The following is a 576,716-nucleotide window of genomic DNA, read 5'->3' on the forward strand; positions in this document are numbered from 1 at the left end:
AGTGATGTGATTATGATATGCTTTGGTGTTTTTCTTTTGGGGTCTATCCTATATGGGGTTTGTTGAGCTTCTTGGATGGTCAGCTTTTCATCATTCTTGATATTAGGGAAGTTTTCTGTCAGCAATTCTTCAATGACCCTCTCTGTGTTTTCCATTTTCTCTCCCTGTTCTGGAACTCTGATCACTTGCAAATTTTTGCTTTTGATTTTATCCCACATAATTCTCAGGGTTTCTTCATTATTTTTTTCTGATTTTTCCTCAGACAGAGTTGTATGCAATTGTTTGTTTTCAGTTTCACTGATTCTGTCTTCCATCATTTCACACCTGCTCCTCAGCCCTTCTATGACACTGTCCATTTCTGAAATCTTGTTTATCTTTCAGATTTCTAATTGTTGTTTTTGAATGATTTCTAGTTGTGAATTTATTTTGACATTTTGTTCCTGTATTACTTTTCTGAATTTTTCCATTTTTTTTACTGTATTTTCCATGAATTTGTCTGCCTTTTCCATAAATTTGCTCATTTTTTCCTCATTTTTATCTGCTTTTTCCTTCAACTCTTGGACTGCTCTGCATATTAGAGATTTGAATTCCCTGTCAGGTAATTCTAGTGCCTTTTCTTCTACTGGAAAGTCATCTGGTGTCTTATTTTAGATGCCTACTGGAACCATCCTGTCCTTTTTTTATATATGTTTTGATATTGTCTGCTATCTTTGGGACATTCAGTAGTTATTTTCTTTGTTACTTGATTGTAGATTTGTTTCATCCTGCTTTTTTGCTTGATTTGGTTATGTGTGGGCAGGCAGGCTGTGCATTCTTTTTTGTTTGCTTGTCTGTAGTCACAATACTTTCCACCTCCATGTCCGATGGGCAGGGCCAGTCATTCAGCTATGATGCAGCAGGGCAGGTCCAGCTGAAGAGGAGGGGCTGGGATGGGTTGTTTGTGGCAGGTACTACGACTGATAGGGCGGGCCAGGAATCAGTGCTGGGCAGGTTCCAGTAGGCCATGCCTATGCTGTTTGGGGGTGTGATGTTCATTGTATGGCACAGGTAGGCAGGAAAGAGGGGGGAAGTTGTGATGTGTGGCACTAATAGGGGTATGGGAAAGAGGAGAGAGAGGAGAGAAAAACAGGAGCCAAAAACAAACAAGCAAACAAAGAAAAAAAAGTGCTAAGGGAACTTGCTGTTGGTGTGGAGAGTTGAGAAAACAAGAAATGAAGAAAAGCAAAAAGAGAAAGGAAAAAGAAAGAAAAATAACTAGATAAAAATTTGGAAAAGAAAAGCCCTTAGGAGTACCACTGGTAGAGCTGATAAGATGGGGGAAGTGACTCCCAGGCTGCTCAGTATAGCCTGACTAGAGGGGGTATTGATGTTACATAGCACCAGGTGTTCAGTAGACAGGAAAAGAAGATAAATGTAGAGAGATAAGAACTGAGAAATGAAGGAAGGCAAAACGGGAAAAAGAGAGAGAAAAAAATAAATGCCCCCAGGGATCCCACCTACCTGGCTGTGCAGATTGCAGGAGTGGCCCCTAAGCCATGCAGTGCAACCAGGCTAGAAGCTCTCCCAAGCTGCAAAAAGAAAACAAACAGAACAAAGCAAAACAAGGGGAAAAAAAAAAGCCCCAGGGATCGCACCAGCCTGATGTCTCAGGCCAGGGGAGTGGTTCCCCAGGGGAGCATGGCTTCACAGCCTTTCAAGAAGAAGCAAAGATGAAAACCAGAGCCAGGTGTTCCAGAGAAAGGACAGGGAGGTGGTAGGAGGCACAGAAGAAACTAAAAGAGACGGAAAGAACCAACACCAGCTCAGGGGCCTGACCACCATGGGCATGGCGAATCCAAGAAGCCTGAGGCCAAAGCAAGTGGCCTTCTGGCCAAGAGACTGTGGCTGGAGGGAAGCAGAGGGGGACGGGGTGGGGGGGAGGGAAGCAGAGGGGGACGGGGTGGGGGGGAGGGAAGCAGAGGGGGACGGGGTGGGGGGAGGGAAGCAGAGGGGGACGGGGTGGGGGGGAGGGAAGCAGAGGGGGACGGGGTGGGGGGAGGGAAGCAGAGGGGGACGGGGTGGTGGGGAGGGAAGCAGAGGGGGACGGGGTGGGGGGAGGGAAGCAGAGGGGGACGGGGTGGGGGGGAGGGAAGCAGAGGGGGACGGGGTGGGGGGAGGGAAGCAGAGGGGGACGGGGTGGGGGGGAGGGAAGCAGAGGGGGACGGGGTGGGGGGGAGGGAAGCAGAGGGGGACGGGGTGGGGGGAGGGAAAAGGGAGGGATTAGTAAAGCACATATATCACTTACCAGGTGCTCTGTCTCCTGCTGGGAACTTCATGAAGCTGCTTTCCCGTATTCTCTATCCACCGATATCCGATCTGGGTGCGGCAAATTCAAGTGGCATGCAAGCTGCGCTTCCCTGCTAGCCAAGCCACCACAGCCAGCCAGGAAGCTCCGAGGTAGAGCAGAGGAGAGAGATTGGGGGGTGGGAAAGCGTGTATTGCTGATTACCAGGTGCTCAGTCTCCTGCTGTGAGTTCCCCAAGCTGCTTTAAGATGCTCCCCGTCTGCCGATCCCCTAAAGGAGTCCACGATGGTGGATCCATGCTTTGTTAACTGATAGGGCCCTCTCCACCTATGTCTCCTCCCTCTCTGTCCTCTGTCAGTTTCTTACTGCATTTGGTGCTTGGCCGAGTTCTTCACCTCTTCATTTGACACTTCAGGTTCCAAGAATGGCATTTGTCTCTGTTTTACCTAGTTTTTCAAGTCTTTGCTGTGGAAGGACCGCATAGTGCTCCTGTCTATGGCACCATCTTGGCCAGAAGTTCAAAAGCTATTCAATTTGTGATGTCTGTGGTCACTGGACACCATCAAAAATTTACTTGAGGGTAAGGTGAATGTCAACTTATCAGAAAGGAATTTTCTTCCCATGCTGAGTACACTCACACCTCTGAACATCACATAGAATGGAGCCCATAAAAAGTAATATGATGTATCAGTAGCTTTATGAAGGGTGAAAATAATATATTTATTTGAAGCTATTTCAATATATTGCTGCTATTTGCAGAGTGACATCATTCTTATAGTGCATTAGATGGAGATTTCACATTTACTTAAAACTTTATAATATTAATTTTTTTTAAAAGCCTGTTATTATTAACATTTCTAAAAGTTACAAAATGTGTGCCAACTATCACAATTAAGCTACAGTGGGATGTCTTTCTTGACACAGCAATTAAAAAGCCCACATGCAGTTTTGGAATCAGTGGTTACTATTTCTGTGAGGAAAGGCAGACGCACTTAATAAAATACAGTAGAAGGAGAACCAGACTACCCAGAAGGTAATTTAGCCTGCAGGTAACCTGAAGATTTTGCAGTTTGGAAATTGTATATATGGTGCGAAGATCTGAGTGTAAGGAGTGAAGGAAAAATAGATGACCAGCTACCTAAAGAATCTACCTAATTTAGTTTCCAAAAAGTGATTAGTTGGTTAGATTATCATTCTTAACTTGAAAGATATTTCAATTCTATTGACAGCACAAGTCAAATCACCAGTCTGTCTTAAGATAGGCAGAATAAATTCTTACTGTGGGTGGACTTTCTCTCTACATTACTATGTGAGGAGGAAAGAAAACATTTGCCGTAGTAATATGAAGGTGCGTACCTTTTCATGGTGGATAATTTACTAATCTAGGTTCCTTTCCTATGTGATCCTGTAGAAGTCAGTCCATAATCCTTCAGCCACCTTAGAGTAACTATTTTTTCAACTACCTACTCATTTATCCATTATTCAAAAAATAATTGACTGTTTATTATAAGTCAGACACTGTGATAGGAAATCATGAATAATACCTACTCCTTGCCCTCAAGAGCTGAAACCCTAGTAGTATTCTCTAGATATACCAAAAATAATCAAGAAAATTAACAAAGGGACTAAAAAATCCAATATATCTATCTTGTAACGACCACTAAATGACTCATCAGGTGAAACCATGTTCTTCACTCACTCTATAATATATGATATCTGATGTTCATGGCATACTGGCTGCTCAGAACTCAGATTTCTCTTATAAACCCTCGTACTTTTCCTTCCACCAGGTTTTTATACTTTTGTATTTGTTTTTACCAAGAGCACACTTTGAATTTGTTCCCAAATATGTTTATGTAAATTATCCTTGTTATTGTAATTATGTAATTCTATTAAACATCACTTAAACTGATCAAGTATGACCATCGAGGTGTTTTTTTGATGCTGTTGTTTCTATATAAACTAAGTTAAACGTTTTGCTAAGATGCGATAAAAGTAAGTGGCTAATAGGGCTGAATTAGCTTTGGGTGATACAAATTCAAACAACAGAGGAAACAAATCATAAAAACTTTGAAGGCTTCTCCACTTAAAAAAAAAAAAAAGAGAAAAAAATTTTTTTTTTCTCCACTTGGGTTATATTATTTCACGAAGCTCTTTACTTTCTCACCTCACTTAAAAAAAAAAAAAAAAACTGCCTTTCATGTAAGAAATATGATACGCATGATTTATGCTGGAAAGATGACAATTCTGATCACAAGGCCCATTCTAAAACAACCAACTTGATCTTATGTTTTTAAAAATTCAGTCACCTAGCATACATTGATATTTTTTAATTAAAATTAAATCTTTGAAGTATGCTTGTAACTGAGTGTTTCTTTATTCCTCACAGTAACCAATTTTCTTTTTTTTCCAATTAATCAATCCGCTAGTGATCCAACTTATATGGGATAAACCCTTTTGCTGTGCCAGGCACAGCCTACAATCCAAAAGGCACATAAATATGGCAAAAAAGTTTTCACACTAATGACTTAAACATATATGGGTATCATTTTGTTGCATCGAAACAGAGAAAGATGCTTTTGCCTCTCTGTTTAAAAAATGCAATGGAAGGTGATCATTCAAATTGCAAAAGACCATCCACAAGGACCAAAGTCACTTCTCACATACACATATGTCAATTACCCTACAGAAACTAATACATTTAAGACTCTGTGTAATACTACACAATTTCTGGGAAATCATGCACTGTGCTATTTCAGTCCAGCCTGTGCTTAGGAAATACTTCATTTAAAAGAATGGGTTTTAACAGGTAAAATTAGAGGTTTGAACTTCATGGCCCTAAGGCCTCATTCTGTGCTTTACTCTTAGAGACACAATCCTTCTCCCCAGTAGATATATAAAAAGCTCAGGTAGGGAAGCCGTGAGTAGGGTGGCCTGTCCCTGGAAGGGAATGGGATGTGATACTTTGAAAATTGAGTTTTCTATCAAAAATGTTGAGTTACTTAATTCTTAGCAGTTCAAGGTACTGAGAAATGCTTTTACTTGGAATGCACAGCCTTGAATTTTATGTTGTAAAAAATGTCCAGAAAATGGGATCTGAACAAAGCCATTTTTCTCCCATTACGTGCTGATAGAACAAAGAAGAACATATGTGTTTATATACTCCGTGCTTTATTAAACCACTGTGACTTCAGCTGTTGCCTGTGGGTTTTTTAAAAGAAAATTTTCTTGTTTTACTCACTTATATGGAGGTTGCTTAATGTTCTCATTTAGTCCCACCCATTATCTGACTAACTCACATGAATAAAACAAAAACTAAAATCACAGCAGTTTAAGCTATCAAAAATCAAACATGGAGAAAAATCCTTGGAAGATTTCTCTCATGTGAATTTCTTTGAAAAACTAGAAGACCTATTCTATCCTGTCATTTGGTCTAGAAAAGGTGTATAATTTAAATTTTGACCTCACTTTTCCATTTTTACTTCCTGTTTTCATCCCAATTTCTTACTGAAATAATATTGTCATTTTACTTTAGCTATCTCCTACTCCTTAGCCCTTAAATGTAATGGTTTATAAGGTTATGTTGATTCTTCCATTTTCATCTTCTTCACAATTCTTAAAGCCACTACTCCAGTTAAAGCCCTCCTTACCTGAAAGCTAGTGCTGTGGATTGAATGGTGCCCTCCAAAAAGATATATTAAGAGCTACGGGTGCTAACCAGAAGGTCAGCCAGTTGAATCCACCAGACACTCCTTGGAAACCCTCTGGGGTAGCTCTACTCTGTCCTATAGGGTTGCAATGAGTCAGAATCAACTCAACAGCAATAGGTTGGTTGGTTGGTTCGGTTTAACCCCTGTACCTATGAATATGACCCTGTTTGGAAATAGGGTCTTTGAGAATGTTACCAGGTAAAACAGAAGGTCATACTGGAGGAGGGTGGATCTAATATCCCTATAAATATGGAAAATGTACACAGAACAGAGGGGCAGAGAAAGAGCACCATTTGATGCAGGAGCTGTAGGTCAAGTAACACAGGGAGCTACCAGGAGCTAGGATAGAAGCATGGAACAGTTTCTTTCTCAGAGCCCTCAGATGGAATCAACACAGCTGATATCCTGATTTGAACTTCTAGTCTCCAGATCTGTAAATTCTGATCTTGTAAAACACCCAATTTGTCATATTTTATTATGCTATCCCTGGGAAACTAATATACCTAGACCACCACAGAAGTGTACTAAGGCGGCAGGGCCAAGATGGCTCACTAGGTAGACGCTACCTCGGATCCCTCTTGCAACAAAGACTCAGAAAAACAAGTGAATTGATCACGTACATGACTATCTATGAACCCTGACCATCAAACACAGATCTAAAGAGTTGACCTGAGTGACAGAGACTGAGAACTAACAACCAAGGGGAAGCAGCAACTGTTTTTGGAGCCTGGAGCCAGCGTCCCAGTCAGGAAACCTTGGCGCCGGGCTTTGGACTGGGCGCAGGGGAGCTGAGCACAGCACCCTGAGACGGCGCAAAAACGGGGCACAGCCCTAGCCCCCTGAACTGACCTCGGGGGAAGCCCAGCCAGTGCATGCAGACAGCACAGCGATGCGGCTGACAGGAGGAGAAGTCACTGGGAGGCAGCTACTGGTTTTGGAGCTGGGAGTGCAGCGTCCAAGCCGGGGAACCTTGGCGCTGGGCTTTGGACTCAGAGCGGAGGAACTAACTGCGGCTTCTGAGACAGCGCAAGCACGGGACGTGGGCCTGACCATCGGGGACAATCTCTACCCACCCAGTGCACACAGTCGACGCGCCCCTCTGGAATCTCAGATAAAACAGTCATCCCAAGCAAGATAAGTAACTTTGTCTATATTCTGGGGTGCTACTCTCTTCTATTTATCTGAACCCTCCCCTCCCCTTCCCAGGCGGCTTCATTAACATTGGAATTTCCTGAGCCAGAGGGAGAATTGCTCCGCAGTTTTTCTTTTCCTTTTTTTTTTTTTTTTTGGTCTTTTCCTAACTCATTCTTCTGGCCTGAGAGAAGCAACCACAAAAAACCCAGGGACCAAAAATCCTTCCCTAATCGGGCTAAAACACAGAACCAGCTCCAGCCAAGCATATGTGATCCACAGTCTCGGGCTTTCATCCCTACAGGGAACAAGGTGGCTATTATAATGCAAAGGCATTTCTGATAGGGATCTGACTGCAATTGTTTTAGCGGATTTACTGGAAAGACAAGTTTCCCAGGTCTGATATCTCTGCATATTCAACAGAGCCCTCACTGACCCACAACAGGGAACTGAGGGCTGAAGCTCCCCCCAGACCACCTAGCCTCCTGCCTTAGGGGTCTAAGGAGGGTGACAACTTCCAATCTGTAGAGGTACTTGCATTGGGGGCCTAAGGTCTGGTGCACACAACTATCACCACTACTTCTCTAGGTGGACGCAAAATCAGATTCTACTCAAGAATAGTGAATGGACTCAGGCTTATATATCTGGTAACACCCCAAACCAGCTGGTAATAGGACATAAGTGAGTCAAGGGCTACAACAATCAAGACAGTTCAATTTAGTAGCCTATCTAAGTATATTGAAAGAAAACAAAACAAGATAAGACTCAGTGAGCAAATATAGAATAAATCACTACAATATCTTAGTGATGGCTCGGAGACAGCAGTCAATATCAAACCACATAAAGAAGCAGACCATGATTGCTTCTACAACTCCCCAAACTAAAGAATCAAAATCTTTCCCAGATGAAGATACAATCCTGGAATTGCCAGATACAGAATATAAAAAACTAATTTACAGAATGCTTCAAGACATCAGGGATGACCTCAGAAATGAAATAAGGCAATCTACAGAAAAAGCCAAGGAACACACTGATAAAGCAGTTGAAGAACTCAAAAAGATTATTCAAGAACATAGTGGAAAAATTAATAAGTTGCAAGAATCCATAGAAAGACAGCATTCAGAAATCCAAATGATTAACAATAAAATTACAGAATTAGACAATGCAATAGGAAGTCAGAGGAGCAGACTCGAGCAATTAGAACGCAGACTGGGACATCTGGAGGACCAGGGAATTAACACCAATATAGCTGGAAAAAAAAAAATCAGATAAAAGAATTTAAAAAAATGAAGAAAACCTAAGAATCATGTGGGACTTTATCAAGAAGAATAACTTGCATGTGACTGGAGTCCCAGAACAGGGAGGGACAACAGAAAACACAGAGAGAATAGTTGAAGACCTGTTGGCAGAAAACTTCCCTGACATCATGAAAGACGAAAGGATACCTATCCAAGAACCCCATTTAAGATTGATCCAAAAAGAAAATCACCAAGACATATTATCATCAAACTTGCCAAAACCAAAGATAAACAGAAAATTTTAAAAGCAGCCAGGGATAAAAGAAAGGTCTCCTACAATGGAGAATCAATAAGAATAAGTTCAGACTACTCAGCAGAAACCATGCAGGCAAGAAGGCAATGGGATGACATATACAGAGCACTGAAGGAGAAAAACTGCCAGCCAAGGATCATATATCCAGCAAAACTCTCTCTGAAATATGAAGGCAAAATTAAGACATTTACAGATAAACGCAAGCTTAGAGAATTTGCAAAAACCAAACCAAAGCTACAAGAAATACTAAAGGAAATTATTTGGTGAGAAAACCAATAATATCAGATACCAGCACAACACAAGGTCACAAAACATCCTGATATCAACTCAAATAGGGAAATCACAAAAACAAATTAAGATTAATTAAAACAAACAAACAAACAAAAACACTCAAAACAGAGAATCATTGAAGTCAATATGTAAAAGATCACAATAATCAAAAAGAGGGACTAAATACAGGTGGCACAGAACTACCATATGGAGAAGGATACAAGGCGATATAGGACATTACAAGTTAGGTTTTTACTTAGAAAAATAGGGATAAATATTAAGGTAACCACAAAAAGGTATAACAACTCCATAAAAACCAAGAAAAACGTAATGACTCAGCAAATATAAAGTCAAATACTATGAAAATGAGGATCACACAATTTACAAAGAAAAACGTCTCAGCACAAAAAAGTAAATGGAAAAATGAAATTGTCAACAACACACTTAAAAAGGCATCAAAATGACAGCACTAAACACAGACACAACAGCAACACATACTTATCTATAATTGCACTGAATGTAAATGGACTAAACGCACCAATAAAGAGACAGAGAGTCTCAGACTGGATAAAGAAACACGAGCCGTCTATATGCTGCCTACAAGAGACACACCTTAGACTTAGAGACACAAACAAACTAAAACTCAAAGGATGGAAAAAAATATATCAAGCAAACAATAAGCAAAAAAGAAGAGGAGTAGCAATATTAATTTCTGACAAAATAGACTTTAAAGATAAATCTACCACAAAGGATAAAGAAGGACACTACATAATGATAAAAGGGACAATTGACCAGGAAGATATAACCATATTAAATATTTACGCACACAATGACAGGGCTGCAAGATACATAAATCAAATTTTAACAGAACTGAAAAGTGAGATAGACACCTCCACAATTATAGTAGGAGACTTCAACACACCACTTTCGGAGAAGGACAGGACATCCAGTAAGAAGCTCAATAGAGACACGGAAGACCTAATTACTACAATCAACCAACTTGACCTCATTGACTTATACAGAACTCTCCACCCAACTGCTGCAAAGTATACTTTTTTTTCTAGCGCACATGGAACATTCTCTAGAATAGACCACATATTAGGTCATAAAACAAACCTTTGCAGAATCCAAAACATCGAAATATTACAAAGCATCTTCTTAGACCACAAGGCCATAAAAGTGGAAATCAATAACAGAAAAACTAGGGAAAAGAAATCAAATACTTGGAAACTGAACAATACCCTCCTGAAAAAAGACTGGGTTATAGAAGACATTAAGGAGGGAATAAGGAAATTCATAGAACGCAACAAGAATGAAAATACTTCCTAACAAAACCTCTGGGACACAGCAAAAGCAGTGCTCAGAGGTCAATTTATAACGATAAATGCACACATACAAAAAGAAGAAAGAGGCAAAATCAGAGAACTGTCCCTACAACTTGAACAAATAGAAAGTGAGCAACAAAAGAATCCATCAGGCACCAGAAGAAAACAAATAAAAAAAATTAGAGCTGAACTAAATGAATTAGAGAACAGAAAAACAATTGAAAGAATTAACAAAGCCAAAAGGTGGTTCTTTGAAAAAAATTAACAAAATTGATAAACCATTGGCTAGACTGACTAAAGAAATACAGGAAAGGAAACAAATAACCCGAATAAGAAACGAGATGGGCCACATCACAACAGACCCAACTGAAATTTAAAAGATCATATCAGATTATTATGAAAAATTGTACTGTAACAAATTTGCAAATCTAGAAGAAATGGATGAATTCCTGGAAAAACACTACCTACCTAAACTAACATAATCAGAAGTAGAACAACTAAATAGACCCATAACAAAAAAACAGATTGAAACGGTAATCAAAAAACTCCCAACAAAAAAAAGCCATGGCCCGGACGGCTTCACTGCAGAGTTCTACCAAACTTTCAGAGAAGAGTTAACACCACTACTACTAAAGGTATTTCAAAGCATAGAAAATGACAGAATACTGCCTAACTGATTCTATGAAGCCACCATCTCCCTGATACCAAAACCAGGTAAAGACAGCACAAAAAAAAGAAAATTACAGACCTATATCCCTCATGAACATGGATGCAAAAATCCTCAACAAAATTCTAGCCAATAGAATTCAATAACAGATCAAAAAAATAATCCACCACGACCAAGTGGGATTTATACCAGGTATGCAAGGCTGTTTTAATATTAGAAAAGCCATTAATGTAATCCACCATATAAATAAAACAAAAGACAAAAACCACATCATCTTATCAATTGATGCAGAAAAGGCATTTGACAAAGTCCAACACCCATTTATGATGAAAACTCTCAGCAAAATAGGAATTGAAGGAAAAGTCCTCAACATAATAAAGGGCATCTATACAAAGCCAACAGCCAACATCACTCTAAATGGAGAGAGCCTGAAAGCACTCCCCTTGAGAACGGGAACCAGACAAGGATGCCCTTTATCACCGCTCTTATTCAACATTGTGCTAGAGGTCTTAGCCAGAGCAATTAGGCTAGACAAAGATATAAAGGCCATCCGAATTGGCAAGGAGGAAGTAAAATTATCTCTATTTGCAGATGACATGATCTTATACACAGAAAACCCTAAGGAATCCTCCAGAAAACTACTGAAACTAATAGAAGAGTTTGGCAGAGTCTCAGGTTATAAGATAAACATACAAAAATCACTTGGATTCCTCTACATCAACAAAAAGAACACCGAAGAGGAAATAACCAAATCAATACCATTCACAGTAGCCCCCAAGAAGATAAAATACTTAGGAATAAATCTTACCAAAGATGTAAAAGACCTATATAAAGAAAAGTACAAAGTACTACTACAAGAAACTAAAAAGGACCTACTAGAGTGGAAAAACATACCTTGCTCATGGATAGGAAGACTTAACATAGTAAAAATGTCTATTCTACCAAAAGCCATCTATACCTACAATGCACTTCCAATCCAAATTCCAATGACATTTTTTAATGTGATGGAGAAACAAATCACCAACTTCCTATGGAAGGGAAAGAAGCCTAGGATAAGTAAAGCATTACTGAAAAAGAAGAAGAAAGTGGGAGGCCTCACTCTACCTGATTTTAGAACCTATTATACCACCACAGTAGTCAAAACAGCCTGGTACTGGTACAACAACAGACACATAGACCAATGGAACAGAATTGAGAACCCAGATATAAATCCATCCACATGTGAGCAGCTGATATTTGACAAAGGCCCAGTGTTAGTTAATTGGGGAAAAGATAGTCTTTTTAACAAATGGTGCTGGCATAACTGGATATCCATTTGCAAAAAAATGAAACAGGACCCATACCTCACACCATGCACAAAAACTAACTCCAAGTGGATCAAAGACCTGAACATAAAGACTAAAACGATAAAGATCATGGAAGTAAAAATAGGGACAACCTTAGGAGCCCTAATACAAGGCATAAACAGAATACAAAACATTACCAAAAATGACGAAGAGAAACCAGATAACTGGGAGCTCCTAAAAATCAAACACCTGTGCTTATCTAAAGACTTCAACAAAAGAGTAAAAAGACCATCTACAGACTGGGAAAGAATTTTCAGCTATGACATTTCTGACCAGCGCCTGATCTCTAAAATCTATAGGATTTTGTTAAAACTCAACCACAAAAAGACAAACAACCCAATCAAGAAGTGGGCAAAGGATATGAACACACACTTCACTAAAGAAGATATTCAGGCAGCTAAGAGATACATGAGAAAATACTCTCAATCATTAGCCATTAGAGAAATGCAAATTAAAAATACAATGAGATTCCATCTCACTCCAACGAGGCTGGCATTAATCCAAAAAACACAAAATAATAAATGTTGGAGAGGCTGCGGAGAGACTGGAACTCTTATACACTGCTGGTGGGAATGTAAAATGGTACTACCCCTTTGGAAATCTATCTGGCATTTTCTTAAAAAGTTAGAAATAGAACTACCATACAACCCAGAAATCCCACTCCTCGGAATATACCCTAGAGAAATAAGAGCCTTCACACAAACAGATATATGCACACCTATGTTTATTGCAGCTCTGTTTACAATAGCAAAAAGCTGGAAGCAACCAAGGTGTCCATCAACGGATGAATGGGTAAATAAATTGTGGTATATTCACACAATGGAATACTACACATCGATAAAGAACAGTGACGAATCGGTGAAACATTTCATGACATGGAGGAACCTGGAAGGCATTATGCTGAGTGAAATTAGTCAGAGGCAAAAGGACAAATATTGTATAAGACCACTATTATAAGATCTTGAGAAATAGTATAAACTGAGAAGAACACATACTTTTGTGGTTACAAGGGGGGAGAGAGGGAGGGTGGGAGAGGGTTATTTACTGATTAGTTAGTAGATAAGAACTGCTTTAGGTGAAGGGAAGGACAATACTCAATACATGGAAGGTCAGCTCAACTGGACTGGGCCAAAAGCAAAGAAGTTTCCGGGATGAACTGAATGCTTCAAAGATCAGCGGAGCAAGGGCGGGGGTTTGGGCACTATGGCTTAAGGGGACTTCTAAGTCAATTGGCAAAATAATTCTATTATGAAAACATTCTGCATCCCACTTTGAAATGTGGCATCTGAGGTCCTAAATGCTAACAAGCGGCCATCTAAGATGCATCAATTGGTCTCAACCCACCTGGATCAAAGGAGAATGAAGAACACCAAGGTCACCCAAGAGACAGAAAGGGCCACATGAACCAGAGACTTACATCATCCTGAGACCAGAAGAACTAGATGGTGCCTGGCCACAACTGATGACTTCCCTGACAGGGAGCAGAACAGAGAAACCCTGAGGGAGCAGGAGATGAGTGGGATGCAGACCCCAAATTCTCATAAAAAGACCAAACTTAATGGTCTGACTGAGACTAGAGGAATCCCGGCGGTCATGGTCCCCAAACCTTCTATTGGCCCAGGACAGGAACCATCCCCGAAGACAACTCATCAGACATGGAAGGGACTGGACAATGGGTAGGAGAGAGATGCTGATGAAGAGTGAGCTACTTGTATCAGGTGGACACTTGAGACTGTGTTGGCATCTCCTGTCTGGAGGGGAGATAGGAGGGTAGAGAGGGTTAGAAACTGGCAAACTGGAAGGGCTGACTCATTAGGGGGAGAGTAAGTGGGAGTAAGGAGTAAGGTGTATATAAGCTTGTATGTGACAGACTGACTTGATTTGTAAATGTTCACTTAAAGCTCAATAAAAATTATTATTTAAAAAAAAAGAAGTGTACTAAGTGCTCACCTTAACTCTTACTCCTTTGTCTATCAACACTGAATAGCATTTCCAAATAAATCTTCTTCAAACGTTTGTATCAGTCAATTCTAGAATAGAACAATCTATTGACAGCATCATTTACTTAAGTACCTCTTCTTATTATTCCAAGTTTTCCATATTCTGTTCCCACCCAATCAGATATTACAGTCTTTTCTAATCTCTTTTTATGTAGCTGGAGTTTTGAATATATAATTCCTTAAGATCAGCATAAATCCTATAGCTTAAAGCAGAGGTCCACAAACAAAGACCGCAGGCCAATTCTGGCCTGTCACCTGTTTTTGTAAGGCCCATGGACCAAGAATGGCTTTTATATTTTTAAATAGTTAGGAAAAAAATCAAAAGAAGAAGGATATTTTATACGTAAAAATGTTATAAAATGCTACTGTTGTTGTTCATAAAGTTTAATCAGAACATAGCCATCGGCATGATTTGTTTATGTATTGTCTATGCCTGATTTCATACTACAACAACAGAGTTGAGTAATTATAACAGAGGCCATATGGCCCACAAAGCCTAAAATATCTACTGTCTGGTCCTTTACAGAAATGTTTGCCAATGCCAGGCTTAAAGAATATCAAATCAATTTATATATATATATATATATATATGTATTCCCTGTTGTTCAGAACAATGTATATAGCAACACTCTATTCCACTTCATGAGCCATCATAAAGGCAAATCTCTTTTCCAGACGTAAATACAGAGCAAAAGGCAAATTCAGTGAAAGAAGAAGGTAAGGGGGCAACCGAGCAGTTTACACAGACACAGAAGGAGTAAAACAGAGTTGTTAGGGGAGAAGAACAATATTCCCAATCTAATCATTAAATTTTTTTTTTTAATCATTGCTTGCCCTGTGGCCTTTTCTCCCTATTTAAAAAAAAAAAAAATTCACTACTTTATTAGGTAGGAGGCTTGGTGGCACATTGGCTAAGTACTCATCTGCTTACTGAAAGGTTGGCTGTTCGAGCCCATCAGCCACTCCTCAGGAGGAAGATGTGGCAGTCTGCTTCCATAAAGATTTACAGCCTTGGAAACCCTATAGGGCAGTTCTACTCTGTCCTATGGGGTCACTATAAATCGAAATCAACTTATTAGCTTATTATTAACTCTTACATATAAGCTTTAATTACATTACCTCAATTAAGCCTCAGCCCTAATTGAGTCAATAATATCATCCTAAATTATAAATGAGGAGGAGCCTCTGAGTGATGCAAATGGTTAAGTGCTCAGCTACTAACCAAAAGGTTGGAGCTTTGAGTCCACCCAGAAATGCCTCAGAAGAAAAGTCTAGCAACCTACATTTGAAAAATCAACCATTAAAAGCCTTATGGAGCGTGGTTCTACTCTGATACACTTGAGATCACCATGAATCAGGATTGACTAGATGACAACTGGTGATGGTGGTGATAAATGAGGAGTGTGAGACCTAAAGATGCTGACAGAGTGACAGGCATGTCACTATAACTCATGAATGACACCGAAGTCCATTGTCATCACCACCACATTGCCTTTCATCATCCTTCAATATTATCTTTATTATTCCAGAGTGAATATTTAGATCCTTAGAAAACCGTGCTTATTAAAATTATTATGGAAAACTCTCAAATTGAAATTCAGTTCGCCACTCACATTTAAAGGCTGCAAACACTTGTAAAATCCGGGTGTTGATTTTTAGCTAAGAGGCTCTTGTCAGAAAGAGGAATGGAAGTTGTGTTGACACCGGGAGAAAAACCACACTCATAGGTTCCAAGGCAATTGCTTGGTGATTAAATATCCTAATAGTGAACACTTATTGACCTCTTAGTCTATTTCAGACATCCATTACTCAGAGTAATCCTAAAGGGTATGAACCTTTATTATCCCTATTTGCGTGGTGGATAATTGTATCAGAGAGAAGGTTTAAGTAACTTACCCGAAGTTACAGAGCTACACAGGCAGGGGAACTGGGATATGAACCTAAGGGGTCTAACTCCATGGCCATGCCATGAAGCACTGTGCAAGGCTGAGAAAATCTTTTAAGCACCTAAATGTATGAGACTTACATTAGTGCATTCCATTTTCAAAAGAAAATGAATTGCCTTCCTTGGATGAAGCAACGATTTGAATACGTAATAAAATCCATTGCTGTCGAGCTGATTCCAACTTATAGCCACTCTATAGGACAGAGTAGAACCGCCCCATAGGTTTTCCGAGGAGCGGCTGGTGGATTCGAAAGCCAACGTTTTGGATAGCAGGCGAACGCTTAACCACCATACCATCAATAAGGCTATTAAGAGATATAAAACGCTATCTTTGAGACAAAAATTCCCCCCAAAATAAATAAATAAAACACACGCACACACATACACACAGTTACAATCACGGCAGTAGGACGTGCTCTTGTGGTTAGAAAGATCCCATACTGCATTGTGATGCTATCAACTTACCCAAATAGGACCTCCTCCTGTGATAAACTGCATGTTTTGACCACGGTCAGAAAAGTTGCGTTAGGTTCGAAGTGTCTCTTCTTCAGGCCACACTCTCGACCAGCTTTCCACATGTACTGTTAACATGAAATGTTTGCTATCAGGAAAAAAAAGTAGGCTGTGCATGGTGCATAATGAACTAACTGCCTCGGGTAGCTGTGGTTCACGCAGTCCCCAAACACAGATGAGCGCAGAGATTGAGCTATCTTTTCAGCCTTATTACTGTTTTTAAAGTCAATTTCAAGAAATAAGAGGTCTCTGGAATGAAGAGGAGGAACCTCAGCGCTGCTGGCATAACCTTTTGTCAGTAAATTGGCTTGGATACTTTATCAACATAATGCACTGCATTTCACAGGAACCACACTATTTCAAAGTAAAATGCTAAAATGATATAGTCATATTTGGACACTTTTTTTAAGGTCGATGTAAGGACACCAAGTAATTACACTACAACATGAGATATTTAATTACAGAGGTGCGTATTACCTCTGCTAGATAAAATCATTTTTATTACAGCAATTCCTCATTTCTAAGAAACACTTTTTTCCCCTCATAGGATTATGTCTGACAGCAGAACATCTCTTAGCATTTCTGAGATTAAAACATAAATGTGTACATTTAATGAGGTGATATCCTTCCCCAAATGTTGATTTTAAATCTAAGGTATGTCTTAAAATAGAGAGGCTCTTAAAATGGAAGAAAGGAAGTAGTCTATAATATAAAGTGCAAAAACCAAACCCATTGCCATTGAGTTGATTCTGACTCATGGCAACCCCCTGTATTACAGAGTAGAACTGTTCCATAGGCTTTTCTTGGCTTTTTAACCTTTACGGAAGCAGGTAGCCAGACTTTCTCCCACAGCACTGCTGGATGGGTTTTTACCCCCAACCTTTAGGTTGGTTTTGAAATGCAGACCATCTGTGCTACCTAGGGACCTTTGGTCTGACTGATACGGATTCAATTTTTTAACAAGAAAGTCCTTTCAGTGTTTTTCACAAGCTGCTCTTTAAAACAGCATGTTTGTATAGATCACATGGAATGCTCACCACCTCATTCTGATAAAGTAAAGCATTGATAGTGGCAGGAACCATAACACCTTGTCTCTCTTGTTGTCAAAACCATCACCCTGTGACATAATGAGAATTAGAAGTTCCTAACCTTCAACTTGGGTGATTGGAAAGTTTTCATTAGAAGCAGGTTCTGTTATGGCCCCATAACCTATATTTTAAAGCTCATTATTCTCTGTTTTACCACTGATAAGCTGACAAGTGTGAAACATTCATGGAAACTCAATGGCAGTCTAGACAAATGCCTCCACGGTGTGATCTATTGTGGCAATGATCCATGCATTACAACTACTTCTTAAAGTACAAAAATTCAGATTATTTCCATATGTGTGTAAGTGTGTAGTTCTGAACCTTAAAACTTTGTTATAGATTGATGTCTTTTTGTTTTATTATCAGAGAATTTTGTTTTCCATGTGCCTGTAGTTGTTTAACTTAAACAAGTTCCTTTTCCATTCATCAAACAACTGTACTCACCAGGAATACAAACAATCCTATGACTGTCAGTCTTGATAGTCAAGAAAACCTTGATCATTTCATGGACCATGGCACATCTACCAACCTCTAATGCATTCTTTTTCTTTCTCTCATATATTGTGAAGATATCTGTGAATGGGTTTGTCTAAAAAGTTTCTTATAACTTAGCTAACGAAATGATTGTGTAAGTAAAAAATAGAAGCAACTGTGCTTTCAGTTAAGATTAAAAGTCCAAAATAAAAAAAGTCCTGTGTAGATTCAGAAATAAATGAATTGTCCCACCTTTACCTTATTTAATACATTAAAAATACAAAAATGAGGATTTTATGTTACAGAAAACACAGCTGAAAACTTTCCAAAATATACCCCTGTAGACCTCTAGATGGCAAGCTTTAGTAAAGTTTTATGACCAGGCTGAATTCACAGGATTTCTTACCAATTCTATCTAATCCACCTATTGAAATGAGTTTCAGTTTAATAAGCTACTCAGATGTATTTGTGCTCTTATGGAACAATACATAAAAAAAAGCGAATTGCGATATTTTTTTTTTTCCTAAAATTTAATCTTTTTCTTTGGAATTACCAAATTGTAACAAGATGGTGTCCCAGTGTGTTCTAACAATGTCTCTTTGGTGTACTGGATTTTTGGGAGAAGTTTAACTGATAAATGATTTCAACTGGCTTCTAAAATCAACTATTCCTTTCTGATTATAAAGATTAGTTACAGCTTTTATAATAGGAATTTTAAGATTGCAAAAGGTAACAGCCAAAATCCCTTTAGAAACATAGGGTATATGTGTATTAGACTTTCCTTAGAATCCTCTCAATATCAAGCATGCCCTTTACAAAACAAATGTCTAACCTGGCCAGTTCCCAAAGCATCCACGTTTTTATGAGAGGGTCGCTATGAGTTGGAATCGACTCGACGGCACTGGGTTTGGTTTGGGTTTTAAGTCTATAATCGCTGTTATTCCTTTAGTCAAGTTAAAAATATATTTATTTTCAAAGTCATGGGGTGAATAGAAATAAAATTGTTAAGAAAATGAATAATTAAAATATATGAAAGTGGCATTGAAAAGGATAAGTCCACTTTGCATGTAACATTATTAGCAATAATGTTGAAGTATAAAATCCAGTTATAGCTAGGGTACATACGTTAAATTTTCAATGAGGATTTGAATTAATATCGTAAAGCTCTGACTGGCTATGAGGAAATCCATTATATAGTGTACTGGATATTGTTTTTCTATCCCTTTCCTGAAAGATAGATCTCCCCAATACATGCAGTAACTATGGGAATAATTTTTTAGTACAGTGTAATGCTGGCTGCTGACCTCAGTTGGACATCTGACCCAATTGGCATAAGCATCTGACTAAAACAGCCACAATTTATTTTCAAATTTCAACTTCTTATCACCAGGATGGGTCCCTGACCCAAGATGATCCAATTAGAGATTTCCCTAAAGATTTTAAAACTGGAGAAAAGAAAAAAAACAAGTCTGTCCTCAGTGGCTGCAGGTACAGTATATAAAGTGTATGAGTTCACAGTTACCACATTTCTACCTAAATGGATTGAAGGAGTGAAGGAGGCCAAACTGGAGAGAAAGGAAGCAGGCAGATAGACAAGGTTCTGAGGGCAGCAAACTCCTAATTCCAGTTAATTCTGAGGCTCAGCTGTTTTCTTCTCTTCACAATCTGTGAGACAATCTAGAAATTATTCATTAAGTTTAAATTTTTGTCTAAGTTTGCTCAAGTTACAATTTGAAAACTTCAATAGAATCTTAATACCTTTTTGTTCTTTTATAGTTGTATTTTGAAAGAAAATAGTTTTAGGGCTAAATTAGGCTGTTTTTTTTTTAAGTCTTTTTAATTCTTACTTTTGCTTATATTAATTGAGAGTAGACATATCATTTAAAATATGACAGAAGCAAGATATACCTTCTTATGAAATCCAAATACATTAATTATTATTTATGGTCAATAAATAAGATAGTGGAGCCCTGCTGGCACGGTCATTAAATGCTCAGCTGCCAAATGAAAGTTTGCAGTTAGAACCCTACCAGCTGCTCTTCCAGAGAAAGATGTGACAGGCAGCTTCCATAAAGATTTAGAGCCTTGCAAACTCTATAGGGCAGTTCTACTCTGTCTTATGGGGTCACTATGAGTCGAAATCGACTCTACCACAGTGAATTTTAAAATAAAATAAAACATTTAACTTAGGAGACTTCAATACAAAGACAAGTTTGTGACCATAGACATGTAAAGAGAAGCCAAAAGAATAAAGGTAACAATTTTTTTCATTCAAAATTATGAGTGTAATTAAGTTCTTTATTGGGATACATGTATGTGTCATCCAAACAAAAATTCACAAAGATTGAGAATATTTATAGCTTTTATTTATTTATTTATCTATACCCGTTGCCGTCGAGTTGATTCTGACTCACAGCGACCGTATACGACAGAGTAGAACTGCATCATAGAGTTTCCAGGGAGCACCTGGTGGATTCGAACTGCCAGCCTTTTGGCTAGCAGCCGTAGCTGTTAACCACTATGCCACCAGGGTTTCCTATTTATCTATACTGTTCATATTAACCTGAAATGAAGTAGAAAGGTAAAGCCCTGGCTTGAGCCCTGGATATCCTATGCACAAAGTTCAAAACTCAGTGTCACACTTGTCTATTCTTTCCAGGTGACTGACTTCCTCTTTTTCAACACCAAATCTTGAGATTTGCTCTACAAATGCTTTGTAAATGTTTGTCTAGGCTTTCTTAATTCCAGGCCATGGAAAATGCAAATGGTATCCACTAGGGGCTCCTAAGGTCCTATAACATGGAGAACATCTGCTTGAGAATAGAGTCAATTTACAGAGAGAAGTAGAGCAGATGAAGAGAGAGACAGCACAATGAGGACACCACGAGAGCAAACGGATCCAGTCAGGCCTGAAGTCAGCACTGCCCTTGGACTTAACATTTATGTAGGCCAGTAAGTTCCCGTTTTCATCAAACCAGCATAAAAATGGCTTCATTAGGAACCAAAGGAGTCTTAAAAATAGAGTCAAACTTTACTATTCTGACTCAGACTTTCCCATAAAGTCCCTTATTCTTCATGACTTCAAAGGGTAGAATCAGGACTAGAGAATAAGAGGGAAAATAATTGTCCATGATAATGATTCTAGATTTAACCAGGAAACCTTAATATGTTGATATCTGCCTAGAAGGAATTACATACTCAGATACAGCATAAAGACTCACCAGATCATGTAAGCAGATGTTTGTGTTCACAAAAAATGTTATTGATGTATAATAATTGATTAGAAATTTTGAGAATGTAAAAAAAAAAAAAAGTAGGGTCAAAACTTAAAACATGAAATATCAAACAATTTATCTGTTTTATGTTAAGATCAGTGAATTCCCACTGAACCCATTTCTAAGTGAAAATAGAGAGGGTTTTTAGATTACAGAAGAGCTGTCCAAGCTGCCTAATGTGACTTAGTCACTGGAATATACATTAATAGCATTAAGGAGAATATTTTGATTGTTTTTACTTGTTATTTTCACTAAATTCCAGGTACAGAATATTCATTTGTTGAACACTTCTGGAAAAGTGTAACTGAGAGTTTGTATAAGAACACTTAACTAAAAACTGGAGTAGTGCAGTTTAGAAAAGAGAAAACTCTGGGAGAAGACAAAAAATACATGGTATCAGAAAAGTTGAACTGAATCACTTGACCTTTCCATTTCCAGTTATACTGTCCTGGATAAATTCCCTGATATCTCTAAATCTCATGAATTTCTCCTCCATAAAACTGGATTAATATAACAAATAGTGTCTGATGTTTTCCTAGCAGACACCCCTTGAAATTATCCCTACGGGAGCTGCGATATCCCCATTTGACACTCTGGCTAAACACAATTGGTTGTGTCAGGTGTAGAAATCTACTCCTGATCAGCCTAATAGATCCTTCACTGGGATTGTGGACCACAGCGAGGTCAAATGGTCTTCAATATACAAAGCTGGGAGACAACAGCTAAGAAGCACCATTGATGACAGGATAGCAGTCACTGTCAAACAGAAAAAAATTAAAAAATAAGGCAACCTGCAACTGTTGTTCTGGTACCTGAGTTGTTCTGAGTTCAGCTCTGTCCCTATACTGCCTATTACTTGGATGCTTAACTTTTCCTTGGAATAGCTAGTCAGTCAATTCCTCTGTTTTCCTAATCTTTGCACTTAGTATCCATTACTTATCCCCTCAAAAATGTTCTAATGTAGTTAACTTCTCTAAGTCCATAGAATATTTTCCGGAAATAAAATATTGAATACAGCAGGATTTTGAAAACTATAAAACACTAAAATATAAGGTAGTATTACCAAAACCCAGAACCCATTGTCTTTGAGTTGATTCCAACTCACAGCGACCCCATAGGACAGAGTAGAACTGCTGTGCAGGGTTTCCAAGGAGAGGCTGGTGGATTAGAACTGCCAATCTTTTGGTTAGCAGCTGAATGCTTAACTACTGCGCCACCAACGCTCCAATAAGAATATAAAACTGTATCAAAATATTTTCTACTATATTATTTTATTAGTGCTGTACTTTTAATAGTTACTAAAGAATTCTGAATTAATCTGATTGCTGTACCTACTGGAGCTTTATTCTAACCCAATATTCTACTTAAAGCCTCATTTCTATAAAAATGTTACTGGTTTTGGGGTGGACTTGAAAAGGCAATGCTCAGCAAAACATGAGTGGCTAATGGTGAAATCCCAGCATCAGTGATTAGGAGACAGGAAGCAGACAATTCACCCTATGCTAATGGCATGATTCAGAAGAAGAACGTGGAAGGAAAGAACGCTTTTCAAACAGAACGTCTGAGAACCAGAATTTGCATATCATTTCCAGAAAACAAGTTTGATAAAGCAAGAATAGAAGATAATGAGCTAGGACATTTCATCCTTTCCTGTAAGCCTCTGCAACCCCATCAAGATCACATATAACCTGGCCTGGCTAGAAGTCAAGTGGTAAAATAAATCATCAAAAATATAATTAAGTAAGCAGAGAGACCTGGACAAGTTTCTTGGACTTTTCCATATCAAAGCTGTAAAATTGAAGCTTCCTGAGGTCATTTCATCAAAGTCCCTAACAAAGCCTACTTCTGACTTGACTGACCAAAGATCACTCCTCAGTATCAGTTAGGACAATTACAAACTAGCAGGGCACAAGGGCACGTCTGTGGTTAATTGAGTAAAACATAGCTAATCAACCTTTCTGAGTAATAAATATGTAGGAAATCAAAATCTCTGTGCCTAATTGGTACTTTGTCCTAAACCCTGCTACTTAGAGTCTGGCTGTTTTATAAATGTAAAGGAAAAAAAAATGTTTGAAGGAGGAGAATGAAAGTCTCAGAACAGATTTTTTGGCATTAGAGGGGTGAAGATTCCTCTCATTGCCTTCCTATTTGACACAAAACGCTTTCAAGTTTCTCAGAAAATTGGTGCTGTTTGTAGAGAGGGCACAAACCTGTAAAAACATCAATATATCAATCAAAAGCAACTAACCTGGAAGTTACATTGGTCAATAAACTAAATATAAGCTTTGATCCAAAACTTTAGTTTTAAAAATTTTTTACAAGGATATTAATTTATTATCACTCATCTATTGATGATATCGGAGCCCTTGTGGCACAGTGGTTAAGAGCTCAAGCTGCTAACCAAAAGGTTAGCAGTTAGAATCCACCAGTCATTCCTTGGAAACCCTATAGGACAGTTCTACTCTGTTCTATAGGGTCACTGTAAGTTGGAATCAGCAACGGGTTTGGTTTATTTATTGATGATATCAAGAGCAAGTTTCGAAGCCTCCTCTGACATCCATTTAGGTCTTTTTCTTTCTCTTCTCTTTGGTCATTAGTGTTTAACGTGTCAAATCTATTCTTGAGATGGTCTCTAAATTCAGGTGGTATATACTCAAGGTCGTATTTTGGCTGACGTCGACTTGCTCTAATTTTCTTCAGTATCAATTTGAACTTGCATGGTGGTCTGATCTGAAGTCTGCCCCTGGCCTTGTTCTGACTGATGACATTGAGCTTTTCCATTGTCTCTTTCCACAGTTGTAGTTGATTTGATTTGTGTCTATTCCATCTGGCAAGGTCCAAAAAGTCACCATTCATGTTGGTGTAAAAAGGTATTTGCAATGAAGTCATCGGTCTTGCAAAGTTCTGTCATGCAACCTCCAGCATCGTTTCTATCACCAAGGCCATAGTATTCATCTATTGATCCTTCTTCTTTGTTTCCAACTTTTGCGTTGCAATCACCAGTAATTATCAGTGCATTCTGATTGCACTTTCGATCAATTTCAGATCACAGAAGTTGGTAAAAATCTTAAATTTCTTCATCTTTGGCTTTAGAGGTTGGTGCAGAAATTTGGGTAATAGTTGTATTAACTGGTCTTCCTTGTAGGTGTATGAATATTATCCTATCACTGACAGCATTATACTTCAGGATAGATCTTGAATTGCTCTTTTTGACAATGAATGCAACGCCAGTCCCATTCAAGTTGTCATTCCCAGCAGAGTAGACCATATGATTGTCCAATTCAAAATGACCAATACCAGTCCATTTCAGCTCACTAATGCCTAGGATATCGATGTTTATGTGTTCTACTTCATCTTTGACGATTTCCAATTTTCCTAGATTCATACTTTATACATTCCAGGTTCTGATTATTAAGGGATGTTTCCAGCTGTTTCTTCTCACTTTGAGTCATGCCACATCAGCAAATGAAGGTTCTGAAAGCTTGACTTCATCCACATCATAAAGGTCGACTCTACTTTGAGGAAGCGGCTCTTCCCCTGTCATATTTTGAGTGCCTTCCAATCTGAAGGGCTCATCTTCCGGCACTATACCTGACGTTGTTCTGCTGCTATTCATAAAGCTTTCAGTGGCTAGTTCTTTTCAGAAGCAGACAGCTGGGTCCTTTTCCTAATCTGAAAGCTCAGTTGAAATCTGTCCACCATGGGTGACTTGGCTGGTATTTGAGTACCAGTGGCATAGCTTCCACCATCACAGCAACACACAAGCCCCCAGAGTACGACAAACTGACAGATGAGTGGGAAAAAGCCTATATAGAATTCCTATTATGGCAAGACCAGAAAATGCAATTTGCGATGTCTTCCAATAATCTCTGAACATAGCCTTTCAGAGTCATTCTTCAACATATCCATTACAGATTAAATTGAGCCTCCCCAGAATATGTGTTGGAATCCTAGCCCCTGGGCCTGTGGATGTAATGCTTTTTGGAAAGGGTTTTTGTTGTTGTTATGTTAATTAGATCATACTTAGTAGAGTGGGTTCTAAACCTAGTTACTTCTGAGTTATGAAAAGAGGAGATTAGACACAGAGGCAGGCCACATAGGTAAAGAGAGACATCATGCAATGATTGTCCACAAGCCAAGGAACCAAAGAATGTCTCAGTTTCTGACAAGGAAGGAATCAGTACAGTTGAGACCCTGATTTGCTCTTTTAGCCTCTATAACTGAAAAAATAAATTTCTGTTTTTTAAAGCCACCCACATCTAGTATTTTTGTCGCAACAGTACTACGAAGCTAAGACAGTATCTATTGTTTTGTAGACAACTCTGTCACAGGAAGAATAGCTAAGCATCATTCCTATTGGGCATGGGAGGAGGAGGCCAGCAGCTAATTAGGAGAGAGTTGGAATAGGTGATCAAAGTCCAAAGGTTTGAACTGAGCAGCACAATTTCCAACCTAAGCTCTGGGTGTGTCTATGGAAAGATTACCCTCTAATTGTTACCTAATGCACTGGGCAAATAAGTAAGAATTATTTTAAAGAATCCAAACATCCCATATCCTTCTCCTGCTGTGTACACTTCTAACAAGTTGGCATTAGTACACACCTTGCTCTGAATGGAAGAGAACAAAGAGAAAGAACAAAAGAGATATAAAACAGAAAACAAAAATGCTCCAGGGTTGTTCTGGACTCCAGCTGCTCAGCCTAGGTGAATGGTACTTCATCAGCACAGTGGGAAGTTCCCAAGCAGGCAGGTCCCATGCCCTAGAAAATGCCTCTAATGTGAATCTCTGATCAAACTAAATGATGAATTTTAAAGAGAGAGTAAAAAAAAAAAAAGGTGGCATGTTTTTGTGGGAAGAATATTATGTGCCTCACTTTATCTGGAATCTGTACTCTGGCACCACCTACGTGTCTGGAGCATTCTCTTCCTGCAAAACAAGACACAAGATATTTATGTTTTCATCGTGTCACATTGCATGAGGCTACAATGCATAACAGGCACCCTGGTGGCACAGTGGCTAAAACGCTCAGCTGCTAACAGAAAAGTTGCTGGTTCAAAACCATCAGTGGCTCCACAGGAGAAAGATGAGGCAGTCTGCCTCCATAAAGATCTACAGCCTTGGAAACCTTATGGGGCAGTTCTACTCTACCCTATGAGATTGCTATGAGTTGGAATTGACTCAGCGACAGGGAGTTTGGTTTTGGTTATCATACACAATGATCCACAAAAAGAAGCCTCGGGTGATGCAGACGGTAACACCAATTGTTAAAGGAAGAAAACTTGATCACAAGCTTAGTATTAAAACCGCTCTGACAAATGAAATCATCCTAAGGAGGAAATAGAACTTTGATTGAATAATTATTCTGAGCAAATGTCATCTTCCCCCATACCTAGATTCATCTTTGGCATTAAAGATGGCTTCAGAATTAAATGAGAAGGACAGCATTTCTTGTTTCACATGCATAGAGATTAAGTATTGTAGGAGCTTTTGAGAAGCAGAGAGAATTTCTGCAAGGTTTGGATGGGCTCAAATTTTAGAAAATGAGGTTTTATATATATATATATATGCAACCTATAAACCCACCATCGTACCCTCCACCCAGGTACTGTTTCTAAGTGTTCATTCTCTCAGATATGTGGGATCGAGGCCAACAGGCTAATAGAATAGCAGACACAGGAAAATGATAACCCAAGTTTGAATATATTTTCCCACTTTCTTCATGGCCTACCCAGAGGTGTCAGTATATATAAAAATAACAGATACATAGAGCATTTAAACAACCTTCTCTGAAATGTTTATGGTTGTGATCTCATGTAGAGGGTGTCATTTGTATAGCCTTAATATTTAAGATGTCTCTGCAACTCTTTTTTTCTTTTTGTGCCCTTTATATTCAACAATAACACAGATGACAGTGAGCTTATCAAATACAGCTGTCAAGTTTGATATGTAACCCAGAGCTCTTCAAAACTCTGGGTTCAAATGGATATAACCCTGAGTTCGAAGCTGCAGGCACCCTGGGCAGGTCTTATCTCTGTGTTTGATACTGCCCTTGCACATCCAATGTGGCCTCTCTGCTATTCTTCTTTCTGTCTGTCTGCTTCTAGAGAGCTCTGCCAAGGATTTCTCTTTTGTGAGTCTTTTCAGGTTTGATTGCCTGCCGTTCTTAGTCTGCCCCCTTTTTCATACTATCCATAGAGCTATTTTGGCATCTTGCTGTCTTCCCTCCCTTGCACGTGACTTGCCTTGTAAAGCTCATTTACAGCTGCACTCATTCCATGCTGGTTGGCAGGCTAAGCTGTAGGATTTCATTTTTAGTGATTTTTGTGGTACTTCATGTCCCATCTGATGTAAATAGAGCTCCACTATTTCCCAAAAAACAAACAAACAAACAAAAATTCATGTAAAGCTTTGTGAGTAATGAACGAAGGCTTAAGGGAGATTGATGAGCTCTCCCCACCTAGGATTTCTTTCCCAAGTGCACCCAGAGTGAAAAGTTAGCATCCATGACCTGTTCTATTGCCTCATTTTTCACCATGTTGCAGGGTGGGCTTGGAAAACGGAGTAGTGCTTAATAATCCCCCCACGGATTTCCAAGCTATTTTAGTTCCCCAAGCACAGCCTGGGCCTGTTTGATCAGATTTACTCACCTACTTCTATTAATAATCATCTGTCAGAAGCTTACAAACCAGCAGAATGCACCCATAGCTCTCACTTCTGGATTTCCAAAGCAAATCCTCAGTGATATGAATGGTCGTCATGGTGGAAGGTAGTGCTGCTGTTTCAGTCTTCTTCCAAATGAAGACACTCTGCTATGTGTCTACCTCCTTATTTCCAGTGAGTTACCAAGTTCCTAGAGCAGTTTCTGAGTGGTAAAAACGTCCATAGTTTTTTGAGCTGAAAGAGCTTCCCTAGAAACCATATTTATTTTCTAATAACATAATCCTCATTTCTCATCTCTTTAAGTAGGGTTTCAGAAAAAGAGGATACTGAAGCCAAATCCCAAAGGTATTCACACTTCTATACCATTAGTAATGGGCAATGGCTCTAACACAGCCCATCGATTGTCACACACAAGGTCACATCCTCAGATACTAGCTTTGGATCATAATTAATTCTATTCACATCCGTATCTGCTTAGTCGCACTACAATACTGGCCTGCTAATAATGGAAGACATCTCCATACAAAGGCATGGGAGATGTGTCCAGACTATTCTTGTGTTCCTTGCATTTGTCTCCTATCCAGAGACTACATTCTCACAGCAGGCACAAACTACAAATACGGCTGGAACACTTATTTAGCACTACTCAGTAACTGAAAGCAACTCATTCAGGGATTGTGCTAGTGCTGGAGAGAAAGGGGAGTCCTGACAATTGCTACAGTCAACATTTTGGCTCTCTTCCTTATAGATGGTGATGACGGTCACGTCTGAGTGCTGAGGCACACCCATAGTGCTTTATAGGAAGAACCTTTACAGTTGTCTAAGGAACCCCTTCTTGCTCACAAATCCTTGGCAAGGATGAAGTAAAGACCAAGGGCTTTACTATTTTTCATTCTGTTTGTGCTGTCAAATTCTGGCACAGTTGACCATTAGCCACAGCAGCTCCTTGAACCTTCTGTATAATAGTAAGCTTCATGAATAATGATAGAAGTCTTTAAGAAGATTGATAAATTATTACTACCATGGATTCCTCTCCAAAGGACCTCACAGTGAAATGGTGAAATCTCTGCCCTTCATGTCATATAATTCATAAGATACTCCATAGTACCAACTAGCATGAGCCCAAAAGAGGTGATTTAACATAGATAAAAGTCAGAAATGACAAAACTGCTGTAGATCTGGTTTAGTCTAGTCTTCTCTATCCCTTGATGGCCTGACTGGGCTGATCTGGTCAGCTCTACTCTTGGAAGATTGTTCTCTTGATAGCTTTGAAAGGAGGTGAGCTTGAGCAAGAAGAATCTCAGCTTTAAAGATTTTGGAGTTCAGAGTGTAGCTTTGTGATGTATAGGCTTTACCTTACTAACTAGCAGTTTTCCACATTTCATTCAGATCTGTTACATGACAATCTCAGAAAATCTCCACTGTAGCCACTTTTATACTTGTCTAGTTGGCTTATATTTTAGGATTCTTCCCAATTAGAAGTTCAAAATTGTCACACTATTGAACAAAAATAATAAAATGTTAATATTCTTTATAATTCTTCACAGACATATAGGATCATATATGATGGCTAAGGTAAACATTGCATGATGCTCACCCTGGGAAAGAATAATGAGGAAATTCATCAAATAAGGTCCTTATTAACATGTCAACAATAACTAAATTTTCCTGAGCACTTATTGCATGCCAGGCTCATTTCTACATATTTTAGGTATATTCGTACATTTAATAACAAATTTTATGAGGTATATGCTATTATTTTCTACATTTTATAAAAGAGAAAAATAAAGTATAGCATGGATCAATAATTTGATCAAAGTCAGGCAATAAGTGGCAAAAATGGGTTAAAAGTCAAGTAAAACATACTACTTTAGTCTTCACTCTGTACTGCTTATTATCAACATCATCAATTATTACTTTGCTTTCTACCAGGTACATTGCTTAAGTAAGACCACAGATGATCACCGGTGATAATGCTGACCATCCAAAATTTTAGTGGCATATAACAATGAACATTTATTTCTCATGCATAAGTAGGATCCAGCTGATTTAGGCTAGACTTGACTGAGCTCATTCATTCTTCTCCAGACTGGTCTGGCTTCACATGTCTCTCTTCCAGTCTCGCTTGCATCGTGTTCATCAACATCCCATTGACCCGATGCAAGGCAAATGGTAGAGTTCAAGGGTGGGAGTGTGAGGACCGTACCAAAGGTATATGCACACAGGAAGAGGTAAATGACTGGGCCATTATTTCAATCTGCTATAATTAGTAACAAGAAAAGTAAACTGGGTTGAGGCCCAAATTCTATTCCGTTCTATTCTATTCATTCATCTACTCTGCAAACTTCTTTGAGTTTTATATACAAGCATTGTCGTTGCATACTAGGAATAAAAAAAAAAAATTTTTTTTTTTTATTATACCAAGATAAAATTCAGAGTTGCTCCTTTAAAACTCCTTGTAATCTCGTAGGTGAGATTGACAAATCAATAATTACAATACAGCATGATATTTCAAAGAATGTTACGAGAGCAAAGAGTAGACTTCCTAAGAATGGTCGTGTTTAAGCTGGGAAAGGGGAAAAGGGGAGTGTAACAGCCCTGAGATGTGTGGCTTGAATCTTCAAGTGGAGGTAGTTTTTAGATAAGCAACCAAGAATAGCAAATGTGCCTAAAGCATCCTTTACATGCAGCAGGATGTCAAGAGATAAAGATATAGAAGTCAGATCAGGGAGGGATTTACATGTCAAAAACCCCAAGCTTTATGCTGAAGGCAATAGGAGGCTATGAATGATTTTAAACAAATTATCAAATATCATATAAAAAGTATAAACAATGCCTGACAATTTTCTGATGGGATACTTTAGATCATACAGGGAAGTCCTGCTATAGTGTTCTTCCATTTTGAAGTCGCTTAAAGATGCTTTCTTTTTGATGTCCCAGAGTGGGATTAGGCCCTGAATGACTGGTTAATACTTACTGGTGAACAACATGTAAGGTAGACATGCAAGGGCCAACTATATTTCCCAGGGCCTATAAACAAGTTGGCCCTTGCAAGGTAGACATGCAAGGGCCAACTTGTTTATAGGCCCTGGGAAATATAACTCTCATACAAACTGTAAACATTGGAAGCTGCAGGGTTGGCACATTTGCTCCCAGTGGTCAAACTCGTTGCAAGATAGTAAACATAATCAAAGTCTGCTTTATTGATTTACTGTGAAATATTGCAGTGACAAGGACCACAGAATAGAAAGGGAGGCAGACAGGGGAATCAGATTTCTTGGTGAGCATGGAATCAAAACAATGGAAGTTAAATGAACTGAATGTTTAATGGCAACAGCCCAAGGAATCCTGATGTTTCCATCTCAAGCTAGAGTTGTTTTTTTTTTTATTCAGATCAGAAGACAAGCCCTTTGGCTTCAAATCCAAAAACTAAAAAACAAACCAGTTGCTGTCCAGTTAATTATAACTCATGGCGACCCATGTGTTGCAGAGCAGAGCTGCACCCTCTAGGGTTTCCAAGGTTGAGATCTTTCAGAAGCAGATCACCAGGCCTTTTTTCAAGGTTCCCCTGGATGGGTTTGAAGCACAAACCTTTCAGTTAGTAATTGAGCAGTTAACCAGTTGCACCACTCAGGGAGTCTAGTCTTGCCAGTGGGAGGGAAATAACTTAATATCTGATGACTAATGTCCCTTTTTCCATGCATAATCATTTTTCTTTTCTTACATTTCCATGGTTAACTGATACGTTTTATGTGTGACTCCTTTTTTTTTTTTCTTTTTTCTTTTATAGATTCACACTTCAACCAGAAGCCATTTGGTCTGTCATAAGCCTGTTGATCTATAACCTAATATTGATTTTATCATTTATCTCCCAGAGAGCCATTGATTTTCTTCATTGTCAACATTCATAGTGAGCTCCTTATTGAAGCCCCTTAATGCTTAAAAACAAAGACGTTAGAATATGCAGTCACCAGCTACTGTATAAACATGCATATTCAGTCAAGTTAAAAAAAATTTTTTTTTGGTTATTAATGACGGAGCTCCACTGGTGAGTTTTGATCTACAATAAAAACAGCTGGGTTTTCTGTAAGTTATTTAGATCAATATATTCATGAAAAACATGTTTTTTATTCACTGGAAATTTTAACTTCAAGTAATGCATCTTTCTAATTATAGAGTAAAGGGAAACGGATACCTCAAGGTAATCTCTGAAATACAACAAGAAACGATTTGTTTGTTCTCTGATTTCCCATTCTCTCTTCTTAGACTCTTTATTAAAATGAGCAAAATATTTGAATGAAACAGTAGTTTTGTTTATAGATGACTGTCTTCTGTTAACATTGAAAAACCCTCCAGACTCCTGAATAATATGCATAGTTCCCTAGCAATGAATGAAGGAAATAAAGTAAGCAATCTCCAATTGCTCAAAATTGACAATGACATCAATATCCTTTTTGATATTGGCTATCTATGGCACCAATCACACTGAAATGAGATTAGCAATTAAAATAAGATATTGCATGTGCCTATGACGTACAAATAATGCAGAAAAGTCAGAAGAAGTATACTCCTGTGTCAGAATATTTCTACTTACATTTGTTTTGTGGAAATAGGTGCAGAACTTCCAAATAAGAACAAACAAAGGCTTCTATTCAGAGTTTGCCATAGCAAGAGAGTCAACCACCATCTCTTATATTTGGCAGAGACTCACAGGCAGGCAAGGGAATGAGAAACCTTTATAGTGGAAAAAAGGGAAGATTTCAGGTATGACCTGAATGGAAGCTGTTAGCATGGAAAAGTGGTAGGCAGGCTAACCAGAAGCTAGGCAGCCTATGTGATTGGTTAGGGGGGCATATTTGACTTTTTCCAGTTGGTCTACATTGGAAAGGGTAGAGTGTTATGGATTGAACTGTGTCCCCAAAAACATGTGTTGTCAATCCTAATCTCTATGCCGATGGCCATCATCCCATTTGGGAATGGGTTGTCTTTGTTATGTTAAAGATACAAGAGTACCATAGGGTATATTTTGAGTCAATTCTTTTGAGATAGAAAAGAGATTAAAAGAAAGCTAAGGGCAGAGATGGGGGAAGAGAGGCGCCAAGCCACATTAAGATCGCCCAGGAGCAGAAGCTCAAAGAGACAAGGACCTTCCTCCAGAGCGACAGAGAGAAAAACTCCCCCAGAGCCGGCACCCTGGATTCAAACTTCTAGGCCCCTAAACTGTGAGAAAATCAATTTCTATTTGTTAAAGCACCCATTTGTGGTATTTTTGTTGTAGCAACACTAGATAATTAAGACCACCAAATAACCCATTGCTTTCAAGCCAATCCCTACTCAAGATAACTAAGACAGGGAGGTAAAAATTAGAGAACTTGTCAGTTGTTATCATGTCTTGTTTGTTTTGGGCTCATCATTACAGGGATTGTTGTTTGGCTTCATGAACTGTTAGCTGCTGTCTGTGGGTCAGAATTCTATTTTTATACATGGTCTTGACATTAGTTTATTCAGTGTCTCAGTTTGTTTGCTTGCTTTTTTTTGTGCCTGTGTCTTAATTGTTGATGTTATTGTTGACTCACGTCTCATTTAGGGATTGTAGAATGGAGGATTGCCACATTTATCATAATGCTTTTTTGTTTTTGTTTTTTTTGCAGATAGAAAACACAACTCAAATTGGCTTAATTAATGAAGAAAATTTATTACTCTAGTGACTGAAAAATCTTTCAGGGGTGGCTAGATCCACAGCTAAAAAGATACCACCGGGACCTGTTTTCATCCTCTTTGCCTTTCTCAACTCCTCCTCCTAGGTGTTTACTTCATTCTTCAGAGGCTTCTTGACACATTTCAGGTGTCAAGAAATCATACTTTCACATTCCTATCCAAGAAAAAAAAAATTTTTTTTTTCTTTATCCAAGAGAGGAGAGCATTTCAGCCACAACATCCAGATACCTTGAGACTCATTCTGACTGAACCAATGAAAACCACAGACCCACCCCTGAACAAATCACTGTGGCCAGAGAACCCATGAACCACTCTACATCTGGGAATTGACTCAGCTTCCCTTGCTGCACATTGTCTTCATGGAAGCAAGGAGGACTTGTTCATTAAAACCAGAGTGGTGAACCAATAGAAAAGGAATCCATTTAGGAGTTAAGTAAAAGACTTTAGCACATTGTGTGTGTGTGTGTGTGTGTGTGTGTGTGTATGTGTGGTGAAAAATAAAACATAAGCCATCTCAACTACTACCTGTAAAATTCAATGACATTGGTAACATTCTCCAAGTTGTGCAACCATTCTTTCTATCTTTTCCAAATCCTTCCACACTCCTTAAGATAAACTTAATGCAGCCTAAGCCAAAACTCCCCACACATTTATTCTCATGTATAGTAATGGATTTGGGCAATATGAACAGGGAACACAAAGAAAATAATATTGATGATGTTTTCAATGATGGCAATGTTTTTTTTTTTTTTTTTTTCAATGAGGAGAAAATTTTCACCTGTAAAAATGATTAATGTAATAATGAGAGAACAATTTCACTTAACTAGATCAGGATACTTAAATCTCCAACACCCATGATGTAACTCCGTAACCAGTTCCTTTTGCCTTCAGGATATCCCAAAGAACCACTGCTAATCAAAAGCTGTTAAATTCAGTATCCCTTTTTTTGCTTCTAAGCCACAAACCTATAGTCCAGTTGCCTTTATCATCTATTGTCCTTCTCTACCCCAGGAAAATAATGAATTTAAAAAAAAAAAAAACCATTAAGACATCCCCAACAAGGAGCAAATGTCTAACCCAGCTCCAGGGTACAAGGTGTTTATTGGAGCTTGCAATCTAGTTAAGAGATATGGTCCTTTAAAAACTACAAAGCAAATGTCACATGCAAATTGAGACATCTATTTGTGTGTTGTAATGCTATGCCTGTTTGGTGTTTACTCCATATTTTACCTTATTTTAAATTGGTTCTATTGAATGATTTAAACCTTAGTAATCTCCTGAAGAGCTCCTAATTATCCTTAGGTGGTGACTACACCGAAAGTCTGAATCTTTCTCTTCAGCGAGATTTTAACCTGTTATATTTTACCTTTTTTCTACTTGTCAGAAAGCATTTATTCCATTTCAGGTGTTAGCTAAAGCTTATTGGCTCCTGCATAAGTAAAATTCTTTTGCATGCAAGCTAAAACCAGGGTAACAGGACTTGACAGATCTCCTCTTTATCCCGTTTCAAGACAGAGTGCCATTTCTCAGGTACTACCAACCCTAAGTAGTGGGAAAATTTCAAGATGCTCACCTCTTAGCATCTAGACTTCAATGAACTAAGCCATCAAACTGTTCAATGTGTTGTATAAATTGTGCTTGGCAAGGAATATTTCTCTAGATAAGGTTGGTGCTATAAGAATTTAAGATGCAGAAGCTCAGCAATAAAGTTTACATACAACCGACAGCCTTGGAAAAGAAATGATTGAATGTGGGTTTAAAAGCAAGTTTTACACAGGTTTTTAAATGCTTTAATGAATTATTAGTTCTTTTATTCTAAAGAAAACTTGACTTTCATGCTAATCAGCTAACAGAAGATGTATTTGCTTTAGATTAATATTTCTGTAAAATAGAGCTTAATTTACTTTCAAGAGCTCCTTTTTAACTATCAACATATTGTACATAATAAAGAAAAAGACCATATTGCAAGATACAGTTAACCATTTGAACTTGAAAGGTATTCTATTGGTTAATCATAACCTAGAACTCCTTAAAATAAAAAATAGTGCTTTTTTTTTTTTTTTAGCCATACATATTTGTTGTAACAGTAGCTGACTTCAGAGGAGTTGTTGATATTAAATAATAATTAACTGGGTATATTAGATGAATGGAAACCGTGGTGGCATAGTGATTAAGTGCTACAGCTGCTAACCAAGAGGTCGCCAGTTCGAATCCACCAAGTGCTCCTTGGAAACTCCATGGGGCAATTCTACTCTGTCCTATAGAGTCACTATGAGTAGGAATCGACTTAACTTCAGTGGGTTTGGTTTTTTGGTTATTAGATGAATACATGAGTTTTTTTTAAGGCAATAAATAATGGAAAATGATGCCCCATAGTACTTTTTCATAACCAATATTCAGATTATTTAATTTGGTCCCTCTGTCTTTCCTACTAAAACTGCCTTTGACATTGCTAATCCAGAATAGAAGCCACAGGCTCCTGCTTGGTTTTGCTGACTTCACCTATGGGTAATACTATGGTGTGCTCCACATTTCTTCCCTACAAGTACAAGGCATTCATTCCCCCAGGTGCTGAGAGTTTTGACCACTGAGGACTGAATGGAGTCTCTCTCTGAAATTTCCCAAAACCAATTGTTTTCAAACTTTAATATACATTAGAATCATTGGGAGAACTCAAAATACACGTAGGTAGGGCCCAGATTTCTGATTTAGTAGGTCTTGGGTAGGGGCCAAAATTTTGCCTAACAAGTACCTAGGTGATGCTAATCCTACTGTTCTGGACAGCACACTTTGAAAACCACTGCCCTAAACCAAAGAGAGCTGCCTCATCCAAGATTAATGCAGCCCAGATCCATTGGGAATATAAAAGCCAGGTGCCCTTGACTCAAAGGCACCCCAAGTCTAATCCAATAACAAATCCTGTTGATTCTATTTTCAGTATATCTCTCCAATTTACTCATACCTCTCTCAGATGACATCCAAGTCCTCCTAACTAGACCCAAGATTATCTCCCTTCCAATCTAGTCTCTACCTTGGCACTTCTTCTGATTTTGTCTCTTCTTTTTAATGCATTCTTCCTATACTCTTTCACCACAAATATCCTCTTGACTCACCCTTCCTCTACATATATACATATTGATCTTGAGATGAAGTTCAAAATTCTTAATTGGGCTAATGAGGCTGTTTATTATCTGATCCTTATTTATATCTCTTGCTCATCAGGTATCTCTGAATGCAATACAATGTGGTCCAGTTAGGCTGAACAATATGAAGTTCTCAAGCCTCTGCATAATGCCACTCCTCCAGGCAAATATCTCTGAGTTCCCAAGGCTAAGAAAATAAACAACCAAATTTTATGGCAACAAATTCTAAAACTTGAGATTACATCCTTAAACATGGAGAGGCCAGCCATAAAATCCCAGGATAAGAAACACTGTCATAGATGCTGTCCTTTAACTTTCTAATTCCAGTTTGAGTTGCTGTCAAGTCAATTCCAACTCCTGGTGACCCCATGTGCATCAAAGTAGAATTTTGCTCCACAGGGTTTTTGTGTTCTACTTCTGGTAATTCCAGAAACACATCTTCATCCAGAAGATTCCTTGATTCTTTGTTTTGAGCACCTATTGAAGTGATCATGATCTGCTTCTTTATGTGATTTGATATTGACTGTTATCTCTGAGCCATCTACAAGTTATTGTATTAATTTATTTTGTGTTTGCTTACTGTGTCCCAGCTTCTTTCTTTGTTTTGTTTTGATATGCCCAAATAGGCTGCTGGAGTGCGCTAGCTTGATTATTTTCACCTTTGAAGATCTAACATCCTGTCACCAGATGGCTAGAGCTGTTACCAGGTATATGAGCCTAGGAGTCCATTTACTTTTCTTGTATGGATTCAGTTCAGGCGTCCAGGTAGTTGATCATCAAGTGTGTGGTAGAGGCTCTGTCCTAGTATCTTATAGAGGCAGGGGTGATTGGCGTAGGCACAGGTATCGGGTTGCAGCAGGGGGTCATGCTCTGAACAAGGCAGGGGGCTGACAACCATCCCCAAGTGTTTGTGAGGAAAGCGTGCCCCTGTTCCCTAGAGTGCACAGGTGGATGGGTTCTGCAGCCAGACCGTGGTCACCCAATGCTTTTGTTTGTAAGGACAGGGAGGTACCACTTATCCTTGGACCCCTGTTGCAGGTGGCTAGGTGACATGATTGGAGCCACCAGTCCTTAGGCTCCTGATGTTAGTAGGTATGGACCCTGTTTAATAGTCAAAGCAGTGTCAAGCATTAAACACCCACCTCTCCACTGCATAGCTGGAACAGTTGCAGTCTGCCAACAAGGGTCTCTTCTCCTAAAATGGGCCTACACAGGTCCATGCAGGGGTGAACTGTCTACAAAGTCCACGGACCATTGGTGCTTAGACAGAAGCCACTTCTGTCCTGATATCTCCAGCTTAGTGGAGCTGCCAAATTATTTTTTCCCCCACTTGTGAATTTATTCCTTTTCCAAGGCTGGGAGAATGGCTCAGAACGTGCAACAGAACCTATCTCAGGCCCAGAGAAATCGACAGCCACTGAAGCCAGCTTGGGAGCTAGGGGTGTGGTAAAATAAACGTTAAGTACTTAGCTTTTGCTGAGAATGCCATTCTTCTCTGGTTCTGGAGGTGTGAGTAGGCTGTGCGGCTCATTGTCTCTCCCTGAGGAAACTGCAGCCAGAATGCTGCGGCCAGAACGCTACCGCCAGCCCTGCCACAGTCACTCCAGAAGATTGTCTGAGGGTTCCTGCAGAGTCAGGTCTGTCAACTTCTCACCACTTATGAGCCGTCTCTCCCACTCTCTGACACTCAGTCCATTTTCTGACCTTGTCTTTGGTGTTCAGGGCTCCTACCTTGTCATATATATAATTTTTTCTCTTATTTTTCAGGTCTTTGTTGTAAGAGGGATCACCAGAAGCAAGTAACTACTCCATCATCTTGGCCTCACCTCACTCCATAGGGTTTTTAACGGCTAATTTTTTTGGAGGTATATTTTCAGTTCTTCCTCCCAAGAGTCTCCAATATTTCAGTTAGCAGCTGATCTATAGAATTTTAGGAATGGACACTAAATAAAAGCTATAATAGTTAATATCTTAGAAAGAAATGTATATTATTCAATGACTGACATACACAGACATGAACCAAGCATGCTCATGCACACAAGTAATAGAAACGTTCACCAGTGAAACTGACGTTTTCTATTGAACTTTGTTCTATGTTGAATCTTTAAGAAAAGGACTGCTTCTGACCTGCTCTATTGTTTTCACAGCCTGTTAATGGGTTGCAGCTCAGTTTGAAAAAGAATGTATACTTGATTTTTCATTATTTAGTCTGAAATTTGAAATGTTTTTTGTGTCCTTTTACACACAACAGCAATGAAATATTTTAAATACACTCCCCTCTGTTATATTTTGGCTTCTAGATAAATTGCATTTGGTCCTTCTACAAGCCTGCTTATTAAGATTAAGCCATACAGAATGAACAAGAAAGATAAAAGAAAGGACTTGCAAACAGGAAGAGTCTTTTGGTATGAATGAAAAGGAAAATGTAGAAGTAAAAAGGGACTTGTTACACAAAAAAATCTATCTGCCTTGGAATAAAAATCCTAGGACAGGTTGTGAACAATACCCATATAAATGAAAAAGAGCTTATTGCTTATTTCTAAGTTATAATTTATAAAATTTAAAAACTCCTTGGAAAAGCACCATGCCAATACAAAGTAGCTACCACAAAGTATTAATGATAGCATTACATGATTAGACAGAGAACAGATTCTAAGATGGTAATGCCTTCATTCTCCACAGCCTAGGAAGAGTGTGAAAGAAATCCAGAAGTTTTCATATGACTATGTAGTGGGTATGTGGTAGATAGCCCAAAGTCAGAGACCTGATGGGGAAATGCCTCTGAATTTCATACTGTCAGATATCTTAGCAATAACTACACATTATAATGTCAGATATCCTAGCAATAGTTTCTGTTCCCCAAGATACACACTGAGAGGTATGCAGCTTGGGTAACAGAAGGCAATGGTTAACTCCCAAGAAGTTTTCCAGTGGAGAGAGAGGATGTTCAGACGTTTCACCGAAGAAGAAACAAAGACAGAGAGCAAGTCTTGAAAATAGCAAGATGATCTTCAACTCAAATGAAGACACCCAGAAGCCAGCAGGTAAGGACAACAGAACTCTCAATATGCCCAGACAAGGGAGGGGGAGACAAAGGCCGGAAGTCTGAATATATACTGCAAAGATATTGAGAAAGGCAGAACTAAATCATTTTAAAACTGGAATAGACAGCGATATATTTAATTGCCAAGTTTGTGACTTATGTTATCACACTATTATACTTCACTTTTCTTTTTGTGCTCAATCTCCATTAGAATAGTCTGACCTGTCATTATAACTTAAGAGAATTAGAAGGTTAGTTCTAAAAATATAACATGGGTTAGCAGAAGCAGCTTGGGTCAAAAACAATGTGATTTTGTGCTAATATTTTCAGAACCAAGCAGTTAACTCCTTGCTTCTCTTTACTCCCCTAGTACCTATGACACCTGTCATTTTCACAGGCATCATACACAGTTTCTCATACTTCTCACTTAACTGGTGTTCTTTGTACTGTTTTATATTTTAAAAACTGTCATTTTTCCAGGTTAGGGGTAATTTTCAGGGAAGTCTTCACAAAGAGGTAGTAACCAGACTAAACCTTATGTTTTTGGTTTTGTTTTATTTTTCTAACATTTTGTTTTTTCCCACAAAGAAGAGACCTGACTGAATCTGGTATCCAAAAAAAAGAAAAAAGTCAGAATGAAGTAAAATGAAAATTTGGAGATTTAATTTTTAGGTTTTACCTCATAATTTCGTGGGTTGGGTCCATAGCAAATAAGCCAATGAAAGATAACTTCAAAAAGTAATGCAGTAGTTATTTATTTTGAGGTTATTGCATTATACTCCTGTAAAATGGGCAAACATAAATGGCCCTAATATTATCAGAATGACTACTTGTGTCTTAGAATAAAATATCCAGCAATGACATTGTATATCATTTCAAATATTTCTGTACTTCAATATATTGAGACAGACAGAAGGATGAGGCCACCTTGAAAACTTTCTGATGATTCAAAAATTGGTCCAAGCAATATAGAGGAGCATGAGATGACAAACGCATGTGATTAATAAGAGCAAAATTGTTTCATAAATGTAAAAATAGAAAAGAACAATCATTTAATATTATTTTAATGGACAATATATAAAACATCCCTACCACACTACATTTAGGATACATTTTTGTTTATTGAATCCACTGAGTAAAAAATAAATTCACATGCTACCTTTATAATCCGTCGGGGTACACAGTAGTAGTAAAATCATACATAATCTTAGCTGAAGGAGATTGCTCCATAGTTTTAGCCATGATGTTCAGTTTAGAGGAAAAGTTATTTATTTTGTCATTTTGTTGTTTATTCTTTTGTTAAGTAGATTAAACTAAAATGTTCCAGGTGACCTTGGAATTTTATTTTTGAGATTAATTGAGTCTTTCCTTCTGGAAAGAAGGTTATAAGAATAGTAGTTAATTTCCCGTTTATTTCCAAATATGCAAATGTATTGAGTGGCTGAATGAATTTTCCAACAATTATCCAGATGTTGGACATATGTAGAGCCAACCTTTAAAAATGGAATAAACAACTTCCTCTAGATAAGTCATGGGTTTGAAATAAAATTGGACATTAAGAAAACAAAACAAACAAAACCTTTGAAGATGCAAATGTGTCATTAATGATAACAACTACATTTTCCTATTTAGTGGCTGTCCTTCTCATTCTGTTCTAATATTCAGTAACTTTACAGATGCTCTCATTGCTACTGGCCCCTTCTAAATTCCTTTCCTCATTAACTTTTCAGAAAACCATTCACACAAAAGGGAATGTTACTTGCTCAGTGTAAGCCCTCCCAGGAGAACTGGCATTTTAAGCCTTTAATTAAACAGAACAATCTTTTACTGCGGTGTTTTTGAAAATATAGCCATTGGAGACGGAAGTATTCGAGGAGCCAGGAAGTTTCCCTGATACCTCTGACATTATATCAGGTAGGTGAGTATCCATTCCATCTACTCTCATTAACAAATCAGAATTCATTCGACGAAAAGAACATCGAGCAAAGGTAATTCTCATACTAATCCTGTCGTATTACTTTAGTCATTATCATTGCTATTCTTATTCATGAATTACCTCTTTTTTTCTTTAAAGTTTATATATTCTCGCCAAAGGTGAAGAAGAAAACAGCAAAGAAAAATGCATTCAAAGATGGACGACATAGATGATATCAAGGAGGCACAGCGCCAGTAACTTTTATGAACATATAGAAAATAAAACAATTATACACACAATAATGTATACAAGAGGTAAGTTTTAGCATATTCAAGCTGATTCCCTGTATGTTGGTCTCCTGCAAAGTTCCATAAAATTGAAACGTATATTGGCAACATACAATTGCTTAAGGCAAACAACACTGGTAGAGTGCCCAAGTGGTCAGTTAGGTCACCTGTCTACCAACCACATCATATTAGCTACAGCAGTAGAGTTGGACTCCAGCTCATGATTAACCCAGGGCAGATGCTGCTACTCCCCCAATAAGAAGGCTACAGTGGCAGCTCATGCCACTGACCAATATGCCATGTACCTGCAACCACCAGGCTTGGATCCCTGATGATGTCAGGGAATGGTCGGTGCTTCATAATCATACAGGTTAAAAGCCCCAAAGCCCAAGGGCTGAAAGCTCCCTCCCATGTCTGTTATATGGCCCTGCCAAAGTGCAGTGGACAACTGGGAACCCACACCTGCTGTTCCTCCCACTCTGTGAATAGTCTCTAACAAATTTCTCCCTAGTAGGACTGGTGTGTGTGAGGTATGGCCATTTGAATTTGTTTTTATGAAAACACAAAAATATACAGATTTAATATATGTGCATACCTCAATTGATTTATTAAGTACTTATTATTTATTTATCTCTAAAAAATAAATACAGTAGCCCCTCAGTATCATTAGAGGATTGGCTCCAGGATCTCTGTAGATACTAAAATCTGAAGATGCTCAAGCCCCTTGTATAAAATGGCCTAGTATTTGCATATAACCTCTGCCCATTCTCCTGTTCGCTTTAAATCACCTCTAGATTATCTATGGTACCTAATACAACAGAAATGCTACGTAAATAGTTGTTTCATCACAATTGAAGACTTGCTGTGGCAGGTAGTCTTCCTTTTCCTGTGGGTTTCTGGAGCCCTTCTGGGAACTGCTGCTGCCTGGAAATCAGCTGATGTCATTCTCCTGTGATCTTCAAGTTCTTGAAGTGGGAGAGCTTTACGGAGCTAGCCAGCCATCCCTTACTGGCCTGAAACTGCTTCCTCTCACTCTCCTCAACCCCCTCACAGTAGTGCTCATAGAGGTTAAGTGCTTCTTCACACATAATTTTGCCATCAACAGGGATATGTTTCTGTGAAATGTCCTCTAGCCACACACTTAATGCTTTCTCAGTCTTTGCAGGCACTTTATCACAAAGCAGTAAGACCATTTCTGCAGTTGTAGGGCCAGTACCAACACTTCCATGAATTTCAGCTTCTTTCTGCTTTAATGTGCAAATGCTCCATTCGTTCTTACCAACCTTACAGCCCACTTTGGCAAGGGATATGCTGCTTTTCAAAGAATCTAAGATTTTTATTTTCTCATCAAGTCGTAACACTTTGCATTCCCTCTTAGCCTTTGCGGGTTTATTTTGGCCACTTAAATTACTTTTTAGGAGCTGTTTTTTCACAGAAACAAAGGGTGCACACAAGTATCAAATGAAGGAGACACAAGATGCTCAAACAACGAGTGCTGGAGAGAGACTGAGGGTCTATGGAATGGCAAAGGCTGCAGCAAGGGATGCCTACACATCACTTCATTTGCGTGGATTCAGCCTAGTGCTTGGTGGCAAAGTTTTGTTTTTTGGAACTTATTTTTTCCTGAATATTTTCGATCTGCAATTGGTTGAATTCACGGACTCAGAGCCTGCAGATATGGAGGGCCAACTGTATTGTTTGAGGGCAACTGTGTGCCAGAAACTGTGTTACATACAGCACTGGGACACAGGACAGAGCATAAGAATAGGCTTTGGAATCAGTGTGACTGGGTTAAACTCCCAGCACTGTTAGCTACTTGCACTGTAACTTGAACAAGTTACACTCTCTAAGCTACATTCGTGGTCCCATAAAATGGATATGCCTTCATGGTTGTCATCAAGATTAATGAAAACATGAAGAGGACCTAACATTAATATCATGGCTATAGTATTCCACCTTGGTCAATTTGTTTATTTTATCACACTGTATTTAAAAGGAAACCCTGGTGGTGTAGTGGTTAGGAGTTACAGCTGTTAACCAAAAGGTCGGCAGTTCGAGTTCATCAGGCTTTCCTTGGAAACTCTATGGGGCAGTTCTATTCTGACCTATAGGGTCTCCATGAGCCGGAATCGACTGGACAGCAACGGGTTTTTTTTTTTTTTTATTTAAAAAAGACTGTTAGTAATCAAAACACATAAATAGATTTTTAACTTCAACAATGGAAATCAAGAGTAGCAAATTATAAGAATACTGGAACAGCATTCAAAAAAAATCTCTTTGGTAAAACATGAAGTTTTTTTTTTTTATTGAAATCATCTATTAGAGCATGGATGCGTAAAGCTAAAACAATATTTGTAAACAGCTTCTTCCAAAATTCACACCGATAATCATTAATTATCAGGCCATTTGTCACTGGGAAATAAATCAGTTCTCAGTGCCTTTAAAAAATATATAAAAAATAAAAATAAAAACTTCTCATGAAATCTCCTCACATACAATTGCACAGAGCATATCTAAATAAGTCAGTAGTGTGGGTGAGTTGCTAGGGGATGCCAGAGCTTAAAGTATTTATGTTACAGCTTTGTAAACATGGCTCCACGTGGAAATTAAATTTTAAGAATCAAATGGTCAAATCTAGCCACAAGAGTTTATTTAAAGACATTGAATAATTTCACAGACGGTATAGTCTCCCACTTGTAAACTGTAATAACGGGCTTGAGAGAGATGGCCACGATAGAGCTAAGAGGATGCTGAGCATTCAGTAGACTTCATATTTGCCGCACTTCTTACTGTAGTTGCTGCTTAAAAAACAAAACAAACAAATGAAAAAACAGTTGCTGTAAAGTTGATGTGGACTCATGACGACCCCATGTGTTGCAGAATAGAACTGCACACCATAGAGCCTTCAAGGCTGTGACATTTAAAAAGCAAATTGTCAGGCCTTTCTTCCAAAGTTGCAGCTTAAATATTCTTAAATTCAAGCAAACGAGTTAAAAGCTTTTAGTCCAAGGGTCTTCACACAGGGATTGCTCCAGGGATGCTAAGTAACAAATTAACTCACCTGATTTAATCCTGAGTAAATTACTACCCAATTGTACTGTAATACAATGGAAATAATTTGGGGTATATGCATGCAAAACATAGAAAAGATGCATTTTTAAGGGAAAAAACAAATTGCCCTAGCTTCCCATTTTTATAAGTTGAACCTACTGTAAAATCAGGACATGTCTAGGGTCCTGAGGGCATGCAGTCAGTTAAGTTATATATTTCTAATACTATTGAGTCTATAGTAAAGATATAATATTTATACGTGCTTGAAAAAAATGAATAACATGCATAAATAGAACATATTACCCTAAACTAAATACCAAGTGTGGAAGCAAAAATGCATATGTACATACATGCGTATTATTTCCCAGCATTAGATACTTTAAATATTCATACTTATTTCATCTCCACCAGAACTCCATTTTATAAATGAGGAAAGAGATGAACAATTTATCCCCAGGACACAGAGCAAGGATGCCCGTATTCTATCTAGGGCCGTACCCTTGAATCAATCATCTTTGCGAAGGGTGTAGGTTGAAATTAAAGGACAATTGAAGAGTACATAAATTACATTCATGCAATCTAATCACAGAGAAAATAAGATTACTAAAACGTGTTTCCCATTACTGAGACAGAATAAAGAAAAATGATCCAATAAACAGCATTTAACTTCACTGGTTGAAAACAAAACAGGACTGAAGTAGCTGAGCTTCCATATGAATGTGCATAGCCTGTACTTGTAAAGGCATTAGGTATTATTTTTAAAAACAATGAATTGCATCTTGAGGCATTATCATCCATCCTGCTTCCATCCTTACCTGAAGACAGTTAAATAAATTAGTTACTTCCCCCTAAATTCAAATCCATTTTGTAGAAAGAATACATTTGTGAAATTAACATCTGTAATAAAGAATGGATTTCATGGCTTCACCATCACTTCGACAGCACACAATTGAATTGGCTGAAGACTTCAGAAAAAAAATACACTCCAGAGAGCCATTTAGTATTGGCTTGAGAAACACACTGTTTTAATGGTTTTGTTGTTGATTTCATCACTTGTTTCTAAAATGCGATAATCAACCCCTTGGAAATCCAGACTTCTCGATGCCTAACGTGGATTCTATGGGTCTGCAGAATAATTGAAGTTTTTCATCTGATTTAGAATCTTTACTTCTGCAGTTCATCAACCCCATCTGTCACGTATATGTCACTGAAATAAGAAAAAGCTTAGAAGGCAGGAAAAAATTAAAAACAAATTAATGTGGGAAGATGATATGAATCAAGTGTTAAAGCCAAGACTGAATTATCAAAAGATTTTTCATCAGGAGTGAATACATTTTCCTTTGTCAAGAGGAACCCATTATGTGTTTTTGTTTGCACTATTATACTTCAAGTGGCATATTAAAGAAATAGATTTATTAGGATTTAGAATGTGTTTTACTCTGATAGGAAAAAATACTAGTCCTTCAGATTCAATTTGAGAAGATTTAAACTGTGAAAGTCTATATGGACCCAGGCTAGTAATGAATGCTAGGAAAAGCAACCACTATTTTTAACTTAAAACACATGAATGAATCTGTCCCATTAGAAAAAGAAAACACAATATCATTTTAGAATAACCATCATTTATTCTCTCTAAAATCATCAGAATTTATTCAGTTAAACAGGGCAGTTTGACATTTTTCATAGCAAATGCAGGCACTATTTACTGAGGGGGGTAAAATCATTAAAACAAGGATTGCTTGTGTTTTCTAAGCTTGTTTTTCCTCTGAGTTAAACAAATTGACTTTACCAATGAGTTTTGAAAGACAGAGCTGTATAAAACAGAGACCTCAATAGGGGGTTTGAGATAGAAATTCGGAGATAAAGAAAAATTTGCTTTTCAGTGATAACCTACTCATAACTGCCCAATCACCACACCTGTTCTTTTATTGTTTTCGTTAGGTGCCGTCGAGTCAGTTCCAACTCATAGCAACCCCAAGTACAACAGAACGAAACACCACCTGGTCCTGTGCTACACTTACAATTGTTGCTATGCTTGAGCCCATTGTTGCAGCCACTGTGTCAATCCATCTTGTTGAGGGTATTCCTCTTTTTCGCTTACGCTCTACTTTACCAAGCATTATGTCCTTCTCCAGGGACTGATCCCTCCTGATAACATGTCCAAAGTATGTGAGACGTAGTCTCGCCATCCTTGCTTCTAAGGAGCACTCTGGTTGCACTTCCTCTAAGACAGATTTGTTCGTTCTTTTGGCAGTCCATGGTATATTCAGTATTCTTCTCCAACACCACAATTCAAAGGCATCAATTCTTCTTCGGTCTTCCTTATTCATTGTTCAGCTTTCCCATGCCTATGAGATGACTGAAAACACCACAGCTTTGGTCAGGTGCACCTTAGTCCTCAAGGTAACACCTTTGCTTTTTAACACTTTAAGGAGAATTTTTTTTTCTTGCAGCTGATTTGCCCAATTCAAAGCATTTTTTGACTTCTGCTTCTATGGGTGTTGATTGTGGATCCAAGTAAAACGAAATTCTTGACAACCTCAATCTTTTCTCCATTTATCATGAAGTTGCTTATTGGCCCAGTTGTGTGTGTTCAAGTTGGTTTTTTTTTTTTTTTTTTTTTTTTTTATGAAGGCTGTGGTCGTTGATATTCCTCAGTAAGTGCCTCAAGTCCTTTTCACTTTCAGCAAGCAAGGTTGTGTCATGTGCATAATGCAGGTTGTTAGTGAGTCTTACTGCAAACTTGATTCCCCATTCTCTTCATCTAGTCCAGCTTCTTGAATTACTTGCTCAGCATACAGATTGAATAGGTATGGTGACACAACTCTGATGCACACCTTTCCTGACTTTAAACTATGCAGTATCCCTTGTTCTTTTCAAATGACTATCTTTTGATCCATGTACAGGTTCCTTGTGAGCACAATTAAGTGTCCTGGAATTCCTATTCTCCACAATGTTATGCATAATTTGTTATGATCCACACAGTCCAATGCCTTAGCATAGTCAATAAAACACAGGTAAACATCTCTCTGGTATTTTCTGCTTTCAGCCAGGATTCATCTGACATCAGCAATGATATACCTGGTTCTACATCCTCTTCTAAATCTGGCTTGAATTTCTGTCAATTCCCTGTCGATATACTTCTGCAGCCACTTTTGAATGATCTTCAGTAAAATTTTGCTTGCATGTGATATTAATGATATTGTTCGACAATTTCCACATAGGTTGGATCATCTTTCTTGGGAATAGGCGTAAATATGTATCTCATCCAGTCAGTTGACCAGGTAGCTGTCTTCCAAATTTCTTGGCATAGACAAGTGAGCATTCCCAGTGCTGTATCATCTGTTGAAACATCTCAGTTGGTATTCTGTCAATTCCTGGAGCCTTGTTTTTCACCAGTGCCTTCACTGAAGCTTGGACTTCTGCCTTCAGTACCACAGGTTCCTGATCATATGTTACTCCCTGAAATACTTGAACATTGACCAATTCTTTTAGGTATACTTACTCTGTGTATTCCTTCCATCTTCTTTTGATGCTTCCTGTGTCGTTTTATATTTTCCCTGTAGAATGCTTTAGTACTGCAACTCGAGGCTTGAATTTTTTCTTCAGTTCTTTCAGTTCCTTTTTCTTCAGTTCTTTTATTAGAGAAACATAAACAGTTATATTGGAGTCTTTCCGGAAGACAAGTGTGTATGTATGTGTGTTTAGAGAAAGACAGAGAGGGAGACAAAAAGATAAAAAAAGTAGAGATATAAAAAGAATAGAAATTCATTGGGGAAAAAAATGGCTATGCATTTAATTTAGCCTAAGGTACAGATAGAAACCACGGTGGCCTAGTGGTTAAGAGCCATGGTCGACAGTTTGAATCCTCCAGTTGCTCCTTGAAAACCCTATGGGGCAGTTCTACTCTGTCCCATAAAGTTGCTACGAGTCAGAATCAACTCGACAGCAATGGATTTGATTATTGGTTTTGGTAAGGTACAGACAGGTTCCTGGGTGGTACAAATGGTTTGTGTTTGACTACTAACCTAAAGGAGCCCTGGTGGTACAGTAGTTAAGAGTTCAGCTGCTAACCGAAAGGTTGGCAGTTCAAATCTACCAGCTACTCTGTGGAAACTCTATGCAGCAGCTTCTGTAAAGAATACAGTCAAGAAAACCCTACGGAGCACAGTTCTACTCCGCAATACATGGGATCTCCATGAGTCAGAATCAACTGAATGGCATCAAATTTGGCTTGGTTTAAGATACAGATAAGTAATCATTTCAATGTCAGAGTTTTTTGTAACTAATTGACAGTTACCAATAGGGAAAGGTCTCAGTAATGAACCACATTTTTGTGTTTATAAACGGGGGTACAGTTTTAAAGTGCTTTGTAAGCAGAGAGAATTGCCTCTGCTTAGTGTGATAATATTAAATACACTATGGACTGCCAGAAGAACAAACAAATCTGTCTTGGAAGAAGTACAGCCAGAATGTTCCTTAGAAGCCAGGATCGTAAGACTTCATCTCAGTACTTTGGACATGTTATCTGGAAAAACCTGTCCCTGGGGAAGAAAAACAAACCCTGGTGGCATAATGGTTAAGAGCTAGGCTGCTAACCAAAAGGTCCACAGTTTGAATCCACCAAGCATTTCTTGTATACTTTATGGAGCAATTCTACTCTGTCCTATAGGGTTGCTATGAGTTGGTTTGTTTTTTTGGTTTTTTTTTTGGGGGGGGGTTTGGGGAAGAACATCATGCTTGATAAAGTAGAGGGTCATTGAAAAAGAAGACCTTCAAAGAAATGGATTGACACAGTGGCTGAACAATGGGCTCAAACATAGCAAGGATTGTGAGGATGGCACAGAACGAGGCAGTGTTTCATTCTGTTGTACATAGGCTTGCTATGAGTTGGAACTGACAATGGCACCTAACAACAGTATGATAATGTAAAATGCCATTGGGTTGAGACTGCTCTATAGAATTTGTGACCACCAGAAATGTTTCTCATGTATTTAGAAGGTAGTAGCCTAGAAAGAAGGAGCTCTGGTGGCACAGTGATTAAGAGCTTGGCTGCTAACCAAAAGGTCACCTATTCAAACACACCATCTGTTCTGTGGGACAATGGCAGTGGGTTTTTGTTTTGTTTTTCTTTCTGCCATACTTTACTAGGAATATAAAAAGAACCTATGTACAGGAGACATAAGTGTCAGGGGTGAGCGGCCCAGGGAATATCTTTACAAGGAGGGCCACAGCTGAGAGAAGTCTCTCCTCTGTATGGTACCCTGAGAGAAGTGTCCAGGGTTGGGGAGAAGCTGGGGTCCTAGGCTGAGCAAGCCTCCTTCCAGTCAACAATTCTTTCTGGCTTGTCTTTGATGGCCACCCAGAAGCACTCTTCCAGCTAGGAGAGCTTGCTGATATAGTCTGTGATGGAACTGGTGAAGGCTTCCTGAGGGCTGTAGTTGGGTGTGGCATGCACTCAGATGATGATCTTGTGCTACAAGGGATGAGGGACTTTGTAGCCAGCAACAGTACCTGTGGGTCCTTAAACAGCCATGATTTCATAATGTTTCCTGGAGTGTGGCCTTCATTGTCAATGGTGAACAAACAGGCATTGGGTACCTTGGTGTTCTCTTCTCGCCCTCAAAGAGCAGGTATGATTCGAAGGTGGGAGAGGCTTTGATCCTAATGCCACAGCCACCGCCACCTTTGAAGCCTATAACACAACTTCTCCCAGGTTAGCGTCTACTTCCAGGTTGTGAGGAGTTGGACCCATACATTGCCTCATATCCTTTTTTTTTTTTTAAATCCCAGAAAGGGAAACATCTGTCCATGGGAAATAGAGAGTATGTGTGTGCTTGATCCACGGATGACCTGCAGGATGCTAGGAGGACTGAAGGACAGATCTGCAATTCTCATTGATTGGTAGACAGACACCAAAAGGACTCGATTTTTAATGTTGAAACTAATCCTCCTCTTCTTCTCTGTTAGCACTCAGATGTGTAGAAAAAGGCAAGACAAGAGGAAGGAACGTGAGTCCTGATGTGAGACAAAATTCTGTAGATAAGAGGTGGAGTAGGCCCCAAAAGCCACTGGACTTCTTAAATTTGGGGGATAATACATTGCCTTGTGTTTGTTAGCTTTTCTGTTTATGGTACCCTACCTGATAACATCTTTGGGTCTCAATGCCTCAGTGCACTCCCTAAATCCTAATGATCTGAAAGACTTTAAACTCCCTTTATAAAAATAAGCTTTTAATAATTTTCCTGGTCAAAAATTTTGATTGGTCCATTAAAATATAATTCATATTCAACCTGACACACAAGGATTTCATTATCTGGCTTGACCTTAACTTACCCCCCTGTATAGGTTGGCAGTTCGAATCCACCATGCACTCCTTGGAAACTCTATGGGGCAATTCTACTCTGTCCTGTAGGGTCTCTATGAGTTAGAATTGACTTGATGGCAATGGGTTTGGTTTGGTTTACCTTTTGGTTAGAAGCTGTAGCTCTTAACTACGATGCTACCGGGGTTTCCTGCTTTTGCATAGGGAAGAATAAATAAAGCTAGAAATAACCCAGTGTAGGGAAGTAGGATGAACTGGAGAACTGGTGGTGATAGAACAGGAGACAAGATAATGTTTTAACCTGAGGTCAGTTTATTTCTGGGAGGGATATTTAAGGAGAAGTTCTATGCTGGCTTAGGCTGAGGATGTGTCATACAGGGAGCTGGGGGAAAGAGAAACTTAAAAGTTTGCTTAGGAAGCATTTTGTTCAGATTGTTCAGTGAGGAAAAGCAGGTCAGTTAATTATTTATGAGGCCAAAAATGGATGTTTGGAGGGTCTGTGTCTGGCCTTGTCATAAGTAAACAAGGTAGCATCTATGTGTCTTATCTAAGTCATGTGAGAAAGGATAGTTATTTGCAGTAAGCCCTTTCCGGGACAGAAAAGGGAGAGGGTTTCTTTAAACTAAATTTAACATTGCCTGTGGTAATGTCACTCCCAACTTGAACCTTTCTTCTTCCTCTTGCCCTAATATGGAAACACTATCCCTTTTCCTGTCCTGCCCCAAAGATTCTGGAAGAGCCAGTATACTGTACCAAGGTGCTGGGACAAAGGTTAAGAACGAAGAATGATGTTGGGAAGTCTATAAAAAGGAAAGAGAACCCCAGGGACAACAATATCTGAACTGAGAATGGCCTCCTAAAAGGATCATGATCCTCTAACAAGACAAAAATCACCTAAAAGGGACATTGGAGTCCCTGGGTGGCACAATCAGTTAAGTGCTCATCTACTAGCTGAGCTGTTGGTGGTTTGAACCCACGCAGAGGCGCCTTGGAAGACAGGTCTGGGGATGTGTTTCTGAAAGGTCACGGCCTAGAAAACCCTATGGAACAGTTCTTCTCTGTACAGATGAGTTCCCCATGAGTTGGAATGGCAACTAAGGACAACAGAAGGGACAAAGGAGGGCATAATTAGAGCCTGTGGTTTGTTTCTAAAGCTCTGAGTCAGGGCTTCGAACCAGTTTGGTTCCGGTTTGAACCTTTACTCAGGTTTTCCATTTCTAACAAGTTCCCAGGTGATGCAAATGATGCTGGTTAGGGATCACTTCTGAGAACCACTAACCAAACCAAACCTAATCCACTGCCTTCAAGTCGATTCCAACTCAAAGACCCTATAGGACAGGGTAGAACTGCCCCATAGTGTTACTGCAATTTCGCGAGTTAGAGCCGCCTGCCACAAACAGCCAATTCTTGAGATAGGGGTGAGGTGGGTAGCAAGAACTTTATTAGATACACTGGTATACGAAGACAGAGGGGAATGATCTCCTCCTAAAATTGTCTCACTGGACTACAGGTCAGCTCTGGTTTTTAAGGGAAAAGACCCATAAATTTTAGGTACTTGTGGAATATGCACTCTCTTCTGTTTGGTTTCGGTGGTCATATCTCAACCATGTTGATCTTTTCCTGCCAGTATCCCATTGGCTCAGGGGGTGGCTGGTGCCATCCTTCTTCTTATTTGACAGGCTTAGATCAATACCACTTGTTTCCCACGGTCCTAGAGGAACATTGGTTAACACGTAACATTTTGGGGGAGTTAACATCAGGATCTCACTTGGAGACAGGGATAGGCTAGGAGAGGGAAAGAAGAGAAAGAAGAAGGAAAAAAAAAAAATTGGCTCAGGTACTGTTCAGGATATGGCTGAGCAGCCTGTTTCAATAGGGTTTCCAAAGCTATAAATCTTTATGGAAGCAGACTGCCACATCTTTCTCCTGAGCAGTGGCTGGTGGGTTGGAACCACCAATCATTTAGTTAGCAGCTGAGTACTTTAATGACTGCACAATCAGGGCTCCTACTAGTAGATCAGTGGTTCTCAAAATTTATTATACTCAGAATCACTTGAGGATCTTGTTAATGTGTAGGTTCTGATTCAGTATATCTGAGGGTGGAAATGCAAACTCTCAGCAGGGGTTCAAACTGGGACAAATTGGTTCAAAGCTCTGTTCTGAGTGTAGGGGGTATTTCAGGCTCCTGCTGGGTGAACTGGTAGAGGAGGAAGCAGCATACAAGGAACTGAGTATACGTTTGAAGCTTCTTCCAGGAAGATTTTGGCGACTGGGGCTGGCCTGAAAAAAAAAAAAAGTCATATCTGACATCATATTTCACCAGGAGAAAAAGTACACACCAGTGATTTTACTGTATTTCAGAAGTTCAGAGCGAAGATATACATGAAATTAAGTGGATGATGATTTTTTTTTTTTTTTTCTCTCTCTCCCTCTCCTGGGAAACACTGAATAAGCTTGAATGGCATAAAGTTCATAAACCTTAGAACTTCTTGTGTCTCACTTTCATAATCAAGAATACTACTCACACTTTGATGACTTGTAAGTCTATCCTGTGACTTCTTAGGCCAAGAGTTAATAAGAGTTTGAGTCCATTGCAATAGAAAACTATGGATTATTACTTTTATATACACTGCTACCATGAAAAGCAGTGACAATACATCATAAATTATATAATTAATTCCACAAGGGTGAAAAGAAATTAGTTCTGTTCCTAAGTAACAGAATGCTGATAATTCTCATTCAATTTCACCGTTTAGGAGTAGTTAGACTTCTTATCACTATTGTGATAAATTGTAAGTGAGGACAGAGAGTGTGTTTTCTGTAATTTTGCAGTTATAATGCTCTTTCTGACGTACTTTGTCTCTGTCATCAAGGTAATATAATTTGCTTCTTCATTACATTTCTGGGTGCAGGAAAACAAGAAACCACGCCAGTGAATTCATCTCCTCATAATACATGTTCCAGCGTGCGTTGGTTAATGCTAAAGAAGTAGAGAGGAAAGAGGTTCAGCAAACCAGATTAGATTTTCCTTTTTGCTTACTTGTCCTAGTTTGCAGGATGTTATTATGCTGCATTCCATAAATTAAATGTAATTACATTTTAATGTCACCTCCATTTCTCATAACGTTGAAATATTCATTGTCGCTTATCAAGAAGACTTATGTGTGGGTGCATGGAAGTTGGAGTGAACAAAATGATGGCAACCCTGTTTTCTAGGTCCTGTTGTCAAAGCTCCACTTAACCCCCCTCCTCCGGGAGGGGCACAGTCACACACAAATTACATGACCAACTAATAGAGGCCACCTGTAGAGACATCAAAATCTTAGGCACAGAAATTTTCAGAGCTTTTCCATTAATTATCCTTTATTCAGCAATATTCACAATACACATCTTAGCATTCGGTGAATGATTCTGAATCCTAAGCATCATTTCCCCCCTTCTTACCTAATCATCACACTCCAAGGTCCAGGTAAGTTCTGTCACCCTCCAGATCTCCTATAAAGGTACCATATTTTTGTGCTGCTTACAGCATGTTGTTGTTGTTAGGTGTCTTCGGGTCAATTCCGACTTATAGTGACCCTATAGGACACAACAGAACTGCTCCATAGGTTTCCAAGGAGCAGCTAGTGGATTTGAACTGCCAACCTTTTAGTTAATAGCCACGCTCTTAACCATTGTGCCGTATGTGCTCCCACTTACAACACAGACCCAAGCAATGGGTAACAGCAACTAGAAAATGCTCCTCTTTCTTCTCCATCCTCCCAACCGGGAAGAACCAGCTGAGGGCAATGATGTGGTACAGGCTAACCTCAGCTGACACTCCAAAAACATTTATTTAGCACTTTACTAGATGTGAGTAAAAATAAAGATAAATAAAAATAGGGCTGAGCCCTCTGAGACCTGACAATGTATTGATCCACTTGGGAAGACTCTGATGAGTTTATTCACACTCAAATGTTATTAGCTGATAAGTGTTAGTTCCATCAGGTGCATTTGCATTGCCACAGGTTTCTCAGCAACCCAGTTTCTCCATCTTCTCCTTCAATGGTTGGTAAGCAGAAGGGGGGAGAGGCTTGGTTACAAGGCCCTAGCTAGGTGGGAACAGCTCTAGGGTATATCTGTCAGAGAATTATAAAGTTACCCAACAGAAGCTCCAGAGAGCCACCTGCCATCCTGCTTCATCCTGGGCTTTTTAAGGAACAGGCTTCCTGAAATGTCCCCAAACAAATTCTCTTCCAACCAAGAGGGTAACTGTGCAAAGCTGACCTTGGAGCCAGAAGCCTCAAGAGAAAAATTTTCTCATTAAGGATTTTATTCCCTTTAAAAGCACCATGACTTAGCTTGAAAAACTGCTGTCCTTTAGGAGCTTGTTTCTCAGCCTGACGTATTCTGTGGAGTAATGACCACAGAATTTAGGTTCAACTGGCAGTAATCCTAAAGGGCACCATATCAAGTGTTCAGAATTTTAGGAATTTTTGGCTGGAAATCAAATGGCCTCCTTAATGAATTTCACTTTTCAGTGAGTAGATAGAAGAGACATAACCTTAAGAAAAGTTTTAGGGGGAAAAAAGTCTGGACAGTCTTTATAGGAGACACACACACATACACATCCTATATCATATATGTGTGAGTATATGTTTAAATATAATTTCTTATACTCAGGCTGTGATTACCTAATAGTAAAAAAGTGAAAAGGGTAATAATTTACAAAAAAAGTTATAGGATATTTCTTTTATTCAGCCTATCATTTATAACAGTAAAAATGAAACCTAGAAGACAGCCTACTGACAGAAATGTTTCTGCAAAAAAAAATTAGGATCACTACTCCTGTTATTTAAGTGGGATATTGAAATAAGTTTGAGTTTTAAGTATATGAGATCTGCCATGTAGGTCAAGGCCTTGGCCAGTCAGCCTGAAACAAGGTTCCCTTCATCTGTGAACATATAGATTCAATAAGCTGTCATAAGTAGTGGACTATTCTGGCTTAGTCTTTTCTAGTCCCAAGGAATAATTTATATAAGTTAGGTAAGTGTCTTGGGCTGGCTTCTCTGGAGAAGCAAAACCAGCGAAGCATATAAATATATAGAAAGAGACATAAATCAAAGACATGGCTCCCACAGATGTAGAGGCTGAAACGTTCCAAGGCCATGGATCAGGATAGAGGCTTCTCCTGATTTACGTAGCCACAGGGGCTGGTGAATCCAAGATCAGCAGGTCAGAGAGTAGGGCTCTTGTTCACAGGCTGTGAGGATCAAGAAATCCTGACTGACAGGCAAGACCGCAAGGCTTCTCCTGATTCACGTAACTGCAGGGGCTGGCGAACCCGAGATTGGCAGGTAAGCTGCTAGCTCAAGTCTCGAGAACCGGAGGTCAGATGAACAGGGAACAGGAGGCAGCTGCAAGATCCAGAGCACGCAAGAGACAGAACATCCACCTATATTTGGATGCAGGACACACGCCCAAAGAAAATCCCTTTCAACTGATTGGCTACGCCCAACAGATTCCATCATGGGGGTGATCTCATATAAACACTTGAAATCACGGTCCAGCCAAGCTGACACACAATCTTAACCATCACAGTAGAGACAGGAACAAAAGTATGGAGTTTTGTATAGTCTGTGTGTCTTGTAAAGTGTCATGAAACTTTTTATGTACTTACTACCACATAGTAGCCAATAAAATATATAGGACACCCACCTGTCAGTGGCTCAAATAGAAACAAAGTGTTGTAATGGGATGTCCACACTGGCCATCATTTTAAGTAAAAGAGGTGGGCGGGTCACTTCAGAAACTCATTTAGCAGCAAACTTACCTGACGTGAACTTCTTTGATGGCAATGAGTCAGCTGAATTGCTCTCAGCTATTTATAGTTAGTGTGAATAATCATCTCCTTCTTAATAGAATCACTAATGGATTTGGCTGCAACATGCTGCTCAAACTCTGTCATAGGATATTGTATATCATCTTGTTTTTCTTTTTTTCCCAGTTGCCATCAAGTCTACTCTGACCCCTGGCAACCCCGTGTGTATCAGAGTAGAGCTGTGCTCCTTAGAGTTTTCCATGTCTGATTTTTCAGAAGCAGGTCATCAGCCCTTTCTTCCAAGGCATCTCTGGGTGGACCTGAACCACCAACGTTTTGGTTAGCAGCCGAGTACGTTAACCATTTGCACCACCTAGGGACTCCTAATATGTTGTGTATGCATCATATAACCATTCTTAAACAACAAAAATTTCTGAATTCTGGGATACATCTGGTCTCAAGGGTTTTAGAAAAGGAGTTGTAGACTCTAAATCCTTTCAACAACCTTTGGTTCAGTGCTATTATTGTATTTGTTTTGTGGTTGGGAAACTGAAGCACAGAGAGGTTAAGTAGTTTCTCTAAAGTCACAGAGCTGGTGATAATTGCAGTTACAACTTGAATTTAGGCAACTTGATACCAAGACCTATGATCTAAATGTACTACCTTGTATTACTTATTATTATAGGGATATGAGATTTAATGGAAAAATGAAGAAGTTTAGTAGTAGGATAATGGAAATATCTGTGAGTAAGAATAAGAAAAAAATTACAAACAAGCCAAAATACTTCTTGTTAGACTTTGTCAGCCAGTCTAATGTGTTGACTAATAGCTGCAACCACAAGAAAGTAATACTGGATAGAAGGGGACGTGGACTCCTAGGATGTCAAAGAAAAACCAATCACCAAAGAGACAGCTTGGGAATCTCTTGTCACAAGTCTGAAGAAACCACAAAGTAGCCACAAGGCCAGAGACCACAGAGAGCAGAAGATCCATTGTCCTACAAGGGCTGAGAATCTCTATTTCCTTTTTGCTGGACGGTTTAAACCCTTTGCCTGGCCAATCCATAGGATCTATAAGAGTCATGACTGGTTTGCCACCAGAGTCCCTTCCTCTTATTTTTCTTCGAAAAGTGAACAGGCTTTGGGTTAAGGAGCAGTGTCAGTGCAGGATTCTCCTTGTTTTTTACGTGTAAATGTCACAAGCAGTGAGGGCTGGTACAGAGGTTAGCGGGGGAAAGAGTGACTTCCTTGATGCTAAGTATTCATCTTGATAGCATCTCATTGAAAAAAAAAAATGCTGTCAAGTTTTTTTTTAATATTTAGAAATATAGTTTAATTTTTTAAGAGGTTGAAAGAGTGGAAATGAATGTTTTCAACAACAAAGGAAACAGAGGCATAGGGCCTTTTGTCATATAATTGCTTGCTTTGAAAAAGGGCCAAAAGAGCTGCAAGCAGGTGCTGAGCCCAAGCGGAGTAGAAGTTGAAAGAAAACAAACAAAAAAACCCTGATACTAATGGGCATGAGAGAAGTATTTCAGAGAGTTCTATTATATCACAGTGTGTTCTGGAGCTAGACGAGACTAAGCTGAAATAACTCTACAAGAAAGAGAAGGATAATTGAGTTTGCTAGTTTCTGAGCTAAGCGCTGGCCAAGTAGAATGGATTGCTTCATGCACCATGTGGACTGGTATCCAATTTATTCTGTGACTCTCAGGCCTTTATTATGGAATTAGGAAGGCAAGTTCTTAAAACTAAACAAGGATAGTTACTGAAGTGCATAATGTTTCATTTTCCAGCATGTTTTTACTATGCAATGGTAGTGAAGATTACCCTTACAGCATCCTGAGAGCAATGATGCATTGTGATAGCCTCACTGGTCCACAGAGGTGTAAAGTCATCTGTCCCGAGATAAAGCGGTGATGCAAAAACAATCTTCTTGCTTAACCCAGAGGTAATGTTGGAGTTAATTTATAAGTTGGGCATTGTGTGATTTGAATTAGCAACTGAAAAATAACTTCAGAAAGATTTGAACTCTCCTCACCCTTTACCCATCTAAAATAGCCCTTCTCCAAAGACCTCTGATGAGTTTCTAACAGTAAGTTCTTACACGCCTTACAAATTAGCTCAATGGACTGTTTTAATCACTTTAAAAATGAAGCGTACTTGCAAAGATCAGACTGCCAATTATCTTATCTAAAAATTCGTTCAGAAAATTTACTTTATAAACTATTGAAACCCAGCATAGAACTGATTGTAGCCCAGCAGTACATTCATGTGACTGTCATTAATGGCCATGAAATGTTATTGAGAAGTCAAAAAAAAAAATGTATATATATACATTGTATGTATGATATCCTTTCACATGTGTCAGAAGCTTTGACATGACAAGTACGATATGGCTTCAGTGTTTTCAGATAGACTGAAAATTCATTTATGTCAGAACCAAAAAACAAACCCATTGCCATTGAGTCAATTCTGACTCATAGCGACCCTATAGGACAGAGTAGAACTGCTCCATAGAGTTTCCAAGGAGTGCCTGGTAGATTCCAAATGCTGACCTTTAGGTTAGCAGCCGTAGCTCTTAACCACTACGCCACCAGTGTTTCCCGTTTGCATCAGAGGACCCTTAAATTATGCTGCAAGAAGAAACCCAATGCCTTCTTGATCTGAGACAGAAAGACATGGAATAAAAGAAAAAAAAAATACGGACTAAGCCTTGTTATCTAATTTAACTGTTCGATATCGACTAACTGTAGTGATAATCTCTTGTTTTTCTCTACTTAGCGTGCATTTTCCCTTTTTTTTTTTTTTGGTAATAGCAACTACACTTTTTTTTTTTTTGCAAAGAAATTCATGCAAATCTGACCCCAGCTCATCCTGGTCTGAGGGATGGGAGGTAGCCTATACCCATTTACTTGGTTATTTAGTGCTACTATTTACTATAACAAGCAGGTGGCTTTAACAAACAGAAATTTATTTCCTTACAGTTTAGGAGGCTAGATCTGAATTCAGGGTGCCAAGTGTAGGGGACGGGTTTCCCTTCCTGCTCTGGAGGAAGGTCCTTGTCTCTTTGAGCTTCTGCTCCTAGCCAGTCTGCATGTGGGTTGGTATCTCTCTTCCCCCATCTCTGCTTCTTTCACATGCTTATTTAAACTATTTTTTTTTATCTCAAAAGAGATTGACCCAAAATACAACCTATGTTAATCAACTGTCGGTAACATAACAAAGGCAACCATGTCCAAATGAGATTATAACCACAGGCATAGAGGTTAGGATTTATAACACATATTTTTTGGGACAAAATTCAGTCCATAACACCTAGTCAGACAGATTTACAATGACTGGTCCAAGGGCAGGCATATGTCCTTATCTGAGCCAAAAACAACAAAAAAAAACTATTGCTGTAAGTTGATTCCAACTCATAGTGACCCTATAGACCCTACAGGACAGAGTAGAACTGCCCCATATGGTTTCCAAGGAGCACCTGGTAGATTTGAACTGCCGACTTCTTAGTTAGCAGCCATAGGTCTTAACCACAATGCCACCAGGGTTTCCTTATCTGAAACAGTGAGTTAAAACCAAGACATACTCATTTGGAAATAACTGGAAAGAGAAGATAATTTGGTAAATCCAGAGCTGCCAAGGACCTCTATATAGTGAAAGCTCACCTAAGAATGAACTGGACATACAGAATAATAGAACTGAGAGATGGATAAAAACCAAACCAAACCCATTGCCACTGAGTCGATTCTGACTCATAGCAACCCTATAGGACAGAGTAGCACTGCCCTATATAAAAGAGATGGATGAAAAAAAAATTAAAAGAGATGGATAGAAGCGGGGAAATTTGGAGGAGTGGCTCACCAAATACTGACAACACTGTTTTGCTATCGTTCTTTCTGAGGCTGGCTCTCCTACTTCTGCATTTTTCTGTTGTATGAACTAATAACAGCCCTTTGTGCACTATTATTATTATTATTAATTAGTATTATTTTAAGCAACTGTGTAATTGGGATTCTGTAACTTAAATTTAAAGAGTCAGACTTATAGAAATTGGTACTTGCAGGTAGAGTAAAGAGTAAACGTTTGAATAGACTGAGTCAAAGTGATGTATGGGAAGCTTAAATGTTGTCTATGTCAGGGAGATAATTGACATTGCCTATTATTCAGCCTGGAGCCCTGGTGGTACAGTGGTTAAGAGCTCAGCTGCTAATCAAAATGTTGGCAGTTTGAATCTACCTACCACTTCTTGGAAACTCTATGGGGCAATTCGCCTCTGTCCTATGGGGTTGCTATGAACCAGAATTGTTCATGGCAATAGGTTTGGTTTTTTGGTTATTATTCGTTAGGAATCCTGGTGGCGGAGTGGTTAAGGTCTCAGCTGCCAACCAAAAGGTTGGCAGTTTGAATCCACCAGCTACTCCTTGGAAACCCTATGGGGCAGTTGTACTTTGTTGTATTAGGGTCTCTATGAGTCGGAATCAACTCAACAGTAATTTTTTTTTTTTTAATTAATTCACAAAGTAACTGGTTAAAACTGTCCCTTACTGTATTTCAGGACTCTGGAAATGAGCCCACTATAGCTAGAATTTTAGGTTACTAGCTATAAAAAAGGAGCCCTGGTGGTGCAGTGGTTAAGAGCTCAGCTACTAACCAAAAGGTCAGCAGTTTGAATCCACCATCCATTCCTTGGAAACCCTATGGTGCAGTTCTACTCTGTCCAGTAGGGTTGCTATGAGTTGGAATCAACTCAACGGCAATGGATATCGTCTGGTATATATAGAGACAGAGACACAGAGAGAGAGAAAGTGAGAAACAGAAAGATTTATATCAAGGAAATGGCTCATGTGATTGTAGAGGCTGTAATGTCCCAAGTCTGTAGGTCAGGCTAGAGGCTTCTCCTGACTTACGTAGTGGCAAGGGCTGGTGAATTCAAGATCGGCAGGTCAGAGAACAGGCTTCTGGCTTACAGGGTGTGGTAGCTAATGAACCCCAAGATCAGCAGGTAAGCTGCCATCGTAAGTCCCAAGAACCGGAGGTCAGATGCAGGATGCAGAGAGAGCAAAAGTCAGCAAGCTTTGTCAGAGAGTCCACGTACGTTGGATGCAGGCCACAGCCCCAAGAAAACTCCCTTTCAACTAATTGGCTGCTCATAGCAGATCTCATCATGGAGATGATTACATTATATCAGATCTCATTATGAAGGTAATTACATAATTACATAGCTGCCAAAATATATCACACTGCCAAACCACTGAGAAGCACAGCCCAGCCAAGTTGACATACAATCTTAACCATCATACTACCTAACTCTCTTTATTAGTTAGTTCCTTAATGTTATGAAGCTATAGTAATCAAGAGAGGGCAGTTTGCTACCATGACAAACAAATAAATTAATGGACCAGAAAAGAGGATCTAGGAATAGATTTTAATTCTCCACAAAGGTATGCTCAGGAAATTCAATGCAGAATGGAAAGCTTTTTTCAAGAGATAGTCTTGAAAAATGTGATAGACATATGGGAAAAATATTAACTTCAACCAATACGTCACATAGCAGTAAAATATTGATTTGCAACAGTTGTAGGCTTAAGCATTAAATTAAAACTGTAACATTTCTAAAAGAAAGTGTATATGAATATCTCTGAACTTGCAGTAGGTAAAGATTTCTGATAGAGGAAAAAAAAACCTAACTCTGAAAGAAAAAAAATATTGAGAAACTGGATTTCATCTAAATTAAAAACTTCTCATCAAAAGACACCAAAAGAGAAAAAAAGCTAGAAAAATATTTGTAATACATATTTATCTGACAAAGGATTTGAATCCAGAATATCTAAACTCCTATAAATCAACAATAAAAGAAAATAAAATTTTAAAAGGGCAAAAAATTGGAAGACACTTCATAAAAGAACAACTTCAAGTGGCCAATAAGCACATGTAAAGATACTTGACATCATTAATTGCTAGGGAATTGTAAATACAACCAAAATGAAATCACTCTTTAGAGAAGATTGAAAAGAATGATAACATCAAATATTGGCAAGGACATGGAGCAAATGGAACACTCATACATTGTTGGTGAGAGTGCAAAATACCATAATCACTATGGAAAACTCTTGGATATTTCTCATAAAGCTAAACATTTTATGTCACAAGTTTCTTTCCTATATATTTGCCAAAGAGAAATGAAAATATATTTTTACATATAAAAACTTGTATGTGAAGGTTTACAGTAGTTTTATTCATAATAGCCCCAAACTAGAAACAGTACAAATGTCCCTAAGCAGAAATATGGAAAAACATTTTGTGGTGTAATTATACACTGGAATACTATTCAGCAATAATAATAAGAAGAAAAGACTACTGCTACATGAAACAATAAATAATGAATCTCAAAAATACTATGTTGAGCAAAAAAAACCAGACATAAAAGAGTTCCTACTATATGGTTTCGTTTCTACCCTCAAAACACTTAGCTTAACCCTATCCCTATATCTGATGATGTCACTTTAATTTCAGGGTCAAACTCATCCAGTGATTTTCTTCTACCTGCTCAAATTAAAATCTGTCTCTCTCCTGCACCAATTCCACCCACTCCCTCAGCTGTATTACTATAAAAAAAATATAGTGTAGCAGAAAGGAGACAGAAAACATTGGGTGATATGTCCTATGTGATTAGGAGTTTATGAGTGGTGCTATTGTCCCCCCAAAATATGTGTTATAAATCCTAACCCCTATATCTATGGTTATAATCCCATATCCTAATAGGCTGTCTTTGTAATGTTAAAGAGAGGATTAGTATATTGTGTGTCTTAAGTCAGTCTCTTTTGAGATATGAAAGAGATTAAACAAGCAAGCAAAAGATGCAGATTTGGGAAAGAGAGGACAAGCTACATGAAGATCACCCAGGAGCAGAAGCTCAGAGAGACAAGGACTTTCCTCCATAGTCGACAGAGAAATCCTTCCCCTAGAGCTGACGCTCTAAATTCAGACTCGAAGCCTCCTGAACTGTGAGAAAATAAATTTCTGTTTGTTAGAATCTCCCACTTGTGGCATTTCTGTCACAGCAGCACTAGAAAACTAAGAGAGAATTTGGTAGCCAAAGAGTGTGGTGTTGCTGTAACAGATACCTAAAGTGTGGAAGTAGTTTTGGAATTGAGTAATGGATAGAGCCTAGACGAGTTTTAAGGTACCTAATAGTATTTTTTTTTTTTTTTAATAGTTGTCTTGAAGAGACCTTTGGTAGAATTATGGACATCAAAGGCAATTCTGATTAGAGCTCAGAAATAAGTGAGGAGAGCTATACAGAAAGTCTCTATTGTCTTACAGAATACATATAGTGCCAGCAACAGAATGTTGCTAGAAATGTGGATGTTAAATGTGCTTCTGGTGAGGCTTTAAAAGAAAATGATGAACATGTAATTGGGCAATGGAGGAAGGGTAATGCTTTTTATGCAGTGGCAGATAACTTGTATGAATTAAGGTCAAATGTTTGGTGGAAGGTAGAACTTGTAAGTGATGAATCTGGGTATAAGACTTCCAGGCAAGATCTTAAAGGGGCTACGCGGTTTCTCTTTGCTGCTCATAGTAACATGCAAGAGGAAAGGATGAACTTAAAAATGAACTGTGAAAAATCAAAACAGAGCTTAAAGATTTGGAAAATTCTGTTGTACAAACTGAGGACACATGCCCTAGAATATTCACCAAGAACATGGCTATACAATCTTTTGTTAAAGAAATTAAGCTTGTCACTGATGGGTCTGACCAACTACCACAGCAGAAAACCCATCAGCTTAGACCAAAGGGGACAAAGAAGGAAAGAATGCTGTCTGCCTTTTGAATTCTACAGGCAAGAAACAGGCCAAAGGAGCTATACCTGTTGTCCTCCAAGAAAAGAAAAGGACCATCCCTATAGCAGCTCAGAGATCAGCAGAACTGTTGGAAGGAACACAAGAAACAGGACCTTCTTGATTTCCAAGGGTAGAACCACAAAATCCTAAGTTTCAGAGTTAGATCTTTGCCAACTCGGTTCTGGAGTGCGGGGCTGCCATTAAGTGGGTGGGCCTGCCGTACCCAAGGGGTAGAAGAATGGGGCCTGCTGAGTCTGAGTGGGTGGGGCTTCCACTCAGATGGACTAGGAGAATGGGTTCACTTAAAGTGGAGGGAGCAGAGTGGCCATCTCTGTTGCCCTGGGTGGTAGAGCTGAAGACCAGGGCCAAAGAGCTTCTACTCAGAATCCAGAGGGCATGGCCAACACCATGCCCAGATGGTCTTAAAGAACAGAGGATCATTTTCAAGCATTGAGAGCTGATGTAATTTGTTCTGCTGGGTTTTGGACTTGCTTAGTGTCCATTATCCTTTCTTTCCCCTCGATTTATCCTGTTTGTAATAGAAATGTCTACCTTTGTGCCTGTACCACCATTGCACTTTGGAAGCAGATAACTTGTATTCTGGGCTTCACAGATGAAGAGGACTTTTGCCCCAGGATGGAGTATGCCTAATTTCTCACCCATATTTGATTTAGATGATTTGGTATGTTGACGAGGCCTTCCCAGAAATGAGAATCTGAAGTCAGTCCTAATCAGAAGCTTGATTGCAGGTATAACATAATTTCAAAGGGAGTAAATTTGGCTTATTCCTGAATTTTTCAGACTCTTTAACACTTTCTGTATCTCAGTTAAATTTTTTGTGTGGACTTGGACTTGGAGTTGATTAAGATTTTTGGGATGATGTGATTGGGTGAATATGTTTTGGATGTGGGATGAACATAAATTTCTGGAGGCCAAAGGGTGGAATGTTATGGATTGAATTGTGTCCCCCCAAAATATGCATTGTAAATCCTAACCCCTGTATCTGTGGTTATAATGCCATTTGGGGATGGGATTTTTTTATGCTAATGAGCCAGGATTAGTATAGTGTGTATTTTAAGTCAGTCTCTTTTGAGGAACAAAAGAGATTAAAAAAGAAAGGGAAAGAAGCAGAGATGGGGGAAGAGAGATGCCAAGCCACATGAAGATCACACAGAACCAGAAGCTCAAAAGAGACAAAGACCTTCCTCCAGAGTCGACAGTGAGAGAAAGTCTTCCCCTATAGCCAGCACCCTGGATTCAGACTTCTGGCTTCATAAAATGTGAGAAAATACATTTTTGTTTGTTAAAGCCGCCACTTTTGCTATTTCTGTTATAGCAGCACTGGATAACTGAGACAGATGGCAGTGGAGAGCCTTCTCTCTAGTAAGTAAAAATGATCTTTTTTTCTGGTGTAGTAGTAAACACTTCTACTTTTGCTATTTCTGATCTAGGTAAATTGGCAAAATAGGAAGACTATAAAAGTACTAATCTATGGTGACAAAACTTAGAAATCAGCTGTTGCCTATGTTGGAGAGAGATTTTCTAAAGAGAGCTCAGGGTAACTTTCCGGGTTATAGAAATGTCTATACCTTGATTGGGGTATTGGATATACGGGTGTATACGTTTTTCAGAACTCATTGAATTATAAATCTAAGTCCTTTGCATTGCATCATACTTAAGTTTTACTTCCACCACTTGTCTTACTGTGGTGGATTGCATGTTGCTATGATACTGAAAAGTATGCCACCTGTATTTCCAATACCAGCTGGGTCACCCATGTGGACAGGTTTCAGCAGAGTTTCCACATTAAGACAGGCTATGATGAAAGACCTGGTGATCTACTGCTGAAAACTAGCCAATGAAAACCCTATGGATGGCAGCAGAACGTAGTCTGATAGAGCGTTGGAAGATGAGTCCCCTAGGTTGGAAAGCATTCAAAATATAGCACGCCTACCACAATAGACTTGAGCATACCAACAATCATGAAGATGGTGACCAGCTTTTTGTTCTTCGTACACGGGGTCACCATGAGTCAGAGCCAAATCAATGGCAACAAAGAAAAATGAGTTTTATTTACTTCAGTGGAAACATAAAATTGATATGTATACATACATGTCATGGGTTGAATTATGCCCCCTTTAAAAACGTGTGTATCAACTTGGTTAGGCCATGATTTCCAGTATTCTGTGGTTGTCCTCCATTTAGTGATTGTAATTTTATGTTAAGAGGATTAGGGTGGGATTGTAACATCACCCTTACTCAGGTCACCTCCCTGATCCAATTCAAAGGGAGTTTCCCTGGGATGTGGCCTGCACCACCTTTTATCTCTCAAGAGATAAAAAGAAAAGGAAGCAAGCAGAGAGTTGGGGGCCTCATACCACCAAGAAAGAAGCAATAGGAGCAGAGTGTGTCCTTTAGACCCAGGTTCCTGCGCAGAGAAGCTCCTAGTCTGAGAGAAGATTGTTGAGAAGACTGACAGAGAAAGAAAGCTTTCACCTGGAGCTGGTGCCCTGAATTTGGACTTTTAGCATACTTTGCCATGAGAAAATAAACTTCTCTTTGTTAAAGCATTCACTTGTGTATTTCTGTTACAGCAGCACTAGAGAACTAAGACAATACAGCTATGCATATCAATTTTATCTTTTTCTTTTTTCGTTTTTAAGTGAGGAAAAAATAAACAAAAAAGGCCCTAAGGCCATGGGTTGTTGTTTTAAGCCAGTAATCCCTGCTGCCTGCAAATCAGGTAAATTTTGGAGGAATGAAAAAGCTGAATTCTTCACGAAAAATAAAATAAGTCCCGGCTGGAAGCATAATATAAAATTGGAACCAAGAAAACCAGAGCTTGAATCTTCATGACCAGTCCTCTGTGTACTTCCTGCTAGAGAAGCTGGTGGAACATCACATAAAATTTTTGATGGAAGAAATATTTTCATCCCAAAATGTATACTCAGAAAACTTATTAATAAAGTGAAAAGGTAGGATAGAAATATTCTTAGACATGGAAGAACTCAAAAATTTACCTATGAACAATACTTTCTTAAGAAATTATCTGAGGATGTGCCTCAAGCAAATAAGGAAGTAGAGGAAGACACAAGAAGACAGGGATCACAGAAACAGAGGATATCATAAAGGGAGTAGTCCGAGGCAAGCCCCAGAATGACCAGTGCATACCAGCTGCAGAGGGTATCCAGTCCCATCTGAGCGGGATGGAAGGTTTTGAGAGGGGTTTCTCTGAAAACAAACAAAAAATGTTGAAGGGAGGAGACTTGACATTTACTATATCTGTAGGATCATTTACTAATAAAAAAAAATGGTGAGAGATACATGGAAAACTAAGACAGTCAAGACTTGGGAAAAATGCAAAAATTTGTAATATAAAAAAATGTAATCATAGTAGTCTATGTGGATTGGCACTAGAACAATATTTACGTAGTCACAATGATGTTAGCAGCAAATACGTATTGAATCAAAAACTTCAGTATAACTCCACTCGGTTGTTGGCAGAGGGACATGGAAGGCGGTAATTTAGAAAAATGGAAAACTAAGTCTTCAATCATCATAACAGGCAAGTGGTAAATACGGTCACTAGATTATTGAATAGTCTGAACTTGATTTTAAAAAAAAGGTTTCATTTCTCTTCCGTTACCTTTTTTTTTTAAAAAAACCTATTCTGTCAGTTCTCCTACACTGTTCCTTTCCAGTCACTTCTATTTATAAGAAAAAAAGTCACATTTTATTTATTGTCATTACTTTCAGGTACTCTGTCCAGACCGGTCCAATAAAAAATTTTAGCATCATTTCTAATTCACAGCTTCCCTCCTCACCCAAGTTCAGGTTGTCCCAGGCTAGGCTCAGAGTCTTGCAGTGGGGAAGAGATTATGGTCTATCCTATTATTTTTCCTACACCTCCCCCCTCCCACTATACTTTTTGTCTCCTCATTGAGGGTAGGGATAGAAGAAATGCACTGCTAAGAGCAAAAGAAGCAAAGGCCTTATATCACTGTTGATTTTGTCACACAGCCCCTGGTATACTCTGTGTGGAAGGTATTCATAGGCTCTCTCTCGGGTGTCATAATTAGAGGCTTCTGTGGAATCTGTAGTTTCCTAGGGCTATTCTAACAAATTATCACAATTTGGTCATTTAAAACAACAGAAATTTATTCTCTCACAATTCTGGAGGCTAAAAGCCCAAAATCAAGGGGTCAGCAAGGCCATGCTTCCTCTGAAGTCTCTAGGGGAAAAAATCCTTCTTTGCCTCTTCCAGCCTCTGTTGGCTCCCAGCAACTGTTGGCGCTCCTTGGCTTGTAGCTGCATCACTTTATCTCTGCTTCCATTGGTCTTCCCGTGTCATTCTCCTTTCTGTATGTCTCTGTATTATGGATTGAATTGTGTCCCCAAAAATGTGTATCAACTTGACTAGGCCTTAATCCCCAGTATTGTGTGATTGTCCAACATTTTGTCATCTGATTTTCCCAAGGCGTTGTAAATCCTACCTCTATGATGTTAATGAGGCAGGACTCAATCTACAAGATTAGATTACAACTTGAGTCAATCTCTCTTGAGATATGAAAGAGAGAAGCAAACAAAGAGACAGGAGGACCTCATATCATCAAGACAGCAGTGCCAGGAGCAGAGAGCATCCTTTGGACTCAGGGTTCCTGCACTGAGAAGCTCTTAGCCCAGGGGATGATTGATGACAAGGACCTTCCCCCAGAGCTTCCAGAGAGAGAAAGCCTTCCCGTGGAGCTGGCACCCTGAATTTAGACTTCTAGCCTACTAAACTGTGAGAGAATAAATTTCTATTTGTTAAAGTCATCTACTTCTGCTATTTCTGTTATAGCAACACTAACTACTTAGCTAAGACACTGTGTATTCAAATCTCCCTCTCCTTAGAAGGGCACTAGTCATTTGCTTTAGGGCCAACCCTCATTTGGTGTGAACTCATCTTAATTTTATGATATCTGCAAAGACCCTATTTCCAAACAAGGTCACATTCACAGATTCTGGGTGGACATGAATTTCGAGAGGACATTCATCAACCCACTACAGAGGGTTTATGGTGATCTCCAACCTTCACAGTTGCTTGACATTAGTAATGTACTCTTTGGTGATCTCATGACCTAGCTCTACTTGCTGAGAGTTCCTGTCTCTAGCAGCCTGCCACTGTAGGGGAGGTATCACAATGGCTGTAGTCTGTTTATCTTCCATGACATCAACTTTATCCAAGAGAAACTCATGTGTCCTCATCACTCATGATACCACACTTCACATCCTTTTCTACAGCCTGCTCCAGCTGGCTTCTTGTCTTTGTAATTCCCAGGCAAAAAGCATATACCAGTCTTAGCCCTGGCAAACTACTTTCAAAAGATCACGGCCATAGAAAACTCTATGGAGTACTGTTCTACTCTGTGACTCATGGGGTCACCACGAGTTCAAATTGGCTCCACAGCAAATGGTTTGGTTTCAGTTTTGGTCCTTGAATCTGGGCTTGGCCATATGGCATGCTTTGCCCAGTGGGATATTGGCAAATATGATTTCATAGAGGCTTGGAAAGTCCTTCCACACTGGAGCTTTTCTTTTCTGTGTCTGGGAACTCTTCTACCATCACCAAAAAAGCTCAGGATACTCTGCTGGAATATGTCAAAGCAGGTGTCAAGAGACCCCAGTGATCACAGCCTTCCTAGCCTTCAAAGTTAAGGGCCCTTCCCCAGACATGAATGAAATCTAGGTGGCCCAGTAGATGGAAGCATGCCTGGATTAGAATTGTCTTTTCTCCCCGGTACAGCATCACATTTTATCTCATTGCAGCTTGCATACTGCGCTACAGGTCGCTTCAAAGGATCTGGCAGTTTGATAGATTTAATACAATAACATGTTGGTCAAAGAGCCACAAGACTAACATTAAGGAATTAGGATGGATACGCACTGTCACCATTACAACACTCACCATTGACCACACAAAAAATTTAGCTGAGATACAGCAAGTGTTAAAGAGTCTGAAAAATTCAGGAGTAAGCCACATTTACTCCCTTTGGAATTATGCTACACCTGCAATTGAGCTTCTGATTAGGACTGACTTCAGATTCTCATTTCTGGGAAGGCCTCATCAATACTACCAAATTAGGGAAAATGGTGAAATAACACATAATCATTTTATATGGCAAATAATTTTATCTGGTAAATGCTGTGTTCTCACACAGCTTCACAATAAGTACAAAGTTAAATGAAAAATGGAAATTATTTTGCAAGCTTTCCTACAATACACACACACACACACAAAAAAGATACCTTGGGACTTATTTTCGAGATACAGGTTCTTGAAATTCTTTATTCTTTTATCAGCTCTGTTGCTCAAGGGGAAATCTGTACAACAGGCATCATATGTCTTTAATAATGAAGCAAACTACTGGAGCTCAAATCTTTTGAGTAACTAGGAAACCCAATTGTGTGTAGGAAACGCTGGAAGAATTTGTTTTACTAGAGCTATAAATCCAGCAACATTCAAGGGTTAGGCTCATTTCAATCAAAGGCAGCAAGGCAAAACTGATAGAAACAATTTAAAGAATAATACATTTGGGCTGAGTCTCAAGGAAATTTTTCATGAAGCAAATACCTTGCTTATAAACCAAAGAATTCTAGAATCCTCCCTGTACTTTGTGGTTAGAAGTTCAGACACTATTGAGCTCTTCAATATAATCAAAATTGTATTCTTCTGGGAGCAGGGGGAAGGAAAGGTAAAAGATGTTTACTTTAATAGAACCTGGTAAAGTTTCTCCAAGTGCAATCTTTCCCCTATAATCTAATTCCCAAATCTGTATTTTAGATTGGAAAACCACAAAATTGGAGTTAGCAAATTAGATATTAAAGATTTTGCTTCTAACAGCACTTTGTTACACCAGACAGCACATTATATGCCTAAGCTGGCAAAAGAAGAAAGACTAAAGGCTGCTATTAAACAAAGTAGATACATTAAAGACACCTATAAAAATAATTGCATTTAAAGCATCAAGTAAACATTTGAGACATCATTTCCATATGGTCTTCTTAGAGTGTCAAATGTATGTCATATTAAATACCATCATTTCAGACTTAATAAACTCAATCCAGAGAAGTCAATTCAAAGTATCACACATTTAAAGAGTATGCCCTTTGCAGTTTATTTCTCTTTCAAAAACATCCATTTGGCTGAAAAAATTGTAATTTTAGTGAAAGGAAAGGAGTAGGTTTACTTAGATGTTTTCCTAGCGGAGATCCGGGCAGGATGGAAAGCAGTGATTATAGAACAGCTCTGCCCTTACCCTTACATGGGTAAATTAGAGCACCCATTTAAACTTTATTTCTGGGTGTCCTCAGAATAATCACATGACGCTTTGGCTAATGGACTGTCTAGGCCTAATACTCACCACAGATCTAAAATTTACATGTCACAGGAGAATAAACCTACTCAGGACAGAGTCCAAATTAACTCAATATAAGTATTGCTCAAACCAACCCTTCACTTTCAGAGATACAATAACAGGAATACTCCTCTCACAGAATAGTGATTTCTTTCTTTAATAATTAACAAATGATTAGATTGTTTTCCCTGCTTCCATCTGTCCTGAAGCATTTGGACAGTCCAAATTAAATATCTCAAAGTCTTTGTATCAGAACATGATATATAAAACAATTAGACATTTATTTTTCAGATTTAGTTCTAAAAGGATCGCTTATTTGACTTTCTAACAGGTTAGAAGCAGAATATTATTAGAAGGCTGTTGTTGTTGCTGGGTGCTGTCAAGTCAGTTCCAACTCATAGCAACTCTGTGTACGTTAGAATGAAACACCGCCTAGTCTTGGGTTATCCTCAAAATTGTTGATATGTTTGAGCCCATTGTTGTAGCCAACATATGAATCCATCTTATTGAGGGTCTTCCTTTTTTTTGCTGACCCCCTACTTTACCAAGCACGATACCCTTCTCCAGGGACTGGTTGCCCTTAATAACATGTCCAAAGTACATAAGACGAAGTCTCTCCATCTTTGTTTCCAAGTAGCATTTTAGCTGTACTTCCTCCAGTACGGATTTACCCGTTCTTCTGGCTGTCCATGGGACAGTCAATATTCTTTACCAACACCATAATTCAAAGGCAGCAATTCTTCTTTGTCTTCCTTATTCATTGTTCAGCTTTCCCATGCATATACGGCAATTGAAAAATTCCATGGCTTGGGTCAGGCACCACTTAGTCCTCAAAGTGCCATCTTTGCTTTTGAATAAAGAGGTCTTTTGCAGCAGATTTTCCCAGTGCAATATGTGGTTTGATTTCCTGACTGCCATTTCCATGGGTGTTGATCGTGGATCCAAGTAAAATAAAATCCATGCAACTTCAATCTTTTCTCCATTTATCATGCCTATTGGTCTGTTGTGAGGTTGTTGGTTTTCTTTATGTTGAGATCTAATTCATACTGAAGGATGTAATCTTTGATCACCATCAGTAAGTGCTTCAAGTCCTCTTCACTTTCAGCAAACAAGGTTGTGTCATCTGGGTATTGCAGGTCATTAATGAGTTTTCCTCCAATCCTGCTGCCACATTTTTCTTCAAATAGTCTGGCTTTTCGGATTATTTGCTCAGCATATCGATTGAATAAGTATGGTGAAAGGCTACAATCCTGATGCACACTTTTCCTGATTTTAAATCTCACCAAGCTGTAACCCCTTGTTCCATTGGAATGACTGATTTTTGACCTATGTACGGGTTCTACATGAACACTATTAAGTGTTCTGGGATTCTCATTCTTCTTAATGTTGTCCATAATTTGTTATGATCCACACAGTCGAATGCCTTCGCATAGTCAATAAAACACAGGTAAATGTTTTTTCTACTATTCTCTGCTTTCAGCCAAGACCCAGCTGACATTAGCAACAATATCCCTTGTTCCACATTCTCTTCTGAATCCAGCTTGAATTTCTGACAGTTCCCTGTCATTGTACTGCGCAACTGCCTTTGAATTATCTTCAGCAAAATTTTACTTGAGTGTGATATTAATGACATTGTTATATAATTGCCACATTCTTTTGGATCACCTCTTTTTTTTTTTTTTTTGGAATGGGCACAAATATGGGTCTCTTCCAGTCAGTTGGCCAGGCAGTTGTCTTCCAAACTTCTTGGTATAGATGAGTGAGTGCTTCCAGCATTGCATCCATTTGTTGACCATATTGACAGGCCATCAAAGAATATCAAGAAAAGATAGCTGACAGTCTGACAAAGAAAGGATAATTAGTGTAACTGTAAAATACATAAAATAATTTAAAAAATGAAAACAATAAACTGATCCTAGAATGTAAAAGGCACAGGAACTTGAGGCAACTGTTTTCTGAAATGATTACTTTATTTACAGGGTACAGTTAATATTCACAATAATGACATTTACTTATCAAGAAAATATTAAATTAGGCACCCTGCTCCATTAAGGCAGAAGAATCTAATGTATCATAGAATTATTCTAAAAAACGCTTTGCTTTTAGAGAGACCAGACCAAGACGTTGGCTTAATCACACACACGTTGCCATCCCCCTGCAGCAAAGAACTGAGAAACTAAGTGAAACAGATACAGATAACAATTTGGGCACCTAGAACAGCAAATGGAAGGATGAAGAATTAGATCAAACACTGAATGGAAAGACTGAACAAAAGCAGCAAACGAGGAGGCTTATGGACTGTAGGTACCCTACTAGTCCACCCAGCGTAGCATGGCCAACTTGAAACAAAGCCAGCATCATTCCCAAGTGATGTGTACAGGAAGGCAAGTTCATAGCATCCCCAACAGAAGACAGAGATACTGTGTAGACAAACCCAGAATGAAGCAGCATGAGCATATCATGAACTGGATCTAAGGAGGGATATTGTAGGAAGCCAGCGAGAACCCTAGGGATCCAGGCAAACAGAGCAGAGGGAGTTAGAAAACAGGGGCAGAACTACTCACCAGTGGCAGTCCCTAGTCACTGGGCTGGGGGGCACTGGTGGAGTAGAGGATTCTTAGAGTGGCCGCTAGAGATCCTCCATCCAACTGAACTCTGAACAGCTTGCCCTCCCCATATTTGGTAGAGGCTAGATCCTGATTGCTGGCTGCTCCCTGAGGGGAGTGCCCTGGAGCCTATGTCAGAGACTGGGGAAACATGACCCTCCACCTACCCGCACCCTCTTGGCAGCCAGTGGTGAACACTCTCTCGCCCCTTACCAGGTGATCCACAGTGCAGGCTCTCATGAGACAGCAGTCCTGTGGCCAGAGGCTCATGACTGCCTCTGCCCATCCCCTGCACAGCCATGTCCACCAGTGTTTCATGGTGCATACTCATGTGTTATTGGACCAGCAACTGGAGGTACATGCTCACTTACTCTGACTACCCATGTGCTGCCCTATCTACTCAATAACTGGTGGTACGAGTTCCTGTGCCACCCAGCCGATAATGTGTGCCATGTGCACCCTCGTCCCAATCCCTTGGCAACCAGAGATGCACACATACAGCACCCAACCCAGGGGTCTGTGAGAATGCTCCCTGCACCAATGCCCAGGGGAATTGCCGGACAGATGCATCATCTCACCAGCAATGCCAGTCACATTCGAATTGGTGCCAGCTACACCTCTGCCAAATGATGAGGAGATCCTAGTGCCCTCATCTAATGTCCACCTGGCTGCAAAAGCACACATTCTACACCCAAACAGCTCCTGCAGGTCATCTGCACTAGTACTGAAACCCCTTAATACCTCACCACCTACTGAGATGCCAATTCATCCATGCACAGTGAACCTATCACAACCTTTTGAGTAACACTCCCTCACAGCAGCAGAGAAGTCCTGTCTTGACCTCCAGAAATGCATTAACTACCAGCAACTAACTTAATGTCTTGGAGACAGCAGATGATAATAAATCATATGAAGAAATAGGATAAGATGGCTCAAACCTTTGAGAAAAACAAAGGGTCAGAAAACCTTCCCGAGGAAGAAATGAACTACCTGACAAGGAATTCAAAAGGCTTGTATACAGGATCCTCAAAGAGGTAAATGAAAACACAAACAAAACGGAGAAGAATTCAGGAAAACAATACAAAAACAAAACAAACAAAAAGACAATTAGAAACCATACAAAAACAATAACTAGAAATCCAGGAGATTAACAATAAAATATCAGAAAAAGATAAATTAATAGAAGGATATATAACTGAATCAATGAAGAAAGAATCAGCAAAATAGAGGACAAATCCCTTGATGCTAATTTGTTTGAGGAACAATCAGAAAAAAGAATGAAGGAAAGTGAAGAAGACTAAAAGTTATGTGGGACTGTATCAAGAGCAATCATTTCCACATAACTGGAATTCCAGAACAGGTTAAGGGAAAAGAAAAAAAAAAAAAAGAAAAATTTTGAAAATTTACTGAGAGAAAACTTCCTTAACGTCTTGAAAGATGAAACAATTTCCATCCAAGAAGCACAAAGAACCCCATACAGAATAGACCCCAAAAGAAATTCACCAAGGTATGTTATAATCAAACTTTCTGAAACCAAAGACAAAGAAAGAATTCTGAGACCAGCTCGTGAAAAACAAAATACCACCTATAAAGAGGCACCAACAAGGCTAAGCACCGACTTCTTGATGGAAACCATGCAGGCAAGAAGGCAATGGGATGACATATATATATAACCTCAAAAGAAAAGAATTGCAAATCAAGAATCACATATCCAGAAAAATTGTCTTTCAAATGTGATGGCAAAATTGGTACATCCCAGATAAACAGAAATGAAAGGAATTTGTAAAAACCAGACCAAACTTCAAAGAAATATTACAGAATTCCTTCAGACAGAACCAACAACATCAGACTATGACAGGAGATGAAGACACACAGCAGCATCACCCAGATACCAATTCAGATAAAGAGTTCTCAAAAGAAAATAAAGCAGCAAAACTGCAAACAGGGAACCAGAGATGTCAATCTATAAACAATGACAACTTCAAAACAAAAAGGGAGACTAAATGGTGGAGTTATAGAACTTCCATATGGCTATATCAAGATATAACAGATAGTTAGAAATTAAAAAAAAGGTAAATTTTTGAGTAGCCACAAAGAAAATTAATAAATCTAACACCAAAATAAAGAAGAAAATAAAAAAACTCAGCAAATGCAAAATCAACAAGAATGAAGGAAAATTCATTAAAAAAAAAAAAACTCAGCACAGAAAATTAAGTGGAACAAAAAAATCCTTATCACAAAAAGAAAAAAAAAATGGCAGCAGTAAATTCATACCTAGTGATAAGGACAGTGAATGTAAAGGGGTTAAATGCACCAATCAAAAGACAGAGAGTGGCAAAATAGATTAAAAAAATAAGACCCATCAATGTGTTGCCTACAAGAGACACATCTTAGACACAAAGACATAAATAGGTTAAGAATCAAAGGATGGAAAAAAAGTATATCAAGCAAACAGTAACCAAAAGAGAGGAGGAGGGACAATAATAATCTCTGATAAAGTAGACTTTAAGTCAAAATCCACTATAAGAGGTAAGGAAGGGCATTATGTAATGATTGAAGGGTCAAGTCACCAAGAGGCATAGCCATAATAAATTTTTATGTACTCAGTAACACGGCTCCAAAATACAAAAAACAAACTCTAACAGAGTTGAAAAGACAATAATAGTAGGAGACTTTAACTCACCACTTTTGATGTCGGGCAGAACTAGAAAGAAACTAAACAAAAACACAAACACAATCAGCCAACTCGACCTCATAGACATATGAAGAACGCATCACTCAACAGCAGGACAGTACATATTATTCTCCAATGTACATGGGTCATTCTCCAGAACAGACCATATTTTGGGCCAAAAAGCAAGCCTCAATAAATTTAAAGACATCGAAATAGTATAAAGAATTTTCTCTGATCATAATGCTATAAAACTAGAAATCAATAACAAAGAGAAGGAAAAAAATTAAATAAATACATGGAAACTGAATAACACTTAACTTAAAACTGCTGTGTAATAGGAGAAATTAAAGATAAAAATTTATAATTCCTAGAATCAAATAAGAATGAAAACACAACATACTCAAACCTTTAAGAAACAACAAAAGTAGTTCTCTGGATTCATACCTCATACTATGCACAAAAACTAACTCAAAGTGGATCAAATACCTAAATATTAAAGCTTAAACAATAAAGTTCCTGGAAGATAACACAGTCAGAACTAGGTGACCCAATCTTTGGCATAAATAGTCTGTCAAAAAAAAAACTAAAAACGCACCAACAACAGAAGATAAATTAGATAACTGGACCCTTCTAAAAATTAAATACTTATGCCCCATTAAAAGACTTTCCCAACAGAGTAAAAAGAAAACCTACAGACTGGGAAAATATCTTTGGCAAAGACATATCTGATAAAGGTCTAATCTCTAGAATTATAGAAAACTTCAGCAACTAAACAACAAAAAGACAGACAATCCAATCAAAAAAAATGGGCAAAGGACATGAACAGACATTTCATCAAAGAGGACATTCGATTGGCAAAAAAATGCATGAAAAGATGCTTGCAGTCATAAGCCATTTATATAAAACTGGCAATGACCAAAAAACAGAAAACAACAAATGCTGGTGAGGTTGTGGAGGGACTGTAACTCTTACACATTGCTGGTGGAATTGTAAAATGATATAACCACTATGGAAAACAGTGTGGCACTTCCTCAAAAAGCTAGAAATAGAAATACCTTATGATCCAGCAATCACAGTCACACTTCTAGGTATATATCCTGGAGATATAAGAGCATGGACATGAATAGACATAGGCACAACTATGTTAATTGCAGCGTTATTCACAATGGCAAAAACATGAAAACAACCTAAGAACACATCAATGGATAAACACAATGTGGTACATAGATACAATGGAATGGTACACAACTATAGAGAACAACCAGGAGTCTCTGAAAAATCTTACAACATGTATCTGGAAGACATTATGCTGAGTGAAGTAAGTCAATCACAAAAAGACCAGTATTGCATGGTCCCTGTGATCATTAAGGTTGTGTATCACCTGGCTGGGCTGTGATTTCCAGTGGTTTGGCAGTTGTGATGTAGTTTGGCAGTAATATAATGATGTGATCACCTCCATAATGAGATTTGATATAATGTGATCACCTTCATGATGGGATCTTCTGTGAGTAGCCAATCAGTTGAAAACAAGTTTCCTTGGGTGTGTGACCTGCATGGAATATAAGTGGACATTCTGACAAGGCTTTTGCTCATTCTGGATCCTGCAGCTGGCTCCTGTTCAGCCTGCGAGCAAAAGCCCTGCTCTATGACCCACTGATCTTGGGTTCACCAGCCCCTGAGAAGAAGCCTCTATCCAGACCCACAGGCTTGAGACATTCTGGCCTCTACAACCATATAAGCCATTTCCTTGATACAAATCTCTATGTTTGCACACTTTACTGGTTTTTCTTCTCTAGAGAACCCAGCCTAAGACAGTAGCCAATCATTCGAAGGGAAGTTTCCTTGAGGGCATCCAAATATACGTGAAATTTCTGGCAAGATTCATGGGCTTTTGCTTGTTCTAGATCCTGCAGCTGGCTCCTGCTCTTGGGACTTGAACTAGCAGCTTCCCTGTGGTCTTGCCTGCTAATCTATGGATTCATTGGTCTTTGCAGCCTGTGAGCCATAGCCCTGCTGTCTGACTTGCCGATCTTGAATTTGCGAGTCCCTGTGACTATGTCAATCAGGAAGAGCCTCCAGCCTGACCCATGGACTTGGGACGTTCCAGCCTCTACAATCATATAAGCCCTTTATTTAATATAATTTATATATATAGGCTTTACTGGCTTAATACAGTCCCACTATTATACAAAGTCAAGAATAGATACACACACAGAAGGAAAAGTTCTTTGATGGTTACCAGGAATGTCAGGGAAAAGGAGGGAGAATCGCTTTCTAGACAAAAGACACTTGTTAATTTTGGTGATGGGAAAGGTAAGACCAAATATGGATGAATTCAGCACAACTTGACCAAGGTAACTAAAGACACTAATAAGTACATGAGAAAAAGGGACAATTTTAATAAATGCTTTTTTTTTTATACAATTTTGAACAACAAAAACAACCAAAAAACATGTTTGTGGTTACATAGGTAGATATGGATGCATATATGTATATAGAAAGACATATGTGAGTAATCACAGTTGGATATGTAGGTGTATCTGTAGGCATATGTATATACTCATTTGTATGTGTTGCATATATATCCACATATATAACAAACCACCTAGGGGGACACTTTCAGAGGCTTCCTAGACATATCCAAACAACCTGGAGGATTGGTTTACTGGGTCAAAATCCTTGGGAGCATAGTCTCAGGGACATGTTAGTCAGTTGGTATAACATAGTTCATGAAGTTTACGTTCTACATCCTAGTCTGGAGAGTAGTGTCTGGGGTCTTAAAAGGTTGCATGCTGTCATCTTAGATACAGCTATTAGTCTCTACTTGTATGAAGCAAGAAAGGATGAAGGAAATTGAAGGCTCAAAGAAAAAACTAATCCATGGGACTAATAGCCAACAGGAAGCACAGCCTTTCCTAACCTGAGACAAGAAGAACTATATAGTACCTGGCTGCTACCGCCAACCCTACTGACCAGGGATAGAATGAAAGAAAAACATAGAACAAAACTCAAATTCCTAAAAAAGGCCAGATATACTGGACTGAGATTATTGTCCTAAGAAAACCTTTGAACATGGAATTGAAGGTATTTCTGCAGGCCACCTTTCAGCCAAATAATAGATTGCCTTATAAAATAAACCGTGTTACCTGTGAGTAATGTGCTTTCTTACACAATGAACTATATGAGACCAAAAGGTCAATATTTACAGGTCAATATTTACAGGTCAAGAAAACAAAGGTGAGGAGGCAAGGAGGGAAGGGAAGCTAGATCGATGGAAAAAGAACAATTAGAATGGGAATAATTAGAATGCTGACACATTGTAAAAACTGCAACTAATGGCACAGAAAAATGTGTATAAAAATTGTTAAACTGGAACTTAGTTTGCTGTGTAAACTTTCACCGAAAACACAATTAAAAAAGTAAAAAAAAAAAGTAAATAGAGAATATTGACACATTGTGAAAAGTGGAAAAAAAATGCTAAAGGAAAAATTAAATGCTTAGCATTTATATATAAGTAGTCAACAAGCACATGAAAAGATGCTCAACCTCATTAGCCATGACCTATTTCTGGAGAGAAGATCTTGACTCATAGCAACCCTATAGAACAAATTATAACTGTGTCTTATGAACTGAATTGTGTCCCCCAAAATATGTGTTGCAAATCCTAACCTCTATGCCTGTGGTAATGTCATTTAGGAATGTATTGTCTTTGTTAGGTTATTGAGACAGGATTAGTGTAAGGTATATCATAAGTCAATTTATTTTAAGATATAAACAGCAAAATTGGAGTTGGCAAATTAGATATTAGATTTGAGATATAAAAGAGATTAAACAAGAGAAGCAGCGATGGGGGAAGAAAAATGCCAAACCACACAAAGACTGCCCAGGAGCAAAAACTCAGAAAAGACACGGACCTGCCTTCAGAGCCAACAGAGAGAAAAAGCCTTCCCCTAGAGCTAGTGCTCTGAATTAGAATTTCTAGCCTCCTAAACTGTGAGAAAATAAATTTGTTAAAGCCATCCATTTATGGTATTTCTGTTATAGCAGCACTAAATAATTAAGACAGAATTTGGTACCAAGAAAAGGGAGTGCAGCTCTAATAAATACCTATAATGTGGAAGTGGTTTTGGAACTGAGTAATGGGATGGAGACAGTGTTACCCTGCTATTCATAAGGTTCTCACTGGTCAATTTTTTAAATAGATTGCCAAGTCCTTCTTCCTAGTCTGCCTTAGTCTGGAAGCTCCGCTGAAACCTGTCCGCCATGGGTGACCATGCTGTTATTTGAAATATCAGTGGCATAGTTCCCAGGATCACAGCAATATGCAAGCCTACACAGTATGACAAACTGATAGATGAGACATTCACCCATTTCAGGAGGTAGCATATGATAAAGAACCAATGATACTGAAGGAAAAATTCCAAGCTGTTCTGAAGGCGTTGGTGAAAAACAAGGCTCCAGGAATTGAGGGAATACAAATTGTGATGTTTCAACAAACAGATGCAATGCTGGAAGTGCTCCCTCATCTATGCCAAGAAATATGGAAGTCAGCCACCTGGCCAACCAACTGGAAGAGTTCCACACTTGTGCTCGTTCCAAAGAAGGGTGATACAACAGAATGCGGAAATTATCAAACAGTATCATTAATATCACACACAAACAGTATCATTAATATCACATACAAGTAAAATCTTGCTGAAGATCATTCAGAAATTGTTGCAACAGTACATCAACTGGAACTGTCAAAAATTCAAGTCAGATTCAGAAGAGGATGTGGAACAAGGGACATCATTGCTGATGTCAGATGAATCTTGGCTAAAAGCAGAGACTACTAGAAATATGGTTACTTGTGTTTTATTGAGTATGCAAAGGCATTTGACTGTGTGGGTCATAACAAATTATGAATAACATTGTGAAGAATGAGAGTTCCAGAACACATAATTGTACTAATGTGGAACCTGTACGTAGACAAACGGGCAGTCATTCAAACAGAACGAGGGGACACCCCGTGGCTTAAATCAGGAAGAGTGTACGACAGGGTTATATCCTTTCATCATATTTATTCAATCAATACACTGAGCAAATAATATGAGAAGCCAGACTATATTATAAAGATTGAAGCATTGGGATTGGAGGAAGACTCATTAACAACCTGCAATATGCAGAGGACACAACCTTGCTTGCTGGAAGTGAAGAGGACTTAAAGTACTTACTGATGAAGATCAAAGACTACATCCTTCAATATGGATTACATCTCAACATAAAGAAAACAAAAACCTCACAACAGGACCAATAAGCAATATCATGATACCCACCGCTGTCGAGTTGAATTCAATTCATAGCGACCCTATAGAACAGAATAGAACTGCCTCATAGGGTTTCCAGAGTGTTAAGTCTTTACAAAAGCAGACTGCCACATCTTTCTCCCATAGAGTGGCTGGTGGATTTGAACTGGTGACCTTTTGATTTGCAGCCAAGCACTTTAGCCACTGTACCACCGGGGCTCAATAGCATGATAAATGGAGAAAATATTGAAGTGGCAAAGGATTTCATTTTACTTGGATCCACAATCTACGCACATTGGAAGTAGCAGTCAAGAAATCTAACAACCTAGTGCACTGGGCAAATCTGCTGCTGCTGCTGCAAAAAAGACCCCTTTAAAGTGTTAAAAAGCCAAGATGTCACTTTGAGGCCTAAGATGTGCCTTACCCAAGCCATGGTATATTCAATTGCCTCATATGTATGCAAAAGCTTTACTTTGGACATGTTATCAGGAGGGACCACTCCCTGAAGGGCATTATGCTTGGTAAAGTAGAGGGTCTGCGAAAAAGAGAAAGACTCTCAGCAAGATGAATTTACACAGTGGCTCCAACAGTGGGCTCAAGCATTGCACCAATTGTGAGGAGGGCTCAGGACCAGTGTTTCATTCTATTGTACATAGGGGTCACTATGAGTTAGAATCAACTGGACGGCACCTAACACAACAATGGGTGGAGGCTAGAATAGTTGTAAGGTGCCTAACAGTAAAAGCCTAGATAGTCTTGAAGAGACTGTTGGGAAAATTTTGGAGGTCAAAGGCAATTTTGGTGAAACTCAGAAGTGAGGAGAGCTATAGAGAATTTCTCTATCATCTCAGAGCATATATACATCGACAGCATCATGAAGTTTTGAGAGCTGTGGACATTAAGCATGCTTCTGGTGAAGCTTTAAAAGAAAATGGTGAGCATGTGATTGGGCAATGGGAGGAAGGCGATGCTTTTTATGCAGTGGCAAAGAACTCATCTGAATTATGTTCAAATATTTGGTGGAAGGAAGAACTTGTAAGTGATGGACTTGGATATCCAGCTGATGAGATTTTCTAAGCAAGACTGTAATAAGGCCACGTGGTTTCTACTTGCTGCTTATAGTAAAATGCGAGAGGAAAGAGATTGACTAAAAAATCAACTGTGCAAAATGAAAATAAAACTTAAAGATTTGGAAAATTCTTTTGTACAAACTGAGGACATGTGCCCTAGAACGTTCACCAAGGATGTGGCTACACAGTCTTTTGTAAGAGATTAAGCCTGCCTCATGAATCTAACCAACTACCACAGTAGAAAACCCATCAGCTTAGACTGAAGCAGACACAGAATGAATGAGAGAAAAGAACGCTCTTTCTCTTGGTATTCTACAGGCAAGAAACAGGCCAAAGTAGCTACATCTCTTGACCTCCAAGAAAAGAAAAGAACCATCCCTGGAGCCACTTGGAGAGCAGCAGAGCTGTTGGAAGGAGCAATGGGAACAGAGCTGCATTGATCTCAAAGGGGGGGGCCACAGCCTCTGGATGATGAAAGGGTGGGGCCAAGGCCCTTGGGGTGTCAAAGGATAGAGCTAAAGCCTCCTAGGTTTCAAAGAGTCAGATTTTCCCCAACCCAGTTCCAGGGTGTGGGACTGCCATTCAGTTTGGTCAAGAGGATGAGGCCGCTGTCCAAAACTGAAGGGAACGGGATTGCCATTCCCAAGGGGCAGAAGAATGGCACCTGCATGGGCTGAGGCGGTGATGTTGCCACTAAGATAAAAAAAAATAGACTAGGAGAATGGGGCCCCAAAGCCAAGGAAGCACAGCTGATGGTCCAGTGGGTCACGGCTAAGGGGCCTCCAACCAGAATCCAGACAGCATGGCCAGTACCAAGATTCTGGAGAGCAGAGACATTGCCTATATGATCACATGGAACAAAGGACTATTTTCAAGCCTTGAGAGCTAATGTAAATTGTTCTGCTGAATTTTGGACTTGTTTGGTGCCCACTATCCTTTCTTCCCTTCCAATTTCTCCCATTTGTAATGGAAATGTCTACCTTGTGACTGTTTCACTGTTCCACTTTGGAAACAGATAACTTGTAGTCTAGATTTCACAGGTTCACAGGTGAAGAGGAATTTTGCTCCAGGATTGAATACGCCTAAAGCCTCACCCACATTTGATTTAGATGATTCAGAAGCTATGATTTTGGACTTGAAGTTGATTTAAGACTTTTGGGATGATGTGATGAGGTGAATGTGTTTTGCATATGGCAAGGACATGAATTTTGGGGGGCCAAAGGTTGGAATGTTATGGGTTGAACTGTATCCCCCCAAAATATGTGTTGTAAATCCTAACCTTTATACCTGTGGTTAAAATGCCATTTAGCAATGTGTTTCTTTGTTATGTTAATGTGGCAGAATTAGTGTAGGGTGTGTCTTAAGTCAATCTCTTTTGAGGTATAAAAGAGATTAAACATGTAAGTGAGAAAAGCCAAGACGGGGAAGACAGATGCCAAGCCACATGAAGATCAACCAGGGGCAGAAGTTCAGAAGAGATAAATATTTAAAAAACACATTGCCGTTGAGTTGATTCCAACTCATGGCAACCCTATAGGACAGAGTAGAACTGCCCCATAGAGTTTCCAAGGGGAGCCCAGTGGATTTCAACCGCTGACATTTTGGCTAAGCAGCCGTAGCACTTAACCACTCCGCCACGAGGATTTCCCCAGAGAAGAAGGCAAGGACATTCCTAAAGAGCTGACAAAGAGAGAAAGCATTCCCTAGAGCTGGAGCTCTTTATTCAGACTTCTAGCCTACTAAACTGTGAGAAAATAAATTTCTATTTGTTAAAGCCACCCATTTATGATATTTCTGTTATAGCAGCAGTAGATAACCAAAACACTGCTCCATAAATATTCCAAGGCTATAATCTTTACAGACTGCCACATATTTTTCCCATGGAGTGGCTGGCAGGTTTGAATCGCTGACCTTTCTTAAGCACCTCAGGGCTTAACCACCTCAGTACCAGGGCTCCTTTCTATTTCCATTTCCGTGGAGTCAATTCTGACTCATAGTGACCCTAAGGACAGAGTAGAATTGCCCCAAAATGTTTGTAATAAGTGGCTGGTGGATTCAAACTGCTGACCTTTTGGTTAGCAGCCAATTATTAACCACTGTGCCCCTAGGACTCCTCCTTTCCATTAAAAAAAAAAAAAAATTGCTGTCAAGTAAATTCCAATTCATAGTGACCCTATAGAGCGGGGTAGAACTGCTCCATAGAGCTTTCAAGGAGCGCCTGTTGGATTCCAACTGGCGACATTTGGGTTAGCAGCTGTAGCACTTAACCACTATGCCCCCAGGTTTCCACTTCTTTTCTATTAGAGAGATGCAAATCAAAACTACAACGAGATATCACCTCACACCTATTAGAATGGCAAGGATTAAAAGAAATAGAAAACAGTAGGTGTTAGCAAGATTTTAGAGAACTGAAACTCTCACCCATTGCTGGTGGGCATGTAAAATGGTACAGCAGGGCAGAGAAGAGTTCCTCAAAAATTTGAACATAGAACTACCATATGACCAAGCAATCCCAAACCTACGCATATACCCAGAAGTAAAGGCAAGAACGCAAACAGAAACCTATACACCGGTGTTCATTGTGACACTTTTCACTGTCACCAAAAGTTGGAAATAACCAAGATGTTCATCAACACATGAATGGCTGAACAAAATGTGGTATGTACACACAAAGGAATACTACTCAGCCTTAAAGAGAAATGAAATCTAGATACATGCCACAATACAAATGAATCTTTAAAATATGCTGTGTAAAATAAATCAGTCAAACAAAATATGATTTCACTTACACAAAATAAGTAAATATGTAGGGACCAAATATTATTAGGGGTTACCAGGGGCAGGAGGAAGTGGGGAAGGAAGAGTTTTTGCTTAGAGGGCATTGGGTTTACATCCATAGTGGTGGAATGCTTTGGAAAGGATAAGAATGGTTGCACAACTTGAAGAATGTAATCCATATCACTGAATCGTATGTGTGTAAATTGTTGAGATGGCATATGTTTTGTTATGTGTATTTTCATAAGCACACACACAAAATCTGAGTGGTCTGCTTTTGTGGAATATCTCATTCCCAGTGATGTCAGATTTCTGAAGTTTAACTACCTTAACACAAGAATGTAAGATACTTCACAGATGCTCACTGATAGGTCAGGTAATAAAACCCAAAAGAAAATTTATCTCAAATCTTCAAAGTAACATATTGCTACAGAGACTTCATGATCATAATGTTTTATGCCTACCAAATATTTCATTGAGTGGCTATTTTAAGATTCATTTTCTGCTCTTCTTTGTTGATCATTTGTCACCAAGCAGTTGCCATTGAGTCAGTTCTGACTTATGGCAACTCTGTGTGTGCCAGAAGAGAACTGTTCCACAGGGTTTTCATTGCCTGATTTTTTGGAAGTCGGCCTCCAGGCCTTTCTTCCAAGGCACCTCTGAGTGTACTCAAACTTCTAACCCTTCAGCTAACAGCTGAGTGCATTAAGTATTTGTACTACCCAAAGACTCGGTCCTGGGGTGGCATACGTGGTTTGCACTCACCTACTAGCCTAAAAGTTGGCGGATCAAATCTACCCAGAGGCACAGAAAAGCCTCACGATCTGCTTCCACAAGGATTACAGCCAAGAATATCCTAAGGAGCAGTTCTACTCTGTACCACCTGGGGTTAAATCGACTCAAAGGCAATGGGTTTGTTTTTTTGGTTAATGATATAATAATTAAAGGGACTAATCTCAGGATGATTTGTGGTATAAGATGCAGCACAATAGACCTTAAATGACTTAAATCAAAAGGATATGCATTTGTATAGGTAGCTGGATATTCGGTGGTGGGACAGGCTTCTGACCTCTTCATGCTGTGATGCTGGCTTCATTTCTCCACAATGTCTCAGTTGTACCCTGTCAGGACACAGGCTTAGTCCAAGGAACGGCTTCCTTCACTGTTGGAAAGTGCATCTAACAGTTTCTGGCATTTTATGTCTACAAATAAAAATGTGTGGCAAAAAGAACATTTTTTTTTTTAACTTTTATTGAGCTTCAAGTGAATGTTTACAAATCAAGTCACACTGTCACATATAAGTTTATATACATCTTACTCCGTACTCCCACTTGCTCTCCCCCTAATGAGTCAGCCCTTCCAGTCTCTCCTTTCGTGACAATTTTGCCAGCTTCCAACTCTCTCTATCCTCCCATCCCCCCTCCAGACAGGAGACGCCAACACAGTCTCAAGAGTCCACTTGATATTATTAGCTCACTCTTCATCAGCATCTCTCTCCCACCCACTGTCCAGTCCCTTTCATGTCTGATGAGTTGTCTTCAGGGATGGTTCCTGTCCTGGGGCATCAGAAGGTTTGGGGACCATGACCACCGGGATTCCTCTAGTCACAGTCAGACCATTAAGTATGGTCTTTTTATGAGAATTTGGGGTCTGCATCCCACTGATCTCCTGCTCTCCCTCAGGGGTTCTCTGTTGTGCTCCCTGTCAGAGCAGTCATTGATTGTGGCCGGGGACCAACTAGTTCTTCTGGTCTCAGGATGATGTAGGTCTCTAGTTCATGTGGCCCTTTCTGTCTCTTGAGCTCTTAGTTGTCGTGTGACCTTGGTGTTCTTCATTCTCCTTTGCCCAGGTGGGTCAAGACCAATTGATGCATCTTAGATGGCCGCTTGTTAGCATTTAAGACCCCAGATGCCACATTTCAAAGTGGGATGCAGAGTGTTTTCATAATAGAATTATTTTGCCAGTTGACTTAGAAATCCCCTTAAACCATGGTCCCCAAACCCCCGCCCTTGCTCCACTGACCTTTGAAGCATTCATTTTATCCCGGAAACTTCTTTGCTTTTGGTCCAGTCCAATTGAGCTGACCTTCCATGTATTGAGTATTGTCCTTCCCTTCACCTAAAGCAGTTCTTATCTACTAATTAATCAGTAAAAAACCCTCTCCCTCCCTCCCTCCCTCCCTCCCCTCCTCGTAACCAGAAAAGTATGTGTTCTTCTCAGTTTATACCATTTCTCAAGATCTTATAATAGTGGTCTTATACAATATTTGTCCTTTTGCCTCTGACTCATTTCGCTCAGCATAATGCCTTCCAGGTTCCTCCATGTTATGAAATGTTTCACAGATTCGTCACTGTTCTTTATCGATGCGTAGTATTCCATTGTGTGAATATACCACAATTTATTTATCCATTCATCCGTTGATGGACACCTTGGTTGCTTCCAGCTTTTTGCTATTGTAAACAGAGCTGCAATAAACATGGGTGTGCATATATCTGTTTGTGTGAAGGCTCTTGTTTCTCTAGGGTGTATTCCAAGGAGCGGGATTTCTGAGTTGTATGGTAGTTCTATTTCTAACTGTTTAAGATAACGCCAGATAGATTTCCAAAGTGGTTGTACCATTTTACATTCCCACCAGCAGTGTATAAGAGTTCCAGTCTCTCCGCAGCCTCTCCAACATTTATTATTTTGTGTTTTTTGGATTAATGCCAGCCTTGTTGGAGTGAAATGGAATCTCATCGTGGTTTTAATTTGCATTTCTGTAATGGCTAATGATCGAGAGTATTTTCTCATGTATCTGTTAGCTGCCTGAATATCTTCTTTAGTGAAGTGTGTGTTCATATCCTTTGCCCACTTCTTGATTGGGTTGTTTGTCTTTCTGTGGTTGAGTTTTGACAGAATCATATAGATTTTAGAAATCAGGTACTGGTCGGAGATGTCATAGCTGAAAATTCTTTCCCAGTCTGTAGGTGGTCTTTTTACTCTTTTGGTGAAGTCTTTAGATGAGCATAGGTGTTTGATTTTTAGGAGCTCCCAGTTATCTGGTTTCTCTTCATAATTTTTGGTAATGTTTTGTATTCTGTTTATGCCTTGTATTAGGGCTCCTAGGGTTGTCCCAATTTTTTCTTCCATGATCTTTATCGTTTTAGTCTTTAAGTTTAGGTCTTTGATCCACTTGGAGTTAGTTTTTGTGCATGGTGTGAGGTATGGGTCCTGTTTCATTTTTTTGCAAATGGATATCCAGTTATGCCAGCACCATTTGTTAAAAAGACTATCTTTTCCCCAATTAACTGACACTGGGCCTTTGTCAAATATCAGTTGCTCATATGTGGATGGATTTATATCTGGGTTCTCAATTCTGTTCCACTGGTCTATGTGCCTGTTGTTGTACCAATACCAGGCTGTTTTGACTACTGTGGCTGTATAATAGGTTCTGAAATCAGGTAGAGTGAGGTCTCCCACTTTCTTCTTCTTTATCAGTAATGTTTTGCTTATCCGAGCCTTCTTTCCCTTCCATATGAAGTTGGTAATTTGTTTCTCTATCACCTTAAAAAATGACATTGGAATTTGGATCGGAAGTGCATTGTATGTATAGATGGCTTTTGGTAGAATAGACATTTTTACTATGTTAAGTCTTCCTATCCATGAGCAAGGTATGTTTTTCCACTTAAGTAGGTCCTTTTTAATTTCTTGTAGTAGAGTTTTGTAGTTTTCTTTGTATAGGTCTTTTACATCCTTGGTAAGATTTATTCCTAAGTATTTTATCTTCTTGGTGGCTACTGTGAATGGTATTGATTTGGTGATTTCCTCTTCGATGTTCTTTTTGTTGATGTAGAGGAATCCAAGAGATTTTTGTATGTTTATCTTATAACCTGAGACTCTGCCAAACTCTTCTATTGATTTCAGTAGTTTTCTGGAGGATTCCTTAGCGTTTTCTGTGTATAAGATCATGTCATCTGCAAATAGAGATAATTTTACTTCCTCCTTGCCAATCCTGATACACTTTATTTCTTTGTCTAGCCTAATTGCCCTGGCTAGGACTTCTAGCACGATGTTGACTAAGAGCAGTGATAAAGGGCATTCTTGTCTGGTTCCCGTTCTCAAGGGAAATGCTTTCAGGTTCTCTCCATTTAGAGTGATCATGCCCTTTATTATGTTGAGGAATTTTCCTTCGATTCCTATTTTGGTGAGAGTTTTTATCATAAATGGGTATTGGACTTTGTCAAATGCCTTTTCTGCATCAATTGATAAGATCATGTGGTTTTTGTCTTTTGTTTTATTTATGTGGTGGATTACATTAATGGTTTTTCTGATATTAAAACAGCCTTGCATACCTGATATAAATCCCACTTGATCGTGGTGAATTATTTTTTTGATATGTTGTTGAATTCTATTGGCTAGAATTTTGTTGAGGATTTTTGCATCTATGTTCATGAGGGATATAGGTCTGTAATTTTCTTTTTTTGTAATGTCTTTACCTGGTTTTGGTATCAGGGAGATGGTGGCTTCATAGAAAGAGTTGGTAGTATTCCGTCATTTTCTATGCTTTGAAATACCTTTAGTAGTAGTGGTGTTAACTCTTCTCTGAAAGTTTGGTAGAACTCTGCAATGAAGCCATCCGGGCCAGGGCTTTTTTTTGTTGGGAGTTTTTTGATTACCGTTTCAATCTCTTTTATGGGTCTATTTAGTTGTTCTACTTCTGAATGTGTTAGTTTAGGTAGGTAGTGTTTTTCTAGGAATTCATCCATTTCTTCTAGGTTTGCAAATTTGTTAGAGTACAATTTTTCGTAATAATCTGATATGATTCTTTTAATTTCAGTTGGTTCTGTTGTGATGTGGCCCTTCTCGTTTCTTATTTGGGTTATTTGTTTCCTTTCCTGTATTTCTTTAGTCAGTCTAGCCAATGGTTTATCAATTTTGTTAATTTTTTCAAAGAACCAGCTTTTGGCTTTGTTAATTCTTTCAATTGTTTTTCTGTTCTCTAATTCATTTAGTTCAGCTCTAATTTTTATTATTTGTTTTCTTCTAGTGCCTGATGGATTCTTTTGTTGCTCACTTTCTATTTGTTCAAGTTGTAGGGACAGTTCTCTGATTTTGGCTCTTTCTTCTTTTTGTATGTGTGCATTTACCGATATAAATTGGCCTCTGAGCACTGCTTTTGCTGTGTCCCAGAGGTTTTGATAGGAAGTATTTTCATTCTCGTTGCATTCTATGAATTTCCTCATTCCCTCCTTGATGTCTTCTATAACCCAGTCTTTTTTCAGGAGGGTATTGTTCAGTTTCCAAGTATTTGATTTCTTTTCCCTAGTTTTTCTGTTATTGATCTCTAGTTTTATTGCCTTGTGGTCTGAGAAGATGCTTTGTAATATTTCGATGTTTTGGATTCTGCAAAGGTTTGTTTTATGACCTAATATGTGGTCTACTATAGAGAATGTTCCATGTGCGCTAGAAAAAAAAGTATACTTTGCAGCAGTTGGGTGGAGAGTTCTGTATAAGTCAATGAGGTCAAGTTGGTTGATTGTTGTAATTAGGTCTTCCGTGTCTCTATTGAGCTTCTTACTGGATGTCCTGTCCTTCTCCGAAAGTGGTGTGTTGAAGTCTCCTACTATAATTGTGGAGGTGTCTATCTCACTTTTCAGTTCTGTTAAAATTTGATTTATGTATCTTGCAGCCCTGTCATTGGGTGCATAAATATTTAATATGGTTATGTCTTCCTGATCAATTGTCCCTTTTATCATTATGTAGTGTCCTTCTTTATCCTTTGTGGTGGATTTAAGTCTAAAGACGATTTTGTCAGAAATTAATATTGCTACTCCTCTTCTTTTTTGCTTATTGTTTGCTTGATATATATTTTTCCATCCTTTGAGTTTTAGTTTGTTTATGTCTCTAAGTCTAAGGTGTGTCTCTTGTAGGCAGCATATAGACGGCTCGTGTTTCTTTATCCAGTCTGAGACTCTCTGTCTCTTTATTGGTGCATTTAGTCCAATTACATTCAGCGTAATTATAGATAAATAAGTATTTAGTGTTGTCATTTTGATGGCTTTTTATGTGTGTTGTTGACAATTTCATTTTTCCACTTACTTTTTTGTGCTGAGACTTTTTTCTTAGTAAATTGTGAGATCCTCATTTTCGTAGTGTTTGACTTTATATTTGTTGAGTCATTTCGTTTTTCTTGGCTTTTATCTTGAGTTACGGAGTTGTTATACCTCTTTGTGGTTACCTTAATATTTACCCCTATTTTTCTAAGTAAAAACCTAACCTGTATTGTTCTATATCGTCTTGTATCCTTCTCCATATGGCAGTTCTATGCCACCTGTATTTAGTCCCTCTTTTTGATTATTGTGATCTTTCACATATTGACTTCAATGATTCCCTGTTATGAGCATTTTTTTTTTAATTAATCTTAATTTGTTTTTGTGATTTCCCTATTTGAGTTGATATCAGGATGTTCTGTTTTGTGACCTTGTGTTGTGCTGGTATCTGATATTATTGGTTTTCTGACCAAACAGTATCCTTTAGTATTTCTTGTAGCTTTCATTTGGTTTTTGCAAATTCTCTAAGCTTGTGTTTATCTGTAAATATCTTAATTTTGCCTTCATATTTCAGAGAGACTTTTGCTGGATATATGATCCTTGGCTGGCAGTTTTTCTCCTTCAGTGCTCTGTGTATGTCGTCCCATTCCCTTCTTGCCTGCATGGTTTCTGCTGAGTAGTCTGAACTTATTCTTATTGATTCTCCCTTGAAGGAGACCTTTCTTTTCTCCCTGGCTGCTTTTAAAATTTTCTCTTTATCTTTGGTTTTGGCAAGTTTGATGATAATATGTCTTGGTGTTTTTCTTTTTGGATCAATCTTAAATGGGGTTCAATGAGCATCTTGGATAGGTATCCTTTTGTCTTTCATGATGTCAGGGAAGTTTTCTGTCAGGAGATCTTCAACTATTTTCTCTGTGTTTTATGTCCTCCCTCCCTGTTCTGGGACTCCAATCGCACACAATTTATCCTTCTTGATAGAGTCCCACATGATTCTTAGGGTTTCTTCATTTTTTTAAATTCTTTTATCTGATTTTTTTTTCCAGCTATGTTGGTGTTAATTCCCTGGTCCTCCAGATGTCCCAGTCTGCATTCTAATTGCTCGAGTGTGCTCCTCTGACTTCCTATTGCGTTGTCTAATTCTGTAATTTTATTGTTAATCTTTTGGATTTCTACATGCTGTCTCTCTATGGATTCTTGCAACTTATTAGTTTTTCCACTATGTTCTTGAATAATCTTTTTGAGTTCTTCAACTGCTTTATCAGTGTGTTCCTTGGCTTTTTCTGCAATTTGCCTTATTTCGTTTCTGAGGTCATCCCTGATGTCTTGAAGGATTCTGTAAATTAGTTTTTTATATTCTGTATCTGATTGTATCTTCATTTGGGAAAGATTTTGATTCTTTTGTTTGGGGGTTGTAGAAGCTGTCATGGTCTGCTTCTTTATGTGGTTTGATATCGACTGCTGTCTCCGAGCCATCACTATCACTAAGATATTAAAAAAAAAAAAAGATATAGTAGTGGTTTATTCTGTAATTGCTCACCGAGTCTTATCTTGTTTTGTTTTCTTTCAATATACGTGGATGGGCTACTAGATTGTGCTGTCTTGTTTGTTGTAGCCCTTGACTTACTTATGACTTATTACCAGCTGGTTTGGGCTGTTACCAGATATATATGCCTGAGTCTATTCACTGTTCTTGAGTAGAATCTGATTTTGGGTCATCAAGTGTGTGCTGCACACTAACACCTATCCACCTCGAGAAGTAGTGGTGATAGTTGTGTGCACCAGATTCTAGTAGCAGCTGGGGTTCACACTCCGGGGGGGGCAGGATGCTGACAGGCTTCCCCCAAGTGTCAGTGAGGTAGGTGTGTCTCTATTCCTATAGCACCTTGGTGGGTGGGACCTACAGCTGTACCTTAGGCCCCCAATGCAAGTACCTCTACTGACTGGTAGATGTCATCCTCCTTAGACCCCTAAGACAAGAGGCTAGGTGGTCTGGGGGAGCTTCAGCCCTCAGTTCCCTGTTGTGGGTCAGTTAGGGCTCTGTTGAGTAAGCAGAGATATCAGACCTGGGAAACTTGTTTTTCCAGAAAATCCACTAAAAAAAAAAAAAATGCAGTCAGATCCCTATCAGAACTTCCTTTGGATTATAACTGCCACCTTGTTCCCTGTAAGGATGAAAGTCCGAGATTTGGATCATATATGCTTGGCTCTAGCTGGTTCTGTGTTTTTAGTCCAATTAGGGATGGATTTTTGGTCCCTGGGTTTAAAAAAAAAAAAAAAAAGTTTTTTTTTTTTTTTTTTCTCTCAGGCCGGAAGAATGGTTTAGGAAAAGACCAAAAGAAAAAAAAAAGGGCGGGGGGAAGCAAAGTCGCTGCAGAGCCGGAGCCATTCTCCCTCTGGCTCAGGAAATTCCAATGTTAATGAAGCCGCCTGGGAAGGGTGGGGGAGGGTTCAGAGAAATAGGAGAGTAGCTCCTCGGAATATAGCCAAAGTTGCCTTTCTTGCTTGGAATGACTATTTTATCTGAGATTCCTGAGGGGCGTGTCGCCTATGTGTGCTGGCTGTGTGGAGATTGCCCCCGAGGGTCTGGGCCGCTGAAGACACAGTCAGATCCTCCGCTTCCAATCCAAAGCCCAGCGTCAATGTTCCCCTGCTGGGACGCTGCACTCCCGGCTCCAAAACTAGTCACTGCCTCCCGGGGACTTCTCCCACCAGACGTGTCCCCATGCAGCCCACGCGGACTGGCTGGACCCCCTCCCAGGCTGAGTTCAGGGGGGTAGGGCTGCGCCCCTTGTTTGTGCCGTCACAAGAATTTGAGTTCAGCTCCCCTGGGCCCAGACCTAAGCCCGGCGCCAAGGTTACCTGAATGCGACGCTGGCTCCAGGCTCCGAAAACAGTCGCTGCTTCCCCGTATTTGTTCCTTCTCTGTCTCTAAATCTGTGTTTGTTGTTCAGGGTTCGTAGATTGTTATGTATGTGATCGATTCACTTGTTTTTCCGAGTCTTTGTTGCAAGAGGGATCCGAGGTAGCGTCTACCTAGTCTGCCATCTTGGCCCCACCTCCAAAAAGAACATTTTTGTCATTGTTGTTTTTGGTTTCTCTCTCAAAAACTCAGAAGACTGCTTTTCTGTCATCCTCAGGAAAATTTCCTCCAACTTCCCTCTCATGATTCTGCATGCCGGTACCTGAAATAATTCTGGTGGCCAGCAGAATGTATTTGCTGATTGGCTTAGGCTGTGTCACTGAGCTAATTACTGTGGTAAGTGGGACAGGATTTCCCTGAGACAATCAAGCCCAGCCCTGGAGGTTGCAGTGGGTCATCCTAAAGTTAAAGGAGTCAACACCTTATGAAAATTGGGTTATTATAAGAATGAGGAGAAAAAGAAGTGTTAGTTGCCAACAGACATAGATTGTGACATTCACGATGGACGTTTTGTGCATAGTGATTTCTCTTTCCATTCCTTCTTTAGTATAGTTTGCCAAAAATAATATAAATATTTCATTTTTTGGAACCCTTCTAAATTTAAGCAAATGAGGAACCTATCTTCTTTTTTTAAATCCCCAAACGGTACTTCCTCTTTCATGAGGAGAGTGTTTTGAGTGGGAGCTTCCTTGTTTTTTACCTGCTTTTACTCTGCTGGCTACAGGATCTGGTTGAAAGATGAGCATCTGATTCAAGCTCAGCCAATCATAGCTTCTTATGTCTCCACCTAGCTAGTGATTTGTCCAAGCCATAGACACAGGACCCAAGACAAACTATGCTGCTATCCAAAGAGTTTTACAACTAGGGCTTGTGGGAGGAGGCTAGGAAGAGGCAGTGAACACTGATTTTCTTTCATTTTTAAAAACATGCGTATGTTAAGAGCTCCTGGCAACCATGATTCCAATCTTTTTTTTATCATGCTTTAAGTGAAGGTTTACAAATCAAGTCAGTCACTCACACAAAAACTTATATACACCTTGCTACATACTCCAATTACTCTCCCCGTAATGAGACAGCCATTCCCTCCCTCCACTCTCCCTTTTCATGTCTTCTAACCCCCTCTACCCTCTCATCTCCCCTCCAGACAGGAGATGCCAACATAGTCTCAAGTGTCCACCTGATCCAAGAAGCTCACTCCTCCCCAGCATACCTCTCCCACCCATTGTCCAGTCCAATCCATGTCTGAAGAGTTGGCTTCAGGAATGGTTCCTGTCCTGGGCCAACAGAAAGTCTAGGGGCCATGACCACCAGAGTTCTTCTAGTCTCAGACTATTAAGTCTGGTCTTATGAGAATTTGGGGTCTGCATCCCACTGCTCTCCTGCTTCTTCAGGGGCACTCTGTTGTGTTCCCTGTCAGGGCAGTCATTGGTTGTAGCTGGGCATCATCTAGTTCTTCTGGTCTCATGATGATGTAGTCGCTGGTTCATGTGGCCTTTTCTGTCTCTTGGGCTCGTAATCACCTTGTGTCCTTGGTATTCTTTATTCTCCTTTGCTCCAGGTAAGTTGAGACAAATTGATGCACCTTAGATGGCCGCTTGCTAGTGTTAAGACCCAGACGTCACTCTCCAAAGTGGGATGCAGAATGTTTTCTTAATAGATTTTGTCATGCCAATTGACTTAGATATCCCCTCCATGCTTCCAATCTTGTGGAGAAAGACGAGTCCAGAGAATAAGTCAGGTCACAAAGAAGGGCAGAAAGAAGAGGTGGTGGAAGAAAGGTCCTCAAGGCATCCGAGCCCCTGATCCTAGCTGTGTCTGTTTCTGCTGCTTTATAACCATATAACTTTTTGGACAATTACCTAACTGAACTTCAGTCACCTCAGCTGCTAAAATGAGTATATTTATGCTTAGTCAGTGTCCGGTTAAAACCATCAATTAATATCTTTTCCTTTTTTTCCTGGAAGGGAAAGACCTAGTCCATAGCTAGTTTAACCACAAATTGTTTGACTTAGGGAATTCATTACACGCCTCTCTGTACATCATTATCTTACTTTTAGCCAAGAGATTTAACAATCTCTTTAAAGTCTAATTTTTGACAATCTGTTTGCTATCTTCAGATATTAATAAAAATAAAAGTAAAAAAATATAAATCTACACAAAAGAATTGGCCCTTCTCTTTAAAATAACTCTTTATAGAATAAATAATATTTCTCTCCATGAAATTCAAAACTTCTTCATATTATTCAATTGCTCCTTGAACCATTTCATGAAGCTGTTTTTATTTGGCAGAAGTCATTAAGCTAAGTGCAAGGGGACAGAATTTGGTGGGGCTTTGGAATTTTCAGGAAAGCAGTCTTCAATTTTAAATTATTTTACTTCCTTTGGTAACACTTTGTTGCAATAAATTTATATCTTGGGGCATTCTAGGGTATACTTAGAAAAATGGAAAACCCGCGTATGTGAAATTACTGGCTTTATGAGGTTCTCAAATTATACACACAAAGCATATACAACCATGTAGATTTCATGTGTTAAAGAACTTTTATAGCAAAATAGTGAATCTGTATGATTCATCAGCAGTCCTATACTGATACCTATGTCTTTGTAGATTTTTCCTAGTTAATTTGCAAGCTATATAGGAATTTTCATTAGTATATATTCTTGCAGTTTGAATTATTTTTAAGGTTCTAATGAATCATTTCAGCAAGTTCTCTTTAATTCAAAGAGAATACTTTATTGTTTAGTCTTAAATTTTAAATTTATATATATGCTCACTTCAGGAAAGCACCTTAATTATTTAAAGCTTTCCTTAACATATAAAACAATAGTTTTTTGAAGGCTGAAATATTTTTTCCGTCAGAAGCAACTAGAAGAAGAAATGGATAAGAGTGGAAACACTGCCGTTTTTCATTTGCTCACATTCATTTGTCAGCTAAAGATTACTTTTCAGGTCAAGAAAACTTGTATGCTAATCCCTTGTAATGAGAAAATTAAGGAACCTTGTTGGGATTTTGGTTCTCTTAAGTAAAAGAATATGGTAGTTTCCAGAATGTGAGAGAAGTGTGTAAATATGATGTAACATCCAATTTTAAGTTCCTTTCCTACCTTTATATTTTGGTTGGGTATTGTATTAATTATCTAGTGCTGCTATATTAGAAATACCTCAGGTGAGTGGCTTTAACAAACAAATTTATTTTCTCACAGTTTAGGAGGCTGGAAATCCGACTTTAGGGTGCCAGCTCTAGGAGAAAGCTTTCTCTTTCTGTCGGCTCTGCAAGAAGATCCTTGTCTCTCTAGAGCTTCTGTTCCTGAGCCATCTTCCTGTGGCTTGGCATCTCTCTACCCCCAACTCTTCTTGCCTAATCTGCTCTTTTTATCTCTTGTAAGAAATTAACAAAAGACACACCCTACACTAATCCTGTCTCATTAACATAACAGAAAACTCATTCTCTAATGGTATTATTAACAGGAGTATAGAAGTTAGGATTTACAACACGTATTTTTGGGGAACACGATTTAATCCATAAAAGGTATAAACATATATAACAACAAATATACACACACATGATATAACAACTATCCTTATATTTTTCATTTTCCTAATATTTTGCTGGACAGGGGAGCAAAGTTTTCAAGATATTAAATTTCTTTATAGTGCTTTTATTGCAACACATATTCTGGCAAAGCTCTAGAGACTTTTATTCTAGAGGAAAAAGGATCAGATAGTGTATAAAGCTAGAGATGCCAACCAACTGGAAGAGATCCATATTTGTGCTCGTTCAAAAGCAAGGTGAGCAACAGAATTTGGAAATTATCAAACAATATCATTAATATTACACTTAAGTAAAATTTTGCTGAAGATAATTGAAAAGTGGTTGCATCACTAAATCGACAGGGAACTGCCAAAAAAATCAAGCTGGATTCAGAAGAGAACATGGAATAAAGAATATCATTGCTGATGTCAAATGGATCCTGGCTGAAACAGAGAATACCAGAAAGATGCTCACCTGTGTTTCATTGATCATGCAAAGGCATTCGGCTGTGTGGATCCTAACAAATTGTTGATAACATTTTGAAGAATGAGAATTCCAGAACACTAAATTGTGCTAATGAGGAACCTGTACATAGACCAAGAGGCAGTGGTTCGAACAGAACAAGGGGATACTTCATGGTTTTAAATCAGGAAAGGTATGTGTCAGGATTGTATCCTTTCACCATACTTATTTAATCTGTATGCTGAGCAAATAATCTGAGAAGCCAGGCTATATGAAGAAGAAAATGGCATCAGGACTGGAGGAAGACTAATTAACAACCTGTGATATGCAGATCACACAACCTTGTTTGCTGAAAGTGAAGAACACTTGAAGCACTTACTGATGGCAATCAAGGACCACACCATTCATTATGAATTATACCTCAACATAAGGAAAACAGAAATCCTCACACTGGACCAATAAGTAACATCATGATAAATGGAGAAAATATTGAATTTGTCAAGGATTTCATTTTATTTGGATTCACAATCAGCTCCCATGGAAACAGCAGTCAAGAAATCAAATGACTACTATATAGAGCAAACCTGATGTAAAAGACCTCTTTAACCTGTTAAAAAAACAAAAATATCACTTTGAGGATGAAGGCGTACCTGACTCAAGTCATGGTATTTTCAGTCGTGTTATATGCATGCAAAAGCTGGACAATGAACCAGGAAGACTGAAGAAGAACCAACGCCTTTGTATTACGGTGTTGGCAAAGAATATTAAACATACCATGAACTGCCAGAAGAATGAACAAATCTGTCTTGGAAGAAGTACAGCTGGAATGCTTCTTAGAAGAGGGGATGGCGAGACTTCATCTCTTGTACTTCCTACATGTTATCAGGAAGGACCAATCTCTGGAGAAGGACATCATGTTTGGTAGAGGGTCAATTAAAGATAGAAAGACCCTCAATGAGATGGACTGACACAGTGGCTGCAATGATGGGCTCAAGCATAGCAACAATTATGAGGATGGCACAGGACTGCGCAGTGTTTCCTTGTTGTACACAGGTTCCCTGTGAGTTGAAACCAACTCAGTGACACCTAACAAAACAGAGGTACACTGGGTAAGAAACTTGAGAAGTAAAATGTGTTAGAGGAAATTGAAGGGGAAGTGTAAGGTTTGATTCGTAGTAAAATAAACGAGTTGATTCCTCTTTCACTAGCCCTTATTCTTCCCTTGAACACACACACATTTACAAGCAAACATACACATACAGAGCTTCCTGTAATTAGGCAAGTTTTAGCCATTGACAATTTGCTTTGCTTACTGTCAATCATATCAAGAGAAAGTTAAGATAAATATTTTCTATTTTTAATATCTCTTCCTATTGACTGTAAAAAACCCAGACGGCACTGGGTTTTTTACAGTCAATAGGAAGAGATATTAAAAATAGAAAATATTTATCTTAACTTTTCCTTGATATGTTCTTGGATATGAGGAATCCGCTGACATTAAAGATTATAGATACTCTCTCATAATACTTTTCAAATAGGTAATGGAAGGTGGCAGAATACGATGCCAATTCAGGACTGGAGTTTTTCTTTGTTGGTGTCATGGGATGTCTGCAAGGGAGTTGAGGGTATAAGTTGGTTATGAAATGTTTTTGATGAAGGAAAAAGCAGCTGATGGGGGAAAATATTGGCATTAGATGAGTGTAGTTGTTGAAATACATTGAAAAAATGAGAAATTGTGGTTTTATAATAGCATATTGGATTGTAAGATTTCAGAGGGGGAGCAGTAGCCTGTTGTTGTTAGGTGCTGTCTTGGTCATCTAGTATTGCTATAACAGAAATACCACAAGTGGATGACTTTAAAAAAGAGAAATCTATCCTCTTACAGTCTAGTAGGCTTCAAGTCCAGATTTAGAGCATCAGCTCCAGGGAAGGCTTTCTCTCTCTGTCGGCTCTGTAGGAACTTCCTTGTCATCAGTCTTCTCCTGGACTAGGAACTTCTCCACACAGGAGCCCCTGGTCCAAAGGATGAGCTCTGCACCTGGCACTGCTTTCTTGGTATTATGAGGTTCCCCACTTTCTGCTCATTTCCCTTTCCTTTTATATCTTGTAAGATAAAAGGTGGTGAAGGCCACAACCAGGGAAACTCCCTTTATGGTGGATCAGGGATGTGACCTTAGTAAGGGTATTAGAATCCCAGCCTAATCCACTTAAACATAAAATTACAATCACAAAATGGAGGACAACCACACAATACTGGGAATCATGGCCTAAGTTGATACATATTTTTGGGGAACACAGTTCAATCCATGACAGGTGCCATCTAGTTTGTTCCGACTCATAGCAACCCTATGTATAACAGAACAAAACACCACCTGGTCATGTACCATCCTCACAATCCTTGCTATGTTTGAGCCCATTGTTGCAGCCACTGTGTCAATCTATTTTGCTGAGGCTCTTCCTCTTTTTCACTGAACCTCTACTTACCAAGCATAATGTCCTTCTCCAGCAACTGGTACCTCCTGACAACATGTCCAAAGTACCTGAGACAAAGTCTCCCCATCCTCACTTTCAAGGATCATTCCACCTGTACTTCCAAGGTATATTTGTTCATTCTTCTGGCATCAGCAATGATATCTCTTGTTGCACGTCTTCTTCTGAATCGGGCTTGAATTTCTGGCAATTTCCTGTCAATGTACTGCTGCAACAGTTTTTGAATTATCATCGGCAAAATTTTACTTGCTTATGATGTTAATGATATTGTTTGATAATTTCCCCATTCTGTCAAATCACCTTTCTTTGGAATGGGCACAAATATGGATTTCTTCCAGTTGTTTGGTCAGGTAGCTATCTTCCAAATTTCTTGGCATAGAGGAGTGAGCGCTTCCTGCATTGCATCTGCTTGTTGAAACATCTCAATTGATATTCTGTCAATTCCTGGATCCTTGTTTTCTGCCAGTTCTTTCAAAGCACCTTGGATTTCTTCCTTCAGTTCCATCAGTTCTCGATCATATGTTATCTTCTGAAATGATGGAATGTCGGCCAATTCTTTTTAGTACAGTGATTGTGTATTCCATCCATCTTCTTTTGATGCTTCCTATGTCATTCAATATTTCGCCCATAAAACTCAAAAAACCCATTGATTCTGAGTTGTTTCCCACTCATAGCAAACCCAATAGGACAGAGTAGAACTGTCCCATAGGGTTTTCAAGGAGCAGTTGGTGGATTCAAACTGTCGGCCTTTTGGTTAGCAGCCAAGCTCTTAACCACTGCACCACCAGGGCTCCATTTTTCCCATAGAATCCTTCAATATTGCAACTCAAGTCTTGAATTTTTCCTTCAGTTCTTTCAACTTGAGAAATTCCTATTTTGTTCTTCCCTTTTGGTTTGCTAACTCAATTAGAGTTCTGCACCTTTCATGAGAATAATTTGCTTGTCTTCTCTAGCCACCTTTGAAATCTTCTGTTCAGCTATTTAACTTCATCATTTTTTCCTTCTCTTTAGCTACTCTCTTTGAAGAGCAAGTTTCAGAGTCTCTTCTGAAATTATTTTTGTCCTTTTCTTTCTTTCCTATCTTTTTAATGACCTTTTGCTTTCTTCATGTATGATGTCCTTGATGTCATTCCACAACTTGCCTGGTCTTCAGTCATTAGAGTTCAACAAACCAAATTTATTTTTGAGATGGTCTTTAAATTCAGGTGGGATAAACTAAAGTCATATGTGGCTCTTGTGGACTTGTTTTAATTTTCTTCAGGTTCAGAACTTGAACTTGCATGTAAGCAATTGATAGTCTTTTCCTAAGTCAGTTCCTAGACTTGTCCTGACTGATCATATTGAGCATCTCCGTCATCTCTTTCCACAGAGGTAGTCAATTTGATTCTTTTGTATTCCATTCAGAGAAGTTCATGTGTACAGTCGCCATTTATGTTGTTGAAAAAAGATATTTGCAATGAATACGTCATTGCTTACAAAGCTCTATCATGTGATTTCTGGCATTGTTTCTATCACCAATGCCATATTTTCCAACTACCAATCTTTCTTCCTTGTTGCCATCTTTTGCACTCCAATCACCAGTAATTATCAATGTATCTTGATTGTATGTTTGATCAATTTCAGACTGTAGAAGTTGGTAAAAATCTTCAATTTCTTCATCTTTGGTCTGAGTGGTTGGTGTGTAAATTTGAATAATAGTCATATTAACTGGTCTTCCTTGTAGGTGTGTATTATCCTATCAGTGACAGTGTTTTAATTCAGGATAGACCTTGAATGTTCTTTTTTGATGATGAATGTGATGTCATTCCTCTTCAATTTGCCGTTCCTTGCATAATAGACAATGTGATTATCTGATTTAAAATGGCCAATACCAGTCCCTTTCAGTTCACTAATGCCTAGGATATCTATCTTTGTACCTTCCATTTCTTTTTTGGCAACTTCCAATTTTCCTAGATTCATACATTACACTTTCTATTAATGGATGTTTACAGCTGTTTCTTCTCATTTTGAGTTGTGCCACATCAGCAAATGAAGGTCCTAAAATCTTTACTCCCTCTGCATCATTAAAATTGACTCTACTTTGAGAAGGCAGTTCTTCCCCAGTGGTATTCTGAGTGCTTTCCAACCTGAGGGGCTCATCTTCTGGCATTATACCAAACAATGTTCTCCTGGTATTCATAAGGTTTTCACTGGCCATTTTTTTTTTTTTTAGAAGTAGATTACCAGGTCCTTCTTTCCAGTTGGTTGTAGTCTGGAATCTCCACTGAAACCTGTCCACCATGGATGACACTGCTGGTATTTGAAATACAGGAGGCATAGCTTCTAGCATCGCAGCAACATGTAAGTCACCACAGTACGACAAACTGGCAGATCACTGGCAGTAGCTTAAATAGAGATAAATGTCACTGGAACCATGTATTTTCCAGGGATTTTGAGGCTGGATAATATTGAATGTATCATCAATCCGTCCTCCAATGTAATCACCACAAATGAATCCAGGTGTCAGATTCTGGGGTATAGAGGTAGCAATGACTAAGGCATCAATGCTTCAGTATTTGTTTAAAGTAATATAGAAGACTGGAGAATGATAGCTATGAGGAAGGCAGGAGTGTGGCATGAAACTCAAAGAAGGAAGGGATTTTGCCCAAGAAGTAGGAGTTGGGAAATATTCTATATCATAATGAAAATGATCCGATCCCTGGTTAGCAGTCAAAAAGGGCATTCTGTAAAGCATAATGGGTATGCATTTCCCTGCCTGAGAGCAGTGTCAGATGAGACTATTTCCTATTATTTGCTAGTCTCCTACATACTGGCTTGACATTGATACGTTACCTTCTAATGAATAAATTTGTTGAGCAGTCAAGGTGGCAGAGCTAAGTAAACACACTGAGCATTTTATTGCTCATTAGAGATATTTGGTCATTTGTAAGGTTGGCATATTGCTGACTGTGTTTTCATTTCTATTTTCTTCAACTAAGTCATAATGTTCATTGTGTTTTTCTTCCAAACGTCTTTGATGTATGCATTCCTCTCTATTTCCTTTTTCTCAGCAGTACTTCAGAGTTAGAAAACTGAGAACTGTAACAGTTTTCTCCAACTCTCACCTCTTTCCCTTTTCAGTCATTGTAATGCACCAATCAGATTAATCTTTGCAGCAGAATGATGTCATCATATAATTCTACTGCCCAAGAACATATACAATATTGCCTCTAGCATATACAGTATTCAGTTCTATTAAGTCTTTCATAAATCTATCTCTTCACTCTTGTTTCCAGCTACTGTTCTCCCTGCCCTTTGACATACAATGTTCACCCTCAAGTTTGTGCCTTTGCTGATGTTATTTCATCAGCCTCAATTGGCCTTGCTTTTCCCATCGATGAAACCAGGCTCTTCCCTGCTTTGCCACCATGTAGTCTTAACCACCTCAAGTCTTAACAAAAAAGTATCTTGTTTTAAATGCTGCAGCTTACTATGACCTCTCTCTCTCTAAATTTTATACGTATACCATTTGCTTGTTTTGTCTCTTCAAATAGATATTAAGCTATTTGAGGGAACGTGTCATATTTTATACTTTTCATCTACTTTTGTAGCACCCAGGAATATGATATTGGTGGTATGTGGACTGCCACCAATATCATATTGGTGCTTCGAATACGCCATTAGGAACATAAGGCATTTCTTTAATGGTTGCATTGACATTTTTCAAAGTTCATCAAATGTTGATTACTTATTATCATATATGATCTCACAATTTTTTATGTTGCTCAATTCTTTTCCGTCTCAGAATTTGCTGAAAGCACTGTTTCTTCTGGAATACAGATGTCTGCTAAAATGAGCTTATAATAAAACCATCACTAAAATTATCAAAGCCAAAGCACAAATGGACTCTGATTATAGGTGGATGTTAACTTTTAACAAGCAAGGTCTGAATATTCAATTTTTAACTCTCCATTAAAAGACCCTCCAGCGACCTCAGCCTGAAGCCATGGAAAAGTCAATTCAATTTGTACTTCCTAACCTAGGAATGCCAGATGCTAGTCTACTCAGTTCCATGGCAGAGAAAAAACATTCAGGACCCTCTAAGGGGCGATCATGAGGCAAAACTTTAGCTCAATAAAAGAAATAAAAAATTAATAATTTTTAAAGTGAGGCGTAACACACTATTTCATTGCAGTTAATTTTATTTTCTACCTCTTTATTGTAAAACAGTCCAAACACATGAAACTGTAATTCTTTTCAGACCCCGGGAAATATTTTTATGAAGAATTAAGTGTGAAAGTGACTTAGGTTCAAAAGTAATGAAATTATTCCTATGGTTCCAACTTATATTGCAGAAAATTCAAACAACGTAAATGTCTACAGTCAGGGCAAGGGAAGGCAGGCAACAACATAGACAACAGCCCTGCTTAAGAGAAGAGGTATGTTGCTTTTGCCCTGGCTCTTGCTGCTCTTTTCCTCCATTGTCTTAAGTAAGGTAATGTCATCTGAGTCAACAGTCTGTTTCTCCCACTTCGAGACAGCTAAATCTGATCAGCACTTTGTTTGAACCACTACATAACAAAATCAGATTGTCATCATCTCAGAAATTTGAAGTCAGCGACTTTATTACACAAGCCTTTTGTAGGTAAAATAGCAAGGCAATAAACCATACATTTTGGTAAAATTCTATTTTCTATGGGAAATATTTGTTTACACAAAAATTATTTCAATATATTCTATGTATAAGTGTGCATTGTGGTGTAAAATAAAAAGTCATGGAATATAAAGAATTGAGCATCAAGGCTTTATAATAACATGGTTAGGAAGACAAAACACACATATGTGAAATGTTCATAAAAATAAAACACAACACTTAAAGATATATCACTGGAGGAGATAAAATGCTATGAGTTCAGGGGAATGTATACTCGGTGATTAAAGAGAAAAGATTCATTCCAGCTATTGTATTGAAATCTAATATATATGCATGTGCAACATGCTCTTCTTACATTATCTCCTTCAAAGAAATTTAAACTGAACCTTGAGCAGGAAGGCTTTTAGCTTTAAAGGAAGAACCTTGATACAGAGATCTGCAGGTGGAATGACAGAAGCATGAACAGGCTAGAGGAGCGAAGCCTGGAAATCAGGAGAATCTGGGAATCAATCTAAAGGTGTACACAGAAATGTAAATACTTCCAGTCCCTCCACTGCGACTGAGTTTTAGTCCTCCTGAGACCCCTTCACCAGCTCATCAGCTTTGCAGTTTAAAGACACCATTTGGGGTTTCAAAAGCATCGTAGAGTAAGTTGTCAGTTGCCATCGAGGCAATTTTGACTCATGGCAACCCCATGTGGGAAGAGTAGAACTACTCCATAGGGTTTTCAAGATTGACTTTTCAGAAGCAGATCGGTAGGCCTGTCTTCTGAAGTAACTCTAGGTGGGTTCAAACTGCAAATGTTTTGGCTAGTAGTTGTGCACGCAATCATTTGTGCCACCCAGGGACTCCTACTGTGCATGTACCGATTCATTTATACATTTATTTGTTGTCCTTTACTTTAGCCATTTTCTGTTTATGTCTAGAGTCTCTTGGGCTGCGCCTCACTGTGTGTATCTTTTCTTCTCTCACTACCCCCTCAGGGTGCTATGGATAAAATTTTTCATCTTAGGTCAAAGATTATAATCTGGGAACAGAGTAATACCCGCCCCCGCCAAATTACTGTTATAAGAACTTCACAAATTATACAAAACGCTTAGGTTGATTGTGACTTTATTTACACCATCTTGAATACATCAGCAGCCTAGTTAATGATCTTCAATATTTAATTCTGATTACCAGCTAAGTTATTTTGTTGATCTCAAATTAGGACTGTGATCCTATATGTAAAAGAATTAATTTCTCTTTATGCTCCTTAGCTTAAAGCTTAATCCAAGCTAGGTTTCTCCATCTAACTGAATATGGAGTATTTGATAGAACTGATGTGTGTACATATGTGCCAAACTCACAAAATGAACATATATGACTCATCCCCAGTTCATGGTTTATCAAACACCACACATCCAAATGAAAATAACCATGTGGAAGGAAAAATACTTGTAACTTGTTTCTTCCATCTCATTCACCAAAACACACATGCTGTTAGGTTCTACCACCTTAAAAAAACAAAACAAACAAACAAAAAAAACTCATTTTTCACACAATAATATATTTTTGGTATTGTTTTTTAAAGACTGGAAAAATCTGTTTGATAGAAAAGATACAAAAATGAAAGTATATTGACTAATATCAGAACTGAATTCCATAGAAAAATACTTCCCAAGAAAAAGGCAGAAGATCCAATAAAAAAAAAAAAAAAAAACCCATTGCCACTGAGTAGATTCCAACTCATAGTGACCTTACAGGGCAGAGTAGAACTGCCCATAGTACTTCCAAGGACTAGCTGGTGGATTCGAACTGCCAGCTTTTCTACCAAGACTCCAGTAGTCTGACATAATTCCCTGAAAAAGAAATAAACACATTCAGGGCTGAAGAGGCACCCTAGAGTTTATTAATATAATTATGTATAATGTATTTGAACTTGAAGATAAAGTATTTGACACTGGTGAACATTTGCACAGATGTATTCTTTTTCTATTTTTTTCCAATGCAGAATTGCTTCCCACTCCTAACTAAACTTGATCTTTGCTATCACCTTCTCCTAAAGTTCCTCTATGTCCTGAATTCTTCCAACCTGGTTTTCTCTTCTCACCTAGACATCCTTTTTAATGATGCTTTCTCTAACACTGGAATCATTTTCTTGCTTAACCTCCAGCTATATCATTATCCCTCTAGAAATACTATCAATCCTTTCCTCTACTCCAATCCTCAAGTACATAAGAAATTAAATAGAAAAAAAAAAATCCATAAAAATTCAGCATACCTATGTGTCAAATTCATATCATCTAACCGACCAAATGAGAGTGAACAAATACTAGGTAATTCATTTATATATATATTTTATCAGCTCCTATAGTGAATATTGTAAAACATTTTCAGCTCTTTGCAAGTTCTCAACTTGATGTTGGCCTCTTAGTCTCAGTGGAGAGATCTCACCATTCAACTTCACAGTGAAGAAAGATGCTAATGAAGGCTCTACCTCCTTCACCTAAAAACTCTTACTTGATATCTCTTCTCTCTTTTCTGTTTCTCAGGAAGAATTGCCCTTACTCATGTCCAAGTCACACTTGATTTCTTCTCTCAAGTATAACCCTCTGCTCATCTTCTCAATTTCTATCTTCAGTTTTTCTGTACTAGCTTCTTCTCTTCAGTTAAACATACACTCTTCTAAGAAAAGGGACTATGATTTTTTTTCCGCTCCGTGTGAATTATCAAGTTCTCCTTTTTTTTCTCTAAGAAACATTTCAAAAGTATAGTCCACGTTTGCTAGCTATCGGCTGTTCATTAATCACTCACTTCTCAAACTTTTCCAGTTTCCTTCTAAAAACAAAAAACAGGTTAGACTTATGATGATCCCATGTGTGTCAGAGTAGACCTATGTTCCATAGAATTTTTAATGGCTGATTTTTTTTGGAAGTAGATCACTAACCTTTCTTCTGAGGCAACTCTGATTAGGCTCAAACCACCAAACTTTTGGTTAGCAGCTAGTGTATTAACAGCTTGCCAAAGTGCACCACCCTGGGACTCCCTTCTTCTCTTAGCTTCCAGAATTTTATTGACAGTTTCTCTGAAAGAATCATCACTGACGTTCAAAGTTGGAGATCTAATAGCTTTTTGCTTAGGAATTATCTTAATTGACTTTTCAACAACATTTCTCATCATTGCCTCCCTTTTGCTATTGTTGTTACTTTTGTTCTAAAAACTTACTTCCCTTTGCTATGTAAATTTCATTTTCTGGATTTCTTATGTCTGTTATTGTTACCATTCTCTTGATGTGTCATCTTCCACACAACAAATAAATATGAGTTCTTGGAAAGTTCTAAGTTTAGCAACTTTTATCTCCTAATCTTACTTACCAACTCTTTGTGGACGGCATTGAAATGTACCTATCTGTTTCCTAAATCCCTTGACATATAGATTGCAATTTTGACAGCCTGCTGGGCATTTCCACATGATTAGCCACAGGTGCCTAAAACTCAAGAGGTTCAAAATCAATCTCCTTATTTTTTTCCAACTTTTCTACCACTTATTTCTATATCACTTAATGGTATCGACATCTTTTTATTTGTCTTAATTATCTAGTGCTGCTGTAACAGAAATATCACAAGTGGATGGCTTTAACAAACAGATATTTATTCTCTCACAGTCTAGTAGGCTAGAAGCCTGAATTCAGGGCCTCAGCTCCAGGAGAAGGTTTCCGTCTCTGTCAGCTCTAGGGAAAGGTCCTGGTCATCAATCTTCCCCTGGTCTAGGAGCTTCTCAGCACAGGGACCCCATGTTCAAAGAACACGCTCTGCTCCTGGCTCTACTTTCTTGGTGGTATGAGGACCCTCTTCTCTTTACTCAGTTCTCTCTTTTATATCTCAAAAGAGATTGACTCAAGGTACAACCTAACCCTATAGATTGTGTCCTATCTCATTAACATAACTGCCTCTAATCTTGCCTCATTAACATAATGGACAGCTTACTCTCAAATAGAATCATAACCACAGGCATAGAGCTAGGATTTACAACACACAGGAAAATTACGTTAGATCACAAAATGAAGGACAACCACACAATACTGGGAATCATGGCCTAGCCAATTTGACACATATTTTTTGGAGACACAATTCAATCCATGACAATATTTAAAATTTTAAAGTTACCATTTCTTTTTCCTCACAACTCTTACCTCCCTCACATCTCTGACCTCAATGGGTCACCAGGTAGAGATAGTTTCCTTGCTTTGGAAGGTTCCCATATGTAAGGATTTTTGTTGTCATATTTTAGTTAGATAATATCAGCCACCAAACAATGTGATTCAAGTGTCAGTTTCAATGCACATTAACTGTGAGTAATTGCATAAAGCACAAACTTAGCTGCTAGTTCTTTGGTCCACATATCATTCTGTAAATAACAGCCGCACATCACAATCAGCCATGTCACTTCTTTCATAGTGTATAGATGACAAGATACTATACATTTGCTATTCAGTGCATGAACAGAGAGCAAGCATGTATAGTTTTGTCGATTCCTTGTCTCCAATGATAAATTTTACAAAAGTAGATAACTGAAAGAGGGCATTAGTCAACAGATAAAAGTGAAGTGAATAAATGATAAGTGATAATGCTGGAAGTGAAATTCAAATCAAATATAAATGGTGTTATTGAACAAATACCTGATGATGGCAATGTCGACAATGCCAATATTTGAGAGACTTTAGACAGGGTTGCTATGAATTGGAATCAAGTCGATGGCACACAACAACAGCACAACAAGATACATCAGTAGAGGAATTTAGTGAAGGTGAACTTACATAAATAAATAAAAGGCTTATGATGAAAAGAGTGAAGATGCCCTAGAGGAAGTAAAGGGCAATAAACTTAACATTAAAGGAATTATAAGAGATAGTTCACAACATTGAAAGTGCAATACATAAAATGTTGGAAGCTAATCCAAACTTAGAAAGGAGCACAACAATTCACCAAGACATAGAAGATGCTCTTTCAGTATGGCAATATGTATGATGATAAGAAAAAATAAGCACTCTGCAAACTACTCTCATTTTTTTTTTAAACAAACATCTTAATTCTCAATATTTCTAATGTTTAAAAATGACAGTGTACAAAATAAATATTAGTTTTACTCTTTTTCCATTTCTCCCTACATTTATAAGGAACAGTAGGAGAGATTTGGGAACTAGAGTTGTAAATTTGAATGCCATCTACCAAGAGGTGGTAAATATTTTGACAACAGTTTTTAAAGGTCGTGGAAGCATTGTAATTTTTCCCATTGATTATCAAGATTGTATTACATGGTTTTAGCTCGCATGGTCATTTTTATGGCTCCTCATTACCATGCAAGAACTGCCTGTATGATCAATTCAGTTTCAGTAGTCAGTTGTGTGTGCCCTGTGAATATATTAGGTGTTCATGCTCAGTAATTTTCTTACTCTTTTTTGAGTAAACAAGGGCACCATCAGAAGACAGGAGAGGCGCTTTGGCAGTAGCTTCCATGCATCCTTCTGAGAATGACCCACCTCAGTGCCGTAGGCAGCTGTGATAATCACTAGCAGCTTCTAGAAGTATCTGGGCATCCTTTTGTAAATCACTGACTTTGGTGTTGTAGATAGCTAAGCTTATTAGCAGTGGCTTTTCTGTAATTCTTGCATTTCTGGAGTTTTGGGAAGCCAGTAGCAACCTTCTTGACCTTTGCTTTACCAATCCTTTCAACATCTGTCTCTACGGCTCAATAATAAATCACTTTGTTATTTGAAATACTTCTAGTTATATCTGTTTTGTGGACTGCCCCTAACCAATAACAACACTTGACACCCAGAAGCATCTCCAAAGTAAAGAGCCATGTAAAGATGAAGACTTGTATTGGTTAGCTAACCTAGTGAGATATGAAGGCAGTAATGGCTTTATTATCAGTGGGAAATGGGATGGTAGTCCATAGGATACAGCAGCAAAGCTGTTAAACTATCACTTGTAGTTATCTGGAATAGAGTGCCTAACGGAAGCAAAATATGGAGAATCCCAATGACTTATGGAAAAGTAGGACAAAGTAGATGTGAGCACACATACTGTAGGGGAAGATGGATAGCTCTGAACACACTGAGATCAAAGAAATAAATGATAAGCTCAGGATTTTTAAATTCTTAGCTGCAGGCATGACCAGGAAACAAAAATATCTATGTCTGGTCTGAGATAATCCTTTGTCTCTAATAACCTCAGGACTGATGTATCAAATGATCAGACCCAAAGTTTGAGCCTGCAAGTTGCACAATTACAATGAAAGTTAAATTCACAACTTCATCAGGACTCTTCGGTGAAAGGTAGAAATCAGGATTCAACCAGAAAATGAGAAACTGTTCTGAGTATTTAAGATACATGGAATTAAAGCAGAGATTTGGTTCCAAATCCACTGTCAACAAGCCCATTCTAACTCATAACCACCCTATAGGGCAGAGTAGAACTGCTCCATAGGGTTTCCAAGGTTATTAAATCTTTATGGAAGCAGACTGCCACATCTTTCTCCCATGGAGAGGTTAGTAGGTTTGAACTGCCAACTTTTTGGTTGGCAGCTGAATGCTTTAACCACTGCGCCACCAAGGGGCTGAGAATTCAGTTAGGGTGACTGATATATGATCTTACCTGTGTAGTTGTGAAACTGCTTCAGGTTCAGGCCATCATCATTAGGGAGTAGCAATTGCACTCGTCTTTACAACTGGTCTCCCAGCATCAATATTTACCCCCCTTCAAAGTACATTTTAGAGCATTTCCCTGAAGTAGGTTTTCATGTGCACCATAACAAAATAAGGAAAACTGGCTAATTTTCAGTAGATCTGTGATCAAGTCCTAACTCATTGTGTGCTCATGGGCAAAGGGATCCTCTGAGTTAAAATTTGCCAGTAAAATCACTGAGTAGATCAGTGTGGGTTGGGTAGATTTCAAGCTCTGTGAGCCAGGGAATAGTCAAAGTGCTATGTGGAGTTATAAATGGATAAGTAGAGTTGCTCTGAGTGAGGGATGCGATGCTGTGGAGCCTTACCCACTCCACAGACTCAAACTTTTTGCCCTAACCCTCTGCCCACCTAGGAGCTTTCAAAGGGAGCTCCCCATAGCACATTTTGAAAATCATTAGGATAGAGGATTTTAAGGTCCACTCAACTCAAAATATTATTAATTTCCTCTAACTTTGTAAATAATTCTTACTGACTTCATATGATCTGCAAAAGTGAAATCAAACTTCTCAGCTTAGACATTCAGGGCTATTTATAAATTGGTTCTTGCCTGTCATTCCAGCTTTAGTCCTCTTCTTTCTCTTCATGGACCCTGTGCATCAGCAACTTTGTACTGCTGGGTCATGCTGAATGAATGAAGATATAACTGGAGAATGAGAACTCATTATACTTTACTTTTTCTAATGTAATACACTAAACACCCTGTTTCTATACAACTGCAGCCCTGATCACCTCCTTGGATCTTACGCATTCAAGATCTACTTCTTGATTTATTCATCAATTAATATAGTTTCATTGACAAATGAATCATTAGGATTGGATTGGATGCATGTAACAAGAAATTCTAAATATATTAGCAATACATAATGACTTATTTTCCTTTTTATTTTATTATTGTTATTTTTCTGTTGTTGAGCTTTAGGTGAAAATTTACAGCTCAAGGTAGTGTCTCATACAAAAATTAATACATGCATTGTTATGTGACCCTAGTTGCTATGCCCATAACGTGACCACACATTCCTCCTTTCCACCCAAGATTTCCCTTATCCATTCAACCAGCTCCTATCCCTTTCTGCCTCTCATCCAGATAGGAGCCGCCCGTTTAGTCTCATAAAAAAAAAAAAAAAAAAAAAAATACTCAGCAGAAACCACACAGGCAAGAAGGCAATAGGATGGCATATATAAAGCACTGAAAAAAAAATTGCTAGCTAAGAATTATATGTCCAGCAAAGCTGTCTCTCAAAAATGATGGTGAAATTAGCACATTTCCAGATAAACAGAAGTTTAGGGAATTTGTAAAAACAAAACCAAAATTACAAGAAATACTAAAGGGAGTCCTCTGGTTAGATAATCAGTAACATCAGATAACAACCCAAGACTAGAACACAGGACGGAACAACCAGATATCAACCCAGATAGGGAAGTCACAAAAATAAAGCTATAACACTGAAAAACACGAAAATAGGGAAACAGAGACATCGATATGTAAAAGAAGACAATATTAAAACAAAAAAGAAAGACTAAAAAAAATGGTCATAGATCTTTCATATGGAGAGGAAGTCAAGGCAATATAAAGAAATAAAACATTGGTTTAAACTCAGAAAAATAGGAGTAAATATTAAGGTAACCACAAAGGAAACTAACAATGCTACACATCAAAATAAAAAACAAGAAAAATTCAGCAAATACAAAATCAACAACAGCAGTCAAAACAACCTGGTACTCGTACAATATCAGAGAAACAGACCAATGGAAGAGATTTGAGAATCCAGATGTAAATTCATCCCACCTATGAGCAGCCCAAAACCAAACCAAACCAAACCCAGCAGTGCTGAGTCGATTCCGACTCATAGCGACCCTACAGGACAGAGTAGAACTGCCCCACAGGGTTTCCAAGGAGCACCTGGCAGATTCAAACTGCCAACCCTTTGGTTAACAGCTGTAGCACTTAACCACTATGCTAGCACGGTTTCCTGACAAAGGCCCAAAGTCTGTTAAATGGGGAAAAGACAGTCTTTTTAACAAGTGGCACTGACATAACTGGATATCCACCTGCAAAAAAATGAAACAAGACCCATACCTCAGATCAGGTGCAAAAACTAATTCAAAATAGATCAAAGACCTAAATATAAAATCTAAAACTATAAAGATCATGGAAGAAAAAATAGGGACAACACTGGGAGCCCTAATACATGGCAACAACAGTATACAAAACATTACTAACAATGCACAAACTCCAGGAGAGAAAATAGATAACTGGGAGCTCCTAAAAATCAAACACTTATGCTCATCAAACAACTTCACCAAAAGGATAAAAAGTCAACCTACAGACTGGGAAAAAATGTTTGAGTATGACATATCCTGTCAGGGTCTAATCTCTAAAATCTACAAAATACTGCAAACTTCAACAACAAAAAGACAAATAACCCAATTAAAAAATGGTCAAAGGATATGAACAGGCATTTCACCAAAGAAGACATTCAGGCAGCTAACAGATACATGAGGAAATGCTCACAATCATTAGCCATTAGAGAAATGCAAATCAAAACTACAATGAGATACCATCTCAACTCAACAAGGCTAGCACTAATCCAAAAAACACAAAATAATAAATGTTGGAGAGGTTGTGGAGAGACTGGAACACTTATACACTGTTGGTCGGAATGAAAATCGTACAACCACTTTGGAAATCAACTTGGCACTTCCTTAAAAAGCTAGAAATAGAAGTACCGTATTATCCAGCAATCCTACTCCTTGGAATATATTCTAGAGAAATAAGAGCTGTCACAGGAGTAGATACATGCACACTCATGTTCACTGCAGCACTGCAGCAATAGCAAAAAAATGGAAACGACCAAGGTGTACATCAATGGACAAATGGATAAATGAGTTTGGTATAGTCACATGATGGAATACTATGAAATGTTAAATAACGCTGAATTCGCGAAACATCCCATAACATGAATGAATCTGGAAGGCATTATGCTGAGTGAAATAAGTCAGGCACAAAAGAACAATTATTGTATAAGACCACTATTATACAAACTCAAGAAAAGGTTTAAACACAGAAGAAAACATTCTTTGATGGTTATGAGGGTGGGAGGGAGAGGGGTGTTCACTAACTAGATAGGAGATGAGAATTAACTTAGAGGTGAAGGGAAGGACAACACACAATACGGGGAAGACAGCACAACTGGACTAAACCAAAAGCTAAGAAGTTTCCTGAATACAATCAAACACTTCGAGGGACAAAGTAGCAGGGGCAGGTATCTGGGGGCCACGGTTGCATGTGACATCTAGGTCAATTGGCATAACAAAGTATATTAAGAAAATGTTCTGCATCCCATTTTGCTGAGTGTCACCTGGGGTCTTAAAAGCTTGCAAGTGGCTGTCTAAGATGCATCAATTGGTTCCAACCCACCTGGAGCAAAGGAGAATGAAGAAAACCAAAGACACAAGGTAAATATGAGCCCAAGAGACAGAAAGGGCCACATAAACCAGAGACTCCATCAGCCTGAGACCAGAACTAGATGGTGCCTGGTTACCACCAACAACTGCCCTGACAGGGAACACACCAGAGAGTCCCTGATGGAGCAGGAGAAAAGCGGGGTGCAGAGCTAAAATTCTAGTAAAAAGACCAGACTTAATGGTCTGAGACTGAAGGAACCCCAGTGACATGGCCCCCCAGACTCTCTGTCAACCCAGAACTAAAACTATTCCTGAAGCCAAGTCTTCAGACGAAAAATAGACTGGACTTTAAGACATAAAATCATACTCATGAAGAGTGTGATTCTTAGTTCTAGTAGATAAAAAAGAATTTTTTTTTTTTTTTTTTTTTTTATGAGACTAAATGGGCGGCTCCTATCTGGATGAGAGGCAGAAAGGGATAGGAGCTGGTTGAATGGATAAGGGAAATCTTGGGTGGAAAGGAGGAATGTGTGGTCACGTTATGGGCATAGCAACTAGGGTCACATAACAATGCATGTATTAATTTTTGTATGAGACACTACCTTGAGCTGTAAATTTTCACCTAAAGCTCAACAACAGAAAAATAACAATAATAAAATAAAAAGGAAAATAAGTCATTATGTATTGCTAATATATTTAGAATTTCTTGTTACATGCATCCAATCCAATCCTAATGATTCATTTGTCAATGAAACTATATTAATTGATGAATAAATCAAGAAGTAGATCTTGAATGCGTAAGATCCAAGGAGGTGATCAGGGCTGCAGTTGTATAGAAACAGGGTGTTTAGTGTATTACATTAGAAAAAGTAAAGTATAATGAGTTCTCATTCTCCAGTTATATCTTCATTCATTCAGCATGACCCAGCAGTACAAAGTTGCTGATGCACAGGGTCCATGAAGAGAAAGAAGAGGACTAAAGCTGGAATGACAGGCAAGAACCAATTTATAAATAGCCCTGAATGTCTAAGCTGAGAAGTTTGATTTCACTTTTGCAGATCATATGAAGTCAGTAAGAATTATTTACAAAGTTAGAGGAAATTAATAATATTTTGAGTTGAGTGGACCTTAAAATCCTCTATCCTAATGATTTTCAAAATGTGCTATGGGGAGCTCCCTTTGAAAGCTCCTAGGTGGGCAGAGGGTTAGGGCAAAAAGTTTGAGTCTGTGGAGTGGGTAAGGCTCCACAGCATCGCATCCCTCACTCAGAGCAACTCTACTTATCCATTTATAACTCCACATAGCACTTTGACTATTCCCTGGCTCACAGAGCTTGAAATCTACCCAACCCACACTGATCTACTCAGTGATTTTACTGGCAAATTTTAACTCAGAGGATCCCTTTGCCCATGAGCACACAATGAGTTAGGACTTGATCACAGATCTACTGAAAATTAGCCAGTTTTCCTTATTTTGTTATGGTGCACATGAAAACCTACTTCAGGGAAATGCTCTAAAATGTACTTTGAAGGGGGGTAAATATTGATGCTGGGAGACCAGTTGTAAAGACGAGTGCAATTGCTACTCCCTAATGATGATGGCCTGAACCTGAAGCAGTTTCACAACTACACAGGTAAGATCATATATCAGTCACCCTAACTGAATTCTCAGCCCCTTGGTGGCGCAGTGGTTAAAGCATTCAGCTGCCAACCAAAAAGTTGGCAGTTCAAACCTACTAACCTCTCCATGGGAGAAAGATGTGGCAGTCTGCTTCCATAAAGATTTAATAACCTTGGAAACCCTATGGAGCAGTTCTACTCTGCCCTATAGGGTGGTTATGAGTTAGAATGGGCTTGTTGACAGTGGATTTGGAACCAAATCTCTGCTTTAATTCCATGTATCTTAAATACTCAGAACAGTTTCTCATTTTCTGGTTGAATCCTGATTTCTACCTTTCACCGAAGAGTCCTGATGAAGTTGTGAATTTAACTTTCATTGTAATTGTGCAACTTGCAGGCTCAAACTTTGGGTCTGATCATTTGATACATCAGTCCTGAGGTTATTAGAGACAAAGGATTATCTCAGACCAGACATAGATATTTTTGTTTCCTGGTCATGCCTGCAGCTAAGAATTTAAAAATCCTGAGCTTATCATTTATTTCTTTGATCTCAGTGTGTTCAGAGCTATCCATCTTCCCCTACAGTATGTGTGCTCACATCTACTTTGTCCTACTTTTCCATAAGTCATTGGGATTCTCCATATTTTGCTTCCGTTAGGCACTCTATTCCAGATAACTACAAGTGATAGTTTAACAGCTTTGCTGCTGTATCCTATGGACTACCATCCCATTTCCCACTGATAATAAAGCCATTACTGCCTTCATATCTCACTAGGTTAGCTAACCAATACAAGTCTTCATCTTTACATGGCTCTTTACTTTGGAGATGCTTCTGGGTGTCAAGTGTTGTTATTGGTTAGGGGCAGTCCACAAAACAGATATAACTAGAAGTATTTCAAATAACAAAGTGATTTATTATTGAGCCGTAGAGACAGATGTTGAAAGGATTGGTAAAGCAAAGGTCAAGAAGGTTGCTACTGGCTTCCCAAAACTCCAGAAATGCAAGAATTACAGAAAAGCCACTGCTAATAAGCTTAGCTATCTACAACACCAAAGTCAGTGATTTACAAAAGGATGCCCAGATACTTCTAGAAGCTGCTAGTGATTATCACAGCTGCCTACGGCACTGAGGTGGGGTTTGGTGAGCTTCTTGGATAGATACTTCCCATTTTTCATGATATTGGGGAAGTTTTCGCCAACAAATCTTCAACAATTCTCTCTGTATTCTCTGTTACCTCCCTCCCCCATTCTGGTACTCCAATCACTCATAGGTTATTCCTCTTGATAAAGTCCCACATAATTCTTAGGGTTTCTTCTTCTTTTTTTTTTTTTTTTTAATTCTTTTATCTGATTTTTCCTCAAATAAGTTGGTGTCATGTGCTTTATCTTCAATCTCACTAATTCTGACTTCTGTTGCCTCAATTCTCCTCCTATGACTTTCTATCTAGTTGTCTAATTCTGTCTCTCTATAGATTCTTGCAGCCTGTAAAATTTGTCATTATGCTCTTGTATAACCTTCTTTGTTGTTGTCGCTAGGTGCTGTCAAGTCAGTTCCAACTCATAGTGATCCTATGCACAACAGAACAAAACACTGCCCGGTTTTGCACCATCCTTAAAATCTTTGTTATGCTAGAGCTTAGTGCTGCAGCCACTGTGTCAATACACCTCGTTGAGACTCTTCCTCTTTTCCACTAACCCTGTACTTTGCCAAGCATGATGTCCTTCTCCAGGCACTGAAAAGGACCTGATAACATGTCCAAAGTATGTAAGACGTAGTTTCGCCATCCTTGCTTCTAAGGAGCATTCTGGTTGTACTTCTTCCAAGACAGATTTATTTGTTTTTCTGGCAGTCCATGGTATATTCAATATTCTTCGCTAACACCACAATTCAAAGGCATCAATTCCTCTTCAGTCTTCCTTATTCATCGTCCAGGTTTCACATGCATATGATGCGATTGAAAATACCATAGCTTGGGTCAGGCGCACCTTAGTCTTCAAGGTGACATCTTTACTTTTCAACACTTAAAGAGGTCCTTTGCAGCAGATTTGCCCAATGCAATGCATCATTTGGTTTCTTGACTGCTGCTTCTATGAGTGCTGATTGTGGATCCAAGTAAAAAGAAATCCTTGGAAACTTCAATCTTTTCTCCGTTTATCATGATGTTGCTCATTGGTCCAGTTGTGAGGATTTTGCTTTCTTTATGTTGAGGTGTAATCCATACCTTCTTAAGTTCCTCTGTTGCTTTGTATGTGTGTTCCTTGGCTTTTTTCTGCATTTTGCCTGATCTCCTTCCTGTTCTCTTGAAGAGTTCTGTCAGGAATGGGAGTCACCACTTATTCTTGGACTTCTTTCTTGGGTGGCTCAGTGGAGTGGGTGGAGCCACCAGTCCTCAGGCCCCTGATGTGGGTAGGGAAGGACCCCGCTTAATAGGTAAAAAAAAAAAAAAAAAAAAAAGGTGGTGTCAAATGTCATGAATCTGCCACTCCCCCTTGTAGCAGATACAGATGAAAATAGGCTTCAGGTATATATATATATAAAAAATAATGTACTAATGAGGGCCTACACTGTTGAAATGCCTGTGCCTAGGCAAAGGGGCTGTGCCTGCCCTGAGTTCTTGGCTTAGGGGAATTGGCCAATTATTTTTTCCTGTTTGTTAATTTGTTCCCTCTCCAAAGCTGGGAGAATGGCTCAGGGCACGTGATCGTCCTCCTTCAGGCCCAGGGAGTGCAGCAATGGTTGAAGCAGACAGGGACCTGGAGCAAAGAGGGGAGGTGGCAGGTAAATGGGAAAGAGGTACTTCCCAAAAGGATTTTTTTTTTCGATCCATGTGGTACGTTAGATGCTCGTACTCATCTTTTGCTGATTGAGCGCCGTGTCTCACTGGTTCTGGAGGTTTGAGCAGATCCTCCACCCCTCGGTCTCTCCTGATGTGGAAATGCATCCCAAGTGCAACTGCTTGTCTCACTGCTCGTGCCAGTCAATCCAGCCTGCAGGGTGCTGGTGCCGGCCAGATCAGGTCTGGCAATTCTTCGCTGCCTCTGAACCATCTCTCCCTTCCCCTGCTGTTCAGTCTGATTCCTCGATTTTGTCTTTGGTGTTTAGAGCTCCTAGATTGTCATATATATTTGATTCACTTCTTTTTTCAAGTCTTTGTTGTAAAAGGGACCACAGGAAGCACCTGACTACTCCACCATCTTGGTCCTGCCTCATATTTTTCTTTTACATGAAATAAATCCTGTCTATACAGGGTTGTAGGATTTAAATATAATCATCAGAAGTCCAGCATTCTTCCATCTTTCTTGCCTGCAGGCTGAAGAATTGGTGCATTTGAATTATGGTGTTTGTTAAGAATATTGAATACAGTATGGAACCCCAGAAGAATGAACAAGACTGTCTTGGAAAAAGTACAGCCAGAGTGCTCCCTGGAAATGAGGATGGTGAGATTTTGGACATGTTATCAGGAGGGACCAGTCCTTGGAGAAGGACATCATGCCTGGTAAAATAGAGGGTAAGCAAAAAAGAAGAAGGCCCTCGATAAGATGGATTGACATAGTGGCTGCAACAATGAGCTCAAACATAGCAATGATTGTGAGGATGACGCAGGACTGGGTGGTATTTCAGTCTGTTGTATATAGGGTTGTTATGAGTTAGAACTGACTCAACAGCATCTAACAACAACAATCAAACATGTAAATCTGTCTCATAATCTAAAATAGATGCAGAACTCCAGCCATTTTATCCACATTCCAAACAGCTGAAGGGGAAGGTTTTTTTGTTGTTAGGGACCTGGGAGCATACTAGATTGTGAAATTCTATTACTTCTGTATCCTTAAATTCCTAGCACTGGGCACAGCATCTCAATATATGAATGAATATATAATGAATGACAACCTTAACTTTTATTAAATTGGCATTTGCCTAACCAGCCAGAATGTTAAGAAGGAACATACATACACACATACTAGTACATACACACGCTACTACTATTAATATGAAAAGTATTAGAAATAACAGGCCAGTGGGGGATAAGAATGATTTTCATCTGGGAATGCTCCTACAAAAGAAATAAATTAAAACCAAACATTACTAACTTCATTCCTACACATTCCTGTCAATAATTCATCATTTTTTCCTATATACTTAGAAATGTTTCCTACATTATAATGAGATTTAATATCCTACTGTCACAATATTGGGTAGAAATGTTTGTGGATCTAGAAAACCCAGGTTTTACACTAATGAAATATCAAGGGAAACTCCCGCACTTCTCATTATCTCTAAGTGGTTCCTCAGCTCCCAGTCACAAAATATAGAAACACATAGCTGCAGACTATGCCATCACAACAATGAATCCCATATTTTTAAAATTTATTGTTTTTTATGTATGTATGTATTCATCCATCCATCCACCCATCCGCTTATCTTCTACTTCAAAAACAACTTAGATGGCTTACAAACATTCACTGCAATATGCTACATATAAACAAATTTTAAATGAGTATAAAACAATAATAAGAACAAAGGAGAATTAAGGTAACAAAAAATCTGATCATCCAGGAATTAGGTAATTAAACAATATACATAAAAGGACATTATACTCCCTTTCTAGAAGTCAGCCATTAATCTGGTTCTGAGATTTCTCATAACCTTGGGAAATCTGTTCCAGAGAACTTTGAGGTCAGAACTTGAGGCTACAAACTCCTATCAGAAGAATTCTGAACCTAGGGAAATAAGATTGTCCACTGGTGGATAAATCATGACATCACCATTTTAATAGAAACATTGACTCCCGGATCAACTTAAATTGAAGGAGTGTGGACTGAACGTGTAAAGAATGGGTGCCTCTTTAAAGATGAGTAGAACTGTCTTGGAGGCACAGAAAATAGAGAGCAATATGTCTTTAAGTTAATGTATCCAAACTGTGTTTAAGCAAATATCATGTTTGTTTGTTTTTCAAGATACGAATTGATGTTCCATGTGGATGGAGGATGAGTTAAACAATGTTAAATAAGTTTGGGAAATACCGAGTTATATCGTGTTAAACCAAATCCCTTATTACAGGAATTCCCAGGGTCTTAAGTATTTAATTTGCATTGTGAGTCTCTGAAAGGGATAAAATGTGTAGCATTTTCCCAAACTTAGATGACAACTATGGCAGAGACTATGCTGTCTTAGTTTCCTACTGCTGCTGCAACAGAAATATCACAAGTAGGTGATTTTATAGAAATTTTTTTTTATCACATTTCTGGAGATTAAAAGTCCACATCAGGGTCTCAGCCATGTGGAGGTAGTCCAGTGTGTTCCTTGGTTCTTTGATGTGTAGATGATCTTCAGGAGGAATCTGTCCTTACCTTCCCCCCCTTGTGTGTTCTTTCTAATACTCAGATGGGATTAGATTTAGAATTCACCCTATGGAGCCCTGGTGGTGCAGTAGTTAAGAGCTCAGCTGCTAACCAAACGGTTGGCAGCTTGAATCCACCAACTCCTCCTTGGAAACCCTGTGGGGCAGTTCTACTCTGTACTATAAGGACACTATAAGGACACTATAAGTCAGAATCAACTTGATGGCAATGGGTTTGTTTGTTTTTGGTCTATTCCGGTCTAAGACAATTAATATAATGAAGAAAACCCAATTTCCAAACTGGATTACATCCTCAGGTATAGAGGTTAGGATTCCAACATATATTTTGGGGGACAAAATTTAATCCATAATGTATGCTATGTTTTCACTGCACTATTTTCTTTGTTGTGGTTGTTGTTAGGTGTCATTGAGTCGACTCTGAATCATAGCCCTGTGTACAACAGGACAAAACACTGCTTGGTCCTGCAACATTCTCATAAATGTTGCTGTTTGAGCTCATTGTTGTAGCCACTGGCCAATCCGTCTCACTGAGGGTCTTTCTCTTTTTTGCTGACCCTCTACTTTACCAAGCATGACGTCCTTCTCCAGGGACTGGTCCTTCTTGATAACATATCCAAAGTACATAAGATGAAATCTCACCACCCTCCCTTCTAAGGAACATTCTGGCTGTACGTCTTCCAAGACAGACATTTGTTGTTCTGGCAGTCCATGGCATATTCAATATTCTTTGCCAACACCATAATTCAATGGCATCAATTCTTCTTCGGTCTTCCTTATTGTCCAGCTTTTGCATGCGTATGAGGAGATGGAAAATATCATGGCTTTCAAGAGGTCTTTTGCAGCAGATTTGCCCAATGCAATGTGTCCTTCAATTTCTTGACTGCTGCTTCCATGGGCCTTGACTGTGGCTCCAAATAAAATGAAATCCTTGACAACTTCAATCTTTTCTCTGTTTATCAGGATGGTGCTTATTGGTCCAGTTGTGAAGATTTTTATTTTCTTTATGTTGAGGCATAATTCATACTGAAGGCTCTAGTCCTGGATCTTCATCAGTAAATGCTTCAAGTCCTTTCTGGACACATGCTAAGATACAGCCTGTCTTGCAATTAGGTCAGGACAACGTGTGTTTTAGCTAACAGGATGGGACAGAGGAGTATAATCCACTTCCAAGCCTGGACTTATTCTTACAATCCTTCAGACTTCTCTTCTTTTGTGACCTTGCAGGCCACATATTCCAGATGGCATAGCTATAAAGTGGAGGATGATCATTTATTCTACGCCAAAATGTGATGTGAATGAAAAACACACACTTGCTGTATCTTCTCATTAAGATTTTCTGGTTTATTTGTAAGTTCATCATAATCTTGCCTAGCCTGAGAACTGTATCCACAGTTTCCCCTGTTTGGATAATATCTACATCATGTTTCTCAACAAGAAAAGTTGCTCCATGATAAATGGTTGAAAGATACACACCGAAGTATCTGAATAAATTCTCTTACTGTATAGGTCACTAGTAAGTTAAATGTTTAACAAGTTTTACCAAAATTCATGAGTCTTGTTTTAGGATGTTTTATTTGTTCACCTGAAAGTCACTTCCCAAATAATTATAATAACTGTAAGGAAGTGAGCCAATGTGGACCAAATTTTAGACATTTATTTTTACATAGTCATGGTTTTAGACCTTTGCTTTCTCTGTTGGTAGGGAAGAAGACAGAAAATTGACAATCATTATTCCTATCTCCCCAGAAAACAGGTGTCAGTCTCTTAGTTTCTTTTCAGTCCTTGTTTGTCTCCCAGGGACAATTGGATGTGACTTGCCCTAACACTTACATTTCCCCTGTAAAGGAGAACTATCTGTTCAGGCATCTAGCTTCTTTTTTATGATTGCTTTAGAACTATTAACAAAACTCTTCATTTTATTCAGATGTCAATAGTTTTCCCCTAATGTCCCTTTTCTGTTCCAGGATCCCATCCAAGGTACTACATTATTTGTCATGCCTCCTTAGTCTCCTTTGGGCTGTGACAGTTCCTCAGCCTTTCGTTGTCTGGCATGTACTTGTCTGGTCATGTATTTTGTACAACATGCTTCAATTTGGGTTTGTCTGATGTTTTTCTCATGGTTAAACTGGGGTTATAGGTATGTGGGAGGAAGATCACCAAGGTGAAGTGCCATTGTCATCTCATCATGTCAAGGATACATGCACTCAACATCATCTATCATTGATGATGTTAAGCTTGTTCCCTTGGCTGAGGCAGTGTTTGCCAGGATTTTCCACTGAAAATTTATTTTCCCCACTTTCTTACTCTGCACTTCACTAAGTGCATGCAGCCCATCCTCAAGGCACTGGGCGGTGGGGGAGATGGGAGTTTAATCGCTACCTCCTTAGAATTCTCCTATGCAGGAGATTTGTCTCTTCTCTTCCATTATTCAACCATTCTCTTATATTAGTATGGGCTCATAGGTTATTTATTTTATGCTTTATGCAATAATATTTATTTTGCTGCTTGAATTTTTCCAGGTTTGGCTATTGGGAACATTTTAGTTTGGCTCTTGTGTCCCTTTGACATGTTCCCGTCCTTTTGTTTTTGAGCACTTTCTTCATTTCCTGTGCCAGATTTAGAATCAGCCATTTCACCAAGGAACTTGAGCTCCTTTTATTGGAGAACGATATTAGAAACCAAGATCAGGGCACTGGGTTCATAATGTTTTTATGTCTATACAACACATGACAAAAATCATCCCTAGCATTTGAACATCCATAGTATCAGTGGGAAGAACGGAGAATAAGGGGAGGATTCTCAAGTTGCTGGATAGAGCTACAGTACTGGAGTCAGTAGTCCTGTTATGAAACCATCTATGACAAGCAAAGTTTTGAACAGGTGGTAGCTTTTCAAAATATACTTGCCTAGGCCTCATCCTGGAGCCCTGGTTGCATAGTGGTTAAGCATTTGGCTGCTAACCAAAAGGTCAGCAGTTCAAATCCAACAGCTGCTCCCTGGAAACCCTACGGGGCAGTTTCACTCTATCCTATAGGGCTGCTACGAGTAAGAAATGACTTGATGGCAAGGGTTTTTGTTTTGTTTTGTTTTGTTTTTAGGCTTCATCCTAGACTTTCTGAATCACAATCCTCCTGGCATTTGGATTTTCAAAGCTTCATCCAGATTATTCTGCTACTTAACCATGGTTGGGAACTGCTTTAGGGGAAGCAGAAGACGAGAAAGTGGAGGACCCAGGGCAAAGGCCTCTAAACTCCCTGATAATATTTTGGCACCTCCCCACTGCTACTACGCCTTTGGCCTTGCTTCTTGCTGACATTATATATAACCAAAACAAATTATACATTGAATAAATATATAGAGAGATACATGGAGGATAAATAACTAAAGGAAAGTTGAGCAGAGATGAAAACAATAAAGGAGAATTATAACACAGGAAACTATTTTAAAAATAAAGGAATTCAGAAACCACTAAAGATGAATAGAATTTAATTTTTTCTTTTATTTTGAGAATGTTTAAACATATACAAAAGTACACTGAATCCCTACAGGCTCATCAGTCAGATTCAACAATTACCTGTCATCAACCTTTTCTTATTTTTTCATTTGATGTATTTAATACAATTCCTACACATCATGTCACATCATCTTTTTGAGTATGCAAATCAAAAAATTATGAACAAATTGTTACCTAGCTATAATGTAATCATCACAACTCACAAAATCAATATAATTTATGTCATCTACTCCCTACTCCAGATTCATATTTTCCCTGCCATCTTAAAATGTGTTTCACAAGTTTTTTTTTTTTCCTTTTTTTGGTTTAAATTTGAATCCAGAGATGATTACATTTGGATGTTAGTTCTCTTATGTCTCTTAATATAGGGAAGTCTCCTTGTCATCTCCCCTTTTCTTCATGAAATTCATTTGTTAAACAAATCAGGTTATTTTTCTCATAGAGTGTTCTTCACTATAGATTTATCTGTTTGCTTTCTTATAATCAGTTGCTGTTAAGTCACTTCTGATTCACGGTGGTTCCATATGAGTCAGAGTAGAAAACTGTACTTATAGGGTTTTCAATGGTTGATTTTTCAGATATGGATTGCCAGGCCTTTCTTCCAAGGTACCTGTGGGTGAATTCAAACCTCCATCTTTTCAGTTAACAGCTGAATATGTTAACCATTTGTACCACTGAGGGACTCCTTTGCTTTCTCATAGTTCTGTTTAACTTGTTGCTAAAGTCTTTGTATATTTTGTAATCTGAAAATCACCTTAAAAGGCTTGAGTAGACTCAGGTCCAGTTTCTGCAGCAAGAATATATCATAGCTAGCACTCTGTTCTTCATCTTGCATCATATCAAGACATAAAATGTTTGTCCACTGTGAGTGATGCTAAGAACTGGTCTGTGAATTCAGGTGGTGACTGATCCCTCTATTATAAGTTTAATTTTTAAGACTAAAAATTTTAAATAATAAAGAAAAAGATTTAACATAAGAAAAGCAAAAAGACCCAATAGAAGCATAAAAAACTCAAGTTTCAGGAAGATATTTAAAATAAGGGTAAAAAAGGAATAAAATAATTTAAAATAAGGATGAAACATAAGGAATACGAAGTTTTAAAAAAAACTTGAAAATAAAGAGAAATTACTTGTTTTCTTTTAAATGAGTAGAATGAAGGCTTTAAGTAAAGGAATAAAGACAAAGTAAAAGCAGCATGTTCAAAAATCAAATAAAAATCGTGACGGTAAAGTAAAAACAAAAACCCAATTTTTCAGCTCTCATCATGGCAGAGATAATAAATAAACATAGTGATGTTCTGAGGAGTCATACACTGAATGCATTTATAATGAGGCAAGATACTCGACAAGGTAAAACCCACCCACTGCCTTTGAGTCCATTTGGACTCATGGCAACCCTATAGGACAGAGTAGAACTGCCCCGTAGAGTTTCCAAGGTAAACGGAGGGAAAAAGCAAGAGAGAGAATGGAAAATGATAAAGAAACCCAGATACAGTATGGAACAGGACACAAGTACTCAATCTGATTCCAAGATGGGATTTGCTTGAGTTCTCCAAACCCACCTCTCACCATCTCATAGCAGAGTGTTGGGGCATTGCACCTTCTAGTTTGGCTTCAAATGCCACCATCCTAGCCATTCAAACTCAATTAAAAACAAACATACAAGTCCAAACCCACTGTGGTAGAGTAAATTCCGACCCTATAGGACAGAGTAGAACTGCCCCATAGAGTTTCCAAGTAGCGGCTGGTGGATTAGAGCTGTTGACCTTTTGGTTAGCAGCCATAGCTCTTCACCACTGCACTACCAGGGCTCTCAACACAAGTCAGCGAGCCCCTTTTTGACCCCATCTAGAAATCCCTAGGAATCCATTGCGAAACGCTGTGGAAGATGGCACAGTGCAATGGAGGAACATAAGCCTTAGATTCTGGGCTCGAACACCAGGCTGCTCACTTGCTGTTACTTAGCATGGCAGTTACCATTGCAGAAACTTTTTTTTTTCTTTCTATAAAACGTGATAAAATATTCATCTTGCAGAGTTGCTGAGAGTCGATGATAAAGTGTATAAAGTGTCTTGCACAGGCTCTAGTAACAAGAAAGCATTCAGTATGTGGCAGCCAGTACATTGTGTCTTTTAAAATACATAGCTCTAAAAAAAGGCATTCTGCTCCTGTTTCTGTATAGAAAAGTCCCACTGAGTGATGCCCATCTATCATAAGAAAGAGAAATAGAGGGGCTAAAGAGTGACTGTGTGTGTGGTGGCGGGGGGAGCCTTCTCAGCCATATGATCAGTTTTAATCAATAATTCACAATATGGCTGGGGGCATTTGTGAAATGAAATGATGTGCTGTGTTTTTCATCGTTTATATTACTGGAGTGAATAGAAAGTGACACCACGAACTCAGTTAAAAAGAATTCCTCGTGGACACAAATAAAGAATAGAAGTGTTGCATCTCCCTCCTCTGCCCCTTCTAGAGGAAAAATACAAGACAGACAGCTAAATAGCTTGAGGTGAGGAATTCTCTAAAGAGTTTGAAACATATTTATTGCATTTCATTGCCCAGATTTGGAAACTTCAAATAGAATCACCTGTTTAGATATGATGCTTGTAATGTGACCCAAAACATAGATAAAACTAATTACCATACACAGAGATCAAAGGATTCATTATTAGTTCAAGAAAGATATTGGAATCAGTGACCTTAGTGGGTTTTCGGTTAATCTGAAGATTATATTTGTATGTCTGTGCGTCTTCACATGCCCATCCATATGTTGTGATTATATCCACGTTGGCTGTGTTCATTTACACGTTTACAGCTCCCCGTTTCCTGTATCATCTTGGAGAAGTATGCTCAGATAGTTAGAACACTTAAAACATTTAATTTATATTCTTGCATGGTAAAGTAGGAAACTCTGGTGGAGTAGTGGTTAAGTGCTACGGCTGCTAACCAAAGGGTCGGCAGTTCGAATCCGCCAGGTGCTCCTTGGAAACTCTATGGGGTAGTTATACTCTGTTCTACCCTGGTGGTATAGTGGTTAAGTGCTATGGCTACTAATCAAAAGCTCAGCAGTTCGAATCCGCCAGGTGCTTCTTGGAAACTCTATGGTGCAGTTCTACCTATAGGGTCACTGTGAGTCGGAATCGACGCGACAGAAGTGGGTAGATAGGGTCGTTATGAGTCGGAATCGACTTGACAGCACTGGGTTTGTTTTTTTTTTTGGTTTATGGTTAAGTAGCGACTCGTAGCGACCCCATATAAGAAAGTAGAACTGCCCCAGAGGTTTTTCTAGGCTGTAATTTTTATGGAAGCAAATAGCTAGGTCTCTCTCCCACAGAGCCACTGGGTAGGTTCTGACTGCCAACCTCTCAACCAAGCGCTGAGTTGCAATCGACTTGATGGCACCCAACGACACCAACATGGTAATCTGCCGTGAGGGTTTTGTTGTTGTTTTGCTTTGCACAGCCTCTTTGTGAATAGCAGAGATTCTGTGGACATTTCAGATGTAGGGTTTTTGGAAACTTAGTTGTGCAAATCTATTTAATGAAGATGTATGTGTTTTTTGAGGACAGTATAGATTTTCAATTAAAAAAAAAAAAGATGGACCAAACTGTCTCTAACTGTACAAGCTCTCTTTTGCAATTCTTAAGTTCTCTCTGCCATTTATTCCTATTGCCAGTAGTGTCTACTGGGATGTGAGCAGAAAAGGGAGAAGGAAAGGAACAGAGATTTTCAGTTCCTGTTTGCTGTGCCTCACTGGAAGTCACCTGGGGGTTGTTTACTGGTATTGTTATTACTTGCCTTCGAGTTGATGGCGACCCCATGTGTTTGCAGTAGTTGTGCCTATTTCACTTAGTATACGGTTTTCATTGGTTTCTTGGTTACTCATAAAGAGGCTGTTAACCTTCACTCACAAGACTGGGTTATATGGGCAAAGTCTGGGAGTAGCTGAAATATAAGGTAGCTGAGGCACTAGCCTGACTAGGGAAGAGAATTCACTGTGCCATCCTAATACACTGAGGGAAAAAATTAAAATAAGTTAAATAAAAGCAGCAGTGGAAGATTGTTGTTTTGGGTCATCTTCACAGCTGAAGGAATCCAAAACCACTTCTCTATAAAGCAACTCCTGCCTCTCTGCCTGGGAGCATGCCGCTAACTTTGTGTAGATGCTTGAAGGACAGGTGGTGGGGACAGTGTGTCCCTGACAACAACTTGGAAGATGTCCCCAATCACCAACTCACCATCCACATAGCTGCAGATCAAACAAGAAGAGCATTTATAAAACCAACGTCCGCATTTTTTTTTCTCCCCACTTTAATTGCTTTGTCGTTCTGGATAAGAACTAAGTCACTGAATGCTTTCTTAGAAGCACTGGGAATTAAGAGCTGAAACTTGAACACACGCCTTCGGGCCACTATATCACTCTTTCTTTTAAAATACAGTATAGACTTCTGGGTAAAATGGTCTGCAGAGCGTATCTGAGAGCCAAATATCTCTCTCTGGTCCAACAGAAATGACACATAAAAAGAATTGTGAGTCATAAGTAAAATTCTGACTGACATGCCCTTTAGCATAAGCATATTTTCACAAAATACATTTTTCATGGAAATAAATACTGCTTTCTCTGCACAGTGTTTGCCAAGAGTTAAAATCCTGATGTAATGTTTTAAATTATAGAGATTCGAAGACACTTAGAGGTACTGTCTCATGATTCCTCACACTATCAGTTAAGAACTCCTGCCCTACAGAATGAAGGTCTTGCAGCATTTCGCTACACATCACCATTAATAAGATAACAGAGCAGAAAAATTAGAAGGGAGTTCATTTGATTTTTTCCCCCTAAAGGCTGGCTTTAGTGGGAAAATGTATCCACATTTCAATTCCAACACATTATGAATGATAAATGAACTTTACTGCACTTAGAGGACATGATATTGCTTATGCCATAGATTGCTATTTTCTTTCAGGAAGGTATTCTACGTAGCAGAGTTCACAGCTCAGTGCTTGGTCCCCCACAAAGAATATCTATAAATAAATAAAACCCACCATGCTTAAGAATTCAAGTTTAGGACACAACTCAAAATAGGAAAAAGGGAACAATGTGTGAGGTACAAGGCTGGTCAACGTTGTTTGGATTCCTATAGGTACTGTCCATGGCTCATTCTAAACAGGAAGAGCAACAAGAAACCTATTTTACTTTGTTTTCATCACATGATTCAATGGCTGCAGTACCAGAGACAGTGAAAAAGATATTTGCCCTGAAGCTGAAAGCTGAACACAAGCGGGAAAACACATTACCCTTCATCACTTCCCCCCAGATAAGTCTTACGCTTTTCTGTGTTGGTTGAAGAACAGGCTTCTTATTCAGACAACCTCCTGTACGATTCCTCACAGCAATAGCTATATCCCTGATGGGTGACAAACGGTGAATTGATACTGCTAAGGGGAGTGTTCAAGTCAGAGGAAAAACTACTTGCATTCTTTTGCAGTTGCCATGAAAAAGTCTGTTGTCACTGGTTACTTTTTGAACTTGAGAAGCATGGAGACTAAATCTCTCGTTTTATGTTAGAGACGAATACATCAGCTAAGAACAGGGCAAAGTAAGAAACACCAAACTTAAAATAGGAGAGGAATTGACCATCATGGTTGAAGTGTTACAGAGTGGGAAACATTCCAGAGAAAACATTTACAATTCCATTTTTGGCTATTCTAAACGATGCTATTTTCTCATTAGGTTAATACTAACCTAAAACATTAAGCACCCTTTAGTATTAGGGGTAAGTTTTATTTTGGATAACAGAGCAATTACTAGCATGTGCGTACATGCTAATATCAGAAAAAGATGGGAAAGAAACCTGTAGTCATCTATGTTTTCTAGAACATAAAAAAAAAACAGTAAAAGCACTTATTTAGGAAATCAACAGAGGGATTATTCTCACGTCTGATATTGGTAATGAACATATCTGAGAAAAACAACATTATTATAAAGCACAAAAAGTAACTGTGCAACTCCTGTTGTGATTATTGAAAACTTCTAGTCAATAAAAAGAATCAGAACTTCTCACTAGATGACATGATGATGAGAATGTTAAGGATTTAAAAAAGAAAAGTTCTAAAGTGAAACACACTAAAGCATTACAATGCAATATAAAGGCCTTCTTTGCTGTGATAGATGGAAAAAAGCCTATATTCTTATTTTGGACTCTTAATATTTTATTTATATGCACATATTTTTACTATTCCTACCTAACAACATACATTTATTGTTCTTAATTGGGGGGGGGAACTTGACATGGGCAATTAATATTACATTATGGAATTCTTACTTTAGACTGTGAAATCTAGAGAATATATTGGCAAAGTCAATCAATATAACAAAAATATAGCACATAATTGCTGTTTTTTGGTTTTGTTTTTACTTTACCACAGGGATCACACAATTCAAAGAAAATGGGTTCTGTGTGTTAGGTAAATTCTGGTCATTTTTTATAAAAAAGCTTTGATAGGGAAACAGCATATCTTTTCACACATAACAAATGCAAAGTTAAGGAATTATAAATTAGAACATGTAACATCATGGTTGCACATGTGTTGTTATCAATAACAGATACAGTACACAAACAGGGCAGTGATAAGATACTAATAAGGTTCCTGTTATAGGAAAGCATCACAGAAGCCTTTCAGTAATGGTTCCCAGCATGCTTCATCATCAGCTAGCCTCACTGATTCTTTCGCAGAATCAAAATATCATTCTGCTTTGAAGTCAACATATCTCAAACTTGGAGAATCAGTGCTTTACTGAAAAAAAAGTTAACAAGGATGGTTAATATATAGGCTTAGCTGTAGAAGCAAGTCTCTATTGCTTCTGTCTTCCTTATCGAATAAATTTTTAATAGAAAAACTTCCAAGTACTCTTCATTAATCATAAATGATCAGGCTAAAAACAAAAAAGCAAGCAGCCAGTACTAATATAAGGGAAAAACAAGATCTTCAAAAATAAGTGACAGATACTTTATGTGTTATAGATGCATCATAATTTTTCAGTCATGAATGAATTACATCAGGAGTTGTACTATTTCAGACCTGTGGTCTACTATTTAATAAACGAAGGTACAGCTGAGTACCACACTGAGTTGAGAGTTAATTCAGCTTCTAATTGTGCTCACGTTTACTGCTGCAAAGTAGCTTAGCTACATGAGTTGGTTAGTATAATTTCAAGACACAAAAACCTAGTATCTAAAGAAAAAAATAGATTATTAATTCCATTATGTCAGTCTATCAGGCCTATGCACATATACATGGGAAAGGTATTATAGTAGTTGAGATAAGGCATTTCAATATTCATTCCAAATCAATCCCCAAGATATTATAACAGAATAAACATAAGCAATGGCAATTTTGCAATTTTTTTATTGATTGAAAGTACTAGACATATTTTTTCAAATGTTACAATTACTGTTGCAGGCCTTCAGAAAACTGAGATATCTGCATTTACCAAGATACTGAGTGAACAAGTGATCACAAAATAAAACTTACCTAAAATCAAGCACAGATGAGTTCATAGATAATGACTTTGATATTTTCTTTGATACAATTCTTAATTTTATATTACTATTATGTATTTATTACAGTATTTCTAAACATACTTTGATAGACTAGGGCAATAAAAAAAAATAATCTTGGTAATTTAGACCAAGGGCTATTAGAACAAATAAGACCATCAGGTACACTGTATACATTAAATGGAAATAAGCATACATGACAAATGATTCAAATTTGAACTTAGAAAGACTCAAATACATGGGCAGGAAAGGAAAATGCTTTGAGCATTACATATAACACTACATTTGAAATACTAATTTTGCAGACAGCTTGAAATATAGAGCCTAGGATTCCTAAAATTAAAAAAAAAAAAAAACCCTACTTTTTGAAAAAAACTTTGATGTTCATTTGCATATACAAATATTGAATTTCAGACATCTGACATTTTGGCGAGACAAGCATATTTTGAAAAGCTTCCACATTATAAATTCTTTGAAAAAGAGAACCGGAACACAGACACACATCTGCATTAGGCGGAGCTGAACTCAGGACTCTTCAGTTTGGCAGATCCACATTCTTAAGGATGAGGGCCACTCGGCTTGGAATGTACACCTAAGTCAACACAATCATGTTAGTGCAACTGAAAGGAATATTGAACGTGATGCCGTCAGGTCAAAGGGACACAGGCATGATGCAGTATCACCTTGCCTTAAATTTACTGTATCTTTACAATTCCACGGGCTCAGAGAAGGAGCAATTCGACAGCTCCCACCGTTTTGGCATCAAAGACTATTATAAAGCTTTTGGTTTATGACCACTAGAGGGCTCCATATGATTTACAAAAACCAAGTTGGTTAAGATACTAGTGACCAGACGGCACTCTTATTGCTAGGCGTAGGCGCTATCAGGTGGTGAAGGAAAGCTGCCCTACAGTTCACACGCTACTCTATTCAGGAAAATAATACAAAATACAAAGCACTGTTTTGCATCGAAACTTGAACTTATAATTTCTTCTTTTTTTCCGTTTTTTTTAAGAAAACTTAAATGAAATATAAGGGATTCTAAACCCCTCGCCAATTTAAAGCAATCTCTCAGCTTGATGTTGCACTTAAAATAAAATACACGTGGCTCTACATCATCTTCACCTTGCCCAGTTTCTTGGATCAACTCATCACATTTCTTACTTCTCCTTCCCTCACTCACTAGGTTTCAACCACAGGGGTCTTTCAGTTCCCTGAACACCCCAAACTCTTCCTCCTCTCTGGGTCTCTGCCAAGCTATTCCCTCTGCCTAGAATGCTCCTTGCCTTGCTGGTTCCTTATCTCTTGGATCTTGAAATATACCATCTTCATGAACAGGCTTTCCTTGACCACCGAAATGACAGATTCTCCACTTTATTTGCTATTATGGCACCCTTTTTGTTTGAATTTCACATATCACAATTTGTGATTTTCTTCTTTCAAGTTTACTATCAGTCTTCCCATTAGACTATAAGCATTAAGACAGCAGAGGTCATATGTCTTTATATTTCTAGTTCTTAATACAATGTCTGGACAAATTAGGTGTTAAAAATGACTAAATAAAAGAAGAAACAGCAAATAAAGGAATAAATAATAGTGGGAGCAATATGTGCATATTTCACAAGAAATCTTCTAATATACTTAAATCTGAATAACATAAAATTGAGAAGTGATCTGAATTTCTTGATGATTGTCTATTTTATATTTAACCACTAGTGACAAAGAAAAGAGTAAAAATAATATTAGAAATGGTTATTATTATAGCAATAATAAATCTCCACTTCTGACTTTAATATTTTATTATTTTCAGGCTATTTATCTCTAAGTGAAAGCTTGACTGATGGTTAAAAAAAGGGGGGGGGCTTTTTATTGTTTAGACACAGAATGAAAGGTGTAAAGCAAACATGCCTTAAGGAAAAAAGGAGAAAGAGAAAATGAAGAAAAAGAATAGAACAGCTGATTTTCATTAAATAAAACTATTGTATGCCCAATGCATTGCCACTCTGCAAACAAGCACAGTGTTTTCCATTCAGGTGTCTGTAATAAATAATTCTTAAGAGTCTTTTAAAAAAAAAAATTACACCAATACAGCTGGTTAGTTTTGAACATCAAAATTAAAGCAGTTTTACAATGGTGGAATTTTGAGAAATTTGCATTATAAATGTAATGGCTAGTTTTCTTAACTTTCAGTTAAAAAGTAATAGTGATTTAAGAAATGATCATCTGAGAAAAACTGCACAAATGCTAAGAGCCACTCTGAAGCTCAATGTTGAACAGTGTGATTTGCAAACTAGTACTTGTAGTCAGAATTAAAAAGATAAATGCTACATTTCTGCAGTATAGACAAACTATGTACTTAAATGCCACAATCTGTTTCCCTGCAATTTACATATTTTTAATGTCTTATAACTTTTAAACTACATAAAAATTTAACTGTTAATGGGATCTCAACCATTCAATATCTTCTTTCTGACTGTGAAACGTAAGTTGTTATGAACTTGGTTCAATAAAAAGAAGCTAGAAGTATCCACGAACAAAAACAATGTAGGGCTATTAGCACTGATTCAGGCAGATCTAGTCTAAAGGGTGGCATACTTCCATAATCAAGCTACAGACCAAAGCAATACAGACTAAAGCAAAGGAGAAACAAAAGAAACCAAGACTCAGATCCAACACATTCCCTCCCCAGATCTTATCAAAACAGGCATGAATCAAACCAAAGAGGTTTGTCATGTACGTACTCATTAAGGGGTCGGTCTCTGGTTGGCCTTGGTGGCACAGTGGTTAAGCGCTAGGCTGCTAACTGAAATTCGGTGGTGTGAACCCACCAGCTGCTCCGTGGGAGAAAGATGTGGTTGTCTGCTTCCATAAAGATTTACAGCCTTGGAAACCCTATGCGGCAGCTCTACTGTGTCCTACAGGGTCGCTACGAGTTGGAATCAACTCAATGGCAGTGGGTTTGGTTTGGTTCTCTGGGTAGTACAAATAGTTAACATGCTTGGCTCTATCCAAAAGTTTGAAGGTTTGAGATTTAATTCTAAAAAATCAGCCACTGAAAACCCTATGGAGCTCAGTTTTACATACACAGGGTTGCCCTAAATTGGAATTGATTAGATGGCAATTGGTTAATGGTTCTGGGAATCACAAGAAAACCAAAAAATCAAACCCACTGCTGTCAAGTTGATTCCGACTCATAGCAACCCTATAGGACAGAGTAGAACTGCCCGATAGAGTTTCCAAGGAGCGCCTGGCAGATTCCAACTGCCGACCTCATGGTTAGCAGCCGTAGCACTTAGCCATTACACCACCAGGGTTTCCAGGGAATCACAATAACTGGGTTTGATTAATCAGTGGGACTGCAGCTTATAAACAGAATGGTTCTAAATTTTTCCTGCCATGTAACAATATAAATCTGAAGGCCAATCTAAATTTCTCGGAGGCACTAGAAACTGGACAAAAGAATTTTTAGGTCCCTGTACATTAAGAGGGAAACCCTGGTGGCGTAGTGGTTAAGCGCTACAGCTGCTAACCAAAAGGTCAACAGTTCAAATCTGCCAGGTGCTCCTTGGAAGCTCTATGGGGCAGTTCTACTCTGTCCTGTAGGGTCGCTAAGAGTCGGAATCGACTCGAGGGCAGTGGGTTTGGTTTGGTTTTGGGTACATTAAGAAAGTTTGCCTGATATGACAGCCTTCTTATATGCAGGTAAGAAGACTCTGGTAAGCCTAAGCCTCCTGAGAATGTTACAATGGAACACACAAGGCAGGCCTAGGACAAATAAAGATAGGGCCCTGCTCAGCATTCGGCATAACAGTATTATCAGGACAAGTCAAGGTTAAGTCTCCTATTTGGATCCTATGCAGTTCCAGTATCTACTCTGTTCGATCCATAATCTCATAATGATTTCATTAATGAAAGGTAAATAAGAACTGTCTACTGATAATTTATAAATGATCTCATTCTCTTTTCTAATGAGAATAGTGATCTTCAATCTTTTGGAGTTTTAGCTGGTTCAAATTTAAGAGTTAAAAAAGGAGTAACGTAATACATTTGAGGTTTGCCATATATGTACCGTTTCCTGTTACACTTAATGGTTAAAAAATTCTCCAACAAATTTTACTAAATGATGCTGGTCATTTTATGTAAGCAGCATTTATGATGCCAATTCCAGTCACACTTAGAGACCTCTTAATACTGTCTGCTCAAAAGTTTCAATTGATAATTGCATAATATCATTAACAGGAATATTGTGTAATTATATTTTTTTCACTGCAGTGAAAATTACCAGAATGTGCTTATGTTGCTCTACAGCCCTTGCAATGTAGGCAATATAAAAGAATTTCTCCAAGCAAGTGATTTTTCTTAATTATGACTCTTCATGGAATTTTGAATTTCCTTCTGTATTAGGGTTCTAAGTATGTAGATCAATTTTCTTCGTGGTTAGTAAATGACTTCCGATTATACTAAAGGACTTGAGACAAACAGAGATAATCGTTATCATGAGGTAATTACAGACATGAACAATTTGGGGTCCCTATAACTTAATATAAGGAGCCTTGGCGGCACAGTGACAAAATGTTCAGCTCCTAACCGAAAGGTCAGCAGTTAGCTACTCCGTGGAAGAAAGATGTAGCAGTCTGCTTCTGAAAAGATTTACAGCCTTGGAAGCCCTATGGGGCAGTTCTACTCTGTCCTGTAGGGTTGTTATGAGTCAGAATCGACTTGATGGCAACAGGTATAATTTAGTATTACCTGCATAACCCTCCTTTTATAATTTTAATTTTTAATATAATTTTAATTTTAAAAATAGTTTTGAATTATGCAGCAAGAGAAAAGAAACATGAAAATAATTTAAATAGATTTAAACATAAATTTTAAGTACATTTAAATATAAACCATTTTTATTTAAGTATATGCATTTATAAACAGACCTCCTATGCCCATTTATTTATTAGTCGTTAAGCCCTAGACATTTTGTAGCTAAGGTCACATTACGAACATAGGAGACAACATAATGTATGGCTATGAAATTAGTTCTTTCTGGTTATATTTATTTAGTTATGTTTCCAGTTGCTGTTGAGTTGATTCCAACTCATGACAACTCCATGTGTTGCAGAGCAGAAACTGTGCTCCATAGGGTTTTCATGGTTGTGACCATCTGAAACCAGATCACCAGGCCTGTTTTCCGAGGTGCCCCTGGGTAGAGCTGAACAGCCAACCTTTCAGTTAGTAGCCATGCACTTAACCGTTTGCACCACCCAGTTATACCTATCTAGTTTTATTTATGTTCATCTAGTGACATTTATCTAGTTTATATATTTATAACCCACTCTTCACAAGGAATCAGACTGCCACAATATAATCCAATTCCATTATTCAGACAGCCAAAACACATGCTACTTTACCTGCTCAGCTCTTTATTTAAAACAAGTCTACTTCTGAACACCCAAATTTAGAATGAAATAAACAGACCTACTTGTTAGTGATCAGGTGTCTCAGTGGCAAAGTAATTAATGCTACCTCTACTGCTTTTTCGTGTTTTCATTATTGAGACAACCTGAATTACTGTAAAGGAGTCTAATTCATTTAAGGCTCAGCATCTCCGTTTTCCCATTCATCTTAGGGAATTTGAATTTATGAGTCAGAGAAAAGAAAGGAAACTCTCCTTCCCCCCAGTATACTGATTAACATAGAGGTTAACATCTAAATTTCTATATCAGGAACAGAAATAAAGAGAAATGATTACGTTAAAATGAATTTCCCAGTAACTGCCAGTAAAGCAGAATGGAGAAGCTCTGCCCTATGGCTTTCCAGCGTTTGTGAGATGCTCTGACCTTAGCAAATACGTTTCAGTGGTAGTACACACGCAGTTATGACCTGGCTTCACAATTTCAACTGACAGAGCACATAAAGACGATGTGGGAGCCCTACCTGCTGATGCTGCAGCATGTCTGGCTATTTGAGCAATCCTTCGAGCTCTGTTTGTTCCTATCTTTGAAAACAGATTTGACACTTATTCAGTAGACCCTTGGGGTTACTGAGCTTGCAAATTAAGCTTTAGTAAATGTGTACCAGTTACGATGGGCAGAAATTCCCTGGAAGTGAAAAAAGTTCTATGTTGCCCACATGCCTTCTTTTTGCTCTCAGTGAGGGAGGCAAGACAGATCTCCCTGGCTGTGACTGCAGACCCTGAGCACTCACGGTCATGCTCAAGGAACTCGAATGGATCCCACCACAAATGAATCCATTCAATAAGGAACTCTGTTAAAATGAGGCCCTCTAAAACTTTTTTTTTTTTAATGTGATTTTCTTCTCTAGCTATTCCCAGAATAACTCCAGCAAGAAGGAAAACTGTTTTCTTGGACTTCCTGTATTTTATTGGCCCATTTGTGTTCTCTTATTCTGACATTAAAATCAGTGGTCATTTCATTTGGGACCTAAAGACTCATTTAAATGACTAACTCCTGAGGCACCGGCAGCCATCAAAAACAAAATGCTGCTGCTGGGAACCCTCACCTTACTGACTGAGTGGGATCAGAATTCTATTACGGGCTGTTCTATTTCCCATGTGCTTGCGGTGCTGTATTCCTCCACTTATTATCGAGACTTAGGAGGTATTCTCTGTTTCATCTGCTAATTCAGAACTGTGCATTCCACATTTATGAGATCAATTCAATTTGTGCTTGAAAAGTAATCTCCTGGCTGCTGCTGCCACTGGTTAGTTAGCTTGTTTCAACCATGACAGAGTATCTTTGCTCTTATAAAATCAAAAGAATGCCAATATATTTTCTGCCCACACCCAAAGATTGTTAGCCTTCATTTAAATAATTTCTCCAAGGTTGGGAGAAAGTCTTCTTTAATTGTGTGTCCCCAAAGCACCTTGTGTCTTGACATAATTAAAATACCTAAATAATTATTGCATATCCATGCCAATAATAATTTCTAAGTACATGTGCAATAGCATTTTGCACTATCCAAAAAGCTTATACAAGTTAACGAATTTATGGCTTATAAGAATCCCTTGGAAACCCTGGTGGTGTAATGGTTAAGAGCTACAGCTGCTAACCAAAAGGTCAGCAATTCAAATCCACCAGGCACTCCTTGGAAACTCTATGGGGCAGTTCTACTCTGTCCTATAGGGTCACTGTAAGTTGGAATCAACGTGACAGCAACTGGTTTGGTTTTTGGTTTTTTTTAAGAATCCCTTGCTGTACAGATGACATTACCATGTTATTATCACTCCTCATTTACAGAAGAGAGAAACTGAGACATAAAAAGATTAAATTATTCACTCAGTTTCTCACAGGTAGTAAATGGGAGAAAGGGAATTTGATCCCAGTTTCTATCGCTACCTTTTGTGATCTTTTCACTATACCATCAGGCCTTTTCCCAAACAGAGCCCTCTTTGGATACATGAACATTTAAGTCAGTCGACTCACTAAGATTCTGCTGTCTGAGTCTTTCGAACCCCTTTCAGTCTAGCTCACTGGCTGAAGTTCAGCTTTATTGCGATTAACTGTGGCTTCTCCATGATTCCTCTCTATGAGCGAATTATCTTCCATAGCCCCTCAGGGGTCTCTAGGTATTCTTTTGGTAATTTCAGAGCATTAAGGTAATTTTCTTATTCATTTCTGAAAACTTCAATTTTTTTTAATCAATCTTATTGTACATGTCAACAACGAATGTTGGGACAAGCTCTAGCGACATCTTTGAAGAAAGAATCTGACAGTATCTTTGAGCCCTCCTCTTAAGAATACATATGCACCTCTGTCTCTATCTAAAGCTATATCTCTATCTTTATGGACATATCCCATACACATATACAACACTTAGGGCGATAACTAAGTCTCCCATGGCCATTGAACTTTCTTCACAGTGTACAATGCAACAACTTGATCTTGCTTATCCTGATCCCTGCTTTTTCATTTATTTTCTTCCACTGTCTTTGCCACATCGATCCTGCATATAACATGGCAGCTTACAAAGTGAGGTGTTGACGCCATTCTAAGGGATGGACAATTGAAAAAGGGAAGCTATTGGGAGTACATATTCTCATACCTGATTAACACCTAATTTTTTTGAAAAATGAAGAATTTCATCCAAATCAGATTTTTAACAGTTCCGATACATTTGTTAGATACATCCTGGCCTCATGAGCATGAAACACGTATTTAATCCAAGATCTCTCATGGGTAAAACAAGACAAAATGAAAAACAGAGAGAGAGAGAGACTGAGAAGGATTGAACAATCCATAAAAGAAACAAAACAGGATCTAAAAAATGTAGATCTGCACTTGAGCATAATGTCTGATTATAAATTAAATGAGAATTTCTTTAGATCTAGAGATTTGACAGATTCTACTTTTCAAAAAAAAAAATAGAGCTTAAACCAAGTAGTTTAAAGCAATATTCTATAATTTGTGATAATTCCACAAAATAAAAGTTGTTACATAAAATGTTTTCCTCAGTGGTATAAGGACCTCAGAGAATTTTATACCTAGTGTAAATTCAGCCTTTAATTTACTACATGAAGGAAAAAAGATGCATATTCATATGATTCTTTCTAAGTGTTTTAAATTAATTTTATTACATAGCAGGTAATAGAAAAACCTGCTTAATATAATGGATTTCAGAGAAAGCAAGCACAGTAAAAGGGAAGAAAATTCTTACATAAAGAATAGAAATGTTCATAAGAAAAATTAAAAAAAAATGTTTTTCCTCTAAATTTTGAGACTTAACTTATAATCCTATTAATTTCTAAATTCTGTAATTGTCCCTCAAATATATTTTACTGTTAGTTTTTCCAAAACCCAATTTAGTCTAGCACCAGGCACTGCACCTTGCTTTTTCATTCATTAAGTCTCTTTTAACTTAGCATGGTCCTGCTTCCCTACTCCCCCCCTTTTTTTATCCACTTACTTGTTGAGGATTTGTTTCTTTGAACCTAAGATTACTTAAAAAAAATCAAAGGGTAAATTAAAAGCGAATGAAAATATATGAAAAACCTTACTTACCAAAAGAGAATATGAACGCCCATTATGCTCAAAAGCCTCAGAAAAGAATTCGGTATTGTGGTCCAGTCTCTGGTGTCCTCCATATTCGGCTGCATCTGAATCTAGCACAATTTTGAATGTACAGCTATTAAGGAAGTCACAATTTTTCGGGAGTTGAATGAGACATTTTGAAATATGTCCTGAGACGGAAATTTAAAAGTGATTATCCTGAACACTGTTAAGTCATGTATTTTCCTATATCCAAAGCTATGCCAGTTTAAATCACAGCAGGCTGATCTGGACTGATTCATTTCTTCTCCAATATGTCAGAGATTCTCAAGTATGGAATCCTTGCTATCGTTCTACCACAGCTCATCAAGTGGTCATCCAGCCTGAGACTGAATATGCCTGTTAACAGAGAATCTACTTTTCTCTTATGGCAACCCATTTCAACTTCTTAGAAATCCTTCTTCGTATTGACTTCTTGGGACTATTTTCTACCCAGAAAAGACATAAAGGACAAGTTCAATAACTTCTCTATATAATAGCCTTTCAAATATTTAATAATAGCTATGCTATTTCTTTATGTCCTCTAAATACATTATTAAATACACACTAAATGCAATCCCAGGACTTTCAATCATTCCCTATTTGATGTGGCTTTTCAGCCTCTTCCCTACCTCTGAATTCATCCATTTTCCTAGATTCTGGTTATTAACACAGAACTGAACAAAGACCTATCTGACCAATGTAGAAGGAAGCAGTCTAACTCCCACCCCTAGTTACAGACACCACACTGCTAACACAGCAAGATCATATAAACACACTATCAGTCATACTACAGGTGGATTCATGTTGTAATAACGCGTTCTGTTATCATTTATCACCTGATTTTTTTTTCAGCGAGTTCTTAAGTATGTTAGCATTATTTTATTTACAGCAAAAGAAACCATAGCTATGGTTATTACAGAGACCCTGGCTGATGCAAATGATTAATGCGCTTGCTGCTAACCAAAAAGCTGGAAGTTCAAGTCTACTCAGAGGCATTTGGGAAGAATGGTCTGGCGATCTACTTTCCAAAAACCAGCCACTAAAAACCCTTTGGAGCGTAACTCTACTCTGACAAAAAATGAGGCTGCTGTGAGCAGAGGCTGACTTGATGGCAATGGGTGGACTGGAACTGGATGGTTATTATGATCAAATGTATCTTGTTCAAAATGTCTAAAGTGGTACTTGAAAAAAAATCACAAGTAAGCATACAGTAATACTTAGAAACCTTCGGTTTCTTGTAGATCAACAAGGATACAGACAGGTTTAAGTGCTTTGTGCTTTCTTTTCCTGGTATATAAAACTTTAATCTCGGAAATGTTTGTATATTTTCATTACATCCAAGATTATCATATTACTAGTACATGTGAACAATAAACAACGAATGACCCATCATTTTCACGCCCAGCGCGCCTCTTTCTGGATAAGAGATGCAGACGTATTTGCCAAAGGCGTTTTCACTGGGAGGAGTGTTAGCTCCATCTTTGCCAGTTCACACCTGCCTGCTGTGATTCGACTTGAAAATAAATTTTAAAGATGATGGATGGATAGATGGATACATGATAGTGTTTCGAAAGATGACCGTGCTCAGTGCATTCTAAAGCCAGTCAATATCGCTGAAAATGATTTGATCACACCAAATAATGGTGAAATACTGGTACTGAAAATAAATGATTAGGCATAGTAAATAAATGAAGCATTGTGAAATAAAAGTGCTATTAAAAGAAAAATTTAGATTTTTGTCTTTATTCTACTTCATCAAATACTTCTATAAATCTTCAAAGAGTATAGTTTAGAGAATAATGTCCTAAAATATTTATGAAAACTAGTGAATTAGAGTATCTTTTACTAAATTGCTAGTCAACAATAGAGATTATTGGTAGTAGAGAATGAAGAAATCAAGTCTATCAACAAAATCAGTTGTTCTCAACCTGTAAGTTGAGCACCAGTAAATGGATTATTATAACAATGTTATTATAAGGGAGCCCTGGTGGCACAGTGGTTAAGAGGTACAGCTGTTAACCAAAAGGTCGGCAGTTTGAATCCACTAGCTGCTCCTTGGAAACCCTATGGGGCAGTTCTACTCTGACCTATAGGGTTCCTATGAGTTGTAAATGACTCAACAGCAATGGATTTGTTTTTGCTTTTTGTTGGTTATTATGAGGGTGTCACTGAATGAGTCGTTATGTTATTATAATTGCCTGGGAATCTATATGTATATTAGGCATTGTCCCCAAAAACCCAGTGCCGTCGAGTCAACTCTGACTCATAGAAGACCAAATTATGCTATTATACATATCTACGAATGAGTGTTTTTTTGATTAATGAAATGTGGATTAAAAGGTCACAAAATTAATAGGAAGTTTTTGCCTTTATTTTTTTCAAGGGATACTGAAAGAAGTGTTGTAAGGATCCACTTACTTTTGATATTGAAAGAGATCATCACACCAAAAGTGGTCAGAATCTCCTTATTTAATACACATAACTTACAGCTGTAAAGGGAAAGTTTACAAAAGGCAGATAGAAAGTTTCAAACACCAGTTTAGACATATTTTCCTGATCCATAATTTAAAGAAAAAAATCTGCCGTGACCATCTCTTTGACATTATCTAGCCCTGTGCCTATAAAGTCACTATTTGGTAGCTATGAGTCCAAATCGACTCAACACCAATGGGTTTTTTTTTTTTTTGTCTTTGGTTGTGTCTGTATTATCTAGGGAATGCAGTAACTTCCTTTAGAAAATGTAATCCTTAAACTCCAGAAATTCCAACAAATTAAAACACTAGCTTAGAAGTAATGTCCGTAAAAATGTTTTGTGTTCGGTTTGTAAATTGCTACTACATATTATTTCAGTATCACAAAACCCCACACTGCTTAGAATTAGAATAGATATCAGACATTTTGAAAGAAGTTATCTAAGCAACTGATTTTTTTTGACATGTTCTCTCACTTTGTAATTCTCTCACTCACACTTTCTCCTTAACACACACACATACAATATGAGACACACAAAGCACCAAATCCCCTATATTCATCTCTTTTTCAATAAAGAACATCATGTTGGAAATATCACTCAGAGACAATTTACACTGATTTTAACTTACCTTCTTCATACGGTTTCCAATTCCGTAGCAGACAGAACAAACTTAGCAGGACACTTCAGTGGGCCTTCTTTTGTACTTAGCTCCCTCCTTAACACCTAGCAGAGTGCCTTCTGGCAACAGACTCTCAATAAATTTTGAAACGGATCATCAGGGCGACAACCCTGACTCACCAAGAAAAGTCAAATTACATTTATTATTATTTTTTTAATAGAGGAAAATAGCATAAATGATCTTTACTCCCACAAGCATTTACTAAGTAGAAGAAACTGTGCAAAATTCAAAATCAGCTCAGATGTGGTCTTGGTTTACATGCAACTTACAGCCTCTAAAGGAAGGTAAGACATACATATGTACGTCTCCAAAATAAAGCAGAAAGTGATACACAATGAAAGGTAGTTAAGGAGGGAAAGGATGATTGACAGCTTGTACATGAAGAGTCTTGAAGGCTGGCCTAGGCTATTTAGACTTTAGTAGTAAATATGTAATACTGAAGGTTTTTGGAGAAGGGTATGGAGATCAATAAAACTAATCTGGAGGTCAAGGGCAGAATTGGAAAGGGGAAAGACTGCAGTCAGGGAAACCAGTCAGGAGCCTAACAACATTTCAAGGGGTAGTAAACGGGACTAAATTCTGATAGTGGGAATGCAGAGACATATTAATCGGTGAAATTTTGGATATACAACTGGGTATACTAAAGACTGTTTGGAGTCATGGCTGAAGAGAAGAAAGGGGCACAGGGAATGCTAACATTTATTGGGCATCTTCTGTGTGGCAAACACGAGGTGCTTTCCATACATTATTTCAATTTATCCTAACATAAAATTCTACTTGTAAGGAATCTGAGGCTCAATTAGGAGAACAGATATGGAAAGGATGAATCCTTGTGCCCAAGGACAAGTTCACTGGCACAGCGTGGGTGTACACACGGCAAATCTAGATGTGACTACCCTACTCTCTACAACTGGGCACCTACTATGGAAAGAATCAGGAAAAGTTTTTTCATCTACATTTTATTATTTAATTCTAAAGCTGATATTCCAAGTGTAAAGAAGCCAAAATGAAGACATGAGAGGAAAGTAAAAAAAGGAAAGACAGATATTCATTTAAATTATTAATTAAAATTTTTAAAAATTAAAAGGACAAAACTCTTAACAGACCCTTAATCCTTACGGATTCTGAATAGGTATGGCTTACTACATTTGTTCTCGATCCATTGATTGCTCATTAGATAGTTTTATAGATGAATACAAAGTATTGGACCAAAACATTTACCTCATTGAATTTTAAAAAGCACAGAAGGCTGAGAATGGTATGAATTATTTACAGTTATTAAAAGAAAAAAATAGATCAAACAGGTCCCTATCAATTTGGATGGCATCTTAAAATATTATGATTTCCTCTTTTTTTAAATTTAAGAGCTTCCTAATAGGGTCACTATGAGTCGGAATTGACTCGACAACACTGGGTTTTTAAGTATTTCATATATCTATCAGCAAGTTGAAGTAGATAAGAAGTTCTAAGCATTATTTTATAATCTATGTCCTTAAATTTGAACCAAGGAAGAGCCATGTTCTGAATGAAGCTTGTATTAATAAGATTAAAGAACAGTGAAGGCATGAAGACTCTTAAATTCAATGGCTCTTCAAATACTTCAAAAGCTGCTGTGTTTGCTCAGCCACTTGATAAAGTGTCTGCCCAAAGTATAAGGATTTTGATGTAAGAAGTACTGTCATTTATATCATTCTGCGCTAAACTCACTTCACTCCCACTGATGAAGCTACGGAAATTTATTATAGGGTACAAGCCCTGAGGTTTCAAACTGAGTGACGAGAAAAGGGGTTCTTCCAGCGACTAGATGACCATAAAGATGGCAAAGTCGGTAAGTGACCATATATCTTCAAATCTAAGACATCACTGTTTTTAAGATAAACTATTTTATACATTTCTAAAAAAGAAAAACACAATAGTACCATGCCAATCATTAAGATGTATCTCAATCTGAGACCTGCTAAAATGTGAAAAAATATGCATCTTAGAGTATATATGAATTATGATATATATTATGTTCAGACTTAATTCTTTAATCAATCCATCCATATTATTACGATTGCAGTAATTTCTGGGAGCTGAGTGACTCCAGGGGAGAGAAATTATACCAACTGTCAAAGGCAGAAGACATTAGGTACAAAATTCTAAGGATTGCTCTAATTGAAGAGTGTGAACAAAAACATCTGGTAGGCAAAGAACAGGCACTTGAAAACAAGGAGAATTTTATGTTTTAATAGTCTGAAGATAGCTACCTAGCACAGGGTTTGCCACAATGCTCTATTAAAATCCTTCCCTTTTTATGTTTCATGAGTTGAATTATATTTATTGCCAGCTATAATCCATAAAACCTTAGGTTAGAGCTGTATGGCATTTCAAATAGATCTGACCCTTTATTTTATAAAATATAAATTATGCCTAATTTATTGTTCTGAACCACAGAGAGGACCATAAACTACAACATTTAATTGATCTCTCTGATTTCTTTCTGAATGAATGAGTAGCAAAGACTCGTGTTCTGTTGCTATATTTATTTTGAATGTGTATATATGTTTCAGTGTATAGTGTGTGTCTGTGTGTATCTTATTTAGGCATTTCCATTTTTGTTCCCATGATCTACAGTACACACTAAGCTTAAAAATTCATCACTGGGACTGAGAGTACTGGTATTTTAATTAATTTTTGAAAAAATATTTATAGGAACATGACATGACTACAGTACTTTTGGTGGAAATTACCCATTTAGCCTTCTTCTTACCCTGATTTTGCCTAAAAAAAAAAATCCCCACATCTTACAATATTTCTAAAATAAAATTAAAGCAGAGAATAATTTGAAAACAAATATGAAATGTACTATTGAATGTACTCAAAGTATAATTTAAAATATAATGAATGACAAAGGCAACCTCTCTTTAAGAAATATACAGAGTCACTGTACCAAAAATAACTGATCAATGTTCAGTCATTTTGGGAGTTAGCAATATGATCAAGAACCAATGATACTCAAGGAAGAAGTCCAAGCGGCACTGAAGGCATTGGCAAAAAACAAGGTTCCAGCAACTGACAGAACACCAAATGAGATGTTTCAACAAATGGACGAAGTGCTGGAAGCGTTCCCTCATCTACGCCAAGAAATCTGGAAGATGGCTACCTGGCCAACTGAGTGGAAGAGATCCATATTTATGCCTTTTCCAAAGAACTGTGATCCAACCAAATGTGGAAATTATGAAACAATATCATTAATATCACACCCAAGTGAAATTTTGCTGAAGATAAATCAAAAGCGGTTGCAGCAGTACACAGACAGGGAACACCAGAAATTCACACTGGATTCAGAAGAGAATGTGGAATGAGGGATATCATTGTTGATGCCAGATGGATCCTGGGTGAAAGAGAATACCAGAAAGATGTTTACCTGTGTTTTATTGACGATGCAAAGGCATTTGTTGACTGTGTGGATCATAACAAATTATGGATGACATTGCGAAGAATGGGAATTCCAGAACACTTAATTATGCTCATGAGGAATCTGTACATGGATCAAGAGGCAGTTGTTCACACAGAACGAAGGAATACTGCATGGTTTACTGTCAGGAAAGGTGTGTGTCGGGGTTGTATCCTTTCACCATACATATTCAATCATATACTGAGCAAATAATCTGAGAAGCTGGACTATATGAAGAAGAACGGGCATCAGGATTGGAGGAAGACTCATTAACAACCTGATGACAAAAACCTGCTTTCTGAAAATGAAGAGAACTTGAAGCATTTACTGATAAAGATCAAAGAATACAGCCTTCGGGATGGATTACACCTCAGCATAAAGAAAACAAAAATTCTTACAACTGGGCCAATAAGCAACATCAGGATAAATGGAGAAATATTAAAGTTTTGAAGGATTTCATTTTACTTGGCTCCACAATCAACACCCATGGAAGCAGCGGTCAAGAAATCAAAAGATGCACTTCACTGGGCAAATCTGCTGCAAAAGTCCTCTTTAAAGTGTTACATAGCAAAGATGTCACTTTAAAGACTAAGGTGCGCCTGATCCAAGCCATGATGTTTTCAATGGCCTCGTATGTATATGAAAGGTAGGCAATGAATAAGGAAGACCAGAGAAGAAAAGATGGCTTTGAATTATAGTGTTGGCAAAGAATATTGAATATACCATGGACTGTCAAATGAACGAACAAACCTGTCTTGGAAGTACAGCCAGAATGCTCATTAGGAGCCAGGATGGGGAGACTTCGTCTCACATACTTTGGACATGTTGTCAGGAGGGATCAGTCCCTGGAGAAGGACATCATGTTTGGTAAAGTAAAGGGTCAGCAAAAAAGAAGAAGACCCCCAACGCAATGGATTGACACAGTGGCTCTAACAATGAGCTTGAACATAGCAACGATTGAGAGGATGGCACAGGACCCGGTAGCATTTCATTCTGTTGTACGTAGGGTTGCTATGAGTCTGAACTGACTCGACGGCACCTAACAACAACAAGAGTTCACGTGAAAATTTTGCAGCCCTTGAAAAAGCAACATCTTTATGCATGAGCTGCATATGCCTTTATGTTTGTGAACAGTCTTCATTAACAATTTAAAGTATAGCCATACATTACAACTGAGAGAAATAAAATGATAAATTTTGCTTGATGCAAACAGAGTTCTCTTTGCCCATGACACTAAAGGTCATCTTATTAAATGTTAGATACCTGTGTGCTGTATAATCATATACATATAACTTTTGAAGCTTACAGTTATGCTTTAAACCATAACTAACCTTTAGAAGCAGCTTGTCTAGTTTCATGTAATGTATTTAGGTGATCAGGCTCACTGAAACACTTGAAACTTGTTCTTTCAGAAAACAATCAGAGATTAATGAACACGTCCTGCTTCTGAGACTCCGGAGGTCTTACAATCATGGCTCATTGATCTCGCAATGGTCTTAGCAACATTTCTATTATTCTATTCTTGATAATGTTTGAACACATACTGCTATCTTATAAGATCTATGTATTCTGGCATAATCATCAACCAATCAAAAATTTTTTGCTCAAAGTTCCTGATGAAATTATATGTAAGTACCCAAGTATTTTAATTAATCAGAGCACTGATTTACTCAGTAATGGCATGCTGCCGAACTTTAAAGTTGTCTATTAAACCTGCATAACAAGGTATTAATGGCATTCCCAGTTGTTTATTTTTGACAAGTGCAAAACTGAATTATACTTGTGTTATAGCCTAGGATGCTCTTGTTTCATCAACAATAGGTTTCTGGTTTTAGACTACAAAATAAACTCCAACTCCTGAAAGTTTGCTTCCTTGGGTGTAAAAAAAAAAAAAAATTTTTTTTTAATTACAATGCAGAATAGCAATAAAGCAAGCTCAAAGCATGAGGGGCTCAAATGTCATTATCTACTACATTAATTAATGCATTGCTATGCTTTTTGAAATGCATTTTCATGCAAATTGTTAATTTATTCTTAGACATGCTTAATGACACACATCAGTAAACAGCAAATCAAATGATAATACAAAATATTGAGTACTACACATTTCTTTATGCAAATAAGAAACTTAATCTAAATACTTTACTGAATGCTCCTGACTAGTCCACTTAAGAACTTTCCTTTATCCTAGGAGATTATAAAAGTTTAACTAAAGATGTCATTAACTGTTTCTTGTTAACTCAAGAAACAATACAGTGAAAAAATGTACCCAAACTTTTAGCCTAACCTCCTAAAATTGTCACTCTTTGACTGTGTCAAATGACTTGTAGATTCAATTTTTTTTATGAAGCAACAGCAATTATTTAAAATTGAAAAGGAAAAAAAAAATAACATATTTTTATTAATCTCTTAACCATATAATTTGGCATCAAAGTGAGTTTCAACCACGCAGATTAAACACTTTTTTACAACACTTTTTTACACTGTACTTCTGAACTCAAAATAACTTTGACTTACTCTGTAGAGAAAGACCTTCACACAAACTTACTCTAATATAGCCTTCAATGGAGTCAAATAGGCAATATACCTAAATAGAAAAAATAACTGGAAACTTCAGAGACTCTGAAAAACAATGACAATTATAAACAGTAAGTAACCAATTATCTAAGGAGCCCTAGTGGTGCAGTGGTTAAGCACTCAGCTGCTATCCCAAATGCCAGTGGTTCGAACCCATCAGCTGCTCCACAGGAGAAAAGACCAGGTGAAACGCTCAGGGGAAAACAAAACAAAACTTGGAAGTCCTGTGGAGTAGTTCTTCTCTGTCCTAAAGTGGTTGCTATGAGTCGGAATCACCTTGATAACACTGGCTTTGATTTGTTTTTTAAACATTATCTGAGCCACTTCATGAAGACAGATAGGGATCAGAGAGAGCATCCTGAAACAGGATAATATCGGCCCATAGGCTTTGGGATTCAAAAATCCACATTCAAATCTCAGCTCTGCCAATTACCAGTTGTGTGTCTCTGAGCAAGTTACTTAACTTCCCTGAGACTTAGTTTCTTACTGGTAAATTGGTCACAATTTATCAGAAGACTATTATGGGGACGAACTGAGACAATGTCTATAGAGTGCTTAACACAATATTCAACACAGGGAAAAGTGCTCAAATTATTAGCTGGTGTTGCTTGCATTATTTTAGACCCTGGACCATTGAAACTATTGTCTGAGGCTATGATAAATTTAAAGTGGTTCTATTTATTCTCTCCCTTATGTTTTACACCCAACTTGGCCTCTTCTTCCTTTATGGATTTTGCTTCCATTCCCTTCTCGCCACATCTTTGTTCTCATTAGAACTTAAAAACTTTTCTAATTATGGCTCAAATTGTACATTTAAGTTTAATTGAACAGAACACTGAACTCTTTGAGGACTATATGCTTTTATTAATTTTTTTTTTAAGGAAAGTGTTCCTCAAGCTATTGAGAACCATTTAGAGAATCTTTTTGGTGAAGCTTTTCCTGGCTACCCTAACAGAACACTAAACACCTTTCCGTACCTTCTGGCCCTGACTCTGATTTTTCCTCGCAGCATTATCACCTTTTAATATACTATTAACTTAATTATTATATTTTTGTCATCCCTGACTCATATACGATCTCCATAGGAATATTTTCCCACTACCAGGGATCTAGGTTGTTGTTGTTAGCTGCCTTTGAGTCGATTCTGGCTTGTGGCAACTCTACGTGTGCAGAATAGAGCCGAATTCCACGTGGTTTTCAAGGCTGTGACCTTTTAGAAGCAGATCGCCAGGCTTTACTTCCAAGCCATTTCTGGGTGGGTTTGAACCACCAACCTTTTGGTTAGCAGTCCACAGCTTAACCGCCATCCAGGGACTCCTAGATAAGCATCTGGCATATTTCTTGATCGGATCTTGTTTTGTTATTTTGCTACTGTAGTTTCACTCTTGGGTCTTGCTTTTTAATCTGTGCATGCTTTTGCTAAATTTTAAGAAATTATTTACTACTACTCTGCTCTAAAGGAATAAACTTGATTTTCTTCCCTCATTTTATATAGAACATTTTAGATATGTACAATTACAGCTTCTAACACAAACCTATTTTATTATCTATAAAGTTTACTTAACCAAAAACTCATTGCCGTCCAGTTGATTCTGACTCACAGCGACCCTATAGGACAGAGTAGAACTGCCCCATAGAGTTTACAAGGAGCACCTGGTGGATTTGAACCGCTGGCTTTTTGGTTAGGAACCATAGCTCTTAATCACTATGCCACCAGGGTTTCCAAAGTTTAGCCATTTTAAAAGATTATTCCTTCTTTTCTTTTTAGAGAATCTGCAACTGTTAAACAAATGCATGCCAATTTAAAGTAGTTAATTCTGAAGTTAGTAATTCTGATTGGTACAAGCCTTTATGTAATTCTTAGTTGAAGTAGATAAATGCTTAAATGTTTACCAGCGTTGGCACATACTCAAAGACCTTCATTATTAACTTTACTAGTTAGCTTCCTTTATACAGATAATTGAATTTAAGCTAGATCATCAAAGGGACTTGTCAAAAATCATATAGTTGCAGAGCCAGGCTATGCACCTAGGTATAACGATTTCTACCAATCTACCACCATCTGCTAGTTAAAGGCCGTAAAGTAGATGGACATTAACGTACCTAACATTTTGAGAGCTGATTATTTTAGCCTTGGGAGCAAAACCATCTTTTTTCTTTATTTGAAGTCCTAACTTATTAGAAGCAATACACAGTTAAGATATATTCCTCTTTTAAGACCAAGTAGTAAATCATAATGGTGCAGCTTGGAAAAGCTGAATGAGCAGGAGTTGGGCTAGTTTCCCATAGAGAATGTAAAGCAAAAGTTACAGGCGTGTGCACACACAGTCATCATCACTCTAGTCATTCCTGAGCACTTCTGGGCACATAACTCTTAGCTATACCTATACTGGTTACTGTGAGATAAAAGATTCAAAGTAAACATTCCTCCAATTAGATAAATGATTGAGAGAGCTTTAAGCACGCACACACACACTACCTCTCTCTTTCATGATTGTTAGTTGAAAAAATATACATATGTGCATGCGTGTGTGTGTGTGTTCCCAGGGGTACAATAAATCTAATAAAATAGATTGCAATTCCCTTTATTTTAAAAAAAAAAAAAGGTCACACTGGCTTAATTTTGCCAGTTAGAAGTGGCAAAGAATAATACAAGTGACGAGTAAAGCTGCTATTTCTGCAAAATGCCTGGTGGTACCATTCAAAAAAAAATCCACAAATGTTTTCGCTATCATAGTCAAACATGGAGATCATTTACATAATTGAGTGTGCAAAAATTCTGGCAGTTTTTGAATCAAATCCTATAAAGATTTAATTATGAATTTATTTACAGTCATTTCACAAATATGAGTTTCATTCAGTCTATATCATTAAAATTCCAATGCAGAAAACCAGAAAAACCAAACTTGTTGCCCTTGAGTCGATTCCGACTCATAATGATCCTACAGGACAGGATAGAACTACGCCATAGAGTTTCCCAGGGCGGCTGGTGGGTTTGAACTGCCAACTTATTGGTTAACAGTTGGTCTCTTAACCACTGCCTGGCCAGGGCTCCATGGTCTGCAGAGATTTAATCAAATCATGTAGAACAATTCTAAGCATCCTGTATATAAGTTATCTGATGCTGCCAGAAGACAAAACCCCAAGATGAACAGATTTTCTACATTCAAAATTATTAGAGTAAGAAAATACATAACTTTAAATGCTTCTAATATAAATCTACGGGGAAATTCCTCTCCCTTAGTCTGTCGAAAGCTGTATCTACTGTGTGTGGCTAAAATAAATGAGAACGCCTATGCTGTAACCTGTCAGTAAAATGGGGCTAATGTACGTATCATAATTTCTATTAGTCAAGGAACGCATGAGCAAGAGATCATCAAGAAAGCTGATGAAACCAGGCTCTTATCTTTCAACTCTCTGTGGGATATTTAGTCCAAAAACCCTTTTATCCTCTAATATCCTCTAATGCCTATTGTGGAACCTACAGTTTCCGGTCGGTACTTGAAGCCAAAATATTCTTAGGCTTATATTCTGGTTTAATAAAAATTTTGAGGAGACATATTTTTCCTTAAAAATTATCTTACCCTTTTAAAGTGACTGAGTTGTAAAAATACCTTAAGTTGATTCATACTTTGCGCGTCAGAGACCAGTTTAGTATAACACTGTAGGAAATATTTAGCCAGAGGCACCCTTAACTTTCACAAATAAAAGTAGAGAAACAAATAAAATTATAATTAGTGAGACATGCTTTACCTGTTTTAGTACCATTTCTACAGTGCAACATAAAAGATGAATTATCTGGTGCCCAAATGAAGAAGAGTACTGGAAAGAGGGACCAGATTTAAATCACATTTATTGATTTACTAGGGACAGGGCTTTGGGAAAGCTATAAATCTTTTTGATTTTCATTTCTAGTGTTGGGTAAGAATGTCTGCCTGACCGGAATCACTGAGATGATGTGAGGATCAGATGAACGAAAGTAAATAAAAACATTCATACGCTATAAAGTGAGATGCAAATGTAACTCTTGGTACTAACTGAGAAACCATCTCTTAACATAATCTTCTGTATTTCCTAGCCAAGATAATTGCTTTTAAGCTGAACAGAGTGAACTAGGCTATTCTGCAATTCTCATAGCTTTCAAAAGTTCTATGATCCTATGCTGCCCAGTATTTCCTAACAGTCATTAAACATCACCATGCTATGCACTAGCCATTCTGCTTGGTGATCGGGCACAGTGGCACAGGTCAAGGTGGCGTGGAGGTTTAGAGGCATCTTTATTGAGCCCATAGTTACAATGATGACCTTGCCTGAGTCATTATACAAAAAAAAGAAAAAAAAAATCACAATAATTTTTATAACTTTATGGACAAAGACGCTAATTTTTGTTTTAAGTGATATTCCTGTAATAAAACACTCATGGTCTGTCAATGAAAAGTAATATAATTGTATTTAATCAAGTTATATTTTCATTAAATCATTTTACTTGATAATATCTAAAGAACACTTTCCTTATTTAATGGTTGATACCTCATGACAATAAAAAAGAACCATAATTAATTTCAGAGATTAATTTTTGCTTATATGCATTAATTAGGCATTTTTTTCATCTTTAGCCCCCCCTCCAAAAAAAAAACAAACCTGTTGCCATCCAGTCAATTCTGACTCACAGCAACCCTATAGCTTTAGCCCAAGAGAAGCAAATTTAATAGAATTAGAGATGGTTCTTACACATGATTTCAACTGAAGACATTACTTCCTAGAAAAAAAAAAAAAATTGTTCATTACTTTCTCCATCTTTTTATGGAGAAACAATAGCTCTTCATTTTGGTTATAGCAACCACACACACTTGGGAGCCCTTAAATAACCACAGAGAACCTCTACTTAAATTATGACTTAATTCTAAGAAGCCATCTAGGATCCTCAAGTATTTTCAGATGTAAATAAAACACTGACCATTTCCTTTTACCCAGTAAGATTCTGAATTAGAACATCTTAACAGGAAATGATGGAAATGAAAATAATATCTTAGTTATAGAAGACCTAAACAGCTTTCTGGCAGGCAAGAGATATTCACTGAAAAAGAAAGGCCAATAACTACTGAAATCCAGAGGAAAAAGTGATTTAATGTTCAATATTATAAATTTAGTTTAGACACAGAATGATCTATTAAAAACAACAACAAAGCTAGCATCAGACATAAATATAACTTATTTTTTAAAAAGGAAGAGAACCATCTATATTAGATAAAATAATGGACTATTTTAAAAGAAAGGTTAGATGTGAAATCTTTCATGCCAATGTTTTCATTGTAAAATGTCTTCTTCCATATTTGCAATGCTGTTACCTAGAAAAGGAAAACGTTTACTAAATGAGATAATGTGTGTAAAGCACTTGGCAGAGTGCCTGACACGTACTAAGCCTGTAAGAGAGGGTAGCTACTGTTATTAAAGTCTATTAAGCAGTATTCTAACTGAAAATAGATTCTAGTATAATTTCAGATTTTATAAAAAGATGGTGTATTATACTGATAATACTTTATCAAATTTTCCCTTCTACCATTTAATTAAACAAACACATTACAGGAAAAGCTGCTTATTATAGTAATCTTTATATATCAGTCATTTAATTTTAACAACATGAGGGGTTCTTTTATGATTAGGTAGCTGTATGCTCCATTCATCATTCATCAGTCCATCCATCCATCTATCCATCCATCCATCTATCTGTCCAACCATCTACCTACCTGTTTACCCATCCATCGTCTATCCATCCAAAATTAGGCTTTATGTTGCAGGTAACTAAGTACCTAAGTAAAGACATTATTGATAACATGCTGATAAAACTCTTAGTCTTGTAGTTTTCTCGGAATCAGCTTCCACATAACAAACCAAAACAACCAATCCTACCGCCATCCAGTCATTTCCAACTCATAGCGACCCTGTAGGGCACAGAAGAACTGCCCCATAGGCTATAAATTTTCACAGAAGCCAATTGCCACATCTTTCTCCCACAAAGCTGCTTCTGAGTTTGAACCACTGACCTTTTGGTTAGCAGCTGAGTACTTAACCACCAAACAACCAGGGCTCCTTTTTCTATATAATAGAAAAAAAAAAAAAAAAAAAACTGTTGTTAAGGTGATCATGACTCACAGAGACCCTACAGGACAGCAGAACTGCCCTACAGAATTTCCAAAGAACAGCTGGTGGATTCAAACTGCTGACCTTTTGGTTAGTAGCCGAGCTCTTAAACACTGCGTCACCAGGGCTCCCTTCTACACCAACTAGTAAAAATGATCACCCCAGCACACACAAAATTATCAGTGATACTTATTACTAGGTGGGTATGTACTGTTTTTAAAGGTCACAATATTTCTGATTTTTTTTTGCTCCAGAAAGACAAGAATTAAAAGAGACACCTTGACTGAACCATGGCTAGACAGGTTTCGGAAAATAGAGGACAGTATCACTGTGCAACTGAGCTATGCATTCCTTCTACGGTTTGTAGATAAAAATGCTGTTTGATATCTCAGCGTACTGTGACGGCTACTCAACACAAACAAAAAATAAAACTAAAAACATTTGTGTGCAGTAAGGGCTTGCTCATTATTACTACTGCTTAACATCCTATGACTATATATTGAACCAATCTAAAAAGTGGTGGCACAATTGCAATAATTTTAATTGTGTAAAACATTTTCTCACTTTGTGATTCATCTCAAATTCCTGGGTAGAAAAATGAAGCTAAATTATAGCCTTTTTAATACCAGTAGAGGTGGGGGCACTGTCATTATCATTAAATCACAGAGATCCTTTTAACAGTAAAAAATGATCAGAAGGGTCTCTAAGTAATGTTTAAAAGTGTCACTGTCCTCTGGAAACTAAACACGGCTGACCTAGGCAATGACTATTCATCTGTTATGAAGCTATAGATACAAAAGGACCAATGTCAAATATAAAATTGTCAGTAGGATTATCTGTCTTTGTTCACATCAAGAACATCATCACTAAGTTGCAGGATCAAGGCACACATGTACATGCACACACACTCACACACACACACACACACACACAAGAAGCAGCACACACCTGTTGAAGAGTTAGTGTACAACTCCTATGAGGATACCTTGCATTTGTTTTTCTATCAAAACATCGATAACTTGAAAAACTAGAAAGTGAAGTTGAGATGCTCTTTTTCTTTCGCCTAGAAATTAACCTTTAAGTATGTAATCTTGATAGAATCTGGCATTTAGCTAATCTGAAATGAAGTCCTTTGTTTTTATTTGTTGCTGAAAACATAGTTTCTAAGAAACACAGTGTTAAATAACCACACTTCAAAGGCTTCTGTAAACTGAGTAACTCAAAGCAACATCTCTGCCTTCAGCAATCACACTCCAGTGAATCATCCAAGTGACCTTATTTGCTCATTAGAAACTCTGTGTACAGGTTGCAAATGTCAGAGTCTGAATTTACATTCTACAAAGTACATCTTGCAGCCGTTTAATGAAAGCCTTTCAAAGATCTTGGGTCAAATCCAACTATTTACTCATCTGTTCCCTTAGCTTTAAATATTTCTTGGCCTAGATTCACATATCCTTCACACGCCATACTTCAGGCTCACTCCTCTTAGTATCTCCGTATTGTGACAGTTTGCAATGCCATTTGGAAAGGGGGCTGTTATTATACTATCATTCCCACCCCCACTCCAACAGCATGCTGACAAGTAATTTAACAACACTTGATTCTAGTGTTGTTTGCACTCAGAAGGATATAAATCTGTGTATATCAAGACAAATACCTTATAAATAAGCTGTGAGATTTTAAACCATACATCGAATACCACATGGTAAACTTAAATTGAGACCATGCACATAATTTGAGCTCCAGAAGAGTTTGACTTTGAACATGAACTGTGATACGTGTAAATTCTACTCTAGGATACACAAATCACAATAATTAACCTGAATATGTAGGGCTCTACTTTTTTTCTTTTTTAAAATATCTTTTTTCCTCTTGTGGAGGACGGTGATAGGGGTCACAGAGAAGAATTCCTAGGGAGGAATTTGTGGGGAGGGATGGTGGGATGGTCAGGTGACTAGAGAGAAGTTTGTCTTTGCCATGAATTTATGTACATTTTTCTCATGCTATTTTCCCAGACCTATAGAAAAATCATCTCAAACCCTCCAGAAATAAATCATCATCGATAATACCACCATCGCTACCAACCATATGCATACACTCACAAATGACAGACAGAAAGAGGCCCCATGATATATAATAGAAAGAACATGGGCTTTGTCATACACTGTTCAATCTTCACCAGCCATGTGTCTAAGGGAACTTTGGTAGTTACTTAAAGGCTTGTTTCCTGGTTTGTTACACAAGGCTAATGCAAGTACTTTAGGATGGCCAGGAATACTAAACTAAATGCCTAATAAAAATGTCTAGCAAACAGAAGGCCCCCAAAAGAGGTACCTTAACAGCAACACTCTCCCCCACATCACTAAAAATGTGGCATTATCATTTGTGTTACTCAAAACAGATTGGAAAGACAGTTTGTCTTCAGGGACTTAGCAGCATTCCTTTTGATTCAACACTTATCTGATAATGTTCTAGATATATGAGTAAAGAAATATACTAACGATTCTGATAATATAAAGGGCATTATATTTAAGGCTAAACCACGTAAAATCATAGTAAATATAAACAAATGAGGAAGACGTAATCTTCCTAAGAATGAAATGTGTAACCTTGCTTGCTTACCAAGTACATTTAGATCTCAAGTTTGCATTACTCACATTGCTGTCTATTGTATTAAAGAATGTGAGTGAGTATTACATCGAGGATTAGCAGATAAAAAGACAAATATGAACAGTATATAGGCATAGGGTTTTTGTTGCTGCTGTTGTTGCTTTGTTTTTCCAGACTATGGCTGCAGTTGCCTTTCAAAGAAAAAATACTATGCCCTTCAGCAGTCACATGAAGACCGTATCCAAAACCTTATTTATACAAATGACACGTGTCTCTCTGATTTCCAAAGGAAACATCTTATTTTGAAGCGACACTTAAAAGCAGCCTTAAATTGTTTCTTCTATCTTCCCTGGCATTAGCCCCAAATAGCTCCCCTTACAACAGTTGCTCAGGAAAATAGTCACCATCTATTCTCCACAGATCTGATTGAAAGCTGATCGCTTGCCACTTGATTTAGAGGCTACATACATTCAACAAACGGAACTGCTCAGGAATTCAGACACGTTATCTACAGCCGGTTTATATTTCATAATGACAGAGGAAGTTCGAATGACTTCTTCAGAAACTTTACATTTGTTCTGGCACCAAATCCTGCTTCCCAGGGAATTAAAAATTTGATGAATTTCTTGACTTGATTAGTACATCCAATCTTGCCACCGTGAATTATTCACAGTAAGACTTTGTAATCAATTCATTTGCTCAGTAGTTGGAAATACCAATGGCACAGAATGCTTTGGTAAAGTCAGAAAATATAGCATAGAAATCCTATTTTTTTTAAAGAACACTTTCTCTTTATCTGAATTGATCCTATAATGTTGAACTACAATGTAGAATAAGGTCAGAAAGATGAAAGACCAGAAAAGAACCAATACTTGTAAAATGTTAAAGATAATAAAAAAGGCTTTTAAAGCTAAGCTTGCAACAACAAGAAAGTGAAATTATAGATCTATCTACTGCTTATGGAAGACGGTACACTCATAACAGGCTAGCAAGAGAGAACTGTTTTACTCTAGTATTCCTTTTATCTTCTATTATTAGGTGAGAGGCAAAAAAATAATATTGCATTTTTCATGTCAAATGTTAAGAAAAAGATTTTAGGTTAAATTATTAATGAAATAAATCAAGTATAAGGGAGGTACGACAGACATCAGTACACATAAAGGAAAAACTAAAGGTTTTTATTTGAATGTAAGTGGAGCGTAGTAGGAGAATGTGAAGGCTGCCAGGAAAGCTAATGCAGTGTTAACTATATTAATAAGAGAGCAGCAACTACATAAAAGGAGGCAACGAGGCACTCTGTGTCATACTTGTCAGACCATATCTGGAATACTGTGTTGTCGGTTCTGGAGGCACAGTATAAGAGGAATATGAACAATATTGGGTGCATTTTCGTAAGGGAGATGTAATGGTATGGAGTCTAGAAAGGATCATGACGGTCTATTAAGGAAACCAAAGGTATTTGGTCTGGAAAAGGGAAGAGGAGGGTGAGGTAGCATTTCAAGGAGCAAATTAAATGCCTTTCTGATTTCAATGGCTCCATGTAGGGCAGCCATTAGACCTGTTCTGGGTAGCCCCAGAGCAGAGAACTAGGGGTAATGCATTTACATTCCAAAGATGGAATTTTCAGTTCATTAATGCAATATTATTTTTAACAATGAAAAAAAAAAACTTGAATTCTCTACCTTGTGAAATAGTGAAATTTATAGAACTGGAAAGTGTTCAGATAATGGTTAGCTGACTATTGGCGAAGAAATTTAAAGATAGGATTTCTGCCCTGAACTGGGAGGTTTGAGTGTAGGACCTCTCAAAACCCAGAAGATTTTATGATTTCAGTCTAGAAGTTGGGGCTGGTGTTATAACATATAGCTAATTAGAAGTTGTACTGTAAGGGTGTGAGGAATGTTGGAAATGCTCTCCTGGTCACCTCAAACACACACACACAAATATATATATCCTCATTATTTAAAAAATCCTCTATTAGATATTTAATTCTTTTTGAGTATTCAAAGAGACTGTTATTAAAATGCAAACGTCCTTAGAGGAAGCAATAACATGGAAATTAGTTACAGTTTGCTAACAGGAAGACATGAATGAGAAAGCCAGCAAGGGTAAACAAACCCCCACCCCAACAAGGTCCCAAAAAAACCCATTGCCATAGAGTCGATTCCGACTCATAGCAACCTTATAGGACAGAGTAGAACTGCCCCACAGAATTTCCAAGGAGTTCCTGGTAGATTCAAACTGCCGACCTTTTGGTTAGCAGCCATAGCACTTAACCACTATACCACCAGGGTTTCCAAACAAGGTCCAAGAGGGCACAAATCTGTAAAAGACCAATCCAGGAAAAGGACCAACAGTATTTCTTTAAGGTTCTCTTGGAAACCCAAAAGATGACTGACTATCATTTCTATGCAGATATGGCCCAAATTTCCCAAGGTGTCTATGTCATCACAACTTTTAATGAGTACAGCTTCTGAAAGGGCTCACTAATGTAAAGCATTCAGGGCTTATTAAATTAGAGAATTTCTGTATAACAGGTGCTATAGACATTTAAACAAGCTGTTAAATTTCAGAAGACTCAATCTGAGGCAAGGATTACCAAGACCAAATCAACATAAATAAAAATTAACTTTTGGTGAGTTCTACTCAATGTATACGATGTTACTATACATGTTTTCATTCAATAACATTTGTGAGCCAAAGTCACAGAGACTTCAGATGGGAGAGCTATGTAGCTTTAGCCGAGGCTTTCCTCCTAAACATCATCACTGAACTCACAAATGTTTCCACTTGTCAACAATCCTAAGTTAAATTCATATTGTTTATTCCTCCAACTGGTTACTTTACTATCTTTACTAATAATGCCACTACCATTTTCCCCATTGTTTAAAGTGAAACATTACATTATCTCTTCTAAACCCTAGGTCCAAAGAGTTGCAAGTTCTTTCATTATAAGAAAGCACTACATATAGGTCTACCTTACAGCACGGCTCTAGTTTATGCCATCTTAATCTTCAGGTATAGTGTAATTCCTCATAATAAATATCTGTACATCCAATCTCTCTTCTCAAAAAAGTTGTCTTACCCACTGATAAAAGAGAAATTTTCCTAAAGCATAATTCTCATCAAGTAGCTCCCTAGCTCAAAAACCTTCTGTGACTCGCTCTAACTATAGAATAAAGCCTGTTCTAATTAATATGCCATTAAAATCTTCCACTATGTGATGTCAATCTGTCTTTTCAGCTTTATCTCCTGTTGCTACTTTTTTATGCACCTCATTCTCAAACTAATCTATTGTATTTTCCATTACCTAATGATATAGGGTTGCTATGATCAGAATCGACTCGATGGCACTGGGTTTTTTTTTTTTTTTTTTTTTTGATAATGATATTCTATGGTTTCCAAAAGCTGGGATGGCCATCTTCCTTTTTTTTTTTCTTTCTCCTACACAATCCTGTTCATTTCTCAATGTCCAGGTTTAAAGATCTTTTTTTACTCTCTTTATTATTATTTTTTCTCTTCCTTGTCCTCTGTTCTTCCGTGGAACAGTCCCGTCCCCTTTCCATTTCTTGATGTATGCCTTACAGCATAGTTTGGTTTTGTATCTCTTCTCTTCTACTTGGCATCAAGGACAATGCTTACAAAAGTCTGGAGTAGATCCCAAATATTCTGTAAATGTATTTTGATTTGTTTATAGGGGCGTTATGAGTTGGACTCAATAACAACTTTTTTTTTTTTAATATTACATTAACAGGCATAGAAGGTTCAGTCCAGGGACATTACTTTAGCAATTTAGGGCTAAGAACGGTCACGCTTGAATAATTACACATCCTGTATTTGCCTGTATTTCTTCATGGAGATGGCAAAGATATTTCCTTCTTTGAACACTACAGCACTTCCTTAGTGCAGGTAACCCCAGCACACTGGTTTCCCTTACCTGTCTCTTTGTGAAAGTTAACCTGGGTACATTTGGGATAGCAGTCACAGTCACAGCCTCCTCTTCTTATGTTCTGATGTCACGTGGGACAGTGATCTGCTAGGTGGGGAGACTGTAGGGAATCATTCCTCACCACCCAAGATGTCAGAGAGCATCACAGGGTGGTGGCAGATGCTACTGGCTAATGAATGGACAGAAGTGGCTCTTTCCTTCTATGTGGCTGAGGAACATTTTGACTGCATGGCTAATTCACCAAGGAGTCTACTTCCTAGGAAACTCAGGGGTAAATCCTGATTATAACTAGCTGATTAGTTCAAGCATGGTGATCCTATTTTCTTTCCTAGAGATTTCTCTCGGGATGTGTGATCCAAATCTGGTCAATGGAATATGAAAGAAGTTTTGGTAGAGAAGTATCTCAAATCGTGAAAAGAAACACACAAAATGAAAATTGTTGCATCTGAATGTGACACTTGGAACCGTGGCTGTTATCTTGTGACTATATCATATGTTACCCTTTGGACATTGCTAATATGCCATGAGTTAGAAAGTAGAGACACAGAACAAACCAGGTAGCTTGACGATATTACCACAGTTCTGGAGGCAACCTACCCCAGAACTTCTATCAATGTGGCAACATACATTTTCCTTTTTCTTTGAGCAGCTGAACAGGGTATTTTCTTCGTTTTGTGGCTAGAGATACACTGACACATAGAATGTCATGTTGACTTCCTACATCTTGCTTAGGTGGAGACATTTCTTAGAGGCAACTTACAAAACCTTTTCATAAAGAAAAACTATAATCAGTTAATCTCCTGAGTTTGCATATTAGATCAAAATGTTATTTTAAAAATGCTTAGAATCATACTTTTGGGAACTGGAATAAGCCTTAGGAATACTTTTGTATAATTCAGCTAAGCCCAGATTCACCAGTCCACTATTTCAAGCTCTTCATTTTTCAGATGAGGAAACTGAGAGCTACTATCACTAAGGTCAGCATTCGTCTTTTTTTTTTTTTAATACTCTAAGATATAATTCAAAAAAAAAATGCAGATCATCATACTCATTGGCAAGAAAAAGGATATTTCCCTGGCAACGCTGTTCCAACTCGGTAATCAGTGTAGCTCTTGCTTGGATGGAAGTTGAAAATAAAAAGAAGATCTGCTCTCTCAAAAGCGATGACCTTATTGGCTTCATGCTTTTCACTCACAAAGGCCTGCAAGAATGAACACAATTATTACCTTAAATAATACTTAGATGCTGCTACAAGTATTGTTTCCAAAAAAGTTATCTTTCTTAATAGCCTTATTGGTCATTAAACTAAAATTGAAAATGCCAGAATATGATATTTTTTGAACAGCATGTTACAATTTTGCAATATCAAACTATAAGCCAACAAGAATCTCACAACTTGCTTAAAACGCATACAAAAATCTCACCAGCCACCTGCCAATATCAAGCAAAGCATAACCAGAGGATTAATGTGTAGCTTGGATTTCAGGTAAAAACATGGCCCCGGTACCATAGATAAAGTGTTTGTGTCTGCGCATGGATTAAAAACAGCTGGCTTCAGGTCCACTCCAACTCATGGTCGCAGAACAGAACTGTGCTCCGAAGGGTTTTCGACGGCTGACTTTTCAAAAGGAGATCATCAGGACTTTCTCCCAAGGTGCCTCTGTTAAACATCCAGCCACTCGGGGATTCCATGCGTGTATTAGAGCTGCTTATAAACGCATTTTCTCTAAGACCTTTTTTTATTTTTAAGTCTTCAGACAGACTAATGAGATGAGGCACTAAAATCATTTTTCACAATATAACATTATTATATTTAATTATCTGAAATTCTAGTTATCTTAAAAACTTTACATTTTTGCACAACTGTGTCGGATTTAATGGCAACCTAAAGTCCATTACAGTGTGTGTGGGGGTGTGTATGTGTGTGTGTATTGTGTGTGTCTGTGTATAGGAGCTCTGGTGGTGAAGTGGTTAAGTATTCATCAGGTAACCAAAAGGGCAGTTGGAACCCATCAGGTGCTCCATCTGAGAAAGATGTGGCAGTCTGCTTCCATAAAGATTACAGCCTTGGAAACTCTAGAAGGCAGTTCTGTTCTGCCCTGTAGGGTCGCTATGAGTCAAAATCGACTCAAGGGCAAGGTGTTTCATACATACATACATATATATAGAGAGAGGGAGAGAGATAAGGTCTGAAAATAAATTACAAAATCTACAAACTGTATTTTATACATAGTGTTTTACCACTGCCAGTGAGAACCTTTGTTTTTTGATCACCGCCCTCTCCCAGCCCCAGCTTTGAGAGGACTTATTTCCATGCGTATCAGCAGCACCACTCCTGGTAATTTAGAAATGTGAACTAAGGCTCTGGAGTAAACAATGTGCCTTTTGGTATTCAACATTGTTCCTATTGAAAAGGAACATCATTTTGCTCTCTCTCCTGGAAACAGCATCACTAATAAACATGATTAGGGCATTCCTGTCATGTAGTCAGTCTCACTGAATATACAAGTACCTTTGTTCAACCATTAAAAAAAAAAAAAAAAATACACACCAAAGTAAAAACAGATCAACAGTAATTTCAAACAGCAATGGTATAAAGTAAATGGATTGTAACTAACACATACTATATGTTAATTTGTGCAAGAAAAAAAAAAGCCTGTATAAAATTTGCACCTGTTAATTACATTTTCTAAAAGTTATTGAAAACTGAGACTTTAATTCCAGTGGTGAGTCGGGCTCATGAAAAATACAAAACAGCATGCAGGTATAACGGCACTCTATCGAAATGACAAGTTAGAGACCAGGAAAAGAGTGGGGGGAAAAAAGAAAGAAATCTACATGTTTCCAAAATAGTTTCTTTATGACACCATAATTATTTACATAAAGAAAAACAGTCAAAACAATTAAGATGTTCCACAGTAATTTCCAAAATGGATTCCATGAAGCACTTTTGTCATTTACTTGAACCGACTGAAACAAAAAATACTATATTTAAACAACAATAAACTAACCAGGAAGGTGAGCAGGGCATTATGTTGAAGATTTTCATTATCTATTGGAGAGGCTAGGGTGGCATGTTTTGACAACTTGAAATGCATTACAAGGCACTACAGAGCCCATAATAAAGTGCTCTTTAGGAGATCTGTGTGTAGATGTAAACCGATCGCCATTCTGAACATGTACAACATTGGTTACTAAAGCCTAACATTTAGAGCAAAGAGCTTACCTGTGGAGCTGAAAGCCAACCGTATCTTTCTTCCAATTTATTCATATCCCTGTCAAAGTTATTTAGGAACTTATAGCGGAGAAGGTCATCATCAGTTAAATGAAACTGCCTTCTGGCATAATGGTAACTCTCATTGTTTCCCTTCCTTGGGAAGTCTAACCATTCTGGATGTCCAAACTCATTACCTGCATTTTCAAAAAGAAAGAAGGAAAGAAGGAAGAGAGGAAGGAAGGGAAGGAAAGAGAGAGGGAGGGAGGCAGGGAGGAAAGATAACTTAGCATTTCTTACTAAGATAATTTGATGATCATGTTTTCAAAGTCGTAACATTTTTAAGATTAGTTTAGCTTACAATTTCCTATGGCTGTAGACTTTATGTGATGTATGCATGTACACTCCTGATTCAGAAACACCACGGTCCTGCAGATAGTGCTCCACGGTGAGACTCTGAAGCCAGAGTCCAGTTTTGGCTCAGTCACACAATGCTTTTTGTGTGTTTCAGTTTCCTCAAGCACAAAATGAGGACAACTCTATCTGTCCAACTTATTTCATCTCTGAAAAAGTCTCTGAAATCTCTGAGTAATTTCTGAAATCTGTTTCTGTAATCTCTGAAATCTGTAGAAAAACCAAAAAACCCACTGCCATCGAGTCGATTCTGACTCGTAGTGACTCTATAGGACAGAGTAGAACTGCTCCACAGAGTTTCCAAGGAGTGCTTGGCGGATTTGAACTGCTGACCTCTTGGTTAGCAGCCGTAGTACTTAACCACTACACCACCAGGGTTTCCGAAATCTGTAGAGTGGTTTACAATTTAGGAAGAAGGCTTTTGTATGTATGTGATTTGTAGCTCCCACAGCAATGCTCTCTTATATCCATTTCACAGATGAAAAATCTGGACAGGTAAGGGATTTGCCCAACCTCATACACATAACGAGTGGAAAAGTGAGCATTACAATCTACTCCAAGGTTCCTTCCACCCTATCACATTAGGCAAGTGCTTCATAAACTTCAGATGCTGCAGTAACCCAAGTCATCACGTTATTACTCATTTCCCTTATTCCTCTATTTGTTACCACTATGTGTGTATCTTTAATATCAAGTATGTGTGTGTGTACAGCTGGGATGCTTGGTTGGAAATCAAGTAGTTATTTCTAGCAAAATAATGAGAATAAACTTTAAAAATAAAACAAAACAATAACAAATACTCATTCCTCACTTTGAGAACAAAATTTAGATATTAATTGTCTTATAGATTGTTTACTATGCTTTTTCCCAAGTTAGATTTCTACATTAAAGCTTATTTGTGCCCCTAAAAAATGAAACATGACTTTCCAAAATTGCCATTCATTTACCACCTTACCTCTGCAATTTGCTAACTCACACATTTCTCTAGCAAGTGTAGAAAGTACCATAACCAACATAAGTGTATCCTACTTTAAGAGAAACTAGTATATTAATATTCTAATAAATAAAAACTAATAAGCAAGGATGTAATTCAAAATGATTTGCTGCAGAGTTGCTTTAAATAGTAAACTCTGATAAGAAACATTGCAATTTACATTTAACATTCAGGACCATAATCACACACACATATACACACACACACACAACAAAACAGAAAGACATCCAGGTATGTCTAGCAGTTTCAGAAAAATCAAAGTGTCTGCAAACATTTTGCTAAGCTCTAATATTTGGAATTGGCAATATTTCTTATGATGTTGCCCACAGTGTGGCAGTGGGGAAGGAAGCAAATTTTTGAGTCAGTGGGCCTACATTTGCCTGACGATGCCTTAAAGTGACACCAGGGATTTATGAATTATGCCAAGGTCTGGAGCCTGATTCATATCAACTAAGTTGCACCCATGGCAAAGCTTGCTCAATTGACCATTCAAATGATAAATTGATATGCCTACAGAATTACAGTTAGAACATTTTCTTTACTGATAATAAAGGTACTGCTAGTCTGGGGAAAAGTATATACTAAGTACTACTGGGATTTCAACTAGTGGGGAACTTAGGAGAGAAGAGCAATGATGCCGTGAGGTAGTTGAACAAACTGGCTCCAGTTGAAACTTTCTACAGGGAAAGCACTATTTTATTTTGGTTATGGCCATGGCTCTCCCAGTGGACTGCAGTATCTAAAAGCAATTCCGTTAACCCTCTTTCAGAAGATAGTGTTACATCATTATTATCATGACCATTATAATAGAGGCAGCAGCAGATACTTAATGCCTGCTTGTTATGTGTCAGGTACTATTGTTAGCATTATACGTGAATTAACTCGTTCAATCTTCGACAGCCCTACGAGGTCCCCGAGGTAGGCAATATAATTGTCTGCAATTTTACAGGTAAGGAAACTGAGACAAAGAACAGTCCCACAGGGTCATTAAATAGTAGGGCCTGTTGTAGTGTAATTGATTACTTTTGTGTGGCCTTTCTGGCCATGGTCTTCTAACTCTCACCCAGGTGTTTAAGGTAATTGTGGCCCATGAAGGGAATCGGTCAGTTTTGCCTTGAAAGGCAGCCAATTCCAGAGCAGAGAGGAGGATCTTACCACCACCAAGGAAGAACAGCCAGGAGTGGAGAGTGTGTCCTTTGGACCTGGGATCCCTGTGCTAAGAAGTTCCTGGAAGCAGACTGAGAGAGCAAGCTCTAACTCTGAAGACAGTGAGAAGCGGTGGCAGGACAGACCCGGCAACAGACACCTAGCAGCAGGAGATAGTGCAGTGGGCTTCCCAGCCCACAGCGAAAAAAAGCTGAGTGCCTTTGGGGAGATGCCTAAGGCCAGGGAAAGGTGTGCCTGCAAGCACGGCTGGGAAGAGGCTATCCTGATGGAAGAACTGTATCTTGAGTGTTCCTGAGCCTGAATTTTAACTGTTACTTCCCTAGTAAATCCTATAATCATGATTATGGTCTGTGAGTTCTGTGTGATCACTGTAATGAATTATCGAAGCTAGCAGAGAAGTAGAGAGTGCTGTGTAAGGGATGATTGGTGTCAGAATTAGTAAAGATGGTGGAGACCCGTAGATGGTGCAAAGAGGAGGCTTATCTGGCCTCCACCTCATGGGAGTCATGCGCTGTTGATCCTGGTTCTCTTTCCCCTTTGGTGGGGTTGGAGGGGGCCAGACACTGACCCCATGCCATTTTTACTCCTATAAAACCACACATCCTGGTTTCAGGGCTCTGATTCTTACTACTGCACCATCCTGCTCAGAAGTAAATGCTATGGAAATATGGAACAATGACTGACTGATTGATCATAGGTGGGCAGAGTTCCAGAAGAACGAAATGAATGCACAAGTGTGCTGGTGTGAAAAGGTGAGATGTTGTGAACAGTTCAGTTTAGCTCCAAAAGGGTTTGTGGTGAGGCAATAAAGCAGAACAGGCAGGATGAGTTTAGATTAGGAAGGGTCTCATATATCATGGTAATGAATTTGGATCATATCTTGCAGGCAATAGGGAACAAATGGTTATTTTTAAGCAGGAGAATGAGAAGTTCAGGTGCGTTTACTACTACAATATCTCTGGTTCAGTGAGGAAAAGAGACTGGACATTGGGAAAACTGAATGGTTGAAATATTGGCATGGAACCCAGAGTAGAAGGTTAAGAGATGACAGACACAATGGGAATGGGGAAGAGAATAATTGACTCAAGTGGCATTTCTGAGATGGAAATAACAGGATTGATGAGTGAATGACTGAATGGAGGTAGCAAGGAAAAGGAAAGTCTGAAAGACCTTTTGAAGTTTCGAGCATAGGAGACGGAGTAGTGACAGGCTTAACTACAGGGAAATGGTGACAGAGGAAATTTGGACAGAGAAGATAATGAGTTCATTTTTGGCATGCTAAATTTAAAACTTGAAGGATATACAGGGATCCAGGATGGAAAGAAATAAGGTACTGAAACTCAGAAGAAAATTAGGGGTGGAGAGCAAGAATAAAGTGGAAGACCTTGATGAGCAATGGCGGGTACAGCCCCAGAAAGAAGAGCTGTTAGAAAAGATAAAAAAGCAACAGTGTGCAGGGTGAGAGGAACATAGAAAGTATAGAAGACTAAAAGTTCAGGGAGGGTGGTCAGTTACATCAAATGCTTCTAAATAAAATAAGAATGTGCTATAATATTACCCCTTTGATGTAGGAATCAGAAGGTCTAGTCCTGAGCTTCTCAACTTACAGTGTGTCCTGGAATCACCAGGGAAGCTTGTTAAAGATGCTCATCCCACAGTGACTCTGATTAATCAAATCTGGGGTGAGTGCCAGGCAGCAATCTGCATTTTTATCAACCACCCTGTATTATTCTGAGTATAAGCGAACTGAAGATCACACGCTGAGAAACACCAACATAGAGATTTGAAGGTTCTTGGACCTATGTCTAAGTAAGGGCAGTTATATATCATGAGGCTAGGAACACACATTTCCAAATCAGAGAGATCTGAATTTGAATTCTGATTCGGAATTGAGTTCTGTGACTTTAGGCAGTTACATCTCTCTAGTGCTCAGTTTCCTCATCTGTAAAATAGTATAATAAGTTTCATAAAGCTCTTATAAGATTCAAATGAGGTACTTGGTGAGGTGCTTAGCACATGGTCTGGCAGCTATAAATTTTCAGTACATGGCAGCTCTAAACTGATGTTATACTCAGAAAAGAAAGGCCCAGAAAGCAATAGATGGGAATTATGTCAAAGCGTCTACCTCCCATCATTCTGAAGAGACAACTCGCCACCCTTACTCTGCAGCAGACATACCAAAAAACCAAACCCACTGCCATCGAGTCAATTCCGACTCATAGCCACCCTACAGGACAGAGTAGAACTGCCCCACAGAGTTTCCAAGGAGCACCTGGCAGATTTGAACTGCCAACCTCTTGGTTAGCAGCTGTAGCACTTAACCACTACGCCACCAGGGTTTCCTACAAGTAACCAGGACGAACTAAAAGGACAACTATTTGGCTCTTCTTCACATAAATTTTCATGTATGATCTCATGACTTTCTTTAAAGTGCTGAAATTCTATATTGATGCATATATTCATGTTTTAAAATCACAAATACGCTTTGCAAAACCAAGTAGTAATGTACTTTGAATTATCTACTACTTTAGGTCTTTTTTTTTTTTTGGTTTAGATCTCAAAAGACAGAATTTAATGTACAAATAATTTTGCCCAAGGCACCCAGGTTGACAGGATAAATCCAGTTGCTACGTTAGGTGTCACTCTTCACACTCGTCCTTCATTATTCCTCCATATTCAACCTGCAAGGCCTGTAAACAAGCTTTCAAGGGTTATTTATAGTATAACTGTAAGCTGATTATGTTCCATTTAAAATGAACATTTTAGGTGCCTTTCTAAAATTAGACTCCTGACTGGGCTGGAACACTACTGTCACTCGAGGACCTCCCCATTTCCTAATTTCTTCTCAGTCTTCTTGGAAATGTGACCCCGGGTCACAGCTCCTGTTGCTTCCCATCTTTTCCTATTGCCACAGGTAGACTAATGAGGTGAAAACATAATAAATTCTTCTCCACTATAGAGTTTAGCTTCCTCATCATTTTCATCAGTACAAAATTGAAAATTGAATGGTGAGTTTGACCAAAACTTATCAGAGGGTGGTATTGACCCATCTCATAATCTGATCAAAAGCTGAGTATCTGTTCCCCCAAAAGACACACTACACACAGACACAGACACACCACACACACACATACACACACACACAGAGGATACAGCATCAGAGGGTTCATGGACACCATTTAAAGACTACCCAACACGCAAATGCACTATCATCTATTTCAAATATTCTAGCATGGGCTTTCACAGATTTATAATCTATAGCATAAATACGGATTGGATAGTAGCACAGTTAAAATTAAATAAGGTAAGGCAATCAAATAATTTAGAAGAGATAAGACACATGGTATGTGCTCAGTAAATATTAGCTACTATTATATTGTTTTATTTTTCTTTTGTTTTTTTTATTATATTGTTTTATTTTTCTGTTTTTTTTATTATAGGAGTAATATACTCAAACATAAAAAAAAAACACCATAATTAAGTACATACATGAACACAATACCAAATAATCACTGTTTCCCTTTTAAGTAAATATTCTATCAGACTTTTACTTAGACTTATTTATATTTACAGCTATACTTTTATATCTATATCAATTATTATATTCATACATACCTATCACTTTTTTGACACAGATTCATTATATACTGTTTATTATTTTTTAGTTTTAAAATAAGCATTTTCTATGTTAATATACATCTCCACGATGGTATTCCATTATTGTATATATCATTTTGTTTAATGAATTGCCTAATCTTAGTCATTTTAACTTTTTCCAATACTTCATTATTACAAAAATGACCAGACTTTTCAACACATCTATGCATTTGTCTGATATTTTTCTAATATAAATTAAGTAGAATATCTGTTCAAAGGATAAACAGCAAATACAATTTTAAGAGAAAACATTTCCTGAATTTTGAACATTCCTAATTATTTGGAAAAAAAAAATGTTCAATGCATAGAAATCATACTCCTTAATGCATATGCTTAAGATTCCACCTTAAAAGTATTTTTTACTTAAATTTATGATTTAATTTTAGTGCTCTCTAAAATATATCAATATTAAATACCATATTTCTTTTTTAAAAGCAGATTTTAAGATGTATTACCTAGTAAAAGGAAAATTCATTACACAAGGTCAAATGCAGTACTTTTAAGTAGTTGAAAAAATATTTTAAAACATGAAAGCAGAAAAATGTTTGGCGACATAATGTATTTTAGGATTTTGTATATATTTTAACCCCTAGTTTTTTTTTTTTTTTATCCTTTTCAAGTATAAAGTAACTACTTCAAAAAACATACAAATAGGCATACTTACATAATGTGGAATATAAAATTAAATTCCTCATTGAGGGAATAAAATCTAACTGAAAAAAAAATTCTAAATACAATGAAGACATTATAGAAAAATCTATTCAATCTCTATGAGAGACTCATTTAGATTTTCTGGATATCTTCCCCAGAGAGAGGCTCCTTTTTAAACTGAAAGAGACAGAAAGTTGCATACAACAAAGAAATGGATAGGAAAATTACATTACTGCTTGCAGACAAAACATTCTACAGGGTGGCTTCTGAACGTTATCTCTGTTGTAAATGAGCTGACAAGGGGCAAATTAAGTTTAATGTAGACAAACACAACATTAAATTTCATATTTGGTTCAAAATCATAAACACAAGCATAAAATAAATGGAAGCAAATCACAGACAGACTTTCAAAGTGACCTTGAAATAATAGTGAACCATTCTCAGACTGAACAGAGAAAACTAGAAAATGCCCGTTAGTATTTCACACTAGCTCAGAGCTCACAAACCTAACGAAGAAAAATACTATCATTAAAACATGTTAAGAATGCTCTCCTCAGCTATGGTCTACAAATTACTTAGGAAATGTGGCAGCACTTGAGACAGTACAGTGAAATATAGCCACCCAAATGAGCTTATGACTAAGGGATCCTGTATATAAAGATAGATAAGAAATCTACATTTATTTAGGTGATGGGAAAGAAGGTAATTGACTGGTTTTAGTACAAGTAACTGGATGGAATAGGAAAAAAATCTGAAGGGGCATTTGAATTAACTAAGAATATATATATATATATAGATATTTCCATATATATATGGAAAACCTGGTGGGTAGTGGTTAAGTGCTATCGCTGCTAACCAGAGGTCGGCGGTTCAAATCCACCAGGTACTCCTTGGAAACTCTATGGGGCAGTTCTACTCTGTCCTATAGGGTCTCGATGAGTCAGAATCCATTCTACAGCAGCGGGTTTTATATATATATATATATGTACAGAGCACTGGTGGGCAGTGGTTAAGAACTTGGCTGCTAACCAGAAAAAACAAAAAAAAAAGGTCGGCAGTTCGAATCCACCAGCCGTTCCTTGGAAACCCTATGTGGCAGTTCTATCTTATACAGTTGCTATGAGTCGGAATCGACTTGACAGCAAAGGGTTTGGTTTTTGGGTTATATATATGCACACATATGTTATGCATACATGTATACAAAATATATGTATATATTTCTCAGTGAATGGAACAGACATTCATAACCTAGGGTGTATGCATTTCTAGTGATTTCATGATATTTTAAGCTAAATATTTTAAGTACGTTCAAATGTGCAATTTTCTGAGAGCCCACAATTTTATTTAGATTTCTCAGGTGTCTGAGGCTTTAAAACGTTAAGAACCCCTCCCTCTATTAGAATGTCAGTAGCCTGTAAGTCTGGATCACAAGTAAGGTTTTCTAAGCTGTATAAAAAACAACAAAAAGAAAAAAATGAAGTTCTGAATCAAGGCAATAATTTTTAAAACCTCTGGCTTGTTTATTCAACAGGTAATTTAAACTAACTTCAGCACATAGAGGAATGACTGTGACCCTTGAGAACCAATACTTCTGAGTCCAATATATGCATTACAAGTAACCCTGCACTAACCATCAAAGCATGATCTTTCTGCTCATTAAATTATGACTATGATTACTAATGTAATGCACCTGGAGCCCCGGTGGTGCAGTGTTCAAAAGCATGGCTGTTAACCAAAACGTCAGCAGTTCAAATCCATCAGTCACTCCTTGAAAACTCTATGCGGCAGTTCTATTCTGTCCTATAGAGTCTGTATGAGTTGGAATTGACTCAAAGGCAACGAGTTTAATGTAATACACAGAATGTTACTCATTTCAAAATGAAGGAGCAATATTAATTTTTTGAGCTGTCAGTTGCGACATTTTGTAAGAAAACTCACAATTCATGCATGATTCAATACAGTAACAGAACTGGGTACTTCCAGAAATGAGAAAGCTGAAAGCTTTGGCTGAACAACTTTAAAACAAAAACAGGGAAGCAGATGACTAACAGTGCTATATTAATTAATGATTCTAGAAAATTCTACCTAGTTCCTTCTCTCCCTCTCCATTTCCTCTGTAAACAGCCCCATTCATGTTTGGTTAATTGTGAAAACCTCTAAGCACACAATTCCTATTGGGATTTCTTTTCCTGTAATTAATTTTTTGCTGTTTGATGTAAAGGTCCAAATTATAATTGACAAGAAGCCAGCTGGTACAGTGATGAAATTCAAGACAATACAACTAACGAAAAAGCCCTAGCTCTGTTAGCTGAACATTTTGATTAACAGGTTTGTGTGTTTTGTTTCTCTAAACTGTAATGCATACTAATTTTACCCAGGAATTAATTAAAGTCTATCACAGACTCCATGCTGTGGATGTTACGTAACTCTTTGTTGCCACCAAGTTTATGCATATATGAAAATAAGATACAGTCCTGATGGGAATAAAAAAACAAACCAACAAACAAAAAAAATACTTTAACTCCTAATTCTCTTAACTGCACTGAAGAGTAACTCTTAAAAAAGTATCACTTTTGAAAATAAAATGCTTGGGTCTTCCGCAGGTCTTTCAGAGAGTACTCAACTCACCGAAGGGTGAGACATAACATAAAATATTATGCTAAATCAGAGCCCATGGTTTTCTTTTTTAGAGAAATAAATTGCTATCCCCTGGCCCTACTTTGAAACAAATCAATATGGCTATGGGCAGGGACCACATCTGGTGCTTCTTTTTCATTCTCCACAGCATGCTCCAGTATACTGTACCTACAGCAGGGACCCTGAAGTATTTGTTAGGATTGGATGTTTCCCTTTGAAACTATTGAGGGTCTAACATCCTCCCTTCCCAGGCATAGAAGGAAAATATAACGATGGGATGAGATAAATGGTGGCATGCCAGATGTGGTAAGCAAAACAAAATTCAGTAGTGCTACTTGAGATTTAGCTTAAAAATATAGGAAGAATGTTCCTAATGAGAAAACAGCAGCAGCAGCAACAACAATAAAGAAACAAACAAACCTTGAACTCATATCCCTCTTAACAGTATTGGACTAACTGTATTTTCAAACCAAATGTTCTGGTCTTTGGGTTACTCCATAGAGACATCCTCACGTATACTCTTCTTTTAAAAGATTCAAATTTAAGATTATATTCTAAGCCCCTGTGACTGCTATATTGGTCATATACTCTAACACAAGATGATAATTTAAATAATATTCAAGTTTATCCTATGTGTCAGATAACATGCTTATGTACACCAGCATGATTCCTGCCCTCATACAGCTTACAGTGTAGTAGGGAGGAAAGAAAGAAAGAGAGAGAGAATGAATTAAAGAACTATAATCAGTTAACCAGTTGACACTGAGCCGATTCTAGCTCATGGCAACCCCATATGTGTCAGAGGAGAACTGTGCTCCATAGGGTATTCAATGGCTGATTTTTCAAAAATAGAGCACCAAGTCTTTCTTCTGAGGTGCCTTTGAGTGGACTCGAACCATCAACCTTTCAGTTGGCAGTCAAGTGCCTTAACTGTTTGCACCACCTAGGGACTCTTAAACAACAAAAGAAATCTATATAAAGTAGTAGGGGAGGAAAGGACAAAATGGCAGCCCCTATACCCCTCATCAAGAAAAAAAAAAAAAAGTAAATGCAAAGTTCCAGAGATGACAGCACATCAAGTTAAAGGAAGCCTGAAACTGTCAACACACAGAGGAAGGAAGATGGGTCAGCTTCACAAAGTAAGTCTTGGAACTCTAGAAAGTTATCTTGTTGTTAAAAAACAAACAAACAAAAAAAACCATCTTTCTGTAATTGTTGTTGTTGTTGTTAGGTGTCGTCGAGTCGATTCCGACTCATAGCGACCCTGTGCACAACAAAATGAAATACTGCCTGGTCCTGTGCCATCCTTACAATCGTTGTTATGCTTGAGCTCATTGTTGCAGCCACTGTGTCAGTCCACCTCGGTGAGGGTCTTCCTCCTTTCCGCTGACCCTGTACTCTGCCAAGCATGATGTCCTTCTCCAGGGACTGATCCCTCCTGACAACATGTCCAAAGTATGTAAGACACAGTCTCACCATCCTTGCTTCTAAGGAGCATTCTGGTTGTACTTCTTCCAAGACAGATTTGTTCGTTCTTTTGGCAGTCCAATATTCTTCACCAAAACCACAATTCAAATGCCTTTTTGTAACAGACATGCATATGTTTTTACTGAACATACAAAGTAATTGGCTATGGGAGTGGGTGAAATTATAGGGAAAAAACACGTAGAGAAGTGTAGCAGAAAAGAGGGTATAACAGGACAAAACTTGAGAAACATTTACGTTTATTGGTAGGCAGTGGAAGAGGAACCTGAAGAGGAACCTGAGAAGGAGAGGCCAGAAAGCTGGGAGGAAAAGCATGGGAGGATTGGTGGTGGTAGGGGTGCTTTGAGGAGAAAAGAATGGTCAGTGGTAACAAGTGCTAACAACAGTTCAATTTGAATTAAAAACTGAGTACTACAAGAGACTGAGTAATAAGAGAAAACGCTGATCAACAGAGAGAAAGCAATGGCATTGGAGTCTGATGGTGGAAGTCACATAATTTAAAGCCTATCATGAGTTATAATTGCTTTATTTTTTTGTTTGTTTATTCTAAAATATTCGGACAAGTGGAGTTTATTTACTTGAGAGAAAATGGTCATTCTTAACTGTAAGCTTTGTATTCATAAACTTTTAAATTCTGAGGTATTTGATGACATATACATTCAACCTATTTGAATACGTACATTAAAAAAAAGAGAGACTAGTATAGTATTAACAACCTTAGGTTTCCTTAAAATTCCTTTCACAAATTAACAAACTAATTCTTTTAGTAAAATACATGATAAACTGATGACAGGAATGGCGGCCTGAATCAAATGGAATCAAATGCTGCACCTGCTTTCTCATACCATTTAGTAATACCATAGGGACTAATTTCCATGCCCCTGACACTGTGACAGTGGAAAGGGACCAGGTATGTGGTGCTAGAAGTCAGAGCTGTATCAGGAGGGCTAGTGATTACCTTCCCTTCTCCTGCTCTCCTCAGTCTTCTTCCTGATAAATTATGCATAAAAAGTCTTAAGGCAATAGCTGAGAAACTATGGTATCTGGAAAACAATTTTCAACATGAACTTTGCTTGGACTATGAGCAAATCCTTCAATCCCTTTGCTTACCTACAATACTAGAATCGCTTTGGGTGTTTGGTGTTACCTGTTGTCTACTTGGGTCCCACTCATGGCGACCCTACGTACAACAGAATAAAACACTGCCTGGTACAGAACCATCTTCAAGAGCGTGGCTATGCTTAAGTCCATTGTAGCGGACACTGTGTATTTTGAGTGTCATGAGTCAGAATATACTTTATGGCAACTAACAATGACAACAGCATCCAATTTCAAGGGCTTATCTTCCAGCACTACATTGGACAATATTCTGTTGTGATCGATAGGGTTTTCACTGGCCAACTTTTGGAAGTAGATTGCCAGGCTTTGGGTGGTAAATTCTCATAAATAGGGCACAGAATAGTAGATGAAGCAAATGCTTAGGTCAAGTGTTTTGAGAAAAAGGTTGATAAAACAAACAAATAAACAAAAATAAATAGACACTCTTAGTAACAATACCTGCAAGAATAAAAGCAGATCAACTTCATACTACATATAAGATATGGTAGAATGAATATAGACACACTTATCAACTAGTCTTGCTTTTAATATTAAAAAATTGGATCATATAAATATATTAATACATATATAAAATATGTATACATGTTTTTATTTAAATCAATAAAATGGTAGAACATTTGACATAAATGAAATCTAGTAACAGTCATGAAACAATATTAAAATAATAAAAATAATAGTCATTTCTTGAGACCCTAGTGTACATTAATTCTGTGTTAGGATTCTAGCAGTTTTTAAAATAGTCTTCATAACAACCCTTCAATATGCCAGAGGACATTACTCCCATTTTCAGATAACAGATCAGAAAGGTAATGTGACACACCAAGGTCATGCAGGTATAAAGTAGCAAGGTCAGTATTCAGACATAGATCTGGCTGTGTTCTTTCCATTGTATCCTCTCTAAGTACTAGATTTGAAAGACCATTACCTGGAAACCTATTATCAATGTACAGGGCAATAGGGAAGATCATGAAAAAGATGTGTAGGTGCCTATTTCCAATTTCACTATCAAGTGTACAAATAATGTGGACTTATTACTGACCTCTGCTACCTTTGTACCCTGCAAGTCCTGCTACTGCTATTACTCCATGTCATAGCTGCGTAGTCTCCTTGAAACTTTCCTTGACTCTAGCACAAAGGCTTTGATGCTCCCCTTTGTGTTCCCACTTACACTTGAATACACAATTTTTGTTTTTTATAAATGCAATTTTTTAAATATTGCAATTTTTTTTTTTTTTTTGTCTATTAAACTGGTGACAAATATCCACTATTTTTATTTATCTTTATGTCAGGCACGTACTACAACCTCAGACATTTATCAAATACGTGTTGAAAGAAAAAAAAAAAAATTGAAGGAAAGCACGTCTGCTCGCCTTACCAGGCTACCCATTTCTCATAGACAGTGTCTGTCTTACTCTTTGAATACCCAGTTTAAAGCACAGGGACTGAGATAAAGAAAATGTGCAACAAATGTTTCTAGAATAATTGCAAAGTGCAAAAAAAAAATTTTTTTTTTTTTTATGAGGTGGAGAGAAGGTGGGTAAAGATGGTAGCACCCGGGGAGAGGAAGACCTAGGTCAGAAGAGAGCAGATAAAGCATTCCAGTTCTCTATTCCTCAGAGTCCAGAATGTCTCCAAGGGTGCTAGCCTGCTCTAAGTGCCATGCCAATACAAGAGGTAGAATTTCATATGGTTCATATTGATATGTCTATTTTTACCTACATGACATTTTTGGCAGTCTTGATTTAAAATAAGTAATAACAAAGCCATGGATAAAACATATGAAAGTTTTCCATGTGAATAATACACCAACTAAAAGACTCTGCATCTTTTAAGATAATAGAAAACAAGTCAGGAAAATACAGGAATTTTTTTTTTTTTTTAAGAGTATATTGGCTAATTAAAATTTTCATTACACACGCATGCCGTTTTAAGTCAGATTCAAAAGTTTAGTGGTGGAGTCAGGTTGTGCTATTTTCTTATTATTATTTGTCTCTAATTAGAATATGGAAACCCTGGTGGCATAGTGGTTAAATGCTTCAGCTGCTAAACAAAAGGTCAGCAGTTCAAATCTATCAGGCGCTCCTTGGAAACTCTATGTGGCAGTTCTACTCTGTCTGTGGAGTCTCTATGAGTCAGTATCGACTTGATGGCAATGGGTCTGGTCTCTGGTCTGGTCTGAATTAGGATATGCCAGTAAATTTTTTTTTTAGTAGCCTGGGGTGGCAAAAACTGTTTCCAATTGACTGCTAACCTAAAGGTTAGTTGTTTGAATCCACCCAGTGGCTCTGTGGAATAAAAGTGCTGGTGATCTGTTCCCCTAAAGATTACAGCCAAGAAAACCCTATGGAGCAGGTTTACTCTGTAATATATGAGGTTGCCATGAATCAGGGGCCATGGCACCTAACATCAACAACTAACCCTAGGCTGTGGACAGTGGTGGTTCAGTGGCAGAATTCTCACCTTCCATGTAGGAGACCTAGGTTCGATTCTCAGCCAAGACACTTCATGCTCACCCATCACCTGTTAGTGGAGGCTTACATGTTTCTATGATGCTAAATAGGTTTCGGTGAAGCTTCCAGACTAAGATGGACCACGTGGAATGGCCTGGTGATCTACTTTCAAAAATCAGCTAACGGAAACCCTTTGGATCACAATGGTCTGATGCACAGCCGATCATAAAGATGGCACAGAACTGGGTAGTTTCCTTCCACTATGTATGGAGTTGCCATGAGTCGGGGGCTGATTTAATGGAAGTTAACAACAACAACTAGGCTGGATTTGGTTCCTTATGGCTACAACAAACTACATGGTAATGGAGATTAACAAACTTCCCTAATCAATTGTTCTTTAACAGCTAAGCACAGACATAAAAAGAGGAAGTGAATAAAATTAGAAATATTCTCTTAAATACCCTCAGTAACAAACATGAGTTTTGAATCCTGTATCATTTCTAGGCTGGTTTTTCTGTAATAATTCAAGGATCTTATAAGGCACGGCCTATTGCATCTTTTCTAGGTTTCAATCCCTCACAGTCTCTCATCTGTACTCAGTAACTGTAACTCCCCAGTAGAAAGATTTAACTGCCTGCTTATAACTTAATCAAAGAAGCAGTATCAGTTTCTCTTCGGATGATGCTTCCAAGTTCCTGCCAACAGCTAGTTAGCCTTGTCTGCCTTCCTGCTGTCAGCTCTTGCTTCCTCTCAGGCCACTAATGCCGAAGAAATGAGAAAAAAATTCCATACCAGCATGATAGTGCACAAGAAACACTATGAACTTCTTCCCCCAACAAGAATAAAGATCCTCAGTATTTGTACTCGCTTGCTTCAGGCGTCTCCCTTCGCTCTGGGTTAATACTGATTTTGGCTTTAAAATAATGTGACTACAGAGTTACTAAATGGTCCATAAATTGGCGCTGAAGGAAATTAAAAGGCAGGTTCAATATCACATAAACAATCTTAATGGCCTTAAAATAATGCCATCCAAAGTGCTATACAAAAATCTCCAAGGACGGTCTGACATAGTCACCAAAACTACCACCACCAACTTCCATAAGAGTAAACCATAAAATATTCCACATGGCTAAACCATTTTTTGCACTTCCATAAAGGAAAAAGTTCTAAATTAGAGAGACAGTTTGGCAAAAATAAAAAATAAGTAAAAAAAAAAAAAACAACAATAAAAGCAATAATACAGAAATGGAGTGGTACAGGTAGTAATTTAATTCATACCTATTTTGTTCAATTTTTATTGTATCTAACCATTTCCTTACTTAACCTATGCCATCTAGAAATGCTCACCTTGATTATTTGTACCTATGAATAAACATTCTTTGCTATCCTTTGAGCTCTATGTCTCTCTATGCAAACCTTAAGGAGCCCCAGTTGCACAGTGGTTAAGTGTTTGGCAGCCAACTGAAGGTCAGTGGTTTGAATTTACCACCCATTCTGAGGGTAAAAGATGGGAAAGTCTGCTTCCACAAAGATGTACAGCTTCGGAAACCCTATGGGGCAGTTCTATTCCATTCTATATGGTCACTACGAGTCAGAATCACAAACCTTGCTTCAATCAAGCCAGATGTCAAGTAGTAATCTGATTATGGCTATGCTTTCCTGCTTCTACATCTTCTTTATGGTTAGTTTCTTGAATTGTAAAGCCTGCATTTGCTTCTAGAAACCCTATCCATTCTCCAACAACTAGCTTAAATGTCACCTACTGTATCAGAGACATTCTCCTTTTTGTCAGTCGGAGAAACTTGATATTTTAGCTAGATAAATTGCCTTCTATAAAAGGCACACTTCCTAATTTCCCTTTATGACCACCTGTGTAAGTTTTGTCTAATGATACGTAAGCAGAATTGTTACGTGGGACTTCGTGAAAATTCTTTTAAAGGGAGCTAACACAAATGGGAGACAGTCACTTTTTGCCCTGCCTCTTTCTCTCTGCCTGATATAAAGACTCTGGTCTACTGGCTAGCACACCAGCAGCCATCATGGACAATGAGGTGACCTTGAGATTGAAGGAACATGCTGGGATAAAGTTAAGCAAAAAAAAAGAAAAGTCCTGAGTTCCAGGTGGAGATTGGCCATATCAATCCTGAACTGCCTTTACAGGGTGAAACATCAAAGTCTATCTTGTTTAATTACTGTCATTTTCAGTTCTCTGTTATATGAAGTCTGACATTAGCTTTACTGAAACCCTGCGCACTCCACATAGTCCAGGGTAAAGTGCCACGACCCTCTCTCAGCACAGTTTTTATCACACACATAGTACATGACATGTTGCCTTATATTAAACCCAAAACCAAACCCGCTGCTGTAGAGTCAGTTCTGACTCATACCGACCCTACAGGACAGAGGAGAACTGCCCCATAGAGTTTCCAAGGAGCAGTTGGTAGATTTAAACTGCTGACCTTTTGGTTAGCAGCCATAAGTCTTACCTACTGTACCACCAGGGCTCTTGCCTTATATTAGAAATATTATACTTCTTGTCTTTTTTTCAAATTGATGGTCAGTTCCTTGTTTCATACCCTCCACTTTGTATAGTGAAATGTTTTGTACATGTAGGTACACAATTAAGTGAACTGAACATCATTGTATCAAGAAGCCTAAGAGTATGACAAATATCTAAAGAAACATACATTCTTCAAGTTAGAAAGTATCTGTACAGTATGAGGGGAAGCAATATTAAATATGCTATTACCATGGAACAAGTATCTTAAGTATTTCCTTAATCTGAAATGTACAAAACATATTACATTTTAAATAATATTAAAAAAAAAAAAAACTTTTTATAAATAGATACAATACTTGTTTAAAGAGGAAAGAAATAGCCAACACCAAAATGGTTAAAGTAAGCATCCGGAATTATTGCACAGTAGTTATCTGGGTCCCTCACAAACCAGTCCATGAATGTGCAAAGCAACTGCGTTGAAGCTTTCCCCATACTGCTCCAAACTCTACAAAGAATCATTCAATCCGTCAGATATTTAGGGGGGGAAAGAAACTTTTAACATTCCAAATGTCAGATGCCAAGACTCATGAATATTTAAATATTCATAACTTAGCAGACCTTCTAGACTCCCACCTAGGAGTATATACACACTTTAATGTTATCCTCAGGATCCATTTAAAAAATAACTTTATAGGAATAATGGGAGCACAGGAGAGAAATGTATCAAGAAGGTAAACCCTGTTTAACTGACTTATATAACTAAAAACGCTATTGTATAGTTTTATGATCCCAAATATTATTTTGACTATGAGTTAGTTTGGTCTCCATTAGATAAAGGTAAATTTATGTAAAAAAAATTTAGAAAATAGATAAAATTATATAGTGGGGAAACATGGGGTATAGATAAAGAAGGCATGAATTTTAGCCTTAAGCAGTATGTCTTTTCATTTATAATGTAATAATAACTTATATTTATTGAACACATATTACATCTAGACATCATTCCAAACTCTTAACATTATTAATTATTTTAACTCTTAGAAATACCTGGTAAGACAGGTATTGTTGTAATCCCCATTTTTCAGATGAGGAAGGTGAGGCACAGAAAGGCTAATGTGCTCAAGATGAAACAGTTAAGAAGTATATCATCCAGGATCAGATTCTAGGCAGGCTGACTCCAAATCTGAACTCTCAACAAGTATGCTATAAAATCAAACCAAACCAAACCCGCTGCGTGGAGTCAATTCCAACTCATAGTAACCCTACAGGATACGGCGGAACTGCCCCATAGGGTTTCCAAAGAGCATGGTGGATTCGAACTGCTGACCTTTTGATTAGTAGCCGAGCTCTTAACCACTACACCACCAGGGCTCCCTCAAAATGAAAACATAAAGATAATACAAACTTTGCAGGTGGGTTGTACTAAGTAAAATTATGCAAACAAAAGTGCTTTGCAAACAATAGTCTAAACCAATGCAACATACATACAACTTATGCGGGAGTGAACACAAGGAAAGGGACATGAAGAGTGAGGATTCTATGACTTGGCTACTTACCGAATGTTAAGAACAAAGAAAAGGAGGGAGCAATTAAAATGACTCTCAGATTTCAATGGTTGGTCACTAGAATATTGATGAAGCCACTAAAAAGGGGAGAAAAGCACCAGGATTTGTGAGGAAAATGATCTCAGTTTTGGATGCAGTGACTTGAAGGAGACAACAAGATAGCCAGGTGGAGATCTTAGGCAGCTTCAAACTTATGTTTATACTAGTAATGAATAAAGGTTGAATTCTGAAATATTGATTTGGGAATTATCTACCTAAAAGAGACAGCCAAATCCTAGGAGTAGATAAGCTTTCTGAAAAAGAGTAGGGAAGAAAAAAAAAAAAAAAAAGGCCAGAACAGTACCAGAGGAAATATGCTAGGAGAAATAAGATGAAAGAAGTTAGAGAAGGAGACAGGGGAGTCATGGCCGACAGAACAAAGAAGGTAGGAAGGAGAAGGTAAGGAAGAGACAAGCTGGACCAGAGGATCCAGGGAGTTCAGGGTGCAGGTGCAGAGATCGGAAACTCAACCAATGACCTTAGAAACAAGACTTTCTGAATTGAAGGGAGGGTAGCAGGCAACCTGCAAGGTGAATAGGGTATGGGAAATCAAGGTCAGCACAGACAACTACATAATGAAGTTTGGCAAGAAGAGGGAAAACAGGTCAAACAGTAATTAGCTTAATAGGTTAGTAACTACTATAAAAATCAAATCCTACTTCCCAGACACCAAATATATGTTGATCAATTCAAATCAATCTATTATCAATTCTGTTCCCCTCTGTTCTACTTCTGTTTTGACACACACTGCACATGTAGCATTGCTTCCTCTGACTCTAACCACCCGGAGCTGAGTTAGACCTCACAAGTTAAAGGACAGTCTTCCAGACAGCTAAGTCTGCCCAAGACTTCAGTGACAGGCACAGGCTTGGTAATACCCACAACACCCTCACTTCCAACCTGCTGGCTACAAATTGGGGGTTTTTCCCACTACCTGTTCAGGATGCCAGCCATAAACTCAGTAGCACCCAGGGCTCTCCTTCCTTTCTGCTGGTTCTCATTACTATTTCAGTTCTGCCAAAGACAGAAACTGATAACAGATATCTTGCTTTGATTTTGGGGTTTTCTTACTCATGAAACCTAATATTCACTTAAAAAAAAATCCTGACCAAAATTAATCCACCAGCAGCTTTTCTTTCACCCAAAATTGCAAATCCTTTCTTTCCTGTTCCAAGTCAGGCTTACCAAATTTGAATTTCCAAAAAAAAAACATGGCTGAGTAGAGGGGCAGAAACCATCTTGTGACCTGATATCAGTGGATCTCAGTAAAAGGGGGAGGGCAGGGTTCAAGCAATCATGTTAAGATTAAACTCACTGCCTTGGAGTCAATTCTGAGTCACAGCAACTCTATCAGACAGAATAGAACTGCCCCATAGAGCTTCCAAGGAGTAGCTGGTGAATTCAAACTGCCAACCTTTTAATCAGCAGCCAAGCTCTTATCCATTGCGCCACCAGGGGTCCATGTTAAGATTAAAAACCCACTGCCATTCAGTCAATTCCGACTGACAGCAACCTTATAGGGCAGAGTAGAGCTGCCTCATAGGGTTTCCAAGCAGTAGCTGGTGGATTTGAACTGCTGACCTTTTAGTTAGCAGCCAAGCTCTTAACTACTATGCCACCAGGGTTAATCTTCTATAATTCTCTCTCTTCTTCTCTTTATAAGCTTCATTGTACCTAGTTTCTTCGAGACATTTTTTTTTTTTTTTCTGGAATCAAAACAGTCTCCCTATATGCACACAGAATAACATCTCAGAATAAACATCACGTTTAAATTTTGTTGAGTTTTGATTATTTTTAACAACTCAAAGAGTTGATGGAAAGCACTATATTTATGATAGCTTTATTACAGCAAAAAGGATACAAGTGAACAGACACATAAGAGACCTGGGGGTGCTAATCCTCTCACATGCTTCAAAGTCTTTCATCAACCGGAATGCCCATGAAGCTTCCCTGTCCAGGGCCTTTATTAGGACTTCATTATATACGTGTGATTGATTGAAGCATGACCCCTCAGCCTTGAGAGTCAAGAGTCAACTAATAACACTAGGTGGTCTTTCTGGCCTGGCTAGTCTCCACCTGTGTCACTTCATTAGCATAAACCCTCTGGTGTGGTCTGGATGGAGGCTTCATCAGATACCTCAAACACTGGGCAAACTCCAGACTTTAGGGGTATCTTTTTTTTTTTTTTTTTCGTAGGAACCAAGGACAAAGATCAAATTATTTGGGTAAAGTTAACATCTTTACCCTGCAGTAACCTATTTGTTAATTCTTAAACTGTGCATTTTTAAGAAATACTTTAAAATTTTGATAGCTTCTCAAATTCATTTCCCAGTTATTTTAATAGAATTATCAAAATAACTAAAATAAACATGTATCAAAATCACAGCGAAAAGAATCATTTTAGGTGAATGGTTACTGTTGATATCTGCATATTTTAGCCATACTACTGAAGGAAAAATTTATTATTAAACTATAATTTAAAAACATGAGCAACTTAGGTATTGCAAATTTATGTCATCAAGCTGCAGAGGAAACACTGGTATGAAACACCTGGTGTTAAGGATCAGAAAACGGCAAGTATCCTACTAGCTATTCAATTCCTGTTAATTGCTAAATATGAAAATCTAGTTTTTCTATCTATAAGTCATAATAAGTTTATCTGCCTCTTTCAAATAACCTTAAATAAGACAAAACAAGATGTCACTTATGAAAATATTCTTAACTCATAAGGAGACAAGTATTTTGAATTTCCAAGGTTATATAGATAGAAACCGATTTCAGGAAACAAAACCATGTTTATATAAATAAACTTCAATTTATTAAATGGTACTAGGTATAATGACTACATCTTTTTCTTTGCCAAGATAGCAATTTCAAAATATGTACATAGTAAGGAATAGAGAGCTTTAGACATCTGTCCAATTTAAACCTGTGACCTAGAAGTCAACTGATTAAAACGGAACAGATTTCCTTGTCTTTTACTCAAAAAAGAATTGGTCTCTATAGGAAAGAAAATTAGAATTTAAGAGCATTAGTTCTTTATCTTAAACTGTCTGGTCTTTGATGTTTTATTTGCCCAGGCAACTCTTGCCCTCATTTAGTCAGGGGCAGCATACATTGGCAAGGGAAGGAGGAAAAAGGAAAGAAGAATAAAGGAATGAACTTGGAAGTGGGCTGGTAGTCACAGAAAAAAATTTTTTTTTCCATTTTCAAAAAAGCAAGACCTCAACCTTTTAATTTTTAGATACTTGAGAAATATTTTCAAGAGAATAAGAGCTCTCTTGTTAATAACACTCTAAGGAAGAATATGAGGGCAGTCTTTGTTCTTACTTGATGCACTAGAACAGTTAGTTGTGTGAGAATGGTGAAGCTAGGACAAAAATCTTAGGCTTCTGTCCTAAAAATAGAATCTACAGAGCAAACCAGAGAACTAAAGCAACTATATTTGAGAGACTCTACTGAGATAAACAACTCTAGTGGGCAATACTTGAGTAGAAGGCCCAGAACTAACAATGAATAATGCAGTGTTTCTCAACCCTTACTGCCTCAGCCTCCTGGAATCTTTTTAGAAATATTTTTTCCTAATCACCCCTACCCCAGGAAATTTTAATATTACAGATATACTGCATAAATTGTTTTTATACTACAGCCCTTTGGAGGGCCACAAATCATTGTAACATTTAAGCATTTTTTTAATCCTCCCATAATCAATTTTCATCCCCACTGGGAGTGATACCACTTCCCATAGGGAATGTATAAACGAAGCATGAAACCATGAAGATTGCTACATTGCTGGAAATAGGTGCATACACTCTGCTCTGTGTGCACTCTGCCACCATGAGGTAGCCAAGCACTTGTCTGATGACACCTCTTCAATGAAAATATAAAGAGAATCTACCTGACTTGTCCCATGGAGTCACTGTCTCTTCATTTTATTCCTGTCAAGCTCTCTTTTGGAGCTATACAGTCAAGACTGTTAGAAAAGTCTGCTTCAAAATCATTGGAATTGGCTAACATAATAGCAGCTTTCCAAGGAAGAGAACATGTCCAACTATTTTTATTTTTCTAATATTTATTTCGCCTTGTTTATAGTACAGCCCTTATACACAGGATTTAAGAATCTCATAACTAAATTAAAGAGACTGAGAGAGAGATCCCTATTAACTCACATAGATTTCAGAAGACTCTTGCTATAATAAATAAAATGACTTTTAAAAAGTCAATAAATGGATTTTTCAAAATGCACCACGATTATGAATGTTTATTTGTTCAACATGTAATAATTAAGATCCTGTGTTATACCACTATTTCAAAGTCTATAAAAACCTATTACTGTTGAGTCGATTCCAAGCCATAACAAGTCTATATGTAGATATAAAATAAGCTGATCTTTAAAAAAAAATTTTAAGTGCACAGCATTTTTACATTATAATAAAGCAAAAGTAAATATAAAATATGGAGTGAATTATAGTACTTAAAAATTATCTTTTTAACCATATACCCAGTGCCGTTGAGTCAATTCCGACTCATAGTGACTACTTGATAAGAAATATGAATTATTTTATGTGCTTAAAATAAAACAATTAATATTTCTTTCCCTACATGATAAGAAACATGAATTATTTTATTTTAAGCACATAAAATAATTCATATTTCTTATCAAGTAGGGAAACCCTGGTGGCATAGTGGTTAAGTGCTACGGCTGGTAAACAAAAGGTCGGCAGTTCGAATCTACTAGGTGCTCCTTGGAAGCTCTATGGGGTAGTTCTGCTCTGTCCTATAGGGTCACTATGAGTCAGAATCAACTCTACAGCAATGGGTTTGGTTTTTTGATTTTATTAAGTAGAGATAATATAATGGAATAATTCAAGATATCTGGATGTCTTCTTGTTTATAGAAATATGTTAGCAAGGTCAACTGTTGTATGTAAAGACTATAAAAATAATTCAGTATAACAACTTCATAAATTACTTGATCATATTATCAATTCGTTATCAAGCATACCATGACTCTTTTTAACTCGTGGCTCATAAAATGAAAGCCTACTGCATAAATGATTAAAGGATTGAAAAAATATGGATTATCTAGTTTTCAAACTTTTATTTTTTCCATCTCATTATCTTTTCATTAAACATTTCAAAATGGTACCTCTGAATGACGGTGGTTGTGTATGTGCTGGGGAAGCTCAAATACCTGTCACATTTGTTTTTATTAATAGTAATTCATGAGAGTCTTTGCAAACAAGGTTAAAAAGCTGTTTCTGGCTTGTTTCCCCTAAGCTATAAAATTCCTCTATGAAACAGAAAGTCAACTTATATTTTTAGGGTTAATAGTATAGAAGCCCTGGTGGCACAGTGATTAAGAGCTCACCTGCTAACCAACAGATCAGCAGTTCAAATCCACCAGCTGCTCCTTGGAAACCCTATGGGGCAGATCTACTCTGTCCTATAGGGTTGCTATGAGTCAGAATCAACTCGATGGCAATGGGTTATGGTGTATAAGTTTTCAGTTAGTTTTTGATAGCTTTCCTAAATGTATTTTTAAAGTGAAGAAAACTGTTTTATTGTCAGCATTTCTATAACATTGTTTATGCCTTTAAAAATTACAGTACTATTTTTTTTTCATTTTAATTTACATTTCTATGGGAATAACTTAAGCAAGTTAATTATATGAAAATGTTTTCACAAAAAATAAATCAGGTGGTAATTTTCTGTTATATTACAGAATTCCGTATAATAGCACAGTTTCCAACTGCACCTAAAACAATTCACTTTACAAACTCCAATTTAAAGAAAACTTTTCTAAATAAGAGTTAATGTATTACATAAATTATACTAACATATTTCTTAAACTGTTTACATCAAGTACCTGGGTCAGTTTTTTTTTTTTTCTTTTTGTTGTTATTTGAATTATGAAACAAAATGCAGAGATTGAGTCAAACTTGTGTGTTTAAAGAAATATAACTCTTATCTAACATACATGGAACAAAGCAGTATTCCTGTACATGATTAGGTAGGTTATAAATATACAGTAGAAATAATTTACCTAAAATAATGTGATGATATTTCTATCTTATACTACATAACTTGGATATAGTTAACAAATGTCTCGTTCTGGATCCTGCAGCTGGCTCTTTTCATCTGACCTCCAGTTCTTGGGACATGAGCTAGCAGCTAACTTGTGGTCTTGCCTGCTGAACTCAGGATTCATCAATCTTCACAGCCTGTGAGCAAAAGCCTGCTCTCTGGCATGCCGATCTTGGGTTCACCAGCCCCTGTGAATCAGAAGAAGCCTCTATCCTGACCCACAGACTGGGGATGTTCCAGCCTCTATAACTGCGTAGCCATTGCCTTGATATAAATCTCTCTCTATATAAATATATATATAGTTATCCTCTTTACTGGTTTTTCTTCTCTAGAGAACCCAGCCTAAGACAAAGGATATCCAAATTAGAAAGAAAGGAGTTAAACAACCTTATTCACAGATGACATGATCCTATATATAGAAAATCCCAGATATTTCACAAGAAAGTTACTAGAACTAATAGAAGGAATCAGCAAAGAGGCAGGGTACAAGATCAATATGTAAACATAAGTTGCATTCTTCTACACTATCAAGTAGGACTCCAAAAAGGAAATCAAGAAAATGATACCATTTACAATAGCCCCCAAAAGATAAAACACCTAGGAATAAACCTAACCAGGTATGTAAAAGACTTATACAAGGGAAATTATAAAGCACTACTGCAAGAAACTGAAAGAGGGCTACATTACTGGAAAAATACTCCATGCTCATGGGTTGGAAGACTTAACATTGTGAAAATGTCAATGCTACCAAAAGCGATATAGAGATATAATGCAATCCTAATCCAAATACCAACACCATTCTTTAATGAAGAATGGAAAAAAACTAATTTCCAACTTTATATGGAAAGGAAAGAGTCCCCACATAGCTAAAGTGATATTTGAAGAAGAAAAACAAAGTAGCAGGTCTCACACTTCCCTATCCCAAAAGTTATTAGATAGCCATGATAATCAAAACACCATTGTACTGGGGTTCAATGACAGACACATAGACCAATGGAATAGAATTGAGATTCTAGAAGTAAATCTATTCATCTACAGGCAGCTGATCTTTGACAAAAGGGCAAAGTCCTTTCAATGGGGAAGAAACAGTCTCTTCAACAAATGGTGCTGGCAAAACTGGATATCCACTGGCAGAAAAATGAAAAAGGATACAAACCTCACATCATGCACAAGAAGGAACTCAAAACCAATCAAAGACCAAAATGTAAAACCTAAAACTAAAAAGTTCCTGGAAGGTAATACAGGGGCAAAACTGGGAATCTAGTTTTCAGCATTAACGGCCTATTAAACACAACTGAAAATGCACAAATGACAAGATAAATTAGATAACTGGGACCTCCTAACAAGTAAATACTTATGTTCATCATAAGATTTTATCAATAGAGTAAAAAGAGAATCTATAGACTGGGAAAAAATCTTTGGCAACAACATATCTGATAAAGGTCTAATCTCTAAAATATATAGAAAACTTCAACAACTCAACAATAAAAAGACAAACAATCCAATTAAAAAATAGGCAAAAGACATGAACAGACACTTCACCAAAGAGGACATTCAGGTGGCCAACAAATATATTAAAAGATGCTCACGATCATTAGCCCTTAAAAAAAAACAAAACATCAAAGCTACAATGAGATACAATCTCACCCCTGCAAAAATACAATGATTAAAAAAAAAAAAAATGCTGTTGAGGTTGTGTGGAGACTGGAACTCTTATACATATTGCTAATGGGATTGTAAAATGGTACAACTACTATGGAAAACTGTATGGCACTTCCTAAAAAAAGCTAGAAATAGAAATGCCTTATGATTCAGCAATCCCACTCTTAGGTATATATTCAAGAGGTATAAGAGTAGGGGCACTAATAGATATATGCATACCTATGCTCATTGCAGCAAAAGATGGAAACAATCTAACTGCCCATCAAAGGATGAATGGATAAACAAATTGTGCTGGATACATACAATGGAACACTAAACAAATATAAAGAATAATAAGGAGTCCGTGAAACATAACATGGATGAATCTGGACAATATTATGTAGAGTGAAATAAGTCAATCACAAAAAGATAAATATTGTGTGGTCCCACTATTATAAAAAGTCAAGAATATATATACACACAGAGAGCAATGTTCTTTGATGGTTACCATGGATGAGAGGGAGAGGGGATCATTTTCTGGATAGGAGACACTTCGTATTTTTGGTGATGGGAAAGGCAATACCAAATATGGGTGAAGTCAGCACAACTTGACAAAGGTAAGACACTAAGAAGTTAACAAGAAAAAGTGACAATTTTGATAAATACTATAACATATACAATATTGTAACAACAGTAACAACATCCAAAAAAAATATGTGTGTGGTTATGTAGGTAGATGTGAAAACATTTATGTGTATAGGAAGGCATATGTGAGTAATTGCATGTGCGTGTATACAGGTATCTGTAGGCATATGCATATACCTGTTTGTGTGTGCTGCATATACATCCATATAGATAACAAAGCACATGGGGGCAGTTAGGGACAGATAGTTGAGCTTACTTGTTTCTTTTTTTCTCTCAACATCCACATTATTGGTATACCTGCCATGGATTGAATTGTGTTCCCCCAAAATATCTGTCAACTTGGCTAGGTCCGATTCCCAGTATTGTATGTTCGTCTACCATTTTGTCATTTGATGTGATTTCCCCATGTGTTGTAAATCCTATCACTATGATGTTAATGAGATGGATTATTGGCAGTCATACTGATGAGCTCTACAAGATTAGATAGTGTCTTAAACCAACCTCTTTTGAGATACAAAAGAGAGAGGTAAGCAGAGAGGGTGACCTCATACCACCAAGAAAGCAGTACCAGGAGCAGAGTGTGTCCTTTGGACCCGGGGTTCCTGTGCTGAGATGCTCCCAGACCAAGGGAAAACTAATGACAAGAACCTTCCTCCAGAGCCTTCCCCTGAAGCTGATGTCCTTAATTTGGATTTCTAGCCTACCAGACTGTGAGAGAATAAGCTTCTGTTCATTAAAACCATCGACTTGTGGTACTTCCGTTATAGCAGCACTAGATGACTAAGACAATACCCTTTTCCTATTTGTAAAGGATTTGATGTATTCATTTTGCTCACTGTGGGTGGGCTAGAGAAAACGTGGATAAATTGCATCAGAATCAGAAACGTTCTTCAACAAGTTAAAGTGAAGTTTCTCTAAAGTGTCTCTTTCCCCCCGATTATGGTCACCAGCAAGGATTTTGAGGTTTGTCTATGAATGCTAGTCTGAAAGAAGCAGCATTTCCAATACTGATGGGGGAAGGGGAAAGATGAGATCCCATCAGCAGGCCGCAGTGGTGGCCCAGAGTCCAGACCTATCTGTCTCTGGCCCAGTTTGCACCTTTGCATTTCACTCCATCATTGGATTTCTATGATGGATTTCCACAGGTTAAAATTATGTGGTGAGATTTTTAAAAACTACTACTGTTGAGCTTCACCCGCAGAGATACTGGCTTAAATGATCCAGGGTGGGGCTAGGGCTTCAGTATTTCAAAGCTTCCCGAGTAATTCTAGCACCCCTTCCTTAATTGCAGAACAACGTTATACCCTATGGCATGAATCAAACTGCAGCCATTATTTTTAAGTCTGTGCCACTTAAAATATATTCCATTTGAGTCTCTGAGCATTTTAACAGGGCTTTAAGCCATTTACAAGCACTCATATGAGAATTTTGCAGTTTTTCACAGCTCAGTTTTATAGTCTTCTACTAGTCGTGTTATATTCAGTAGACTTGCCTCAACAAGCTAAGAGAAAATGCCAGAAATTAGCACTCCCACTGTTCAGGAGAACAGATTTTGTCTTTCCATAACTGCTTCAATTCCAACACTTAGCAGGAAGACACTTTAAATTTTTATTGTATTCCTATCTATCAGAAAAAAGAAAAGAATTTACAAGTTTGACACTAAGCAATCACAGATGGAAGATCTGAAGCAAGATCACACATTTTTACCCCAAAGTACAATGTAGCTGTCAATAAATGCACAACAGAATCCATCCAGCTTTCCCTGTGGCTCTAGGAAGAAAGTAAAGTATTCATTAAAGACTGTCCTACAGAATTTTCAAATGTCAAAATACAATGTAATCATATCGAGAAAATTCTTCAGATTTAGTAATGAAAATTTCGTAATACCGCTGAGAGAGAAAATTGCCAGTTTGTAATTATGCCTCTTTCTCCACAGGTATCATTCATTACAGAAACCAGAATAACATCATGGTAATGAAATTCTAAAATAAGAAAGCAGTAAAAACGTATGTACACATACCAAATGACCCTCATTGTAAATAACAACAACAACATAATTTGTTCTCCATTGTAATGATTTTAGTTTTTATACACATAGATCAAGCAATACAAGAAAAGCTGAAATGGTTTCTGGTTTAAATTGCTTTCATGAATTGATAAAAATATATTTTAGAAAGCTTCTCAGCAACACCCAGAAAAACTCCCTGCTTGCCTTGTTTGCTATGAGAAGTCCAAGTCCAGGTTTGTGGTCGTTCATTATGGACTCTCTACATATTTTTACATAGCCTTATCTACCATGGCCCTTCCCTTCCTTCTAAATCTACCTAATGTACCCTTTAGGATTTCTAAGCAGAGAATTTCCATATATCTTCTACATACTTTTGGAATGCTGTCTTCATTTCCTAGGCCTAAGAATCACCTGGGGAGTTGCCGCGTGGCACAGAGTTAAATGCTAGACTACTAGCTGAATGGTTAGCTGTTCGAACTCAGCCAGAGGCACCTGCAAACACAGGCCTGGTGATCTGCTTCTGAAAGGTCACAGCCTTGAAAACCCTATGGAGCAGTTCTACTCTGCCCACAAGGGTCGCCATGTGTTGGAAGAGGCTCAACAGCAACTAACAACAACAACAATCTCCTGGGAGTATTTGAAATATTCCAAAGCCCATGTCACACCCTGACCAATCAAATCACAATTTCTAGGGATGGTACACAGACAGCAGTATTTTTTTTTTAATTCTCTACCTGATTCTAATGTGCGGACAGTTTTGATAATCAGTGATTTACTGGTTCTCTATTATATCACTTATTTTCTAATACTTGCCAAACTCTCGCTTCTTTTTGGCAGGTGCTTGACAAGTCAGAATTGACTCCAGGGCAACTGATTTGGAGTCCTTGAGAAGTAAATGGTTAATGCGTTTGGCTGTTATCCAAAAGGCTGGAGATTTGAGTCTACCCAGAGGTGCCTTGGAAGAAAGGCCTGGTAATGTTTGTCTGAAAAATCAGCCACATTGAAAACCCGATGGAGCACAGTTCTACTCTGACACATATGGAGTTGCCGTGAATCAGAGCAGACTTGCTGAAACCAGTTTTGACAAAATCCCAATCTTTGACCCTGGTCTTCTAGAAAAAAGTCATACAACCAAGACTACTGATCTAATTTTTTAGTCATGATTACAAATCTCAAATAAGCATGCAATATTTCTTGGACATCTTGCTACGGCTCTGTAGTATTCTCACTCCTAGAGATGTCTCTTTCATTATCTTCTACTGTTTTTTTTTCAAGTATCTCTCACTCTTTCCTACTCTTATTCTAAAATGATGAATTCAGTTCATACCTCATTCAGAATATAAAAGATATCAAGCATGAACTTCCTCTTCTTCACACAGTTCCACTTACAACTAGCCTACACCTGCATCTAGTCTCTTCTTTTTTCTGTGGCTAAAGCACACATTTTTGGGTCCATATTGATCTCGTCCACTTGTGCTCTGCACCCTATAGTTGTTCCTTCAGGCATCTACTTTCATTTCTTTATCAATCTTACTCTCACTGTGTAATCATCCTGTTTAAATAAGCCCCATATGAACACAAGTGGTTCTTATATTTCATAATAAAACAAACTTCTATTGTTTCTCCTTCCTATTCCAAATACCACCTTATTTATCCTCTCCCTTTCTTAGATAAAACTTTACAAAGAGCTGTTTCCAAAATTGTCTTCTCTATTTATTCCAATCCAATCTGGCTTCTACCCATTAAACCCACTCCAATCTGGCTTCTCCCTGTTAAACCTACTCCAATCTGGTTTTACCCTCACCATCCCCTCAAACTCACTCTTCTGTAGTTCATCACTGGATACTTACTTGTCCTCATTTTATTCAACCTGTTAGCATCATTCAGCATGGGTGACCAACATTTTTCAACTATACTCTCTTGGTTTTCATGCTGATTCACTCTTGTAATTTTTCTCTCCTTTCATCATTCCTTCTCAGTTGTGTTTGCTGGCTTTGTTTACTCTACAAAATACTGGTTTTCCTTTGGGCCCTTTCCTTAGCCCTCTTTTCTTTTTGAGTCATGGTTATGAAGTTAAGAACTACTACCCAATCAACTTCATCAGGATCATGGTTCTAGCAATATTCATATGCGGAGGTCCTTCAATTTTGATTTCTCCAGCCTTGATATCTTCTCTGAGTTCCAGTTGTTTGTCATTTCACTTAAATATTTCAAAGAAACGTGAATATAACATGTCTGAAACTAATCTCCACACTTCATTCCTAACCTGATTTCCTAACCCTATTTTTCTCATATTTTTAAGTTGTACTACCATCTACTGTTGCTTAAGCCAAAAATCTTGAAATTATCCTTTGGTTCCTCTCTTTTTCTCACACCCCACATCCAAACTATCTCTAAGGCTTGTTAATGAGTTCTACTTCCAAAATATATCTTGACTCTTGGGGACTCTTTCCATCTCCACTGCCACTACCATCACTCTTCTTGACTACTTCAACAACCTCTGACTCATCGCTCTGTTTTCACTCTTACCCACTCAATCTTTCAAAGAATACAAGTTATCTTCTTAAAACGTGGATCGGACCTTCGTAATTCTCCTTAAAACCCATTTGAACTTGGAATGCAATATCCACCCAATTACCAAAGTCCATAAAGCTCTTTACGATCTAATTCCTGCTCATCTTTCCAATTTAATATCTCTGCCCCTGAAACTCCTGACTAAGCTCCAACTACACTGATGTACATTCACTTGAATGGCCCAAGCTTTTTCCCTTCTCAGGGCCTTTGAACACTGTTACCTCTCTTTAGATAGCTGTTCTCTGTACTCTTTACAAGGCATGTTAAATCTTTAAAGATTTAGTTTACAACCACGCTCGTCTATTTTGACACAGTTTTGTTATCTTCATGTCACTTATCATAGCTTGCAGGGCTTTTGTTTTTTACTCATCATTTTTAGTTTGCTGCCCCAAGTAGAAAATAAGCTCCATGAGGGCAGGGTCTATATCTAATCTGTCCACTGTTGCATCTCCAGCATTTAGCATAGTACCTGTAACAGTTCCTGGCATAAATAGGAACTTAATACTATCTGAATTAATGCATATGTGAATGAAAGCAGGGATATCTAAAAATTCCTAATGCTTTATGGAGAACAGAGTAAGAGAAAGAAAGGGAGGGAGGGAGAGAAATAACAATACACAGATTGCAAGGATAGTATCTAGAACAAACTATAAAATACCTTAATGCCATAAGCCTTCCAACTGTTTTCCCAAAGGAGATATGTTGCACATGTAAAGGAATTCAATAAACACCTTCAAAAGAATACTAGATTAACTGCATGTGACTGTATTAGAAAAGCTATGCTCGACATAAAATGTTACCTCAATTCACTAATCACTGATTGGTCTATGGGGCATTTAAATTTATATCTGAAAAAAAAATTGATGCTTCGAGGACAGTAGTTATGATATTAGTACTATTAAGTGTATACAATGAGGAAATACTTTTAAAAAGCTAATTTAAATGTAGGCCATTGCAAGTAAAATTTACTTCAGTTTCAAAACTAAGATAAAAATGCTTATAGGGCAGGTAAGCTGCAAAATAATGGTATTCAAAAATATTAAAATCATAAAAGTAATGGATAAAAAAATGGATAGCACTATTTAAACACTAACTAATATCTTCTTACATTATTTTTCTGCCATTCCCCACTACATTGTACCCCAGCTAGTAGGGCAAGGGAGCAGAGATGTGTGTACTTCTGCCTTTTAAAAGGCATGACCTGTTGTACACACGTAACTAGCACTCATATCCCATTGGCCTAGCTTAGTCATATGGCCTTACCAGGCTTTCTAGGGAACCTGAGTAATGTGTTCTTTATTCCCTCCATCCAGTGCCCAGCTAACATTTTGAGGAGAAGTATTAAAAGAGAAAACTAGAAGTCATGGTCACATATATGAGAAGGTAAGTGTACTCTCCATGATTCAAATATACCACATTAAAATGTTTAACAAAAAATTGTTCCAATTTGTAGAAAGCAAATACTTGATATTTTTCTGTGCTTATTTATTTCTCACAAAACCAAAAACTATACTGATTTTCAGAATAAAATATATGAGTCACTAGGTGGTTCCCCTATAAAGGTTCTAATTAACCTTGAAATCAACATTTTAAATTAGAAAGCAGCTTTAAAATATATAATTGACCCTTATTTTACAGAAATCTAAGTTACAGAGAAGCTGCACAACTTGTTGAAAGTGCCCTTATTGTCAGTGCAGAGCCCAGAACACAAACTGGTCTACTGACTACCAGGCTGTGCTTGTTCTCCCAAAGTCACAGATATTCTTCCCATAAATTATGAGTGATATGCTATGAGCTCTTCACATATATGGAATACTCCTAATCTGAAAAGGGAGAGGAGGGAGACCCATATGAGGCATTCATACACAGTAAAGTTGCACAAATACTGACAGAGGCAAATGTTTTTGAAAAGCACCCCACTCAGATCTATGAAGTAGGTCTTTAAAATTTTGAAGTTTGAATTTTAACAATAAAAACAAAAACAAACCAGTTAATACCAAGTTGATTCTGACTCACGGTGACCCTATGAGCTCCACAGGATTTTCAATGGCTAATTATTATTTTTTTTAATTATTCAAAAGTAAATTGCCAGGCCTTTCTTCTGAGGTACCTCTGGGTGGACTTGAACTTCCAACCTTTCAGTTATCAGCCAAATCTTTAACCATTTGGACCATATAGGGACCGTCAGTATTTGCCCTTCCAGTCTTACAAAAATACTGGTTCTGAATTCAGTTAGAATCAAAGAAGGCATGAGTTTCCAAAGAGCCTACATAAAAACCATGAACATAATTCTTTGGACATTTGTCCATAAATGTTGGGAAATGGAAAAGTAACTCTATTTTGATCTTTTACTATGACCTGTATGAAAGATAAAGATAACACAACTGCTTTTAATGGTCAGAACTGGCATTTTAAAGTTAAGACAGTACTTTCAGAGCCTGAAGTCTACTTTAACAGAGAATGCAAAGTATTATTCCGAAACAAAGATAAACGGATTAAGAAAGAAGTACATTCAAGGTTGCAGGATAGGGAGAGAGAGAATTATGCGAGTTTGACCCCTTACATTCATTACCCCTATAGGTATCTACACACATAGCTTCTCGTTCACCTTTCTACTTATTTTCCTTGATTTTCCATTTCTCTGTTGGAGAGAGAAGACCCTGGGCGTGGAAACAATGAGCTTAATTTGAAGGAATGAATGAGCAAACAAATTAATGAGTCCAGTTGATTCCACATTACTTCTGATATTTTAGCTTATGCATTAACATCCGATATCATGGAGAAGACGTTTTATGATTACGACATGAGTTTTCAGTTTTCTGAACTACTGTGCCATATCATAGTAGTGAAATGCTGCTAGTTTTGCTTATTTAACTCTGCTAGTTCAGAATTTTTTTTAAATGAGAAATCTGAACCATTTATGTTTTGAGGCATACCCAGAGAGTTATATGCAGCATTAAAATTTAAATCAGATGAAGGTGAGCTCATTTAGAAAGTGTTCTTCTATAATGCTACAATCCCCAAGAGGAAGAAGAAAATGACAACTGAGAAAGCAAAGCTGCTGTTGCAAGAATAATTCTTACTTTGGTTCAAAGACTTTTCGAACAAGTGGAATACGAACACAACAGTACTGAAAGTGATAAAGTGATTCAGGTCCCTATGCATTTAAATATCTATCTGTATATGATGAAACTCAAGAAGATGAAGTCAAACCAGGGGAGAAACAAGAAAACTTCTTTCCTTCCAAAGACCACCAATAAAAAGATTGCTGTTCCTGAAACAAAGTTTTGAAAGATTTTTTTCTGAAGTTATTAAATAAGATATTTGATTAGTCAACAATGAAGCAAACATTAGGCATGTCCCCTTATCTGAATTTCAGCTTTAGCAAAATGGGACTTGGAATATTTACCTAGTGTAGTAAATCTCTAAGTTTCCCCCTCAGGTTCCTTCTGAAGTAAGATATAATAAAGAAAAAGTAAAATATTATGAGAATTAAGTTAGGTGATGCATATGAGAGTGCTTTAGAAATTATAGATTCCTCTGCTAATGTAAATTACTTATATTAATATTTATTATAACTCTTAGGATCAATGATATATACAAACATATAAAAATAACTTACACCTGGAGCAACGGAGAAAGAAGGCGAGTGAGGAATAGAAGGAGGATATGGAATGTGTGGCTAATTGCCTCAATGAAAAACTGCCTCCTTTGCCATGAGACCAGAAGAACCTGATGATGCCTGGCTATCATTACTAAACATTCTGATCAAAGAGTCCACAGAAGAATCCTGATCAAAAGGGAGAAAATGCACAACAAAATTGAAAATTCTAACAGACTCTAGACTTTCTAGAGCCATGGAGGGTGGATGAACCTCTGAAACTAATGCCTTGAGATAATCTTTAAAACTTAAACCAAAAATATCCCCTGAAGTCATCTTAAAAAAAAGCAATAGTTTAGCTTAATAAGTAAGAAAGGTCTGCCTTGAGCATTATGTTATTTTAAGAACTATCTATATGGAATCAAACTGACAACAGCAACTCAGAAGATTAGATAGGAGCCTTAGGAGGCAGTGAGTTTATGTCAATGAGGAACAAGTCAGAAAAGGAAGGTAAGAATGGTTACAGAACTCGAAGAATGTAATCAATGTCACTAAATTGCACATGTAGAAACTGTTGAATTGGTGTGTGTTTTGCTGCATATATTCTCAACAACAAAATAAAATTTAGAAAAATAACTTAGCAATCCCTGCTTCCCTTTGTATATTTGATTCTTTCATAATCACAGAAAAAAAAAAAAAACTACTGATGCCAAATATTTCCCTGCTTTAGCCAAAGTAAAAAATAGAATGAAATGAAATAAATTCAAAATTAGTAATATATAGGACAAAACAAACAAAATAGCCAAATAAGTACAGTTCCAAGAAAAATCATGTTGATATTAATGTTTGATAAACAGAACATATATGTGAATGCCTCACAAACAAAATGCAAAGTTTTATAAAACATTCAATAAAAAAGCTATAAAATTATCCTATTGTTATTTTACTTATTTAACTCACTTTTTCCGTAAAAGAAGAAAAACATCTAGAAAGTTAACAAGTTTAAAAATCCCTAGAACAGGAGTAAATAATCAGTTTGCTTCTTAGTCAAGAAGAATTTATTAAATCAGTCTTTTAAAATATTAATTTCTTATATACCACTAGAAAAAATTACTTTGCTTAAAACAACTGATGATTGTAGCTACAGAACTAATTCTAAAAAAAAAATTACAAAATCTTTATCTCTTATTCTATATATAGAGCAAGAAAAAATGATTTTGTAATATTTTTAGAATTAGCTCAGTAGCTGCAATCACCAGTTGTGGTTAAGAGTTTGGCTGCTAACCAATGGGTCTGCAGTTCGAATTCACCAGCTGCTCCTTGGAAGCCCTATGGGGCAGTTCTCCTTCTACAGGGTTGCTATGAGTTCGAATTGACTCCACAACAATTTTTTTTATACATATGTATGTGTGTGTATATATATATATATATACATGCACATATACACATGCAGACACACACACATATATACAGCTATACATATATATGTATAGCTTGTGAAATATATATGTATGGCTTGTGAAATGCTGGATACTGTGCTAGATGCTAGAAATGTAATACTGAATAAGATACACATGACCCTTATTTTCAATGAGCTTTAAATTTATCAAGGGAGTCATGTATTTAATAGTTTTGTAAAGGTAATTGTGTTAAGTGCCATGAATGGTGAGTACGGGGTGCTATAAAAGCATGTATTAGAGAAAACTAGCCTAGCCTTGTTTTAGGCTTTAGGAAAGGCTCCCCTAAGGAAGATGACAGAATTTGCTCAGGTAAAGAAGGGGATGTTTGAGTGGGATGATTCCAGGTGGAGGGAACAGCAAAAGGCTCACAAAGTTCAGAGTGGAAGGAGGTTGGCACATTCAATGAACTGAAAGAAGGCTCCCTTGGCCAGAATACAGAGATCAAGGGACAAACCCATGAGACATCATTCACACAAGGCATACAGGTCAGCTAGAAGTCACTGCAGTCATTTACGACTCTTAAGTATGACAATGATATGATCAGAACATGGAAAAAAAAATTTAAAGTCATTATAGCTCATGAAGAAATAATAAATTTCATAAAACAGCATCTATAATAAGAAATTATAGGGGCCATTTGGAGACTGTTGACATCAATTTTGGTAGAGAAATGAAGGAGTAAAAAAGATGCCATACTGGCATTAAACATTAGAAGACATGATTTGTTTCAAGGACAAAAGTAAGACTAAAATGTCAAAAAATCTGTCATTCTAATACCAAAGAATAACCTAAATATTATATTTGATACCATAAATATGGTCAATTTACAGCCCTTATAGAAAAAGAGCTCCTAGAAATAATTAGGTTTGTCTGATGTGTTACTATGGTTCTAAAACAGAAGAGACACATTAAATGTGTACAGTTCAAATAATATTAATATAAATATTTCAGAAAGCATATGCCTTATGTGACATTCCCATCAATGCCTTACCGTCCATGCTTTTATCTTCAAGGAAAACTGTGACCAACCCTCAGGGAATTGTTTTATAGATTTCCTACATTTATTATATTCTTGGTGGTGCTTTATTCATGATAATGGGCCACAACTGTATAGTACTATAGTCATAATCTCAGGTATTATTTAAAATGTTTACCTGGCCACAAGTTTACTTGTTTAATTTGCATCTAGCATCTCACAGGTCAACAATTTTGAATCGGGGATTCCCATCAGACACACCAACAGTGTTTCATAAATATATCCATTAAAAAAACCCATTGCTAGTGAGTCGATTACAACTCATAGCTACTCTACCAGACAGAGTAGAACTGCCCTGTAGAGTTTCCAAGAAGTGCCTGGTAGATTCAAACTGCTGACCTTTTGGTAAGCAGCCGAACTCTTAACCGCTACACCACTGGGATTTCCTTCTTAAAAATACAGATGTCTATATTCTACTCTAGACTTATTGAACCTTGTACTATATGTATTCTTGGCATTAAAAAAATTATATTTTAGGATTGATATATCTTTTTTCTAAAGTTTTTTTTTCTATAAAAAACTCTGTCCATCCAATTTTATAACCCAGATGTAACATTCGCTCATTTTTTTTTTTTTTTAAATAGGCTAATTCATTATCTTTATAAATACATTATCTAAAAATTATGTTTGGAATGGATTTACCACCTTCATTTTTCATGGCACAGTAACAACCAAATTTCCTTGGCTGTTGCATTATTCTTATTAGAAGATGTCATAAGACTTTTCACCTATAGATACTTTGTTCTTACTTTGGCGCTTGCCAGGAGACTGCGCTATAAGCTACAGGCTATAGGCCAGAGTTGGTATCTTCAATAAAGGACAGTCTCAGGAAAAGAATTGTATTAGGTAATTCAAACCAATGACACTTCAAAAAATAGACCCTTGAGTACAGATTTTTGAGACGACATGGCTCATATACCTTTCAGACTAATGCAATAGACTGAGTCAGCATTTCTATAATTTTCAGAAGTGGTTTTCATGAAAGTGAAATGCTAACTCTAGATCCAGTGATCCAAGAATTAACACAATAGGACTGCATGAACTCAGACGTCTATTTTATTTTGGTTCTGTTGGGAAAATGGTTTTATTTTCCAGATGCCTAGTGAAACTCTTTCTTTTTCTTCTTAAGTTATCTGTAGCTCATAACAATTTAATATGCTCTGCTTTTGTACATAAAATGAAACATTTTAAAGTTTCTATCTAACCCTCCAGAATGCAGACCCTCTTACGAATTCTGAAGCACTTGGACTGCTAACCGAAAGGTAGATTGTTTGAACCCACCAGCTTCTCCGTGGAAGAAAGATGTGGTGGTCTGCTTCCGTAAAGATTACAGCTTTGGAAACCCTGTGGGGCAGTTCTACTCTATTCTACAGAGTCATCACGAGTTTGAATCAACTTGAAGGCAACGGGTTTAGTTTTTTTTTTTTTTTTAATTCTTACTTTATATTGTGACATAGTTATTTGCATAGGTTCGTGGTCTGCACTTTTTTATCAGGATATAATTAAACAAATTGTGCAATCACGGCCTTCCTGGGAGCACCATATTTGAGAATGATGCTCACTGAGTCAGTCAGGCTACACCAGCTGCTTTTTAAGTAACTAGGTTGTCTTGGATCCAATGCCTCCAAAGCCCACCCAGGAAACATGGCACGGTGCCTGGCTGACATGGTGTAGCCTCATGGTGGTCAGAAAGGTCACTTTCTGGTAGGCCAGGAATTTTAACATACTTAGTGACCCTGAGAAGAGAGGGATGCTTCAATTAAAGAGGTAGTACCAACACAACACAGGTATGTGGCTTGTTGGACTTGGCTTCCTAACCTTAGGACAGCAAATAATAGAGGCTTTAGAGACTTTCAAAAGTCCAATCTGAGATTCCTTGTGAAAACTCCAGATAGGAATTAATTACTCTAAAGGTCTAAGAGAGCCCTGGTGGTGCAGTGTTAAGAGCTTGGCTGCTAACTGAAAGGTCAGCAGTTCGAATTCACCAGCTGCTTCTTGGAAAACTTGTTGGGCAGTTCTGCTCCATCTTATCCGGTCACTACGAGCTGGAATCGACTCAATGGCCACGGGTTTTGTGTTTTTTGTTTGTTTTTTAAGCTCTAAGGCTTTTACTATAGAAAAATAAGTTGGCCTTCTGTACATATTTTATGGCCTTTTCTGTCTCTCTCTAGCCTAAAAGTAGGTGAAGTCTAAAACTAAGATTCAAATGTCTATTGTTAACCAAATAGAACAGGAAAAAAAAAAAAGTTGATTTCTATATTTTATCAATGATCTTTAAATATTCATATTTTCCCTATATTTTAAAAATCAGTGTTTATACGCTGGGCCTTAGTTTTCACATTTATAAAATAAGCATATTAGTATATAATCACCTCAAAGAAGACTGTTTCAATTCTAATCAACACTATTAATTTATATTTTCTTACCAGACAATTATATCTTTCTTATGTGTTAATGTGCAAACCCTACAATAATAAGCTCAGAATCATTAATTCAGAATAATAATTTCAAATTTTAAAATTAGTTCAGTCCACTTGTTGAACTCAATACTCAGTAAAACACAAGCTCTCAGACTGTAATTTTAAAGTATGTATTAGTATAACAAGAGTCTTATGATAACTTATTTTTAGTTAATACTTAACAGCCTGCTATAGAAACAAAATTGCAATTTTGTACTTTACATCTGAAGCCAAATCAAAATATACTGCATGATTTATATCATACATAATACTAGTTAACACTTTAAACATAGATAGGACATGTGTTCAATTCATACTTACCCATGAAATTGAGATAACCTTCGCCCCCGAGGCCATGAGTAATGAGTCGAATCATTTTATGAAGCTGTATTCCACGATCAATGACTGGGGTGAAAGGGGCCAGCACACTCATGTTTGTATACATTTCTGCATCCATCAGCCAGAATGCCAGTGACTTATCACCAACAAGCGCCTACAGAAATAAAAGTCATTGCTGTGAATGCAAATAGGTACTTAGCAATCGTGACTTAGACCAGAGTAACACATGATTCCCTAGGATGGGAAATAATGTAGGAGAGATGTGTGAATTAACATTAAGTTCCTGTATTTTCCAGCAGTTAAAGTCTATGCTGAAGTGAGCTTGTAAAATACCTTAGAGCTCAACAAGCTTGTTTTCAAGGCTGATTTTTATTTTTATAAGACCTTGGTGAAAAACTCCTGATGAGCTATCTGAATAACCACCAACTACACCTGAGCTGATGACCTATATTTTCTAAAACTGGAATGAGCGTTTGTTATAATGTTGAGAATATTAAATACAATTTTAAAATAGTTTACCATATCGTTATTTCATTTGTTTTGAAAGAATGAAAGTTTCTGAAAAATCATTTAAAATACATACATACTTACGTACATATATATCTACATTAATATATAAAGTTCACTATATATAAACTTTGGAGCCCTGGTGGTGTAGTGGTTAAGAGAAATCCCCTGCTACACAAAAGGTCGGCAGTTCAAATCCACCAGCCACTCCTTGGAAACCCTATGGGACAGGTCTATCCTGTTCTGTAGGGTAGTTATAAGTCGGAATGCACTCGACGGCAACAGGTTTGGTTTGTTTTTTATATATACTTTATGTATATGTATAAATATGTTACAGTGGTCCCTCTCCCCAAGGAGAGGGCATAAGTCAAGAACTTTTTTCAATATAAATTTGTTTTCTCATTTTATTTGCCATTTATTTGAAAATTAGTTTGTTTTATCTGAAAATAAAATACAATATTGATAATTGGGGTAGGGAGTTCAAAAAGCCTTGAGAAGCAGAGGAGAGGCTTTCTAACAATCTGTATTATTCATAGTTAACAATAACAAAAACCCACTGCTGTTGAGTCGATCCTTGCTCATAGCAACCTTGTAGGACAGAGTAGAACTGCCCCAAAGGTTTCCCAGGAGTGGGTGGTAGATTCAAACTGCCAACCTTTTGGTTAACAGCCTGGGCTCTTAATCACTGTGCCACCAGGGCTCCTGGTTAACGATAGCTAACTAATAACACACAGGAAAACATATAATAGAGATGAACCTATAATCTCATTACTCTATTACAATTATTTCACTTTTAGAAAAGTTACTTTACTTTCAAACCTATTATATCTCTAACCCACTATTGATTGAAATGACTTTTCTTTAAGACAAATGTTGCAAGAAGAGCTACTCATTCTGTGGTTCTTGCCCTATTAGGGTGGCAAGGAGGAGTTGGCTCAGAATATGGTTACTGCCACCGCAAGAGTTCTCAGAGTTTGATATTAGATGGTAATTATCATCCATAATATCTGATTTCAGATTTTTTGGTTTATTAAACCAGTCTCTTTGTTCACTGACATATAAGAGACAACCATGAAAGAGACTGAAAAAGATTATAAGTATTTTAAATCCTAACATATAAAATAAATACATGCCAATAAAATTCTAAAGGAAGATGCTTTCGTAACTTCTGCTAAGGTTCACCAGTGAAGTTTATTTTCAAATCAAGTTGACTATCCCCCTCTAAATAATCCTGTTGAGATATTGGGTAAGGTGTAGCTAATTTTATCAATTTTATTAATGGATTTTATAAATCTAACTGTTAAGAAAGATAGAAATGTATCTAAAATTTTAAAATAACATCCAAACATATTTTTACTATGATGGATATATTTCTATATTATTTAGTTTATAAATATCAATATTTTCATATTTAAATTCTTATCAGATTTAAAGACCAGGGTACATTTCTTTTTAGAAAGAACTAGGCAATTTGCATCAATTTCCACAACCCTGACAATTAGTAAAGCAAGACAGAATTATACAAATTTTTAAAGACTAGAAGAATTTTTGGTGAATCTATAATGTTCCTGTAGATTTGGGGAAAAAATTATGAAAAAAAAAACTCTCAGTTCAATCTTTAGTTAATTTATTCCACTTACTTATTTACTCTTTCATTTAATCATAGAAAATAAATATATATCTGGAGTTCCTGATGTGATAAAACTGATAGAAGTTTGCAATCAGAAGACATAATTTAGATTTCACACTACTGTATATTTAGTGAGGTTTTTTATTTCTTAAATTCTCTCTTTAAACTATTAGCATTCATTTCCAGTTTTGTTGCATTTTAGTTGTGGTATTTTCATAGTTATTTATTTAATGTGTTCTATTTTTTTTATGGCATAAAATACTGTTGTAGGTTGAACTGTGTACCCCAAAAAGATATGCTGAAGTCCTAACTGTGGGTGTGTCCTTACTTGGAAAGAAAGTCTTTACAGATGTAATCAAGTTAAATTGAGGTCATACTCCATTAGGGCGGCACCTAATCCAATATGACTGATGTCCTTAAGAGACACAGAGACAGACACAGAGAGAAAACACCACATGATGATATTTGAGTGATGTGTCTGTAAGCCAAGAACATCAAGGTCTGTCAGCAACACCAGAGGGTAAGAAAAAGGCATGGGACAGACACTTCCCCAGAGCCTTCAGAGAAAGCATGTCTGTGCTGCTGCCTTTATTTCAGACTTTGTGCCTCCAAAACTGTGAAAGAATAAATTTCTGTTGTGTGCCACTCAGTTTGTGGTAATTTATTTCAGTAGATGTTATCATAGTTGAAAAGAAGGCACTGCCCTAATTTGGAAGGTGTAAAATTTTGCTATTTGTACTTCAGGGGTCAGAATACTTTCTATAAAAAGCTGTATTGTAAACACTTTAGGCATTGCAGGCCTCTTCATTTGTCTCAACTACTCAATCTACAAAGCACAAAATGGCCATAGACAATGCGCAAATGCTGAGTTTGAGGATGTATTGGATTAGTTTTATTGAGAAAAATAGGCAGCAGATGCAATTTTGTCCAAGGGTCATAGTGTGCCAACCCCTGTGTATAAGAATTACATACATTCTTAATAAATAGGGGTAACACTTGGAAAAGCACCTATTTACCTTAGGTGGTTAATTTCTACTGAAATTACAAAGAAGCTTATTGTTTTAGCTTCAATTTTCTTAATACATATTCTGCAAATAATTAAAAAAAATTTTAATGTTTCCTTTTTAATCTATAAAAAGGTAAGTGTTGGTGTTATTGATGTTTATGAGGATTAATATGGCTTTAAATAATTCACTAGCCTTTTATTTATCTAATACGTATTGACTGGCTACTACGAGTATTTATACTGCTAAAGGCTAAAAATATAATAATTATGGGAACAAATTTTCTGCCTAAAATGTTATAGAAACATGGAGGATGGCGCAACTATTTTTCCCTGGTCAACTGGGAGAAGGCTTCAAAGAGAATGTGATATCTATACCAGGTCATTATATTGGAGTAGAAACTTCTCAGGGAATTGGGCAGATGTAGATACATGAGTGGAGCCCTGGTGATGCAGCGACTAAGCGCTCAGCTGTAAACCAAAATGTCAGCAGTTTGAATCTACCAGCCACTCCCTGGAAACCCTATAGGGCAGTTCTACACTGTCCTGTAGAGACACTATGCGTCAGAATTGACTTGACAGCACAGGTTAGATATGTGGGTAAAAGTACAAGATTTAAACAAGATTGATTTGTTCAGGAATGGATGGAAATTTTAAAGTATCCAATAATAGTATGCTTGGTGGGTAAAGCAGGGAATGGGGCTGGAAACTTTCGCTTGGGCTAGGATATACGTGGCCTTGAATGACAAGCTTAAACCAATAGCTTTTGGGTAACGAGATCAGCTTTTCTCTTTAAAAAAATATCTTAAGACCATATTAGAGAGAATGCGCTGAAGTTGAGAATGACAGGAGTCACAGGGATCACTTAGCAGGAGAGCTCTGTGATCGAGGAAAAAGGGTGACAAAAGTTTGCCCGAGGCATTAAAAAACTCCATAGAAGAAAACAAAAAATGGAAACTGATATTACCCTGGAATCAGCACCAATATTCCTCACCAGAAAAAAGGGAAACATTTAACACTGCAATTACAATTCACAATCCATTAATTACTGTTAGGTAGGGCAAACACATTACTGCATTTTGAAGCTGGAATTTCTCAGTCTACAAAACAATTTTAAAATATTTCTCAAGTATGAATTTTTTATATAAAGAACAGATATAAGTTTATATGGATTACATTAAGCAACAGAAGTTTGTATTTAGATTTGCTTATAAATATAGGTAGGTAGGCAGATGATAGATAGATACATAGATAGATAGACAGACAGGCAGGTAGGTAATGCATTTATACATATTCCCTTTATGAATACATTATTTACCTGATCATGGCTCTCTGCATAAGCAATGCACTTTTCAAGGTAGCGTCTGTTTGTGAGGGTGTACACTATGTTGCCCATATTCCAGTCTTCATCTTTAAATTCTTTAAGTAGCTAGACACAAGAAACAAAAAATAAACATTTGAATTAACTATTATTTTCCTTTCTTTAAATCCTTTATTTGACACATAGATACTATCTCTACTCATACAGCAAATACTTCAGTTTAAACTTTTACTAATACCATAACTTTTACACAAACTGTCCAAATGACAGTGGTGTAGTTTATGTGTATGTGTTATGCTTTTGGGTAGATGGTTTTATTATTACACTTTAGGATCTTTACAACCTTTTTTTCCTGTGTAATAACTGCTCCCCCTTTTGATTAATGACCACAGAAAACTATTGTTGTGCACTACATCTTTCTCTAACTTTCACAAGGTAGAGATATACTTTCTATCTCTTGTGGTTTGAGTGAAAAAAGCATTTTAGCAGGAAGAGTTCCTTGTAACATTCTTGAAAACCAATAATCAAAAACAAAAACAATTATTTCAGATGCCCCATGGGGTTTCCAAGGCTGTAATTAACCTTTAAGGAAGCAGACCACCACATCTTTCTTCAGTGGAGAGGCTGGTGGGTTTGAACTGCCAGCCTTTTGGTTAGCAGGCAAGTGTTTAACCACTGTGCCACCAGGGCTTCAAAGACAAATTACCATAAAATAATTATCATCTTAATAAAATACACTTTTTTTTTTTGTCTCTACTTCCTCATATGGTCCTCACTCTTCAATCAGACCTCAGCCTCTCTAATGACTCTTTGATGTAACTGACCTTGCCAAGATCTCAGATGACTGTCTCTTAGATAAGTACCCGCTGTACATGTTGACATTATGACCTTATTTCTCCCATAAAATGCTCTCTTTCTTAGTCTATCATTTGTTTTTCTGTTTCTGTTTTTGCTGTTTTTACATCACTGTGGCCATCTTGCATAATCTCTTCCTCTGTCTATCCTATAAAAGCTGGCATTCCTTAGGGTTATGTCCTAAAAATAAAGTCTCTTCTCTTTTACTCAACCCACTTTTTCTGCATGAGCTCGTTTCTATGCCCAAAGTGTCAAATGCACTCTGTGGTAGGCAGAATTCTAAGATGGCCTTGTGATTTCTGCTCACTGGTATCCACACCTCTATGTAATCCTTTCCTTTACTGTGTGTGGAATCTGTGGATATAACGTATGTCATCTGCACAAAGTGAGAAAATAACTGGGTGATGTTTTAAGATAGTAAGCTTGTTGGAATTTGTTATATAGCAATAGAAAACTAATGCGGATTTTGGTATCAGTAGGGGGGTCCAGCCTGCTTGTACTTTTCACCATGAGTCGGAGTCAATTCAATGGCACCTAACAACAACAATGGGTGGAAGCTGAAAAAGTTTTAAGGTTCTTAACAGAAAAGGGCTAGATTGCCTTGAAGGGATGATGGTAGAATTACAGACATCAAAGGCAATTCTGGTGAGGGCTTAGAAGGCAGTGAGGGGAGCAACAGAAAAAGTAACTATCGTCTTACAGCATACATATGGCGCCAGCAACAGAATGTTGCTAGAAATGTGGCTGTTCAATGTGCTTCTGGTGAGGCTTTAAAAGGAAATGATGAATATGAATTTGGACAACAGTGTCAGGGCAATGTTTTTTTTGCAGTGGCAAAGAACTTGTCCAAATTATGTTCAAATGTTTGGTGGAAGGTAGAACTTAAAAGTATGAACTTGGACATCTGGCTGAGAAAATTTCTAACCTTAAAAGGGCCGTGTAGTTTCTCCTTGCTGCTTATAGTAAAATGCAAAAGGAAAGAGAGGGACTTAAAAATGAACTGTGCAAAATGAAAACAGAACTTAAAGATTTGGAAAATTTTATTGTACAAACTAAGGAAACGTGTCCTAGAATGTTCACCAGGGACATGACCACAAAATCTTTTGTTAAAGAGACTAGGCCTGTGACTAATGGATCTAACCAACTACCACAGCAGAAAACCCATCAGCTTAGTCTGAAGGGGGCAGAGAAAGAAAAAAAGGAAAGAATGCTGTCTGTCTCTTGGAATTCTACAGACAAGAAATAGGCCAAAGGAGCTACATCTGTTGTCCTCCAAGAAAAGAAAAGAAGCATCCCTGGAGCGGCTCAGAGATCAGCAGAACTGCTGGAAGGAGCACTGGAAGCAAGTCCTTCTCAGTTTCCAAGGGTGGGGCCACGGTCTCCTATATCTCAAAGGGTGAGGCCACAGCCTTCTAGGTTTCAAAGAATTAGATCTTCACTAATTCAGTTCCAGAGTGTGGGAGCTGCCCTTAAGGTGTGACGGGGTATGTGGCCACCACTCAAAGCTGAGGGGGAAAGGCTGCCATTCCAGACAGCCTAGTAGGCAAAGGCGAAGCCCAGAGCCAAGGGGCCTCCACCCACAATCCACAGGTCGTGGCCAACAGCCAGAGTCTGGAGGATGGGACTGTTGCTCAGAGGGCCTCAGAGGACAGAGGATTATTTTCAAGCCTTTAGAGCTAATGTAATTTATCCTGCTGCATTTTGGACTTGCTTGTTTCCTATTATCCTTTCTCTCCCTCCAATTTTTCCCATTTTTCGTAAAAATGTCTACCTTGCACCTGTTCCACCATTGTACTTTGGAAACAGGTAACTTGTATTCTGGATTTCACAGGTTCACAGACGAAGAAGAATTTTATGGAAGGATGGAATACGCCTAAAGTCTCATCCATATTTGATTTAGAGGATTCAGAAGATGAGATTTTGGACTGGAGTTGATGTAAGACTTTTGGGATGATGTTATGGGGTGAATGTGTTTTACATGTGGACATGAATTCTGGGGAACCAAAGGGTGGAATGTTACAGATAGAATTGTGTCCCCCTAAAACATGTGATGTAAATCCTAACCTCTATGCCTTTGGTTATAATCCCGTTTGGGAATTGTCATTATGCTAATGAGGCAGGGTTAGTGTAGGGTGTGTTTTGAATCAATCTCTTACAAAATATAAAAAGAGTAGATTAGAACATGCAAGGAAGCAGAGATGGGGCAAGATAGATTCAAAGACACCTGGAGATCTCCAAGGAACCAGGAAGCAGAAGCTGAAGAGACAAAGACCTTCCTCCAGAGCCAACAGAGAGAGAAAGCCTTCCCCTAGATCCAGTCCTCTAAATTTGGACTTCTAACCTCCTAAACTGTGAGAAAATAAATTTCTGTTTGTAAAATCCATTCACTTATGGTATTTCTGCTTTAGCAGCACTAGATAACTAAGACAGCAACCTTCCCAGGGATTATAGTTAGAACTTTCATTTGTTTGTTTGATTCGAAGTCTAAGCATTTTTGTAAAACACTTGCACTTTAACCTGATAACATTTAAGGAGCCATTATAAATGGAGAAGCAGAATTTGTTTTGGCAGGGTTTAATGTCACAACTATGTACTGCGCAAAGGACCCAGGGTTACAGGAAAAAGAGTTTACAAAAGTTTACAATAACTGCTTCCTTCAGAACTGGCTTTATGGCTTCTCCAGGCAAAGTTAAGCACTTTTACCATTGCAGTATCATGATATTATGGTCTTATATCTGTACTACGGGGCTCACCAGAAAGCTGTGATTATTTGTATATATATCTGACTTCTCTTATACATATTCAGTCTATGATGATGGCCTTGGGCATTCAAAAATGTTCTATATCAAACCCAAGTCCATATATGGGCTTTAGTCCTTAGGCAGACATTAAATGAAACAAAATATAATCCAAACTCTTTCTGCTGCCATTAAATTTAATAAAAATGTATTGAGAAAACACTTCCATGGTGCCATATACAATTAGTCATTCTTAGTGTCTGGCTCAGAGCCTGTTAAATGCTTGCTGAATGAAGAAATGAATAAATGGATGAATCCAAATCTGTTGAGTAAAGACCATACTCTAATGCAGGTATAGGAACTTAAAGAGTAACTTCTACATTAAGTGATGATTTGCAGACAGAAGGGAAGCTTTGATGAAGTTTAATGTGTTTTAAAATTAGAGCACTGAAGTTTTCTATAATTGCAGTGATAATGTAAGATTTCATTTATAAAACTAACATATATTAATATTTTCACCTTGCCTGAATAATGCCACTGTGAATACATTAAATACTTTTAGAAGTATGAGAAGTTTCTCAGTAAAAAGCACAAGAGTCAAAAAACTAATAGGGTAATTTAATACTTCAATTGTACTATCTATAACCAACGATCACAACTGAAAAATAAATTGAAAGAATACCAAATAAGCAACAAAAAATACAGTATTCACATTTAAAAGTATTTCCATAAAATCTGACCTGGATCCATTTATCCGGAATTGCCATGGCTAGGCGATAGTCAAAACCACCCCCTCCCTGGGAAACTGGAGAACACAGAGCTGGCATTCCTGAAACATCCTGAAACCAAGCAGATCACAACTCTCAGTTCATTTTACTCAAACTTTTATCAAATAGTCTTCCATACTTCTAATAGTAAAGTCCAGGCCAATAAATAGCAAATATACATTTACAAGGAATACAAATACCAACACTAGTTAGCGATATATATATACACACACATACATACATGCACACACATATTTGGGGGGGGGTAATTTGGTAACATCATTTTAAAAGCAAATAAAATTGTGATAGAACATCTCTCTCATTAAGATTTGTGTTTAATGCTTGTCACTCTAGGCTAGCTTCAATCACATGAGGTTATTATTTTATTTTACTTGGCATCACATAGAGAACACAAGGGGGTCCCTGAGTAGTGCAAGCAGTGAACTCTCTCGGTTGCCAACCCAGAGACTGGAGGTTTGAGTGCAACCAGAGACACCTCAGAAGAACAGCTTGGCAATCTACTTCTGAAAAATCCTATGGAACACAGTTTTATTCTGATACAAAGGGGGTTACTATGAGCTGGAGTTGAGGAAAATAATATAAACTGTTATTAATGACACCTAGTTCCTCAGACTTATTTGTGAGCTTACTGTATAAACACTGTTTCACTGGCTACCGTTTCCAGCAAACACACACACACACATGCACATGCACACACACAAAATATACGTGGCACAGATCTGTTAGACTTGTCCTCTCCACATACAGCATTGGCATGGAGTGTATTGTGTGTGATTAGCTTTTGATGAAACGTAAAATAGAGTCGGTATATGAAGAGTGAAGCAAAAAGATGACTTTCTCTATAGTAGGTCACACTTAGAAGCAGTCTCTGAGATTATTTAGTGGATCCTCTTCATTTAGCAGATCAAGAAACTGAGACTTACTGTAGCAAGGGATCTTTAAAGATACATATTACTCAATAGTTGAGCCAGGAATCAGATATTGGGCCTTTCACATAGTCTTTCCACTGTCATATCACCTCTAGGCTATTAATAATCAAGTAAATAAACAATCAATCAAACAAACAAGTTAAAATACTTAGTATAAAGACTCAGATGTAACAAAAGATATTATTGTAATGACTGTTGCAAAAAGATGAGCTAAGTCCTATCCATTCTAATTCCACCTTAATTTTCAAATAAGTCCTTTTCCTTTGCTCCATTTCTACAGCCACTATCCTATTTAATCTTCATTACTGCTTGCCTAGGCTGTTAAGTTTCCAAATGGAATTCCCCATCTCCACTTGCTCTTTATACAAACTGTTGCTAAATTAACATCTTACGAGACAGTCTCTTATATATCACTGCCTTCAGTAGCTTTCAATATTTAATAACCAAAAACTCAAATTCCTTAGTTTAAGACATAATTCAACAATTATATACTAAGCATTTACTGCATAATTTATGTTTAAATTACTTCCTCCCCTCCCTCCCCTTGTTAATCCATAAGGATTTTTTTGTTGTTGTTTTTGTTGTTATTCACTGACATATGCTAAGAACCTAGGACATTACCTGGCACAAAGCAGATACTCAATAGCTCAATTAATATTTGTTGGGTGAATTAATGGAGGTGTTATGGGAGATTTAAAGATAAATAAGACATAATATCTCTGACCCTCAGGAATTTATAAGGTGGGACCTAAATACAATTTGACACACTCAATTATCATGAACTGACAATGTGATGCAATTACAATAATTCTTAATTGAAGTACACAGAAAGTGAGATGGAGAGGTCTCACTCTTTCCACAATTAATTTGTCCTGTTTCAATTAACGTACTTAATACTTCGGCCACTTTGAGCTATTCATTCTTCCCTGTGTGTGTCACAAGGTTTTTACAAATATCTCTGTCATAACCCTTCCCTGAATTATCCTTACTTCCTAGAAGACCATCATGTACTGTGAGCTCTCTGAGACTTAGTTCAAATGTTTCTTCTGCCATAACATCATCTCTAAACACCTCTCACAAAAAACCCGGGAAAAAGAAATATATTGCCTCTCTGGACTCCCAAAATAATTTATTGTTTTCTCATGGAAGAGAGGTACAGGTAAATGTAATACATGGTGAACATACCCATAAGAAAATAATATATTTTTAATAACAGCCTATTTCTGAATAGTGCTTTATAGTTTATAAAGTGGAAATAAGACAAATGGTTAACAGGAAAGAAACTATTTTAAAAGAGGTTATATTTATCAAGATATAAGTCACATTTTACAAATACGATAGGAATTCAGTTCAATATAAACATTTTCTGGAAAAAAAAAAAAATCAGTTCCCGACCAGTCAATTCTGACTCATGGCGACACCATGTGCCCAGAGTGGAACTATTCTCCACAAGGTTTTCGAAGATGTGACCTTCAGAGATAGATCTCCAGGCCTTTCTTCTGAGGTACCTCCAGTGGTTTCAAACTGCCGCCGTTGACGCCACCCAGGACTCCTAACATTTGCTGAGTGGGTATTAAATATCAGGCACCATGATAGGCACTGAGACTGCAGACACAAAGCCTTTCCAAAAGGGTTTTCATAAAACCAAAGTCAAGAACAACTAGTGATGGGTTGGTATTAAAAGATCAATTTTTTTTTTTTTGTCAAGAAACTATTAAGGAGTGTATTTGGTCTAGAGATGTTTAATGAAATAGTCTGATGGGTAGTATAATCTGCTAAGAAAAATATTTAGATACTAGTTGATTCTGTTTGACTCCTCAGTCTGAATCCTACTATGCTATCTGACTAATGCAGATGGGATGTTAGCATCCCTCTTTTGAAAGCAGGGAGTTAATGACTATTCTTTTAAACCTTAAGAGAGAAAACATAAAGGCCACCAAAATAAACTTACTTCAAATATAAAAAAAATTGATACCTACTGACATAATATACCAAAAGCATTACATGTGTTTCAAATGAAATTAAAATAATTCAAATGCTTTAATATCTAAAGAACACTTATGACTACTCCAAGGGGGGGATAACCTCAATCAAAAATATCTCTAATTAATTTAGCAGACATAACCATGAAGAACACTAAAAATATTCTAGAAACAAAGGTTTCAATCTTGTAATTGATATTACAACAAATTCAAATTTCTACTACAGGACTTTATATAAAATTATATTACTTATTCTTTACCTCACATCCCTTTTCTTAAAAAGAAAAAAGTTTACGAGGATCAATTCCACTTTTGAAGGGAGACTCCCACCAGACAGAAAAGTGATGTTTTGAAATTGGGGTAGTTTTCAATTTAAGTAGAATAAATTGAAGACACTTCGCATTAAAAAAAAAAAAATCTAAAAGCAAGTAATATAAAGTAGGCTAAAGTCTCTAAGTTTCATTGGTAGAAACACTAAGAATCAGACAAGAGCTCCCAAGATGATGAAACTATTTTACTTGAAATGAACAGAGAGATCAATGTAACAATTTGAAATTTCATGTATTAAATAATTGCATCTTTTTCATCTTATTTTTTTTAATTTTTGCTGCTTTGTTTGCAGTAATTTGTCATATATGATATCTCTGCTTTGAATTGCTATAAATATACTTGACAAAATAACTTTTTATTGTTTGATAGATAAAATTAAACTGTATAAAAGGTAAAATAAAAGCTTAAAATACACTCTGATTCATATTAAAGGAGACCACATAAAGTCAAGCATTTGAACGACTTATGTGCTATGACTTAATGCAAGTAGGGAGGGAGAATGGGAAATGAAATTGAGTATCAAAACCGTATTTCAATTTTTGATTTTAATTCTACTTAATAACTTGTTTCAGGAATTTAGGGCCCCATGCTCTATTTCCAAGGGACCCTAATGGCATAATGGTTAAACACTCAGCTGCTAAAGGTTAGCGGCTCAAACCCACCAGCCGCTCCTCAGGAGAAAGATGTAGCAGTTGGCTTCCATAAAGATTAAAGCCTTGGAAACCTTACGGGGCACTTCTAGTTCTACTCTGTCCTATAGGGTCACGAAGAATGAACTCAATGGCAACTTTTTTTTTTTTTTGGGGGTGGGGGCGGATTGCCTATTTCCAGAAGATGTTTAGAAGGCAGAAGGCCTGAGGAAAATAAAACTGTTCTTTTCTATACAGAGATAAACACGGAAATCATACCACCTAGTTAGAGAGTTTTGGTTTTGAGAACTGTTGGATGTAAAAAGGCTATAAAAATACTAAATATTACAGAAAGGAAAGTGTCACTTCTACACTTCATTTTAGTGAACTAAACACCGATAATGTGAAAATACACTTTGACTCTTTATTAATTCTATATGCCAGCCACTACACTTGGTGTAGAACAGTTTTAACTGGCTAAATTCAATTTTAATAATTCCTAGCTAGAGGACTCAGGAAACCAGGGGGATTTTAGTACTAAATCTAAATTAGCATAAGCATTTAACAAACTTCTTAATTTATCACCAAGAGGGGCATTGTCAATTATGCATATACCAAATTATATCATTACAGCACAGCTTTGGGACAGTTAATCACGACCACTCAGTAATCATGAATAACTGGTGAACATTTGGCAATCTGAGAGCAATAATGTAAACAAGAAAGGTAATCGCATCTGAACAAGAACGGCTTCACAGAAGCTTGCATGCAGTGATCCATGCCATCTCTAATGACTAGACCAGAAAACAAAAAAAAAGTACGCAGGCACACATTGATATTCAATTCTCTTCTCTGCTAAAGGTCTCATGGCAGAAGGACCTGCCCACTGATTAGGATATTTTACTTTGTAACCACTGGCATTTCCCTTTTAACAATGGAATGGTGACAAGTAATTAGTGTACATTATCTCCTAATAGGAGAACAAGAAATTCTAAATAATGTCCCAACCATACACAGCAGCTGCACTATACTCAGGGTGCAATTTCATTTATGCAATAATTGATAACATGAAATTAATTATTCACAAGATAGTCTCTATAAAAGGGGGTCAGAGGATAAGAGATCATTATGGCTTTACCTCAGCTATTGTAATGGAATCTGGATACAATGTGTGAGTCAAATGATTTGCCAACATGAGATAAATCAAGGCATCTTCATCTACTTGTAGTCCAAAATATGCATGGTAATCACCTGAAAAGGCTTGACCTAGAGAAAAGAAAACTCAATACATATGTATTATGTTAACATGTAAGTCTTAATTGCACAAATGCGAACACCAATTAGTTTGTTAGTATCAGCTGTTATTGTAGCAAAGTGCAACAAATGTAGATACCACATGATGTCATCATTATTAAATATATATGTCACTTAGAACACTAATCCCTGTCAACATTTTACAAAACAAAAACTTTAAAATATTTTTCCTGATTATAAATGTGGAAAATGTCATACAAAAGTTACATATCTCATAAATATATAATATTAACAATAAAGAGTCTCTTGCAATTCCAACTTTGAGTTACAATCATTAGTGATTTAGGTGTATGTGTCTCAAACTTTTTTCGCCTTAAGATATTCACTAAGATACACATTGGTTTCTTGCTTTTCTTTGGACATTCCAAGAACAATTCCATCTCAGGGCTTTTGTACTGACTCCTCTCCCCGATATTATCTGCAGAACATCTTCCTTACTTCATGCAACTCACCACTTGGATATCATCTCCTCAGCCAGATCTCATCAAAGAGGCCTTTCCTGACCATTTCCTTAGCCACTCCTTTTAAAAATTTGTCTTCATAATACTTATCAGTGGTTGAACATATTGCACATATATTTGTTTATGGAATCTCTCCCCCACTACAAGATAAGCTCTGAAAAGGCAGAGACTGTATCTGTTTTTCTCCTGTCTGTATCTCTAATACCTATAAAAGTGACTATACAAAATAAGTACTAAATATATGATTTTGAGTGAATCAGTTAATAAAATAGTAGCATATATACCATATTGTAATTTCTTGTTGTTGTTATCTGTTTCTGACTTTGAAATTCAACTTGGAGATCATCTTGGAATCTTTCAATGTCTACATGCCTGAGTGGTACAAATGGTTAACAAGCTTGGCTGCTAACCAGAAGGTTGGAAGTTTAGTCCATCAGAGGTGCCTCAGAAGATAGGCTTAGAGAGTACTTCCCAAAATTCAGCCAATGAAAACCTTATAGTGCATAGTTCTATCATGCACACATGGGGTCACCATGAGTGAGAATGAGCTCGATGGCAACCGATTGTAAATATTCTTTTTATATGCTGCATAGTATTTCATTGAATGCAGATTTCTTCTATCATGGTTTATCTGGACATTTCTTCCCATTGACGGGTACTTGGTAGTTCTCAAGTTTTCAATTAAAAATACATGCTGCACAAAAAATCCATCACCATATCACTGTGTTCTCTTGTGGGAGTAGTACATCAGGAAAAAATTACTCTATATGGTACTGATGAGTAAAATATAGAAATTTTAAACACTTTTATGGATTTTGCCAAAATATTTTATAAAAGGTTATTTATTTGCCCACATTCAGGTTAACCAGGGATATTATTAAAACTTCAAAAAAAAATGTTTTTCTTTCATGAAAATGAACATATTCATTGAAAGCAAATGAAGAAATTCTGGAAAAGTTTACAGAGAGATGCAATAATACATCACCCAAACCCTAGCATCCAGAAATAAAGTTATGGCTGATGAATATAATTTTTGGCATCATTTACATATATATATATATATATATGTATAATATATAAATGGATCCCTGGTGGCACAGTGATTAAGAGCTCAGCTGCTAACCAAAAGGTCAGCAGTTTGAATCTACCAGCCACTCCCTGGAAACCCTATGGGGCAGTTCTACTCTCCTACAGGGTCACTGTGAGTTGGAATCGACTTTAATGGGCTTGGCCATATATACCTATGCAGATGACACAATCTTGCTTGCTGAATGTGAAGAGGACTTGAAGTACTTACTGATGATGTTCAAAGACTACAGCCTTCAGTATGGATGACAACCTCAATGTAAAGAAAACAAAAATCCTCAAAATTGGACCAATAAGCAGCATCATGATAAATGGAGAAAAGATTGAAGTTGTCAAGGATTTCATTTTACTTGGATCCACAATCAACGCCCATGGAAGCAGCAGTCAAGAAATCAACAACATACTGCATCGGGCAAATCAGCTGCAAAAGACCTCTTTCAAGTGTTAAAAAGCAAAGATGTCACTTTGAGGACTAAGGTGCACCTGACCCAAACCATGGTATTTTCAATCACCTAATCTACATGTGAAAGTTGGGCAATGGCTAAGGAAGACTGAAGAAGAATTGATGCCTTTGAATTAGGGTGATGGTAAAGAATATTGAATAGACCATGGACTGCCAGAAGAACAAACAAATCAGTCTTGTAAGAAGTACAGGCAGAATGCTCCTTAGAAGTGAGAATGGCGAGACTTTGTCTCATGTACTTTGGACATGTTATCAGGAGGGACTGGTCCGTGGAGTAGGACATCATGCTTGGTAAAACTGAAGTTCATCCAAAACGAAGACCCTCAGAGAGATGGACTGAAACAGTGGAGGCAACAATGGGCTGAAACATAGCAATGACTGTGAAGACAGTTCAGGACCAGGCAATATTTTGTTCTGTTGTACATAGTAGGGCTGCTATGAATCGGAACCAATTCAGGGGCACCTAAGAACAAGAGCAACATATATATATGGGTAGATGAGTGGATATTTAGAAATAATTTCATGAGAATGGTGATATTCTATACATGGAAATTTTTTATATATTCCAACTGAATTTAATTTTAACTGAAATTTACGGCAGAAAAATAAAGTGAAATAAAACTAAAGGTAATTCTACATTTCAAATTCCAGATACATTTTTGTCACTCAAAGGATGTTAGACTCCTCAGAGTTTAAGAAAAGTAAATATGAAAACCATGTAAAATTGAGTAATAATGTTTATATTACTTCAAATAATTCTTCGCTTTACGCAATATGGATTTCCTATGGGAACAAAGACATTCTAACACCTTCAAAGCTCCTTTTACCTCCTCCTCTGGCACTTCCTAATTTTTGTTGCTTATGGTAGTTTTTCCACCACGCATTTGTCAGTTTTTAGTACTGTAGTGGCTTGTGTGTTGCTATGATACTGGAAGCTACGCCATTGGTGTTTCAAATACAAACAGGGTCATCCAGACAGAACAGGTTTTAGAACTTCCAGACTAAGACAGACTAAAAAGAAAAGACTGGTGATCTGCTTCTAAAAATTTGCTAAAGAAAACCTTAAGAATCACAATAGAACGTTGTCCAAGTTACTTGCTTCGGACATATCAGCAGCAGCAAACAGTCGCTGGAGGAGGACAACACGTTTGTTGAAGTCGAGGGCCAGTCGGGGTGAGGGATACCCTCAGAGGGATGGATTGGCACAACAGCCACATCAATGCCTGCAAACGTGAGGACGATGCAGGACCAGGCATGTTTTTTTTGTTGTTGTTGTAAATGAGGTCACCATCAGTTAGAGTCAACTCCACCGCAGCTATCTATAGTATTTTTTACTTCTTAGCATTGTACCATTTCCTTTCTATTCTTTTAGTTGTTACTCTTATTTTTGGAATTAATCCAATGTTTTGAGTGGTCAACAGCAGTCTTCTTCCCCTGACTTCCCCATATTTGACTTCATTTTGTCTCTTTCTCTTTTTCTGTTTGCTGGATTTCATCATTAAGGGATATTTTCAAGTATGATCATGGATGATTCATTCCCTGAGTTCTTTCACGCCTATACCTCAATGACAAATCAACTATCAAATTCTTGAGTCATACTTTGTTTCCCTGAGAATTTGGTAGATATTGCTGATGGCAATAGTCACAGGCCAGCCATTTTTTTCATCTGTGAAAATAATTCTTTTTTTTTTTTCCGTAGGTGCCTCCTGATGGATTCTTTTTCTTTTTAATTCTATTTTGTTGTTGTTGAGATTATACACAGCAAAACATACACCAATTCAACTGTTTCTACATGTACAGTTCAGTGACATTGATTACATCCTTTGAGCTGTGCAACCATTCTCACCCTCCTTTTTCTGAGCTTTTCCTCCCCCATTAACATAAACTCATTGCCCCCTAAGGTGTCTAATCTTTTGAGTTGCTCCTGTCACTTTGATCCATATAGATGGTTCTTGAAAGAGCATAATGCTCAAGGCAGACATTTTTACTAGTTAAGCTAAACTACTGTTCAGTTTTAAAATGACTTTGGGGCATATTTTGGTTTAAGTTTTAAGATAAATTATGTTTACCCCTGAATTTTATAAATTAAACACTTTGTGTCATGATGTTAACTACTTTATCTCAATTATTCCTGGTATATTTTGCATCTCTTTTGATGTGCAGTTTCAGTTATTCTTATTTTATCTCATATTATATTCTCGTTATATCTCACGTTCAGTTATTTCTCATTTCAAGGGAAAAAAAATCTGTTATACATCTCTGAATGTTTTTATGTTTTTTTCTTCACCATTTCCTGGGCTTTCTACACATAAAATGTATATCCCATTTTCATAGGATTCAATTCATTTTCTCAAAGCAGCACGCTATTCCCAGGAAAATACCCACCCCTCAACAGACGGTAGTTCTGCAGGGGCACGCAGGGGTTTCAGTCTAGCAGAGGATCTTCCTTGACTCTTGCCATGCTTGCTTTCCAACCTGGATGGTATTAGCGAGACCTGTCACCTTCTGTAGATTCAACTCCTGTCCTAGGAATTTCTCATGGAGATGGCATAGTGATTAAGAGCAGGCAGCTTCACACTTTGCTGCAGTACTATTTTCAGCTTCTTTTTTTTCGAAAGCCACTCTTCAAGATTTACAGTCTAAAGCCATTCTCACTTTTCTTGATTAGTTTTTGCTAGGGAATATTTTGTCATTAAAAAATAATTGCTCACAGTGTTATCCGTTGAGCGATTAGGATTTTATGATAAGCCTACTTTGCACAACTTTCAAAATGAAAGTCTCTGATCAATGTTTGTCATTGCAAATTAATTTACTATTTAATTTTAATTGGGTAAATCGATATTTGAAATTTATATATTTTCTTAAGTGTATAATATGCGAAATCATTCATTTACTCACAATGTTCTCACTTGGTTTTTCTGCTATTTACATCTCTTTGTAAATGCTATGGGGGATGTTTCCATAGAAAAATATATAAAAAACAGCTAGATATTAAAGATAGCATATTATGAGATAGGTATATTTCAAAGGAAATCATTACATTGTCATTTACTTATAAGATGTTTTTATACTCTGCTTCTTGCCAAAAAGGGACCAGGGTGACTACAGAAAAGACAGATGCAACTGGACAAATAAAAATCAAGCCAACAAAAATGGTCATTGCAGCTGTTGTAACTGAATCCCAAACCTGTTTGCAAATGTTCAATAAGAAAAACAATCATGAGTTACATCTCTAATATATCCTGTTACATACCCATTCCATGGTTATGATACAGCATGGAGGTAACACCATCAAAGCGAAATCCATCAAAGGCATATTCTTCCAACCACCATCTTAGGTTTGACAAAAGGAATCTTAAAACTTCCCAGCTAAAATATTAATAAATATATGTTTTAGCTGAATGTAAACAGTGCTTTTCTTAATGATTATATATCATGTTTGTTAAAGAGTATTAATTAAAATTACAAAGTGCCCTAATCTCAAAAACCATGATGGTCAAAGAAATACATCATTGCAAAATCAGAAAACTGCTAACAAATATCTAATTTGTTTGATGAAACACATTTTAAAAGGTAAATTTATTAAATTTCCTTTAGCCACAATATCAGTAAATATCTGAGGAAAACTGAGAAGGAGAAAGCAAGTGTAAGTCTGGCCCAAAGGACAAGGATTGTGTCTTGTTCAGTGCTGTGTCTGCAGCAACCAGAGCAGTTATTACTACATAGTTACTACTACATAGCAGTGCTCAATAAAATATTTGTTACCAAGCTCTGAACATTCATCAAGATTTTTCATATAATATAAACAGCTATATGACTTTTTCTCCTTCTGGAAAATACATTTTCATTGTCACTAGAAAAAATGCAATGTTGGCCTTCTTAAAATATGTTCTCATGCTACAATTTCAAAGATACAACTCAGAATAAAAAGCAGAGGAAAAAAGACAAAATCAACCTCATGACAAGTAATATTATATTTACCAGACTATTGTTTTGTAGAAGGAAAAACCAAAATCTAATTACTAAAAAACACATATTTAATAAAGTAGAAAGTTCTAGAAGTTAAAGAGCCCCTATATCCATAAAAACAGAAAGAAAACAAATAATAGAACAAGTCAATTAAAAATACCACATGAAATAAGCCTATTTCAGGCAACTGAAAAGAAGGCATCATCAATTAGTATTTTCTTTAGTCATATAGTTATGGTTGAGTTCTCTATCTTATTATAACAGGGGTTTTAAAACTTTAATACTCATTTAGTTTAATGACAGAGCTGTAATACTGTACACAAATCTTTAACCCAGTTGAAATTTATATTTTTTAATGCCTCCATATATTAAAGGGTAATCTGACATAAGTAGAGATTAAGTCATCACAATCAACTTGGAAATTGTAAATTGAAACTGCTTTAAATAGGTCACCTTGGATTTTGAAAACTTATTGAAAGTTTAAAAAGCAACAAAAAACAAAAACCATAGAGATATAAGCAATCTGGTAGATGTGAAAGAGAACCAAGACGTTCTACATTGTTAAAAAAAAAAAAAAAATGACAGAGGTAGACTATGCTATGATTTTACGAATGCATATTCACTTAGGGCTTCAAAGAAAATAAATCTTGTTTAACAAAAAATAATTGAGTAAACACAAAGAGCTATTCGACAAAGAATTTATCAAGATAAATTATTCTGTTTTTTATAGTAATCTCAATTTATACTTTTTTAACAAGATTGCTATATGAGCATTTCAGGAACAAGAGATGGATGAATTTGTGTACTATCATAATTCTTTGAAAACAATGTTTTGAAGAAAACAAATACTTTTTCTAATTTGGCCATTTGACTGGTAATAATATATTTTACTGCTCAAAAGTGTCTGAAGTGAAGCCTTGGAAATCACTGGAACACTTTCTGTTTTTTCCATTTTCTTACAAAATGTAAACATCCAAATTACTGTACACATATATTTATTATATAAATATATTTATCTAGACCACTGAACCTGGAATTTAAGTTCAGTGATCTGAGATACATATACCTATATAATAATTAAATATTATTGAATTATTGTGTCATGTTACTTCAAGACCACCCCCAGGTGGTCACTAGGAAGACTCACAGGACTCAGCATTTCATTATATTCCAGGCTATGGTTTATTACAGTAAACAAAGAAAGGAAGCAAAATCAGCAAGTGAAGAAGGTGCATGGACCTAAGTCCAAGTGAAAACAGGTTCAAGCTTCCAAGAGTTCTCTCCCTGTGGAGTCACATCAAAAAAACCAGAAACCAAACCCAGTGCCGTCGAGTCGATTCCGACTCATAGCGACCCTATAGGACAGAGTAGAACTGCCCCATAGAGTTTCCAAGGAGCTCCTGGCGGATTCTAACTGCCGACCCTTTGGTTTGCAGCTGTAGCACTTAACCACTACACCACCAGGGTTTCCGGAGTCACATAGGACATGCTTAATTCCTCCAGCAATGAGTTGTCAAAACACTTGTGAAATGTTATCTGGCAGGGAAGCTCATTACAGACTCAGTTCTCAAGAATTTTATTAAAGATTGGTCACATAGGCACCCTCTACCTTCGCATGTATCAAAATTCTAGATACCCAGAAAGAAAAAAAGCAGGTGTTCAACATAAACCACATTGTTTACACAAAGAATCTTGGTACAGTGAACCAGCCTTGTCAGTTCTGGGGATAGTGGTAATCCTTCTGAAGTCCATGTCCCCACACCAAACAAGCGTCAAACTGGCTGGCAAGTCTTTGTAAGGACAGCAGTCTCAGGAGTCTCAGGCATACTATATTAATACTTTTCTGCACGAAAGCAGAAGTTGACTTTTATTATATGATTATAAAATATTTAGTTCAGGTTACTGGGAAAAAAACAAACAAACAAAAAACTTCTCCCGAAGTCATTTTAAGAGGTATCCGGACCTCAAAACCAAGTGGAAGGATCTTAAATATAAATTAAAAATCTAAACACCTAAGGACCTCTAGCAGAGGTACTCTACTCTGCACTCTACTCTCCAGCAATCACATGGACAATGAAAACTCTAATCTCATACATGAATGAACTAGTTCACTTAATCTCAGATATGCCTTTTAAATAGAACACCAGAACAAGCTTAAGGAAAATGTCACCGGTGAAAATACAGACCTCTGAAAGATGTCTGTAACTATTTCTACCATCATAATTTTCAAGTTCAGCACCTATGAGTTCTAATTTTTCCTTCTTTGGGGAGTTGAGAGAAGAGTTATGATGTATTCCAAACTAAGCCTGAATTAGAAATACTGTCCAATGTGCTCTGTAGTAATAAATGAACTGAATCATCTCAAGTGAATGGTTTACCTTGAGTCAAAGTATGAAAACGTCTGGCAGAGGGTACAATAAAAAAGGCAATTTACTTTTTTTAACCTCAAAATGTCATCAGGCAGACCATAACATAGTTGATATATCCAGTTGATTACAGTCCCATAGAAATATAAAGTAGAATTTAAGAACAGAGTTTTGGTTTGGCATGTTCCAACAGACAAGGCAGGACTCAGATTTTAAGGTCATTTCACTAACATAAGGCTTATAAAGCCTGTCCTTACAAACCAAAGGACAATCTAGCTTCCAAACAATTGCAGGAGCTAGATATTAACTTTCAGAGGGTAATTCTGAAAAAAATATACACCTCAGTGATTAGCACAAATATGTATAAGAAGTAACCTTTTTGCTTATGTTATTAGCTTTATATCTGAAACTAATTAAGACATAAGTTAAACACTAATACTGTGTCATCCATACTACTGACAGCCAATGTATTAGCTGACTCTCATTTTTTGTTCTGAAACTGAAACAAAGTTCCTAAGAAACAGAAAATAATCATGAAATGCAGCTGACTTCTCAGTGAATCATAAACCACTAAAACTTTTAAATCACAGGTGTTTGATAGAGAAATCAGATACATCAATGAATAATGTATACATTTAAGGGTTTCTGGCAATCAAAATAATCAGGAGTCTAATTGATTAAGATGTCTGAAATATTCAACCCGTAATCAAGTAATGAGGATTTAATAAGGAAAATTTACCACAAATAATTCCAATATTGAAGTTTTTAGGAAATAGTCCCCAAATCAGAAAAAATGTTGATTGTCTCATATTCTGCCAATGAACTGTATGATGAAATAAAACACAGCATAATTTTCTTGGTGAGCAAGTATAATCAGGTATAATAACATTTATTTAAAAGGGTTACATTTTGTAACGCAAGGATATTTGCCTAATGTTCTATTTATTTTCACTCTAAAATATCTTCCAGTGTTTTCAAAACAAGCCACTTAGTCCACTGGGTGTTACTGAAATCTACTAATACTGTATACTGATAAACAGAAGACATTATTTAACATTGGCACCAGGGTTTGCTGTAAGTCAGAATCTACCTAGTCGAGGGCAACTAACAACAACAACAAATAAAAAATATGAAGGAAAATGATATGTTCCACTTAGCCATTCCACAGTCATTAAGCTGAATGGCTACTGGATAAAAAAAACAACATCATAAAATCATGAAGCAAAACCTAGTATTTTGGTCTGGGTATTTGAAAGGAGGCAGTAGGCTGAACTGGTAGAAAGATGCTAATCTGGAACTTTTCCTTGTGAAAAAAGATATGTCAATTAAATGAATAGGCCTTAAATTACAATAAAAATAACATTTTAAAGAAGATATTCTAAATGGTCACCATTAAAAAATGAAAACAATTTATCTATCAATATTAATTAAATTAGCCAAATTAAAAAAAAAAAAGGCTTTACTTTGTTTATATTTTGTATTATACATTCAGCCATTAGGAATTGCTTACTTAAAAAAAAAAAAAAAACTTTGAAATGATGAAAAAGTAATTGTTCATATTCAAGACTAGATAACCATATCACAGATAATGTATCTGGGTTTTTAGACAGTGAGAATTATATTGGGTCTAATGTATACATTCTTGCTGTTGTTGTTTCATTTTGTTGTACACAGGGTTGCTATGAGTCGAATCAGTTTTGACTCATAGCCACCCTATGTACATCAGAAAGAAACACTACCAGATCCTGATCCATCCTCACAATTGCTGCTATGCTTCAGCCCATTGTTGCAGCCACTGTGTCAATCCATCTCGTTGAGGGTCATCCTCTTTTTTGTTGACCCTCTACTTTACCAAGCATGATGTCCTTCTCTAGGGACTGGTCCCTCCTGATAACATGTTCAAAGCATATGACACAAAGTCTCTCCATCTTTGCTTCTAAGAAGCTTTCTATTCTGGCTGTACTTCTTCTAAGACACATTTGTTCGTTTTTTGGCAGTCTATGGTATATTCAATATTCTTTGTCAACACCCTAATTCAAAAGCATCAATTCCTCTTTGGTCTTCCTCATTCACTGTACAGCTTTCACGTGCATATGAGACATGTACACACACATACAGATATGCAGATAAACACTCACATGCTCACATATTTTTCACACCAGGCTAAAAAATCTTATCTTGTCTAAAAAATGAAGCTACTTGTTTGTTCAGTTCAAATCAACTAACAGTAACTTGAACATGTATAGTTACATACCACTGAAAGATATCACACCATAACTGGTAATCTGCTTTTAAGAGCTTATTATGAAAGTTTAGAAACGTTAACTATGTACTCTTTTTTCATTTTTTCCCCATTTGATTGACTTATTTCTAATAAATCATCATACTGAAATAAAACTATTATAATACTTCTATTGCAGAAAAATACATCACTGAGATTGGTAATTTCCCATCATCTTATTAAAATTTTATATTTAGGAATATACTATTTACTTGAAATTACTTATTTAGCCAGTTTTATACCAAAAGATAACTGCAGCATCTTACAGAGACACATCCATTTAAACAGGGTCAGAAATAAATGAGGAAAATACAAATGAAGGAGAATAGAGATCCTGCAGATACACAGATGAAGTTCATAAAGCATCTGGGACGAACATTTCTTTTCTCATCCAAAATAATTATGATTGTACAGATTATAACAATGACTTTCTGCAAACTATAGTAGGATTTTCCTTGATTATCACCCCCAAATAATTAATATTTAAGGAAACCCCCATTATAGTCTATATAAACATACAGCTACTTAGCAGAACATTAAGGAAGTTGTTTTTATATACTGAGAGAATGCAAATGGATAAACATTATAGGAAGGAGGTGAACTGGGAAAAACGAATTGCTTGGGGATAGGTAGGGCAGGGTGAAAAAAGAGGGACACTTTGTTCAACAGGAAGTGTGTGTGTGTATGTGTTTTCTGAGGGTAAGAAATCAAGGAAAATAGTATGGCATGCTATTATTGATCAAACTGAAATTTCAACCGTTACTCCTTCAGTAGTTTTCGAATTTGTATCAAGTATCCTAAATAATATACAACTCCCTAATGTATATCTGTACACATTCCCACAAAGGAAGCTGGCTCTTAGTGAACCAGATGAGCAAAGAGTACAAAGGAGAAATGTAATATAGGAGAGAAAAGGAATTCAGATGTAGGGTGTCTTCCAGCAACTAGCCCCCTCACATTACACAGTCTCACTTAACGAGGCTGTGATATCAGGTATGTTGTTGCTAAGTGCCGTTGATTCGGTTCCGACTCATAGCGACCCTGCAGGACATAGCAGAACTGCCCCATAGGGTTTCCAAGGAGCAGCTGGTGGATTCAGACTGCTGACATTTTGGTTAGCAGCCGTAGCCTTTAACCAGTGTGCCACCAGGGCTCCATTTGATATACAGTAAGATATATACCAACGGGAGCTCCTAATAAATAATAAACAGATTTTTAAATATACTTGTTTAAATATAAATTCTTACAAATAAACCAAGTATTCTAAAAGAAACATTGGCAAATAATTTTATTCTGAAAAAAATCTTCATAAAGCTAATATCAACACAGGAAGCCTTAAAAACAAAAATCTGCATTTGTTTTTTTTCTACAGTAGCATGTCATCTATTTATCAATGTATTCAACAAATATTTCTTGAGTACCTGCTTTGGGCCCGGCAAAGTGCAAGGGGCTAGGGACAAAGTCAAGAATAAGAAATACACACTATCCACTTAGATTCTTAAGGGAGAGGTAGAAATTTTACAAATAACAATATGCGGTTAATTATAACAATGATTAATAATGCAAAGAAAAAATATGGTACTATTAAAATAAAACCTGCTAATCCAGTCTGGCAACATGAAACTAGGCTTCTCAGAAAGTGATAATTAAGTTTGAGAACTATAGAATATATTGGACAACCTATCCCTCAAATTTATTGGAAATTTCTTGAAACTTAGTCCAAAAAAGCTAACTTCGGACATGTATACCAAGGAGACATTTTTACGACATAATAAGAATGCACTAGTGTTATTGATCCCAATACATGGTCAACACCCTCTGAGTTTGTATAAAAGTATCTATTAAATTAGTTAAATAAACAAGGTGAGGCCGGTAATAAAACAAGATACCATTTTTCTTTACATGATAATTTTGTGTGACAGACACCCACATAAATCAACTATATATATACATTTTTTTTTTTTTTAATCAGATTCTTCCAGAATTTCTTCTCTTTAAAAGGAATACGTTTGTGACAGTTTTCTATCAATATACATCTCTGGGAAATTCTCACTGTATTTCACAACATTTTTCCCTATCAAATCTCACTCTTTTCTTGTCCTATTCCAGTCCCATTTCTTGCCTCCTTCAAACCTGACTCTGCTCTCTCACTGTCAATCTTCAGAATCAGTTCCTTCCCTCCCTTACTCTTTGCAGCTATTCCATACCGAAACTAGTTCTACACAAGGTCTCTTATTCTGCTACCTTCCCGGTTCTCTTTTCTAGCCTCCTCTTTCTTATCCCTTTTCCGTCTTGTGAGTCTCTCCCTCCTTTTTTATCTCGATTGAAGAAGCAGAAGTGAAAGCTTGTCCAACTACCCTAAACTAGGCTGAGATTCATTCAGTGTGCATTTTTCATATGATTTAGTAAAAATAAAGACATGAGATATCCTGGATTGATGCATTTTATGAGAAAATTATGTTATGACTCAATTAAAGTTAACTAAACATTTGCAGAGCATGAAGAAACAGTGAATCAGACGTCAAGAAAAACATATTCTGTACAATTTTTCTAAAATAAATATAAACAAATAATTAAACTCTCTGAGCCTTAGTGTGATAATATTTAAAGACAGGGCAATTGAATGAATAATCTCTTTTATAAGGATCTGCACAAAGCTGGTTCCTGTGAGGCGAGGGTTAAAGATGTCCCCAATGTCCAGCGTTTCCAAACTGCTATACCATTCCACCATCTTTAACATCAACTACTCCTCTCAGTATTCTCCCTCCAGTCTTTGGGTTTGGTAATTCCCTGCAATGTCTCACAGAACTCACGGACCATACTGACAGTGAAGTGGTTTATTAGGGAAGTAACGGTAAAACTCTGGATCAGGAATGGCTCAGAAGTAACAGGAACAACTCAGGTACAGTTCTTGATCGGACAGCTTCTTCTCACCCTCTGACGCTGGGCCCTGCTCAGGGTCTTCTCGGGCAAGTGTTACAGCTCGTAGCTCCATGGGTCAGCAAGCCCGACTACGGCCGTTTTGCACCACTCTCGCTCTTGCTACTGCTGCACCACTGTCTCTCGCTGCCTTCCGTGTTACAGCTCCTTTTCTCTCTGTGTGTCTTCCTTTAAGCTTAGCGGGATGGCAAAACTGACCAATCTTGAGGTTCCATACACCTTAATTGCATGGTCCCACCCTCGAAGGGTTCCATGGACCTTATATGCATTATTAGCAACGCTGTACAATCCCCTTGGTGGGCCACAAGGACCTTATTTGCATAGTCCTACCCAATCATTTTGTAGGAGTCACAAGACCATGCATGGCTAGAAGGGCCATATTAAGAAATTCATTGCACCGCACTAATGGATTACTTGTTTTTCTATTTAATTTTATATATTTTTTAATAAACTTAAATTTAAAGTGAAAGAATAATTCAAAAATCTTTTTGAGTTTCAGGAGAGAGACTAACTGGAATCATTTTGCTATATGGCAATGGAATCTAACCCCAAATCTTATTATCACACCAAACTTGTACTTTTAGGCAACAATAGCATTATAAACCAAACCAAACCCATTCCAGTCAATTCTGTCTCATAGTGACCCTATAGGACAGAGTATAACTTCCCCATACGGTTTCCAAGGAGTGGCTGGTGGATTTGAATTGCCAACCCTTTGGTTAACAGCTCAGCTTTTAACCACTGTGCTGCCAGGGCTCGAAAGCATTATAAAAAGAACTATAAAAAGAGACACTCACACTCTGGGGGGGGGGGGGGGAAACAACAACAACCTCCCCAGACCCTGAAAAATAAATCAAATGTAAGAATCATTTGACTTTTCTCTCCTATCCAAACTCTATCAATTTGTCAAAGCTCAGCATAAACTTCACAAAATTCCCCTATTTCTTTCCTTAATGCTAAGGACAATAGGGAACAAACTGGTTCATGCAAGTAAGTTCCACCCCAACTTAACTATAAACCTTTACTGGTAGAAATCATGTGTTATGGATTGAATTGTGTCCCCCCAAAACGTGTCAACTTGGCTAAGCCATGATTCCCAGTATTGTGTGATTATCCATCATTTGTTCCCTGATGTGATTTTCCTCTGTGTTGTAAATTCTATTTCTGTGATGTTAATAAGGCAGGATTACAGGCAGTTATGCTAATGAGCAGGGCTCCATCTATAAGATTAGACTGTCTCTTGAGTCAATCTCAAAATTTTGAGATATAAAAGAGAGAAGTGAGCAGAGAGACAGAGGGACCTCATACCACTAAGAAAGCAGCACCAGGAGCAGAGTGTGTCCAAAGGGCTCAGGGTCCCTGTGCCTGAGAAGCTCCTACACTGGGGGAAGACTGATGACAACCACCTTTCCCCAGAGCTGACAGACAGAGAAAGCCTTCCCCTGGAGCTGGAGCCCTGAATTTGGACTTGAAGCCTCCTAGACAGTGAGAGAATAAATTTCTCTTTGTTAAACCCATCCACTTGTGGTATTTCTGTTACAGCAGCAATAGATAACAAAGATACCATCCTCTACACCTTTTTGTTTTTCCTTCAATTTCAAAAAATGGGTCTTAGCTAAATTAATAATGTACATAAAAAGTTAAACTACACATAATACAAAAATTAACATTTATTTTTTCTAAATCCAACATTAACTCTGAAGAGATAAAAATAAACAAATTAAAGTAATACGCATTAGTTAAGAAATACCGTTTTCATAGTCATTGAAATGGGAAATGGAATTAATAGCAAAACTCTACCTCATTGGAATAAATGTAATTTAAGGAACATTTATGATACTTGAATACCTACAAAAGTAGTTCTGTAATGAGTTTGATTTTAAAGAGGTACTTTCATGAAGAAAACCAAATACAAAATTATTTAGCTGGATCACTGAAATAAAAGATTATTCTCTTCCTTTTTCTCCCATATTCTGTAGTCCCTGTTGGGGGGCCTTTACAACACATTTACCACTATAAAAAATAAAATCAATCATTAAACTCTTCACTAAGTATATTTCTTTATTAATGAATTCATTTGTTTATTAGAAGTCTAACATTGGCATTCAATTAAGAAAAAAAGTAAAATGCCTGGCTTGTAGCTAGTTCAGATTGGTTGGTATGTATAGCCTACACTGAAATACAAATGCTTATGATTAAATATTGAAAATTTCCCCAAATGTTACATAAGTCTCTAGTAGTGACAACAAAAGGGAGAAACCACAAAAACATCAGTATCCTTAAGGAATCATCAGCCTCTTTTTGTTTACCCCAGTTATAAATTTTGCATTTGCACATTGCTGCCTAGATTTTTCAAAGGAGTCTGCAATGATTAATTTAACAATCTACCCATAGTGCTGTAATATAGCCAAAAACTTTTACATATATATATATATATGATATCTGTATCAAGGAGAGATGAGTGGGGAAAATAGAGCATCCAGGAGTGTTATTAATGCAGAAATGGGCAGTGTCACCAAAAAACAACTACTTAAAAACATGCTTCTCAAGTGCGGGTGCTTTCGCCCCAGGGACACTCAGGAACGCATAGAAAAATGATGCATTTTCATGAGTGTCAGTTTGACCTGATGATCTCGAAGAAAAAAAGTGAATTTTTAAGAACTGTAATTAATTGCAGATGTAAACTGAATGCTTACTAAATGCCAGATTTTGCACTAAATGCTTTGTATGAATTATTCATTTAATTCCCACAATAACCCTCAGAGGTATGCACTGAGCAGACTCAGTATACTGTTTCAATAAAGGGCCAGACAGTAAATATGTAGGCTTTGTGGGCCACATTTGGTCTCCTCCTCCGTTGCAATGACGCTGGCGTTGTAGAGGGAAAGAAGCTGTAAGCGATATGTAAAATAACTGGCATGGCTATATTAAAAAAAAAAAAGTTTTATTTGCAAAAACAGGTAGCAGCTGGATTTGGCTCACCGGTCATAGATTGCCAACTTCTGCAATTAAAATCTTCATGTTAGCAGTGTCAGTATGTAACGATTATATTGCCCCACAGCTGGCAAGTGATGAAGTCGGAATTTGAACGCAGGTCTGATAGCAAAATCGAAGCACCTGACTACCATGCACATTGCCTCTTGACAGCAATTTAAAGAATTATTTAGTAGTGAAATAAACACACATATATTCTGGAGTAAAATGCAAACTGAAATGTTGGCAAAAGATAAACTTCACATCTGCGATGGAATCCTAGGGACGCAGGCCTGAGTACTGAGCGTATACTCCTCAGGGTATTAGGACACCTAGTCAAAAGTTTGAGGAGAATTTCACCTGTCTTTTAAAAAACAAACATTCGAAAAAAGTCACAAAATCATTTTAAAGCTCCATGGTACGTTTTAGGATTCTCTTTCATATATAATAACACAAAATTTCACCCACCTGGAGCTATACATTGTTATCAATGCCCAGGCATTTTGCAAACGTACACTGGACAGCCAGGTTGAGAATCATGACCTAGACTCAGGTCAAATCCTACCCAGTTAGTGCCACCTTGCCCTAATAACCAAAGTCCCATCTCATTTGGGGTCAAATCCAGTCCCAGTTACAACGTCCCGTATGTGATCAGGCCCGTACCTAACATTCTGACTTTGTCCTCTCCACTAAGCGCCAACCATATTGGCCTTTTTCTGTTTCTCAAGTACGGTCAAGCTCACTTCAGCCATATGGACTTCACACTAGCTACTTCCTCTGTCTCTGCCTCTGCCTCAAATTCTCTGCCCCCAGGATTGGTCCCAGCTCAAATGTCAATCAGATTTCACTCAATGTCGCCTCTGACAGGCCTTCTTTGGACACCCAGTTGCTCTACTATATCATTCTCATTTATACTCTGCATACCATTTATGGGATATTGTGATCTTTGTTTCTGGTTTATTATTTGTCTAACTTTTCACATTTATTTTCAAAAGAGCAATCAGGTGACACTATGTGGCAGGTTTATTATCATTATTGATGTATTATCAATCTCCCCGGATATAAAAAATATATACCGTGTAAGTATAGGTGTCATGATTGGTTGCTGTTGTGTCCCTAGAGCCTAGCAGAGTGCCTGGCACTTAGAAACCATGAGGTAGACACTTGGGAAAAGAAGGAATGAATGAAACAGATGGAGGGAAGTTGAGGCTTAGAATTCAAACCTCTCAGCTGCACAGTGCACCACACTGTCCCTCCTGCTGATTTTACTTGCTTTATTTTAGAGACTCATGCACCAGGAAAAAAAAAAAAAAAGTCTAGCTCTCACAGAAATATTTTTTTAAAAACCCAGCATTTGAATTACATAGGGTCTTATTATTTTATTCAAAAGAACATGAAGGAAAAAACAACTTTAAGTCCAGGTGGACAGGTGTTGCTGTCTAAAAATGTGCAAACACTTTACTTCCTTTTGCTTAAAAGGCTGTTTTTTTTAATGTGTAATGCTTACTGCTGCCTTATCCATTTGGTCCTATCTGCCATTGTATTTTGATTATTTATGCTCAAAACATTTTCGATTTTCATTAATTTTGCAGATTATCTTATTTTAATAATTTTATTTGACAAAATGCCTGGTTAAATAAATCATTTTATTTAATCCTAACTGCCTTTATCCCAGCTAATAATGTTATCTGTTATATAATTTATAACTAGTTATTTTTCTTAACTCTTCTACTTAAATTTCTTAAAATCTAAGCATTATTTTAATTCCTTCAACTTTAATGTTAGAACTGTATTTCTTATTGTTATGTTTCATATTTGTTATCATTTTTAGTGTATTGTAAAGGGCAACACAGAAAGGTAAATGGTGATTGTACATGAGCAAGAAATGTTAAAATCCGGTTCATCTATGATTAGTTCTACATTGGCCTTTGAATTCCCTTAGAAGTAAATCTACTTTTACCAAAATGAATTCTTCCTACTAAAATCACTAAATTGGATATTCTGAACCTCTAGTCTATTTTTTTCTTCCAGAATACTAGCATGTCACAACTAGTATAACCATCAGGCGTTTTATGGATCAACGTTCAACTTGCATAAACTAATTCATTTAATTCTGCTACGAGAAAATTTCTGACCTAAACCCCATGTCTCCTCCTCTATAATCCCTGGTATGGGCTATGTCATCTAATGATGTTACACAACTAGGGAGAAAATGCGGGAGGCACCATCTAGAGAGTTAGACCCAAGGTGCTTCTTCGAATGATAAGGCTGCTTGAGAGAAATTCCATTCACAAAAGATACATTTTATACCTATTCTCAATATTTGCCCTTAATTAAATTAGGCATTTAAGAAAGCTGCATATTTGGACAACATTATCCTTCTCTGTTTCAGAGAAGCTGTCTCCAAATTGCATTTTCAATGCCTCTTTCATCTCGAAAGGTCACTGAATAGGTTTTTGATATTCTGCTTTTTCACTGACATGTAGAACGGTCATTGTGAACACTTGTAACTACATTGCTCAGTGTCCTCCAAACAATGCTCAACATGTGATACCTGTCACAGTCATGATATGTTATCTGTTAGCTCCTGTGAGATGCTTTTCTCTCCACTTTGGCTGATGGGAATTCACATGCTGGGGGGAAAAAGGCCAGAAAGCTACACTGAAAATCTATAATGTGTCAAATGCTTTATCCATATGATCACATTTAATGTTCTCATTACCCTTATGGTAGAGATTATGATCACCTAATTACAGATGAGGAAACTGAAGAGATGTTAAGTGATTTTCCAAAAGTTGTGTCCGTAAGTGAAGAGTTGGAACACGGGGTCCTTGTCTGTCTAACTCCTCCCAAACACTGCTCAAAGCCAGAAAGCTTAAGTCAGAATTGATGCTCAAACACAGGAAATGTATTAATGACCATAGCCCACATGTGTCCCTACCCCAACACTTATTTTCTTATTTTTGTTTCCTAGGTTTCTGTTTTGTATTTGCTTTTGTCTTTTCTTGTTATTTGGTTATTACTGATAATGAAGTTCATGAAGCTAGGATGTCTCACGGGAAGCTCCTGCAGCTTGCGGCCATGGGCCATTTCAAAAGTAACACGAATTGGCCTTCCTCTAAAGCCTGCTTGCTTATATATGTTCTTTCTTCTCATTTAGTAATTACTATCACAGTGTAGTTCATTGTCAGTATTGTTGTTTGCTAACGGTCCAACAACCTTGTAAATAATTTTTGTATTAGAACATTTTAATGCAGATGTTAGAGATTACACGTATGTATACTGCTAAAAACAGATCCCCAAGAAGCTCAAATTTTGCACTCCAACTTGTTGTTAACATAAAAACATGATTCAATGCATCCATAGCCAGTTATGTGATGGATACATGAGGATGAAAGATATTAAAAAAAAAATGAAGATATAAATGTGAGCAGAGAATCACATTGACATATACGGAAGAGGAAAGTTTAAAAGAATAATGGATATATATATCGCTCCTTGGAAGCTCTATGGGGGCAGTTCTACTCTGTCCTATAGGGTCACTATGAGTCGGAATCGACTTGATGGCACTGGGTTTTTTGTATATATTTATACATACAAAATATATATATATATATACATATATAAACATTAATATAGTTCTAAAGTATAAATTCTATTCTGATTATCTGCTTTTTCCAACTACTATGACATCACATGTCATGTGTCTGGATAATAGGTTCAAAACCCTCCTTTTTCCCTGGAGTTAACAGTAGTACTAAGCCAGCAAAAGCATCTCTGTGCTGATGTTTCCAACTCTCCCCAACTGCATCCAAGGATGTAATATATTGAACTTTAACATAAAAACAAAAGTTGCCGTGGAATCGACTCTGACTCATAGTGACCCTAGAGCAAAGAGTAGAGTTGTCCCAAAGGGTTTCCGAGGAGCGGCTGGTGGTTTCAAACTACCGAACTTTTGGTTAGCAGCAGGGCTTTTAAGCACTGCACCACAGGCTCCAAACTTTGATATAGCAGCTTAATTAAAAAAAAAAAAAATGAATTCTTTGTCTTATAGATACTTGTTGGTCTTTGGCAATAGTTTATCTTATGAAAAGTGCAATTCTTTTAAAGATGAAAGAGGGCTATCTAGTTGAAGACATATTCATTCTTGTAAATATTTTTCATGTTTATAGATTAAAAAATATACATATTTGTTCCTCTTAATTCATAAACACTTCATAAGGAAAGACCTCTTTGAATATTTATGAACTTATTAAAACAAGAGAGAAAAAGATTATTCCATAAATTGGTAGGGCCATATACGTTTCTAACATTACTTTTAAGAGACATAAGTTTGAAAGTAGCCCAGTAACCTTGGAAGTGCTCTCATCACAATGGCTGCCTGAAACAAACGTATAGAAGTTCTCTGAAGCTCCCAGGCTTGTTGATGACACCTGTGATGGCAGGTGGCCATGCCTGAAAAGAAACCTACTGCTTTCCTCTTCAGTGGTGGCCACTGTGGTCCACAGTGGGTCAGAGGTGACCAGTGCACTTTCAAGTTCAGTTTCATGATTTCAAAGAATAGTGAACAAGTTCTCAATTTAGCTTTTTAAAAACATAAAAAGTGGTCTGCCTTCCCTCCCTTAATGTACATCTTCATCCACTATGTACAGTATGAGATTTAATCAAGTAACCTTTTGGAATTCAATTTGAACTAAATGATTAATTTAAAGGTTTTGACCGGATAGCTCTCAAGGCTTTCAAAAAAAAAAAAAATCTTTATAGCACCCTTTACGGCAATTAAATCATGTTTTTTTTAAAAAAGTACCTGTACGGCAATTAAGTAGAAAAAAAAAAAAAAAAAGCCTGTCATTAAAGAAAACAATAGCACTAGAAATATTCTGACACAATTGCACTTTTCAAGTATGACATGCTAAACAAGGATGCAGTGATGTATTCCTGTCCCGGGCCATAGCTAAGATATTTCTGACCAAAACAATACAAAACAGTCAGAACCCTTTCAGCATATTACATTCAATTCAGAATTCCACATATAAAAGGAATATAGATAGATTCTAGTTTGTTAATAAGTAAGAATTCAAAACCCAGTAATACAATAACGAAAAACAATCGGGGGAAAATGGAAATAGATCCACTAAAAATAGAAAGAGCCCCAGGGCATGATACTCACAGGCACGCTATGTAGAAAAGTGATTGGATTCGTTTTGTGAACTTCCAAAGGTTAACATTGGTAGACACAGTTTAACTCAATATAAAAAAAAGAATCATCTGATATAGAGATCTGTCCAAGTATGGAACGGGCTACCTCATGAGATCATAAATTTCACACTATTGAAGACATCTAAGGGCAAGCTGGATCAAAGATACTATAAGAAAGGATTACAGATTCAACTATGATTTTAAGTCCCTTTCAAAGTCTTCAGACTATGCATTTTCTATGAGAATTGTCTATAATGAGACAGCTCCCAGAATTGATAAAGATATTCTCTCAGAGTAAAACAAACAAATACCAGCATACAATGAAAAATATTCACTAATAGTAATATATATATAATCAAGACATAGTTTATAGTGCATTTTTGATAAGGAGTTAGCAAATATACAAGTACAATCTAGGAGGCAAGTTTGAAATCAGAGAAAATATTTCAAGAATAATAACGTATTGGGAACAGAGTGAAGTCTGGATGATGCTTATTTAGGGGGGAAAAAAAACTAATCATACTAATATGCATTTGTTAGTACTAACCCAGTAATGGTGGGAAGACAGAAACACTAACTGATGAACCCAAACATTCTATTTACTATAGTGAAGAGGACTTGAACCACTTACTGATGAAGATCAAAGACTACAGCTTTCAGTATGAATTACACGTCAACATAAAGAAAACAAAAAGGCTCACAAATGAACCAATAAGTAAAATCAAGATAAATGGAGAAAATATTGAAGTTGTCAAGGGTTTCATTTTACTTGGATCCACAATCAACGCTCATGGAAGCAGCAGCCAAGAAATCAAAGAACATAATGCATTTGGCAAATCTGCTGCAAATGACCTCTTTCTTTAAAGCGTGGACAAGCAAAGATGTCACTTTGAGGACCAAGTGCACCTGACCCAAGCCATGGTATTTTCAGTTGCCTCATATGCATGCAAAAGCTGGGCAATGAATAAGGAAGACTGAAGAAGAATTGACGCTTTTCAGTTAGGGTGTTGGCAAACAATACTGAATATACCACGGATTGCCAGAAGAACAAACAAATGTGTCTTGGAAGAGCACAGACAGAATGCTCCTTATAAGCAAGGATGGCAAGACTTTGTGTCATGTACTCTGGACACGTTATTAGTAGGGACCAATCCCCAGAGAAAGATGATATGCTTCCTAAAGTAGAGGGTTAGTGAAAGAGGAAGACCCTGAATGAGATTGACTGGCACAGTGGCTGCAACAATGGGGTTAAACATTTCAACAATTGTGAGGATGGTGCAGGACCAGGCAGTGTTTCGTTTTGTTGTAAATACGGTCGCCATGAGTCAGATCCAAACGGATGGCACCTAACAAGAACATAGCAGTAGTAGCACTTCTTAGGGAGGAATGGTTCATGAGACGTTTATTTTACCAAGGTGGAATATCTTCTAATATAATTTTTTTTTTTTTTTATCAGTACTAATTCTATGTTCATCTAAACCCCTTAAATTAATTATTTGGTTTCACTAACTGTAACAAAACTAAGGTACCTTGGTTAATTAGTGAACACAGAGTCCAATTACATTTAAGGCATGTTATACTCCACCTAATATTATTAAATCAGCAATTTTATTGATACATTTATCTCATGAATTTGTTAGTATGAGCATGTTCCCTACAGTTCAATATAACCTAAAAAAACAAAACAAAAACACTCAAGTTGAGAATCATCTCAGAACCACAATGATCTTAGCTGGCAATGACATTCTAAGAAACTGAATGAACAGCAAATGTACTTCATTTAAGTGAATTTAATCATGAAATTACTTTTTAAAAGTCTATTTAAATTTTTTTCATATGTTTATTTGCCATCCACACATCCTCTTTGATGAGATGTCTGTTTTATTTATTTTGTCCGTTTTTTAATTGGAGTGCATGTTTTTGTTTTACTTTGTTAAATGTGGTACTTTTAGAGCTCATTATACAGTCTAGATTTGAGAAATTTGTTGAATATGCTGCTTGCAAACTTTTTTTGCCCAGACTGTAGCTTGTCTTTCCATCCTCTTAGCAGGGGCATTACATCATGCTTTGATGAAGTCTGATTTATTATTTTCCCTTTTATAGATCATGTTTCAGTATCAAGTTTAAAAAGTCTTACTTCTCCTAGATTGATTTTATCCCACATTTTTTTCAAAAGCTTTATAGTTTTATATTCTACAAGTTAATCCATTATCCATTTTTGAGTTAACTTTTGTATGAGGTGTAAAATTTAGGTCAAAAACACTTTTTTTTTTTTTTTTTTGACATATGACTGTCCAACTGCTCCAGCACCATTTGCTGAAAAATGTATCATTCTTCCATTGAAATGCTTTTGCACTGTAAACTTAGTTGGACATATTTGTTTAGGTCTATTTCTGGGTTCTCTATACTGTTGCACTGATCTATGTGTCTAATTTATTCTGATACTACAGTCTTGATTACTGTAACTATATAATTAATAAGTCTTGAAATTATATAGACTGATTCCTCCCACCAGCCCCTGGAGAAGGATATCATGCTTGGTAAAGTACAGGGTCAACAAAAAAGAGGAAGACCCTCAATGAGATGGACTGGCACAGTGGTTGCAACAATGGGCTCAAGCATAACAATGGTTGTGAGGATGGCGCAGGATTGGCCAGTGTTTTGTTCTGTCCTAGGTAGGGATGCTATGAGCTGGAACTGACTCCATGGCACCTAACAACAACAACATGAGGAATACTGATGTGTAGTTTTCCTTTTTGTACTGTCTTTGTCTGGTTTTGGAATTAGGGCTTCATAAAATGAATTGAAAAGTGCTCCCTCTCTTTTTTTCTGAAGGAAAGTATATAAAATTGGTGTTAATTTTTTAAAATGTTTCATAGAATTAGTCACTGAAACTATTTGATCCTGGAGAGATTTTATTTTGAATGGTTTTAAAATATAAATTGAATTTTATTACTAGTTACAGGACTATTCAGATCATCTATTTCATACTGGGTGAGTTGTGGTAATATTTTTCTAGCGATAGATCCACTTCATCTAAGCTGTCAAATTTGTGTGTAGAGGTGTTTCTACTATTCCCTTATTATTTCTTTGTCTAAGAGACATAACTTAAAAAATAAAGAGAAAAAAAAGTATATTTTCTTATATTTTTAGTCATTCCCTTGTTCTTTTTTCCTTTCTGATGTTCCATGATTCCTACTTTTTTTTTTTTTTTCTGTTTACAGAATTTCCTTTAGCCATTTCTTTAGGAAAGGTCTGCTAACAGCAAATTCTCTTAGTACTTTTCATTCATTGGAGAATGTCTTGATTTCCTCTTCTTTCCTGAAGGATATTTTCACTGGCTGTTGAAGAGTTTGCTACAGCTGCTAACCAAAGGGTCGGCAGTTCCAATCTTCCAGGTGCTCCTTGGAAACTCTATGGGGCAGTTCTACTCTGTCCTATAGGGTGGCTATGAGTTGGAATCGACTTGATGGCACTAGGTTTTTTTTTCTAGGTTGAAGAGTTTGGCTTCTGGCTAAAATCCTATGTGTGCTTTTTCATGAATACAGGCAATATAAGGACCTCAGGGCGAACACTGCCCTCCCCAGCCAGACTTGGTGCACAACAGTGTCCCACAGTCTGTGAAGGGATTTGCAGCCAAGGACTCAATCCTACCCCTCCTCCCCCTATCAGTCACACTCTTTCCTGTTTCTTTCTGTATTCCTAGGTCAGGTGCCTCCATAAAGTGGCCTCTTTGGCAGAGGCCTTCCTCAGATGCCTTCTTATCATGGGACAGCGAAACGTGAGGACACTTCTTCCTACTCTGACGTATTACTCAGTACATTTCCACTACTAGTCCTTTCCTCTTGCCCCAGAGTCCATAAAAACTGCAGGAGCCTTTTGTTTGGGGTTTCCTCAGCATTGAGATGGTTCCTACATGTGAGCTGACCCACATGCCCCTCACCTGAGTGTCGTTCCTGAGGAAATACGAACAGTGGGGAGCTGGTGCCTTCTTTGGGTTTCTCTTGTTTGTAGTATTGTAATGAGTGATTAAAAGCTTGACTGCTAAGTTTCATTTAGGCTCATCTTAATCAACTACTCAGACACCGGGCAGCTCAGCTCATCCATTCAACTGAGTTCCTTGACAGATAAAGGATTGGGAGTTGGCAGTTTTTTTCTCTGAGCACTTGAAAAGAACAATGCCATTTCCTTCTGGACTCCATGGTTTCTTATGAGAATTCTCTGTCATTTGAATTGTTTTCCTCTTTTTTTATATAGATAAGGTGGAAACTCTGGTGGCATAGTGGTTAAGTGCTATGGCTGCTAACCAAAGGGTTGTCAGTTCGAATCTGCCAGGCGCTCCTTGGAAACCCTGTGGGGCAGTTCTACTCTGTCCTACAGGGTCGCTATGAGTCGGAATCGACTTGACGGCACTGGGTTTGGTTTTTTTGGCTTATAGATAATGTGCCATGTGTCTCTCACCTCTTACAAGATATTTTCTTCAAATTTAATTTGCAAAAATTTAACTATGATGTGTCTTGGTGTGGATTTATTTGGGTTTATACTGACTGCGGTTTGCTCAGCTTCTTGAATGTTTACATTTACGTGTTTTGCCAAATTTGAGACATTTTAAATTATTTCTTCAAGCCCTCTTCTAGCCCTTCCCTCCTTCTCCTATCCTTCTGGGCCTCTGAAAAAATGAATGTTAGATCTTTTGTTACAATCCCACAGGTACCTGAGGCAGTATTTTTGTTGTTGTTGTTATTTGTTTTTAGTCTATCTCTGTTTTCAGATTGTGTAATTTCTATTATTCCATCTTCAAGTTTACAGATTCTTTCCTCTGTCTCTTCCATTCTGCTGTTGAGTCCACTCACTGAGTTTCATGTTAACTATTGTATTTTTCAGTTCCAAAATGCCCATTTAGTTCTTCTTTATATCTTTTATTTCTTTGCTGAGATTTTCCTGAGTCTTTCCATTCCTTTGCTGTGTCTTTTTATTTATTTATTTTTAAATTTGCTTCAAGCATGTTCAAAATTGTTCATTGAGGCATTTTTATGATAGCTACCTTGGTTTTGGGTTTGCCTTAAAATTTTTATCAGATAATTCTAGTATCTCTGACATTTTGGTGTTGGCATCTATTGATTTTCTTTTTACATTCAAGTTGGAATTTTCTTGGTTCTTGATATGACAAGTGATTTTCTATTAAAATGTGGACAGTTGGGATATTACATGCTAAGGCTCTGGAACGTATTTTAACATTCTGTTTTAGCTGTCTTTCTCTGACACTCCTTCAGCAGGAGAAGGGCAAAGGGCAGAGGAGGGTCCTGTTTCATTATTGTCAGGTAGGGATAGAAGTCCAGGTTCTGTAGACACACAAGGAAATGAGAAGCTCCTCATTAATGGTGGACGGGGTAGGATTTCCAATTCTTCACTAGGCTTCCATTGATATCACCCTGACTAGAAGAAGGAGTGTTTTATTATTGCTTCCCACATGGCCTTCAATGACACCATTGGATGGTGGCTTCACTATTGCGGGTAGTGCTGAAAGTCCTGACTCTTCACTAAGCCTTCTCTGACACCACCCTAGAGGGGAGGAGTAGGAATATCTCATTATGAGGGTAGAAATCCAAGTTCCCCATGTTTCCATTGACACTGTGGGACAGAAAGAGTCTCATTTACATCCTGTGAGTATGAGAGTTCGGGCTTCCTCAGCCTTCTCTGCACCATCTTAGAGGAAGGGCGGGAGCACTTTGTTACTTCCTAGCAAAGGTAGGATGTGTGGGCTTCCCATTCATCCTATATTTGTTTGAGTGAGAGCAGGGTCACAATTGTTTTTTTTTTTTTTTTCTTCCTGTGAGATTTGGCTGAAATAGAATGATTATTTTCTAAAGGTTTTCTATCTTATTAGGTTGCCGCTTTGCTAGCCTTGGCTAGAGAGAGCAGGCTTTTGTTGGAGTTTTTATTTTCTGCACACATTGGCATTTCCAGGTTGCCATCTTCTTCAGGTCCACCTCTAATATATATGAAGCAAAAACTGCCGTGGTGCCCTCTGGCCTCTGAGGTCCCTAGCCAGTCTGCCTTCTTCTCTCCACTTATCATTTCTAGGAATTTCAGCTGTACACAGCAGGAAAAATATGTCTATTCCACCTGCGCACTAGTGGAAGACTTTAAAGAGTTTTTAAAACATAACTAAAATCATGCAGTGTATGTACAATTTTTTATCACACTTTTAAATAAGAAAACCTTAATACCGTAAGTATCCCACTGATACATAATAATATTCACAATTATATTTATTAATGGCTTTATGATATTGTGTCAAGATGATTTCACAAAATCTATAATTACTCTGCAGTTATATGCTTTCTAATTAATAACTGTAATAAATATCTTTATACACAAAATATATGTTTTAATAGTTAGTAGGCGTATAGCCTTAGAATAAATTCTCTTACATAGAATAACTTGGTGATTATGCATTTGTACCTTTGAACATAAACCAAAAACCAAACCTCTTGATGTTGAGTCAATTCTGACTCATAGTGACCCTATAGGACAGAGCAGAACTGCCCCATTGGGTTTCCAAGGCCGTAATCTTTACAGTAGCAGACTGCCACATCTTTGCTCCCATGGAGTGGCTGGTTGGTTCAAACCACTGACCATTTAGTTAGTAGCAGAGTGCTAAAACACTGTGCCACCAGGGCTCCTTTCTTTTGACATAAGTACTGACAAATTGTTTGCCAAAAGGGTTGCAGGATATTAGACACCATAGGAGTGGTCCTTAATCTTAGAGAGAGGATGGACTAGTTGACTTCAGAAGACCTCCTCTCCCCCCACCCAACCCAGGGTCCATGATTCCAACTGATACCATTGAAGAGGACACTATCATGTTAATTCTTAGACATGACAAAGGAGAATGAGCTTCCACTAGCAGAGAAAAGTTTCTTTTGCCTTTGCTGTTCTATTATCAATACCTATTTACTCCCATTTCAGTTCCTCTTGTCAGTATGGCTTAACTTATCCTCTTCTACAGCTCAGAAATTTCATTGATAATATATATTCGCATTGACTATCCCTTTGTATAAATGGACTAAGGATGAACTTAGGCCAAGTTTCACTTTACACACGGAGAATCAGTCCTGGAGAAACCCAATGTACCTAGTTACTTACATACTTAGTTGGAAAGGCAAGACTAGAGCCAGGTATATGGAGTACTCCACTACTGATCTTTCTTCTTAATTAATATACTTATTTGGTACTTTCTGGACTGAAGAACTGTTACACACCCAAAAAGAATCATCCTAACTAGTAACGTCTTCCTGAAAGTCTCTGAGCTTGTATATGAGATACTTTTCCAAAGATGACTTTTAAATAATACCAAAGTAATGAAAATCTATAGAAAAATATTATATTTATCATTTCGTCATCCATTGCAAAGAAAAAGCAATTTTGTTTCTCAAAAATTTCTAATGTTGATATTTCAAGCACTGGTATCTGTTATATAAAAACAAGTATAACAAATATCCTTAGCATGCATATGTTTGGCAACATGGTAGAGCCGTCCTGGTAATATTCATTCTATAGAAAATTATCCTCCACATTATCCAATCTACATGAATTTGACTCACATTTATCTAGCAAGTATATTTACACAGACATACTTGTTGAGAGAAGCTATTTATAACTTTTTCATTTATACTTAGAATGAACATAGTTTTATGGTCTCTGCTATATCTGTCTACAAAGAAATGAAAATAAAGAGAAACCTCTATCTGACATATATTAAGTGGACAATTACAGGCTCTTATGCTAATTAAGTAAAATTGACATTTAGATTGCTTATTTCTGCATTTAAGTGCACATTTCTGTATTTTTGTATTTATATAAACTGTTTATAAATCAAAATAATCATGGGAGTTAATTGCATTTATTAGTGGATAATAAGACGGTAGGTTGGAACTTGAAAATTATATACTACTTAACATCATTTCATGGGGGTGGGTAAATAAGTACTCAATAAAATTATGATTTTATGTTGGATGGAGAAAATTATAATGCAATTAATGATATTATAATTATTTGAAAATTCTCCTCTAGATTGGAGACATTCACAGTTTAAAATTCTTTAGAGACTTAATTAAAACAGAGTTGTTGCTTCCCAAAATATGATCAAGAGACTTAATTTTGCCTTTGCATGTTTATTTTGACATTTTTAAATGCAAAAACACCATTTTATATTTAAAATAAAGGTTTTCTTTTTACTTTCTTTTAGTAGTTCTCTTAGAATAAAACCTTTTCATCAGAGGTAAAACAGCATAGTGTTAAAATGTCATCATCATTTAGAATACACAAATTTATAAACTAAAATAAACACCTCCATACTCAGGAAAAACTCGATTTCATAAATCAGTTGGTATTAGAAAATAGGCCATGATTTCCTATTTAAAAAAATATTGCTTTCATAAATTACTCAGGGCGCAAATAAAATTAAAACTGAATGACATAAAACATACCAATTAAAGAGGCTATAATATGTAGCAGCATGGGAAGATGAAAATATTTTAAAATAAAAAAGGATCTTGCACATCAAAAGCCAAATGAAATGACAAGCCATCTTGCACTAAAATATCCCATGAAGTTTATAGAGTATGATCTCAGGGTATATGCTTTTATTTTAGATATAATTCTAACAGTTAACAAGCATTTTTGGAGAGTGAGCACATACTGCAGAAACACTCAAAAGGCAGATCACTGAAGTCACATGTGGTTCAGTAGGAAACAAACTTTTTTTAATGTGAATAAGTATTAGATCTGTAGATGTTATATTTAAGTAAGAAGTGGAAGTCCAGATTAAGTCTGTCGGGCAGGACTACAAGGCGGCAGAAATGAAGACAGAGAAAGGAGAGCTTTTAAAAAGGTTCTTACAAGGGGAGACAGGTATTTGACCTTGAAATATAAGATAGTCCATAAAGTAAAGTAAAGAAGAGAAGGCATTCCAGGGTAGAATGAAAGGCATGTACTGAGATATCAAAGCATGGGATGCGAGAGGAACTCCATGTTGTAGAACTCAGAGATGTAGACAGACCAGATATTGGAGCATCCAGTTTGCCAGGAACATAGAATTTAGACTCTATTGTCAATTACTTTAAAGATGTGATCCTTGGACCTCTAGAGTTTCAGTGGGGACCCTCCAGTGTTTAGCCGCTTGGGCTCATGGGGGCTGCTACTGAAGAGAGCTGGAGAAACACTTTACTTTGATGCTTCAAAAAACAGATAGGATTAACCCACTGAAACTATTGCCTATTGCTCTTAAGATCTATGTGCCTTCTTATGGAGATTGGCAATGGATGTACAAAGGGAGAAGGGCGGCCACCTCCCTATTAAAACAACATTTTATAAATAATTCTAGTTTTCTTAATATGTATTTTTTTCTTAACATTTAGAATTGGACCCTTTCGTATACCAGATAGCCCCCCCTCAAAATAAATAAAAGTTGTGATTTAATGTTGCTAGGGGCCCATAGTTTTTGCACTGGGGAAAACAATGAAAGGAGTTAGAACACTGTTGCCACTGTCCCACTGCTCACCCCAAACAAGGGTACTTACATGCACTCTTGAACGATGCATACACATACACAACCGCCAGGTTTTCCTTGAGATAAAACCACTCTGTTGCCTACTGCTAATTCCAATTCCAGCCACTTAGTGAACAATGTCATCTTTAGTGCACAAGATTATTCTGGCAATCAAAGAATCACTCCCTTAGTGGACTAGAAACAATAAAGATAAGATCTAGAAATTACTTGTGACCATGTTTAATATGGAATAACTGGCAAGTGAAACCCTGTTCCTATGTCATTGGATCCCATATTTCTCCCTCATATAATCAAAATATAATCCAGCTATGACATGGTCTATAGAAGAGAGGCAGCCTCATATATGAAAGAGTTACTTGTGTAATGCCTTGAATAGGCATTTGATCCCCATTCCACCAGACACATTAGCTACCATCTGTTTAGAAAACAACTCCCAGAGGCTATAGTTTTCCACTGATGAGTTGCATTTGTGATTCACACATCAAATTTGCATTCTGTAAAGCTTATTCTGATAACATTATGGAAAATATATTTGGTGATGAATTCAGCATATTAGATTCACTTTTTCTCTGAAGCTTATTTATAATTAATTATACCTCCTGCTGTGGCTTAATGTTTAATGGAATTGTACCTGGAACATTTTTATTTTTGTAGTTGTTAACTTTCTGGAAAATTTAACTCTATCAATATTTAAGGGAAATGGAGACAGCACAATTCTGAAACATTGTTTTGAGGGACTCCTCAGAGACTGCCTTTCTCTCAACCTTCAAACAGTCCTCTTCACGATGTAAGTTATGCCATTCCTCCTTTCCTGGTAAGAAGGCTGCTCTATAAGCACAACACTTAGTGCTCTCATCCGAATAATTCTTCACCCCCATCAGGATCTCCAGTCCATTAATCCTTGAGTGTGCTTAGGCACACTCAAGTAAGCCCCCAAAATTGTGCAGGAATCCTACCACACTTCCTTAATGAAACAACTTTCCCACTCTTTCAGATGACTATTCTATACCTTCTCTTCTCACCTGGAATTTCCATTACCCCTTCTTCAACAGTTTTACTGTCAGCTGATTGCCTTGCCTTTTATTTGACAAAATACAAGCAATCAGAGAACATCATCGACCCCAATAAAATCTATCTCCCACCTGCATAAAAATCCATTTGTTCTGCCTTCTTCTTATATCAAATAAATTGTTCCTGTACTTTTCTAAAACCAAAACCAACCCTCCATTAATACATCAAATTCCACCTTGCCTTGCCTACTCAAAGTTCTGCTCCCATAGTCATCCTCATTCTCTATTCAATCATCAGTTTTCCCTTTGCTATGAGTTGAATCCCATTGGCTGAAATATTTCCTATCTTACATGAAAATTTGGACTTTTAACTCTCCTTTCCAGCTACCAACCCACTTTTCTATCTCCACTCCCTTTAGGTACTATCTCCTCATAAATGTTATCATAAATGTTATCTCCTCATAAAGGAAATTCTGAATCAGAATTTCAGTCCACACTAACTAGATAGTAGATTAAGAATTTTCTTAGGTAAAGGGCAGGACAACACACAATACAGGGGAAGTCACCACAACTGGACTAAACCAAAAGCTAAGAAGTTTCCTGAATATTACCAAACACTTCAAGGGACAGACTAGCAAGGCACAGGCAGGGGTCTGGGGACCATCATTTCAGGGGATATCTAGGTCAACTGTCATAACAAAGTTTATTAAGAAAATGTTCTGCATCCCACTTTGGAGAGCGGCATCTGGGGTCTTAAAGGCTAGCAAGCAGCCATCTAAGATACATCAGTTGGTCCCAACCCACCTGAAGCAAAGGAGAATGAAGAATACCAAAGACACAAAGAAAATACGAGCCCAAGAGACAGAAAGAGCCACATAAACCAGAGACTCCATCAGCCTGAAACCAGAAAAACTAAATGGTGCCCACCTACCACCAATGACCACCCTGAAAGGGAACACAACAGAGAGTCCCTGATGGAGCAGGAGAAAAGTGGAGTGCAAAACTCAAATTTCAGTAAAAAGACCAGACTTAATGGTCTGGCTGAGACTGCAGGGACCCCAGAAGACACAGCCCCCAGTCTCTCTGTTAGCCCAGAACTGAAACCATTCCCAAAGCCAACTCTTCAGACAAAAATTAGACTGGAGTATAAGACATAAAATGATACAAGTGAAGACAGTGCTTCTTAGCTCAAGTAGATACATGAGACTAAGTGTGTAGCTCCTGTCCGGAGGTGAGATGAGAAGGTAAAAATGGACAGCAGCTGGTTGAATGGACACAGGAAATCCTGAGTGGAAAGGAGGAGTGTGCTGTCACATTATAGGGAGGGCAGCTAGAGTCACATAACAATGTATGTATAAGTTTTTGTATGAGAAATAAATTTGAATTGTAAACTTTCACCTGAAGCACAATAAATAAATAAACAAACAAACAAATAAATAATTTCAGTCCAACCATTCCACTTAAACCCTCCTACTTCAAACCAAGGATTTAAACCGGTTCGTTCCAGTTCAAACTCCTGCCGAGAATTTGCATTTCCACCCCAGATATGCTGAATCAGAATCCATAGTCCAACAAGATCCCCAGGTGATACATATAATAAATTTTGAGAACCACTGCTCTCCTAGTGGAAACACTGGTGGCTAGTGGCTAAGTGCTACAGCTGCTAAACAAAGGGTCCGCAGTTCAAATTCACAATGTGCTCCTTGGAAACTCTATGAGGCAATTCTACTCTGTCCTAGAGGGTCGCTATGAGTTGGAATTGACTGTATGGCAATGGGTTTGGTTTTGGCTCTCCTAGTGGTTTTTAAAATTGGTCCCTAACCAGCAGCATTAGCATCACCCGGAAGCTTGTTAGAAATGCAAATTCTCAGCAGGGGTTTGAACCAGAATGAACCAGTTTGAAGCCCTGGTTCAAACCAATGGCCATAAGGCCAAATCAATGGCCAATTCTCAATCCTTATCTAACTTAATCCACTCAGATGAAGCTGGCAATGTTGAACATGAGCTCATTCTCATGCTCCTCATTGTCCTGTTTTACCTGCAGCTCCTTCTCTATCTTCCAGTCTGGTTTCTGCTCTTCCTCCTGACCCCTTCATGGCAGAGTAACTCAAAGCGTGGCAGTAGGACCACATCTCTCCCCACCCTCACTCTTTAGGTGATCTGATACAATCATATAGCTTTAAATACCTTCTATAAAAAGAAGACTTGAGCTTTAAATCGCCAGCCTTAATCTTCCCCACTGAATTCCAGGCTCTTCTATTTAGTTGCCTATTCAACATCACCATTTATACGTCAACTAGACATTGGAAACTTCCCCTCCCATCCCTCTTCTCCCAGTTTTCCAAAGCTCTGTAAATTGTTACACTGTACCTCATCCTTAAAAGGCATAAAAAGAAAAAACTGTCATCCAGTTGATGCCAACTCATAGTGACTCTACAGGACAGAGCAGAACTGCCCCATAGGGTTTCCAAGGAGCAGCTGGTGGGTTTGAATTGTCGACCTTTTGGTTACCAGCCGAACTCTTAACCACTGCAACTACCAGGGCTCCTCAAAAGGAACAGAGGTGCTATTTTTGGAGACTCATTTACCCCTTGCTCAAAAATCTAGGATTAATTTCTTTTTTCCAATCACATCCAACCAATCACCCAGAAAGTTTTGTCAGCTCTACCTTCAAAATATATTACATTTTTAACCTAACCAATCCTTACAGACTTTAATACCACCACTCATTTGAAGATGCAACAATTTCTCTCTGGAACAATACAAGGCAATTATCTCTTAACTCCATGCACATTTTCTACATTCGTCCCACATCCCTCCTCCTCTTTCTCCTCTTAATTTATCAGTACCTGTTGTGTGCCAGGATTATTTCCAACATCTGATTTTAAAGAGCAGCTTGCTAAACTATCAAAATGTGTCTCTAACGACTCCTGCCCCTAATATTCATTTTAAGAGGCAGAGGCACTCAGATGTTCATTATATATATAAAGAAAATCTTCTAAAAATGTTTATAGGCATTATTTCTAATACAGAAAAAAACAGTCATATCTATCTTAAAAGCAAAACTTCCTTTACTGTCAAACAAATCTACTTGTGCAGCCTAGAAATTTATATTCATGTCCTATTTCTGTAATTTTAAGTGTGTTGACATTATGAACTGTACTTAACAGCAAGAAAACCAAAACATTAAATAATCTGCTATTAACCTGTATAAGCTTTTGGATTTTACACATGTCTACACACATGTGTGCGTGCACACACACATGTTCGTATTGATGTAAATGTGTATAAATGACGGAAGGCACAAGAAAACAACTTAGTGCTTATTCACATAAACTAGTTCCTACCTATAAAAAAAAAAACTAGCCTATACGGTAATGCAATTTAAAAACACATACAATGCAAGAATCAGATTTCCACTTTCTGCAGGATGTTAATAAATCCTGAATAAAGAGTGGATAAAAGCACCAAGTGTCCCCCTGGTTTATTCCCAGCTTCTCTGAATTGCCTAGGTTTATGCTCAAATAGCCTCAAAGGTTCTCATTTCTTAAGGTAAATTTCTAGCTGCAGCCAATTTTTTCTACATGCTAAAATAATCACCACAGTAGGGAAAACAGCCAGCTATAGGGAGAACAAAGAGGAGGACCTGAAGAGAAAACCTCAGCTACACTTTTCCTGAGACAGACTCAAATTTTTCCCTGCCACAGAATCATGTCCTTTACCTCCTTTATGTTATAGAGAGAAAAGAAAAAAGAAAGAGAAATGAGGAAAATAAAAGAAGGAAAAACATAGAGAGAGAAGACATATTGCTTCACTCCTGCGTTGATGGGAGGCATTCTCAGCTGTTTATTGATTCAGAGATCACTACGTAATGTAGCACTAAGGACAACTTCTCTGAGCGTTTGTTTCCGAATGAGGTTCTCATTTTTGCGTTAGCTGTATTATTATTATTTTTATTGTGGTTCTGGTGAAAGTTTACAGAGCAAACTGTTTCCCATTCAACAATTTTTACACATTTTATTTTGTGACATTACTTGCAATCCTCTCAATGGGACAACACTTTACCTACTTCCTCCTTGAATTCCCTGTTTCCATTCACCCATCTTTCTTGCCCCTTCCTACCTTCTAATCTTTGTTTTTGGGCAAATGCTGCCCATTTGGTCTCATGTGGCTAATAGTTCTGAAAAGCACATTCCTCATGGGTAACAGTAACATAAAGTTTTACTGTTTGCTTTATAGGCCTGTCTATTGTTTGGCTGAAAGGTAATCTCCAGGAGTGGGTTTAGTTCCTGGTTTGAAGGGTGTCTAAGGGCCATCCATAATCTTGGGGGTTCCACCAGTCTATCAGAACAGTAAGTCTGGTCTTTTTTATGATTTTCAATTTTGTTCTATATTTTTCTCCTCCTCTGTCCAGGACCTTCTACTGTGATCCTGATCACAGTGATCAGTACTGGTAGCCAGGCACCACTTAGTTCTTTTGGTCTCAGATTAGTGGAGGCTGTGATCCATGTGGTCCGTTAGTGTTTTATTGACACTTTGATTTTCTTCACTCTTCTTTGCTGCAGACAGGAAGAGACCAACAGTTGTATCTTAGATGGCCACTCACAAGCTTTTAAGACCCTAGGCTGTACTATATTTAATGGTTTAAATCTTGATTGCTTGTGGCAACTGGAGCCTGTACATTAAGACTGTAGAAAATAACATAGAGATAACATTTCCCTTACCTCTTTTCTGAAATTAACAAGTAGAAATGAAAAATAGAATCCTTGACTTTTTATTCCTGCTTTTTGGCTAGCTATTTTCAAATGTTCCGAAACTTAAATCTTAAATTGTCAAATTTACAACAGAGCTATTACAGAGAAAAAGAGAAAGAGAGAGAGAGAAAATGAAGAATTAGGAGGAGAAAGGCAGCCAGATAAATTGCCCTTAATGGGCTGATGGAGGAAGCCTGATATGGTATTTTGTTTAAATAAGGATAAATTCAAATGTGAGTTGTGCTAGTATTTTCTGTTTGGGGAAATAACAGTAAAGAAACATCATTTCTCTAAAATGTACATCATTAAATGGTACTACAAGTTGATGGGAGTTTGGCATGGTAAAGAAGAGATGAAATAAAATATTTCAATAAAATAAACAACTTAAAGATAATAACAAGCATCACACATTTAAAAAAAAAAAAAAAAAAGGCCCATAGCTCAGAAATAGTATGCCGAAGCAAAAATATCCAGCATCAAACTGCATCCCCTAACTCCATCACATTATGTCACTATGCCTGCATTGTTTAAGGTATTAGTGAAAAATTCTATTTTCTTTCAAGGACATAGTTTCAATAAAGACATTCTTTACAAAAACCACCAATAACAATGTTTATAGTATGGAATTTACACACACACACACACTTATGAGTATTTTAAAATAGAAAATGCAAAGACAATCACAAATTATAACTCTGTATTATGATAAATGAATGAAGGATAAAAAGAGAAAGCCAAGAGGGAGGAGGATTCCAGAAGGGCTCGCTTCAGACTGGTGAAGTTCAGGAGAAGGGGCTGGAAGATACACAGTAGATGGCCATGCAAGGGAAACACTCCAGGCACAGGCAACAGTAGAAACAAAAGCCCCAAGGCAAGAAAAGCTCCAGAGTAACTAGACAATAGTGAGTGAAAAGAAGAGAAAATGAAGACAAGACCAGAGCCAGATCCTTCAAAGCCTCATAAAGCCACGTTAAGATTTTTTCTTTTAACCTCTTCTAAGTGATTGATTGCTTTAAGGTCAAATACATTTGAGAACCAGAGTTATTACTACACTGCACTCACTTGGAGATTCACAATGCACATTAGCTAATTGAAGAGTCCAAGAATTTCAACCATGAAAAAAACATGTTGAACTTGATTAAATTCAAGTTTTCTAAATTTATTTAAACACTGAACAGTCTTCAGGTGGCATACTTATTGGTATCTTGCTGAACTTTCTTACTTGGTGGATCATTTCCCAAAGTAGTTACGTAGAACAAAGAGCTGTGATAAACCTGGATGCTATTGTTACTTCATGAATTACCTAAAAAAAAAATTTCTATATCTGGGAATGAAAGGCCCTAAAGTATTCAAAAAGTTTTCATTCATAAAGACAATGGACTTCATTTCTACTCACTTGAATATTTAACTGCCAACGCTCTGACAGGCTTAAGGCACTATGCTAAGCAATACAGCTATACGATGTATAAGACCTATATTCTAATTTGGGAGAGTTAGAAAGCGTAAGTGTATTTATTCATTCATTTATTCAACAAATTTGCAATCAAATGTGTCAAGTAATGTTCCAGTCCTGGGGGATAACAGACACACAAGGAAAGCATGGTGTTTGCCCCTCTGAAGCTTATATCCCTGTTTGATGTAGAATAATGCAATAACTGCATAATAAAACACTTATTTTACATGTAAGAGAACAGAGAATAAAGTAGGATAATGAGAACATTTAACACAGTGTGGGGAGCAGAAAAGATAATCTGTATTTGAAAAATAATTTGGAAGTAAAAAAAGGAATGCTAATAGCTAAATGGATATATGTTCAGAGTTTGTTAAGATACATGATTTTGGAGTTCAACAAAGAAATCTGGATGTAGAACAAATCCTGCAAGTTATAAGAAACAACAGTAACTAATATTTATTATGTACCAGGAACTGTTCTGAGAACATTATGTATTGTTACTCTTTTATCTTTCACAAGAGCTCCACCCTTTTACAGATAAAGGATAGGAGGCACAGCGAATTTAAGTGACTTGTCCATCGTAAGTCAGTGGTGGGGGGGCATCATTTCCTCCAAAGAGTTTCCCTGACAACTCCATCCCAAGTTCAGACTCAGATGGCTCTCTTACCTATGTCTTCTGTTATTCATATATCACCCTATATTGCATTAGCCTATGTATGTATATGTAACCCTCACTAAAACTGTAATTCCCTGAAAATGGGAGCCATGTCTTTCTTCCAGATGACCATGTCAGAGTCCTGGTGGCATGGTGGTTTAAGAGCTTGGCTGCTAACCAAAAGGTTGGCCGTTGAAATCCACCAGCCACTCCTTGGAAACCCTATAGGGTAGTTCTATTCTACTCTGTCCTGCAGGATCGCTATGAGTCGGAAATGACTCGAGGGCACATAACAACGACAGCACAGCCTACAAAACAAAAAAGGTATTTAATTGTTGAAAGAATGAATGTCTTGGCTGTAGAAGAGATAATTCAGGAAAAGAGTACATACTGGAAAAGGGCTCTGGATAGAACTCTGTAAAAAACCAACACTGAAGGTATGCATTCTGGAAAATTTGAAAAGTCTATTAAATCATAGAATCACTAAGGAAAAATGGTAAATGACAGGAAAAACAGAAAACTCTAACCAAGGTTAGTGTCTTGGTTATCTAGTTCTGCTATAACAGAAATACCACAGGTGGGTGACTTTAATAAACAGAAATTTATTCTTTTACAGTTTAGGAGGCTAGAAGTCCAAAATTAGGGTGCTGGCTCCAGGGGTAGGTTTTCTCTCTCTGTTGGCCCTGGGGGAAGGTCCCTGACATCAGTCTTTTCTTGGGTCTAGCAGCTCTCAGTGCCGGATCCCTGGATCCAAAGGACATGCTTTCTGGCTCTTCTTTCTTGGTGGTATGAGGTCCCTCTCCTCTCTGCTTGCTTCTCTTTTTTATTTCTCACAGATTGGCTCAAGATACAACCAAATCCTGTAGATTCTGTCCTGCCTCATTAGCATAACTGCTTCTAGTCCTGCTTCATTAACATCATAAATAAAAAAAAAAAAATTTGCCGTGGAGTAGAGTGCCACTCATAGTGACCCTATAGGACAGAATAGGACTGTCCCATAAGGTTTCCAAGTAGTGGCTGGTGGATTCAAACTGCCGACCTTTTGATTACCAGTCAAGCTCTTTAGCCACTGCACCACCAGGGCTCCATTAACATCACAGAGGTTAGGATTTACAATACACACAATAATCACATCAGATCACAAAATGGTGGATAACCACGCAATACTGGGAATCATGGCCTAGTTAAGTTGACAGACATTTTTGGAGGACACAATTTAATCCATAATCATTACATAAAATGTCAAAGAGACAGTGATGAGTTTCTATATTACTGCTAACACTTTTTTCTCTACTTAATTGATTCTATCATAAAAAATTCAATTTAATGTTTCAACTTTTTTAAAATTCATAACTCATTTTCAATTGAATAGTTTGTTTCATCATCCATTATACCACCTATCATTCCCATAAATAGCCTATTCTGAAATATAAAAGGAAAAAAAAGTTGCATTTATATTAAAAGAATACTTTGCTAAATTATTTATTTCCTCTTTATCCCTGGATAACTAAATCATTTCTTCTAAATTTCTTATTCCTGGGTTACTTTTGCAGGAGAAAAAGAATGCCCAAATAAGTAAACTTATACAATTTCTGAAATATGTGTTTACTGACTGATAAATTGGTTTTATTATACAGACAGTTGTATAAAATAATTCTAGACTGACAGTTGGTAAATGCCAATGAACAGTTTGTTAATCGGTTCATCATCATCATCTGAAATTCAGTACTTAACTTTTCAATAAAACTGGACTTTCATTTTTTGAGTTTATTGCTGTTGAAAGTGTTCATTGAAAAATAAAACAGCATTATCAACCAACTAAGTCAATAAATTGATGTAGATTTGCCCAATCTAATGAATTACAAAGTCATAATTGCAAGAACATTCAGAATATTCACTATACCTGTGTCATCCAACATGCCATCCAATAAAATCCACATGTGGCTATTGAGTACTTAAAATGAAGCAAGGGTGACTGAGGAACTAAATTTTAATTTTAATTAATGTAAGCTTAAATTCAAACTTAAATGCATGATTCTATTATTGCAAACAAGTATGTTTGGAAAAACTCAGGTATGTAAATCTATTTTTTTAACTATGTTGCTGGTAGGTGCTGACGAGTCGATTCTGACTCATGGTGATTCTATGTACAACAGAAAGAAACACTGCCTGGTCCTGCACCATCCTCACAACAAACGTTGTTATGCTTGAGCCCACTGTTGCAGCCACTGTGTCAATCCATCTCGTTGAGGGTCTTCCTCTTTTTCGATGTCCCTCTACTTTACCAAGCATGATGTCCTTCTCCAGGGACTGGTCCCTCCTGATAACATGTCCAAAGTACATGAGACAAAGTTTCACCATCCTTGCTTCTAATGAGCATTCTGGCTGTGCTTTTTTCAAGGCAGATTTGTTGGTTCTTCTGGCAGTCCGTCGTACATTCAATATTCTTCACCAGCACCATAGTTCAAAGTCATCAATTCTTCTCTGGTCTTCTTTATTCACTGTCCAGCTTTCATATCCATATGATTAAAACAACAGGGCTTGGGGCAAGTGCACCTTATGAAAGTTCAATACATATCAAGAATTTCTGATGAAAATTTAACATCTGAATTGAGATGTTCTGTAAGTGTAAAATATACATTGGATTTCAAAGAATTAGTAGAGAAAAAGCAATGTAGCATGTCTTCTTCAGTTTTTATAGACTACATTTAAGGTGATACTCTTTTGGGTATACAGAGTTAGATAAAATATATTAAAATTGATTTTATCTGTTTCATTTTATATGTTTATTATTGCTACCGGAATATTTAAAATTACATAATATGGCTTGCACTTTTATTTTTAGACAGTGTTGTTCTATATGCTTCAGCAAGATCATCTGGGCTCTATTTCTCACACTTTTTGTGTACACTTGTTCCGTAATTTCCCACGTTTCCCACTGACCCCACCAACTAGAAGCCTGGAATCATAAATGTCTGCTGTACCATATGACCTGCGTGGCAGCAATACTGAATTCTCCCCCCACCACTCCCATGACCTGAAACTATTGGCTACGTTTGTCCACTGGTTTCTGAGTGCACTTGATTCCATTACTAAGTTCTGAATTCTCTTCTTGAGCGGGAGATGTTAATTACCTTACTTCTGGAAAGGGCTGAGAAAGACAGAATGGTGGACTATCTTTGTTAGTCTTTCAGATGTAACCTTGCACACAATAGGTAAGCCCATGGCAGAAGCTGGAAGGACAAACTGGAGGTTTATCAAACCCATGCTAGTTTGTTAAAAGACAACCACTGATAATAATGTTTTGTAAAGAAGAGAAACATCAGGGGCAAATGCTTTACCAGTCTGAACACCAGATAAGCAAGTATAGAGGTATAATCTCACCACTCATAACCATTCCCACAGTTATCAATGGCCACACAAAACAGACAGGAGACTGTAAGTACTATGCAGACTTTTCTTGCTTGAGTTAATCTAAGGTAATATTACAGAAAATAGCTTAGCCATTGCACTCAGAAATTTGTCCCTGAACTCCATTATTGAAAAAGGCTGAACAATTTGACTTAGAGTAAATGTCACATAAATTCTGAGAATAAAAATCTGTTTTTTCCTCAGAACAGAGCACCATGAAACAGTCTTGAGAGAACCATATCAGATATTCCCTGATTTAAAATGCACAATAAGCAGTGTACTTATTCTAATAACTGATTAATAAAATGCCTCTGGATTATGAAAAGTGCAAAATATAATAAGTACAAGGACGGTTTCCTAATTCCATATTGGAGAGAAACATGGTAGTCCCCATAAAAAAACAAAAACAAAATGTCTTCATTGTAATCCCTCATTAAAAACTGGTTGAAAAATAACTTTACCTTAATCCTCAAAACAACATTTAAATTTTTAACAGAAATACTTTGGAATTATATTTTAATTTTTCCTGGTAACTTAAAAAGAATTTTTGAACACAACTTAAGAATTGTTTTAATGACTCAGGCTCATTGTGATCAATTACTATACTCCACTGTAGTCTAATGATGCCCAGAGGGACAATCACAGTGTGTGGAGCTGTCTGCCGCTGTACCTAAGTGGCCTTACGTTGCTGTGCTTTCAGTTCTGGTGTCTGTCCTTAATAGGCTTTGCTTTCTCTAACAGTGTTCTCAGCTGTTACTTCTCAATATTGTTAGATGTCTATCACTGTGGTCTTTTCTACAAATGCTCCTAATTTTGTGCTTCTACCAAGAAAACAGCTTAACACGTGTTTAAAAAAAAAAGGGAGTAGGGCTGCAATGAACAAAGACCCACAGCCATTATGACGCTGACATTTTGGATCATGAAAAAATGTTATTTGCTTTCATGCTTCTAATTATGTTTCAGAGAAGCCGGGTGGCTGGTTAAGTCTGCCTACAAGGTGATTATGATGATGATATTTTAATGATGATGGTGACAATGACAATTATCCTGACTATAAATCAGAAACTGAGATAAGTGTTGCATACACTATCTCACTGAATCTTTACAATCTTATGAGGTGTGTACAATTATAACCCCATTTTGCAGAGAAGCAAACAAAATTTAGACTGGTTCATAAATCCGCCTGTGGTTACATGTTAATAAGTCATGAAACCAGTATTTGAGCCCAGGCTGATGCCTAATGCCCAGGACCTTATCCATTCTCAACACTGCCTGTAAGGCCAGTATTTATATTTATTTATTTTGAAGAAATTACTTGTAGCCTAGATGCAAAGTATTAAAAGAAACAAATGTTTATGAATTTTAACTATTTTTGTTTTATTAATGATAAACTTACTTTATCATCTACTATCGAGTGATAATATCTACTACTAGTTGGGTCTATAAAATTTTTCAGTGGAGCTTCCAAACTAAGGCAAATTAGGAAGAAATGCCTGGTGATGTGCTTCAAAAATTAGCCAATGAAAACCTATGGATCGCAACAGTGTGAGATCCACACCAATTGCGGAATGGCGCAGGACCACACAGCTTTTCACTCCTTTATGCATGGGGTCACCCTGAGTCAGGGGCCAACTCAATGGCAGCTAACAAAAACAATCACCCAAAACAAAATTGAGTTATAATATTTATTTAAGATATTAAAAAAAAAAAAAAACACTGTTAAGATACAGAAGTTTTACTTTTCTTATTGCATTCAATTCACTACTAAATTATTTGCTAGTGAAGTTTGGTAAAATGTAACACTCTTAATAACCCAGAGATAGCTCTTGGAGTCCAGAGATAGCACTAGTGGCCCAGTGAAACACCTGCGTTTCTTTGGTCTGCACAATGATTTCAAAACTTTTAAATTTGTTGCCAACAGGGAGGTTTCACACAAAATGTGGCTTTCTGACTTCTCTTAAGTGGAAGATGTGGCTACACAGGTCCACATTTTCACATGGAAACAAAAGGTAGGAGTTTGGGAGTGGCAGCCTTCTTCAGACAGGACCTGTTTTTTTCCAGTTTGCCAATAGGTGCCACATGACCTGCTTCTACCAGTACCTGCCTGGTTTGTGAGCCCTGCTTTTATCCTTCAGTAAAAATCTGAAAGCACACATCTAAAATTTCCATAAATTGTACCGCAAGGCCTCCTTTCACTATATATATTAGTATATGTAATCTATTGGCTAAAAGTATCCTGTGTATCTTTCTTCATTAGGGTTTCTTTTTAACATATATTAACAAACTATAAATATATTTAATATATTAACATTATCTCATTAAAATACAAAGGAGTCATGGTGGTGCACTGGTTAAGCACTTGGCTGCTAACCGAAAAGCTGGTGGTTCAAACCCACCAGCTGCTCCATGGGAGAAAAATGTGGCAGTTTGCTTCCATAAAGATTTACAGCCTTGGAAACCCTGTGGAACAGTTCTACTCTGTCCTACAGAGTCACTGTTATATATTGAATTGTATACCCCAAAACAATGTGTGTCAACTTGGCTAGTCCATGATTCCCAGTATTGTGTGATTGTCTACCATTTTGTCATCTGACGTGATTTTCCCATGTGTTGTAAATCCTACCTCTGTGACATTAATGAGGTGGGATTCTTGGCATCTGTGTCAATTAGGCAGGACTCAATCTACAAAATTAGGTTGTGTCTTCAGTCAATCTCTTTTGAGATATAAAAGAGAGAAGTGAGCAGAGAGATGTAAGGATCTCAAACCACCAAGAAACAAGAGCCAGGAGAACAGTGCATCCTTTGGATCCAGGGTCCCTGCTCTCAGAAGCTCCTAGACCAGGGGAATACTGATGACAAGGACCTTTCCCCAGGACCTGGAGAGAGAAAGCCTTCCCTTAGAGCCTGCACCCTGAATTCAGATTTCTAGTCTCTCAAACTGTGAAAAAAAAAAAAAAAAATTCTCTGTTAAAGCCATCCACTTGTATTTCTGTTATAGTAGCACTAGATAACTGAGATAGTCACTGTCATGGATTGAACTGTGTCCCCCAAATATGTGTCAACTTGATCAGGCCATGATTCCCAGTATCGTGTGGCTGTCCTCCATTTTGAGATTGTAGTTTTATGTTAAAGAGGGTTAGAGTGGTCACATCCCTGATCCAGTGTAAAGGGAGTTTCCCTGGAGTGTGGCCTTCACCACATTTTATCCTAGGAGAGATAAAACGAAAGGGGAACAAGCAGGAGTAGGGGACCCCATACCACCAAGAAAGAAGAACCACGAGCAGAGCGCTCTCTTTGGACCCAGGGATACTTCATGCAGAAGCTCCTAGTCCAGGGCAAGGCTGATGAGAAGGATCTTTCTCCAGAGCTGACAGAGAGAGAAAGCCTTCCACTGGAGCTGATGCCCTGAATTTGGACTTGTAGCCTACTAGACTGTGAGAGAATAAATTTCTCTTTTTTTAAGGCTATCTACCTGTGGTATTTCTGTTATAGCAGCACTAGATAAGACAGTCACTATGAGTCAATTCCAGGGTTAGCTCTCTGGAAGAATGTTCCAAACTAGCACAGTATGAGAGGGAACCCATGCAGAGTACAGCAGTCTTGCTGAGAGAAGAAGACACAGATCAGAGTTTGGAGGTGCTGAGGCAGCTAGGATTTGTAGGGCAGAGTACCTAAGTAGAAGGACCCATGTGTACAAAAAGCTCTAGAAATATGCATAAGTGTTTCTTAATTCTATTCCTGTTTTCTAAACTGTGTATATACAGGGTGAGACTCCATGCAGCTGGACAAAGAACTACCATAGAAATACAAATCTTTCAACAGCTGGGAGACATTCTAGTTCCTACTAGCTAGAATCAAGAGATTTCTTTCAGCATTAGAGACACGTACTAGAAAGCTTGGAAGAGTCATCCATTTATTAGCCCTAGACTAGAGGCTACTCTTAATAAAATTTTAAAACAAGCCTCAAAAAGGTCAAGCTACAGCAGACAGGAACCTTAGAGGGTAGTGGGTTTATGTTAATGAGGGAAGAACAACTGAGAAAAAGAGTGTGAGAATGGTTACACAATTTGAAGAATGTAATCAATGTCACTAATTTGTACATGTAGAAACTGTTGAACTGGTGTATGTTTTCCTGTGTACAATCTCAATTAACAACAAAATATTTACCAAAAAAAAAAAAAGATCAAACTAACGTACATATAACTTTACAGTCTGCCAAACAAACTTCAGTACTCTTTAAAAGAAGAAAACAGGACCCAGCTCAATAACATGGTATTCACAAACCCAGGTACTGATTAAAAAAAAAAATCTCCTTAAATCTCCAAGTTCTGTGATTTTATTTATTTATTTAGAGAATTAAATGAGATAATGTACATGAAAGTCCCAGTGGAATGTCCTATGCCTTAGTAGAAGCAAAAAAATTGTCAGTTCTTTAATGGAGCTCAAAAAAATTCTGGGCTAAGATAACATAAATTTACTTTTTTCATGGGCTGTGGGAGTTCTGGCCATTAAGGCATTGGCATGATCATTCATCTCTTAGCTACAACCGTAAAGCACTGTAAATAACTGACTTCCATCCAGCCTCTCAATCCTAAACTCCATGCCAACGAATCACAATCTGAAGCACAACTTTGGTCGTGTTAGTCTTCATTTGCCACTCACTGCCTATCAAGATTAAAGTCTAAACTCTGAGTGTGATGAATTTGCCGCTTTGAAACACTGACTCAATCAAGCATTAGACCCTACTACTTTTCTACATATGGCATAGCATAGGTACCTGGTACAAGTAAATACAGACAACATATGGGTTATTTTAAAGAAATAATGTTGTATGTGTGGTGTCCCATGAATGTACCTCACACTTGTTACACCTTGGATTGTCTTACTTCAGATTCATGACCGTCCTTCAAATGCATCTCCAAGGGTAAATCCACCTCATGAAGCTTAACCTGTTTTTTTCCAACTGAATGCAACTCTCTTTCCCCTTTGTATCGCTTACAATGAATATATCCTCCCTTAAAGAAACACATAGTTGGAAATTAAAACTTCCTCAATGGGATTAAGTGAGGAGAAACTTCAAATAACTCACTAAAGTTTTGGAATACTGAATATTTGAGATGGAACACGTTTTGTGATACATAAATTAATATTCTAGCCAAAGGATTATATTGACTCTTATTACACACTTTTTTAGACCATCAGGAGTTAATATCAATAACCAGGACCTGGTCAGAGGTGAACTGAAGGAAATGTTATTCATTATGTAAAACTGATACTTAGATGGTAGGTAAGTTTAAGCCTAACTGGGAACGTTACCATCATGGTGGAGGGAAACATATTTTCACTTTGGGAACAGATAAACCTCGATTCAAGACCAGTTCTGTCAAAAACCACCAATGTTATTAATACAAACAGTACTTTCTCTGATATGTTTCCCTCTTTTGTAAAATGGAGATGATAACAAAAAATTACTCTTAAGACTACTGGAAGGATTCATTCATTCAATTCATTGAACATATATTCATTAAATGCCCACTATAAATTAAGAGTTGATCTAGAAGTACACAAAAAAATATGCATTTTACACTCACAGAACTTACATTGCAGTGTGATAAATAAATAAACAATTATGCATCTGGAATTCCCTATGGTGAAAGAGCAATGGAGAAAAATCAGGCAGGGGCTGGAGTTATGGAATAATGGGTGACTGGAGGGACTGTTTTACATGAGGTGATCAGGGAAGGAAATTCAATAATGTATGTCAAGTACCTAATGCATAAGAACTGAATGGCCCTTAATAAAGGTTATCCCTGTAATCATCCGCAAGGTTTTCATTGGCTGATTTTCAGCATTGGATTACTAAGTCTTTCTTCCTAGTCTATCTTAGTCTGGAAGCTCTGCTGAAAACTGTCCACCATGGGTGACCCTGCTAGAATCTGAAAGACTGGAGGCATAGCTTCCAACATCATTGGAATGCACAAGCCACCAAAGTATGAGAAACTGAGAGATGCGTTAATAGCTTCAAACATACCAATGATGGTGAAGGTGTACAGGACCAGGGAACATTTAGTTCTGCTATACGTAAGGTCTCTATGAGTCAGAGCCTTCCTGAAGGCAGCTAACAACAGTATCTGTGATCATCTGAATATCATGCCCTCCTGAAAGCCAGGTGAGCTCACCTGCACAGCTAGTTGGCCTCCCTGCCTGTCCTTAACAAAGTGCTAAGAACAGAGCTTGAACCATGGAAACACCGGTTATTACAATGTTTTGTTTCTAAAACACTGAGAGAAAATGTTAAATATAACTGCCCCTGATTTCCCTGATGATTTCAACAGACAAGACATTGAAAGGCTATACAGACAAAGGTCTAACCTTAGATGTTTTAACCTGGAAGGCTTCTCTTGCACACAGAGAAAGGAAAAAAAAAAAAAAAAAAAAAACAGAAGACTGAAGACCCAAGGTACAACTGAGTAGGGTATCTTGCTATCAACAAAATGTGGGAAGAAAAATTCAGAAGTTAGAAAAAAATATGCCTGATCACTAATATAAAATAATGAAGAAAAAAAAAAGCCCTCAAAAGTGAAAAATTCTAATATTATAAAACATCCCTATATTTCCTGGAAATAATCAGCACCACACAGCATGGTTTATTTATCTCCAGCATAAAGAGGGAATCATTCATTGAGTAAACCACGAACGATCTCTTCATAACTTCAGAACTGCCAGTCCATACTCTGGAAAACAGCCATGTTTAAACAAGTAGTTTTGTTTCAAAAAAAAAAAACAATTTTTTTCACTTTTCACCTGCTTGTTTAAAAAGGCCATAAAGCCCAGATATCATTATTATGACAGACTCCAGGTAATTCTAGGGCTGAGATAAATAATCACCTGAATAGGAACTTTAAAACCATTCCACAACCATGTACCATTGCCATAAGCCAATTAAGCTGCCTTTAGAGCAATTCACAGCATCTTTAGATTTAAGACAAATTATCAAATAGAACTGTCCTACTTTAGAGTATGTTTGGATTTGGGAAGGTGAATGTTATAGGTGACTTAAGACCTAAATATTCAAGATACTCTTAAGATATCCCTATGCACCGAAATTTTAGACATGTGGGGAATAATCGAGGCAGATAATACCGGGAACAAAGTTGATACAAAGACTGTAAATCCTGACCCGTGGGCTGTGCTCTGCATCAATAGAAACCTTTCGGCTAGACTGAATAATCTCCTAAACCCTATGAAAGAAGTTATATTTCTAGTATTCAAACTCAAATCCACAGATTAGATTGATACAGCAACTTTCTTAATCTCTTTTACAAAAGAGAATTAGTCAGTCTGAATTCCGAAGCTGACTCTACTTCCTTAGAAAGGATAGTAGATTTAACTGTTTTCCTTAATCAAGCTGAAATAAAGTTCCAGTTTAAACAAGGGAGGAATACTAATAAGGAAAGGGAAAAAAAAAGACTCTAAGAAAACAGTAAGCTATCTTAAGGGTCACCCAGTTTTACTGTGCAATTGTTTCTTTTGTTTAATGAAGGACGGGCTATAGCTATTGTTTGTTTTTTGTTGGTTTTCTTGCCGTTTTTCTAATTGCCTACCTCCCTTTGGTAGTTTGTTAAATGCGTATCCAAAATTTGCTTTTTATTATCCAACATAGGTAACAAATTTCATAAAATAAGTAAGACAGGCAATACAAAATAATGCTGTATTATTTCAATTAAAAATATTAAATGTTTTAAAGTGTTTCCTAAAAAAAAATCACAAAATATATCTTAGTTTAGAGTTTTGTGCTACACGTAAACATATTGAATATACCACCTCCCTAAAGACATAATAAATGGTTGATGTTCAACATATTTGTAGATTAAATACATCAATAAATTCATAAGTGAAATTACAAAAAAAGGTAGTTCCTTTTTATCAATTGATGCAGAAAAGGCATTTGACAAAGTTCAATACCCATTCATCATAAAAACTCCCAGCAAAATAGGAACAGAAGGAAAATTCCTCAACATAATAAAAGGCATTTATACAAAGCCAATAGCCAACATCATCCTAGATGTAGAGAGCCTGAAAGCATTCGCCCTGAGATCGGGAACCACCCAAGGATGCCCTTTATCACTGCTCTTATTCAACATTGTGCTGGAGGTCCTAGACAGAAAAATTAGGCTAGATAAAGAAATAAAGGGCATCCAGATTGCTAAGGAAGAAGTAAAAGTATCTCTATTTGCAGATGACATGATCTTATACACAGAAAACCCTAAGGGGTCCTCAAGAAAACTACTGAAACTAATAGTTCAGCAGAGTATCGGGACACAAGATAAACATATAAAAATCAGTTGGATTCCTCTATACCAACAAAAAGAACATCAAAGAGGAAATCACCAAATCAATACCATTTACAGTAGGCCCCAAGAAGTGAAAATACTTAGGAATAAATCTTACCAGAGATGTAAAAGACTTATACAAAGAAAACTAAAAAACACATCTGCAAGAAACCAAAAGAGACCTACATAAGTGGAAAAACATACCTTGCTCATGGATAGGAAGACTCAGCATTACAAAAATGTCTATTTTACTGAAAGCAATCTATACATTCAACGCAATTCCGATCCAAATTTCAACGACATTCTTTAATGAGTTGGAGAAACAAATCACCAACTTCATATGGAAGGGAAAGTGACCCCGGATAAGTAAAGCATTATTAAAAGAGAAGAAAAAAGTGGGAGGCCTTACTCTACCTGATTTTAGAACCTATTATACCACCACAGTAGTCAAAACATCCTGGTACTGGTAAAACAACAGATACATAGACCAATGGAATAGAATTGAGAATCCACATATGAGCAGTTGATATTTGACAAAGGCCCCAAAACAGTTAAATGAGGAAAAGACAATGTTTTTAACAAATGGTGCTGGCATAACTGGATATCCACCTGCAAAAAAATGAAACAAGACCCATACCTCACTCCATACACAGAAACGAGCTCGAAATGGATTAAAGGCCTAAATATAAAATCTAAAACAATAAAGTTCATGGAAAAAAAAATAGGGACAACGTTAGGAGCCCTAATACATGGCATAAACAGTACACAGAACATTACTAACAATGCAGAAGAAAAACTAGATAACTGGGAGCTCCTAAAAATCAAACACCTATGCTCATCCAAAGACTTCACCAAAAGATTAAAAAGATTACCTACAGACTGGGAAAAAGTTTTTAGCTATGACATTTCCAATCAGCACCTGATCACTAAAATCTACATGATTCTGCTAAAACTCAACTACAAAAAGACAAATAACCCAATTAAAAAATGGGCAAGAGATATGAACAGGCACTTCACTGAAGAAGACACTCAGGTAGCTAACAGATACATGAGGAAATGCTCATGATCATTAGCCATTAGAGAAATGCATATCAAAGCTAAAATGAGATTTCATCTCACTCCAAGAAGGCTGTCATTAATCCAAAAAACACAAAACAATAAATGCTGGAAAGGCTGTGGAGAGACTGGAACAAAACTTATACACTGATGGTGGGAATGTAAAATGGTACAAATATTTTAGAAATCGATTTGGTGCTTCCTTCAAAAGCTAGAAATAGAACTACCATGCGATCCAGCAATCCCCTCCTTGGAATATATCCTAGAGAAATAAGAGCCTTTACATGAACAGATATATGCACACCCATGTTCACTGCAGCACTGTTTACAATAGCAAAAAATGGAAGCAACCAAGGTGCCCGTCAATGGATGAATGGATAAATAAATTATGGTATATTCACACAATGGAATACTACACATTGATAAAGAACAGTGATGAATCTGTGAAACATTTCATAACATGGAGGAATCCGGAAGGCATTATGCTGAGTGAAATTAGTCAGTTGCAAAAGGACAACTATTGTATAAGACCACTATTATAAGAACTCGAGAAATAGTTTAAACATAGAAGAAAATATTCTTTGATGGTTACGAGAAGGGGGACGGAGGATGGGTGGGAGAGGGGTATTCACTAATTAGATAGTAGATAAGAACTACTTTAGGTGAAGGGAAAGAGAACACACAATACAGGTGAGGTCAGCACAACTGGACTAAACCAAAAGCAAAGAAGTTTCCTGAATAAACTGAATGCTTTGAAGGCCAGCGTAGAAGGGGTGGGGTTTGGGAACCATGGTTTCAGGGGACATCTAAGTCAATTGGCATAATAAAATCTATTAAGAAAACGTTCTGCATTCTTCTTTGGAGAGTGGCGTCTGGGGTTTTAAACGCTAGCAAGCGGTCATCTAAGATGCATCAATTGGTCTCAACCCACCTGGATCAAAGGAGAATGAAGAACACCGAGGACACAAGGTAATTAGGGGCCCAAGAGACAGAAAGGGCCACATAAACCAGAGACTATATCAGCCTGAGACCAGAAGAACTAGATGGTGCTCAGCTACAACTGATGACTACCCTGTCAGGGAACACAACAGAGAACCCTTGAGGGAGCAGGAGAGCAGTGGGATTCAGACCCCAAATTCTTGTAAAAAGACCAGACTTAATGGTCTCACTGAGACTAGAAGGACCCCAGTGGTCATGGCCCCCAGACCTTCCGTTGGCCCAGGACAGGAACCATTGCCAAAGCCAACTCTTCAGGCATGGATTGGACTAGACAATGGGTTGGAGAGGGATGCTGGTGAGGAGTGAGCTTCTTTGATCATGCGGACACTTGAGACTATGTTGGCATCTCCTGCCTGGAGGGGAGATGAGAGGGCAGAGGGGGTCAGAAGCTGGCCAAATGGACATGAAATAGAGAGTGGAGGGAAGAGGTGTGCTGTCTCATTAGAGGGAGAGCAACTAGGAGTCTATAGCAAAGTGTATAGAAGTTTTTGTATGAGAGGCTGACTTGGTTTGTAAACATTCACTTAAAAGCACGTTAAAAATTAAGAAAAAAAAAAAAGGCAGGTCCTTTTATTTATTTTTTGATCCATGGTGTTAACCATAATTTTACCCAAGCAATGGTCTAATCTAACAATCAGTAAACTTTTACTTTATTATGTACCCTTTCAATAAAAAATGTTTCAACAAATACATATTTATTTACTTATTGTATGCATACATGTAGCAAGGACCCCTAGTGGCACAGTGGTGAAGAGCTACGGGTGCTAACTGAAAGGTCGGCAGTTTGAATCTATCAGCCTCTCCTTGGAAACCCTATGTGGCAGTTCTACTGTGTCCTACCAGGTCACTCTGAGTCAGAATCAGCTCGATAGCAACGGGTTTGGTTTTTTGGTTTGATCAAAACTTCTATAGAACAATAACCCAAAAAAAAAAAAACAAACCCATTGCCATGGAGTCGATTCTGACTCTTGAACCCTATAGGATGGAGTAGAACTGCCCCGTAGGGTTTTCAAGCCTGTAACCTTTACAGAAGCAGACTGCCGCATCTTTCTCCCTTGAAGCTGTTGGGTAGGTTTGAACTGCCAACCTTTAGGTTAGCAGCTAAGTGCTTAACCATTGCACAACATGACCTAGGTAATGTAGTTAATATGATTCACTTTTGTTTCTGCAAGTAACTCTAGTAACTCAAGACAAGAGCAAAATATTTTCTAACCTAACAACTGTCACATTAGGAACCCATGCTGATGAAACAGGGTTACTAACTGCACCAACGTGCAAGGTGTGAGGCAACAATGAGCATTAGCTTTACTGCGCTATCTCCTGTGACACTCAATATTACAGCTTAAAGAAATACTCCAAAAGTAAAAGGCACTGATTTAAAGATTTAACAATGTTTAAGGCAGAACTGTTGGAAGCTCAACAAATCTGCAGTTGTCCTATTGTTTATCAAGTACATTTATATTGTGAAGAGCCATATGCAAAACAGAATTTAAAGCTGAGACCACAAAATAACATCCAGAATTTCTAATTCTAGAAACTTTATAATCTTTTGAGTGGCAGATTTGTCAGAAAGCTCTCTTTACCAACTAAAGAAAGGACAGCCCCCTCTCTGTTATGAACTGTCATTAGTAATTTAGCAGAGTTAGAAGGCAGTTCAGCCAAGTAGACAGAAAATTAAAACATGGGCAGCTCCTGATTGGAAATTTATTCATAGCAGGTAATGAAATAGCACAGTCAGGATCTCTGGTACTACGCAGAGTGAAATACTTAATTCTGGCAACTTTGATGACGGCACTTGAATCAGAGATTATAAATGGTGACAGGTTGTGACATAAAGATAGGATAAAAATGAGAATCAGCGACATAGTTCTACAGAAAGCTGAATCTACATAAGACTTTTTTTTTCAAATGGTAAATACAATTATTTCAAAAATTATTACATAAGTTTTCAAAGAAAAGGCTGAGAGCTTTAAGCAAACCATGTGCCATACAAAAAATCCATTGCCACTGAGTAGATTCCAACTCATAGCGGTCCTATAGGACAGAGGAGAACTGCCCCATAGGGTTTCTAAGGAGCAGCCGGTGGATTCAGACTGCTGACCTTTTGGTTAGTAGCCAAATGTTTAACCGCTGATCCACCAGGGCCTATGTGTGCCATAGTTATGTCTATTTGTCAATGTTGTTTTTAGCCACCATAGGCTTTTTATTGGCTGATTTTCAGAAGCAGATCTCCGGGCCTTTCTTCTTAGTCTGTCAGTCTGGAAGCTCCGTTGAAACCTGATCAGCACCATAGCAACATGCAAGCCTCCACTGACAGACTAGCTGTGGCTGTGATTGAGGTGAACTGGCCAGGAATTAAACCCTGGTCTGTCCAGTAAAGGTGAGAATTCTAGCATTGAGCCACCACAGCCCTAAATTTGCCATGCACCTTAATATTAATCAACATATCAAAGTTAAGGCATGGAAAAGAACTTATATTTTAATATATGAAATATAGAGTGTAGTTTCTGATATCTTCTGGATAAGGAACAAAGCCAAAATTTCAGGTAGTCTAGCTATCACTGGGGAGGGTGAAAGTGAAGGTTTGGGCTTACATGTGTGTATAAGCACGTAAGTCCCTGAGTGGCACAAATGGTTGGGTGCTCGACTACTAACTTCAAGTTAGGTGGTTCGAGCTCATCAAGAGGCACCTCAGAAGGTAGGCCTGGTGATCTGCTTCTGAAAGGTCTTGGAACCCAATGGAGCAGTTCTACTCTGCACATGTGGAATTGACTTGGCCTCAACTAACAACAGCAAGAACAATATGCATGTACGTGCTACTCACATACAACTAAATAAAAATGTTATTTACATTTATAAAGAATACTAATTTATATTTTGGATTCTGTATGCTTTTTACTTAGTTTTCAATTATCTAAAAGGCATTATTACTTCTATAAAGGAAGATGTATTTTTTTAAAAATTTGTCTACTTCAGCCATAACTCTCTACTACACAAACACGGCCTCAGCAAACAAAAACACTTCCAAACGGACAAGTATTTCCATACATCTCTTCTGAATTTGGAGTGGAGCATATTCATTTTTCGTGGTCAAAACATGTTAGAAATAGTAATTTCAAAAGACAGATCTAGAATCTGACTCTTGGACCAAAAGTTTATGGCTGACATGATGGTTTGACAGTTTCTGGACCCAGACATTAACTCACACTCCCTGCCTTTTGGGACTCTCGGTCTTGCAGTCACACTGCAAGAAAGCCCAAGCAGACTGTGTAGTGGTATACAAGGAGGAGAACTGAGGCCCTCTGGCCCATAGCCATGGCTGAGCTCCTAGTTGAAAGCCAGCATCAACTTGTCAGTCATGAGAGTGAAGTATTTTAAAAGTGGATCCTCCAGCCACCAAGTGAGCCAACCCAGCTGACACAACATGGAGAAGGAGCAATCGCTTACAAATTATTCCCAAATTGCAGATATCTGAACAAAATAAACAACTGCTATTTTCTGAAATCACTAAATTTGGGATGACTTGTTAAGCAGCAATAGATAAGCTAAGCAGCAACGAAGGGCTTGAATCACGAATGCTAGGATTATAAAAATGACTTCAGCAATAGACCAAAGTAATGTTAAATTAGATATAAATAATCAGAATAGAAGGAAGTAAGTGTAAAAGAAAGTCTGGTAGATTTAATCAGACTAATATAAATTTTGTTAATGAAAGTGAAAATAAGCAGTTTCTAATAACTGCATAATTATTAGAAAATAAACCAAAGAGTTTCAGAATCTTTAGTATTTTATATATTCAAACACCTAAATATTAAATAATTATGTATCTAAATTAAGTTATATATACCGGTTTTGTAGAATTTTATCTATATTTTATCTACTGTGTGACCTTGAGTATAACCCACTGGAATTTTGAGATTGCCTCAAGAATAAATTTGATACATTGAACACTAATTACCAAAGACCAGACCAGCTGTGAGATAACATCAAGGAAATACATAGAGAAAGCAAAAGGTCATTAAAAAGACAGGAAAGAAAGAAAAGACCAAAATGGATGTTAGAAGACACTCTGAAACTTGCCTTGGAACACAGAGTAGCTAAAGAAAACGGAAGAAGTGATGAAGTAAAAGAGCTGAACAGAAGATTTCAAACAGCAGCTTGAGAAGACAAAGTAAAGTATTATAATGATATATGCAAAGACTTGGATGGAGTTAGAAAACCAAAAGGAAGAAGAGGCTCAGCATTTCTCAAGCTGACAGAACTGAAGAAAAATTCAAGCCTTAAGTTGCTATATTGAAGGATCCTATGGGCAAAATATTGAAGTGGAAAGCATCAAAAGAAGATGGAAGGAATACACAGAGTCACTGTACCAAAAAGAATTGGTTGACTTTCAACCCTTTCAGGAGGTACCATAACATCAAGAACCAATGGTACTAAAGGAAGAAGTATAAGATGCACTGAAGGCATTGGCAAAAAACGAGGCTCCAGGAATTCACAGAATATCAATGGAGATGTTTCAACAAATGGATGCAATGCTGGAAGCACTCACTCATCTATGCCAAGAAATCCATATCTGTGCCCATTCCAAAGAAAGGTGATCCATCAGAATGGGAAATTATCAAACAATATCATTAATATCACACACAATAAAATTTTGCTGAAGATAATTCAAAAACAGTTGCAGCAGTACATTGATGAGCAACTGCCAAAAATTCAAGCCAAAGTCAAAAGAGAACATGGAAAGAGATATCACAGCTGAAGTCAGATGGATCTTGGCTGAAAGCAGAGAATATCAGAAAGATGTTTACCTGTGTTTTACTGACTATGCAAAGGCATTCAACCATGGATCCCAACAAATTATGGATAACATTTTGAAGAATGGGAATGCCAAAAACCAAAACCAAACCCACTGCCATCGAGTTGATTCCGACTCATAGCGACCCTATAGGACAGAGTAGAACTGCCCCACAGAGTTTCCCAAGATCGCCTCGCGAACCCTAACTGCTGACCTCTCGGTTAGCAGCTGTAACACTTAACCACTACGCCAGTTTAATTCTCCTCACGTGGAACCTGTATATAAAGCAAGAAGGCGCCATTCAAACAGAACAAAGGGATATTGCATGGTTTAAAACCAGGAAAGGTGTGCATCAGGGTTGTATCTTTTCACCATATTTATTCAATCTGTATGCTGAACGGAATAATCCAAGAAAATGGACTGTATGAAGAAGAACACGGCATCAGGAGATAGATTCATTAACAATTTGCGATATGCAGATGACACAACCTTGCTTGCTGAAAGTGATGGGGACTTAAAATACTTTCTGATGAAGATCAAGGACTACAGCCTTCAGTAGAGATTACACCTCAACACAAAGAAAACAAAAATCCTCACAACTGGGCCAATAAACGACATCATGATAAATGGAGAAAAGATTGAAGTTGTCAAGAATTTCATTTTACTTGGATCCACAATCAATGCTCATGGAAGCAGCAGTCAAGAAATCAAAGGACAGATTGCATTCTGCAAATCTACTACAAAAGACCTCTTTAAAATGTTAAAGAGTAAAGATGTCCCCTTGAGGCTAAAATGTGCCTGACCCAAGCCATGGTATTTTCAACTGCCTCATACACATGCAAAAGTTGGACAATCAATAAGGAAGACCTAAAAAGAATTGATGCCTTTGAATTATGGTGTTAGCAAAGAATACTGAATATACCATGGACTGCCAGAAGAACAAATAAATCTGTCTTGGAAGGAGTACAGCCAGAATGCTCCTTAGAAGCCAGGACAGTGAGACTTCGTCTCACGCACTTTGGACATGTTTTCAGGAGGGATCAGTTCCTGGAGAAGGACTTCATGTTTGGTAAAGTAAAAGGTCAGGGGACAAGAGGAAAACCCTCAAGGAGATGGATTGACACACTGGCTGCAACAATGGCCTGAAACATAGCAACAATCGTGAGGATGGCACAGGACTGGGCAACGTTTTGTTCTGTTGCACATAGGGCCGCTATGATCAGAGCCAAGTCGACAGCATTTATAACATCTATGTTTAATAATGTCATAACCAACAGTATAACGCTTTATAGAAAATATCAGTTCTCTAAAAATCAGAAAATTTAGATACTGATCGTACAAAATACATAGATTAATAAAAATCCATTTTAAATAGAAATGTATTTACAGAGCTATAAATTATAAATAGCATTATATGATATAGTCATACGATGTATGATATAGCATTGTAATACTGGCACAGGACCAGGCGGTGCTTCCTTCTGTTGTAAATAATATCGCTATGACTCGGAACCAACTCGATGGCACCTAACAACAACAACAACATGATATATCATGAAATAAAAAGTGATGATGATGATGACGATGATACTAAATATTTTTTACCAAAAGTGAGCACCTGAGAAAGATTAAGAGTTAATGGAAACATCCTTGAATAAAACTGTGTATAATACTTTCTCTTTAAAAAATTGGGTAATGTTAAATATACTTTGAGAACTCATGGTACAGAAAAAACACACTATAAAAAATATTATTTTAAAATAAAAATTTGTTTTATAACATAAAAATCCCTCCACCTTCTGTATTTCTTTTTCAGGCATAGTTCTACAGAAGAATTGTTTCATAACATAAAAATTTAAGCATTTAATGTATGTCTTTCTTAAGACAGAGTTCTACAGAATAGGCTCTCATTCAAATTTGAACAAGATAGCTCAATTAATTGTATTTATTTTCCAGATTCTACTCAATAATGTAATTAGTGGGGTTATATCATAGCATTAGCACAAGCTCTGTCTGTTTTACTTGTTATGAATCTATAGTATAATAAAAGCAGTATTCAAAAAGGTGACATGAATACCAAATCTTTTACTGAGGGAAATGTGTAAGCCCCAAAACCTTGCCTTCTCTTATAATGAAAATCTGAGAACTAAAATGATTAATCAATTTGTAGCAATCAGAGTGATACAAGGCCTGGAACCCTGCCATATGCTTCTTCCTGTGTCCTTTCTCATTTACTGTGCTGCCTCATCTGATGTGAGTGATCCCTGTATTGTTATGAAATATGAAATAATGTATATTACACAAAGACCAAAGCAAAACTATTTTTGCCACGTAAAAGTCATCTGATTTATGCTAAGAATTAGGAATTCTTCATGTCATAAAACTATCTGCTGAAGCCTTCTACGCTGAGACTTTTTTAGGTATGCGTATGCTTATATAGGAAACCCTGGTGGTGTAGTGGTTAAGTGCTACAGCTGCTAACCAAAAGGTCAGCAGTTCGAATCCGCCAAGCGCTCCTTGGAAACTCTATGGGGCAGTTCTACTCTGTCCTCCAGGGTCACTATGAGTCAGAATCAACTCGACGGCAGTGGGTTGGGTGGGTTATGCTTATGTGTGTGGTGACGTCTAAAAGAAACATTTGTTAAACTTTATCAGACATATTTATTGTAAAAACTTAGTTATCCATTACTTGGCACTCTACATTTTATATGGCTGACAAGGTATCTTCATATAGGGTAATACACTGAGTTGATAATATTTTGGATTCTTAAGATTTGCCTTAATATACCACTTCCACTTGGTAAAAGAGGTTAGAGATGTGCTGAATCTTTAAAAATATTTTCTCAACACTAAACCTTAGTTTATCTGTAAAATGACTGGAGCAACAGTACTTACGGTGTATAAGTAGAGTTTCTGTGCAGATTAAATAAAACATGTAGCTGACACATCTAAAACACTTGGCAAACTGCCTAACACATATTCCCATTGCCATCCAGTTCATTCTGACGCATAGCAACCCCATAGGACAGAGTAGGACCGCCCCACCAGGTTTCCAAGGCTGTAATCGTTACAGAAGCAGACTGCCACATCTTTCTTCTCCCTTGGAGCAGCAGGTGGGTTTGAACTGCTGACCTTTCGGTTAACAGCTCAGTGCTTAACCACTGCAGCATCAGGACTCACCTGACACATATTACATATTACTAAATGTTAGCTGTTGTTACAGCTATAAATTAATAATGTAACTGCAATTAAAAACATGGTGATATTAAGAATGTGAAGTATGACCTAAAAAAAGAGCCTACTTAATGTATATCTTTCTATTAAAAGGAGATTCTTCTAAGGTTAAGTCAACCAGATAATTTAAGTGGTGTTTATAAGATATTAAAAATGATTCACATTAAAGCTTTTAAATGGCAATATAATATATTTTAAGTGGCAAAGGAGTCCCGGTGGTGTTTGGCTGTTAACCAAATGGTCGGCAGTTCAAACTCACAGGAGAAAATGTAGCAGTCTGTTTCCATAAAGATTACAACCTTAGAAGCCCGGTGGGCTTCTGTAGATTCGCTATAGGGTTGTTAAGAGTCAGAATCAACTCTGTGGCAATGGGTTTTAAGATCTGTAAAGCTGAAATTTAACACAACTTACCACAAATGCATGTGCTATTTCTACAGTTCTGTTAAATATTTCTCATATCATTTAAAAATACCAACATTAAGAATATTAAATACTAGTAAAAAAAAGAAGTACACATACAATGAATTTAGTATAATTTCTTAAAATTACTTTGAAACAGAAAAAACATTTCCATAATATATGTACCTACCTGGAGTAGGCAAACAATCTGCTATCCCAAAGATCATGATTCCCTCTAGGTCCAGAATGAAAATAGCAGGAATCTGTCCCATCAAACATATTCAGTCCATCCTCTGAGTTTTTTGAAGCATGACTGTGCACCACATCTAAGAGAACGATAATGCCCATGGAATGAGCTGTGTCAACCAGTTCTTTTAGCTCTTCAGGTGTCCCGTAACGACTAAAGGTAAAGAATACAGCAAAAACAAGAGGACATCAAAGTTAAAACAATCAATCTTTTAATATACACCAACTGTTTTACCAGTGCAGCACTAGACATTTTAAATATGCCAACACCGTATGACACAATTCTTAGACACAAGTCAAAGTTGCTTAACATTTGATATGAAGTAAATTTAAAAAAAAAAAAAAAAAAGCAGTCAATAAATAAAAATAGCAATTTAATTCAGGCCATTAAATATAGATTGATATCTCAACCAAAATTCACTTTTCGAGTATGTAAACAGTAAAACTCTGTTCCTCTATCCTCTGAGCTCCTAGCTAGTCAGCAGTGTGTGGTAGTTTCTGCTTACATACCTGAATATCCCTTTGGGTGTGTATGGCTGGGGTAGGCGTGAGAATGCCCTTAGTGCCTTCACAGAGGCCTTTCCTCCTGTATATAGTCCCAAGCCAGAATGCCCTCAGGTACCAGTGGGCCAAGAGATTTGTCCTGTCTGCAACTCTTCAAGAGGAAAAGGTGGATAACTCACCCATCAATAATATGACCTGTGTATGTGCTACCCCTTCCTCTCTTTACCCAGCCACCTAGATGCTTTTACGCTCAAGAGAGCAGCATGGTCATAAAGCTTCTTTCATTCATTCATTTATCCATTAATACATTTCCTCATCTAATATGTATTGAGTTACCTCTCATGTGCCATTGAATTCTCTATAATCCGGGGATATAACAAAGAAGAAAATATACATCACTACCCTATGGAATTTACATTCTAGTTGGGAGATAACAAATGATTAAGCAAAACCTGCAGAAAGTTACAGGAAAGCCAAAGATTGCCAGCAGCCACTAGAAGCTTAGAGACAGGCACGGGACAGTTCCTCTGTCAGAGCCCTTACAAAGAAACGATATAACCAATACCCTAATTTGGACTACTAACCTCCTGAGTTGTGAGAAAATAAATTCCTGTTCTTTAAAGCCACCCACTTTGTGGTATTTTGTTATGACATCTGTAGGAAACGGAGACAATGTCTATATGCCACCATACTGTCAGCTCCATAAGGTAGAGGCAATGCTGGGCTTGTCATATGTTAGGACTTAGCATATGTTAAAACTCATAGCATGGTTGAATGAGCAGGTAACTATATGCTGTGTGTGTGGGCTGGTGCTGGGGAAGTGGGGGGAAGGCTGGTATGCCTACGCTCATGTGTGCTTCAGGACGTCCGTATTTGAATGTGTTAGAACGATGTTGTTGAAACCCGCAGCAAACGGTCGGCTAGAAAGGGACTAAAATGAACAGATTTCAAGACCAAGTTAAATTGTTCTTTGCAGTCATTCAAATCAACAGCATCTTCAATTGCCTAGAACTCCATGGTGTCTTTCTACCCAGATGTCTACATTCTTTGGATTTCAGCCTGGGAGGAAAGGCAGCCTTTTTATGGGTTGTATATGTCCTACCAAGTGCCTCTCCATCACCTTCCTACATGAGTCAGCCTCGGTTCAGAAAAGGAAGAGAGCTCTGGCAATAATGCCTTCCCTGGGACACAATCATGTGCCCAAAGCTGAAGCCTCCAAACACATAATAATTTCTGTATATTCTTTATCAGAAATCATTTCAAGAAAAGCAACCTCTGAGGCTGGATTAGAACAGTCTATGATCGCAGTAAAAGAAAATGCTCAGCTTCTATTAACTCTGTTAACACTAACATAGGTTACAGACCATTGCTTAACGAAAAGTAAATGCACCATTTTTTATTTGCTCAAAATGCAAATGACTGGAGTGAATCCTTCATTTTACCTTGAAGCTGCAAAGAAGCTTGTGATCTGGTAACCAAAACTTGCGTAGTAAGCATGTTCCATGATTGCCATCAGCTGAATGCAGTTGTAGCCTATTTAGACAGAAATTAAAAGCCACACACATTAAAATAAATAAATAACAGATCCTATAAAAATATCATCCTTGTTCCAAAGACACTTTAAATTTTGCATGTAATCTAGAAGGTTCGGTCTTCCTGAATAAATTTTACTACCTTAACATCTTTTGCTTGTCTGACCTTCTAACACAAAATCTGACAGTTAGTTTCTTGAGAACTCTATTCTGACCAGCTATTTGAAATGGCTTCATTTTAAGGAGTAATAAATGATATGCAAATATACTCTTAATTTGGCTTTCAAATATTAAAGATTGTAATCTGCATATGCTAAACTTCACTTGTACTTTTAATATTCACACTGAAGATTATGAAAGCTAAGGAAAAGTAACCGATTACAGGCCATATACGTTTTATTTTACCATTTTAACATTTCAAAGTCATTTCTACAATACAGCATATGCAATATCACTAAGGAGCTTTTACACAAAGTAGGTTTTGCAGATAGGCAGCATTAATGCTTCCACTTTCCACTGTTTTTCTGCCCTTATAAAATTACTCCCAATTTGCACATATGTATGCACACACTCACAAACACACCTTACCTTCTTTTCTCTATCTAAAAATATTTTGCTTTAATGCTAAATGATGTGACTCAAAAAGTATATATTGTATTAACAAATTCAGAACACTTAAAAGCATTTAATAAGGTATTTTTCAGGTATGCAAATGATATTCAGAGGAAAAAATTTTGGTCTTTACAGTAAAACTATGAAAAATGGGTTTTCCTCCTACAAAGCATAATTTGGTAAACTTTCCAAATATTATTTGATTGCTTTGCAAGTAACATTCCTGGAACATACATAAAATAGATTCCTATTCTGCTCTCAAAGTCAAATGCTATCAACAGAATGTCTATAACTTCAAGGTTTATATAAGTTTATATTCAATATGTCACTTATATAACTTGTAGTTTTGTAAACAAACGAAAGTGTCAAATCAATTTCATTCTTGTTTGGTCTCGTACAGTTTCTCATGCACATAGTTCGGAGGCCATTAATATTGGAACACTTACAATTCAGAATGAGAGATCTAGGTGTGCAAAACAAAGCATTAAGTTCTCTGCAATTTTATAATCTACTAAAAGTTATCACTGTTGGCTTTTTTATTGTAAAAAAAAAAATCAGATGAACTCTGACAGACCTGGTGTGTATGTGTGTATATATATATATATATATATATATAACATAAATAAATTATGTATCTTATTATAATTAAAATGTGCTCTACAGTTTGTAGTTTATTTCTCTGTTATGTAATAAATATTATTTGTATGCTCAAACATCTACAATTTTTACTGTTAATTTTTATGGAACTAAGTATTCACAGATTCATTTCTATTCTAAGTACTGGACTAGGCAATTGAGACACAAAGATAAATAAGAGAATGCTTGGTTGGCGAAGTTTATGTGAGAACCAGGTTATAAACAATTCATACAATATCACAGAACATTGCAAATACAACATGTTTTAACATAATAGCTATTAAAAATAACTTATTCTCCATAAGTTTCATTAGTTATGGTTTATGGAACCTGACCTCACCATCAGAGATAATGTTAAGATGCACTGAGAACTGAAAACTTTTGCCATGAGTTGCCAACTTTTCCTCCAGTCAAAACTTGGGCCGCCTACCAGAAGCAAAATAGTTAAATGTACTTTTATTCCCCTATCTAGCTATGGAAACCCTGGTGCCATTGTGGTTAACAGCTATGGCTGCTAACCAAAAGGTCAGCAGTTCAAATCCATAAGGTGCTTCTTGGAAACTCTATGGGGCAGTTCTACTCTGTCCTATAGGACTGCTGAGTTGGAACTGACTCGATGGTAACAGGTTTTTTTTAATAGTTTTATCTAACTATTGGAGCAGGTGCTAATATGCTGTGAAATTATAAAAACTCATTACCTATAAAAAGATAAGTAACAGGTTTAAAGCATACTGAATCAATAATTCAGCAGTATGTTATGCAGTCTCCTGGTTGTTCCCCTGAAGACAGGGTCTGTGTCATTACAGTCCAATACAGGAACAAACATCTACCACAATGTGTCTCACCAGGGGATCCCCTGTAAATGTCTGTCAAGTAAGTCATACAGACAGGCACAATATACAGTGACTGATGCAAAACGAGTTCCAGTGAACTTACAAATACGTTTTTTGTCTGACAGGCTAAAATGAACAGGTTATAATCAATGACCACTTAATTGGATAAAAGTTTTTGCCTGTAGAAAAGTAATTATGCTTACATATTTATCTACAATTTTGGAAGCCATCAGTTCACATTACTTTAAATTGAAATTGGAATAATATCTTGAATTCTTAGGCTCTATCTTATTCCATTTCTCTTTTCTGTGCTATCACTATTACAGGGCAATTTGAGAAGCCTAAAATAAAATGTATTTCTATTACATATTTAATCTCTTAACACAAAAAGAGACACTTGTAATTAGCTTTTCTAATAAGAGAACAGACTCATTAAAATTTTATTTGAATAAAAGTCATAGTTATTACTTACCAAGGCCTTTAATTCTTGGTAGTACATTGCATGTAAAATGTTTATAAGAAGCTACTTTTCCTTCATGGGAAGAAATTCCCACATGAGATTCATAAATTCTCAGACTTTTTGGTTTCTTTGGTCTGGAATGCTTAAACTACAGAATATAAAATTACAAACAGAATTAGTCCAGGAATGCAGGTATGACACCAAGTAATAAAGCATGTTAAATGGAAGGGTGAGTCAACTCAAATGCTTGGAGCATATAAAAGGAATTGGCTGCATCCATTAAATTTTCTTTACATTTAAAAAAAAAAAGAATTAGGATCTTGTTAATAAACCTAATTTAAAAGAGGAATCGTGTATTGGCTTAATATTAAATGCCTTATCTTTGAGTGAAGATATTTTGTGAGCCTAAGCACTCAATAAGAATAATAAATGATAATAAAACCTTAAATATTACCCTAATTCATAAAAACATGAGGTAGTAGTCCACATTTTTTATTCCTAAGGACACTTACCATGTTTCAAGTCCATGACAAGGAGAAATGTTACATCACTGAAGAATTTTTCATGAATCAGAAATAGTGTTTCATTTTTTTTTTTTCAGCATTCTTTATGGGTCGGTATGTAGAGATTAATTTCCTTAGTGTTTTTCCTCCCTCATCTCAGAAACTTAGAATAAAACAATAACCCACTTCTATATTTTATTGGATACAGATGGTGGACTCAAATATATATAGTACAACAAATACTAAGATATAAAATTCCAAACTCTAAATACTATAAAAGTAAAAATTAGTTTTCCTATAAATATTGAAACAAGCATTTATTCAAACATTTGTTTTTCTCACTTTATATGGATGCTCCGGATTCCAGTGTATCCAATCATAATTCACGTTACTACCTTCGCGAGTCACATACTTCGCCCATGGTGAAATACGATACAAGATCTCTCCACTTTTACTAGTAATAACTATCTAAAAACAGAAGGAGATGTTATTGCTTTAAAATACCACCAAACTCTAAGATAACACATAATAATTTATGAGCATTGCTACAAGTAGGAAAGGGAGGAATGATCTTTAGAATCTAAACCAAGAGCCAGAGGTGTGACCTTAAAGAAGATATTTAAATTCTATGGACCTTGCTTTCCTCATCAGCTGTAGTATATGATGCTTAGAGTCACTTCCAGCTGGAATATTTTGTAATTCCCTGGCAGTTTCCTTCATTGCAAACCAGTCATTAGAGGGGCTGATTAAAGTAATGTACCAAAAATAAATAAATAAATAAACCAAACCCACTGCTGTCCGGGTTGGTTCCAACTCATAGCCTACCTATAGGAGAGAGTAGAACTGCCCCATAGTTTCCAAGGAGCGCCTGGCAGATTCGAACTGCCGGCCTCTTGGTTAGCAGCCATAGCACTTAATCACTATGCCACCAGGGTCAGGGAACACTAAAAAGGCAAGAGTAATATTTGGAAGCTATTGTCAGTAAATCAATCAGTAGGAGGAAATATTAAGAAAAGGAATGTGAGTCATTTCACCACCTCTTTCTTTTTCTTTTCATGGCAATTAATGATGTTTCCAGGAAGACGAGAGAGACAAATGAGTTTTCATTAACACCTGATTGTGGATGTACAAACACACACACACACCCTACACTGTAAATATCTTCTACCCCTTCTCAATTCTATACCCTATTCCCATTACGCTTTATCATATAAATCCATTTCCCTTTAATCATCCATTCCCATATGTTCTAGTAGTAAAATTTTCACTATCAATAACAATAAAAAATAAAAGGATGCGAAGACAATTTTACTAACTTTACCCTCTTAGAGTTAGTCACGAAAAAAGGAATTTGAGTTTTTCCAGAATGCTTAGGTAAGAAAGTGAGCCACATAAAAAAGCTTATGAGTGACTGAAATTACAGATTTTTAAAAATTCCTTTAAAAAAAATTAAACTTTCCAAAAGCAGTCAGTGTATGATAAAAAATGTTCAGGTTAGGAGCTCTATTACACCCTCAGCTTTGAGAGAGAACATATCCTTTAGTCTCTTTTAATAGAGAAAAGCTCAAGTACTCATAATTCTTGGTAATTAAATATTTGTATAATGCTTTGCAGTTTAGAAAGGACTTTCACATTCAATTTCTCATTTGATTCCAGAGAATCATTATAAACCAAATATTACGTAAGATTAAATGATATGCCAAAAGTTCCAAAGTCCCAAAGTCACTAAGTAGCAGAGTCAAAAGCTGAACAGAGAGCTTCCAATATTCACTTCCTTGCTCCTAACAGACCTCCACGGCACTTCCTCTCAATGTCAAAAGAGAATAAATCATGGTTTATGATGGAGGGGACAGGTAAATAGTGAAAAGAAATATCTAACTTGCATGAACTCAAGTCTCTCTTCTTCATTATGCCTCTTACTGATAGCAATCATATCCAGGTATTGCTATTATTCATATAACCATCACAAAAACATGAACCGCATAGGACCAACCCACTTAAGGAGTATTTTACCCCAAATGATATTTCCCTTAAGCCATATGAATTTTTGGTATAATATACAACAGTAACATGTATAAGAAAAGACATTTTTGCTCATTCATCAACCCAAAATTGACTATGGAGAAATAGCAGACTAGAAATCAAATTTAATGAATAGCACTCTGCCTAGTCCATCCAATGATCCAATCTCTCCTTTGCAAATGGCTCTGCAATACCTGCCCCCCAAGCCTGATCATTAACCAATAATCATTTCAAAGATATATGTTTGCAGAGAATATATTTGGATTTTTAAATAAAGAACAGTAAGAGTCTCCATGCTGAATATAATTTCACCATCCTTTGGAGCATTAATTTGTTTATCTTGCCATACACACAAATATCCCCATTGGCTACTGAGGAGTGATGAGTTTTGGGACGAACATTCTCCATTGTTCTCTTGCACTCCTACATGTTTTGGGTATATCAAGACTGCAACTGCATTGGGCCAATCTGCTGCAAAAGACCTCTTTAAAGTGTTAAAAAGCAAATACGTCACTTTAAGGACTAAGGTGTGCCTGACTCAAACCGGGGTGTTTTCAATCGCCTCTCATGCATGCAGAAGCTGGACAAGGAATAAGAAGACTGAAGAAGAATTGATGCCTTTGGATTCTGATGCTGGAGAAGAATAGTAAATACACCATGGGCTGCCAAAAGAACAAACAGATATGTCTTGGAAGAAGTACAGCCAGAATGCTCCTTAGAAGCGAGGATGGCAAGACTTCGGCTCACATACTTTGGACATGTTATCAGGAGGAACCAGTCCCTGGAGAAGGACATCATGCTCGGTAGAGAGTCAACAAAAAAGAGGAAGACCCTCAAGGAGACAGGCTGACACAGTGGCTGCAACAACAGACTCAACTGTAACAATGACCATGAGGATGGCACGGGACTGGGCAGTGTTTTGTTCTGTTGTACACAGGTTTGCTATGAGTTGGAACCAGCTCTATGGCACCGAACAAGATTGAAGGGCCCTGACTGCTCTTTACCTGGATAATTCTCAGTGTAGTGTCTGTAGCAAACAACCCCGAGAGACAAAATAAAGTCTCCCTTGAAGACATGTAGGGGGGTTGTTTACAGCTTGCTATATATAAAAGAATGATTCTTCAAACTCAATATTCCTCAGCTACAATACAAACTCACCCACTGTGTGAGCAGCATCCATCTGGGCCTCACAGTGTAACACCCGTGAGACTTGAAGGATAAGAGGAACAAATATAAATATGATGTTCATACCACATAATGTGCCACGAGTAATAAAGTCATTTGTCTCTGACCCAGGATTTACATCTTTTGCCAAAATCCATGAAACAATAACATAATTGTTACAAAATCATGTTACTGATTAAAACATAACAAAAACATAATAACATAAATAATAAATAAGGTTAACTTTTTAGCTTGTAACCAAGCAGTTGCTGTTGAGCCAATTCCAACTCATGGCGACCCCATGTGTTTCGAAGTAGAATTGCATTCAATAAGGTTTTCAATGGCTGTGATTATTTGGAAGTCGGCTGCCACGTCTCTCTTCCAAGGTGCCTCTGGGTGGATTCGAACCACGAAAATTTCAGTGAGTTGCTGCAAGCCTAACCATTTGTGCCACCCAGGGAGCCTGCAGACAGGATAAAATCAAACCCTAGATCTAAAAATGGATTATTTACTTTTTCACTGAATGACTTCAATCTAACATGCTTTTTGAGGCCTCATATCTTTTGTTTCTAAAAGTTGTTTCCTCTTTCCTTAACTGTTATTTGTCATTTTTTTATCTGTTATTACAGTTGCTTCTTGGGATGGAAATATCTAATTATTCCATTACTTCTTTCTTTCTTAGTAGTAGGATTATAGTCCAACATATTGCTAGCTATCTTTCCAAGACTTCCTGGCAGTTAGGTGTGACCTTGAGACTTAGTTATCTTCAAAGAGATGAAATGCAAGCTGAGGCCACTTTTGGTTGACGGGCTTTAGGAGAGTGGGTATACCCTTTCTATACTCTGTCCCCCCTCTTCCCGCTGGCTGGAATGGTGACTGAAACAGTAACTTCACAAGCCATATTAAAGATGCAGCCTGCGTCCCTGAATGACGTGTTAAACGAAGCTTCCCAGGAAATCTAGAACGCTTGCCTGTGATTGCTACATAAAAGAGAAATAAACTTCCCTGTGATTTCGTCCTCTGAAGTTTGGAGGAATTTGTGTTCCATTAGTTTAGGCTTTTCTAACAAACACACTTGCCTACTTCGCTTGACTTTTGATTTGTTGTTTCTAAAATGCTGTGGCCTTGGAGAACAACTAAGTGCATTATAATTGTGGGGGAGGGGGGGAAGAAAGAAAAGTAAACTAACTTGGAGAGACGTTCCAGTGAGTAAAGAATATGAACTTTCTGGAGTAGGCTTTGCTCACAGGACTCCCCCTCCCACGCCCCACCAGTTCCTGGATTTGTGCTCTATTCATTTTAATTCAGATTCTAGGTAAAAAGATTTTCCAGATGATAAGATTTTTTTGTTGTAAAAATATAACATTTGCCAATTCAACATTTTTCAAGTGTGAAATTTAGTGATATCAATCACATTTATCATGTCCTGTAACCACCACCCATAATTGTTGCCAAATTTCTAATTCACCATAAACACTCACTAAGCAATATCAGCATGCTATAGCAAATTAAAAAAAAAAAAAAGAAACCTAGCTCAATCGATTTTTCAATGATAATAAAGCTGTATGTAGAAGATACTATTGAATAGATAGCCTCATGCATCCCTAGTGTGAGTATAAAATGGTATAAAACTTCTGGAGGGAAATTTGGCGATACACACCAAAATTTATAAGAAACAGAATTCCTAATGACTCATAATTCTAATCATAGAAATTTTCCCCATGGAAATTCAACAGAGATGTGCCCAAAGAACTGTATCCTTGTCAATTTATTAATCTCAGTGTTACATTTATTAGTAAAACATGAATGACATTTCGAAGGACACAGAAAATTCTTCCAAACAAGAAGGCACAGTATCTTCCCAATTTAAATCCTCACAAACTCATAGCCTAAAGTAATTAAAAGTAGAAAAAATACTGACATGGCTATTGCTGGATGAAGAGATTATCAGTAGTTTTTATTTTCCTGTTATATATTTCTATGTTATTATAGATTTATTTCAATCAAATAGCTTCTATAATCAGGAAAAAAAGTGTTTTAATAAGAATTGCATATAAATGGATTATGTAACTACACACATACATTTGAGGAGTTGTGCTACACAAATTGTACACCTTGTGTGTATTAGTAACTGTTTTGATGTTTCCTGATGTTAAAAAAATAAACTTTAAAAAATATATATCAAATCATTTTAAAGGAAAATACTAATGAAAATACCAAGATGAAATCTTATAAAGAATATAGAAACTTCTTAATATAACTTTGCAAAAATGTTATTAGGCTCCTTTTGTAATGAGTCAAGTTATCTCTTTGACTTCTGGGAGCTTACCATCAAAAGACATTATTAGATTAAATAATAAGGAACTGAATAAAAGAAGCCTCTGCTTGAGCAAAAGTCAAATTGACTTAGTGAACTGCATGAAGTCAAATTTTATTTAGAAAATGTCATTTGGAATTAAAATTCAAAATGCAAGGAACGGTTTAATAACATAATGAAAATATAAAAAAATTATGTGTGTCTGTCTGCATTCATTCATTCTAGAAATAGCTTTTAAAATACTCTTGCACAAGAATAGCTTTCCTATGGGCTGGAAAACTACTGAGATGAGATGCTTCTCAGGTGGCCAACAATTTTGTTTAAAAGCAGCGGGTATATTCAGTTGGTTATATATGTGTTAGTGTACTCTGGGAAATGATAGTGAATGTAACCTCTGGGCTTCATGTGTGAACATGTAGAAGAACAATAGAATACGCACAGATATTGAATAATTTAAATCAATCTGTTTGGATGATACTACCAAAGCCAAAATTACTTGCTAAAAGAGAACATATTCTTTGTAAAAAATAAATAAAATTTAAACACACACACATGCATTATACATCACTTAAAACGTGTTAGGAAAGGAAAATATTGATGACGATAACTATTTGATGGGGTATAGGTTAAAGTAAATGACCAAAGTCATTTATGAAACAATATTAATTTAAATTAATATCTTCCTCTTTTAAGTTATATCTAAATGCCTTTACTATCACTCATCTGTCAGTTTGTCGTACTGTAGCAGCTTGCATGTTGCTATGATTCTGTAAGCTATGTCACTGGTATTTCAAATACTAACAGGATCACCCCTAGTGGACAGGTTTCAGTGGATCTTACATCCTGAGACAGGCTAGGAGAAAGAGCCTGGTGATCTAATTCCAAAAATTAACCAATGAAAACTTTATGGATAACTTCGGAACACTGCCAGATATACTGCTAGAAGAATGAGTCCCTCAGGTTGGAAAGCACTCAAAACATGACTGGGGAAGAGCTGCGTTCTCAAAGTAAAAAACAAAAAAATTAAATCTGTTGCCAAAGAGTCAATTCCAACTCATAGCAACCCGATAAGACAGAGTAGAACTGCTCCATAGGGTTTCCTAGGGAATCTTTATGAGAGCTGATTGCCACACCTTTCTCCCACGCAGTGGCTGGTAGGTTCAAACCACTGACTTTTCACTTAGCGGCTGAGTACCTAACCACTGCACCACTAAGGCTCCTCAAAGCAGACCAAAACCACCCCAAACCCAGTGCCGCTGAGTCGATTCTGACTCATAGCAACCCTATAGGACAGAGGAGAACTGCCTCGTAGAGTTTCCAAGGAACACCTGTCAGATTCGAACTGCCGACCCTTTGGTTAGCAGCTGTAGCACTTAACCACTATGCCACCAGGGTTTCCTCTCAAAGCAGAGTGAATCTTAATAACCCGGATGGAATAAAGCCTTCAGGACCTTCATTTCCTGATGTGACACAAATGAAAATGAGAAGCAACAGCTACATATATCCATTGGCAACCAGATTATAGGCTGTATGGAGCATGAATCAAGGAAAATTGGAAATTGTCAAAAACGAAATGAAATGGTTGAAGATCAATATACTACACATTAGTGAGCTGAAATGGACAAGCATTAGCCACTTCGACCCCAACAATCAAATGGTTTACTATGCCAGGAATGACAAGCTGAAGAGAAACAACACCGCATTCAAGATCTATCCTGAAGTACAATGCTATCAGAGATAAATATCCGTGAGCCTACAAGGAAGACCACTAAATACAATTATTACTCAAATGGACCCACCAATAACAAATGGCAAAGACGAATAAATTAAGTTTTTAATGAAATGTTGCAGTCTGAAATTTATCAAAGGTTCAACCAAGATGCATTGATAACTACTGTTGATCAGAATACAAAAGTTGGAGACAAAACAGAAATAACAGTAGTTAGAAAATATGGCCTTGGTGATACTAAAGACTGCTGGTTAGAATTCTGTAAGGAAAATAACGTATTCTTTGGAAATACTTTTTTTCAGCAACACAAATGACAAATACAAACAAGGACCCTGACGAATGGATTACATAGGGATTGAATCAACTACATCTGTGGAAGAGAAGGCAGAGAAGCTCAATATTTTTAGTCAAGACAAAGCAGATGGTCTGGTGAACAGATCATTAATTGCTAACATACAAGTTCAAGCTAAAGCTAAAGAAAATAAAAAAAAAATCCACAAGAGCCAAAGTGTAACCTTGAATACATCCCACCTGAACTTGGAGATCATCTCAAGAATACATTTGGCCTACTGAAAACTAATGACCAAAGATCAGAAGAATTTTAGGATGACATGAAGGACATCATACATGAAGAAGATAAAAAGTCACTAAAAAGACAACAAAAAAAGAAAATACCAAAATGGGTGTCAGAAGAGATTCTAATATTTGCTCTAAGTGCAGAGTAGCTTAAGTGAACAAAGAAGTCATGAAGTAAAACAGCTGAACAGAAGATTTCAAAGAGTGGTTTGAGAAGACGAGGCAAAGTATTAAAATATGTAAAAACTTGGAAACCAAACTTAGAAAACCAAAAGGGAAGACCACAATGGCATTTCTCAAGCTGAAAGAAATAAAGAGAAAATTCAGTCTCTGAGTTGTAATACTGAAGGTTTCTATGGACAGAAAATTTAATGAGGGAAAAGAAGATGGAAGGAATACACAGAGTCACTGTACCAAAAAGAATTGGTCAATGTTCAGCTATTTCAGGAAGTAGCACGTGATCAAGAACTGCTGGTACTGAAGAAAGAAGTGTAAGCTATACTGAAGGCACTGGCAAAAAACAAGGCTCCAGGATTTCATGGAAAACCAATTAAGGCGCTTCAAGAAACAGACGGAAACACTTATTCATTGATGTCAAGAAATTTGGAAGATAGCTACCTGACCAATCAACTGGAAGTGATCCATATTCATGCCCACTGCAGAGGCAGGCAATCAAATAGAATGGGGAAATTATTGATTATTAATATCACATGCTAGCAAAATTTTGCTGAAGATAAGTCAAAAACTACTTTAACTATACATTGACAGGGGACTGCTCGAAGTTCGAGCTGGATTCAGAAGAGGACTTGGAACAAGGGATATCATTGCTAATGTCCGATGGATCTTTTCCAAAAGCAGAGAATAGCTCAAATATGTTCACTTGTGTTTTATTATCCATAAACAGCATTTGACTGTGTACACCACAACAAATTATGGATAACATTACAAAGAATGGGAATTTCAGAACACTTAGCTGTGCTAAAACTGAACATGGATCAAGACACAGTGTTTCAAACAGAACTAGAGATTACTGCACGGTTTAAAATTGGAAACGGTATGTGGCAGGGTTGTATCCTTTCATTTTACTTTTTCAATCGATATGCTGAACAAATAACCTGAGAAGCTGAACTATATGAAGAATAATGCAGTATCAGTATTGGATGAAGACTCATTAACAGCCCGTGATATGCAGATCACACAACCTTACTTGCCTAAAGTAAATTGATGGTCAAAGACTATAGCCTTCAATATGAATTACACCTGAACATAAAGAAAACAAAAAATCCTCTCAGCTGGTCCGATAAACAACATCATGATAAAAAGTGAAGAAACTGAAGTTTTCAAAAATTTCATTATACTTGGATCAACAATCAACAACCAAGGAAGGAGCAGTCAAAAAAAAATCTAATGGTGTATATTGCATTGGGAAAATCTACTACAAAATATCTCTTGAAAGTATTAAAAAGCAAATATTCCACATTTATGAGAGCACTGGTGGCACGATGGTTAAGAGCTATAGCTGCTAACCAAAGGTCAGCAGTTCGAATCCACCAGCCCCTTCTTGGAAACACTGTGGAGCAGTTCTACTCTGTCCTATAGGGTTGCTATGAGTTGAAATCGACTTGACGGCAACAAGTAACACTCATGCTAAAGCTGGACAATGAAAAAGGAAGACCAAAGAAGAACTGACTCATTTGAATTATGGTGCTGGCAAAGAATACTGATTATACCATGGGCCACGAGAAGAACCAACAAATCAATTTTGGAGGACACAGAGCCAGAATGTTCCTTAGAAACAAGGATGGTTAGACTTTATTTTGCTTAATTTGGACATGTCATCAGGAAAGATCAATCACTAGAAAAGGACATCATGCTTGGTAAAGTAGAGGCTCAGTGGAAAGGAGGAAAACCCTCCATGAGGTGAATTAACGCAATAGCTCCAACAATGATCTCAAACAGACCGACAATTGCGAGGGTGGTATAGGACCAGGCAATGTTTTGTTCCCTCATAGGCAGGTCTCCGTGAGTGGAAGCAGACTGAATGTCAACTAACAACAACAAATGCTTTTAGATTAAATATACATAACACAATGTATTTAACAGCACCTTTTTACAGTATATGCATCCACCAATCGTATTAGGTAATTGCCCCAGAATGGAGGCGCTCTAATATGACGGTGATTAACTCGTTAGTTGCTGGGTTATGCTGAAGTCTGGAAGTTCTGGAACAAACACAGGGGCACAGAAGGTGGTACTATGAAAGCACTGAGCAGCAGCTATTTACCAACAAGCATGAAACTATTCTGTTATTTTAACAATGGGTACAATCATACCAGTGTGCAATGCTTAATATCAGCTCATTTATTCTTTATTTTTTTTTTTTTTTAGAAATGAGTAGGATACAAATAAATAAGTGAATTTGTTAGGAAACATAATCAAAAGTTCATAATTAAGTAGGAAAATAAGTAATATTCCATAACAGAATCTAATGATTCTACTGATGACCTAAGCCGAAGAAATAAATGTGAACATTTCACATAACATAAGCATTATTTTAAAATGTATAGATGTAACTTATAATTACTAAAAGTTTACAATTGGTTAATATTATAAAAAATCACAGCTCTTAAATTTCATCTTAATTCTACTAAAATTTTACTACTCATCTTTTTAAAGTAAAACAAAGATTTTGTTAGTACTGGTTTTATTCATAGCAAGTTTGTTCACTTTGTTTTCCTTCTGGGCCACTTTTAAGATTAGGGTAGGATGAAAACCAGCTTCCCAAAAGATATCCACATTCTACTTGGAATCTGTGAATGTTACTTTACAGGGGAAAAAAAGGGGGGGGGAGGAGGTCTTTGTGGATGTGCTTACAATAAGGATTTTGAGGTTGATATTTTACACACAGACAGAAAAGAAGAAAGCAACATGACCACGGAGGCAGACCTTGGGGAGATGTGGCATCTAGTCAAGAAATGCCAGCAGCCATCAGAAGCTGGAAGAGGCAAGGAACAGATTGCCCTCTAGAGTCTTAATTGTACAGCCCTGTTGACACCTTGATTTGGGCCCAGTCATACAGACTTCAGACTTCTGGCTCCCAGAACTGTGAGAGAATAGATTTCTTTTGTTTTAAGCCACCAATTTTGTACTAATTAGTTATAGCAGTTCTAGAAAACCAATATGCCCATGAAGGAAAACTGAAGGCAAATACTTTTCTAAGAATAGAATTGAATGTACTTAATTTAGTTAAACTCCATCAGGGCCAGAAAAGAGTTAAAATGTACAATTATCTTTACGAGTAGTCTAAATAATACATTTTATCTCTTATTAACCTCTTACCCCCAAAAGGTAGATAAACATGCACCAAGTCATCTTCATGACCTTCACTAAACAAGTTAAGTCTCCTAGACAATTCCCAACAGGAGCAAATTTCTTCAGAGTAAATGCTACTGTGTTCCAGAACTGGTAGGACAGCCTTCAAAAATGTGAATTTCTAATCATGTTTTTACTGCTAACTTCTCCTGACTTAATTATTTTCAGAGATTAAACAAAAAGAACCATCCCTTACGTGATTCAAATAGGTTCTAAATTTACCATAGGGAAAAACTAAGGGGCTATTTTTCAACCCATGACCTGATAAATCTGCTCCATTAGACAGAGATGAGACTATTTAAATAAATAGATGATCAGTTGGCTAAAAAAAAAAGCTTATTGAAGAAAAGGCATTCTGAATTTTCTAATTAAGTAACATGAAAACACGTATGATATTATAAGGTATTTCATTTGGAAGTGTGAACTTATATTTCAGTCAATAAGGGAAGAAAACAATGAAATCATCAAGGAACTTTTCTAATAAGGCTCAAAGATATGAATAACCCCCTGGTGGATAACTGTCTATAAATCTAATAAAATTGATAGATAAAAATGCATTGAATAGGGCTATAATTGACATCATCATTGTTTATTCATTGAGCCTACTCTGAGTAACAAATGAATAATATCTCTGATATCTTGATTTTTTTTTTTAATTTTCTGTTAATTTTATCTGGATACTAAACATAATACATTTTTAGAGATCTCCGTCTTTGTTTCATAATGTAATTTATAATCTTCAATTAACCAAATAACCTTGCACAAGCTATGTGCATATAAGATCATAAGAAAATTAATTATCACATCCTTGTGATGCCCTTTACATCTATAATTTTCAGGGATTGAGAAGGGTAGAATAGAGTTTAAATGATTAGATTAAACCTCTTGAGCACTTAGATGTTATCCAGTACCGGACACTATACAAAAGAAAAGGCAATACCTTTGTTAGTAGCTTAACTAAAGAAAAGATAGCAATCAGTTGAATTTTGAAAGCAATAATCTATCAAAGCATTTCCATTGGCTCCCATTATTTTAGCTATGTATGGAATTTCTTATTTAAAAACATGCTATCATTATTCAAGTTTTTTTTTCCTTCAATAAGACAAAATTAACCATTCTAAGATTGACTCCAATAACTTCTTGAGCCAGAACAGACCAAGGATTTCTTTAACAAAAATAAATCGACTACTAAAAAACATTCCTTAAAAGCAAAGAATGAAATATTAGTTATGAAAAATAAACCTGTACCTTGATACAAACAAGTATTAGATCAAAGTATCCCCAATGTTGCAATAAAGAACCTCAGTGTATAGAAGAGTAAAAGACTATTTTTGAGGTATAATACTTACAGCTGCTTTGCCTCTGATTTAACATCAACTATACAATGACATATGACAAAGGAGCCTTGGTTAAGCGCTCAGGTGCTAACCAAAAAGTCCGAGCTCGGAACCCACCAGTGGCTCTGTGGGAGAAAAGCCTGGTAATCTGCTCCCTCAAAGATTACAGCCAAGGAAACACTATGGGGCAGTCCTACTCTGTCATATAGGGTTACTATGAGTCGGAATCAACTAGACAGCACACAACAAGAACAATGTACAATTACAGACATATAAACAATCAGAGGAGAGAAGAAACTGCAAACTATTGTCTGAAGGAAATAAACGAAGATCAGTTCTTCTAAAAGCAGGTCCTTATTTACAATGATTTAGAGAGACAGATGCTCTATCTCTATAAAAAGGAGGATTATTCCAAGGTTTGCATCCCTGTTCCCCAACCTTCTAGCCTAGTTAAAATGTATTACAACTGTCTTTTCTGCCTATGCCCTTCTACTGAGGCAAATGTATAAAAAAATAAAGAAAAAACTAAGTAGAACTGATAAAGTGTTTGCTTCGTTTTAAGTACATTACCTGAACAAAAACCTTAAATAGTCAAGTCACTACAAAAGGACAAAATCCTAAGGGATTATACAAAATGTGGGAAGTAGGTATTGAAAACGATATCCCTGAGCAAGTGAAAGTAACTACTCCTAAGTGAAAAGAATAGGAACAATGCTGAGATGCTGTAATCCAGCAGAGACTGATTAGGTGTCTTAGGCTAGGAAACAAATGAATTACACATGGTATAAAAATACAGGATTCAAACTTCCAAGATACTGAAAGATCGATATAGTAATAAAAGAAAAAAGCTATGAGAAGGGGAAAAAATCAGTGAGTTTTCATTACTGAAAAAGTGTGCTTCAATGAGGCTCAACCAAGTGCAGTGAAGGCTAGAATTTTATTAAGTAAACAGTTATAATCTGGTATAATGCCAATATAAAATCTAAGGAGTATTATTAGAAGTGCTAGGGTGGAGGGAGGTGGGCAGAGGCACCATCATAAGATGAGTTAAAACTCTCTTTAAAATACCATATTAAGTATAATTTCAAAAGTCTATATGGTGATAAATTGAATCATTTGAAGAAAAGATATGACTCGTAAGTAATCACTCTAAATGTTATTGCAATAAAAGTGTAATAAAAAAGGAAATACTCTAGCCCCTAAAGAAATCTAAAGAAATTGCAGAGATTAGATGCAGAATACCTAATTCCAAAAATTACTAGATCTTTTTTTTTTTTTTGAGAAAACATATATGTTTAATACAAGTGGACACTATCATCTCCAAGAACACTGTTAATGACCATACAATAAAGAATACAGTTAATGACTAGGATAATTCTTTCCAAATACTTCAATATCTTTTATAAATTAAGGTCTTATAAAACAGATTGCAACACTATCCCTCTTGTCTCTCTTTTCTCCCACAAAAGATCTATATTTTGCCAGGTAAAGGTGGTGATGAATTGACTCGACAGCAACTAACAACAACAAAGGTGGTGATAGGTAAAGAAGACCAATAAATAAGGCTCTATCAACACTAACAGGGAAATAAGTACATTTGCCAAGAAATAAGAAAGTGATCAAAAAGACTATAATGAGAAATAGATAATGTCTATATGTGAGATGTAAAACTAAAAAAATCATTTAGATAATGTCATGGATTGAATTATGTCCTCCAGAAAATGTGTGTGTCAACTTGGTTAGGCCATGATTCCCAATATTGTGTGGATGTCTTCCATTTTGTGATCGTAATTTTATGTCAAAAGGATTAGGGTGGGATTGTAACACCACCCTTACTTAGGTCAGGGCCCTGATCCAAGGTAAAGGTAGTTTCCTTGGGGTGCGGCCTTTATCACCTTTTATCTCTCGAGAGATAAAAAGAAAGGGAAGCAACCAGAGAGTTGGGGACCTCATACCACCAAAAAAGAAGCACCAGGAGCAGAGTGCGTCCTTTGGACCCCGGGTCCCTGCACTTGATGAACTCCTTGACCACAGGAAGATTGAGGACAAGGACCTTCTTTCAAAGCCGACAGAGAGAGAAAGCCTTCCCCTGGAGCTGACGTCTTGAATTTGAGCTTTTAGCCTACTTTACTGTAAGGAAATAAATTTCTCTTTGTTAAAGCCATCCACTTGTGGTATTTCCTACTATAGCAGCACTAGATAACTAAGACAGGTAACTTCTTGTCAACTTTTTTTTTTTTTTTTTACAACATTCAAGTAGGTTCTAAAAGATGACCAAGAATTGAATGGCCCTTATAATAATGTACTGAAGGCACTGGCAATAGAGACAACGATGATGGAAAAAAGCAACGGCAAATATTGAAGTCTTCAAAATAGAGTCATTTATTTTAAACCTTCCTAGGTTAAGTGTATTTAAATATTAAATAGACGTCCCCATCTTAGATATATAGAAAACAACAGCACACAAAACCAATTTGAGCTTTGAACTCAAACTGTGACAAAGCCTTCTGGGGAAGTAGGGGGGAAACCATTGAACAATGCAGTGAAAAATACATAGACCAGGGGATTACCCACCTGACTTCTGCTGGAGGCATGGGGATTACTTAAGGGCCTACATGCAATGACCTATGACTATTTTTAAAAGAGGAGGAGAAGAAATCTGTCCGTAAGACACCCCCCCATCAGTGTCACACTGAGTCACTGGGGAAAAGTTAACCCTCTTGGCATATTAGGATGGATAAAGATGGACAGACTTAAGAGTAAGGACTTGAAAAAAATTTTTTTTTAAACTTTACATTGAAAAGGGTTAAGGATTCATGTTGACATTCAGCATACATTTAACTGTGGTATTCAATAAAAGAACTCAGCTTAAATGTAAATGTTTAAATCATAAAAAAGATTATATAGTTTGCACTTTACCATGAGAAAAAGGTTATTTCCTGCAGGCCGATTCATTATTATTTAAAGGTACACTTGGCCAAAATGCAAACACTTCTATTAAACATAACCAAAAATAAAATCCACCTAAACAGTCACAAAAGGAAATAGTCCTCCTTTTTCTGGCACAACATTAAAGTATCAAATACTAAATAAAAGCTCTTTAAAAAAAAAAAAAAAAGATGCATAATTTAGAAGAAAAAAGCATGAAAGGCTTGTATGGATAAAAAAAGAAAACATTATTTCTGAAGAAAAAAAAGTTTGCATCTTCAGTCTTTATATCATATTTAAAGTCCACCATACCCACATTGAAGGAAAAAAAAAGTAAATTATTATAAAACAAGTAAAAGATATTCCACAGTACATGAAGAAAAAGAACGTCAGTTAATACATTTAAAGTATTTCTAGAATTGATGTTCACATGAAGAAAGCAATTGGATCACCACAGACAGTCCAATTTTCTAGACACCTGCAAGTCACTTCTACAAGCACTAACACAGAGAGAGGAAAAGAATACTTTTTTATCATTCTCTTTATAAAAGGTATTATGCATTACCATGTGGCCTTAACAGAAGGAATAAAACACTTGTTGAAATTGATTTGTACAGGCTGAACTATGACATGATTGGAATATGAACATTTTCCCACCAAATTGGGTAAGGAGAATATTCCGTGTGTTTAGCAGCAGTTTTCAACCCTGAATGTGCAATGAAAACCATTGAGGATCATTTTAAAATAAAGAAGGCTGAGCCCTATTTCTAACCCCTGCCGTCACCCTACTTGCAGCCCTTGATTCTGATTCTGTGGTCTGCAGCCTGCTGTCTTAGAATTTAAAAGCTAGACCTGAGAAAGTGAAAGACAAAGTAGCTACAGGGGTCTGCATTCCAATAATAAAAGGATAGATTTTTATTAAAAGCACAATAAATTATTATAGAGGAAAGGAATCTAACTCCAGCGCACAGGGAAAATATTTTCTAAAACCTTCATAACAGTAACCCAAAACCCATTGCTGTTGAGGCGATTCCGACTCATAGCGACCCTATAGGGCAGAGCAGAATTGCCCCATGGAGTTTCCAAGGAGCACCTGGTGGATTCGAACTGCCAACATTTTGGTTAGCAGCCATAGCTCTTAATCACTATGCCATCAGGGTTCCCTGATACCAGCAAAAATATTTGCAAATGATAAAAAAGTATTTTGCTTAGAAATTTGTCTCAATTTCTTCTACTCTGAAATTTTTATTTTTTTATACATTTAGTAATAATTTACAATTCTTCAATTCTTTAGAGTCTAATCTTTCTATTTATTATTCTCAAATACTCAAAATCTAAAAATCACTTCATAAACTTAATCTCACTTAACTTATCAAAGGCACCCACGATGGCTCAGATAGTTATTCATTTGTGGTCCTGAGCATTCCCATGTATATACCATGACTGACTGATCAAAAAGTTTTCACTACACTTGGGGATGTCCTCATAAAAGTTTACAGTGAATTCATTGAACTTGTCTCTTATCCAAAAGTTCTAACCCATCAACTTTAGAAAACTTCAGAATCTTTACACTACGTAACATGTAAATCATTTTCTAAAACAATATTTATCATATCATTGTTACTTCAAATGCCCCTTATCAATATTGGTTGATTTTCTTCTAAACATGATGCTCCTAGAAATTCCATTTAAAATTTTTATTTAAAAGTTGTGATAGATATTGTCACTTCAGTCAATCTAACCACCTTCTGACTTGCTTTTCCATATTAGAGAGGATGTAAAGCTTAAAATTACATTTCTCAGACTCTCTTGCAGCTAACTTTCTGCACAGTAGAAGGCCCCGTGGAAGATCTTGAAGCACACTGGGTGGATCACATAGACGTCAATCTGTTTGCAAGCATGTGGCACAGGCATTCTGGGTCAGCTGTGACTATGATTCCAACAGGTCATAGGGGCTGAGAGGTCTCTGCAATGCTGACATCAAAATAATCTGTTGATAGGTATTTCTGCTACCTGAGTTGTTACTGTAGTATCTAAGCTTGGTCCTTCCAGAAATTCTGTAAGGTGTCTAATACCCAGGAACAGATCACGTCTACCTTAAACCAGACAGAATAAAACACACACTTAGTAATGCAATGCTTAGAATGTTATTATCTCTACAGGCACAAATAGTAGAAAACGTAAAGACAACAACTGGCATGCCAGGATTAGTTAATTCACACACTCATAATTTCTTATTTGTGCCTTCCCAGACACAATTACATACACGTCCAGATTCAGATTCTTTATGAGAATGCACAGATCCTTCAAGAAAAAGGCAAATAAAATGAAGTAAGGGAGGAAAAAGGCAAGTAGAAAATGGATCAGAGCAACACAGTTAAGAAACAACTCTAGTAGAGATTGACAATGGTGAAGAGAACTGTGAACCCTACCTAGTAAAGTAATAGTAAAGAAGAGAGGTAATGATAAAGAGACCAAGGGATAATTCTCCAGTTTGGGATCCACTGGAGAATGGGCATGTACAAGGGGAAAGTGACTGGAAAAGCCAATTCATTTCTAAGACACACTGCCCTGAGTGTTATCTGCAGTATGAATACACAAACTCTGTGTTCGGAAATCCACACCAAAGGTAGCAATGTCAGCCCCAAATCTTATTACTTTAAATGAGATATGCATGGCATATGTTAGACTGACTTGCACACAGACATAAACATAAAAGATTTTCAAAATCAAACAAATTACTTCCAGTGAGAAAGCTACCTACGAATTAATCTATTATAAGAAATTTGTTTATAACAGTACTTTCCATGTGACTTAAAGTTTATTTTCAGTCTGAAGTAGATGACATTCAGATATTTAATAATATGTGTTCATTATTTTATAAAAAAAACAACTGTTGAAGATCAGCATTTAAAAATTCAATGCAAGTACTCTAAACCACAAATAATGTTTTTAGATCAAATGGACCATTTGCTATTTCTCCATTAACACATAATTTGAATGGACTGGTACAGGAAGCACATACATTTAAGCAACATTTTCATTCAGTTTAACACATTCTGTCACTTTTATACTTTGAGAAAACCTAAGTTGTTAATGTAACAATAAATGCTAACTGAAAACCAAAATCAAACTCGTTGCCGTTGAGTTGATTCCAACTCACAGCGACTCTATAGGTCAGGGTAGAACTGGCTCAGAGGGTTTCCAAGAAGCGGCTGGTGGACCCGAACTGCCAACCTTTTAGTTAGCAGCCAAGCTCTTAACCACAGTACCACCAGGGCTCCAAATACTAACCTAGGAATACATGAAATGATGAAGTAATCAAACAACCTCAAAAACGATAAATCTTAAAAATACATATTTCAGAATGTGACGATACAAAACAAAGCAAATAATAAAATTTTGGACCATCACCTAAAATAATTATAAAAGGTAAAACACATACTCAAGAGAAAAGTTTTGGGAAAAAAACATGATTATTTAAATACATAGCAACAAAAAATACAGAAAAAAAATAGAAAGAAAAATAATAAACTGAATCATGGTTTTTGCTTCTAAACTTTTAAAATGAGAACTTATTATCAAAACATAAGACAAAATCTTTGTAATTAAACAGAACAGAGACATCTAAAGGAGCATCTGTGCTATTTTAAAAGAGCTCTGAATGACATTCTAAAAGTGCCCTTCAGTTAAACTTTTGAATTCTTTTTTTTAGGTTCATAATGAATACACTACCAAATGATACTTATTCCAAAATTCCCACTAATATCATATAAGAAATACACATTCAATTTGTTGCTTTTCGCCTGCAGTTCCATATATATAAATCTGTGCACAGACCAAGAAAGAAGATACTTATTTACTTGAAAGACTTAGAGCCAAGAGTATGACCCCCGGATACCTTTTTAACTCAGTATTGAAGTCACTCCCAAGGTTCATCCTTCAGCCAAAGATTAGACAGGTCTACAGGGCAAACAATAGCACATGTGAAGAACATGCTTCGTAGTTCAGTCATGTATGGGACTAATGGGCACACCAGCCCCAAAGCAAGGACGAGAAGATGGGAAGGGACAGGAAAACTGGACAAATGTATATGGGAACCTGATGTTGAGAAGGTGAGTGTTGACACTTCACAGGATTGGCCACTAATGTCACAAAACAATTTGTGTATTAACTCTTCAATGAGAAAGTAATTTGCTCTGTAAACTTTTACCGAAAGCACAATTTAAAAATAATGAAATTTAAAAAAATATGATAAGGCTTGTCTACACATGTAAAATAAAAAGACTTAGAGGCTGCTTGTAGACCGCAATATGAAAAAGTGCATAGTCATTTAAAAACTCTCCTATCTGATTTCTAGCTAAGAAAAAAAAAATAATAATCATTATCTGAGAACTAGAAACCATAAGAGAACCACTGATATATTTAATATCCAGAAGAAATAGTAAATTAAAACTTAAACATATTCCTACATTTAAAGTTGATTTAAATAAGCTGAAAATTAGCAAATCAAGTATGAAATTCTATAAAAAAATCAGGCTTTGAAGAAAATTCCATTTGCCACTCCATAGAAATCTAGTTACATAGGCAAGCCTCCAGCAATTAAGTTTTTTAAAAGACTAAATTTCTAAATCACTTCTAGAAAACTACCTTACATGAAGAAAATAAGATGACTTTCAGGAGACATTTTATTTCCTTGTAGTACTTCACTGTTATTTATTCCTTTTTATTCACAAGTGGCATAAGAATTAAGTGATCATTGCTTCTATACCGTCTTCTCCCTTGGAAAGATGACTGCAATTATTATAGACCAAAGTAAACAGCGAAGGTAAAGGGGGTAGGTAGAAACAAGTTGTAGAATAGTTGAGCAACAGTCAGAAGGCAGAGAAGAAGAAAGCAACAAAAATTAAAGGAAAACATAAGCTTCATTTAGTGTTACTTACATCCTATTCAGGCTGTTTTAAGATGATAAAAGTTAAAAAATAAATAAGGAATGTCATAATGAAAGACCGACATGATTAAATATATTATTACTATTACTGAATTGTTGGGCTACTCATTGAATTATACTATGAAGGTGGAATAAAACTCAACAGTTTTTTTTTTTTGTTTGTTTTTTAAGGCTTGTCTATACACATAAAACATTTGGTGGTTAAATTCCAGTATTAGAAATAAACAAGCAAAGACAATGAAATACCTGTACGAAAGTTTGCAAAAAGTATTAAAACTCAGTTCGTCAAAAGTCAAACGCAACAAAATATTTTGACATAGCACTGTCCCAGAAGGTTCTTTCAGTAGCATTCTAGAAGTAACTATAAAAAGATCTTTTGCATGTGTAGAATGGTTTTCTCCCCTATATTTTGCTTCAAATATAAAATTTTAACATATATGTTTTATGAGCATGTTGATATGATAAAACCAAAAAAACCAAACCAGTGCCATCGAGTTGATTCCAACTCATAGAGACCCTATAGCATACAAAAATAAACATGTTGGAAATACAGAGGAATCCTCGGGGAAAAATTACTTTGTGCCTAAACTGGGAGTCAAAGCAATACTCTTTTTATGGCAAATAAGGAGAAAGATGCTTTGACCTCGATTTAGAAGAACACACCAAATCTGGAATGTGAGATAGTACTGAGCCAAAGTAAGATGGAGAAAAGAAGTGGAATAAGGAGGTCCTCACATGAACAAGCTGGAAGTAGGACTGGAATGGGAGACCCAAAGAGCTGGTGGAGAATGAACAGTTTTCAAAATTAGATGGGAAAAAATAGAAAACTCCTTGGATGGGTCAAAAAAAAAGTGCCAGTACTAAGAAGAAAAATACTAAGTAGGCCCACACCTGGAAAGAGGTGGGCCTGAAACAACGAAAAGCCTTTGAAAAGACAAAGAATACAGGATTAATTTCTTCAGATGTTAAAAGTTACTTTTGACACAATTATTAATCTGAAAATTGGACTCGTGTCTTGGGAGCCAATGAAAGGTTGCTGCTCAGCTGAGAAATGTCTTCTTATAGCTTACTGTTGTTGCTCTAAGCCAAGGCCATGTTCGTGGGATAGCTTAAATTTACTGTCATCATCAACCAAATATTTACTGAAAGTGTCCACAGTGAAATCACCTATTTGCCAGGATTAATGTTTCAAGATGTACAGGTAAGTGAAGTGTTATTTTCATGTCTGACTTACAAGTTCATTTGAAAGAATAGTGAAAGTATTCACGTGAACAGATATTTGCAAAAACTACCCACTGTAATCACCAGTTCATGACATTATAGATCATTATTTCATTATTATTATAGCTTCAAACCTCTCAACATAACTGTTTGTAAATGTGACTTTTTAAGTCAGTGACTTAGAATTAATTGGCCATCACAGACTAGCAACATTTAGCATAATGATAGAGTAAATCCAGCTTAGTATAAATATGTAAATGTCAATGACATTGTTATTTATAAAAGCAACAAACAAAAGCCATTACCTCTATATTCTTCTATTTAAAGTATCTCCTTAACTTCTAATTTGTATATGAAACAAGGTATATTTTCAAAGACTTCTTTTTTAAGTCAAAGGGCCATTCACAGCTCTGTTTCATAATAATAAGAATACATATATCTGAATATGTGTGTGTATTCACAAATACTGTACTAGATTCATTTTTAGATCCATCTAGTTTCTGTAGGTTCCTGAGTGGCACAAAAGATCTGCACTTGACTACTAACCTAAAGGTGGTGGGAGTGGGATGAGGGTGCGGGATGATTCTCAGGCAGACCTAGTTTTGGGCCCCCTTGGACTTGTGCCTGGGGGCAAAGGACCTCCCCTAGCCCCCTACTCCCTATGTGTCTGGCTACATGCAGCAAGCAGGGCAGAAAGAGAAAATGTTGCTCTAAGTAATGGTAGTAATGATAAAATGTGTTGCAGTAGAGTCGATTCTGACTCATAGCAACCCTATAGGACAAAGTAGAACTGCCCCCTAGGGCTTCCAAGAAGCAACTGGTAGGTTAGAACCTTTTGGTTAGCAACTAGCTGAGCTCTTAACCACTGTGCCATCAGGGCTCCGGTGGTGATGATGGAGCCCCAATTTTAATACTTCACAAAAGTATAAGATTATTATAAAATTACTTTACCTGGTAAAAGAAACAGACTTGTGACAAACTTGCCACTGGTTCAAGGGATCTGCCTCTTTCCTCAACAGTGTTTGGACTGAACAGACCCAGCAAATCCCCACCTCCAGCCTCTGACAATCCTCCAACTTCTTTCTCCAGGCACAAACTCCAGGACCATCTTCTTGGCCATTCTGTTTCCAGGACCAGCTAACACCGTTTTTTGTTGTTGTTGTTTTGTGGTTACACCTAATTGCTGACCATACATAAACTCCCATATAAGGATTATTCCACGGAAGTAAGGCGCTGTTAACCACCTAGTCAATCTGCATCTGTGGGCCTCCTACACCTACCTCTCTCTGGGCTTTTACTTTGACCTCCACCGTGGGGCTTTGGAAGGCGTGGGCCACTTCCACGGGTTGGCTAAGAAGAAACACAAGGTGCTCAGCATCTCTTGAAATTGCAAAACCAGTGCAGAGGCCAAGCCCTCTTCCAGGATTTGCAGAAGCGGTTCCAAGATGAGTGAGGTGGAATGCTGGATACCATGAAAGCTGCCATGGCCCTGAAGAGCCTGAACCAGGCCCTTTAGGATCTGCATGTCATGGGTTCTACCCACAAAGACCCCCATCTCTGTGACTTTCTAGAGAGGAGGTGAAACTCAAGAAGATGTGCCACCACCTGACCAACCTCCTCGGGCTGGCCATTCCCTCGCCGGGCTGAGCAAGGATCTCTTTGACAGGCTCACTATCAAGCGTGAGGATGACTAGAAACCTCCAGAGCCCAGCAACCTTTGAGAGCCCCTCTGCATTCCCCTGACATCAAGCTTCTGCCTGAGTATCTCTCCAGCCATGAGGCAGTTTTTAGCCACCCTGGAGCCCCTTCCCATGAGCCCTGGTGGCATCGTGGCTAAGAGCTGGGCTGCTAAGCAAAAGACCAGCAGTTCAAATCCACTAGCTGTTCCTTGGAAATCCTATGGGAGAGTTCTACTCTGTCCTACAGGGTTGCTGTGAGTCATACTTGACTCATCCTGATGGGTTTTGGTGCCCTCTCCCAAGCCATGGACCAAGTGGAAACAATAAGGATTCTTTTTGCAGCACAAAGAAAAAAAGAAAAGAGGCATGTATGAATAAAACTTAACTCTATCAATAAGATTTTCTTTCTTTCTACAATAGTCATTTATGCCAAATAACGCCTGGTCACAGCAGATATTTGTTTCTAGTTTGCAGGCATGTTCCATTACTGTGGGTGTGCACAAGCGCTGGTGGTGCAGTGGTTAAGAGCTATAGCTGCTAACCAAAAGGTCAGCAGTTTGAATCCACCGGCCACTACTTGGAAACCCTATAGGGCAATTCTACTCTGACCTGCAGGGTTGCTATGAGTCGGAATCGACTCCAAGGCAATGGGTTTGGTTGGGGTTTTGGTAGTCAGGTCAAGTAATGTCAAATAATACTGTATCTTTTGAGATTTTCATGATATATTAAGTATAAAAAAAGTAAATTGGAGACAAATACGTATACTCACATTTTTATGACAATTCAAAAGTCTATAAATACAGAGATACAGAGAGACAAGGAGAAACCGAGACAGCAGAAGGTTTATAAATGCCTAGAGACAGATCAAGAAGAATATTCACAAATACGATCAAGAAGGGATGGTAGGGGGATGGCTGGGTGAAGATTATAAGAAGGGCTACTTTGCTGTTTCTTCCTACATTTCTTAATTGCTTAAATTTGTGTGTTTTGTTTTCAACAGACATTATCAATCATGTTTAATAATTTAAAAAACTAAAACATATGTTAAATGACCTATAGTTTTACAGAAGGCTAAGGAAACATGTGTATGTGTGTATACACATATGTATGTTTAACTTTTTATTAATGTTATAAAAGTCCAAAGGAAAATTATTCAAGAGGTCAATATCTGGATGTTCAATTACCCAAACTTAAAGATTTAAAAAAAAAAAAGAACCATTTAATTTCCATCCAAATGTCATACCCTGGCTTTCCAAAAGAGGGAGCTATAACTCCACTGCCCAAAGGGATCATTTCACACACAAATGATATCTTCAAACACACAATTTATTGAGTTACTGAAATAAAATGATTTTAAGGAAAAAAACTTTAAATTGTATGCTTACTTTAGCCTTATTTTAATTACCTAAAGAGCACAGCTAAATCTATGAAAAATATCACAATCTACAATAATAAGATGGAAGCTGCTCCAACTCTTTTACGGAGCTCTCAATTGTAGAATAAAAATATGACAGAAGTCTTGGGTTTAGGCTTTCAAATTCATAGATTCAGAAACCGTAGATGTTATGATTATTAAATATTATAGTTTTTGATTATGATTTGACAATTAAGAGTCAGTACTGGTCAAAAGAATTAGAAACAGAATGTTACCTATTTCTTGAACTGATTATTAAAAATATGACTATTGTATTTGTATGTGTGTGTTTCCTTCTAAAAACAATGTTCACAAAACTTATTTCATAAATCAATTCAAACCTTAAAAAGTGTATTGTACCTTTCAGAAAAAAAAAAAAAAAAGAAACTGACTTATTTTATAAATTAAAAAAAAAAAAAGGAAAGAAAATTAACCAGTGAAGTAAATGGCTCAAAACAAAAGAAACATTTGAGCTATATAGAGCATTATAGCCCAAAGAAGACAAATTGACAATCGAAGAAGGGAAATCAACATCAATCACCAGAAATTAATTCAATTTGATAAAAGCATTGAAACCACTATCTGGAAAAGTACAGTCAAAAAGAATGTGAAATTGTTACTAGTTACACACATACACACACACACATTTAAATATAAGTAAGCAAAAACAAATGAAAAACAGGACACCTATTTATTCAGGATGCTGTTTACGAACTTTTTATCCATTTTCTATGTAATTACAGTTAAAAATAGATTGTTTGTTTCTCTTAATCAGCATGTGGGCAAATCACCAAGTTTCCACACATTTAAAATGGAGTTTCAGCTAGTTGATTACTACAGCTCTCTCAGCTTCAGCATAGATTCAGTGCATTGCAGAGGACAGGGTAAAAGGTAAGCACCTACTGTTTCTGCTACTTATGACATTGGACAAGGTATTAATCTAGTCAGGATTATTTTTTCAGCTAAAAACGGGAATGATTCTAGTGTCTATACCTCATAGTACTGTTAAGAAATGGTTAAATCAGAACAAGCATTAAAAAAAAAAAATAAGCAACTAAAATGCTTAACATAGTACCTTTAATATAGTGAATAATAAAAATAATATTTTTCAATCTAACCTAAAATTCTCTGACAGTATCCAAGTAAGACCACCCATAGTCTTGAGATACACAGCAAATAAAAACATCTCTGCAGAGCACTTTTTCTTATTTATACATTAAGCAATTACTGATAATGTATTTTGTGATACATGCTCTGTAAGCTCAGACTTTACTGTCATGAAGAGGTGTGTGATCTTGGGAAAATTATAACTTCCCCGAATTGCAGTTTTCAACGAAGGTGATCTCTAAGCTTCCCTCTCGTTTGCAAGCTCCAGGATTCTCATTACAAAGAAAAAAAAGTATGTGTGTGTGCATATACACACATTTGAGTACAAGATAATATGAATTTAAAAAACAGCATATTTAAATTCCGAGGCCATGTGAAATACATGTTTAATCATTATTCAGTAGTATTTTAATAATGAAAGGAATTTTAAGACAGTTTTAAAAAGGGAATGAATTAGAAAGGCAGAAAGTAGAAAATTAGACCTTCTAGGAGGTGAATGGAATGAAGTAACTATCAAAAAAAAAAAAAAAATGCCATCGAGTCAATTCTAACTCATAGTGACCTTACAAGACAGAACAAAACTGCCCCACAGGGTTTCAAGGCTGTAAGCTTTATGAAGAGAGACTGCCACATCTTTTTCCCTTGGAGAGGCTGGTGGATTTGAACTTTGATTAGCAGCCGAGAGCTTAACTGTTGTGCCACCGGGACTCCTTGAAGTAGACATAAGACAAACAGAGGTAGAAATAAACAAATCAAGGGGGAATAATAAGACTTGATTCTAGAGGATTACAGGGAAGGGAAGCTCCAGATAGGAAACTGGTGTGTTAAACAGATGAAAGCAAAAAAAAAGATGAAGAAAATAGCAATACCACACTGAGGAGTTTAGAATTAAGCAACAACTAAGGTGTCAAACACGAGATCCTTGAGCAACAAGACAGGATAAAAATAATAGACACAGATTGTTAGATAATTTTCAGGCTATAAAAGAAGCTTCACAAAGCAGGGCACATAAATAGAACAAATAAATGAGAAAACAAGATGTAAAATTCAAACAGCTAATCACTAATGATCAACTAAGAACCCAAAACATCTGACCCCTTGCCCAATGTTATATCGGTAAAGCCAGTAGTTACAAACCTAGTCCTGCATCAAAATCCTGAGAAGCTGTTTAAATATACAAAGACCGCTCCTCCTGTAATGGTGAGACAGAGTTCTTTGAAAACCACTGTCTCATTAGAACACACAGCCTTCTCACAAGGAGCACGATGTTCAAAACATGCATCGATCATTAAGGTGCCCTGCAGTGGAAAGAGGAAACCACTAGAGTAATCCAGACAAGAGGTGAATGTGAAATGAAAAGAACAACATCCAAGAAACACTACAGAGGCAGAATCTGCTAAATGTATTGACTGATTGCATGTGACGGTAATGGAAAGACAATACGTAAAAGAACCACAAGTGTACAAATTTAGGAAAGCAAGAGGATGGCAGACCCTTCGACGGTACTAAGTTGGAAGGGTAGGCCAGCTCACAGGTAAGAGAACAAGCTTGTTTCTTCATACCAGATGACAACTGCAAGCCTGAATCTCACCAGGTTTATTCCTCTTAAATTCATACATATAGCTGGAAGATGTCATGTGTTTTGTTTTGTTTTGCCATATGTTCAGATAACTTTTTCATTTAAATTAAACAGCTTTAAAATTTCAGGTGATTTATGAATGACTTTATTTTGTATTTATGTATAGTTTTACCCACTTTTTACCCCACAAGCCCAGATGAACACAACCTGCTAAAGCCCATAGCTAACAAGTTAAAACTATATGGATTTCATCATTTTCTCTTCTAGAAATAAACATCTTATTTTAAACTAATTAGTCTAGCAAAAGAGAATCATCTAATAAGTCTAAACAATATAAGTGCTTATTTTCCAACATTTGGTACTTTTAGTCTAACTTATCTCTCATGCAAGCCTAACAGAAGCCCTCTCATCTTAAAATATATAAAAATATATATATATATACACACATATATATAATTAATACACAAGTTTTTTTATAAAGCACTTTGTTTCGGTAACATGAACCTTTAGCAATACACAATATAATTCATGTTTGTGATTACCCTTTAATAAGGCTGAAACATATAAAAGGTATGGGTCCTTTAAATTCCTTGTATAGTCCATTCTCAATACACATTACCCTAGGAAACTTGCTTTATTTGCATATTATTTACAAATTATGATCAGTTAAAATAAATACGGTCATAGTGTTTTTATATTTTTTGGCATATTCCAGGGTAATGTTCTCAATAGTTAAATAAAACATAAGATAAGCACACTAAATGGTCAGTCACTACATAGGTAGTAAGTTTCAGGAGATAAACACAGGGTCTGGCAGATGGTTCTTGTGACTTCTTAGAGGTCACTGAAAAGACTAAAGGAATTGTCTTCCCTGAAATATGAAAGATGCACTTGGATACTGGGTGGACAAAATAGTGTGTGCAGTATGTGAACAGTTTCCAAGTACACTCCAGTGCTCACTGTTGTAATGCATTCGCGATGATATGAGTTTTCACATTGATTACATCGTATTGATTATTCACACCCAGCCCTTGTATTTGATTAGGCTCAAGACAACTAGCTTTTCTCATTTCCAATAGCTCCTTCCTTCATTAAGAATTCTCTGTGCATCTTCGTTGTGGTCGTTTTGCTTTAGCCCCACAATCTCCTTGATCTCTCTCATAATATTTCATTAAGATGTCTGTTAAAGCTGTACAGAGATTTTAAACATAGTTCTGAGATTCTTGAAACATAAACTTTGGATTAAGAAACTGAATGCTCAAAACTACATAAAATTATTTGCATAAGTAAGAGCTGGGCAAAGCACACAGTTTCTATAAATACTCCTATGAATTCTCAGTCACTGGTGGGAGTCATCCCATAAACACCACACCAGCTGACTTTTAGGAAAACTGAGCATTTTGTAGGGAGAGAGATAATGCTGCTTTGTAGACAATCATCAGAAATTGTCTTATTACACAAATTTATAAAATATTTGGTCTGTACTCATACGGCCTACAAAGATATACATTCAGGGCATAATATAAATGGTCTCTGGGTATATCCATGGGGGGAGAAAAAAGCTAACATTTACAGAGCATTACCTAGGTACCTGGCATTGTGTTAAATGCTTTAACTCTCTCATGGACTCTATGGAGTAAGTACTATAATTATCCCCACTTTTAGATGAAGCAACTCAGGTAACAGAATGACTTGCCAAGGTCACACCATTACCAATGTCAAGTGAATGCAAGCAGTCTGGCTGGAGTCCATGCTCATATACATTTTGCTATTACCACTACTCAAAAAACATGGAGATACGTGTCCTCTGAAATGTACACAGTATTGGCAAAGTCATCTCTAAGACAGAGTGCACATGGGTAATACTATGACCCATGGTATCAAGTATATATTAGGCAATTAGGTGAGACATGGTGTTGTACTCAATATTACTACTGGACAGTAAACTCCAAGGAGATGCTTTGCTCTTCCAGATGTATTGTGGGAGAATAAAATTTTAAATACTGGAAAATGTACCTTGAGAAAATAAAAACAATCATTATAGTTCTTATTTATAATAAATGTAAAAAAAAAATCATAAAATTGAATGCCACTCCTGTATTTCTTTATTACTCAAAATCTATTAGTTATTATTTTTTACAACGAAAATTGGAAAAGAGTCAAAGGGCTCACTCAGATAAGTAACTTGCTCAAAGCCATAAAACAAATGATAAATAATGAGTTGACATATTCCAAAGCCTTTTTTTCTAATTCACCATACAAATAATTTGTCATGATATCTAGCTAACGAGATGGTCGATGGATTCCAAAATTAGCAAACATGGGTTTAGGTTATTTAAACTTCTCTGATGCATTGACTTAAAGAAAAATGCTGTAGAAGGACTTCTACATTGGCTTAATATAAAGGGAATATATGAATTCATATAACCTAAGCTTGTAGTGGAGAGAGGGGCTGGGCAAGGTCTCTGTGACTTTAAGGAGCTCTGTAATTGTGACGGTATAGGTTTCACTGGTATGCGTTACCTGATGTGGGGAAGTAAAATATCATACTTTATGTAGTAAGAAAGCAGGCAACCAGTAGTAAATTTTCCTGTCCTGAGGTAACCTCTCTGTTCATGAAAATAAAGTATCAAATTTTGCTTAAGCATCCCTGCATTGTTGTTGGTGCTGCTACTCAATTCCAACTCATATCTACCTTATCCATAACAGAAGGAAACGTTGCGGGTCCTATGACATCCTTACAATCATTGCTTTGTGTGAGTCTGTTGTTGCAGCCACTGTGTCAATTCATCTCATTGAAGGTCTCCCTCTTTTTTTCTGACCCTCTACTTTAACAAGCATGATATCCTTTTCCAGGGATTGGTCCCTCTTGATAAATTCAAGCCCTTCATTGCACCTGGCCCAAATTCCTCATTATTATACTGAAAAGAGTTGTATATAACTAACCAAAATAACACCATAATAATTTTGCAATTACAAATTATTTTAAAAATCTATAAATTGAGATATATAAATCTATGAATTACAAAAATTAAAATCTACAAATTAAAAAAAAAGAGAGAGAGAGAGAAGTATATTACTGGCTACCAGGGGTGGGAAGGAGGGTAAAGGAGAGAATTTTTGCTTATGGAGCATTGACTTTCTGTTTATGGTGATGGAAAATTCACACTGATTAAGTGTAATGGTTGCACGGCAGATAACTTAATTGATGTCAATAAGTTGCACATCTATAAAAAGTTGAATTGGCAAATATTTTGAGATACATGCTTTTACCAAAGAAAAAAAGGGCAGCTGCTGAGGCTGCTTACATACAAGCAAACACTTCATGAGATTTGATTTCTTGATTTGCAAGTTCAGGTTTAGGAATTTGGTTTTATGAGGCATCCCAATTAATTGCCCTAAATAATGGGTGTAGTGCTTCTATTCTATCTCCTAGATCGTTTTGTAGTGCCTAGGGTCTTTTAAAGCTTGCAAGCGGCCATCCAAGACACAACAATTGGTCTCTATTCACTTGCAGCAACAGAAGAAGAGTCAGGAACTGGAGGAAGAAATAGAATGTGTGGCTAACTGCTTCCATGAATAACTGCCTCCTTATAGGGTCGCTATGAGTCGGAATCGACTGGACAGAAGTGGTGAGTTTGCCGTAAGACTATTAGAACTGGATGGTGCCCAGCTACTACTACTTAACATTTTTAATAAAAGATTCTATAGAAGAATTCTGATCAAAAAGGGTAAAAATGAGAAACAGAACTTCAAATTCTTATGGAATCCAGACTTTCTAGAGCTAGGCTAGATGAACTCCTGAAACTATTGCCCTGAGATAATCTTTAAATTTTAAAACTTAAACCAAACATATCCCCTGAATTCTTTTTTAAACCAAACAATAATTTAGCTTAATTAGTAATGAATGTCTGCCTTGAGTATTGTGCTCTTTTAAAGAACTATCTATATGAGATCAAATTGAGAACAGCAGCTTGAAAGGTTATATAAGAAACTTAGGGGGCAATGAGTTTAGGTTAATGGGAGAGGAACAATTCAGAACAGGAGGGTGAGAATGGCTGGATGACTTGAAAATGTAATTTATGTCACTGAATTTTACATGTAGAAAACGATGAATTAGTGTATCTTCTACATATATTTTCAACAACAAAAAAACAAAATATATTATTTTTTTTAAGTAAAGAAAGAAAAATACATCAACTTTTTAGAAAGATTCCTGTTTTCTAGAGCATCATCATCTTTGGTATGTGCTAAACCACAGTAAAGCATAACAGAGTTCTTTACAGCAATGGTTCTCAAGGTGTGGTGCCTGCAGGAGCAGTAACAGCATCACCTGAGAACTTGTGAAAATGTGAATTCTCAGGCTTTACCTCAGATATACTAAATCAGAAAATCTGGGTTAAGTGTATTAACAAGGCTTCCAGGTAAATCTCATTCATGCTAAAGTACCACTGCTTTAAGGTACTGTCACACAGGTTTTTGTAGACATGTATACAGATGCTTTGGATGTAGGGAATGGAGAGAGTTCATGAGTAAAGACAACGTCTACAGTATGATCATCACGATGGAGGGACTCAGCTGGGAGGTGAGCAAGACCACTAAAGCAGAGCAGGTCAACGGACTCAGAGACCACAGTGACAGAAGGCCTCCAACATGAATACTGAAATCATCAAGAATTATTGCTTTTAATATTCTTTCAAGGATACATGTGAAATAACTTAAGGCCCATTCCTCCTCCCCATATTTTTTTTTATGATTTTGCCCTAAAATATCTTTTATAAGAGAAATTTTGAGAATATAATTCTTATTTTAATAAGATTCCATTTATTAAAGTTTGACTTAAAATATTTAAATTCAAACTTAACTATTCCAAAAAAGCCTCCTTTCTAAAGCCCTTTTTAACTGTATTAAATAAAATGCTCCTTTCATAAATTATTATAACTTTACAGATAAATGCTAGCTTCCACCCTTTCTCAAAAAAAAAAAAAAAAAGAAGCATTAAATATATTTTTTAAAAAAGGTCCTCACCAAACTAAAAAAAAAAAAAAAATGAATTAGGGCCAATATCTATACAGATATAGTAAAAAACGAAGAGGAATCACTCTTCTTACTCTTTTTGAACCCTAATTTAAACGTTAGGTATCTCAAATGTATTCATCCAGCTCTCCTATGCATTCTCTCTTACAGAGGCTGTTGAGTTACATGCTCAATTTTGCTATTCAGTAAAACCTTAACCATCACAGCCTGGATGCTGTCAGTTGCAGATCCCTGCCCAGTCTGCTTTAGCATCCCATATTCCTATATTTACATGCAGTGCTTTCATTAGAATTCTACTCTTATTTTCTGCAGAAATTGTTGTCAAACTAAAAATGGCATTAAGATTGTCATTTCATGATAATTTGGACATTCTTCAAAAAATGGCAAAATTCAAGCCTCACATTATAACATGTATTGAGTTCCAGATTTCTTTAGGGTTTTACTTTCATTTTATTTGTTTAATGCTGGAGTGTGCAGTGATCTAAAGTATGGTATTTTGATAATTGTTAATAATACTAGCTATATGGTTGAGTGCATATTATTAATAATATCAACTATATCCTTCAATTGGCTTTTTATTACTAACAGGAACAGCACATTTTTTTTCCAAATTATAATGAAATAACTTATATCAGTGTTAAAACAATATGTTTCTTTAGGATAGAAACAAAATAAGGACACACTATTTACAATTGATCAGAAAACTATAAAAAAAAATACAAGTTTCTGGCAGAACTTTAATTCTATTTCCTTAAAAAGCTCTTTTTCAATGGCTATGAGCGTAAAGGCTAATTATATCTTAAAATCAAACCTTCATTTTTTCCCCTTAAATAAGGCAGAGGCTGCTGAATTTTAGCTGGGCATCACTCCTTGAAGTTAGGATGGCTAACGTGACTAAGATCTGGCCAAAAGTGTATGTACAGAAATTACGTGTTCACATTCTTAAAAGGGAGGACCTCGGCTTTGCTTTCCTCTTTCCCTATTATGAGTATTGCTCATCATGAGGATAACACCATTGGTGGTAGAAAACCAATGAGATTTGATGAGCTTTATTTGAATATGTACATGGAACAGACCCAGCCTATCCACAGAGTGCCTAATAACCAGAACTTTTACTTCAGAAAGAAACAAACCATCTCTCTTGTTTAAGACACTATTATATTAGCCTTTAACAAAGAACATAACCAATATCTTACCAATACGATGACTAAGAAAGTTAATTATTACATACTGGAACTATCTTAATAAAGAGCAACAAACTTGGAAAGTCGACCAAGTGTGTCCCTGGGTCAGCAAAACACATTATATACCAAATATAAGGAGCACCGGCATCCAGTGTCTTATATCAAGATACACCTAACCTGGTTCACCTCGCCCCTCACTTGGTTTTCTCAAACACATTCGTTACTGACCTCTCCACCCATCCTCAGGTGAGCCACACCAACTTTATAAACATTTTGTTTTCTTTCAGCTTCTATCATAGGCTTTGATTATGGATGCTAATTTAGTCTCTTACTTCCTTGACTCTGTAATGCCACTGATGTCCCTTCAAGTACCATGTCTGGTCTTGCCTAGCCCCTAGGATCTCCCTTTACAAATACTGCCCTTTCAGCAGCTCCCAATCTGGCAGGTTTGACAGCAGAGGCAGGACATGGATGTATTTTCACACTAGGCCTTGGGGTTACTCTAGATTTGAGAAGTAAAATCCCTCTTGCTTTGTAATGCTATGGTGTACATGTTGTTATTGTTAGCTGCCATCAAGTAGGCCCCAACTCATGGCAACCCCACACACAACAGAACAAAATGCTGTCCAGTCTTACGCCATCCCCATGATCTGTTGTGAATCAGATAATGTTCCATTGCAATCCGCAGGGTGTTCACTGGCTGATTTTCAGAGGTAGTTTGCCATGCCTTTCTTCCTAGTCCATCTTAGTCTGCAAGCTCCGCTGAAACCTGTTAAGCATCAGAGCAACATGCAAGCTTCTACTGACAGACGGATGATGGCTGTGCAAGAGGTACATTGGTCAAGAATCGAACCCAGGTCTCCCACATGGGAGGTGAATCCTACCACTGAACCACCAGTGCTTCATCTTGGCTTACATGGCTGCCTTACAAAAAAAAAAAAAAATCCACGGTGACTAGCAATATCATGAGATCAAGCCATGATCAGTTTGTGTGCATAGCTTCTTTATAATCCCCTCTCACATTGCTGTGACATACATATTTTCTAGTAAGGAATCCATCAAATACCTAACTTGTAACATAGATATATGTGTATGCATACATAAACATAGGCATATATAAAAACAAACCCACTGCCATCAAGTTGACTCCAACTCATGGCGACCCTGTAGGACAGGGTAGAACTGCCCTATAGGGTTTCCAAGGAGCAGCCGGTGGATTCAAACTGCTAACCATTTGCTTAGTAGCCGTAGCTCTTAACCACTACACCACCAGGGCTCCCAAGCATAAATATACACATATATATATTACTTATAGCTTCTCTTTTATTGAATATTTCTAACAATTAAAAGATATTAGATGATTCACATGGGTTCTCTAAAGTTATTCCTGTCATTGTCATTTGCCCATAGGAAAACATGTATAAACACATTAAATTTTGAAAAGGTTTATTATTTTAGCTAAGAGCTATAATAATACAGGTAGTGTTTTTAAATATAGTTATCAGGCAGTCACAGGACTTGTACTTAACCTAACAAATTATAGCAACATACCATAGTGGTGAAGAACACAACCTCTGGAGCTAGATACCCTGGGTTTGAACCCCACCTCTACCAATAATCAGCTACCTATGTGATGGTGAACAAGTTATGTAATATTTCTGTGTCCCAGTTTGCTCATCTGCAAAATTGGGATAATGACGATAGGACCTATCTGATAGGGCTGCAATGAAAATTAAATGAGTTAATTTTCACAAAATGTTTAAAATAGCATCTGGCACATAATAAGTGCTATCCGATAAATAAAAGAAAGAAAGAAATTGCTTAACGAGGAACAAACCTTATTTAAGCCTGGTTTGGCTCTAAATTTTGGATATTCAACCACTGCACATTTGAATTTAATTACAAAATAATTATTTTACAAATGGCACCTTTAGAGAAAAAAGAAAGCAGGGGTGGAGGGAAGCAGGGGAAAGGAAAGAATCAACTAGTGTGTGGTTTTATTTTTTCCCTCCTTCTCGTCTCTGAAGGTGACCCTTTCGGAAAAATGTTACATTATTTGTTCCCTGAGCTGTGTATGATTAGTTTCTTCATCGTACACAGACAAATTAGGAAGGCTGCTATGGTGCCCAGAAATCATCTGCTAAACAAAGTCAAAATTAATGATAAAGTTGAGTTCCCTTTCTGTTTGATTTTCATCTATCCGTACTCAATAATAAATGAGCTATCACAGAAAGCTACCCATTAGCTGCTAATTCATAATGACTTCAGAACGCAATCCCTATACTACCATTGATATATTGATATCTCACTGACAACTCCTACTCTCTGCAGGGCTTTAGCTGAAAATGAAAAGGGAAAACAAAACTACGTAATACAAGCTGCTTTTCATTCTCAGCCTTGTCATCAAAAAAAAAAAAAAAAACTCCAAGGCACAGAAATCAGGTTTAATATAAAGAAGTTGGCATAAGGTTTTAGCTACATATTTAAAATAGGCAACTGGACTTTTTTTTTTTTTCACATAATTCAGTAAAACAAACATAGATGTAATAACAGTATAGCCCATATTCTATTTCATCGCACTGAATGTGAATACTCTTCAAAGTTTGAGAAAGTTTTCAGTGAGGAAGATGCCTAGAACAGAGATGTTTGGATGGAGCAGACAAAAATAACACCTAATTATTAATCTGGGATGAGACTGACATCATCCCAATATTGGGTTTTTCTCGCTTCATAATAGCTAAATGATTAAACATTCTGACCTCTGGATCATCTCATAGTAAGTCTATTTTGTAGTCTTCTAACTAACTGGTTTTGAGCTATTTAAAAAAAAAAAAAGGCACCGCCCATTCATATATAATCAATTTAAAGAAATATTAAAACAAACGTGTGTCTCGATTTGAAGTAATTTCAAGCCCTTACCTACAAATTTACATATATTTAATTTATATTCTTCTTACTTACAAAAATGACAGCTTACAATAAATACATATAATAATTTAAAAATAAAGTGAAAAAGAGAACTCAGCAATTACAGTGAAAATGGTGAGACGGACTGGAAGGTGAGAAGGCAGGGAGATGAGATAATAGCATAGGATTCTGGGGAAAGATGACTGTGGCAGTTGTACGATACATTTAATTTTAAGTTTTCTGACAGACAAGGTAAAAGGAGAACGATGAGATAAAAATAAGGCAAACTTTTTTCTAAGACTGCGTTGTAAAAACGGTGACTCACAAGGATGTTTGTAAAACAAGTAACAGAAAATGCTAAGGCCTCATTAAAAAAAGCTGTTGCTTCAAGACCAGTATCTGTTTTTCATTTTTACCTTACTCTGATGCCAAGAAGACTCCTTCTATAAATAGTATATGGATTGGACTAAGACCCCTAAGGAAACCCTGGTGGTGCAGTGGTCAAGAGCTACGGCTGCCAACCAAAAAGGTCCGCAGTTTGAATCCACCAAGTGCTCCTTGGAAACCTTATGGGGCAGTTCTCTCTGTCCTATAGGGTCACCATGAGTCGAAATTGACTCGATGGCAACAGCTTTGATTTTTTTTTTTTTTTGGTTTTCAGACCCCTAAAGAGCCCGGATGGTGCAGTGGTTAAGAGCTCAGCTGCTAACCAAAAGGTGAGCAGTTCGAATCTACTGATCGCTCCTTGGAAACTCTATGGGGCAGTTCTACTCTGTCCTACAGGGTCACTATGAGTTGGAATTGACTTGACGGCAACAGTTTTTGTTTTTTGCTTTTTTTTTTTTATTTAAGACTCCTAAACTCAAAGAACATAATTAAAAATCATTAGAATACAACTTTGTACATTTCTTTCACTTTTTGTATACATATAATCCACTGCCGTCGAGTCGATTCCGACTCTATACCTATGCAAAAATGCATCCAGTAGTGACAAACGGTCTTCAGTAGTCAACATTTCCAACAGTGACCTCCTATTCATGCAGTCAATTAGCATTTCTTGAGTAGCTTCTATGAACCAGACACTACTAGGCCCCAGGGACACAAAGATGACCAAGACACTGTCCCTGCCCTCAAAACTTCACAGTCTAACTGGTCAATTACAGGTATAGTTTTATAGATCGTTTTATAACTTAAGTGCACATGGATTATAGTGAGTGAAGAAGAAACAAGATCTAAAGGGACTAGTGGGGGAGAGTATTTGGAAATGGGAAATGGGAGTTGAAGATTATAGATAACTTCAAAAATAAATAGCACAAGAAATCAATATTAAAGACTGGGAGCCTGCAAGACTACTAAAACAAGAGAAAGTTCTTCCATGTAAAAGGGATGTTGTCTTTGCATTTGCTGAGATATGACCAGCATAGAGTTTGAGAAAGTGCAAGTAATTCAGTATGGAAGGTATATATGATATAGACAAGGCTCGAGAGGAATCCAGGAGCTCACTCATGGAGGGCTTTGTACGATAAGACAGGGAGCGTGGAATTTATCCTACGACCAGCGTTGTCCAAACTTCTTTTAATACAGAGACACCTTCATGTAGACATGATCTTACATGGGAGCCTAACTACATAAGAGAAAGAAGATAATCTGTTTTAATTCAAGTGAGGGACAAGGAATCTGAAAACTGACCAGATCAGCTTCTTTTCACATAGTTTTCAAAACCATAGCTCTAAGTAAATGGAGGTGTCCCTGGGTGGTGCAAAAGGCTAACAAGCTCACTGCTTACTGAAAAGCTGGAAGTTGGAGTCCACCCAGACGCAAGTCCATCCAGAGGCACCAGAGAAGAAAGGCCAGGTGATCTACTTCTGAGAAACCAGGCATTTAAAACCCTGAGGAGTATAGTTCTACTCTGACACATACAGGGTCAACAGGAGTCTGAATGGGCACCAAGGCAATGTTCTGTTTTAAGCATATGGGAATGAGTGTGATTAAAATGACAAAGGGTTTTAGGCAGAAGAATAACATGAGCAGATTTCAAGTATCTGAAGTATGACTCTAGCTATAATATGAAAATGGACCTGGGGATAGAGGGGGGATGAAATGAGAACTGGAAAGAAGATGAGTTATGAAGACATGGCCATTTCAGAAACAGGGTAAAAAATGAAACTCGGAATTAGGGCAGAGATGGCAGAAAAATTTTAGAACATCAAGGATAAAGAGCAAATCCAAGGAAACTGGGGGAGCGGGGCGGGGGGAAGCTAATGACATGCAACGGAGTAAGAATTAAATAAACACCAGGAATTTCATCAACAATGCTGGATATAATACAAAACTGCAGCAAAATCTTCAACATGTTGAGAGCAAAAATCTTTGAATCTGGATTTCCATACCACACAAACTTTAAAACTAGATAAAGTAAAATAAAGACATTTTATTTATTTTTAAAAACTAAAGCATCAGAAAAGAAAGATAAGAAGTAAATGATGGAAATTAGGAGTTTTTTATTATTATTATTATTGTACTTTAGATGACAGTTTATGGAACAAACTAGCTCCTCAATGATTTATGGCAAGTTTGAATTGGCAGGTGGTGACATAGCAAAAGGATGTATTTCACCTTTGACATAACTAGAAATGATCATTCAGGACTGCATAAGATTGAGACCTCATTTTAGGTGATAACACCATGGAACTTATTTATAAATGTGTACAAAATACTAATGTGAAAATATGGTTCCAAATAGTGCAGAATTTTAAAATGAGAGTTATATTGCTTTATTCATGGGTCTTGAATTTAAATTATCCTCAGTTTTTTTTTTTTTTTTTTTAATTTAATCAGAGTAGGGGAGAATAAGACCGAATGAATAGGAAGTAAGGGAAAAAGCAGACACATGACAGCAGGTTCTTCTCTTTAAAAATCTTCACCATATAAGTAAAAAAGGGAAGGCATTCAGGGTCCATTGACAGGTGCTAATTTTTGTTAATTGAAAATGAAATCACTTCAACACTTTTATACGCTACAGAAGAAAGTATGCATTTTTGCGAGAAAAATGAAATCATTAAAGACCAATATCCAGGGGGAAAAAAAGCATAGGTTCAACAATAAATTAGCTATTATAATTTTTTTTTTAATTTTTTTAAAGGAGGATTTAAGAAAAAGCAAAAATGAATCTCTACCAAAATTGAGCAGGTGAGTTGATTTGCAAGTTTTCAGAATAGAATTTGTGAAATAGATTTGCTATTTTGTTCATGTCTTTAAACATCTGAAACTTTTAAAGTCAAACTCATCACTGGGTCTCCCACCCATACTTGGTTAATTTCTGCACAACCTTACCTGGTCTTATCTCCTGTCATTCTCTATTCAATCTGACAACTTATTCTTGAATCCATCCATCAACTCCTCAAGAACAAGCTTAAAATATGTGTCTTTCCATAAACCTTCCCTAACTAACCATTCGATATGTGACCTTGAATCTTCTCCATGTCTCCACTTCCCCCTAAAGTCATCTCTTATCCTTGTTTTCCCCCTCTGTCATCTCTCCTGGGTCCCCTCTTAGCCCCACCAGCTTCCAGCCAAAACACAAGAACTAAATCAGTAACAAATTAAAAAAGAAAGAAACAAAACATATATTCCATTTAATTAATCCTGATTTTCGTTCACAAACTTCTCAAAACACATGAAGTGCTTCCTTGACGTCTTTACTGCCGACAGAACGCTTAAGCAACTCGCATGGGTATGAGGAGCTTTCTCTGAGTGGACTATAAATTCAGGGCAGGCATTTCGTCTTTTATTTCTTTGCATATATCCAGGGAAAACAGGGCAATGCTTCAAGTCCAGAAAACATAAAATTAAATACTTGTAAACTAAAATATTATGGAGGAAAGAGAAAAAAATTGGTAAAAGAATACAATGTGAACCAAGCTCAAAACAGAAAGAAACACTTCCACTTTCTACCTCATTCATCCCTCTAGGCAAACACAGTTATTCTCTAGACTGGCAAATGAACTGCTTTGAAAATTCACACATTTATTTTGTGCTTCCTATCAACGTGCTAGGGAGCTTCAAAAATAAGAAAGAAAAGAAGAATGAATCAATTAACAGTTTTTATTCTCATCTACAGAAGAAGACCATTTCCTAGTACGTTATTTAGGCTCATTAACATTCATATCGTATTTTGCAAACACAGAGAATTATACTCTCTGTGGTAAGGGGAAGTGCATCTAATTCTAACTATGCATTCTTCCACAAATTAGATATTTCAGGGCCTTAAAGGTTGATTAAGTTGAACCAGGTAACAAATGAGGTGAGTACAGGATTTTCTGGGGGTCATAGACAAGAAAATCTTTATTATATATAATAACACTTAAAGACATCACAAGCAAGAGATAATCAGTTTGGCCAAAATCTTTCAATCTGTGCAAACGATGAGAATGTAATGGCCCAACTCAAAGGCCCCAGAATCTTAAAACATCCTTCGAATCGGCAGATGTACTTTTTTCTTCTTTCATTTAAAGAAGGGTGTTTTTAATGTTTGAATGAAAAATCACAACTTCCCCAGGATTTCTCTTCTTGCCCTACCAAACCACCATGAAAGAAATGACAGAAAAGAAATCGATAGGTATTCACAGAGAAGGACAAGTGACCAAATATTTCAACAAAATTTTGAAAGATAAAAAGCAGTTGGAGAGGTAAGAAAGGCAAAAATTACCATCTAGTATTGCAAAGGAAGAGTCTCCAGAGAAGCTAGCCAAATTGCCTGGTGGAACCCCTACAAGACTCAGCATCTTGAGGCTTCTAGCACCACGGAAGGAGGTGAGGCAGCGTTAAAAACCAGCATCGGCTGCCATCGAGTCAATCCTGACTCATGGCCGTCCCACGTGTGTCAGAGTAGAACTGTAATCCAAAGAGCTTTCAACAGCTGATTTTTCAGAAGTAGATCACCAGGCCTTTCTTCTGTGGCACTTCTGGGTAAACTCTAACCTCCAACCTTCCTGTTATCAGCCAAGCACATTAACCATTTGTACCACCCAGAGACTCTGTTACAAACAAGAGGACTGCTAAAAAGACTCTGGGATGCTAAATTTCCAGTGCTTTTCCCCTAGCCCATACAGTTACATAAGTGTCCATCCCAAACACCACCTCCTACACCCCAAACAGGAGAGCGGAGCTTCTTTCTCTGGGGGAAAAAAAAAAAAATGAACCATTATCCAGGCAGAGAAGTAAAGAACACAGCAGGTGGCAGAGGTGGCAGAGGAGAATCACAAAGTTGAAAACGGGTGGATTAAATGTCTTACAGATCCTAACCCACTTTTCTTGTTCTTCTTCAAATACGTCACTGGCCAAGTACACAGACCCAAATCCACTGCCTTCTAACCACACACACTCCTCCCAGCCCTCTCCCTTGTAGGAGGCTAGAAGATTCGCATCTTGAAAAAGTAAACAATTACAAAAAAAAAAAAAAAATTCACTCATTGCCACCAACGAAAAGGTTGGCTTACTTTCTGGCCACCAAACAGTGAAGCTCACCAGGAACCAAATCCTGTCCGTGTGCACAGAGTTTTCAATTGCTTTTTCTGATACCATCCTACAATATGACCACATACCATGGATCACTAGGCATTCGAGGAAAGCCTGTAACACAAAAGGGAGAGACTAAAACAAACCCAGAAAAAGGAAACCTGAAAGAAACAGAAGGTGGGGTGGGAGGCATGACTAAAACAACAACTTGAGGGAGAAAAATAAAAAGAAAACGTCAATAATTAATATGCTTAAAAAGATAAAAGTACCTTAGTTCATTTAATAAAAACTGTCTATGAAGAAAGAAAACACACCACTAGAAATTTTAGAAACATGATTACTAAAATAAAATCAGTTGGAAGATAATGTAACTTCTCAAAGTGGAACAAGAAGTCAAAATGATGAATAGCTAGTGAAAAGGATAAGAAAATTTGAGAGTTGATATATAAATTATAGAAATCTCTGTAACAGCAAACAGAGAATGAAAAGAAAACTGATGAAAATATCCAAGGAATGAAGGATAAAGAGTTTATAAGATAATTTTTTTAAGTAAGTATTTAGATGCTAATTTTTTAACATGCCACAGTCCTGCTCTAAAACTCAATAGTATCCTTCTGCTTCACAATCTCAGTCCAGATAATAGTTAACAACCAGCTTCACTTAAGTTCACCAACCTGATCTGATACCACGTATAACCCAAACTCTCTCCTCAAATTACCTGTCTTGTTTTTACTCTCGGATAAGTTCACTTTAATACTCTGTTACTCAGCACCCTCAAAAATGGGTACCATAACTGTCTCTGCACACACACAAAAAGATAAAGTAAACGTGGTAAAATGATACGTTAAATCTGGGACATGGTTCAAGTCCTACTTCCTCTGCGTCACTTTTTTTTTGGCCTTTTTCTTCTTTTCTCTGTAAAAACCTTCTTGGGACTGGTAGTGTACCATAATGGTTAAGAGCATGGATTTTGTTGTCGGACAGGCCCTGGTTCTATCGTCTACGTACCCTTTCTAAATCTCAGTGTACTCATCTATATAAGAAAAATACATTAACAATACCTGTTCTCCAAGTGTTACCATGAGGATTAAATTAGTTACGAAAGTAATCTCTAATTTTTTCACGTGTCTTATCTGACAATCGCGAATGCAGGTATTAGATTTCCTCACCATTTTCCACCCCTCAAGTGTGTAACATTTAAATATAAATAGGAAAGTAAGGTGATTCTTCGGCAACCTTAAAGCTCTGGCATCAAGAAACCGCTGTTCTAATCCAAGTTCGCCATTGATTAGCTATATGACAAAGAAAACGTAAAATACACAAACATTCTCAACACTGAAAAAAAAGATCATTCTAATCGCCACTGCTAGTCATGCAGGTATTGACTGGAATAGTAAGAGAAGGGAAAATGAGAACTGAAAAAGAAGAAAAGGAATTTTTCACAGTTGTCTTTAACCAACCCTTCTGGTTTTTAAAAAAAAAAAAATTTTTTTTTTCTTTTTTTCTGGTTTAGACCTTCCCTAACTTCCTAAAAAACTAGCTACGTTTTGCTAGCTGTGACAGATCCACTCCTCTCCTGCCCTCTTCCCTTACAAAAAAAAACCCTGACATATATGCACCATGTTACCCAGAATGCTGTGCTGGCTTCTCATTAGGTGTGGCCAATGTGGAGCCCTGTAATATACCAGAGGAAGGAAAGAAGTCTGATCAGGATATTTGTCTCCTTTATTCTTCAGGCTCCTTTCCTGCAGGTTGCCATGAATTAAGTTCATCCTCGAAGCTCACTGTTCCTCCCATGATGGCCAACTATCCATAGTTTTTTTCCCCTCTGGGTTCTGCATCCCTCGTTCATTATGGCTTAGTCAGGTTAACAGTTTGCTACTGAGCATTGCTCCCCCTTTCCTTTGACCACCCATGTGGTTCTCCTCCATGCTCAAGTTTGAAAGCCATGTTTTTGTAAATAAAATATTTTCAAACTACTTATTTTGAATGTGTCATTGCTTCCTGTTGGAACTGTGATCAATACGCACACTTCTACTCAGGCAGAACCCTCAGATTAGAATGCCCTTCTTCCCTCTGTCTCTCTGGTCAACTTCTAAACATGCTCCCAAACCTATCTGAGTGTTACTGTGCCTCTGTTGGGAAACCCCGGTGGTGTAGTGGTTAAGTGCTGCAGCTGCTGACCAAAAGGCTGGCCGTTCAAATCCACCAGGCGCTCCTTGGAAACCCTATGAGGCAGTTCTACTCTGTCCTATAGGGTCGCTATGAGTTGAAATCGGCTCAACAGCAATGGGTTGCTGGGCTGCTAACCAAAAGGCTAGCAGTTCAAATTCGCCAGCCGCTCCTTGGAAACTCTAAGGGACAGTTCTACTCTGTCCTATAGGGTCCCTAAGAGTTGAAACCGACTTGACGACAACGGATTTGGTTATGGGTTTTTGTGCCTCTGTTATGTTCCCTGTTACCATCATGGAATGAATAAACTTCCTTTTTTTTTTGCTCCAATTGCACTTTATTTTCAAAGCACAAGCACATGTACACACACACCGCACATCTATAGCACTACATATCACAATGCAGTACAATAATTTACACTAGATTCTAGTTTATAGGTTTTTCCAGGGTTGGAACCATGTTTTACGTACAGTATCACAGATCAGGGACAGCACCTGACAGTCAAAATTCTGTGAACCTGCTATGAAAGAACTTGGAGAAAGGGTTTTTGTTTTGCTTTGTTTAAATATTTACATATGCATATATATATGTAATGTTACTAAAGGTGTATAGTTTATAATAACTGATGAAAAATATTTTTAAAAAATAAGTTTGGTTTTGTTTCCAAAAGAAGAGCGCTGAAGGTATAAATAATATAGGTTTCATCATCCTTTAGGAAAGTAGTCTTCTATTCTTTCCTTAGGTCTTTATTTATAGCTTTTACTGTTTAATTCATCTTATTACATTATCATATTGTAAAAATATTTTGTTTTATAAATGTATTAAAATGTGAGAAGACGACATTTACATGGCTCTATAAGCGCTAGATATGCTCTTTTTCCAAAGTGTTCAGTTGAAAAGACCAGGTGTTTTGCAGAGAAAACAAAGTGATTATTTCAATGGTGGACAACAGCTTTTTTTGTTAATGGTTGCCAGATAATTCATAAGAGAGACATCCTCAAGTGAGTTATAAAGGTCAATCCCTTATGGACTGAAATAAATTTTCAAGTCCAATTTAAAACAAGATTTTTAATTACCAAGATAGACTACCTAGGGACAACTTTCTATTGAAAGGCCAAAAACCTCAAGTTAGTTGATTTTTTTATAGAGAACTTAACCCTTTCCCCCCAAAAATCTGATGTATCATTTCCCATAAATAAAAAAAACATTTATATAACCGTATTAACATTTTTTAACAATATAATAGCATCTCAATGTTTTACATTTGAAATATCTAAAGACTATAAATATTCCTTGGAAACTAATTTCTAGTTAATTATCCTCCATGAAATTTGTAGAGAATAATAATAAAAAAAGATTACACAACAGTTTACCTGATATTGGTGAATGTTTATTTGCTATTAAACATGGATTTTAAAAGTCAGGTAAATATATAAAAGCAGCCTTTTTTTAATCAGGCCATTTCATTTCATCAAGGTAAAATAAAGTTAGTAGAAGAGAATGTAGGATAGTAAATAAATAGCATAGTAGAAAAAGTATGTAACATTTGGCGTCAGACCAGCCAAACAAATGTCTACCGTAATTCTTAGTATATATCACACCCTCAACAATCAATCATTCCTAGTATTCAATTATTTTTTCCTCATGTATAGAAACAAGATATCAAAATTAATTAATTCATTCACCATTAGATTGATAAAGTAGGTAAGTGTCGGAGTTCATAAAATTTTCTAACTGAAGAAGGCAAAACAAAATTCTCCAACGCGTTAAAAAATTAGTAAGTTTAGTTCTAAAAAAAAAAAAGCCATAAAACCTAAGGGGAAAAAAAAAAGGAAACCAGTACTATTTTATAACAATTGCCTTGCCTCACAGTTCTCATAAAATTAGACCTTATAAACCATGAAAGAATCGAGCAATTTCGTTTGTTCCTTCAAAGACTAGGCCTCAAAACAGCTTTAACATTCAGTAAATATTTCTTAATTGGCTACTCTGTGCCAGGTACTGCTCTACGAGTGAGAAATATACAGTGGCAGCAAACAAAACAGCAAGGGTTCGTACTCTCATGGAGCTTACACAGACAGGGAAGAGAGATTATTTATATTAATTTTAAATCCCTCTTATTGTATACTATAGCTACTTTTTCTTTTATTCACTACAGATTTTTTCAAGACCTTGGTTGCCATCCCAAGTTAAAACGTCTATTTCAGATGATACGCTCTATAGTATGTGTCTATTTATTTCAGACATTTCAGTAATTTTCATACACACTTATAATTTTGTTATTAGTTTTGGAAAAAAAAAACTATGCCTTTTGATTTTAAACATATTTTAAGCAACTCTGAGTTAATACTGTTAAATAGCAAATGCTCCCGCCCCCAAAATTAATTCAGTCATAGGGTTTATCATGATAAATGCAATGAATGCTATCACATGTCTAAGAAAGGGAAAGAGCCACAAAGGGACATGGAAATATTATATAATTATATGAGCTAAAAATCAAGTAAACGTCAAAGGATGGAGATGGTCTCCTGTACAACTAAAAAGTCTTAAATTTGTAGTCCAGACTGTGGGGCTCATCCCTCAATTATCCTTTCAGGACACAGCAGAGGCCGACCATGTCTGCTCTGCAAACCCTGAGAGCAAAACCACAGCCAAGCAGAGAGAGTGTGGCAAGCCCCCAGGCTAACACAGATGGCTTTCCCACAGGAGAATAAGGGGCCAGAAAGGGGAAGAACCTGGAAAAGCATATCGCCAACACAACACCCCCCCACACACAGATTTAAGTGGTTCATGGCAACATCAGTTTTATCAAGACTGTCTTTACAGGTAAAAATTCTCTACATATTTGCTGATTTGAAGACAGGTTCCATTTTTCTTTGTTTTTTTACACTAAACTTTCTATTTTCCAAGCTAAATTTTACGATTACTCAATCACTCTTTATATAAAGTTTCCAAATTCAGGATAATAATATCTCACCAGCAGAATTGTTCTAATCGAACACGTTGCAATTTGCCTCTCCCACTTTTAAAATTTCCCTTATGGGAACATTTAGACTGTTTCTCCCACAATTATCATGCATTGATATTTCAATATTTTAAGCTAACTTTGCAAACAGCATAAAAATAAGTTCAAATAAAAACAGATTGGAGGAAAGTACCTTTAATTTGGATCCATGAGGCACCACTGTAGATGCATGCTGTTTTGGTGGGACGTACAGTTCCCATTTTCCAAAATCCAGTTTTTTATATGGGTACGAAAATGGATTCCAGCCATCTAAAAAATAAAGATCAGTCAACAATAGCATCATAAGTCTAAAATCTAATGAAATTCAGGCAAAGAATAATATGTTACCCACTTTTACAAAATCAAATTGCCTACAAATATTAAATTCTCAAACTTGCTAATCAACATACTATAGTAGCCACTTAGAAAAAGCAGGTGATTCTTAATTTATAAAAGATGTATGTTAAAGTTTTATTTTTTTGCATCCTAAAATTAAGCTTTACATTTTCAATTACACTTGCAACATTCACTTTATCAATAAATGTAGAAGAAAATGATGGGTCCTTTTTTAAGAAACAGATATCATGGTAGAAAAAATATTAAAAGTAATTAAAATCATATTAAATATACCCAAATTTACCAATAGTGTGACAGATACTGAATTAAAATCTAGAGATAATGCCTCAAGTATATCTCAAGAAAAGGTAGAAGGTTAGAAATTATAGGGGCAAAGAACGGCTGGATTACAGATTCTGGGAGAAAGCCAAAATGAACAACAGTGACCTATGTACGCATGGAGACCTAATGTATTCTAGAGATAACATTAAAAATCAATAAGTAAATAATACACTATTTAATAAGTGCAGCTGGGGCAATTGGTTATCCTTATGGAAAAAAAAAAATTTAATTAATCCCTACTTACCATGCCCCCAAATCAAAGGAACATGGATCAATGTTTAAATATGATAGGCAAAATTTTAAAATGCTTAGAATAAAATACAGGTGGATATATTTAGGATCTTGAGGTTTAAACAGGGGGTTTTAAACAAGATTTAAAAAAAAAAAAAAAAACTTTAAGAAAAAGGCTGGTAAATATGACCATACTGAAATTATAAACTTATCTGGATGGAGGGATGGAGGGGTGGAGGGGTAGATGCACGGATGCACAAATGCATGGATAGATAGACAGACAGACGAAAAAGATAAAATGAAGACTAGCTACCAACTGGGAGAATATATATGTAATGAATATATCAAGCAATCAAGAGGGACCGGTCCCTTGAGAAAGACATCATACTGGATAAAGTGAGGTATGGAGAAAAAGAAGACCCTCAAGGAGATGGACTGACGCAGTGGCTGCCAACAATGGGCTCGAACATAGCAGCAACTGTGAGGATGGGGCAGGACCGGGTAATATTTCGTTCTGTTGAACATAGGGTTGCTATGAGTTGGAACAGACTTGATGGTACCTAAAAACAACAACATACCAAAAAAGAGACAGTATCCAGAATATATGAGAACATATATAAGCGAATGAGGAAAAGAAAATAAAACAGTAGAAAACACATGTAATGATGTTCAAGTTCACTCATACCAGCAAAGCACAAAATACTGAGATGCCATTTCACATCCATTGGCAAATATCAAGTAGTCAGCAAAGATATAAAACAACACAGCTGCTGAGGGCACAAACTGGTAATATAACTTGTCACTACAAAAATTAAAAAAAAAAAAAAAAAAAAACAGTTGCCATAGAGTAGATTCCAACTTATGGCAACCCCACTTATTCAAAGTAGAGCTGTGGTCCATAGGGTTTTCAATAACTGTGATATTTTGAAAGTAGACGTCTAGGTTTTCAATCTGAGCTACCATTGGGTGGATTCAAACCTCTAGCCTCTGCGTTAGCAGGTCAATGCTTAACCATCTGCATCATTCAGGGACTCCTGGCATAACACAGCAAAAGTTGAAAATGTGTTTATGCTATGACCCTGCAATTAATAGCCTATAGAAATTCTCACAAAGGTACAAAAGAAAGCATTCAAAAATATTCATTGAAGAATTGTTTGCAATAGCAAAAAACTGGAAATTATCAAAATTTAAATGAGCAACAAAATGGGTTAATACATTGCAGTACCATTAAAAATAGGACGCTATACAGTCCCTCAGTGAGATGGACTGACACAGTGGCTGCAACAATGGGCTCCAGCATAACAACAATTTTGAGGATGGTGCAGGCCCTGGCAGCACTTCATCGTACACAGGGTCAGTATGAATTGTTATGAGTCAGAACCGACTTGACAGCACCTAAGAACAACATACAATGGTATAATATGAATTAATTACAGTGATTATATCAATGTACGGAGCCCTGGTGGCTCAGTGGTTAAGAGCTCAGCTGCAAACAAAAAGGTCAGCAGTTCAAATTCACCAGCCGCTCCTTCAAAACCCTAAGGAGCAGCTCTACTCTGTCCTATAGGGTTCCTATGAGTTTAATCAACTCAACCACAATGTTTTTGTTTTGTTTTGCTTTGTTTTAAACAATGTATATAAACATCTAAAACATAAAAGCTCATTATAAGAGGGTATAAAAGAATAGCAACTGGGTTTTAAAAGAATACCAGTGATGTCAAGTTTAAGAAATATGCAAATCAGTATTATATAACATCTATGGATTCATAGTTATGTAGTAAAAATATTAAAACATAAATGGAAGTGTTAAACATCAAATTCTATAGGGGGTCTCTCTGGATGGAAGAAATGGGAACACAGGAAGCTTCATAAAATCTATAATATGTTATTTCTAAAGGTTGAGTGGTGTACACACCCAAAACTCACCCAGTGCCGTCGAGTTGACATGGTTATTATATTATTCTTCGTTTATGCCTAAAATATTGCATAGTATAAAAAATATTGCATAGTATAAAGCAGTCCTGAGCACACACTGTGGTACTATGACATTAGATTCTCAACCAAGGAGAACACCACTTTTTCCTCCTTATACTTTTTACCCCATCAGCTCTCAAGGATCTTCACGCTCAGCCAGCCTCAACATTGGTGACAGATAGGGTAGGGAAACAGAGCAGTATATCACTAAGATTCTTCTAAACATTTCTCTACAACCAGTCATGAGAAACCAAAAAACCAATCCCGTTGCCACCAAGTCGATTCTGACTCTTAGTGACCCTACAGTACAGAGTAGAACTGCCTCATATGGTTTCCAGGGAATGATTGGTAGATTCGAACTGCTGACCTCTTGGTTAGCAGCCGACCTCTTAACCACTGCGCCACCAGGCCTAAGGGTAATTTATCTTCAGGATCTGTGTTTTATACTCCCCTAAATCCTCAAACATATCTCACCTATACAGGCATACCTAGGAAATATTCCGGACCACCACAATAAAGTGAATATCACAATAAAGTTGGTCACATGAATTTTTTGGTTTTCCAGTGCATATAAAATTTATGTTTACACTATCTGTAGTCTATTAAGTGTGCAATAGCATTGTGTCTAAAAACACAACATACATAACTTAATTCAAAAATACTTTATTGCTAAAAAAGCTAACACTGATCTGAGCCTTCAGCGAGTCGTAAACTTTTTGCAGGCGGAGGGTCTTGCCGTGATGTTGATGGCTGCTGACTGATCCGGGTGGTGGTTGCTGAAAGTCGGGGTGACTGTGGCAATTTCTTAAAATAAGACAACAGTGAAGTTTGTCACATCAATTGACTTTCTCTCACAAAAGATTTCTCTGAAGCATGTGATATAGTTTGATAGCATTTTACCCACGGTAGGACTTCTTTCAAAATTGGAGTCAATAATCTCAAACCCTGCTGCTGCTTTAACAACTAAGTTTACGTAATATTCTAAACACTTTGTTGTCATTTCAATAATGTTCACAGCATCTTCACCAGAAGTAGATTCCATCTCAAGAAACCACTTTCTTTGCTCATCCATAAGAAACAACTCCTCTTTCATTAAAGATTTATCATGAGATTGTAGCAATTCAGTCACATCTTCAGGCTCCATTTCTAATTCTAGTTCCTTTGCTATTTTTACATCTTCAGTTACTTCCTCCACTGAGGTCTTGAACCCTTCAAAGTCATCTATGAGGCCTGAAATCAGCTTCTTCCATACTCCTGTTAATAATGAAATTTTGATCTCCTCTCATGAATCATGAATGTTCTTAATGACATACAGAATGGTGAAATCTTTCCAGAAGGTTTTCAATTTGATTTGCCCAAATTCATCATAGGAATCACTATCTATGGCAGCTATAGCCTTACAAAATGTATTTCTTAATAATAAGACTTGAAAGTTGAAATTACTCCATGATCCATGGGCTACAGAATTCATGTGTGTTAGCAGGCATGAAAATAACATTAATCTCCTTGTACATCTTCATCAGAACTCTTGGGTGACCAGGTGCATGGTCAACGAGCAGTAACATTTTGAAAGGAATCTTTTTTCTTAGCAGTAGAGCTCAACAATGGGCTTACAATGTTCAGTAAACTATGTTGTAAACAGATGTGTTGTCATGCAGGCTTGGTTGTTCCATTTGTAGAGCACAGGAAGAGTAGATTTAGCATAATTCTTAAGGGCCCTAGGAGTTTTGGAATGATAAATGAGTACTGGCTTCTACTTAAAGTCACCAGCTACATTAGCCCCTAACAAGAGAGTCAGCCTGTGCTTTGAAGCTTTGAAGCCAGGTATTTACTTCTCTCTAGCTATGAAAGTCCTAGATAGATGGCATCTCCTTCCAATATAAGGCTGATCGGTCTGCATTGAAAATCTGTTGTTTGGTGTAGCCATCTTCATCAATTATCTTAGCTGATCTTCTAAATAACTTCCTGCAGCTTCCACATCAGCGCTTGCAGTTTCATCTTGAACTTTCATGCTGTGCAGACGGCTTCATTCCTTAAACCTCATGAACTAACCTCTGCTAGCTTCAAACTTTCCTTCTGCAGTTTCTTCACCTCCCCCAGCCCTTACGGAATTGAAGAGAGTTACGGACTTGCTCTGGATTAGTCTTTGGCTTAAGGGCATGCTGTGACTGATTTGATCTTCTATCCAGGCCACTAAAACTTTCTGTCAGCAATAAGGCTGTTTCACTTATCATTCCTGTTTCACTGGAGTAGCACTTTTAATTTCCTTCAAGAACTTTTAATTTCCTTTGTATTCACAACTAGGCTAACTGATGCAAGAGGCTTAGCTTTTGGCCTATCTCAGCTTTTGGCATGCCTTCCTCATTAACTTTAATCATTTCTAGTTTTCAATTTAAAGTGAAAGACATGGGACTCTTCCTTTCACTTGAATACTTAGAGGCCATTGTAGGGTTATTAATTGGCCTAATTTCAAAATTGCTGTGTCTCAGGGAATAGGGAGACCCAAGGAAAGGGAGAGAGACAGGGGAGTGGCCGGTTGGTGGAGCAGTCAGAACACACAAAACATTTATTAAGTTAGCCGTCTAACATGGGCGTGGTTTGCAGCACCCCTAAACAACTGCAATAGTAACATCAAAGATCACCGATCACAGATCAACATAACAGATATAATAATAATGAAAAAGTCTGAAATATCGTGAGAATTACCAAAATGTAACGCAGACACAAAGTGAGCACATGCTGTTGGAAAAATGGCACCAACAGACTTGCTCAGTGCAGGGTTGCCATAAAATTTCAATTTGTAAAAAACGTTGTACCTGTGAAGTACAATAAGGCAAAGCATAATAAAAAGTGGTATGCCTGTATGCATGTGACATTACTTTACCAAAGCAGAATTTAATCTATAATTAGAGGGGAAAAACAAAACAAAACAAAATCTTGAAATATATGAATATTTGAGTGCTGTAATATTTTATACATATACTAAATTTCTTTTTAAGCTGATCAGTTAAGACAATTAATAAACATAAATGACAAGCAGCAGATCTTTTCTTGGTTAGTTAGGTCTGAAAATAAAGGGTACAGTTCATTCATTCATTCATTAAATATGTACTGGGTGTCTAATACGGGTCCTGCTCAATGCCACATTTGAAATTAGTGTTCAAAATGACAGTCCTATCTCCTGGAGAAGAGGTAAAATTGAGTAATTAGTATATTAAAACGAATAGGAAAGTGTACAATGCAGTACCACAATATTTTGGTATAAATAACACTGTTATTTTGAAAGCTAAACTTCAGTTACATGGGAAAATTATATATGCAGATTTATTTGAAGAGTTGTTTCCAGCAATGCGAAAATTAACGTGTTTTTGAATATCCAGTTTTGAACATCAGTGGAGCAATTTCTTTAGTTTGTAGTTACTTAACTTCAGTTTTAAACTCTACTTAGTTAAGTGGTAATATGGGTGAAAATTAAAGAAAAATGCTTTTACTGTATCACATTTTTCTTTCATAGCATCTTACAGATCTAAAACACCTTAAGCATATGCTGATTACCTGTAATTCCACCTTGTGAAAATGTGTAATTTTTTCCCTATCATTTTCAAGAGCTTTGTTTTACCACCAATAAAAGTTGAAAGACATGTTTTAGAGAAATTTATGTCATGTGAAGCAGATCGTATGATTTTATAACTGAAAATAGCCGTTACCATCATCCATGGTCCTAAGGCATGCCAGAGTATACACTAAAGAGAATATTTTTAGAACCAGATTATCCCAACTTTTTCACTTTAATCCCATATGACTTATCCCTGAGCACTCTTGTAAACTAAAACACATTTTAATTAAGCAGTTAATGCAAATGGTTTGTATTCCCAAGTAGGCCTCAAGGGTAGGACTAAACATATCCTACCACTAAATTTGACAATTATTTGCTTCTTTATCAGGCACAGAGGAAACCCTGGTGGCACAGTAGTTAAGAGCTATGGATGCTAACCAAAAGGTAGGCAGTTCAAATCCACCAGGGCGCTCTTTTGGAAACCCGACGGGGCAGTTCTACTCTGTCCTATAGGGTCACTATAAGTCGGAATCGACTTGGCAGCAACAGGTTTGTTTGGTTTTACCAGGCAATGAAGAAGCCTGGTGGCACAGTGATTTCGAATTCACCAGCCGCTCTGAGGGAGAAAGATGTGGCAGTCTGCTTCCATAAAGACTTACAGCCTTGGAAACCCTACGGGACAGTTCTACTCTGTCCTATAGGGTTGGTATGAGTCAGAATCAACTTGAACGCAACGCGTTTGGATTTTTTATAGTTATTAGCCACAGACTAGATGTTGAAAGTTCTCTAGTTCAGTGGTTCTCAAACATCCACTCTCATCAGAATCATCTGGGCTTGATTACTGGGCCACACCCTGAGTTTCTAACTCAGCAAATCCGATGTGGGGCCTAATAATCTGCATTTCTTATGAACTGTCAGGCATGGTTGATGCTGCTGGCCCAGGGACCACACTTTAGAAACCACTAACCTGGTTAAATCAGTGCTTTCAGTGCATGATCTTCTCTGCTCACAGCTTTGTGTGGGAATTTCTAGATCAAATTAGGTTTACAAACTATCAAACAATATTCTAAGTCAATAGGTCAAGGAAATTCTGCAATAGAAAATATGATTACCGATCCTTGAAACAAATATTACTCACATGAAATATAAGATTTGGGATTAATTAGGGTTGGAAAGCCAAGGTGGGTGACTCATGAGATACAATTACACAGCGGATGGGAGATATTAAGGAATTCGAATGAATTTATGAGGACAATTTGAACATGAAAAGAAAACATATATTAACACTATTACTCAACATATTGTTATTATCTAAAAATAATGTTTTCTACAATATTCTTATCAAGAGATTGGTTAAAAAGTATGAGCCACTAATTATAAAAATGTATGAAAACTTGAAGATTTATACCTAGAAAAGTGATATTAATGTTTCTAAATGCTAAATATTAACTCATCTTTCCTGTATGTCTCATACCTTACAATAACCTAGATGTTGCTAGATTCAAGGGTTATGTGCTCAAAAAAATGCCTGTGTATTATTTTAGCCTTGGTAAAAATTTAAGAACATGTTTCCTGCTTCATAAAATATCTTATTATAACATTTGATTTTTGTCAAATTAGGATAACCAGAAATATTTCTAAAGCAAACATTTTAATAGGTATTTTATTATGAACAGGTGGAAAGTCATCATCATATCTGATAATGCAAAAAAGTCTATCTGTCCATAGACTTAAAACCAAAAGACAAAATTTAAATCGAGATACGGAAAAGAAATGCTGCGTTCTGCAGTGTTTAATAAGAACTGCAAACACACACTCGCCCAGGCGATCAAACATTAACTAAGGTCACTGCGCCAGGCCCACAAATTCTATATTTATCTCATACCCAACAACCTTTCTTTTTCTAATGTAATAATCCTTACATAAAATTCTTAAAGGTCAGCCTCCTTCGAATATTCCCAATCTCTTTAATTCACAGCAGAGAGTGTTTCTCTTCGTCAGCATTTAGCCTGTAGAGTTTTCGAGTTGAACTTTTTTTTTTTTCTTATACATGGTTAAAACGGTCCCACTTTGCTATGCGGAGCCTTAGGCCTTTTACACAGATGTCAATGGGCTGAAGAGTATGATCTACTCTACACTCCGGCCTCACCAAGCAATGAGGTTAAGACCCTTGGTAAATGCAACAAGCAGGACTGATATCAAGGTAGTACAGAGGATATCAGTTCTACCCCATCATGTCATAGCAGTTGTAATATGTTTGGTATACCACCTCTCTGAAACAACTAAAAATCTTTCCTTCCCACAAATGGTATTTAATTATGTCAAGCTACATATCATGAAGACCTTATATAGAATCATGCTGTAACATTTGGTTGCCAAGATGGAAGTGTCGTGTCAAGGAACCATCCACCCTGGTCCCAAGAAGGGATAAAGGCCAGGACTAGAACTTTTTATGGCATTGTCTTTACCAGGACTGTGAGAAGACTATGCAGTGTTTGGGGATGGAAGACAATAGTGTGCTCTGTCATATACCCCTGTTGTGGACTGAACTGTGTCCCCCCAAAAATTCTGTTGAAGTCCTAACCCCTCCCTGTAAGTATGACCATGTTTGGAAATAGGGATTTTCTTTTGTTATGTTAATGAGTTCATCCCAGATAGTCAAAAAAAAGCTGAACCAGTTGCTGTCTAGTCAATTCCAACTCATAGCAACCCTACAGAGTAGAACTGCTCCATAGGATTTCTAAGGAGCACCTGATGGATTTGAACTGCTGACCTGTTGGTTAGCAGCTGAGCTCTTAACCACTAAAACCTAGTCCCTTCTGAGTGTTTGAGTCTTGTCTTATTAAAAGAGCAGAACACATATACGCATACACATACGTGGCAAGGGGTGAGAGTTTCTCGGAGGAGACCACGTGAGAAACCTGCTACAGGCCACATCATGCCGAGTAATACCCAGGGCTACTGACAAGTAAGGGCCCCCTCTTAGAGCTGATACCCTGATTTGGACTTTGAGCCTCTAAAAATTATGAAAAATGAACTTCAGTTCTTTAAAGCCACCCACTTGTATTTTTGCTAGAGTAGCACTAGGTAACTTTTTCATCTCCTCCCTTTTTACTATCCCCAGATAATTCTTCTCTTCAGTTGGACACCTGGGAGTCATCCTTCTTCAACTCCCATCGGCACCTGCCACCCTGGAAATGAGTTCTTTAAGTCTCCCCACACAGTTTTTTAGGAGAAGCAACTGCTAACATACATTTGTCTTAGCATGCTTTTCAAGAACACGTTTCTAGGGAGTGCCAGTGCCATTAACTTCGGAACCAATGGGATCTGAATACCTTATTATTTTCAAAAGCAACAGTCCTCATTCCTGTGATTTGTAGCTTTCTGGAAATTGGGAAATAAGTAATTTAGAGCTTCACTTACTAAACTGCTACTTAACACATAAATAGAAGAAAAGGGCTCCATGATCAATAAAATCATGGCAAAAGTAATTTTAAATGGAATTACTCATGCTTCTTTACTGCAGAATAGTGTTTACCTTATCATACTTTTTATGTATGTTGATAGATGAATATATGAAGTTGCTTGCAATTTCAAAAGCAGAAAAATATAAACCAAAAATAAACAGAAATGATCACCTCTAAGGAAATGGAGGACACAGAACAGTAGTTTTCTAGGATCACACTTTGTTATATTTTGACTTTAGCACCAGGCATATAATACATAAAATTTAAAAAGTCAGAAAGGGGAAAAATATCCCTAAAATTTCAAACAAAAGATAAATGAATCTAACTCCATATCAATAGTGGCATATCAGGGAAATTTGAATCTGGACTGAATATAAAGAAATTATCGTTAATTTTCTTAAGTATGATAGTAGCATAAGGAGCCATAGTGGTGCAGTGGTAATTGCTTGGCTGCTAACTGAAAGGTTGGTGGTTCAAATCCACTAGCCGTTCCACGCGAGAAAGATGTGACCATCTGCTTCTACAAGGATCAAAGCCTCGGAAAACCATATGGGGAAGTTGTACTGTGTTCTGTAGGTTAGCTGTGAGTTGGAATCAACTCAGCAGCCATGGGTTTATGACAGTAGCATCGTAATTACGTTGAGAAAATATCTTTATCAGTAATAGATGCATAACAGTATTAATTATGAAATGATATGTTGTCTCAGATTTATTTTAAAATACTCTTGAAAAAATTAAATGTACATGGGGCAGAGAAAGAGGTGAAACAAGATTGGGAAAATATTGAGAACTGTTAAAGATGAATGATGAGAATATAAAAGTCCACCCGTATTTTTTCTATACACTTGGAAATTTTCATAATAAAAAACTAAGAACAAATGTTATAAGGTATATGTGCACAAAGACTTGTCCTTGCTATCAATTATTAAGTGACATTAGTCTATTTCTCACAAATAGCATGAACACATAAATAACGTACCTACACATATAGTGTGTACAGAAAAATAACGTGCGAGGGGATCTCACGGGTGGCAAGAAACACATAATGTGTGTTATTTGCGTAAAAACATGGTATCATGAAATAGGAATAATTTTTTAATTGATACAAGGTTCTAAATACAGAATAACAAACTACATTCTGGGTAGTTTCAATTCACACTCCCACCAGAATTATATGCTTAACTATCCGTACCTTCATCAACACAAGGGATTATCATTTTAATAACAAGGCATGCCTGTCTGCTCAGCCAGGGTTCACTAACAAAATTAAGCCCTAATGCCCTAGGGCATTCATTACATGTAATAAATTAACTTTCCTTCACTGCATCTAGAAGAGTACTTGTTGTGTACCATCCTTGAGAGATTTAAGAAAATAGTCATTCAAATCATTTTCTATGTTCGATGGAGCAGATGCGGAAACAGCTTGAGAAAAGTCGTCTCTTGTTGTTCTGGCTGTAGCTGATAGCTTTTGATGCATAGCGTTTTCATTTCGTTTCAAAACAGGCTATAATTTTATTTCTAATTATTCTCTTTACTCCTATTGATATTTGGGAGAAATTGGGTGGATGGGTTTTAAAGTTTCTTTTAAACTCTTTCATTAATTTCCAGTTTTATTGAAATGGAATTAATAACGTGGGTCTAATTGTGGCTTAATACAGTGGCAGTCAAACCATTTCCTTATTAACCAATCTATTTTTTATCAGTAGAAACCACTTTACTACCTCAAAATAAATTTTACGGAGAGCTCCAACACAGAAACCATATAAAATATACACAGCAGGGCTGCTTTGCTTGAAGTATGCCACGCGGCTGGGCCTCCTCCTCACCTCGCCCCCACCTTACCCACCCAGCACTCAGAACTCTATTCCAAAAAATGCTCCAGTGCCTAACCTATGTTTGTAAATATCGCACAGATCCTCGGCAATACATACTTCCATTTTACTCAAATTTTCCATTTGTTTTTCATTTACTTAACTCATCACAAACTATGCCCCACTGCGTATTAAATCATGACAATTGGGTTTAACAATTTATCCAATTTCTAACAATGTTTGCCATCTACAATGTGACCAAAAGCATATGTTATTTGAGACCTAAGGATAATGCCATTTATCTTGGCTGTGGCTTATATTATTTATCTCTGTGACTTTTTACCTGGGTTTGTTTTTTATCTGGATTGGATCTTTCTCTTATTCTGTAATCCTTCAGTGACAGGTTTTCTATGAATCTTAAAGCAGAGGGAAATAAAAAGTTAAAGCTTGAAAGAGGTATACTAAGTGCTTAGAAGGAACACAGCAAAAGACAAAATAAGTAGGGGAAGGAGTGGGAGATTGCTGCTAAGGCAATATGGTCAGCAATCAGCAGCTGCAACTGGCATCCCAAGGGCCAACAGTGGCCCTTCATTATGTCCTGATGGGTTAGTATGGTATTGCACACCCAAGTATGTTTATACTTTTGAATTAGGTACTAAATAATTTCACATAAATATTTGGAAAAACAGAATCTTAGAGCACTGAACTGTATCCCTCCATTTCAACAAACACTTAGAGCCAATTCGGCAAGTCCTCTTTAAACACATTACAGTTCCCTGCTGTTTTCTGCATCACTATCTATTGCAACTTAACCCATTTAGGATGTGTCTGGTTCCAGAGGAGATTTGAGTATAGAAACCCTTCTTCATTTACACCCTAAAACACAACTGTCAATCTTAAATTGTTCCAGCTGAACCAGCTCCAGGTATAAGGAAGGCATGGGAGGGCCCTATAGTAATTGGGAAGTCAATTATAAAAGCATCCCTCTCCTAACCCTATAACCACTTATACAAATACAGTAATGAAGGTAAAAATAATGTTTTCTAACTTGGCTAGCAATTTAGCAAATTTTGAATTAAGAAGATGTAGGGAAGAAGTGCCCAGGGCTCTTCCTCTCCCAATTCCTCATGAAAAAAAAAAAAACTATTGTTAGAATACCATAAATTCCTAAGCTCTGACCAAAAAAGAAAAGGAAGATATCCTTAAAATATAAACTTTGAAAATTGCTGGCCTAGAAGAGAGTATTTCTGTTATATTCCTAACCCTGCCTGAAATCTCAGGAACAACACTGAGTAATGATAGTTCTCAATAACGTCTTCTAATACCTTCTTATATGGAAAGAAGTGGACTGGTGGGATAAGTAGAAAAATATCTTAAAAAAGAAAAAAAAAAGAGCAGCATCCATACAGCCATGGGACCTCTGAAGAGGTAGAAAGAACCTCTGGAATTTGCCGTGTCCCAGCCATCCTACTGACATGGAAAAAGGAGCTTAGGATTTGCAGAGCAAAATCTGAAAAGAAATTTGAAAGGATCTCAGTAGCAAAGCAAAATCCAGGACATTCAGCAAGGGCTACACTCAATCTCAGGTCTGCTCTCCCTTCTCCTACATTAGGCTTCAAAAAAAAAAAAAAACAATGGAAATCAACATTCAACCAGCAGCAATATCTCTAAGAGGAAGAAAAACTGACCCCTTGTAAAGAATAAAAGGTGTAAAGATAATTCAACTCTTTTATTACAGGTCAGGGGCAGAGCAGGGCACCCTCAACAAGGAAAAAAAAAAAAAAAAAAAATGGACGGCAGTCATGCGAATGCACTACTGCCAAAAAAGAAAACAGAACAAGGCAGATAAAGAACCCAGCCAAAAAGAAAACATAACCTAAGGATTTAGAGATGGATTCCTTCAGTGAAGATTTGCCCTAAATATATAAAAGATTTAGAGATGGATTCCTTCAGTGAAGATTTGCCCTAAATATATATATATATATACACACATTAAAAAAAAAAAAAACAGCGCTGTCGAGTCACTTCTGACTCATAGCGACCCTACAGGTCAGAGTAGAACTGCCCCATAGAGTTTCCAAGGAGTGCCTGGCGGATTCAAACTGCCGACCCTTTGGTTCGCAGCACTTAACCACTACGCCACCATACATATAGGGTTTCCCATATATACATACATTTTCAACACATAGGGACATGAAAAAGCAATGGCCCTGATCAAAGGCTTGAGATAATCATAATTACAGTAGTGAAACGAGACAATTAAAATAACTGAACAGAAGATGAGAGACATAAAGAATAGACAAAGGCTAGTCTTCATAAGATAACTGACAACCCTGGAGACACACAAAATGGAATAGGAAAAGTAATCAGAGACATATAATTCCCCTGAAATGAAAAAACACAATGTATAGATTGAAAAGTCACACCAAGAAACTGATACAGAAAAACCAACATAGGAATCTTGGTTATTACTTTCACAGATTTAAATAATAATAATTCCTCAGGCCTCCAGGCAAAAATAAGAAAGTTACCTACAAGAGGGTAAAGAAAATACACTGACCTCAGACTTCTCTAGAGCAATATTTATAGAGTAATGACTGCAAAGTTCTCACAGAAAAAATCTGCCCGAGGATGCTATATTCTGTCAACTGGTCTCTCAAGTACAAAAGCACTTTTTTGAAATCTAAATAGATGGATACAGCACCCTGATCCCGCAAGGAAAAAACTACTCAACAATTAAGTCCTATTGACCAAAAAGTCAATCAAGCCTTACAATTCAGAATGAATGAATGACAAAGAAAGGCACAATGGGTATTAATTGAAACCATTTTAATAAAAAAATTAAGACTATACAACTGGGGGAATTACTTCAAGAATTGCCGTGATGCCAGCCCAGACGTGAAGCCAGGCCGGGGCCATTCCAAAACTGCTGATTGCGAGCTGGGCCGGTCAGTGATGGGGACAGAGCCAGCCAAGAAGACTGCAGAGGGAAGGAACCTGGTACCTGAACCATAGTACACCTGCTCACACCTGAGCCACAATATGCCTGCCCAGTGACATAAGAGCGAACGTCAATTTTGGGGGAAGGTGAGCAGGTCTCCTTTGAGAGGGTCCTTCTACTGTGGTACAAAGTGGGCTTGCATAGAGTAGTTTCTGCAGGAAACCCTATGGAGCAGTTCTACTCTATTCTACAGGATTGCTATGAGTCGGAATTGACTTAATGGAACACTGCAATGACTATCAATTGCAGCCATTCTTCTGGAATCTTATGCTTTATGAAAAAATTTTGCATTTTCTTCCATAAAAAATTCAAGAGTATGTGTTTGCAAGCCTGAAAAATATTAGGCAGGCCTATTTTTTTTTTTTTTTTTAATGGCAGTTACGCCAGAGAAATAGCTACTTAAGTCTGTCAAAACACAGGTCTCCCAGGACTTTCTGCTGTGAAAAGTCACCATTCCCAGCCAATCAAGTGATAGAGCATGGAATTCAGGCTGCTCCGTGGAGAATTCAACCTTAAATGTCAACAAGTGTTTCATTAGTGTTCACAATATGCCTAGCATTGACCTTGGTGTTATAGCCATATAGAAGATAACCACAAAAGAGCATGAGAGAAAGTAAGAATGAGGGTGAAAAAAGATGAGTCACTCTATCAAGTAGATTCCAGTATCTCCACAGAGAGATAAATTTAATGCTGTAGACTGAATTGCATTCCCAAAAGGTTAAGTTCACATCCTAACCCCTGGTACCTCTGAATGGACCTCATTTGGAAATACGTTTTTGCAGATGTAATCAAGCTAGGATGAGGTCAGAGAGGGTTTGGTTGGCTCTAATCCAATGACTGGTTTCCTTACAAGAATAGGGAAATTTGTACACAGAGACACACAGGAAGAATGCCATACGACAATGGAGGCACAGATTGTAGTTAGGCTGATTCAAACTAAGAAACATCAAGGATTACTGGTAATCACTAAAAGCTGGAAGAGGCAAGGAGGTTTCTTCTCTAGAACAGCCAGAGGAAGCATGATATTAATGACGCTTTCATTTCAGACTTTCATCCTCCAGAACTGTGAAGAATAAACTTCTGTTGTTTTAAGCCACCAAGTTTGCCGTACTTTGTTACAGCTACACCAGGAAACTGATACACTCCCTTGTTACTTATTTCACAGAGAAAATTGGAACCATCAGGCATGAATTCCCTCAGCTTTCTGCCTTCAAAGCTACACATGGATATCTGCAGCCATCTTTATTTTTTTTCCTTTCGTCTGTGAGCAAAAGGAGTTATTTCTCATATTCAAGGTTAATTCCTTGATTCCATTCTTTCCCCTCATCTTTTTTCAATTATTCAATTATTTCATTTTTTGTCTTACTTTCTGATACTTTCAAACATTCTGTTCTTCAGGCTCTTTACTCTCAGCATTCAAATGTGATGAATTGATGTGTTTGCTACTCTGAATTCAAATCAATGACAATAAAGAAAACCTCTCTTTTGATCCAAGTCACCTACTGGTTCTCCTGCCATTGGCAGCTTTTTTTTTTTTTTTTTTTAACTCCTGTCTCCACTTGCTCATATCTCTTCAGTCCCTAAAATGCTTCTGAAATACTCTTGCAAAGGCACCAGTGACCTCCAGCTTTCCAATCTCAACTGTCCTTTCTCAGACTTCTATTTAAATGAGCTTCGAGGGGCATTTAAAACTCCTGGTCACTCTTTTTTTCGGCTTCAGGGATACCCACCTCAGCTGGCTCTCTGGAACCACAACAGTGAAGGTGGTAATGGAAAAAAAGAAACTATTCCAGAATTAAAACAGACAAGAAGTAATGTTTGGTTATTAGGGGTGACAGATAATTTCTCCCTTAGGTGGTTCCTGAACCCAGGTTCAGAATATAGAAGTAGAAGACGAGAGAATTTAAAGAAACTGGGAGTGGTCAATGGAAATCCTGGTGGCGTAGTGGTTAAGAGCTACATCTGCTAACCAAAAGGTCGGCAGTTGGAATCCACCAGGTGCTCCTTAGAACTCTATGGGGCAGTTCTACTTTGTCCTATAGGGTTGCTGTGAGTTGGAATTGACTCGATGGCAAAGGGTTTTGGTTTGGGAGTGGTCAATAGCATCTATTACTGCAGAGGAGTCAAGAAAGGAGAAGGTTCTTCAATTGAGGAGTTGAGGGGAGGAGGTGTCATGGAGAAGGATGTACAGCAGGGTACTATTCTCTTTTTGGTTCTTATTGCAAAAGAAGTATGTACTCAGTGTAGAAAAAAATGTAGAGAGAATCAAAGAGACACTAAAACATTCGTAAATGCCTCTACACTATTAACGTTTCAGTAAAAAATCTTTTTTCTTTTATTCCATAGGTGTGTTTATATGCACATACATCTCTATGTTTTTGTATGAATTATATACAAAGGCATGTGTACACACAAGGTTGCCATGACTCAGAGTCGACTCAACAGCAACGAGTGATTTTGTTTTTTTTAAATATACATGTACTTTTTTAAAACTTAAAGGTCTGTAACCTTTTTTCACATACTATACGTTCAGCATCACTCATGTCAACATATATTCATTTATGACAGTAGTTTCCCAACCTGGCTGCTTTTAAAAGTTACAAATCAATAGACTCTTCCTTAGATCTTTTAATTAGATCCAGCAGCAGTTCTTGGGAATCTGTACTTTTGTAAACAAAACCAAACCAAACTTGTTGCCTTCAAGTCAATTCCAACTCATAGTGACCTTACAGGACAGAGCAGAACTGCCCCAGAGGATTTCCAAGGAGTGACTGGTGGATTTCAATTGGCCACCTTTTAGTTAGCAGCCAAGCTCTCAACCACTGTACCACGAGGGCGCCATACTTTTGTAAAGCTCCCTAATTTTTTTTAAGCTCCCTAATTTTTTGTTACACACAGGTAAGTTTGGTAACTAATGATCTAAATATCATTCAACAAATCTGACATAGAACTGAGGCAAGGATTTTCTTTTTTCTCAACGTATTTAAGGAGAGCTGTAAGTTGGTGTTGGGTGTAAGCAACTTTGGAGAGCCCTGATGGTTAAGCACTTGGCTAACAGAAAGTTAGACAGTTTGAACCCACCAGAAAGATGTGGCAGTCTACTTCCATAAAGATTACAGCCTTGGAAACCCTACGGGTCAGTTCTACTCTGTCCTGTTGCTATGAGTTGGAACTGACTCAATGGCATTTTTTTTTTTTTTTTAAGCAGGTAAGCAACTGTATTTATATGCTATGAGACAGCAGAGGGTGAAGGTGATTAGAGAAGGAACAGGTAAACAGATATACCATATTACAGAAGCTACACAGAAAGGATTCAAAGTCTGGATTAGAGACATCAATTTCTTCTACTAACTTTTGAAAGCATGAGGAAAGGGTATGTATTTATACAGAGATTCTTTTAGGAAAATAAAGCAGAACTTGAAAATTTTCCTTTCTGGTGGTTTCTATTTTCTCTGAAAAGTTGGGGCAATTAGATGCTAATGGAGGAGGAAGCAGTGACATAAGGGATTCTGAAGGAATTGGTGGAAGTGAAACAGCCCTTGAGAAGAATGGAAGAAAGAGCTGACTGGAGGGATGCAAATGACTTTCGTGGAGTGCTGAGTGGCTGAGAATCTGCGGAAGCAGCAGTTCATAGGTGTGATTTTCCCAGCAGATTTGCAGGAGCAGAGAAAGTAGACAATTAGATGTTTACAGCAGTGCAGATTTAGAGATGAGTGTAATCGACTCAATGACAATGGGTACTGGTGGTAGAAGTCCAAGGGCCAAAAGAGATGAAACTCTCAGGAAGAAAGTGGTTGAGGGCTTAGAGCAGGAGGCTGGAGTGGACATCAGTCAGGAGTCAGGTCAGAAAGCATCATGGATCCAGAGCTCTCGTTTGGTATGGAATACCTGGCATTGTGGAGTTAGAACAGGAAAATAGTGCTACAACAATCTTTAGACTTTAACAAAATAAATTTTGATGATGTCTTGTAAGATTCACCCTATCCACATTCAGCAGCCCCATCCCCAACTGAAAAACTTGATTGCTGCTCCGTCATCTTTTTTAAGCATATCAAGACCAGGAAACAGAGTTGCCTTAGCATATCCACAGAGGCATGTGTGAGAAAGAACTGCTTAAGCATGTTACACAGCATTACCGTAGCTATAGCTGACCAGTACACCAAGTAAGACTGATCACTATCCCCTCTGAACTCCCACAAATAGTCTAAACCCATATCTATTACAGCATTTATGACATTTGACTATATTGATTTGTTTGGCTTCTCCTTGACTGTAAGCTATCTGATGGCAGAGATCAATCTTTAGTCATCTTTGTATCCCAACACCTCATCTGGTATCTCCTACATAATAAGTGCTAAACAGGTATTTACTGAAAGAATAAATTTTCAACTTTGTATTCCAAATCAAGTATGGAGGCCTAGGCCACTGTATCATTTATTAAACAAACCAAGCTAACGCCAGCCTTTCTGAACCATTGGCTGCCCTCCACACTACCCTATAAATCTATTAAGAGAACTTGGCAACTGGAAATTTAATAAAGAACAGAACTAACAAACAATATACTTTGTTGTTTTTCAGGTGAACATAAATATTATTATTTTAATAAGACTCTATTATACACTAAAGTTATAGAAATTATTTCTATATTTAGCAAATAAAATAAATGATAAGTACAAAAAGCTAAGTGTTTCCTTTCTGCTAATCTTTCCAATTAATATGGGTCACTAACCAAATTATGTAGAAATAACATAGAAGCAAAACTATATTAATTAAAGGAAATATGAATGGAATAGCTGTTGTATTTTAAACTAAATCTTAATTTTCTCCTTTTTTGCTCTAGACCTCCATAATTACAATATATGTGTGAGGTATGTATAACAAAAAATCAGCACTCAAAAAAAAAAAGAGTTCTTTTTTTAAATGCTCAGTAAGCTATTCATCTAAAGATAAGATTCTCAAGATACCTAATTTTCCATATCTAAACACTAATAACATCTAAAATAGACCTTTCCATGTGATTTCTACATTTATAACACATATAGGCCTAATTCATTACGCTATCCTCCTCCTTTTTGCAAATCCCAAATCCAAGAAAATTGAATCACTTTTAAACGAACCAATGTGTTTTTTAGGTCTGTGGGGTGTAAAAAAAAAACTTCAATTGCTACTTTATGTCATGCTGATATAGGCATAAACTCTCAGGTTAAACTTCTCTCTTTGTAGTAGAAGTTTCAATTTGGATTTTAAAAAGCTTGAGGCCATCAATTTTCACATCTTTCCCCACTCCCAATTCTGACATCAGAGACTCAATTTCAAGAAAGTACTGGTAAGTTATAAGGAGGTTTAACATGTTCAGGAATAAGATGCACTGCCATTAGGGTAACTCCAGTAAAATGAAGACTATTTCAGGCCACTTACTTTTTCCAGGTTTCCTGGCTTCACCTTTAACAGTCAAATAAAGTAAATACTAATTTTGTTTTTCTTAATTATTCTACTATTAAAAAACTCTCAAATTTGAAACAATATCATTAAAATGTTTTTGTCTATTAACCAATGTTTTGCCTATACCCATCATAAAAGTGCCTGCAAGGCTAGGCTTTTTCATCTCACAACACTCTCGCCCATCAATGGAGGGGTCGGCCACCATATCATTTTTTAACAGACTAAGCTAGCATTAGCCTCTCTGACGCATTAGCATAACCATCCTCCATACTAACCCTCTAAATCTGCTACCCTGAAGACAGAGAACTGCCTGCTTTTCTCTGTCTCCCCATAGTCTACGTGGAACACAGTGATGAGATCACAGCTATGGAGATGGCTATCCTACCCTAGACCTTGTAGACTCAAGCTCTCTGACATCGAGTAGACAGGCACTTAACACGGAGAAAAGGTCATATGTACATCCTCATGGTCTTAACCCTGTGTATGCATATTCATTCTGTAAACTCCTCTTATTAATTTTCCCAAAAAATGAACTAAATCTCAGACGTAGCACCACCAGTCAAGTAAGAGGAGCTGGATACAGACACATCAAGCAAGAAGAAATAAAGAAGACATCCCTCCAGCTCTAATCTCGCAGCAGGCACCCAGCAGAAGATCAACAGATGTGCATTAGTTACCAGAACTGCTCATTATGTTATAGTTACATGTACTATGCATGTTTAAAACTATAACAGTGATTTCATCTGCCATTAAGTATTGCTAAGCCCTTGCTAATCAAATCATTGTCTGTTATCATTATTACTTATCTTAACAAAATGAGTATCTCCAAATCACTCCATAACAGTAGCATCACCATGAAACAAACTTTTAAATGATGGCAACCCTATTTTTAAAAGGTGGTTGAACCATTTATGATTTTCTTTATTGTCTTGATTTCTTATAATAGATACACAGTTGTTTGCAAGTGTGATTATATTCACTTAAAACACCTCAACACACACCTACCCAAAACCCTCTCTCTTCCGGAGTTAACACACTCAACAGTCAAGTTTTCCTTCAATACTTCCTTCAATGTGTACATGTACACACACACACACACACACACACACACCCCCCTATACATACATACACACACACGTGCACATATACGTATATATACAAACCTTTTTTTTTTTACATATGGGAACAGTTTTTTTGTGTTTGTATGTGTGTTTTAAAATAAGTAAGATTATATTGAATATTACATTTTGTAACATGATTCCTATTTTTCTCTCACCCACCATACTCAACTCATCATCACGTCTCCTGTCATTCAACAAGCAAATACAATTTCTTGAAGCTTCCTTCAAAAATAGTGTCAGAATCAACTTGAAAGGTGACATTCATGTAATAGGAACAATTCAGGGAAATCCTGTGTAGTAGATGTGACCAAATAAGTTTGGATTCAAAAAGTCATGGCCAAAGGTTTGAAAAAAAAAGGGGGCGGGGGCATCTTAATTATATGAAGTTGGATTCTTAACATACTATGACACCCAGAGTGAAGAGAAATTAAAGTATATATGTGAGTTTGCTTTCAAGTCAGCCCACTTCTTTGAATTTTCCTGTCCCACAGCTCAAAAGTAAAGATTGTAAAGCATTTTATTATTTATATATACATGTTTATACATATATAATACTGCATACACTCAAACGCATACACGTCAACACAGATATTTTACAGTGTAGGATATAAAATTAGCAAGCAAGTATAAATCAGCTGCTAGAGATACAAAGCTGGGCTTCACGTACGATCATAGAGTTACATGTAATTCAAGTGTATGAAATTAGAATATCACTGATAAGGAGAACCTTAATAGAATGAATATGTGTAGAATATTTATAGTTAAATCTTCCAATTACAATGTGATTTTTGGCAGGTTATATAACTTGTACTTGAATCTCCATGTATTTAAAATACAGAAAATAGTTCTCTATTAAGTAATACTTCGTCTGTAAAGGAAAGGTTTAGTGCTGGCAGAGAATCTGTAAATGGAACTCACTTTCCTTAGTGCTCATGGTCTGTAACACTTCTCTAGAATAATGGTTACAGCTCAAAGTCAAAAGGTCTTGAATGTAATCCTGGCTTCACCACTTGTTAGCAAGTGTAAGTTTCATAGTCTATGTCTCAATTTGTTCATCTGGAAAGTGAGAATAATAATATCTACCTCAATGTAACCACTGGGAAGATTAAAGGAAACAGTCTCTATCAAGTACTTAATACATACTAAGTGTTCAGTACATTTTTAGATGTAATGTAGAATATACTACTACCATATACATCAATCTCCTCCTTCTGTATTACAATAAGGAAAAATGAAGAATTGATGCTTTTGAATTACAGTGTTGGTGAAGTACATTGAATAAACTACGGACTGCCAAAAGAAGGAACAAATCTGTCTTGGAAGAAGTACTGTCAGAATGTTCCTTAGAAACCATGATGGCAAGACTTCACCTCATGTACTTTGGACATATTATGAGGAGGAACCAGTTCCTGGACAAGGACATCATGCTTGGTGAAGTAGAGGTTCAGCGAAAGAGACAAAGACCTTAAACAAGATGGACTGACACAGTGACCATAACAATGGGCTCAAGCATATCAAATATTGTGAGATCTGTGGTCTTTTTTGTGGGGGTAGTGCAGGACTGGGCAGCATTTAGCTCTGTTGTACATAGGGGTCACTATGAATTGGAACCAACTCGATGGTACCTAACAAATTCTGTATTATGGTAGGACACTCCCTTATTTTCCCAATGCTATTTCTTCTCTTTTCCTAATGCTATTTCCTCTCTCACACCTTCACCACCTCTTCTTCCTTACCCCACAACCGCAAATGTTGGCTTTTCGTGGTTCCATCTTCATCTCAATACTAATATTTTCCAGTGCCTTGTATAAAAATATGCTAAAAAGGTTTGGTGAGGAACCCAAATTTTCATAACAAAGAGTACATGAAGGTGTATTTTAGCCTGAAAAAAATGTAAGAGTATGTTTCACCAGGTTCAGTCCATTTACACCATAGAACAACTTTAGTATGCTTCTGATGTGGAACACCACCACCATCTTACAATGAGCCTAGCAAGAGAGTCCCCACCTTCAAAAGGTGACCCAGCAAAGGAATCTTTTGACAGTAACTAGATGATAATGCTTGTATTACTCATTTGAACTTTAGAAAATACCTGACAAAGGTAAATATAATTTAGTGAAGACTCAACCATTGTGATCTACTAGCGCCAGGCACTGTGCTAAGAGCATTTGTGTACACAATTTGACATGTTATTGCTACATAGTACTGTACATAGCAGGCTCTTCATAAAAAGCTAAAGACAAAGGTGTGAAACAAGATAAAGGCCAAAAAACCCAAAACTAAACCCGCTGCCGTCGAGTCGGACAGAGTAGAACTGCCCCATAGAGTTTCCAAGGAGCACCTGGTAGATTTGAACTGCTGACCTTTTGGATAGCAGACGTAGCTCTTAACCACTATGCCACCAGGATTTGTAAATAAAGGCCAGATGTGGATAACCAATCTCTTTGTAACAACGAGTTCCAATTTTCTGTATGCCTAACGTGACCATCCTTTCTTACTAAGCCTCTGAGAGTAAACAAACCTCAATCTTCATGCAGAAAAGATAAACAACTCTGCAATGTTGCATTTACCTTCTGGTATATTTACAGGAGATTTCTACTTGTGATTACCTCATCCTGTGGAGAGGAGGAAAAAGGAAAACAGGGACTATTTGAAATAGAAGTTTTTCCTTTTAAAAACGAAATGGAAGTTATAGTGAATAGACTTAGCTTTCAACAGAGTTTATTTGGATTTCAAATGTACAATTTATCTGAGATAACTTTGTGCTAATCAGCATGACCTAGCCATTCAAAAAAAAGTTTTAATTCCCAAGTAGGATAATGAACTTAAGGGCACTTGAGGTAATACTGCCCCACTGCTGTTGAGTCGATTCTGACTTGTAGTGACCCTACAGAACAGAGCAGAACTGTCCTACAGAGTTTCCAAGGCAGGCTGTAAATCTTTACAGAAGCAGACTACCACATCTTTCTCCTGCAGAGTGGCTGGTGGCTTCTCTGACCTTTTGGTGACCAGCCAGGCTCTTAATGACTGTGCCACCAGGGCTCACTTAAAGTAGTATTACTACTCATCTAAATAGGTCTTAGGGAAAAGTAAGCTAGGGAGAGAGAAAACCCTTCTTCGGATTTAGTAACACTGAAGGAAAAGGACTACTTATGAGTTGATTGACAGAAAACACAGTCCTAATCACAGAATGGAACTGAAGCGATTGGTACCAATCTTGTCACCCATCTCTACTCCCTTGGCTTTTCTCAAGTAAGAGAAGTGGCATGGTCCACACCGCTCAAACTTCAGCATCTGCTTAGAACAAGAAAGCCCCAAGTCCTAAAACTAGAGGAGGCAGAAACAGGGATGGGGGATAGTTGGTTGCAGATCCTTCTGTATTCGCAATACTTCTTTTTTTTTTAATGCCCTGGGTTAAGAATACTTTTGGAGCGCTCTGATGTCCTCTAATTAACCTAAAACCAATTCGGTAACAGTTATTGTTGCTGGTTGCTGTCAAGTTGGCTCCAACTCATGAAGACCTTATGCGTAACAGAACAAAACGGTACCAGGTCCTGAGCCGTCTTCATGATCATTGGTGTGTTTGAGTCCATTGTTGTGGCTATTGTGTAGTGCCTTCAAACCTAGGGGGCTCATTTTGCAGCACTATATCAGACAGTGGAAACCCTGGTGGTGTAGTGGTTAAGTCCTACGGCTGCTAACCAAAGGTTGGCAGTTCGAATCCACCAACCACTCATTGAAAACTGCATGGGGGCAGTTCTACTCTGTCCTATAGGGTTGCTGTGAGTCAGAATCGACTCAAAGGCAACAGGTTTGGTTTTTGGTTTTATATCAGACAATATTCTGTTGTAATCCACAAGGTTTCATCGGCTAATTTTCAGAAGAAGATTGCTAGGCCTTTCTTCCTAGACTGTCTTAGTCTGAAAACTCCACTAAAATCTGTCCTCCATGAATGACCCTGCTAGTATTTGAATACCAGTGAAAAAACTTCCAGCATCATAGCAACATGCAGGCCACCAGAGTATGACAAACGGTGGTGATCTGTTGTAACAGCAGAATTTGCAATTTGACCAACACACGTGCAGAATCTACGCTTTGCTTTTCTACTTCTCTTTTTTACTCTACTTTTCTACCTTGATTACCCCATTCTTCATGGGCACTAAGTTTTAGAGAGTAATATCACCCATAAGGTGATTACATTCAAAAACTAGGAAAAATTACTTATAACCGTCTAGTAGTTGTGTTGGTGAAGTGAGCTGAAGAGACAGTCCCTCACTCCTTTTAGTATTGTCTTTAGTGTGATTTGATAGGTCTGGTTACTTTCTCCATCAAGAGAAAATTAATCCACACTTTAATCCAATATGCCAGATTTTAATATTCTTTCAGAAACTTTCCTTATATGCTCACTGCAATAGTTTAGTTAAAATGTACCTTTTTGGTGGGCTAAACATTATAAAGACTCTTTATTACAGGTAACTCTTGAACACAAGTTAAATACAAACTAACTATAAAGTTAATTTAAGATTTTAAACCTATTTCTAACTTAAAGAAAGGTTAAAGCAATCTACTTTTTAATTAAATATATCTATGGCAACTTAATTCTAAATCTTCAGGTTTTGCAACCCAATTTCTCATGATAAGAATATTACTAAAACTCATCTGCATTGAATGACAATCTTCCATTCCTCTCAGCTCTCTGAATCCATTATCTGTCTCATGGGAGTGAATGCTTTGCTATGATTGATGATGAATAAGATATATAGGACAAATGATGCACTTTTTCATTTAAAAGACTAAAAAGGAAATTCACTTTAGTCTCCTTTCTGCCTAGTTTCATTAAAACCTAAATACAGCTATTTTAAGAGACTTTTTCTAGCTCAGTTCAGCTTGACAAAAAGAGCCTCATGTATCATTTAAATCAATTACAGATTCTCTGGGAATATACCTCAAAAGCTTAGATTCCACACTGTTGCTTTAAAAATATACACAGAAAACATCACGAAAGTAAATGACCAATCAACTACATCCTCAAAAAACACTATCTTGAAAAGGCATCGAACTTATAATTATTATTAAATTATATTTTAAGAGTTCTTTCAACTTTAGAAAGTACCAGAGAAAAACACCTTCAAATAATTCTTTATTTCCTAAAATATCTTTATAAAATAATATCTTTAATAAATTATTTTTTACCTAATGATTCACACAGCAATGGCCACAGATACTTAGAATAACATCAAAATTTCAATCTGACTTGGTTACTACATGAGCGGAGACAACTACTGCTACTGTGGAAGAGACCATCAGTTCGCCCTGCTACACAAGAAATGGCCCTCTTTTGTATCACTGACTTTCCAAGACCTGGTACATTGGCTCAGAGAAGATGCTCAATAAATATTGCTACTTAGAGGAAAGCAGGCAGGTGGGGATGGAGAAAAAGGTGTTGAATTCAAATTCTAGATCTTTCACATGGTCTTCTAACTTCAAAAACTCTTAACAGCTTTTTGAAATAAATAAACTTAAAGGAAAACACACCACCATATATATTCACATAACTGTATGTTTAGTGAACCAGATGCCAATTAAAACATTATTTGGAAGATTCTACAAATTAACAGAGTATCTTAATTTGAGACTACATTGATGATTCTAAAAAAAAAAAAAAGAGCAAAACTTTGATACTAAAAAAACTAGTTGCCCAGAATTGAGATGTATTGTAAATATGCAAATTGTTTTATGACATGTTACAATTCATATCCCTTTACCTTTAAAAAAACATAAAAATTCACGAAGTTGGTAAATCCAATTTGAAAGAAATTATTGAAGATACTTTAATAAAATTGGAGCCCTGGTGCACAGTGGTTAGGAGTTCAGTCTGCTAACCAAAAGGTCCGCACTTTGAATCCACCAGCCGCTCCTTGGAAACCTCATGGAGCAGTTCTACTCTGTCCTGTAGGGTTGCTACGAGTCAGAATCAACACAAAGGAAACAGGTTTGGCTGGGTTTGGTTTAACAAAATCAGGGCCACTGAGTTGCACTATTCCAGAGGTACCTAAGAAGACCTAAAATACAACATAAAAGGTGCCCTCTAAATTTTGTAACTTAGCAGCCTCTACAGAAATGCACTATTCTAGGGAGGAGAGACCAGAGTGGAAGCCACTCTGCCTATTTCAAACAGAGGAATTTAATACAGGGAACTGATTACAGAGGTAATAATAATAAAAAAATAGAAAATCTAAAAAATGAAAAATTAAATTGAAAACAATGAAATAAGCCAGGGATTAGCAATGATAGGAACCTGGTAACACCTCAAAAAGGCAGTGATACTGAAGCCCAGAAGGCAGGGCCATCCAGCAGAAGCTGGGACCAAGGCAGGTCTTTCAGACAGGAGTTTAGCTGATAGAAAAGCAACAAGAACTAAGAGACAGAGCTGCTTCGAGAGACACAACCTCACTCTAGACAGCAGGGGGTGGCAAGAGAATTACCTATCTTCTCCCTTCTCCCTCTCTCCTGTCTTCTACTAGTGCCTCCCACGAAACCAACTCAACAGAAGCAGAAGTTCAGGGAGCTTGGGAAATATGGTGCAAAACAGAAGGGTTGGCAAGAAGTCTGAAAGAAACAAATGACCAGCATAGCACAATATTTGAATTTGGTATCAGTAATCAAGAAGGTAACCCAAGAGTCAAAAAAAAAACGTTTGCACAAAGAGGTATACACGAATGTCCATGGCAGAGTTATTCATAACAGCCAAAAAAAGAAGCAATCCAAATGTCCATCAACTGAGAAATGGATAAACAAAATGTGGCATATTCATACAATGGGATATTATTCAGTGGCGAAAGGAAAGTGGCCCTATTACATCCTGCAACATAGATGAACCTTGGAAACGGTGTGCTAAGTAAAAGAAGCCACATATTGACTACATATTGTATGATTCCAATTATATAAAATAATCAGAATATGCCAATTTTTACATGGTTTCTTTTTGGGGTGATGGAAGTTTTCTCAAATTAGACAGTAGTGGCAGTACACAACATAGTGAACATACGAAAAATTATTGAACTGTATACTTTAAAAGAAAACGCTGGTGGCATAGTGGTTAAGTGCTACGGCTGCTAGCTGTAGGATCGGCAGTTCGAATCCGCCAGGTGCTCCTTGGAAACTCTATGGGGCAGTTCTACTTTGACATATAGGGTCACTATGAGTCGGAATCAACTCGACAGCACTGGGTTTGATTTTGTGTTTTTTATACTTTAAAATGGTGATTTTTAGTTTTGTAAATTATATATCAATTTAAAAAATGCTAAAATAAAAAATAAAGAGGCAGAATATATAACAGGCTTTCAAGATTCAGGTCAAAACTCACTTATGTCTCCCTGGTTGTTAGGCAGTGATTTCTTGCACGGTAGCATCACGACCAGGAGAAAGCTGTAGCAGTCTACTTCCGTAAAAGATTTACAGCCTTGGAAACCCTATGGGGGTAGTTCTCCTCTGCCCTAGAGGGTCACTATGAGTAGGAATTCAACTTATATCACTATTGAAGGTCATTTATGCTTTCTGAGAAAATGTAATATTTTCAGGTTCCTAATGTTTTAATCTCTAAATAACACATCTGAGGCATTTCTGCCACTGATTTACAAGCAACTAATGTGGTTAAGTCTTTTTTTTTTGGGGGGGGGGGGAATCCATCATAAGAGGTGGGTCCCTAATAGGCAAAGTTAAAATTAATACTTTCACGGTTTGAAACGAGGAAATGTCAAGCTATGAAAAAGCACAATTTTCCTTCTTTTTTTTTTTCCAAGATTTATTGACCTTAAAAGGATCTCCAACTTTTTCTTATAAGAAAAAAGTTGAATAAGAATTGAAATGTAATCAACAGGGAGAGGATCTAAGATCAGGAAAGAGCCGGAGAGTCAAAACTTGACAGTAAACCAGAAAAGTCTTCAAGACTCATCAGTGAATTCCAAATGGCCTGCTTGGGACAACTGCATCGATAGGGAAAACAAACAATGCTGTACACGCTTAAGGAATCTGTCACATTTCTGCAATCCTCTCCACAATGTGAAATGATATTCAGATATGTCATCCACAGCATTAGAAAGAAAAAAAATCCACAACTTAAATTGGAGTTGCCTTAAATGTCTATCCTAAGTGACAGCTGTTTACAATAATGAAACGTGAACTTAAAATGAATAGTTGTGATCAAAGTACAGGGCATGTTGATATGTGTTGTAATCAGTCACACCTGGGGCTAGAGGTGACTGTTTTAAAAGAGAACAAGTCTCTAAGAAAACATTTAACTTGATAAGAGAATAATATGAATAATGCTCCTTCTCTGTATAAGTAAATGCTAAGCTTAATAAAGTCACTTTAATGAATAAAATCATCAAAATTTCAAAAGACGACTGCAGAAGAACCACCATAAACAAAATAATTCTGTAGGGACTAACTACAAGTGAAGTCCCACAACAGAAACCTAACAAAAAAAAAAAATACTGTATTATTCAAACAGCATAAATTTTTAACAACAGGACATTTATGAAAAAGCTATATGAGGCTAGGAAATTTTTATGTCACACAGCTCTAAATCTACCTTCTAGCATTAAGGTCTCTAGCAGCAAACTCCTAAAATCCCAGGAGATAAAGATGCTTCCCTACAAAAATAATCCCATCTAGCATTATAATAAAGCTCTCTGATCCAGCCCAACTGGGGTCAGAAGTTAGTAAATAAGTTGAAAATATTGGTTAAATCAGGGAATGATAGAAAGTAAATATACAAACAGTAAACATCTTATTTTAAGTTAAAACATAGTATCAATACACAATCACCCATCTTCTGATGTAAGATTAAAGTCATTTCTGAGCCTGGATCCTCTGATTAGAATTCTGTATCATCTATCTTACTTGAACCACGTCCACAATACAACAATTAAAATTTCTAATTTCCTTTGGATTAAAATGGAATGAAAGCTTAAAGGTGCAAGCAAAATAATATCCATGCAAAATTCTACTAGATTTGTCATTTTTTGCAGTTTCTGTTGTCGTTATTTTTTTTCTAACTAACCCTTATTGAGGTTTTTTCCAATACTTAATAAATTTTTGTTCCTGTCACACTGATAGCTTGTCACTTTATATAATATTAAATTATATGACAGAATTGTAACGAGAAGAATTGGCATTCATAGGATTGGGGGTAGAGATAGAAGGTAATCTGGCTCCCTATGAGCATACAATGTAACTGGTAAAAGCAGACTTGCATAGGTATAAACCCGTTGCCTTTGAGTCGATTCGGACTCACAGAGACCCTATAGGACAGAGTAGAACCGCCCCACTGGGTTTCGAAGTAGGGGCTGGTGGATTCGAACTGCCGACCTTTCGAGCTCTTAACCACTGCACCACCAGGGCTGCTGCACAGGTATAGTAATGAGTAATCTACTACCAGGAGTCCCTGGATGGCACAAATGGTTAAATGTTTCAACTACTAGCTGAAAAGTTGGTTGTTCAAACACACCCAGAAGCACCTCAGAAGACAGCCCTGACAATATGCTTCTGAAATGTTAGAGCCTTGAAAACCCTACGGAGCAGTTCTATTCTGCACACAGGAAGTCACCATGAGTTGGAAACAACTCAATGAAAACTAACAACAACTACCAATGTTCAGTATCCTGTGGGGATCAGTCAGTATCATTTACTGTGAGCCTATCAAACCTAAGTAAGTCCAATAGGTCTGGTAGGTAGAGGGCGGTTCATTAAAACTGCACGGTACCTCTCCTTTGAAAAGGGACAACCTATCAGGTAAAATAGATAAAAGGGGTGAAATCATCAACACCATGTTAGAAAGCAGGAGGAAGTACTAAGACTTTTTTACAAAACACCGATTTACTGATTACTTATTTTAGGTTCATGTACATGAAAGAGGCCACCACTTCTCACCATCAGTACTGGTCTGGTTAACAGCCCTAAAGTCTTCTACCTCTGTCTTGCAATTTCTCACCCATTTGCCAAAATAAAAAATATTAAAATGTTTCCAGCCCATCCCAAAAAATTGCTTTCTAGAAGCATCACAGCCACCAATAAGCCAAACTGAAGGGAAGCTACATTAAAAAAAAAAAAAAAAAAATGCATTCACACAGGACCTACAGGGAATTGAAAATGTCTTGTACCATGAAACTGATATGATACAATTCAATTTGAACTCACGGGTTGGTAGAAATTCCAAAGAAACCTTCTCAACAGCCTAAGACTAGAACGCTGCCCTGCCTAACCAACCCTCCCACCCACCCACACACACAGACTGTAAGACTACAAATAATAACATTTATATTATTTTAAAAGATGTTCCTTGCCACTGAGGTAACTTGTATTATTGTTCCCGATTCTTCACCAGCCCCCCATAAGCGGATTCTTCATCCATCCATCATTGACATAAGGCTTGGCCATGTTATTTGGTTAATGAAACGTACGCACAAACCACATTTGCTATTTCTAAGCTGAAGATTTGATAGTCATCTTAGGTTTCTTCCATTGCTCGTTATCTCTGTCACAGGATCAACATGTCCCATATAGAGGCTGCTTCATTACTGTGGATTCTAGAAAGCTTATATGATAACTGAAGCTTATATGAACAAGAAATAAACTTCGCTGTAAGCCACTAAGATGTTGGGGTTATTTGTAACAGTTCATACCACAGTGAAAGCTGACTAATACAGCCACCACAGATTAGCTGAAAAAGGAGAACGAAAGGAGGCTGACATCAGAACTAAAATATCCAAACATAGAGGGCTTTCAAATCAATAAAAAATGATCATGTAATTTTTAAATGAGTGCTTCTCAAACCACTATGGTGATGGACCATCTTTTTTTTTTTTAATTCCAATCTATTACAGGCCAACCTAAACCAAACCAGCTGGTGCCGAGTTGATTCCAACTCATAGCAACCCCATATGTGTCAGAATAAAACTGTACTCCATAGGGTTCAATGGTTGATTTTTTGGAAGAAGATCGAAAAGTTGGTCTTCCAAGGTGCCTCTGGGTGGATTCGAGCCACCAACCTTTCTGTTAGCAGCCAAGATTTTAACCATTTGGACCACCCAGAGACTTCTACAGACCAACATTTACGTAAAATACAATAAAAACAAATTATAAAAAAATTGAAAAAAATTCAAATTCAAGTCCCAATTTTTGTATTATCATTATTAGATTCAACAGAAACAAAATTACTCTGTCAAATTGCTACTGAAGTTTCTAAATGCTCTCTCCCAGTTTCTGACAATACATGACTGTCAATTGTTTATTGTTCACAGAGCCATACTGACCCGCAAAACACACGCTGAGTTAACAACTTCTCAGGGGATGTGGGATTAAGAAACGTAAAAGCTTCTGTGATGCTGTAAACCTCTCGGCAACTATGTAGCTGAAGAAAATAAATTAAAATTTTCAGCCAGGAAACAGGTAAAAATCTCCTTATTATCTTTCCCACCCTGCAAGAATTGGTATCTGCGGTTCCTTTTTTCTATAAGCAAAAAATCAGGATTTTCTTTTCTTTTTCATTTTGTCCATCAACGATAGACATTTAGGTTATTTGAAAAGTGCCTACCTCCAACACTTAGTAATTTTAAATGAAATGTTTTCAGTCATAGCAAATAGGAACCCAATTATTTTATATTGACGTATAGTTCACTGCCTTTCTTTCTACTTATTTTTTATAGCTACTGGAAAATAGCTAGCTCTCTTCAATTATTTAGCAACCTGCAATACACAAGATTTAGTTTCAAAAATCCAAGTATATTTTGAATCATTTTTAATTTTCTAAAGAATGGGTCTTTGCCTTACGGACGATGATTCAAAGTTTTAGAAATTCAGCTCAAACCTTTAAAGTAGCTTCCGGTTTGTACAGAAATACCTTTTGGGTGGTAACATTCCATTCCTGATGAATGTCATTACATATGCTCTGTCCTGGGCTGCTGCAGCAGCTGCTGGCTGCTTAAAAAGCTAGTTTTTAAAAAATGACTGAAACGAAAAGAAATGATTGTTTCATTTTCTCTCAAATGAAGAAAAATATATGTAATGGATTTAAAGTGACGTTGCTTTCCAAGCAGTTTTTAAAAGGTGGATGGCAAAATCTAGATCCACCTCAGTTTGTACAAACTAAGACTAAATTGTTTTATTTTTGCAAGGCTTAACTGATTTTTGAACATAATAGTAATTTATATATATTAAAAAAACAGACCTTTGCTATGAAGAGGATTTTTTTTGCTGTTTTGTTTTTATCTTTGTGTCTATGTGTGCTGTATGTTTTAGTCTTAACATCTCTGTAGTTCTGAAAAAAGTACAGAGCATTTTCAGATTCACAGTTTAGTTAGCACTCTGATGTATCCAATTAGGCAGGTAAGAGCATCACTGAGCATCACTGAGCCAGATAAAGGGCCATGTTTAGAAAGTCAACTGTGGTTTCAAACTCTAAATCTCAGCCTTTTTCTTTTATGCCCCACTTCATGGCAATTTCTTTCTTAAAGCTCATTTAGAGGTGACTATCTGAAGTATTTACTTAAAGTATTTTTGGGTCAGTTGGCTAAAAAAAGAAAAGCCCTACTAGACAACAAACTTTTGCCAAAAATATGACTCAGTAAAAAAATCAAATGTCTATAGTGTTGTCAATTTTTAAAATAATTAGAAAAAGTTTAGGTATATTTTGTCATATTGTAGAATTAAAATTCAGACATTCCTTCATTTTGTTTTCTTCTGAAAACTTATTACAAATAAACGGCTGATCATTTAGATGAAAATTGTCTCTTTGGGGTAAATATAAAGAATAGTCAATTTATATATTAACAGAAGTAAGATTTCTGCTGCTGTTTTTGTTATTGTTGAAGGTGTTTTATTATGAATTGGGGGATGGAGGAAGAGGTGGGTACAAAAGCAATGTTTTAAAGTATATATAAATATTTCCATGATAAAAAAACTAAAGTTGTTATGCTGCTTTTTTAAATATCTCTCAAAAGGTAAATAAGCAATAGTTCCTATAAGTGATATTTCAAATATATACTTACAAGCTAAGCTCACCGTTACACTAGAAGACAAACAAGATTCAAAGAATCTAACCCTTAAAAATGAAGTTAATTCTATGTAAACTTTAGATTTTATTGCTGTTTCAAATTGTCAGTTGATAAATATGAGGTCACATTAATATAGTTAAATGCTTTTAAAAACATTATAGTATCATTAGCAAAACTACTTACAACATTTCAGTTAATACACATTTGGATTTTAAATTTTTTAAAATTTACTGTAATTTTTTTAACTAATTAATGTAGTTTCTTTTCAGTGTAGCACAAATTTATTTATTGGATGACTTACAGTAGTCTAACAAATTTTCAAGTAAAAGAAAAAGCTTAACAAAGAAAAATTTCTTCTTGCTCAACTCTTCATAGGAAAAAAAAAAAAAGATTTTATTTAAGTAATAACCCATTGCCATTGAGTCGACTGTGACTCACACTGGCCCTATAGGTCAGAGTAGAACTGCCCCATAGGGTTTCCAAGGAGCAGCTGGTGAACTCAAACTGTTGACATTTTGGTTGGGCAACCAAGTTCTTAATCACTGCACCATCAGGGCTGTGTGTTTAAATAATAGAACAGCAAATACAGAAGCCCATAATTGTGTTTTTAAAAAAAACATTGTTAACAGTTATTTAAAGGTATACATTTAGTAAGTTTCATCATTGCCAAAATTCCATGTCTTATACAGTCATATTGAGTTAATACCCAGATTTACTTATTTTTTCTAAAGAAATATTCTTCTAAATGTATTATTAACCATAAATGTTGGGACCACTCTCAAGTCTCCAAGTTTTTTGGATAAAATCAAAATTTTCTAGAGAGAAAAAGTTGAGGTCTCACGCATATTCATTCCTGAGGCCTTGTAACTTTAGGCAGAAAAGGTACATCTTTTCATCTGGATTAAAAAAATAGGTAAAATATTTAAGTTTTCCCAACCTATTTCTTGGTCTTAATTATTTTTTATCACAATTTCATTTACCTTAATCTTCCCTATCTCTACAATGAAAATAATGGCTCATTTGTTAAGTCTTATACTTTTATTCATGCCCTTAAAGACAAAATAAATCTCTGTCGATTAGGAAATAAATGACTAAATGCTACCTCAAAAATATGGAAAAAAGGGTAAAATTTAAAAATCAATTGAAATTGAAAAAGAAGTGATTTCTACCTTAAAACAGGACCAGGTAATTTTTTGTTTTCCCTTTACAAAAGATTTTTAAATTACTATACTTAATATTAATATTAAGGCATTAAGTACCTAAAAGGAGTCCCTGGAGGGCAAAAATGGTTAAGCACTCAACTACCAGTAATAAGGTGGCAATTCGAACCCAACCAGAGGTGCCTTGGGAGACAGGCCTGGCCATCTGTTTCCAAAAGGTCACAGCCTTGAAAACTCTATATAGCACAGTTCTCTGCACACATGGGGTCGCCATGAGTCAAAATTAACACGAGAGCAACTAACAGTAAGTACCTAAGTATCTAAAAAGTTCAGTTCTCTAAACAGATACATGACCCAGATACATGACCCAAACTTAATTTGCGTGGCCCAACTTTGAATAAATCCGCTTTAGTCAAATGAGGGAAATCTGCATTATTGATGCCTCCCAAATCTAGCTATCATATACTTCCTTTCCTGTATTTTTATATTTTGAAACCTGTTTAGACAGTTTAAACATATTTAGACATCTAGTGCTGCTATAACAGAAATACCATAAGTGGATGGCTTCAACAAAGAGAAATTTGTTTTCTCACAGACTAGGAGGACAGAAGTCCAAATTCAGGGTGCCAGTTCCAGAGGAAGCCTTTCTCTCTGTCAGCTCTGGGGGGAAGGTCCTTGTCATCAATCTTTCCTGGTCAAGGAGCTTCTCAGCACAGGGACCCTGAGTCCAAAAGATGTGTTATTCTGTAGGCTCTTGTTTCTTGGCGGTATGCGGTCCCCCTGTCTCTCTCTGCTCACTTCTCTCTTTTATATCTCAGAAGAAATTGACTTAAGACACAACTTAATCTTATAGATTGAGTCCTGCCTCATTAACATAACTACCTCTAATCCTGCCTCAATAACATTATAGAGGTAGGATTTACTACGTAGAGGAAAATCACAATCAGATGAGAAAATGGTGGACAGTCACACAATACTGAGAATCATGGGCTAGCCAAGTTGACACACATTCTTGGGGGACAATTCAATCCATAACAACATAGATAAATATCCCATTGCTGTCAAGTCAATTCCGACTCATAGTGACCCTATAGGACAGGGTAGAACTGCCCCAGATGGTTTCCAAAGAGTGCCTGGTGGGTTCGAACTGCTGACCTTTTGGTTAGCAGCCATAGTTCTTAACCACTACATCACCAGGGTTTCCACGTATATATACATAGGAGGAGGGAAAGAAACACCAAATGCAAGTATTAAAATTTAACTGATGTTCTTAATGTAGTTTTAGTATCTCTGCAAAAATTTTACTTGAACATGCTCAATGAATACCTCTCAATCTTATAAATGGCAATAAAAAGAACTAATTAAAAGAATGCCAAAAATGTCTTAATTATAGGTTAATCTCTACATGATCTATTCACAAAAAACTAATGATCAAGGCAACAACTTAGAAGACTGGGAAATAGTCAGGTTTATGTTTAAGAAAAAATTATTAATAACAATAATATAAGCAAGAAATCTATCCTCAAAATGCATTTCATAACTATTACCTGGTCAAACTACTCTGAATCATCAGATGTTGTGATATTCCACAAACTACACATGAATTTTTCAGTAACGCTCAAGGAACACTGGCAGCTGAAATCTTCTAATTTGGGGGGATTGCACAGAGAGTTATTTTAAGTGCTTAAAAAACCAAACCAATAGCTGTAGAGTTGATTCTGACCCATGGCAACCCCAAGTACTTCAGAGTAGGACTGTGCTCTTTACGGTTTTCAAGAGCTGTGATTTTTCAGGGATGGGTCTCCAAAACTTTCTCCCCAAGCACCTCTGACTAGATTCGCACCACCAACATGTAGATAACCGTACCTGCACTTTCCAGTCTGGAAACCACTAGCCACATATGGCTATTAACTCAAGACTCAATTATTTTCTGCTCTGATTTTTTGTTACTGTGGTTTCATTAATGGAAGCACACTGAATCATTGAGTGTTGCTGAATTTTTGGTAAGTGGTACAGATTTTTTGTTGTTGTTGTTGCCCCCTCCAACAATCCTACCCTCTGAGTCCCAAGAGACAGGTGTTGTCCCACTAATTTGACCCCCAAGTGCTTCCTAGGATCCGGAGGAACATAGGTTGTCCTAAAGAAAAATCTTCAAAATTTCTCTTTCTTTAACCAAAAATGTGCACACCTCATACACACCCTGTAGAAAGAGTGATGTGTGGCACACGTCTGTTTTTTTCAGTTTCAAACAGTCGTAAAGGCCCCTGCTTTGCAGCAGCGTACACCATCACTTGGAAAGCAGCTTCCCAATGAACCTGAGGGTTGGAGCATGTAGGTGGGCACCCATATATCCTGATGGTCAGAAAGGGTAAATAAGTCTAGTGCAATTAAGGAGCTGAATTATTAATTGTACTTAATTTATTAAATAAAATTTTAAAACAGCTACCCAAGTGAGTGACTAGAAAATTTTTAACTATGTTTGGAACAACCTGGGTATATGAATATGCTTTTTAAATTGAAAATGTTAGATGTGTAATAAGTGTAAAATGCCACATTTCAAAGATTTAGTGCAAAAAAAAGGAATGAAAATATGTCCTTAGTAAATTTTACACTGAATACATGTTAAAATGATAATGTTTTGATATATAGGGTAAAATAAAATATATTATTATTAAAATTTACTCAGTTGTTTTCTTTTTACTTGTTTTTAATGTAGCTAAAACAACTGAATTGCATTACAATTCTATTGGGCAATGCTGCCATATATATATATACATATATAAAAAATCAAAACTTTTTAAAGTCAGGTTTATTGAGGTATAATTTATATACAGTAATATTCACTCTTTTTACATATACAGTTCTACAAATGGACATAATCATATAATCACCACCATCAGTAAAAAAGCCAAACCACGGCCATCGAGTCTATTCCAACTCATATTGACCCTACAGGACAGAGAAGAACTGCCCCATAAGTTTCCCAAGGAGTGGTTGTTGGATTCAGTCAACCTTTTTTTGGTTAGCAGCTGAGCTATTAACCACTGCACCACCTGGGTAAGATATAAAACTTTTTTATCCTCCTAAAAAGTTCCCTCACGCTCCTTTGTAATTAACCCACACCTGATATCCACACCCCCTGGCAACACTGCTCGGTTTACTATCTATATAGTTTTGCCTTTTCCAGAATACCATATAAATGAAATTAAACAGCATGCAGCCTTTTGAGTACAATAAAGTCAAATTTTAAATACTATACCACTCTACAAAATTAATATACTTTTCTTAATACCAATATTAATAGATTGTTATAATAATATTTTATTAGCCTGATACTTCCTTTACTTATATTAGTAAGTTACCAAGACCTTGTTTTTCCAGTTATTACACTTTCAAAATGAGTTTTCTTCTTTTTCTCTACTACAGTAATTTATTCAGACTTCTAGAATAAAATTGAGCAGATTATATTTCAGTTATTGACATACATGTTCTTCCCCCAACTAGAGTGTAAACTAGAAGCCATGACTTCTAGAACCACTATGCTTTCCACAGCATTAACTGTCTAGTGAAGCTAAGAGTGCATAAGACAAAGTTGAGAAGCTGAGAAGATACTTCCCACTGTGCTTTTAAAAAGAAAGGAAAAGAAAACAAAATTGAGTGATTAAGGTTATCCTCTGGAATCAATTTCTAATTTTATCAAACACATTAAAAAAGAGTTTAAGGTTACAGAAGATGCAGAAAATATGATGATAACCAGCCAGGTACAAAGGCTAGTACAGATTTAAATGTGCCAATATTTTTACTAAGATTGTCATTGTTTTTGTCAGAGCTCAATTAAAAATAAAAAAAAAAAAATTCAGTAAGTGTGGAGTAGCCTACCCTAACAAGATTTTTAAGAAATAATCTTGTAATTTTTGGTACATAATTTTGCAGAACATAAAGTTTACCAGAAATAACAATGGTGGGACCAAGATGGCAGAGTAGTCAGACTAATCTTGTGGTCCCTTTTACAACAAAGACCTGAAAAAAACAAGTGAATCCATTATATATGACAATCTAGGAGCCCTGAACATCGAAGACAAACTTAAAGAGTTGGACAAAGCAACAGGGGGAGGGAGAGACAGTTCAGAAGAACCAAGGATTTGCCAGACCTGACCTGGTCGGCACACTGCAAGCTGGATCACCAGTGCACACAGGCTGAGGCAAGCAGTAGCGCTCAGGACACGTTTTGCACAATGGGAGGAACCATGCAGCAGAGAATCTGCACAGGCCTCCAGATGCAGAGGTAAGGGGTAAGTGATGCTGGACCTTCAAAAGTTAAGCACAAGCGTATAATCTACCACACAGGATCAAAAAAAAAACGTCCTCTGAAAAGTACTTCTCTCCCATTCACCCACCCACTACCCACTCTGCTCCTGTCTCGGTATGGCTTCGACTGCTGAGCCCTCTGAGCTAGAAGTGGGACCTGTCACAAGCCCTGAGCCACTCTCCCAGCTGTGGAGAAGGAAAAAAATGAACATACAAATAACAGAAAGGAAAAAAATAATCTGCCAGCTCCACTAAACTGAGACCTCAGGGCAAGCACAGCTGCTTTGCCTAGGGGCATAAGGAGTCCAGGGACTTCAAATGGATTTCACCCGTCTAGATTTGTGTAGGCCCATTTCAACAGCATAGGCCCTCATTAGCATAGTATAAGAGGGTACATACCTGAAGACTATTTTCAACTGCAACAGCTAAGGGGGAGTGGCAGATCTGTGACATTTGACACCACCCTACCCATTAAGCAGGATCCTCACCTATTCACCTCAGGGGCCTAAGGACTGGTGGCTCCATGCACTCCACCAAGCCACCTACGACAGGGGTCCGAGAATAAGTGGTGCCTCCCAGTCCTTATAGCCAACAGCTCTGGGTCCCCAAAGTCCAGCTCAAAGCCCACCCACCTATACACTCTAGGGAACAGGAATATGCCCTCCACCTACGCACTCGGGAGCAACTGTCAGCCCCCTACCTTGTCCAGCACATAACCCCCTACTGCAGACAGATACCTGTGCCTGCTCCAATCACCCCTATGTACCCCCTGCCCATCTAGGACGGCAGGGGAGAACTGCACCATATGCTTGGTGACCAATGACCTGGACACCTGTGCTGAATCCACACAAGAGAAGAAAACAGATTCCTGGGCTCACAAACCTAGTAGCAGCTCTAACAACCTGGAAACAGGACATGACAGCTTCAAAGACACCAATAATCAAAGCAGCTCATACAACCAGCCTCTTTGGGCATATCAAAACAAAGCAAAACAAGAAGCTATGATACAGTAAGCAAACATAAAATAGATAAATATAATAACTTATTAATGACTCAGAGACAGCAGTCAATGTCAAATCACACAGATAAGCAAACCATGATGGTTTCAGCAAACAACCAAAACAAAGAAATAGAAACCCTCCTGGAGGAAGATAAGGTTTGGAATTACTGGAGGTAGAATTCAAAAGATTAATATACAGAGCTCTTCAAGAGATCAGGAAGGCGATCAGACAAAACGCAGACCAAGCCAAGGAACACACACACAAAGTGGTAAAGGAATGTAAGAAGGTTATACAAGAGCATAATGACAAATTTAATAGGCTGAAAAAATCCAAAGAGAGACAGCAAATAGAAATCCAAAGATTAACAATAAAATTTCAGAATTGGACAACTCAATAGAAAGTAAACTGAGGCAAGGGAAGTCAGAATTAGTGAGATTGGAGATAAAAACTTGACACAAAGTAATTTGAGGAAAAAAAAATTTTTTTCTTAAAACTGAAGAAACCCTAAGAATAATGTGGGATTCTATCAAGAGGAATAACCTACAAGTGATTGGAGTACCAGAAAGGGGTGAAGGGGAATAACAGAGAATTGTTAAAATTTGTTGGCAGAAAACTTTCCTGATATCGTGAAAAAGGGGACGGTACCCATCCAAGAAGCTCATCAAACCCCACACAGGGTAGATCCCAAAAGAAAGTCACCAAGACATATTATAATCAAACTTGCAAAACAAAAGATAGAGAGAGAATTTTAAGAGTGGCCAGAGATAAACAAAAAGTCATCTACAAAGGAGAGTCAATAAGACTAAGCTCAGACTACTAAGCAGATACCATGCAGGCAAGAAGTCAATGGGATGACATATACAAAGCCTTGAAGGAAAATAATTGGCAGCCAAGAATTATATATCCAACAAAACTGTTCCTCAAATATGATGTTGACATTAGGGCATTTCCAGATAAAAAAAGATAAGGGAATTTATAAAAACCAAACCAAAATTACAAGAAATACTAAAGGGAGTCCTCCAGTAAGAGAATCATTAAGATCAGATAACAACCTAAGACTAGAACACAGGACTGAACGACAGGATAGCAACCCAGACAGGGAAGTCACAAAATTAAATCAAAGCTAAAACACTGAAAATAGGGAAACACAGATTTGATATGTAAAAGATGACAACATTAAAACAAAAAAGAGAGACTACATAATGTAGTCATAGAATTTTCATATGGAGAGGAAGTAAAGGTGATAGCAAGAAACAAAAACTTGGTTTAATCTTAGAAACATAGAAGTAAATTTTAAGGTAACCACAAAGGAAACTAACAAACCTACACATCAAAATAAAAAAAGAAGAAAACATAAAGATTTAGCAAATACAGATCAACAATAATGAAAATACATAAAGAGAAATGACTCAACACAGAAAATTCAGTGGAACAAAGAAACTGTCAAACACACACACACAAAAACATCAAAATGACAGCAGTAAACTCATACCTATCAATAATTACACTGAATGTAAATGGTCTAAATGAACCAATAAAGAGATAGGGAGTGGAAGAATGGATTAAAGAAAAAAAACACAATTCTTCTACATGCCGCCTACAAGAGACACAGTTTAGACTCAAAGACACAAACAAACGAAAACTCAAAGGATGGAAAAAAAAATAAGCGAACAGCAATCAAAAAAGAGCAAGAATGGCAGTATTAATCTCTGACAAAATAGACTTTACAGCAGAATTCACCAAAAAGGATAAGTAAGGACACTATATAATTAAAGGGTCAATACACCAGGAGGACTTAACCATAATAAATATTTACGCACCCAACAACGGGCTTCAAAATACATAAGACAAACACTAACAGCACTGAAAAGAGAAATAGTGCCACAATAATAACAGAAGGCTTCAACACACCACTTTTGATGAAGGACAGAACATTCAGAAAGAAGCCTCAAAAAAGACATGAAGATCTAAATGCCACAATCAGTTTACTTGATCTCATAGACATATATAGAACACTCCACCCAACAGCAGCCAAGTATACTTTCTTTTCCAATGCACATGGAACATTCTCTAGAACAGACCACATATTTGGCCACAAAGCAAGCCCTGACAGAATCCAAAACATCGACATATTACACAGCATCTTTTCTGACCATAAAGCCATAAAAATGGAAATCAATAACAGAAAAAGCAGGGGAAAAAAACCAAATACATGGAAACTGAACAACACCTTACTCAAAAACTACTGGGTTATAAATGAAATCAAGGACAGAATAAAGAAATCCACAGTATCAAATGAGAATGAAAACACATCCTACCAGAACCTTTGGCACACAGCAAAAGCAGTGCTCAGAGGTCACGTTATAGCAATAAATGCATACATCCAAAACAAGGAAAGGGCTAACATCAAACCATTAACTCTACAACTCGCAAATACAAAGAGAGAAGCAAAAGAAACCCTTGGGCACCAGAATAAAGCAAATAAAAATTAGAGCAGAAATAAATGAAACAGAGACTAGAAAAACAATTGAAAGAATTATCAAACCAAAAGCTGGTTCTTTGAAAAGATCAACAATTGGCCAAACTGACAAGAGAAAAACAGGACAGAAAGCAAATAACCCGAATAAGAAATGTGATGGGCAATATCACAACAGACCCAACTGAAATTAAAAGAATCATAACAGAATACTATGAAAAAATTGTATTCCAGCAAATTTGAAAACCTAGAGGAAATGGACAACTTTCTAGAAACATACTACCTAACTAAAGTAACACAAACAGAGGTAGAACAAATAAATCTAAACAAAAGATGAAACTGAAGATGCAATTAAAAAAATTTAAAAAATCCGAACAAAATAAGCCTTGGACCTGAGGGCTTCACTGGAGAATTCTACCAAACTTTCAGAGAAGAGTTAACATCACTACTACTAAAGGTATTTCAGAGCACAGAAAAGGGTGGAATATTCCCAAACACCTTCTGTGAAGCCAGCATAACCCTGATACCAAAACCAGGTAAAGACACCACAATGAAAAAAAAATTACAGACCTATATTCCCCATGAACATAGACACAAAAATCCTAATAAAATTCTAGCCAATAGAATTCAACAACATATCAAAAAAATAGTTCACCAAGACCAGGTGGGATTCATACCAGCTATGCAGGGATGGTTCAACATTAGAAAAACAATCAATGTAATCCATCACATAAATAAAACAAAAGAAATGAATCACATGACTTTATCTATTGATGCAGAAAAGGCATTTGACAAAGTTCAACACCCATTTATGATAAAAACTCTCAGCAAAATAGGAATTGAAGGGAAATTCCTCACCATAGTAAAGGGCATTTATACAAAGCCAACAGCCAACATCATCCTAAATGGAGAGACTCTGAATGTAGTCCCCTTGAGAATGGGAACCAGACAAGGATGCCCTTTATCACCACTCTTATTCCACATTGTGCTGGAGGTCCTAGCCAGAGCAATAAAGCAAGAAGAAGAAATAAAGGGCATTCAAATTGGTAAAAAAGAAGTAAAAGTATCTCTATTTGCAGGTAATATGATCTTATATATGAGATGGAGAAACAAATCACCAACTTCATACGGTAAGGGAAGAGGCCCCAGGTAAGTATAGCATTACTGAAGAACAACAAAGTGGAAGGTCTCACACTACCTGATTTTAGAACCTATTATACAACCACAGTAGTGAAAACAGCCTGGTACTGGTATAACAACAGATACATAGGCCAATGGAACACATTTGAGAATCCCGAAGTAAATTCATCCACCTATGAGCAGCTGATATTTAGAAAGGCCCTAAGTGCATTAAACAGGGAAAAGACAGTCTCTTTAACAAATGGTGCTAGCATAACTGGATATCCATTTGCAAAAAAAATGAAATAAGACCCAACTCTCACGCCATGCACAAAAACTAACTCAAAATGGATCAAAGATATAAATATAAAAACTAAAACAATAAAGATTATGGAAGAAACAATAGGGACAATGCTAGGAGCCATAATACATGACATAAACAGAATACGAACCATAACTAACAATGCACTAACACCAGAAGAGAAACTAGATAACTGGGAGTTCCTAAAAATCAAACATTCATGCTCATCAAAATACTTTACCAAAAGAATAAGAAGATAACCTACAGACTGGGAAAAAAAATTAGGCTCTGACATATCCAACCAGGGTCTAATCTATAAAAAAAAAAAAAAACTATAAAATCTACAAAATACTGCAAAACCTCAACAACAAAAAGGTCAATAACCCAATTAAAAAATGGTCAAAGGATATGAACAGGCACTTTACCAAAGAAGACATTCAGGTGACTATCAGATACATAAGGAAATGCTCAAGGTCATTAGCCATTAAAGATATGCAAACCAAACTACAATGAAATACCATCTCACCCCAACAAGGCTGGCATTAATCCAAAAAACATAAAATAATAAATGTTGGAGAGACTGTAGAAAGGCTGAAACATTTATACACTGCTGGTGGGCATGTAAAATGGCATAACCACTTTGGAAATTTATATGACCCTTCCTTAAAAAAACTAGAAACAGAAGTACCATACAATCCAGCAATCCCACTCCTTGAAATATATCCTAGAGAAATATATCCTAGGTACACGCACACCCACATTCATTGTAGCACTGTTCACAACAGCAAAAGGATAGAAATAACCTAGGTCTCATCAATGAATGAATGGATAAATAAATTATGGTATATTCACACAATGGAATACTATGAAATGATAAAGAACAACAATCAATCTGTGAAACACCTGACAACATGGATGAATCTGGGACAGATTATGCTGAGTGAAATTAGTCAGTAGCAAAACGACAAATATTGTATGAGACCACTGTTATAAGAACTCAAGAAAAGGTTTAAACATAGAAGAAAACGTTCTTTCACGGTTATGAGGGTGCGGAGGGAAGGAGAGAGGAAGTCAATAACTAAATAGTAGACAAGAATTACCTTAGGTGAAGGGAACGACAACACACAATACAGGGGAAGTCAGCACAACTGGACTAAACCAAAAGCTAAGAAGCTTCCTGAACACAATCAAATACTTCGAGGAACAGAGGAGCATGGGCTGGGGTCTGGGGACCACGGTTAAAGGGGACATCTAGGTCAACTCGCATAACAAAGTTTATTAAGAAAATGTACTGCATCCCACATTGGTGAGCAGCATCTGGGGCCTTAAAAACTTGCGAGCAGCCATCTAAGATGCATCAATTAGTCCCAACCTACTTGAAGCAAAGGAGAATGAAGAACACGAAAGACACAAGGAAAATATTAGCCCAAGAAACAAAAGGGCCACATAAAGCAGGGACTCCGTCAGTGTGACAGCAGAAGAACTAGATGGTGCCTGGCTACCACCAACGACCACCCTGATAGGGAACACAACGGAGAGTCCCTGACAGAGCAGAAGAAATGTGGGGTGCTCAAATTCACACAAAAAGACCAGACTTAATGGTCTGACTGAGACTGGAGGAACCCCAGAAGACATGGCCCCTGGACTCTCTGTTAACCCAGAACTAAAACCATTCCTGAAGCCTACTCTTCAGACAAAGATTAGACTGGACTATAAAACATAAAATAATACTTGTGAAGAGTGTGCTTCTTAATTCAAGTAGATACGCAAGACTAAATGGGCAGCTCCTGTCTGGAGGTGTGATACAGCAGAAAGGGACAGAAGCTGGTTGAATGGACACAGGAAACCTGGGGTGGAAAAGGGGAGTGTGCTGTCATATTATAGGGATTGCAACTAGGGTCATATAACAATATGTGTATAAATTTTTGTATGAAAAATTTACTCACAACTTTCACCTAAAGTAAAATAAATAAATAGATAGATGATAGATAGATGATAGATAGATAGATAGATAGATAGATAGATAGATAGATAGATAGATAGATAGATAGATAGATAGATAGATAGATAGATAGATAGATAGATAGATAGATAGATAGATAGATAGATAGATAGATAGATAGATAGATAGATAGATAGATAGACAGATAAATAAAACATGCGTATCTCATTATTTCAAAAAAAAAAAAAACCATTGCCTTCAAGTCAATTCCAATTTATATTGACCATACAGGACAGAGTAGAAGAGCCCCATAGGGTTTTCAAAGAACAGCTAGTGGGTTTGAACTGCCAACCTTTTAGTTAGCAGCCGGTATATAGGTAAAAGGACTTGATAAATTCTCTGGCTCTATTAGAAAAGTCTGATACTTATTTGTAAACATTAATCTTCATATAGTTGAATACATGAAAAATAATGAGTTTATATTTTAAAAGATAAATACAATATTACAATTAATGTCAATGCTTTCAAAAATACTTACTGAAGTCTCCAGTAAGAAAAACTCCTTCTGCTCCAGGGGCCCATTCTTTGCAGTATAAACCACCATCAGCACATGTGTGGACGCCAAATGATTCATAGCCTTTGGAAAACCTATCAATACCACCTTCATTTTCTCCAATTTTGCTCAAAGTCTTGCTAAACTGCTTATACCTTAGAAAAAATGAGAAAGAAAGAAAGTTAGAAAGTTAAATACTGCAGTCTTCGAGTAATTAAGTAGCTGTTTCTTTCTTATTGAGAAGGGACAACAAAAAAGACATCCTTAAAGAGGAATAATATGAATAATTTTATTTGTTTATAAAGGTTACCTGGTAGGTATTCTACCTGACAGTATAAGAAATTCTATCCCAACTAAGCTAAACTAATCCAACTAACATTTTTTTTTTTGTAATTTCAAGAATTTTGGTGCAATAGAGGAAATATGATGGTTGTGCTATATCATGTTGTTTTGTTTTGTTTTGTTTAATAAGCTGTACAGTCACGTCCATGTCAAGATAATATAATGAAGCAGAATCCCCCCATCTCTCCCCTTTGGCATCTAACAAAATAAAAATAAAATAATAAAAAAACAGCAAAAAAAATAAAATTGCCTTATAACAAAGATTGGCAATTTTTTCCTGCAAGGGGCAGGCAGTACATATATTAGGCTTTAGGGCTATATAGTCTTTGTTAATACTCAACTGTACAGCTGCTGGAGCAAGAAAGCAGGCAGAGACAATATGCAAATATATGGGCGTGGCTGTATTCCAACAACACTTTATTCTCAAAAACAGGTGGTTGATCAGATTTGGTCTGTGGGCTGTAGTTGCCTATCCCTGCCCTATAGCAACTAAACATAGAAAGGACATAACCTAATGTCAAACTACTAGTGGCCAGAAGAAGAAACGGAAGAGTCCCAAGCAGAACAGAGAACAGCACATGGCGGCTTCTGACCCGCTCACAAGTCCCCCAGAGTCCATACTTGTACAGCAACAAAACGCTATCAATTTTCATTAACATCCCCACATCCTGAAAGAAGCAAATTAAGGAGAAACTGGGACAATTGGGGAAGTGAACCATGAGGCAGGTGCTCAGAAGCGAAGGTTCTAGAGCTACACGGTGAATTGGGCATTGTCACTAAGCAGCCCTGCACTCCCCATACCTTGCAGAGAAAGCAATGCAATTCCCAGAAAGACAGCATGAATTCTGATAAGGGATGTAGAGGAAATATAAACATTTGATAGGGTAATTGATGAAGACCACCCCAGCTGAGCTGAACAGAGAACGACAGCCACTTAACTAAAACTGAATTCCATAAAACAAAAGCTGAGATCTAAAGAGTTGACAATATGAGAATATAAGGGGACAGGGAAACTAGATAAATGGAAACAGAACCACCAGAATGGAAATACTGAAGAATGCTCACGCATTGTGAAAAATTTAGCCAATGTCACTGAACAATTTGTGTAGAAATTATTGAATGGGAACCTAGACTGCAATGTAAACCTTTACCGAGAATACAATATTATTTAAAAAATAAAACAAAAGTTGAGAGATTATACCACAAAACAACAGAATGTGAAGTAACATGAGACTACAGATTTAAGGAAACAAATGGAGAAACAAAACATAACATTAGAAATAATAAATAAATCAAAAGGAATAAAATGTCCCAAACCAAAAGCCAAACCCACTGCCATCCAGTCAATTCTGACTCATAGTGACCCTATAGGACAGACTAGAACTGCCCCATATGGTTCCAAGGCTATAAACCTTCACGGAAGCAGACTGCCACATTTTTCTCCCATGGAGCAGTTGGTGGGTTCGAACCAATGACCTTTCAGTTAGCAGTCAAGCGCTTTAAACACTACACCACCAGGGCTCCTTAATAAAATGTACATAAAGCAAAAATACAAATTATTAGTTAAATGAATAATTAGAAACTGACATCATTAAATAGGAAAGAAAAAGACAAAGAAATTGAATGCTTTAAAAAGAATGAAAGAGATATGAAAAATAGACAAAAATGATCTAAATAAGGATAACCAGTGTCACTGAAGAGCAAAAGGAGATAAAAGGGATATAAAAGATATAAAACTGAAAATGTTTCTAAAGTACAAAATTAAATCTGCATATTAAAAGGAGTATGCTTCAGGAAAATTTAGGGACACAAATACTCCCACTCAACATATCCCATTTTAAGCTACTGAAATGCATATAATAAAGAAATAAGTCTATAGGCATCCAGGTACAAAAATGAAAGGGGTGGGGGTATTTTTTTCTAAAGGAGCTTTACCTTAAAGGCCTAAAGAAAACAAAGCCAAACTAACACAATTCTCAGAAGGAAAAAGTGGTGATCTAAGAATATTATACAAGGCAAGTCCTACTCAAGTCTGAAGGCATTTTTAAAAATACTGTCAAACTTAAAAATAATATGAAGTATATGACACTAACAAACCATTCTTGAAGAAAACTTTTTTCCATAAAAAACTAGCCAATTAAGAGATTAACAAAAACAAACAAGAATGGACAACTGTAGCAGTATGAATGAGCACTGACTTTCTTTACACACAGATCAATCGTTACCAATTGCAGAGCTGTGCAAATGTGATTACAAAAAAAGATTCTTAATGGACAAAGGAGAAATATTATTAAAAAAATAAAGAGATGATCTAAAGCAAAATAAAGTACAAGAGTGTTCAGACTGTCTTATTGTATAGCAGTGAGTCACTCAACACTAAATAAATTTAAGGTTGTCCTATTACATTGTTTAATTTCTTTATTAATCTTAGTTAGGCATGTGAAGAAATAACATCTCTTAGAACAAAAAAACATGTACATGGATTTCAACAATTGCTTTCATTTTACTTTAGTTTATTTTTCTTTGTTTAAAATACACTACATTAGCTAAAGTTAAATTTAACACATTTATTTTGATCATTATCTCATTATAGTTCTACCTTCCAACCTATTTATACATCTATCTACCTATCTTTGTATATAAAAATATCAGGAAGGATCCTCGCCTAATATTGTGAGGATGTTTCCCTAATATCAGTGAGGATTTTTGCATTTTTTTAACAATATCCCTTGAATTGTTCTATTTATGTAGTTTTAAGAAAAATGATTTTTTTCTAAAACTAAGTTTTACATCATTAAAACAGTTGCATAATTGTACAAAATGTTCATAGGAATTTTACTGGGTATGAAAAACTACATTTACAAAATTTGGGGAATGAAAACCATTTGAAATAGATCTACGGAACCAAACTGCATCCTGAAAGAGTCTTGAGCATATTATGGCGATTACAACACTAAAAGGGCTTTTCAGATCAGTAAAGAAAGTATGGCTTATCCAATAAAGTGTTTGGAACTATAAGTTAATCATAAAAAAGTAGAACTCTAAATCCAAAATGACTTTAGAGAGAACAAAGTCATAAACAAGCAAACAAACAACAACAAAAAAATGGAACCAAGAGTTCACAGATAAATACAAATTGCAATAAACATGAAAAGATGCTCAACCTCATACATAAGCAAAGAAATGCAAATCTAAACTTTAAAATTCCATTTTCCACCTAAAAGTGTGACAGCGGGGACATGGATGGGTTGGGGGTGGGGAGGCATTCTCAAACACTCTTTAATGGACTATAAATTAGAGAACAATTTGGCATCAGCTATAAAAATTTCAAAATCACATTTTCTTCAACTAAAGAATTCCATTTTTAAAAATGTATCCTGTGGATATTTCACAAAAGAAAGCAAAGACAACTATGTGCACAATGATATTCATTATGGCCTCATTTGTGATAACAAACTATGGAAAATAACCTACCTGTTCAACAATGGAAAATTGGTTGGATAAAATATGAAAACAAGTAACATAAGAGCTATTAAGAAGAATGAGCTACAGCAAAATGTGCTCATAGGTAAAATTCTTCAAGATAGACTAGGAAAAAGGCAAGCTGCAGAACAGTTTCCACGAAGTATCACATTTGTGTTTAAAAATCATTAATATAGCTACAGATGGCAGGTAGATTCATTTCATAGGGCCTGTCTAGGCTTGAGTTCCTCTGCCCTGGGTCAGGCAGAAGGCTTGGACCTCCTAGCACAACCATGGGCACCACCTGCTTCAATGACTTGGAAAGATACCCTACAGAATCTGATCATTGAACTGTAGTGGCATATGGGAGAGAAGTCCTGGTTGCACAATGGTTAAAGCACTCTGTCACTAACCAAAAAGTCTGCAGTTTGAACCAATAGCTGCTAATGGGAAAACGATGTGACAGTCTGTTTCCCTAAAGATTTACAGTCTTGGGAACCCCATGGGGCAGTTCTACTCTGTCCCATAGGGTCGCTATGAGTTGGAATGGACATGACGACAGTGGGTGGCGTATGGGAGGAGTAGGCATTGGTGGACATCCCTCTTTTCCATACTGTATGTAACGTACACACACACATACAAATTCATAGGTTTTAAAAATGCAAGTTACGTTTAATCTATTATTTGAAAGAAATTACTTTTCATGAAATGACATAACCCAGTCTCACTGATAGTGCTTATTCTTGTTTGTTTTTTTAATTGTGCTTTCAGTGAAAGTTTACAGCTCACATTAGTTTCTCATACAAAAATTTATACACACACTGTTATGTGACCTTACTCGCTCTCTCTACAATGTGACAACACACTTCTTTCCACCCCGGATTTTCCATGTCCATTCAACCGGCTCCTGTCCCTTTCTGCCTTCTCATCTCGCCTCTGAATAGGAGCTGCCCATTTAGTCTCACGTATCCACTTGAACTAAGAAGGACACTCTTCACGAGTATCATTTTACGTCCAGTCTAATCTTTGTCTGAAGAGGTGGCTTCAGGAATTGTTTAGTTCTAGGTTAACAGACAGTTCAGGGGCCATGTCTTCCGGGGTTCCTCCAATCTCAGTCATTAAGTCTGGTCTTTTCACTAGAATTTGAGTTCTGCACCCCACTTTTCTCCTGCTCCGTCAGGGACTCTCTGTTGTGTTCCCTATTGGTGGTAGCTGGGTACCATCTAGTTCCTCTGGCCTCAGACTAATGGAGTCTCTGGTTTATGTGGCTCTTTGACAGTGCTTACTCTTTAAAAAAAAAAAAAGTTGTGTGGCATCGAGTCCAGCTCACAGCTACCCTATAGGACAGAGTAGAACTGCCCCATATGGTTTTCGAGGAGAGACTGGTGGATTTGAACTGTGGACCTCTTGGTTAGCAGCTACCAAGGTTCCATGCTTACTCTAGGAGACACAAACTGAACCACCCACAGCAACCAAGCAGGAATCATAAATATGAAGACCTAGCTCCCACATAAGAATCATAACAGTGCAAACCTGATAACAAAAGAATGGCAAATGACATTGGCCTTTGTGTACAGAAAATACTGCTGAAAGATAAGAACTCTGGTGAGATGGAAAAGCCCATCTAAAAGCAACAACCTCTATTTAATAGCTACAGCCCATGGTTACCAAGCATGTTTTGCCAAATTGGGTAATTATTCAGGAACAAAAAGAATTCCAGATTTTTTTATGAGCTCTCTCTAAACACTGGCAATTATTTCAAAATACTTAAAATATGCAGATATCATTCAGTTATAAATTATACAGAAATTTGAATCTATATTAAATGACATAAGAAACAACATACAATAAAATGAACAAATGGTAAAGAAAATCAACAAAAAAAATTGCACTTATATGGGGTTAAAATGATGTATATAATATATACACATATATATAAAGTATATATGTGTATACATATATACTCCATCAATACAAGGACAGCTACTGCTGTTTTTTGTTTGTTTGTTTTTTTAAGATACAAACTTACAAAAACAAAATTGCCGTAAAGTCTTATTCTGACTCATAGCAACACTGAAGGACAGGGCTGAACTGCCCCATAGGGTTTCCCAGGCTATAATCTTCACAAATGCAGACTGCTACCATCTTTCTCCCACAGAACTGCCAGTGGGTTTGAACCACCGACCTTTAGATTAGCTGCCGAGCACTTAACTACTATGCCACCAGGGTTCCTTCAGATATAAACTTAATCCAAAAAAAACCAAAACCATTGCCGTCCAGCCAGTTCAGACTTATAACGACCCTGTAGGACTGAATGGAACTCTCCATAGGGTTTCCAAGGAGCACCTGGTGGATTCCAACCGCCTTAGCTCTTAACCACTAGGCCACCACAGTTTCCGATATGAACTTAGGGAGCTTAAATAAATGTGGTAATAATGTTATTGAGAATTTAGTTATAATAAACAATACATTTTTAGATTTATTTAAAGTTTTAAAACCGTTCTTTAGAAGTTTCATAAGTATGTTCAAATGTCTCATTTATTAAAATTTCAATGGAAAGAGGATTATAGCATGATATTACTTTAACTATCTTGACTTCCCTCAAGGTCAGCCCTACAGAGCTTGCGATACAGAAATACACATTCCACTTTGAAATCACTGTGGCTCAAAAAGGAAATTGCCTGAGGATACAGCAATCTCATCATGGCTGTGCCCTCTCCTTCTACAGTCATCTCTCTTAATACTTTGCAATGAATTTACAGGATATCTAAAAACTGGGTCAAATTTTTGTTAACCAAGAATATAAAATGAAGTTATTACAGTAACTAGCATTTTGTCCAGACATAAAGTGCTGTTATAAATATTATCAGATTTGATCTCTATATCCATGTTTTTAATCTCTTTTTTTTTTACAACAAAAAAAATAGAGGCTCAGATAAATATGTAATAATAATAGTAACTCAGTCTCTAAAAACCAACTGTCTAGGTTCAAATCCGAACTCTGTTACATACTGTCTCTGACCTTGAACAGGTCATTTAATTTCCCTTTTCCTTGGTATCATCTGTCACACGGGGGAATCTCAAAGGTTGTAAGGAATCAATGAAATCACAGTGGGAGCCACTCCACAGGGAAGCCAGCAAGGACTCAATATATGTTGGCTACTGTTTTTTCTCTTCACCTCTGTGAGGGCCAATACTATCTTTAACTTTTTAATCAATTTTCTTTTACTTGTATCACTTCTTTTGATTTTAAATGTGTATGTTGGTCACGAGCAAATGTTAAAATTATTTTCCTCAAAGTCCACTGCCATTTTTTCCTGCTATAAAAAATTAAAAATAGAGCATACTTACACATAACACATATTAGGTATTCCATATTGATCTGGATGTATGGATTAAGGAAAGTATAAAAAAAAATTGGAAGAAATTATCAATTGGATTGGTCAGAAAAAAATACATATCTGTAGGGAAGTAGCAGGAGACAGGTGTGGAAATAGAACAGGCTAAAATATTTCTTTCTTGGAAGAAAGTTCACCCTAGATCAGTTATATAGATAGTTCTAATTTCAGACAGGATTGTGAACAAAGGAGATACGTCAGGGGAGACGACTCATCCTACATCAGGAAATGTCTAGGATACAGAATCCATTCTCAAGCACTTCTGAGTGGGACTGAAGCCCAAAGAACCCATGAGAGAAATGCTTTCCTGGTTAGCTAAATTTTTACCAAAATTTTATTTTGTCATCTGCTTCCTGGGAGACACTTAGATTAACGGCAAAAAAAAAAAAAGCACAGAAGTGAAAGTTCAAGGGAAATTTTTGATAGCTAAAAAGGGGGGAAATAGTTAAAGGAAGGGAGTATAAAATATTATTAAAGAAAAAAAAATAAGTTCTTAAAGTGCCCTCAAAAAAGACTTCAGGTATCTTCCTCTTTTAAGAGAAAAATACTCAGAATATACAAAATTATCATACATATTAATGTTTTTTTATTAATGTTATCAGATGTAAATGAAGTATTTGAACTTTAAAAAGTGAAGGTTTTACGTTTCTCAAATAAGGGCAAATAAATTCAACAAATTATCCAACCCATTTACTTCAGGATAAGAATATTTATTGTGTGCTAACAATTCTAAGTAAAACAAGATTCTTCCCTTAAGTTCACCATTCCAGTGGAAAAGACTGAATGTTCAAGTAATGACAGAATAGGACTGACATGAGCAAGAGTTAAAAAGAAGAATAAGGAAGACAACAGGAAGAAACCAGTGGTTCTGACCGGGCGGAGAGGAGATTAGAGGCTTAGGAAGTAGCTGGCATTTGAGCTAGACCTTGAAGGATGAGCAGTATTTTGACAGCTGGAAAAAAGACAGAGAAGGGCATTACATGTGTAAAGATTAGGTGGTTCTTGTTGGTATGACGACTGGCTGTGAGTAGCCAGAGCAGGAAGATATTGAAGGAATCTAGTTTCCAATCAGGTTAGAAAAGATAGTTTTCAGTCAGAAAATAAATCAAATAAAAATAAAAAACCTTTACAGAAGAGATAACTGATACGATCAGAAACATGTTTTAAAGGCAGTAGTTTGAAGGATGAATTTTAATAGGCAGTTTCCACAGATAAATGAAGTTATTGTTAAATTGATTGCTAAAAGACAGGGATTTATGAATCCTTTTTTCTTTATGCAAGATCAATCAATGAAAAGAGTGCAAGGAATTGACAGAGTACACACAGTTTCTTATTTGTTTAATGCTATTGTTTATTTTTAAACATTTGAATGTCATTGATAGCCAAACAAATCTATAAATGTTCAAAATGCCATTTAAAATCTCAGTGTCATTTCCAATCTGTATTCAACTTGGCATGCACTCTTGACTTCTTCTATCAGGAAACAGTAGAAACGACAGCAATTAAGAAAAGGTGACAAGTAAGGAGTAGTGAAAATCATTTAATTATTCCACAAACATTACCAAGTACCAACTGTATAATCTACTACTATGCCAGGCACTAAAAACATGGAAATGGAAGACGTTTCTGGGTCTACGCCTTCAAGACATTCTTTGGGATGTGTGGAAGACAGTCAAGCAAAAAGCAAAGAATAGTGAATAAGCATCACGAAGGTATTGATAAAGATTTACAACCAGGGAACAGAGTAGCTAGGATTACACAAAGACAAGGAAAATTATTGGCTTTGTACACTGATGTATCCCAATCACCGGAAACTGTAGCACATAGTAAGTGCTCAATGAACAAATATTTAGTGTACACTCATTACCTGCCAGACGGCTAGGCAATGGTGATAACATGATGAGAGTCAGGATTAAGATTAGGATTACTGTGCCTGAATTTGAATCCCAATCCTACCTTTTACTAGCTGTCACTAAACCTAAATTTCCTAATCTGAATTGGAAATAATTGAACCTATTTCATAAGATTTCATATGAGATAATATATTTAAAATATATAGTGCAGTACCTAGCCCATAATCTGATGAAATCAGAATAAACACACTATTATGATAATAAATACAATCAATAATATTGTTGAATTCAAATATCAAAAAAACCTGATAAAATACACGGAAACAATAATTCACTGTAATTGTACTATTGTTGTTGCTGTTTGTTGCCATTACGTTGGCTCCGACTCATGGTGAAGCCATGTACAACAGAATGAAATGTAGCCTAGTCCCGCATCATCTTCACGATCACTCATTATGTTCAAGTTCATTGTTATGGCCACTGTGTATTTTGAATCCCTTCCAACCTAAGGGAAACCCTGGTGGCAAAATGGTTAAATGCTACGGCTGCTAACCAAGAGGTCAGCAGTTCAAATCCACCAGACGCTCCTTGGAAACTCTATGGGGCAGTTCTACTCTGTCCTCTAGGGTCGCTATGAGTCGGAATCGACTCGACAGCAGTGGGTTTGGTTTTGGTTTGGTTCCAGTCTAAGGGGCTCATATTCCAGCACTGCATCAGGTAATGTTCTGTTATGATCCATAGGGTCTTCACTGGCTAATTTACATCGCCAGACCTTTTTTCCAAATCTTACTTTAGAAGCTCTCTTGAAATATGGCCACCATGAGTGAACCTGCTGATATATGAAATACCAGTAGCAACACTTCCAGCATCATAGCAACACTCATGCCACCACAATACCACAGACTGACCGATGAGTGGGTAGTAACTATACTATATTGAACATACGTGCCCTCTGAGTTGCTCAGTTCCACGGACCTTGTACACTTGATCCACTGGGCCTATGGAGATTCAGGATTGCAACTGGCTATCTGGAGAGCCCAGATAATACAACAATGCAGATGTGTAAAGGAATAAAGGCCCCATGAGGTAAACTTCGTCCAGGAAGAGAAGGAGTCCTCAGATAAATTCCTCACCCTTCCTCTTGAATGTCCTGTGTACCAAGCAACTGGCTATGCGTAAGAAGACAACTCATCATCTGGGTTGCAATATCAGCATCAAATGTATGGATCTACAAAAGTGAATAACAAACCACAAACTAGGGAATGGGATGATCCAGTCAAGACACCATTTGCTGCCAGGAGCCAAAAAGCATCCCTCTTAGCAATCATTCCTTATCAAGAAAAATACAAACTATTCTGTGGTTTAGGTCTACCCTGGAGAACTGATAAAATGTGGGTGTGGATGGTTACTTCCCATGATTCTCTTTCTGCTCAAACTGCAAATTCATCATGCAGATTTATGGTTTTTACTCAAGCAGCTTCTCTAACTATTGCAATGCTTACCAATGTCTATACTGGTAAGATCTAAGATGGGATGTTAATTAAATGGGATTTTTCCACATACTGAATTAGTGTAAGGCTAATTGGTATGCACCACCTACTATGTGCCAGACATAATGACATGCTAGAAAGAACACAGATTTTAGAAATAAAACACTGAGTTCTTTTGCTAGGCCCAATAGAAAACTGACCTTAGATTTTTCACTTAATGATCTCAGAGTAAACTGACCTTAGATTTTTCACTTAATGATCTCAGAGTTTCAGTTCCTCACTTATAAAACAGGACTATAACACCACTGATGTTAGGAAAGCTACACTTACATATAGCTGCTCAGCCAAAAACATTAAGCATTTTATGTCATGCCTCGCCTTTCCATTTTTTTTAACAATTCATGAAGAAAATCCTATGTAAAAAAAGAAACCTTGAAAAAAATTGGAACAATCGTACCATGCTTATCACAGTACAGTAATAAGATCTGCATATTAATGTAATTATAAGCAAACATTAAGTATAGTACTAATTTTGATCACTTTTGTACCATCCCTAAAACACAATGAAATGTACCGTGACCCATCTGATAAACACATCTTTAACTATCTTTAAGAACCAGTAGTTGGTTTCATATTTTCTAATCTTATAGAATAAAACTAACACTAAATTCGTTGCCATTGAGTCTATTCTGATTTATAGCAACCTTTTTTTGTAGGGCAGGGTAGAAATGCCCCACAGGGTTTCCAAGGAGCGGATAGTGGATTCAAACTGCCGACCTGTTAATTGCAGCCAAACTCTTAACAACTGTGCCACAAGCGTTCAGGAATTCAAACAATAGCTTTGTTGTTACTTGGCCTAAGTAAAGTTAAATGCAATGGATACTGTCTACTTTGAGTCTCGAATTAATAAGATTTATGTGGAAATTATGATTACATATTCCAAAACCCAAACCCATTGCTGTTGAGTCAATTCCAACTCATAGCACCCTATAGGACAGAGCAGAACTGCCCCATAGGGTTTCCAAGGAGTGGTTGGTGGATTTGAACTCTGTCGACCTTTTGGTTGGCAGGCGAGCTGTTAACCACTGTGCCACTAGGGCTCTATAGAAATCGTTATACAGAATCTTTTCTTTTTTGGGGGGGAGGCGGGGAGGCGGGGAAGGGGCAGGTGATAAAGTCAATTCAAAATTACCTCTTAAAAAAAAAACAAAAAACCTCTTAAAGGTGTTATTATTTAAAATATTGCCCTAAAAGTAAATAGCTATTAAATGTTTTTCCTAATCTGTTAATGGCCCATAGATATTTAATGTGAGGGGATTGGGGTAAATTATTTCTGAAACCTTTCCAGTTTTAAACACTTCAGATAAAAAGGAAATATTCTTATTCAATTCATGAAAAACTAGACATACCCCACTTAGCAGTATAACTTAGAAAGCCTTATACAACTCCCTATTTCTTTAAATAATAAGGTACTTATTTCTAAAATTCTACCTTTAGGACCTGGAAATATAATGATGTTCAATGACTCAACTTAAAGAACCTACTATATAGCCATTAATGTAAACATATTGTGACTACTTAACAGATTAATTAATTAGAATAAATTAACAAAATGTAGCGGGAAATTAATTTTAATCACTGTGTCTTGTCTCTAGGTTGCAAGCAAATTAATGATATATTGCCCTTGCAGTTTACCAAGGTATGATTAATGGTCAATATTAAAATCTCTGGGGTCTTCTGGCAATGTGATAACCTGACTGTCTAACTAGGAAAAAAAAAAAAATCATTGGAACGTAATAAATCAGAATTACTGAAGGTAACTCCTGTGAGATGGCCCATCTGGTCAGGCCTGGTAGTGTCAAGCATTGTCCCAAGCACTATAAGCCGCCAGCCTCTTTATCAGCCACTCTCTTTCCAGTCACGCTCCTGTTCACGTCTTTGCTACATGCTCTGCTGATTACCTTGGAAAAGGGCAACGCTGTAACTGTTCACCTGACCTTTCAGTTTATTTTCTCTTGTGTAATATGAAACACGAGCTAACACAGTCTTAGTCTACTGATTTCTAGGAAGAAATCTGACTTAATGTTTCAACAGCTCTTGGCTCAAATAACAGTCTGCTTTTCTGTGATCCGGTTTTTCTTTTTGGAAAAATTACATGGCAATGATCAGAGGTTTGGGTTAGAGAGAAAGAGGCTTTAGGTCCTCCACCAGGTTGCACAAATTCTGGACAATGGCTGTGCTGCTCTGAATGTCAGGCCACCTAACATGCTGAGAATCAATCCTAATCTTTTAAATCACCACTGGAATCTTACTCATGTGGCTTTCATTGTACCAATGCATATATTAAAAGACATGATGAATATGTCTTTTCTTTTAGTGTGAATGCCACAGTAACTCAAAACCTGTCAAAAACATTATAATCACCATGCAGCAGCCATGTGACCATGAGGAAAATAAAGTTGCTACCCAGAGCTCTAGGTTCCAAGTTGAATTGGAATGTTCCAGTCAGGCCTAAGAACCTATGATCCATACTCTAAAATACTTTGATTCTTGGTTGTGTCTTAATGGTCCTAACCGAGAAATAAAAAAAAAAAAAGTGTCCCAATACAAAGGTTATTTTGGACACTGCCCACACACACCAAAAAGTGTGTATTTTGCCATAAACAGGTAACATGATTTTAAATATTATCTTTTTCTCAAAATATATCCTATGTATATATACTATTTTTATAGTATATACAAATAGCATATATAAAAAACCCTTTTAATATATACTATTTGCATATACTATAAAACTTAAAATGCATAGCCAATAAAACAAGGAAAACCACTTGTCAAGAGAAAAAAATAATAATTTGGAAATATCAAAACTCATTAATTATACTAACACTTTTGGAGTACTTACTAAGTGCCAAGCACTGTTCTAAGGAACTAACAAATTCTAACTTAACTGAGCCCTGGAAACAACCCAGCATGGGTACTATTTGTATTCCCATTACACAGGCAAATCAAACCAAAGCCAGTTGTCATCGAGCCGACTTCAACTCACAGCAACCCTACTGGACAGAGCAGAACCGCCCGACAGGGTTCCTAGGCTGTAATCCTTGTGGAAGCAGACTGCCACATCTTTCTCCCATGGAGCGTGGCTGGTGGGTTTGAACCCCTAACCATTCATGTAGCAGCCGAGCACTTAAACACTACACCACCAGGGCTCCTTAAGTGGGTGAAAAATAAGTGGGTGAAGCTGGAATATAAATCCAAGAGTTCGCCTCCAGAGTATCTGCCCTTAACCACTATGCATAAAACCAAACAAAAAAACAAACCCATTGCCATCCAGTCAATTCCAACTCATAACAACCCTAAGCATACTACCATTGATAAATTTTGTGTTTCACAGTTTTCAAGCTGACTTGAACATCTACATTAAATTTAAATTATTTGTTACTTGGTAGTCCTTAAATAACAAAATAATGTTTAATTAGCAAAACTTCTGAAGAAAAAAAATCTGCTATAGATAAGAGTGATGCAAATGGCCAAAAAAAAAAAAAACCCACAAAACTCAACTTCAAGAAAACAAAAAGTCATCATACTTACAGTGACTTCACAAAGGATTTTAATTTTTTTCCCTATTTATTTATTTTCCACCCCTCCCACCCCACAGGACCCCACAGGACCCCTGGTAGCACAGTGGTTAAGGACTCAATCAGCTGTTAAACAAAAGGTTAGCAGTTCAAACCCACCAGCCGCTCCTTCAAAACCCTACAGTGCAGTTCTACTCTGTCCTATAGGGTTGCTATGAGTATGAATCGACCTGACAACAAACGGTTTTGTTTTTTGGGTGTTTTTTTTCCTATTTTATTTTTCAAAGCCCTAACAAAGGGCAGAAACCACATTGGTAGTGATTCTCATTGCTCACAATATTTTTATTTGGAGGTTGGGTATGCCACAAAATGAACTTGAATTAATCGAGCTGAAGAAAGATAGGCAACCAAGTACTATTTATGCCTCTAAAATTTAGTTTCAAACAGGATGCTTATTATATCAATGATAAAATGAAAACTGGTAAATACTAATTTTTTGTTGTTGTTGTTGTTACCTTAAGTTTTGTCAAAGATCAGACATAGATAGCACTTTGCCAATCAACAGCCCAATAACACTCCTGGATTTCTTAAATACAGCTAGATGGCCATGGCCTCGTGATTTTTTTTCACACTGAAAACGATAAATCAATTTTCACTTTGACAATGGCACAGGATACAGTGAACTAATATATATCAAAGAGTCCAAGGAGAGAGATATATATATTTCCAGCAAAAAATCCACATCTTTTGGACTAAATAGCCATGAAATATCAAAGGTCTATCAAATACTCTGACAGTTCTTTGCTTTTACTGAGGGAGACAAAGGTTTCAAAATTCTGCCAGCTATAAAACCACAAAGAGCTTTCATAGTGACCCACAACATATTGGTAAAATATACCTACAATTTCTTTTAAGTTATAAAAATCCAAGCCATATATATATATAATTACATAAATCTTATACATACACACATCATATACCTATCACACACCCATACATATACCGTCTTTTTTACATCCAATGACCCAACAAAGACTAAACAGACTAGGCCTGAAAGTATGAGTACCGTTTGACAAACACGGTAGACTTCTAAATATTGTTTGCATGTCTCATTTTATTATGTCTCCCAAACTGCGTATTTTATTCTTCTAAATATTTGCCAAATTGAGATTGAGATAAGGTATTTAAATGTTAATGAACATTATAGGTTTTGTAATGAAGTATGGATGTAAAATAACATTTATAAACTTCACTTATATTATCAAGAGTCCCCATACCAAATTAAACTCCTATAACCGAGACCATAAGCAAATTTGAAAGAAAGCCCAGTTACTGTAAATCCCTTTCAAGTACAACTAAATCCATTTGTGACCCTGTACAGAAAATGCTGCCCTGTCCTGCAGCATCCCCATGGTCAGGTGCAGATCCGCTGGCTTAATGTAGCAACCTAGTCAAAATCAGTACAACGGAAATTTTAAACTCACATAGGCCTCTATTGCTCATAGACCAAGGGTTCTCAATTCTCTGTTCCCAAAGCACCTTGGCCAGAGCACTTAGTAGAACTGAGAGTTATTGCTCTGGCCTATTTATAAACAAAAACCACCGAAATTGCAAATTTGCATAGGCTCCTGATTGCTCATGGGCCAAGCTCTCCCAGGGCTGGATTTACAAAAGCCTTTGGCCAAGTTGCCACATGGTATAATCAGAGAGTATTAAAAATTTCCCTGCTGACATAATTTCCCTACCAGAATTGGGTGTTATAAAGCCAGGAATCATGTTGTGTTTAACTTTATGTCCTCAGCTTCTAGCACAGCATCCATCAAGGAATAGGGGCTGAATAAGGTGCTGAATAAATGGTTCTGTCAACGTGTTTTACCATAAGGTGCTTACGATAGTAGAAAAATTAAAGAAACCTGAGATTATGGTAATTGCCACTTATTATTGAGCAATTACTATGCTCAAAAAAAATTAAGCCATTTAATTATATTTTTACTGCACATATGAGGAAAACAAGGATCACAGATGTTAAGCACCTCAGAGATGTTAAGGTCACACAGCAAGTTACTGGCAGAACTAGAATTTTAAAAGGTATCTTTAATTCTATGTTATGGTATCTTAAAAATAATCATCATCATAACAATACCATTAAAAGTGGTTAATCCAATGTTTGGCTCTCCATTCAAACCAATTTCAATGTCCTCTAAAGAATTCTCAAACTTTTTACAGGATAACTTCGCTGTTAGAATTAATATTCTTGCACAATATCTTCTAACTACTGAACACTGACCATGCATATCACTTAAATGATTTTATTAAATATGTTTTCTACATTCACAGATGAAATATTACAAAGTGTTGGACCATCATGCATTGTGTACACCAAAAATGTGTGTCAAATTGGCTAGTCCATGATTCCCAGTATTGTGTGATTGTGTACCATTCTGTCATCTGATATGATTTTCCTGTGTTTGTAAATCCTACCTCTATGATGTTAATGAGGCAGAATTAGTGGTAGATATGTTAATGAGGCAGGAATCAATCTACAAGATTAGGGGGTGTTTTATGCCAATCTTTTTTGAAATGTAAAAGACAGAAACAAGCAGAGACATACCACCAAGATACAAGAGCCAGGAGAATAGTGAGTCCTTTGGACCTGGGGTCCTTGTGTTTGAGAAGCTCCTTGACCAGGGGAAGATTGATGACAAGGACCTTCACCCAGAACCAATGAGACAGAAAGCTTTCCCCCTGGAGCTGCACCCTGAATTTGAACTTCTAGCTCCCTAGACTGTGAGAGAATAAATTTCTCTTTGTTAAAGCCATTCACTTGTGTTATATAGCAGCACTAGATAACTAAGACATGGATCTGTACTAATTAACATAAAATGATGTCCATAATATACCGCTAAGTGAAAAAGAATCAATTTTGAAACATATACTAATATAAAGAAAAGTATTTCAAAAATTATATATCAAAATCATCTGGATATTTGGCTCATTAATCATTTATTCCATATTTGTGTATTTTTTTTCTATTTTTCTACTATAAACATGGAAAGACAACAATGCAGTAAGAAGTAAATTATGATAAAAAATTTTTTTTTTTTTAGCTATAATATTACAAATATTAACCTTGAATTTGTTCCAAAAATAATAGAAAACTTTTACAGTGGAGCACGTCTAATCCAATTTTCTGTTTTAACAAAAGACTGAGAGAATATTTATTGAAGATCAGATGGAGAGGCAAGGAGGGAAGTGAAATAATGAAAACTATTAACTCTTTTACTGTTCAAATACTATTATAGAAGACATAAGTATCTAAGTCGGTAACATGACCTGCTAACACTAACCACTCTGCTGAAATGAATATATGAGGCCTTTTAAAACCTTGAAGCTTATTGACTCTATCTACCTCCCTGACACCCTTTAACCCATTTATGCCACCCTCTTCAATCTATTTATTCATTCATCTGAAAAACATTTAGGTTTTGTGTGTGTGCGTGTGTGTGTGTGTGTGTGTAGCTCATACACGCATATATAATCTTTTACTTTATACGTAATAGAGTACCTATTACGTATAAAGCAGGCACAATGGAATAAAATATCTCTTGAACTAAAGAAGAAAAAACAAGAATACTACTTGGCCCCAGTCCTCATGGAACTCAGGGTTTGGTAGGGCTCCATAGTGTTACTTGCTGACAGCATCATTTCCTCAAGGATATAACATATTACAAGCTCCTTGATACTTCCTTATGTTACCAGAATAAGGCTCTTGCCTCTCACTGGTCAAGAATAAGCGGGTAAGGCACATAGAGTTTTCCACATGAGCAAAGCTTTACTGAAGAGGCTTGCAACTGGAGACGAGGAGGGCCTTAAAGCAACGTTTACCCCAGTCTCAGAGAACAAAAGACAGGCCTGGGTTTTTAAAAGTTCTTGGGTGGGAAAAGATTCATGTTTATTCATAGGCACAGGCAGAGATATGTTAACTATGGTGCGCGTACAGCAGCTTTCCAAAATGGTTTCTGTCCAGGAGGCCTGTGGGATTCGCAGCAGTACTTATTATGGGATGTCGTGCCTGTGCAGTCTCCCAGCTGCTGCTGCAGCCCCTCAATGCCCCTGGTGGAAGGTCACACAGTGGTCACAAGTGGACGTTCTGCACTTGTCTCTGGGGCTGGTTTTCTCCAGCTGCTTCTGAAAGACAACTTTAAAGAAGTTTGCGGGCTATTTTCTGATACCCTGCCCCATCGTTCCAGGGAATGGCTTTGTTTCTGTGCCCTGGCCCATTCATGTTACTTTGTTTGCAGGTTCCCTGTCTTACATACTCATTCTCAAAATGCCACCTCCACTGTACACCAGAAATTAACACACATTCTTGGCATGAAGTAAAAGTAATGTTTTAAAAGATGACTGCAATATCAAAGGCGCTATATTTGAGTAAAAACTAGCAAGGATAGGACAATAGAATAAACCACTCAATCTTTCACCTTGTATAGTGCGTTTTCTTAAAAAACAGTGCAATACATCTTAAATTACTTTGCTGCCTGTTGCACAGAGTCCTAGTGATAGATCTATTTTATTATTGTTTGCTTCGATACCTATTTCCCTCCTTTCTTCTTACTTCCAGCAACCTTCTCAAAACCACGCTTACAAACAATAAATACTAATAGCAGTGGCACTGAAGCATGACATGCTCATTCTCTTCTCAGACTGGTTACCACCAGAGCACAAAAGTCCAGCTCTGCACCCTCAAGAGTAACATTATTTCTCCTTAAAAACTCCCACAGAAGACAGAGGTGGCCGTGTAATTACGAATCTGCAGCCACTCTATCTGCCCGGCCCCCTGCTTACAGCCAGAGTGCAGTACTATGAAAGGCATTAGTCATGTGGCCTCACAAATCAACTCTGAAATCAAAGCTGCAGCTTTGGCTGTGTTTGTTTGTTTTGCTTTGTTTTATTTTTAATCCCTGGAAAACACTAGGTTTCAAATCCCCTCCTTTTAAGTTGCCACTAAAATCAACACCTTGGCAATAACCCTACCCCATCATAAACCAGGCACCTCGACAACTGCTGAGAAAAGTATGTTTGATGTTTTTTCTTCATAAGACACCATTTTCTGTTCCTGTACTGCTTCAGTGAACATAGCTATAATTGAGAGAAGCTCAAACGAAGCTGCAGGGAAAAAAAAAAAAAATATATATATATATATATACACATACACATATACATAGAGAGAGACACACACATATATACATAATACATGCACATACAACTCACTTTAAATGGAACTACATTTATTTCCAAGTTCACATTAAAAATAGTACTTAGCAGCATTCTCTTATTAACATTCTAAATTTTAAAGATGAAAATGCTTCCAAGTATGATAATGAGTGAGAGAGATACTGCTCCTGAATTATTTTCTACAGTTCTGTGATATCAAGATTTATGATAAAATGGTCATCTTTTACTGAAATCTGCTCTCAAAGATCTTACTAGTCCTAAAAAGAATCACAGACTTTTCAGGACAGAGGAAATTTATTCTTCTCGTCAGAAACAAACAAATAAGAAAGCGAAAGGTCCCAACCAAGTGCAAAATAAAAATGTTCCAAAATGTTTATGTCCGGCTTCCACGGCTTCTCTACACAGCAACAAAACCTCTCTGTAGTCACAACGCCTTAGTCTAGCAAGCAGTGATTTACATAAACATGCTGTTTTCCATTGAAAGGAAAAAAATTACCATTCATAAAAAACAAAAGTTCATTTATCCCAAAATAAAAACTGCAAATCTAACATTTGAAAAAGAGTGAAAATGCCTCCATATTCAAACTGAATACTAACACTAATTTTACATGCTTGATCACATAAATTCTCTAACAATTGCATTTTGAATTTACAGATTATTTACAAAAAGTGTTTCTGTATTGTTTCTCCTGCATCCTACTCAACTGAATTGCTTACCAAAATCCAGGTTCTTGAGATGCTTGCGAAATTGCCTGTTACTGGACCCAAGTTCTGAGTTAGGGCCCACGAACAGACATTTAAACAAAAACTTTGTCATGTCACTATTATGTACACCAAACTCTTTTAAATGTTTACTGGTGTGCAAAGCTTTGTTTAATAAAGGTTATTTGAACTAATAATTTAAAGAGGAATAATTTTGCCCTCTGTAAAGAAACTAACCACATCAAGAACTCAATTTTACCTACTGTTCTAATTTTGACAAAATTCAAATATATTTATTTTTCATAAAATCACATTTCCCCTTTCAGGATTCTAGTATCTAACAATCCATCCCTCTTCAGAATATTTTTTATACTAAAAACCACCTAAGAACTCTTCTGAGACACATCTTTATTGATAATATCCATGGAAAATGACCCTTCTCTATACTAGGCCTCTGGTTTCTTTATAAGAACAATGAGACATCCACTTCCAAATACAAAGAAGCAGTGACCACTCAAGAGTTATATATACAAGATGCTAAGCGACATAGGGGCATTACATGAGCTGTGTTTCAAGCTTGTACCAATAGAAGATACTCCAAATGTCCTAGTGTTAGCCCAGACTGATGTGGCTCACCAGGCAAAGTGGTGTTGCCAAACCAGACTATGTGGCTTTGCCTTGGTGACTTCTTCAAAGGTTTACAATGAAGAATGGCATGATGGGAGGAGTGGGGGGTTTTGTTCTCTTCCCGAAGGCAGAAATGATGGTCAGGGTGACATCCAATCAACTAAATTACCAAACTCAGGCAGGCTCAATGGACAGGATACTTGGTATTATCTAACAAATATACGAAAACAGAAGGAAGTTTAATTCCTGGCAAAATTCCCTTCCAACGGGAATGCTACGTATCCTCTTTCCTTCACGCAATATGTGTAACACTTCTAAGAAAGAGACCCACTGATCTTACCATTACTTAAGAACAATAGAAACAGGTACAGATCACTAACCTACCATGACAAAGAAAGAAAGAAAAAAAACGTGATTTTTATATGGTGAGTCTCAGAGGGTCATTAAAAATAGATGGAAATTTGGCCAAGGCATTCCCAGAACAATAAACTAAAATTTTAAGAAGTGTTATCAATCCAGACATGTTAAATTTCTATATTTAAATGGCTACAGATAAGTAATTTTTTAATTAGCTGCCATTCAGCATTGTATAACATAAAGCCAAATGTCTCCCATGCAATTCTTCATGTTATGATAAGAAACTTTAACAACAATTTCAAGCTAAAGTACAGTAGAGAATATGAATGTCAATATACAATGAGACTCCCAGCAAAAAGAGGGGGAAAAAAAAGTAGGCAGTATATTTTTAAGCTTCTTTTTGAAGATAAATTCATTCTGAATAAATTGAAGTGACATTTGGTTTTCATAATTCCAGCCTGTCCTGACGGCCTCCCAAGTAACAGATTCTTAAATGTAGCCTTTTTTCCAAAATTGACACCCAGCCAGAATTGCCAAGGCAGAAGATTATTTTTGAAGATACTCTTACAATGATTAATTATAACCATCTTAGCTAATTATATAGCAGAATTAAGTAACCTGTCAATTACTACAGTGCTACCAATAAAAACTAGTTTCTTAGCAGTACATATTTTATTTGTATATAGTTTATTAAATCATAAACTTTATAATACATTGCAAATGAACCAAAAGATATAATACTGATGAAAAAATAGGACAATGTCAAAACTTTCTGAGTTTAAAATGTCTCATTGAGCAAGAATCTGCTTTATACACATATTACAGAACCAAAAATGGCTGTCACTTGAAAGATAATTAAATGAATTGAAAGTAACTTAAACTTTGTAAAAAATAAAAAAGTACAAAGAATTTAGTAATTTATGAAGTATGAACTCTATAGGTGAGGGTGAGGAGGATCTAGAATAACACTAGAGAAACTGATTTATTTCAATTATATTCTTCATCTTCTAATTACTCAGACCATAGAGCTAGCTCATCAACACAGAAAATGGAAATAATATGAAATCGCCGTATCCAATTTTTCCTCTGAAGAGCAAAGACAGGCAAGTATTAACAGAAAAGAAAACTGGACACAGTATGTCTGGTTAGCAGTAAATTACTAGACCAGTCTGAAGCTGAGACCTTTAGCTTAGCCAGATATTCCAATGGTAATTAGGAAGTATTTCTATTTATTACTTAGTCATGAAAGAAAAGAAGGAAGGAAGGATAGGAGGAAAAAAAGTGTCCTGACAACAAAAAAGGCACGAGAAAACCACTACTAAGAAATTAATTCTAAATTGTAATCCCAAACCAAATCATTGCTGATGCCCTCTTATACAAAGAGATGTACAATAACAGAAGAGCTAATTAAATATATTTATAATACTCTCTATCACTTTTCAACCTGTCACTAAAATTTTGAGGAAAATCTTCAGTGTTCAAAGTATGTCCAGCATCTTCTATTTGTCCCTCCAAATTCACCTTCCAAGATTCTCTACCCTGCTCTCTGCCTCAAGATACTGGTAAGTGTGGCCACATCAAAGGATACCCATGCCCACCTCTATGATAACTATGACCTATTTGAAAAGCAGCTCCTAGATTACTTCTAGGCCCTAGTAGAGCTTAGTCACCTGCTTATTAAATATCAAGTAACTATGAAATTAGAATGCCCGTGTTGAACTAGGCAACAAAACCTTCGATTAAGCCCTCAAAATCAACATGTCAAATGAAATTCCATTAGAAAATGGAAGTGGTATATATAAGACTAAGCCCAACGAGGCCCAGATGACACAAGTAAGCTAAGCACAGATGAGTGGCTTGAACTCTTGTTCCTACTGTGTTGCTGTGTCTCCTTTAATACATGCATTTGGGCTCATAGGGAGTTCCCAATGGCCAGGTAATGGGAGGATAAAACATGGGCGTAGATAATGGATGCGTTTACATAGAATGTGTGCACATGAGTATACTACAACTGTACTCAACGACGGCCTTCCCTGTGAACAGAACTAGGTGGTACATCTGGTTGCCCACCTTGTGTGGAATGAGAAGTAGCCATAAGTACAAGTCTGCACTAACTCATTGGCTAGGAACTACAATATCTAAGCAGCTAGTCAGGAACCTGGAAAGAAATTTAAATATTGGCGACAGAGAGGTTTATTAGCTGAGCTCTCAGAATAGGTATAGAGTGTTATTTGCCTCATATGCATGCGAAAGCTGGACAATGAAAAAGGAAGATCGAAGAACCGACACATTTGTATTGTGGCACTGGCAAAAATATCAAACATATCGTGGACTGTCAGAAGAAAGAACAAATCAGTTTGAGGACCTACAGCCAGAATGCTCCTTAGAAACAAGGATTGTGGGATTTGTGCTGCTTACTTTGGCACATGTCATCATGAAAGATCAGTCACTAGAAGAGAACATCATGCTTGGTAAAGTAAAGGGTCAGAAAAAACGAAGGAAACTTTCTATGAGATGGATTAACACCATAGCTGTAATAATGGTGCCAAAAAGTGTGAGGATGGCGCAGGACCGGGCGATTTTTCATTCTATTATACATACAGTCACCAGGGGTCAGAGTAAACTTGAAGGCAACAAATAACAACAATGATATTCCCGCTCCACATAAATACCCACCACAGAATATTCATGAAGGAGGAGGCTCTTAAAAACCAGGTGAACAAAATGACCCGCTGTAGGATAACCATTTTCCCCCGCCACCACAGCCCTTGCTCAGGAAGAAAGTTTCTAGGGTGATAGGAATGAATACTATACACGGGTTCAGTATCACATTCTTCCCCTCACCAAGGCTAATCTGACTACCACTTCTGCTGAACACACAACCCACCATGAACAGAAGCCAACTATAAACCCTCAAAATGTTACTATTCTCTGAGTTGATCGACCAACGACCTAGTTGATTACAATGGATCCCTTAGAGCAAGGAGGGGCAACATTTTCACCTCACAAGTATAAACACATATTCTGTGTGTAGATTTGTCTTTGTTGTCTGCCGTGTTCCACCAACACCACCATTCATGGACTTAATTGATATTTTATCCATTGCCACGTTGTATAACATAACAGTGCCTCTGAACAGAGGGCATATTGTACAGATAATAAACTCATACTCAGGTAACATCACCCAGAAGAGCTGGCTTTATAAAATGGTGGCGTGGCCTGCCAAAGGTGTAGTTATACTGACATTTGGTAGGTAATACCCTTGAAAGTTTGAGGTACTGTCCTTCAGGTTGTAGTATATGCCTTAAACTCCAGCCAATACATGGTGCTATTTCCTCATTGACAGAATATGAGTCTGGTGATAATCCACTGGAAGAAATTTTTCTTCATACCCCAACTTTAGGCTTGATGGGTTTGGAGGCCCTAGGCCCCAAGAAGAGAAATCTTCCACCAAGACACAATGTCATACTATCGATTAACAGAAAGCTAAGACTATCTTTCGGCTATTTTGTGCTCCTCATGCCACTGAAGCATGGGCAGGGGTGGAGAAAATTGGGTTATATTTACAAAATGGAGGCCAGAAGGACTATGTTTAGAATTAGGAGTTTTACTAAAAGCCTCTTAGTCACAGTAAGGGAAAACTGCAGCAACCCAATAAAAACAAAACCACCAAGGATCCCGCAGAAACGACAGTTTAGATCACCCCAACTCATAATGAATCCTGAGGTAGAGGTCGAGGGATAATGGAATATGTAGTGGAAAAGGCAGCCATGATTATAAACTTGAGCCTCATGACTATGTATACAGAGACTGGGCCTGAACAGCTATCCTTAATATTATAATCAGTTACTTAATCAGTCATGCTCTCTCTTTTCTCCAATCTTGCTTATATTAAGAATACTAGTGGTAGCCAATGCTTAGTTTACAGATGGGGGCAAGGCCAATTGAATATAATCCTATAATAGAGCCCTGGTGAAGCCCTATAATGACAATTTTTTAAAAATCCCAAACCCATTGCCATCGAGTTGATTCCGACTCATAGTGACTATATAGGACAGAGCAGAACTGCCCCATAGGATTTCCAAGGAGCAGCAGGTAGATTCGAACTGCTGACCTTATGGCTAGCAGCCATAGCTCTTAACCGCTGTGCCACTAGGGCTCTAGTCCTATAATAGAGTTCTATAATGGAGCACTGGTGGCACAGTGGTTAAGTGCTCAGCTGCTAACCAAAAGGACAGTGATTTGAGCCCACTAGAGGCTCTGCGGTAGAAAGGTGTGGCAGTCTGCTTCTATAAAGATTTACAGCCTTAGAAACCCCATGGGGGCATATGGGGTCACTATGGGTTGGAACTGACTCGAAGGCAATGGGTTTGAAGTTTTTGTTTTTGTTTTGTTTTGTTTTGTTTTGTTGTGCAATAGAGTAGCTAATGAGACTTTGTTCATCGCCTGCATTGGTATTACAAATGTTTAACCCTGAAAAAGTTAAGCAATAGACCAATAGGCAAAGAAGGTGGACCATGCTAAACATCTTTTATTTGCCCCCTGAGCCCATTCTCCATAATTCTGCACACTGCTCTATGTCCCAGGAATATGGCATGCACGGAGTATATCAACAGGCCTCTAACTTCCAGTTGTGTTTGAACATTGGTGAGATCCAGGAATAGATCAGAAAGAGGAAGGAGAGTAGATCAGGATACTTATTCTCCAAGTTCTTTCTCTGCAAAGACACACCAAGCTATGTCCCATGACCTAGGGTAACTGCTCCTCTCAAGATAGATGACTACATAAATTATCTCTATCCAGATGATATTACCTACTCCCTCCCATATGTCTTCAGGCTGAGGGTGGTAGCAACTCAGCCACTACTACTAATCCCTGGTCACCGCATTATCCTCTATGGTTCTTCTACTCCCACATCTTTAAAACATTCCCTTTATAAAGAAACCCTCCTCAGATTATACCATTTTGATTAACATCTATATCCTGTAGGAATGCTGACTGACCTGAGTCTAAAAACTTATCTCTATCCCCAAATATATTACTGCAGCCTAGCACCTAAAGCAATGCCTGGTATACAGTAAGCATTAAAACAATTGTTAAATCAATGAATATTCATAAACACTGTAAGAATTACGTTGAGCCAGGTCAGTAAGTAAAATGAAACAGAAAGCTAGCTATTACTCAAGATAATTATCACTCACAATTAGGATACATTAGATACATTTTATATTAGGCAAGCATGTACAGCAAACCTCACTCCATCTAAAATAACAAAAGTCCCAGATACAACTATATACCAAAATAGTACCAATAAGTTTGATCATTGTTCCTACCATCTATGAGATTTAACCAGTAAATTTGAAACCCAAGTCCGAGTACTGTTCCTGTAACTGACTAGATGACAACCTCAGGCCACGTCACTTAAATGACAGAGATTACGAAAACTAGCATCACTCTGCCCTAAAACTGTGAAGGTATTCTGCTCTCCCTGTGAGTTGAAGACACTGATTTTTATAGTTTTTACTAATTGGTATAAAGTAAAACAAAAATGTTACCAGATCAATAGCTGCATACCCAGTGCCAAAGGCTATACTCACACTACATTTTGCAAAACAATGCAATAAAAATCACTGTCTGATTAAGTTTGCTTTAGTCCATAGCTGTTCTGCAAGATCCATCAAACCAGCCAAGTTAAGAGGGGGTGTGACAGAAATCACCACCACTACACCTTTCAAATCTTTGAAGGTGGCCTTACTCTCTGCAATATCTCCAAGGATGTAGTGAAAACCAAACCCACTGCCATCGAGTCGATTCTGACTCATAGCGACCCTATAGGATGGGGTAGAACTGCCTCATAGAGTTTCCATGAAGCACCTGGTGGATTCGAACTGCCGACCTTTTTGTTAGCAGCCATAGCATTTAACCACTACACCACCAAGGATGTAATACTGCCTTAATGTGGGGTAAATCCAGGAGCCTCCAGTTAACTCTTCCCAAATAATCCTCACTCCACAAGAAGTCAGTGTGAAAATTCTGCCAGTTTCCACGCAAGGAGCTGGAAAAATAATCACAGGATGAGTCAGCAAACCATTGGATGTACAGTGGAACAGATTCAGACAAAAGTCAATTTAGCAAGCGACCTCCTGTGGGGTTTTAGACATATCCAATGTGGCTCCTGCCTGTGAAGGAGTCTGGGATTGAACAAAGAGTGACTGATCAGACAGTAGTAACCCAGTCGTTAGTTAAGAAACAGACATAACCAGACTCCCTCCCTTATCCCCACACCCCACCTCCCTTCAGGAGCAACAGCTACTGATTTATGGTCTTTATGTGCAAATCCAGCCATCAATTAGCAAAGTAAACCCCTCAGAGCCGTTTTCCCCTGCGGCCTTCAATGGTCTTCAGACTTGACTTTCCCCTCCCTTCCCCATTTGGCTCTGATGTCACATTCTTTGTAATTCACCCAGTCTTTGAGTATTTTTTTGAGTATACAGGAGCCCTGGTAAATCAGGCTGCTAACCAAAAGGTTGGTGGTTGGAATCTGTGAGTCGTTCCTGTGAGACCCTACGGGGCAGTTCTACTCTGTCCTATAGGGTCGCTATGAGTCTGACTTGAAGGCAACGGGTTTAATTTTTTGTGTTGTTTTTTTTTTGGTTTGAGTATATAAGTGTTAGAACAATGGCCCTTGGTGCAGCCCAATATTACAACCTAGGTAATTACCAGAACTTGCAGGTTTTGCCCAGGGGAACCTGTGCTGTCCTTCCCTATGTGTCTCCCCTTATTAAAAAGGCCTTTAATCCAATCAACCTGGCTTTTACTGCCTTTTTTTAAGAATCTGAGCCAAGTCTTTCCAAGAGCTTTCCAGGGCTGCATTACACACACACACACACACACCCACACACACACACACCCATGACTCTGGCTTATACCTTTGGTGCTGCCCAGACTGCTAGCCAGGCGGGCCCCTACCACCTCTACAAATCCCAGCTCTGACTGATGTGATACAGTGGCATTGAGGATCCTGAAGATTAGTGTCACTCCAGAACCAGAAATATGAATTAATCCTCAAAAACTCTGGGCTTTTTCCTGGTAAACGGCAGGTCTCTCAGGAGAAGGCTCAGGAGATTTAATATATATATCTGTGGTAATTTTTCAGGTCCTTTCTCAAGAAAAATCAGCCTCTTCTTTAATCATGGGACTTCAGGAGAAGTTGTTATTCCCTATTTCAATGACTCAGCATACCTAGAAATTCCCCAGTTATAGAGAACAAGTAAAAATATAGTAAACTGCCAATGTGTTGTACTCCTAAGAACATGAGGGTCAATTAGTTGCTACCACAGAGTCATGTATTTCAACACGTTGAGAGCCAGTCCGCATTTGAAGTCTATTATGATAATCCTAACTACCTTAACAATGAAGCCTAAACCTTACAAAGTCCTTTGTCACTCCAGAATCCTATTGTCATCACTGAAATCAAGGAGCTCGGTTCAATGGCGGCATATACCAACGATATCTCTCATATTAACAGCCACAGAAGTCCGATCCTCTTACCATTTCTCACTTCTTAACAAAGGGTGCAGTCTCTGGACCCACTCCAGGTGGATGAGAGAGCTGAACATAATCAAGCTACTCTAACATTCCCGTCTTCCTATGTCTCTGAAATGTATGGATATACATGCATCAATTGCCTCAAAATTACAAGCAGTGATAAAACTGCTAGAATGAGGACTCTACTATATGATCTGATTGCGTTGTACACACAAAACACACAGTGATGGCAATTAAAAGTCATTATTATTAGTAAACAGTAAAGAGTGAACAACAAGAACTGATTACTTATTGAAAGTAACTGGTAAACAATAGGAACAGATCTGAGGCGAACAGATTCCCTCCAGCCATTTGAGGACCGCATTTAGCATCACAGTAAGAAACTCAGTCACTCTTTCCAAATTACCCATATCCATTTCTGTGTCACTGGGTGGACACGCCATGGACCAGGTGTCAGCAGGTCTCTCTCTCTCTCTTTTCTCTCTCAGCAGGTGTGTAATCAACTCAGGTTCACGTACAATGTGGCTTTGTTCTCTCTCTCTTACTGTCTTTCTCCACGGCTTTTCTTGGCTGGCTCTGGCCTCCTATGCTTACTGGTCCAGATCTCAACTAGCAGCTTTGGGACAACTCTGGGCTAATGCCAGGGTTAGGCCAACATGACGACAGTTCTCAAGGCAAAACTATTTTACGGGCAACCCCTGCAGGGAATATGCCCAAGCCTCTGCTCCCTTGACAACCTTCTGCCTGGAGGCGCCCAGTTCTCTTGGAGACCTCCTGCCCAAAGGTACCCAGCTCTGCTCCATGGGTCAACTTACCCACCACCACCACCTTCTCTGTGAGCCGACTCCGCCCACCACTGCCATCTCCCAATCTAGTGGTTCCAGCCACTCACACTGCTGCTGCTGTTTCTCAGCCATTCTGCTCCGCTGTGCTCGCTGCCATTTCACTTGGCTTTCAGTGTTGTCAGCTCAGTGGATGTTACCAGCTAAGTGTTACAACCCCTGACTATATTAGAGCTCTTTTAGGAGGTTCTCCGTGCAGGGCCCCATGTCCAAAGGACACACTCCCCTCTTAACTCTGGTAGGTCAGGAAGTTCCCAAAACCTCTGTGAGATTGCTGCTTATATGTCAGGGCCTGGCTTTCGTAAACTGACCAACCCCTTAGGCAGATCGTAAACCAACCAGTCCTATTGGGAGGATTTGCACCCCTCTTATGCAGATAGTAAACTGACCAACTCCTGCAAGCTGCTTATGTAGACAGTAAACAGACCAATCCCTGCAAGCTGTTTATATGTATAGCAAACCAACTAATCTCTGCAAGCTGCTCATGGGGATAGCAGACCAACCAATCCCCTACAAGCCACTTCTGCGCATAATAAACTGACCTTGCAAGTTCACAGCCTGACTAATCATTATGGGAGAATTACAAACCTAGGGCCAGAAAGGTCATATAAAAGAAATCACATTGCACAGTGCACCACAGCCCCTCCTCTTCCTGCCTCAGCTAGGGAAGTTCAGAGATAACAACCTCATTAAATGTTGGACGTTGCTGAGGCCAACTTTCATTCAAATAACTAAGCAAACAGTTGGAGCTATTTCCAGATACTCGAGCTAGCACATTATATTTACCTATATTAGATAAATTTGGCTCAATGTGAAATAATTATATCAGTATGTTCCATCCTCCTAAGTATTTCTTAAAATCCAATCCTATACAGGATTCCCCAGTTTCTGGGGCACAAATTAGCTTCCCCTCGATAAACCAATCATCCCTGTGACAGGCTGGGATTTGACTCGGTGATGGGTCTGAAGTAATTGAGAGACAGTAGAAGAGAATCTTGAAGAGATTAATATTCCTGGAGCCCTGGTGGCACAAGGGTTAGGAGCTCGGCTGCTAACCCAAAGGTCAGCAGTTCGAATTCACCAATGGCTCTTGGAAACCCTATGGCGCAGTTCTACTCTGTCGTATAGGGTCACTATGAGTTGAAATCTACTCTACAGCAACAGATTTGGTTTAGGTTTTATAGAACTTCCTAAAGGGTCTCCATGCCTCTGGTTTATTCCCTATGGATTTTAACACCTGGCAATCTCTCAATCAGTATTCCTTTCTTCCATTAATATAATCATCCCACTAATCTAACCTACCATCATCACTCACCTGGAGTGCTGCAACTGCCTCCTAACCTGCTGGAAATGTAACCGTCACATACCCTTCAGCCATATCAACTGTAATTAAAATATGAAGCCATTAAAAGGTATAAACAGACATACTTTTTAGAAAAATCACTCTTATAGCTATACAGAGAATAGAAGGAAGGGAGGCAATAGTAGAAGGAAAAACAGTTACAAATTGAATCAGATATGATGGTGCTTTGGTGTACAGTGTTAGCAGTGGAGATGTAAAACAACGGGGAGATTCAATGGGACATAAATGACAGATGGATGAGAGGGGTAAGGAAGGAGAGGAAACAATGATAATGCCATATTTCTACTAAGTAGACACAGTATCGTTTACCAAAAAGAGTAATATGGGCATCTCCAAGTCTGAATCTAAAGGTCAAAGAAAGAATCTAGGGTACAGATAAGAATTTAGAAGGAAACGAACAAATACATGCTATTTAAAGCAGTGCAACTCAAAGTGTGGTCGGTGAACCAACGCTGAGCTGCCAGCTGTTCGTCTCTACTCCATGACCATGTAAGTACTGAAACTGAGACTATTTAGAAACGTTCATAGCAGCCAGACAGAGCATTTTTATATTTGTTGAATCTAGTAATAAAAAATGGGTACTTTTCATTTGTACGTCTTTTTTTGGACTTAATTTTTCCAATAACTTTTTTTATTTGAATTTTCTCAAAGTCTCAGTCTCTGGTAGATTCCAAATTAAAAACAAAACAAAACAAAAAGACCTCTACCATAAGCTGGAAAGCAGTGATTTAAAGCTATGGTAATGGATGCAATCACTTGCGGAAAGAAAATCTAGAGAAAAGTTCCAACTTTAGGGGATCATCTCATCTTTGTTGTCACCATCACTTTATATCATCAAGAAAATTGTATGTTCTTGAATGCAATTCCCTGAATCACCTTATCGTCCATATCCCCTTATAATCATTGATAATATTTATTGAGCACTTACTTCTCATCAGGCAGTCTTTACTTGGATTCTATCATTTAATTGTCACAAGATTCCAATAAAGTTGGTATTGTTATCCCCATATTCTAGATAAAAACTTGAGGGTTTGGGAAGTTAAAAACTTGTCTGTATCACACAGCCCATAATAAATCAGAGATTTGAAAGTTGGCTAAGTGACCCCAGAACCTAAGCTTATAACCACTGCACTGTATACTGGCAATCTACCAATCACCTAGTTTACATATTTTAAACAAAAAATTTCACATGGACCCAGACAGAACACGAGAAAAATGTCGAACAAAAACTCAAAATTCATAATGACCAGACTTACTGGCCTGATAGATGCCAGAGGAACCCCTAAGAGTACAGCCCTAAGGTGCCCCTCTGATCTGGAAGGGCAGTTATTCCTGGAAACCACCTTCCGGCCAAGCAAGAGACAGGCCTATAAAATAAACTATAACACCCAAAAAGAACGTGCTCCGTGGAACAAACAATTATACCAAACCAAACAGGCAACGTTTGCCCCAAACTAAAGATGAGGAGGCAGTAAGGGGTAGGAAAACCAGATGAGGGGAACCAGGGAACCCAGGGAGGAAATGGGAGAGAATGCAACCAATGTCATGGAACACGTTGTACACAATTTGTTGAATGAGAAAATAATTTGCTCTGTAAACTTCCACCTAAGACACTTTTTTTTTTAATTTTTACATGGAGCGCATTAAAAACTTTTGGGTATATCCCCTAAAGTATTCTTAAAACCAATCAATAGTTCAGCTTAAATAGTAAAAAATGTCTGCCTTGAGCATTACGCTCTTTTAAGAACTATCTGTATGGGATCATATTGACAACAGCAACTCGAAAGATTAGATAGGAGCCTTAGGGGGCAGTGAAGTTATGTTAGCGGGGCAGGAACAACACAGAAAAGGAGGGTGAGAATGGTTGCACAACCTGGAGAATGTAATCAATGTCACTGAATTGTACGTGCAGAAACTATTGTTTTGGTGTATGTTTTGCTCGGTATACTCTCAACAACAAAAACAAAATAAATAAAAATTAAAAAAAAAACTTCTGGCTATATGTCTTCCAGACCCATAAATTGATTTACATCTTAGTTATCATGTAACTTTTGCACACTAGCTTTTAGCACTGGACTATTCTTAATATCTCCAACTAGTCAGTAAGTTGCTCAAGAACAAAAGATAGCGGCACACCTTCTAGAACACAACACATGTCATAGCAAATGGTGAGTGAGTTAATGCCTGTTTTAGGTGGGTTTGGAACTAAGAGTTTTTTAACTTTTCTTAATAGAAAAATAAAATAGTTTTCTCTGTCCATCAGCTTCAGCAACACAATAATGAGGTCACAGTGATTCTCTAGCAGACTTGACTTTATTAAGGGCATTTTCATTAACGACTCTGAGTCTTTGCCAATTTGCTTCCCAAATTGGTTAAGCCAATTTTACCTTCACTTGCCATCCTTTGAGGGTTTACTTATGTATTCTACTCCTTCAGAAAACATTCCTATTAATCTCTTTCTTTTATTTTTAACCACGAACACATACCAAGCATTACACGCATTAGGCATGGCTTTTGCTTAAGTTTCTATAATTCTTTTCTGTAGCCCATAGTAAACATTATAAATAAAAATTAGCCATCACATATCACAGTGCTTTTTTCTTCCAATTTACGCTTGTTCGTTTTTGTCTAATTCACACCTGAATTTTATCTTAGCTGCAAGAGAATGTGACATGAACAATATCAACAATGGATACTATTTATTTCCATGTTTAATATCTGCCAGGAAACATGCTGAGTTTCCTAAATACATCCTCCCACTAAAGTTAATCCCCAGGACAAAACCCTGGGATGTAAGTATCATCTGCCCCATTTGCACATATGAAAAAACTATGGCAGGCTGAAATAAATAGGTCTCAAGTCAGAGCCAAAATTAAAATCTAACCTCACCCTAAAGTACACGTTCTTAGTCATTATGTACACTTGGCCGCCTCTTGAAAAATGTAAAAAACTTCCTTTGTCATAATCACTTCCACCGAGCAGTTTGTTGTTGTTGTTAGGTGCCGTTGAGTAGGTTGCGACTCATAGTGACCCTACGTACAACAGAAAGACACACCACTGTTACGCCATCCTCACAATCGTCATTATGTTTGGGCCCATTGTTGTAGCCACTGTGTCAATCCATCTTGCTGAGGGTCTTCCTACACAGAAGCAGTTTACTCACATATATTTCCTTATATTAATTTATATTAATTTTCTCCAGCAGGTCATAAAAAAGCATTTCCTTCTCGGAATTTGCAGATAAGTGATAGATGCCGGGTGATTTTATAGAATTTAAGAGAAGTCGGATGGTAAAATGAATGCTTTTCTAGCTGAAAGTCTAAATCATGATTGGGTTGCGGTGAAATCCTGACATATTAATTCCACTCCACAGTCAAAAAAACCTGAGAGACATAGGACTGTGCTTTGAAGCAAGGAAAGTAAATTCTACCAGAAAGATCCTACGTGATAACTAGACTACTTCTCTTTGATTTAACATGGGATTTCTTAGCACAATGTGAAGATTACTACACTAAGTTAAGCTCTTACAGAGAGTAATTCTACCACCCTGGGGAAGCCACTCAATGTAGCAGGCTTCTTAATTGTAAAATAGGGATAAAAGCAGAAAATTAGCATTAGCTGTAAGATTTGCAAAAATTTGGTAGCAATACATTTTTATGTATTACAAGCACCATAGAAAAACAAGAAATTAGAACTCTTAGGATAAACTGAAAGACTATGATTTCATTGAAAACATAGGTGAACATGCAACTAAGGCCGGAATAAAGCAAACAAAAAAGAAGGAAAAAAGTGGCTCTTAATGAGAAGAAAAGTAGTCAATATAATCAACAAAACCTTGCACTCTATGTATGCCTTACTACACAAAATGTGGTAAAAAAAAAAAAAAAATTTTTTTTTTTTTTTAGTGGTAGAAATCACACCTTCCAAGTGGGAGACCAGGGTTCAATATCCTGCCAGCGCACCTCAAGCCCAACCACCATCTACCTGTCAGTGGAGGCTTATGTGTGGCTATGGTGCTGAACAGCTCTCGGCAGAGCTTGCAGACCAAGACGGACTAAGAAGAAAGGCCCAGTGATCTACTTCTGAAAATCAACCACTGAAAACCCTGTGGATCAAAATGGCCCACTGAGCATGGGGACGCCATGAGTCAGGGCAGCTAACAACAGCAACTCAAAGCGTGATACGTAACATCACCCGGGAACTTGTTAGAAACCACAGATTCACAGGCCTCATACCGTACCTACTGAATCTGCATTTTAACAATACCCACAGGTGAGCTAGAGGCACTTCCTCCCCACTATGTGTATAGTTTTTGTGGCTTCAGCTCTCGTACTCCTATTTTTAATTCGGGGTCCTATCTAGGTCTATAATTACTATAGCAATTTGCCTCCATTATAGTTCTCTTCTGCCTAGTGTATTCACTAGGAAAAGAGTAATTAGAAGTTAGAAACAACTGTGTAGTTCATTATTGTTTTGTTTTTGGTTTCTTGTTTGTTGTGTTTTGTCTTTTCTTAAGGGTCAGCATTACATATGGGTGGACAGCATTTTTTTTTTTTTTTTTTAATTCTCCCATTCACAGCTGCAACCTTCATAAATTCTCAAATGGCTGATTTTGTGTTAGCCTGCAAACACCATCGTTGAAATACATGCAATATACAGGAGTAAAACACTAAGTTATCATCAGCTATTATCACTTTAGCTGTAATTGACTGGCAAGCTGGCAAATCAACTAGAGGTCACAGAACAGAAGTGGTAGAACCAGGCAAAAGCAAATAGGTGGGAAGGGCTCAGTTGCTAATATCTAATAAGCGTATATCTGACCCTGAAACTATCAAAACCAAAAAAGAAAAGAAACCAAACCCATTGCCATCGAGTTGATTCTGACTCATAGTGACCCTATAGGACAGAGTAGAACTGCCCCCTATGGTTTCCCTATGGTTTCCAAGAAGCGCCTGGTGGATTTGAACTGCCGACCTGAAACTACCAGTTAACTTTTATTAAGATTATATAGAAATGATGTTGTAAGCTCTCCACCCTTGGCAAATGCATGCACTTAATAAACAAACACTTCCTTATCTAATACGTCACTAACATACACCAATTCTGCTATGTCTCACTACACAGAAGCAACACAGTACAACACAAAGAAATCTACTGTAAATTAGCTGTATAAGTGTTCCTGCAAATGTCTGGTGACTAGAAAAGAGGGAAGATGAAAAGAAATGGCTTAGTGTCTTATCAAAAACATTTTTTTTAAATGAATGTATAATTGTTGATATGACAACCACCTGTGTCTGTTTAGTCCCAAGTTGACATTTTATTTGTTACTTCACGTAAGAAAATCTAAAATGCAGCCAATGCTCTTAAAATATCTTTTCCCTCTCAGGTCCTACATAAATTTCATATACAATGTTATTGTTCTTTTTCTCCAAAAGAATGTTCTTGAATAAGTTTCAAATTAAGGAAATAATTTTATTCTTCCTTCCCATGCTATCTCCTGAACTCAGAGATAGCCTAGAACTAGGAGACTGGCAGCCTATACAGGCTTCACTTCCCTGCTGCAGAGCGACACTGGAACATTTAATGGTAGGAGTCTTTCCAACTGAAAGGTAACAAATTTTGGGAGACTTGCACTACTTAGAGTACTTAAATGTAGTGGCTTAAAAAAAAAGTACCACTCCCTAATTTAAGTCATAAGCCCTCATTATCAAAGGTGTTTGCTCTATTAAATGATCATTAGTCTAACAGTTTTATTAAATCCAAAAACCAAACCCATTGCCATCGAGTCGATTCTGACTCATAGGGACCCTACAGGACAGAGGAGAACTGCCCCATAGGGTTTCCAAGGAGCAGCTGGGGGATTCAAACTGCCAACCTTTTGATTAACACCCAAGCTCTTAACCACTGAGCCTCTACTGTATTATCTAAGAGTCAGAAAAAAAAAAATACACAATTTGTTTAAAATCTAAAAACAAACTGTACATCTAAAATAATCCATCACTAACCCTAAAATCTAGAAAGATTTTTGTAGTAAAATCTAGAAAGAGCCTTAGGCAATCAACCCTTGGGCTTACCAGTCAGTAACTGGACTGAGGTCTAGGCCCCTAAATATCCAGCCCGAGATCATACACACACACAAAGAGAAAGAGAGACAGAGACAAAGCACACATGTGCCAATTAAATGGGATTTACGGGTTAAAAAAAAAAAAGAGAGAGAGAGAGAGCGAGAGCACAGAAGCAACAGGAGCCATACAGCACCCAACCTGGCTATTTGTGGCTTTGCCAAATTTTCACTACTTTCTCAGTTGTATAATTGAACCTTATTTAAAAGTAAAGTTAAATAAAATGAGACCACAGTGTCATTCATAAATAGCAATAAACTAACACTATTTGTATGAAAACATTTGTTTCATCTCACAAAATTTTAAGTGCTTAAAATTTTTGCCTTTATTATCGCATTTTCAGCGTAAACTTTTCATTAATGCTAAAATGATTATGAATAATTGTGTAACAATTAGTAGTTACAAGCTTGAGAAATACTTAGCTCAACAAAATGTTTGATTTTTTGTAAGCCATAGAAAAAGTATTCAGACCTAGAGTGAATCACTATATGACAGAGGCTTGACTATATTTAAAAGTGCAAATTCTGTTTCAAGTTTTTCTACTCCACTTGAGAAAGAGCAATGACAAAATTTCCAAATGTCAACACAGATGGAAGCTGAGAGGAACAGCAATGAAATTTAAAATGCAAACTATACCCAAAAAAAGAAGCATTCTTTCTCTCTGCTTCTTAATGCTATGATGCCTATTCCCAAAGAGAGGAAAATCCCCATTTCCTCCCATGTTTGTACACAGAGCTCAGCACAATGAATGGGACAATATTTATTTAGATGACAAGACATATTATAAAATTCATTTATACACACGTTTATACATGTAATATATATATATACACACAAAAAAAACAAGTATATGTGTGTGTGTATATACACATATACATATATAGAAACCCTGGTGGCATAGTGCTTAAGAACTATGGGTGCTAGCCAAAAGGTCAGCAGTTCAAATCTCCCAGGCACTCCTTAGAAACCCTATGGGGCAGTTCTACTCTGTCCTATATGGTCGCTATGAGTCAGAATTGACTTGACATCAGTGGATTTGGTTTCTATTCTTTGGGATATAGACATACACACGCATATATATATATAAAATGCTGTTGTTACCTGCAGTCGAGTCAGCCCTGCAACTCACGGCGATCCCATGCACTGTTTTGCTCCATAGAGTTTTCACTGGCTGATTTTCGGAAGGAGATTTCCAGATCCTTCTTCCTAGTCCATCTTATCCTGGAAGTTCTGCTCAAACCTGCTCAGCATCATAGCAACACGCAGGCCTCCACTGAGGGACTGGGAATGGTTGCACATAAAGTACGCTGGCTAGGAATCAGACATGGGTCTCTGACATGAAAGGCAAGAATTCTACCACTGAACCAACACCTTGTGTGTGTGTGTGCGCACGTGCGTGCATGTGTATGCAAATTATATATATAATATATAAATGTATTATACATATATAGAATATAGCCAGAGTTCTCATATTAATTTAGCTCTGAGTCTCTTTAAATGTATAGATATATATTCAATATATCTTATAGGATATATACATATGTTAGAATCTAAAGAAGATTTCGTTATTGTAATAGATGTCTCAGAATCTAAGTCAGTGTAAGCCACAGTGCCTTATGAAGAGAGAATAAAGGCATTTTCTTGTAGGTCTCTGTTTACCAGGCTTTTCCCAATAAAAACCTCTCTCTGCCTACCTGTTACCATTACCCGTTGTCATCGAGTCAACTCTGACTCACAGCAACCCTATAATAGGACAGTGTAGAACTTCCCCATAGGCCTTCCAAGGAGCAGCTGGTGGCTCTGCACTTCTGACCTTTTGGTTAGCAGCCGTAGCTCTTAACCACTGCGCCACACCTGCCTACAGTATGTCATTAATATCAAATTCAGACCCAAAGAGTAGCTTTAAGGGCCTCAATTGAGATGTGCCATATTATCTTTCGCCAAAATCAAGCCCCATTTCAGGATCACTTAGGTGTGGGGGGCAATCCAGGTAATCTGTTTCTTTCACTTTTAAGATAACATCTTAAAATGAAATCTGCTACCTGTTAAATAAAGGTATTTTTCTTTTCCTTCGTCTTTTTTTTTTTTTTAATCCGTAAAAGAAAAGCAGTCTCTTGTTCTAGTACGACTAGAGTTGTTCAGAAAAATTTTGTAAGTGGATGACTTACAAAGCTCAGATGGAAAGTTTAACATTCTATTCATTAAAAAAATCAAAGTATTATTCGTAATCTAAAAAAACTAAGACAGTTTGAAATAAAAACTAGGCATGCCTTCCCCTAATAAAAATGAAATCATGCTTTTGTGAACCAAAGTAAGATCAAAAATACAAGTTAAAATGCATCCCAGAATTTGCTATGCCATAAACACAAATAGAAGACATTCCTAGGAAATTCATACAGAATTTTAACAGTGAAGGTGAAGGAAGTCAGCAAGGATAGAAATTACTACCGACCTGGCTAGCAAAGCATGTCAGGCCTGAGGCAAAAGAAGTTTTTTAAATAGGAGAATGTTCTGAAATAGAAAGCATGTTAAACAGAATTGCCCGAGGACTGTTAGGAAATGAAAAATTACACTCACTGCATTGGGAACAGCAACCTGATAAAAGCACAATGCACAAATTACAATCTTCTTTATGAGTAGCATAAGACGTGAGAAAGGTTAAGCTGTATGTGAACGGGGTTGTGCCCACCACAGGCCCCTACATGATAGAAGAATTACTCTCAAGCGTTCCTAGGGACCCTCCAACAACAATGGTAATAAATATGCCTATATTTCTAATATTTCAGAACAAGTTGGGCCTCATTTCAAGCTGGATTAGACCACCACTCAGTACACGTTTGCAAAGCACCCCTTTGAGAACAAACCTCTACACTAAGCTCTATGGAAAAGACCTAAAATGCAATAATGTTTCATTTTCTCCTCTTAAATTCAAATCACACATCAGCATTCCATGGATGCTCAGTGACTCAGCACATACTGAACAGCTACAGTGCAGAAAACGCAGTATAAAAAGGAGAAGGAAAACTACAATCCATAGGAAGAATCTGTCTGATAGCTCATCAGGGCAAATATTTATAAACGGTCATGTTTTAACTATCATTACAAGGGTAACTACTAAGCATTCAAAGTAAGTGGGTACAAAATAAATAAAAAGTATAAACACTGGAGGAAGTACCATCTAGAGGAAATAAAAGCAATGCATGAGGAAAAGCCCAACACGACACACGTGCACTTGCACACGCACCCCCAATATGTTGTCAGTTGTTATAAGATACAGGAGCAATCCTTCTAACCCTCCTCTCTCACAAGCAGAGGCCAACTCAGGAATAATGCAAGTCATAATGAGTCTAGGCATAAGCAAGATTCTTGGGACAACGACGTTAGGAACAGCTGTTACTGAGGCTGAGTCAAAGTGAGGTTGGCACATGCAGAAAGGTCTCGGGCTCTTAGAGCAGAGAGAAGTCATCTGATATGTCTCCTTATCAAGAAAGGCCAGATTTACTTTATCTGGTCCATGTTTTGCTGTTGTTCCTGTTTTTAATAAAAGAGATGGGATGCATGCTAGCATATAAAAACATGACCTAAAGAATCACCTAAATGAAAAATGCTATGTGGACTGGTCTTACCAAAAACTTGGGAAAACATGCCTACCTACTCAACCGCAATTAATTAAACACTTGGCAAATCTCCATTTTTGCATTTACAAAACCATCCACTTACTTCTATTCAAGTATTAACAAAGTCACTGGCAATTTAGAATCTCTGTGGGTCTACTTTCCACTTCCTGTGAACATAGAGCTGACTGAACTTTTCTCCATCCTTTGTACTGCCCCTTCAATCTCTTTATGGGATCATTCCAACTCTTTCTATAATAGCTCCTCCTCCAAATACATAATCCAAGCCTGTACTGTCTAATACAGTAGCCGCTAGCCAAACATGGCTAGTGAGCACTTGAAATGTGATTAGTCTCAGTTGAGATGGGCTGCAAGTGTAAAATGCATACCAGATTTCAAAGGCTTATGTAGTACAAAAAGAAAGATCATTTCATAAATAATTTTTTATGAAGATTACATGTTGAAATCATATTTTGAATACATTGGGTTAAATAAAGCAAATTACCAAAATTCATCCCATCTATTGCTTTTTACCTTTTTTAATGTGACTACTAGACAATTTTAAATTGCCTATGTGGGCTGCATTAGATTTCTACTGGATAGTGTTAATCTAGGTGGGACACTTAGTGTGGGGTCAGGAAGAGAGATTCTCGTTTGCATTTCTGAGATCCTTCAGACTGGGTGACACTCATTGTAATGTCCCCCTGGCTCATTCAGGAATAGGCTCCCTTAGCTTACTTAGGAATTAATGGACTCATTGCCGCTAAAAATAGTCCACTATCCCATCCAAAATGGGCTTATCTGTTCAAAAGACACATTCTGATATGTTATTGGAGATGGTTTAAAATTACTCTAGCAGCTTCAGCTCTTACACAAGGAGGCAATTCTTACACAAGAACATTTTGCAACTGAATTATTTTTGAAAGTAAACTTTCACTTTAAAGTCACAAAAGCTGTGTACAAGGTCATGGGATATATTCGTTGTAAGTTTTACAATATATTTAATGTGTTTACTATTGTTTTCTTTGACTCATTCCAAATAAGAGCCTCACAGAATTTTTCCACATTTTTAAATACACAGTCCTTCTCCAAGAGAGAACTAATTTTAACAATGCAAGGCAATCCAAATGAATTTGCTTTATAATATATGGTCACCTTCTTAACTGAAAAGAATATTCATCTGTCCCACACTGAATTTGGTGCTTAAATATCTACTATAACTGTGTTTACTTATCTTCCACATTAGAACTCTCATCAGGTAGGAAGCCTAACTTACTCATCTTTATTCTGCTATCACATAGCACAATGCCCCTGACAAAGAAGATGCTGAAAATAGGTTTTTAAGTAAACAAATCAATGATATAACCTGTGACTCAGATGCCCTGCGTACCCTGGAACCCCACATGTGTGGGATAATTTGCTCTATGTGGTCACTTTCTATTTCTTAACCTCAAGGTCTATGATGAAGCAATGAAGAAGTAAGATGTAAGAAAAAGCAACTTTGATATTACTAACAATAAAACCCTTTTTATCTACAACAAGAGTTAGAAAACTCACTGTGACCAGCAAAAAAGCTGAAAAATCTTGTTAACTATATTAATATATATGGGTTACCAATTTCCAAAAATTTGGAATACATACTTATAACTTAAATATTTACTGAATAAAACTTAGCCCATTACTAACTCAGTTTTGAACTGAGACATAGAACCATGCTGTATCTTTGTTACTCAAAGTATAGTCTATGCAATGGCAGCATCTGCCTCACTTGAAAGCTTGTTAGAAATGCAGAATCTCAGGCCCCAATATGTGTATGCATTCATAAATTACAATAATAATTACAATGATGATGATGGTGATGATAATAATGCATTACGAGTCAAAAAAAAAACCAAACCCACTGCTGTCCAGTCGATTCCAACTCATAGCGACCCTACAGGACAGAGGAGAACTACCCCATACAGTTTCCAAGGAGCGCCTGGTGGATTACGAACTGCCGACCTCTTGGTTAGCAACCGTAGCACTTAACCACTACACCACCAGGGTTTCCGAGTAGAAGAGGTAAAAGTCACCTTTGGATGTTTAGTGCTTCAGACTCATCATCATGAGTTATCACTGAGGAATTAACAAATCCTTAAAAGTTCCACTTTACCTTTCCGTTTCAAAGGCAGGTAGATTTTTAGCTACATTATTCGTACATTTTGCCAAATAAGTGTATTAATAAAGGGCCAGCAAAAAAGAGGAAAACCCTCAACAAGATGGATTGACACAGCGGCTGCAACAACAGGCTCAAACACAACAACGATTGTAAGGACGGCGCAGGACCAGGCAGTGTTTCCTTCTGCTGTGCGTAGGGTCACTATGAGTCGGAACCGACTCAACGGCACCTGACAACAACAACAACAAGTGCATTAATAACTTTTATTTCTCAACATCTAACCAATTTCTCTTTGACAATTGGCATTTTCTAATTTCTAATATATTTATATAACAATGAACCCTGACAAACACCAAAGTAAATACTAAGATTGGAATAAACCAAAGGCTAATTTTAGTTAGGTAAAATGCAACTGATCTTAAAAAATATTTACATTAGCTTAATTAAGATTTAACAAATGTATTCCTACAAATGAAAGGACACAAAATTTTGAGACTTATCAGTTAAGTCAAGCAAACAAAATGAATGAAATTATTTCTCAAAAGCATATTTTTTTATAATGGAGAACTGCAGAAGGTATGATACTTTCAAATGAGAAGGTTGTAAGAGACATAAATAAGAAAAACTTTAAAAAGTCAGGGTATAATGATAAACTCAAATCTATATAAGTTTACATCAAGACCTGTTCGTAAGATAAATCAATAAAGCAATGTTATGACATTATAGAAAATTATGAAAGTTAAAAATTGGGGGGAAAAAAAAAAACTCCAACAGAGTACCTACTTGAGAATAAATTATTCTACATTTTGCAAATTATTTTTCCTCTATGCCTTAAAGTTTTGGTGTTGGCTTATGAGAAAAAGCAAAAGTTAAAATAAGATCATACAAACAAGAAATCTGACATATAACTAAGTTCCCACTGCTTTCGATACCTTACAATATATATAAAATTTGTTACAATTTTATATATCAGTGAGACTTAATTTATTTTGGGCCTGGTAGCTTCCCAGTACAAGTTTGTCACTTTATAATCTTAAAAAATAATCAAATATCCATAGACAGCAAAATAAACTTCAACTCAGACTTCATGCCTTATATAAAAATTCACTCAAAATGGATCACAGAATCCAATGTAAGGTTATAAAACTTTTAGAAGAAAACATAAGAAAAAATCTTCAGGCCCTAATATGAGCAAGAGCTCTTTGACATGAAAACAAAAGCATGATCCACAAAAGAAAAAAAATAAGTAAATAATGTGAATTTTATAAAAATGAAAAACTTGCTCTGGGAAAGATTCTGTTAAGAAGATGAAAAGATAAATAGATAACAGAAGAAAATATTTGCAAACCAAATATCTGACAAAGGACTTGTATATGGAATACATGAAAAACTCAACAGAAAATAAAAAATGTTACTAGAAAATAGGCAACAGAGATTTCATTAAAAAGGATAGATGGATGGATAGCACATTAAAAAAAACTATAAGCATAATTAGCTATGAGAAAATGCAAATTAAAACCACAATGAGATATGACCTCACACTTATAAAAGTAACAATGTCAAATGCTGGCCATAATATGGATAAATTGGATCTCTCATACTTGCTGGTGGGAATGCAAAATGGTAAAACACTGTAGAAAAGAGATTCTCCATTGTTTATAAAACTAAACATAGGTTTACCATATGACCCTGCATTCATACACCTGGTCATTTATCCAGGGAAATAAAAACTTATGTCCACAAAAAAAAGGTACATAAATATTATATCTTAGCTTTATTTTAATATTTGTAATATCTCAAAACGGGAAACAACCCAACACCCTTCAGCAGTGAATGGATAAACAAATTGTGGTATAACCATATGATGGAATACGTACTACTGAACGAAAAAAGGAGCAAACTACTGACACGTGCAACTTAGACAGGTCTCAAAGGCATTATGCTGAGTGAAAAAAGTCAATCACAAAAGATTACATATTACATATAATTTCATTTATATAATATTCTCAAAATGAAAAAAAATTACAGAGATGGAAAACAGATGAGGGACTGCCAAAGGTAGGGGTGGGGTGGAAGTAGTTCAGATATAAAAGAGTAGCAAGAGTAAGCTCCTTTGTGTTGATGGAACAGTTCTGTACCTTGATTATGGTGGTGGCTGCATGAATATATACCTGTGATAAAATTATAACATACTATGGTATGAAAGTATACAGAAATAAGTGCAGGTAAAAACTGGTGATATATGAATAAGGTTTGTACATTGTACCAATGTCGATTTTTGGTTTTGATGTTGCACTATAGTTATGCAAGATATTACCATGGGAGGAAGCTTGGTAAAGGGTACAGGGGCCTTCTCTGTACTATTTTTGCAACTTCCTGTGGGTCTATAATTTTTGAAAAAAAAAATTTTTAATCTACTTTAATACAATTTGCAATTTTCTAAGCAATCTCACCTATTATTTTTAAATGTCCTCTGACTTTTAATGTAGTCTGAACCCACTTCAACTAAACCTCAGTTTTGATAACACATTTCCACGTGTATGTGTTAGACTTGTGAGCAGAGGTTTACCTAATATTGCTTAGAGAGCACATAAGCAGTTTTCAATTAAAGGCATACCAGGAAAGTGAAGCAAGAGGAGAGCTGTTAGTTTCACTATACCCTCTATCACCAGCAAGCAGGACTCAAACAACCAAAATGGTACTGACAACTAAAATGGTCAAATGGATGGAAGATTCTCATGTGAAAAAAAAAAAAGGCAAACAAAAGTAGAAGGGCTTTTTGCTGAGAAAGAAAAACATAGAAATGACGAACATGAATTCATTTTGTGAACTTCCAGAATCCCAGAATAAGAACCAGTCCTCTAGAGAGAATTACAAAACAATTTAAAAACAATAGTAATTTCGACTAATGAATTGGTTACCGATGATCCCCAAACAGTAGCACAGAGTGATCAAAGGTAATAGACCCATAACCACTTATTGAAAAAAAAACTAATAGAACGTCAGACACATCATTAATCTTCTATTCTGACATCAAAGAAGTATCAAATTCTTCCACAAATTGTCCTTTAGTCCTACTGTCAGAGACAAAATACTAGACTCATCTACGATGATACTCCTACATATATAAGAAAGTCTATGGTCAGTATGTTCTGAAGAACCATAGTTATACATCTTAAGCTTTAAAAAGAAATGCACAGAACAATATAATGTTAAAGTCTCATAAGCTGTATTGGTTAGATAACAAAAGACAATTCATGTTTTCAAGGCTGAACATAAGTCAATGACACTTTTAATTTAGTTCTTTTCTTTCTGATTCCACAAATACTCTGCTCTCCAGATAACTTTAAGATAAAGCTGATCATTTTACATGAGCTCGAGACATGGAAAACTCATTAGTCATTGACAAACTGATTTCCTCGCAAAGCATTCTCATGTAGTTTTTTTGGTTTTGTTTTATTTGGTTTGTTCTTTTAAGAGTAAAATATCAATGAAATTAATAAGAGAAGAGAGGAGAGCTCCCAAAGTCACGGGGCCAGGGGGCTGAGGAAATCGGATCAGCTCCTCTTGGATCAGAGAGGCCAAAAGTTTCCATATATCTCCAAAAAAAAAAAAAAAAAGAAAGAATCCAGAAAAATACAGATCAAGTATAGCACAGTGAAGACCACATCCAGTGTGGGTGATATTCAGGAATGTGACTGTAGACTTCTCTCAGGAGGAATGGGAATGCCTGGGTTCTGCTCAGAAAGGTTGGTACACAGATGTGATGTTAGAGAACTACAACAACATGGCCTTTGCATCTTTAGCCAGATGCAGTCCTTGACATTGTCAAGGATTTCATTTTACTTGGATCTACAATCAACGCCCATGGAAGCAGCAGTTAAGAAATCAAAGGACATATTGCATTGGGCAAGTCTGCTACAAACGACTTCTTTAAAGTGTTAAAAAAACAAAGACATCACTTTAAAGACTAAGGTGCGTCTGACCCAGGCCATGGCATTTTCAATCACCTTATATGCATGTGAAAGCTAGACAGTGAATAAGGAAGACTGAAGAAGAATGGACACCTTTGAATTATGCTGTTAACAAAGAATATTGAATATGCCAGGGACTGCCAGAAGAACTAACAAGTCTGTCTTGGAAGAAATGTAGCCAGAGTGCTCCTTCAAGGCAAGGATGGGGAGACCTTCATCTCAGGTACTTTGGACATGTTTATCAGGAGGAACCAGTCGCTGGAGAAGGACATCATGCTTGGTAAAGGAGAGGGTCAGTGAAAAAGAGAAGATCTTCAGCGAGATGGTTTAACAAGGTGCCTACAACAATGGGCTAAAACATAACAATGATTGTGCAGATGGCACAGGACCAGGCAGTGTTACGTTCTGTTGTACACAGGATGGCTAAGAGTCAGAACCAACACGACACCTAACATGGCACCTAACAACAACACAGTCCCTTCCTTGGAGTCCGTGGTTGGCACAAACAGTTATGTGCTCAACTGCTAACCAAAAAATTGGCAATTTGAGTCTACTCAGAGGTACCTAGGAAGAAACTGTCAATTTACTTCTGAAAAATCCGCCACTGAGTACCCTATGGAGCACAGTTCTACACTGACACACGAGGTTGCCACGAGTTGGAATCAACTTGCCGGCAAGGGTTTAGCCTCTTCTTTAGATCAAGGGAAAGAGCCCTGAGAAGTTGTAATGAATAAGAAAAAAAGACATGTCTCAGGTGAGTATGCAATTGCAAGCCTTGATTATTCAGGTTCACTTTCTGCTAAGGGTGACCATAGGAACTTCCAGTCAAAAATTTGTAAATAGAAAAAACTAGATGGAGTTTAGGGAAAGTTAACATATGGCTGTCGTACTTAGATCTGCCCAGCAATCTTCTAAGTGTTAGAGCGAAGGCCACATGCTGAGGATACCTGTTGCCATCAAGACGATTCCAACTCACAACAACCCTATAGGACAGAGTAGAACTGCCCCACAGCATTTCCAAGGAGCACCTGATGGATTTGAAATGCCAACCTCTTATTTAGCAGCCGTAGCACTTAACCACTATGCAACCAGGGTTTAGTAGGATAGAAAAATAAAAAAAGGATGGGTCCACGATGAGGCCTGAACCACTCAGCTTTGACTTTTCCGTAAATTAGAAATAAAAAACCCAGTGCTGTCGAGTTGATTCCGACTCATAGCGGTCCAAACCTCTGTTTCTACCATTCACAGTTGGTGGGATTTTCTGTTAATGGAGCTCATCTTAGGTTTTCTGTTACATGCACCTAAGTGTATAACTGATTTATCATGTTTCCATAACACAGTACACATCTGTATTGTATGCTCATTCATAACTAAATATGAATTTTCGTTAGTTCCTTATCATTTATAAAAACGAAAAATTAGATTTATGATATCAAGTAACACGATTTCATTGTTAAGCAAATATTTATTGTCATTCTGTGAATATATGAAAAACTTCTAGTTTACCTATATAAGAAGTATGTTTATATGCTTAGTTTCTAATTGTTATATTTTGGATTATAAACCCAGTCAATACGCCCAGGAGATTGTGTCTCAATGTAATTCAATGTTCAATGGACTTAATAAAACACACATGAATATTCCATTCCTTTGCTGCATACATCTCACTGCAAAATCATATATACTGAAAATAACTGAAATAGTGAAATATCAAAAAAAGGACAAAAAAAAGTCAGAACGGTCTTTTAAAAAATCCTAAAGAGGACCTTTAAATTTTTCATATTCATATATTTAATATATACCTATCTATATATTATCTATAATATATATATGTTTATATGTTTGTACACATATACTTATTCATAGCAATGTTCAGACTCCACTGACATAATTCTTTCATTATCAAACTTTACAGCTGCGATTATGTTTTTTCTTCTTCCACATTAGTCTTATTTTCAAAGGTATTCCTACTATTAGAAAACTCGGTATGACCATTCTCTAAACATCCAGAGTTCAGGAGGAAGAAAACCCCTGCAGCTGTTTGATGCCCAGGAATATGAACACTTAGCAGTCAGATGAAAGACGAGAAAAAACAGAGAAAGAAGATCAAGAGAAGAGTGATTTTGAATTCCCGCAGGCTAGCGTTTACCTCTCCCGATGAAGGAAGCTCCGTGCTCATTACATCCTAGGGCTCATCTTGCCTTCAGCTTACAGTAAACGGGCAATTGCTTTATCATTTTCTCTCCAAATGAAGGATCAAAGTTGAAACTCATTCTTTTCCTTCTCTATTAGATTATGATTAAAATTATCACCTCTCTCACCTCATTCACCAAATCACTTTTGCTGGGAAAAGGGAGAAACCCCCTAAAATAAGGATGGCCCTAACCAGCAAAAGGAAGAGTTGGGGATAATTTCTGGTCATGGTATTTACCTGATGGCTGATTCCAGGATATAGCATTAAAGAAGCTAACCATAATAAAATCCTCTGAAAATAATAGTCCAGTAAACATCTAAGATAACTTGCTAACAATATTACCACCATAAAATAACTATTATTTATTTACCAAGCATCTTTATATATATTTCTAGTCTTTAAGACACTCCTACAAGGTGGGTCATATCCATGTTTTAAAGAGAAGGAACTGAGGTTCACAGAGGTTAATTAATTTGCCCACAGGCTCAAAACTATTTAATAAGTACATAAGCTAAAATTCAAGCCCATGTAGTTTTTTTCTACTTTGTAATATAATTCCTTAGCGGTATTCTTCTTTTTTTTTTATTTTTCCTATGAAGAATATAAATCATTTGAATCATTTAGAACATTAGAAATCAATCAAGTTGTATAATTTAATCACCGCAATGATATATATTAAACAATATTAAGTAAGCTGCAATGGAACTGTATCAATGACTGTAAATGTATAACATGTACTTAATGGAGAATTTCACCGTTTGTCAATGTACCAGGTTCCAATAGCCCTAAACACAAAGTCGAAGGGGGTTTCTGTTGGATATTAAACATAAAAGAATCCTGGACTCAAAACAGTGTGAACAAATACTGATGAGAGGTATCACCATAAGAATAGCTGTTCTTTAGTAAAAAAAGAAAAAATCAGTTTACGTTACAATGAAAGGTGCCTGGTAGATGCAATTCCCTCCAAAGAAAACACTTTCATGTTTTCCTTTAATACCTATAGATGTATAATAGAAAGTTAATGTGTGCTCTCAAATAACAGCAGCATGATCTACCCATCAGTCATAAAACCACAGTCCGTCTCACAGGGACTGTATTATCCTCTCACTGGCTAACTAGGTCCCAGCATGGTGGGAGCTGAACTGAGCCCTGTAAGAAGTACCACATACTCATTTCTCAGGAGGTGAAGCAGCGGGTGCCAGAGCCCAAACTAAGCAGAAAAGCTCCATTGTGTCATTTTAAGGCACTTTGAAAATGAGAAGAGGTCAGAGCCTCTTGATCATCACAGTAGAGAATTCAGGAGTGACTGGAGTTAAGACAGGAACCCTGGTGGTGCAGTAGTGAAGAGCGACAGCTGCTAACCAAAAGGTCGGCAGTTTGAATCCACCAGCCTCTACATGGAAACCCTATAGGGCAGTTCTACTCTGTCCTATGAGTCGGAATGGATTTAACAGCCACAGGTTTGGTTTTGGTTTGGAGTTAAGACAGACTTCAGTTGTAAAAATCAAATGAATCCACAGACTGATATATAGATGGTACAGAAGAGGAGGCCGAGCGCATCTCATAATCTTCAGATTCTTCCCTGCCTTCTAGAGTCACCGACACTGGAATTCCTTCAGAGTCCACAGCCAAGCCACACACTGAGAAAATGGTGGCCCATTCAGCTATAACATAAAAACTCTGTGCTGTGAGAATCAATTTTTGGTGTGGCTAATACAATAAATGCAAAAAATTTCCAATTTTAATTACATAACAATGTAAAAGCTATTTTTATTTCTAACAAAGTACAGTAAAACCTGCAAAAGCCAGAACCTGTGCAAGGTGGAAACCTGTCAGAAAGAAAAACTCAAAACTAAAACACGGCAGAATTCTTAGTAGTGGGTGCCAGTAAGTACCCTGTCAAAGGCAGAAAACTTGCAAGACTTGGAAAAACAAGGCAGTCTTGTGGAGTTCCAGCTCTCACAGGTTTCACTACACAGATCTTCACTGTAATTGTAATACTTAACAGACATGGGTCCACAAAAAATTCTTCCATTCTTGACCTTGTTGCTGTGGTTTGTTGCGGTCAAGTCAATTCCAACTCATGGCGACCCAATGTGTGCAGAGCAGAATTGCTTCATACGGTTTTCAAGGCTGAGACCTTCCAAAGCAGATGGCCAGGCCTGACTCCCGAGGTGCCTCTGGGTGGGTGCAAACCGCCAACCTTTCAGGTCAAGTGCTTAACCATTTAAGTCACCCAAGTACTCCAACTTGATCTGATCTCAAGATCTCCCAAAATTAATATTCCTTCAGAGATCAAACCCTCAGTGTCTGTGGAACATGGGAAAAAGTATCTAATTAATAGCTATTTTCTTGATGTACTATGATTATTTGTAGCCTTTTCCTTGAGCATATATGCCCTCTCTCCAGATTGTCACATGCGATCTCCTGATAATTACCCCTCTTTCTCTGTCCATCCATCCAACCAGTCTCAACATTTTCAGCTCAAGGTAAGTAGACATTAGACTCATTGGTATGACGAAAGGAAAAATAAACAGTCAAAATAAATTCATTAGGTATTTACTCATTGAAATATTATATTAAATGTTCACTATGAGCCAGGTACAGTTCTATAGACTGAGAATAAGACAATGAACAAATAATATAGAAACAGCACCCACCTAAGAGAACAAACTTGGAGACACGAAGAAAGGAGGAGAGAGCAGTAACTAAGGATAAGTCTTAAGTGGTAGGCTTGAGCAGTTGTTGATGAAGATTCCACACACTAAGATACGGTATAAAGGGACAAGCAGATTTAGGATGAAAACCTTAAGTTCAGTTTTATACATGTTGAGTTTTGTACTCATTTGTTGTTGTTGTTGATGTTTTTGTTATGTGCCATTGAGTCAATTCCGATTCATAGCAGCCCCAAGTAACAGAGTAGTACTGCCCCATAGGGCCTCCTAGGCTGTAATTTTTATGGGAGCAGATGGCCAGGTCTTTTATCCTGTAGTACATAAAAAAAAAAAAAAAAATTTATAAATATACCTGAGATCAGGAGATAGATCTGGGATGAAAACAGATGTGGGCAGCATCAGCATATAGATAGAACCCAGTGGATAAATGAGAATGACTAGGGAAAGTATATAAAGTAGAAATACGTACACAAGGGCCCAAGGAATAACCCTGAGAAACTCTTACATTAAATGGGCAGAAAGAGGCTGAGGAGAAACCAAGAGAGATGATGCAAGAAAAGCAAGGGTTTCAGTATCATGAGACCAAGGGAAGAAATGTCCTCAAGGAGTTAATAAGTGGTCCAGAAGGTCAAATGTGAAGAGATAAAAAGGAAGAACAAGACAGTCACAAAAAATCGCTTCTTGATAATTTAATGAATACTCTTTCCTCCCCTTTGTCTCTTTAGTTTAAGCAAAGAAAGATTAGTCCTATTTGAGGCACTTACTAGCCATGTGAATTGAAGCCAGTCACTCCACAAAGATTCAAAACAAAACAGCAAAAACAAAACCAAAGATGCCTACCTTGTGGTATTGTTATAAGGATTGTGGATATTATATTTGAAAGTACTACATAAACTTGAAGCAGAGGCTAAAGACTATAGTATAAGCCATATTTATATATGTCTTAGTTATCTAGTGCTGCTATAACAGAAATACAAGTGGATGGCTTTAACAAAGAGAAATTTATTCTCTCACAGCCTAGGAGGCCAAAAGTCCAAATTCAGGATGCCAGCTCTAGGAGCAGGCTTTCTCTCTCTGCCAGTTCTACAGGAAGGTCCTTGTCATCAATCTTCCCCAGTTAAGAAGCTTCTCAGTGCAGGGACCCTGGGTCCAGAGAACACACTACTCTCCTGGCTCTTGTTTCTTGGTGGTATAAGGTTCCCATGTCTCTCTAGTCACATCCCTCTTTTATATCTCAAAAGAGATTGGCTTAAAACACAATTTAACGTTGTAGATTGAGTCCTGCCTCCTTAACATAACTGCCACTACTTTCATCTCATTGAAGCATCATAGACCAACCAAAAAAACACATAGGAAAATTACATCAGATGACAAAATGGTGGATAATCACACAATACTAAGAATCATGGCCTAGCCAAATTGATAAACATATTTTTGGGGGACACAATTTAATCCACAACATTGTGGTTCTTAGGTTTGTTTTTTTTTTTTTAGTTTTTTTCTTTTTTCTTTTAATTGAACCAACATAAAAAAAAAATGAGATTTTCCTTTAAAACTTAAATACCTAGCATGTCTTTAAAAAGAAATCAGAAGATCCTGCAACAACGGGCCTATAATCCTACACAGTAACAGCCAGATGGAACCAAGTAGCATCTGCCCTTTATAGAAACTGTAGGTGAGATCTTGGTCACCACAGAATCAACCACCTCTATTTTTTCTCGAGACAAATGGGATACTTCTTGTTGTAGCCGAAAACTCCCTCAGTACGCATGCTACTATCAAGCATGAAAAGGCAAAGATAGCTTGAGAAGGTTGTACATTATCTTGAGAAAACTACTCTGCTAGGAAAAAAAAAGGTAACTTCTATGTGTAGAAATGGTAAAGCTTGTTTGTCTTAAAAGAATTCACTCAGCCTGCTTCCTTCATTTAAGTTACCTGTCTGGTCTCTGCAGTTAAATTACTACCCCTTCACTACAAAAGTGAGAATCGAGCTCTGGAAACTGAAAATTGCCCATGTAGAAAAATTTCATTTTTTGTTTTTAAGTAGGTACATTTTTCTTTATATTATTCAAAGTCAAAGGTAAAGAGCTATGGTCAGCAAACTAATATAGAAGAAATTCTTAACCAAAGAATTTTAAATTTCTTGAAAAAAATAGTAACAATAAGAAGGATGGTGGGCTGAGCTTAGCTAAGAGGCTATGAAACCTTTTATAAGTATTTGTGAGAGCTGGGTAAATGTGTGAGTGGGAAAGTGTGTGGGTATATACACACTACAACAAAAAGGCAGCATGTTAAACCAACAGACTGTCAGTACTTTTTCCATATCTTAAAAAGTTATAGGTAGTTGTATGATAAATTTTCATTTAACAACCTTTGTCCACAGAGATTTTTTCAGGAGCTGCCTTGCTAGCAGTTTCTATAAGACGTCAACCAAAATAAAAAAGCAAACTCGTTGGCATTGAGTTGATTCCAACTCATATCAACCCTATAGGACAGAGTAGAACTGCCCCATGGGGTTTCCAAGGAGTGACTGGTGGATTTGAACTGCTGGTTAGCAGCCAAGCTCTCAACCATGGTGCCACCAGAGCTCCAGAAGATCCCTAGAAATGACTTTATTATTGTTATGTGCAATTAAAGCCCATAATTTTTTTTTCTCCCCCTCCATTTTAGCATTCCTTTTTTATTTTACTAATATCCTGGTCATAAATTGGTTTCGATAATTTCAGTGATTTCAACGTGCCACTTACAAAACAGCTCGTTTTCCTTTTTTTTTTTTTTCTTTCCTTTTGATAGCGTGCTTTTCATCTCTAGAAAGAATATCTAGAAATTTATTTTCTAAAAACATTACCTGTCTTGCCTTTCTGGGCTAAGTACATGAAGTACCTAAGCTTTGGTGCTTTTTATCGCTATCTAATTGTGCATAAACTTAGGAACAATGTACCCTTAATTTCATAAATAATTACAATTTTGCAACATTATAAACTATTTCTTGAAAAATATAAATCCCTGACTGGCATACAACATAATGTGCAATACCTATTGATTAACTGTAAACCTAGAGAACAAAAACGAGATCACATATTTGTATAAGACTTCGTATTATTGCAACTATCTTGTGTTAGTGTTGCCAGGTGAAAACCCCAGGTTTTGCTTGGGGTGACTTGTTACAGCCAATCAACAAGAGGCTGAGGTGGGAGATCAGAAAGACACTTTTACTTCATTGTACAAGGAAAGGAGCAATCTGGGTGTTGCTTCCAACACCGCTTGCAGGCAGCTTGGGGAGATGGGCTTTCACAGAGAACAGACAAGGAAATGTAAATTCATCATGAATATTTAGGACTGACCTCCTATGCATCAATGGCCCTTTCTATGATTATCTTGTCAAGGGCAATTTCAGAAGAATGTACAGCTTATTCTGCTCAGTGTAGGAGGGTACGCCAGAGTAGGTGCTTCTTAGAAGGGGTGGGCTCTGAGACTGCCTGCCTTATTAGGGCTGCTCACAAATGTTCAGTTCTCTGCTCCACACACTCAGAATTGACTCAGAAGTCACATTGACTCGGATTGGTTAATATAATGTCTACAGAAGTGACTCACTGCTAGGCAAAAGCTGTAAGAAACAGTGCATTGTTCAACATGTTTTCTATTCTCTGTAGTTACCATTGTAGAAACACATTCAATATGAAGCCTTCATCAGCCTAGATGTGACTACCATGAACGGAGTCCCATGACTGACTCATCTTGCATGTGTAATATGGGAGAATTCAATGTTATGTTTTAAAACACTTGTATTTTTGAATTATGATCTATCTCAGCAGCTAATTGCAGAGTAAACAGCAGGTGAAAGAAGTGGGAGAGCTCAGTGGAAGATCCCATCTTAGGAGGTAACCAACGAGACAACATGAAGGCCTTCAAATACACTAATACCTCAATTTTTATTTTATGGTACAGCATAACTTACTAATCCTCTAAACTTGATTCAAAAATCTCGAAGTTATAGAAAATGTAAACCAAAACAACAAAAATATGCAACAGAATAACAAAAGTATGCAACAGAATTTCAAATAAAGAGAAGTTGCCTAAGGAAGAATGAGACCGTCCATTTATGAGAAGAAATTGCCCCCTCCCATCGCCATTCTTACATATTGTTGTTTATACCTCAAATTTTCTTCTCTCCTTATTAAGTATATTTTGCACCTAAAAGACTGACTGGGATATGTATTTGTGTTAGGTCAAAGACACACTGCCCAAGTGGATTAGTAGAAATAAACAGAAAATAGGATAAGTAACCAAACCACACTTGAGACGGAAGAATTTTTTTATTCTTCAAGTGGTAACAGTAGAAGTTACTGCTGCCAAATGCCCAATTACTACTTGATATGCCTAAATGGAACATGTGTGCTGGAAAATGGCAATTACTCAGAACCAAGGCCAGAAGGAGAATCCAGGTCAGAGCGAGGCTCCAGGGCCCATTTGACCAGCCTTTTCACCAAGAACACTGGATTTCTCACACGTCTTTATCCTGGCCTTTGTCCCTCTCATTAGTTTTGACAAAGCATAAGAGAAGATTATAATTGCTTCAATCTCAATGGAGTTGGAAGTGAAGCAGATGAAAGATACATTTTAACAAGGGATGTCTGTCTAATTGTGATCATTTTTTTCATGGTAGAAGGAAGCCTAGATAAAACATTTTCATTTCAGAACTCTTCATTTAGAAATGTCTTTGTCTTAAGCACAAAAGGAAATGTGTCACCACTACAAGCACATAAAAAAAAAAAAAAAAAAACTTTCAAAATGTCACCAACTTTAATTGCCATATTTGGGTCCATTATTTTTCTTTTTAATATTTCTAAGTTAAATCCAATCTTGAACTATGAAGACTAGGCACTAAGTTTCTCTTAAAGTATAGACAATATTGCAAATTCTGAAAGCAATTTTGCAAGGTTGCTCCATAAATGGTTTAAATAATAGTACCATCATTTGATTAACTGAACATCTCAAGATCGCTACTTTGAGCAAAGAGTATTCATTAGGACATAAAAGCTCTGCCATAAGGTGTTGTGGTCATTGTTATGTCCCCTACAATCCCTAGGACAATGTTTTTGCTCTTATGGGTTCTTTAATAAACATTTGCTGAATTGGAAAACAGCTATTAAGTGACTATGTCTGGACAAGACCCTAAGTTTAGGGGAAAAAAAAACACTCCAACCCAGGCTTTTTTTCATTCTCCCCAATGCTTCTCCTTGTCAGTATAACTACCTAGACGTGTCCCAGCACTTAAATGCTTATGTATATTCAGTTGTCCCAGTAGTATACATTCTGAAGTGACTCTGCTAAAATGTCAGAAACTGCTAAATCACAATGCACTTACTTCACAAATGTAACCGCTATAACTAGTATAATTATTTTGTAAACTGTACCTTTTTAGTCTGCCTAATGTAATTTTTTTTAATGTAATTATCATCACAGCAACTAAACTGTGGTAAATCAATTTACAACAGTGTTGTAGGAGATAAGCTAAAACACCCTAAATCCGTCTCCGGAAGTTTAGCTTTCCTCACGTATCTTCCTCTTCAACAAGAAAGTTAAACAAGTCCGAACGTTGCTGTACGTTTACTCATCGATGTTGGGTCCAAGGAGAAAAAAAAAAAAAAAAGCAGAGACAGACCAAGATAGGCTTAATCTTCCCTGAGAGGGGGATATTAACAAGAACAAAAGCTAGGGTATATAGTGCCTGTCTGGAAGAATCCTGTTAGATATAAAATCGCAATATTTGCTATGAAATAACCCAGAAAATTTTAATTGTACAATTACACAAATCGGGTGTTATTCACACACTAATTCCCAGGAGCGCTCTGGTCATGGAAATATCATAGAACCTGCAGTGGCGCTGCCTCAATCCCCAGCAGGACCAGAAGAAACGAGCGCTGGGAGCCAAAGCACGTACCCAATGGCGCAAAACGAACGGAGGGGAAAGGGAAGGAAGAAAGAAGTTTAAAGGAACTCAGCGCTGCAGCGCTGCTCCGGGCGCCTAAACTGTCAACCCACAACTCAGGAAGTCACACGACCCAGTTACCCAAGTCGCCCCAGCGCCCCGCCCACCAACGCGCCCCGCCCATCAAGGCTCTCCCCGCCCGGGCGGGGGCGGGGCCGGCGCGTTCAGCGAGACCGAGGGCGGGGTCGACGCGCCGGGGCCGAGGGGCCGCCCAGGCCTGGAGCCTGCGCCGGCTGCCCCGCGGTGATGGGGACCGTGGCGTGGTCGGCTGGTACCTGCGCTGGAAGTCCGGGGCGAAGGGCTTCAGGTACGGGTCGATCTCCAGGAGCCGAGCCAGCTCGGGCACGTCCGCCAGGGCAGCAGCCAGCGCCGCCTCGGAGCTGTCGGTAGCAGCCATCTTCCGCCGCAGCCCGAGTAGCCGAGGCCCGAGAGGGTCGAGCGGGGCCCGCGCGGGAGCGTGAGCCGCAAAGGCAGGGAGAAGGCGAGGGCGGAGCCGGAGGTCGCTGGCGAGCCGATGCGAGCCCAGGCGGCCCGGGCCCTTTATAGCCGACGCGAGCGGCCGCCCGGCCCCTACTCCCCCCGCCGGTGGGGAGGAGCAGGACCCGGAGTGTTCCCGGCACGCACGTCCCAAGCGAGGAGGAGGCGCCTGGCCCCGCCGCCCACTCACGAGGTCGCACCTGGAGGCCACCGGGACCTGGGGTTCCCTCCCCGAGCCTGTCCCCCGCAGGGCTGAGGCCACCCTGGAGGCGGCCTCGCTCAGCCTTGCCCTCCCTTACCCTGGCCGGCCCTCGGAGCCGGAGTACACCCCCAGTTTTTCCTGCTTTAAGCAACGTCCATTGGCGGCATCCCCTTCAAACGGATATGTGATTCTCTTGAAAGGGCCCTTCCTCTCAGGCTTCTGAGAATTTTCTTGTTGAAGAAGTGTGTCAGATATCAAGTAAATTCACAGCGAGGGAAACTAATGCGGATGTAATAATACCGTTGAAAATATTAATGTCACTAACTAGGCTCTGTTAGGTTTGCCATATCTCTTGAATTTAATCAAGAGAAACGGGATTCTGGAATCGTCCAAAGGATACGCTGGTATTCTTCCCAGGGATACCAGTGGCTGAGAATTTAAACCATGGCAAGAAGTTGTCCCATCTTCCATACCGAAAAAAAAAAGGCATTCTCTGTTTATTCTCTGTTTTTAATCCTTATATTAGGTTTTTCAATGATTAAGCTATCCTTGATGAGACAAATGGTATAGCAGAGAGCATTATTAAATTGGAATTCCACTTTGAGACTTACTAACAAGTGGTAGAGCAAGAAATCTCTGGGCCTCTGGTTCTTCTTGACTTGGAATCGGGCAATCTATATAATCTTCCCTCACTTGGGGCTGTGTTCTTTTCATTCCCGCTAACTGACTGGCTTCCAGGTCAGCGATTCTTTTATATTAAGCGTACAGAATTCGACACCGAAAGAAATGTACCCACCAACACAGGAGGTGCTATGCATATTTGCACGTGGAAACTACCCGTTTCTGTCCAGTTGATTTCCACTTACAGCGACCCTACAGTACAGAGTAGACCTGCCCAGTAGGGTTTCCAAGAAGTGGCTGGTAGATTCGAACTGGCGACGTTTTGGTTAGCAGCAGAGCTCTTAACCACTGCACACCAAGGCTCCGGCACCTGGGAACTCACCCAGTGCTGTTGACTGGAGAGGTGCGAATACCTGTCTCGGTTAAGATCTGGGAATCGAGAATCCTAGGAGCCATGGGGAAACCCTGGTGGCGTAGTGGTTAAGTGCTACCGCTGCTAACCAAAGGGTCGGCAGTTCGAATCTGCCAGGCACTCCTTGGAAACTCGGTGGGGCAGTTCTACTCTGCCCTATAGGGTTGCTGTGAGTCCGAATCAACTCGACGGTACTGGATTTTTAGGAGCTTTTTTATAGAGGAGGAAGAGCATTGATCAGCCTTGGGGACTTGAATTTTAAAGCATATTCCAAGCAGAAGTCTTTTGAAGCGGTTAATAAAAACATGATGAAAGTTATCTAGTGACAGAACTTTTGTCTGACCTCCACCTCATAGGCATTAGCCCTGGACTGTTAATCTTGATTCTCCTTTCCCCTTGTGAAGTTAGAGGAGGTCACACGCCTTCACGACACCATTTTTACCATTACGCTAATTGAAGGAAACCAGTTACAAAAGACCACATATTATATGATTCCACTTATATGTAAAGTCCAGAAAAGTTTATAGAGAAAGTAGATTATTGGATTCCTAGGGCTTTAGGTTGGAGGAAATGGAAAGTTATAGCTAATGAGTACAGGGTTTCTTTTTTGGGTGATGAAAATTTTTATAAAATTGTGATGAATTGCACATCTGTGGGTATACTAAAAATGATTGGATTGCACACTTTAAATGGGTGAATTTTATGGTATATGAATTAAATGTCAATAAAGCTGTTTTAAAAAAAAGGATTTTTAAGTATAAAATAATATTAAAATTTTTCAAACTACCCTGTGGAAAATCACTAGGAACGAAGGAAAACCAGAGCGCTGAGAGTAAACTCTGGAAAGACAGGTATAGAAGAAGGAGCTTTTAAGTAAAAAACGAAGAGTGTTAATCAAGGAGACTGTGGTCATCAAAGACCCAGGTTCCTTGGTTCTTTCATTTCCTCATTATGTAGGCTTTTAACCTCAAGTTTGTTCCCTCATGGTCTTAAAATAGCTGCCACACCTCTAAGCATCAAAACCGGCTGCCATCAAGTCGATTCCGACTCATAGCGACCCTATAGAACAGAGTAGAACTGCCCCATAGAGTTTCCGAGGAGTGCCTGGTGGATTTGAACTGCCATGCTTTTAGTCAGCAGGGTTTCTAAACCAAGAGATAGAAGAAGGAAATTACCATGTTTGAGTTAAATATGTTTTCACTGCTTGGATTGGGTCCGCCTGCCCTTAGCTTCTTGCTGCCCAGCATCTAAATAGTGATTATATTCACATGGAGAAAGAGGGATGGCTAGTCAACATGTCACGCCTTCCTTTGCCATACTTCTTAGATGCCAATACCCATGAACTTTCCAGTGCTATTAACTAGTCCCGTTTTGATTTAGCTATACTTAAATTGCAAAACTCCAACTTGGAATAACTCAACCAATTTGCCTTCATTTCTACATGCAGACTGCTTGGGGAATATTAAAGAAAAATCATAACAAGAACAGATTTCATGAAAACTTTGTCCCAGCTTTCAAAAACTCTTCCTCACTCAAGACCACCACAGTTTTACAATTACAGTTTGTCTCTGGGTGGTACAAACAGATAAGCCCTTAACTACTAGACAAAAGGTTGAGGGCTGAAACCCACCCAGAGGCATCTTGGAAGACAGGCCTGGTGATCTGCTTCTGAAAGGACACACCCTTGAAAACCCTGTGGAGCAGTTCTACTCAGCACACATGGGGTAGTCATGAGTTGGAATCCACTCCACGGCCACTAACAACAGCAGCACTATGTGAGGCACACCTAGCTGAGGGTGCAGATGAGGGCGTGCACCTTGAGAAAGGAGAGCCTTTTCCTTTGCATAAATGTGCTCCTTGCTCCTCAAACTGTGAATCCTTAGGAATCTGTCCACAAAGAGAAGGCATCTTTTTCTAATCTACACAAGGGCAGAGTACAGGCAGCTGAGAGCCCTGCTCCCAACTCTTTTCCTTGGCCATAACATTCCTCTTTTTTTTTTTTTTTTTTGCCAAGTTCTTGTAAGATTACCCCATTCACTTTTAATGTGTGATTGCCTAACTTCTGCTCTTACAAAGCTGAAACTCTTCTTTCCAGAAACACCCATAACCTCCCAGTAGTTAAAACCAGTGGCCAGTTTTTAGTTTTTGTCCTGTTAAATCTGAAGCATTTGGAACTGCTAATCACTTTTCTCATCTATTGAAAAATAAAAGAGTAAAATTGTGACAGAGAACTTCAGATAATAAACAAAGATGTGTAGCCACTGTAAGATATGAGAAACGAAACAAGTCAAAAACAAAAACATTCCAGAACAACGTTGAGAGTACCTGTAGCTAGACACCAAACACCTGAGTGGCCCAACCATGAGTTTTTCTTCAATACTGCTTAATAGGTTGAGTGTGTCAACTGAAAGAATTGGCATTTGAATGAGGCTAGGGTTGGGGACTTACCAGGCGAATATAGCAGAAGGGAAGGTCAGTAAGGCTGAGAAACTTCTGCTGCTGGTGAGCTTGTCACACAACTGCTTAACCTACCATAAGGCCTTATAAGTCTTTGCCATAGAGTCGATTCCAACTCATAGCGACCCTATAGGATGAGTAGAACTGCCCCATAGGGTTTCCAAGGAGGGAATGGTGGGATTCAAAATGCTGACCTTTTGGTTAACAGCCGTACGACGTAACCACTGCGCCACCAGGGCTCCTAAAGTGTTATGGTGGTATAAAAACCTTTGGTATTGTCCATTACTTAAGATATTCATAATATTAGATAATTCATAAATGAAAAATTGGATCATTTTGACACCGTAAAATACTATACAGCCATATTAAAATTGTATTTTCAAGGTTTAATCAAATTTTAAAAACCCATTATTTCTCTTGTCCCTTTCTCATTTTAAGTTCCATGGCTGTTCTTCAAAGTGGATATTTATTTCTTTAAATTCCTCCGTGAAAATGTTCCAAAACTGGATGGTGACGATGGTTACACAATTCTATAAACTTACCAAAAGTCTTGACTTGTACATTTAAACAGGTGAATTTTATGACATGTAAATTGTACCTTATAAAGCTATTTTTTAAAAAATAATTTTCCATAAGACTGTATGTAACGCAGAATCTTCATTGAAGAAGTGGATCTAATGTCTGACAAGTGTTAGTATTCCTGTCTGCAAAGTGAGTTCCACTTAGTTACGTCTGAATTAAATTCAGCAGAGGCAGTGGCCATCTGACTTCCCCTCTACCACCACTAAGCCCCTCAGAAGGCCATGAGGGAAGAAACTCATTCTGTTATCAGAGGCATTCATCCTCTAACCTCTCTACTTAGATGCCCAAGTAGTGAATGTTCATTCTGATGGAAATTGCCACCACCAGGAAACCAGAGTGAGGCAAACAACTTTTCCAGAGACGGTACTTAATAGTTTTCAGATAATGATTTTCGGTTACTTCTGTCATAAATTGGATGAGAACCGGTGACTTAAAGGTGAAAGGTTCTAACTTTTGTGACATATTCTGAGCATCTGATCGTCTGTGTTAGAACTTAAACAATTCCCTTAGTCTCAGACCTTCTCAAGCACACAATGGTTGCAGGTACTTAAAGTTACAGGCTTCCTTTATGCCTTTATGTTATCTCTCTCTGATGGTTATGTTATGTCTGAAATTTTCAATACTGCTCTGTTGTTCCTTATCTGAAAATTTCAGATTGTTGAGCTTATGGATATGAACTTATTCTGAATGAAGACCACAATGATTCTCGGAATAATAACAGTTATTTCTGTGGTCGAGGCACTATTCTACCCACTGTGTGTGAATGTGTGCACACACGCACTATAAATTATAGACACATACATATATGTGTGTATAACAAAACCCAGTGTATAGATATATGGTATTTATATATGTGCATATATACATACGCAGTTTTTTTGGGGCGGTAAGGAATTTAAGACAGAAACTAGACAAAAAAAATAAAACACTGCTTGTCAACTTTACCTGTGTGAAACCCAGGTCCTGGCAAACATAACCAGTCCAGAACAATGCAAAGTGCCGTGAAATGGCTCCCACCCCCACCCTACAAAGGAAAAAAAAAAAACCTCTTATCACACAAAATTTAGTTCACAAAGCCCCGTGCAGTTCACTCATAGGAAGACAACTGCAGTCATCACGTAATGTAGTGACTTCAATGGTGACCCTCAAAAAGATATGCCCATATCCTAACCCTGGAACCAGAGAATGTTACCTTACATAGAAAAGGGTCTTTGCTGATGTAATTAATTTAAGGGTCTTATTTCTGGAGTATCCAGATGGGCCCTAAATCCAGTCACAAGTGCTCTTATAACAGACACACAGAGAGACAGACACAGAGAAGAGGAGGAGGCAATGTGATCCCGAAGACAGAGTTTGGAGTGCAATGGCCACAAGCCAAGAAATGCTGAAAGCCGTCAGAAACCAGAAGAGGCAAAGGCTGGATTCTCTCCAAGAGCCTCCAGAGGGTGTGCGGCTGTCTGTGCCCACGGCTTAACTCAGACTTCTGTGAGAGAATAAATTTCTGCTGTTTTAAGCCACCAAGTTAATTGGTTATGACAGCCTTAGGAAATTAATACAGTCTTTAATGAATTCAGTTTTTTTAAAAATGACTCCTCAATGATTGCAGATTGGAAGCTGCAAATCGCAAAGTAGAGGAGTAACTTCAGGACATTAACTGGTTTATTTATGTATACCTACTTCCCAAAAGGAATTTGAGGTGGCTTTTTTTTTTTTAATAAAAATACTCATAATAGTAAACATAGAACAACATTTGACAAAAAACCAAACCAAAAAATCTGTTGCCGTCAAGATGATTCCGACTCATAGCGAACCTGTATGGGAGAGTGGAACTGCCTCACGGAGTTTCCAAGGAGTGCCTGGTAGATTCAAACTGCTGACCTTTTGGTTAGCAGCCATAGCACGTAACCACTGTGTCACCAGGGTTTCTGGAGTCTAAGAGAAAAGTCCCTGGTATTTGAGCTCAGTCCTTAGTTCTCAGGCTCCTACTAGCAAAGGCAAAGAAGGAAGAAATAGGATGTTTATAATTCTATTTATTTAGGGGTAGAAACAGTTTCCATTGTTTTTTCTCAACCATTGCCATTGAGTCAATTCTGACTTCTAGCAACCCTATTGGATAAAGTAGAACTGCCCCATAGGATTTCCAAGGAGCAACTGGTGATTCGAACTGCCAACCTTTTGGTTAGTAGCCGAATTCTTAACCACGGAACCTCCAGGGCCCCATTGTGCCTTCTGGATGGAAAGAACTCTATAAATAATAGGTTTTGAGTAACATCGTGGATTATATACTTAAAAGCAATTTAGTAAAACTACAAAAATCTTTCCCAAGTAGTTTTTTCTTATAAACAGCAGTAGGATATAGTGTTTGAGGGCTCAGACCTCAGAGCTGGACTTTGCCATTCTCTTGCTCTGTGACCATGACAAGGTTCTTAATCTTTTTGTACCTCAGTTTCCTTTTCTGTAAAACGTGTCCGCTCTCATGTAGAGAGAATTAAATGACTTAGTACACGTAAGGTACTTAGAACTGTACATATAATCACTCAATAAACACTAGCAATTATATTTCCACAAAGACACCACGATCGCAATAAAGAATATGTTCTATATACAATGCTTTCTAATAATCTGAATTAATACAAAAATAATCAAGTATTAAGATTTTGAGGATGGTGAACACCCTCAGGGAAAGATAAAATATTATGTCAATTAAAGCTGACTAGCATATGGTGGACACTAACCCTGAATAGAAGTTTTCTACAGGATTCCTCTAACCAGGAATCCATGTGTTCCAGGGACCAATGCCAGCCAACACAATACTTGATACCAGTCCTTAAAGAGAAAAATGTAGAAACTGAGAGAAAGCGTTTTGAAACTTCAATAGCAATTAGACAATAACTTTTCTGTCTGTAAAATAAAATCATAAAACATGTGGGCTTATGTTTGGTATTTTTAAAATTTTTGTTTTCTGGCAAATGATTTTTGTTTTATTTTATGAAGGTATCAGTCCACAACAGATTGTGGAGAAAAAAATAGAACTTTTCCTTTATCACCAGTAGTTTGATAAAGAGTTCTGCTCTAGACAAGCCAGAACTCTTCTTGGAAAATGCTTTATCTGTGCAAATGCCCAGATGCATACCCATTAAAAAATACTCGCAAATTCTGACCAAAGAGCACAATAGGAATTATTTTGGCTTGGAACATTTTAATAAGAAAGCTATAATTTATGTTTTGGCATGTTCAACTGCTTCCTTGACATCAAAGCTAAATTATTCAAGTGGAGCCTTATTATTAGATGTGAGAAGAGGTTGATCTATTCCATTTGCATTGGCATCAGACCCCGCCAAATCATTTAAAGACAATTTTTAAAGTGTGGGGAAGTTGACTAAAGTACAACTGTGTTACACATTATTTAGGGATGAATGTCATTAGAAGTGCATGTGTTGGGCCCACTAACAATAAGGAAAAGACAAAGGGTGACTGAAAGGACTATAAAATGCCTGTATACTAAAGTAAAAAATCTAGATACTTTAACCCCAGCCACACATGAAGTTTTAACCTACTGTAGTAATTTCTCATACTGTCGACTTAGAGCAAAGCTCAATTTTAGTCTCCGCTGTCACTTATGAGCCATATGACCTTAGGCAAATCACTTTTAGAACCTTCTCTACAGTGTAGATATAATAAAACGTGTCATTGGGAAGATATGGTGTTAAAGTATGACAATATTAAGACCATTCCTAGGAGGATGCCAGCCCAAGGTGACTCAACTTAGGGGTGTGGAGACAGAGTTGGCCTGCTATGGCTATATCTGATAAAAGTCGCAATAGATAACCTGCCTGCATTCTCCCTTCACCCCAAAGAGGAACTTAGTGTAGTTGTCTCGTTATCTATCCCACTCAAGAACCAACAGCTCTGATAACGTTGGAATGAATGAGTAATGATTCTGATGGATTCAGATGTTATAGAATACTGCTATGAAAAATGAATCATAATCATATTCAAAATGAACTTTCGCAACATTACATTTCTAAATTTCATCTACCCTAGAATTGCGTTTTCCGCTTGAGAATTCTCTTTTAAAACTGTAGTATCAGGTGGAGTAAAAGGAAGGTGACTTAAGGTAGTTCTGAAAAACCGTGTGTTGACTGGTTAATGTAAGGCTAAAGACAAAAAGAACTGTACATAAACACTGTACTCTAGTTGGTAGACTTATTTCTCACAGGGTATAGGTTAGGAATTCTGAGACTACTTTGCATATATACAAAGGCTGAACAAATAAGTGAATGAATTGTAGATAAAGGCAGACTGGTTTCTCTCTCCACAGATAGAACTTATAAATAAGCAAAGGGGAAGACAGGAGGATAGAATGAGTCCTGTGCTGCTAAATTAGAATCAGAGATAGAAGTGTAATACATAGAAAAATACACATTTTTTTATACTCAGGTTTGTATTATATATACATATGTATTTCTTAGCTGTCTGTTGAGAGAATGTAGAAGCAGTGACACCCCAGTAGCAGCTAGCACATACAGCACCCTGATCTTAGTTTCTAAATACCATTCCCCGCCCCCCCAATAAAATAAGCAGAGCTCTTAGAAGAAATGGCTGTGTCTAGGGCTGAACAAGAAAATTACAAGATGATCCAGAGCATACTATAGTCCCAGAAAGTAAGAAAGTGTTAGGAAAACAAAAAAGGATAGGGCCATAGGAGCATGTCCAAAAGACATAGGAGTCAACATAAGAGAGCCCTCAATGGCCAAAGCTGGAAAAACTTGAACAACAAAATAAATAGCAGTAGTACTGAATTTACTCAGAGAGTGAATCTCCACAAGTTCATACTAATATAATTTAACAAATAAGTAAATGGGGATAAAGGAAAAATCTTCCTTGTTTCCCAAATAATAATGTTGAGCACCCTTTTCCAGGATGTGGAGATTCATTTCCTTCCACTTGAATGCATACCGGACATAGTGACTTGCTTCCAAATAATAGAATATGAAAAGAGAAATATAGTAACTTTACAGTGGAAAAACCTGTCAGACTCACCCTAACCAAGTGGTTAAGGCTAGTGGTGGTGTTAGGGGCCGTCAAGTCAGTTCTGGTTCATAGTGACCCAATGTGCAACAGAATGAAACACTGCCCAGTCCTATGATTGTGAAACACTGCCATCCTCACAATTGTTGCTGTGTTTGTGCCCATTGTTGCAGCCACTGTGTCAATCCATCTTGTCTAGGGTCTTCTTCTTTTTTGGTGACCCTCTACTTTATCAAGGCTGATGTCTTTCTCCAAAGAGAGGCCCCTCCTAATAACATGTCCAAAGTATGTGAGAGGAAGTCTTGCCATCCCTACTTCCAAGGAGCAGTCTGGCTGAACTTCTTCCAAGACAGGTTTGTTTTTCCTTTTGGCAGTCTATGGTACATTCGGTATTCTTCGCTAACCCCATAATTCAATTCTTTTTCGGTCATGCTTATTCATTGTTCAGCTTTGACGTGCATCTGAGAGGATTGAAAATGCCATGCCTTGGATCAGGTGCACCTTAGTCCTCAAAGTGACATCTTTGCTTTTTTACACTTCAAGGAGGTCTTTTGCAGCAGATTTATCCAATGCAATACCTCATTTGATTTCTTGACTTCTGTTTCCATGGGTGTTGGTTGTGGACCCAAGTAAAATGAAATCCTTTATGTCTTCAATCTAGTCTCTGTTTATCATGATGTTGCTTATTGGTCCAGTTGTGAGGATTTTTGTTCTCTTTATGTTGAGGCATAATCCATACTGAAGGGTGTAGTCTTAGATCTTCATAAAAGTAAGTGCTTCAAGTCCTCTTCCCTTTCAGCAAGCAAGGTTGTGTCACATGCGTATCACTGGTTGTTAATGAGTCTTTCTCCAATCCTGATGCCGCATTCTTCTTCATATAGTTCAGCTTCTCAGATTATTTGCTCAGGATACAGATTGAATAAGTGTGGTGAAAGGATGCAATCCTGACACACAGCTTTTTTTTATTTTAAACTATGCAGTATCCCCTTACTCTGGTCAAACGTCTGCCCCTTAGTCTATGTACAGGTTCCTCATGAGCATGATTAAGTGTTCTGGAATTCCCATTCTTCACAATGTTTCCATAACTTGTTATGATCCACACAGTCGAATGCCTCTGCAGTCAATAAAACACAGGTAAACGTCTTTCTGGTATTCTCTGCTTTCAGCCAGGATCCATCTGACATCTGCAGTGGTATCCCTTGTTCCACGTCCTCTTCTGAATCTGGCTTGAATTCCTGACAGTTCCCTTTCAATGCACTGCTGCACCATTTTTTGATTATCCTCAGCAAAATTTTACTTACATGTAATATTAATTATATTGTTCAATAATTTCCTTCTTCTCTTGGAACACCTTTCTTTGGAATGGAAACAAACATGGATCTCTTCCAGTTGGTTGGCCAGGTAGCTGTCTTCCAAATTTCTTGGCATAGATGAGTGGGCACCTCCAGTGCTGCATCCGTTTGTTGAAACATCTCAATTGGTATTCCATAGATTCCTGGAGCCTTGTTTTTTGCCCGTGACTTCAGTGCAGCCTGGACTTCCTCCTTCAGTACCACTGGTTCTTGATCATATGCTACCTGCTGAAAAGGTTGAATGTCAACTGATTCTTTTTGATACAGGCCTCTGTGTATTCCTTAAGTTAAGGTTAATAATACCCCCAGTGAAATGGCATGTCGATACAATATACCTGCTGATACTGTGATGGAAAGCACACTTCACCTCTGAGATATTCTTGCGCAGAATCTATAGAGCATTTCTAAACATTAAAAAAAAAAAAATCCGAAACAACCAAATGGAGGGACATTCAACAAAATTCCTTACCCTTGCCCTTGAAAAGTATCAAAGTCATGAGAAACAAGGAAAGACTAAGAAACTGTCACTGATTAAAGGAGACTAAAGATACGTGATAACAATGCAAAGTGGTATCCTGGATTAGATCCTGGAATAGAAAAAAGAATGTTAGTGAATAAATCTGAACAAAATTTGTGGTTTATTGAATAGTATAGTTGTTGTTGTTAGGTACTGTCAAGTCTATTCCAACTCATAGCCACCGAAGGAAACACTGCCTGGCCCTATGCCGTTGTTGCTGTGTTTGAGCCCATTGTTGCAGCCACTGTGTCAGTCCCTCTCACTGAGGGTCTTCCTCTCTTTTGCTGACCCTCTACTTTACCAAATAGTATGGTCCAGATGTTTATTTATTTATTTATTTTATATAAATGTGGCTGTATAAAATGTTAGTAGTAGGGGAAGTTGGGTGAAGGTTATAAAGGAGCTCTTTCAACTATTTTTTAAAAATCATATATACACACATATATATATAAAACTTACTATAATGAAACCTTAATATTTATTAATTTTGAAGGGAAGATACATGCAAATTTTTAAATATATTATTCTATGTATTTAAATTTTTTTCCTAAAGGAAAAAAGTTTCTACTATATTTTTTTCAGTGATATTCAGTGCTTACCCAAGCTTCAGTTCAGATTTAAATGAAAAACATATAAAAATATTTTAATAATGTCATAGTTAATCAACAATTTCTGACTTGTGTAGTAGAATTAAATGTAATAGATTTTCTGAGGTTCTTATTAACTCTTTGAGTTTACAAGGCTGCCACTTAGTTATCTGGTGGCTTAGTGTTCTGAGAAATTTAAAAGCACTGCTACAAGTGCCTAATTAATCTTTACAAAGTTGAGATAATCTGATTCATTAAAAGAACAATGTATGCCTGGCGCTGAACTAGAAATTTTTAATTACGATTTTGTGCTTTGCCGATAACTTGATCTTCAGTGAAAAAAAAAAAAAAAAAGGTGACTGTCTCTAGGTGACATACCAAAATGTTTAAAGCACAGAACTGCAGGAAATGTGGAAAATTGTAGGTAAATGACCTAGATTTTAAGAATTATTTTTCTCATTTTGAGATCATGTTCCCTAGACTATTTGCCTGTTAAAACAATTTTAGTAGGGACACCTTTCTGAACCTATCTTTCTAAACAGTTATATTATTTCATTTTAGACATGAATACAAAATTTTCATAACATTGAGTCACTTAAGCCTTTGAACAGCTTGAAATTAATTTCTAATCTGAGTTAAGTTTTCTACTGTTTGCTCCCATCTATTTTAAGTCAAATGTTTTCATCTTTTCTTGAAAGGTTTCCTATTTTTCAAGATCTTTATTAGTTATTTTCTATCTCTTTTTATTAGAAGTTGTAATAATGCATTTTAAACTTGAAAAGATTCACAGTGTTCAAAGAGAATTCAGAGAAGCCTATGTTATTTATGTGATATTGAGTACTAAATGATATTTTCTGGCAAATATTCTGTTCTGCTATAAATTTAGCAATCTGGATAAAAACTTTCCTATATTAAAACTTTTTTGAGAACTTTTTCAGAGATAATTAATCTTGTAGATATTCCTGCATACCACACATTCATGAGCAACTCCTAAATTAACTCTCATTTGGAAGGTAACATTTCCTACCATATTAAATTATTTCATAAGAGGTTGTATCATTTCACCTGACTCAGTACCCTATTAGTTATATTATACTTTTGATCCAAAAAAATTATTTGACAGAGAAAGGTCGAACCATTTTTTTAGTAGGATGAGGTCAGGAAATTGTCAAGATCTAAGAATAACTCCAATATAAAAGGATCGTAAGGGTTGGATCTGAGGTATACACTCTGTAAAGTTATCACTGCTTGTAAAATGACAGACACTCTTGTGGTATCCAGGGTTTTTTTAGTGAACAGAATTTGGAAATGAATTTCTTGCTCATTAAAATCAATACTTCTCCAGAGTAAGGAAATGCGGTTTAAATTAAAGAGATATACATATGTATGTCTGTGTAGAAAGAAACTTTGATTCAATGTTTTACCACAAGCTGGATTTCTTACAGAACTATGTATAGAGCTCTCCAATCTTCCTATGATCCATCTACATTATTAAGGTCAGCTGGGAATTCAGTTTCCAGCTAAGATGGAGTAACAGGAACCAGATTTACCCTCCTGCCTGAAACAACAAAAAACAAAACAAACTATATGAACTCAGTCTGCTGGAGGCTGTGGTACTTGTGGTCCATTAGTCCCTTGTACTGATCTTGCCCTGTGATTGTCTTCATTCTCTCTTGCTCCAGTTGGGGTGAGAGCAGTGGCCACCAAAGTAGGATGTAGAACATTGTCTTTATAAACTATGTTATGCCAGTTGAGCTTGATATGCCCCCAGACCATGGTGCCTGCCCTCAGCCCAGTAGTTCAGTCCCTCAGGGAGTTTGGACATGTCTGTGGAACTTCCATGACCTTGTCTTGGCCAAGTTGTGCTGGCTTCCCCAGTATCGTGTGCTGTCTTACCCTTCACCATAGTTACCACTTATCTATTGTCTACTTAATGTTTTTTCCTCTCCACCCCTCCCCTCCCTCGTAACCATCAAAGGTTGTTTCTTTTTGCCTGTAAACCTTTTCATGAGTTTTTACAATAGTGGTCTTATACAATATTTGTCCTTTTGTGATTGACTTATTTCACTCAGCATAATGCCCTCCAGATTCATCCACGCTGTGAGATGTTTCACAGATTCATCATTGTTCTCTATTGCTGTGCACAACTGAACGGTGCCCAGCTACCACCACTGACTGCTCTGACAGGCCTCACAATAGAGGGTCCCAGACAGAGCTGAAGAAAAATGTAAAACAAAATTCTAACTCACACATGAAAAAAAAGACCAGACTTACTGGCCTGACAGAGACTGGAAAACCCTGAGACTACGGGCTCTGGACTCCCTTTCAACTCAGTACTGAAGTCACTCCTGAGGTTCACCCTTCAACCAAAGATTAAAAAAAAAAAAAAAAAAAAAAGAAGAAGATTAGACAAGCCCATAAAACAAAATGAGACTAAATGGACACACCAGCCAAAGGGCAAGGACAAGAAGGCAGGAGGGGACAGGGAAGCTGGTAATGGGGAACCCAGGGTCAAGAAGGGGAGAGTGTTGACAGGTCGTGGGGTTGGCAACCAGTGTGATAAAACAATAAGTGTACTAATTGTTTAAGGAGAAACCAAATTGTTCTGTAAACCCCTATCTAAAATACAATAAGAAAAAAAAAAAATGAAACAATGGTGTTAAGATACTGAATTCCTAAGATCCAATATCCAAAGACACTGATTTCCAAGAGATGAAAAACAATTGTAGTAAAACCTGTAATTGTCACACCTTACTGCCATGAGAGAATTTTTGAGCCACAGTTCAGGGCAGGAGAACACAGGAAAACATGAACACAGAGTCCATGGAGAACAAGAAAGCTAGGGTTCGTAGGACATAATACCAAAAAAATAGAGCTACTCAAAGAGGTAACCCCGGAGTCTTACAGATGTTTTCCGTTGAGTATTCAACAGAGTACTGATCAATACATGATCTGAAGAAACTGCCAGAGCCTGGGAGAGAACCATCCAAAAGAATTAAAGGTAACATACTCAGCACACGAACAGGAAAAGTTCATTACGTCCAGACTGGAAAAGCTCATAATTCATGGAGCATTGGGTAGAGTACTGAGGAAAATCTTGTTTCATTAGTGGTGAATACATGTATCAATTGTTTAGACTGGATACTTCTCTGTTTCCACCTATGAAGTCATGAAAAGAAGATCCTAAAGGATATCATGGTTTCCAAATACTTTAATTGCATGCCAAAACAAAACTCAAGAATATTCATGAAAATATAAAAATATTCAGCACTCAACCAGGTAAAAATCACAATATCTGACATTCAATCAAATATGTCCAGACAAGCAAAGAAGCTGAAAGACATGACCCATATTAAGAATAATCAATAAATTATAACTGACCCAAAATTTACACAAACTACCAAAGATTACTCAAGAAGAAATAGATAACCTCCACGTGTGTGTATGAGCCCTTATTGTGCTTAGGAGGAACATGTACGTAGGTCAAGAGGCAGAGGATCCAACAGAACAAGGGGTGCAACAGGTTGTATCATTTCATATTATTCATTCAGTCTTTATGCTAAATAAATAGTCTGAGATGCTGGAAGTATAATGTGGCATCAGGATTAGAGGAAGGCTCATTAACACCCTATGATATGCAAATAACACAGCCTTGCTTGCTGAAAATGAAGACAACTTGAAGCACTTACTGATGAAAGTCAAAGACAAACAAAAAATCCTCACAACTGGAACAATAAACAACATGATAAATGAAGAAATTGAAGTTCTGAATGATTTCATTCTAGTTGGATCAACAACTAGTGTCATGGAAGCAGTAGTTAAGAAATCAAAGGATGCATTGCATTGGGAAAATCTGCTGCAAAAGACCTCTTTAAAGTGTTAAAAAAACAAAGATGTCACTTTGATGACTAAAGTGTGCCTGACTCAATCAATGATCTTTTCAATAGTCTCGTATGCATGTGAAAGCTGGACAATGAAAACGGAAGACATAAATAAAGAATTGATGCCTTCAAACTGTGCTGTTGGCAAAGAATATTGAATATAGACTGCCAGAACAAGCAAATCAGTCTTAGAAGAGATACAGCCAGAATACTTCTTAGAAGTGAGGATGGTGAAACACTGTTTTGCTTATTTTGGTCATGTAATTAGGAAAGACTATTTTTTTTTTTTTTAATCATTAGAAAAGGACATTATATTTGGTAATCTAAGGGGTCATTGAAAATGAAGGAAACAGTGAAATGGACTGATGCAATAGCCACCACAATGGACTCAAACACACCAAAGATCATGAAGATGGCGTAGGACCTGACGACGTTTTGTTTTGTCATATTTAAGGTCGCCATCAGTGGGAGCCAATTCTATGGCAACTAACATGTCTCTGAATCTTCTCTACCTCAGTCTCCCATTCTAGCTAGTTAGTTAAGGCAGAGGCAAAATAAACTTCTCCCCAACTACTTTTATATTATTAAAATAAATACTGATCTGAACTCAAACTAAATAGGCATACATGCAAATTTTGTACTTTAATTAGTGAGCTGGCTTCTGACAAATTGTGACCTCTGAGCCCTTGGATTATTTGGGATTCCTTTGTATGCTTGTAAGAAATTCCCCCTTTCATTTAAACTAGTTCGAGGAGAGTTTTTATTGCTTGCATTCTTCACATCTCTTCCTTCACTTTCAAATGTTTTAATGAATTTATATTCTGTAGTTCTATTGCCTCCCTTCACAGTCATTCCGCCGTTGGTTTCTATTTTTACTACTCTACCAAAACTGGTCTTGCCACGATCCCCAGTGAGTTCCGAGCAAATAAATCCGTTGGACCAATTTTAGTTTTTTAATCTAGCTTGATTTTTCAGCAGCATTTCATATTGCTGATATTATTCCTAGAAACTCTGCCCTGGATTTCTTTAAAAACAATTTTTCTAGATTTTCATTCTGCTTATTTGCCTGTCTGTTTAATCTCTTCTCTCACCTCTTTCTTTCCTATCTGATAATGTCAGAGTTTCTTGGAATTTCTTCCTCATTTTTGTACTTTATCTAATTTTCCTTTCTCAGAAATAGTATCACAATCTACTCAGTTGCTCAAGAGAGAAAAATTGGACTCATTTAGTCACCCTTGATTGCTTCTTTTTTTTTACTACCTACATAAATCATAGTGATTTTATCTCCAAATTGCTCTCAAATCCATCTACTTTTCTCCAGTTCTACTGTCAGCCACCCTACTCCAATTGCCATCATCATGGTCCCACCTGGACTACTGCAAAGCCCTTCTAAGTGATCTCCATCCACTCAGTCACTTCTCCAACCCATTCTCCACTCTTAAGCTAGAGTGTTAAAAAAAAAAAAAGCAGATAATTGCTTAAGATCTTTTAATAGCTAACTTTTTCTTTTAGAATAAAGTCCAAACTTCTTAAAATAGCTTACTTTCACAACATGCATGGTTCGAATATTGTCATTAAGATTTTGTCTCTCATTCTGTCTTCACTCAGCTTTGTACTTCACTGGCTTCATTCTCAAGTAAATTTTCTTCACCTCGTCCCCCTGCCTTTCCACCGTACCCCAAAACTCTAGGCTTATAGCCCACCAGCTCAATTTCTCTTTCCCAATAATTCCATCTACATTTGTCCTACCTATATTTTCAATCTCATCCCTTACACTCTTCCCTCCCTATGTTTTACTCATATTTGGCTTCTTTTAGATTTAGTATGGTGCTGTTAGCTCTCTGATTTGTGGGTCCTCAAGTAGACTGGCAATTTGTTTAGACTAAAAGGCTATATGCCTATACCACCCCCTACCTTCACCAGGTTAACATGCCCCATAGCATCCCGTGCATCCCTTTTATAATACTTGTTAAACATGTAATTATTTTTTACTGTCCATATTCTCTGCTATATCATAAACTACATGAGGGCAGAGCCTAATCTATTTTGCTTCTACATCCCCTAACACTTAGCCCAGGCCAGGCCAAAAATATTGTTAGGTACACTCAAGACAGTTTCAACTTACAATGACCCTATATACAACAGAAGGAAACACTGCCCAGTCCTGCACCACCCTCACAATCATTGTTATGCTTGAGTCCATTGTTGCAGCCACTATGTCAGTCAATCTCACTGAGGGCCTTCCACTTTTTCTCTGACCCTCTACTTTATCAAGCATGTTGTCCTTCTCGAGGTACTGGACCTTTCTGGCAAGATGTCCAAAGTATGTGAGACAAAGTCTTGCCACCCTTGCTTCTAATGAACATTCTGGCTATACTTCATCCAAGACAGATTTTTTCATTCTTCTGGCAGCTCATGGTATGTTCAGTATTCTTCACCAACGTCATAAATCAAAGGCATCACGTTTTCTCTGGTCTTCCTTATTCGTTTTCCAGCTTTCACATGCATATGAGGCAACTGAAAACACCATGGCTTGGTCAGGCATACCTTAGTCCTCAAAGTGACATGTTTGCTTTTGAACACTTTAAAGAGGTCTTTTGCAGCAGATTTGCCCAATGCAATGCCTATCTTGAATTCTCAACTGCTGCTTGTGGGTTGTTGATTGTGGGTCCACGTAAAATGAGATCCGTTACAACTTAATTTAGTCTCTATTGATCATGATGTTGCTTATTGGCACAGTTGTGAGGATTTCTGTTTTCTTTAAGTTGAGGTGTAATCCATACTGAAGGCTGTGGTCTTTGATGTTCCTCAGTAAGTACTTTGAGTCCTCTTAACTTTCAGCAAGGAAGGTTGTATCATCTGTATATCACAGGTTGTTAACGAGTCTTCCTCCAATCCTGAAGTGGTGTTCTTCTCCATATAGTCCAGCTTCTTGGATTATTTGCTGAGCATACAGATTGATAAGTATGGTGAAAAGATACAGCCCTGACACACACCTTTCTTGACTGTAAATCATGCAGCATGCCCTTGTTCTGTCGGAACAACTGCCTCTTGGTCTGTGTACAGGCTCCTCCTGAGCACAGTTCAGTGTTCTGGAATTCCCATTCTCCACAATGTTATCCATAATTTGTTTTGATCCACACAGTTGAATGCCTTTGCATAGTTAATAAAACACAGGTAAACATTTTTCTGGTATTCTCTGCTTTCAGCCAATGTTCATCTGACATCAGCAATGATATCCCTGGTTCCACGTCCTCTTCTGAATCCAACCTGGTGATGTACTGCTGCAACCACTTTTGAATGTTCTTCAGCAAAATTTTACTTTCATGTGATGTTAGTGATATTGTTCGATGATTTCTGCATTCTGTTGGGTCACCGGTCTTTGGAATGGGAAAAAATATGAATCGCTTCTAGTCGGTTGGCCAGGTGGCTGCCTTCCAAATTTCTTGGCATAAATGAATGAGCACTTTCAGTGCTGTATCGTTTGTTGAAACATGTAAATTGGTATTCCGTAAATCCTGGAGCCTTGTTTTTTGCCAATGCCTTCAGGGCAGCTTAGATTTCTTCCTTCAATACCTTAGGTTCTTTGATACCTTAGGTTCTACCTCCTGAAATTGTTGAACGATACCAGTTCTTTTTGGTATAGTAACTGTGTTTTCCTTCCATCTTCTTTTGATGTTTCCTGCATTGTTCAATATTTTCCCTGTAGAATCCTTCAACGTTGCAACTCAAGACTTGAATTTTTACTTCAGTTTTTTCATCTTGAGAAATGCCAAGCATAGGCCAACAATAGATATTAAAAAAATATTAGATGAAGAATAAATAAATTAATGGATGATTTTTTTTTTTCAGTTACTACTGTGTGACTATCATAAGTTTTTTCTTGAGATTAAGGAAAATGCTTTTCCTAAATCTGGGTTAGTTCTTGGCATTAATGAATTAGAGTTCTAATTATACCCTGTGGTAACTGTAACCTGAGCCAAAATATCTTACTTCCGTTCCTTGCTACTTATCATAAAACTGCCCTGTTTTTACCCACACTCACTTGGAACCTCTAACTACAGAATAAAAAATATGAATTCCTTTTCAAAAGGCCAGTGTTAAATGTATATCATTGTTTTTCCTGTGGGCAGAGTTCTACTTCTCTTTCTTTAGCCAACTAGAAAGATTATATTATCAGATTTGTTAATTGCTAAACTACTATCCCTGAGGAGATGAGGTAAAGAACAGGCAACAATTAATGGGGGCTGTGAGTTATGGGTGAGTTAAACCCAGAATAATATGGCATGCTGTGCCCTTGATGTTGTGAAATAATAGGAAAACTGGTGGTCAGAAAGAAGGATGACACTGAAGACTAAATTTTCCTCCATCAAATTTTTTTAGAACTAGCCCAAATACCTTTTACAATTGATATGTACTTTTGGACTAATCCTCTTAATCTGGGATAACAGGATGGTGCCTGGGTATTGGACACATGCACCAACTCTCTCTGATATCTAGGGTTCTGTGTCACTGCCCAGCTGAAGGCAGAATAAATGGAATTAACTCCACAGCAGTAAATAGTGCCAAGTTCCATGACACAGATTGGATTAAGCCCAAGCATAGGCATCAAACTGCATCCTAATACCAAGGCAGAATCAGCAAAATGAATTGCACATAAATTTGATTTGAAAAAAAAGGAAAAGAAGGCAGGTAAGTAAAATGTAAAATGCTTGGTAGTTGACAGTAGAAGTCAAGCAAAGGAAAAAGGCATATCAATATACGTAAGCTTTCCACGTTTTATCAATTTTATGGTGCCGCCTTCGCCATGTTTTTCATGCATGAGATGGGGATGCATCTTACAATAATGGTGTATCAAATTTAATTGGAAGTATGTTTTCTTTTTAGTGGTTAAGTATAATAATAATAATCAAAACCCACATGGCATAATGGTTAGGAGCTGTGGCTGCTAACTAAAAGGTCAGCAGTTTGAACCCACCAGGCACTCCTTGCAAACTCTGTGGGGCAATTCTGCCCTGTCCTATAAGGTTGCTATGAGTTGGAGTCGACTCAAAGGCAATGAGTTTGTTTTTTTTTTTTTTTATTTTTTTGGTTTTCTTATAATTAGTGATATCTTACAATTGATAAAATGCAATATTTACTGATACAGTATGTTATGGATTGAATCATGTTCCCTCAAAATATGTGTTGAAATTCTAACCCCCATACCTACAAATGCAATACTATTTAGAAATAGGAGTTTTTTTTTGTTATGTTATTGAAGTCATACCAATAGGGTGGACCCTAAACCTAATCACTTTTGAGTTATAAAAAGACCAGAGTAGACACAGAGACACATAGGGAGAAGACAGATGCCATGTGAAGATTGTCTACAGGCAAAGGAACTCTCGGGAACTCTTGGGATACTGACGAGAAAGGACCTCACCCTGGAGCTAATCTTGAATTCAGGCCTCTAGTATCCCGAATTGTGAGAAAATCAGCTTCGGTTCTTTAAAGTCACCCATTTGTGGTATTTTATGTTACAGCAGTGCTAGGTAACTAGGATAAAGTGTATGTACACTGACAAATTTTTAATTCATGTGACAATTGACCATCTCGTTTTTATGTTTGGCATAATTTTGTCTGAAGTTATAGCTTGAGAAAGAGAAGCAGAACTTTATGTAATAGACATAGTTAGTAAAGAATTGCAACATGCCAAAGCCTCTAGAGATAGCAACAACCTAGGAAACAACAGTAAATGCTGCAGCAACCATTTCTATAGGTGGATCAGTATTCTAGAGAAAAGAGTAATTAGAGAGATAAAAGATAGACAGACAGATAGATAGATGATAGACAGACAGGCAGGCAGGCAGACAGACAGATAGTTGATAGAGTGAGAGAGAGAGTGAGAAGTGGCACACGATATGCAGACAAGTAAAAGCTCAATTTTTTTTTCCTTTTTAAGGATGACAGGAATATCTCTGAAGTTAGGCAACAGAACTTCAAGATTTTCTTTTTTTTTTTTTTTTGAACTGAGGACTTTCTTTTTTAAAGTTTACATTCGGTGATAACATAATTAGTACAGTTGGAAAATCCTAACACATGCTGTACATGAATGTCTTCTCAGGAAATTCTTGTGGATTATTTTTGCTTGTCGAAAGTGTATGTCACTGAATTGTACATAAACAGAGAAGACTATCAAAATGGGGGTACCAAAAATAATCGAAATATGCTCAATGGTGCTTAAGAATTGCAAAGGAAGGAAGAACTTTATGTTAAAAAAAGAACATAAGAGCTGATCATAAACTGCTACATTGCTTCATTATTTTACATGTTATCCTTAATCAAAAGTTGCTTTCAGTAAGGGTTAGGTATGATAGACAAATGGCTTACTCTAGTGGACTCTTGTTTATTTGTATATCTTTTTGTCAGCAATAAATAGCAATATTCTTAAAATATCTGTTATGTAATGATGCAGAAAGCTCCAGAGAAAAGCCAGAGGAATTGAGAGCAGGAACATACAAACCTGTTCTTTTTCTTCCCAATCAGATCACGTTAGGTGCTGACCACAAGCATTAAAAAGAGACACTGTGTTAGGGGTACAGTGTGCCAAGAAGAGAGCAGTGGTACCCACTGTCCATTATCCCAAATGACCATCCTTGGCATGTCATGGCACTTTCCTCTGTCTCAAGGGGGATGTAGCCGGTGATGATGGCTTTACTAGCTGTGACTCTTTTGGACCACGGAAAGAAAAAGCAATAAACCTAATCACTTCTGAGCCTACACTTGATGCCTGCAGGTTCAGTTGCTTTTTTCTAATTATTTTTCAAAACAGTAGGATCACCCTGTAGGGATACCACTTTATGACCAACATAAAGAGACAAAACAGATCATTTGCCGTTGAGTCATTTCAGCTCATGGCAGCTCCATATGTCTCAGAGCAGAACTGTGCTCCATGGGTTTTTAATGGCAGATTTTTCAGAAGTAGATCATTAGGCCTGTCTTCAGAGGCACCGCTGGCTGGATTTGAACCAACAACCCTTTAGTTAGCAACTAAGCATGGTAACAGTTTGCACCATTCAAGGGCTCCTATGACCTAGAGAGCAGGATTCAATTTTATTATAGAGTTTTTAATCCCCAAATTTTCTCATCAAAAGTGTGGGCTGCTACTCAAAGAGGAGGAGGGACTACTTTTTATTAGCTTATGTAACTCCTAAATAGCATTTGCTGAAAACGAAGCTCTAATTTTATTTGTTGGATCAATTTTTTATCTTGCTGAGTGAAACAAAGAATATTTAGCCATACTAGGAAGTAAAACATTTTTTGTTTAAGTAGTTGCCAATCAATGTAAGGCTGTTGCTTTGTTTTGTTGTTGTCGTTACTGTGTTTTGATTTTATCAAATGTGTGTCATCCATAATAACCTTGCCTTTTCTCCATCAGTGAGATAATAACAAACAAGAATTTTAAAAATCCCCAATACTGATGGCAATTTGAAATTTCAAATTTGTTAACGTCATTAAAGGGGTTAAAAACAACTGTTCAGTATTATAGTTTGATTGTTTTAATTTTAGCAAAGACTTTGAAATACTGTTAACCAAAAAGTGCTTTAAGATGTGTGGCTAGTTTTTGTTAGAAGTAAGCAAAATCATACATACTTTCAGGTTTTTTTGAAAAATTTATGGCAAATATTAGTCAATAACCTTTGCTAAGTCAGTATGTTCTTCTAACATTACATTTTAAGTTTCTGCACTAAGGTAAGGGGGCCAAGATTGGGAACTTTTACTTAGCAGCTCTGGAAACGAAACCAATCTCTCAAGTATAGCATCACTTCTGTGCTAGCCTCCTGGATTTGTTGAGCTAATGTGCCAGCAGATCTATTCCTTAAGCTGTTATTTTTCCATTTTTGGAGAGTAATGCTCTTGGCCCACACTGTATGATATAGACTAATGACTGGCCTCTCCATCCTCTAAATGCTGTATCTATAACACAGCCCTTCATCGGCAAATTCTGCTTTTGACAATTGAAAACGTAAACATAACAAATAGGATAATGATAGACACAAATCAATTACATTGATCTGAGCTTGCAGTGTTGATGCGTCCTTTAGCTTTGCAGACAGGTATCCTTAATCACCGTGTACAGCAGTACCTTTGGCTCCCAGAGAACTTTTCCTTCAAGCCCTGAACCGCCAGTACACTTTGGCAGTACATCCATTTTAATAGTCAGGGGTGATGCTTGGATTTAAAGAGTGCTAACATTCTGTTGTAATTTTCTCAGTAATTTAAAAAGCGCTTTGTGATTTTTTGCTTATGAACAGAGGAAAGAAATATATCAGAGCTGTCACAAATCCTTCATACCCTGATACCGTTGGTCCCCCTCCAATCCACAGATCTTTTATTAAATTCCACTCTGCCTCTGTGGGAAATGTGAATAGTCATTGAAACTGACTCTATGCCAGGACTTGAAAGCCGACACACTGAAATACGTAGCCAGAGTATGAACACCAAACTGCCTGGCAATGAGAGAACTAATGTGAAAGTATGATGCAGTTAAATTTAGAAACAGAATTAAAAATAGTGCCTGGGTTCTCATTTCAAGGTCATTCACAGACACGGTCTCAAAGTCCCGTGGGATTCCGTCCCACTTGGATTCCATTTCATCTGTAAGGTTTTTTTTTTATCTTTTGGCCTATTAAGATTTTGTAGATATGTAAAAAAAAAAGATCTAATATTTATTAAGTATCTACATTCTTTAAATTATGATAGATGCTTTAGTTTCTACCTAATTATAACAATAATAAGAATAATATTAGCTGTTTTTTTTTTTTTTTTTTTTTGACACTTACTAGTGGCAAGACAGTGTGCCAAGTAATTTTCCTTCCTAGCTGTACTTTTTCTAGCTAGAGGGTTGGGAGTTCTGCAAAAGAAGAAAATCATGCAAACAGAGGTTAAGTAACTTGTCAAGAGTGGTGGCCACTTTTACTAAATGGCAGAGCAAGGTTTGAACCTCAGCTTCTTTTTCTCCAAAACCCACATTCTCAACAGAATTTCAGTACAAGGTTCTGGAATCAGATGGTGCCTCAGTGTCTTCATTTGTGAAATGCACAATAATAATAATAATACCCAACCCAGAAAAAGATTGTTAAGAATAGAGTTCATGAACACACATAAGATTTTTATAATGTTAGTGCCTAGCACGTGGTAAGTATTCGTGAAATATTAAATATTAATATTTTTGTTTAATGAGGAAAATAAATTGTTATATTTATAGAATATAATGACCATTCTATTATAATCTGACCTTGTTTTACTAAAATAAAATCAATATACAAATATATACCTTTTATTCTAACTTTCCTATATTTTAAAGTAGCAAAGTTTAAAATACTTAGGCAAAGGATTATTTAATTTAATATTTCTGACAGCTATGACCTTGTAGTAAAGTCAGCATACTACAGGTAAGAAGGATATTTCCAAAGCAACACCCACAAAAATTTTACTATTTGATCCTCAGAACACTATTGCATTTTGGAAATTGTTCATCATCCTAAAGAAAATACAAAACTGAATACAAGGTGTCATGTGAAGCTAACTTGATGCCATTAGTTTTCCTCATACCCTGCGATAATACTCAGAGGCTCAAACACTGGTGAATTTCTGAAACCGTCCCTGAAATCCTTTTCTTTCATATTCTTAATGGGCTAGGGAAATCATCCTAGCATTTGAGACATCAGCCTACTTCTTGATTTATTATACATCATCTAGTAGCAACCAGCCAAGAGGCTTTTGGTAAGACACCTGTCCTTGGAATGGCTGAGTTTTCAACAACTGTCTTGATGAAGCATCTTTTGAGTCTGAGATCCTTCCCGGTTTACAATAATGATAACAGCATGTACTTCTGTATCCCAGTGGGGCAGTCTGCTTGCTAATGGTTGACCACTCTTACTCGAGTGTTTTTGTAACTGGCATCACTCAACTTCTCAAAATAGCAATTTTATCCAAGCTTACAATTAGTAGAAACATTTTGAAGTGCACTGAAACCTTAGCAAGGAATCCCAGCAGGAGGTGGCTCTTAAGAAGGCTTCTTTTACTCTGCTAGTCCTGTTAATATTACTTTTTAGTCATGGCTGCATTTCAAAGAAATCAGTGTTTAAATGAGTCATTCTGTAAGTAACAGTTGCCTTTAAAATAGTAACCAAAAAAAAAAAAAAACCTGTTGCCATTGACTCAATTCTGACTCACAGCAACCACACAGGACAGAGTAGAACTGCTTCATAGGGCTTCCAAGGAGCAGCTGGTGGATTCAAACTGCTAACCTTTTGGTTAACAGCCAAGTTCTTAACCACTGCGCCACTAAGGTTGGAGCTATAGCTGAAGCGTAGAAACATTAGTAAAATGAGAAAACCAAGCCAGTTGCCACTGAGTCAATTCTGACTCATGGCGACCCCATGTGTACAGAGAAGAACTGCACTCCAAAGGGTTTTCAAGCCTATGACTTTCAAAAGCAGAGAACCAGGACGTTCTTCTGAGGCACCTCTGGGTGGTTTACAGCTTACCAACATTTCGTTAATATACTAAGTGCTTAACCTTTTGCACTATCTGGGGACTCCTGGAGACATGAGTGCTGTTCACCCTATATTTCTTTTCTGGTTTTCCTTTTTTTGGCTTTCTTAGGCAAGTCCATGTGACCAGTTCTAACCAAGGGAGTCATGAACAGAAGTGACATGGGTTAGTTCTTGGGCCCAGAACATTTAATTGCCAAAGTAAGACCCTGTGGTGAACTGTCTTTTCTGCTGCCACAGTGACTGGTACGTTTCAGAGAGTGGCTGCTCCATCTACCAGCCAGATGTCTGAAAGACGATGATGAACAGAGTCTTCAACTGATCTGCACTGGACATGTAAAGTGAGCAAGACAATAAACAATTGTATTAGCTACTGAGACTTTTAGGGCTGTTTGTTACCACGGTATAAACAAGACTATCCTGACTGGGAGCCCTGGTGGTGCAGTGGTTAAGAGCTCGGCTGCTAACGAAAAGGTCAGCTGTTCAAATCCACCAGCTGTTCCTTGGAAACCCCATTGGGCAGTTCTACTGTGTCCTATAGGGTAGCTATGAGTTGGAATTGACTCGATGGCAATGGGTTGTTGTTTGGTTGTATCCTGACTGACACACACAATAAGAATTACAAATAAAAATTTGTGGTCATTCAAAGAGCAAACTGGAAAAGATAAGCTGTTTTTGTTTTGTTTTTTCTAAAGTCAAGTTTATAGTCCTTAATGGCATATTTATACTCATTGGCAATGAGCCATCAATTTTGTTTCAGGGGAAGTTGGATCCACAATTTATGAAGTCAATACCTGAGTAGTCACTATGAGGAAGGCTTTCCCTATGAATGTTTGCCATATATGAGCTTTATTTTAATTACACAGTCATCATATTATAACTAACGAAGTTTCCCTTACTTAGGGTGAAAAACTAGAATGAACTGTCTTGCAAATCAATTATTATTTATGCTCTTGGGATCTTCATTTGTCACGATAGCCTGTATTTTTAAAAATTATTATATTCTCATAATGAAAAAAAAGAAAACATACTACTTAGAGAAGAGTTAGTATTCCTTCTGCAATAGTCTATGTTTGACAGGGGCAATAAACTATGTTTCTCTTCTCATTTTGGCCAGGAATGTGCTTCCCTCAAACTTCTTTATTTCCTATAATAACCTACAATGTAGCAACACCCTTCATTCATATAAATCTTTCCATGAATTGATTTGTATTTTTACTATGTATTACTTCTTGAAATTGAATCATTTATGTTTAAAACTCACTGTGAAAAACAGCGTTAAAAAATGTTTCTTAATTTCATTTTCTAAACTTCTTCCAAAACTTCAAGTAGGAGAAAAATCCCAGTTCACCCATGCATACCTTCCATATTTTAATGTATTTCAACCTTATTTCCTCCTTTTTTTAGGTTTTTCAGGCCTAAGAACACCAATATTTTTATTCCGTTCTATTATGGCATCACTGTCAATCCCCCATCATTTTCATTATCCATTTCAGGTACTTCTCCAACTGTGTGCTAACATATATTAAAAAAGTAAACAATGGCCAAGTTTGAGAAACTATAGTTTGTAATGATGGATGGTATGTTATGTTCAGAAAAGAATCTAAGATTGTTAGTTCTAAGAATTCAAGATTATTAATTTTACAGTTTTATAAGGCCTATTATTAAGACAATTTTCATAATAACCTAAACTACCACTTTCCCTCAGAAAATATTTTTAAAGTGTTTAATTTTTCTTTCTCATCCATGCAATAACCTGCTATTTTTGTCTCCAAAGTGGTGTAAAATCAAATTTCCTGTATTAATGGGTTTCAGAAATTACTATAACTCATAGCAAGGCACACACTATGAGACAAACCATCTCTTGGTGGTTAAAAAATGAAATCACTCTCCATTTTGGATGGCTCAACATGAGACGTGTGAAATTAATTTATTGAACAACTAAAATTTAAAGTGTGGTGCTGAAATTTAGTTCTTTCATGGAAGAGTAGACAGTGATTTCCTTCAGAATATGTGTCTGACTTTGATTAAAATTCTTCTATTGTGCTGCACAGATGAAAGAACAAACTATTTTTGTTTTAAGTGATGGCACTGTATTCTGAAACTAAGCCCAGAAGATTGGATGCAGATTTCAAAGGATAGTACACATCTGTGCACTAATGCGTGCTCTTAAAACTCCACACCACGTGGTGGGGATGAAAATACCAATGACCCTTTGCTGTTCGTTGTTGTGTGACAAAACAGATTGGCAATAGATTATATCTCTACAATTTGTCCCCATGCAAATTTAAAAGGTGAATAACAAGCATATGCTAATTTCAACACAAAAGCTATGTTGAAATATTGACTAAATTCTATTTTTGTCTGCTGATAATGCACACACGCACGCGCGCACGCTCACCTCCTCCACCATCAGCCTGGTCTCTGGGAGGCACTGTTATGGAGTTCTCAATTGATCGTCCCTGGCCATGGAGAAGGAGCAAACCAACACTTTTTCTTTTTGTGTATAAGAAATGATATCTAATATATATTCAATTACCTAGCATTTTGAAGAGTGGAAGCAATGCATAGGCAGAGCAAAATTATATAAAATAAGAACTTTGTCATATGTTTTGAGTGGGATGAAGTTCAGTTTTATTTTAGTTACATGGCATATGCTAAGTATTTAAAGAAAGCAATTCAGAAAGGTCCAAGATAATCAGCTTGGTATGGATAATCTAGGAAACAGAGAATCTATATACAAATAGTCATAAGAGTGAGAATTTTAATCCATCATATTGAAACAATTTTGAGGCAGTTTATAATAAAAATATAGGTACAGGAAGTGCAAAACCATTAGCCCCAAATAAAGAGAGAAAAATCAGGTTGTAAAAAGTAAGGAAGGGGAAATTAAGCAAAAAAAAAAAAAAAAAACTCTCTTAATCAACTTTCACTTAACTTTTTTACCCAAAGAAAAAGATTGGCAAATAAATGCTTATTTTTATGTTTTAAGTTTAAATAATATGTTTAAGATGTGTGTGTGTATATCATTTTTTATACTTTCATATTTTACAGAAACAACCAATTAGATCACAACTATGTCAGGACAAGAAAGTATCTAGTGCAATTAAAAAATTATGATGGAGAAAATGAACAGCTGTTGGGCATAAAACTTAGTTCCAAGTAGATATGGATTTATTTGTAGCTAATAAAATTTCGGGTAATAAAGTTTAAGCTTTAAGGTCCTGGACTTGGGTGGGGCTTTCCCAAAGTCCTGTACCTAATTTTGTATTCATTATTTTGAATTCTTTTTCTTAAACCAAAAAATAAACCTAACCTGTTGCTATCAAGTCTATTCCAACTCGTAGCAACCCTACAGGACAGAGCAGAACTGCCCCATAGGGTTTCCAAGGAGCAGGTAGTGTATTCGAACTGCTGAGCTTTTGGTTAGCGGCCAAGCTCTTAACCACTGCACCACCAGGGCTAGTTTTCTTAAACAGAGCTCATAAAATTGTACAAATTTGAGGGTCCATAAAGTGTGGATCAGGCTCCTGGCTCTAAGTTGCCTGGCAGTCAAGGAAAAATGCAATTGATTACACAGCTCTCGATGTGTAATAATAATTGTCAGTTTTTCAAGAATAATAAACATTTTTTCCCAGTCAAAATGCTCATAGAGAAATTTATGTGAGGAACATTAATCAACTCCACGGCATTGGGTATATTAAATTATAGACCCTTGGTAATGAACTATGTCACAGAGGAGTGGAGTGCTGTTCTACCGACAGTGTTTCTTTATAGAAGCAGCAAGGGCATGCTATTAAGGCATATTTCACATGATGGTCTCTTTTAGGACGGCACGAAGGGGCCCTAGAGACAACAAGTTTGCCAGGAAAGTTTGTGATGGGATTAGGGGTTGAGAAAAAGAGTAGCAACCACAAGGGAGAAGAGAGAGAGAATGACAGAAAGAGACGAACTGAAAGAACACACAGGTAGTCTATAGCAAGGGTATTATCCAACTACGGTAGAGTGGAAAGATGAACCATCTTGTGGAACCACAAGATTCAACAACATATGCAGAATTTGTGTGGCCATCATGCATAAAATTAGAGCAATAAAATTAAAGCACTATTAGTGATGAGGCAATTGTATTTTCAGTGCAACTGACAAGATAATACAAAGGTAAATTGGTCATGAAAATGTTCAGCATCATGTATTTAAAAAAATACTGTACCGTAATCATATTACAAAGAATCACTGTATTTCACTACAGTATATTCTTATAGACCACATTAAAGAAAACATAATATTTCCCCCATGAAAGCGATAATAACTAGTTCAGACATCATGTGGATATATTTCCCAACAATGAGTATTCAAATCAGGATTTATTTATTGCTACCTTACTGGAACCTTGAGGGTGACTGACATATAGCAGACTCCCAATAAGTATTTTTTAACTGAATAGAAATTTTATACTTAGCACTCATGCAATTCTATAAAAATTTAAAATGTCATAATTTTGTAATAAATAATACAGTAAGGGTATAAATATATTTATTGTACATAGTAATTATTAAAAAAGTCAATGTGCAATAAACAATATAAACACAATAAAAAGCACAACTAGGCATTATATGTTTAATATATTGCAAACTCTAAGCTAATAATAGGAAACATAAACATGCAACTAATAATTTCTTTAGAGGATGCTGGGGATGGGAGGTGATTCTGACGGTTTATATCACTTTAAAAAGCTGTCCAGGGACGTTTCTATTCTGTCTTCGTTTTCTCCCACAGCAAATAGAAATACCTAGAATTATTCAATAGACTGTGGAAAAGCACTACAATTCGGAATAATTTTCATAGAATTAACAATTGAGGTATTTAACTTTTTAAAAGCTTCATCAAACGCTTCATTTGGGAGACTTTGGAGTTTATTGATAATGGTAAGTTTCTTTTTCTTTGTACCTCTATACAATCTAAGACATGAAGAATATCCTTGTTGAGTAAAATAACTCAGAACAGGGCTAAAACCGCTTCTTCAGAAGTGTGTGTGTAGGAAAGAGAAAGACAATGGCACAATCATTCTCTTCTGTCCTGGCAATAATCTGTATTTATGTAGTGACTGTGTGGTTTTGTTTATTAAAGTGTTGTCTGACATTTTCTTATCCTTCATTCCCTACCTGAGTTTGTCTAGTGCTAGCAGCTTGTTGTTTTGTGCTCCTGAGCCAATTGTGACTCACAGCAACCCCATATGACAGAGTAGAACTGCCCCCTAGGGTTTCCTAGGCTGTAATCATCGCGGAAACAGATTCCCAGATCTTCTCTCCCATGGAAATGCTAGTGGGTTGGAACCACCAACCTTTCAGTTAGCTATCCAGCACTTAACTATTGCACCAACAGTGTTCCTTGCCAGCAATTTAGGACGCTGCATTAGACATAACAGAATAAATTATGTTGTTGTTTGGTATCCCCTAAGCAGTTCCGACTCATAGCAACCCTATGTACAACCGAAAGAAACACTGCCCAGTCCTGCACCATCATCACAATCCTTGTTATGCTTGAGTCCGTTGTTGCAGCCACTGTGTCTATTCATCTTGTTGACGGTCTTCTGCTTTTTTTCTGACCCTCTACTTTACCAAGAATGATACCCTCCTCCAGCAATTCAGCCCTTCTAATAACATGTCCAAAGTATTTTTGAGACGAAGTCTTGCTATCCTTGCTTTTAAGGAGCATATTGGTTGTACTTCTTCTGAGGCAGATTTGTTCATTCTTCTGGCAGCCCATGGTGTGTATTCAATATTCTTTGCCTACACCATCATTCAAAGGCACCAGTTCTTCTTTGGTCTTTCTTATTCATTGTCCAAATTTCACATGCATATGGGCAATTGAAAATACCATGGCTTGGGTCAGGCAAACCTTAGTCCTCAAAGTGATATCTTTGCTTTTGAACATGTTAAAGAGGTCTTTTGCAGCAAATTTGCCCAATGCAATACCTCGTTTGATTTCTTGACTGCTGCTTCAATGGGCATTGACTGTGAATACGAGTAAAATGAAATCCTTGACAACTTCAATCTTTTCTCGGTTTATCATGATGCTGCTTATTGGTCCAGTTTTTTTTGTTTTTGTTTTTTCATGTTGAGGTGTAATCCATACTGAAGGCTGTGGTCTTTGATCTTCATCAATAAGTGCTTCAAGTTCTCTTCACTTTCAGCAAGCAAGGTTGTGTAATCTACATATCAAAGTTTGTTAAAGAGTCTTCCTCTAGTTCTGATGCCATGTTCTTCTGCATATCATCCAGGTTCTCCAATTATTTGCTCAGCATACAGATTGAATAAGCATGGTGAAATGATACAACCCTGATGAGCACCTTTCCGGGTTTTAATCCATGTAGTACCTCCTTGTTCTGTTTGAATGACTGCCTCTTCATCTATGTACGGCCTCCTCATGAGCCCAATTAGTGTTCTGAAATTCTCATTCTTCGAAATGTTGTCTGTAATTTGTTATAGTCCACACAGTCGAATGCTTTTGCATAGTCAGTAAAGCACAGGTAAACGTCTTTCTGGTATTCTCGGTTTTCAGCCAAGATCCATCTGACATCAGCAATGATATCTCTCATTCCAAGCCCTTTTCTGAATCCGGCTTGAACGTCTGGCAGTTCCCTGTCAATGTACTGCTGCAACCACTTTAGAATGATTCCTAGCAAAATTTTACTTGTTCGTGATACTAATGATATTGTTAGAGAATTTCTGCATTCTGTTGCATCACTTTTCTTTGGAATATGCACAAATATGGATCTCTTCCAGTTTGTTGGCCAGGTAGCTGTCTTCCAAATTTCTTGGCGTAACAGCACTGCATCTGTTTGCTGAAACATCTTAATTGGTATTCCGTCAAGCCTGTTTTTCGCCAATGTCTTCAGTGCAGTTTGGACCTCTTCCTTCAGCACCATCGGTTCCTGATCATATGCTACCTCCTGAAATAGTTGAACATCGACCAGTTCTTTTTGGTACAGTTACTCTGTGTATTCCTTTCATCTTCTTTTGATGCTTCCTTTGTCATTCAATATTTCGCTCACAGAATCCTTCAATATTGCAACTCGAGGCTTGAATTTTTTCTTCAGTTCTTTCAGTTTGAGAAATGCCAAGTGTTTTCTTCCCCTTTTGGTTTTCTAAGTCCAGGTCTTTGCATATTTCATTATAATACTTCATTTTGTCTTCTCAATTTGCCCTTTGAAATTTTCTGTTCAGCTCTTTTACTTCATCATTTCTTCCATTTGCTTTAGCTACTCTACACAAAAGAAGAAGTTTCAGAGTCTTTTCTGACATCCATTTTGGTCTTTTCTTTCTTTCCTGTCCTTTTAATGACCTCTTGCTTTCTTTATGTATGATGTCCTTGATGTCATTCCACAACTTGTCTGCTCTTTGGTCACTGGTGTTCAATGTGTCAAATTTATTCTTGAGATGGTTTCTAAATTCTTTGAGATATACTCAAGGTTGTATTTTGGCTGTCATGGACTCATTCTGTTTTTTTTTTTTTTTTTTTGAGCTTCAAGTTGATCTTGCATATGAACAATTGATGATCTTTTCCATAGTCGTCCCCTCGTTTTATTCTGACTGACGATCCTGAGCTCCCCCATCATCTCTTTCCACAGGTGTAGTTGATTTGATACCTATATATTCCATCTGGTGAGGTCCATGTTTATAGTTCTCATTTATGTTTATGTTGGTATTTGCAATGAATAAGTTGTTGGTCTTGCAAGATTCTATCATGTCATCTCTGGTGTCTTTGCTATCACCAAGGCCATACTTTCCAACTACTGATTCGTCTACTTTGTTTCCTACATTCACGTTCCAATCACCACTAATTACCTATGCATCTTGATTGCATGTTTGATCAATTTATGAGTGCAGAATTTGGTAAAAATTTTCAGTTTCTTCATCTTTGGGGTTAGTGGTTGGTGCATAAATTTGAAGAATAGTCGTATTAACTGGTCTTCTTTGTAGTCATATGGATATTATTCTATCACTGACAGCATTGCACTTCAGGATACATCTGGAATTTTTTTTTTTTTTTTAGGATGAATGTGATGCCATTTCTCTTCAATTTGTCATTCCCAGCATAGTAGACCATATGATTGCCCAACTCAAAATGGCCAATACCAGGCCATTTCAACTCACTAATTCCCAGGATATTCATCTTTATGCTTTCCATTTCTTTTTTGATTTCCAATTTTCCTAGATTTATACTTCATACATTCCACTTTCTGATTATTAATCGATGTTCTCAGCTGCTTCTTCTTATTTTGAGTCATGCCTCATCAGCAAATGAAGGTAGCAAAGCTTTGCTCCATCCATGTCATTAAGGTTAACTCTATTTAAGGAGGCATATCTTCCCTAGTCATCTTCTGAGTGCCTTCCAACCTGGGGGCTCATCTTCTGGCAATTTACACCAGACAATATTTTGCTGTTATCCATAAGGTTTTCACTGGCTAATTTTTTTCAGAAGTAGACTGCCAAGTCCTTCTTCCTATCCTGTCTTAGTTTGGAAGTTCAGCTGAAACCTGTCCACCATGGGTGACACTGCTGGTATTTGAAGCACTGGTGGCATGGCTTCCAGCATCACAGTAATACACAAGTCACCACAGTACAACAAACTGACAGACTAGGAATTAATTATAGAGAGGGTTATTTAGACAGCTTAAATGAATCAGTGGAGAATTTCAGAGAATTTTAAGTAGTATGTTGTCCTTTTTTCTATTGTTAGGTGCTGTCGAGTCGATTTTCTACTCATAGTAACCCCATGTGACAAAATAGAATTGCCCCATACAGTTTCCTATCTTTATGGACTTGAAGTACTTACTGATGAAGATCAATGACTACAACCTCAACATAAAGAAAAATCCTCCCGCCGGACCAATAAGCAACATCATGATAAGCGGAGAAAATACTGAAGTTGTCAAGGATTTCATTTTATTTGAGTCCACAATCAACACCCAGGGAAGCAGCAGTCAAGAAACCAAATGAGGTATTGCATTGTGCAAATTTGCTGCAAATGACTTTTTAAAGGGTTCAAAAGCAAAGATGTCACTTTGAGGGCTAAAATTTGCTTTACCCAAGCCATGGTATTTTCAATTTCCTCATATGCATGTGAAAGGTGGATAAGGAAGACCAAAGAAGAATTGGTGCGCTTGAATGATGGTGTTGGTAAAGGATATTGAATATACCATGGACTGCCAGAAGAACAGACACATCTGTTTTGGAAGAAGCACAGCCAGAATGCTCCTTAGAAGCAATAATGGTGAACCTTTGTCTCATGTATTTTGGACATGTTTTCAGGAGGGACCAATTGCTGGAGAAGGACACCATGCTTGGTAAAATAGAGGGTCAGTGAAAAAGAGGAAGACCTTCAACAAGATGGATTGACACAGTGGCTGCAACAATGGGCTCAAACATTGTGAGGATGGTGCAGGATCAGACAGCATTTCCTTCTGTTGTATGCGGGGTTGCTGTGAGACGGAACAGACACAAAGGCACCTAACTACGGCAACACTCTTTACGGATGCATTTACTATTTAAGTTTCCATATGGTAAGGACCTACTATTCCACCTTTCTTTTTTTCCTTTAGGGCTGGAGACAACCTTCAGATAATACACAAGAAAAAAAAAAATGAAAGTATTGTTTTTTTTACAAAAAAAATTTATGTCAGTATGTCCATTTGAGTGGTAAAACTCATTAAGAAATTACCACTTGGGTCAGTCATTTGAACCTTTGCATTTAGTTAGTTGTCTTATTGCTGAATTTATATTTTCCTAAATTGGCTTGTATGTTTACTCCAACTACTCAATTATATTTTTTTAATTTTTAATTTTGGCATATGACATAATCTCTAAGTTACGCTAGCAGAGCGTGTTTATTCTTGCCCTTCTGATAATTAAAACTTTGGAATATATTGTATGATGGGAATTCTAATTCCCATTACTTTAAGAAAAATTATGTTTGAGAACAAGAATCTGTAGTCACGAGGGGATGTGCTATATATATTTGACATAATATGTTCTGACTTCAAACAGACATGGAAAGAACTTGAAACGCAGCATTCTGTATATTACTGGGACAAAATTGGTGAATCTTAAAGGGCAAGATCAAGCTCTTTAAGAGAATTATCATCTGAAGTAAAGCCAAGTGCTACTTAGGTGCAAGGAAAAGGGCATAAAAACACAAGTGCAAGCAGAGATAGGGCAGGAAGCACACACATTAGAAATAATCTAGGGGCTAAAAATTAGTACTTCCCTGAAGCAAATGCAGAATTAATCAAAAGAATGACATCTAATTACAGAAAAGTCCTGTGCTAACAAATATAGTGGCTTAAGAAAATTGACATTTAACCTGAAAGGGTTAAACCTGGCCAAGATTATCTTAGAAATTGAAATGTAAATGTTCCTTCCTGGCCAGAATGAATTGGCCTCAAAGTACAAAGTTACTCAGGACCAAGGACAAAGACATTTCAATATAACCACTTGGGTTTTCTCATCCCGCTGTTTCAGAAACATGTGTGATTGTATAGCTGGAAATTACTTTAAAAACCATGGAACCCAGACCCTTTTATTGACAAGAAAACTGAGGCAAACAGATATTACTACCTTCTCCAGTCACCCTATTAGTAAGTGGTAAAGTTCAGCTGTGTTCACTGAGTCATACAAATACAGAGAATAAAGGTACAAGGAAAAATTTGAGGGGTTGTTTCATTTTCAGAGGCAATTTATATTAGACATGTCTATGTATCTCTGTATGTGTGTGTACTTATAGTCTGAATGCACAGAGAAGCCTTTTTGTAAATAGTCCATCTAATCACAAATGATGAGATTGGTTCAGACCACATTCACCCTTCCTAATTTTGATGTGTTTATTTGGAAATGGTCAGAAGAAAGCTGCCCAAATTAAAATATCTCCTCTGGCCTTTGCTGGGTTTCTTTCTTTTTTCTCTTTTTGCTTCGTCCAAGTTTTAGCAGAACCAGTTGACCATTTGTTTTCAGGTATGTCTGTTTATTGCCGTTGTTATTGTTGGGAGCCATAGATTCTATTCCAAATCATAGCCACCCCATGTGATGAAGTAGAACTGCCCCAAAGCGTGTCTTGGCTATAATCTTTATGGAAGCAGATTACAAGATCTTTCTTCCGTGGAGCTGCTGGATGGGTTTGAATCATCAACCTTTCAGTTAGCAGCCAAGTGCTTTACTATTGCACCATCAGGGCTCCATTGTCAATTGTTGTTGTTGTTAGGTGCCATTTAGCCATTCCAACTCAGAGTGACCCTATGTACAATAGAACAAAACACTGCCCGGTCCTGCACCATCTTCACAATAGTTATGCTTAAGCCCGTTGTTGCAGCCACAGTGTCAATCCATCTCATTGAGGGTCTTCCTCTTTTTCACTGACCCTCTACTTTACCAAGCATGATACCCTTATCCAGGGACCAGTCGCTCCTGATAACATGTCCAAAGTATGTGAGACATAGTCTCACCATCCTTGCTTCCAAGGAGCATTCTGGTTGTACTTTGTCTGTGAGAGAGAGGGTATTCTTTGCAAATGGGGTGTGGTTACATAAAAAGAATGGCTTGAATTCAAACTTCAATGTTAAAGTCTTAATGCTATTTTATGACATATTTCAAAACTTTCTCAGGCAGAATTTATGTGTGCAGGTGCAATGGAGCTTGGTTCCCTAATGTCAAAGGCCCGCCAATTTTTACTTTCTTGTGAAATGCAGACATGGAACATGTTTTCATTCATTTATTCCACTGGTTGTCTATAATGTAAAGATACATATTTTAACAAAGAAAATATTATTTTCTGGAATCTTAATTAGAAGTTAATTCTTGAATTTGATCATTGCTCCTGCAGTTGAGAAAAAAATCACACCCTCTCCTCAATCATCAACATGGTTAGTTTCCAAAGGCCAGGTCATTATGCAAAATCGACATTATGCAAGAGTGAAGGATGACCACATCAGATCACAAAATGGAGGATGATTACATCATCACACAACTGCCAAATTACACATTATATAACTGCCAAACCACTGACAATCATGGCCCAACCAAGATGACTCATAACCTTAACCATCAAAGCTGGCATTACTGTCACCTTGCACCTCATCTTTCATTAATGTCAGGCATATGTTGTTAATGTGCTAAATAGTTATACAGTAGTTTTTCTTTTTTTTTTTACTATTAGAGTAAATGCAAAATATTGTATAACGAGGTAGCTGATAAGTGAAAAGGTGTATAGCTCTACCACGATAGACATGCTCACACATATACGTTAAATCTAAGCAAAATTGTGAAGAAATTTACTGTTTAGATTTAAGAAAATAAAGAAGAAACTTTTAAAAACTGTATTCACTAGCACAAAGAAGGAAAAGCTATAATATTTAACTTTGTGTACCTTGCCTACATATCAGGTGTTATTTTACACAATTTAGGACAAAAATCCACGTGATTTCCTTTGCTTGCAGATTATATACCTTCATCAACTCAATAAAATTTTCTTGTAGGTCTCAGTTCTCTTCCCTAACTTCGTAACATTAATTGTTGAAAAGTTTTTTTTTCTTTATATTTAGGTCAAAATAAAAGATTTTAGCTAAAATCTGCTTCCTGGAACCTCTAGCCATTTATACTACTCCTGCCTTCTGGAGAAATCAAAAAAGCATGGATTCTGGAGCCAGTAAGACCTGGAAGTAAACCATAGCTCTGTCGCATCATAACATCTCTGGTAATATAGATAAAACACTTGATAGTTTTGAGCCTTCGTTTACTTATCTGTTGAATATAGAATACGCTAGGAGTTTTAGGCTTATCAGTTTCTTCTCCCCACTCCTTTTCCGTTCCTTAAGAACTTTTCTGGTGTTATTGAAGAGACAAGATGGAAATGAGTGAAACCACTAATGAACGCTTTATCCGTTTGTAATTAAGTATTAAATTGCTACCATATCTAAATATATGTGTTGATTTATGCTACATATTATAGTATGCATGTTGTGAATTTAATTCAAACTCAATATCTTCTAAAAATATTGTACTTATTTTCTCTGCAAAACTTGCAAAATCTCCTGTTTTCTCTGTGTATGTTTATGGCCATCAGTTCTAATGACTTCTCCCACTCTCCCTTCTCCTTATCCAACCAATTACCAAAGTCTATTGATTCTATTCTAGTGTTGTTGCATATTTGATTCCATATTTTCTTCCCATTTTCTGCTCTAATCTAGATGCTCATTAACTCTTGCCTGGGCTATAGAAGTTCCCTCCCTACTGGTCTATTTATCTCAAGTTATGTCCTTCTTCAATTCATTCCAGCTGGTTTGATTTTCTTAAGGCAGAACTTTGATCTGTAAATTACCTTGCTTAACCACTCTCAGTATTTCACAGGTATTGGAAAATAGTGTTAAAGTACATTTTCTTGGCATTATTCTCCATGACCAAGACTCCCTGAATTTTCTGGTCTTATTCCTCACTAATCTGCTTAACAAATCCTATGGCCCTGCCACAGTTGATACTTGCTGCTTCCCCTTTACAACTCTTATCTTTGCTCAATGCTTGTCTTTTATCTTGACTGCCTTTCTCCCTTCCTAGAATTTTTCCTGTCCTTAAATATGTAACTCAAATACCATCTATACATTAACGCTTCTTTGAAGATCTTAAATGAATTTTTCCCTCTCTCCTTTGTGGATTGAATTGTGTGATGGATTGAATTGTGTCCCAAAAAATGCTATGTTGAAGTCCTAATGCCTGGTACCTGTGAATATGACCTTGTCTGGAAAGAGGGTCTTCGAAGATGTTATCAGTTAGGTTAACATGTGGTCGTCCTAGAGTAGGGTGGGTCTTAATTCTATGTGAATAGAGTACTTATAAATCAGGGGAGGATACACAGAGACAGACAGAGGAAGGACACCATGTGACACTGCAGCTGCAAACCAAGAAATGCTTGAAACTACCAGGAACTAGGAGAGAGGCGTGAAACAATTTTTTCTCTCAGAACCCTAAGAAGAATCAACACATTTCAATAACTCACTTCTAGTCTGCAGAACTGTAAGACAATACATTTCTGTTCTGAAAAGCTATGCAAAGTGTGGCATTTTGTTACTGCAACCCTAGGAGACCAATCCATGTTCCTAGAGTCCACTGTGGCCATCTTAAAATAATCATCATCATTTGTCCTGTTTACGTGTACATGATTAACCTACCCAACTAGATTATAAACTGCTTGAGAGCAGTCTTTGTATCTTGCAACTTAGCTAACAGGGGTTTATTTGTGAAGGTACAGAGTACTTCTTTTGGAGGGTATCATTGTGAGTTGGGACAGCAAAGCCTGTTTCATGAAGGAGGACAGCCTTTGAGTTTGGGCAGAATAAAATTTACAGAGAGAATTTCCGTAACAAAATCTGTAGCCCATAGAAGTAGAAGAGTTCACAGAGGTATAGGAAGGTCAAGTGGAAAGAGCACTATGTCAGGAGTCAGGAGACCTGAGTTCTAGTCACAATTTTACCTCCAAGCTATGAAAGCTCACTAAGAATTTTGATGAATTCCAGTTGCTATTTTATAAAATTAACTGATAAGTTTAAATGATTTCTAAAGTCTTTCCTACCTCTAAAATTCTATGCCTATAAAGAAATAATGGGCTAGTCTGTGTTTTTGAGCAATTAGTGGCATATAAAAGCTGTACTTAAAGAAGATAGGCAAAAGATCAAAGAGGATTAAAAAAACCATTATAACTATAAAAATTTTCAGCCTTTTTTGTATGACTAAAATAGTTAATAATTTATGCAGAGGTCTGTAATCATATAAATAAAGTGCAACAGGTTAGTGTGTGTGTGCACCGTCGTTTTTGTCATTCTAGCATTTACTCTTTGAATGTTGAAAATCCTTAATAAAGAACCATAATAGTCTGAAGGGGTCACAAAGTTAGACAGACCCACACTCAAACCTTCCGAGGCAAATGAGGTTCTACCTTTGATTTTAAATACCTCAAGGCAAATGCAGTCTTTTCTTGACTCTGATAGATCCAATTACCTCTAATGACCCCGTTAAAATTTATTGAGTATCTGTGATCCAGGTCCTTTTTCCTGAGTTTAAAGTCAGGTTATGGATTTGTGGTGCAAAGGCTTTCTTTCATGAGGCGTTTCTGGCCCTGGTTTGTAATTCTCCAAAAACGATTGATCAGCCGCACTTTGCTGAAGCACTGGTAGGATTTGCGAGCGATTGGTTCATTTACTGTCTGCGTAAGTGGCTTGCAGAGGAATGAGCACTTTTTTTATCCACGGATTGGCTTGAGGGTGCCCTTCCCACCGGTTGACCTTTACTGGGATTGGCTGTGGGGCTCCGCTCAGTTTGACCCTTACCTGGATTGGCTGGAGAAGCCCTGCCTGGTCTGACCTTTACCAGGATTGGCTGGGGCTTCCCAGTGACTGATTAAAAACTCTGGAGGCTCAGCTGAGGCTCAACAAGAGCCAGTCGGGGAATGCATTCTTTAGACTCGGCGCCCTACATTGAGAGCCTTCTACAAGAGCTGTAACATAGATCAAGGGCTTTAACGTTGAGCTACTAACGCTCACTGAGCTGGTAACACTGAAGACCGAGAGAAAGATTGACAAGCACAGCAGAACTGAGTGGCAGAGAAATGACTGCAGTGGTGTGAGTGACAGGAACCGTGACACCGGCAGAGAGCAGTGGGCAGACTCGGCCCGTGGATCACAGCAGGGCACCTCCGGGTAGGAGGTCGCCAACGGAGTAGAGACTTAGGCATACATTGTACATGAGTTGCCCATAAAGCCATTTTGCCTCCAGAATTGTCATAATGCTGGCCTAACCCTAACACTGGCCCAGGGTTGTCCCAAAGCTGCTAGTTGAAAGCTGGACCAGTAAGCACAGGGGACCAGACTCAGCCAAGAAGAGCCGTGAAGAGAGACAGAAAGAGGGAGAGTGTATGAACACAGCCATGCCTTACTCAGTCTAATCCGACAACATACCCGCTGAGAGAGAGAGACACTTGCTGACTCCTGGTCCATGGTGCGCCTGCTTGATGACACAAAAAGGCACATGGGTAATTTGGGAAGGGTGATTGGGTCCCCTTTTAGACATAAACAGATTCCTCCACTTGCTAAATGTGGTAGTCTAGTTCACCTCAGATTTGTTTCTGTTGTTTACAGTTTGCTTTCTGTGAGTAATCTGTTCTTGTTGTTTATTGTTTATTATTATTTATAAATAATAATAATGGCTTTCAATTGCGAACACTATGTCATTGTCTTGTGTGTATGTACCAATCGGATCAGACAGTAGAGTCCTTATCCTAACAGTCTCAAGATGGCTTGGAGTTTAGTGGTACAACCTGTGTATATGCACCTGCTTGGGTACACAGTTCAGCACTATTTTGTAAAAATTCCTGGACAAAATGATTAAAAATTATTGAGAACATTTATCGAGTACCTACTGTGTGAAAGAGAATGTGGTAGGCCCCACAGTATGACAGTCTCTGATCTCCGGGAACTTACACTTTGCTAGGATACAACAGACTTGGAAAATAGGCTGAGTTGCTGGAGTGTGGGCATATGCTCCTAACACATGGCAGATATGAAATAAATAATTGTCAAGGAATCAAGTAACACAGAAGTTAGGCAGTTCCACATGCCACCAGAGGATATAAAAAGCAATGGAAATTCAGTGTCTTAGGGTTATCAGAAGCAGTTCATGAGGAAAGTAGTATTTGAGTTAAGCCTTGAAGTTATGTTCTTGGCAGAAGCCAATTTTGGAAGGTCAGGAGGATTATGGATAACAGGAGAAAAATTCCTTATAGAGGGAACAGGCAGAATAAATAAAAAGGGCAGGATAGCCTAGGACAAATTTTGGGATAATCAGGGAATGGACTATTTTGGCTAAATGATAGGCAAGGAATGAAGGAAGTAGTTAGAAGGGTAAATGGCTAAAAAGGGCTTCATTCTGAGGGTAACTTGGGAGTTGCTGAGGATTTTTAAGTAGGGAAGTACTACATTAAGATCTTTCTTTCTCTTTTAGCTATTGCATTTTGATATAACTTGGGGTGATTTAAGTAATACCTTCAATGCTTAGAAATCCACTCACTAAAAACACACAACAAGAAAAAATATCAGCCTTTTCATTTCTTGCCACTCTGGGCAGCAATGTCAAGAATCAAATGGATAGTTTATTGAAGTTCTCATTCAGCCCTAGAGGGGGTTACTCAGGAAAGCAGCAGCTCATGGTGACGGTGCTGCAATAGTGTCATGGACTTCCCATTCCAGGCTATTTGAGTTTCTACTGACATTAGATTTACTATCATTAAAGAAAAGCAGGCCCATGTAACACAATTTTATAGTGCAACATCATATAAATCATATTAGCAAAGTATTTTTCCTTAACATTCTCTGTTACTTGCTTAACTTGCCCTAAAGTGATACCATGAAAAATGTTATTTCTACTCCTTAAGAAGGAAAAGTACATTTCCCAATATTGATATTAAATAATTTAATTTTTCAAATGATACTGTGTGTTATCGTATTCATTTGGTTTATTGTAGGGGATAGAATCTAAATTTGCTCATATGTTAACAATCCAACTACATGTTAAACATGTATTTAACCTAAACTCTTAATATAACCAAACATAAATTTTTACTGAAATTTCAGCTTTTAATTCTTACCTCAAAGGGGGTATTTTATCTTCTTAAGTTTATTCTCCAAGGTGTAAAAACGTATTTATAAAATGTGAAGGATTTCGATTGTAAAATATTGTGGAAATATTATAGAATAACGTTGTTCCTAACCTTTCCACTCTTTCCCTGTTGCATAATTATATACCTAAGCCCCTTATCAAGTAACTTTATATTATCTAATATCAGGGTAGGTAGGCCCTGGTGGTATAGTGGTTAAGAGCTTGGCTGCTAACCAAAAGATGAGCAGTTCAAATCCATCAACTGCTCCTTGGACACCCAATGGGGCAGTTCTACTCTATCCTATAGGGTCACTATGAGTTCGAAGTGACTCCATGGCAATGGGTTGGGGTGTTGTTGTTATTAGGTGTCATCGAGTCAGTTCAGACTCACAGCGACCCTATGTATAACAGAATGAAACACTGCCTGGTCCTATGACATCCTCACAATCGTTGTTATGCTTAAGCCCATTGTTGCAGCCACTGTTTCAATCCATCTCGTTGAGGGTCTCCCTCTTTTTCGCTGACCCTCTGCTTTACCAAGCATGATATCCTTCTCCAGGGACTGATCCCTCCCAACAACATGTCCAAAGTATGTGAGATGTAGTCTTGACATCCTTGCTTCTAAGGAGCATTCTTTAAGACAGATTTGTTTGTTCTTTTGGCAGTCCATGGTGTCTTCAATATTATTCTCCAACACCACAATTCAAAGGCGTCAGTTCTTCTTTGATCTTCTTTATTCATCATCCAACTTTAACACGCATAAACAATTGAAAACACCATGGCTTGGGTCATGCACCTTAGTCTTCGAGGTGACATCATTGCTTTTCAATACTTTAGAGAGGTCTTTTGCAGCAAATTTGCCCAATGCAATGTGTCGTTTGCTTTCTTGACTGCTGCTTCCGTAAGTGTTGATTGTGGATCCAAGTAAAATGAAATCCTTTACAGCTTCAATCTAGTCTCTGTTTATCATGATGTTGCTCATTGGTCCAGTTGTGAGGATTTTTGTTTTCTTTATGTTGAGATGTAATCCACACTGAAGGCTGTGGTCTTTGATCTTCATCAGTTAGTGCTTCAAGTTCTCTTCACTTTCACTAAGTAAGGTTATGTTATCTGCATAATGGAGGTTGTTAATGAGTCTTCCTCTAATACTGATGCCCCATTCTTCTTTATATAGTCTGACTTCTTGAATTATTTTCTCAGCATACAGATTGAATATGTATGGTGAAAGGATACAACCCTGATGCACACCCTTCCTGACTTTAAACCACACAGTATCCTCTTGTTCTGTTTGACCGGCTGCCCCTTGATCTATGTACAGATTCCTCATGAGCGCAATTAAGTGTTCTGGAAATCCCATTCTTAGCAATGTTATCCATAATTTGTTATGATCCACACAATGAAATGCCTTTGCATAGTCAATAAAACACATCTTTCTGGTATTCCCTGCTTTCAGGCAGGATCCATCTGACATCAGCAGTGATATCCCTGGTTCCACATTTTCTAAATCTGGCTTGAATTTCTGGCAGTTCCCTGTTCATATACTGCTGCAGCCGCTTTTGAATGCTCTTCAGCAAAATTTTATTTGTGTATGATATTAATGATATTGTTTGATAATTTCCATATTTGGTGGGATCACCTTTCTTGGGAATAGGTATAAAAAAAAACTCTTCCAGTCAGTTGGCCACATAGCTGTCTTCTAAATTTCTTGGCATAGACAAGTGAGAACTTCCAGCGTTGCATTAGTTTGCTGAAACATCTCAATTTGTATTCCATCAATTCCTGCAGCCTTGTTTTTCCCCAATGCCTTCAGCGCAGCTTGGACTTCTTTCTTCAATACCATTGGTTCCCGCTTGTATGGTACCTCCTGAAATGGTTGAACATCAAGCAGTTCTTTTTGGTATAGTGACTCTGTGTATTCCTTCCATCTTCTTTTGATGCTTCCTGCGTCATTTAATATTTTCCCTATAGAATCCTTCAATATTCCAACTTGAGGCTTGAATTTTTTCTTCAGTTCTTTCAGCTTGAGAAATGCAGAACATGTTCTTCCCTTTTGGTTTTCCATCTCCAGGTCTTTAAACACATCATTATAATACTTTGTCTTCTCAAACCACCCTTTGAAATTTTCTCTTCAACTCTTTTACTTCATCATTTCTTCCTTTCGCTTTAGCTACTTGACATTCAAGAGCAGGTTTCAGAGTCTCTTCTGATATCTATTTTGATATTTTCTTTCTTTCCTGTCTTTTAAATGACCTCTTGCTTTCTTCATGTTTGATATCCTTGTTGTCATTCCACAACTCATCTGGTCTTCAGTTATTAGTGTTCGATGCATCATATCTATACTTGAGATGGTCTTTAAATTCAGGTGGGATAGACTCAAGGTCATGCTTTGGCTTTTGTTGGCTTGTTCTAATTTTCTTCAGTTTCAACTTGAACTTGCATGTGGATTAGGGTAGGTAGAGTATCTTTTTCCACTACATTATGTGGACATGTGACCTGCTTTGGCCAATGGGATTTGAGCAGCCATATCATCACATTAATAGCGGCTTTAAATGTGCCAGTGTGGTAAGGCTTGGACTCTTGGATTTTTGCTGTCCACTAGGAGAAGAATAGGCCACTCTGGTTGCCGAATGATGGAGACCCATGAAACAGACCTGTACCCATCCCAAAACGTGAAGTCCAGTCTGGTCTACTAGAGAGCCAGCTGAGATTGGCAGCTCTGTAGAAAACCTACAGAGAAAAAAATAAATGTTTGCTTTTGCAAGTCACTGAGATTTTGGGAGTTGCTTAATATGCAGCACAATTGTAGCCGTCATTGCCTAATACTTGTATTATTTTATAATAATTCTGTAACTATAAGTTTCCTAAGTAATGGTAAGAAATAAATAAGGATTTAAGGTATGGGATTAATTGCAATAAATTAAATCTTATTTGAATGTCCTCAATATAAATATGTCTCAGTAATGGTGATGAGTTTTGGTAACCAAAAATACAGTCTTTTCTGGAAACCAGGCAATTTTAGCCTCATGAAGTCCACAAGAAAATTAAAACTGAAAAGATTATATTACATATTTTTTTTATGTAGGAAAACTGTAAATCATTTGAAAGTTTCTAGTCCTCAAACTAACATTTTATAAATTACCCATTGTTATCTTGAAACAGCATTGAAAATAGATTATCTATTTAAATAATACATCATTCGTACATTGTAATCTCTTTATAACTTTGGTATTAGGGACCATGAAGCAGGACATAAACTATCTTTGTTTTACTGGGACTTGCTTAGAATAAGTGGGCAAAAGATTTAACCACATACAAAAAGTTTTGTAACTTCAAAACTCTATTCAAACTCCTGGCAGGAAAAAGTTCCAATGTCATATAATGATATGCGTAGGAATCACAGTCTCAATTGAATAAATTCATCAATTGGCCTACACTATTCAAGTAGGCTCATTTAAATTTTTTTTTTAGCATGAGTATGTATAAAAGAAGTTGTATAATTATAGAGTGAATATTTCCATTTCAGATGTCAGAGACATCTCGTCAAAAGCCAAGAACTATGAGTAAGTGGATGAAAATACTTCGTTTCATAAACAAGTTGGCCTAGTTTATTTGTCCTACTTTTTTAAAAAAACTATTTTATAGGTGAGATAGCAAATGTTGAACAATTAACCTCATATTCTTTCATAATAAGAAGGGGAGAAATAAGGGGTACACAGACCATTTATTTTCAATGAGATTAAAACCCTTTTCTACATTTAGTCTGTCAACTGAGTAATAGACTAATCAAGTAGACTTCTTTATTGCTATGCATCTCAAATTTACTTTTCTCAGTTTCAGGAAGAAAATCTTTTTGAAAATATTTTGAATAGGCTCTTGGTGAAAGATTTTATTTGTTAAGATTTTCACACTGAAATTTAGGTATGATGTGGAATTGAGTTAATAAAGATTTTTAGTTATCTGATTATCCTTGGATGGAAAAGAAAATAATTATAGCAAGCAATGTCACTTTTTAGAACATGTATTGTTTTCTCGGATTTTGAACATGATAAGGGCTTTGGTTTTCCTTTTGAAAGAAACATAATAAGCTATATCTGTCTGTCATCCAATGAAGCACAGATATTTACTTAACTTTACAATTAATTGTGTATTAAAAAAAAATAAAATTTTCAGCCCATAAGACAGCATAATTAGGGACAAAGAATGCAAACTCAACTAATGACCATAGAGTTGAAAAATAGGAGACTTCCTAAAAATTAAAAGAACTCTTGCTTTGCATGTCAGTGAAAATCTTTTGTTGTTTTCTGGCAGGTATCTGAATAGACAGAAGCTTTCCCATGTACTGACAGAATTGCAGAAGCCCAATTAGTTCCTTAGCCTTACCAGCGTCTGTTCTTTTCTGAGCAGGAATTCCAAACAGTTCTGAAACAAGTAGAAAGTTATTCATACTACAAAAAGTTTAGGAATACTTTAGCTTAGTTTTATTTTGGGATTTGTAAAGGCAGACAAACACCATCTCTGCAGTACATTAGACCTGGCACTTTACACACATTAAAAAGATCAATAGCAAGGTAATGGAGAGGAACTACACAGAAAGTCAAAGAGGAAAGCAGATGAAAAAGAAAATATTAAAATTGTATCAATGTGTGTATACTTTAGATTGTCTTTAAAGTTAACGTTTAATTTATATGGTACCTCTGTTGTGCCCTATTGTTTCAAGTATGATAATCATCTCCTCAACTCTGTTGTAGGCTCCTTGAAGCAGAGTGTGTTATATAAACGGTAACAACAAAAAAAACCAAACCAGTTGCTGTTGATTCCAACTCATTGGGACTCCATGTGGGTCAGAATAGAACTGCTCCATAGGATTTTCAGTGGCTGAGTTTTCAGAAGTAGATTGCCAGACCTTTCTTCCAAGGCACGTTTGGGTGGACTCCAACTGACAATCTTTTGGTTAACTGTCAAGGGCATTAACCATTTGTACCTCCCAGGGACTTCTTGTATTTTATAGTCCTTCTGTATTCCTCAATACAGAGCCTAGCAGAATACTAAACACTCAATAAATAATTACTGATTAATTGATTAAGATAATCATTCAAATTTGATAAGACAATGCAGTGTTAGAACGTTCATTGTTAACGACACGGCCTTTAGGGATTCAAACTGAGGTGACATGGAAACAGCTGTAGGTTACCTCAGCACTGCTGTTATGTTCCTAATTTTAAGTTTGCTATATTTGGTATTAACTGAAATTTGCAAGGCAATTTTTACTGCAGTTAAAAATAAAAAAGTCTCCTGCAGAAGAACTTGATGGTGCCTGGCTACCACCAATGACTGCCCTGACAGGGAATACAACAGAGACTCCCTCATGGAGCAGGAGACAAGTAGGATGCAGACCTCAAATTCTAGTAAGCAGACCAGGCTTAATAGTGTGACTGAGTTTGGAGGGACCCCAGAGGTCATGGCCTCCCGGAGTCTCTGTTAGCCTAAAACTAAAACCATTTCCGAAGCCAACTCTTCAGATAAAGATTAGACTGGACTATAAGACCTAAAGCGATACTGGTGAGGAGTGTGCTTCTTAGCTCAAGTAGACACATGAGGCTATGTGGGCAGCTCCTGTCTGGAGATGAGATGAGAAGGCAGAGGCAAAACGGGGCTTGTTGAATGGGCACAGGAAATACGGGGTAGAGAGGAGTGTGCTGTCTCATTGTAGGGAGAGCAACTGGGGTCACATAACAATGTGTATGTAAGTTTTTGTATGAGAAACTGACTTGAATTGTAAAGTTTCACTTAAAGCACAATAAAAAAAAAAAATGCCTCCTCTGTGTAAGTGCGTTCTGTGTAATTCTCTTTATTGTCCTCTCTTTCTTTGGTTTTATGCAAAAAAAAAGAAGATGCATTCTTAAGAATTGCTTTCTTTACTTTCAAATTCACATTTTGACCTGATAAAGTGAGAAGACTGTCTTTTTGAAAGCATTTTAACCTCATTCTCCAACTAAAGTTTGGGAAGAAAAACACTATTGAAATGCAGTAGAGAATTATGAGAATAGCAGCCTTCTCTCCCCCATCCCACAGAGACAGAAAAGTCCAAGAAAGTCGTAATGGGACCAGTTTGCATTACTCCATGACAGTTCAAAAGTTAAGGAAGAGAAGTGACACATAGGCTATCACCTCAGGTCCAGATCTTTTCACAAAGTTCTAAACAGGGTTGTATTTGTGGAAGGGACACCTTTTATGGACCATATTGTAGTCCTGGGAGAATTCCTAGTGGACTGTTGACTTTGCAGTTCTGTGCATTTAAAGCCCACAGCTCTGTCTTAGACATAGGTACTTAAGTCTGGCTGTAACCCAGCCTACATCTGATTACTTCACTGGAATTGGGGAGGTATTAGAGTCCAATCCTTCTCCTTACAGGGCCTGTGATGGTAGTTGTAATGCTCTATTGAGACAAAGAAGGTGGCGTAGGTTATGCTTTCTAGGTTGTGAATTATTTTTCCACAACCTTGTGATAATACAAAAATCATTATAAGAGTAATGACCTTTACAAAACAGAGTATCTGGGAGTGTTAATGGAAATGGGTGTCATTCTTGGTGTTGTGGCTGGTTATATTTGACTGCATATTTAGGGGTTACTGCTTCCAGAAAACTACTGCTAATAGTCCCTGCACAAAGATTTTCTGTGTCACTGAACATTGAAAAGCTGCCATGATTTCAATGTCTAGTAAGGGGCATATTAACTGACATTCTGGTTTATATGTGAATTCCACCTGGCTTATCTTTTGGCTCATTGGGCATAGGTCAGTGAAAAGTGAGCATGCTTAGCACTCAGGAGCTTTGTACACTTTATGTATTTAAGCTCAATGAATCACTTTAACATTTAGATTGACATCACAGTATTTATACTGTCTAATCAGGAATGTAATTTCACAAAATCACGTTTGCAGCAACGTGCAACTAACACTGTAATTTAGCGAAGTCTCATCTTTGTAGCCCAGTGGTATATGTTGCCTGGCTAGAGTAAGCCTCTTAAACAAAAGGGTAAAATTAAAAAACAAGGGGTAAAATTACTGTGTGACATATGCTATTGATTACCTACTAACAGCTAGTTCCCCCTTCTTCTTCCCTAACAGAACTCTGATTCTGATGAAGTTTGGGGGCAGTGTGCTCTGGTAAGGTGAGCCCCATTCCCACTCTACAGTATGGAACATGAAGGATATAGGTCAATCAGGATAAAGTCATTGATTTCACTAAGGAGTCTTTGGGAGTTTGCATGTGACCAAGTTCTGGCCAATGGGAACTGTGAATCTATTAGGGTTCTCCAGGGAAAGTTTTCTTCCTGGTAAAAGAGATTTCCATGAAGGGAAAACATTTCACCCCCCTTTCGTTCCCTGCCTTTGGGTGTTGTCGTGAGAATTTAATGCATAAAGTTGCTTCAGCCGAGGGGGTGGGGATGAGGGAGATTGATGGCACGTATAGGATGGCAGAGCAGAAGGATAGAAAGAGCTTGGGTACTTGAAGGCATTGTTAGGCTGCTGAGCTAATTCTTAGATCTGTTTCTCTCTGGAATTCTTGCTGAATGTCATAAATGTCCTTATTGTTTAAGCCACATATAGTAGGGCCTTCTGTTACTTACAGACAAAAGCATTCCAACTGATAAAAGAATGCAATTCACACCAGTGTGGTTGCTTCCCTAACGGGCCAAGGTGAGACAAAGAAAAGAAAGGGCATTACTGGCTTACTAATGAGCTTTTTGTAGATCTGGTAGTTTAGAACTTGAAATGCCTTTTCCCTTAGAAATGTTATAAGTGGTGTCCAGGCTCCACAGGTTAGCCCATAAAGCCTGTTTAATCCAATAATGCCACAAAACCTGTACAGTCTAGTAGAATTGAATCACCTTGAAAAACAATGTTTCCTTTGGAACAAAAATGAATTCAGAAAAAAAAAATTAATTCAGAGTTCTAGCTTAGCAAAACAGAATAACATCATCCCAATAGTAATAAAATTGAGGATTTCCCTTGCCTAAAGGGCTGGGCAGGGCGAGCAGTTATTTACCCACATCCCAAAAGGCAATGGTTTTATCTGTTCATCCAGAGAGAAGCCAAAGGCTAGGCAGTGATACAGAAGCAGGAGAGAGGCTTGGCAAAAGGGATGTTTACATGTTTTCTCCCACCTCCCCCTCCATCTCCAAGAGTTTGCCTATATGCTTCAATTTCTATAGCACTACCATTGTTTCTGGAAACCCTGGTGGCGTAGTGGTTAAGTTTGATACGGCTGCCAACCAAAGGGTTGGCAGTTCGAATCTGCCAGGCACTCCTTGGAAACTCCGTGGGGCAGCTCTACTCTGTCCTATAGGGTCGCTATGAGTCGGAATCCACTCGACGGCACTGGGTTTGGTTTTTTGGTTTTACCGTTGTCTCTAAGGTAGCAATGGTAGTTGAGTGGTAGAATTCTGGCTCTCCACATGGCAGACCTGAGTTAAATTCTCGGCCAGTGCAGCTCATGTGACGCCACCACCTGTCTGTCAGTGGAGGCTTGCATGTTGCTATGATGCTGAACAGGTTTCAGGAGAGCAGAACATCCAGAATAAGATGAAGTAGGAAGAACGGACTGGCGATCTCCTTCCAAAAATCAGCCAGTGAGAACCCTGTGGATCACGACAGTCTGAACCACAACTGATCATGGGGATTACTCGAGATGAGGCAGTGTTTTGTTTCATTGTGCACAGGCCGCCATGGGTTGGCAGTGGACTTGATGGCAGCTAACAACAGCCTGCTGTTTCTAACAAAAAGATTCTCTTCCTCTCCTTTCCCTGAATCATTCATCATAACACATTGTGGCAGTGCTATGTTAGTGTAGCTGCATACCTGGTTTTGTCCACTTTGGATACTAAGTCCTTGATGCTAACAATCATATATTGGCCACCACTTAAGGTATTTATATATACAAATAGCTAAGGAGTAGTATTTATCTTGGGATGAAGCGACAAGACATTCTACCAATATTAAATTAATCTGTGCTTTGTTCTTCTCACCACATGAACCTGGAAGATAGAAGTCATATTGATCACTTCTCCTGAAAACTCGTGGTGTTGCCAAGTTTTCTGTTCTAAGTTCTTATCTTATAGGGATCTTGACCACTTTTATGTGGCAGGGCCAAATGCTGAAGTGGTTAAAAAACAAAAATAAAACAAACTCGTTGCCATCGAGTCAATTCTGAATCATACTGACCCTATAGGACAGAGTAGAACTGCCCTAAAGGGTTTTGAAGGAGCTGCTGATGGATTTGAACTGCCAGCCTTTTGGTTGGTAGCCAAATGCTTAACTACTGCACCGCCAGAGCTCTAAAAGTCAATTCCCACTCCAGCCTTCATTGGTTTGTTTGCTCTTTAAGCCTAATTTTGCGGAAATGGAAGGTGACAGCCTGGAGAGGAGAAAACTTTCCAGGAGTTTTCTTAGAAGCTGAGGATGCAAATGAATATATAGGGATCTTTTCATTGAATGACAGAGATATGAGGCCTGTTCCCACTCCGAGCTCTTTAGTGTTTCAAGATCTTTGATGAGGTGATACGGGAATGAGATTTTGGAAAGAAGGATTAATTCTTGCTATGTTGCTGTTGTTAGGTGCTGTTGAGTCGGTTCCAACCCTATGTACAACAGAATCAAACACTGCCCGGTCTTCCGCCATCCTTACAATCATTGTTATGCTCGAGCCTATTGTTGCAGGCACTGTGCCAGTCCATCTTGTTTAGTGTCTTCTGCTTTTTCGCCAACTCTCTACCGAACATGAAATCCTTCTCTAGGGACAGCTCCTTCCTGGTAACATGTCCAAAGTATGTGAGATGTAGTCTCGCCACCCTCGCTTCTAAGGAACATTTTGGCTATACTCCTGAGGCAAATTTGTTCATTCTTCTGGCAGTCCATTCGATATTCTTCACCAACACAATTCAAATGCATCTATTCTTCTTTGGTCTTCCCGATTCATTGTCCAGCTTTCCCATGCATGTAAAGTGATTGAAAACACCGTGGCTTGGGTTAGGCACACCTTATTCCTCAAAGTGAAATCTTTGCTTTTTGACACTTCAAAGAGGTCTTTTGCAGCAGATCTGCCCAATGCAATACATCCATGATTATTGATTGTGGATCCAAGTAAAATCAAATTCTTGACAATTTTAGACTTTTCTCCTTTTATTATGATGTTGCTTATTAGTCCAGTTATGAGAATTTTTGTTTTCATTATGTTGATGTGTAATCCATACTGAAGGCCGTGATCTTTGATCTTCATCTGTAAGTGCTCCAGGTCCTCTTCACTTTCAGCAAGCAAGGTTGTGTCATCTGCATAACACAGGTAGTTAATGAGTCTTCCTCCAACCCTGAAGTCCCGTTCTTCTTCATATAGTCCAGCTTCTCAGATTATTTGCTCAGCATACAGATTGAATAGGTATGGTGAAAGAATACAACCCTGACGCACTCCTTTCCTGACTTTAAACCACACAGTATCCCTTTGTTCTTTTCGAATGACTGCTTCTTGGTCTAACTGCAGGTTCCTTACGAGCACAATTAAGTGTTCAGGAATTCCCATTCTTTGCAATGTTATCCATAATTAGTTATAATCCACACAATCGAATGCCTTTGCATAGTCAATAAAACACAGGTAAATATCTTCCAGGTATTCTCTGCTTTCAGCCATGGTCCATCTGACATCAGCAATGATATCCCTGGTTCCACTCCTCTGAATCTGGCTTGAATTTCTGGCAGTTCCTTGTCGATGTACTGATGCACCGCGTTTGAATGATCTTCAGCAAAATTTTACTTGTGTATGATATTAATGATATTATCCTTGTTATAGATCATAAAAGTCACTAAAAGGATTGTAATAAAACTAAATACAGTTTAGTTGTTATTAATTGCTGTCAAGTTGGCTCTGACCCATGGTGATACCATGTACAACAGAACAAAACGTTTCCTAGTCCTGCACCATTTTCACGGTCATTTGCACGGGTGAACGCAGTGTCGCAGCCGTTGTGTAGTGCCTGCCTACTCGTGTGGCTCAGCTTGCAGGATAATACCAGACAATATTCTATTCTGATCCATAGGATTTCCACTGGCTAATTTTTGGAAGTAGATCACCAGACCTTTCTTCCCACTCTCAGTCTAGAAGCTCCACTGAAACCTGTCCACCACGGGTAACCCTGCTGATGTTTGAAATACTGGTGACATAGCTTCCAGCATCATAGCGACATGTAAGCCACCACAGTACAACAAACTGATAGATGGGTGGTGGGTAGGCCCGTTGCCATTGAGTCACTTCCAACTCATAGTGGCCCCATGTGTGTCAGAATAGAACTATGCTTCATAGGGTTTCCAGTATCTGATTTTTTGGAAGTAAAAGAAACAAAAAAAGAAGTACAAGGCCTTTCTTCCAAGATGCCTCTGGAGAGACTCAAATATCTAAACTTTTGGTTGGCACACAAGTGCATTAAACATTTGTATCACCCAAGGACTCCATATATACTTTGCCAAATACAAATTAGACATAAAGCTATGTATCTGGTATATCTCTGAGGACTTCTTAAAAAACTCGTAATCACCTTAGCCGGTTTGATGAAAGTCGCAGTTCTGGCTTAGTTAAAATCCACGTCTGTGTCCTGAGATATTCTTGTCCTTCATTACTAGTTGGGAATGTTTACTTTCTGCTTCATGGGAACGTAAGCCTCCTCCGTGCATAAACCAATGTCACGTGGGCTGCTTCCACCCAGCTCTTTTGAGGATTCTATGGATTTTTAACTGAAAATAAATACAAGAACTAGGGAGTGAGGATTGGGGAAACAGCTCCTTCCATTGCTGTTTCCAGTCTTTTTCTTTACTTAGACTTCCGTTTCTACCCCCAGTTACCACAGAAGCTTTTGTATACCCCACACTAAAAAGGAAATAAATTAGTTCCTTAGAGTTTTGCAGACTGATGAAAAAGAGCACTCCGATACATTGTATCTTATAGAGTTAGATTTTATGCAATAAACTCAAGGAATAAGTGTTCAATAAAACATATAAGAAAACATCAGACTGAAGCAATGTCCTGAGTGAGGCTGCTCCAAGATCCTGATTTCTTTATAGGAAACATATTTGGATCCCAGTAATGGCCATCTGCCTGTCCAAGGTACCAAGCCAGGGAAGTCCTCAGTGGGTACTTACCAAGTATAATAGATTTCTATCGCTGTGAAACAAATTACCTCAAAGTCAGCAGCTTAAAACCACATGTATTCACAGTTTCTGCGGGTCAGGGGTTGAGGCATGGCTTCACTGGTTCCTCTGCTCAGAGTTTCACAGGCTGCAGTTCAGTTCTTGACTGGTCTGTGTTCTCATCTGGAGGATTGACTAGGGAAGACTCTACTTCAAAGCTTATTCATGTTGTTGGCAGAATTCATTTCCTTCTGGCTGTGTGACTGAGGATGGCTTTGTTGGCAATAGTCTGGAAGCCACCCTCAGGTCCTAGAGGCTTTCTGTACTTTTTAGTGGCTGCCCCCAGTTCTTCGCCACATGGGCTTTCTCAGCACGAATGCTTATTTTGTCTAACTAGCAAGGAGACTCTTTCTCCAGTCTGCTAAGACATTGTCTTGATATAATGAAACATAATCACAAAAGTGATATCCCATTACTTTTGCCATAATCTATTGGTTAGATGCAAGTAAACAGGTCCCACATACACTCAAGGGGAGAGGATCACATAAAGGCATGCATGCTGGAGGCGTGAAACATTGGGAATGACCTTAGGGTCTGCCTACCACACCAAGTTTCCTAACCCCCAACCACACCCTAAAACTCTGACCTAATCACCTTACCAAGAAAAGCAAACCCATTGCCATCAAGTCGATCCCGACTCATAGCAACTCCTATAGCACAGAATAGAACTGCCCCATTAGGTTCCCAAGGAGCAGCTAGTGGATTCAAACTGCCTACCTTTTGGTTAGCAGCTGAACTGTTATCCACAAAATTGTCTTTAGCATTTCTCCTAGATCTGGGCTCTGGGTTTAAGTTTTTACTATGTTATTAATATCATCTTGCACCTTTATATTCCAACAGTATAACTCTGAGCCATCTGTACACAAGAATGAACTGGGCCAGGAAGATCTTGGCTTCCACAATGCATAAGGCTTGTCCATGGCCTACCACAAGCCAGCCCTGATTCTGAAAGCCAGCTGGAGATAGGGAATACTGAAAGGTCCAATCGGTTCATTGCATCTTTGCTACCATAGGATTACACGTGAACATTGGCTCTCCAGTGATAGTGCTTAAGTGGCTTGGGCCCTTGTGCAAACTACATTGGAGCTCCACACCTGAGCCCCAAGATTATAACTTTTTGTCACTTTATCTCTAATCTCAAACCAGGCCAATTCCTGAGCCCAGATACACCACATATTCTCCCTCTTCCTTTCCAGTAAATTTCCCTTAGGGGCCCTGGAGGTCAGCAAAATTCAGTCAGGGCTACCTCTTTCCATTTTTACAATTTTACTTAATTTTCAATCTCAGGAAGCACTGGTCATCTTTTGCCAAGGGTTTCTTATCCATGTCCAGGGCTCTGATTATCAAAGGTCAGGTGCAGCCCCACTACACCTAACAAAAGTTTTGTAAAGAGTTAGGAGAGGCTTTGTGTTTTACGTTTGCTTAATGATGTAACTGCGTAACATAGAGGAGATCCACTCGAAGGTGACTTTTTTACCTCTGCCTAAACAGAGAAGCAGCTGGCACTCTGCTGAGTAAAACAAATTAAAACTCTGCTCACCAGAGATTCCAGGCACCCCATTACATGGGTATTTTATTATACACATCTTCAAAGCAGTCTTTAAGCACTGAGTTTTTTTATCGGTTGAATTCTGTGGGCGGTTTTACTCTTATCCAAATGCTGGCAGGAGCTGTGCAATGCTATAATTCTCTATCATTCCATCCCCAGAAATCTTTGCCTGCATTCTTTATGCGTGTAGTAACTATGAGAGGAGTGTTTTCAACTCTCTTTGGTGGGAAGAATCCAAATTGAAAACAGCTGCCCCAGTGGTCAGACTCAAGAAGGCCATGGCATTTCTGATGCAGTAGTAGGTTATCAGGTGTTACTGTTTAACTTTCAAGTAGTACCAGTTTCAAGTGGTCTTTTGAAGTTTTTCTTAGCCTTTAAAAGTTAGGAAACCCTGGTGGTGTAGTGATTAAGTGCCATGCGTGCTAACCACAGAAATCAGCAGTTCGAATCCACCTGGTGTTCCCTGGAACTTCAATGGGGCAGTTCTACCCTCTCCTGTAGGGTTGCTATGAGTTGGAATTAGGTTTTTTTTTTTTTTTTTGGTTTTTAATGGCTAGTTGGTTGGTGCAAATGGTTAAGTGCTTGGCTGCTAATCAAAAAGTTGGAGGTTCCAGTCCATTCAGGGGCTTCTTGGAAGAACTGAGAAATCAGTCTTCAAAAACTTGGGATCACCATGAGTTGAAATTGACTCCATTGCAACTGGTTTGGGTTTTTGGCTTATAAAACTAGTTAGTACATGCAAGTAGGAAGTGGAAGTTGGGTAAAAAGTTTTCCTGTTTTGCTACTTATACTTTGCTTTCCTTTACTTGGAAACCCTGGTAGCATAGTGGTTAAGTGCTATGACTGCTAACCACAAAGCTCAGTAGTTCAAATCCACCAGGCGCTTCTTGAAAATTCTATGGGGCAGTTCTACTCTGTCCTGAAGGGTTGCTATGAATTGAAATCCACTTGATGGCAATGGGTTTTGTTTTTTCCCTTACTTGCCTTTCTTCCCAGACACCATAGACAAATAAATTTTAGATCTATTTTTTTAGATCTAGACCTGTCGATGAACCCATGCATGCTAATAATAGTTTTTGAGTATTGAAGTTAGATCAACAAAACTGGACTGAGGCTTTTCCAGAAATTTTGTTACAGCAGAGGCAAAGGTCTAGTACTTTGAGATTAAGAAAGAAAGGAATGGGAGATGGAACAAGTATGGAGTTTGGGTTGTCATCCTTTTCTGACAAGAACCAGGCACTAGAACTGGGGGACTGGGTCATGAGTAATGGACACAGTCATTACTCAAAGCCATCCTTGGTATTGTTAACTTTGCTATTATTGGGTGAACTTGAGGAGGAAATGTGGGATAAGAGACAATCGTAGGAATAGTAGTTGAGGGGAAAGGAAAAGGAAGTAGAGAAAAATCTCAAAGCCACAACAGAGGGGAAAAGGGAATGAGAGTTACTATAGGGACTGCTCTTCACAGATGAGGTAGCTATTACCTTATGTTGTTGTTATTCTTAGGTAATGTGGAGTAGATTCCTACTGACAGCGACCCTGTCTATGTACAACAGAACAGACACTGTCTGGTCCTGCACCATCTTTATGATTGTTGCTATGTTTGGACCCATTGTTGCAGCCTCTGCATCAACTCATCTCATTGAGTGTCTCCCTTTTATTCCCTGACCATCTACTTTATGAAACATGGTGAACATGATGTCCTTCTCCAGGGACTGGTACCTTCTAATAACATGTCCAAAGTACATAAGACAAAGTCTCAGCATCCTTGCTTCTAAGGAGCATTCTCTCTGTACTTCTTTCAAGACAGATTTGTTTGTTTTTCTGGCAGTACACGGTATATTCAATATTCTTTGCCAACACCATAATTCAAGTTCGTCAATTCTTCTTTGATCTTCCTTGTTCATTATTCAGCAGTCACATTCATATGAGGCAATTGAAAATACCATGGTTTGGGTCAGGTGCACCTTACTCCTCAAGGTGACATCTTTGTTTTTTAACACTTTAAAGAGGTCTTTTGCATCTGATTTGTCAAATGCAATGCGTAGTTTGATTTCTTGACTGCTGCTTCCATGGTTGTAGATTGTGGATCCAAGTAAAATGAAATTCTTGACTTCATTTTTTTTTACATTTGTCGTGATGTTACTTATTGGCCCAGTTGTGAGGATTTTTGTTTTCTTTATGTTGATGTATAATCCATACTGAAGGTTGTGGTCTTTGATCTTCATTAGTAAGTGCTTCAAGTCCTTTTCACTTTCAGCAAGCAAGATTGTATCATCTGCATAATGCACGTTGTTAATGAGTCTTCCTCCAATCCTAATGCCCTGGTCTTCTTCATATAGTCTAGCTTCTCATATTGTTTGCTCAGGACACAGATTGAATAGGTATTGTGAAAGGATACAACCCTGACGCACATCTTTCCTGACTTTAAACCAATCAGTATCCCCTTGTTCTGCCCGAACAACTGCCTCTTGATCCATGTAAAGGTTCCTCATAAACACAATTAAGTGTTCTGGAATTCCCATTCTTCGCAATGTTATCCATAATTACTTATGATCCACACAATCGAATGCCTTTGATGAGTCAATAAAACACAGGTAAGCATCTCTCTGGTATTCTCTGCTTTCAGCCAAGGTCCATCTGACATCAGCAATGTTATCGCTTATTCCACATCTTCTTCTGAATCCAGCTTAAATTTCTGGCAAATCCCTGTTGATGTATTGTTGCAACCGTTTTTGAATTGTCTTCAGCAAAATTTTGCTTCCATGTGATAGTAATGATATTGTTCAATAATTTCTGCATTCTATTGGATCACCTTTCTTTGGAATGAGCACAAATATGGATCTCTTCCAGTCAGTTGGCCAGGTAGCTGTCTTCCAAATGTTTTGGCATAGATGACTGGACTGAGTGCTTCCAGCTTTATATCCATTTGTTGAAACATCTCAATAAGTGTTCTCTCAATTCCTGGAGCCCTGTTTTTCACCAGTCCTTCAACGCAACTTGGACTTCTTTCGATACCATCAGTTCTTGATCATATGCTACCTCCTGAAATGATTGAACATCGAACAATTCTTTATACCATTTAGCCATCTTTTATAGATAAGGCACACCTGTGCACATGTAAACACATACACATACACACACAGACATGTTAGCTCACCTGAGATTGCTTAGGTGTTATTTTGGTTGATACAGCTAATGCAACTTTAACAGCCAGGGTTAAAGAGAATTGATACAAAGAAATAAAAGTTTTAAATTTAGAAAAATAGGGGTAAATAATAAGGTAACCACAAAGGAGACAAACTATCCTACTCATCAAAATAAAATGCAAGGGAAAAATAGAGACTCAGGAGGAACGAAATCAACAACAAATATGAGGAAAGGACAATATATACAAAAAATATGTATATATATAAAAAATCCATTCTACCTAATGGAAACAAAAAGTGATTTATTAAGAGAGAATGGTAGCTCAGAAATCATTGGGAGAGCTGAATAAAAGAGACTTATGGCTGAACTGTATGAAAACTCCCCAATCCATATCATAGTACTGGACGATCAAGGGAACTGTTTTCTCTGCTATGGCCAGGAATTTGCTGAATTGGGAAGCTACTTTTATAACTACATTACTTCCTCCAGAATAGCCAGCCACCTCTGCCAGAAACTGTATTAGTAATATGGATCTTACGCTACTTTTCCCATGTGAGTAAGTTCTAAACCAGGAAATTATACCCGTATGTCTGGATGCCTATAACCAAACCTGTTTTCAGTGAGTCGATTCTAACTCATAGTGACCCTGCAGGACAGAGTAGAACATCCCTATAGAGTTTCCTATGACTGCCTGGTGGATTCAAACTGCTGACGTTTTGGTTAGTAGCTGTACCTCTTCACCACTAGTCCTCCAGAGTTTCCATGTCTGGATGGGGAAACCTAAATCATACCTTGAATTTAGCTGCAAGGAAATCTAAAAAATGTTATTTTTACTTAAATTCCCAGATCCTCCATGCCTTACATTATACTAGACATTCTACCGTATTCTGACACTCTACTGAACTTAGTAGACTACCAAAGATGCCTTATTAAAAGTAGCAGAAGGGATGGCAATTACACAAATAAAAAACCGCAAACAAAACAAAACAAAGCAAAGATAACAAGCGAACTAAGAAACGTAGGCTAGGCCTGCATCCCTGAGTCATCATGGATGCATGATGGAGGCATCAATTTCAGCCTATCTCATCTCTTAACAGTTCCCCCAACATACTTCCCATGCTTCAAGGGATGCAATTATCACCTGTTCTTACTAGTTATTGCTCCTGAACCTTTGAAAATACCATATCTTTCCCCCAGAATCCTAACTGATCTGTGCATTCTCTCGTCAATGGCACTTTTTTCTTTCTTTTTTTTTTTTTTATAGCTGTTTCAAAACATTTATTATACTGTCTTTATTGCTTCTTTGATTATTTTTCTCCTCTATTATACTGTGATTTACTTTATTCAACATGGCATTTCAGCATTTAGTGTAATACTAGGCACTTGAATGATACTCAATAAGCTCATTAATTTGTTAACACATATTTAGATCACATTCTATATGAGAATACCAAAAAAACCAAAAGCCAAGCCCAGTGCCATCAAGTCAATTCTGATTCATAGTGACCCTACAGAACAGAGTAGAACTGCCCATAGAGTTTCCAAGGAGCGCCTGGTGGATTTGAACTGCTGACCCTTTTGTTAGCAGCCGTAGCACTTAACCACTATGCCACCAGGGTTTCCTATGAGAATACAGGCAATGAATATTCAAATAAATAAATTCATATACAAATTTTATAAAGTGATAAGTGTTATTAAAAAAATAATAAATGCATAGGTAGAGCCAAGATGGCAGAATAGACAGATGCTTCCGGTGCGCCCTCTTTACAACAAAGACCCGAAAAAACAAGTGAAACGAGTATATTTGTGACAAGCTGGGAGCCCTGAGCATCAAAGGCAATCTTAGACAACGAACTGAGGGGCAGTGGGAGGAAGATACTGTTCAGAAGTAGAGAGGAGTTACTGGACCTGAATTGCGGAGAGCCCTCAGGCACCATTCCTGGAGCGGTGGCCATGGTGGCAGTGGGCTGGTACTAGCATTTGGCTGCAGTTTCCTCAGGGAGGAGCAGCCAGCCACACAGCCTACTCACACCTCCAGAACCTGAGGCTAAAAGCTCTTGGCAAAAGCTAAGTAAGGTGCGTTTATTTTACCACACCCCCCCCCACTCCCAAGCCGGCTTCAGTGGCTGAATCCCTGGGCCTGAGATAGACCCTGGTGAGCACCTAGCACTATCCTCTTGTCCTTGGGGAAGGAAAAAAATTGCAATTGGGCTGAAAAGATAATTTGCTAGCTCCATTAACCGGGGGAGCTCAGGACAGAAGTGGCTCCTGTCCAGGCATAAACTGTCTGTGGACCTTGAGCAACTTTCCCTTCTTCATGGATCTGTGTGGGCCTGTTTCGGAAGAACAGGCTCACGTTGGCAAACTCCAACCATTTTAGCTGTGCGGTGGAGAGGTGGGTGTTTGATGTTTGACATTGCTTTGCTTATTAAACAAGGTCCTCGCCTACCCACATCAGGGACCTAAGGACTGGTAGCTCCACTCAGATCACGCAGCCACCCACAACAGGGGTCCAAAGATAACTGGTACCTCCCAGTCCTTACAACCAAAAACTTTGGGTGCCCATGCTCCCTCTGCAGAACCCACCCACCAGCACGCTCTAGGGAACAGAGATGCATTTTCCTCAGAGACACTTGGGGGTCGGTTCTCAGCCCCCTGCCTTGTTTAGGGCGTGACCCCCTGCTGCAATCAGATACTGGTATATATGCCAATCACCCCTGCCCCTCTAAGACTGCAGGACAGAGCCTATACGACACACCTGATGATCAGCTACCTGGAAACCTGAGCTGAATTCATACAAAAAAACTGAATGGACTACTAGACTGATATACCTGGTAACAGCTCTAGCCAGCTGGAGACAGGACACTAGAGCTCCAAAGGCGAAAATAATCAAGTTGGCTTACTCAAGCAACCCATAGGGGTATACCAAAACAAAACAAAGCAAGCAGCTACTACATAGTAAGCAAGCATAAACTAATACAATAACTTATAGATGGCTTGGAGACAATGGTCAATATCAAGTCACATAAAGAAACAGACCATGATCACCTCAACAGGCTCTTAAAACAAAGAATCCAGGGATGTTCTAGATACAAGTGCATTCCTGGAATTACCAGATGCAGAACACAAAAGTTTAATACACAGAACCCTTCAAGACATCAGGAAGGAAATGAGGCAATATGCAGAACAAGCCAAGGAACACACAGATAAAGCAACTGAAGAGATTAGAAAGATTATTCAAGAACATAATGAAAAGTTTAATAAGCTGGAAAAATCCATAGACAGACAACAATCAGAAATTCAGAAGATTAACAATAAAACTACAGAATTAGACAACTCAATAGAAAGTAAGAGGAGCAGAACTGAGCAAGTAGAAGAATTTCTGAGCTCAAAGATGAATCACTTGGCACTAATATATTTGAAGAAAAATCGATAAAAGAATTAAAACAATGAAGAAACCTTAAGAATCATGTGAGACTCTATCAAGAGAAATAACTTACGAGTGACTGGAGTACCAGAACAGGGAGGGATAACAGAAAATACAGAGAAAATTGTTGAAGATTTGTTTGCAGAAAACTTCCCTGATATTGTGAAAGATGAGAAGATATCTATCCAAGATGCTCATCGAACTCCACATAAGGTATATCTGAAAAGAAAGTCACCAAAACAAATTATAATCAAACTTGCCAAAACCAGAAATAAAGAGAAAACTATAAGAGCAGCGAGGGATAAATGAAAAGTCACCTACAAAGGAGAGCCAATAAGGATAAGCTTGGACTACTCAGCAGAAACCATGCAGGCAAGAAAACAATGAGATGACATTTAAAAAATTGAAGGAAAAAAATTGCCTGCCAAGAATCATATATCCATCAAAACTGTCTCTTAAATATGAAGGTGAAATTAAGACATTTCCAGATAAACACAAGTTGAGGGAATTTGTAAAAACCAAACCAAAACTACAAGAAATACTGAAGAGAGTTCTTTGGTTAGAAAATCAATAATATCAGGTATCAACCCAAGACTACAACACTGGGAAGGGCAACCAGAAGTCAACCCAGACAGTGAAATCCAAAAAAACAAAGCAAGATTACAAAAAAAAAGCCCAAAACAGGGTAGCAGCGATGTTATTATATAAAAGAAGACAACATTAAAATAATAAAGAGGGACTATAATCATACACCTTCCATATGGAGAGGAAGATATGGTGATACAAAGAAATAAAAGTTAGTTTTACATTTAGAAAAATGGGGGAAAAAATAAGGTAACCACAAAGGAGACAAATTATCCTACTCATCAAAATAAAATACAAGGGAAAAATAGAGACTCAGGAGGAACAAAATCAACAACAACAAATATGAGGAAAGGACAATATATAAAGAAAATCTACTCAGCACATAAAATCAAGTGGGAAAAAGAAACTGTTAACAACACACACAAAAATATATCAAAATGATAGCACTAAATTCATACCTATCCATAATTAACCTGAATGTAAATGGACTAAATGCATAAATAAAGAGACAGAGAGTGGCAGAATGGATTAAAAAACAAGATCTGTCTATACGCTGCCTACAAGACGCACACCTTAGACTTAGAGACACAAACAAACTAAAACTCAATGGATGGAAAAAATATATATCAAGCAAACAACAATTAAAAAAGAGCAGGAATGGCAATATTAATTTCTGACAAAATAGACTTTAAAGTTAAATCCATCATAAAGGATAAGGAATGACTCTATATAATGATTAAAGGGACAATACACCAAGAAGATATAACCATATTAAATATTTATGCACCCAATGACAGGGCTGCAAGATACATGAAACAAACTCTATCAGCATTGAAATGTGAGATAGACAACTCCACAATAATAGTACGAGACTTCAACACCACTTTCGGTGAAGGACAGGACATCCAGAAAGAAGCTCAATAAAGACACGGAAGATCTAAGTGCCACAATCAACCAACTTGACCTCACAGACTTAAATGCCACAATCAACCAACTTGACCTCACAGACTTATACAGAACACTCCACCCAACAGCAACCAAGTATATTTCTTTTCTAGTGCACATGGAACATTCTCTAGAATAGACCACATATTAGGTCATAAAGCAAGCCTTAGCAGAATCCAAAACACTGAAATGTTACAAAGCATCTTCTCTGACCATAAGGCCATAAAAGTAGAAATCAATAACAGGAAAAGCAGGAAAAAGAAATCAAACACTTGGAAAATGAACAATACCATGCTCGAAAACGACTGAGTCATAGAAGTCATTAAGGATGGAATAAAGAAATTCAGAGAATCCAATGAGAATGAAAACACTTCCTATCAGAACCTTTGGGACACAGCAAAAGCGGTGCTCAGAGGCCAATTTATATCAATAAATGCACACATCCGAAAAGAAGAAAGGGCCAAAAGCAAAGAATTATCCCTACAACTTGAACAAATAGAAAGAGAGCAACAAAAGAAACCCACAGGCACCAGAAGAAAACAAAGAATAAAAATTAGAGCTGAACTAAATGAAATAGAAAACAGAAAAACAATCAAAAGAATTAACAAGACCAAAAGCTGGTTTTTTGAAGAAATCCACAAAATTGATAAACCACTGGCCAAACTGACAAAAGAAAAACAGGAGAGGAAGCAAATTAACCAAATAAGAAATGAGGTGGGCAATATTACAACAGACCCAACTGAAATTAAAAGAATCATGTCAGATTACTATGAAAAACTATACTCAAACAAATTTGAAAACCTAGAAGAAATGGATGAATTCCTAGAAACACACTACCTACCTAAACTAACACAAACAGCGGTAGAACAACTAAGTAGACCCAAAATGAAAGAAGAGATTGAAAAGGTAATCAAAAAACTCCCAACAAAAAAAAAACCCTGGTCCGGACGGCTTCACTGCAGAGTTCTACCAAACTTTCAGAGAAGAGTTAACGCCACTACTACTAAAGGTATTTCAGAGCATAGAAAAGGACGGAATACTACCAAACTCATTCTATGAAGCCAGCATATCCCTGATAACAAAACCAGGTAAAGACACCACAAGAAAAGAAAATTATAGACCTATATCCCTCATGAACGTAGATGCAAAAATCCTCAACAAAATTCTAGCCAACAGAATTCAACAACATATCAAAAAAATAATTCACCGTGACGAAGTGGGATTCATAGCAGGTATGCAGGGATGGTTCAACATTAGAAAAACAATTAATGTAATCCAACACATAAATAAAACAAAAGATAAGAATCACATGATCTTATCAATTGATGCAGAAAAGGCATATGACAAAGTTCAACACTCATTCATGATAAAAACTCTCAGCAAAATAGGAATAGAAGGAAAATTCCTCAACATAATAAAGGGCATTTATACAAAGCCAACAGCCAACATCACCTTAAATGGAGAGAGCCTGAAAACATTCCCACTGAGATCGGGAACCAGACAAGGATGCCCTTTATCACCACTCTTATTGAATATTGTGCTGGAAGTCCTAGTCAGAGCAAGTAGGCTAGATAAAGAAATAAAGGGCATACAGATTGGCAAGGAAGAAGTAAAAGTATCTCTATTTGCAGATGACATGTTCTTATACACAGAAAACCCTAATGAATCCTCCAGAAAACTACTGAAACTAATAGAAGAGCTCGTCAGAATATCGGGATACAAGATAAACATAGAAAAATCATTGGGATTCCTCTACATCAACAAAAAGAACACCAAAGAGGAAATCACCAAATCAATGCCATTCACAGTAGCCCCCAAGAAGACAAAATACTTAGGAATAAATCTTACCAGAGATGTAAAAGACATACAAAGAAAACTACAGTACACTTCTGCAAGAATCCAAAAGAGACTTACATAAGTGGAAGAACATACCTTGCTCATGGATAGGAAGACTTAACATTATAAAAATGTCTATTCTACCAAAAGCGATCTATACATTTATTGCAGTTCTGATCCCAATCCCAAGGACATTCTTTAATGAGATGGAGAAACAAATCACCAACTTCATATGGAAGGGAAAGACGTCCCGGGTAAATAAGACATTACTGAAAAAGAAGAACAAAGTGGGAGGCCTTACTTTACCTGATTTTAGAAACTATTATACTGCCACAGTAGTCAAAACAGCCTGGTACTGGTACAGCAACAGACACATGGACCAATGGAACAGAATTGAGGATCCAGACATAAATCCATCTGCCTATGAGCAGTTGATATTTGACAAAGGCCCCAAGACAGTCAAATGGGGAAAAGACAGTCTTTTTAACAAATAGTGCTGGCAGAACTGGATGTCCATCTGCAAAAAAATGAAACAAGAACCATACCTCACTCCATGCACAAAAACTAACTCAAAATGGATCAAAGACCTAAATATAAAATCTACATCAATAAAGATCATGGAAGAAAAAATAGAGACAATGTTAGGAGCCCTAATACATGGCATAAACGGTATACAAAACATTATAAGGAATGTAGAAGAAAAACTAGATAACTGGGAGCTCCTAAAAATCAAGCACCTATGCTCATCCAAAGACTCACCAAAAGAGTAAAAAGACTACCTACAGACCGGGAAAAAGTTTTTAGCTATGACATTTCTGATCAGCGCCTGATCTCTAAAATCTACTTGATACTGCAAAAACTCCACTGCAAAAAGACAAATAACCCCATTAAAAAATGGGCAAAAGATATGAATAGGCACTTCACTGAAGAAGACATTCAGGTAGCTAACAGATATATGAGGAAATGCTCATGATCATTAGAGAAATGCAAATCAAAACTACAGTGAGATTTCATCTCACTCCAACAAGGCTGGCATTAATCCAAAAAACACAAAATAATAAATGTTGGATAGGCTGTGGAGAGACTGGAACACTTATTCACTGCTGGTGGGACTGTAAAATGGTACAACCACTTTGGAAATCGATTTGGCGCTTCCTTAAAAAGCTAGAAATAGAACTACCATACAATCCAGCAATGCCACTCCTTGGAATATATCCTAGAGAAATAAGGGCCTTTACATGAACAGATATATGCACACCCACGTTCATTGCAGCACTGTTTACAATAGCAAAAACTTGGAAGCAACCAAGGTGCCCATCAACAGATGAATGGATAAATAAATTATGGTATATTCACACAATGGAAAACTACGCATCGATAAAGAGCACTGATGAATCTGTGAAACGTTTCATAACATGGAGGAACTTGGAAGGCATTATGCTGAGAGAAATTAGTCAGTTGCGAAAGGACAAATATTGTATAAGACCATTATTATAAAAACTTGAGAAATAGTTTAAACTGAGAAGAAAACATTCTTTTGTGGTTAAGAGAGAGCAGAGGGAGGGAAGGAGGGAGAAGGGCATTCACTAATTAGAAGATAAGAACTCCTTCAGGTGAAGGGGAAGACAGCACACAATACAGGAGAGGTCAGCACAATGGGACTAAACCAAAAGTAAAGAAGTTTCCTGAATAAACTGAATGTTTTGAAGGTCAGCGTAGCAGGGGCAGGGGTCTGGGGACCACGGTTTCAGGGGACATCTAAGTCAATTGGCATAATAAAATCTATTAAGAAAACATTCTGCATCTCACTTTGAAGAGTGGCCTCTGGGGTCATTAACACTAGCAAGCAGCCATCTAAGATGCATCAATTGGTCTCAACCCACCTGGATCAAAGGAGAACGAAAAACACCAAGGACACAAGGCAATTACGAGCCCAAGAGACAGAAAGGGCCACATGAACCAGAGACTACATCATCCTGAGACCAGAAGAACTAAATGGTGCCTGGCTACAACCGATGACTGCCCTGACAGGGAACACAACAGAGAAACCCTGAGGCAGCAGGAAAGCAGTGGGATGCAGACCCCAAATTCTTATAAAAAGACCAGACTTAATGGTCTGACTGAGACTAGGAGGACCCCGGTGGTCATGGCCCCCAGACCTTCTGTTGCCCCAGGACAGGAACCATTCCCAAAGCCAACTCTTCAGACTTGGATTGGACTGGATAATGGGTTGGAGAGGGATGCTGGTGAGGAGTGAGCTTCTTGGATCAGGTCGACACTTGAGACTATGTTGGCACCTCCTGCCTGAAGGGGAGATGAGAGGGTGGAGGGGGTTAGAAGCTGGCAAAATGGACAGGAAAAGAGAGAGTGGAGGGAGAGGCCAGGCTGTCTCATTAGGGGGAGAGTAATTGGGAGTGTGTAGCAAGGTGTATATGGGATTTTGTGTGAGAGACTGACTTGATTCGTAAACTTTCACTTAAAGCACAATAAAAATTATAATAAATAAATAAGTGAATAGAGAAGGCTGAGGCTATGATTGGGACCTGTTGTAGCCAATCTCTAAGGTGGCCTTCTGGTACTCACACTCTTATAATACCTCTTCCATATTTAATCATGGCTGACTGTGGGACCAACAGAATACAGTATGTGACTCTAAAACTATGTCAAAAACGCGTTGCAGTTTCTGCCACTATGTCTTGAACAACTTGCTCTTGGGGAGACTAACCTTCACATTGTAAAGATATTCAAACATTCCTTTGAAGAGGTCCATTTGAAGAGATCCATTTGGATTACTCCATTTCGTTTGAGTGATCCACCTTGGAAGTGGATTCTCCGTCCCCAGTCAGGCCTTGAAATATTTGCAGCCCCAGCCCCAGCTGACATCTAACTGCAACTTCTTGAAAGATCCCAAGATGGTTCACAACCAAGCCTCTCCCTAATTTCTGACAGAAATTAGTATAGTAAACCAGTATATGGAAGGTTAATTTGTTACACTACACATACTCATTACAGGAACCCTTATATTGAGAGGTTGGGAAATTTTCTTCAAGGACATGATATTTGACAGGAACTGAATGAGGAGAAACTACGTAATGACTAAATGACTACTTTGTTCAAGGCAGTGTTCTAGGTCTGGGTGACAGAAATAACAGCGGTTAAGACAGACAAGGCCTCAGCCATATTGGAACCTACTCCAAACTTCATCAACCATGTGGACAATCAAGCAGTTTTCAATCTTTCAACTACATAAAACGTTTCTGCTACAAAACACACTTCTAATGTATACAGGAAGATGGTATAGTGTCATAGTTTAGAGTATGATTGCTGACCAGGCTAGAATTGAATCCCTTTAATTCTCTGTGCCTTAGTTTTCTCATTTCAAAAATGGGGAAGATGATAGAATATATTTCATTTAGTTCTTGAGATAATGAGTTTTAAAACTAAAGTGCTTACTTAGTGCAGAAATTAGCACATAATAAGTACTATTATTAATTTGAATATATTTTCCTTGTATAAACAAGGAATACTTAGACATTTCAAATAAATTTTAAGTTTGCCTTAAAGCAAACATAAATCAGAAACTAAATGGCCTAGTATACCCCCTTTCCTACTCACAATTATGCAAGGTCTTCTAAAAAAGTGTAAATATATATACTGGCTGAAAGCAGAGAGTACCAGAAGGATGTTTACCTGTGTTTCATTGACTATGCAAAGGCATTCGTCTGTGTGGATCATAACAAATCATGGATAACATTGTGAAGAATGGGAATTTCAGAACACTTAAGTGTGCTATAAGAAACCTTTACATAGATCAAGAGGCAGTTGTTCAGACAGAACAAGGGGATACTGATTGGTTTAAAGTCAAGAAAGGTGTGCGTCAGGGTTGTATTCTTTCACATTACCTATTTAATCTGTATGCTGACCAAATAATACAAGAAGCGGGACTATATGAAGAAGAACAGGGCATCAGGATTGGAGGAAGACTCATTAACAACCTGCATTATGCAGATGATACAACCTTGCTTGCTGAAGGTGAAAAAGACTTGAAGCACTTACTAATGAAGATTAAAGACCACAGCCTTCGGTATGGATTACACCTCAACATAAAGTAAACAAAAATCCTCACAACTGGACCAATGAGCAACATCATGATAAACAGAGACAAGATTAAAGTTGTCAAGGATTTCATTTTACTTGGATCCACGATCAACAGCCATGGAAGCAGCAGTCAAGAAATCAAAAGACGCATTGCACTGGGTAAATCTGCTGCAAAGGACCTCTTTAAAGTGTTGAAGAGCAAAGATGTCACCCTGAAGACTAAGGTGCGCCTGAACCAAGCCATGGTATTTTCAATTGCATCATATCCATGTGAAAGCTGGACAATGAATGAGGAAGACTGAGGAAGAGTTGATGCCTTTGAATTGTGGTGTTGGCGAAGAATACTGAATATACCATGGACTGCCAAAAGAATGAACAAATCTGTCTTGGAAGAAGTGAGGCCAGAATGCTCCTTAGAGACAAGGATGGCGAGACTGCGTCTTACATACTTTGGACATGTTGTCAGGAGGGATCAGTCCCTGGAGAAGGACATCATGCTTGGCAGAGTACAGGGTCAGTGGAAAAGAGGAAGACCCTCAGTGAGGTGGATTGACACAATGGCTGCAACAATGGGCTCAAGAATAACAATTGTAAGGATGGCACTGGACTGGGCAGTGTTTTATTCTGTTGTGCATAGGGTCGCTATGAGTCAGAACTGACTCGACGGCACCTAACAACAGCAACAAATATATATGTGTGCGTATATATATATATATATAAAATTGTCCATGCCACTAAACCCATTGCCATCAAGTTGATTTGACCCATAGCGACCCTATAGGACAGAGTAAAACTGTCCCATAGGGTTTTCAAGGAGTGGGTGGTAGATTCGAACTGCTGACCTTTTGGTTAGCAGCTATAGCTCGCTGTAACTCTTAAATATTGCACCATCAGGGCTCTACCCATGCCACTGCTGCTATGGAAATCACACGGTTTCTAGAAGAATCAGACGCTGGTCATGACATTACTTATATTCTGATGAAGTTTATTTTCATATTACAATTGTAGAACTCTATTTTACAACTTAATATTAACTTCTGAATTATCGCTAGAAGTAAAAATGCCAAACCAAAATCAAGCAAACCCCCAAATCTACCACTGAGTAATTTAATTTCTGTATTGTTCTATAAATGCAAATTGCATAAACATCAGGAAGTCTTCCATTAACATCATTCTTACAATTATGTTAAATGCTTCAATCATATTCATACATTTACATCCCCCTCCCTGTGATGAACAGGTATAAATTGTTCTCATTTCAGCCTATACGATCCATTATTTAGGTTTCTTGCTGGTTTCTTCTAAACATAATTACCTCGAGGATGAAAGATGAGTTTATGAAAGGGTCTAAGAAATTTATGCAAAAAAAAAAAAAAAAAACAGTGCCCAAGTTGCTTTTTATTTTTAGAGGGCTCTTTTTCTCCATATTTAAAGACTGCATAATGCAGTCATTCATTTTGTAAATTAAACCTTTGGATTCTTAGGAGCACTATGTGAAGCTAGCTTATTGTACCTATTTGCCAATACACTATATTAGTGAATGCTTTCTTCTTTTTGGCCCAAATTGCCAAAATGTCTCGCAATATACAAAGGACATCTTGAATGTTACCAAAATAGAAAGTTTTTATGAAAGCTGTGATAAGCACAATATATAGTATCGTCAATTCAAGTGTTAATAGATATGAAAAACATGAGTTGGAAAAAATGTGAAATCACTGAGAAAAAATTAAAAACAGGACATGAATATCAAGTCAGTCACCTTGTTGTTTTAGAGTTTTCAAGGCTGTGACATTTCGAAAGGAGATCACTAGGCTTGTCTTGGGGCACCTCTGGGTGGGTTTGAACTGCCAACCTTTTGGCTAGTCGTCAAGAGCTTAATGATTTGCACCATCCAGGGCCTTCCAGGGTACCCACTCATTGGAGCATCACTATTAGGCTTGGAGGGTGGTTTGATAAAACTAGGCTTTGAGGCATTGTTCCCAACCCCACCCTTTTCTTGCTCCCAAAGTGATTGTCAGATTCCCTGGGGTCGTCTTAGGTGGGCCAGGGACTTGCTAGACTATGTCCTCAGAAGCAGGGCAGATGAAATGGGGCAAAGCTGCAGCTGCTTAGACATTCCAGATGATATTGTCACCACATTTTGAACATCAACTCTTCCAGTATTCCTTTTGTTCCACAAAGATTTTATTTACATGAGGACAGCACAAAATTCCAGTGATGGGGCAGAACCAGGAAGAAGTGTGGACTTTACATAGCTGTTTCTGTGTGTGCTGATCTAGCTCCATACTAACCACCATTTTTAGTAAATAGAAAAATAAAAAGAAGCTGGAAAAGACTTCTATGCTATTTGTGGGAGAGGAGGTTTGCAGGGGAGCAAGCGATCTGGGTTGTTGTTGTTAGGTGTTGTGGAGTCGGTTTCTACTCATAGTGACCGTATGTATGACAGAATGAAACAGTGCTTGGTCCAAAACACTTCCCAGTCCTGTGACATTCTCACAATCATTGCTATGTTTGAGCCCATTGTTGCATTCACTGTGTTAATCAACCTTGTGGAGGTTTTTCATCTTTTTAGCAGATCGTCTACTTTACCAAGCATAATGTCCTTCTCCAGGGATTAGTTCCTCCTGAAAACATGTCTGAAGTGTTTGAGAAGTCTCATCATCCTCGCTTCAAAGGTGCATTCTGGCTGTATTTTTTCCAAAACAGATGTTTGCTCTTCTGGCAGACCATGGTATATTCAATATTCTTCACCAACACCATCATTCAAAGGCATCAGTTCTTCATTCTTCCACCTTTCACATACATATGAAGCAACTGAAAATACCATGGCTTGGGTCAGGTGCACCTCAGTCCTCAAAATGACATCTTTCTTTTTAACACTTGAAAGAGGTCTTTTGCAGCAGTTTTCCCTAATGCAATACGTCATTTGATTTCTTGACTGCTGCTTTGATGGACGTTGATTGTGGATCCAAGTAACATGAAATCCTTGGCAACTTCAAATTTTCTCCATTTATCATGATGTTGCTTATTGGCCCAGGTATGAGGATTTTTGTTTTCCTTCTGTTGATATGTAATCCGTACTGGAGGCTATGTAGTCTCTGATTTTGAAGTAAGTGCTTCAAGATCTTGCAATAAGTGCTTCAAGTCCTCTTCGATTTCAGCACGGAACGTTATGACATCTGCATATCACAGGTTTTTAATGAGTCTTCCTCCAATCCTAATACTGTGTTCCTCTCAATATAGTCCAGCTTCTCGGATTATTTGCTCAGCATACAGATTGAGTAAATATGCTGAAAAAATATAACACTGGTGCATACCTTTTCTGATTTTAAAACATTCAGTATCCCCTTGTTTTGTTCAAAAAACTGCCTTTTGGTCTATGTAAAGCTTCTGCATGAGCACAATTAAGTGTTCTGGAATTCCCATCCTTCTCAATGTTATCCATAATTTGTTATAGTCTACACACCTGAACACTTTTGCATAGTCAGTGAAACACAGGTAAACGTCTTCCTGGTATTCTCTGCTTTCAGTCAAGATCCACCTGACTTCAACAATGATATCCCTTGTTCCACGTCCTCTTCTAAATCTGGCTTGAATTCCTGACAATTCTCTATCAGTAGTGTACTGCTGCAACTGTTTTTGACTTATCTTCAGCAAAAATTTGCATGGGTGTGATAGTGACAATATTGTTCAGTAATTTCCACAATCTGTTCAATCACCTTTCTTTTGAATGGGCACAAATATGGATCATTTTCACTTGGTTAGCCAGGTGTCTGTTTTCCATGTTTTTTGGCATAGACAAGTGAGCGCTTTCAGTGTTGCATCCATTTGTTGAAACATCTCAACTGCTATTCCATCAATTCCCGGAGCCCTGTTTTTTTTTTTTTTTTTTGCCAATGCTTTTAGTGCAGCTTAGATTTCTTCTTTCAATACCATTGGGTCTTGAAATGATTGAATGTCAACCAATTCTTTTTGGTACAGTGACTCTGTGTATCCCTACCACCTTTGTTTGATGCCTCCTGCATCATTCAGTATTTTGCCCATTTAAAAAAAAAAAAAAATTGCTGTTGAGTCAATTCCAACTCATAGCGACCCTATAGGACAGAGTAGAACTACCACATAGAGTTTCCAAGGAGCACCTGGTGGATTCGAACTACAAACCTTTTGATTAACAGCCAAATGCTTAACCACTGTACCACCAGGGTCTCTTTTGCCCATAGAATCTTTCAATATTACAACTCAAGGCTTGATTTTTTTTCCTCAGTCTTTTTAGCTTAGAAAATGCTGAGCATGTTCTTCCTTTTTGGTTTTCTAACTCCAGGTCTCTGCACATTTCGTTATAATACTTTACTTTGTCTTCTCAAACTGCCCTTTGAAATCTCCTGTTCAGCTCTTTTACTTCATCATTTTTTCCATTCACTTTAGCTAATCTATATTCAAGAGCAACTTTCAGATTCTCTTCTGATGTCCATTTTGGTCTTTTTCTTTTTTTCCTGTGTATTTAATAACCTTTTGATTTTCTAGTATGATGTCCTTCCGCTACTCATCTGGTATTTGATCATTAGTGTTCAAGGCATCAAATCTATTCTTGAGATCGTCTCTAAATTCAGGTGGGACATACTCAAGGTCATACTTCGGCTTTCATGGACTTGTTTTAATTTTCCTCAGCTTCAGCTTGAACTTGTACATGAGCCACTTGGCTCCTGGTTTTGTTCTGGCTGATGATATTGAGCTTCTCCATTGCCTCTTTCAACAGATGTAGTCAATTTTATTTCTGTGTATTCCATCTGGCAAAGTCTATGTGGTTTTCCAATATAAACGTAAGAAGTTTATCTCACTGAGTTATTAGTTCATTTCTTCTACTGCATTATATTTGTATGCTGTCTTAGAGTTCACAAAGCACCTCTCATCCTCATTTCCTCCTTTAGCCTCGCTTAAGGGAATGATCTGCGTTTACGCCTCCCATCCAGGCTGCCCATCCTTGGCCCCAGAACATTCTTTGATAAGGAGTCTGGGATTTGGGTTGCCTTCTCTCTCCCAGTTCCATCTCCTTATCAGAGAAGCCTTCCCCCTTTTTTGGGCACACAGTAATTTTCTTTGTCTTTTGCACATGTGTAGACACCATACAACACCTGGCAAACCTCACTTGTATATCTGTTCCTGGTGGGTGGGGAGAGGAAACAGGGTCTCTTGTACTGTAGCACAAGATGGGGAATGTAACAGATTATAGCTTCAGCCTGGAGTGGTGAAATGAAGGAGAAACAGGCTTTGCAAGGGAAACATGGGCACCCTCATGTGTTCCTCCAGTTCACTACAGTTTGCTGAGTCATTCTTATGTAAGCTCTAGGCTTGTAGCTGCTATTTTCCACCATTGCTATAAAACCTCTACCCTCCCACTGCCAAGCACAGAGATCTGCTTGGTCCTGTGGCCACCCAGGACTTGCCTTGTAAATGCCTAATAAATTCCTTTGCTGCCACCCTGGAATTGCCCCCCTCTTTCTTCAGTCTCTTGACACCCTCCATTTTTGGAGGAAAGTTTCACTTTGCAAGTCTATGCTGGGACACTCTCAGAGACACTGATGAGGTCCTCTTTTGAGAACAAGTGTGAGAAGCAAAATATTTAGGCTCAGTATATGAGACTTAGATTATACTTGGATACTTGGGAATAATAGTGATAGTATAAAATATAAACTCTGAGAATAAATTACTGAAGATAGCTTTAGAATCTTAAGAATTTTTTTCAGTGTGTGTGTGTGTGTGTGTGTGTTTGTCTTAGTTAGCTAGTCCTGCTGTAACACAAATACCACAAGTGATTGTCTTTAAAGAACAGACATTTATTTTCTCACTGTTGGGGAAGCTAGAAATCCAAATTCAGGGTGTGGCTTTATGGGGAGGTCTTTCGTTTTCTATTTCAGCCTTTAGTAGCCAGCAATCCTTGGAGCTCCTGGGCTTGAAGATTCATGTGCCTCCATTGTCATCAGATAGCATCCGTCTTTCCTCTGTATATGCTTATTTCTGTGTCTAATCTGCTGTCTTTATGACTCAGAAGTGATTATGTTTAGGACACACCCTATACTGATATTACCCTGTTAATATAACAAAGAAAACTCTATTTTCAAATAAGATTACTGACATGTGTATGGGTTAGGATTCTAAAACATAATTCAATCCATAAAATATGTGATTTTAGTATAGTCTAATAGTGATTTTGGAAACCCTGGTGGTGTAGTGGTTGAAAGCTATGGCTGTTAGCCAAAAGGTCGGCAGTTCAAATCCACCAGGTGCTCCTTGGAAACAGTATGGGGCAGTTCTACCTGTCCTTTAGGGTGATTGTGAGTTGGAATCGACTCGACGGCAATGGGTTTGGTTTTTTGGTTTTAATAGTGATGTTATAAATGTTTGAATATATTTTGGCCTTAAAAAGTTGTTTCTACAGAGAAACAAAAAGCATTTTGGAATGAAAACAGATACAAAGTGTTACTTGGATTTTCAAGTGAACCTAGGATAGATTCTATTGATACACAATAAGTGTATTAATGCTATTAATTAATGCTGTCAATTAATTAATTAATACACAGTAATTGTATTAATGTTAACTGAAATGAGATCTACAAATAAATTCACACAAAAAAGTGGCTTTCCATGAGGTGCATACAATTGACAGATAGAGGGCAAAAGAAAAGAAAATTTTAGTCTGTTAAGGCAGAGTGTGCAGGGATTTTGATCCCCTCAGGCCTAAGTATAGATTTGTAAGCCTTTGGGTGACCAGGGCTTCCAGGCCAGTCTTCTTTGGTCTTAAGCAGCCTCTGTCATCTGTTTACCTCAGAGTGAGTACAAATATTATAATTTAAAACAGGAAAACGTTGCTCAAAGAAGCCATAATTTTCTCAGTCAGGTAATAGTTTCACATATCTTTGAGGAATAATCTTTGATTATTTTCTGTCATAGCTATCTATACCTATCTATATCTGTTGTTGTTGTTAGATACCACTAAGTTGATTCTGACTCATAGCAACCCCACGTACAACAGAACAATATGTTGCCCTGTCCTGCACCATCCTCACAATCATTGCTATGTTTTAGCCCATTATTGAAGCCACTGTGTCAACCCATCTCTTTGAGTGTTTTGTTCTTTTTCCCTGTCCCTCTATTTTACAACCTCGATATTCTTCTCCAGGGTCTGGTACCTCCTGATAACATAGCCAAAATAAATGAGATGAAGTGTAGCCATCCTTGCTTGTAAGAAGCATTCTGGTTGTACTTCTTCCAAGACAGTCTTGTTTGTTCTTCTGGCAGTCCATGGTATAGTCAATATTCTTCGCCAACACCATAATTCAGAGGCATCAATTCTTTTGTGTATTCCTTATTATTGTCCAGTTTTCTCATGTATATGAGGTGATTGAAAATACCATGGCTTGGGTCAGGCCTACCTTAGTCCTCAAAGCGACATTTTTGCTTTTTAACACTTTAAAGATGTCTTTTGTAGCAGATTTACCTAATGCAATATGTCATTTGATTTCTTGACTGCTGCTTCCATGGACATTGATTGTGGACCCAAGTAAAATGAAATCCTTGAGAACTTCAATCTGCATCTGTATTTGTATCTCTAGATCTATATTCTACAGACGTATCGAATGCCAAACACAGTGCGAAATAATCAAAATACTACTTTGATGAATACTGTGCAGACAAGAAAAATATAAAGTGAAAACATAATTTGTTGCAATGTCTAGAAACTATCTAATGTATACAATATTTCCATTTGTTATGAAGTAAATTGTTCGATTTAAAAAAGATGCATCCCTCCTTTCTTTCTTCAGCTGTGATCTAGGTAAGTTTCACTTCCTTCCTCTTCCTCTGCGTATGAGACACGGTTCCTTGCCTGTGGCTATGAATCTGGAGCACCTAAACTGAATTATCTGTTACTCTTGGTATTATTGATTCAAGAGATTCACATCTTAGTGTTTCTAACAAACAGCCCAAACGCCCTGGTATCTCTCTTTCTGAGGATTCAAAAGCAACAAGGCAAGCTCTTTCCCTTGAATGCTGTTATTCCTGACGAAGGAGCTAACTGCTTAATTCCAGGGGTCTGTTATTATTTGTAAACTGGTTCTTAAATAAGAATATTTACAGATGCCTCTTGCTCCAGATGGTACCATTTAACTGCCTGTGTTACTCATGAGCGGTTTTCTGCTTTAGCTTTAAACAAATACTTAACACAGCAATCCTGTTATCAAGAATTCTCTCCTAAAATTGAAACACAATCCTCAAGTGCTGCATGAAGTGGCAGCACAAGCAATTTCCTGCAGCATGAGACACATGGGTTAAAAGTAAATGAAGCATGAAGGTCCTGGTGAGGATAAGAACTCTAGCCAAATGGAAAGAATAGAGCACCCTGGACTTAGGTTGAAAACCTGAGTGCAAATCCTCCCTCTGCTACTTACTAGCCTTGTTACCTCATTAGGTTGCTCAACTTTTTTGAGCCTTTGTTTTGCCCACTAAAAATGTAGAGATGAGGTCATCCCTTTCATTGGATTTGTTGGAAGACTAAACAATATAATTAATATTTTCCAACATTATCTCTAATGAAGGTTAATAGATCTTACCAGAAAAAAAAAAAAAAAAAGCTCCATTAATGCATTAGCTTGAGAAATAACAAGTTAAACTAGGAAATAGGTTTTTTTCAGTGAAAGGCTTCTCAGTCATTAAATTGCTAATATGTTTTGTGTCTTTCCAAAAGGACATAGGTGTCACTGTGTACCATAAATGTATTTGGCCTGCAGCCAGCACCTTTGCTGGACAAATACCCTGTGGAAACTGTACCCTATTCTCTAACTAGTTGCCATGGAATCACTTCCGACTCATGGTGACGCCATGTGTGTCAGAGGATAGCTGTGCTCCATTGGGTTTTCAGTGGTTGGTTTCTAGAAAGTAGATCACCAGGCCTCTCAGCAGGGACACTCCAATCTGTGAAATGCTGTTCAAAAGTAAATTGTTTTTAAAAATTGAGATGTAACATTAGACAGCAATCTGGGCCCTGTATTTTACTGATTTGTGCTCTGAAGACTTTTCCTATTTGGTTGTGAAAATCAACCCAGTATATATACCATTTTAAAGTAAATTAGCCAGCAATTATGGTATTATGTAAATAGTTACTTAAAGTTAACTGAAATCATGCAAAACAAGATGAAAACATTTTTGTGTCCACAGGTTCAGAGAACATTAGCTGTACTTCTCAGCTTTGTATTTAAAATGCAACCAGACATTATCTTGCCTTCTTCATGAAATTTTCACTCTAGGATTTTATTAGCATAGCTTAAATTGAAGCTCTGTGAAAAATTTAATGCTATTTTTGTATTCCCTTTAGTAGCACCTGCAGAATATTAGAGAGCATTGGAGGAAAATCTCAAGTACTGGGTAAATCTTGGATTCATATCGTAAAGGCCACTTACTTGGCTATATGATCTCTATAATTTACATATTCCCACTGAGCCTCAGTTTTCTCTTATGTGAAGTGGCGATAGTAATACCTACCTTCCAGAATAGTTGTGAAACACAAGAAAGGAAACCATTAAATGGAAAATTCTGACATATATCTGTAATTTTTGACCAATTCATGTAGAGTCATGTATTTTTCTATTTAAATGAAGTGTGGATTAGTGTATGTCCACAAATCCCTCATTTTTAGAAATTAGAAATAGATTTTTTTTTTTAACTCTAAATATTATACTGTGTGGATTGCTAGAAGAACAAACAAATTTGTCTTGGAATAAGTACAACCAGAGTGTTCATAAGAAAAAAGGATGGCAAGGCTGTCTCACGTATTTTGGACATGTTATCAGGAGGGATCAGTCCCTGAAGAAGGTTCTCATGTTCGGTAAGGTAGAGGGTCAGTGAAAAAGAGGAAGATCCTCAGTGAGATGGATTGACACAGTGACTACAACAATGGGCTCAAGCATAACAATGATTGTGAGGATGGTGCAGGACTGGGCAATGTTTTGTTCTGTTGTACATAAGGTCACAGTGAGTTGAAACCAGCTTGACAGCACCTAACAACAACAACAATCTAAGTAATGACTATGCACTTAATTTCAATTTATATGGCATAAAATAAAGTGAATTACCTAATGTAAGCTGCATATCTGTATCTATGGGAATCTTTTCTTAAACATTTATCTTTCTTCTCTATGGCCTTTTGTGTGCTCATTACTACTTAGCTCTTACGTCAGTCAGGAATATTACTGAGTATGTTAATTATTATCGTTGTAATATTATTGTCTGTATTTCGAATTAATACTGTATTCCACTTTCAGGGTCTGCTTGGTCAGTCTGGTGATCATTTGGTATGTTTGAAAATCATTGTGAGGATTGATTCAGATCCTAGGGACCTTCACTGAGGTCATGGGGTGGAGACATCTAGCTGATTGTTGTGCTAAGACATGTAAGCAGGTTGTCTTCCAAGCTCAAGTATTTGTCTATTAACAACTGAAAATCACCTGGAGTAAAACACCAGTACCCTTTTTGGTGTTTCCAGTAGCAATGTCAGATTTCCCTCTTCTTTGTAGAAACCTGTCCTAATGTTTATCCTGGAAACAAATATCACGGCAGATCTGAGAGTGGGGAACTAGTATGACTGCTCTGCAACCCTTTAACTCGTCTATGCTACCAATTGCCTCTGTGTTCCTCTTAGCCTGGATTCTCCTGGCATCCTGATGGGATGCTCATTTTGGAGCAAACACCTCTTTCTCCTTTACTGTACTAAAGGCTATTCAGGTCTGTTAAATTTTCCCATCAATCTATTCTGACTGCTTGATATATTCAGAAATTCTTTAGCTTTCCAGTCAGTGTTACAATGAGTTTATTCTAATTTCCATATTTCTTCTTTCTCTCTAATGGGACTTCTTGGGGGTGAAGAGGGAGAAATAAAGCCCTGTGCCAGACTCTTCTTGAACTGGACAACCTTAAAATTGTCCCTAAGTCTTTCTAACATTGCTTGTCAATTCTTTAAATATCCATGCATGGTCACAAGGAGACCTTCTCTTCTCACTTTCCTTTTTTAACATATTTGAATACAGCCACCTAAGAATCTCATTTCTCAGCTTTGGCCTTGGCTTAATTCCTCAACGGAAGAAAATCCTCTTTAGAGTTGAACATGAATATATTCATTCATTCACTCATTCTCCACCAAATATGTGTTGAGCACGTCTTAGATACCAGGTGATGAAGAAATGCAGACACAGGCCTGCCGACATAGATTTTCTTTCACTCTCTTGTGCAAACACAGGGCAGACTTTCTTTATCGGTTCTCATGAGAAGAGTGGGTCTTTCTTTACCTTTCTTATTTAACCTATTAGCATCACATATGTTTATAGTTTATATTGTAAAAATTGCTTACCCTTTGTAAGGCAGAAATATTTATTCTAACTTGGCAACAAAAGGATCTATTTAAGGTTAAGTATCAGGCAACCTCTGAATACAGTAGACAATTAAGCTGATGTTTTAATTTCACCATCAATACCATGTATATTCTATAGATATTCTAATAAAATTGTTGCCATCATGTAAGATACGCCTGAAGACCTCGAAGGCAAGAGGCTGTTTTTAAATTAAATCATCTGAATTAATTTTTACAGGTCTCCCAAGGCTTTCGGAGTTAACATCCAATTTGTCTATATAAAGGAAAGAACTCCCGGCATTTTGGAATTTTCCCTCTCTGCAGAACATTTGTCAGGGTCAGAGACAATAGAAAGCAACCTCCTAAGGTCCCCATTCACTCTTATGACCTGCGGGCAGTTCAGGCTCATAATCTCCAGTAAGTGCAGTGTTTGTGAAAATGCCAAAATATATATGAAACTGCACTGTGAATATACAAAAATAGTATATAGGGAAGGGATGGCTTGTCCATAGACAATTTGGCTTTTCAACCTTAGAGATCCCATAACCCTGTTGCTGTAGAATTGATTCCGACTCATAGCGACCCCATGGGACAGAGTAGAACTGCCCGTATGGTTTCCAAAGGAGGGGCTGGTGGATTCAAACTGTTAATCTTTTGATTAGCAGCTGAGCTCTTAGCCACAGTACTCTTAAACTGGCACATGAATAACCCCAGGAATATAGTGTTGTGCCAGGGTATATGTGAAGTTGTAAGATACACATGGTCTGTCTTCCTGCTATGTCAATCATCCTAAAAAAAATTGGAGAAAAACATTTAAAAAATTTATTATAATAAATATGGATGCATTATAAAATAGAAAAACATAAGTTTTGCATTAATTTAAAAAAATAAGCCATGAGATTTGAGAATATTTTGGATCACCTTGGATTGTTCCTCCAGTTCCTCCCCAGGGACACCCATTCACTTGCTTCTGCTATATGCTGGTGGAAATGGTCTCAGGGTTCTTCATAGGCAAAAAGTTTATAATGATGTGGGTGATGAAATATTAGTTTCATTACCCATATCATTATCACAACTTGAGGAATAACAATTTTTAATGTTAGTGGTTAATTCATCTACATCTACATTTTTAATAAAAGATTTACTCTGAGACTAGTAGATTATGACTTGATCTTTAAACAAAAATGATAAAATGGAGACATAAACCATTTATATCTGTTGGTTATTTGTTTTTACAGATTAAACACTAGCACCTGATTGAAAGTTAAGTGTCACAATACCTCAAGCATGCTAAACTGTCCTTAGCAGCTTTACTGGATACCTGTTGGTTACTAGCCTAGCATCTGGAACTCCTCTTCTCTACTCTGATTGCACCCAGATTCTCTCTTTTGTAAGGAGCTCTGGTGGCACAGTTGTTAAAGTGCTTAGCTGCTAACTGCAATGCTGGTGGTTTGAACCCACCAGCCACCCTGTGGGAGAAAGATGTGACAGTCTTCTTCCCTAAAGATTTATAGTTCTGGAAAACCTGTGGGGCAGTTATTTGTCCTATAGGGCTGCTATGAATAGAAATCAATGCCATGGCAATGGGCTACTTTATCATTGGAGTCCCTGGGTGATGCAAACAGTTATGTGCTTGGCTGCCAACCAAAAGGTTGGAGGTTCGAGTCCATTCAGAGACACCTCAGAAGAAAGGCTTGGTGATCTACTTCCAAAACACCAGGCATTGAAAACCCTAGGAAGCACAGTTATACTCTGACACACTTGGGGAATCGACTGGACAGAAGCTAATTAAAGTTATCATCTCAAGCCTTCCAAAGTGAAATCTCTAAGTAACACTAAAATACTCTGGAAATCACAAAGAAGTTTAAGATAAAGTACATGCATATTCAAATGACTCAAATGATGGTTTTATTTTTAGTTAATTTCAATTATGGATGTCTCTCAGTTTTCTATCTAAATCTAGATAGGCAGAACCATGAAATCAGGCTATTTATTTATTTATTTATTTCATTTCTGGGCACCTATTTTAAAGATTTCTGCAAATAGAGAAATCTGTAAATATTGCTCCCCTTTGTTAGCCTGTGAGTCTCACATTATTTTATTTTTTTTCTTTTTCCCATGAAGCAGATCTAGCATTTACCAGAGCTAGACCAGATCTGGGGCCAGGGCCAGACTCTGAGGGGAGAGTGAGCACATTGCTTTTCTTGCTTCTCCTCTTTCTCTTTTCTCTCCTCTTTAAACCACTGGGGGAAAATGCTTGTCCTCCTTCTTCCTTTCATTCCTTTCCATTCATTCTTGTGAGGGACACCACATTGAATGGCTCCATGCCAGTCCTGATATTTCCAACCTTTTGCCAGTAGAGAAAACACTGAGATGCACACTGGTGTACCTAGGTCATTTTTAAGCAGCCCTACACCCATGGGGCTCAGCAAAAAATAATTTCATGAATAAATGGCGGCGTACTTGATTTAAAACCATGGATCAAGAATCTATAAAAACAAACATCAGATTATCAAAACAACCATTCAAATCTTGGACAACGGTTAGGTCTAACCTTCTCAGCAGTTCCAGATTGCTTCTACAAACCCCATAAGGTAAGATCGTTCAGCTTCTTGGACATTTTCAGTAAAAAAATGTCTCCTTGGACACTCTCAGTGAAAATTCATTGCCCAAAATAGTCAACTACACTGGTAAATTTTAGCCTGTTAAAAAGTCCTGTCTTAAAACTGGTCCAAAATCTGTCCTTTTATATTTTGCATCTGCTGGTCCTGGTGATATCCTCTGAAGTGAGATTTTAAAGTCTTATCCTTTTATATCATGCATCTTCAAATATTTGAAAGAATCACATCTCCTGTTAACTTTGTGGTTTGCTGGAGCTAGTTTATACCAGGCAGCAAGAGTCAATTTTTTAAATGTTCAGGAAATCTGCAAGCTGGTGGTTTAGTCATTATTAAAAATTAAATTATACAAACTTGCAATTAAATAGTAATATAAAAACAAAGGTAATAAACACAATTCATTACTTCATAATTATTTATTATATTTTACTATTATCTATGATTGAGACTACTTATAACTATTATAAGGAGCCCTGGTGGTACAATGGTTAAGTGCTCAGCTGCTAATTGAAAGATCGGCAGTTTGAACCCGCCTGTGGCTCTGTGGGGGAGAAGACCTGGCAATCTGGTCCTGTAAAGATTACAGCCTTGAAAATCCTATGAAGTGGCTCCACTCTGTCCTATAGGGTCGCCATGAGTTGGAATCAACTTGATGGCACTCGAAAATGACAACAACATAGCTACTACATCTCCATGGTAGAAATACTATACATTGGTGTATTACTACTATGTAATTCTTCCCAATACTGTGTTCAATGGTGTTATGTTGGTAACTTGAAATTGGCCATGGTGGGAGTATTTATATCATGGAAATTAGCAAATGCTACATATTAGAGCTTTTCTCTGGAAAGTTGGTTGTTAAGCACTCACCGGCATACCACTGCATTAATCTCTGATCCAAGTTGAAAAATTTATGTAGTTCCTTTTATTCAGCTTGTAAACTCTCAAAATTCATTCCTCTGTGATTTTATGAGTATCTCTACTCTCCCACATAGCCTCCTCCTGATGCCCACTAGTTTCTGTCACTATCTGGAACTTAACACAAAATTCTTAATGATCAGTGGAAGAATTTCTAAAATGATTAGGATGCTATTATTTTTTAAAAATTTTCATGGCCTAAAAAAACTTCCAGCACCCTGTCAGTTTGCCATACTGTGGTGGCTTGTGTGTTGCTATGATACCGGAAGCTTTGCCACCAGTATTCCAGACACCAGTAGGGTTTCAGTGGAACTTCGAGACTAAGACAGGCTAGGAAGGAAGACTGGGTGATCTACTTCTGAAAATTAGCCAGTGGAAACTCTACGGGTCACAGCAAAATCTTGTCTGATATGGAGCTGGAAGAGGCCCCCTAGGCAGGAAAGCACTGCATAACAACCACAACGATGAACTTCAACATACCGTGATCAGGAAGATGGCTGTAGGACTGGGCAGTGTTTTGTTCTGTCATACAGAAGATCACCATGAGTCAGAGCCGACTCCATGGGAACAAGAACAAGAAAATGTACTTACTCTTGTTCTTAAAACAACTTTCAGGTATTCATTCTTCATACAAAAAAAAAAAAAAATAGGAATACGTTGTCTTGCCTACTACACAGAAAGTTTGTGAGGCTCCAGTGGCGTGAACATAAAAGCACTGTAAAAAGCACAATATGTTACAGAAATGCAAACATTTATTAGATTTTATTAATAACAGCAGTGCCTACCAAAAACAAAAACAAAAAACAAACCCAGTGCCGTCGAGTTGATTCTGACTCACAGCGACCCTCTAGAACAGAGTTTCCAAGGAGCATCTGGCAGATTTGAACTGCCGACCATTTGGTTAGTAGCCGTAGCAGTTAACCACTATGCCACCAAGGTTTCCCAGCAGCGCCTAGGTCACAGGAATTAGTATTTTCACTATGCGCTTGATTGATCAGAACAAATGTCACCTGTTGTTCTCTGGTCTTGGTTCTTCATTTTAATAACAGCACAGCTATATTAGAGTAAGTCCTTAGAAGAGTAGAGAATGGTAAAGAGTCTGTTTTACTTTCTTATTCAATCACAAACAAACTTAAAAATTATAAAGCTTTTTAATTATGTTTTGGTTAAACTATTACTAAATTCTCAGGTGGTTCCCTAAAATTATCATTGGTCATTTCATACGTAGATAATACATACATTGGTAACTGAGAGAGCAGATTCTATAATAGACCCATTTTTTACCAATTTTTATTAAAATTTAGATATTATAGGTAAGACACTCTTAAAATTAGTTTCAAACTTCATATTCCTAAGGTAGTCCTCCAAGTTTTCAAGAAAAAAAAAAAAAACCTCCAATCTTAAAAAAAAAAAATTTTTTTTTTGTAAATGAGGAAACCCAGACTTTTTGTAGTAGAATGTGAAGCATCAAAACCTATTCTTTAAATTTCCACGATATTTAATTAATACAACCAGAAATATATATAAAATAATAACAGAAGAGATTGTGAGAGATATACTAACCTAGAAGAATATATTACCAAAAAAAAAAAAAAAAAAAAGACCTGGAACCAGTGCAGAAAGGAGATGAATAAGATAGGGCAAAAATATTGAGGGCTGGGAGATGAAGCCACTAAGTACATTAGGTTGAACGTTGTGAAGATATCAAGTATATGATTAAAGAGTAGACAACATACTTTGTAGGCAGCAGGAACCACTAAAAAATCTTTAGCAGTTGAGTGCCATGAGCACATTATGTTTTACAAGATAACACTGACAGTATTGTGGGCTGCACTGGAGAAAAGCAAGACTGAAGGCAAGATAGCCAGTAATGAGTATCTTACAGTGCAGTAATGAGTTTCCATGGAGTCGATTCCAACTCATGGCAAGTCTGTGTGTGTCAGAGTAGAACTGTGCTCCATAGAGCTTTTAATGGGTATAATCTTTCAGAAGTAGATCATCAGACCTTTTTCCAAGGTGCCTTTGGGTGGGTTCAAACTGCCAACCTTTCAGTTAGTAGCCCAGGGCTAATCATTTGTACCACCCAGGCAGTAGAAATTTACTAATACCAAATAAGAGAGTATTATGTTTCACTGAAAATTTATTTTTATACAATCGGTGGTTTATGCACTACACTTTGGGGAATGCAAAACTAGGAGAAGCCACTCTTGATATATAGTGAAGACTTAAAGGAGTTGAGTTTTGGAGAAGAGAATTAAATTGAGAGAACAACTGATAGTTTGTGAGCCAACTAGCTATACTGGCTTGTCCTTCAAGGAAGCTGCAGGTACTGGGAATGGAGCTTTGAGAAACAAGGACTGAGTGTGTCTTTATGCTTGAACATGGAGTTAGGACATTCGAATTAGAAGAACTGAGAGATGGATTTTTTTTTTTCCAAGCATATTATAGGAATTTTGCATTCCATATTGTTATAACTCTGATAACATAATATTCCACCACCACTGGGGGATTTGCCTTCATGCAAAGTGTCTTTTTCTGAACGATAAATGAAAGTGTATTCCAATCGGACCCTAAACAAGTAAATCTGTGGTGTAAAGCAATAGTTCTAGATTTGACACAACTGAATTGGAAGAGATAGGTTTTCTTTATTTAGTGTTGGAAGATGTAATTAGGGTAAAAGAAATTTTTCTCAAATCACCCTTTTCTCTCTTTTTAAATTCAAGTTGCTTGCCATTGGAAAATAACCTCCCCTTTCCTGGGTGTTTGCGAAGTTGAAAGAGGAAGTATCTTTCATGGCAAGAGGATATGCTGAAATGTACATGTCCTCCCAAAAGTTAAAAACTTATTTAAATTTGCAAAGAAATTGTCTTCATATAATGAAAACCCCTCAGGAAGTCCAACTGCTTATTTGTTTGTTCTTTCAAGTGAAACAAATCATCATTAAAATGGTTCAGCTTAAAATTAAGACCTTTTAGAAGCTTAGCAGGACTTGCTTACAAAAGTTCAAATCCCTTAGAAAATGCTCATTGCTCTCTCGGAGAAAGAGAAAAATAGCAACTGATGAGATTCAAATCAGTCTCTATCTTCTCTTCTATTAATTTTAAACATAATTCATAGGCCATTATGTTCTGGAAATCAAAAGAATTATTCCTTATTGTAGCTCACCATTTTTCATCATTATGCACACACAATGTCCAATTTCACCCCACTCATTCAAGATGGTGCTTAAAGCAGGCAAAAAGATTAACTCCAATACTTATATTTGGCTTTAATTCATGGCTTTATAAAGAGTTTTACTAGTCTAAATATGTATTTACACAATAGAATATGATGAGTCATTTCTAAAATGTAAACATACTAGTTTTAAAAATTGCTTAAATATGTATTTCTGCCTGACTATGCTTCTCTCAGGATATTCCTTTGACAATCACAGCCATAACTCCCTCATATTGAATCATACCACTGCTCAGCACATTACAAATAATACAAGAAGAGTGAGCAAGGGGTAAAGATACCCCTCAAAGCAGTCAAAAGAGTTTAATCCTTCATCATTCTCGATGCTGGACAGCCAAAAGGCACTGCCGCTCTTTTCAAATTGAGTAGTCTACCATCTACTCTGACTAAGCTTTTAATAATGTTAATGGACTGCTGTTTAAAACTCCTGATAAACACCTGGGCAGATGTTTCAGAGAGTAAGAGTGTTTTCCTTCTGTAAAAAGAAATACATCTCAGCACATTGGCTTTTGTTCTTGGCTAGACACTCATTTCACTACATCATCAGTCTCTCTTTGTTTTTAAACAGTCTGATTGATGCACATTAAAAAACACTCCAAATCTGATTTTCATTTGTTAGTGAGGGTGCTAATGAGTATCATTTTGAGGCCAGTGTCAGTGTCATCATGTCTGAGGTTGGCATCATTTCCTTGACACAGTATTGCCAGTTCTGACCTTGATTCAAGATGAATCAAAGCAGTTTCGCAACATCCATAGGTATGGACGTAGACAGTAAGGAAGCAGAATCATAGGACTTGTCCTCAACCCTTCTGTTATTAGCAACAACAATAATTTCTACTCTAGGGAAGTCTACTCTAAAGACTGTTCCAATCAAGCTATGTTTTACATGTTATTATTTTTATTAGATGTTGTCAAGTATTTTCTGACTCACAGTGACCCAATGTACAACAGAATGAAACACTACCTGGTCCTGTGCCATCCTCAAAATCATTTTTATGCTTGAGCCCATTGTTGCAGCCATTGTGTCAATCCATCTTGTTGAGGGTCTCCATCTCTTTTGATGAGCCTCTACTTTACCAAGCATGATGTCCTCCAGGGACTGGTCCCTCCTGATAACATGTTCAAAGTACGTGAGATGAAGTCTCACCATCCTTGCTTCTAAGGAGCATTCTGGCTGTACTTCTAACAAGACAGATTTGTTTGTTCTTCTGGTAGTCCACAGTATATTCAATATTCTTTGCCAACACCATAATTCAAAGGTGTTAATTCTTCTTCAGTCTTCCTTGTTCATTGTTCAGCTTTTGCAGACTGCCACGTCTTTTTCCTGAGGGGTGGCTGGTGGGTTCAAACTGCTGACCCTTTGGTTAGCAGTTGAGAGCTTTAACCATTGTTCCACCAGGGCTCTTTATGTCTTGGTTAGGAGCCTGGGAATTCAGAGTTTTGGATTCTACAACTCAGAACAGGACCTGGTATCAGATGTCAGATTTGGTCATTGTCTTTTTCTCCTAGGACTGCCATAACAAAATACCACAAAATAGGCGGCTTTAAAGAACAAAAATTTATTGTCTCATAGTTGTGGAGGCTAGAAGTCCAAATTTAGGGCATTGGCAAGCCTATGCCCCCCACCCCCGTCACTCTAGGGGAAGACAATTCCTTATCTCTTTCAGCTTCTGGTATCCCTAGGTATTTCTCAGGTTCCTTGGCTTGTAGATGGATCCTCACATGATGTCTTTCCCTATATGTGACTCTGTTTCCCTGTCAATTGGCCTTTATTTAAACCACTAAATTTGGAGTAGTTGGTTATGCAGTAATTGATAACTGAAACCAAATCCAAACCAAACCCTTTGCTGTCAAGTCAATTCCTACTCGTAGCAACTCTGTAGCACGGAGTAGAATCACCTGCAGGATTTCCAAGGCTGTAATCTTTAAGGGGAAACCCTGGTGACGTAGTAGTTAAGTGCTACAGCTGCTAACCAAAGGGTCAGCAGTTCAAATCTGCCAGGTGCTCCTTGGAAACTCTACTGGGCAGTTCTATAGGGTCACTATGAGTTGGTATTGAATCGACGGCACTGGGTTTGGTTTGGTTTTTGGTTTAATCTTTAAGGAGAAGCCCTGGTGGTGAAGTGGTTAAGAGCTCGACTGTCAACCAAAAAGGTTGGCAGTTCGAATCCACCAGCCACTCCTTGGAAACCCTATGGGGCAGTTCTACTCTGTCCTATAGGTTTGCTATGAGTCAGAATTGGCTAGACTGCAATGGATTTGGTTTGGTTTGGTTTGGAATCCTTAAGGAAGGAGCCTGAAAGGTCAGCAGACAAACTCATCAGCTGCTCCAAGGGAGAAAGATGTGGCAGCCTGCTTCAGTAAAGATTACAGTCTTGGAAACAGTATGGGGCAATTCTACTCTGTCCTGTGGGGTCTCTATGAGTTGAGTCAGTATTGGTTTAACGGCAGCGGATTTGGGCTTGGAGACCTTTGTGGAAGCAGACTACTGCATCTTTCTTCCATAGAGCAGCTGGTGGGTACCAACTGTTGACCTTTGTTTTGGATTATTAGCCGAGCACTTAACCACTGCATCACCAGGGCTCCTTTGATAACTGAAAGACTTGCAGATAAATTAATGAAAAAAATGAAAGACTAAATGACTGATTAGAACAAAGTGTCTGTCAGTGAAGGTAGAGATATCACCTACAGTACCACTGGGCATGTTACCCTTTCTTCCCTAATGTTATTCTCAGCTGACATCTTTTGTGAAGCTTTACACCTGTGATTCCCTATAGATGCCAAGGTGTTATGGAATGGTTCTGCATCTTTGTGTGTTTTGAGATGAAAGTAAGGGAGAAAAAAAGACCATTTTTGGCTTGTCCCCAAAGGGTTAGATTACAACAGCTCTTTCTCTTTTCAGGACAGTATCATGCCCGTAATTTATTTTTTCAAGCCTTCATTTCCACCAAATACTGACGTTATTTAAAAAAAAAAAAAAAAGGAAGTAGAGAAACCTAAGTTAATAAAGACAAAGACGTTGAAAATAAAACTTTAATGCTGTGGAAAGAAGGAGTTGTAAGAAAATAGCTAAAACAAAATTCAAAGAATCTAATACGGGAAGACTATCAAAATGTCATTGATGGGACTTCAGATCAGCATTCAGGGAATAGACTAAAAGGCACGGAACAGGGGCAAAGTGACAGGAAAGTTTACTTCAAAACAGAAGATCAGCTGTTTTTGAGGATTTTGCATTTGAAACTGGCTGTTTGGAGTCTTAGTACTTCAGCAACTACAGAGTATGTAAATGATACAGAGAAGGAAATTGTGGGGAAGGGAAAAGACCGTCTTTATAGATACCACTAAAAAAGCAGTAATGAGGAATGATTTAACAAAATTCAAAGGTTTCAGATCATTTGGGAGCCTGAAACAGCAGATGGTAAATATAGTTCAATTCAGACAAACATTAAAAAGAGATGCATAGCAATAAAGAACTACAAAAAAGAGCTGTGGAAACACATTTCAATGGACTAATCACCCAGCACTCACACTAGAAAATATTTGAAAACTTCTAACTACCAGCTTAGTGCAAAGAAACAGACTTCTCAGATGAAGGGCAGAATGAAAAAAGTGCTTCACGTTTTCAGTCTTAAGTGTTGGGGGCGTAGGGAAGTGGGAATGAGAAAAACAACCACAAAAATAAAAATAAATAAAACAAAGCAATACTTAGAAGAAGGAAAGTATAAAGACACTTTATGAAGCATGAGATTCTTGGTCACAAACTCCAGGGGATTTAATTTTCTCCTTGGAAATAAAAAAAACAGTCTGTTAGGTGTACTAACTTATTTAATACAGTACATTTTTGTAGCTTATGTAAAATTATGCCTAAAATAGCCAGGAAAGCTTTTTGAAGTGGAAATAGATTATGTAGTCTGCAAACTACCAGTTGTTTACAATGGCAGAGGCATCTGTATACATTTATACGGCCAAATTGGCTGGAACATTTTCCCCTTAATACAGGCGTTGCGTTCATGTGGTTACTGAATTTATGGAGGCACTTCTCATAGAGGAAGTTCAAGTGAAACTTTAAGACCTTTGCCCCTGCCTGTTAATTGCAAAAATCTCATAGACTACTCTCCCAGACTTCACAGTTTACTTAGAGATAAGAGAGTTAGTCCTTCTATTTTTAGTATGTCATTAAATCGACAACCAAATTTTTTATTTTTACTTTTTTAAATAATTTCTTTCCTGCTATTGCCAGTGTTACAGCTCTCAAGTGTCACGGCTGTCCAGTGTTACAGCTCTCCATCTCCAGGGTCTAGGAAGTTCTCAGTGCAGGGACCCTGGGTCCAAAGGATGCACTCCATTCCTGGCTCTTTTTCTTGATGGTAGTGAGGTTCTCCCACACCCAACCTCTGGAATTGGCTCTTTTTAAGCCTAGCAGGATGACAAAACTGATCAGACCTTTTGTTGAGCCACAGGCACCTTATTTGCATATACCAGCCAATCCTGGCAAGAGTTTTACACACCTGATTTGCATAGTCTTAATCATTTCTTGGGAGTTACAAGACCATGGCTGGAATGGCCATATAAAAGCAATTCACTGCTCCACACTATGAAAACCTTAAATGGAGGTTTACTGGGGTATCTCTCTACAGATACTTAAAAATACAATCATCACCAAAATTGTTACATAGCAACACCTGCAAAAGCCGGAACCTGTGTAAGGCAGAAACCTGTGAGATAAGGAAAGCTCGAATATTTTCCACTAATAGAGAGTGATAGAAAAATGGTGAGACTGCACCCTGTCAAAGTTGGAAAGCTTTCGAGACCCAGAAAAACAAGGCAGTCCCACTGAGTTCCGGCTCTTACAGGTTTCACTCTATGTGCTTTAGATGGACTCCTAAAGTTCACAGATTAAAGTTGATCTTCTCTAAAGAGCTCTTACAAACCGAGTATTTGTTGTTATTTTTTTCTTTTTGGTAAGAGTTTAATTGCCACTAGAATTATTTCAAGGTAAGAAGATAAGAGGATTGACTTTTTAAACTTCAAAATAAACTTCCTTGCTATGACTGTCTATATTTTCCAACATGTAGAATTGTAAGCTTTCACAATGAAATCATAAACTTTTAATATATACTTTGACTGTTGCTTTATTCCTCACCCATCTGCTATGCAGAAATAGTCTAGTTAGCATACTGATTAGAGCTAACACACTTACTATGTGCAGTTTTAAACTTATTACTTATAATATAGAAAGTGGAACAATATAGACATGTCATAAAATGTATTCTTATATAGTAAATAATAGAAATGATCAATAGCAAGAAATCAAATTTTGGGATCTTTAAAGATATATGTGACTAAATAAAGATTATCTAGTTTGTTTATAAAAACAAAGCCACCCTAACTTTTTTTGATAAGCTTCTCTTTCCTTCAGTTGGCATGTTGGCACATGTAAATCTTGGTTTCCCTTTTAAAAAGACTGTGACTCTGACTTCATTAGAGGTAGGGTTCCTGTCATGCATTTTTTATCCTCTGTGCCCAGCCTAATGTTTGCAGACTGAAGCCTAACAAACATTTGTGGAAGACATAGATAAACCAGAATTTAATATGTTCCAGTAGGGTCACTATGGGTTGGAATTGACTTGATGGCACGGATTTGGTTTGGTTTTGGTTTAATAGTTTCAAACAATGCTAAAATTTAAAAAATGACCAAATAAAAACTAAATTTACTGAAAATTCTATTTCACTTAAAATTTTTAAACACTTATTTCATTTTTATGACAACACAGGTTCACAACAAATCAGAAGATGCTAGGCAGCTACATTTTTGAAAACATCAAGAGTCACTGAATTTGTAGAGTAACAGAAAGTAATATTTAAAAGTAGACTTAAAATATGACAGTTCATGACATGGTATTTATTAAGGAACACACTCCACATATGGGAGTCGACTTTTAGCTCTAGTATGCCTTGCCTTGCACCTCCTTTGTATAGAACAAACAAAAATGCTTTTGTACATGACCTTGTGGTAGGGATTTTCAATTTGATTCTCTGATGTAGTTACAAAAAGGCTTTTGGTAGTTTCCTGTCACAGAAGTTATCATTTCAATATTGATATAAACTAAATATAAAATAGGTGTCAGCAGTGCATTTTGTTTCCGAAACCTTGTTTTTTTTTCTCTTATTTGATCACTCCTCTAGCACCCATTCAATACTTTCCTTATGAACTACCACCCACATGCTCTTCCTACCTGATGGTAGAAGTAGCTAGCCGTTCACACACACAAATCTTTTCCCCCTTTCTTTCACAGTAGATATTTTGTTGAGCATGTGGCTGTCCAGCGAGGGACTATATTTTTCAGATGCCCTTACAGCTACATGTGATCTTTTGGCTATATTGCCACTAATGGAATGTGACTAGATGTGAAAGTGCTACTTCTAGTCGTGGGTCCTCAAATATTGGGTGTGTGAATTTTTTATGCTTTCCCATCCCCATGAACTGTGACCTGTTCATTTCTGAGCCTAGCTATAGCCATGGAGTTGAGAACAACAATTAGGTGATGATGGGACCGCAATGTAAGGAACTGAGTTTCTGAATAACCTTGTAGGGTAGAGCTACCTGCTCACCTGGACTGCTCACTTGGATCTGTTACATGAAGGAATTAAATTTGTATTTTTTAAGCCTCTCATTTTGAAGCATCTTTGTTATAGCAGCTGTACCCTAACTAAGAGTTGGATCCAGCAACTGTTTTAAATCACTCCCTTGCACAGAATGAACATAACTTATTACTTCCGATGCTGGTACTTTTCCTTGCAAAATGACAATTAGCATATCTAATTTAATCTACTGATAGGTACATCATATTAAAGGTGATATGTTCATTTTGGCAGGTCCCTTTAGGGTCTCTGTGAATTGGAATTGAGTTGACGGCAGTGGGTTTCATTTGTGGGTAGCACAAATGGTTAGTGCTTTTCTACTAACCTAAAAGTTGGCTGTTCAAATGCACCCAGCAGCAATGCAAAAGAAAGGTCTGGCAACTGCTTCCATAAAGATTACTGCCAAGAAAACTCTACAGAGCAGTTCTGTTCTGTAACACATGCAGTTGCCATGAATCGGAATTGACTTGGCAGCAATGGGTTTGGTTTAGTTCATTTTAGCCATGGCTATATAAAAACAATATCCCAGTTTGTAGTGATTATTGGATAGAATTTCAGGCCAGGCTGAAGTGTAAATATTGAGATATTTAGTAATTATCAGGGTCTGTGTGTAAACAAATTCCATCTTGTAGGCTACTGAGAGTTCCAACTTTTCATAGAGCTGCTCTCCAATTAAAACAAACAAACAAACAAACAAACAAACAAACAAACAAACAAACAAACAAACAAACAAACAAACAAACATTACCCTCAAGTCTATTCAGACTTATAGCAACTCTATAGGACAGAGTATAACTGACCCATAGGGTTTTCAAGGAGTGCCTGGTGGATTCCAACTGCCAGCCTTTTGGTTAGCAGCCTGAGCTCTTAACCATTACACTCTCCAATAGTCAGATTCAAAAACAAAAACCAAAAATAGACTTGTTGCTTCCCATAGCCCTTACCCTATTTGTTCTGGAAGCTCCTGAAGGCCTCCAGTCTGTTTAATAATCAGGTCAGGTATTATTTGTTACCTGGCTATTCAGTGATAACGCAAGAAACAAAAGACCACTGCCATCGTGGAGTTTGTATTTCAATAGGCAGAGACAAAATAAGCAAGCAAACAAACACATAAACAAGAAATATCCAGATATTGATAAGTACTCTAGGGAATAAAAACAGGGTGATATATAGGCAGTGACTCAGGGAGGGGGAGATATTCATGTAGGGTGCACCAGAATTCCTCTCTGAAAAGGTCTTATGGGGCTGAGATGTGCATAAGAGGCAGGCATTGGAAAACTGGGAAGAGAATGTTCTAGGCAGACAGAACAGTAGGTACCAAGTCTTCGAAGTCATAATATTTGTTTTTGGTTGCCATGTATATGGCATTTATCTGATAAATAAATCGCTTACTAAAAAAACAAAACAAAGCAAAAAACGTTGCTGTTGAGTCCATTCTGACCCATAGCAATCTTACAGGAAAGAGCACAACTGCCCCATAGGTTTCCAAGGCTGCACTTTTTACACAAGCAGACTGCCACATCTTTGTCCCGGGGATAGGCTGGTGGGTTTGAACCTCTGATCTTTAGATTAGCAGCCAAACACTTTCATCACTGCCCCACCAGGGCTCCTTTGATAGTTCTATAAAAAGTCTAATTAAAATGTCCTGAGCTTTGAGTTGGCCGGCCGCTGCAAGCAAATCTGTCTGTAAAATGAAGTGGGGGGGCAAGATGGCTGACTAGGTAGATGCTACCTCAGATCCCTCTTGCAACAAAGACTCAGAAAAACAAGTGAATAGATCACATACATGTCAATCTATGAACCCTGAGCAACAAACACAGATTTAAAGAGTTGATCTGAGTGACAGAGACAGAGAACGAACAACTATGGGGAAGCAGAGACTATTTTCGGAGCCTGGAGCCAGTGTCCCAGTCAGGTAACCTTGGCGCTGGGCTTTGGACTGGGTGCAGGGGAGCTAAACACAACATCCTGTGACCGCGCAAACACGGGGTGAAGCCCTACCCCCCTGAACTGACCCCGGGAGGAGGCCCAGCCCGTCCGCGTGGGCGGCGCGGGTGACACGGCTGGTGGGAGGAGAAGTCCCGGGAGGCAGCGACTGGTTTTGGAGCCGGGAGTGCAGCGTCCCAGCCGGGGAAACTTGATGCTGGGCTTTGGACTGGCAGATGAGGAACTGACCGTGGCTTCTTCAGGCCAGACCCTCGGGGGCAATCTCTACCCAGCCAGCACACATAGGCGACACGCCCCTTGGGAATCTCAGATAAAATAGTCATCCCAAGCAAGATAAGTAACTTTGTCTATATTCCGGGGTGCTACTCTCTCCTGTTTTTCTGAACCCTCCCCTCCCCTTCCCAGGCGGCTTCATTAACATTGGAATTTCCCGAGCCAGAGGGAGAAGTGCTCCGTGGTTTTTCTTTTCCTTTTTTTTTTTTTGGTCTTTTCCTAACCCATTCTTCTGGCCTGAGAGAAGCAACCACAAAAAACCCAGGGACCAAAAATCCTTCCCTAATTGGACTAAAAACACAGAACCAGCCAAGCATATGTGATCCACAGTCTCCAGCTTTCAACACTACAGGAAACAAGGTGGCTATTATAATGCAAAGGCATTTCTGATAGGGATCTGACTGCATTTTTTTTTAGTGGATTTACTGGAAAGACAAGTTTCCCAGGTCTGTTATCTCTGCATATTCAACAGAGCCCTCACTGACCCACAACAGGGAACTGAGGGCTGAAGCTCCCCCCAGACCACCTAGCCTCCTGCCTTAGGGGTCTAAGGAGGGTGACACTTACCAATCTATAGAGGTACTTCCATTGGGGGCCTAAGGTACAGCTGTAGATCCCACCCACCAAGGTGCTTTAGGAATAGAGACACACGTACCTCACTGACACTTGGGGGAAGCCTGTCAGCATCCTGCCCCCCCCGGAGTGTGAATCCCAGCTGCTACTAGAATCTGGTGCACACAGCTATGACCACTACTTCTCAAGGTGGATAGGCGATAGGGTGCATCACACACTTGTTGACCCAAAATCAGATTCTACTCAAGAATAGTGAATGGACTCAGGCATACATATCTGGTAACAGCCCAAACCAGCTGGTAATAGGTCATAAGTAAGTCAAGGGCTACAACAATCAAGACAGCACAATTTAGTAGCCCATCCACGTATATTGAAAGAAAACAAAACAAGATAAGACTCAGTGAGCAAATATAGAATAAATCACTACAATATCTTAGTGATGGCTCAGAGACAGGGGTTGATATCAAACCACATAAACAAGCAGACCATGATTGCTTCTACAACCCCCCAAACAAAAGAATCAAAATCTTTCCCAAATGAAGATACAATCCTGGAATTATCAGATACAGAATATAAAAAACTAATTTACAGAATGCTTCAAAACATCAGGGATGACCTCAAAAATGAAATAAGGCAATCTACAGAAAAAGCCAAGGAAAACACTGATAAAGCAGTTGAAGAACTCAAAAAGATTATTCAAGAACATAGTGGAAAAATTAATAAGTTGCAAGAATCCATAGAGAGACAGCATTCAGAAATCCAAAAGATTAACAATAAAATTACAGAATTAGGCAATGCAATAGGAAGTCAGAGGAGCAGACAAGAGCAATTAGAATGCAGAGTGGGAAATCTGGAGGACCAGGGAATTAACACCAACATAGGTGAAAAAAAATCAGATAAAAGAATTTTAAAAAACGAACAAAGCCTAACAATCATCTGGGACTCTATCAAGAAGGATAACTTGCATGTGATTAGAGTCCCAGAACAGGGAGGGAGGACAGAAAACACAGAGAAAATAGTTGAAGATCTCCTGACAGAAAACTTCCCTGACACCATGAAAGATGAAAGGATATCTATCCAAGATGCTCATCGAACCCCATTTAAGATTGATCCAAAAAGAAAAACACCAAGACATATTATTATCAAACTTGCCAAAGCCAAAGATAAAGAGAAAATTTTAAAAGCAGCCAGGGAGAAAAGAAAGGTCTCCTACAAGGGAGAATCAATAAGAATAAGTTCAGACTACTCAGCAGAAACCATGCAGGCAAGAAGGCAATGGGATGACATATACAGAGCACTGAAGGAGAAAAACTGCCAACCAAGGATCATATACCCAGCAAAACTCTCTCTGAAATATGAAGGCAAAATTAAGATATGTACAGATAAACACAAGCTTAGAGAATTTGCAAAACCAAACGAAAGCCACAAGAAATACTAAAGGATATTGTTTGGTGAGAAAACCAATAATATCAGATACCAGCACAACACAAGGTCACAGAACAGAACATCCTGATATCAACTCAAATAGGGAAATCACAAAAACAAATTAAGATTAATTAAAAAAAAAAATGCTCAAAACAGGGAATCATTGAAGTCAATATGTAAAAGATCACAATAATCAAAAAGAGGGACTAAATACAGGTAGCATAGAACTGCCATATGGAGAGGGATACAAGGCGATATAGGACAATACAGTTAGGTTTTTACTTAGAAAAATAGGGGTAAATATTAAGGTAACCACAAAGAGGTATAACAACTCCATAACTCAAAATAAAAACCAAGAAAAACGTAACTACTCAGCAAACATAAAGTCAAATACTATGAAAATGAGGAACACACAATTTACAAAGAAAAACATCTCAGCACAAAAAAGTAAGTGGAAAATTCAAATTGTCAAGAACACACATAAAAAGGCATCAAAATGACAACACTAAACACATACTTATCTATAATTACACTGAATGTAAATAGACTAAATGCACCAATAAAGAGACAGAGAGTCTCAGACTGGGCAAAGAAACACAATCCGTCTATATGCTGCCTACAAGAGACACACCTTAGACTTAGAGACACAAACAAACTAAAACTCAAAAGATGGAAAAAAAAAATATCAAACAATAAGCAAAAAAGAAGAGGAGTAGCAATATTAATTTCTGACAAAATAGACTTTAAACTTAAATCCACCACAAAGGATAAAAAAGGACACTACATAATGATAAAAGGGACAACTGACCAGGAAGATATAGCCATATTAAATATTTATGCAGCCAATGACAGGGCTGCAAGATACATAAATCAAATTTTAACTGAATTGAAAAGTGAGATAGACACCTCCACAATTATAGTAGGCGACTTCAACACACCACTTTCGGAGAAGGACAGGACATCCAGTAAGAAGCTCAATAGAGACACGGAAGACCTAATTACAACAATCAACCAACTTGACCTCATTGACTTATACAGAACTCTCCACCCAACTGCTGCAAAGTATACTTTTTTTTCTAGCGCACATGGAACATTCTCTAGAATAGACCACATATTAGGTCATAAAACAAACCTTTGCAGAGTCCAAAACATCGAAATATTACAAAGCATCTTCTCAGACCACAAGGCAATAAAACTAGAGATCAATAAGAGAAAAACTAGGGAAAAGAAATCAAATACTTGGAAAATGAACAATACCCTCCTGAAAAAAGACTGGGTTATAGAAGACATTAAGGAGGGAATAAGGAAATTCATAGAATGCAACGAGAATAAAAATACTTCCTATCAAAACCTCTGGGACACAGCAAAAGCAGTGCTCAGAGGCCAACTTATATCGATAAATGCACACATACAAAAAGAAGAAAGGGCCAAAATCAGAGAACTGTCCCTACAACTTGAACAAATAGAAAATGAGCAACAAAAGAATCCATTAGGCGCCAGAAGAAAACAAATAATAAAAATTAGAGCTGAACTAAATGAATTAGAGAACAGAAGAAACAATTCAAAGAATTAACAAAGCCAAAAGCTGGTTCTTCGAAAAAATTAACAAAATTGGTAAACCATTGGCCAGACTGACTAAAGAAATACAGGAAAGGAAGCAAATAACCCGAAAAAGAAACGAGATGGGCCACATCACAACAGACCCAACTGAAATTAAAAGAATCATATCAGATTATTACGAAAAATTGTACTCTAACAATTTCGCAAACCAAATTTTTTTTTTTTTTTAGAAGAAATGGATGAATTCTTGGAAAAACACTACCTACCTAAACTAACACAATCAGAAGTAGAACAACTAAATAGACCCATAACAAAAAAAGAGATTGAAACGGTAATCAAAAAACTCCCAACAAAAAAAAGTCCTGGCCCAGACGGCTTCACTGCAGAGTTCTACCAAACCTTCAGAGAAGACTTAACACCATTACTATTGAAGGTATTTCAAAGCATAGAAAAAGACGGAATACTACCCAACTCATTCTATGAAGCTACCATCTCCCTGATACCAAAACCAGGTAAAGACATCACAAAAAAAGAAAATTACAGATATCCCTCACGAACATAGATGCAAAAATCCTCAATAAAATTATAGCCAATAGAATTCAACAACATACCAAAAAATTAATCCACCATGAGCAAGTGGGATTTATACCACGTATGCAAGCCTGGTTTAATATTAGAAAAACCATTAATGTATTCCACCATATAAATAAAACAAAAGACAAAAACCACATGATCTTATCATTTGATGCAGAAAAGGCATTTGACAAAGTCCAACACCCATTTATGATGAAAACTCTCAGCAAAATAGGAATTGAAGGAAAAGTCCTCAACATAATAAAGGGCATCCATACAAAGCCAACATCACTCTAAATGGAGAGAGCCTGAAAGCATTTCCCCTGAGAGTGGAAACCAGACAAGGATGCCCTTTATCTTATTCAACATTGTTCTAGAGGTCCTAGCCAGAGCAATTAGGCTAGACAAAGAAATAAAGGGCATCCGGATTGGCAAGGAAGAAGTAAAATTATCTCTATTTGCAGATGACATGATCTTATACACAGAAAACCCTAAGGAATCCTCCAGAAAACTACTGAAACTAATAGAAGAGTTTGGCAGAGTCTCAGGTTATAAAATAAACATACAAAAATCACTTGGATTCCTCTACATCAACAAAAAGAACAACGAACAGGAAATAACCAAATCAACACCATTCACAGTAGCCCCCAAGAAGATAAAATACTTAGGAATAAATCTTACCAAAGATGTAAAAGACCTATACAAAGAAAACTACAAAGTACTACTACAAGAAACTAATAGGGACCTGCTTAAGTGGAAAAACATACCTTGCTCATGGATAGGAAGACTTAACATAGTAAAAATGTCTATTCTACCAAAAGCCATCTATACATACAATGCACTTCCGATCTAAATTCCAAGGCCATTTTTTAAAGTGATGGAGAAACAAATCACCAATTTCATATGGAAGGGAAAGAAGCCTCGGATAAGTAAAGCATTACTGATAAAGAAGAAGAAAGTGGGAGGCCTCACTCTACCTGATTTCAGAACCTATTACACAGCCACAGTAGTCAAAACAGCCTGGTACTGGTACAACAACAGACACATAGACCAATGGAAGAGAATTGAGAACCGAGATATAAATCCATCCACATATGAGCAGCTGATACTTGACAAAGGCCCAGTGTCAGTTAATTGGGGAAAAGATAGTCTTTTTAACAAATGGTGCTGGCATAACTGGATATCCATTTGCAAAAAAAATGAAACAGGACCCATACCTCACACTATGCACAAAAACTAACTCCAAGTGGATCAAAGACCTAAACATAAAGACTAAAATGATAAAGATCATGGAAGAAAAAATAGGGACAACCTTAGGAGCCCTAATACAAGGCATAAACAGAATACAAAACATTACCAAAAATGACGAGGAGAAACTAGATAACTGGGAGCTCCTAAAAATCAAACACCTATGCTCATCTAAAGACTTCACCAAAAGAGTAAAAAGACCACCTACAGACTGGGAAAGAATTTTCAGCTATGACACCTCCGACCAGCGCGTGATCTCTAAAATCTATATGAGTCTGTCAAAAATCAACCAGAAAAAGACACACAACCCAATCAAGAAGTGGGCAAAAGATATGAACACGCACTTCACTAAAGAAGATATTCAGGCAGCTAACAGATACATGAGAAAATGCTCTCGATCATTAGCCATTACAGAAATGCAAATTAAAACTACGATGAGATTCCATCTCACTCCAACAAGGCTGGCATTAATCCAAAAAACACAAAATAATAAATGTTGGAGAAGCTCCTGAGAGATTGGAATTCTTATACACTGCTGGTGGGAATGTAAAATGGTACAACCACTTTGGAAATCTATCTGGCGTTATCTTAAACAGTTAGAAATAGAACTACCATACAACCCACAAATCCCACTCCTCGGAATATACCCTAGAGAAATAAGACCCTTCACACAAACAGATATATGCACACCCATGTTTATTGCAGCTGTGTTTACAATAGCAAAAAGCTGGAAGCAACCAAGGTGTCCATCAATGGATGAATGGATAAATAAATTGTGGTATATTCACACAATGGAATACTACGCATCGATAAAGAACAGTGACGAATCTGTGAAACATTTCATAACGTGGAGGAACCTGGAAGGCATTTTGCTGAGCGAAATTAGAGGCAAAAGGACAAATATTGTATAAGACCACTCTTATAAGATCTTGAGAAATAGTAAAAACTGAGAAGAACACATACTTTTGTGGTTACGAGGTGGGAGGGAGGGTGGAAGAGGGTTTTTTGCTGATTAGTTAGCAGATAAGAACTGCTTTAGGTGAAGGGAAGGACAATACTTAATACATGGAAGGTCAGCTCAACTGGACTGGACCAAAAGCAAAGAAGTTTCCGGGATAAAATGAATGCTTCAAAGGTCAGCGGAGCAAGGGCGGGGGCCTGGGGACCATGGTTTAAGGGGACTTCTAAGTCAATTGGCAAAATAATTCTATTATGAAAACATTCTGCATCCCACTTTGAAATGTGGCTTCTGGGGTCTTAAATGCTAACAAGCGGCCATCTAAGATGCATCAATTGGTCTCAACCCACCTGGATCAAAGGAGAATGAAGAACACCAAGGTCACACAACAACTAAGAGCCCAAGAGACAGAAAGGGCCACATGAACCAGAGACCTACATCATCCTGAGACCAGAAGAACTAGTTGGTGCCCGGCCACAATCGATGACTGCCCTGACAGGGAGCACAACAGAGAACCCCTGAGGGAGCAGGAGATCAGTGGGATCCAGACCCCAAATTCTCACAAAAAGACCATATTTAATGGTCTGACTGAGACTAGAGGAATCCCGGTAGTCATGGTCCCCAAACCTTCTGTTGGCCCAGGACAGGAACCATTCCCGAAGACAACTCATCAGACATGAAAGGGACTGGACAGTGGGTAGGAGAGAGATGCTGATGAAGAGTGAGCTATTTGTATCAGGTGGACACTTGAGACTGTGTTGGCTTCTGTGTCTGGAGGGGGGATAGGAAGATAGAGTTGGAAGCTGGCAAAATTGTCACGAGGGACTGGAAGGGCTAACTCATTAGGGGGAGAGCAAGTGGCAGTACGGAGTAAGGTGTATATAAACTTATATGTGACAGTTTGACTTTTTTGGTAAATGTTCACTTGAAGCTCAATAAAAGTTAATAAAAAAAAAAAAATGTCCTGAGCTTTATCTTCAATTGATTTAGGTACTATGTGAAGCCCTCAGCTGCCAACCGAAAGGCGGGAGGTTCAAATCCACTAGCTGCTCTGAAGGAGAAAGATGTGGCCGTCTGCTTCCTTAAAGATTTACAGCCTTGGGAAATCTATGGGGCAGCTCTACTCTGTCCTATAGGGTCAATATGAGTCGAGATTGACTTGATGGCATACAGGAATAGCAACAACTATGTGAAACAGATAGGCATGCTTCAAAACTACTGGCAAAGGCTTATTATCTAAAATGGATCCAAATAAAGAATCTTGACCAGTATAACAGTTTATATGTTCATTTTTATTGCAAAATACAGGCATCATTAAGTATATTTTTGTGTGGTTTCACAAGTACCATTAAAAAGTAATTGCTTTTAACACATATAATTTTCGTGACTTAATTTTTAATCAGGTGTTACAGGAAAGGGCTAGAATGATTGAATGACAAAAAAAGTTGGAGAGGTCTGATATTTAAGTAAATAATCTAATAGACACAAATGTCTTAATTAAATAACATAACAAGTAACTTAGCAAAAGGGGGAAAATCTGAGGTCCCCCTTGAGCAATGCATAGTATGAATTGTTGAAATAAATACTAGAAATACATAAACAGTTTTTCTGTAAAAATCTCCAAAAATCTGTGCCTTCTCACTTCCGGGCATAAACCTATTAAAATATCGCAAGAAATGTCATCAACATCTTGTAGAAACTAGTAAAGACAATTTCACTGCTGAGTAGATTATCTGTGACCCAGAAAACAATTTAAGGATTAAAAAAAAAAAAAAATGACTCTCAACAGTTCTTTTAATAAGTTCAGGTAAATTGGAAATCAAGTATGCAATATGGCTCTTCGCTTTCCTCTATATCGTGTCTGCAATGCATGAAAAAATCAAAATGATATTTGCAATAACACATGAGCCAATCTATGAAATTTAATGTCCCCCAAAAGATTTCAGCATGCCTGAACAAGAATACAACGAAGAAAGTTACTGTAATTATGAAACTTACGACCATTAAGCTATTTATGTTGCATATATTTGCTGCATCTTTTTGTAAAGCTTTAAATAAGCAACCTAAGAAAATAGTTTTCTGTGAAATAACTGAGATAACCAGAGATATGAAATTAAAATGAATTATTTGGCAGCCACTGTATAGTAGTAACATCAGATTGCATTCTACCACTAAAATTGCTTCTGTATTGTAAGCAGTTAGAAAACACTTTCTCAAATGATCAACATCTATTTCCAAAATGTAGTTATGGTTAATATGCATAGTTACAAATGATCATCTATTGTCTTCCAAGAATCAATCCAAAGAGATGTATTCACACAAATAGATACCTTTTAATAAGTCAAGCTCCAGCTGTGAACTTCAAGGCAATCTTAAGAGATAAACACAAAGAGCCGAGGCATAATACAAAATAAATAAGTCCATAAAACTGGAAATTTGCAGGGGTCTAAATTCTCGGGAATCCACAGGATGTTCACAAATGCATTTAGAGGGCAGGACTTTCCGAGCTAACATAAAATCTGACTCATTATCTTTCTGTAATTTAGTATTTCCTCTTAGAAGAATTCTATCTAAACAGAGGGTGGCTAAAATAGCTGAATTAATCTAAACTTCTTTTCCATCAAAAGTTCATTACAAGCGCCCTTGGCTCTGTTCTCAGCTCCTTCATCCCTGCATGGCTCTCCTGCAGGACTTCAAAGAGAACTCTCCACACAGGAGTTGGGGCAGGGTGGCTAGGGGATGAGAACAGGGCCACCTCTGTTAAAAGAGAAGCTTAATTAAGTACATATTTGAAGAGTTCCTTTGACAGGAAAAAGCAGAAAGAAAACTCAGTACTGTTAACACTGAACAAGAAGTGCTTGGTCCTCGGAGCAAAACCTTACAGAGATTAAGGGAAAATTTTATATTCTCCTCCTCTAGGCAAGCACTTCTCCGTGGGCTCCTTTGCTGATCTGTCATTCTAGGAGAGTCTGCAATCTAGCCTCTGCATATCGATTCCTGGTTGGTTTGAAATACAAGAGAGTTGAGAGTAAAAGACACATCTTTCCTAAATCTGAATAAAACTAAAGTATGTAGGTTTCTAAGTGTGCATTCATTTCATTGTAAAAGAATGTATAATACATGCAAACTTTGGAGGAAGACAGTGCCTGTGTAATCAGAGGATATCTATTTTTATCTCTTACTTAGGAATTTAACAACCAAAAAAAAGAAAACTCAAACCCATTTTCACTGTCGATTCCGAGTCATAGCAACCCTATAGGGCAGGATAGAACTACCCCATAGGCTGGTGGATTTGAACTGCCGATCTTTGGGTTAGCAGCCAAGCTCTTAACCACTGCATCACATTTTATTACAAAAATGACTAATATTAATGTCACAGCACGTGTAAATTAGAAGTTTCAACTGGTGCACTGTGATTCCACAGATACAAAATGTCAAAATGGGATGCCACACCAAACAAAAGAAACACAACTGATTAAAAGGCTCCACTGCCCATAAAGATAAAAAAGATTGAGAAAGAAAGTGGAGTAAGAGTATTTGTGCAAAGATTTCCTTGAAGAGAATGGGTACTGCGCTTTAAGTCGCATCCCAAGGGGTAGGGGCCAGAATCCTCCCTCCTTACCTAAAATCTAGAGAGTGGTTTTATTGGGAGCATGTGGACAGTTTGTGATAAGTCCCCAGAATTTGGGGGACTCTTCGGTCTGTAGTCTGACTAGTGCCCTACTATTCTTCAAGGGAAGGTCTTTATGAGAAGGCAGGATTGAGAAATAAAAGAGGGCTCATCAGTGGAGGTCAAAAACTTTGAGACTATTTCTTATGGACCAGGGAGAGATGACAAGAGTGGGAAAGCCATTTTGGAGTCCTTTAAAACTCCGCCCTGGAGTAAGTTTAGGTTGGGCAACAGGACTCCAAATGCTAGAATCTATGTACGAAGTGGACAAATGGGGAACTAGGGTTGAGGAAGAAGCAGACAGCTGAAGGAAGGTTACTGAACAAGAAATCACACATGCTGTTGGGAGTGACTAGCCTCTAAAAAGCCCACAAAAGCTTTAAATATCTACCAGACCAAGTTTCTGCAATGCCATCGTGTCATAATACCTATTATCTTAGTTATCTAGGGCTGCTATATAACAGGAATACCATAAATGGACAGCTTTAACAAACAAAAATTCATTTTCTCACAGATTAGGAGCCTAGAAGTCTGAATTTAGGGTGCTGGTTCTAGGGCAAAGCTTTCTTTCTCTGCCAGCTCTGGAGGGAGGTCCTTATCTCTTCGAGCTTCTGCTCCTGGGCCATCTTCATAAGGCTTGGCATCTCTCCTCCCCCATCTCTGCTAGCTCTCTTCCTTATTTAGTATCTCTCATATCTCAAAAAGAGATTGACTCAAGATATACCGTGCATTAATCCTGCCTCATTAATATAACAAAGATAACCCATTCACAAATGGTATTATAACCACAAGCATAAATTGTTGCAATTGAGTTGATTCCAGAAGTTAGGAATTACAACACATAGTTTTGAGGGACATAATCTAATCTATAACGCCCATCCAAGTAAGAACATCCCTGGCTTCCTTTTACCTCTTAACCAGTTGCCGTCAACTCTGACTCATGTGTGATCCCATGTGTGTCATGGTAGACCTGTGCTCCAAAGGTTTTCAATGGCTGATTTTTTCAATATAGATCACCAGGCCTCTCTTCCGTGGTACCTCAGGGTGGACTCTAACCTCCAACCTGTCAGTTATATGTGAGCCTTAACCATTTGCACCACTCAGGGATTCTTTTTACCTCTTACCCCCATTCAATACAGGAGTGGTGTTTATAGCAGTCAGGTGAGAAGAAACTGATTTTTAATATATAATCAAATTAAGCACCACTGGACAAAGCTTAATGTTATTTTTTAAAGTTAAAATACAAATTTTAACACTATGAGAGAAAGTAGTTGAATAAAAAATTCACCGTGCCCTATGTTGTTGTTGTTAGGTGCCGTCGAGTCGGTTCCGACTCATAGCGACCCTATGCACAACAGAACGAAACACTGCCTGGTCCTGCGCCAACCTTACAATTGTTGTTATGCTTGAGACCATTGTTGCAGCCACTGTGTCAATCCACCTCCTTGAGGGTCTTACTCTTTTCTGCTGACCCTGTACTCTGCCATGATGTCCTTCTCCAGAGACTGATCCCTCCTGACAACATGTCCAAAGTATGTAAGACGCAGTCTCACCATCCTTGCTTCTAAGGAGCATTCTGGTTGTACTTCTTCTAAGTCATATTTGTTCGTTTCTTCTGGCAGTCCATAGTATATTCAATATTCTTCGCCAACACCACAATTCAAAGACATCAATTCTTCTTCAGTCATCTTTATTCATCGTCTAGCTTTCACATTCATATGATGCGATTGAAAATACCATGGCTTGGGTCATGCACTTTAGTCTTCAAGGTGACATCTTTGCTCTCTTCAACACTTTAAAGAGATCCTTTGCAGAGGATTTACCCAGTGCAATGTGTCTTTTGATTTCTTGACAGCTGCTTCCATGGCTGCTGATCGTGGATCCAAGTAAAATGAAATCCTTAACATCTTCTCTGTTTATCATGATATTTCTCATTGGTCCAGTTGTGAGGATTTTTATTTTCTTTATGTTGAGGTGGAATCCATACTGAAGGCTGTGGTCTTTAATCTTCATTAGTAAGTGCTTCAAGTCCTCTTCACTTTCAGCAAGCGAGGTTGTGTCATCTGCATAACGCAGGTTTTTAATGAGTCTTCCTCCAATCCTGATGCCCTGTTCTTCTTCATATAGTCCAGCTTCTCGTATTATTTGCTCAGCATACAGATTAATAGGTATGGTGAAAGAATACAACCCTGGCACACACCCTTCCTGACTTTAAACCAATCAGTATCCCCGTGTTCTGTCTGAACAACTGCCTCTTGATCTATGTAGAGGTTCCTCATGAGCACAATTAAGTGTTCTGGAATTCCCATTCTTTACAACGTTATGCATGATTTGTTATGATCCACACAGTCTAATGCCTTTGCATAGTCAATAAAACACAGGTAAACATCCTTCTGGTATTCTCTGCTTTCAGCCAGGATCCATCCGACATCATCAGTGATATCCCTGGTTCCACGTCCTCTTCTGAAACCAGCCTGAATTTCTGGCAGTTCCCTGTCAATATACTGCTGCAGCCGTTTTTGAATGATCTTCAGCAAAATTTGGCTTTCGTGTGATATTAATGATATTGTTCTATAATTTCCACATTCGGTTGGATCACCTTTCTTGGGAATAGGCATAAATATGGATCTCTTCCAGTCAGTTGGCCAGGAAGCTGTCTTCCATATTTCTTGGCATAGACGAGTGAGCACCTCCAGCAATGCATCTGTTTGTTGAAACATCTCAGTTGATTTTCCATCAATTCCCGGAGCCTTGATTTTTGCCAATGCCTTCAGAGCAGCTTGGACTTCTTCCTTCAGTACCATCGGTTCCTGATCATACAGTACCTCTTGAAATGGTTGAACAGCAACAAATTCTTTTTGGTATAATGACTCTGTGTATTCCTTCCATCTTCTTTTGATGCTTCCTGCATCATTTAATATTTTCCCCATAGAATCCTTCACTATTGCAACTCGAGGCTTGAATTTTTTCTTCAGTTCTTTCAGCTTGAGAAATGCCGAGTGTGTTCTTCCCTTTTCGTTTTCCATCTCCAGCTCTTTGCACGTGTCATTATAATACTTTACTTTGTCTTCTCAAGAGGCCCTTTGAAATCTTCTGTTCAGTTCTTTTACTTCATCCATTCTTCCTTTTTCTTTAGCTGCTCGACGCTCAAGAGCAAGTTTCAGAGTCTCCTCTGACATCCATCTTGGTCTTTTCTTTCTTTCCTGTCTTTTCAATGACCTCTTGCTTTCTTCATGAATGATGTCCTTGATGTCATTCCACAACTCATCTGGTCTTCAGTCACTAGCATTCAATGCATGAAATCTATTCTCGAGATGGTCTCTAAATTCAGGTGGGATATACTCAAGGTCATATTTTGGCTCTCGTGGACATGCTCTGATTTTCTTCAGTTTCAGCATGAAGTTGCATATGAGCAATAGATGGTCTGTTCTACAGTCATCCCCTGGCCTTGTTCTGACTGATAATATTGAACTTTTCCATCGTCTCTTTCCACAGATGTAGTCAGTTTGATTTCTGTGTGCTCTGTCTGGTGAGGCCCATGTGTATACTTACCATTTATGTTGGTGAAAGAAGGTATTTGCAATGAAGAGGTCATTGGTCTTGCAAAATTCTATCCTTCAATCTCTGGCATTGTTTCTATCACCAAGGCCATATTTTCCAACTACCGATCCTTTTTCTTTGTTTCCAACTTTCACATTAAAATCACCAGTAATTATCAATGCATCTTGATTGCAGGTTCGATCAATTTCAAATTCCAGCAGCTGATAAAAATCTTCTATTTCTTCATCTTTGGCCCTAGTGTTTGGTGCATGTATTTGAATAATAGTCATATTAACTGGTCTTCCTTGTAGGTGTATGGATATTATCCTATCACTGACAGCATTGTACTTCAGGATAGATCTTGAAACGTTCTTTTTGATGATGAATGCAACACCATTCCTCTTCAAGTTGTCATTCCCAGCATAGTAGACTATAGGATTGTCCAATTCAAAACGGCCAATACCAGTCCATTTCAGCTCACTAACGCCTAGGATATAGATGTTTATGCATTTCATTTGATTTTTGACAATTTCTAATTTTCCTAGATTCATACTTCATACATTCCAGGTTCCGATTATTAATGGATGTTTGCAGCTGTTTCTTCTTATTTTGAGTCATGCCACATCAGCAAATCAAGGTCCCGAAAGCTTTACTCCATCCACGTCATTAAGGTCAACTCTACTTTGAGGAGGCAGCTCTTCCCCACTCGTCTTTTGAGTGCCTTCCAACCTGGGGGGCTCATCTTCCAGCACTAGATCAGACAATGTCCCGCTGCTATTCATAAGGTTTTCACTGGCTTATACTTTTCAGAAGTAGATTGCCGGGTCCTTCTTCCTAGTCTGTCTTAGTCTGGAAGCTCAGGTGAAACCTGTCCTCCATGGGTGACCCTGTCGGTATCTGAATACCGGTGGCATAGATTCCAGCATCACAGCAACACACAAGCCCCCACAGTATAACAAACTGAAAGACACGTGGGGGACCATGCCGTATAGGAGGAGGATATGGAATGTGTGGTTAATTGCATCAACTGCCTCCTTTGCCATGAGACCAAGAACTGCATGGTGCCTGGCTACCAATGCTGAACATTTTGATCAAAGATTCCATAGAAGAATCCTGATCAAAAGGGGGGAAATACAGAATAGAAGTTCAAATTCTCTTGGGCTCTAGACTTTCTGGAACCCTGGAGGGTGGATGAACTCCTGAATCTATTGCCCTGAGATAATCTTTAAACCTTAAGCCAAAAATATCCCCTGAAGTCATCTTAAAACTGAATAATAGTTTAGCTCAACTAATCAAAAAGATGTGTCTTGAGCATTATACTCTTTTAAGAACTATCCATATGGAATCAAATTGACAACAAAAACTTGAAAGATTAGATAGGACTCTTAGGTGGCAGTGAGCTTATGTTAATGAGGGAGGAACAATTCAGAAAAGGAGGGTGAGAATGGTTATACAACTCGTGGAATGTAATCAATGTCACTGAATTGTACCTGTAGAAACAAATTGGTGTATGCTTTGCTATGTATATTATCAACACCAAAAAAATAAATATAGTTTAGAAAAAAAATTCTCCAAGCCCTTCAACCTTATGTTGAAACATATTAAATTATCTTTCAAAAATTAGCTATCTCTAGTTGTGCCCAGGAGCCCTGGTGGCACAATGGGTAAGCCCTCGTCTGCTAACCAGAAGGTCAGTAGTTGGAACCCACAAGCCACTCCGTGGGAGAAAAGACCTAGTGACCTGCTGCTGTAAAGATTATAGCCTTGAAAATTCTATGCAGCCTTTCTACTCTATCCTAAATTGTCACTGAGTCAGATTCGACTGGATGGCACAAAACAACAACAATATACTTGTGCCTAGAAGATCATACAAGTACTCAATGTTATACCAATAATATAAACAAAAATCATGACGTATATGTGTTTATGTATATATATACATACATGGGGAAACCCTGGTGGCATAGTGGTTAAGTGCTGCAGCTGCCAAGTAAAGGGTCGACAGTTCAAATCTGCCAGGTGCTCCTTGGAAACTCTGTGGGGCAGTTCTACTCTGTCCACTGGGTCTGGGTATACGTATATAGCTTCTTAAGATTTGGTTAATTTGTTAGAAACATAGGAATATACATCCGACAGACAAACGTAAGTTGTTTTTATCAGAACGGAAACTTGACAGCTGTATGCCAATGGTTTCAGTACAGGGTGTCAAACTGTAGTGTGGATGCTTGATCAGATGGCCCATTTTAGAAAAAGATTTGCAAGCTTTCTTTTTATGTGAGTATTTAATATAGACATTGATAAGAAGGGACATCTGTGCATGAAAACCTAAATATTTACCAGTTCAGGCATGTTGTTTGAACTGTGCACTTATAAATCAATCAAAATTTATCTTCTGTGATCTGTTAGAGACTGATTTTTGTGACTTGAATGGATTTTGCTTATTGGACTCAATTTTGGCAAGATCACTTCTACTCTTTAATTAGCTGCCTTGCTATTGTAGATAACTGAGTGCTCTGATTTAGAGAGCAAAGCCTTGGACAGAAGAGGACGCTGCCACAGTGGTAGTAAAGACTCAGATAAGGCTGGAGCTGCAAAGAATATTTTCAATAAAGAGGTTCTGAGAAATTTCAGTCAGTCAATAAAGTCTGTGCAAATAGCTCTTTCAGAAATGTAGTATTTTCTTCTTTTTGAAGTTGTTTGCAGGATTGATACAGAGCTTAGAAAAATGACCAAGAGGTGAATCCATTTTGAATTTGTCAGTTTCCATTCACAGGCCATCATCTTTCAACTGGATTTTTTTTTCCTTAAATATTTTATTGTATTTTTGGTGAAAGTTTACACAGTGAGTTAGGTTCCTATTTGACAATCTCCACAGAAATTATTCAGTGACATTAGTTACATTTTCCACAATGTGTTGCCATAATTGTGTTGGGGTTGTTCCATTTCCAGTACTCTAGTTTCCCTGTTGGTTCCCATTTCAACTGGATTTTGACAATACTTTCTTTTTCCCTTACTTCCCTTAATTCAATGCTACTTTCCTTTAATAGATCCTCTACTATATTGCCAGGTAATTATTTTTTCTTATTGTGTTAAAAATATATATAATGAAACATTTGCCAATTCAACAAGTTTTACATGTACAATTCGGTGACATTCGATTCTGTACATCATGTTGTACAACCATTACCATCATCCTTTCTGAAATGATTTCATTGCCATTCACAGAAACTCAGTGTCCCCTAATCAATGACTTCCCCTTTTTTCCTCCCTCCCACCCCTGGTAACCGCTAGTATACTTTGGTCTGTATATCTTTGTGTATTTCATATAAGTGGGATCATGCAATGTTTGTTCTTTTGTGACTGACTTATTTCACTCAGCATAATGTTTTGAAGGTTCACTCATGCTGTGGCATGCATCAGAACTTCATTTCCCTTCACATTTTGTTTATCCATTTGTCTTTTTATGAACACTTAGGTTGTCTGCCCCTTTGGCTATTGTGAATAGTGCTGAAATGACTATTGGTATACAAGAATCTGTTTGTGTTCCTGCTTTCAATTATTTTGGGTATATATCTAGGATTGGAATTGCTGGGTCATATGATAGTTCTGTGTTTAACTTTTTGAGGAACTGTCTAATTGTTTTCATTTATGCCATTCTGCATTCCCACCAGCAATGCAAGAGGGTTCCAATTTCTCCACATCTTTGCCAACACCTATTATTTTTCATTTTGCTGATTATAGCCATTCTAGTGAGGGTGTGAGGGTGAGGTGGTATCTCACTGTGGTTTCTATTTGCATCTCCCTAATGACTAAGATGTTGAGCATTTTTGCATGTGCTTTTTAGACATTTGTATAGCCTCTTTGGTTAAATGTCTTTTGAAGTCTTTTGCCCACTTTTTGATTGGGTTGTTTGTCTTTTCTTTATTCAGTTGTAGGAGGTCCAACTTATGTTTTAATGCAAATCTGTTAATGTTTCTCCTTTGTTTAAAATAATTTGTTGGTTCTCCATTTCCCAGAAGAGGGTTTCTTCACGCAAAAGATAGATGGCATTCATGTGAGGAACATACCAGCGTGGGCGCTTAGCTTCGGCCCCATTAGCTGTTTGCTCTCCTTTTTTCCTTTCTACTCACTCAAAAAAAGCATACTGGAGTGCATGTGACAGAAAGGCTATTAGAGGGATACATCTCCCTCTCTCTCTTTTTTTAAAGAACAATTTGTAGGCTTCAATTCATTATTATTATTAACAAATTATTGATATAATAATAATGTAACAGGGTGGCACAGTTAAAAACCTACTGTTTTACAGGATACAAGAAAACAACTCAGTTTGGTACCCATGGTCCCAGTCTAATTCATTTTTCTGCTCCTTCTTCTGCCTCTAATGGGGAAATAATACAAATGACACTGAAGGAGATAAATTTCTGGAAGAGAGTAATGTATAAGGTAATCATCCAAAAGGCTTTTTGGATTTCATGGTTTACCTAAGACTAGTCCTGGATCCATGAATCTTCTTATGCATTTCTAAGCATTGTCACATTATTGACAGTCTTTCAGGTTACCACTCTGGTAAAATTACAGAATTTAAACTATGGATCTAGGACATAGTTAAGCCTATAAACTTAGTAACACAGGAGAGTAAAGCTTTACAATTGAAATTTCACTGTATTGTACATTTTTTACTAACATGTAAATGTTTAGAGTGGCCGAAAGTCACAGTAACTAGAATTTAGTCATTTATATTGCATTTGGGTACCTTATGTGTTTTTAACAACAATATTAAGAATTCACATGAGTTTTATATAAAAAAGGTGAGTCATCATACCTGTAGGTATAGAGTAATTCGTCAGATCTAACAGCTGATTAATTACTGTCTCTAAGATCATTTAGGAAAAAAATCTGTTGTAAGTTGAATGAGCAAAATTTTCCATTTTGACATCAAAATACTTCACACATTCAAGGATCTAGTAAAACTAGAACATCCTGTGCATAAATTTCTAAATTGTTATAAAAGAAAACTCACATTCTTGAATTACATATACTTCTTTTTGATACAGGTTTTCCTTTCTGGGTTTAATTTTGTTTCTAAGCCCTCTGTTAAAAATTATGTCACCCTGAGTCTATCTTTTTTATGACGTTTTCTGTCTTTCTAGCTAAATAATGGTTTCTTTAAAGAGGAAGTACACATTCTATCTCTTTGTCTTCCCAATATATAGCACAGTGCTTTGGAGATACTAAGACAAATTTTGTTTAGAAGAAACTTTGCCAGATTTTTTTTTTCCCCAAGGTGATTCTCAATACCATTACCAACAAATGTTTATTTGCAAGCCCTATCTAGGTATTGGAGATGTTTTATGGCACTTGCCCTCAAATAACATAATTTTTTTACAGATACCGGCCACGTACTCAAGGCCTATCCATAAAAGGGTAGTAATGATACAATATGACATATGTTAAGAGCTAAATGAGTTGCATAGACTTTAGGTGTTGGAGAAATTTAAAGAAGGTTTGATCACTGTAGGCAGTGTTATCAGGAAATTTTTAGGTATCTGAGTGGAGTCATTATATTCTCTATAATTATACAATATAGAATAAGTGCAAATTTAAAAGCAACATGATTTTACATAAAATTATATCATTACACTTGTGCATAAGGCAAGGAGTCATTCTGATTTAGGGTTTGACCCTCCAGTGGGAGGGCTTCCATGATGCATTTATATGAGAACATATCAATAACATTATTTTGAGAATTAGCCCTTTTGGTTTTTTATTGCTCAACCATACTTTCTAAGATGGAGTTATTTATGTATATTTTGTAATGTAAAGATCTTTATGTACAAATCACTCAGATTAGGGGCATGCAAATACTGCAGTCAAATTTACTTCTATTCTTGCTTTGGCGATGAAGTCCGAAGGCTAGCACTTGTAGAAAAATAGTGGTCAAGGCCACTATTTTTAAAAGGTTAATGAAAAATAAATTATTTCAATGACAATGTGCAATATTTAAATAGTCTTGCACTGTCTTGCCTAAGCCTTGTAAGTGCTAGACAAAGAACAAAAGCCACTCATTTCCCATTTTGGTTTTATTAAATCCCAAAGCAAATTCAAGCTCAGAGAGTTCTCACCCAAGGTATGATATCACTTGGACTTCAACCTGAGTCTATTTGACTTCAAAGCCCATATTATTTCCACTTCAGCATGTTCACATTAATCTGTCCAATTAACACACACACACACACACACACACACACATTTAGTTTTCTTTCAGGTTTAGGGAAATTTTTAGGCAAGAAACCAGAGAATTTTTTTAGCATCAATATCATGCTGAAAAATGCATAATGGGAATTCTTATCCTAATTATTCCTGATGCATTGTTGGATTTCCACAGTCATAATTATTATTTATTCATTCATACATACATTCTACTAGGTTCTAAGGAAGTATAAGACAATCTTTGTCATCTAGGTACTTCTTAGCCAATTGAGAAAAGCACATATGTAAACAAATTTAGCTACAGGTAATTAAGATGAAAATAGTTCCTAGGTTCAATGAAGAAATAATGCGGATAGTAGACAAGTCTTTATATGTGAGTTCTAGTAAACTGGAGTCTCCAAAAAAAACCCAAACTCACTGACGTCAAGGTGATTTCCACTCATAGCAACCCTGTAGGACAGATTACTACTTCCCCATGGGGTTTCCAAGGCTGTAAATCTTTACTGAAGCAGACTGCCACATCTTTCTCCCATGAAGTGGCTGGTAGGTTTGAACTGCCAATCTTTTGGTTAGCAGCCCAGAGCCTAAAATGTATTTTGTGTGTTTGCCATAGAGATAAGCCAGTCATTTTTTTCATAAGTACAGTTTACCAAGGTCTTAGATTGTGTCCAGCATGTACTTACCAAATGATGAATTTTACTCTTTCTCCTGTGCCTTCCTTAGCCTATATATAATTCTGCCATAGACCTTGAAACATTTTGGTCTTTATTATTTATTTGTTTAAATGTTCTGATGTAACTATACTAGTCCTTCAAAACCAGTGCCTTTATTCTCTGTATAGCTAAAGCCCAAGACAGAATCTGGCTTATATAAGGTATACAATGAATATTTGTGGAATGAGTGAAAGACATATGTAGCACATGACAGTTTAGGAATCCCTTTTGTATAACATACACATATAGGTGTGTACATGAATATGTGTGTACATATATACATACACATATGCAGACATAATGTGCGGCACAGTGATTAAAGGGCTGGACTGCTAATCAAAAGGTTGGCAATTTGAAGGCACCAGCAGCTGACTGGAAGAAAGGTGTGGCAGTCTGCTTCCATAGAGATTTACAGACTTGGAACCCCTGTAGGGTCACTGTGAGTTGGAATTGACTCGACGGCAACAGGTTTTTTTTTTTTTTGGCAAGTATAAATGGCAGAGCCCTAGTGGCACAGTGGCTTAGAGGTCGGCAGTTTAAATCCACCAATCGCTCCTTGGAAACTCTATGGGGCAGTTCTACTCTGTCCTATAGGGTCTGTATGAGTCAGAATAGATTTGTTAGCAATGGGTTTTTTATTTTCATATATAAATGTGTGTGTATACATATTCATATACATATGTGCCTTGGTGACACAAATATTTGTGGTCAGCTGGTAATTGAAAGGTTGGTGGTTCAAAACTAGGGAAGAAAAGGGCTGGTGTCCTGCTTCCATAAAGATTACAGCCAAGAAAACCCAATGGAACAATTCTATTCTGTAACACATGGGGTCACTATGATTTGGAACCGACTAAATGGCACAACAAAACAACAGCACCACCACTATATCTGTATCTACCATATTTTTACACAAATAACGCGTGCCTTCTATGATTGTCAACTGCTCTCCTCCCACCCCGTGAAATATTTATGCTAATTTTTTAAAGCAAGCTATAAAAAAAAAAAAATTGGCATAGCAGTGCTTATGAAAACACCTCATGGTGGATGGGAGTCATTGGCAAACAAATGTAGAAAAAGAAGGCGTACCTTATTCGTGTAAAAGTACGTTATACCTACATGCAGTTACTATTGCTATTTTAATGCCAGGGAGTAAATCCTATCATTAAGCAAAATTTAATCTGAAGTTCTGTTTTTTTTTTTTTTTATCCTAACAGCATTAATTATAAGGTAGTCAGATCAGGGTCTTCAAAATATATTTCATGTATTAAGAAACTGCTGCTTAGAGAGATTGGTGTTGGGGCAAGTTCAGGTGTAAAGCGAGAACTAGAACACAAGTTTACTGATTTCCAAATCAGCGTTCTTCCATTTTACTACACTAGTAAACGTGCTAAACAGGAGGTAGGAATGATAATACTTATTTGTTTCTTTCACTCAAAATTCTCAGTATGCCTTGTTCATTGTATCTAAATAGAGAAAATAAAGCTCTTACACCTTCAGGATTTTGTCTAAGTTTTTCTGTTTGGGCTGAGCCCTTCTTTCACTTTGATCAAAAGATCAAATTGGCTCTGCAACCTATTAGTGTCTAGAGAAGCTGTGAGTTAAATTTCTGTGCTTCAAAGGATGAAAAGCATTATTTCTGTTTTGAGATGCTATTCAAAAAAAGATTCTGCATGTAGGAGGTTCATTCAGCACATACTTCTAACATACTTTTAAATCTATCTTAAAATAGAAATCTGTCTAGTTCTGGATCTCTTATAAATTGCTAATGTCAGTGTTAAGCATATGTTATTTAGTTTGAATTTTTAAAAGCAGTACAGTGTATAAATTAAGAATTATTATTACACAAGACCTCATTTGGATTAATGCAAGTATTAATGTTTGTGTGTGTATATTTTTCATTCCCCTATTAGACTTGGGAGGTCAGATTCATAAAAGATGCTTGTGTTCTACAGCCTTTCTGTAATTTAGTTCCTTAGAGTGGGTGATGGTGACAAGCAAGCATCTACAGATATTATTTCTGGAAATACATGCATAGGATAACATTGAATAATAATGATCAGATTAGAAGTAACAAGCTGACTAAAATTATGGAGAAAGTTTACATACTTGAGAGTGTAAGGTCAAACATGTTATGAAACATATATTTTAAATAAATTTAAGATCTTGCCATTTGAGCCTTTTACTCATGGCCTCTATATTAATTCCTTATCATACAGGTACTTTAGAATAGGTAGGCTTAAGATAAATTTCCCTTTCTCAGAAATTATTATTAATGCCCAATTTGATACCAAAATATTCTAATTTGGTTATATGGTAAAAAATAATAATAAAGTTTTTGTTTTCTGGTTCAAGTACTATCACTACTACATTGCCTAAACTCTTCAGGTGTCTCTTATTGGTAAGTTGGGATTTACTGGTTGACCATTAGCAACACCTGGTAAGTTTTAATGCTGGCTGCCCCCAGGATACAATCTTTTCTAGAAAAAACATCTTCTGTACCCCAGCCCCCATCTTGCAACATTTTTCCAAGATGAGCACAGTTGACTATTCAATTTAAAAAGCATGGTTATTGAGTACCTTAAATAAGATTGGAAACCCTGTGGCGTAGTGGTTAAGTGCTATGGCTGCTAACCAAGAGGCTGGCAGTTCAAATCCGCCAGGTGCTCCTTGGAAACTCTATGGCGCAGTTCTACTCTATCCTATAGGGTCGCTATGAGTCGGAATGGACTCGTCGGCACTGGGTTCGGTTTTTTTTTTTAAATATGATAACGGCATTGCTAATTTCAAAAATACAAAGATGAACATCATATGCCACCTTTTCAAAGAATTTATCAAGTAGAATAGAGAACATCTTTAGCATAACTATTGTATAAAAAAATAATAATAATATACAATAAGGAAGTCGTAATAAAGATAAATAGAAGTACATAAAAAATGCTGCATATATCACTGAGAGGCAGTAACACATTTCTTTTCAGCATTACTTCTCAATCCAGTCTGCATCAGCTTAAATTCCAACTCATTCAGTTAGTAGTTGAATGACTTTGGGCAAATCACTTGAACTCTGTCAGGTATTTATTATGTATTAATTCTTTATATATAAACTGTTGTTGTTCTGACTCATAGCGATCCTATACTAGTGATAATAACACTGTAACATGTATTTCAATGAGGCATCGGTGGTTCAGTGGTAGTATTTTTGCCTTCTACGCAGGAGACCCAGGTTTGATTGCTGGCCAATGCAACTCCTGTGCAGCCACCACCTGTCTGTCATGGGAGGCTTGTGCGTGTCTGTGATGCTGAATAGGTTTCAACAGAGCTTCCAAAATAAGGTGGACTAGAAATAAAGATCTGGAGATATATTCCTGAAAATCAGCCAACAAAAACCCTATGTATGACAAAGGTCCAATCTCCAACTGATCATGGCTATAGCACAGGACCAGGCAACGTGTTATACATGGGGTCACCGTGACTCAGGGGCCAACTCAAAGGCAGCTGACAACAACATATATATTTCAAAGTGTTATTATTAAAATTAAATACAGAAATATATGTAGCAGTGGCTGGTACCTGGAAATGTTATAAGAGTATTAGCTATTATTAGTAGTAGCATCAAAAAGAAGAATTAAATGAGATAATGTATATAATGTGCTTAGCATACTGTCTGCTTCATAGTAAGCAGCCGAAAACCTTTGTTATCATTATTGTATGTGCTGGGTTTCTACGATACGTGCTGAGGAAAGTAAAACCAAACCAAACCAACTGAAGAAACAAACAAACAAACAAAATGTACACAGGATGAGTACAGACTAACATTATCTGTACAACTCTATCTAAATAAAAGAGAAATCATATTATGTCATGGTGTGCTTAAGGGATAGGTGTTGAAAGTTATGTGGAAAATGTGATGGTTGAAGATATCATTGCCTGAGTACATCATAGATTGAAACAAACAAAATAAAAGTGATTGAAAAACAACAGCCCTGGTATTGCTTCTGTGTTCTGGCTGTGCCAAAGGCTGGCTCTCAATATTAAGCTTTAGTTGCCAATGCTGGCAAAATAACTACGCTTATTCTCTGAGTCATGGCATGAAAGTTATTATGGTAAGAAGAGTGTAAAAAGCAAAACAAAACAAAAAAGTCCTTAGATCCCAGAACTTCTTCGCCTTGTCAAATTAGCCTGCAAAAATAAGTACTACATCCCAGGTAGGAGTGCATAGATTTATGCCACCATAAAAACTTGAAAGATGCATGTTAACTTGCCTATTTGCCATGTGCAGACATCAAATGGATTTTGGAGAAGCAGGATAGATTTTCATAAACAAAATCACTAGCAACTCTAACTTCAGCTGCTGTTTTGGATGTGTTCTTTTTACTGGAGCAAATCAGCACAGTGTCTGGCACTTGCTGTGCAACTAGTAATGGCTTATTGAGTGCTTTATTTTCCTTACCTGACAGTAAAGACCACCAGAAACATTTTGATTCTCCTCACAGAGATAGCAGTGCCTCTATCCCTGTAATCTCAGGTCTACATCAGCTTTCTAGGTTCCTGTCATAATCTGATCAGTACAGATTTTTTTTTTTTTATTGTGCCATTTCATAGGACATCATGCTGATCTGTTACATTGATATTGTATTTATTGGATTCATTGAACAGGATGTAGTAAATAACCCAAACACCATACTTAGTCACATGCATGCCAGGGGGTGGGAAATAAATCAATTGGAAATTTGGAGGGCTGCCTCCTTTGTAAAGTTTCTAAGGTTCTAGTTTGGTGTATGTCCTCCAAAGTATCTTTTCCAAGTTTAGGACAAGCTTCTGCATCTAGACCAAAGCAAACAAACAATCACACATAGGGGTCATCTTTGGATTTTGGAGCAAGTTATTATCACATTTAGATGAGCTGCTGCAACCAATTTTCCAGTGCCCCTTAAAGTTTTCAGTGTTGACCGTTGCTGAGAACAAGAGTTGGAACTTAATCAGGTCCAACATCCTGTACAAGCTTCTCTAACACTTGAATCATATATCCAGCAGACCCAATGGTGCTTAAATTGTCTATTGAAGATAGGGTTGTCATAGGAAACCTATGGTAGACCCTGGTAGGTAATCATAGCAAGGCACTCAAGACTCTGGAGAAAAGCCATTCTCTTTCAAAGAAAATTATTCTCCTTTATAAAAAGAACTCCTGGTTTACTTCTGGCCTTGGTAGAAAATGAACATTTCACCATGACACACCAATAGGCCATGCTACCTGGACTGCCCATTATGAACAAGGTTTTGTCTAACTCCTCAAGCCTTGGATAGCAGTACTCCATCATCTTAAAAGTGATATGTATGAGACCAGGCTGGAGTAGGTCCTAAAGTCACTAGCAAGTTAAATGAGAAAAGGTTTCAGGCTCCATATTCATTTTCAACAACTGTGCTTCTCTCCCTCAGCTCACACCATGACCCCATGGGGATTTATTTCCCTATGACTAGCTGGCTGAGCATGAAAATAATGGAGGCTGATTTACAAATGGCTCTGTGCATTATGCTTACCTCACATGAAAGTGTAAGTCTACTGCATTACTATCCCATTCAGATGTGAGCCTTAAGGGCAGTAAAGAAAGGAACTACTACCAATTGGCAGTGAACTTGCTTATTTTTATTGCTTGGTAGGAGAAATGATCAAAAGTATGCATATATATTGATTCACGGTCAGTTAGGTATGGCTTGACTGTATAGTCAGGGATTTGGTAGGAATAAGATTTAAAAATTGATGACAAAGAGGACTGAAAGAGGCAAGTAAATGGACTTTTCAATAAATGGGCAGAGGCTATAAAGATATCTGTGTATCCTGTGTGAATGCTCACCAAAGGGCAACCACTGCTAAGATGGGTCTCAATAATTAGTTGCTTAAGATAACTGATTCTACAGATGTTGGCCAGCCTGTTTTCTCAGGACTTCAGTCTTTATTTAAAAGGCTAATGAACTAAGTGGTCATGATGGCAGGGACAGAGTTTATTCATGAGCTTAACAATATCAACTTCCACAACCCAAGTCAGATCTACTTACGGCCATTGGCAACTGCTCAAAATGCCAATAACAAAGACCAACTCTGAGCCCACAATATGGCACAATCACCCAAGGGAACCAGCCAGCCATCTGGGAGAGAATTGATGATATTAGACCTCCTCCATGGTAAAGCCACAGTCCTTTCTTTCACTGGAATAGTCGTTTACACTTGATATGGATTTGGCTTTTCTTTCTGCAATATTTCTGACAAAAGTTGTCATTGTGACCTTATAACCCAAAAAACCCAGTGCCGTTGAATATATAGAGTATGTTATTTGACCTCATAGTATTCAAAAAGCACTGAATGCAAATAACAAACATTTTAGATCCAAATGAGTGCAACGATGGGCTAAAACCCACAGAATTCGCTAGTCTTAAAACTTTCTCAGTCACCCTGTAAATTCGATAGAACAGCGAAAAGCCTATTAAAGACTCAGTTAAGCTCTTTTAAGGACAGGTTAGTGTTTATAGAATGTGACGTATGCTTTGAACCAATGACCAAATATGTGGTGCTGCTTCTCTCATATACCAAAATATGTCCAGGAACCAAAGTCTATAAGTGAAGGTAATTCATCTCGTAATTAAGTCTAATAATCCAGATGCAAAAATTTTGCTCCCTGTCCCTGTAACTTTGGAATTTGCTGGTTAAGAGGTCTTAATTTCCAAAGAATAATGCTTCTACTTGGAATTCAATAAGAATTCCTTTTATCAGTAACAAGGGTGCCTGCTCTCACCAATTCAATTCAATATTGTATTAGAATTCCAATCGAGATCAATAAACAAGAAAAAGAAATAAAAAGCATCGATTGGAAAAGAAGAAGTAAAATTATCTCTATTCACAAATGACAGGATCTTATATATAGAAAATCCCAAAGAATCCACAAGAAAGCTTCTAGAGTTACTGGAGGAATTGAGCAAAGTTACGGTGTACCATGTCAACAAACAAAAATTGTTTGAGTTCCTATACACCAGCAATGAGAAATCTAAAAGGGAAATTAGGGAAATGATGCTGTTTACAACAGCATCTAAGAGAATAGAATAACTAGGAATAAATTTAACCACAGATGCAAAAGACTTATACAATGAAAACTATTGTTATGGACTGAATTGTGTCCCACAAAAATGTGTTGTAAATCCTAACCGCTACTGGTGGTGTAGTGGTAAAGAGATCAGCTTCTAACCAAAAGGTTGGTGGTTCAAATCCACCAGCCACTCCTTGGAAACCCTATGAGGTCCTACAGGGTTGCTATGAGTCGAAACCAACTTGATGACAATGGGTTTGATTTGATTTTGGTTATACCTGTGGTTATAATCCCATCTGGGAATGTATTTTCTTTGTTACCTTAACAAGACAGTATTAGTGCAGGGTGTGTTTTAAATCAGTCTCTTTTGAGATATAAAAGATATGAAACAAGCAAGAGAGCAAGCAGATGAGAGAAAAGAGATGCCAAGCCACATGAAGATAACCCAGGAACAGAGGCTCAAAAGAGACAAACACTTTCCTCCAGAGCTGACAGAAAAAGAAAGCTTTCCCCTACAACTGGCACCCTGAATTCGGACTTCTAGCTTTCTAAACTGTGAGAAAATAAATTTGTTTTTAAAGCCATCCATTTGTGGTATTTCTGTAATAACTGCACCAAAGAACTAAGACAACTATAAAACACTGTTAAAGAAGATTTAAAATAAATGGAAAGATACTCCGTGTTCCTGGATTAGAACACTTAGTGTTGTTAAGACGTCAATGTTATAGATTCAGTGCAATCCTGATTAAAATTCCAAAAGCCTTCTTTACAGAAATGGAAAAAGCAATCCTTCACTTTGTGTGAAATAGCAAGAGTCTCCGAATAGGTAAAGCAATGTTGAAGGAGAAGAACAAAGTAGGAGGGCCCACAGTTCCTAATTTTAAAACATATTATTCAGCTACAGTAAACAAAACCTGGTAATGGTATAACAATAGTCACATAGTCCAATGGAATAGAATTGAGAGTCCAGAAATAAATCCACACATCTATGGTCAACAGATTTTTGACAAGGCCGCTAAGTCCATTCAATGCAGAAAGAAGAGTTTCTTCAAAAATGGTGTTGGAAAAATTGGATTTCCACATGCAGAAAAATGAAACAAAATCCATGCCTCATACCATACACAAAAACAAATTCAAAATGGATTAAGGACATAAATGTGAAAACTAAAACCATAAAATTCTTAGAAGAAAATGCAGGGGCAAGGCTGTCAGGCCTAGCTTTTAACAATGGATTATCTAATATAGTAACAAACACACAAACAGAAAAAGAAAGAAAATAAATAAATGGGCCTTCATAAAAATTAAAAACTTTTGTTCATCAAAAGACTACCAAAAAAGAGAAAAGACAAGCTACTGACTTGGCTAATATCTTTGGAAGCCACATATTCAAAAAGAATCTAACAACAAATATATATATATAATGTTGACTTTTTAACAACAAAAGGACAGATAACCCAATCAGAAAAGTGGGCAAAGGACTTGAATAGACATTTCACTAAAGAAGACATTGGAATGGCCACCAAACACATGAAAAGATGCTCAACATCGTTAGCAAACAGAGAGATGCAAATCAAAACTACAATGAGACACCATTTCACTTCCGCTAGTATGACTAAGATAAAAAACAAACAAATGAAGAAAACAGAAAATAACAAATGTGAGTGATGATGTGGGGGAATTGGAACCTTTGTCTACTGTTAGTGGGAATGCAAAATGGTACTCATTGGAAAACAATGTGGTGGTTCCTAAAAAAACTAAAAATAGCACTACCTTATGACGCAACAATTCCACTCCCAAAATAATGGGAAGTACCAATGTGAACCGACATATGTATGCCCCTGTTCACAGCAGCATTGTTCACCATAGCATAAAGGTGGAAGCAACCTATGTGTTCATCAATAGATGAATGGATAAGCAAAATGTGGTGCATACATTCAATGGAATACTATTCGGCCAGAAAGAAAAATGAACTCAATACATGCTACAACATGGATAGGGCAGGAAGACGTTATGCTGAGTGAAATAGTCACAAAACAACAAATATTATATGACCTCACTTATATAAAAAGAGAGAAAAAGGCAAATGTACACAGACTGTCAGGGATTGAATAGTGTCCCCCCAAAATATGTGCTGTAAATCCTAGGCTTAAAGCCAGTGATTATAATCCCATCTGGGAATGGGTTGTCTTTGTTACCCTAATGAGACAGGATTTGTGTAGGGTGTGCTTTGAGTCAATCTTTTACAAGATACAAAAAGAGCAGATTAGGACAAGCATGCGAGCAGAGATGAGGTAAGATAGATACCAAGACTCATGGAGATCACCAAGGAACCAGGCAGCAGGAGCTGAAGAGACAAGGACCTTCCTCCAGAGCCAACAGAGAAAGCAAGTCTTCCCTAAAGTCAGCACCCTGAAATTGGACTTCTAACCTTCTTAACTGTGAGACAATAAATTTACTTTTGTTAAAGCCACCCCATTTGTGGTATTTCTGTTATAGCAGCATTAGATAATACAAGACAGACCAAAGTTTGTTAGTAGTTACCAAGGGGTGGAGGGAAAGGAAAAGGTGAGTTATTGCTTATGGAGCCCTCAGTTTCGGTTTACAGTGGTGGAAGAATCAAACTGATTAAGGGTAGGGTTGCACAGCCAACTAATGTAATTTCTGTTAGTAAGTCGTGTACCTATAAAAAGTTGAGTTGGCAAAGGTGTGTGATAGAAATATTGTCAATAACAACAAAATCAAAGAGCAGCTGCTGAGACTGCTTATGTACAACCAAACAGCTCAGGGGATTTGGTTTCTTGGTTTGGAGGTTTAGGTTTAGGGATTTTGTTTTTGGGACATCCCAGTTAATTGACCTAATAATATGTTTAGTGCCTCTGTTCTATCTCCTAGTTTGTTTTGTGTTCCTGGGGTCTTAAAATCTTGCAAACAGCCATTCAAGTTACAACATCTGATCTCTATTTACCTGGAGCAACACAGAAAGAAGAAGAGTCAGAAACAGGAGGAAGAAATGTAATGTCAGGCTAATTGCCTCCGTGAACAACTGCCCCCTTCGCCATGAGACCAGAGGAAGTGGGTGGTGCCTGGCTACCACTACTAAAAGTTTTGATCAAAGATTCTATAGAAGAATCCTGTTCAGAAGAACATGCAGAGCAGAACTTCAAATTCCCATGGAATTCATACTTTCTGGAGCCATGGAGGCTGGATGAATCCCTGAAACTATTGCCCTGAGATAATCTTAAACCTTAAACCAAAAATATTCCCTGAAATCTTCTTTAAACCAAACAATAGTTTGGCTTTTTTAAGAACTATCTATATGGGGTCAAATTAACAACAGTAAATAACAAGATAGGAAACTTAAGGGCAGTGAGTTTATGTTATGCAATTTGGAAAAGGAAGGTGAAAATAATTCCAAAACTTGAAGAATGTGATCAATGTCACTCAATTATACAAGTAGAAATTGTTGAATTGGTGTATGTTCTGCCCTGTACATTCTCAACGACAAAAACAAAAAATAAATTATTAAAAAGAAAAGAAAAAAAGAACCCCTTTTAACAAGCAGCTGAGATTGCCACCTGGCAACTTTGGACTTCAAAGTACCAACAGGCAAAAAGGGGTCATTATGCTGGCTAGGGTGCCTATTCTGAATTTCAACAGAAAAATAGTTCAGTACTACATGACGCACAGGAGGGAATATACCTGGCACCGAGAGAATTCTCTGGGGCACCTCTTAGTACTTAGAGGTAAAATTTAATGAAAATCTAAAACAACTCAGTAGATGCAGGACCACTAATAGCACCGGCAAGAAAGCATGACTATCTTAGGTTTTGTCTGAGGGAAAAGGAAACATGATTTGGGTAGGGAAAAAAGAAAATAAAAAAAATTATATGCATTCAGTTGTGGAAGAAAGGACTATGGTAACTATCTAATTTTTCCGTTTGATCTCATATGAATACATCTGAATCTATCAACTAATCCTTTTTTCCCCTTTCTTACTCCTATATGTCTGTGATAACAGCGATTAACACCATAATTCAGTATTTGAGTGACAAATAGCTAAGAGAGGTATGACTAAACTGAAATGATGAAAATTACCAAGAGATGGATGAAATGCTATATGGAATTTTATATGCGCCTTTAAACCCATTAACCAAACCCGTTGTCGCCTAGTCCATTCTGACTCATAGCGACCCTATAGGACAGAGTAGAACTGCCCCATTCGGTTTCCAAGGAGCGACTGGCAGATTCGAGTTGCCAACCTTTTGGTTAGCATCCCTAGCTCTTAACAACCGTTCCACCAGGGCTGTGAATATATTTTGTGAAGTGAATATTTGTGACCAGTACGGTAGACCTGGTAAATATTACCACTTTTCACAAATATTTATTCTCCTCTGCAATTGCTCAACGCCCTCTTCCTAATTCAGAAAAAATAAACTTTCCTTGTCCCTTGATGTCAGAATTGGCTATGTGACTTGTTTTGGCAAGTGAGTTATGCACGGAAATAACAAACACCATGTTAGAGTAGGAGCTTTCAACACCACTGTGTAGTCTGGCTTGGACTTTTGTTTCCTTCTGTCATGGGGATAGGCAAGTCCAAAATCAGGGCTGCTTCTTCAGCCCGTACCCCAGAAGGAAGAAGATTCGTGGCGCAGAACCACATTTTGCCCTCAGCCTAAATTAGAGCTGGAAGAGCCAACCTAGAGTCTCTGACATATGATGTGAACAAGAGTTAAATATTTGTTGAAGTCATCAAGATTTTGAGATGAATTGTTATGTAGAATAGCCTAACACCAGTGGACTGATACGGTTGTGCAAAATTCATGGCAAGAATTGAATAGCCTAGGGTGGTAACAGAAGTGAGATTTATAAAACAATAGTGGATGAAAAACCCAATAATGAGTTGAATCTGTGTCCTGCTTGTGCCCACATTGATCAGTCCAAAACTCTTCACCAAGTGACATCAGAAAAAGCCACTAACATAGCTTGAGTTCCTGTCCTTTTGCACATTTTTCTATTATACTCAGATTCAAGCTGTTTATTAGTGATATTAAAATAGTTACAAAAGATGTTCAAAAGACTGATGGGAACTGAGTTGGTGGGGGAAAGTACTTCACATTGCAGTGGCAAGGGGACAAGTAGGTCATGGCAGGCATGTTGGAAAAGCGCATGTATTTGACCTTGTCCTCAAAGAGGGGATGAGATGTTGTAGCCACAGCTGGCTAAAGTAGGATATTTTAGGTGGAGAGAATAGTTGAAGGGAAAAGAAAAGAGCATGGACCTTAGAAAGTAGAGCAGCACAAAAGCTGTTTGGAAATAGAGAGAGATAACTAGAAAATAATATCACTGGAAATGAAGCTGAAAAGACAGGTTGGGGCGTGAAATGCCAGATACAAATTTTGAATTTCGTTTTTGATAATCAAGTTTGTATTTGAACTAGAGAAAATGCTTCAAAGTACCTGTTAACATAGAAGAGGACACAGGGACCGATGGGAGGGAATGGTTGTGATGGGAACACCCTATCTTAGTTATCTGGTGCTGCTGTAACAGAAATACCGCAAGTGGGTGGCTTTAATAAACAGAAATTTATTTTCTCACAGTTTAGGAGACTAGAAGTTCACATTCAGAGCCCCGGATGTAGGGGAAGGCTTTCTCTCTTTGTCAGCTCTGGAGGAAGGTCCTTGTCTCTTCAGCTTCTGCTTCCTGATTCCTTGGAGATATCTACTTGTCTTGGCACCTATTTTACCCCATCTCTGCTTGCTTGCTTGTCCTAATCTACTCTTTTTATATCTTGTAAGAGATTAACTCAAAACACACCCTACACTAATCTAATTCTGCCTCATTCACATAACAAAGACAACCCATTCTGAGATGGGATTATAACCACAGGCATGAGGGTTAGGAATTACAACACATATTTTGGGGGGACACGATTCAATCCATAACACACCATATAATTTTTTTTCCCCCTCCTCCAGGCCACTGATCTATGTAATCTGGTAGGTTGAGTACTATTGTCCTCAAGGTAAGAGCTGCGGCTTTATGAACACTTGCAAAAATATGACAGCTTTCTTCACTTAGACTTAAAATCTCAAATACCAGGAAAAAAAGACAACCTCAGAAATTACATTTATATTAGTAATGCTATGGTCATTGGTTTACCTCTTATTTTTTAACTTTCTGAATGATCTATTTCTTAGCAAGATAATAGAGTACAAATTTATTGATTGGATATCTTATTTAGAAATGGCCTGAAGGAAAAAAAAATTACTGATATTTGCACCTTATAAATAAAGGTCTCAAGTAGTGGGCTCAGTCAATGATAGGAAGATGTTACAGGTCCACTCTCAATAGTATCTACAGCTCAGTAGTCATTCTCATCGTTGCAGCAGTGGGAGAAGTAATAGCGGTGGTGGTGGTAGTAATTGATCCTGACTCATACCAGCCCTCAAGGGCAGAGTAGAACTGCACTATATGGTTTCCAAAGCTGTAATCTTTCTGGAGGCAGGCTGCCACATTTTTCTCCTGAGGAGTGACTGGTAGATTCAAAGCGCTGACTTCTCATTTACCAGCTGACTGCTTAAGCACTGTGCCACCAGGGCTCTTTAGTAGTAATACACAAAAACAAAAACCCAAACCTGTTGTCGTCGAGTCGATTGATTCATAGCAGTAGAACTGCCCCCATAGGGTTTCCAAGGAGTGCCTGGTAGATTTGAACTCCCAACCTTTTGGTGAGCAGCTGTAGCTCTTAACCACTACGCCACCAGGGTTTCCAATAGAGGTCATATTTACTGCAAACTTAGATGACAGACATAGTTTTCAGAGTCCTCTATGAAGTAGATGTTATTATATCCGACTTACACCGAGGAATCTGTAGTACAGAAAGGTCAATTAACCTGATCAAAGTCACACAGCAAGAAAGTGTTGAAACAAGCCTTCTAATCCAGCCAGTGTGGATCCAGTGGCTGCACCCTTAATTACTGGTTTGTTTGATGATACTTGTGTTATGGCTGATTGTTCATAAGAAGCTAACAATTCTTGGGTATAATTTCTAGGAACATTGTAGTTGTTGCTTTTTTTTTTTTAATATGTGAAAATGATTGGTCTATATCTTAATATATGATTTTTGTCCTATTAGCATATTTCTGTAACTCCAGCCATGATAATGAATGTGAATATGAAGT

General features: G+C 37.4%; 1 protein-coding gene, 1 long non-coding RNA gene and 1 pseudogene across 2 annotated transcripts; 1 reads left to right on the forward strand and 2 right to left on the reverse strand.

Annotated features, from left to right (window-relative positions):
- Positions 1-50,698: 50,698 nt before the first annotated feature.
- Positions 50,699-122,043, reverse strand: LOC126061350 (DNA-directed RNA polymerase II subunit RPB11-a-like; annotated as a pseudogene).
- Positions 122,044-135,270: 13,227 nt separating this feature from the next.
- Positions 135,271-444,179, reverse strand: GBE1 (1,4-alpha-glucan branching enzyme 1). Its single transcript, XM_049857862.1, has 18 exons — positions 444,077-444,179; positions 443,563-443,695; positions 443,062-443,463; positions 385,243-385,412; positions 338,216-338,331; positions 291,187-291,312; positions 290,354-290,489; positions 287,711-287,801; positions 285,709-285,918; positions 229,371-229,486; positions 223,932-224,059; positions 218,876-218,974; positions 214,540-214,650; positions 210,064-210,235; positions 169,567-169,751; positions 167,409-167,541; positions 144,443-144,558; positions 135,271-136,023 (listed from the first exon to the last, which is right to left on the reverse strand). Exons 1-18 carry the CDS (start codon positions 444,177-444,179, stop codon positions 135,967-135,969), a joined length of 2,604 nt encoding a protein of 867 aa, XP_049713819.1. The 3' UTR covers positions 135,271-135,966.
- A 28,282-nt stretch (positions 444,180-472,461) lies between these two features.
- LOC126061629 (uncharacterized) lies at positions 472,462-486,869 on the forward strand. Its single transcript, XR_007513858.1, has 3 exons — positions 472,462-474,371; positions 478,189-479,011; positions 482,042-486,869. It is a non-coding gene; the product is annotated as an uncharacterized LOC126061629 (long non-coding RNA).
- The last annotated feature ends 89,847 nt before the right edge of the window (positions 486,870-576,716 follow it).

Source organism: Elephas maximus, chromosome 18 (assembly GCF_024166365.1).
Source record: "Elephas maximus indicus isolate mEleMax1 chromosome 18, mEleMax1 primary haplotype, whole genome shotgun sequence".
In the NCBI taxonomy this organism is placed as follows: Eukaryota; Metazoa; Chordata; class Mammalia; order Proboscidea; family Elephantidae; genus Elephas; species Elephas maximus.

Coding starts and splice junctions, on each gene's coding strand:
- GBE1 (XM_049857862.1), bottom strand. CDS start 444,179: ATGAAAAGAACACAGCCCCAAGTGAGGGAAGATTATATAGATTGCCCG. Junction 167,542..169,566: donor GTTGGCTTTCAGCTCCACAG/GTAAGCTCTTTG, acceptor TCATTCTTGCAG/GCCTTTGTGAGTGAAAAGCA. Junction 136,024..144,442: donor GGCGTTCATATTCTCTTTTG/GTAAGTAAGGTT, acceptor GTGTTGACTTAG/GTGTACATTCCAAGCCGAGT.